At 54.4% G+C, this 482355-nt stretch overlaps 5 protein-coding genes and 3 long non-coding RNA genes across 28 annotated transcripts; 4 read left to right on the plus strand and 4 right to left on the minus strand.

The window, feature by feature from the left end:
• Positions 1-134626: 134626 nt before the first annotated feature.
• On the plus strand, positions 134627-135759 carry LOC122467508. The gene is made up of 2 exons (XR_006292986.1): positions 134627-135052; positions 135457-135759. It is a non-coding gene; the product is annotated as an uncharacterized LOC122467508 (long non-coding RNA).
• Positions 135760-157201: 21442 nt separating this feature from the next.
• LOC122467509 (5-formyltetrahydrofolate cyclo-ligase-like) lies at positions 157202-189956 on the minus strand. 3 transcript variants are annotated; one of them, XR_006292987.1, is made up of 4 exons: positions 189384-189632; positions 182721-182982; positions 181639-182382; positions 181086-181387 (listed from the first exon to the last, which is right to left on the minus strand). XR_006292987.1 is itself a non-coding variant. In XM_043553864.1 (3 exons), the coding sequence occupies exons 1-3, from the start codon at positions 189909-189911 to the stop codon at positions 157352-157354; spliced, it is 609 nt and encodes a 202-aa protein (XP_043409799.1). In that variant the 5' UTR covers positions 189912-189956; the 3' UTR covers positions 157202-157351. The 3 variants fall into 3 exon arrangements, 2 of the variants coding, with proteins under 2 accessions (XP_043409799.1, XP_043409798.1); XM_043553864.1 differs by lacking the exons at positions 181086-181387; positions 181639-182382; positions 189384-189632 and adding exons at positions 157202-157578; positions 189792-189956; XM_043553863.1 differs by lacking the exons at positions 181086-181387; positions 181639-182382 and adding an exon at positions 157202-157578 and having other exon boundaries at positions 189384-189603.
• A 116-nt stretch (positions 189957-190072) lies between these two features.
• Positions 190073-195978, plus strand: LOC122467510. The gene is made up of 2 exons (XR_006292988.1): positions 190073-190650; positions 195458-195978. It is a non-coding gene; the product is annotated as an uncharacterized LOC122467510 (long non-coding RNA).
• A 9527-nt stretch (positions 195979-205505) lies between these two features.
• BCL2A1 (BCL2 related protein A1) lies at positions 205506-263314 on the minus strand. Of its 6 annotated transcripts, XM_043553865.1 has the most exons (4): positions 255142-255980; positions 252228-252339; positions 218869-219128; positions 205506-205791 (listed from the first exon to the last, which is right to left on the minus strand). In XM_043553865.1, exons 1-4 carry the CDS (start codon positions 255190-255192, stop codon positions 205684-205686), a joined length of 531 nt encoding a protein of 176 aa, XP_043409800.1. In that variant the 5' UTR covers positions 255193-255980; the 3' UTR covers positions 205506-205683. The 6 variants fall into 6 exon arrangements, 2 of the variants coding, with proteins under 2 accessions (XP_043409800.1, XP_043409801.1); XR_006292991.1 differs by lacking the exons at positions 218869-219128; positions 255142-255980 and adding an exon at positions 262980-263299 and having other exon boundaries at positions 205695-205791; XR_006292990.1 differs by lacking the exons at positions 205506-205791; positions 255142-255980 and adding an exon at positions 262980-263297 and having other exon boundaries at positions 216892-219128.
• Positions 263315-263492: 178 nt separating this feature from the next.
• On the plus strand, positions 263493-336275 carry ZFAND6 (zinc finger AN1-type containing 6). 8 transcript variants are annotated; one of them, XM_043553871.1, is made up of 8 exons: positions 263508-263652; positions 270058-270149; positions 301734-301894; positions 321651-321821; positions 323483-323591; positions 324322-324422; positions 333216-333329; positions 335357-336275. In XM_043553871.1, the coding sequence occupies exons 4-8, from the start codon at positions 321668-321670 to the stop codon at positions 335503-335505; spliced, it is 627 nt and encodes a 208-aa protein (XP_043409806.1). In that variant the 5' UTR covers positions 263508-263652; positions 270058-270149; positions 301734-301894; positions 321651-321667; the 3' UTR covers positions 335506-336275. The 8 variants fall into 8 exon arrangements, with proteins under 8 accessions (XP_043409802.1, XP_043409806.1, XP_043409804.1 ...); XM_043553869.1 differs by lacking the exon at positions 301734-301894; XM_043553872.1 differs by lacking the exon at positions 270058-270149.
• A 7373-nt stretch (positions 336276-343648) lies between these two features.
• On the minus strand, positions 343649-349830 carry LOC122467517. Of its 3 annotated transcripts, XR_006292994.1 has the most exons (4): positions 348984-349822; positions 346718-346882; positions 344940-345701; positions 343649-344725 (listed from the first exon to the last, which is right to left on the minus strand). It is a non-coding gene; the product is annotated as an uncharacterized LOC122467517 (long non-coding RNA). The 3 variants fall into 3 exon arrangements; XR_006292995.1 differs by having other exon boundaries at positions 343649-345701; positions 349094-349830; XR_006292993.1 differs by having other exon boundaries at positions 343649-345701; positions 348984-349828.
• A 166-nt stretch (positions 349831-349996) lies between these two features.
• On the plus strand, positions 349997-384914 carry FAH (fumarylacetoacetate hydrolase). Of its 4 annotated transcripts, none has more exons than XM_043553875.1 (14): positions 349997-350200; positions 352817-352927; positions 353786-353907; positions 354364-354413; positions 356802-356892; positions 358529-358626; positions 358722-358774; positions 361015-361114; positions 361791-361921; positions 363247-363322; positions 365158-365204; positions 367448-367549; positions 367691-367808; positions 370136-370343. In XM_043553875.1, the coding sequence occupies exons 1-14, from the start codon at positions 350120-350122 to the stop codon at positions 370213-370215; spliced, it is 1260 nt and encodes a 419-aa protein (XP_043409810.1). In that variant the 5' UTR covers positions 349997-350119; the 3' UTR covers positions 370216-370343. The 4 variants fall into 4 exon arrangements, with proteins under 4 accessions (XP_043409810.1, XP_043409812.1, XP_043409813.1 ...); XM_043553877.1 differs by lacking the exon at positions 370136-370343 and adding an exon at positions 384660-384914 and having other exon boundaries at positions 350021-350200; XM_043553878.1 differs by lacking the exon at positions 370136-370343 and adding an exon at positions 374897-375586 and having other exon boundaries at positions 350021-350200.
• Positions 382420-418728, minus strand: CTXND1 (cortexin domain containing 1). 2 transcript variants are annotated; one of them, XM_043553880.1, is made up of 3 exons: positions 418650-418728; positions 384115-384277; positions 382420-383216 (listed from the first exon to the last, which is right to left on the minus strand). In XM_043553880.1, the coding sequence occupies exon 3, from the start codon at positions 383152-383154 to the stop codon at positions 382975-382977; it is 180 nt and encodes a 59-aa protein (XP_043409815.1). In that variant the 5' UTR covers positions 383155-383216; positions 384115-384277; positions 418650-418728; the 3' UTR covers positions 382420-382974. The 2 variants fall into 2 exon arrangements, with proteins under 2 accessions (XP_043409815.1, XP_043409814.1); XM_043553879.1 differs by lacking the exon at positions 418650-418728 and having other exon boundaries at positions 384115-384330.
• Between the last annotated feature and the right edge of the window lie 63627 nt (positions 418729-482355).

The raw sequence follows: 482355 nt of genomic DNA on the forward strand, positions 1-482355 counted from the left end.
ACTTTGATAAGTTCTTTATACATTTTGGATACTAACCCTTTATCTGACATGTCACTTGCAAATATCTTCTCCCATTCTGAGGGTTGCCTTTTAGTTTGCTGATTGTTTCCTTTGCTGTGCAGAAGCTTTTTATTTTGATGAGGTCCCAGTAGTTCATTTTTGCTTTTGCTTCCCTTGCCTCCAGAGATGTGTTGAGTAAGAAGTTGCTGCGGCCAAGATCAAAGAGGTTTTTGCTTGTTTTCTCCTGGAGGATTTTGATGGTTTCCAGTCTTACATTTAGGTCTTTCATCCATTTTGAGTTTATTTTTGTGTGTGGTGTAAGAAAGTGGTCCAGGTTCATTCTTCTGCATGTCACTGTCCAGTTTTCCCAACACCATTTGCTGAGGAGACTGTCTTCATTCCATCCGGTATTCTTTCCTGCTTTGTCAAAGATTAGGTGGCCATACGTCTGTGGGTCCATTTCTGGGTTCTCTATTCTGTTCCATTGATCCGAGTGTCTGTTCTTGTGCCAGTACCATACTGTCTTGATGATTACAGCTTTGTAATACAGGTTGAAGTCTGGGATTGTGATGCCTCCTGCTTTGGTTTTCTTTTTTCAAGATACTTTGGCTATTCTGGGTCTTTTCTGCTTCCATACACATTGTAGGATTGTTTGCTGTAGCTGTGTGAAGAATGCTGGTGTTATTTTGATAGGTATTGCATTGAATATGTAGATTGCTTTGGGTAGTATCGACATTTTAACAATATTTGTTCTTCTTATCCAGAAGCATGGAATATTTTTGGGTTTTTTGTGTGTCATCTTCAATTTCTTTCATAAGCTTTCTAAAGTTTTCAGTGTATAGATTTTTCACCTCTTTGGTTAGATTTATTCCTAGGTATTTTATGGTTTTGGGTGCAATTGTAAATGGGATCGATTCCTTGATTTCTCTTTCTGTTGCTTCATTGTTGGTGTATAGGACTGCAACTGATTTCTGTGCATTGATTTTATATCCTTCCACTTTGCTGATCAGTTCTAGCAGTTTTTTGGTGGAATCTTTTGGGTTTTCCATATAGAGTATCATGTCCTCTGCGAAGAGTGAAAGTTTGACCTCCTCCTGGCCAATTTGGATGCCTTTTATTACTTTGTGTTGTCTGATTGCAGAGGCTAAGACTTCCAATACTATGTTGAATAACAGTGGTGAGAGTGGACATCCCTGCCGTGTTCCTGACCTTTGGGGGAAAGCTCTCAGTTTTTCCGCATTGAGGATGATATTAGTGTTGGGTCATTCATATATGGCTTTTATGATCTCGAGGTATGCTCCTTCTATCCCTACTTTCTTGAAGATTTTTATCAAGAAAGGATGCTGTATTTTGTCAAATGCTTTCTCTGCATCTATTGAGAGGATCATATGGTTCTTGTCCTTTCTTTTATTGATGTGATGAATCACATTAATTGTTTTATAGATATTGAACCAGCCCTGCATCCCAGGTATAAATCCCACTTGGCTGTGGTGAATAATTTTTTGAATGTATTGTTGGATATGGTTGGCTAATATCTTGTTGAGGATTTTTGCATCCATGTTCATCAGGGAAATTGGTCTGTGGTTCTCATTTTTAGTGGGGTCTCTGTCTGGTTTTGGAATCAAGGTAATGCTGGCTTCATAGAATGAGTTTGGAAGTTTTCCTTCCATTTCTATTTTTTGGAACACCTTCAAGAGAATAGGTGTTAACTCTTCCTTAAATGTTTGGTAGAATTCCCCTAGAAAGTCATCTGGCCCTGGACTCTTGTTTTTTTGGGAGATTTTTGATTACTAATTTGATTTCTTTCCTGGTTATGGTCTGTTCAAACGTTCTATTTCTTCCTGTTTCAGTTTTGGTAGCGTATAATTGGTCAGTCTTATAAAGAAATAGTCAAAAACCCCAGAGCTTTTCACCCCAAATGCAGGATGGGCCAGTGATTTGTTTGGACTCATCATCATTGATCCGTAGTGGGAAGAAGGAGAGAAGGAGGGAGGGAGGAGCGGGAGGAGAGAGGAGGGAGGAGGGATGGGAGGAAAGGAGGGGAGAGGAGAGAGAGGAAGAGGAGAGAGCGGGAGAGGAGGGAGGAGGGAGAAGAGAGAGGAAGGAGAAGAAGAGGCGGGAGGAGAGGGGGAGAAAGGAAGAAGGGGGGAGGGGGAGGGAGGAGGAAAGAAGGAAGAGGGAGGAGAGGAGGAGGAGGAGGGGGAGGAGGAGGAGGGAGGCAGGGAGGGGTGGTGTCTGGTCTCTGTCCCAGGGCTGGGGTGAGGAGGACGGAGTGACAGGCAGGGGCCGTGACAAATGTCTCCCCGGAGCGGGAAGCAGGATCCCAGCCTCCGTGCTCCCTTTCGAACCCACTGAGGCTTACTGTCCCCGTGCAGCCTCTCCAATCAGGGCCCCGTGCAAATGTATGTGGGCTTCCCTCCCCCTCCAGGTTTGAAGTAAAACTGTAAAGAGTCAAAGAACAGGCCAGGGAGAGCCCGAATGAGCTCCTCGCCCCCTTCGAAAGTGAACGGTCTCCAGAACCCTAACGACGACAGTCAGAAACGATCGAAATGTTTAATAATCCAGCTTGTTGGTCACTGCCCTACTTTTAATATGTCCCTTCCTTTAACCCCCACACTGGCCCTGAGTTAGGATTGGTCTCCACTTTGTAGACGGGGACGGACTGGGCTGGGGCTGGGAGCATTTAATACGTCGCCGCACCCTGCACCTGCCCGGTGGAGGCCCTGCTAGACGGGGTCTGCGTGGGGGCCGGCGTCCGTGTGGCGCAGGGAGAGCGCAGAGGGAAGGCAGCTTCGCAGGCGGGGTGGCGGGTCCCACCCCGCCCACAGGCGCAGGCACAGCCCAGCCGGTCACCCGCAGACATGAGCACCTGGAGAAGCCATTACCCAATGGATGGGCTCGGTTTCCATGGAAACCATCCAGCTCAAGCAACATCCCTGAGTTCCTGGATGGATGAGGGAGCCTCTGAAACCTTAACAACCGGCCCGGTGGAAGGGGAGCCGTCAGGCAGGCTGCACGGTCCCGACGGTCGGTGGCGGCGGTGTCCCTTCGGGGCCAGGTGGTCACGTGGACCCACAGGGAAACTCTGGGCTAGTAAGGAAGTCTGGAAAGGTGACGGGGGAGGCCACTCAGGCTCGTCCGTCCGCCCAGAGATGCAGCTGTCCGCCAAGCAGCCCCTGACACTAACTGTCCCCTCTCCGAGTCCCCGCTGCACCTGCACCCCGCTCGACACAGCCCGTCACGCCTGCCGTCTGGCCGTCCTTCTGGCCTCTCTTCGGCCCCAGCCTCAGTGCAACTGTGTCTGTCCTCTGTCTCTCTGTCTGCTTCCTTAACGACCACATCGCCAGCGGTCCCCACGGCCAGGCCCGGGGCCCCACGCCTCTGCCCGTGTCACCTGTCCTGTGTAAACAAGACGCTGTCCTCCCCGGCACCCTGAGAAACCCTCCACCGTCCCCTTCCTCACCTCCAGGGTCCGGTCGGGAAGGTTTCTGACGTCCCAGCGTCTGGCGGTCGAGGCCTCCCCTGTCTGCACTCACACAACCTCGCGCTCCCCTCAGCACCTCCGCCCCAGGCTTCTTGCAACTTCTCTGGTCCTTGCTGTGCACCACCGTCGCTGTCAACCTCCCGACACGCAGCCCTGCCCTCTGTCTGCAGGCCCCGCCGTCTGGCAGAGCACTTGCCCCGTGGAGAGCTGGCCCAGCCTCTTGTCCACGCCGGTCCTTACGCTGTCTCCCTGGTGGCAGATGCTTGCCAGGTGCTACGGGCCACGCACTGTGCTCTCCCCTAATTTGGCGAGTCCCCACTGCGGCGTCCTGAGCCCCCCTCGTGAATACAGGGGCTGTGCGTTGTCTGTTGTCAGATTAGGCGAGCCACCGGCCGTTCCAGTGTCCGGCAAGGACCAGGCCCCTGATGAGAGCCCACTGAGTCCCGAATGGGGGGACGGAGGCAGGGGCGGATGGGGCACAAGGATGAGGGAGGGGAAGAGTCTGGGTTCTTGCTCTGATGTGGCCTCCCCAAGCGTACCATGATCCTGAGCACACCTTCTGTCACCGGCCCAGGCCCTCCAGGGACAAATCAATTAACAAAGCATGGCTGGCCTGTACGTGGCCTCCAGCGTGTTCACTGTGACCCGCTCTCCTCTGGCTCTTCTGCACAAACAAAGCCAAAGCCAAGGTTAGGAGCAGCCCTCCATGCCTGCGGACCAGCCCCCCGAGCACGGCGGCCTCACCTGCTCGCCTGCCACCCCCCTCCCTGGGGCTGCACCTCACGCCTGCCCGCCTCTCCAATCTGGCTCTCGAACCACCTGCACGACAGGGGGACAGGGACGCAGCAAGGCTTCATGCCCCATATTTCGGTTTCCTTCCCCACGCAGACCTCACGCTCAGGACCATGGACATCCTGTTTCCAGAAGCATCCGAGCTGGCCCACAGAGCCGCATCTTTCTTGAATTAAAATAACGAAGAAGCCGGCTTCTGATTAACAAGGAAATGACTCCCGTCCAAGAACACGTAGGAGGGCAGAAGAGCATATCGGATGACACCCGTGACCTCCACTCCCCGAGGTGAGATCCCGGAGCCAGAAGAGGGGCTCGGCCAGATCGGTCTCGCTGAGCTTGGCTGCACAGACCTGGTTCTCCCCGGGACGCAGCCTCAGAGGCTCCGTGGCTTCCCGGCGGTGCGTGAGTCCCGGGCTCGTTTGTCACCGAGCCCGTCACTTGGCAAATGAGGCGTCGGCACGCCAGCCACGGCGGCTGGAGGAGGGAGGCCTGTCGGGACTGGCCGTTTGGGCGTCCGAGGGAAAGCGGAGCGCCGGGGCCACGGGGGAGGCCGGGCGGGGCTCTGGGTCCCGAGGGCGGCCGGGCGCCTCCCCAGCTGCTGCCCGCGCCGAGGTCGCCCGCCGGCCCGGAACCGGGCGCCACCCCCTGGCCTGCCCGCCGCACGGTCGCTTCCTGGAGCGTGCCCTCCTCGGGGAGCTGTCGGGGGGGTCCCCTGGGCCAAGACACAGCCCAAGGGCACGGCCCCGAGCCACCCCTCCGCCCCACGCAGGTGACCAGGCATCGCGGCTCCGCACCCCGCGTCTCGGGGAGGACGTGCTGGGCTCTCCCCCAGCCCGCTCCGTTTGCCCGGCGGTTGGTGGCCATCCATCCGGGTTCGGACACGGTGGGGGGGGGGGGGAGGGACTCTGTCTCAGCAGGTGGCGCGAGGCTCCATCTTTGTGGCTTCAGAGCCACGGGGGTGCGGGGGGGCTGCCAAGGAGGAGCCAGGACCAATCCCCGGATGGTGCTTGCTCCCGCCCTCGGGCTCTGAGCTCCCACCGCGCTGGCCGGTGCCCCGATCTGCCCCGATCTGCCCCCACCCCACCCCCTTCCCGCCACCACGGGAGCCTTGCGGTTCTCCGGACCCACGGCTGCGGCTCCTCCCGGGCTTTCCGTGTGGCTCCCCTGCCTCGGGCCCGGGGCCGCAGCCGCTCACTGGTAGGCCTTCCGGCCGCGTGTCTGCGTGGCGTCGACGTGCGGGTGCGACCCCTCTGCGTCTGGGGGTCACAGGAGGGCGCTTCCAACATCCACCCTGCTTGTCCTCCCCGTCCTGGTCTTCCCCCCTCCCCCTCCCTGTCCTGGTCTTCCCCCCTCCCCCTCCCTGTCCTCCTCTCCCCCCCCATCCTGGTCTTCCCCCCTCCCCCCTCCCCTCCTGGTCTTTTCCCCTCCCCTTCCCTGTCCTTGTCTCCCTCCCTCATCTTGATCTTTCCCCATCCCCCCTCCCTGTCCTTGTCTCCCCCCCCCCCTCCTGGTCTTCCCCCCTCCCCCTTCCCCCATCCTGGTCTTTTCCCCTCCCTGTCCTCATCTCCCCCCCCATCCTGGTCTTCCCCCCTCCCCCCTCCCCTCCTGGTCTTTTCCCCTCCCCCTCCCTGCCCTTGTCTCCCCCCACCATCTTGGTCTTTCCCCCTCCCCCCTCCCTGTCCTGTCCTTTCCTAAGTCAAATAAGGAGACTGTGCTAGAGCCTGCTAAGGAAGCAGCCGAGGGACCTGGAGAGGAAGGAACGAAGGAAGGGAAGGAGAAGGTGGGTCTGTGGCTCCCATGGGAGAGGAGGGGGGGCGGGGGGGCGGTGGGGGGGGACAGAGAAGGTGGGAGAGCAGCTGGGTGGGGGACAAAGACCCTCCCCGACTCAGCCTGAGCCAACGGGTTCCTCTGCATCCTCCCTACGAGGAGGCCCTGCCTAGCGCTCTGTCCTTGTCCCTTGCGTAGCCGTGTTTTAGCACGAGTCCCGCACGGTGTGAGGCAATCCCCACCCCTGATGTCTGACCAAAGCGCCCATCCCCACCCTGGACACCTGACAGGCAGGGCTGCTCTCAGCACAGGTCCTCAAGTTCATTTAGCAGAATCCCCCCTCCCCCGATGCTTCCTCTTAGGAATCTCCATCCACTGCCCCCACCTGCTCCCTGGTCCCTGCTGTGCCCCTAGCTGAGCTCAGTCCCTCTCCCCCATCGCTAAGCCCCACTGTAGCGGTCCCTCCGTCACTGAAGTCCCTTACCACCTCCAACAGGTGCCATGGATAACGTCTCTCTTAGGAGAGGCAGCCAGTCCCCAGAAGGGGCATCTATGTGGCTGGAACCTTAGCCCGCCTCCCAGAGGCGTCCCTGGTGACCTCCCTCCCCTCCATAAACACACACCTGTGGCCCAGGGGTAGTGGAAAAGTTCCCAGCCCCCCAGGTGTGACATAGGGGCAGCACAGAAAGAATAAAGCATCTCAGCTTTGACCCGTGTGGACCCCTCCTCAAACCTTCACCCCAGGACCCGCCCAAGTGCAGGAGCCTTGGCAGGGCCCTTGACTGAGGTGAGTTTCTGCTGCTTTCCCGAAACGGGAGCCAGAATAGAAGCAGGTGGAAGCAGGGACACGCAGGTGCATTTCCCGCACACCTGAGTCTGCAAGATGAGACCTACTGCCTGTCTGTGCACCTTACCTGCAAGGCAGGGACGCTTTGCAGAGGGGGCTGTGTCTTCGAGTTTTCTAACATTTATTCACTTCTTGAGAGACAGCGAGAGAGCGCGAGCGGGACAGGGGCAGAGAGCAGCCAGAGGGAGACACAGAATCCGAAGCAGGCTTCAGGCTTTGAGCTGTCAGCACAGAGCCCGATGTGGGGCTCGAACCCACGGACTGTGAGATCATGACCTGAGCCAAGGCCGGACGCTTAACCAACTGAGCCACCCAGACGCCCCTAATGTTTATTTATTGATTTTTGCGAGCAAGAGCAGGGGAGGGGCAGAGAGAGAGGGAGACACAGAATCCGAAGCAGGCTCCAGGCTCCGAGCTGTCAGCACAGAGCCCGACGCGGGGCTTGAACTCATGGACTTTGAGATCATGACCTGAGCTGCAGTCGGACGATTAACCAACTGAGCCACCCGGGGGCCCCTGGAGGGGTCTGTGTCGTACTGACTTTTGTATCTCTGCCGTGTCTTACGGAGTGAGGTGCCCATAACTGCTCAGTGAACGTGAACTGAATAAGTTTTAAATTTAAAAATTTAAATTATCTTAGCATATTGCTAAGCATATCTTAGCATATTGCCTTGACATTCTTGATTGCCGATCCAACTTCCCCACCAGACAGCAAAGTCCTCAAAGGCAAACACTGTTTTTGCCTCCGTTGTTCCCAGTGTGTAAGCTGAGGCTGGGACGTGGGAGACACTCAGAGAGGGCGGCTGGCGGCAGGAACGGGTGAAGAAATGAAAAAGATGAAATGAAAAAGATGTGGTGTGCGGGCGTGCGAGAGAGACGTACTGGCTGCATGATGGAGGGAGTCACGTAACCTTGACTTCCTCTCCCGCAGAACGCAGATAATAGAAGCTATTGCACAGAAATGTTTTTGAAGATGCAGTCGGGAAGGGCCCTTACCAGTCGGAACAGGCACACGGCGTCTTAAAAATGCGGAAAACAAACACTCAACAAACCGTACTCGCTGATTGCCTGCAAATACGCCATTTGAAATACTCGTCTTTCCCAGATTCAAAATACGAACAGCAGCCCCTGTCTCTGGAATGATGGCTGCTTGGAATCCCTGAGAGGTACGCACTGAAAACTGAAACCCGGGTTCAAAAAAAGAGAAAGAAAATGGGGCACCTGGGGGGCTCAGTCGGTTGACTGTCTGACTTTGGCTCAGGTCGTGGTCTCACAGTTCATGGGTTCGAGCTCCACGTCGGGCTCTGTGCTGACAGCTCGGAGCCTGGAACCTGCTTCAGATCCTGTGTCTCCCTCTCTCTCCCTCTCTCTGCCCCTCCCCTGCTCACGCTCTGTCTCTGTTTCTCAAAAATAAATAAACATTTAAACAATTTTAAAAAAAAGAAAGAAAGAAAAAAGTCAAGAACAAATTCCCTGGGGCACGACGCTATCTCCAAAGAAGACATCTAAATTGTTGATGTAACAATGGGAAGCGTGGCACCTTGTTGCAAAGACATTATGGTCAGCTCATCTGGCGTTAGGATTGATAGGATCTCACCAGGCTGCTCCCACACAGGACGACCACCTGGAGGACACCTGGCCGGGCAGCGGCATCTCCGCAGCCACCCCACAGGCAGGAGGGACGCCTGAGTCGGTGGCTGCTCTCCTCGGGAGCTGCGACTCACAGGGACGCACGGACGCAGAGACAGAGGCACAGCCAGGCTGCAGGACAGCAGGGCGGGGGCTCTGGAAGGCCCTGCACCTGCCGGGAAGGGCGCGGAGCACGGGGCGGCGGGTGCCGGCAGGCCAGCCAGGCCGAGGGGCCGCGCAGAGGGCTCCCGGCCCGTGTGCTTCCTTTCCCCACCGGAGCCTCCGGGAAGGGCTTGTTATTTTGCTTGGGAGGCGGAATCAGCAGATGATACGGACTCAGGCCTGCAGTGGTCGAGGCTTTTTTCCCCCCTAAGCCGAAGGAGTATTGGTGAAAGCGTTAGAAATAAGCCCACATCTCCTGTTTTACTACATTCAGCGTTGGGTCGTGCGCCAAGATCTGTTGTCCAGGATGTGCATTTGCCGGCCGCTGCCGCAAACAGCTACTCTTAAGGCTCCCCAGGCTCCAGACCTGCTGCCTGAGCCAGGACCCTGTCACCAGCGTCCCTGCTTCTGTCATCATCCGCCCTCCCTGCCCAGAGGAGACACGGCCCTGACTGCACACCTTCCCGGGCAGAGCAACGGACATTTGCCCCTTGTGTCTGTGACAGCCGGTGAGTCTGGGGGCAGGGACGCTGGACGCCGGTCGGGGACCGAGCCGATCTCAACAGACGCGGGCCAGAAGCAGAACGTAAACCTGGTCCCTCTGAGTGCTCAGTTTCATGGTCCGGCCCCCACGGGGCCCTCGGCTGCCCCCAGGAAGCACAGCCCTACCCGGGAGAAGGATCTAGATTTCATCTCCTGTCCTGAGGTTTCGGAAAGCGCTGGGCTCGCCTGGGGCCCTAGCTCAGGGTCCTCCCCTGACCCTCCCCCTTCCTTTCTGTGCCCAACACCTGTGGTACCCTGGTTCCCTCTCCTGGATTTCTTGGCCAGCACCTGCTAGGCTGGGTGGGAGCAAGGGTGCTGAGCCCTGATGCTGGTACTTCCTCTGCCCCGTGCACCCACCCGAATAACACATCCGAGTCCCAGAGCACCATCTGCCCTCCACAGACCAGGGTGCCGGCTAGAGCCCAGGCTAACTCGGGCCCAAGCCACTGTCTGGTCTGCCTCCAAGGGTCCCCCCCGAGCTGGGACACGCTCCCAGCCTCCAAGGGATCCCCCCGAGCTGGGACACGCTCCCAGCCTCTGAGGGTCCCCCTGAGCTGGGACACGCTCCCAGCCTCTGAGGGTCCCCCTGAGCTGGGACACACTCCCAGCCCCCACCCCAGGACACGCTCCCAGCCCCCTAGGACATGCTCCCAGCCTCCGAGGGTCCCCCTGAGCTGGGACACGCTCCGAGCACCCCCAGGACACATTCCCATCCCCCGAGGGTTCCCCCCTTAGCTGGGACACACTCCCAGCCTCCGAGGGTCCCCCCGAGCTGGAACAGACTCCCAGGCCCCGGGACATGCTCCCATCCCTCGAGGGTCCCCCCCCCGAGCTGGGACACACTCCCAGCCTCTGAGGGTCCCCCCGAGCTGGGACACTCTCCCAGCCCCACCCCCACCCCCCGGGACACACTCCTAGGCTCCAGTCCTGCACGGCTCCCACTCGTCTTCCTTTCCGCTGCCTTGGCAGCTGAGGTGTCCCCTGAGCCTACTCGACGACACCCCCACCCCCACCACGAGCCGGGACCTGCACCCAGCACCCGGCCTCTGGAAGGACCTGGGTCCCAGGCCTGGATGAGGGCCCCGTCTGGTCTGGGACCCGCAGGTGGGCTGGTGCGGAGAGGGGAGGGAGCGCTCCCTCTGTCGAGGGCCAGCACGAGGTGCTGAGGAAGCTCCACTCCAGCCCGCACGCTGGGACCTGCTCTCCCAAGATGCCCCTGGGCAGACGGAGGAAAACGTTTTTGGAAGAACATGGGCGTTTCCAAAAAGCAGCACCGAATTAGCAGCACCGGGAAAGTCAGAATTTTCCGGACTTTCTTACACGGGTCTCACGGCTCAGTGGTGTCTCCTCCGAGTTCCAGACGGGACCGGGCTGTCAGCGGTTCTCTGTGCTGGAGCCTCTGCCGGGAGCACCCGCTTCTTCCTGGGGGTGCGGGAAAAGCTTGCCCGACCACCGCCTCCCGGAGTCGTTTAGAGGAAGCAGGGATTCCTTTTCCACTTTTACTACGTCTCATTTCTGTCTTGCTCAACAGAAAACTAAGCCCCCTGGGGGCGGGTCTGCACGTCTCGGGGTGCGGTCAGGGACAACAGGTAACACGTTGTCTTAGCAAACAGGTAACCCCACTTCACGCTGCCCCCGGGGCCGGCTCTGTGGCTGTGGGGGAACCTCATTCCAAGCACCACAGACACGACGCGTCGGCAGGAAACGGACACGCAGGAGGGGAAGCTCGTGGTCGCAGGCAGGGAAACGTCCACGCAATGACGGCCGTGAGCCAGTCGTCGGACGCACCTCACACCCCGACGTCCCGAGGGGGCGCGGCCCTGGGGCGGGACGTTAACGGCCCCTCTCTCTGGCCTGCCCTCCCACCACCAGCTGTGCCCTGAGATGGGTTCCACGGGGGCTCCTGAACCCCTGACCCCCCCACGCGTTACCCCGCGCGACGCAGAACCTTCAGACGGGTTCCCCTTCCGTCCAGCGCCCCTGCTGGCTTCTCATTTCTGCGCCCTGTTAGATGGTGGGCGTCCGAGGGAGGGAGCCACGTCCCAGCCCTTTGTGGTCACCCAGCCCCCACCAAGGGTCAGCACACGGTGCAAAGGGGGCACCTGACAGAAGGTTTGTCGAACTGCACTGAGCGCCATAAATCACGATCCGGATTCCCGAGGATTCAGCTCCTGGGTTGAAACGCATCGGAATGGTTTCCTTCGCACGAACACGATTTCACAGTGTCGCCAGCCCACGCCCGCCCCGGTGAACTCCTCCAGCAGAAGCGGGAGTCTGGCACGTGTCTGAGTAAATGGCGAGCGGCGACTCTCTTGGGCCGTTAAAGGGGGTTCGGCTGGGTCAGGTTGTGGCAAATACCCACATGCCCTAAGCTCAGCGGGAACGCCGTCCTTCCACGTGCAATTCAGGAGACGCGGTTTTGGAAGGTGAGAGTCGGCAGCGGCGGTCCACCCCGAGTTGTCGCACCTGCAGAGTGGTGGCGGCGCCCCTGCCTGACTCCCTCACGGGCGCCAGCCTGCAGACGACAAAGGAAACCTGAGACGTGGCCCCTGATTTCCAGGGGCTCAAAGTCGATCTGGAGACGAACATGAGTAATGCTGTGTGGTCGCTCCTGCCCGGGGTCAGTGCCAAGGGCACGGACGGGGAGCGGCACCGACACCTGAGCCGGGCAGGATGCCAGCAGCAGAGCCTCCCCGGCCCCTGTGGCTGCATCTCGAGAGGCGGGTGAGTGAACGGGCAAGGGTGAAATCCCTCGTGCGGGAGGGAAGGGCACGGCGTTCAGAACGGCCGAGGCGCGAGTGAGGACCGCTTCAGGTGGCCAGGTTGCAGCCCGTGCTGGGGGACAGACGAGGGTCACGGGCACAGGCATGAGCCCCAAGGCGGCAGCCTCTCCTGGAAGGGAAAGGTCTCGGGCAGATGAGGACTTGCTCCGCCTTCTAGAAGGGGCATGATGATGCAGGGCTGGCAGACAGACTTGAGAAAGGGGAGTCTGGAAGCAGGGAGATCACTCAGAAGCCACCGGAATTGTCCAGGTGAGAGATGACAAACTGAGCTAACGTGTGAACCCAGGAGAGAGAGTCGGAAACGATTACTTAGATTGCGGGGCTGGATTAGACAGGGAGGAGGGGAGAGGGGGAGGGAGGGGTGCCGGCTCCAGGCTCCGTCATCGGATGCTGGAGGACAGGGACTCTGGTTTCCAACACGTCTACTTTGAGGTTTCTGGAGACCATTCTAGGGGGGGAGTCTACACAGTTAGACGTCTTAGAGCAAGTCCCAGAAGACCAGTCTGGGCTGGAATTCGTTTTCCACAAGACACGAATCCTTGTGCCTTAAAAAGAAAGACGCTCCGAGCAAACGAATCTGAGAACACGGTATTCTGTGTCAGAGAGCCTCCCACACCACCATGGTGCATCGATGGCTCCGAGAGGTCCCGCACCAGAGACCCGCCAAAGCTCTCGGTGCCCAGGCTTGTTGGACCATGAGACTCTCCGTCCGACGAACAAATGTCAACTGGATGTTGACGCTGGGGGCCACGGGCGACGGATGAAGCCACAAGGGTGTGGACTGGCCCAGGTGTGCTCCTGCAGGTGTGCCGGTGTGTGGACAAGGGGGAGGTCGAGGACAAAACCCCAGCCATAGTCACTCTGAACATCTTCAAGCCACCTGGGCCTCTCTTACGCCGATGGCCACCAAACGGGAGGCGTGGACATCTCTGCCTCATGCTGTTCATCACTGCGTACCTACCTTCCTTTCCCATTGATGCTGTTCAATGAGCAAGATGCGTTGATCAAACAGTCGGTGAACGGCACTGTGGCTGGATGGACAGAGGGATCACTGGACCGTGACCTTGGTGATGGACAGTTCCGGCACCTGCCCTCTGGACTCTGCTGAGGACCTCGAAGACGGAGGCTAACCTCACCCCACCCCGGCTGGCCATCTTGTGGAGGCCGCCTTCTCTGGTTCGGAGCCCCAGGATCCAAGTTTACAGGCGGTGTCGCCTAGACTCTGGGGGACGTTCAGGGAGATCACAGAATGTACTGATGTTGAGAGCGGAGGAAGAGAAACCCTTAACTTGTAAAAGAAAACCAAACAAAGTACGCAGAGGTAAAGAAGGAAACCACGAGAGTTCCGTTCAAAGCAGAAAAGCATTTCAAGGAGACAGATCAGCACGATCCAGGCCGGTCCAGAAAGGCCGACACAGGGTTTGTAACCAGGGCACCAGCGGGGACTGCCGTGAGAAGCATTTCGAAGCAGTGGACACAAAAGCCGGGCTCGGGGGTTCAAGGTGAATGGGGTGGGGCAAGGCCCACACGTGCAGACCTCTCCTTCTGGAAGCGCCATCCTGAGACGGGGCGAAGGGAGGTCTCTGAGAAGGGGCGGGAGCCGGGCCCAGAGCTCAGGTGAGACCCTGAGCCGGAAGCAGGGCCGGGAGGGAAGGAGGGAGAGGAGCGTGTTTGTTTACGATGAGGGGAATCTCTTGTCTCGCGGATCTGGAGGCCAGACACCTGAACTCAAGCTGCTCCCCGCTTTCCCTCGGGCTCTGGGGCCACCGGCAGCCCAGGTGAGCCCAGCTTCGTCTCCACATCTGTCACCCCGGGGCATCCCCCCTCGCGTGCCCTGGTGTCCAAATCTCCCCTTTCCGTGAGGACGTGAGTCAGTCCAGATTAAGGGCCAGCGCTGCCCTGGGTGACCACGTCCTACGCAAGTACACCCGCAATGACCCGATTTGCAAGGAAGCTCTCCTTCTGAGGCCCTGGGGCGTTAGGACTGCAGCGTCTCTTCGGGGTGACATAGTTCAACCCGTCACGGGTGGCACCCTTCCTTTCTGGGACAAGGGCTGATGCACAGGAAGCTTGACGAAAGGAGACCCTTCAAGTGCAGAATCCACATTTCCATCACCTCTGCCAGCCCCTGGCCAGCGGCTACGTGCTGGGGGCGATTTCATCATCCTCTGTCCCCCGGTGACGTCCCCTCCCCCCCCCCCGCCCATCCCGGGCAGCAGGTGGAGTCGTCTGGCCTCGCTACGTCCAGAAAAGCAGATCAAAGCTGAACCACAAAGAGGGAGAAAAGCCAGTTCTCGGCTTTTGACGTTCAGACTAGACTTTTGAAATTCCCCACAGAGGCCGCATTGGTGAGAAGGGCTGTGTGTGCGACAGCTTGGCTCAAGTTTAAGCCGTGGAACCGAGGACGAGAACGGGAAGCATGAGGGATGCCATAAGGGGGGGGGGGCACGCGCTGGGCTGAGGGTCCGCGGGTGGGCGGGAGGACCGTGCACCTGCTCCAGCACCCGGCAGTGTCCTGGCCGGAGCCCCCGCTGTCCCCTCGTGTACAGATGGGCCGCCGCGTCCCAGCAGAGAGGAAGCAACCTCTATTGCCAAAATTAATAGTAACAATAACTGAGGTTCTGCTGATCCAGGCCAACCTCCTCCCTCTTCCAAGAAGGGTTGTCTAAGGTCCAGGAGAGACACCAGCACCTATGCATGGAAAAGTCAGGGTGGCTCTCCTGATTTCAGGTCACCTTGACTGTCTACACAGCAGGGGCAGCAAGAACACGGAACGCTGGCCTCCAGTAGGGTCCAGTGCCACGGATTCCCGTTGGCCCCTTTGTGCCTGAGTGACGGAGATCTGAAAATGCTCTAAGGGAGCCAAGGTCGCTGACAGAGTCTCCCCTTTCTTCTCGCCGCTCTACGGACAAAAGCCAGGGAATGGTACCACTGGGAAGACCTGGGCTTATTTTTAGTAGCAGGTCTTTATGTATTTGACGCTGTGTGTGCGGCAGGCACGTGCTGAACCCTTTGCATCAGTGTCCCTAACGCTCAAATAATCCCATTTCCCAGATGAAGCATCAGAGATCTTAAGCCACCTGCGCGAGGCCACCTAGGCAGTAAGCCATATGGCGGGATCGAAACCCAGGAATCTGCTGGAAACCGAAGCGATGCTCCTTCCCAACCGCCGCGCTGTCCTGTCCCCGTCCAGAACACGTGTGCGCTTCCTCAGCCGCGTCCCGTAAAGACCAGAAGGAAGCGTTTGGGAATGCAATGCCATCAAGCACCTGCTACGTGCCCGGCACGGTGCATTTGCACGGCTCGCCTCAGCCCCGGTGTCAGAAATTCCCTCCGCCGTTAATGCCGACCTCCCTGGAAGCCAGCATCGCTGATGAGAAAAGCACCAGATTGGTCTACGGACCAGTGATTTCACTCAATTTACACCTAATGGGACTCATGTAACCAATTCTGCCACTCTGTTGCTCAGAAAATTGCACTGGTTCCTCCTTCAAGGCTCGAAGTTGAAGTGCAGGTCCCTAATCTGGTTCTCGAGGCTCCCAGGGCCTGCAGTGTCTCCCGCTGTGGCCTCCACGCACCCCCCGCCAGAAGACGTAAGTCATGTTCCCGCCACGGCTCACACCATCATCACTGCCACCGCCCCCCCCACCCCCACGCTGCCTCCTCAGAGACCCAGTGCGCGTGCTAGCCTCTCCGGGGACCTTTGCCGGACCGCTTGCGGCCAGAAGTAACGCCTCTCCTCTGACCCGCTCTATGGGAGCACGTTTATCCGTGTTCCCTGAGACGTGAGCACATTCGACCCTGCATACGGCGAGTTCTGTGCATGAGTCAGCGTGCCTCCAGCTGTGGGCATCTTGAGGGCTCAGCACTTGACGCCTGTTCTCCAAAGCCCCTCGCGGTATCTGACACATGGCAAGAGCTCGACGGGTGTTAGCCAAATGGATTAAAAAATAAAGACACTGTTCTTTTTTTTTCCCCCTACATTTATTTACCTTTGAGAGACAGAGAGAGACAGAGGACGAGTGGGGGAGGGGCAGAGAGAGAAAGGGAGACACAGGATCCGAAGCAGGCTCCAGGCTCTGAGCTGTCAGCACAGAGCCCGACGCGGGGCTCGAACTCACGGACCGCGAGATCGTGACCTGAGCCGAAGTCGGATGCTTAACCCACTGAGCCACCCAGGTGCCCGTAAAGGCACCGTTCTTGATTCATGGGGAGAGAACAAAATATTAAAAAAGCGCCTGACCTAGGGAAGGGTTTGCCGTAAGCAAGTCCAGACTGGAGAGACCCCGAAACCTCCCCGGGTCAAGGGCGAGCCGGCGCCGGGGGGACTGAGTGCGAAGGCAGTTCACGCCGGGCTCCACTCTCATGAGCAACGGAAACCGACTTGAGGGAACTTATCCAAAGGCCACCTGCACCGTTACTCACTGGCCCCGCAGGACAAGCACCTCTTGACTGTTCGGGGCCAGCCCCCCCGTCCGGAATGAACGAACCCCTCACTGTCCTCTGTTTCTCATGTCCCTCCATCCGCGACGGTGGCCAAGACAGTTCTGAGACAGTACAACTAGCCTTCACGCAGGTCGCACGCTCCGGGCGGCTCCATCAGGGCTGGGAGACAAAGCACCCAGTGTGATCAATATTCTGAGTGTTCCGAGTATATGCTCAGAGCCACAGATGCCTCCGGGGTCCGTAACGACAGCACCAACCGCCGGTGCCACTCAGGGCGCTGGAGGTTCTGAGGGCTTTGCACCCCCTCCGTCCACCCAGGGCTCCCTGCTGCAGCTGTCAGGGCCCCACTTCTGCCTTCACAGGGTCCCCGGGCCGCTGCCTTCCCCCGATGTCATGAAGCAGCCCACGGGCTCAAACCGGCTACTTCCGTCCCGAATTCGCAAGACCTGGGGCGTCTTGGAGCTCTCCCAAAACATCCCGGGTTTCCTTCTCTTCCCTGCGGTTAGAATCTAGGAATCTGACCTCTTGGCTCTTGTGCCTGAATTGGTCAACTGGTGCTGGTGACACCCAGCTGTGCCTCCCTCGTCGGACGGGATTCCCGCTACAAACAGTGAGAACCACCTGGGACTCAATACACGTCTGAAGACGAGAGTAAGGAACTCACAGAATTCGCGGGAAGGTTGGACAACCTGGCTTTGAGAAAACCAGACTGGGGACCACTCAGCGGTCAGGAAGGGGCGGCTGAATCCACGTCCCGGTGCTGGGCGCCAGGCCCGCCCGCACCGCCCAGGTGCCGGGTGAGGCCACCTCCTGGCTGTCCTGGGTTGGGGGGCGGGGCGTGGGCACGGCAGGGCTCGTGTGTGGCAGGGCCCCTCTTGTGCGCGCTCTGGGCAGCAGGCTTGGAGGGGTAAATCTGGCTTCCTTCTTCCCGGGCCAGCAGGAAATGTGCAGGAGGTGTATTTCCTGGGGGCCCTTACCAACTCTTGGTGGGGCTGGCGGATGAACGCCCCACTGCCCTCACCTTGGTAGAGGTGCCCTGGCCAGGGTCCTTTGCTGTGTAGTCCTCCCTGGGGGCTTATACAGATCACCAAACACCAGCCTGCTGCCTTCTGGCCAGACAACTCCAGCCCAGGGGGAGGGGATGTGGAGAATTGACAGGTGCGTGCATTAAGAAAATTCCAGAAGGTGATGAGGGCTTGGAAGAAAATGAAAGCAGGGTCACGAGATAGGAGGTGAGAGAGCACGGTTGGCAGTTCAGAGAATGTGGGGGGGCCGAGTGAACCCTCTGCACCTCCCAAGGGGGTGCCCTTGGGAGGAAGCCAGCGGGGAGGTTTGGGGTAATGGGACAGCCTGAGTCAAAGGCGCAATCTAGACCAAACTCCGCGGGTCCAGGAGACAGATGGGGGGCAGAGGGGCCAGAGCGCCCGGAGAAGATGGGGAGGGTTCCGGGAGAGGCCAGAGCGGAAGGCGGGAGCCAGGTCGTGCAGAACCTTTCCAGCCTGCCAGGAACTCGCTCTGTAAGTGCGTTTATAAACCACGGGACATTTTAGGCTTGCGGCTGTCATAACCTGACTTGTGTTTCTTAAAAGATCATTGTTGCTGCCCTGTGAAGAGTGGAATGGCCAGACCGAGGCCTGATAAGCAACCACTAGAACAGCCCAGGGTGGGGCGGGGGGCCAGATGCGGGCAGTGACGGGGGACAAGGACAAGTGAGACCCAGATCCCTCCACAGCACTGACGAGACGGACAAAGGCAGAGCATCAGCTGGGCACGCGGACTGGGACCGCTCCACACGGTGGGGACACGCAGGAGGGACGGGTCTGGGCAAACAAGGGGACCCAGCTTTGGCTGGTGGGGACAGGGACATGGCGGTGGGGGGGGCAGTGGTGTGGCGATGGCAGGGACAGTAGAAGCAGAAACAAACACCAGCACACAGGACAGCCTCGTTGCTCCTGGGGAGCCTTTAGGAGAGAAATCACTCTGGAAGCTGTTTGGATTTAGAGTGTGTGGATGGCATCCAAGGAACGCTGTCCCTGATCTCTAACAGAGTCGGTGGCCCGGAATCTAACTTCCTCGGGTGAGAGACGGGGACCTGGCTTGTACACGGAGCAAGGCCATGAAGAGCCTCTGTCACCGTCAGATTAGCTTCCTAACCGGTTAGTTTTCAGACTCCCCCCCGGAACATCCCACTAATATTTTTCACATCGATTACACCTAACGTGGTAACGCCTTGGATGTATTGGGTTAAGTAAAATAAAATATTAAAATTAACTGCACCTGTTTACTTGTGCCTTCGAAACGTGGATACTGGTCCATTTAAAATTACATACGTGGCTTCCCGTATAGTTCCGTGAGACAGCGCTGCTGAAACACCAGTTAAAATTATTTAATGGAACAGCGTGCGGCTTTCAGACAACTTCTGTGTACTTCCATGGGGTTTATTAATAGTCTCTCACCTGGCAAGTTTTATTTTGGTTCAGAAAGTTCCGGGATAGGGAAGGCACACACAGCTGTAACAATTACGGATAATCTGCAGCTCAGGGAAAGAGGGACGACATCTCTGGGAGCCTCTGGGACTCGACTCATAGTCACTGGACGCTGGCCGCAGCGTCACTGGTCGCGTCCGACATACGCAGGATCAAAAAGCAACACAACGTCACCTGAGTTTGCCTCCCGTTGAAAGAGCCCCACCCAATGACTTCCTCGTACGTCCCGTTGGCTCGGAGCTCTGCTGTCCGGAGACTCAGAACTGTCGGTCTCAGGCTGTGTGGACAGACATCTGTGCCACGGGGCTTGGGATCCCCATCATCCTCTGTCTCACTAGGAAATGGTCATTGGCTCATTGTCACTATTCTCCACCGTTCCCTGTTAGTTTGTGTGCCAGGCTGAGCGACTCAGGGAAAAGGAGTCAGGATCATAAGACACCTGGCTGATCGGCGTCCAACCACTGCCGGGTCGATGCCTCTGCATCTCTAAGATGAAACGCAGATTTCCTTCGCATCACATTCCTAGAGTCGGATGATTCATTCAAAGTGAAATTACGATGCATTCTTAGAGATACGCGATATACGTGCCCCGCCAGCTCACTGGGAGTGAGATGCTCAATGTAATTGTCAAGCCACTTCCGCTCCAAAACGTCTGTCTGGTTACCGTGGCGGGTCTCTGTCGGGCACCGGAGATCCCAAATGCGAGAGTCCTGCTCACAGAGAGCTTGCAGGCTGGCGGGAGGCGGTGGGGGGGGAAGGTGGGGGAGGTGGCGGGGGGGGGAAGAGGGAGCGGGGCAGGAAGCAGACTTGTCACCTGCACAGATGCTGAATTAACATTTAGGATGCTTTTTGCAGTCAATGTTGAGCTTCTATCATTGTGTCGGTTTAGGGAACAGGAAGAGCTTACTGGACACGTAACCATATGTCACGGATGGTGATGAGCGACCCATGGCAGTGTGCACGGTGCTCTGTGGGTGTTGACTGCGCACCCACTGCCTCGTGTGCCCCCCCAGCCACCTCTGAGGCGAGGGTGGCCGTCATGCCCATCTTAACCAACGACAAGCCTAGACTCTAGGGCACCTCTACTGCTCCCTCACAGCCCTTATCACCATCGTGGTTAAATACATCACTGTCGTCATCTGCTGACCACCCACTCTTTCCCTGAGGGGCTCAGCTCCGTGAGGGCTGGAGCCACACCCGTGTCGGCCTCCACTGTCCCCCAGGGCCTGGCACAGAGGGGACCACATTTTCCTGTCTGGTGAATTCGTTAATAATTCCATCCAGGATACCGAATGTGGTCCATCGGGCGTCCCCTTCACTTGACTGATAGTGTCCGCCTGGCAGAGCTGGGAGGTGGCTGGGGTGGATTAGGGAGTCCGTCTGGGGCATGGGAGTGGGGGAGCGACAGCGCATGCGCGGGGAGGTCGCCAGCTCCGAGCTGGAGCTAACGGGTGTGCTCAAGAGCCCGTGGATCATGTGGTTTCTGTGTTCAGCATAGCGGCTGCTGGTAAGTAAACACTTGATTCATTGCCCGATCGTGTCTAGTTCACTAAAGATCATCTTCCAGATGTGCTCATCCAAAGCTAAAAAGCAAGTCCTCTGCTAACGTTCCCTCCCCCGAGATTCCGGTCTGCAGCTCACAGGGAGGACGCGTGTGCCCCCGTGTCTCCGAGGAGAGCGGCACACTCCACGTCAGCCCCGGCCAGGGGTTCGCCCGCTCTTCACACACTTCCTCACGTTCGAAGTAGAAACGAGGGTATTTCTCAGCTTCCTGGAGGAGGTGTCCTAGCACAGGGGAAGTGAGCCACGAGGCCGGCTGACCGCAGGCGGGTGAGCAATCATGAATACCGTTCCGTCACCCCGTCCGTCCGGGCTTCTCCCGTCCGTCTACTTACCACCCTTTACTGTGAATCGGGGAAAGAGTTATCTCAGCACCGGGGAGTTTTTTTAACAGATCTCATAAAAATATGGCCAGAAGAGGTCAAGTGCGGGCTGTGCAAAATGCGCTTCCTGCCAGCAGACAGGGCATCGCATCGCTGGAGCGCGTGCGCCCTGCACTCAGCCTTGGCTCCTGCTCCCTGTGACCAGTCGGGGCGTCTGAGGGCAAATGGATGGTGAGCCTTCCCATCAAGGCCGTGCCCGTGGCTGCAGTCGGCCCCTCCAGCCGCGCAGGGGAACAGGACCAGACAAAGACATAAAGAAGAGAACAAGGACATGGATGAAACGAAAGACAGAATGCACAAGCTTGGGTGCTCGGTGCTCACGTGTGCACAGACACGCGTGTCTTTGTGCACAGTTGTCACGGTTTTCTTCTCCCTTCTAGACACTCCAGAGGATGGCGGGCGGGTTGGACATGCCTGGGTGGGAGCCCGGTGCCGAGCAATCAGTCAGCAGTTGTCCACACGTGGAATCCGCTTCGAACGGAGAGGAGTTAAAGTGAGATCTTTTCTGGCACGGATGCGTTTCAAAGTCGTCGTGATTGTACCGGTCCTTGGCATTGTGTTAGTTAAAACACGAGCGTCTGCGCGTGTCCGCCCCCCTGCCCCCCACCAACCTGCCTCAAGGCGTGTTAGCCCCCAAGCCGGTGCTGAGAAACTCCAAAGACGCAACTCAAAGGTACAGCTTTGAGTCCCGTGAGGGGCTCCAACCCTGCTCTGTCGCTCCCAGGATCATCCACATACTTGAGCAGGAGGGTAAAGTGTTTGGGTTTGTGATAATCGGGAAGTTCACCCTCATGACCCAGAGCGGCACCGGCAGAGGGACTCGACCCGGGACAGCAGGTGGAGGGGGGCTGGAGAAGCCGGTGCAGCCCAGGAGGCAGAGGTCGGTCGGCGGGCTGAGAGAAGGGCAGGGGGGGTGAGCCTCACTACAGAGCACAACTGGGACTGGAGGAGTAGGGACGGGGAGGACGGGGCACAGCCGGGATGGGAGGAGCGGGGCGGGGAGGACGGAGCACAGCCGGGAGTGGGTGGAGGACGGGAGGACGGAGCAGGGGGCGGGGGCGGGGTGGCAGTGGGGGAGACAGTCGCCAGCCCCCGTGTGTAAGAATAACCCAATCTCACACTTCGCAGTCCCCCCGCCCCCCACCACCCCCGCGCTGACATGTGACACCACTCTGATCGCGGAGCGGGTCCTGATGCTGTCCTGCCTACAGGAAGGGCCGCTGCAGGAGGGAAGCAAATCCCGTGCGGTCGGGTCCACATGCCTGTTGCGCCTGGCTGGGGGTGTAGGTGCCGCACCTCTGCTCACAGGAGCCAAGTGACAGGACCCGCAGCTCAGCGCTCAGGGCCGGGAGGGAGTTTGTAAAAGGGGAGAAATCTGCTGTCATTTTGTTTTGTGCTTTTATTTTTTATTGTTTAAAAAAATTTTTTTAATGTTTATTTATTCTTGAAGGAGAGAGAGACAGAGTGTGAGCGGGGGAGGGGCTGAGGGAGAGGGAGACACGGAATCCGAAACAGGCCCCAGGCTCTGAGCCGTCAGCACAGAGCCCGACGCGGGGCTCGAACCCGCGAACCGCGAGATCATGACCTGAGCCGAAGTCGGACGCGTAACCGACTGAGCCACCCAGGCGCCCCTTGTTTTCTGTTTTTAAAGTTGACTTATTTATTTTTGAGAGAGAGAGAGAGAGACAGAGCACAGGAGCAGGGAGAGGGGCAGAGGGAGAGCAGGGGAGGGGCAGAGGGAGAGAGAGAGAATCCCAAGTAGGATCCGCACTATCAACTCAGAGCCCCACAGCCCAGAGCTCGATCCCACGAACCGGGAGATCCCGGCCTGAGCCGAGATCAAGAGTCGGACGCTTAACCGCCTGAGCCCCCCCAGGCCCCTGCCGTCAGTTTTATGAAGCAAATCTCGCAGCAAATCCTGGATGGCTGAGGAGGTAGTAAAAGTAGTAGTTTTGTCTTAAAACGTTAATCCATGTATTTTCATCTAGTACATGGGGATTCTAATTTGATTTTTTCCCCTAAAATAGTTAACCATGTATATTAAAAGGTTTTCAATTTTTATGCTACCAATTTTAAATGCTATCTTTTTAGCATATGTGACATTTCATATAATTAGTCCGTGTCCATACTTTTTCTCTATCATTAAGCTGATTTAGTTATTGCGGCCTTAAAAGTAATGTCTAAAAGTGAAATATAAGCCTCCCTTTGACTCAGAGAAATCTGAATTTCTCCCCTAAGTACAGTGACCAGCTTCTGAGTTGTAGGGTTTGTGCTGAAAATTTGAGGGTGAAAGGAGGGAAAATAGCCCTTTAAACGGAATATATATTTCTTTAAAAAAAATTTTTTTTTCCAACGTTTATTTATTTTTGGGACAGAGAGAGACAGAGCATGAACGGGGGAGGGGCAGAGAGAGAGGGAGACACAGAATCGGAAACAGGCTCCAGGCTCCGAGGCATCAGCCCAGAGCCCGACGCGGGGCTCGAACTCACGGAGCGCGAGATCGTGACCTGGCTGAAGTCGGACGCTCAACCGACTGCGCCACCCAGGCGCCCCCGAATATATATTTCGACAACATCTTCAACAGGAGTCACTTTTCACTGACTCAGGAATGATGTCTTCTCAAAGAAAATATAAATACTTCTAGTTCCAATCGACTCAATATTTTGTGTTTCTGTGGCAATATTAAATTTCCGACTTAGTTGTTCCGAATGCTTTTGGAATAGTGTTCGGATAATTGCAGGCGTCCGATAGAACCACACAGATAGGGAAATAGTTGCGAATTCTGCAAGAGACGCAGTTGAAAGCGCCCCGTTCTAAGCCACATTCCACGGAGAACTCTTGGGCAGACATCAGTAGGCGAGGGCTCTGAAAAAAGGATCGTCTCATCAAATACGCCTGGGAAAAGCATGACTGCTTTAGAACTCACACGCGTGTGATCACATTCAGGTTCTGAGCAGTGCTCTGGGACAGAAATACGTTCACCTCTTGTAGCCTGTAATCTCCCCGCGTTACTTGGGCCTGGACGGGCACACGCTCTCAGAGGTGGCCGTCCTGGTGCCTCAGCGTCACCTTCCCACACCACGAGTGCCGGCACACAGCGGAATCCCGGTCCTCCTCGGTAGGCCCTGCACCGTCTGCGGCCCAGCGCCCAACACGAACGGCCCGAAGCAAGCCTGATGCCTCTTGCTCGTCCGAAAACCTTTCCTGTTTCCTGTCTGAATACACGTAACACTTGTGTCGGGGCGCCTGGGGGGCTCGGTCGGTTGGGCACCCGACTTGGGCTCAGGTCGTGATCTCGCGGTTCGTGAGTTCGAGCCCCACGTCGGGTTCCGCGCCGACAGCTCGGAGCCTGCAGCCCGCTTCGGATTCTGGGTCTCCCTCTCTCTCTGCCCCTTCCCCGCTGGTGCTCTGTCTCTCTCTGTCTCTCAAAAATAAATAAACATCAGAAACAATTCTTTTGTCGTGATTGAAATGCAGGATTTCACCAGGATGTGACCACATATCGGCCTCTTGCTATCAATCCCGTCCAGGGTAGAGGGCTCTTTCCACATGTAGGTCCAGGCAAGTCTTCTTCCATGCCTTCTGGGCCCTCTTTGAGAAATCTCGAGCATCTCTCTGTTAAACGTCAGTCTGTGCCAAATCTCCCTCTCTCTGGACGCCCGTTGTCTGTGTCCCGTTTTCACCCTTTTCTCTCCGGTTGCCTCTAAGCACCCTCTCTCCCGCCTTCAGGAAAGGCGTCTCAGGCTTTTCCTCCACATCATGAACCGGGCGTCCTCCATTCCGCTCGCGGCGCCCCCCGACTTCCCGTTTACCAGAATGCCCTCGTTTTGTACCCTCTTCTCCCCTTGGCCCGCTCTCCGACCATCGTCTTAGCCCTCAGCTCCCCAGCTTGGTTAGCAGACTCCCGCGGACCTTGAGGGGCGTGGACGTGCGGGATGCGCCGCGGCCACCCGGGAAGCACGCCCCCTTCTGGAGGTGCCGTCAACTGCAACCGCGAGCTGCCACGGGCGCCTGACCTTGCCGGAGGCGCCCAAACTGGATTTTCTGAACGTAAAACCTGCTGATTTTTTTTAATAGGTGACCGCATTGTGCTTTTTAAGAAACACTACTTGGGCGGTTGTGAGCCAGATGCGCACAGACTGCCCGCATGCAGGTTCCGATGCGGGGACGGTGAGGCTCGGAGGACTCCAGGCGGGGGGGGGGGGGGGGGGGGGGGGGGGGGGCAGCAGGAGAGGACAGTGTGAATTTCATTTGGGGGCATGTTAAGTTAGACACCAGAGCAGGAAACCCGCCCGTCAGCAGCTGGAAACAGGTGCCCAGAAGATGCCTGCGTTACTCTCAAAAGCAACACCCTCCCTGGGGGCTTCCGGAGACCACGTCCCTGCAGCCTCTGACGACCCTTCCCCCACGGCAGCGGCAGCGTGCTCTATGCTCCGGGCTCTGGCCCGAGCGGCCCACATCCATTACCTCGCGGAGCCTCGCACACCGCCTGGGACTAAGTGCCATCACTGCTAAGGGCGAGTCACGTGGGCGAGACTGTAGCACGTTCAGGATCGAGTCGTATTTTAGAAACACGAGAAACTGAGAAATTGGGGTTATCCTGAAACACAGACCAGAAACACACTCCCACCCACTCACACACAACGTTGGCTTCTTCAGATCTAACGCTGGCTTCAGAAGCTGGCTTTCCATCCAGGAGCTAACAGGATGTAGACCCCTGGCACTACTCTCGCGGTGGGGCACGACCGCGGAAGGACAGGGCAGGCCCCTAAGGGGGGTGTGTAGGATGTGATGGTCCCCCAACATTACAGGAGAGGAAAGCGGGGTGTGGAGCTCACCAACCCCGGGCAGCAGCTCCGGGACACCTCTCAGCAAAGCCCCTGGGGGAGCTGGAGGAGACAAAGTCAGGACTAACGAGGAGCCAGTTGAGGGGCGCCTGGGGGGCTCAATCGGTTGAACGACCGACTTCGGCTCAGGTCATGATCTCGCCATTCGTGGGTTCGAGCCCCACGTCGGGCTCTGTGCTGACAGGTCGGAGCCTGGAGCCTGCTTCCGATTCTGTGTTTCCCTCTCTCTGCCCCTTCCCCGCTCATGCTCTGTCTCTCTCTCTCTCAAGAATAAACATTAAAAAAAAAAAAAAAAAGCAAGTTGTGTCCTTGCATACAGATGCCGACCCAGAGACACCCGGAACTTCTGGGTGCTGCAGATGCATTGTGGGTAACCGGTGGGCACACGGCCACGGCGTCCGCCTGTTCATCAGGCGGCAGGCATCATACCCAGAAACAGCCGAGGGGCAGAAGATAGCTGCACTGGGCCTCCATCACACCCTGTGTGCCGGGTCTGGTCCAGAAGCCGTGTGCATGCTTGTTGCTAATTGCTCTCCTGACCCTACAAGCACCCAGGCACTGGGGACCTATGATCCGGAAGAGAGAGTCGATACGGACAGAATTTCACACGGGGGCTCAGAGAGGTTGCACGAGGTACCTAAAGTCACACAGCTCATTGGCAGAGGGCTGGGACTTTAAGCCAGGAATGCCCAGCTTCTGCCCCTCAAATCCCCTGGCTTCCCGGGGCAGTGGCCTCTGGACCTGCTTGGCCACCCGACGAACGGCCCAGATGGCATTTTACAGATGCCGACAGAGTGGAGGGAGGTCTCGTCCCTGCAGTCTGCAGAGTCTGTCCCCTGGTTCCCACAGGGAAACGGAGCCAGACGGGCCGGGGACGGGCAGCGGTGGCTCTGAAAGACACAGGGAGGCGCGTCCCTTCCCATGTCGAGGGGGCTCCCGGGAGACTCTGAAGGCGAGGTTTAAAGGATGCAAGGCGGACGTTTCTCCTCTTGTCTCTCGTCAAACATCATTTGCCAAACTCCGACTTTTAGCACAAGCAGGTGTCTTACATGCAGAGTCTCTCTTCCCATTAAATATCCCCACAGTTCATATACTTCCAGCCCGGGATGAATTCGACATGGTATCGAGGTCGTCAAGGGAAATCCGTCCAGGAGACAATGGTAGAAACAGGCCGTCTGGCCGACAGCTTGCGGAAGCTGTTTTGAAACAGAACAGCGACAATGAGGAAGAGGTGGGCCGCCGTGTGCGGGGACGGCCGGACGGCGAGGGGACGCAGCGTTCCGCAGCCGCACGGCATCATAACTCTTGCTGCACTGTTACCTAATCAGCGGCGCTGGCCATCTGTGTCGGTGGCCGCAGGTGAATGAGAAACGTCCTCCATACACATCTGGGCTGTGGTCTCCGCATCCGTCAACCCCGCACACGAGTCCGACTGTGAGACTGGGGACGACGCTGCGCACGCACTGACCCCCAGCCCGGCGTGCACCGCAGCTCACGGCCACCTGTCACCTCCCCACCATCGCCCGGCCGCTGCCGGCCTTTCTGCTTCACCCTCGCGGACGCGGGAACCCTGTGCTGCCGCTCCCTCTGAGACGGTCCGTCTTTTGAAAGCAAAGGGCAGGACGTTGGAGTCCCTGCCCTGGGAGGCTCTCTGTCAGCCCGAGGACAGCTCTCTGTCAGTCCAGGTACGTCCCCCTCCGGCCTCCCCCGCCATGCGTGCTCGTCCTGGCGTCCCGGAACCGGCGGGCGCACCCCTCCCTTCTGGTTGCTACATGTCTGCCCCCAGCCCGTGTGCGGCTGACGTAGCTTATTCACTGCCCGCAAGGTCGTGGACTGAGCAGGCGTCCAGCAAGAGATACTGGGTGAACGAAGGGCCTCTGGGATTGCTGAGATCCCCGCTGGCCGACGGGCCCCAGTGTCTAGGCCCCAGACCCCAGAGGGTGTGGTTGTTGCCATCAGCTTTCCTCCCTCGCAGTGCAGCGTGGTTTCACGCCCGTGCCCACCTCTGCATCAGTCTGGTGCGGGGCTCCCCAACAATGCACGCTCAGTATTTCCCTTCCACGTAATTTATGGAACCCTCTGAAATGCACATGCCTGGGCCCCGCCCCCAGTGAATCGGACTCGGGGGGGCCTGCCCGGGAATCTGAGTGTTATGACTTCTTTCTTTTTTGTTTTTTTAGTTTTTTTAGGTTTATTTACTTGTGAGAGAGAGAGAGCGAGCGAGCATGAGCGGGGGAGGGGCAGAGAGAGAGAGAGAGGGAGACATAGAATCCGAAGCAGACTCCAGGCTCCAAGCTATCAGCACAGCGCCCGACACGGGGTTCGAACTCACGGATGGGGAGATCATGACGTGAGCCAAAGTTGGATGCTTAACCGACTGGGCCACCCGGGCACCCCCACCCCTTGTTTTAAGTTTAATTTGTTTTGAGAGAGGCAGAGGGATTGTGAGCAGGGGAGAGGCAGAGAGAGAGGGAGCGAGGGAGAGAGAGAATCCCAAGTAGGCTCTGCACCATCAATGCACAGCCGGATGGGGCTCGAACCCACCAGACCGCAAGATCGTGACCTGAGCCTAAACCGAGTTGGATGCTCCATGGACTGAGCCCCCCAGGCGCCCCTTGAGTGTTATGATTTCTGCCTGTGAGTCTGGTAAGGAATGTGTCAACCCCTTCGCCATTGTTCCTGGCTCAGGGCGACATCGGACCTCGGCGAGTCTACTCACGATGACGGGAGGCATGAACTCCCCACGGTCCAGGGAGAGCCTCTCCAAGTCCGCAGCCAGATGTGAACACTGCCAGCCTGAGCGGCCGCTGCCGTCTTGTTCCCACGAGGGGAACCGGCCTGGACACCAGGTCACCCATCGGGGCTGCTGGACACGGCCTGGGTCCGGCCCTCCGGCACCGGGATGCTGAGCCAACCCACCTACGATTCACTTCTCGTGAGGCGACAGAATCAACGTCCTCGCCGCGTGAGCCGCCGCGGCTCAGGCTTCCCGCTACTGGCCGAGAGCATCCTGACGACCCCAGCCCCTGGCAGTCAGCAGCGGCAGCCCCAACCGGGCCGAGCAGAGCAGTTAACGCTTCTGAGGCGGGCTCCGCGGGCGCTGTGCCCACTGGTTGACAGTGGAGCCGTCGAGTGCTGCCCACCACCCTTCTCTCAGGACACGCCCGGGGTCCTCGCCGACAGATGGGGACCCTGAGGAAGAGAACACTGGAAGAACTCAGAGCAAGCACCAGAGCCGGGATGTACATCCGAGGCATCGGACCCCCGAGCTCACGGTATCGGCCACCGAGGTGAACGGAGCCCGCTGGAGCCCGTTCGTGTCCAAACGACCCTCCTCCCGCATCCGGACCATCAGGCACGATCTGTGGACTCCACCGGCCGAGGCACCAACCCATCCCGGGAGCATCACCCCAGGGCGAAAATGCCAGCTTCCCCCTGACACGGGACGGCGGGGCCGGGAGCCTTTGGCCAGGCTTCCCGCAGCCTCGGAGGCCGGTGCACGGAGGCTCTGGGGGGCCCTGAGGAAGCCAATTGCTGAAGGCGTCTATTCAGAGCCTCGTGCTGTGTGACCTGGCCGTCAGTAGCCCCAGCCACCGGCAGGGACCCGTGTGCGGATTTCAGACTCCCGGATGGATGAGCCAGGGGCTCAGTAGGACTGAGGACGTTCCCGTCACTGTAAACAGAGGCTCACCTTGCTTTCCCTTGTTTCTTCAAGTGGATTAACTTTGAAGTGACTTTAGAGGAGACAGCATTTTTTAAATTGAACAGAGATGAAATGCCAGTCTCCAAATGCGTGCCAATATATCTAAATAAATTACATCCTCCAACTGCCAAAGTAGAAAGCTGATTCAATCGGCTACTGAAAAAATACAAAAATGGAGACTCAGCCACTTTTTGTTCTGTTTTTCATTATTATTTTTTTTTAATCCGTGTACTGGCTGTAGCAACCACTTTTCAGCTGGCTGTTGTAGCAGCCAAAATCACACGTCTATTTATTTTTAAAATGTAATGATCAGTAGTCACATCTGGTCCTGATGTGTTCGCAAACGTTCTACGGTTCTCCAAGTGTTTTTATATGTAACACTTGATTCCAGAACATCTGTGCTTTTGACAAGCACTGAAGGAGATGGGAGGTTAGGCCCTGAGGCTTTGCTACCAGGGTGGGGTCCCTGGGCTGGCGGCTCGGGGGTCACTCGGGAGCTCGTCAGAAACACAGCCCGTCTGCCCCAGCCCAGACGCACTGGCTCACACTCGGGGACTGACGGCCCCACTGTGCGGGACGCGAAAACAAGGCACGGTCCTGATCTCAAGGACTCAGAAACTAGTGGAAGACAGAAACACAAAGAAGGGTGACCGACTGCCAACACCCGGGCCCAGCGGCTGTGACAGCTCCGAGGGTCCGCGGGCCCAGACGCGGCCGCGCTGGGACGGCAGAGGCAGCCTGGAGCTGGCCATAGAGCGTGGCAAGGGCAGGAGACGTTCGCACGGGAGAGAAGCCCCTGCTGGGAAGCGAGCCTGTCCGGAATGTTCTCCACATGCAGGCCTGGTGAGACACCCCAGCAGTGATACTGTGTGGGCACCCGTGGCCTTTGCAAGCCACAGTAAAGAGGCGGCTGCGTCCGCACCTCTGAATCCTGGAAGCATGCAGGGCGGCAACGGGCGACGAGGTCTGCGGTTAGCGGTGGCGCGGTGGCCCCTCTGATGGGCCGTGAGGTTTCTATTTTCATGTAATAACAGGTTTGCACGAGTTCCCTGAGTGATTCATCGTCCTGCCTTAAGAGGATGCAGGGACATCTGAATCCCCTGCAGGAGACCCAAGTGAAATAAAAACGCCTCTCTCTTGACCTGCTGCACGGAGGAGGTCACTGACCCCAAATAACGTCACTCTGGTTCCCTCCCCTGAGGCAGACCCTGCTGAGTGACGGCCAGCCCCGTTCCAGGCTCTGAGCGAGCCGATGGCTGCAGGTCATGATATGGGAGGTGGTTGGGGACAAGCAGGTCCCACGGGGGTGCTGTGTGCTGGGCGCTGTGCGGGCACGTTTTCTTCTGTCCTCACTGTGGCCCTGGGCATGGGTGTCCCTGCCCCCGGGCACAAATAGCAAGGCAGGGGTGAGGGAGGCCGGGGCACAGATAGCAAGGCAGGGGTGAGGGAGGCCGGGGCACAGATAGCAAGGCAGGGGTGAGGGAGGCCGGGGCACAGATAGCAAGGCAGGGGTGAGGGAGGCCGGGGCACAGATAGCAAGGCAGGGGTGAGGGAGGCCGGGGCACAGATAGCAAGGCAGGGGTGAGGGAGACCGGGGCACACATAGCAAGGCAGGGGTGAGGGAGGCCGGGGCACAGTTAGCAAGGCAGGGGTGAGGGAGGCCGGGGCACAGATAGCAAGGCGGGGGTGAGGGAGGCCGGGGCACAGATAGCAAGGCAGGGGTGAGGGAGGCCGGGGCACAGATAGCAAGGCAGGGGTGAGGGAGGCCGGGGCACAGATAGCAAGGCAGGGGTGAGGGAGGCCGGGGCACAGATAGCAAGGCAGGGGTGAGGGAGGCCGGGGCACAGTTAGCAAGGCAGGGGTGAGGGAGGCCGGGGCACAGATAGCAAGGCGGGGGTGAGGGAGGCCGGGGCACAGATAGCAAGGCGGGGGTGAGGGAGGCCGGGGCACAGATAGCAAGGCAGGGGTGAGGGAGGCCGGGGCACAGATAGCAAGGCGGGGGTGAGGGAGGCCGGGGCACACATAGCAAGGCGGGGGTGAGGGAGGCCGGGGCACACATAGCAAGGCAGGGGTGAGGGAGGCCGGGGCACAGATAGCAAGGCAGGGGTGAGGGAGACCGGGGCACACATAGCAAGGCAGGGGTGAGGGAGGCCGGGGCACAGTTAGCAAGGCAGGGGTGAGGGAGGCCGGGGCACAGATAGCAAGGCGAGGGTGAGGGAGACCGGGGCTTGGGCACGTCAGACCCCAGACTCCACCGCTGCTTCCCGGACGCGTCACGTTTCGGAGCCAGCCTTCCCCCCCCCCCCGCCAAGCCTCCCGCCCTGAGCCCAGACTCTGTGTCTCGGGTGTGTCAGTAGCAGGCTGTCCGCGAGGGTGCCAGGGGCCCTGCTGACATCCCATTAGCGCTTGGAAATGCACGGACGCGCCTGTGCTCCTGGGGCTGTCCTGTCCCGCGGCAGCATCGATCACGGCCCCCCTGTGGCCCCCTTGTGTCTGACGATGTCTGTCGGCCCCCAGCGTTCAGGCTCCTGCTCCGGGACGCTGGGGCCCGGGGTGGGGGGCTGATACTGGGGGTGCGGGGGGAGCGCCGCTGCGGCAGGGCGGGGAGGGGTGGAATAGGCAGGGCCCGAACCGCGCGGCCTGGGCAAGAGAAGCCAGTGGACCCGGTGACGGCGGCAGCCAAGGGTGCCCGCATCCCCCGAGACCAGCGTCACCGACACAAAGCAAAATGGCAGAGCCCGAGTCCCGAGTGAGGGACGAGAGCCATTGGAAGCCAGTCCTTCCAGAGCTGCCGTTGCTGGGCAACCTCGGGCCGATCGAGCCCTGTCCCCAGGGACCCGCGGCGGCTCGGCCTTCGTTGTGTTTGGTGGAGTGAGAAGACAGGCACCCAGACTTTATGGTTGACAGCGGGACGGCCGCTTTCCAGCTACAGACGGAGGAGAAGGAGCCTGTCCCTGCACGCGCACACACACGCACGTGCACACACACGGACACAGCACACACACGCGCACACACACCTGCACCGGCGATCGAACAGCTGCCGTCCGGTCTGCAGCAAGAGTGAGAGATGGTCTCCAGCAGGGTCCGCACACTTTCTGTGAGGGTCCGGCTAGTCAACACCTGAAGATTTGTGGGCCACACGGTCCCTGTCACAACCACCCGACCCTCCTCCTGTCCCTCGACGCCTGAGTCCCCACATTGGAATTTCATCTGGCTCTCACATATCATGAAATATGATTCTTTTTTGCTTTTTTTCTTTCTAACCACTGCAAAATATAAGGGCCATCAAGTCAGGCAGCAGCCCACGGGCTGCGGTTGGACAACCCCCAGTTTAGAACGTTCCGGTACAAAACGTGATCCTGGAATTAAAATTAACCTACTTTCCAGAATATTAGACACTCTCATAGCAGCGATTCCTAATCCTGTAGGCAAAGCAGAATCGTCTGTGGATATTTTATTTTTTAAAAAAAGACAAGAGCCAAAGCTTTACAAAGCTACCAAATTAGAGCCTCTCAGAGCTGGGGGGTCACTCCCAGCCACAGAGGCGTGGCTGGGCCATAATTTATTGATGTGCCATAAATTGTTGAATCCCTTTTTGACGGCCATCTGAGATGCTTCCAGCTTTTCACTCTGATTACAAAATACCACACTGAACATCATGACACACACGTTATCCAACTGCGTCCTTAGGGTAAATTCCTAAACGTGAACTGCTCGGTCAGAGCGTGAAAATGTACAAGCTTCAGCTCTGTTTCACCTGGGGCTCCGAGTTCGCATTTTAAGACAAAAACACAACCCTCTGCTCCAAACCAAAGTGATGGCTTATCTTAAACTTAAGTCATATCCCAACGAGGACGGCATACACCTCAGCGAGCCACGGCGGTGGGCCTCTGGGCTCCGGGGCCACGGCCGGACCGAGCGCCCGTGCTCACCTTCGGCGGGCACCCACCCCGGGCCGGCTTGTGCAGTGAGGGGCTCGAACGGAGCTGAGGCGGGCTCCCTCGCCTGCCAGCCGAGGCTCAGGGAGGCCGGCCCACCTCCTGGCTGCCTCCTCCGTTAAGCTGTGGCCCAAAGCAGCAGAAGGGATTAGGGATGTCTACACAGGCAGGGCCTGGGCCACACTACCCGCTGGCTCAGGATCTGGATCCGAAACGTTCCTGCGGACAAGAGCCTCAAGTTTCCAACTTAAGACCTGGTTTCGAACGGCGGAGCTGAGTGGGCCAGGTGGAGGTCGCCACGACCAGGCATAAAGAAGCAGCAGCGGAACGACGAGGACAGAAGGGACCAAGGATGGCCCTCCCCGTGAGTCACGCACCAAATGTGCAAGGCAGATGAGGACAGCAGATGCTCTGAGAGACAGTTAGCACAACTTACAGAATAATTCAGCCCCCCCAAATTTAGGATAATAAAGCAATCTTCTAAAGAGAAAAGACATGGCACCTGGGTGGCCCGGTCGGTTGGGCGTCCGACTTCAGCTCTGGTCAGGATCTCCCAGTCCGTGGGTTCAAGTCCCGCGTCGGGCCCCGTGCTGACAGCTCGGAGCCTGGAGCCAGCTTCGGATCCTGTGTCTCCCTCTCTCTCTGCCCCTCCCCTGCTTGCACTCTGTCTCTTTCTCTATAAAAAAAAAAACAAAAACATTAAAAACATTTTTAAAATTAAATAAAATATTTTTAAAAAGACTCTAAGGAAAGTATGGTCAATATCATCAAAAAGATAATGGAAAGTCTAAAGTCATGTATTTTAAACTTTGATAAAAATCAACTTTTGTATGTAAGTTAAAAGGTCAATGAAAAGAAAAAGAAATATAAGGCATAATTTGCACATTAGCAGAAGGGAGAGAAAGGAGATGGTAGACGAAGAAAGTTTACCAAGCCAAGAAAACATAAGAAAGGAGAACAAATAAATCATGGATCTAGGAAATAGAAAAATAAGAGAAGGAATAAGTACAATGTAATTTACCCAAAGTAAATGTAGAAGAATCAAACTCCTATATTTAAAAAATTTTTAATTTTTTTTAATGTTTACTTATTTTTGAGAAAGAGACAGAGCACGAGCAGGGGAAGGGCAGAGAGAGGGAGACACAGAATCCGAAGCAGGCTCCAGGCTCCGAGCTGTCAGCACGGAGCCCGATGCGGGGCCCGAACCCACGGACCGCGAGATCGTGACCCGAGCCGAAGTCGGACACCCAACCGACGGAGCCACCCAGGCGCCCCTAAACTCCTGTATTTAAATCAGAGACTGTCAAATGGGCTTTCTACACCAGCTACGTACTGATAAAAATAGACATATTTAAAACCTAATAGAGACAAAATGAAAAATAAAATTTGAAAATAAAAATGAAAAGTATTATAACGATAAAAGGACAATCAACCAGGAAGAGACTTCTGACTAAACGTAGCAGAGAGAACACTCCACCAGCCTCAATTCTCTCAATCCCCCCAGAAGGGCAACAAAGACACAAAAGGGCTCCAGCCTCAGTTTTCTCGGGCGTGAATCTGGAAACTGGCACACACACCCCTCGCTGCGTTCTACTGGTCGAGCAGGTTCGAGCGGAGAGGCACAGACCCCACCTCTCGGTGTCAAAGAGTTTTGGAGCTACTTCCTTAAAGCCACCACAGGCTCAGAGGATGACACAAGTGTCGGCAATCCCGTAATAGCATCCTAAAGCGGGAGAGAGACGGAGCACGGGGCATATTTGAAAACGTAATGGCCAAAAATTTCCCAGAGTTCAAGAGCCAGGTAAATTCTCAATTTAAATGGCTCTTAGAGTGCCTAATGGCACCAATAAGAAGGGGAGACAACAGTGAGATGTAGTGTGGTAAAAATAAGGGACCCACCCACAGTGTGCAGGAGCTTCCAAAGGCCTTTCGGGAAGCCTCCCGAAAGGAAAAAAAAAAGCATCAGAATGACAAGAACCAATAGGTAACGTAGTCACGCCCCCCAAAAGTAAACCTAGGATTTTAACTCAAAATAAATAAATAAACTCTTACACTTACAAAATTTCAGAAAGTATTATCATACTAGGATCATCTTCAAAATCATCCTTGGAGGGGTGCCTGGGTGGCTCAGCTGGTTGAGCGTCCGACTTCAGCTCAGGTCACGATCTCACGGCTCGTGGGTTTGAGCCCCAAGTCGGGCTCTGTGCTGACAACTCAAAGCCTGGAGCCTGGTTTGGATTCTGGGTCTCCCTCTCTCTCTGCCCCTCCCCTGCTCGTGCTTTCTCTCTCTCTCCCTCGCTCTCTCTCTCTCAAAAATAAATAAACACTAAAAAAATGTTTTTTAATCATCCTTGGAGTTCCCCAACAGTTTTGTTGTTGTTGTTATTGTGGTTAATCCGAGAAAAACCAACTATATCCAGAAAGGAAATAACTTAGTAAAATTTAGTATTGACTACACAAGCAAAGGAAAACAAATGGAAAAAAAAAAGGTGTGCCCATTACAATGCAGAACTAAAACTTTAAACGGTACCGAAATATCGGGGTGGGGTGCGGGGGATAGAGGAAAGGAAGACTGGAAGCTTATGACCCACTGAAGCATCTGTCAAGTTTGGGTAGTGACCTAACTACAGATAAGTGTGAGAAAGTACTAGAGAAAAATAGATACTGGTATGGAAATTCATACTCCAGGGGTAGCCTGGAGAAGAATAAAAGGAGAACGTGCAACTTCGAAGTCAGTAGAATAAAATATTCAGTAGTATAGACAAATACATAAATAGAAGAAAGAAGATCGCAGAGAAGTTTTACTGTTACATTAATTGCAATAAACGCAAATGCAGCGAACTGACCCAAAGAAGATGAGCTCATACTGAATTTCAGAAAGGCAAAGAGAAAGAAGACAAGTAAAAACTAACAACACTTGGCAATACATTGTCTCTAAGAGACGTAATTTCAACAAAGCGATGCCAAAAGGAATGGAGAAAAAGACAGACCAAAGATGAGCCAAACCAAGAAAACAAGTTTGACATCAGACAAAATAGAATTTAGAGGGAAAGCATGATATGAAACAAAGCTTTATATGATACGCTGATAAAAGGAAAAACAGAAGAAGATACACGTACGTAACAAGATATCCTAAAAATATGTAAAGCAATGCAACAATTGACAGAAATACAAGGAGAAATAAAAGAAAATCAACAAGTCTGAGAGGAGACTATGACATTTCTGTCTCAGAAACTGCTTGAGCCACAGATTTTAAAAAGTAAGCAAAGATACAGACTATTTGAGTAACATAAGGAATATGTTTAACACTTTTAAAGTGGAGGAAGTTTATGTCCAATGGGAATGCAGCATTCTTTGGAACCCACATAGAATTTTGGAGATAATATATATACACTGCACAGGGAAGTCCAACAAATTCCAGAGAATTAACATCACATCAAGGAGGTTCTCTGACTACAATGTAATAAAAATGGGACTAAAGAACAAAAGTTTTATTTTTTTTAAAGCGTCCATATCTAAAAGTTTGGGAGCATACTATTTTGTTTTTGGAAGCCTACTATTAAGCCAAAGGAAGGCATAGGAGATATTGTGGAGTACTTATTGTTGAATGAACAAAATTGTGTCCAAATTGGTGAGCTACACCTAAAGCAAGGGGACATTTTCAGTTGTAAGTCTGTTTGTAAAACCATTTGAAATAACGGACAAATCATTCAACTCAAGAAGCTAGAAAAAGAACAAACAAAGGAAGCAGAAGGAAATAACAAAGATAAGTGCAGACAATTAAATGGAGAGCTAGAGAGCAAGAGAGAGGATTAACTAACTGTCCTACCGGATGAAGCTCCCAGATAGAAAACCCGCTGGTATGAATAATTACACACAAAACAAGATTTTAAAATACAATGAGAGATAAATAACTTTAAAACCAAGAGGAGACAAACACATTTCTATTAAAAACAATGTTTTAAGGGTGCCTGGGTGGTTTAGTCGGTTCAGCGTCCGACTTCGGCTCAGGTGGTGATCTCGCGGTCCGTGAGTTCGAGCCCCGCGTCGGGCTCCGTGCTGACGGCTCGGAGCCTGGAGCCTGCTTCGGATTCTGTGTCTCCCTCTCTCTCTGCCCCTCCCTGCTTGTGTTCTGTCTCTCTCTGTCTCTCAAAAATAAATAAACGTTAAAAAAAATTTTTTTAATGCCAAAGTTGACACAAGAAGAAATAGAAAGCTTAGCTACACCAATGGGCATGAAAGGATTTAAAGTGGTAACTGAAAATCTCTCTTGCAGAGAGCTGTGGCTTGGGTGTAGATTTTCCCTAATCCCTCTGCAAAAACAAAAGAAAAAGCCTATAGACAAGATGTTAAACAAAACTACCTGACAAAATATTCCCCCAAACCTCTCAGACCATGGGCAGGCGTGAACCAACCACCAGCAACAGGTCTCACCAGAGCGGCAAGGGCATCCCAGGGGCAACACGAATGGACTAAGAAATAAGAAATCCAGAAATCACCTATCAGGACTCTCCCCCATAAAGGACGGAACTCCTTCAGACTTGAAGACTTGACTGGCCAGTATAGGAACAATAGTCCGAACTGGAGGAGGTTAGTGTGTGGGCAAGTTGTCCACGAATTATGACAGACTGTCTGGAGGGGCAGAGGCAGCAATCCCAGGAGGTGGACAGAGCCCCGCGCCCGTGGGACCAGCTGATCGCAACGGGACAGAAGTGCTTGGGCTAAGGAGAGGACGTTTCGGATGTTACCAGGGAAGATGGAACTCAGGAAGGAGAGTTGAGTGCTAGGAAACCCATCAATGTAACTCATCACACTGACAGCCCAAGTGAGGAAAACCATGTCATTTTTATCGATTCTGAAAAGGACATTCCATACCCATCTCTAAAACCCTCAATAAAATGAAAATTGGTGGGTATTTCCCGAACACGAAAGAATACACAGACCTCAGCCTACAGCTGGCATCTCACTTACTGAGGAATCACTAGCAAGGATTTTTCATCATGTTTCTTAATCTACATGTTAGATGCATAAAAAGATTACAGATTTATTTTCACTGACCTCCGACAGAAATGTAGCTTTTCCTCCAATTGGGAATGTTAAGTAGTAAACCGCAGGAAATTACCTATGATTTTGTTGCCAATAGAAATCACCAATATTTTTATATCATATCACAGTTGTCACAGTATCTCAGAATATTATTTATGCCTGTCATTGCTTCGAAACTATGGTATTTATCAGACCTGCCATGATATCTTGCTATTTAATACAGCAATAATATTTCAGTGACTACTTACGTACCTGGTCTCCTTTGCAATCTTATGTACTTTGTGCATTTAAAATCTTACTTCAGAAAAGAGGTCCGGGGCATGAACACAGGGTTATGAACTCCTGTATTTGTCCAAAAAAAAAAAAAATCAGGAACAAAACAAGGATGTCCACTACCTCCAACGACGCAAGGGATTTTACAGACGTAAATGTAGCAAGCCTACAAATGATAATCACGCCTATCGCCACCCGCTGTGAGCTCTTCCCTTACGCCCATGCACATACCCTCAGCACTGGCTCCTTGCCGAGTGACAGTCACGTGCCGGAAGGTGAAGACTGCACACCACACGAAGCATCACCTGTGTCCCCGACATCCGCAGACCTCCAACCCTCTCGACGGAGGGCACAGCATCAGCCCTGCTGAGTTTCCAAGCCTATCGTGGCCAGGCCTCACAGGAGGCAGCGGGCCAGCTCCGACAGTGGCGGGACGTAGAAACGGGGGGTCCTGCCCCAGTCCAGTGCCCCGTGTGTCTCAGGGGCCAGTTGTGGGTCCGCCACAGAGGTGCCAACGTTTACTCTTATACTTCTGTTGCTCCTTCCGGCTGTTTGGGCCCCCTCGGACTTCCCGACATGCTCTGGTTCCCTTGTAGATGTTACCGCCCTGCCCTGAACCTCCCCCTCCACTTGTCTGGAGTCCGGACTCCTCGTCTGGCTTTAGCAAGCCCTCTCCCCCAGAATGGGGGGTTCGCCGGAACCGAAGAGGCTTTGGTGCTGTAACGGACCTAACAGAGACCACCACTGCTTAGCGAAGTGGGGCAGTGCCTGAATTATTAGGTCGGGCGGCGATGCCCAGCACATCAGGGAGGTGGGAGGGCAGGAGCTGGGCTGCAGCAAACATCTTCAACCAGAGACGTACAAATTATATCAAAAACGCACACACCCCACTACGTGAGCCAAACAAAGCAAGTCTTCAGGCTTTATCCAGCTCCACAGGCCACAGCCTGCTGCCTCTGCAGATTTCTTGCCGAGCCCTGCACGATTTGCACGTGCATGATGGTCTTTGCGCCCCGTACCCTGGCCCGTGTGCTCCCTCCGAGCCCTGTGGAGGCATGGGGGCTGCCCGCCACCGTAGCGGATTTCCTAGTTCGTACATTCGCCAGCTCAGCCGAGCGGACAGCGTGCCCGGAGCCCGGGTAATGACCCAGGTCCGCGCGCCCTCCTGTGAGTCCTCAGAGCCTCTCTTTCTGGAAGCGTGCACAAAACTGCTGCTACAACCAAAGAGAATATTTGACCAAAGAAGGTGACACGGGGGTCTAAATATAGTTACCATTCAGCTGCAATTTCTCCACTGAATAGAGAAGGTATAAATCGGGATTTTCTTTAACTCTTGGAGCACAATATGTGACTGCGGGCTTCATTCATGAACCAATTCCTCTACATAATTCATGCTTATTTAAATACATCCTTGCCATTTGACAGTCTGCAGAAAGGCAGGCTGACTAGGACATTAGCATTAGCACTGCCTGCAAATTGTAGGTTTTAACAGCTCCAGTCCCGGAAATAACCAAAGAGGATAAAGCTAAGGAACTGGGGCAATCCTTAAGGCTCGAAGGAAAGGGAGGAACAGCAACCCTTGCCGTCTACACAGCAGTCTGCAGATTGCAAAGGGCTCCGTGCTCGTTACCCACCGCGAACTTGAGAGGCCGGGTACGGAGGGCACAGTGTCCCCCATCCACAGAAGAGGAAACTGAGGTCCAGAGTGGTGCCCTCCACACCGCAGCTAGAACGCTCCGGAGCCGGGATTTGAGGCCAGGCGGGCAAACTGTGCAATCATGTGGGTTCAGCAAACGTTCTGTGTAAAACGCCAGGGAGTTCAGGCTTTGAGGGCCATACGGTCGTTTTTACGACTACTCGACTCTGCCCGCGTAAGACAAAAGCAGCCACAGACAATCCGAAAACTCACGGGTGTGGCTGTGTTCCAGCGAAACTGTACTCTCAGGCAGGCGGAGCCGGGCTGGCCCCAGACTACAGCGGCCGCACCCCTGCCCTGCCACCCTCACGCGGCCACGCTTCCTCTGCCGTCTTACGAACCCGCCCACAGCTGAGCTGGTCCGGAAGAGGGGCCGGGCGGGAAAGACGAGGACGCAGAGAGGTTCGAGGAAGTGCCGTGACAGAAGAGTCCCCGGAAAGGCCATTACTTCCCAAGGAGTTGGGTCAGAGTCCTGCGGGCCGAGTGTCAGGGAAGAGGCAGGACAGACGCCCCGCCGGCTTCCCCCGCGGACTAGCGTGTACCGCCAGCCACCAGAACCTTCGTGTTTTCTGGAACAAAACAGAAGCTTGCAAGGGACAAATCTGATCGGCAGTGTGGCTGACAAGAGTTTCAGGATCAAAGCCGGACTAGAAACAGAACCCCGGGCTCCCTGGTCCCAGGCCACTGCCCGCTCGCATCCACAGACGCCCTGCAGACTCGGCACACGGCAGACGGCAGGACCCAGCCGGCCTTCGGAAGACTCAGAGAAGCCCTCGCTCTTGACCTGGACGTGCTTTGCCGGCCCTGTTTAGGCCGCCAACTGCTGCCTGGCGGGCTCGGCCCCCTTGCTCATCTGGTGCAAATATGAAGCTGGGTCTCTGCGTCTCCGTCTCTGTGGATACGTCCTGCCCCATCCCTGTATGACCCTCACCCGCCCTGCTGATCCCAGCTGCTCCCCTTTGGCGGGTGTGTTCAGGGTCAGGCTGCGGCCCCGTCAGGGTGGCTGTGTCCTCGAGCAATAAACTCCCCTCTCCTCCTCCCTCTTTCCCCTTCCCTGGGGAAGACAGGCCACACGGGACATGCCGTCCCTCCCACAGCAATATGGGCTACCCGTTCTATTAAGGACCGAGGAAGAGCCGTTTACAAACACTTGTAACTGTGCATTAGCGGATCTCCCTGTGGCAGATACAGATCCCTTAATGGCCAGTGGAAAACCCAGAAAGAAAAGGCTGTGTTTTCATTATCACTCCTAAGAGAGCAGCCTGGGGGCTCCAGCTATGCAGAAGCGGGGGCCGAAGTAAAGTGGGGGGGCCGTCAACATCCCAAGCAGTGCTGAGAAGGGACAAGCGCTGGGCTGTCTGCACAGCGGCGGGTTGGCGGTCCTGGGTGTGACGGTCTGTGGGTGACAGCCTCAGAATAAGAGTCTGCGGGGAAAGCCCACGGGGGGCTTTCAGCTCTAAGCTGGGGTGCGGGTGAGGCGGGGCTCTGCTCTCCCTGTCATGACAGGGAAGCAATCCTGTGCCCGGCTTGTCACTGGGGGACCAGGTGACCTTGGGCCGGAAACGGGAAACAGCCCCCAGACACCCAGCCAGTTGTCTGTCCTGATGGGGGAGACTGAGTTATAGCCCCCAGACCCAGTGGTGGCCGCTGCATAGACAGCTGCCCTGCAGGGGGCTCCAGGCGGGCAAAGTGGGCTGTGGGGGCCGAGAGGGCCCCCGAATCCAGAGCCGGAGACTTCCCTCTGGGGACAGTGCCAGGCAGGGAGCCCGCGGGGAGCAAGGCTGCTGACTTGCGTGCTCCTTTGTCCCTCCTTCTATTTCCCATCTAGTGATCTATATTAAAATCCAGTGCCACACTTTAAGATCCAAAATTTCACATAAAAATCTGGGCTCCCGACGTGTCGTTCAAGAAATGGGAAGAGTCACAACGTGAAGGCAGGTTTTTACGTGCTGCCGCCCAGGGGGAGCTGAGTAGCTCAGCGTGCACCCTCCCCCCCCCCCCCCCCGCCCTGTGTGCTGGTCCCCACACCCCCCGGCAGCGAGGCTGATGCCGGCTGAAGTCTGTGACTTAGATCCTGTCCACCTGACCCATCGGCTTTGCCGGCTGGCCTCTGGGAGGGTATTTTGTCTGTGACGCTGCATTACCCTGTGACCCCTCGCCTTCCCCTCCCTCCAACTGCCCAATCTGCAGGGCACGTTCAGTGTCAGACGCACCCAACGGGAGGTTGCCACCTGCCCTGTCTTGCAGTGGAAACAGAGCGGCGGGGAGGTGGAGGAGAAAGCCCAGGATGCAAACCCGGGAGACGCCCAGTGGAGCCCATTCTGTGCCACAGCTGGTCTAGAACAGAAGCCCGCCTCGTCTGAGAGCTCCGAGTGGAGTAGATGGACTCCCGGGTCCCTCCCAGCTAGGAGATGTGCCCCTTTCAGAGCCTCCAATCAACGGTTTCCAGAGCTTCCCGTTAACTTCAGACCTCCGTCCCAGTTCCAAGTTCTGGGACCTCGTGGCCTAGTCGCAGGCTGCCTCCCCAAACCGACTTCCTGTTGGTGTCACTCAGCCATTTTTAAAAATTTAACTCATTGGGGCGCCTGGGTGGCTCAGTCGGTTAAGCGTCCGACTTCGGCTCAGGTCGTGATCTCACGGTTCGTGGGTCCGAGCCCCGCGTCAGGCTCCGTGCTGACGGCTCGGAGCCTGGAACCTGCTTCCGATTCTGTGCCTCCCTCTCTCTCTGCCCCTCCCCCATTCACGCTCTGTCTCTCAAAAGTGCATTTTTTCTTCAATGGTTGAGCACAGTGCTCTATAAAGATCAAGTAAGCCATCTATGTCTTTAGTGATATTTTTTCTAGATATTTTATCGCGTACTTAGAGCGGGGCATTAATATCACGTATTTCCTACTTTGTCGATTTTTGTTTCATATATTTTGAGGCCTTGTTAGTCAGCAAACCTATGTTTATGGTGGTTTTGTCTTCCCGATGAATTGATCCTTTTGTGATTACGTATTGGCCCCTTTATTGATGTAATACTTTTTGTCCTGGTGTCTAACTTATCTAATATTATTGTAGCCACTCTAGATTTCTTATTTACCATTTGATCCTTTAAAAATCCACTTACCTTTCTGTTGAGCTGTAACTGACATCTAACACTGTATCAGTTTCAGATGTGCAACATAATGATCTGGACTTTGTACATATTGCAAAATGATCACCCCAGTAAGTTTAGCCAACACCTATCCCGATACGTGGTTATAATTCTTTTCTTGTGATGAAAAATTTTAGATCTACTCTGTTAGTGGCTTTGAAATGCGCATGACAATAGTTACGACTGCATGGCCCTACAGGTAACTATCGAAGTTACAGATATCTAAGCGCATCAGCACACTGTACAGCCCTATGACATATTATTTTATAACTGGCACTTTGTGCCCTTTGACTCCATTCACCCATTGTGCCCACCCGCCACCCCCTGCTTCTGGCAACCGCCCATCCGTTCTCAGGATCTATGAACTTGGTCTTTCTATTTGTCTGTTTGTTTTAAATTTTACATATAAGTGACATCACACGGCATTTGTCTTTATCCGTCTGGCTTGTTTCACGTAGGATGATGCCCTCAAGTCCATTAGATGCAAATGGCAAGATGTCTTTCTTTTTCATGGCTGAATAGCATTCCGTTATATACACACTATTACATATTATTTATCACATCTTCTTTATTCATTCATCGGTGGACACTTGAGTTCTTTCCATACCTTGGGTGTTGCAAAATGTTTTGATAAGCATGGGGGTGCATATATCTTTTAGAATTAGTGTTTCTGTTTTTCTCAGATAAATATCCAGCAGTGGCTCTTGGAAACCATGGTATTTCTATTTTTAATTTTTTGAGGAGCCTCTGTACCGTTCTCCAGAGTGGCTGCACGTCTATCTTCAGACTAACAGTGCATGAGGGTTCCTTTTTCTCCACATCCTCACCAATGCTTGTTACTCCTTGTCTTTTTAAAAATGTTTTTAAAATGTTTGTTTATTCTTGAGAGAGAGAGAGCAAGAGAGAGAGAGCAAGGGGGGAGGGACTGAGAGAGAGGGAGACAGAATCCCAAGCAGGCTGCACGCTGTAGGCACGGAGCTGAACACGGGGCTCAAACTCATGAACCACGAGATCATGACTTGAGCCAAAACCAAGAGTCGGACACTTAACCAACTGAGCCGCCCACCCAGGCGTCCCGTCCTTGTCTTTTTCATTCTAGCCATTCTGACAGGTGTGAGGAGACGCCTCGTTGTGGTTTTAATTTTCACCTCCCTGAGAATAAGTGATGTTTAGTACCTTTTCAAGTACCTGTTAGCCATCTGTATGTCTTCTTTGGAAAAATGTCTCTTCACATCCTCTGAATCTTTAATCGCACTGTTTGCCTTTTGCTATTGACTTGTACGAGCTTTTTATATATTTTGGACATTAACCCCTTAGCAGATATATGATTGGTAAATATTTTGTCCCGTTCAGTAGGTGCCTTTTCATTTGGTACATTCTTTCCTTTGCTGTGCAGAAGCTTTTTAGTTTGATGTCGTCCCAAGAGCTTATCTTTGCTTTTGCTGCCTTTGCTTTTGGAGTCAGGTCCAAAAAGTCATCTCCAGGACCAGCATCAAGGAGCTCACCGCCCACGTTTTCTTCTAGGAGTTTTATGGGCTCAGGACTCACAGTTAGGTCTTTGATTCACTTTCACTTTATTTCTGTGTCTGGTGGAAGACAAGGGTCCAGTTTCATTCTTTTGCATGTGGTTGTCCCATTTTCACAGCACCATTTACGGAAGAGACTGTCTTTTCCCCGTTGCATATTCCCGCCTCCTTTGTCAAAGATGAATTAACTGTATGTGCATGGGCCTATTTCTGGGCTCTCTAATCTATCACATGATCTAGTATCTGTTTTTATGTCAAGGCCATACCGTTTTGATTACTTTAGCTTTGTCATATTGTTTGCAATCAGGGAGTGTGAGGCCTCCAGCTTTGTTCTTCTCAAGATTGCTTTGGCTATCTGGGGTCTTCTGCAGAATTTGTCAGGAATCTCATGACCTTTACCAAGTGGAGAGTATTACCTGTCAGAGCTATAAACAGACTAGATGCTCCTGCTGCCCAGTCAAATGTCACCAGGTCGACCCTACGAGGCCCCATCACCAAGGTCTGTGTGGGAGACGCAAAGGCACATGCCCACCGTGGGGCGGAACCTCCAGCCTCAAATATATAATTTAAGTGAAGGGGAAAAAAAAGAAAAAAAACGAAGACCAAAGCCAGCCTTGCTGAATGTGTACCAGTGGAGTAGATAAGTGAGCTCTTCCCCCGGCCCCTTCTCTTCTCTTCCTCTCTCTTCTCAAAATGCCACAGGAGAGCCTGCCTTCCCGGACCTACTCCCCATCAGTGCTATTCACTCATCCCGTTTTCCTTCCTGCTAAACTAGCATCCCAGGCCTTCTGCAGGCACCGTGTGCTCCCCCAAAAGGCACGGGGCAGGCTGCTCTTCGTTGTCTGCACAACAGGCATCCACCCCATTTTCCAGGCTCCCTGACCCAGCACCCCTTCTGTTTGCAACAGCGGTGCCCCCGCCCTGGCGATGAGCAGTAGTTTGGTTGCATCCTGGCATTTCTCTCCTGTCACGTTTTGCCAAGCATGTGACTTCGCATCCATTCCCGGCGTCCGTAAAGGGAAGAGGTTGCCATGTCTCCCAGATCCAGACAATGCAATTCAAGGAAGGCTGCTAGAAGCCCTGGGGAAGCCTTGGTTTTCCTGATTAACTGGGTAGCTGCAGATGGTGCTGTGCCCCCGTGCGCTCCCCACCTTGAACGTAGCTGGGATGCCTGGAGCTCTAAGAGCCATCTGGTAGCCGTACAGGGACACGCTATCATCCCACAGACAGCGGAGCAATCAAGCAACAAGAACAGAGTGGGGATAGAGCCTCGATGCATCACCAAGCCCTGAAACCATCCTGGGACAGCCTCTCTTTGGACTCCTTGTAATGGGAGAAAATTAATCACTTTTATCGCCTAAGGTACTGTTAGTGGATCTGTTATTTGTCCCTGAAAGAATGCCTCCTCCCTCCTCCCTTTTCTCTGGCTTTCCAAATTCATCTTGTTGCAGGGAAGCTGATTTATATACTGCATCTAAGGTAACGTCTGGCCCTCAGTAGACACGCTCGAAGTCGCCGCTATTCCCACTCTGCAATTCCTTGTCCTTGAGACTCTGATCCGGCTTCCCCTCCACCTCCACAGCTCCTGTGGTTGTGTCTGAGTCAGCACGTGAGTAATGGATCGCATAAGGCTGCCTAAAACGTGTCCCGAATACCACCTCTTTGGGGTGTCTTCTCTCCTTTACTAGAGTATGAACTCTTGAGAGGAGAATCTCTCACAGCTTTCTCCCCACAGCACTGTTTCATCAAACTTAAGATACCAATTTTTAAATGCATCATTATTGGGGCTCCTGGGTGGCTCAGTCGGTTGAGCTATCGACTTCGGCTCAGGTCATGATCTCACAGTTTGTGAGTTCGAGCCCCGTGTCGGGCTCTGTGCTGACAGCTCGGAGCCTGGAGCCTGCTTCCCATTCTGTGTCTCCCTCTCTCTCTGCTCCTCCCCCACTCATGCTCTGTCTCTCTCTGTCTCAGAAATAATAAACATAAAAAAAATTTTTTTTAATGTGTCATTTTATGAACTACAAAGAAAGAAAGAAAGAGAAAGAAAGAAAGAAAGAAGGAAAGAAAGAAAGAAAGAAACTTTGCCAACTAACTGATGACACGGTAGGGGAGGAAAACTTTTCCCTTCCTCCCTTGTTGGTTCTTTTCCTGGCCGAATAATTACATTGACATAAGACGGATTAACAGGAGAAAAACAAATTTAATTTTGTCTGTATGCGAGCTCCACAAGGACATGAGAGGCCCTACCACACAGTCAGGCAACTGAGGCTCATCCTGAGCTGGGGAGGAGGAGTGGGGGGCCCAGGATTTCAAGGGGAGGAGGACCACTCCCAGGAGGACACAAGAGCAGGTGTTCAGTAGACAGGAAGAGCGCCGTGTCGGGCGGATCTGTCTCTCTGACATGAAAGGGTTGGCGTCAGCCATAGCTCTTTCCCTGGTGGAGGCCCCCATCTATCCGTTTGGCAGCCAAGGGGGCGGGGAAAAGGCTCCTCTGGAGTCTGTGTGGCCTCGATTGTCTTCGGCCGGGGAGTGATCCACATGCCAAAGTGGCACCTTCCTGGGCCGCCTGCCCTGACCGTCCCCCCCCCCCCCAACATGTTGTAGAACCTAAGACCTAATCTAATATCAGACATGTTAAAATATGTGCCTTTCGGAACTAAAGACTGAATATACAAACTGACGGTGGCCAGAGTCTGGAGTCTGTACTAACGCTCACCTACGGCCTGCAGCGGCCGGTCCGAGATATCCGACCACAGCCTCCGTCACAATGCACCCTAGGTGCCCCAAACTTGACCGAGAACTGACGACTTCCCTAACTTTTGTGCCTGCTTCCGACTCAGGACCGACTGGGGAGGGCCAATACGACCCCTACCAACCACCCGGGACGCCCACTTCCGGTTTCCTGGCACCGACAGCCCCTGATCGGGGGCACCTGCAGCCTCCCCTCTTGCCCGCTGTGAAGCTTTCCCCCTCCTCCGTCAGCCTTCAGTCTTGGCCAAAAGCAAGTGACAGTAGCGGCCTCCCTTCCCGTGGCAAGTTCAGAGTAAACAGCCTCAGCCTGGTCCCACTCAGGCCCTCTTTGTGCTACAGAATCGGTGGTTTCCCGTGGCGGTACTTCTCACCGTCGCGCTGGTGTTCGGCCAGCATTTACCTTCCGGGTAGTGGGAGGAGTACGGACGTCTGGCCGGGGGACGTTCAGAGAGGGGCTTGATAAGGACACCAGACTGCAGCGGTCCAGTAGGGAACCGCTCAGGCCCGGGCTGAGGTGGAGGGACAGGCATAGGCACAGTCCAAAGAAGAGAAATACCGGATACGCAGTGGAATCAAAGGAGAGGGTGAGAGGCCACTGAGGCTGAGGGGGAGGGGTCCCAGGGGACACCACAAGATCAAGCCCCATTGGGCTGAGGAGACCAGACTGCGACCACGGGAGGGCAGGACGGACAGCGGGCTCTGGGAGGAAAGCTGAGTCACAGGTGTAGAAGAGCGACTCCTCACCACGGAAAGGGTGCGAGGGGCGAGCAGGGCCGCACGGCGTTGGCTGCTGTGTCACGTCTGTGTTCTTTAAGGGACAAGGGCAAGGCCACCGACCGACGCAGCTGAATGTGACCTCCCTGGAAGGTGTTACCTGCCCGCGGGCTGCGTTTTGTCGCTCTCTGTCCCACGGACATCACTAACAAGATATAACTGAATTAAGTTTAATACCAATCATATAATAACCTCAATCTAAAGGCAGAAGCCACGGCAGGAAGGCGAGTCATTTGTTGGTCTTTGTCTCCTTAAAAGTCCCTTCTTCTGGCATTATTAATGCGTTGGAAATGGTTAGCTGTACCCCTTGGAGCAAAGCTGTTAATAACAGGTGAGCAGAAGACTTGGGAATTCACTCATTGCATCCCTCCACCGAATTCGCCCCTTTAAAAGCCTCAGGAGGCCAGGGATAATTAAACAACATTAATTAAAATTCTAAAGAACGAAAAAGGGCAACCCGCAGGAGGGACAATGGAACAGCATCAAAGAGATGGGACGTGACAAAAATAGGAGCGATCACCATGCGTTAAAGCCCCAGGAGGGTGCGAGCCCAGCTGGAGGCTTTCCAGAAAAGCTGTGGACTGCAGCCCCTCGGGGCAGCGAGGCACCGTGGGGCAGGAAGGAAGGGTCCCCTGGGTGCTCACAGGTCTCCTCTCTGTCTCCACAGACATCTGGGAGGTCCATGGCCTCTGTAGATCATAATTAAACATTCCCCCAGGATTACCTTCAGAAATTTCTATGAATACGGATGTACCACTGCCTCGCGGTTTTAATATGCTGCTGCGTAGTCTCCGTGTTTGGGCTTTTAGTTAAAAAGAAGGAAATCTAGCACCTTGCTAATTAACAGAACGGTTCTCTCACGCAAATTTCTCCAGCTCCCCCTCTATCAGATTGAGAAATAGGGCACTGAAGCCACTGTCAGTGGTGGCCTGTGCCAGTGCAAGGGGCTGTGGATGAAGGAACCCCGGGGTGGAGGTGTGCGGGCCACATGTGACCGAAGGGAGCCTGACACGAGTCCCCCTCCCAGAGACAACGAATGCTGCCGACTTGTTGCGTATCGCCCCAGAGATCATCCATGTGCGTTTAGGCAAGTACATGCACAAATCTATATTTTTTACAGACAGTAATGTATATGCCATCCATACAACTTTTTGTTTTCACTTACAAGTATATCTTAGGAGGGGCGCCTGGGGGGCTCAGTCGGTTGAGTGTCCAACTTCAGCTCAGGACATGATGTCGCGGTTCGTGGGTTCGAGCCCCGCGTCAGGCTCTGTGCTGACAGCTCGGAGCCGGGAGCCTATTTCAGATTCTGTGTCTCCCTCTCTCTCTGCCCCTCCCCTGCTTGCACTCTGTCTCTCTCTCTCTCTCTCAAAAGTAAATAAAAATTAAAATCTATCTATCTATCTATCTATCTATCTATCTATCTATCTATCTTAGAGACCTTCCACACCAGATGGTGCTGAGCTGCCCTCCCTGGGGATCTATGGGAGGATTCCCTTGTATGCACGTGCCCTCATTTGTTGAACGGGTCCTCAGTTAGGTGTCTACTCTTTGTTACGGTCCGTGCCGAATAAATAACCTCATACCGGGCTCAGTTTCACGTGCAAATACATTTAGAGGACAACTTGTTATAAACGGAGGTGCTGGGGGAGGAGTATTTAAAACGGAGATAAAAATAGCATCTACTTCCTCGAGTGGTTTTAGGATTACAGCTTTTGTGCCTAAATCGTACTAAAAGATTGACAAATCGCTGTTGTTTTGGAAGGCAGGCGCTGTGCTGGGCCCCGGAGGGAGCAGGAGCAGAAGTTCCCAAACAAAAGCGGATTCATAGCCCCTCCCTTAAATGCTTCAAGTCCAGCGGGGACCTATTCTCTTCAGCAGAGCACACGAGTAAATGCTATCTTGGGCATACACACGGAATTCTAATAAGCACGGAGGGGAGACGGGTAAATTCTAAATGGAGAAGTTTTTACAAGAAGTGCAGCTTACGAGCTGGGTTTTGAGCTTGAGGAGGGTCTAAACAGGCAGGAGAGGGCAGAGGCAACATTCCAGATGGAGAGGATTATGGAAAGACCAAGCACCCTGAAATGACTCTCTGAACACTAGAATTCTTGGACGTGAAGTTATTTAGGAACCACTGTCTGTCCGGATAAACCTCAAGCATGTGCTTCACTGGCAAACCTTTCATCACTTTGATTTAAAAAAAAAAAAAATCAGGCAAGGACTGGCCAGACGGGACTTAAATAGGGTAAATGTCGGTGTGGAGCATGGGCTGGCTTCTTGCCATGGAAGGTGAGCTGGGGACGTAGGAGTCCGGGAGCTGGGACGTTCTTAAAGCTCCTGCATATGGAGGACTGACACCCCCTGCCACAGTCCCTGAGAAATCACAGCACAGCCTGACCCCTGGCATGTCCTTCTAGAATCAGAGAGAACAGTGACCACCAGGCGGCTTCCAGAAGACATCAATATTTCATCTAAGTATTGCAGCCACCTTATCCGTTTTTGCTGATAACGGTTTCTTCCTGGGGAATAGAGGCCGATGGCTTCACACCTTGACTTACAAACGTGCGGGCGCTGCGGGGTCTAGCCTGCTCTCGGTGCTGTCGCCAGGGAGGTTCACAAAGGACACCTGCCACTTGCAAGGTTCTTTGAAGGTCCCAGAGGCCTCTGTACTGACCGCTGCCCTCTGTGGATGTGTCCTGAACTGTCTCCTAGGCGGGGCTGAGTGAGACCAGCCCCTGAGAAAAGCCAACCAGGACCTCACGCTGGTTTCCTGCTGCTGCCGCAATGGTTTCCTCCAGTCCTGTTACGTGAGGAGTGACAGGTCTCAAAAGATGTGAGACTTTTCGTGCAGTAAGAGAACATTTACGGATTTTATGAGCCGGAAACTCATTCCCTATAGAGTAACTGTTGGGGCCGTTTTATAAACGTCTGAGGTCGGCCCTGCTGACATATCATTCAAGCCGCACATCTCAGGGGGACCCTCTGATTCCTCCCTGTTTAATCTCCTGGTCCCTGCGTCCCTGCCGCGCGCGGTCGGTCACAAGCCTCAGTCATTGCTACCTCTGCAGCCTTGCACCTGCATCGTCTTCACTTTTCTCACTGCCGCCACCTGCTCTTGACCTCATCCCCCCCTCCCCGCACCGCTGCAGCAACCGCCTGGCCAGCCCGTCAGACCTCATCCCTCCCCACGCGGTTGAAGGAGTCCAGGGACGGCACCCCAAAATACACAGCTTCGGCGTATTGATTATTTGGAGCTAAAGGCATTCGAGAAGCAGCCAGATGCGGGAAGGGCCCTTGAGCCTCCTTTTTATTCCTGGAAGCAGGAGGTGACATCCCCACGGGGAGGATGTCCCCCGTCCCCATACCTGAGGAGAGGAACGCTCTTCCTCAAGGCTGAGAAGCGACAAGAGAGTTCAGCACAAACAGACCGTGTTAAAACAATCCTGTTGTCCTTTCGCCTCCCTGCAGAGCTCGGCCACCTTCCCCCGGACGGGCTCTCTCTGGAAGAGGAAAGCCATTCTGTCTGCGGGCGCCCTTGCCGGGGGAGCTCGCAGCTCGGGGGCTTTTCTCCGGGCCCCCCAAGCCCCGGGAGCAGGGGGAAGGCTGCAGAGCCAGCCTCAGACGCAGACCCCACGCCATTCTGTCCGGGGGACACGCTCGAGCCTCCGGGCGAGGACGCCAACTCTCCGGCCGGCCGGCGGTACCCCGCATGGTTTGGCCCCACCACCTGTGGCCTCGTCCCAGTTCCCCCTCCCCTGGCCGCTCCCCAGACACACCGATCACCCGGCCGCCCTGGAGTCCACGGCGAGCTGGACCACGTCGCTTCTTCACCCCCGCTGCCGACTCTGCCCGGGGTCCGCTTCCCCTCCCCCCGTCCCCACTCCAGCCCCAGCTCCCGCTGGCACTCCCTGGACACCCCCAGGCCGGCGTCAACCACAGCCACACCTGCACCCGGGCCTCGGGGGGCCTCTCCCTCCAGGCCCGGCCTATCTCCATGGGAATGGAGTTCCAGAAGGCAGAGTTTAAAGCCTCTTCAGAAATACGCGAAGTTTAATGCACAGAGTTCTGGGAAATTCTCCCACTTGCTGATGCCATAATTCATGTGCTCAACGGTCCCAGTTTGCCTGGCTGTGAAACGGCGATCTGAGTGAAGAAAGTGATGTCCCATTCTGCGTCGTATGGAATGAAACCATCCCGACTTCCTCCTTAGCACGGCAAGTGCACAGGCCAGCTCGCGTCCAGCACAAACCGTTCCGTTTTAGTCTGGGCAGCACAGTCACTGAGACCTTGTTTACGAAACACAGTGACATCATCGTACTGGAACGACATACCCGAAGTATAAATAGGTAATACCGAGGTCCTGAAAGTATGGGGAAAAAGAGCAAAAAAAACCATTCCCCTGAATCCAACCCCCCGCAAAAGTCACAATTCATGTCAGGTGTTTATGCAGAAGAGATTGTGCTTCTCGTGTTACTTAAATAAAAAAAAAAAGATATTTAGGGGCGCCCAGGTGGCTCAGTGGGTTAAGCGTCCGACTTCGGCTCAGGTCATGATCTCATGGTCCGTGAGTTCGAGCCCCGCGTCGGGCTCTGTGCTGACGGCTCGGAGCCTGGAGCCTGCTTCGGATTCTGTGTCTCCCTCTCTCTCTGCCCCTCCCCCACTCATGCCCCCCCCCAAAATAAATAAACATTAAAAAAGACATTTACTGTAATTTTACTTGTATTTAACAGAACAAAGAGGAATTGGCAAGAAACCGAAGAAATTCCTGAACTTCACGTGAATGTTTCTTCAGCACAAGAGATCTTCATTCCTAAAAGCTCCCACTGAAATTAGGGAAATTTTAGCTAAAAATGGAAGGTGTGGGAGTCACTGGTTTTTAACTCTATGTTTGAGTCTTGGCACAGCACGGGAACTCATTTGCTCATTCACTGAGCAATTAGCACCCACGAGACCGTCCAGGCACCGGCACTGCAACGCGGAAAAATCAAAATATGATGCCAGCGGGAGCCGGTGCCGGGCAGGGACATAAATCAGGGTGACGCGTAGCCGGGGCCAACGAGGATGACACGCCCTGGAGAGCTTCTCTGGGGACGAGAGAGGGAGCCCGCACGGGGTGAGGGTGTGACCATGACAACAGGGGTGGAGGGGTGTTCCGGGCGGAGGATGGCAGGGCGGACGCCCACGGCTGGGCCAGATCAGTGTAGCAGCAGCAGTGAGGACAGGGGGCCTGAGTGAGTAGTGGGGGGGGGGGGCTGAGCGAGCAGCGGGAGGGGTGAGGGGGGAAGCTGCAGGTCGGCAGAGCCTTCCAAGCCCGGGGAGGCAGTCAGACTGTAGTCACAGGAAAAGAGAAGCCCCTGGAAGGTCCTGAGCACAGCAGCGAGGCGACCTCTTGGAGGAGGCTGCTCTGACTGATAGGTGGCGATAGCCTGGGTCAGGCTCGGGCAGAGCGGAGGCAGGGAGGCCGGTCAGCCGGGTGTCGCGGTCGTCCGGAGGAGAGAGGACGGAGGTATGGGCCGGGTGGGGCAGGTGGCGAGGTGCCAGAGCCGGTTCACCTTCTGAAGGTGGCGCCAGAACGCCCGCTGGCTGGTGAACGTGGGGCTCGTGTTAGCTCCCGAGGGCCTCGGGAGCAAGCAGGACCTGACAGGCTGGGTGGCTCCACAGCGGAATGTATTCCGGGAGGCCGGAAGTCCAACGTCGGTGGGGTCTCGGCCTGGCCACGCTCCCCTGAAACCTGCAGAGAGTCCTTCCTTGCCGTTCCCGGCTTCTGGTGCTTTGCCAGAAAGTTCCAACACCCCCTGACCTGCAGCCCCTGCCTTGGTGACCACATGGCACCTGCTGTGTCTGCCTTCACGCGGCGTCTTCTTAAGAGGGATGAGGGGCCTCTACTCCAACGGACTCCTACGTCTTCTGAGGTCCTGAGAGGTAGGACTTTAACAGGAGGGGCGGGAGGAAGGCACGATTCACTCACAGCAGGGTGTGAAAGAAGGGGGGGGAGTTGAGAGAGACGTCTTGGTTTTGACCCGAAGAGTAGAGTGAATGGTTGCACTTTGAAGAAAGGTGGGGAGAATGGATGGGGAGCGACGCGACCAGATTTGGGGGAAGAAGTAAATAAAGACTGTCTGGCAAACGTTGTGTGTGAGGCATCTGTAGACTCTTGAGTTGGGGGCCCAGAGGGGACAGTTGTATTCTGAGATTAGGAGATGGGAGCAGAATGGGCCGGGGATCGTTGGCACAGACAGGGCCTCAGAGCCACGGAGCCGGCGCGGTGGCTGAGGGAGTGGACGCAGGCGGAAGAGGGCAGAAACGTACGGGACGGCACCGGGGACACCGTGCCGCGTAGAGGGGGGGAAGAGGAGGACCCGCTAAGAGGACGGAGACAGAGCTGGCGGTGGGGGAAGAGGAAACCAGAGAGCACAGAGTCTGGAATCCAAGCAAGGGCGCGTGTCGCGAGCGAGGGCGTCAACAACCACCGGGTGATCAAAGGGTCCAGTAAGGGGAGGATCTGGGCCGACCACTGGGTTTAACGCGTACGTCACCCCTGACCTTGACAACAGGAGTTCTGGTTGAGTGGCCATTAGATCTCAAGAGAACCATTAAGATCTTAAGTGTAGAGACACCTTAAAGATGTTTTCGCCTGTAGATGAGCAGATAAACGAGGCTACAATAGGAGGGCGGCGTGGGGTCCAGGAAGAGTTATTTTTTACCTGGGAGACGCTGTGGTATGGATAAGTGGTGACGGGCATGGTTCAGCGGAGGGGAAAATTGTTCTGGAAGGAGAGAGATGATAATTAAAGGAGCAAAGTTTGCACGTAGGACAGAGGGTTTGGAATCCAGGGTGCAAAGAAAAAAGCCGGCCGTGGGCGGAACTGGGAGAGTTTATCCTTTAGGAAAGAAGGGAAGAGAAGGTATTGTGGGCACGTGTTAGCAGATGCTCAGACCTGGGAGAGGAACGTGAGGAGGCTCTACCCTGATTACTTCTACTGTCTACTTTTTGAAAAGTAAGACCAGTCGCTTGGACTGACCAAGGCATGGGGTTGGGTTGGGAATGGGGTTTGGGAAGAAAGGTGATAGAGTCACCCAGGAGCATGGGCAGAGGAACCGACCAGAACAGTGGGGACGGCTGCCGGCCGGGCGGTCCTACATTTAGAACAAGACCCTGGAGCATACTCGGGCTTCTCCCTGGTCGCATTCAGCTGCTTAGCCCCGGTGGAAAGTGAGCCGATGACCGCCCGTAACCAGATTAGTCGAGTATGACGGAGGGAGTCAGGGGACAAGGCTGAGGTTGTCCCTTGTCAAGGGACAAGGTTAAATAAGTTAGCTGTTGTAAAGTTGAACCTTGGAATCCGTGGGACGTCCAGATGCAGGTAAACGAAAGAGGCAGAGCTGATGAGTAGAGGTCCTTCCAGGGTCAAAGATCTTTCTAGAAGTAGGGGAAGAGTCTAGGAAGACCAGAGGTGGTGGTAGACACTGAGTGAGGGTTTTGGAAGTGGTGCGGTTGCTGGCGACCGGCGGCAGTGTGTTCGAGGAAAAGACCCTGGGAGGAGAGGAGAGGAGAGGACGGGAGACAGAGGCTCCCGGACGAGAGGTCCGCACGGTGTGGACTGGAGGACGGCCCGTAAGCCTCTGCTAACGTACCAATGACTGATGGTCAGAAGGGAATGACCACGAAGGCTGGTCCTCAGTGCTACAAGGAGGGCTAAGAGGTATTTGCGGAAGGAGCTGGAAGGTTTCAGGAGAGGGGAGAGCGACGGTCAGGTGGCCCCAACGGAAAGCCAAGGACGCCAGCTCCTTCGCCCGGTCCTAGGATGTAAGAGCGGCCGGCTCTGCTCCCTCCCTCCCAGCCCTTCTCCCACACCTGCTCAGCGGCCTCGTGGCCTGTCTACAGCCAAGCACAGGACAAAAGGGAATTAAAGTCCTCTGGCTGGTACTTTTGTGGCATGTGGAGACTCCTCCGGGTTTCTTGGAGTTTGGGAAACTGAGAAACTCCCACTGAAGATGTCTTTCCTCTGGAAATGACCCCAGCCCCTGAAACCTGGCATCCGGACGTGGACCTCGTACATTCTCCCTGTCCGAAACCACGCCCCCGCCCCTGCCGTCCACCTGATGACTCTCGCAGGCAAAGTCCCTGGGGCCAAGTCCACATTCCCTGTCGGTTCCCTCCCACGGGACCGCATCTGCCCTGCGGATGGTGACCCTGCCCCCAAGGCAGCCCTCCTAGGCAGGCTTGGCTTCCTGCAGCTCAGTCCCTTGCCTTCCAGTTCACCAACCAGAGCCCCCTGCCAGGCCCGGGGTCCCGCCAGCCTGTTCTAGACCGGGGGGAGGGGCGTCTCGGAGCATCGTCCCCTCCTCACGTCCGAGGCCCGAGGGGGCAAAAGCCACAGCACCGCAGCCACCTCCGCCCCCCACGCCCACGTGTACACCCCCCGGGGGGCTGGTGCGTGGAGGGCAGGAGCACCTGTTTGTGGGCACTCCCTCCAAAGCTCTGCAAAGGGCGTCGGCACGCAACCTCGAAGCGCGGCGAAACGGCTCTTGTGTCCTTGGCTTCGGGGACAGAGTCTGGTCAACCCTGGGCCACGTGAGATGAGCACACTGCCTGCTTCATAGCCAGCTGGCAAGCCAGGTCTGGTCGGCGACACTGGGGCTGCTTTTCCAAGGTCTGCACGTCCCGTGTTTGCTTCTGGGCTGTGATTCCCACAGTACAAAAACCATCGGTCCGTTCCTCTTTACACTCTTTTTCATTCCTCAGTGCTCTGGGGTCGTTCGAAAACGTCTCAGTCGGCTGGATTGCACCGTCAGATGGGATTTTGCTCAGCCCACTCAGGCATGGCTCAGAAACCCCTGGTCAGGTGCGCAAGAGACCGCTTGACCGTTACGCAGCGGATCACGCTCCCGGATCACGTTTCCCATTTTTCACAGCTTCACAGACCGCGTTCCGTTGGCTCCCATCCCTTACCGTGGACCCTTCTGTTGTCAACGGGCCGCCTTGACTTCACAGCTGGGCATTCACTGCCGTGTTTTCCCCAGAAAAGCCCGTGCATGCTGCAATCCTCCTCTGAGTACTTCCGTACGCGCTCCCCCTACTTGACGCTGGTGTGAAATCCCCGGGTCAGACACTTCCCCTGGACTTCGGACATTGCTCCACGCAATGCTGGCCTTGCACACGGCCGTGAGGATGTCTGGGGACGGCCACATCCTTCCCTTACGGGCATCTGGCTGTCTCTGCTCAGGCTCCTGAGGGACGGTTCTGTCTTGTCCTATTTTAAACGTTTGTAGAGCGACAGCCCGCACTTAGCCAATGCTCACCGTCTACACCGACGTCCTGTCATTCGCCATCATTCTGTGCCCGTTTTCCCTGGAACGCGGCGGGTTCTTTCAAGCTGCCTGTGAGGGTGTTACTCATTCTGGGGAGATTTTTCTTCAGTTACGTCTCTGGCCACGCTTCTGTGTGTCCTTGGCTTCTGTGTCCTTTCTTCCCCGTTTTCTGGCACGCGGTTTACTTTATGGAGGTGCATCTTTACTGACTGCTGATAGCCGTCTGTCCTTCTTAAATTGTTTAGCTCTTTATTCGCTCAGGCCCTTCTCCTGCGTTGGCAGTTTGCTTTCCAGCCTCGTCTATGCCAGTCCTCAATCACCCTGGCTTATTTAGTGATTAGTCGTTTTGGGTTCTCTGCACTGTACCCTTCCATCCCGATCTGTTTTTAAAATTCTGCTGGAGGGACGCCTGGGCGGCTCAGTCGGTTAAGCCTCCACTCCAGCTCAGGTCATGATCTCGCGGTTCGTGGGTTCAAGCCCCACGTCGGGCTCTGTGCTGACGGCTCAGAGCCTGGAGCCTGCTTCGGATTCTGTGTCTCCCTCCTTCTCTGCTCCTCCCCTGCTCACACTCTGTCTCTGTCTGTCTCTCAAAAATAAATACACATTAAACAAATTAAAAAAAAGAAGAAACATTGTGGGAAAAAGCGGGAGCGGGAAAGGAGTCCGGGTCAGTGCGTGTTCCCAACGGAGACAGACTCCGTGACGATGAACTACCTTGAACGGGATGTTGTATACTCTCACCCGGCCTCACAGATTTCCTGTTGGAAACGTTTTTCTCGGTTATTTGTTTCAGGAGGGCAATAGAGCTTGCCATTATGCGGAACCCTCCTCCAACAGTTTAAAGGGGGGGGGGGGGGGACACGGGGTTTGCACTGAGGCAGCCCCGGGGGGAGACCTTCAGTCCATAAACACAGCAGCCCCCCACCCAGACAACAGCACACGTTTGCACCCCCAGCCTGGCCCTGCAGCTCCATCACCGGGGCCCTCAGCATTTCCTGCCACGGGGACACGGCCTCCCCCCACGCCTGCACCTGTGACCTCTTCTCAGACACCTGCTTCCCCAGGGACAGGTCTCAGGCCTCAGGCCTCAGGACAAAGCTGACAGAGACGTCACGCGCTCAGCTCCCTGTCTAACTGCTTTCCCTCCAACTCTGTTTTTGAGAACCCGTCATATGCCAGACGCAGTTCTAAGGACGGGGGGGGGGGGGGGGGGGGGGCGGGTACACCAGGGAAGAAGTGCGCCCATTGAATCAAGCCGGAATTCTTTGTGGGGAGAGAGGCCCTGAGGAGGTAAACAAAGAAATAGGAGAGCTCCGGACGGTGAGCTGGGCTGGGAAGGACATAAAACAGGGCGATGAGACACGGAGGGAGACGCGTCTCTGCAGAGATGACGACTGAGCTGTGACCCGAATGTTGGACACAAGCAGGTGCCCAGGGATCCGGAAGAAGAGTGCTCCGTGCGGAGGATACGGGCGCGCAAAGGCCCTGCGGCTGAGAACTAGAAAGCAGGCTGGTCCCGCAAGCTGATGAAAGGGAGGGCTGTGCACTTTAAGGGCAGAGAGGCACACAAGGGCAAGGTCACGTCATCTCATAAAGGGCGGTGTTTCTCGATCTTTCCTTCCCCCCCCACCCCCCCCCAACTCTCTCATACTCACAGAGGCTGCTCACAGGAGGCGGATGGGGACAGGGCCACGCAGACACATAGATTTAGACCTCTCCTGTGAGGGGCAGCGCCGGCTTGGGGAGGGGACGCCGTGGGGCGCTCACAGTGGGGCAGGAGAGGAGCCGATACGTGACCGTCGCTAACAAGCAGCACGATGTCCCAGCTCCCCACGCAGCTCAGAACCTCAGCCGCGGGTACAGCCCTCGCGGCAGCCGGTTTAAGACTCCAGTGTTGATCCGTGAACCCTGATCCCATACTGACTAGGTGCCAGGCTAGCGAGGTCAGAGCCCCGCTAACCACCACGTGAGGCTTTGCCAGCCACACGTGGTCTCTCACGCTCTGGAAAAACACAAAATCCGTTCTCGGCTTGAGGGCCGCGTACAGACAGGCCGCAGGCTAGGTTTTGCCGACGGGCCATAGTGTGCCAACCCCGGGACGTAAGGTGGACAAGACACGTCCCTCCCTCGCATGTGCCCCTAAATCCAGCGGGAAGACAGGACGTCAGAGTTTGGGGCGCTGGGGACGTGTCACAGCAGCGCGAGAGGACTCAGGGAGCCACTCAACCCCCCGCCCCCCCCGTCGGAGGACAGAGGAGCGCTTCCCGTGGTCACGCCTTCTGAGCCGTGCCTGGGGGCAGCCCAGTGAAGGGGGGATGAGAAAAACCACAGGAAAAATTCAGAACAGCACATCCCTGCATCACGTCTGGAACAAGGGCCCAGAGAGGCCGGCGGCTGAGACCGCAGAGGACGGGGGCTGTGGAAGGAGCCGCAGCCCAGCCCGCAGGACGCCCCTGGCCACCAGCAGCCGGGCCTCGGCCGGGAGCGCTGCGGGCCGTGTCTGGGCTAAGCTGGGCTTAGCTGGCCACCGCGGCCAGGGCCAGATGCAGGGCTGGCGGTGGGGGCAGCAGCCCCGGGTTAGAAAGGTCACAGCGATTCCCCCAGTGGCTGTGCGTCCAGATCGGTGGCGAGGAGAGGCTCCCCCGACAAGCCGGCCGTCTCCCACACCTGCTCTGTGGACTGTAGCCTTGGGCCTGGTCCCTGCACCTAGACTGTGGACCGGCCTGGGGTGTCACGTGCCTCAGGGAAGGTCCACCTCCGAGGGAACGTGGACACTTTCTAAGGGGTATCTGGACACGGACACGGGTGGATCTGAGGGGGCCACCCCCCACCTCTCCCATTCCCCCCCATTCTTCCCCTCCTCCCATTCCTCCCACCACCACCCCCCACGACCCCCACCCTCCGTGCTAACCTCCGTGTGCTCGGTTCCAGGGCTGCTGGGCCTCTCAGCAGCCCCCCTCTGCTCCCACTATAGGCCCGCCCCCAACCCCACCCCAACCCCCAACCCCCAGGCCCCGCCCTCGGGCTCCCTTTGGCCTCCACCCAGGCCTCACCCCAAAGCCCCGTTCCTTGGTCCCCACCCTCCGTCCCTGGGCAGAGCCTCGCCCACCCTCACTCTCCGGAGTGTAAAGCCCCCCATCCCCCACAGGAGGAAAGCGCCCCCCCGCCAGGGCTCATCCGAGCACCACTGAGCCTGGGGAGGGAGGCACACAATGGCTTCAGGAAGGTGGCCTCGGTCAGAAGCTCTGACTTGGGCACAGCGCAGAGAGCCGGCAGGGAGCCCCCGCTCCTCGGTCCCCAGGCTGACCCCACAGGTCCCATCCTTGGAGGGATACTCACGCGACGGGAAAGAGAGTGGATGTGAGAATCTGCCTTTTCCCACCTGTCTACATGGCAACCTCCCTACAGTCAGGTCTCTGCCCCTCGGCCTCTGGCCGCCCGCCCGTTCTGCAGGGACTGCGCACTGTCCCTGGTGCAGGTGAGGGATGCTCTCGTTTCCAGAGGAGAAACTCTCAAGGCCAAGGTCAGCAGGGAGGAGAGCGCCTGGGCACACGGCGGTCATGCGGAAGAATCTCCTGGCCTCTGGGTCACTCTGTCTGGGGTGCGAGCAGGCCAGCAGCCATCAGGGGAAGGGGGCCGCCGTCCCACATGCCTCTGCATGGGGTAACTTCCCCAGTCAAGCTCCGTGGCCCATGCCATTAGACATCCTGGAACTCACTGAGACCCCTGTGCAAAGAGAGGTGGTGGCCCCAAGGGACCCCATGGCCCTGGCAGGCTGCAGTTATGGCCTTTTGGAGACGCAGGTAGGGCCAACTGGACAGCCCTGGGGACGGGACTCAGGCCGCTTGGGAGGGAAGGGCTGTCGGCAGGAGGGCCAGGAACCGGGCAGGCTGGACCCCGGGGGTGGGCAGGAGAATCAGTGACCAGGGGGCTGCAGTGTCTGACAGGGGACGTGGCCGGTGGGGGGAGGGGTGTCACCCCCTCCTCCACGGGTCACAGGTCACTCGGAACCCCCTCAACGTCGCCAACAGGACTGCAACAGCCTCACACTTTACAAACCAGCAGGGGCTCGGGAGGTCTGCTGTGTAGGGACCTGACAGCCCCTGAATCCCTCACCCACACCACCGGGGGCGCCGTGCCAGAGGGGGGTGAGTGTTTGCATCAGTAGAGCCAGCAGCCCCCCCTTCCCCCCTGCCGGTTACTGCAGGGAGAGCTGACCCGGGGCCCCCCCAGCACACACGGTTGTGCTGACCCCGGGAGAGCTAGGGACAGGGACAAGTCCCTCTCTGAAACTAAGAGGAGCAGGTTCCAGGTCTGGGCCCAGTTCACTTGCGGGGGGCCGAGCACTGGGGCCACAGACCGACGGGCTAATCCCCCCTGGATGGAGGACATCCAGTAGGCGGTGACCAGGGAGGGACGAGGGTTGACTCACCAATTCGAGAGATTGGTGAGAAAACACTGAGAAGACCATCAGGAAGCCAGAGAGAAAATCCTGCAGAGAAAAAGGCTGCTGGGATTCGGGGGGGGGGGGGGTCCCCATCCCGCGCGCACCGCCCCCCAGACTGTGGACACAGAGGCGCTGTCACCCACCCAGAGCGGCTCGGACACACTGCCCACGCGCCCGGCAACAGGCCCCTCAGCCCGCAGGGCACCAGAGCCGGGTCCACGGCCGTCACATCCCGGAGTAGGACGTGTTCAGAATTTTCCACCTCCGACCAGAACAGAAGACTGTATCCTAAGCTCCAGACTGACGGGCACTTAGTGCTGAATGTCTCCCTCTACCCCCGACGGCCAGGGCGAGTTTGATTGTGCTGTCTCGGAAAACTAATGGGGCAGTTTCTCATCGTCGTATTTGATGCTTGTTTAATTACTCCCCAAAGCAGAAAACCCACACCTGATACCCACGTCCACCCACCCTCACCAGATTTATTTTGTAAACGTCCTTTTGCGTGCACACAGTGTCGCCCTGTTACAGATCCAGTCAAGAGAAACTGCCTGTTGATTTACGACTTTGTTCTGATAACATTATAAAAATGGATAAATTAATCACATTAGTTCTCATCATTTTAATCCTGACTTGACGGCTTTTATTATCTTTCCTCCAAGACGGGGCCCTAATTTTTTTCCAGGGAAACTTATAATAGTCCCTGAGATGCTTATTAGCATCATGTTTGATTGAATTGAAAAAAAAAATCAGATGTTTATCTTCACAGAGAGTAACGATGATTTAGCCGACTGGTTTTATGGTGAGGACTGTGTTCGCCGAAGAGATTGTAGAGCAGACGATTTACATGTACTTGATAAACAAAACATGGCTGCAAGGTTTCGATGAAAATACACCCAAAGCACTTGATAATTACAAAGGATTATCTCAAAAGAGATGGTCTCAGCAAAAGTGGAAGGCTCATTAAGAGACACTCGAGGATCCTGCGAAAATACTGCTCAGTGAGACGAAAACTGAACGACTGTTTGCCTTTAACAAAACTGAAAATAAACTTGGTGATAAACCAGTGGGATTTCTGGCCTCTAACTCGAAAGGTTAGGAGGTTGGGACCCAGAGACAGTAACGGAGCGAGGTTCTCTTCCTGTGCACTTTGACGTGGGGGTTTTCTCGGCATTTACGTCTACGAAGGGCAGAGCAGGGACAAAACCGCGCTCCACTTTCCACGTTCACACAGAGACGGGAAATGACTGGGAAAGATTCCTGTGCGTCTCATTAATAAACATGGTTCCAATAAAATAATTTCTATTTAATAATTATCAGTAAAAATTCCATATATGTTCTCACTTTTGATCATGTACTACTCATGACTATAACTCGATACAGAGGACGTTTCAATACTGAAAACCTTATAGTCCCAGGAAATAAAACAAACTTAAAGTTTTTAATTTCTAAGGCATAATCTTATCGTGGTTAATATGACAGAATGAACAATAAAAAACTTTCAGGTACGAAACAGAAGGAAAGAGACACATAAAAAAGCAGACTCTTCGTTACAGAGACCACGCTGCTGGTCGGCAGAGGGCAGGTGGGAGGGGAGGGGGTGGCGGAAACCGGGGGTGGGGATTTAGGAGGGCACCTGTTGTGATGAGAACCCAGGGATGTACGGGAGTGTCGGGGCACTCTGCTGTGCACCTGAAACTAATATTACACTGTCTGTTAACTAACGGGAATTAAAATTAAAAAAAAAAAAAAGAACTTCCAAGAATAAAACATGTGCATTAAGGTAAGATTTTGTGGGAGAACTGGACTGAAGGCGTGAATCCATGGGTAAAAGGAAAACATGACTTCGAACAGCTGGGGGGGAAAGGAGTTGTTTATAGCAGTGGATGAAGGGGTCCCATGTCATTTAGATTCAATTAGACACAACTTTATTATTTTTTTTAATGTTGTTTTATTTCTGAGAGAGAGAGGGAGACAGAATGTGAGCTGCGGAGGGGCAGAGAGAGAGAGAGGGAGGCACAGAATCTGAATGAGGCTCCAGGCTCCGAGCTGTCAGCCCAGAGCCCGACGTGGGGCTCGAACTCATGAACCATGAGATCCTGACCTGAGCCGAAGTCAGACGCTTAACCGACTGAGCCACTCAGGGGCTCCGACGCAACTTTAAACACGTCAATTCTCTCCTTACAATTCTTACAGCATGTTGGAAATCATCGCCTTTGCAATTATTAAATAGAGGGTTCAAAACTTTAGATATCAATCATCTAATGTGCTACGTCATAGTTTTGCAGAAAGTTGTTGAGAAGTACATAAGCCAGAACGGGTGAAGACCCCTGTCCTACACCATCAGGGCTTGGCGACCTTGGGGATCAAGCAGTCCACCCCTCCACACCACCAGGACACCGCCACAGACGAGGAAACAGCCCAGAGAGAGAGAGGGAGGGAGAGAGCCTCTCCCACCCACCCGCCGACCCCTTTACTCCTGCCGCAGGCACACGGTGAGCCAAGGCCACCGTGGGCGGAAGCTCCAGGCTGACTCCCCGCGTAGCGCTCGTCCCAACACTGTCAACAGCAGCGGGTGCTGAGTGGCCAGCATCTACAGTGGACGCCTCCCTCGCCAAGCTCCAGTGCCCCCGTCTCTCTGGGTTTCCTTGGCATTCTGTGCCTCTCCCTCTCCAACGAGTCACAGAGGGTTGACAGCCTTCTGCTGTTGCTAACTTATCAGAATCACGGAAGCCGCCGGAACCTGGGCAGACATCAGGGACGGGGGCGGGGGTGGGGCGGGGAAGCAGGACTCACGGGCAGGGCGCTGGGGCAGAAAGGAAGGCGCCAATCACACCTGCTCCAGGCCGGCCTCGGCCGAGCTACGTGACAGCTGTGGCCAGGCGTGTGGCCGGAGGGTTCCAGAGTCTCCCTCGTTACCCAGGCTCTGTCACACGCGGTATCAGGTCTCTGGGTTCAGGAACAGACTCAGAACCACGGCAGTGACATCACACCGGCATCAAAAGGTACAGCGGGGCAGACAGAAGATTTCCACCCGGAATAATGAAAGATTCACAGCTTCAAACCTGCAAAGGGGCGTAAGTCACATGCACTGAGAGCCAGGCTGCAATGTTGCAGCCACGGTGAAACTTGATTTTGCAATCTCAGGTATGAAAGCAATTGGATGTCATCACCACAGAGCGTGTTGCCCTCGGGTAATAACACTCGTAGCTTGACATTTTAAGGCTTGTGTCGTAAACCAAAAAAGGAAATGAAAACACTTGGAATTTGTAAGTCAAAAACAACGTTAACAGAACCCGCATTGGTTCCTAAGCCATTTAATTCAAGTTAAGCTGAGCATGGTATTTTGGAATAGTATTTTGCTATTATTTTATTGAAAACATCTATATTCACCAGAGAGGGATATACAGAATAAAACAAAAATGACACCACTCTAAATAATTTTGCTGACATTTTAGGAGCAAATTTTAAATATAGAGAATGCAAACACAAGCCATAGATGGGATGGAAAGATTTGCAGGTCACTCTCTGACAAAGGATCTCTATCCAGAATATATACAGAATTGTCAGAACTTAACAATAAGAAACCTCAAAAAAGTCTGTCTGGAGCTCAGTTAATCCTAATGTACTAATGGCATCTTCCTAAGTTTTGACAAATACACCACCATGATGAAATATGGTAACAATAAAAGAAACTGGGTGAGACGGACAAGGCAGTGCTCTCTTCCATTTCTGCACCTTTTCTAAATCTGAAGTTTGAGAAAACTCAACAGGAAGGAAGGGAGGGAGAGAGGGAGGGAGAGAGAGAGGGAGAGAGAGAAAGAGAGAGAGGGAGGGAGGGAGGGAGGGAGGGAGGGAGGGAGGGAGAAAGAAAGAGAAAGAAAGAAAGAAAGAAAGAAAGAAAGAAAGAAAGAAAGAGGAAGGAAGGAAGAAAAGGGAAAAGGAAAAGGGGAGGAGGGGAGGGAGAGAGGAAGGAAGGAAGAAAAGTGAAGGAGGGGAAAGAAAGAAAGGAAGGAGTGGGAGGAAGGAAGGAAAGAAGTGAGGAAGGAAGGAAGGAAGGAAGGAAGGAAGAAAGGGAGGAAGGAAAAAAGAAAATACCTGGAATAAAAGGTATCTGCAAGAGCCCCACAGGTAACATCACACTTAGAGGTGAAGGGCTGAGTGCTTTCCCCTGAAGACCGGGAGCAAGACAAGACTCGACATTGTACTGGAGGCTGTAGCCAGTGCAATTAAGCAAGAAAAGAAATAAAAGGCATCCATATTGGAAAGGAAGAAGTAAGACTATTTCTATTTGCATATGAAATAATGCCATATATAAGGAATCCTCCAAATCAAAAAACTTACTGGAACCAGTAAATGGGTTCAGCAAAGTTGCAGGATATAACAGCAATGTACAAAGATCAACCGTATTTCTGTATACTTGCAATGAGTGATTCAAAAATGAAGTTAAGGAAACAACTCTTGGGGCGCCTGGGTGGCTCAGTCGGTTAAGCGTCTGACTTCAGCTCAGGTCATGATCTCATGGCTCATGAGTTCGAGCCTCGTGTCGAGAGGGATTGTTTTGTGTTTGGTTTTGAAAATAAAATCCTACGGCAAATCTTGGAATTTTGGAAAGTAAAAGGGACCAAAGTCATCATATGGGAACTGACCTATCTCTGCACTTGACAGCTACAGAACTCAGCAATTTGCTCAAGGACACACAACCAACCACTGCCTTCAGGGAGAGCGGGGAGTCGGGTTTCCTGCCTCCTGACCCTGGTTCTATCCAAGCCACGAGTTTGCCCCTCTAAATTATGTCCCCTCCCTGGAGGTGCGAAGACAATGACAAACCAAGTCAACAGATCAGAGTGACTGAAAACACACACAGACACACACACACAGACACAGACAGACACAGACACACAGACCCTTGATTGTCCTCCTTCCACTAGCCTGGGAATTTATGAGAGAGCCCCTCTTCTTATTTAAAACATGCACAAATCTGGAAAGAAGTTTTCAGAAGAACGCTAATGGTCTGATGGAGAAAAGAAAATTGGTCCTTTATTCAAAATGTAACTCGATGTTCCATTTGAATTAATGCCGGCTTTATGTAGCAGCTGCCTAAGATTTGACTTTTCCATCAATCATGAAGATCATCTGAACGACGGGCTTGCACTACCGTTTCTGGTTCCTTCTCTCCTCCCTCTTCCAAGAACTGGGAGCCGTGCCAGAGGACAGGGCCCGCGTCCCCACACAGGTGTTCGGACTTTGACGCCATGAACTTTATTCCCAGGCTGACGGCGGCGAGCGTGACAGACATCGGCCCTGCCTCCCTGCTTCTTCCTTAACACAAAGTGTGTAACCTCGTTCTCCCGGGAAAGACCAAAGCCGTGCAGAGCACATGGTGTGGACTGTAAACACTGCTCTCCAATCCCGCCCTCCGCGCCCCCCAGACGTAACAGCCATTCGCAGGCTGGCGGTTGTCCTGTCTGCGGTCTTTTCTGCTCCTCGTGTCCATACACGCAGACGTTAATATGGACTCAGTTTTATTTGAATGGAACGCCCCTCTACACATCGTCCCCACTTTGTAATAACACGCCTGAGATCGCACTGACATCGGCCCGTACTGACGGACAGGTTGTTCCCTGGGCATACGGACAGACTCCCAGTACTTTCCGTGATTAGCTCACTCAATCGCACAGCAACTGTAAGATAAATCAAATCATTCTGCTGAATTTAGAGACGAGGAAATTGAAGAGCTTGTTTTCCCAGAGACACACGGTTAAGTGATGGAGAGGTGATCCAGTCCCGGGCAGTCTGGCGTCGGAAGGCCACGCTTTTAACCGCGAGACGACGTGACCTCTCCGTGACGCACATGCTCAATACTGCATTTCAATAGTTCCTTTTACAGAATCTTTAGATTGCGCCTCATTTCGCACCATTATAAACAATGCTGTAATCACATTCTCATACGTGTAATCAAGTCTATCAATCTCTCCTTTCACAGCTTCTGAATTTGCATCTTGTGTGGGGAGCGTCTTCACCCCTAAGTTATAAATAATCCTTCCTTTTCTTCTACAACTTTTATGGTTCGACTTCATTCACTTAGCGCTCCAGTCCCTCTGAAATCTATTTTGATGTATGGTGTAAGCTAGAGGCTTAATTTGATTATTTTTCGTGAGGATAGCCAATTGTCCCAATATCATTTCTGAATAGTCTTTTTTTTGGGGGGGGGGAGGTGAGGAAATATTTCCCAAGAAAATCTTTGAAGACTTAAGAAGACACTCTACATCAGACATTAAGATCCACCCACGCTTAATCAACTGTTGAGAAGTATAATCCTAAAATGGCTCCTTAAACAGACAGGAGAAGTCCCATTTACGGACTGGGGAAAACAAGAAGGGAAGCTGAGGATTTCCCCATGTCAAAGGCACCGAGTGGATACTTTCTGAACTTAAGATGTGGGACTCAGTTCAGGTCTTGGTTCTGCCTCTTGGTACAACCAAGTTGGTTCTGAATAACTCCCCTAACATCTGTGCCTCTGTGCCCTCACCTGTACAAGAGGTGACACCTGTCTCAGCGAGAAGGCGCCGTGGTTGGTACACCTGGCCCTCGTCAGGTGCAGCGTTCCCTGGGAGAGGTCTGAGCCCCACTTTATGTCGAGGGACTCAAGTGTCCCCCGGAGGCAGCCCTGCTCGCACACCCAAGAGCCTTTCTACAATACAGTGACCACTGTTGGAGAACTGCTGTTGGCTTCTAGGGGACATTGCACGACGAGCTCAGCTAGACCTTGGTGTCCAGGGACAGATGTCCAGAGGCGGGAGGAAGCGTGACTGTGGATCTCCACGTGTGCACTGTGCCCTCCCCGGCCACCCCCGCCCGTCTCTCCAGCCTCTCCTTCTCTGTGTGGGTCAAGTCCTCAGTGAGCCTGGTCTTCACCACCGAGACCACCACCCCGGTCCACAGATCCCTCCAGCCACTACCCACCCAACATCCTAAATGGGGTGCAGCCTTACTGTCCTCACCCCCTGTCCCCCCTGGCATTCTGCCTGCCGTACTCTGGCTGTCACCCCCCCCCCAGACCTGCCTCCCGGGGGACACCCGTAGGCCCAATCCCATGGACACACCTCATCCTTTTCCAGCTTGGCTTCTTGGCATCTGTAGACCCTTCTGACTACTTCCTCCCCCTTAAAATACCCTCTTAGTGGGGGTTCGGGGGATGCTAGAACTTCCTGCTGATGCTCCGACCTCCCTACCCCTCCTTCCTGGTCTTCCCCAGAGCACCTCGCCCTCTGTCCGTACCCTACGTGCGGCATCTACGCAGTTCTGGGCTGTGCCCTCTTCCCTTTCCCCCACGTGCCCTTCCCTGAGACCTTCTACACCTCGTCACAGGCTGGTGACTTTCAAAGCCACAAATCTATCCCATATGCCCAACTTCCTAATAGTCCCATTCGGGCACCCACCTTAGTACAACATAACCCAGTTAAAGTCCACCAACACCCCTCCCTGCCCATCAGCTGTGAGGACGGCTGGATGCTCAAACCATCCCTCTCTCCACCTTGTCCCTCTTCCCAAATCCTGTCCATTCTACCACTAAACATCTCCCGAATCGGTCTACTCTCCAGCTCCACAGCCACCACCCCGATCAGGCTGCATCCCGTCACAACTGGATTTCTGGATTTCTCCTCCTAACTGGCACCCCCCTTCCCCTGTCCAGTCTGACCCTGCAGTCATTCCCAAATCTCAGATCTGATCTTATTATTCCCTGGGTGTAAGCCCATCAATAATTCCTGGGTGTGCTTAGAATAAACTTCAGAGTTTGTTACACGGCTCACAACCCCGCATGATCTCGATCCTGCAATCTCTCTCCAGTACTACCACCCGTACCCCATTTCTCCCATGCACGTGCACACACACACATGCACACACATGCACGCTTCGCTTACACTAAACGTTTTCTATTTCCCCAAATACCGCTTTTCACTGTTCCCTCTGCCTGGAATATTCTCTATCCAGCCCCACCCCAACCTCAGCCACCTTCTATCCAACTCATGCTTCAGATTTCAGGATATAGCTCACCTCCTCCAGGAAGTCCTCCCTGAATCATCTGCTATGGGCACCTACGGTGACCTAGGCCATCTTTATGAGGATTGGGTCGACCACAGTCAGTTACAGGCACTGGTCAGCTGTCTGTCTCCCTCACTGGTCTGTGAGCACGGGGACCAGGCATTTGCTACTGTTTTCCACCACCTAGCACAATGCTGGATCAGAGTAGACACTCAACACACTGAAGGAAACCATCATATGTCACCCCAAAATATGCTTCTTTGACTTAAAAGTTATTCTGAGCCAAAGGCAATGAAGAAGCAGCAAACACATGGCAAGCTCCCTCTAGCCTCCTTTTCTGTCTGAGGGTAGGACATAAATTCTCCTCTTACTCAAGACACTCAGCTGCACCAGAGGCCTCTGCAAGCAGAATATTCTCAACAGTCCACAGCCCTCGTATGCCTGGGACCGCCTTCCTGCGCCTGTCCCTTCTCTGCAGATGCAGATGCCACGTAAGCCAGAGTTCTATGACAGCGTTTTGAGTTACCCTTCACTTGGGCTTCTCCCACGTGATGCAAACTGCATGAGTTAATCAGCTGTTGTTCTTCTGTTAATCTGTCTCTGTGTTAGGGTGTCTGGGCTGAAAGCCTGATACAGGCAGGGGTGAAGGTCTGTCTCCTCTCCAGCGTATTTCTGAATGAGTGAATGGGACCTGCTTTCTGGGTACTCACTAGTTTATCAGGATATACTACATCTACAACCATGGTCTTCTAACCAGATAGTTGGTTAAGATTAAAAGGAACGCATAATTAATATGGTATTTTTTATTTGAAAAAACATCACCATCAGCATTTACCAAAATAAATTCTATTTTTAAATTATCACAGATGAGATGCCATTTATAGCAAAAATTGTCTTTTGGAAGAACATTCCTGGGCACTTGGACAGTCTTCCACCCCCTATGGCTCCATAGATGACCATTTCCAGCTTGACCCACCCACGATCCTGTCCATGTCCTCAGGAGACCTGGGACATTTTGCCCCAATGACTGGACCAGAGGCATCAGGACTGAACAGAAAAGTGGCCTCTTGAGGCCTTGACTCCTGTTTTCCCAGCTGCAGTGCTCGACATCATGTTTCCTTATATCCCAGCTCTTTGCTCTGACACACTCACAAGCAGAATCGCCTTTTCCTGACGTGATGCTCTGAACTGAAGCTAACCCCACACGCTATGTGGCATCCCTTCCCACATCCACCAAGACAACTGAGAACTTGCCGTAGCAGCGCTCAGTGCTTTCTCCCAGCGAGGAGCAGCCTACAGAGCTACTTTACAAAATCACCAGAAATCTGCAATTTTCCCTGTTCACCTTGTCGATCAAGCCCTTAAAGAGGTAACGCTGTGTGGAGAACACAGAGTTGTAGTCGTATAGATCTGAGTTTGTTCTGGACGGTTGACCTAACCTGTCTGGGATTCAGCTTTCACTCTCATCTGAAAGAACCGACTTCATGAGGTTGCTAGAAGGATCACATGAGATCACATACATAAAACAGCTCACAATAAACACTGGTACCTTCCTCCTCTTCCCCCATATCCTAGAGATTCAATAAAGTCAGGCCCAAGGAAAGGCACCCATGCTCAAGCACAGATTAGCAAACAATGCTTCCTAATGGTCAAGGCTCCAAGCCATGCTCTAAACAAACTCTGAGGAAATCCCGTCTCCCAGCAACTAAATGACTGAGCAGAGAAACCATAGCAGGTCTGCGTGTCCATCAGAGGGAGGGCCCCTAGATGAGCTCAGAAATCCAGGTGGCGTTGGCCAAGACATGAAGGCCACAAAGTCATGGCGGCCTCATTCCAACGCAGAGTATGGAGAGCACTTTGTGTTGAGCCACAAGTAGGGTGGCCATCCTAGGTCTCCTGAGACCCTCCTGTTTTCATCCGAAAAGTTCCGTGTCTTGGTCACTGTGCCCAAGACGGTGAAACCCCTGGTTGGTGAGCATCCAACAGTTTCTCGTTGTAGGAAAGTGTGGGCCCCACCTGGGTCCCCAGGGCTCTCTGACCTCCCCTCTGGCACCTCACCCTAGCCAGGTTTAGGGCTCTGTGACTCGCACACGTGGCTGCACACATGTGAGTCACCTAGGCATCGCCCCCAGAGCCTGTGACTTACTTCTTGTGACATGGGACCTGGGCAGGTAGTTTCAAAGCACCTCAGGTGATTTTAAAGCAGAGCCAGGGTTGAGGACAGCTGCGTACATTCTTTGCAAAAGTATTATTTCCACGCGCATCCTTCAGAAACTTTAAAATGGCCTTTGAATATTAAAAGGGAGATTTAAGAATATAAAACACCCTCTTTTCACATGTGTAAGCAAAACTAGAATGTGCTTAGGAATGGAAAACGCTAACACTCACAGTGAGACTGCCCAGCGGCTGAGTTAAGAATGAATACACTAAAAAGGGCTTTTGAGGAAAGCTTTGTCTCCAACAAAGATCCTAGGGTTGTATATCTGAATTTTTATGTCCCTTCAAAGTCATTACTATATGAAGACAAGCCGTAAAACCTGTTTTAATGATGCTGCCGTTATGGAAACATAAATTTGTTAGAGAGAAATTGCCCTTGGAGACTGAGGTAGGTTTATTAAAATGTCTTGGTCTTGAATGTTGAAGAAATTTTGGTCTTTGGGTTGCAGATGTAACCCCTGGAATCAATAAAATACAGGAACGTTGGGAACCAAGTCCAGTGAGTTGGTAGTCAGTCGGACAGGGAGCTCTCATCATGGGTGTGAGGGCCGGTGTTTCCCAGGGGCTCTTGCTACTAAAGACTATGGCCCTTGGCGACTAGTGCTCTAACTGGCACAAGGCACAGGCTCAGTGGCTGGACGAAACGACATGCTGTGACAGCGATCCCAAGTGGCCTTGAAGGTCATTCTCAGAGAGGAGAGGAGAAGTGGCTGGAGAAATACTGGCCTCCCTGGAAGAATTTTCCAGGTGGGTACTGCTGATGCCATATGTTTGTTACAAAGACCACTTCAGTTCTTCCCAAAGATGTTTGGATCATAGGGGAGTGGCCCATAGCAAAGTCATGGTAGCTCCAAGAGATGACGGTGGCCTCTTTGGAGCTTTCACTAAGGAACATTCTTCACGGTGAACAACCCAAAATGTCGGCCTGATCCATGGCTGTGCAGGCTCAACACCATAACTGCTAGCACGTGGGGAACGGGGCTAGACTCCCATCAGCAGGGTGAGGAGAAGGATATACAATACCAGAATTTGTTATGTCAGTTGTGTCACAAAGAGAAGTACAACAGTTGTAGGGTCCAGGGGCCTCTGGTAATTGTGACCCGCACACTTTCCCCCCAAAAAGCAGACCTGGCTGGGAAGGTAAGGGGCCATCAAGAAAATGGCAGGGTGAGCGGGAACTCAAGAAGAGGTCATGATGAACCAGTGGCCACTTGTCGTGGTGGGGGAACCCTTCAACAGGAACGCAACACTCGAATCCAGCGACCAGGATGCCTCCCCTGTGTCCTCAGAGGAAACGGCCCATCACTGTCCAACCTCTTTTTGGTCACATCCTTTACCTGCGTTAGTACATTCGGCCGAGTTATGTCACACCTCACGAACCTTAACGCACTTTGCCTCTTTGAGACGACTTTGCACCTTTGGGTCTGTTATGAACTAACCTTGTTTATTATGAATTTCACTCTTATTTCCCTGTTTCCCAAGTTTATGGAGGTCAGGACATACACCTGGCCACGATATTCTGACAACACTGGAAGTGACTGGAAGTGTCTCACGTGAAAAAACAACGCTTTTGTAAAGAAAAATCCATTCATTCATTCATGCAATGAATACTGATATTGCCAGGTACGTTTCTTAACGCTGGCAATTCCATGGTGAATAAAACAGATCAAGTCCAAAACCTCAAGGGGCTTACGCTCTAGTTGAAAAAAAACAAACACAAGAGAAAATGAATAGTTACATAAAGTAATTTCATATGGTGATAAAAAGAAAGTAAGTGAAATTAGAAACTCCTACTAAAATGTTTGTTTGTGTGTTTCTGGGGCACCCGGGGGGCTCAGTCGATTGAGCATCTGACTGTTGATTTCAGCTCCAGTCATGATCTCAGGGTCGTGGGATCGAGCCCTGTGTTGGGCTCCGCTCTGAGCCTGAAGCCTGCTTGGGATTCTCTCTCTTCCTCTAACGTAACGCAACGCAACGCAACGCAACGTAACGTAACATAAAAAATAAAATAAAATAAAATAAAATAAAATAAAATAAAAAATAAAAAAATAAAGTAAAAAGTAAAGTAAAATAAAATAAAATGAAATAAAAAAATAAAAAAATAAAGTAAAAAGTAATGTAAAATAAAATAAAATAAAAAATAAAAAAATAAAGTGAAAAGTAAAGTAAAATAAAATAAAATAAAATAAAATAAAAAATAAAAAAATAAAGTAAAAAGTAAAGTAAAATAAAATAAAACGAAATAAAAAAATAAAAAAATAAAGTAAAAAGTAATGTAAAATAAAATAAAATAAAATAAAATAAAAAATAAAAAAATAAAGTAAAAAGTAAAGTAAAATAAAATAAAAAATAAAGTAAAGTAGAATAAAATAAACAAAATAAAATAAAACAAAATTAAAAAATAAAGTAAAAAGTAAAGTAAAATAAAATAAACAAAAGAAAATAAAAGAAAATTAAAAAATAAAGTAAAAAGTAATGTAAAATAAAATAAAATAAAATAAAATAAAATAAAAAAATAAAATAAAATAACAGCAAAGTAAAAAAGAAGTGTTCTTTTGTAAGTAAGGGACCCAGAACGGCTGGAACTGTCTCTGTCCAGGGAGGAGGATGAGGGGAGGGGCCCGCTCACGAGGACACAGAGCGCCTGAGATTGGGGGTCCCGGGTCGGAGGGGGCTCGTGCGCCTCTCCCGCCCCACAAGTCCGTGCCAGGGAGCTGCTCTCCCGCCGGGGCTGTTTCATTTTTGACAGTTTCCTCAGGATCTCCGGCCGTACGTGACGCGTGGAGAAGGGGCCGGGGTGCCTCCCCTGGGCCCCCCCGAACTGCGGGTCTCGAAGCCACGCCCCAGGAAGTAACCTCTCACCGCGAGGCGTGGACAAACAGGAAGCAGCAGCCGGGGGGGGGGGGGGGGGAGGGGGGGGCAGGACGGCCGGGGGGGGGGGGGGGGAGGGGGGGGCAGGACGGCCGTCGGGGCGCGCACCCCCACTGGGCGCCCCTGTGTCCGCGGGCGGAAGAGGCGTCTGCACACGTCCCCCCGCTGAACCCACGCGGCCACACCCACGGGACACGACGAGCAAGGGGCGGCCGCGTTGGAAAGACAAAGACCACATCCGTCAGGCCGGGAAAGGCCGCGGACGTCCCCTGTTAATACGGATGACACACGACCACGGGGACGGCCCCGGGGGCCCCCATTTCCGGGCCCTCTGCAGCAGGAGACACGGCTCCCGAAAGAGCGCTGAGGCGCCCCTGCTGGGACGCGCCCCTGCTGGGACGCGCCGGGCGGACGTCGAGGCTCCGCGCGCCCTCGGCGGCCCCGGCCGGGCCCCCTGATGACACAGCCGCCCGGCGGTTCCCCGGAGGTCATCCCCACACGCAGCGCTGGCTGCAATTCTTCCAGCGGCAGTCGGTTCTCTTCAGTCCAGAGAGGAGACAGCAAAGGTCTGCAAAGGTCAGGTCAAGGTCACGGAAGCGCCAAACGTAGATTGGTGCCCTGGTCTGTGGACCTCAGACCGCATCCGACACGGCCCGTGGCTCCGCCTCTGAAACCCACGAGTAGAGTCGACGGAGAGCCATTCCTTCTGTCTGCCCAGAACAGCCTCCTCCTGCCCGTCGACTACCTGCTGGCTCGTGCAGGACCCCCTGACGCGCGTCTGTCCTGCCGGGAACGCGCACCCTTGGTGTCCTGGCTCCTGTCTTGCTGGCACCATGTATTGTGGTCACGGGCGCAAAGGCATTTTAGTGGCCATGCTCACCTCGTCATTTTTGTGCACTTCCTTATCCTGCTTCTTGGTGATAATAATCAACACCCACTGGGGGCACCTCCAGCGCCCAGCCGGTTGAGCCTCCGACTCCGGCTCGGGTCGTGATCTCGCGGTTCGTGGGTTCGAGCCTCATGTCGGGCTCTGTGCTGACGGCTCGGAGCCTGGCGCCTGCTTCGGATTCTGTGTCTCCCTCTCTCTCTGCTCCTCCCCTGCTCGTATGCACTCTCTCTCTCTCTCAAAAGTAAATAGACAGTAAAAAAAATTTTTTTAAAAATAATCAACACCCCTTGTTGAGGGTTGACAAGGGGCAGACGCTCTGCTAAGCCCTGGACATGCATCGTTTCACGTAAGCCTCACGCCTGCCCTTGATGCTGCTGTTTGGATCCCTGTCTTGGCCATCGGGGAAACGGAGGCTCAGAGAGCCATCCAGCTGGTGCGTGCTGCTGTGGGGACGCACACCCAGGCCTCGTGACGGTGGAGTCTGCGCACTGAACCAGTGGATCCTACCCGGTGGTGTTCTGCTGAGTGCTGCATAGACTGTGCTGATTCCCACGGTGTAAATGCTCCCATCAACGTCAGGGTCAGGCTGGCAGAGCGAAGTCACTGAAGCCGGAGCTTGGAAAAGCAGGAAGAGCCCGCCCCCCACGCCACCCCGTAAGACGCGGACACGGCCCGGGACATGGAACCTTCCGACCCCGGGCTGACCGCATAGTTGTCCCCCTCTCCTGTCTTGAAGTAGGAACCCGGACAAAGAGCCGAGCTGACACACGATGTCCCAAACACGCTTCCGTTTTCCCACGGTGCCCTGACTGGTCCGCGGCCGTGGTCCAGGACGCATTGCACAAATCACCCAGTCCGGAGCCGGGAGGGGCCGCCAAGGGCCTCCGGTGCCAGCTCCTGCTCTGGATAAACGCCTTGCCCCTCATGGCCAGTGTCGGTGTCGTGGTTTAGGGGTCCAAACGAGCACGACCCAGGGTGTGGATGTCTGCCTGGGTCAGCACAGGGCACGGACACCCAGAAAAAGCAAGTCAGAGAAGAAAGCGTGGAAATGCGGCCCAGTGGCCAGGAGCGTGGACTCTGGCATCACAGACACCGGGCCAGGGTCGGGCCAGGGTTCCCGCCCGCACCTGGCAGGGGTCTTGAGAGCTCGGGCGATTTACCTGGGCCTCCTACACCTCGTGTCCTCGTCTATAAAATGAAGATACTGATAATATCGTCCCCACAGAGTTATGAGAAATCCATACATTAGTGTATATAAAGCTCTTAGCACAGCGCCTGACATATAAAAATGCTCCATGGAGAATAGCTCTTGTTGGCGAGGACGCGGAGACAGGGGGACCCTCGTGCACTGTACGTGGGAATGCCAGCTGGTGCAGCCGCTCTGGAAACCAGTATGGAGGTTCCGCAAAAAACTAAAAATAGAACTTCCCTACGACCCAGCAATGGCACTACTAGGCATTTATCCACGGGATACAGGTGTGCTGTTTCGAAGGGACACATGCACCCCGACTATCGACAACAGCCAAAGTATGGAAAGAGCCCAAACGTCCATCGACGGATGAATGGATAAAGAAGATGTGGTACATATACAATAGAATGTTACCCGGCAATCAAAAAGAATGAAATCCTGCCATTTGCAACTATGCGAATGGAACTGGAGGGGATTATGCTAAGTGAAATTAGTCAGAGAAAGACAAGTATCACAGGGCTTCGCTCATATGTGGACTTTAAGAAACAAATGAACGAAGAAAGAAAAGAGGCAAACTACAGAGCACACACGGCTGGTCACGGGGGTGGGGTGGGGGGGTGGAGACATAGATGCTGGGGATGAAACAAAGAACAGCTCTGTGCGTGATGAGCTCCCGCTCTAGGAAATGCTGAGGCTCAGGTACCAAGAGTGTGAGACACAGACACTGTGCAGTGACAGCAGGACGGGTGTCGGGGCAGCAAAATCAACGGTGGCGTCTTGGGCAAACACCCTGATCTGAGCTCTGCGTTCTGGAAGGAAGGCCCTGGGACGCCAGAGGAGCGTATCAGACCAGAGGGGAGGAGATCCGCTACACGCAAACGAGCGACGGCGAAGGCGTGCACCGGGGGCGGACGGCGGCCTCCGGGGGGCGCGCGAGCCCGGCGGTGCTGACGGTGAGGGCGGTCGGCGGGGAGCGGGATTCCAGTCTCTGGCGTGGCAGCCAGCGTGGTGGGGAGGCCGGTGGGGGGCACACAAAGGCGGAGGAGAAAAGAACGTGGGAGGTGGGGCGGGCGGGGATGTGGGCCCGGAATTCCGGAAGCCCCCGGTTCCTATGTCCCGCGGCCGGCCTCCCGTGGCTTCCCCGCGGGAGTCAGGCTTTGACCAGAACTGATCTAAATCTCAACAGGGACCGAGTCCTGAAAAACTAGCAGAAGGATAGAAGGGTCTTTGTGTGAGTAGCTAAGGAGGTGACCGCGGCAGCTGCTGGCAAGATAGAAAACGGCCGCGGAGAAATTAAAAGGCAGGAGCGTTCCAGACGCGGGCAGAACCCGCACGACGGCAGTCAACAGCGCGGGCAGGCAAAGGCATTCGGAGAGCGAGGTTCCATCCTGGGACGCGATTTTTCCCATAAAATAAACTAGTTTTCCATTACTGTGCATATGAGAAGATTGTGAGAATGGCCAGAACTGGAAAGATGGAGAAAACTGTAAAACCGCCTAACGTCTTAGAGTTTTTCTTGCCTCCCGGGCTGTTTCTACGACGGGTACTGCCTCACTGTGGCGACAGCCCTCTCTGTACGGCCGACTGTGTGCGCACGTGAGACCTTCACGCCTGCTTTTTCACGTGTAAACCGTGAAACTACGAGGAAAGCATTTTGCGACAGTCATCAGGATGATCCGTGCGACAGAAAACCAGCCTTAACATGGGCCATTTCAATACAGAAGAACTTATCAAACTACAAGAGGTAAGCATCAAAAACGCGATGGGTGAGGGGAAGCCGAGCGACAGTTTGAGACAAGCATCCCACCCCGTCCCTTACCCTCTCCCTTGTGCTAAGATTGCTGCTGGATTAAAATATGCTTTTAAATCCAATACAAAGACTAAAGCAAATATAACTGAGTATTCATCCAACTTCTGGAGGGAAGGGACTATTTCTGTCCTCAACTGAGACTCGGTAGAATAAATCAAATGTAAGCTACAAACAATTAATACCCTCCCTCCTTTGAGAACTCAACCAGATCAAGAGGAAAATCACTCAGCCCTTCACGAAAAAAATGGCAACAAGTATCAACAGTCAAAAGAGAAATACGGCCACTGAACAAATGGAAAATGGTGGGACTCCAGGGATAATCAAAGAAATGTAAATTAAACATAACGTAACCCTATTTTTTTTTTAGCCCGTGAGATTAACAAGCTTTAAAGACTGTGCTCAGTAAGCCATCGGGAGAGGCTGGTTAGGCTGTCGTAAGAAAAGGCAGTGGCTGAAAACACGGCTGATAAACTCTCTGTGTAAACGGCCAGATGGGAAATACGTGAGGCTTTGTGACCCACAGGGTCTCTGTTACAACTATTCAACTCTGTCATTGCAGCAAAACAGCAGCCACAGATAACCCATGAACGAGCGGGCAAGCTGTGACCCAGGCAAACCTCATTTATTATTATTATTTTTTTCAACGTTTATTTATTTTTGGGACAGAGAGAGACAGAGCATGAACGGGGGAGGGGCAGAGAGAGAGGGAGACACAGAATCGGAAACAGGCTCCAGGCTCTGAGCCATCAGCCCAGAGCCCGACGCGGGGCTCGAACTCCCGGACCGCGAGATCGTGACCTGGCTGAAGTCGGACGCTCAACCGACTGCGCCACCCAGGCGCCCCTATTATTATTTTTTTCAACGTTTATTTATTTTTGGGACAGAGAGAGACAGAGCATGAACGGGGGAGGGGCAGAGAGAGAGGGAGACACAGAATCGGAAACAGCCCTCAGGCTCCGAGCCATCAGCCCAGAGTCCAACGCGGGGCTCGAACTCCTGGACCGCGAGATCGTGACCTGGCTGAAGTCGGACGCTTAACTGACTGCGCCACCCAGGCGCCCCAAGGCAAACCTCATTTAAAGAACAGGTAGCGAGCCAGATTTGGACTGCAGCCCGTGGCTTACCAACCTCTGGCTCAAAACGGACTTATTTCTCCCTCCTGCTCCATGACTTTGCAGGTGGGCAGGGACATTCTGGTCCCTCCAGCCACTCGGGGGTCTGAGCCTATAGGGGGGCTCCAAATTCACTTCTGCTTCCGTAATTACTTCAGCGGGGGATTCTAGAAACTCACACACAGGCTATTCAACGTCCCAACCCAGGAACGACGTACTCACTCCCGCTCACGAGCCAGAACTAGCTGCCGGGTCCTGCCCCACGACCAGGGGGCCAGGAAGGTCAGGTCTGCGCCCCACCGGAGCTGGTCACCCGTCAGCTGCACTAACCATTGCCTCCCCTGGTGCTTGTGAGGACGCGGGGAGAGGCAACCCAGACCTGCCGGGGGCGGTGGCGGGGAGGGTTGCTGATGCAGGAAATGAAAAGACAGGACAGACGGTCACACTGGAGCCACAGGGAGACGACAAGTACCTTCGCAGCGTCTGGGCACTGGCGCTCCGTGTCAGCCAGGCCGTGGCCGCACGTGACAAAGCCTCGTGCCGCGGACATCAGAGGGAGACAGCAGCAGGCGCCCAGGTCTTCGGGGAGTGCATCTTCCAGTTCTCGCGTCCATTCCCACAGCTGGGGGTCTCCCGTCACACGTGGAATGAATTTTCCGAAGCTCCCCTCTGCCGTCCGCGAGGCACACAGGTTGCAGCGGTCTCTGCCGAATAGGACATTGGCGTCGAGTTCTCCCTCTGCAATGAAATGTAGATTTTTTTCCATTTAGAGTCGGGCCCCTCGTTTCCAAATGCTGAATGGGATGGCACTTTAAAAAGAATTCCAGATGGTTAAATTAGGAGACTGACAGTTAAGCGGGGGGAGGGGGGGAAGAGCAGCCCAAGATTACTCACAGGTCCCGAAGCCTTTTAATTTGGCTATGAATGAAAAATGCGTTTCTATTTAAGTGGAACTTAAGTGCAACTTGTCATACTTGGTTCTGAAACCACTGTTGGGCATTTTATGGGCCCTGGCTGTGTCTAGAAAGGTTCTTCTGACAAATCCAAATTCCCCACCCCAAGATAAAGGTATCACAAGCTTCCTGGGAGTGAAGAGGAAACACGGCGGAGGGTCAGACTGGGCCCTGGATGGAGCCGGAGACAGATACTGATGGGGGGTCCCATTCAGGGGATGGAGTTCCCGGGTCTGTTCTTCATGTTGAAGAGATTCATGTTCTGAGCTTCATGTTGACACAAGGCCACATCTGAGGGAAACTATAATGCAAAACATCAAGGCCTGTGGCTCAGACGCAGAAATAAAAAAAGATGAAGCACAGATTCAGAGGAAACTTAGTATTTATTTAATGTTTTTCCTTATATAACAAGAAGGCTGGAGGTAGATGGTTTGGTGACACTGATCCAGCAGATTTAAGATCCGAGGGCTAAAAGTCTCAGATGTTCTTGGCCATTCCTCATGAACCCAAAATAACTGCTGCAACCCCAGCCATCACATCTGCATTCCAGGCCAAAAAAAAAAAAAAAAAAAAGCACAGCAGCTGAATCTGTTCCTCGGTGGACAGGAGAGATTTTCACAGAGAACAAAATGAAGGGTGGCCAATATGATTGGTTGATGAACGACTCCACTGTCCGAGGAGGAAATTGCGTCTTCCTGTATGGCAGGACTAGCGATCGCAGCCTGTTGTTTCCCGTCTTTTCCTAGGGTGAGGTTTTATTGCGTTTACGCCCTACGGCAGGTATCATGTGCTCCCTGGAAGCAGTGACACAGACAGAGGCCGGGGCAGTGAAGGGCACGTCTGGAGGTCGTGAGACCCAGTTCTGGTGAGCAGGTCAAGGGCGTCGTCAGGAACAGAGCTTTGTCGGCCGGTCTGCTGTGCTGCTCTCGCAGGCGGGCCCCTCACCCCAGGTACAGGGGATTAACATACGGCCTCGGGAGAGACGTTCTCTCGCCCCCGCGGGGTTCCCAGGTGGGAAGGTGGGGGGCCGAGGCCAGTAAGGAGGTGGCGGGGGGACAGGGGCTGGCCGTTTAATGGGGACCGAGCTTCAGGCTCGCAGGATGAAGCGGTCAGGAGACGAGGCTCGACAGTGAGGGCATGTTCCCGTTAAGTGAGATGTGAACGTACCTGATTCTTTTCACAGAACTGAGTGGGGTCCTGTCGTGGACAGCTGGGAGGGTCCTGAGTCCAGAAGGAACGAGGGGGAAGGGGAGGAGGAAGCCTGCCGTAGAGACGGCAGGCGGGAAGAGGACGGGGCACCGAGGCCCCCGCTGCGGCTGCCTGGGCGGGCCCTCCCAGAGGCCAGCCCTGTGACACGAGGGATCGCGGAGCAGAGAGGGTCTCCGGCCGTGGGGGGCGGCGGGGGGGGCCTTCCCGAGGCCAAATAACATAAGTACTGCCGAGTGTCCATCGGCTTCCGTGATCCGCTTTCGCCCAGCTGACCCCGTGAACCCACACGAGAGGCCCCTGGCCGCCGTGGGTCCCGGAGGTGAAGCGTGGGGACCGGGCACCGACCGCGACTCGACCTTGCGAGGCTGTCACGGACACGGGCTCCGTGGGCACGGACCCCACGGGGTAACGGCGGAGGCAGCCCCGGGGCCACCTCCTCATCCCCCGGACCCGTGCCCCTCGCGTCCCGAGACGCAACAGGGGTTCTGCCTTGCTCCCTGTGGTTGTGGCAAACTCGCCTGTCCCCTCCTGCTGGTACTGGGGAGCCCTGCCCTGCGGCTTGACCCCCACGGCCACCACGAGCACCTGCCACGAGGCCGACCCGCCACTGGGCAGGCCTGCCCGAGCCCCTCTGCAAGTGGCCTGCCGAATACTCACAAGGACCCAATAAGGGCTGGCCTGGTGTGAAAGTGGCACCCAGACAGGCTAAGTGCGGGATCGAGCCCCGAGGCGGGGTGGGGGTGGGGGGGGCGTCACAGCCGGGGCGGGTGCCTGTGTCCTTCCGCGCCAGGCGGCCGGAGCCCCCACCTGCAGAACCCCACCAGGGGGACCACAGCGGAAGGCCCCCGCTCTCTGCCCCTGTCACTATCTGTCACTACCTGTGCAGACACACTCGTCACCCGTCTGCTCCCTGACGACTGCCCTTTGCCTCGATGTCCTCATTCCTGCTGTCACCCTCTGAGTCCCCCACTCGTGGTCCACGGACCGGCAGCTCCAGACGTCACCTGGAGCTGGTGACAAACACAGGACGTGGGGCCCAGACGCACGGAGTCGGGATCTGTGTGTTAGCAGGACCCCCGGTGCCACTGCATCGTCCCTGCGAACTGGCTTCCTCACCGCCTGTGTCTACGCCCTCCTGTCCCCACCACCCGGTGAGACGGAGAGGCTAAGCGGGCTCAGACCAAACAGAGCGGTGCGGGGATGCGAGCGGGTGCTTCCGTCCACACTCCTGGGCCGGTAGCCTCATCGGGGAAGATCGGACGTAGGTCACTCTACCAAGTGGACGTACCGCCAAGGTCACCAGCTACACGACACGGCCGGGAACCACACGGGGCGTGCTTAGCGCCATGAGCCGTGCGGTGCAAACCAGAGCGACAGGGGACAGCACCACCCACCCGTTAGACTGGCTACGATTCAGAAACTGACCACAGCAAGTGTTGGCGAGGGTGTGGGGGAAACGAACTCCCCTAACCTGCAGGGGCGGGGGTGGCGGGCGGGGGTGCACACTGACACAAGCACCGTGAGGGACCTCCACTCCCAGCTGCGCACCCAGGGTGAACACAGACCTGTGTCTCCGCAAACATCTGCATCCGCGGGCGCCTGGGGGGTCGGTCAGTTAAGCCGCGGAGTCTTGACTTCCGCTCAGGTCGTGATCTCACGGTTCGTGAGTTCGAGCCCCACGTCGCGCTCTGTGCTGACGGCTGGGAGCCCACTTGGGGTTCTCTCTCTTCCTCTCTCTCTGCCCCTCCCTGGCTCGAGCATGCTGTCTCTCTCTCTCTCTCTCTCTCTCTCTCTCTCTCCCTATCAAAATAAATAAATAAACTCAAACAATAACCTGCACCCACATGTTCTTACTGTCTTCGCCTGTAACAGTCCAAAGCTAGAAACAGCCCAATGTCCACAGCAGGTGAGTAAACAAATCCGGCCTATGTGAACGGGGGAGGGTGCCGGCAAGGACACAGAGTGGGCTAGAGAGTCACACGGGGACGGGTGATTCCCACAGACGGTGGTCTGCGTGAACGAGGCCCCCCGGGGAGGGGCATGCTACGACCTCCTTCAGAAACTACTCACGGCCGTGCGAGCCACGAGTGACAGAAGGCAGGGCAGGGGAGGGAGGCCCTGGGGAGCCGGTGGCACAAGACACGCAGGCCCCAAATGCATCGAGTTGGGCACTCGCAGTCCACGCAGGCCGTGACGCTCGGTCACTCCCACCCCCACAGCGAACAAAAGCTGCCCAGCGCAAACACGCGGCACCCCAGTGCGCAACTCACGCGTTCCCTTTTCCCTCCCCCCGCGGCAGCTGACCGCAGGTGGCCGTGAAGCCCCCGCCGGCCTCCATTCCTGGATGACGCTCGGGGAAGGTGTGGAGCCTCCGGGCGGGACGAGCACCCCGCGCGAGCCCTGCGGCCGCAAGCAGCTGAGATCTAGGGCCCACTTATCTCCGCAGCGAACCCGGACCCCCCGACAGGTGACAACGCCCAAACCCAGCATGCTGTCTGAAGTGTCACGGAAACAGGCCGCTGACCGTCCACAGTGCGCTCCGTGACACAGGGTGGAGCCCTGCGGTGTGGAGGTCCGTCCACGGCATCCACGGAGCAGACATGGGGCCGCCAAAGACCCCGTCGAACCCATCACGACGTCCGTGGTGACGAGGAGAGCGGGAACGTTAGCCGGAGGTGGGGGTTCCCCGCATGCCACAGCCACTCCTGCCTGACACGTCACAGCCACGGGGTCCTCTCCGTTCTCAGAGTGGTCACAGACCCTCTGGTCACACGCACACCCTTCGATGGCACCATCCTGCCTTCCAGATGCTTCAGACCAGACTTTCTCTGCTAACACGGGGGTTCCCGGGAACGAGCATCAAGGTGGATGGTTCGAGAGAAGCGGGGCCGAGGCAGTGCTTCCGACGGACGGACGTCCCCGACAGGAGACCAGCCTGGGAAGAAGGGAAGCTTGGTTTGAAAGGGCATTTCAGGAAGGCACCGGATGCTGTCATCACTCAGCAAGGGAGGCCAGAACGCGGGTCCAGGCCAGGGCCTAGCTCAGGAGGAGTCAGAGCCACCTCCTCGTCCCAGAGCCCTCGGAGGCAGGAGCCTCAACGTCCCCTCCAGAGCAGGCAGCAGTCACCGTACACGGTGATGGGACGAGAAGGTGCTGTTGGCACACAGCATCCCACCCGCAGCCCGTCAGCAGACCCCCAGCTCCTCCCACAATCGGCCCTTGGCGCAGGCTGCGTATAGGACGTTTCTGTGCCCGAGTGTTCGTCTGTAAACTTTAAAACATGGTCATTCTTGGGGCGCCTGGGTGGCTTCATCGCGTTAAGTGACCGACTCCTGATTTGGGCTCAGGCCATGGTCTCGTGAGTTCGTGAGTTCGAGCCCTGCATCGGGCTCTGTGCTGACAACAGGGTCTCCTTGGGATTTTACCAATAAATAAATAAACTAACTGTAAATGTTTTTTATTCTCAAGGTAGTTAGCATACAGTGTCGTCCTGGCTTCAAGAGCAGAATCGGTGACTCATCACTTCCATGTAACACCCGGTGCTCATCCCAACAGGTACCCTCCTCAGTGCCCATCACCTGACTAGCCCATCCCCCTTCCCAGCACCCCTTCAGTAACCCTCAGTTTGTTCTCCGTATTTATGAGTCTCTTCTGTTTTGTCCCCCTCCCTGTTTTTATTTTTGTTTCCCTTCCCTTATGTTCATCTTTTTTGTCTCTCAAAGTCCTCATATGAGTGAAGTCGTATGATTTTTGTCTTTCTCTGACTAATTTCGCTTAGCATAATCCCCTCCAGTTCCATCCACATAGTTGCAAATGGCAAGATTTCATTCTTTTTGATTGCCGAGTAATACTCCATCGTATATATATACCACATCTTCTTTAGCCGTTCATCCATCGATGGACATTTGGGCTCTTTTCGTACTTTGGCTATTGTGGAAAGTGCTGCTATAAACACTGGGGTGCACGTGTCCCTTTGAAAGAGGACACCTGGATCCCATGGATAAATGCCTAGTAGTGCCATTGCTGGGTCGTAGGGTAGTTCTATTTTTAGTTATTTGAGGAACCTCCATACTGTTTTCCAGAGTGGCTGCACCAGCTTGCATTCCCACCAACAATGCAAAAGGAATCCTCTTTCTCCGCATCCTCGCCAACATCTGTTGTTGCCTGAGTTGTTCATGTTAGCCATTCTGACAGTATTATCTCATGGTGGTTTTGACTTGTATTTCCCTGCTGATGAGTGAAGTTGAGCATTTTTTCATGGGTCGGTTGGCCATCCGGATGTCTTCCTTGGAGAAGTGTCTATTCATGTCTTTCGCCCATTTCTTCACTGGATTATTTGGTTGTTTTAGATGTTGAGTTTGATGAGTTCTTTATCGATGTTGGATACTAACCCTTTACCCGATATGTTGTTTGAAATATCTTCTCTCGTTCCATTGAAAAAAATAAAATAAAACATGATCATGCTTGCAAGCAAGCTTCATCTGTCCTTCACTGTGACGACAACGACAAGGACGGCCCAGACATCCTCATGGCTGGGCGGCCGCAGACAGCCCACACACACACCTCGGCCCCACCCGTAGGACCGGAGCGTGCCTCGGCCTGCTCGGGGCCACGGCGGTTCTGGGCAGCAGTGATGTGCTGTGAGGAGGGCCGCAGCCCTGAGACGGGGGAGCCCTGCTGTGGGGGCTGCGGGAACGACAGGAACAGGAGCCCTTAGGAAGGTCTCATTCACACGGAGGAGGCCGCGGGTCCCACCGTGTTCAAGGTGACGAGCTGTTGGTGTCAGTTCCCCAGGGCTGTGCTGCCCTCGGTCCCTCGGGACATCCCACAGGTGAGTCGGCTCACACCTGCTGGAATTCACATCTTCCCCCAGGTCTCCCCAGGGCTTGGCCTCTGGGAGCCTCTGGCGGCTGGGCCGTGGAGGGAAGTCACAACACGCTCCCCTGCAGGCTCCCTGCACTTCTGCCCCCGACCCGGACACAGCACGTGGACCGCAGCTGCTGCTGGCCGCTCACGGCCCGAGGACCACAGCCCCGAGTCTCCGTCTGAGCTCAGGGTGAAGGAACGTGAGGACACAGGACCCGCGTCCTCCCGGGAGGGAGGACAAGGCCGGGCCACGGGGCCACGGTGACCCCGTGCTGCCCGGGGCTTACCTCCGCACCCTGGGTCTGCGCTGCCCTATTTTAAGACAAAGCTCTAATGAGGCTTCACTCTGCCTCGGTCTCCAGACCGCACAATTCCCAGGCTCTCAGATAAGAGAGTCGGGAAAATGTTTGGACAATGAAAGCAGCGAGATCATTAAGGGGAACAAATTCTGCAGAAGAAGGCGGCCTTCCCTGGAGACGCACAATTCCTGCTGCGTCCCGACAGCCTGCCTGCCTTCGCCTAACGGCGGCAACCCCTTACCCAAAAACAAAGCAGGAGCAGGGGAAACTTGACCTCAAATCGATTCCAGATCTGGGTGGGGGAGGGGAGAGCGAGGGCAGAAAGCCCAAAGCCACTGGGGGTGCCTGGGTGGCTCAGCTGGGTAAGCGTCCCACTCTTGATTTCGGCTCAGGTCATGATCTCGGGGTTCGTGGGTTCGAGCACCGGGCTGGGCTCTGTGCTGACGGCGTGGAGCCTGCTTGGGATTCTCTCTCCTCTTTCTGCCCCTCCCCTGCTCGCTGTCTCCCTCTCAAAATAATACACTTAAAAAGAAAGAAACCCGACAGCCCTTAAAAAGCACAATAGAGGGGCACCGGGGGGGCTCAGTCGGTTAAGTGTCCGACTTCAGCTCAGGTCATGATCTCACAGTCCGTGAGCTCGAGCCCCGCATCGGGCTCTGTGCTGACTGCTCAGAGCCTGGAGCCTGTTTCAGATTCTGTGTCTCCCTCTCTCTGACCCTCCCCCGTTCATGCTCTCTCTCTGTCTCAAAAATAAATAAACATTAAAAAAAAAGCACAATAGACAGGGAATACAGTCACAGTGTGCCAATACCATAAGGACAGTCCTGCGACTGGACTCTGTGTGCACACAGACAACAGCTCGGACAAAACGTCAACAACCAAGAACAGCTCATTCGTTATATGGTTGGAGCATGGCTTAACTTTTTTTCAGTCTGGTTGCCATCAACGTTGCTCGCACCACAAATAATTTCTAAAATGCCACTAAGGTGCCTTGGTGACAAGGGGACGCCAATTATGAATTCCTGCACCTCCCGAACGAGGCTGAGCCAGGGGCGCCGAGCCCCAGCCTGCGGAACGGAGCCTTGCACTCGATTTGTTTATTTTGCCTGGAAAAAAGGGAAGGTTTGATTTAAAGAGACGTGACATTTTTAAGTGAGCGTCACATACCTATGTTTTATTCCAAGGGCACAGCCCGTTTATACAGGATTCGCTCACGTGGCCTCTGAGCTGCATGTACTCACTGCTGGGCGGCTTTCAGACACTGACCGACGGCCTTGATGTCCCTAGTGTCACCATCATCACTGCCCTGGGCTGACCTGTGCCTCTGCAGGGCCCTCCCACACGCCCCACTCTGCTACCCAGACAGCCACGCAACAGTGACTGTCACCGGTGCCCCAGCAAAGCGGGCTTGACCGCTGCTCCCCAGGCCCAGTGCCCTGTGTCCCGAGGGGAGGGGCCAGGAGTCCTCACCACTCCCCCGTGTGTAGACCAATCCCAGTCAGTCCTGGCGCTCCGCGCTCTTACCGACGAATGCGTGGGGACCCCGGGGTGACGCCCCGTACACAGGGTCCTCCCCCACCCTCCGGCTGACCCACCCCGGGGGCCCGTGACTCTGAGAAAGAAGGCACAGGGTTTCCCTCTCTGGATGTTGCTGCACATGTGACGTCTGGAGCTCCGAGCTGGAGGGAGGAGAGCGGAGCCCGCAGGGTTTCGGGAAGAATACGTGCGCCCCTGGATCAGGAGCACGGAAGTCCTCGTCACGCGGCCTTGTTGCCCACGCCAGCTCCGTCTGCGTTGGGCCCCGCTTGGGGTCTAGATCTCATCTCTGGCCTCCCTCTGGGCGGGGCAGAGGAACCCAGGTGACAGTGAAAGCAGGCGGGCAAGACACGGCCCTAGAGACGCTCCTACCCCGTTATCCCCAGCCGTCCGCACGACCATCCCGCCCACTCACACGCACGCTCCCAGCACCTCAAGTTCCAACGGCCAGAGACGTGAGACAGGCTGTCTCGCAACACTGACGAGGAAGCGAGATTCTCGGAGGAAAAGGAACTTGCCAAGTAGTATTCGGACGGGCAGAAGCCCATCAGCTGGTATCCAGCCAGAAACCCAAATTCTCGGCAAACTTCTCCCCCGGAGTCACCTCCCCACCACTGCCCCAAGCAGAATCGGTCATCCTTGTTCACTGCCACCCTTACACGCTGTGCCCACCTTTACTGCAAACAGTCCCTATGACGTGGCACGGACACTGGTCCCCAGTAGAATGCACCCTTTTCTGCTGACGTGTGACTGACACAGGACGCCATGTTAGTTTCAGGCGTACAACCTAACCATCCGGTACTTTGTATATACTGTGGAACGATCACCACGGTGTTTGGTCAACACCCATCACCATACGTAGCCACGGAACTTGTTCCCTGCGATGAGAACTTTTTTAAGATCCGCTCTCTCAGCAACTTTCAAACACGCAATATAGTATTGTTAGCTACGGTCACCATGCTGTATGCTACGTCCCGGGACTTAGGTATCTCATAACTACAAGCTTGTACCTTCCGACCACCTTCACCCATTTCGCCCGTGCCCGCCCCCTGCCTCTGGCCACCACCAGTCTGTTCTCCGCATCTGTGAGCTTGTATCTACGGTTTGTTTGTTTGTTTGCTTGTTTTAAATTCCACATTTAGGGTCGGCTTTAGCTCAAGCGGTTACTTCGCGTGTGGTTCCTAAATTCCACATCGATTCCACTCGTATTTGGGTTTGGTTTTTTTGTTTTTGTGTGGCGTTTTTAGATTCCACCCATGAGTGAGACCATATGGCATCTGTCTCACGTCGTCTTCATCCGTTCAGCTGTCAGTGGGTGTTCAGGTTCTTTCCATGTCTTGTGTATCGTAAATAATGCTTCTGTGAACATTGTGGGGGGGGGGGGCAGATATTTTTTTGAGTTACTGTTTTTGCCTTCTTCAGATAAGTACACAACAGGGCAATTGCTGGGTCATAGGGTAGTCCTATTTCACTTTCTGAGGAGCCTCCACGCTGTCTTCCAGAGCGGCTGCACCAGCGTGCATGCCCAGCAACAGTGCAAGAGGGGTCCCTTCTCTCCACATTCTCGCCAACACGTGTTTCTTGTGTTTTTGATTCTAGCCGTTCTGACAAATGGGAGGTGATAACTCTTTGTAGTTCTGACGTGTATTTCTCTGATGATGAGTGGTGTTGGGCGTCTTCTCACGTGCCGGTTGGCCTCTGGATGTCTGCTTTGGAGAAGTGTCTGTTCCAGGCCTCCGTCCATTTTTTAGTTGGATTGTTTGGGGTTTCGTTTTGCTATCGAGTTGTACGAGCTCTTTATGTATTTTGGAGACTAACCCCTTATCAGGTACGTGATTTGCAAATATCCTCTCTTATTCCATAAACCGCCTTTTCGTTTTGTTGATGCAGAAGCTGCTTGGTTTGAGGTGGTCCCACACAGTTATCTTTACTTTTGTTGTCAAATCAAGTCAAATCCTCACCAAGACCAATGTCACGGAGCTCTGCCACTGATGTTCTCTCCGGAGAGTTTTACGGCTTCAGGTCTCACATCCAAGTCTTTGATCCATTTTTACTTTATTTTTGCGCAGGGTACATGTATGGTGTTTTCTTTCCTTGTGGCATCCTTGTCTGGTTTGGGGATAAAGACAAGGCTGGCCTGGGAAATTACTTTGGAAGAGTTTTCTCTCCTCTTCTATTTTTTGGAAGAGTCTGAGAAGAGTTGGTATTAACTCTTCTGGAGGTAGAGGGGAAAGTCCAAGAGGTCTGGAGCACGAGAAGGATTTGTGGCATCGCTGCAGCCTTTATAGACAAAGGGGCCACAAGTCGGGGGACAGGGGAAGCTTCTAGAAGCTGAGAACTCCAGCGAACAGTCAGCGGGCAAGCAGGACCTCAGTCATACAACCACTCAGGACTGAACTCTGCCAGCAACCCCAAGAGCCTGGGAGTGGACTTGCGTCCAGAACCTCCAGGTCAGAGCGCAGGCCGCAGGCACCCAGATTTCCGCCAGACGAGCGGCTGACCTTGCCTGGGCTTCAAACTATGAGCCCGTCAGATGACGAACGGGGAGGAAGCGTTGCTTCAAGCTGCTAAGTTCGTGCTGATTTGTTACCCAGCCAGGGAAGGCGAATGCAGGGGCCTCGTGGCTGGATTTCACGGCTGGAGGCGGACAGGGAGGGGGTTTGCTCAGCAAATGATCAGAGCAAACGGATTTCAATTCTGATGTCAACCTACTCGGAAACAACTGGCTTCCAGGCAGTTAGCAGAAGGGACTTGGGGACATTTGATCCTGGGGGGACAGGAATCCAACCTCAGCTGGCGTGGCTATCAGGTATATGTGCTGTCGTGAGGCCAAGTTCAGGGTAAAGTAAATGTGTTGTTGAGCAGGGACACCTGCGAGGAGCCACCAACATGGCAGGGACAGATAGCTCCTGTTCCTTCTGGATCTTAACCCTCCGGCCGCAGGAGGAGGGAAAGGACCAGATCACACAGTCAGTGAGGAGAACGAGGAACTCGACCCCCGCCCCACCCCACCCTGCAGACCGTGCAGCCTAGTAACCTCTGAGCAGCTGCAAAACCCATGCTGTTCTAATTCACACGTCAAGACGCCGCAGACTGGCACGGCCAGCGGCTCGGGCCATGGGCACCGACGTCCATCCAGGGCCACAGCCCACCCCAGGCACCTCCGGTCCTGCAGCACCGCCACCCCCACCGTCTGCGGTCAGAGCTGACCAGCGAAGGAGGCCACCGTTCCGTCTCCTCTCGCTCACTTCTCGGGGAAGGTGAGAACACAGCACGACCCTGGCCTGAAGTGAGAAGGTTGAGGACGGAGACTTCCGTCCGTTGGGGACACCGGAGAAACCTCAGACACGCAGGGTGAAAGTTCGCGGAGAAGCAGAGAGGAACCAAGCGGCTCATGGCCACGGGGACCCCCGCCTGTGCCGCTGTGTCTAGTGCTCCACTCACATGACGGGCCCACCCAGGCAACCGGAAGGCTCTCCTGGGCTCTTCTCAGGGCCCGGACAGTGGCCTTCTGACTCGGGGAGGTGGCTGGTGTCTGGGTTCTTCCGGAAAGCCTGTTACTGTGACGAGCAGACTCAAAAGCAGCTCTTGCGAAGAGCTGTCCAAATTCCATCTCCCCCCAAAGACTCGTTTCCGGGGTGCGCTCGACTGCAGACCCGTCCATGGGCTCCGGCAGCCTGCGCCCTCTTCCTGGCTTCTCTGGGCTCTGCCCAATGACTCCTGAGGGCGGCGGCCCCGGGGCGAGCCCAGCGCGCACTCGAGGAGAGGAAGTCAGCAGGGAACGCTCACCTTGTGACGCACGGATCGCGAGCCCCTCGCTGGAAGTGCACACTTTGAGGGATGAGACTCTCACCCCTGGCCACGTACTGGTCCCTAATTAGCTCACAGGTAATTAGAGCAATTACAGGGGCCGCACCCCGTAAAGCCCGTGTGCCTGGGTTTTCTTTCCCTTGGAGACGTGCACCCAAATGGCAAACATCTCTTTCGGTGAAGCCCACGCGTCCCCATCCGTTAACACCGCAGCGGCTCCGGTTGTAGAAATGTCGTGGCCACACGCGTTCCTGTCTGCAGCCTTCTCCGTACTCACTGCCGGCAGGGCCTTGGCTCCACTCCTGGCTCCGTGATGAGGAAGGACAGTCTGACTCAGAGACATGGAGACACTCCTCCATGGTGTCAGCCGAGGGCCGGGGGTAGGCTGATTCGCAGTCTGTGATAAAGTTCTCAAAGCTGTGAGCATACTTCTATGTTCCGACTCAGGACTCTCACCGCGGGGACGTTTTTAGACAAAGGAAATCATCCCAAATAGTGGAATAGCGTCACGCACGGTCTCAGCCTGGGCCGCGCGGAAAGCCGAGCTGAAATTATAAACATTTATGTGCTAACACTTGGTGATCGAGGAAGACGGCGTGGGGAAACGGAGGAATGAGGCAGAGAGGAAAGGGCCGCCACGGCCTGTGGGGGTCTTTGCCGAGCTGGCCACTGCCCGGTATGAAGGAAGACTGACTGCTGGACCTCACGAGACCGCCTCCCACAAAGCCGTCCGGCGACCGAGAGTCTGGACCTCCGCCTGCAGGGAGGAAGTGTGCAGGAGGTGGCCGGGGGCTGCGGCCTCCGCTGGCTGGGGGGGTCTGCCCCGGGAGGCGTCCACTCCTCCCACTTCTCGGCTGCACGTGTGTGCCCAGAGGGTCCCTGGACGTCACGCCCCGGCTTCACCAGGGGACCCCAGGAGGTGCCCACGTAAGGCTGGTAGGAGTCCATCCAGGGGCAGCTGCCACAGAGCCAGGGGAGGCCAGACTCTGAGCCCGGAGGCCGCGGGGACGGGGACGGGACCCCCGGAGGCCCTGAACAGGCTGGCCTTCACACAGAGGCGTCCATCTGGGTGTGGGTCCCCACCAGACGCACAGGCTCTGCGGTCACATCACCTTCCGTGCGCGCGACCTCGCTCTACCGCTCGCCAGGGCACACTCACTCCGTGCCCTGCACTCACACGCGTGTTAGGTGACGGAAGCGTTCCGAGGTTTGGACGCGACCCTCTGAGCAGCGCGCGTGGCCACCACGTGAGCCCCGCAGAACCGGGGGGCCCCCCGCCTGGAATAATGACAAACTGAAGACAACAGAGGTAGGCAGAGGGGCGGTTTAGTCCCGGGGCGGCCAGTTCGTGGGTCTCTGCGTGTCCTTGAGGAGTTACACCGAGGTTGAAGAAAGAACACAACACGAGACAAAGCTGGCGGGACGGTGCTGAGCCCTCACGACTCACCACCTGCAAACGCTCGGGGCGTTCATTCGCACGCGGCAGCGATTCGGGGGGAAAAGGTCTCCCGACACCGCTCGGTCACTCCAGGCAACGCTGGCCTCTTCTCCTCCGTCGGCGGACCTCCAGATGCGTTCGGAGTACAGCGAGCCCAGCCCCGATCGCCACTTGTTTCAACCTTCTCCGAGTCCCCGACCGCCCTGGCGCCTGGAGAAGGCCGCGTGATCCGCTCTCAGACCAGATGACCTAATGGGAATTCTGCCGTGTGCAGTCCAGGCAAGCGGTGCCTTCCTGATGGAAACAGGAGGGACCCGGCAGGCACCGCTCCTCTCCCTTTCTCTCCACCTGGGATGTAGATGCGAAGTCTGGGACCACCGCAGCCACCCTCTGAGCATGAGGTGACCAGCACGAGGGAAAGGTCGAGAAATTCAGTCCTGTCTCTTTGAGTCACTGAAGCCACATCAAAAACTACGTTCAGTCTGTAAACATTTACTTGTTTAAAACTCTGGGGTCAGGTTCTCTGTTGCTCGTGACCAAACACACACCAGCCCATCTAGGATGTGGTGCTAATCAGCTTACGTTTCTACATCAGTGGCTTTTTATGCTAGAGGTTAAGGCCCGTTTGTATTTCCTACTTACAAGTAAGTTAACTGAGCCTAAGTGACTTCTCCAAACCAGAGTTCATAGCCAGTCTCGATCCTGGAGTCCTTTTCAGCACTTCAAGAGCAAAGCGTGTGCAGAGTGCGAGGAGACTGCCACACAGAGAAAGGGGCTCCCAGCCATGAGGCTGGGGAGACGGGTCGAGTCCGGGGGGTGGACGGTGTTGTCGCGCCACGCTCGGGGTTCCGCTTTCTTGTGTCGGTGGGAGAGAGCGGCCGTGTGGGGAGACCGACGCTTTGGTGGAATTCGCTGCCACACGCCCAAGGGCCCATGAGTGGTGCAGCTCAGTAGGTGTCGAATGAAGGAAGGAGCCAATGAGCAAACAGAGCTAGAGGCAAAATGACCATTTCGGAGATTTTCCTGCAATATCTATTCCACGAGAGAGACAGGAGGGTATGAACTATGGGGATGCCTCTAGGACTGGGGAGGAGGGAGCTAATTCAAGAGCGATTTGGAAAACACAGGCCGCAATCGTCACATGGCCACCAGCCGGTCCTCTCAAAAGGATGCTTTTCCCGGGCCATTCGGCTGAGCACGGTCCCCGGCCTACAGAAAACATGCTCCCGCTCGTCGCCCCGTGTTCACTGCCCTTCATTACCTTCTAGCTCAACGTCTTGTCCAGAGCAAGTATCCATCCAGCACCACGGAAGGGAAGTGCAGGTTAATTAATGGGCTAACACGCACAGCATCTAGTCTCTTACAAGTGCCTCCGTCTACACTACTTACTCGTCTGGATCTCCCCTCGTCTGCCGATTATTGTTCCCCAACAACCACGTGAACCACGTCTCGCAGACAAAGAAGCCAAGGTTCACAGAGACCAGTCATCACGCTGACCCTTTGGTCAGACCCACCCCACCTGCTGTCCCTGCTGCTCAAGACCCCTCAAGCGCTGCAACTCGGCCAGCTCGTTCCCGGCCCCAAGGTCACGGTCAGCTCACTGCGCTCAGGGCCCCTGGACGGAGCACGCCCAGTACCCACCGGGCTCTGTCCAGACCTCAGATAACTCACGATCAAACCCCACACCCAGACGAGTCTCCCAGCAAGAAAGCTGAAGTCATCACTCTTCACCCAGAACTGGGTTTATAGGTTTTCGTCCCACACAGACGGATCATAACACTCTGGTCAAATATGAAACTTCTGGAAGCTCTTCAATGGACAAAGATGATTCTAAATCTCTCACAAATCTCCTCACGATTATTGTCACAAATAGCTCCCTCCGGCTGGAATGCAGGTCAGTATCCGGAGTTTCTAACTCCAATTCATCCTTCAAAACTCTGCGCTAAGCCTACCTCCTCCAGGAAGCCCTCTGGAGTACAGTGCGATTCCTGCCCTTCAAAGACTCACGCCTTCTTTCTGTAGGTTTCGGCCGTGTTTGGAGAAAGTCGGCCTGGCCAGCAACTGCGTTTACGACCCTCTAGGGCCTAGATGGGGCCACGGGACTGGTCCCAACCAGTGAAACACAAGGGAAAGAAATGAGTCCCACCCCACATCTCCCTATTCCCCCATCGGCTGCGGAGATGTGAGAAGGCACAATGTGTTGAAGATGCAGGGCCTTTATTGCTCTCCAAACGTGGAGCAAAACTTGTCCATCTCCTCACTGCCTCATGCCAACTCCTTTTCCCACAGCCAGGGGCACCTGCGATTGGCTATTAAATGAGTAAGAAGTCTTTCGTAACGTCAGGTCCTTGAGAGCTTGGATTTCGTCATCATCACTGCTGCGGTTACAGCCCATGGTATCATAACGAATATACCCTTCAAACCCCTTTGCAGCGTCTAACGCCCTCTTCTAGAAGCTTCACCACAAGGAGATCCAGGCCTGCTCTTGTCACGTTGTAAGTGACACAGTTATTCACGTGTCCGTCTTTCCTCCCAGCTTACACCTGGGGTCTCCCCTGACTCTGTGTCTCCAGCTCCTGGCCCAGAGTGGTTAGTCACGAGCGGAATTAACTCTTGGATTAATAGGTTGAGTTCCGTAACGTTTACCAGTTTCCGAAGTGCCTCCCCCTTATTCGATTTCAGTTTTTGCCCCCACTTATTCAACATACATTTGTACAGAATTATTTCGCCCTCTGAGCAGGGAGACGCGGTAACGCAATTCTTAGCATGCTGCTTTTACCAAAAGAAAAACCAAAACCAAACACGTTGGAGGCTCCAAGAGGCTAAGCTGTCAGCGTGGCCTGCGGGGTGCGGGCCGGGTGTCTGGTGGTCAGTAGCGACGGTCTCCAGCTTATCTCCACGTGGGCGTGCGCGGTCAAGGCGCCCTAGTTAATGACCCGCCTTCTGAGAGAGTGATGCTTTCTGCTTTCCGCTCTTGGAGACATTATTAGGAGATTTCACTGCCTGCCGGGCACGGACGTGCACCTGACCTGACCGGACAGTGAAGGGTGCAGGGTGGAGACGCGCACCTGACCTGGCCCGAGGACGAAGGCGCCGGGCACAGAGACGCGGAGCCAAGACCCACGGAGACGGACAGCTGGCGCTCTGGAGCGCCACACTTCAAGTCTGTCCTATCAGCGGGCTCCTTATCATGTAAGATAAAAATTCGCTGGTCCCTCCGATACAATTACATCCTTACTCCCTCGATTTCCCTCACTCTAGTGGCTCTCTTACTGTTACTCTCTGGACCACAACTAATCAATACATTGGTATCTTTTGTCGCCTCCAGGCTACAGGCCATCAATTTCCATCTGGTCCTCAACCAAGGATATCAACCATCAGATGCCTACGGCTCTTTCCCTTTCGGTCCTCAACCAAGGATATCAACCATCAGATGCCTACAACTCTTTCCATCTGGTCCTCAACCAAGGATATCAACCATCAGATGCCTACGGCTCTTTCCCTTTCGGTCCACAACCAAGGATATCAACCATCAGATGCCTACGGCTCTTTCCGTTTCGGTCCTCAACCAAGGATATCAACCATCAGATGCCAACAGCTCTTTCCATCTGGTCCTCAACCAAGGATATCAACCATCAGATGCCTATGGCTCTTTCCCTTTCGGTCCACAACCAAGGATATCAACCATCAGATGCCTACGGCTCTTTCCGTTTCGGTCCTCAACCAAGGATATCAACCATCAGATGCCTACAGCTCTTTCCATCTGGTCCTCAACCAAGGATATCAACCATCAGATGCCTACGGCTCTTTCCGTTTCAGTCCTCAACCAAGGATATCAACCATCAGATGCCTACAGCTCTTTCCATCTGGTCCTCAACCAAGGATATCAACCATCAGATGCCTATGGCTCTTTCCCTTTCGGTCCACAACCAAGGATATCAACCATCAGATGCCAACAGCTCTTTCCCTTTCGGTCCTCAACCAAGGATATCAACCATCAGATGCCAACAGCTCTTTCCCTTTCGGTCCTCAACCAAGGATATCAACCATCAGATGCCTACAACTCTTTCCCTTTCGGTCCACAACCAAGGATATCAACCATCAGATGCCAATGGCTCTTTCCCTTTCGGTCCTCAACCAAGGATATCAACCATCAGATGCCTACAACTCTTTCCCTTTCGGTCCTCAACCAAGGATATCAACCATCAGATGCCTACAACTCTTTCCCTTTCGGTCCTCAACCAAGGATATCAACCATCAGATGCCTACAACTCTTTCCCTTTCGGTCCTCAACCAAGGATATCAACCATCAGATGCCTACAGCTCTTTCCCTTTCGGTCCTCAACCAAGGATATCAACCATCAGATGCCAACAGCTCTTTCCCTTTCGGTCCTCAACCAAGGATATCAACCATCAGATGCCTACAGCTCTTTCCCTTTCGGAAGCCCCTGAACGGACACGGCCAGCCACCACTGCCTTATCTCCTCAATAGTCGGGAAGTGATGGGCGCCCCAAATCCCCACAACACCCCCTGACAGCATGAAGAAGCCAGAGTGGTCATTGCCCCGATTCCTGATGATTTGGGGTCCAATCACTTGGCGGGGGTGGGGGGATGTTAGGCAGTTAGGCGTGAGCGGGGAGGTGAGCAGGTGCCGGCCACCCCCGAGGGTTAACAGCCACACCTTCAGAGCCACCTCTATGGGTGGCAGAACAGCAAAGGCTTAGCCACAGAGCGGGCTCAAGAGCCACAAGGGGACTTGTGAGAGCTGAGAATGTGCACAAAGGTGCACCTTGCCCTCAAGGTCACAGCAAAGGGTCGTTAGAAACTCACAAATATGCAACACATAAATAAATACAATTATAACAGAAGGCTTCACAGGTAGGCACATGCTTAGAAGCCAAAATGTTATATAACCACTAGCTGTCAATCTAACATGCCCCTCAAAGCCAAGTTTACACGTGCAGAAAGCAGCCTAAAAGGATGCGGCAGGACCTTCACAGGGCCATCGCCTCTCTTGCTTCAGCAGTGACCCGCTTTCCCTCTTGAAAGTGCCCTGTACTTACCTACTCAGTCAACTCTCCCTCCCCCTCTGGGCTCCGGTCTCGAATTCTTTGGTGCATCTGGGACAGAACTGAGTGGACGTCATGTTTCCTTGCATCCGAACACATCCCAAACAATGCACTGCCAGGGTCCGTCAGCAAGCGAGTCTGGTTGAATATAACAGAAAACTAAAGTAAGAGAAGCATAAACAAGAAGTGAGTTCATTTCTCTTCTGTAACAGCAAGTCTAGAGCTAGGTGATCTCTGACGCTGGTTTGGTGGCTCAAGGACATCAGGACCAGGGGCTCTGAAACGACCTTCGTTTTTCCCTCACATTTGCAAGATGAATGCTTCAGCTCCAGCCATCACATCCGAGTTCTGAGAATTAGGAAGGGCCAGAAGGAGGAAGGCATGGTATCTATATCAGGAAAGTAAAACCCTCTCAATAAGCCTCAGCAAGTTTTTCTTGGACAAGTATTGGCTTCAAGAATGGTACAAAATAATAATCTTTGATCTAGGCACAATGCCATTCTCAACAACACTGGGGTTCCGTTAGTAAGAGAAAGAGAAAGGATGGCTACAGCGTAGAAACAACAGCAGTTTCCACCCTGTCACCCTGTAGTGCTCAGACTAGATTCCTGCCGAAACAACGGCCATCCGAATCCTTAACTGGGACACCCAGAACACACGCAAAGTTAGCAAGTGGGGGTCAAAAGGTACCGCACACCATAAACAGTCTAACAAAGAAGAAATTCTGACAAAGGAGACAAGAACGAGGAATCGGGACCATAAAGATCAGAGTTTACACAGTGACCCGACCATGGACCACAAGGAGATTCTGACCAGGGGACGGCGCTTTGCCCCAGCCCAGGAGCTGTTCGGGCACAAGCCAGCTGCAAGCACGATTAGTCCCAGGTTTTCTGAGACAGCAGCAGAGGACTTGGGCACGGTGCAGGAAGGAGGCTCCAAAAGGGCCATTTAAATAACGTTACTGTTCTGGTCAAGAGCTTTGCTGGCCTGGTTCCAGATGGAAACTGGAGCTCAAACACACACCGTCCCATTCTCCTGATTTTCGAATACGCTACTACATAAAGACACGAGAAAGATAGGAAATCTATCAGTGGATGGCAGGTGCCACCAAATACTAGGTTTACGTGAGTTACGTAGAACGCACCTGGTTTAGGGGAAATTTCCAATCGTCCCCTAATTGGCAGGTGGATCCGAAGAGAAGGTTCACCTGGGAGCAGGTGCGAAGTGTCCCCAGCGGAGTGCAAACACCTCACCGGCAACAGCAGGTTTAAAGACAAGCGGGGTTGGGAGAGACGTGCACTTGCTCCCACAGATTGCTCACGGGCGTGCCCCTGTGCTGGGCACAGAGCCGGCGTCTGTATGTCTCGTCTCCAGCCTTTCCGCGGAACTAACCGGGTATTAGGGAGAGCCGAGCTGTGGCTGCAGCGGGCTCTGATGCCCGAACCAAGGGAGGGTCGTCTGCCACTCAATGAGCCGCCCCAACCAACACAGAGAAGAAACCACTTTGCCCAAGTGTTCCCTGCAGCATGACTGTGCTCGCCTCTCCACCACCAACTAGAAGTCCATGGACTGACGAACGGATAAAGAAGATGTGGTTTATATACACAACGGAATACTACTTGGCAACGAGGAAGAATGAAATCCTGCCATTTACAGCAACGTGGATGGAACTGGAGGGTATTATGCCGAGTGAAATAAGTCAGGCAGAGAAAGACACATACCATATGTTTTCACTCGTATGTGGAACTTGAGAAACTTAACAGAAGACCACGGGGGAGGGAAAGGGGAAAAATAGTTAGAGAGAGGGAAGGAGGGAGGCAAACCATAAGAGACTCTTAAATAAAGAGAACAAACTGAGGGCTGATGGCGGCGGGGAGAGGGGAAGATGGGTGATGGGCATGGAGGAGGGCACCTGCCGGGATGAGCACTGGGTGTTGTATGTTAGTGATGAATCAGGGGACCTACCCCCAAAGCCAAGAGCACACTGTATACACTGTATGTTAGCTAAGTTGACGATAAGTCACATTAAAAAAATAGAACTCGGGGCGCCTGGGTGGCTCAGTCGGTTAAGCGTCCGACTTCAGCTCAGGTCATGATCTCACAGTTCGTGAGTGCGAGCCCCGCGTCGGGCTCTGTGCCGACAGCTCAGAGCCTGGAGCCTGTTTCAGATTCTGTGTCTCCCTCTCTCTCTCTGACCCTCCCCCATTCATGCTCTGTCTCTCTCTGTCTCAAAAAGTAAATAAACGTTAAAAAAAATTTAAAAAAAAAAACAGAACTCTAGAGTGAAAAACACCACCTCTCAACCTGCAGCAGCAAGGCCGGAGTGGATAGTCAAAAGGGAGAGGTCCCCACACTCCTAAGAAGGAGAGAGGTCTCAGAGCTCGGAACACATTTCGGAGCCTGCACTCGGTGGGTGAGGTGGGGGTGGGGGTGGGTGAGCTAGGGCATCACCAGCTAACACCCACCACGCACGCGGCCGTGGTGCCCAGCTGGTGCTGAGACCCTACCAGGGGCAGGGAAAAGCCATCATTCAGCCCACCGGGGTGGATCGTACTGAAAATCTGCCTGTGGCTGTAACTCCCTTCCCCCCACCCCTCCCCGGTAAACAGCCATCTAATCTAACAAGACAAACTACTATAAAAAAATTAGTTTTTGTCCTCTTTTTCTGAAGGTAAACGATTTGAAAAGGATCCACATAGTTTTTAACGGCTTAAAACTCAATAATGGCAAGCCAGTTACCTCTCTCTGCTCACCTGAGAAAGCAAAGAGTCTCTGAACATTTGGAAAGATCAAGGCATCAAGACAAAAGGAATATATTAATATTCATCACTTTGAATGTCCACGGCCTAAGCGCCCCAAGTAAAAAAAGATTGTCAGAGTGGATCAAAAAACAAGACCCAGCTCTGTGTTCCCTACAAGAAACCCCCTTCATGGAGAGAGACACGCATCAATTTAAGGTAAATGGATGGGGGAAACACACTACGTTAACACTAATGAGAAGAAAACAAGGGTAGCTATATCAATAAAGCAGAGCAGACTCCAAAGTCAGGAAAGTTACCAGCAATCTCGAAAGGCAGTACTTAAGGCTAAAGGAGCCAACTGTCCAAGAAGATATAACAATCCTTAAACTGCGTGTGCCTAACAACAAATCATCCGGTTTTTCCTGAGGCGGAACTGAGAGAGTATCAAGGGGAGACAGCTGAATCCACTGTGACGGCTGGAGACTCCACCAACCCTCCGCCCGAAACGGACAAAGCCAGGAGGTAGGAAGGCAGTAGGACACAGTGGACCTTCACCGCCACCAACTGAAGGGACGTATTTGACCTCCGTAGACACCTTCATGCGACAACAGCAGAATGCACGTTTGTTTTCTCAGGTTCACAGGGAACATTCCCCAAACACATCCAGGCCCGGAAAGCACACGTGAAATTCCACATACGAGCGACATCATATGGTATTTGTCTTTCTCTAACTGACTTATCTCACTTAGCATAACACACTCTGGGTCCATCTGCCTTGTAACGAGTGTCACAGCGTGATGCATAAACTTGTCGAATCACTGTGTTGTGCACCTCAAACTAATGGAACACGGTGTGCCGTCTACGCTCAAAGAAAAAAAAAAATTAAACGCACCTTAACAAACCTGAAAGAATATAAATCACGCAATCCTGCTCTCAGACCATGGTGAAACTGAGCTAGAAATCAACGTTTTGGAAAATCCCAAGATACATGCAGAATAAACAACATGCTTCTAAGTAACACACGGGTCAAAGAAGAAATCTCAAGGGAAATTTTAAAATATTTTTGAACTAAATAAAAATTAAACACGGTTTATCACAAATCGTGGGATGCAGTGAAAGCAGTGATTAAAGAGAAATTTATAACATCAAATGCATATACTGGAAAGGAAGAAAGATCTAAATTCAATTATCTATCAACAACACGAGAGACAACAGATGTTGGCAAGGATGCAGAGAAAGGGGAACCCATTCTGTTGGCGGGAATGCAGACTGGTTATAGCCTCTCTGGAATATACTTCGGAGGAGCCTCAAAAAAGTTAAAAATAAAATCAATTATCTAACTTTCCACCTTAGGAAACTAGAAAAAGGAGAGCAAATCCAGAGAAAACAGAAGAAAAGAAGGAAGAATTAGAGCAGAAGCCAGTGAAATTAAAAACAAGAAATCAACGGACAAAATAAAGGAACCCAAAGGTGGTGCTTTGAAAAGATCAATGACGTCAGTAAGACTATAGCCAGGCTATCTAAGAAAACAAGAGAGAGCCTGCAGGGTACTAATATCAGAAATGAAAGAAGGCAGATCACTATCGATCCCACAGAAATGAAAGACACACTACATGACGACATACTACAAATGGCTCTGTGCCCATAAATGTGACAACCTAGATGAAATAGACCAGTTCCTTGAAGGACACAAACTGATAAAACTCACATAAGAAGAAACAGATGACCTGAAGAGGTCTAGATCTATTAACGGAATGGAATCAATAAAATCATCTTCCAAAATAGAAGACACCAGCTCCAGATGGGTTCCCTGGTGAAGTCTACCAGACATTTAAGTAAGAAATTATGCTAATTCTCTACAGTCTCTCTCAGAGTGTAGAAGCAAAGGAAATACTTCCTAACTCCTTCTATGAAGCCAGCATTCCCCTAATACCAAAGCCAGAAAAAAGACATTACAAGAAAACTACAGACCAATATCTCTCATGAACACAGACGCAAAAACCCTCAACAAAATATTAGCAAATTGAATTTAAAAAATTATAAAAAGAAATATATGCCACAACCAAGTGGGATGTATCCCACTTGGGATACGTGAGGCTGGTTCAACACTTGAAAATCGATTGATACGGGGCGCCTGGGTGGCGCAGTCGGTGAAGCGTCCGACTTCAGCCAGGTCACGATCTCGCGGCCCGTGAGTTCGAGCCCCGCGTCGGGCTCTGGGCTGATGGCTCAGAGCCTGGAGCCTGTTTCCGATTCTGTGTCTCCCTCTCTCTCTGCCCCTCCCCCGTTCATGCTCTGTGTCTCTCTCTGTCCCAAAAATAAATAAACGTTGAAAAAAAAAAAAAAAGAAAAGAAAATCGATTGATACGACCCATATGTTAATCAGACTAAAAAAGGAAAATCACATGATCATATCAATAGATGCAGGAAAAGCATCTGACAAAATCCAATAGTCATTTATGATTAAAAAAAAACACCTCTCAATAAACTAGGAATAGAGAGGAACTTACTCAACTTGATAAAAGCTATCTCCAAAAACCCTACAGCGAACATCACATTTAAAGAGGAGAAACTCTGAGCTTTCCCACTAAGACCAGGGACAAGGCAGGGATGTCCTCCCTCACCGCTCCTCTTCAGTATCACACTGAGAGTCCTTGATAATTCCACAAGACGAGAAAAGGGAATACACTTTGGGAAGAAAGACATAAAACTGTCTTTGTTTGCAGATGACACGATCATCTATGTAAAAAATCCAGAAGAATAAAAGAAAAAATCTTCTGGAACTAGCAGTCAAATACAGCATGATGGCAGGATATGGATTTAATATGCGAAAGTCAACTGCTTTCTAAATATCAATCACGAACAAGTAGAAGTGTACATTAAAAACACAACACCATTTACATCAATACCCCTCCCCCAAATACTTAGGCATAAATCTAACAAAAGATGCATGAAAGATTTATATGAGGAAAACTACAAAACTCTGATGAATGAAATCAAAGAACTAAATAAATGGAGAGATAGTCCATGTTCATGGGCAGGAAGACTCAGTATTGTCCAGATGTCAGTTCTTCCAAAATTGATCTGTAGATGCAGTGAAATCCCAACCAAAATCCCAGCAAGTTATTTTGTGGCTAACAACAAACTGATTCTCAAGTTTATATGTAGACACAAAAGACCCAGAATAGCCAACAAAATACTGGATGAGTAGAACAAAGTTGAAGGACTCAATGCTGCCTGACACCGAGACTTACTACAAACCAGAACTAACAAAAATAGTGTGGTATTGGCAAAAGAATAGACACATAGATCAACAGAACAGAACAAAGAGCACAGAAGAAAACCCTATTGATACAGTCACCTGATCTTTGACAAAGGAGCCAAGACAGTCTCTCCAACAAATGGTGCCGGAACAGCTGGCCGTCCACGTGCAGATTAACGAATTTAGATGCGGACCTTACGCCCTTCGCAAAAATCCACTCAAAATGGGCCAGAGACCAAAATGTAAAATGCAAAACCAGAAAACTCCCGGAAGATCACGGAAGAGAAAACCCCGAAGACCTTGGGTGTGGTGATGCCTTTTTAGATACAACACCAAAGACACAACCCGTGAAAGAAATAACGTTTCACTGGACTTCACTAAAATTAAAACCGTCTGCTCTGTGAAAGACACGGTCAAGAAATTAGAAGACAAGCCACAGACCGGGAGAAAACGTTTGCACGAGACACATCTGACAAAGGACTGTTATGCAAAACACACAAAGAACTCTTAAAACTCAACGATAAGAAAACGGACAGTCCATTACAAGTGGGCCAAACACCTTAACAGACGCCCCACCGCGGAAGACATACGACGCCACGTAAGCATACAGAGCGATGTTCCACGTCACGGGTCACCAGGGAAACGCAAACGAAAACATGAGGGAGCCACCACCACGCATCTGGAAGAATGGCCAAAATCCAGAACCACGACAACACCAGACGCCGACGGGGACGTGCAGCGACAGGAACCCCCGTTCTCCGCTGGCGGGAACGTGGGCGGCCCCTTGGGAAGACAGTCGGCAGTTTCTGACAAAAGCGCACACACTCGTACACACAATCCGGCAATCACGCTCCGTGGCGTTTACCCAAAGGAGCTGAAAACTCACGTCCACACGAAAACCTGCACGCGGATGTCTACGGCAGCTTTGTTCATAATCGCCGAAACCTGGGAGCAACGAAGATGTCCTTCAGCGGGTGAGCGGATTAATAAACCGTCTCCTTCTAGACAACGGAATATGACTCAGCGCTAAAAACAAATGAGCCATCGGGCTCAAAAGACACGGAGGAAACTTAAATGCGTATTACTCGGCGCAAGAAGTCAATCTGAAAAGGCCAACCCCCTATGATTCCAACAAAATTGACATTCCGGACAAAGCAAGAGCACAGAGACAACGAATGGGTCAGTCACTGCCAGTGGTGGCAGTCAAGGCAGAACACAGAGGCGTTTTAGGGTGGCACAAATACTCTCCGTAACACTATAGTGATGGATAAATGTCATTATACGTTTGTCTCAACCCACAGAACGTACACCAAGAGCAAACCCTAAGGTAAGCTGCAGACCTTGGGCGATTAGCATGTGAGCGTCTAACTGTCCCAGAGCCAGCCGTCCAGCAGACTATCCCTTCCCCAGACACCCACTTTCACACTTTTGTAAAACACTGAATCTACTGTGGACGTAAGGATTAAGTTCTAGACTCCTAATCCTGGTCAGTTGATCGACATGTGTGTCCTGATTCTAGTTCGATACTATCTTGATAACAAGATCTGTAAAGGGCGTTTTGAGGTCGGGAAATAAAAACTCTCCGACTTTTGTTTTTTGTTTTTTTTTCAAAATTGTCTTGACTATTCAAAATGTTTGTGCATTTCCATATAAGTTTCAGGATCTTATCAACTTCTGGAAAAAAAAGATCCAATGGAATTTTGATGTGGATTATACTGATGGGGAGAGTCCAACATGTTGAGTTCCAGCCCACGGACACAAATGTCTCTTCATTGATGGAGACCTTCATTTGTCCCTAAGCAGTATTTTGTCATCCCAGCACACAAATATTGCCTTTCTTTTATTAACATAATGATTATATTAATATTAATTAATAATTAATATAACATATAATGATGTTATGTACATATTACTTAATACATGTTATTATATAATTGTATAAATTATACAATCCTAAATCATGAATGTGTCTCTTTTTTTAAATTGTTTTTAACGTTTGTTCATTTTTGAGAGAGAGAGAGTGTGGGAGCAGGGGAGGAGTAGAGAGAGAGAGACACAGTAGAGAGGGAGCGGTCAGCACAGAGCCTGGCACGGGGCTCGAACTCACGAACCATGAGATCATGACCTGAGCCGATCGTAACCGACTGAGTCAGCCAGGGGTTCCATGAATGTGTTTCTAAATTTATTCTTTTTATGCTATTGTCAATGGAACTGTATACTTAATTTCATTTTTTATTTTTTTATGATTCTGTCCTATCTCCACTATTGTCTTATTACTTGTATCTATTTTTTAATGTTTAATTTAAACAAACTTAAGGTTTCTAGTGATTCCACTAGGATTTACAATATACATCTGAGTTCAAGTCTAACTGTGAATAACATAATATGGCTTCACACGTAATGTGAGCCTTTTACAATGTCAAACTCTCAGTTTCTCCTTCTCATGTTTTGTGCCATTGTTGTATACATTTTACTTCTACATATATCAGAAACACACAATACATTTCTACAATTTTTGCTTTAGATATCAATTATCTTTTAGGGAAAAATTAATTTTCCACTTTCTCTCATTTTTCTCCATTTCGAATGATCTTTATTTCTCTGGATAGATTCAAGTTTCTGTCTGGTACTGATACCATATTCCTTCCAGAAGAATTTCCTTGGCATTTCTTGTAGTTCAAGTATTCTGAAAATTAATCCTCTTGGGTTTTTTCTATGAGAAAGTCTTTATTTCCCTTGCGTTTTTGTAATTTTTTTTTTCAACGTTTATTTATTTTTGGGACAGAGAGAGAGCATGAACAGGGGAGGGGCAGAGAGAGAGGGAGACACAGAATCAGAAACAGGCTCCAGGCTCTGAGCCATCAGCCCAGAGCCCGACGCGGGGCTCGAACCCACGGACCGCGAGATCGTGACCTGGCTGAAGTCGGACGCTCAACCGACTGCGCCACCCAGGCGCCCCTCCCTTGAGTTTTTGAAAGACATGTTGCTGTGTGCAGCATTCTGCACTGACGATATTATTTTTTTCTTTCAGTGCCAGGAGATGCTGCTTCATCGTCCCCTGATGCACATATTTTCTGATAAGAAATCGGCTGTAATGATTATCTTTGTACAATTATCTTTATGTAATGCGCCTTTTTTCTCTGGCTGCCTTTGAGATTTTGTCTTAGTCTTCGGTTTTCAGTAGTTTGGAGATAGTACACCTAGATGGTTTTGTTTTCTTTTACTTGGTGGTCTCTGAACTTCCCAGACCAGGTATTTGTTCCCAGACCTGTTTGTCATTAAGTTTGAAATTTCATGTCACCGTTTTTTCTGCCCCCTGGCCTCCCCCTTGCCAGTCTGGGAATCTAAGTGCGTGTGTCCAGTGGTGTGCTGGTCAGTGTGTGACAGCAGCTGTCCAGGGGAGAAAAAGCCCTGATTGGTGGCATTTATACCATTTGTGGCATTAGTATAAACAACTGCGTCCTTGTGGATTTCAACGAGGTTCTTTGCCACTGAACAAAGAGCAGGAAAGAGGTGCGTAACTGGCTTCCATAAGCCAACGCCAGCCAGCTGCGGTATGCCACCGATGCTGCTGTATGGGGGTCTAGCATGATCTGGTCTGCCCCTCGCCCCACTCTTTTCCCTTTCTATTCACTCAGGTAATTCTTATTACCCTACCTCCACACTCAGTGATTATTTCCCTTGGCTGTGTTGAGTCTACGAGTGAGCCCAAAGAAGGCGTTCTTTATCCTTGTTACTATGCTTTTCAGTTCTCCCATTTTCACTTGGTTACTCTCACCGGTCGGCTTCTCAGGTTAAATCACTGTCTGTTCATGCACGTTGCCCATCTTTTCCATTAACCCTTTAACACAGGAAGCATTGTTATTTTAAGTCTCCTGTGTGACAGCACCAGCTTCTGCGTCACGTGCCTTACTTGTTCTCTGATTCTATTTCCACCCGTGGTGAGTGTGACCTTGAAACTATAGGGGTTGCGGCCAGGTTCCTTCACTTGCCAGGGGACCACCCTCCAGGCCAGCCTTTGCTGTGTGAGACGTTCAGCAGCCTCCCCGGCCTCCCCGCTGGACGCCAGCAGCACGTCCTGGATGTAGTGACAAAAAGCTGACTCTGGAAATGGCCAGATCGTCCCTGGGGACACAATGAGCCCCAGCCGTTTTCAAGTTTCGGGATGTGACCCCACGCCCCCTGCAGACCTTGCCTGCAAACGGCTGCTACCGATTCTGGTTAAGTTAAGGGGGAAGGAGACGAATGGGAACATGTGGGCAGTGGCAGATTCCGGAGGTCGGGGTTCGGAAGAAAGCAGAGGGAGGCCCGGCCGCCTCCACCCCATCCTGGGAGGACCTCATTCCTTCCTGCCACCAACATGTCACTTAACAAGTACGGACTGAGTGCCTACACGGGCCATGTACTTGGGACACGTACTTGGGACACGTGGGCACACAAAACAGACAGAAGTGCTCATCCCGTGGACTTCACTCTGGACACATATTAGCAGTAAATATGAAAAATACGTAAATAACACAGTGTGTCAGAAGATGGCAAACGCAGCCTTTTAAAAATGCAGAGAAAGGTACGGGGGCGAGAGGTGCTGGGAGCGAGTTTGCGGGAAGGGCCTCAGTACATTAGGGCTCCAGCCCGGAGCCATCACCGCCCCACCGCCGCTGGCCCCTGCTGCCCGCTGGGACCGTTCATGTCACGGTCTCGCGGAGACACTGGGCGTCACTGTCAGCGGGTGAGCCTACGCCCCCTACTTCCCTGCCTCGCTGGCCCCAGCCTCACAGTCTCCGGCATGAACAGGTGCTTGGACAGGCCCGGGCCACATGACGGAGGGCGCCCCGGCTCCCAGGACGCAGGACAGCAAACGTCTAGCGGTTTTGGCCTCTGTAGTAGGAAGGAGGTACCCTGTCCCACTAAGACACGGCACGAGATGCCAGGCAGAAAAAGGACAAGGGTGTCCAGTGTGTGGACTAAACCAGAAATTAGGGCAGTGGCAGGAAAACAGGAGGAACGAGGAAACGTGTCACCGCGCATTAGCGGGGCACTGATGAGACGAGACCCGAGAGACGATTCGGGCTTCTGAGGCCGGCTCATTTGGGCCCATTAAGTGCCTTCGTGTAAGCAGAGCCTTTTTTAAAAAACCAACAAACTGTACGTAATTCTGTACAAATAGACTTCCACCTCAATGAGTCCGTGTTAAGTAAACTCTGGTGAAGAAAAATCGGGCCATTTCAACTGCCGTGTCGTGACTGGAGCTCAGCATCCTACCGAGCGTGCAGGAGCCACGGTTGGGGCACCGGGTCACTGTTCCAAAGGCGACGCCCTCGTCCTGTGTCGTATGCAGCACCCCTCCTGGCTGTGTGCCTGGACACAGAGCCCTGGTTCTTTCTCTGATTACTTTCAAGATGCAGCTCAGCCGTGAAGTTAAAAACACCCAACGTCTCCATCAGCGGAGAAGTGAGCATTTGTGCCCATCCCCCTCCAGCGCGCCTAGGTCAGGGCCATGAGTCATGTACGGGACGTTCACATTGGCCGCTGGAGTCCCGCTCACCCTCACCCAGCCACAGCGTCACGGCCGTGCGCACACTCAGGCCGATTCCTGCTGGCGGGACTCGGGGGCCAGGTCCCTTCCTCCACCCAGTCATGAGACTCACAGAGTGTGGCAGTGACATACGCAGCGTGGAGCCCACGCTAACAGGAGTGACGCAAGGGCAGAGAACGGTGAGGACATGGTGCAAACCAGTGCCGTCCTGGTCCCCGGAAATGGCCCACGATGGGGAGACACCTGGAGTGTTAAGACGGGCAGCACCCTGGACGGCCCCGTCCGATGGCCACACATCATTTACAATTTTTCAGCAGCCGCATTTTGTTAAAAAGGTAAAAACAACAACAACAACAACACAAGGGCGCCCAGTGGCTCAGTCAGTTGAGTGTCCGACTCTTGATTTCCACTCAGGTCATGATCTCACAGTCATGGGATCGAGCCCCACGTCAGACTCTGTGCTGACAGCCCAGAGCCTGCTTAGGATTCCCTCTCTCGCTTTCTCTCTCTCTCTCTCTGCACCTCCCCTGCACACGTGCTCTGTCTAAAAACAAAAAAACAAAAAAAGAAAGAAAAGGAGAAAAGAAACAGGTGAAACAGGAAACAAGTACTGATACGCATTTTATTTAACACGATGAACCCGAATATCACCGTGTCGGCGTGCGACCCACAGAGAAAGCACAAGGATGCTTCACGCCCTGTCCCTCCCCGGAGCCGAGTCCCAGGGCCCAGGCGGGAATAGGGCCAGGGTGGCGGCTCCTTCACTTCTGCATTTGGAAAGTTCCTTCTCGGATTAACCAATGAGTTCTCAAACCATGGGTAAGAGCCGGCAAAATGGGAAAAATCGATCAAACATTCACAAATTTCAGGTTGGGCACGTGGAGGAGTCTCACTGTTTTGTAAGATGTCTCCAGCACAGACACATGCGGTCCCCCCCTCCAAAGCCACGTGCGGCCCCCCCTCCAAAGCCACGTGCGGCCCCCCCTCCAAAGCCACGTGCGGCCCCCCCTCCAAAGACACGTGCGGCCCCCCCTCCAAAGACACGTGCGGTCCCCCTTCCAAAGCCACGTGCGGTCCCCCCCTCCAAAGACACGTGCGGCCCCCCCTCCAAAGCCACGTGCGGCCCCCCCCTCCAAAGCCACGTGCGGCCCCCCCTCCAAAGCCACGTGCGGCCCCCCCTCCAAAGCCACGTGCGGCCCCCCCCTCCAAAGACAAGTGCGGCCCCCCCCTCCAAAGACACGTGCGGCCCCCCCTCCAAAGACACGTGCGGCCCCCCCTCCAAAGACACGTGCGGCCCCCCCTCCAAAGCCACGTGCGGCCCCCCCTCCAAAGCCACGTGCGGCCCCCCCCTCCAAAGCCACGTGCGGCCCCCCCTCCAAAGACACGTGCGGCCCCCCCTCCAAAGCCACGTGCGGCCCCCCCTCCAAAGACACGTGCGGCCCCCCCTCCAAAGACACGTGCGGCCCCCCTCCAAAGACACGTGCGGCCCCCCCCCCAAAGACACGTGCGGCCCCCCTCCAAAGACACGTGCGGCCCCCCCTCCAAAGACACGTGCGGCCCCCCCCTCCAAAGACACGTGCGGCCCCCCCTCCAAAGCCACGTGCGGCCCCCCCTCCAAAGACACGTGCGGCCCCCCCTCCAAAGACACGTGCGGCCCCCCCTCCAAAGACACGTGCAGCCCCCCCCCTCCAAAGACAAGTGCGGCCCCCCCTCCAAAGACACGTGCGGCCCCCCCCTCCAAAGACACGTGCGGTCCCCCCTCCAAAGACACGTGTGGCCCCCCTCTCTGGAATTTTAGGGAACAGTGGCTCCGTAATTGGTCTTTGAGTGCCAACCGCGGACCAGGCACCAACCAAGCTGGCCTCCAGGAGGCCCATCCACACGCCCTCACAGCTCGTGCCCCTCGGCACAGGAGTGGCCTATGCAGGGCACCTGGCAAGGCTGTGTGCAGGCCACACCACACGTGGCCCCGTGGCTGGAGCACTGCCCGTGAGGCCGGGGCCACATGGAAGGGAGAGCGAGTGTGGGACTGAGAGAGCTCGTTAACTCTCCCTCTTCCAGCCGGGAGACCCATGGAACTCGGCTGGGGATCAGCGTGCCAGCCTGATGGCGGCGGGCTCTCCTTCCCCGTGAGTTAGACGCCCTCCTAGCCACAGGTGTCCACGGCTGGACGCCTCCCGGTGGACTTATGACACAGAGGAGGCCACGGCAGCAATTCCGGTAGCCGGCCAGGAGCACCCCTTCCAGGCCGGGGAATCCAGCCCCGTGAGTCACCTCCCCCCCCCCCAGGTCCCCAACCCTCCACAACGCGAGGTTCCCAGGGGACAGACTGGCCCCTCTTACACGCCCCACTCTCTGCCCTCTGGGCTCAGCACGGAAGCCTGCGGTCAAGCAGGCGTGCGAGGGCCCCTGTGCAGAGGCACAGGCCTGCCCCCCTCCCTGCGGACACCAACCTCTCCTTTGGGACCAGGGATGGGCGGTTCCCCTTCTGCCCCTCGAAAGACCCTGAGGTGGCCCCACACGACACGTTAACCAAAGGCCACTGTGACCTGCAGGCCAGAAGGCACACGCTGTTCCCGCTGTGATGCTGAATTACGCGGAGCCACACGGTGCAGACGGGCCCCTGGAGGCGACGAGAGAATGGCTCCAGGAGCTACAAAGCCTGTCACCTACACGGAGCCCCGGACCCCTTCCCATCTCACTTCCCAGGAAAGCCCGACGCACAAAAACAAGCCCCCTTCTCTCATACCCGAGTGTCGGTGCGAACCCTGACAACTGTTTCTCTCCCCAGTCCGTCCGTCTGGCCATCAGAGGTTGGGCACGGAGGGGCGTCCGTCGGCAGCTGGCAGTCCCTGCGGTCTCTCTCTCCCAGCCCCACACCCTAGAGCCCACGAGCAGGCGGGACACGGAACACAATCGCTGGCCCTCGGCCGCCGTCACCCCCCCCCCCCCGACTCTGGAGCAGGCAGCCCGGGAACGTTAGGTTTGCAGAAAGCTGCACTCAGGGGTCCCCGTACCCACATTCCTGCGTGAGCAAGCCCTCTAGTAGAGACTCAGGGGCGTCTCAAGGCCACAGAGGAATCATGGGAGGGAAGAGAAACCCTTCCGTCTCGATCCCGCCGGGATGCCCGCCATGTGCAAGGCTTGTCTGCAGTTCCCACCCGTGAGCGTTCGCTGGGGGATTCAGGGGATGAAATCGGCCTCGAGGGTGCACTGGTGCTCCCGGGTCCTCCTCCCCGACCGGGCACGGTGCTCCTGGGTCCTCCTCCCCAGCCAGGCACACAGCCAACAGTCCCTCGGCCCCAGGGGGGCTCCCTCGGAACCCCGAGGATAGGCCACACCTTCTGCCATGTGCTCGCCTTTCGGCTTTGACTCTCCCCTGCCCTGCTCCAGCTTCTCCACTCCGACGGGAGGGGGAATGTTCCTGCCAGACACCAGTCCCTTAACCAGGTCGGAGAGGATGAAGGAGGAAGGAACCACAACACGCACTTACCTGCCACCCCCCAGCGCTCAGCAGAGCGAGCCCGTGAACACTGGGGTCCAGTGAGCGCACTTGAGCCCAAGGCCCCATCACCCGCCTCCCCCGCAGTCCAGGAGGAAGGACTGACTGCCCTCCCCGCGTGGGACGCTGAAGGTCCCAAGGAGTGAAGCCGCTTCTTCAGAGGCCCTTCCCTCAGACGAGCCTCCCGCCCAGAGAGGGGCCCCCCTCAGCCGGCACGCTCAGGGGGTCCCCGGCTCGCCCCAAGATGGGCACGAGGCAGAGCCTTGCTTGGGCAGCTGCCTGGCCCACAGGCCCATCCGTGCAGCCCGTGCGGCCAGCATCCACCGAACCCACGGCTCGCCTACAAACACCAGTCGGGACACACGGTCCCGGGCCACACACCCCAGGCAGGGTCACGAACACTTCCGCCGGCTGTGCCCGTCAGGCCTTGCCAGGCAGGATTCTGGTCACTGTCCTTGGGGCCGCGAAGAGCGTTCCCCAGTCAGCCCAGCGTGCGCTGGAGACTGAGGGTGACACCTGTCCACACCCCTCTCTGTTCCACGTTGTGAGAAGTAGACACGGGAATCCCCAGGAACCGAAGTACCTGCCTCAGTGCTGGCGGGGTCGGCACGGTCAGGCAGGACGGGAACGTCCCACGTGGGCCCGCAGGAGAGCATTCCCCCCACCCGGCTGCGCAGGACCACTGGTAACTGCGGGCTGCCTCGTCCCGCCCCACCCCACCCTGCCCTGTGGGGGCCACCCCCGCACCTGCACCCTACCTTCTAGGGGCCACCCCCCCACCTCCACCCTGCCCTGCCCCCCCCCCCCCGTGGGGGTGCCACACCCACCCTACCTCCACCCTGCCCTGCATGACAGGGCGGGGAGGGGGGCACACCAGCCCCACCCCCGCCCTGCCCTGTGGGGGCCACCCCACCCCACCCCCACCCTGCCCTATGGGGGCCACACCCGTCCCGGGTGCCTTATCACGCATGGGAGGCAGAGAGAAGGCAGGAGGTCACAAGGCTCCAGGACAGACGGAGACGCAGAACACAGGTCCTAGCCCGGGGACGGCCACCTCTGTCCCCAAGTGCTGAGCAAAAAAGAGTGAGAGACGGGCAGAAACCACGTCCCAGGGCTCAGGGGCTCTGGCAGTGACATGGGGAGAGGAGAGGGACCATTCTACCTACAGAAACCCACGAAGACTAGCTCAGATACAACCGTTCGGCCAGTAGGTGCGAGAAAGTCGGCCCAGAAGCACTCTCCGGACCCAGAGGAGAGAACCGACTTGTCGCGGCCACACGACACAGCTGACCTGAGAGCCCAGACCCCTCTGTGCCCCGGCCTGCACCTGAACCCTGGGAGCACTGCTTACGCTCAAGCTCACGGCGACCGAGGGCTCACCATGCGCCCGCACGTGGCATCACACCCCATCTACACGTGGATCCTGCGAGGTGGGCACTGTTTCATGACCGTACGATGGGCACAGAAACCTGGGCAGGGAAAGGCACACAACCGGTGAGCCGATGAAGTCGGCTCCAAACACAGATCGTCTGGCTCCTGGGCGTGCACACTAGGCATACGGCCGACAGTCCTGCTCCCGAATCTGGACCCGCTCCCCACCCCTGCCTCGTGGGAGACCCCCGCCCGCGTGCGGCATGGCCTGGTAGGACCGCCTGGGACTCTCTCCCACCTCCCCGGGGCACTGTCCGCCTCATCTCCTGCATTCGCAAAGACACCCCCAGTTTCTTGGCCCCGAGGCAGAGTGGTGAGCGAGACGTTGTCCCTGTCCCCCGGGAGTTCACAGCTCTCTCAGGAACACCAGCACGGAATCGGGTCCTACGAGACGGCGCGGTGCGTGCGGAAGCAGGGGTGGGCACAAGACGCCGTGAGGGTGTAGAGAGAACGTGATTAACTCCGGCACCAGGCAGAGCCCCGGCCGGACGCACAGGACACACCAGGACCGGGTCATCTGAAGACGGACTGATAAAGGGACTGTCCGCAGAGGCGCAGGCAGGGATCAGCCATGACACCTGGGACTTGCTGCAGCCAGACGCGGTCACCCTCCCCGTGTCTGCCGGGTAGCCTCTAGACGCGCCTCCCCAGCCCAGATCCCAGTACCCACGCGTGATCTCCAGGAAAGAACTGTTTCTGTGGACGGCTCACCGGGTTCCCATCAACGTCCACAGACAGGAGCACAATGGCAAGTTTTTAAAAATTGCTTTTGGCTGGGGACACCTGGGTGGCTCATTCGGTTGAGTGTCCGACTTCGGCTCAGGTTGTGATCTCACGGTCTGTGAGTTCGAGCCCCGCGTCGGGCTCTGTGCTGACGGCTCAGAGCCTGGAGCCTGCTTCAGATTCTGTGTCTCCCTCTCTCTCGGCCCCTCCTCTGCTCGCGCTCTGTCTCTCTGTCCCTCAAAAATAAATAAACATTAAAAAATTTAAAAAAACTAAAATTGCTCTTGGCTGCTGGCTGTTTTGCTGAGTACAATCTCAGCTTGTCCTGAGCTACTTGGAGCTTCACCTCTCGTGTGGGCGACATGTTTCCATAAATCACACAATCCACAGGTAGCTTGGTGGACGCAGAAGACAGAGGACGCATCTGTGGACGCTGGCTTCGGGAACGCAGAGAAAGCGCTGGACGAGGGGGCGGGGAGGGGAGAAGAGGCAGGTCCTCAGCTGGGGGGAGAGGAAGCAGCTTCAAGGACCCTGGCAGCTACGTGCACGGACCGAGGGCTACGAAGCTGTGGTCCAGGGAGGGCTGCGAGGCCGACCTGAAGGGGTGTGCGTCGAAGCGCTTTGCTGGGCTTAATTCTGGAAAGGCAGAGCCCCCAGCTGGCACGAGACCCCGCCCCCCACACTCTCAGGTGAGGACACCTCGCCATTCTGGCCAAGTTGGGGCCCGACAACAGAACAGGCTCGCCTGGGTCTGGCTCAGAGACCATGTTTATGTTTCAAGAGACCTGTTTCCAGCACAGAGCGGGAAAGGCAGCCACACCGGCGACAGCAGCCGGGGTCCTGGTCTTGGTCTTTCCCTGCAGACAGCAGAAAGGGGGTCATCAAACGTCCAATGAAAGGGGGTCATCAAACGCCCAATGAAAGGGGGTCATCAAATGCCCAATGAAAGGGGGTCATCAAACGCCCAATGAAAGGGGGTCATCAAACGCCCAATGAAAGGGGGTCATTAAATGCCCAATGAAAGGGGGTCATCAAACGCCCAATGGTGACCAAGCCAATGGGCGAGGGACGTCTCAGGAGGATCCCGGGGGAGAAGGTGGGCCTGGCCTATGGGTTCTTCACCCCAAGCCCTTGGCACTCACGCATCCAGATGCCCGTGCAAAGGCTCTGGGGAATGTGGGGACCTGCCCCTGGCTGGATGGGCATTTGGGACCAGATGCCGACATCCCCTTGCTCCTTGCCACGGGTAATTGCCAAATTAGGGTCCCGGCCAGAGTCTTGAAGGGAAAGCCAAATATAAGCGTTTGAAGCTGCACACGTTTATGTTTAATTAAACCAAGTAGCCGAGTAGATGAGTCATCGGAAAGGTAGTTCTGTTAAGCCGATGCTTTGGTTATTCAGCCAGAATTTAATGAGCCCCCGTCTGAAATGACATCACTGAGAATGCCGGCCAATCACGTTTGCTGAGAGTAAACAGAATTTCCAATATGCCACACTTAGAAATTAGCATAGTGCCTGGAGAGTAATTAAGCATCATTCTTCAGAACCAAAGTGTCCCACACAGTGCGAAACACGTCTGCAGACACCATCGTCTAGACGGCCTTTTAAACAAGGGAAGTCCTAGTTTGCCAGGGGGGTGGGTGACAACGCTGGGGGGCCTACCATGTTGGTTTTGTTCTTTGTGGACTTGCCTGGAAGCCCCAAGGTGGTGGTTTTCAGTTTCGCTAGTTTGTTTTCCACTAGGAATAGAAAGTTCTTCCACGTTGACCAGAGAGGTTGATATTCCCTCTTTAATATCTTCATCTGTCTTACTGCAAAGTCGGTGTTTGCTTGAATCCCTGTTTCCTCACATCCAAGCCCTAAAATCCCAGCCAGTCAAGACCCCTGATGTCGGTCACTTGTGAGCAGACACACACACACACACACACCCCAAGGCTTGGAGTTCTCAGCCCCGTGCACTATGGGACTTCTAGCAGCATTCCTGGCCTCTACCCGCCAGACACCAGAACCCCTTCTCGAGCTCTGGCATTCCCACATGTCTGCAGACGTCGACAGTGCTCCCCGGAGGCACCACTGCCCCCATTGACCACCTCTGGTGCAGACAAAGTCCACACGGGAGCCCTGCCTCTTTTCCAGGGTAAATGTGGAATCAGGGGCCTGACTCATCTGAAGGGCTTGCAAACGTCCGCTCTGTCCCCGGAAACGGCCCCGGCAAGGACACGGAACAGCCTACGGAAACGGTACAAGGAACGGCTGAACCAGCGGCAAGCCTCCCTGGGTCACCCCGTCGTGACTGATGTGTCCGGGAGAAGCGCAGCCCCGTCCAGAAGCGTCCGACAGGAAGCCAGACGTGAAGTGACCACAGTAACGAAGATTCGTACAGCATAAAGGGTCACGGGTTGTTGTCAAAGGGAGAAGACAAGATACCCAAGGGTCCGGGAGGCTGGCTGACTCCCAAACTCTTTTTTAGTTTTTTTTTAAGAGAGAGAGGGTGGGGAGGGGCAGAGAGAGAGGGAGACAGAGAATCCGAAGCAGGCTCCAGGCTCCATGCTGTCAGCACAGAGCCCGACGCGGGGCTCGAACTCACGAACCGTGAGATCATGACCTGAGCCGAGATCAAGAGGCAGACGCTCAACCTACTGAGCCGCCCAGATGCCCCCAAACGTTTTTGAAGCTGCGGATGAGGTTCTTTAGAGACAGGTCCTGGTTGGGCAGAAACCGTGGCAAGATTTTGTCCAGACGGAGCGTCAGCCGCTATGTTCTCTGAGCTTCTGGTGGGGACAGAAGGAGGGGTGGAGAGCAGGGGCCACGCTGCTGCAGCGGAAGCCCTCCCCCCCCCCAGGGGAGACCCAGCGGAAAGGGCACCTGTTCACAGCCTGCTCTGGACTAAGAACTTCACCAGCACGTGAACCCCATCTTAGGGTCACCTTGTCTCAAGATTTAGGCAAGCCTGATGCAAACTCCCTCTTTCCGGCCCTGAGAGGGATCACGGTGTCTGTGGATCCTGGCGGCCGTGGGTTCTCAGGGCCACCTCTGCTCCAGGACCCCGGCCCTCTGCTCTCTCAGCCTCACTGACACCTCTCTCCACTCACTTCCTCCCCAAAACAGAACCAGTCCCAGGGAGCCAAGCCGCCCGGACGCAAGGATCGGGACACCCTCAGGACCTCCTAAACGCCCAACTCCTGAAATCTCAGCTCTGGGTCTCACCAGCTTTGAACGCACACCTGCTCCTTCTCCATCCTTGGTCCCTTCCCAGCAGCCAGTGACAGGCCTCCCCTGAGGGTGGCCCTGCATGCGACCCTCAGATAAAGACGCCTCCCCGCAAAGGAGTCACAGGGGCGGCTTTCGAGTCACAGCTTAGGAACGTTACAAACTTACTTAACGGGATTTGGTGCCACCGACAGCCACCCTTATTTCTGAAAGGAGGGAAGACCCGGGGAAGGAGAGACAAGGGCCCTTTACCTTCGCACCCTGTTTTAACAGTGTCATTGAGAAATAATCCACATACCATACAATCCACCAATTTAAATTGTACAACTCGGTGGGTTTTAGTATACCCAGAGTTGTGCAACCAACAGCACAGGAAATTTCAGAACATTTTAACGCCTCTGCAAATACCCACGATACCCCAGCCCCAGCCTCCCCAGCTGCTGCTACACCTTCTGTGTCTACAGAGGTCCCCGCCTGAGGACTTCTTATAAACGGGATCATACAACAGTCAGCCTTCTGCGTCTGGATTCTCTCACTTAGGGTAATGTTTTAGGGCTCATCCACGTTGGAGCGTGTATCAACTGTCCCTCATACTACCGAATAACGTTCTACTGTACGGACAGATTACATTGTGTTTGCCCGTTCGCCAATTGATTCGTATCGGGACTGCTTATACACTGTGGCCGTTTACACACTACACGTGACCTACGTACATTCACGTTACAGCGTTTGTGCGGGTCTGTCCTGTCTCCTACCTGCGGGTCAAGTAACGACTCTATAGTTAACGTTCTGAGCCGTGTTCGTATCCCTGTCGGCAGCGAATGGGGGCGCCAATTTCGGCACAGCCTCGCCAACACGTGTAACTACCTGAGTGTTCTACTTTAGAAGCACTAATGGCTGTGAAATAGTCACTCATTGTGGTCTTGACTTGGATTTCTCTAATAGTCAGCGAGGTGAACACCTGTGCTCACTGGCCATTTACACATCTTATCTGGAGAAATGTCTCTTCAGATCCTTTGCCCTTTTTTGTCTTTTTGTTACGCGGGCCTAAGAGTTCCGAAAACCAGTCCCGTCACGCCTGACTGGCAAATATTTTCCTCCATCCTTCACTCTCTTGATAGTGCCCTCCAGAGCACTAAAAATCTCTGCGAGTCCAAAATACCCGTATTTTCTTTGGTCACCTTTGCTTTTGGCTTCGTCTCTGTAAAACCATTTCCCGATCCAACATCAGGAAGATTTATTCCTATGTTTTCTTCTAAGAGTTTTATAATTGAAGTGCTTACGTCTATTCCTTTCGAGTTAATTTTTGCCTGGGCTTTGAGGCAGGGGTCCAACCTCATTCTTCAGCGTGAGGCTGTCCAGCTGTCCCCGCGGCATTTGTCGAAAAGACTCTCCTTCCCCCATTGAGTTGTCTTAGCATCCTTGTCACATCTCAGTTGACCATAAACGTGAGGCTTTATTTCTGGAATGTCGACTATATCCCATTAATTTGTATACTTACCCTTGTGTTAGCATCACACTCTTTTGATTTGTGTCATTTTGTAGTAAGTGTGAGCCTGGGAAGTGTGAGTTCTTCGATAAATTCTCTGTGCCTATTTTGGGTTCTTTGCATTTCTATCTGGATTTTAGGACCAGCTTGTCCTAGTCCCAAACGGCAGCTGGAATTTGGTAAGGATTGTCCTGTCGTACGTCCTACGCGCCCCGGTGTTACTTCTTTTGGTCTGAATGACGGGACTTTGGTTCGTGGACACGTTGATCAAAGTGGAGTCTACCGACCAGGAGACGTGGTGAGCTCTCTGCCCCCGTGATGTCGGCAGGCGCCCTGGAGTCTACAAAGTGTCCCTAACAGCCACCTGTCCTCCCCTGTGTCACCCGTGAGCCCACGGGCCACAGCTGAGGGGCAGGAGGCCTGAGAGAGGAGACAAAAAGTCCCCCCCGAGCCCCTTCGAACGCTTTTCCAAACCAGAAAGGCTCTCCCATTATCCTAATTAGCGTTCTCAAGGCAGGAGGGAACATAAATCAGCCTTTCCACTAAACGGTGTCACTTTGAATTCATGCCCGTCACACACACGCATACACACTCACTCACACACACTCTCACACTCGCACACACCCATACCCGTCACACACGCACACACTCAGCCTCCAACTCGCCCCGCTAAGACTGCACTTGCACAGAAGCTGGATGACGTGTGGCCAAGTCTCTTCCCTGGCTCAGGAACAGGCCTGGCTGGCACGGACGCTCGCTGTGGGGCTGCCGACCGCAGAAGCAACGACGGACGAGGGATACTATTTACACAGTATGGTGATCGGATTTGCATATGCAAATCAGGCTGCCTTCCCCGGCCTCTTTCCTGGCAAAAACATGGTAGGGGACGCCTTAGTCTGAGTAAACTTGAACACTCGCCTAGACCTCAGCCGTCTTTCGGTGGCTTAATAGCCAGTGTATCGAATTGCGCCAGGCAGAAACCCACTCTCACACGTGTGTCCCAACAGAGGGCCAACTCTGCTTTCGGTAAATGCACCGCTGACTCGTAAAGAACGTGACGTGGAGGCTGGGGCGCTACGAGCAAGCACGCGGGGTTGAAATCCCAGCTGGGCCACGGAAGACGCACCCTTTGGAGATTACCCTTGGGGACCACACCTAGGCTTTCCGGATTCTGCACACGGTGATCAGGTGAAATTGGTAGCACGTTGCTGACCCCGAGGACGGTCGTCTCCGCAGGGTCACGTGTGGTTCTGGAGCGCAGAGAACCTGCAAGCAGGAGAGAAAGTAAATGCAGTAAGTCAGTTTGCACAAATGGCGCTTTGTAAGCCGTTATACGGTTTTTAAAGTGTGAGTTGTTACTATCACCACATTCCTATAGTGACAGCTATTATTACCAGAGCAGGAGTCAGGGGGCCTCGAGTTTACTCTCGGGTCCCCGGTACAGCTGTTTCTGAAGCTTTGGGGCATCCTTGGCCAAATACAACAGAAACTGACCCTTTCCGCCCTGGTACCTGATGGGCAGAGCAGGACTTGCACGCCGCAAGGAAGGGATGAGAGGGGCTCTCTCCGTTCTTTTCTTTTTTTTTAATTTTTTTAATGTTTATTTTTGAGAGAGAGAGAGAGAGAGAGAGAGAGAGAGCACAAGCAGGGGAGGGGCAGAGGGAGAGAAAGACCCAGAATCCGAAGCAGGCTCCGGGCTCCCAGCTGTCAGCACAGAGCCCGACGCGGGGCTCGAACCCACGAACCATGAGATCATGACCTGAACCGAAGTGGACGCTCAACCGGCCGGGGCACCCAGGCGCCCCTCTTTTAGCTTTTTTAAGTCTTGGTCTCTTCATCCGTAAAATGGAAACCTGACAAGGTTCTGGTGAGGGTCCAATGGGACAACGGGTGGGAGAACCCTTTGAACCAAATGTACCGTGCCCACGGAGACACTCCGGGCCCCCCGCAGTGGGAGCCGAGGGGCACCTCAGGGCCAGCAGCAGCCAAAATCATAGGAAGCAGGGCTTTTGCACAGAGAGCAGACTGCCTGGGAGGAGAGCTAGCGAACAAGGTGAAGGGAACCCTAGACCCAAACATGTGCATGTCTGCGGTCACCAACAGCCCTCCCCAGGAGGAACAAGGCCACCTTTTCATTCTGAGGCAGACACAGAGAGGAGACCGTGGCACACTGACCACCACGACGCGCCTCACGGATCTCCAACTACAGAGAGAGTAATTCCCTGACAACTCCAGCTGCCTCTGAAATCCAGCCTCACGTCTGTGCCAAGGTGATGGGGTCCCTCCCTCCGGTGATGGGGTCCAGGAGGACCACTGAGGCAGGCCAGGTCCCGGAGGACGCAGAGCTCCCCGACGGCCGGCTTCCTCTCCGGGACCCGCCGTGGCTCTGCCAGGCCTTCCTTAGCCTGGATGGCAGCCGGGGAGGCTCCTCCCTGCCTCTCCCGCCCAGGGCCCCTCCCGCAGGGCAGACATCTCATCTCAGAGACCAGAGACGCCACAGGGTCTGCTCCCCAGAAACATGCAGTGTGGACTGAGGTCCCTGAGCTGACAACCACAATATTCTGTAGCTCTGTTTCCACTAGCCTACACAAGGATGGGCCGACGAGAGACGACAGGGAGGAAAGGATACGCAGGGGCGAAGAAAGGCTTTTTTCAATGTGAAGGGAGATCTATTTTGAGAAGAAAGGAGACCTTTACAAAAACGCGGTTGAGAGCTGTCCCGGGATGGCATCGGCTGCCTTAGGAAGCAGGAGCTCCTGTCCCTGGAGGTGTCAGGTCACAGGACCGCGGCTACCTTGCTGGCATTTGGCCACGTGACACGCGTGGCTGCTGAACCCGGTGGTCTGGAGGGTCTGAGGGCCACAAGTCATTCAATTCCACGCACAGGCCAGTCTGCACACTCCCGGCACCTTAGCACTGGGACGTCGCCGCGTCCCGGCCTCGGCGCCCAGTTTGATTCTTCCACGGAAAAGACCCGTGTCCGTCAAGCTTACCTCCTGCTCTAGACCTTGAAGAAGGCCCGTGGCTCCAGTCCCGCCGTCCCCGGGGGCGCTCTCGGTGGGACGGGACACCAGCCACCCGGACGGCTAGCCACTGTGCTGAAGGACGCGCCAGGGCAGCGCGGAGGCTCCAGGCACACACGGCCCTGGGGAGGCCACAAAAGGCCGGCCTCCCTGCCACCCCCAGGACTCCAGCGGGCCCGGTGGCTTACCGGCATGCGCTGGAGGGGGCACGGCGGGCATGTCTGCAGTGGAACCAGGCTTTAGAGAGGAGGGGTCGGGCTCCCCCCGCCCCCCGCCTCGGGCCCCCTGCCCTTCTAGGAGGGGCCACGTCCACTCCTTCTCCAGTTGCCCGCCACGCCGTCCCGCCACGCCGTGGTCCAGCCTCCAGCCTCCGTCACTGCAAGACCTTGACCGCCAGGACCTCCACTCACCAGACCCAAAGGGTACGTTCCCCGTCCTCGACACGCCGGCCTTTCCGGAGCACCCGCCAGCATTGGCCCCGCGATCTGTCCCCTGCGTCACTTTCTCTCAAGCTGTCCTTTGTTGGCAGCCCCTTCCACAAATGCTCCTTCCTTCCACCAGCACGGGCCAGGCACCCGTCTAGGCGCCGGGAATACGGCGGTGACCAGTTCCCATCCTCATGGACGCTACACGCTAACGGGAAAGACGCACAACAAACACCTACATACACAGATGTCAGATTGCAACCGTAACAACCCATTCATCGGCGGGGGATGCTGCACGGGGGGGGGGGGGGGGGCGCCACATGGTGGGGGGAACACTGCAAGGGGGCGCACCGCATGGCGGGGGGACACCACACGGTGGGGGGGGACACTGTACAGTGAGAGGGGACACTACACGGTGGGGGGGATCTCGTACCAGGGACGCTGACTCGGTTGGGGAAGCCAGGAAAACCTTCCCGGAGGAGGTGACGTCTGCTGAGAGCTGGGGGCAGACGAGGGCTAACTAGACGAACAGCAGCAGGAACAACATCTGAGGCAGAGGGAAGAGCTCACAGAAAGGCCACCTGGTGGGAGGGAGCACGGTGGGCACGTCTCAACGGTGGGCACGTCTGAACAGTGGGAGGGAGCACCGTGGGAGGGAGCACAATAGGCACGTCTGAACCATGGAAGGGAGCACAGTGGGCAGTCTCAACAGCGGGAGGGAGCACAGTAGGCACGTCTGAACAGTGGGATGGAGCACCATGGGCATGTCTGAACGGCAGGAGGGAGCACAGTGGGAACATCTGAACGGTGGGAGGAGCACGGTGGGCTTGTCTCAATGGTGGGGACGTCTCAACAGCGGGAGGGAGCACGGTGGGCACGTCTGAACGGCAGAAGGGAGCACGGTGGGCAGTCTGACAGGTATCTTTGTAACACTTTGCAGAGTCTGCAGCCAGGATGTGGGTGCAGGAGACTTAATGAGGGGAAACTCTCAGGAGCAGGGGCTGGAGGAAGCAGAGAAGAAGCTAAGCCAGGACGGGGATCACACCAGGCCTGGTGCCCCGGGAGGCAGGGCCTCCTGAACGTGTGCGGGCCCGGGCATGGCTGCGGGCTGCACAGGGGAGGTGGGAGGTGACACACAACCTGCAGGGAAGTAGCCGCCGCTGACCGAAGGCGGTGCTGCAGAGACGGGGCAGCGCGCACGCACAGCGGCTGGAGCCAGAGCCCTGGCCCGCGGGGGCGTCTGGGCGAGGCCCCCCAGGATCCCCCGCGGGCGCCATGTGGCCGGAGTCCTGAGCAAGCTCTCCCGAATCCCCGGCCCGCCGAGCCCTTTCCCCTCTCCTGCCCAAGGTCCTCCCTCCTGCAAAACCTCGAGTGCCTCTCTGGCCCATTCATAAAACGTGGCTGTTCCCCCACCTCGGCTCCCAGGGAGAGCTCATTTCGGGATACAGCCCGGCCCAGCACACGCGCGGCCCCAGCGGCCTGGAGCACCAGCCTCCAACGAGAGGACGGCAGGAGGGGTCACGTTCACGGCCTGACAGTTGCTGCCGAGAGCACGGAAGGCCGGCGTCCGAGGAAGGCTGGCTGCCCAGTGAGATACGAGTTAGGAGCCCATGTGTGGGTAGACAGGCGTCACAGCTGAAGTGAACGGAAGGCCCAGGGACGGGGCGCTGAGCGCGGCTGAGACAGGGGCGGGCATGGAGGGGCACACATCCTCACAAGGCTGGGGGCTCCGAGCTGGGTGCTGGGGACTGGGTGCTGCGGGCTGCGGGCTGGGGACTGGGACCTGGGGGCTGGGTGCTGGGGGCTAGGTGCTAGGGCCTGGGTGCTGGGGACTGGGACCTGGGGGCTGGGTGCTGGGGGCTAGGTGCTAGGGCCTGAGGACTGGGGGCTGGGACCTGGGGGCTGCGGGCTGGGTGCTGGGGGCTAGGTGCTAGGGCCTGGGGGCTGGGGGCTGGGACCTGGGGGCTGGGTGCTGGGGGCTAGGTGCTAGGGCCTGGGTGCTGGGTGCTGGGACCTGGGGGCTGCGGGCTGGGTGCTGGGGGCTAGGTGCTAGGGCCTGGGTGCTGGGGGCTGGGACCTGGGGGCTGAGGGCTGGGTGCTGCAGGCTGGGTGCTAGGGCCTGGGAGCTGTGGGCTCAGTGCTGGGGGCTAGGACCTGGGGGCTGGGTACTGGGACCTGGGGGCTGGGTGCTGGGGGCTGAAGATCCCTCCTCCCTCAAGGGGGACAAGTGGAAGGTTTTCTTCTCCCTTTTCGGCTTTTCACAGTAATTTCCACTGAGCTAACGCTCATACTCTGTGTAACAGGCTAAACACAAACTCAGCAGAGAACTCAGCAGGTGTAAGAGGAAGCCAGAAGAGGGGGAAAAAAAAAACAAGCATGTTAGGATTTCCAGCTTTTAAAGCCATGGCCCCACGCATAGACACGTGGCACAGACAAACGTGAACAGCCCGCTCCTGGGACCCCAGGCTCTAAAGCCAAGAGCAGTGACCCCTGCCCTGCACTCGCGCCTGCTGTGACATCCACGAGCCTGGTCCACGTGACTGCACCCACAGCAAGACCAACACGGCAGCCCCCCAGCCGACGCCCACGCTGAGCAGTGCGTGCGCCGTTCAAATAGCGCCCGGATTCACACGCGCATGTCTAATCCCTTCCACACGGTCTACGGCATCCAACTCACAGACGAGGGCACGGAGCCACGGACGGGGCAGCGAGCGGGCGGAGACGTTCACAACAACACCTGGACGCAAGCTCAGATCCTCATTCTGAGCACAGAGACGTTCCCAACGGAAACAGCAGATCCTACGTTTCCCAGTGAAGCTTGCTCCTTCCCAACATGCCCCCTAAAGACACAGCCGTCCCCAGAACCGAATCGAGAGCTGGACACTTAACCGACTGAGCCCCCCAGGCGCCCTCACTGAAACGGACTTTAAAAAAATGCTCTCCTCTCCCGGAGCGAAGGACATCCGGCGTCCGGAAGGCCGGGGCGGCGTCTTGGTAGCCCTTTGAGAGGAGGATGGGGAACACACCTAATTTCTCCTGGCTTATAAACCATCTCCCTTGGCCTCACGGTTTCCACTGATGTCTTGAACTTGCAACCGGAAGAGTCCCAACTAAGAGATTTCTTGATGGAAAAAAAAAACAAAAACAAAAACCAAACCAAGTTTCTTAAGGAACGCAGAAGTCCAAAGTTCTAGAGACAGGGCAGCACAGGACGTCCCAGAGCCGTATCCTGCTGGCTGAGCCCCTTCGGCGGTGCTGATGTTCAGCTCGCGCCCTCCCAGTACCGCTCGGGGCACAATCACCGTCATTCAGCACCCACCTTGCGCTGAGTCCGTGTGAGAGCCGGACTCATCAGACTCTGACGACTCCAGAATTTAAGACGTCCCGGGCCGAATGACCTCAACGTCCATTCTTCCTGCACACCGCACAATTTAGAGTTCAATTCCCTGTGATTCCTCCGTGGCAGGAACGGCGCTAACTCACGGAGATGAAGCCACGCAGGGCTGTTCCTGTGTGGACGTGGCATCCGGGAAGCTCTGTGCTTCCGGAGGGGAAACGGTGGAGACTGAACACCCACCTAAGCCCCCAGGCTCCAGCCTCCTCGTCCTGGGCCTCCGTGACAGTCCCATGGAGCCCAGGGCCCTCCTCCTGGATTCTGGCCCACGCGCACCTGCTCAGCACAACAGCTGAGCACAGGGACTGTCACGAGCCACGGCGTGACGCCTGCCACCGTATTACAATTCTGCCGGACTCTCAGAGCTTCGACCGAGGGGACCAGCAGCCAAACATTGGAGTGGTTGTATCACGACACACATAATCATGAGACAGAAAGGGGCCTATCGGTTCTACTGTGCACTTTTCAACCTCTGTCAAAAAGAAAACTCGACCTTCCGATTTTGAGAAGCCTGTCATTACCCGAGGGTCCCCAGCGCTCACTCGATGGCTGGGGGGCGTGCCCTTTCCGAGCAGACAAGGCCTCGTTCCGTGCTGGTTTGGGTGTCTGAACAGTTCAGGAGCAGGAGGCTGGGCCAGACAACCTGAGGAAGCTTCCAGGTCCTCTGAGCTCGCGTGTGCGAATGTGTCCCGCTGTTTGGTTTTCGTCGAGAACCGTGGTCACTGCTAACAGGTGTGCACGTTCCTGCCCGTGGGGTCTAAGTGTGCACACAATGGCATTCGTGGGTCTGCAGGAGTCTCTGGGGACTTGTGTGTGGGCGTCTACGCCTGACCGTCTGACCTCTAAGGGCCGGTGGTGTTGGGTGTGAGTTCACCCTTCACAGCCTGGGCCTCGCACACAGCCGGTCTCCACACAGTCACCCGCGTGGTGCGGACCCGTCACCCACAGCCTCGGGGGCCCAGTGACAGAAAGAACAGAGCCCTGAGCAGCAGGTGGGGCTACAGCTGGCCAGCTGTTCAGCATTGGGCAAATCACTTTACCTCTCTGATGTGTCTCCACGTCCCCATCTATAAAATGAACACAAAAGTTTCTAATTCCTAGGGGCACCTGGGTGGCTCAGTCAGTCAAGCAAGCGTCCGACTTCAGCTCAGGTCATGATCTCACAGTCTGTGAGTTCGAGCCCCACTTTAGGCTCTGTGCTGACAGCTCGGAGCCTGGAACCTGCTTCAGATTGTGTCTCCCTCTCTCTCTCTGCCCCTCCCCTGCTTGTGCTCTCTCTGTCTCTTTCAAAAAAAATTAAGCATTAAAAAAATAGTAGTGAGGGTGTCTGGGTGGCTCAGTTCATTAAACATCTGACTTTGGCTCAGGTCATGATTTTATGGTTCGTGGGTTTGAGCCCCGCGTCGGGCTCTGTGCCGACGGCTCGAAGCCCGGAGCCTGCTTCAGATTCTGTGTCTCCCCCTCTCTCTGCCCCTCCCCCACTTGCTCTCTCTCAAAAATAAGTAAAACATTTTTAAAAAGTATCAAATTCTTTTTTTTTTTTTATTTTTTAATGTTTACTTAGTCAACATGGCTAATAAGTCAATAAGTCAAGTGGCTTATTTGGGGGCCGAGGGGGAGCGGGGAGGAAAGGGCACATCACCAAATGACCCAGTGCTGTGGGGACAGAGCTTAACCCCACGGGGCCACCCTCCCCGGGCTTGAGCCCACCGCGTGGACAGGTGCTGAGGGTCACAGACCAACTCAGGCGCTCGCGGGCGACAAGCTGCCGGCCAGAAGCCGCGCGTAGGGACCGGGTGGCACCTGCTTCCGTCCCAGGCAAAGCGGCAAAGCTGGTTTCACGACAAAGACCCGCCTTCTGGGCGGGAAGTGCACACAGGGCCTTCTGGGGGAAGCGAGCCAGAAAGCGGGCTTGGTCAGGCCTACGAGCGTCTGCCCCGGCCTTTCACGGAGTCGCAGAAACAACTACTTCTGAGCACCGGCTCTGTGCAGACCCGTGCCGAGTGCTGCAGACGCGGCCACGAGCAAGACAGACCCAACTCTGCCCTCCGGGAGGCCTCGTGGGGATGCCCAACCCGAACCATCGCAAAGCCAGGCACGCGGTTACCTGCGGTGGGAAACGAGCACACGCGATCTGTGTGGAGGCTGAGGAGGGGACAGAAGCTCCAAGCAGACGGCCTAGCATGTGCAAGGGCCCCGAGGCAGTGAGAGCCTGGCACTGTGTGCTGGGAAGCGAGTTTGTGGCCTGCTGCCAGGGAGCACGACCAGAAACGGCGGCTGGAGATGTGGGAGGGTCACACCAGGCGGCATGAGGAAGACCGTAGACCGGTGGCGGCACGGGACAGCCCTGGAGGTGGAAGGCAAAGCAGGAGAGACGCTGCGGCTCTCCACCCCGTTCCTCGCGTCCAGCCTGACCGTAAAGTGGGGGCGCTGATGAGCGTGGGAATCGGGGTGCGCGTGGGGCTGCTGGCGCCCCCTCTGTGCTGCCCGAGCAGCCCCGGCCCCCCTCTGCGGGTCCGCACGGTGGCCCGGCCCCTTCTTCCCTGGGGGGACCTGGGAGCCCGTGGAGCCCGCCCCCACACCGCCACCACAGGGCACCGGGACCACGGCCATCGTCACCAGCCACCTTCCCCGTCTGTGCTGGAAAACGTGCCTCCTGCAGCGGAGCGAGCCTGCCGGGCCCCCACCCCCCTGCATCTATCTCAGAGTCAGCGGAGGCCCCTGCACCCCGCCCCCCTGCCCCTCCCTGACCACACACACTCCGCTCCGTGGCCTGGGACGCGGGTCCTCTCTCTGCCCCCACTCGGCACCCGTGCGTCCTCCTGGCCGCGGCCTGGGCGCCTCAGCAAGTCTGCTCGGAATGCCTTCGCCCCCTCCCGTCCTGCTTCTTCGGGGCGTCCCGGCAGCAAAGTTCACACCTGTCGGTGGATGGTGGGTCCCGTCTCCAGTGCGTCTGCCTGCGGGACCAGACTTCCCGGGCGGTGGGGCCCGGGACCCCCAGCTTAGTGCTGGGCCTGGGGCACGAGATGCCGGGACCCTCAGGGACACGAGTCTGTAAAGAGGGGTTTGAGATAACAGTGCAGGAGGGGCGGAGGGAGGGAGACCAGATGCTCGGGCTGGCTGTCCACCCTCCCTCCGGGCCCCTCCGCCGCATGCCTTCCTCCCCAGCCAGGACGCGCGGCAGGCTGGTGGCCTCGGGGCCCATCTGGCTGCAGGCCGCTCGCTCTGCCCAGGGCTCTCAGGAGGCACCTGGCACATCTCGGTGTGGGAATAGTACCCAGCCCCGCGTCCAAGCCTGCTCTCTCCTCCCCTGCCCTGGAGGGGAGCCCCACCACATCCCAGCACCATCTGCTTCCGCACAGCCTGCCAGGCTCCCCCTGGCTGAGAGGGTCCCTGGGCCACCACGGGACCAGTACCCACGGCGGGTGGGCAGACACATGGTCTGGGGTCGGGGACCCAGTCCCAGCTGCGGAATCGCATGGAGGGCGTGGGGGTGGGATGGACGTCCCCACGGAAGGCCGGAGTGTGGAAGGGGCCAGCTCTGGGGTGAAAATGGCCTAAATTCACAAGGGCCACATAGCACATCCTGCTAGCACGGGATGCGTCCTGAATTCAGAGGATAAAAGTGAGGGAAGAATCAGGCTGGACGAGGCGGGGAGTCCGGCTCGGCATCCCAAAGGCCACCCTGGCCGAACACAGGGGTGCTGGACTTCAAGTGCGGGCGGGGTGTCTGCTGGGGAGGCACGGCTCAGGGACCACCAGGGAAAGTGAAGCAGGGACTCACAGGTCTGGAGGAAGCACCCCGCCTGGAGGGGCCCCACGGGGAGTCAGGACGGGGTGCGGACCGGGCAGGAGCAGCCTGGCCCGGGCACACGCCCTGATTAGGGTCCACGGACAGGGTGCTTCTGGGACTCCCGGCAGGCGCATGGCTGGCTGGCTTGCGCTGAAAAGAGCAGGGTTTGGCTGCGCCCTGAGGGGTTTTCTCTAAGGGGCCACACAAGGGGAGGGAGCTGGGGGGCAGGAGAGGCTGTGCCCCACCAGGAGTGCGGGGGGGGGGGGGGGGACCACCTCAGGAACCCACACCCACTCGGGGCCCTGTGGGCTATTAGAGTGCGCACCTGCGGGAGCAGCTGGTGCGAGGTCAAGGCCCCCGGGCCGTTATTAGGGTGTGCACCTGTTGGGACCTGTGGGAGGGAGGGGGGGCCGTGCGAGGTCAAGGCCCCGCGGGCTGCTCGGCCACACGGAATGGATGCCAAGGCAGACTCCTACGGAGTGATTTAAACTCTCAACAGGGGGCTAAGGGTGCGACCTCATGTACCAACTGGAGTGAGGGTCTCGGGCCCAAATGGGCCCAGACAAGCAGAGAGGCCACGACGGCAAATCCCGGGACGGGAGGCCAGTCGGTTGGAGCAGGACCAGGGCCGCCCTCCCCGTCCGCTCTGAAGCGGGCTTGCTGGGTGGTGCCCACCCCCGTGCGGCAGCTGCCGCGGACCCGGGTGCCGGCCGTGTGACCTCCAGCAGGTCACCGGACTTCTCTGAGCCGCTCACCTGTAACACGGGGACTGTAAGGTGCCTCGCGTGGCTGGAGGTGGGGGGGGGGGGGGGGTCTGAGGAGCTGACCACGGGCCGGCCCCGCCCCAGGACTCCCAGCCTCCAGGGACGCTCGCGGGATGAGCCGCTGGCCTCCCGGCCGAGTGTCTCATCACGAAGTCCGGCAGCCTCAGTAACGCTCCACACGCGAACCTCTGGGAAACGCACATCAAAAGCACCAGAGACGCCACCCGGCAGCCACCGGGGCGGGCCCCGTCCCAAAGCGGCAAACAACACGCACCGCCGGGCCGTGGCGGAACCGGAAGCCGTGTCCGCTGTGGGCGGGAACGTACAACGGTGGCTGCGGAGCGCGCCGCGGCGGTTCCGGCTCCAGCGGCGGCGGAAAGGACCGTGTGGCCCACGCCCGGGCGTGTCGCCGAGCCTCGGGGACGGGGAGACGCTGCACCCGGGGCAGCACCGAGGACCCCTGAGCAAGGGAAGTCCGCGTCAGAGACCGCGGCGCGTGGCCCCGCCAATGGGATGGACCTGGCCTCGGCAAGGTCACAGCAAGGTCATGGTTGTCGCGGGAGCCCAGAGTGGGGGTCGCCCAGAGTGGGGGTCGGAGCTCCAGTCCAGCAAGACGAGTGAGCTCTGGGGCGCCTGGGCGGCTCAGTCGGTTCGGCGTCGGACTTCGGCTCAGGTCGTGATCTCGCGGTTCGGGAGTTCGAGCCCCTGCGTCGGCTCTGTGTTGACGGCTCGGAGCCTGCTTCCGATTCTGTGTCTTCCTCTCTCTCTGACCCTCCCCTGCTCACACTCTGTCTCTCTCCCAAAAATAAATAAAGATTTAAAAAAAAAAAAGAAAAGAAAAGAAATATATATATTGGAGGGGCGCCTGGGGGGCCAGTCAGTTGAGCGTCTGACTTTGGCTCAGGTCATGATCTCAAGGTCTGTGAGTTCGAGCCCCGCGTCGGGCTCTGTGCCGACAGGTCAGAGCCTGGAGCCTGTTTCGGATTCTGGGTCTCCCTCTCTCTCTGCCCCTCCCCTGTTCATGCTCTCTCTCTCTCTCTGTCTCAAAAATAAATAAATGTTAAAAAAAAAAAAAAAAAAAGACAAGCCGCACTCTGCAGGTGGCTGGGGCAGACAGTCACACAGCAACGTGCTCACACAGCAGCCACTGCACCCCTACACCTACCAGTGGTTAGGATGCTGCTTTATGTCGTCTGTGAATCAACACGTAACGTGTTAAAGGCTGAGAACGCGGTATCAGAAGCTTGAGACTGGGTGCCAGGAGGCCTCGGTCCAGGGCAGGGAAGGGAGGGCGGGTCCTCCTGGAGGGAGCGGCAACGTCGGAGCTCTCACGGCCGAACAGGGACCTCCGACAACACCCGAGGGGCAACGGGGTCGGCCCGGGGGAAGGTCACAGAGGGCGAGGCAGAGGGCACTGCCAGTCCGGACAGCAAGTTGTGACAAGCTCACTAGGGCCGCTCTGGGCTCGGTCAGCAGTGCGCACCTTCCCGGCGGGCTCTCATTTCGTAGACGCCCCCCCCCCAAACATAGGCGGCCTCGATCTGCCCTCTTCCTCTCGAAATCTTGATCCCTTTGCACCCCAGCAGGATCTGAGTCCCAAGAGGCTTCTCTGCTATTTCTTTTGGGCAGCCCAGCAAATCCTCAGGACAGCGGGGCTGCAGGTGCCTGGCTAAGGTCCTGGGGTCTCAGGAGCGTGTGAGGGAAGCTCGCGGCCACCGGCCGGGCACCCAGCCTGCTCACTCGGCAGGACAGACCTGGCGTTCTCGTCCCAGCCGGGTCCTCAGCACTCACCCTTTCGGCCCCTCTGCCAAGCCCCCTTTCTTGGAACCCGGGCCCGCGGCCCCACAGCTATACAGCTTTACACAAAGGGGGTACCACACGGCAGTTTCCAAACCCCCGGCTCCTTCAAATCTCTCTCTCTCTCTCTCTCTGCTTCACCTCTTCTGGGTAATTAAACGGAAAGAGCCTAGAAACCCCCTTCTAATCAATAATTCAAAATGTTGGTCTCCAGTGACATTTTTTCTCATTACAGTTCTCCGGGTCAGGCATTCATGAATTCTCCAGGATGGAGGTCCCTGCTGGGATCTGGAAGTACAATTAACGCCGTCTTTGGGTAATTATGTATTTTTAACTTATCCTGCTTCTTTTTTTTTTTTTTTTCCCTAAGCAGCCAGAAAGGATTATTTATAAGTAAAGGGAAATGTTACGGTCTCACGAGTTGGGCATTTGTAAAGAAAGAGACGTTTGAAATATTTGCTGAGTCGAGAAGGAGGTGAAAACGGTTCAAGCCCCGCTTAAAAATTCCTGACGTGACATTTCGGCTTTGTAATGAGCACCCCGGGCGTCCCTTCTCTGCTGGCCCCGCCTGCCACCTCCTTCTCCCTCGGGAGACCGTGCTGGTGGCTCAACCAGCACCCGTTCTTTCCTTCCCTCAGAATTCCATGTCAGTAACAGAACGCTGATTTTGTCCAGCACGGCAAGGTGTCCAACTTAAAATCCCTCCCAACTCCACTGCAGCTAGAAGTGACCAGGTGAACGTGTCGGCCGGTGAGATGCAAACAGAAGTCTACTGTGTGAGGCCTCAGGGAAAACGAAGCCCACTCAGTCGGCCTATGCCTGTGCCCAGCCTGGAATGTGAAAGTGATGGCTGGAAGAGGAGCAGCCATTTTGCAACCATGAGGATAAAACTCACACATTAAGAATGACACAGCAGAGAGCCAAAAAACGAACAACACCCCAGACACAGCTGCGCTGGTCCTGAAGAGACTTCTTCAGGATTCCTGTGATTTGTGAAAAATGAATTCTGTTGTAGTTAAGCCACTGGTAGATCTGTTTCCTCTTACGTGTGGCCGGTGCGAGCCCTGAATGACGTACCCTTCTAGATAACTGGACACTCGCAGAGCCAGCTAAACCAGCATCAGAGGAGACACGGGCAGTGTCTGAGGCCATCCTCCACTGAAAACGGTGTGTTTTCAGGCTCCCCTGCCCCGCAGGTTAGGAATGCGGGGTTGAGTCACCGTCTCTGAGGACAAGAACCTCAGCGGCCACAGTGAACACCTGCCGTTATGTCTCAAGCCCCCGGCACCCCCGCTGGGGCCCCAGGCGGCTGAGGCCCTCTTTTTACAGGGAACCACCCTTCTCCGTGCAGCTCCCCCTTCTCCTCGTGCCCCTGGCTCTTCCTCCCCAGGGATCACTGTTTGTCCCCAGCCTCACTGCAGGACCGATCGGCTCTCCTTCCTCCCGGTAACCGCCCCCTCCCCGGGCGGGGCAGACCGTCACCCAGGAAGTGTTGCCTCTTCGCTCCTCTCTTCCGTGCTCCAGACTGACACATACTGTGTGCCTGACCCCCTGGGACGCCCAGGCCTAGTATCCAGGCCGAACCGGTCTTCTCTCGTTAGCCGAAGCCACCGCGAGCATCTCTTCACACCCACTAGAAAGGCTATTATTTTTTTTTTTCATTTTTTTTAATGTTTATTTGAGAGAGAAAGAGAGAGAAAGGGAGAGAGAGCGCGAGTGGAGGGGGGGGGGACAGAGAGAGAGAATCCCAAGCAGGCTCTACGCTGTCAGCACAGAGCCCCGCTCGGCCCCCAACTCACCAACCTTGTGATCCAGACCTGAGCGGAAATCAAGAGTCAGACCCACGGAGCCACCCAGGGGCCCCTGTTATTTTTATAAAAAACAAACAAAATAACAAGTGTTGGCAAGGACGTGAAGGAATTACTGGCGGAAATGTGAAACGGTGGGGCCCCTGTGGAAACCGGCAGGGTGACTCTTCCAAAACATTGGAACTAGAATCAGTGTCTGATCCAGTCATCCGCTTGCAGGATGCCACCCGCCTCCCTGGAAGATCACGAGACCGGGTCAGGCGCGGGATCCCCCCCCCAAGACCATCAGACCGTGTCAGGCACGGGGAGCCCCCCGAAGACCAGGAGACCGTGTCAGGCACGGGGAGCCCCCCCAAGACTGCAAGACCGGGTCAGGCACGGGGATGCCCCCCCAGAGACCATCAGACCGTGTCAGGCACGGGGATCCCCCCCCAAGACCAGGAGACCGTGTCAGGCATGGGGAGCCCCTACCCACCCCCAGAAGACCCCTGAGACCCTCTCAGGCACGGGGATGCCCCCCCAAGACTGCAAGACTGGGTCAGGCACGGGGATCCCCCCACCCACCCCCAGAAGACCGGGAGACCCCTCTCAGGCAGGTCCTTGCACACCCACGTTCGGGCAACAGTGCTCACAACAGTGAAAACCTGGCTGTGAGCCAGGGTTGGGGGCAGGTGACCAGAGAAGCACGGGGGCCACACCCAGGAAGGAGCCTTGGTGCCACGGCGCCACGTGGGCCACGGCCATCACAGAACAAGCGTGTGGTCCCTGTGACAGGCACGGTCACGGTGACGGATGCAGGAGTGGGTGCGGGGGTGCAGTGCATGGGAGGAACACAGTAGTCAGCGTCGGGGAGGCGGGGGGGACACGGGTGGGCGCGAAAGGGGAGGACGGGGGAGGGGGGGACACAGGTGGGCGTGGGGGCAGGAGTGGACGCAGTGGGGGGTGCGGGCGGGAGGGGCGCAGTGGTAGGAGGGGGGGAAGGGGGGCAAGGGGGGACGCAGGGGTGGGCACGGAGGAGGGGTGTGGGGGGCAGGGGGGCGGGGAGATCGGGGGTCCTGCTGGACTGGGACCGAGCTCCCGAGTGGGAAGATGAGACGGTTCCGGAGCCGGGCAGTGGCCGCGACCACACAGCACTGTCAACCGGGTTCCTGCCGCTGAAATGTACACAGACCCGCGTGATGAGAACACGTTCCTACAACCTGTTAAATGTCTGCTCACCCTCCCTCCCGTTTGCCAATCTTGTGCACGTGCACGTGTGCGCGCCCCCTTCCCAAAACCCGGGGTCACCCTTCACCCCCTTCTGGCCTCTCTCTGTCCATCAGCAGGCGCCAGCCCCGGGTCACCCCCTTTCGGCCTCCCTCGGACCGCCCACCAGCAGGCACTGTCCAAGCCACCTTCTGGATGCGCCCCCGGGTCACCCCGCCTCTTCCATGACCACTACTCTGATCCGTGCACCCGTGTCTGACGGAAGGGCCCGGCCTGACCTCCCGGTCCCTTCCTGCCGCCTGTCTGTCCACCGTCCCCCGGTACCAGTGTGGCCGCCTCCCCACCTACGACCTGTGCACGCTGCCCAGTGCCCCTAGAACAAGGTCCAGGCCGCCAGCGCTCAGCCTGCGTACTCCGTTCCCCACCCACTGTTCCCTGCGGGGCTCGGTACTCTGGCCAAACAGCCAGAACAGACCAGCCTTTCTCCAGGCCCTCCCTCGCTGCGACGCCCTTAGCAAGAGCCCGTCTTTCTTACCTTTCAGGCATCCACCCTAAAGCCACCTCCTCAGAGAGGCTCCCCCTCGCCCCCCGACTTCGGGGCCCCCTCTGTTCTCTGTCACCAAATCCATTTGCAATCATGTGTCCACTGACTGGTGAGACGCGTCTCCCCTACCAGACCGGGAGCTCCAGAAACGGCGTGATGGCCTCTGCCTGCCTGACACACAGTAGGTGTTCAGTAAGTGCTCACTGACCGAATGAAGGCATGGGCCTGCTAAGCTCTCCTGACCTGGTCAGGAGCCGGCAGCTCCCTCCGGGGAAAGCGGCTTCTCCCGCCCTCTCCTGTAGTTACCCACTAGGCTCTGGGTTTAGAGGCACTCGGTCCAGAGGGAAGGACGTGTCTGCCAGGGGACGCGGCGGTGGCTCTGCTGACCCAGAAGGTGACACTGTGAAACGGGAGGAGCGTGTGTGCAATGCAGGACGTCCCCTGGGTGCCTCTCGGGTCTCCTATGTCTTATGATCGAATTGGAAAACGAGAACCCAATTCCAATGGCCGAGGCCGGCTGTCACAAACCAGAGGCCACATAGGCCAAGACTGGCCCCCTACCTGTGTTTGTAAATAAAGTTTTATTGTAACACAGCGGCAGCCATTTGACTGCCGCGCAGAGCTGAGCGGCCGAGACAGACGCTGCATGGCCCTCGGAGGCCACGTGTGTGCTGCCTGAGCCTTTACAAAAGAGGTTCGCCAGTTCCCCGGCCTCGGCCCCCCACCTGGGTGCCTGCCGAAAGCAGAGGGAACATCGAAGGAGTAACGGGTTCGGCGGAAGGTTACAATGACCAGCCGCGACCGCGGACCAGCTGTGGAAAGCAGGCTCGTGTTTATGGGTGTTTCCTTCCTGTTTTGATGTACACGTTTGTGTGTAGTAACCAAGTATACTTGTGTTCTCCCCTCCGTCAACCCTCGTGTGATGTGGCGCGTGCACGGCAGTTCACCTTCTCCCTCGCGTGTGTGCGTGCGTCGTACGTACATCAGAGCGAGAGTTTTAATCAGCGGAGAGAAGACTGAACACTTTACCCCGAGACAAAAAGGGGGCCGGATATCCTCCTCTGGGGGGTGGGATCTGTGTCTTTTTGGTGGCACGTGGGCTTGGCTGTCCCAGACTCGTGACCTTTTACCGTCTGTATGTGGAGGCTAAGCGAGATGCGTGCGGTGTGGAGGCGCCAGGGTGGACGGACCACGGTGACGCTCTCGAGCGGCACCGTGGTGGGGCTGGACTGCATTCTCCGGAGGCCCCCTGCTACAGGTGTGTGGCCAGGCCGGCCGGGGCGGGCGAGCTCGCGCTTCGAGGCCCGGGCGCCCCCAGGGAAGCAGCAGCCGTGGTGCTCGGATGCACGGTCACTGGGCCGCAGACCAGCTCTTTGCTGCAACGACCAGCTGGCGACCAGGCTGGCGACCAGCGCACCCTCCCCGAATCCTTCTTCAGCTTCCCCAGCCACGGGGCGCGGAGAGTTCGCTCCAGACGCAGGGCGCTCGCTGGCTTCTGCAGAGCCCCCGCGCCTTAGGTCAGAGAAGAACGGACCCAGACTCCAGCCCGTCCTCATGGTCTCCAGCTTGTACTTGCGTTGCCGGAGGGGGCCCTCGCCCTCCCCCCCACCCCCCGCACCGCACACGAGGGGGCCCTCCGTGTCCTCCCCCGCGGCCGCACCAGAGAAGAACCATCACGCTCCTGTTAACTGACCCTGTCACAGAAGCAAGCGCACGCGCGTCCAGCCTCCCGGGACGGTGCCCGGCTCACACGCGGAGTACCCGCCCAGGTGCAAGGTGCACCTGGAGAGGCAGAGAGGAGCGGGCACAGAGCCGCACCCGGAGCTCCCGCACGGACAGAAGGAAAACGGGCTCGAGTTGCTCCAATTCAAGGGAAGGGGGACACACAACGTGCCCCAGGGCGTGGAAACGCAGAGGCTTTGCAGACAGCCAGCCCCGGATCGTGATCCTGGCGCCACCCGGTGGGTGCCTCCGTGCCTTCCCCTTTTCCTCTCTCTCCGGAGCGGAACCTCGGGGGACGGTGTCTCTGATGGTGGGGACCCTGTCGGGGAAGCCGTCACAGCGAAGGGTGCGGTGTTGCACGTGGGCCTGGCGGGAGAGCGGCCCGCATAGCGTCTTCCCGTCTTGTGCGGAAGGAGTTAATGCATCTGGGTGAGAGAGAGAGTGGGGAAAGGTCATTCTGCAAATATTCCAAAGCAATTTCATGAAACGGTGGGCTCTCATCCATCTGCGGTAACAAACTGGCAGGAGCCTGGAGCCTTCAGCAGCCTACGGTCGGTGAAGTTATGGCTCCCGGCGGGGAGATGTCGTATTTTCTTCCAAGGCCGAAGCGGAAAGATACACAGTGGGCCGCACTCACAGGCCCGTTACGCCGGGAGCCGCTCGCGCCCCCGTTGCTGTGCGCGGACCACGGGTAATAAATCAACCTGCGCGATTTGCACCTGACCGGTTCGCGTGTTCCCGAATGTTCCTCTGATCTTTCGGAAATGAAGGAATTTCACCTAGAACGAGTAGTCGCCTGAACTTTAATCTTGCCCACAATTGGCTAATAAGATCTGGGCGTGCTGTCGCGAAGACGTCTGTGATGAAACGGCCCGCCCGCAGGCCACGCCCACAGGCCACGCCCACAGGCCACGCCCACAGGCCACGCCCACAGGCCACGCCCACAGGCCACGCCCACAGGCCACGCCCACAGGCCACGCGCAGCCTCTGCCGCAAACCCAGCCCTTCGGTTCCGGAGGCCGGAAGCCTGCGCCCTTTCGTGCTTGTTCGTGAGAGGAAAATGTACGCATGAAAACGAGCCATCGGTGATGGCTGCGGTGGCCCGGGTGCCCTGCGGGGGGGACACCGGTTTGGAAGGTCAGGATCCGGGCAGGGGGCAGGAGCAGACTGCCCGGTTTTCACTGCAGCGCGCTCATTGCTCCTCGTCGTCGTCTCCACGCTGGTCCGTCTGTCACCGGTTCTGCACAGCCGCCCGCTCTGCAGAGATGCAGCCTTGCGGCCCTCACGCGGGCACCCGGGCCACCGGGCAGAGATGCGTTCCATCTCTGTTTCTGGGCTCCCCAGGAATGCCTGCCCTGCCTGCTCCCAGCCCGCCCCCCGGGGCCCTCTGCTGTAACAGAGCCTCCCAGTCCCAGCATGCGGCCACCAGGACCCGGTCCTGGACCTCCAGCAGCGAGGCCACCGCTCCCGGGACCGCCCCTGAACGCAGGCACCTCGCCCTGGTAACGACCCCACCCACCGTGTGGACCCTCTGCCCCCAGATCCCACCAGCTTCACCTCGGCTGGGCCATCTGCCTCCCTCAACCCCCTGCCCTCTGGGGCCCTAGGGAAGCTTCCCTTTGCAGGGCAGCGCCGGGAATGGTGACAAAATCCATCCTACGGGCTGATCTCCTGACCGGGGCTGTGGGGCTGCGATGCGCTCGCTGAGGACAAAATAGAACCGTGGATTTAAAAGGCCCCGAGCAGAGACGCAGCCGTGTTCACAGCGTCGTGTATCCGCTTCCATTGATTTGTTTTCCTACAAAGTGCAATTGCTAGCGTTTTTTCCCCGTAAAATGTAATTATATTTTGACATCCTACTTTGTCATCTTTTGTTTTCAATTTCCTTCTTCTTTTTTAATGTTTGTTTATTTTGAGAGCGAGAACACGGGCAGGAGAGGGGGAGAGAGGGAGACAGAGAATTGCAAGGAGGCTCCGAGCTGTCAGCGCAGAGCCAGGCACGGGACTCAAACCCACAAACGTGAGATCGTGACCTGAGCCGACATCGAGAGTCAGATGCTTGACTGAGCCGCCCAGGTGTCCCATAACCTATGTTCCTTAGAACTCTGGAACTTGAACATTCCTCCTCTTTGAAAGTATCTGCCAACAAGCTTTTACTGCCACCCAGCGAGCACTGGTATGTGACCGCCCGCTTTTGCCGCGTGGCCATACTCCGCGGACTCGCCCCCTCACCGCGGTGCCAACAGCCCCAGGCTGGACATCCTTGCAAATGACTCTGCAAACACCTTCTGTCATTTCGTGGAAAGTGAAAACGCAGGGTCAAAAGTCACGGCAAATCATCCTATTGCTGTTAGATTTTGCCCAAATGCTTTCCAGAAGGTCTGAAAAACTCACGCTCACCCAGTACTACGGGTGAGCGTCCACCCCTCTGCGTCGCAGCTACAACCCAACCCGCTCTGGTTAGTTTTTGCCACTCGCAAGGTCTGATTGGCACTTCTTTGGTGGTACACGCAGCTGGACGTTTTTCGTCTATTTATGGCTTATTTCTGCCTCTTCTTTTATGAATACCTTTGCACGTCCTTTCTCTGTTTCCACTGGGCACGTCTCTTTTCCCTCCTGATTTGGGCACTTGCTGGGCAGCCTGCGGAGCGGGACAACAAGAGATCTCCAATCAGACTCGCGCTCCCCAGCCTGCTAGGTGGGCTGGGGGGGGGGTGACAGCTCGGGGACCCTGGCTGAGCTCCATGTGGCCACATGGCTGTGAGGGAGTTCTGGAGAGAACAGGTGGGGAGTGTGTCACAGGGAGGGCAGGGCAGAGGGTACCACAACCCCTGTCCCAATTCTGGGGCGGGCAGAAGTGAGTGGGGAGGAGCAGGGGGGAGGAGAGAGGGCAGGGAGAGAAAAGAAGCTAAGGAAGTCTGTTCAGGAAAGAGACAGAGGACCCAACAGGACCGCAGGGCGTCCACAGGACAGCAGAGGAGCCAGCAGGGTTAGGGGGCCACGGAGAGGTTCAGAGCTGCACTCCAGTCCTGTGACTGGTCATGTGCAGGAGGTCGAGCGGGCAAAGGGACAGGAGGCGCTGAGGGACTCCCAACCACCCTGGGCCACCACGTACACCGGCACAACCCTGGTCTCCGGGATCTGGGTCCCTTGCTGCCACATCACTGCCTTCTGCACTAAAGCTGCTGAAATTAATGTCCCTCTAAGAAGCACGTCACTTCCTCTCAGATCGAAATGCTGGCAAAAGACCAATCATTCTCCATCCCTGATTAAAACGTCTCAGGAAGAAACTGGAAATCACAGAGGACGCCACCGCTCTTGCAGGTGCAGCACGGACAGGAACCAGAGCAGGTCCCAGGGACGGCCAGGCTGCCCCCCGCCACACGTGAGGGTTATGGCAGGGGGGAGGTTCCCGGGGTCACAGAAAGATGCTTAGGCAACCAGAGGACAATGCCCCCGCTTAGGACCCTCAAGAATCACTTGTTCCACTTTTCCCAACAACGCCTCGCTGGATGAACTTGTCAGAACCACGAACCGCCGGGTGTCTTCTGGGAGAGTCCCATCCAGTATGGCTGGGGCAGGACCAGGAAATCAGAATTTTTAACCATTTCTTACGATCGGGCCAAGGGCTGATTTTGTCCAGCACTTCTCACGTTACAATTTCAATAAAAGGAGGTTAAAAAACCAATTCCTACGAGTTCCATTCTTGCCTACGACAGACTAAATTATACAGATCAGCTCTTCTACCAAAGAACAAATAGGAACTATGGACAAAAATTGTTTCTTAATTTTGTTTAAAAATATCCTAGGGGCGCCTGGGTGGCTCAGTCGGTTGAGCGTCCAACTCTTGATTTCAGCTCAGGTCATGATCCCAGGGTCGTGGGATTGAGCCCAGAGATGGGTCCTGTGCTGACAGCGCAGAGCCTGCTTGAGGTTCTCTCTCCCTCTGTCTGCCCCTCCCCAGCTTTCTCTGTCATTGTCTCTCTCTCTCTCGTAAAAAAATAAATAAATCGAATCTAAGAATATCCTAGAGCAATATGCTGCAGTGAGGTCTTAAGGCAGCTCAGCGAACTCAGAAGGAAACCACAAGGTGACCTGATGGCATCGCTATTTGCCTTGAAGTATTTGCTGATTCTCAAGAAAATCCTAAAAGCCAGTCGACTTGTGTGTTGTACAAGCCGGTCAGTGAGGAAGCCAAGAGAAGGAGAGACAAATCAGAAGCAGCAGCCGCGAGGCTGTGAGACCAAGCACAGCCCTGTCGTCTGACCCCCGGGAGAGCGGGAGTGGGGGACAGGGCAAGCCCCGGGAGACGGGCATGTGCCCCAACTCTGGGAGGGACCCGAAGGCTGGCAGCAACACACGGGCTTGCACAAGGACCAAAGCCTGGCTTCCAGTGTGCTCAGTCCCAGCCTGGGTTACGATGGTCTGCCCGTCCCCTCACTTCCAAAGGCAAAAGTGGATCCTCTCGGGAAGAAGGAAGAGGCATCGTCTGGACCCCTGAGTCACCTCACCATTTTCACATCGTTACCTGACATTCAGCAAACAAATGACACAGCATCCGTGGACATGTGGGAGGCTCAGAACCAAGGGAAAAACAGACACAGAAATAGGCCCAAGGAGACTCCACAATTTTGGAATCATTGAACCAAGACTTTCAAAGTAACTGTGACTTTGGAGAAAATGAAAAACCAGATGGAGGGTTTTGGTAAAGAATTACCATGTATTTTAAAAGATCAAGTAAATTCTTTATGGATTTTGGATACTAACCCTTTATCCGATGTTATTTGCAATTATCTTCTCCCATTCCGGTGGCTGCCTTTTAGTTTTGCTGATTGTTTCCTTCACTGTGCAGAAGCTTTTTACCTTGATGAGGTCCCAATGGTTCATTTTTGCTTTTGTTTCCCTTGCCTCTGCAGATTGTCTAGTAAGAAGCTGCTGCGGCCAAGGTCAAAGAGATTGTTGCCTGTGTTCTCCTCTAGATCCAAAGGGGCACATGCACCCCAATGTTTATAGCAGTGTTATCAACAATAGCCAAAGTATGGAGACAGCCCAAGTGCCCATTGACGAATGAATGGATTCAGAAGATGTGCTGCGCGCGCACACACACACACACACACACACGCTGAAATATTACTCAGCGATCGAAAACAACGAAATCTTGCCATTTGCGACAACGTGGATGGAACCAGAGTGTGTTATACTAAGTGAAATAAGTCAGAGGAAGACAGATATATGATTTCACTCAGATGTGGAATTTAAGAAACAAAACAGATGAACATAGGGGAAGGGAAGGAAAAATAAGATAAAAACGGAGAAGGAAGGAAACCACAAAAGACTCTTAAATACAGAGAACAAACTAGGGGTCACTGGAGGGGGGAGAGGGGAGATGGGACAGACAGGTGATGGGCACTAAGGAGGGCACCTGTTGGGATGAGCACTGGGTGTCGTGTGTAACAGATGAATCACTTCTGCTCCTGCAACCAATACCACGTGGCACGTTAACTAAGTGGAATTTAAATAAGCTGATTGAAAAAGTAAATAAGATAAATAAAAGATCAAATAAAAACCCTGGAGCTGAAGGAAAAAACAACTAAAACTAAGACCTCTGTGGGTAGGTTTGGTCGCACATTAGGCACAGCCGAAGAAAAGATCAGTGACTCCGAAGACAGGTCAGAGGAGAAGGTCCAGGTTGCGAGAAGAGAGACAACGCAAACAACACACGGCAAATTCTGGAGGGAGGGGAGCGTGCAGGACGGGGCTGGTTAGGGGAGGCACGCGTGCATCGGCGTCCTTCAGAGGAGGGAACAGACGGGGCACAGGTACTCTGTCCAGAGAGAACGCCGCAATTTCCCCCGCTGACAGAAGACGTCAAACCACAGGGTAAGAAGCGCCGTGGACCCCGAACAGGGAACGTGCTGAGGGCCTCACGGAGGCATCGCTCATAAGACTGCTCACACCAAAAACAAACACGGCAACCTTTCTTAGAAAAATCTAAAAATTAAACTTTATGAATTTATTATTTACTTGCATCATTTACTAATGACCGATGACATCAGAACCTCTGAGACCTGGGCCAGGACACGGGGTGGGGGGGGGGTGTTGCTCCCCACACATTCAGGTGCCAGGGCCCCTCCCCCGGACACTCCCATCTGGTCGGCTGGGGCGAGGCCTGTGAATCAGCATTTTCAGCAAGCCGCAGAGGTCTGACTCTGCTGTAGAGGACCCCCTCTGCAAACGCAGCTTGTCCTCGCCCCTCTGGTGACAGCAGAGGAAAGAGGCCCCGGCCAGCTCCGGGCACACTGAGCAGGTGGCCCAGTCACGGTCAGTGCCTTCTGCAGCCAGGGGTGGTCCGGGAAGCAGCTCTTCGGAGCGGGGACCCAGGGCGCCCCAGGGGCCTGCAGGGACCAGAGGAGATACGGCAGGAAGGGACGGGGGTTCCTGGTCCCGCCTAGAGACTCCCACAGACTTGCTCTGATTCGAGCGGGCCCACAGCTCCGCCGTCTGTCCACTTCCCGTGTGCCAGGCACCCGGGGAGCACTTCTCCACGGCGTCCCTCACCTTCTCGCGGCAAACCCACGAGGGGAAATTATCACCCCCGTTTACATACTCAGGGAAGTTCAGTAACTCACACAAGGTCACCACGGCCAGGACGTGGGGTTTGAACCCACAGAGCTTGGTTTCCAAGGCTGCCCTTACGGCTCCTGGTTCTAGGGCCTCCCTAAATCCCTGTCCGCCGTTCACACGCACTCACCCCACAGGCCGACATGGCTCTTTCCATATCTCCCCTGCAGAGCGTGTTTGGTGGGGGGACAGCCTGACGGAGCACAGGGAGCAGCGGGCCGGGACCGGAAGACCCACTTGCCGCCCACGCCGTGGTTCTAGGAAGGCTCCCTCCTTCCGGCGGTTTCCCTGTCGGGAAAGCAGGGGACATAATACCGCCTCGGGACTGTGCCGGGGTGACCTGCCTTTGAAGGTTGGGGTCACTGCTCCAAAAGGCAAGCGCCACGGGGCACACACCCAGCGCGGCTGACATGGGGTCCGCATACCGGACAAGCACCTGGGGTGGGACACGGGGTCCCACGCGCTGGACACACACCTGGGGCGGGACTCGGGGCTCCACCTACCGAGCAGTCGGAATGCCTTGTCCACACCGTGACTGCACCGGGGCGGCTCCCGAGGAGCCGGGGGTCTGGGCCTGCAGAGTGGCCCGGGGCCGCCAGCCCTCATTCCTGCCGCTGTGAGCTCATCCCCTCCCCTCACCACTGACAGGCTGGCCCGGCCACACTTGCGATCTGAAACAGTGGTGTCTAGAGGGTCTCAATAAGCTTGGAAATCTGCTCATATCATTCTCTGAAATTTCCTTTCTGGTGCCTGATGTCAATGGGTTTTTTGGTAGCTTTTACGTAAGTTTTAATAAAAGACTGATGAATTCGATGGTAGAAATAAACGCCTCTACGGGTGACGACACTACAGGCAGCACCAGTTCTGGGCAAACTTTCAAGAGAAGAAAATGAGGCATGGAGTCTTGTCCCTCCTCTCCTCACCCCGCCCTCATTCGGGGCTACCCACCCGCACCCCTGTGGCGGGCGCCCAGCACCCCCGGGGACTTCCCCGACTGCCTGGGACTCCCGCGTGGCCCTCGGCCCGAGCAGAACATTCGCACCGCACCGCTTTCTCCTGGGGACCACGGGGGCCCCCATCCGTGGACAGAGACCCTTCCTGTGCAGACCGGCCTGTCATCCGGGGTTCACGGGGGAGGCGTGGGGAAAACAGGAGGGAGAGGGGGCCGGAGGGGCAGAAGGAAAGAAGGACAGGAGGGAAGGAAGGTGAGAGGACGGGAGGGAAAAGGGGAGGTAGAGGTGAGGGCAGAGAGGGGAGGGGATGGCTGTGCAGTGGCCGGCCGGCCCATGCAGAGGCGGAAAAGCAAACATCCAGAAATAGGTGGGGACCGCTGCTGGACCTTCCATTTCCCCGGCCTCACGGGCTCCTGGGGAAGGCTGCGGCCCCCTCCCCTGCTCGGGTTACAGGAGGACTGAGCGCGCCGGCCTCAGCCCTGCCCCGCTCCTCTCGGGATCTGCCGTCCCCACAGCAGAACGTGCTTCCCACCGCGTGCCGGGCTCCCGCCCCAGCCGAAGGCCTGCGGGTGCGTGCCCGGTGGTGTTCACTCCCGGCTGGGGGACGAGCGTGTCTAATGTGGGAGCCAAGCACGGGAAGGCCCACCTGTAGGCCACAACCTCCCCCGACTACGGACAGGGCTGTTGCTTCCCCTGCCCTCCATCTGAGCCCAGTCTCTCAGTGGGTCTGAGCTGAGAGGGAACAAGAGTGACGTTTGGTGATTCTGCTGCCGAGAAGGCATCGCTTGGGGCGCCTGGGGGCTCAGTCGGTCGAGCGTCTGACTCTTGATTTCGGCTCAGGTCACGATCTCACGGTTCGTGGATTCGATGCCTGCGTCGGGCCCCAGTGGACAGCGCAGAACCTGCTTGGGATTCGCCGTCTCCCTCTCTCTGCCCCTCCCCCACTCGCGCTGGCTCTCTTTCTAAAAATAAAATAAATCTTAAAGAGAAAAAAAAGAGGAATCACTCCTCAAAAGCCTGCCGCCTACACAGCCCCCAGGGTCAGGGTCCTTCCACCAAATTTGGCTGCTGAGTTAGGCACCCTGATGGGCCTCAGGGAGGATGCCCAGGGTTTCGTTTCCACTCGCCTCCACCCCAGAGCCTTGAGCTATGGCATCCTCTACTCGGCCTCAGCCAGCACAATCTCTGCCCCCAAGCCCGTGGCAGACCGCCGTGGTCCAGAAGACGCCTGCAGGCCTTCCCAGCGGGGGGGGGGGGGGGGGGGGGAGCACTTAGACTTTTCTACGGGGGCGTCAGATCCAAAGTGAGGGAGTCAGCCTTCGTGCCCCGCAGTAACCAGGCGCTGGGCACAGGCTGCCACCAGGAAAGGACTGTGACTTTGGGAAAGACGACTCTCTTCAGCCGCGGGCGATGCCAGGGGAGGGTCTCAGCTGTGAGCTGGTGGCAGCAGGCACCCTGGCAGCTACCTGGGGGCTCAAAGGGGCGGGTGGCACGTCACCGCACCCACGGCTGCTTCCATGTTGCCTTTTCTCAGTTCGGTTTTTGTTTGGAGCAAGAGACCACAAGTGTCACATCAGACACAAAGTAATCTCAGACAGTAGAGTCTAATTTACTTTCTGCTTTTGGAGAACACTCTCCAAGAGCATCTAAACCGAGGCTTATCTGTCCTCCATCCATCGCTCCCGTTCAGAAACCAAAGAACGAAGTCGAGTCCACGGGAACTTCGTGCGGCCGCTGGGCCCCGTGGAGCTCTGCTCCAGGATCGGTCCACGCCGGTCAGCTTCCCACTTGCAGCAACCCCGTGCAAAGGGTGTCAGATGGGACTTCTTCTGTCTGGAGTCTCTACAGGCTCCACCACAGGGACACGGGATGACACACGCCCGCACACTCTAAGGGACAGACCTGCTGCCTTAGCCTGGGTCCCCGGGATGAGGAATTGCACGTAGGACACGCGAAAGTGGGTGACGTGGGTCGTGTGAAGTAAACCGAGAAGCGGGAGGGGAGGGCTCAGAGGGGGGAAGGCTAATCCAAGCATGAGCTGTCGAGCTGCTCGCAACCGCGGGCCTGGCGGTGGGCCTGGCGGTAGGCCTGGCGGTCCCCCAGGAGCAAGCAGAACTGGCCCCCCCCCCCCCCCCCCGGTTGGGAGGGCAGAGAAGTTATCCACTCCTACCCTGCGGGGGGTACAGGAGGGGGAGGGAAGGAGGGGGGAGGGGAGGAGGGGGAGGGGAATAGGGAGAGGAGGGGATGAGGGGGAGAGGAGGAGGAAGGCAGGGGAGGAGGGGAGGAGGGGGAGAGGGGGAGGGGAGGAGGGAGGAGGGGGAGGGGAGGGAGAGGGAGGGGGAGGGGAGGGAGAGGGAGGGGGAGGGGAGGAGGGGGAGGAAGGGGGAGAGGGGAATGTGAGGGGAGGGGGGAGGAGGGAGGAGGGAGGAGGGGAGGAGGGAGGAGGGAGGAGGGGAGGAGGGGGAGAGGAGGAGGGGGAAGAGGGGAGTAGGGGGAGGGGAATAGGGAGAGGAGGGGATGAGGGGGAGAGGAGGAGGAAGGCGGGGGAGGAGGGGAAGGAGGGGGGAGGGGGAGGGGAGGAGGGGAGGGGGGGAGAGGGGAATGTGAGGGGAGGAGGGAGGAGGGAGGAGGGGAGGAGGGGGAGAAAAGGGGAGGGGAGGAAGGAGGAGGGGAAGAGGGCGAGGAGGGGGGAGGGAGAAGGGGAGGGGAGGAGGAAGGCAGGGGAGGAGAGGAAGGAGGGGGTGATGGGGAGGGGAGGGGAAGAGGGAGGAGGGGAGAAGGGGGAGGAGGGGAGGAGGGGGGAGGGAGAAGGGGAGGGGAGGAGGGGGAGGGGGAGGGGAGGGGAGGACAACGACCCAGAAGAGCCGTTTCCTGGTCACACATGCCAGCCCGAGGTCATCCCTGCGTCCGCTGCAGCCTGTGGTCCCCAGCAGACGCCAGCACCTGCTAGAGCAGGAGGACACCCGAACCTGGGGCCAGCGGCACGCCTGAGAATACCGCTGGGGCGAACACCCTCCGTGGCTTTGAGGTCAGAGGTCGGCTCTACCAGGCCGCCTCACGTCTCTCTCTCTATTTGCCTGTTCCCGGCTCCCGCACGCCTCGGGACATCGGAGTTTAGATCCTGGGTCCCCCGGCTTGGGAGAATGGGAGCCCCCTGCAGGGCCTGTTTTAACGCGAACTCCCAGTCCCAGCTCTGACTTGGCGGGCGGCCTACTCTGGGAGGAGCCTAAGCGGTGGACTGCGCTACAGGGACCCTTCCGCGGAGGTGGAGAGGTTTCTTCGCGGTGCCGTGCAGTCCGGCAGGCACATGAAACGCGGCTAGCGTGACTCGGGCGGGGAGTCTCAAAGTTCACTTCGTTGTCATCAGTGTCACTTTCGAAAGCCGCGACGGAGCGCGCAGCTCAGAGCCCTGCTCCTCGAAGAGCCCGGCAGACCAGCGGCAGCGGCGGCTGGAAGGCCGCCAGGAATGCAGAACTTCAGGTCCCGCTCGAGAGCTACTAGGGAGTCAGAGTCTGCGCGGTGGTAACAAGATCCCCAGGCAAGGTGTTGGTCAGTACAGACAGACGCTTTCTGGAACGGACTACAGCCTGAGGCCTCCCGCCTCTCTTGTTCCAGACCGACCCCAGCATCCGCTTGTGTGACGCAGCTCTCACCCGCAACACTGGGTCCCGATGTGACAAGCGTAAAAGAGATGTGTGCGTGTGTGTCTGTGACGGGAGAGGGAGGGACGCAGGGAAGTCGTGGCCGAGGTGGAAAGGGGACCGCACGCGAGCCTTTGCACCTCACTCGCTGAGCGACAGAGAACCAGCCAACGTCGACAAGCAGGCAGGCGACGCGGGTGAGGTTTCACGACAGTGACGCGTGGAAACGCGGCGCACGGGCCAGAGGAGAGGACCACGCTGGCCTCCACGTCCGCTGGCTCTTGTAGCCGGTGTATCAGGGAGTGACTCTGGCTATCATAGCTCACCCTTCGATCGGAGGCGCAGGAAGCATTTAGGGCTTAGGCGGTGTATCTCTCCCACAGCACCCACATCCACACGTACCCCAACCCAGATCTCCAGAACACCACAGCATCCTCTGCCTCCAGGCGCGGGCAGAAATAAACACTCCGCATTTCAATCCTGAACAGGTTACTTCTCCGTGATAAACCAAAAATGTTCACCGCTTATAGTAAAGTGAACTCTCTGGGATCCGATTCACCGTTGAGAAAATTGTCTGCTTTGAAAGCACACTTTTTAAACAAAAGATTAAAAGCATAAGGAAGATATTCACAGGACACACAATAATCAAACCCAGGAAACACAATGGATCTCCTTCAGACGTCTTGTCCGAGTGTTGAGGTGGAAAACAGCCACAGTGGGCAGCGGAGACAGGGATAAAATGGAAAGAGATGTGGAGGGGGAAAAAAGTGTCACGACCTTTTTTTTTTAACGTTTATTTATTTTTGAGAGAGAGACAGAGCATGAACGGGGGAGGGGCAGAGAGAGAGGGAGACACAGAATCTGAAACAGGCTCCAGGCTCCGAGCCATCGGCCCAGAGCCCGACGCGGGGCTCGAACTCACGGACCGTGAGATTGTGACCTGAGCCGAAGTCGGACGCCCAACCGACTGAGCCACCCAGGTGCCCCACGACCTTTTTTCATCCAGACCCAGAATCAGCTGACGTGCCGAGCGGTGGATCCTGGGCAGGGGCAGAGCCAAGACAGGGGTTTCCTGGGTGAAAGGGTCTGCGAGGTGCTCTGTTCTTAAAGAACAAACTACAGAAGCCATGCCCTCGACTCAAACACCGTGAGCTACACGACAGCCCCAAGCAGGGCACCCGGATGGAGACGGGGAGACTGGCGTTGGCACACGGGGGCCAGAGATGAGGAATCACGGAGGGGCCGGTTCCGGCGAGAGGCAAGACACGTGCCCGAGGTCAGGGGAGCCTGGGGCTCCCATGAGGACCTGCACAGCCCCCTCCTGGGGTGACCGGACAAGGCAGGCCTCAACCCCCTAGCTAGGTGGACAGTCCCCACAGCAGTTGTCTCCTCGCAGGGAACACACCCCACGAGCGGGCAAGGGGACCCCGGGGGCGTAGGGAAGAAGAAACTAGGATCTCTGTCCGTATTTACTTTTCATCTCTACGAGACAAGAAGTTAGGTTTTGCTAAAGGTTCAAATATAAAATATAAAAGTTCAAACACCTGGCCTTCCCCCACTGCCGTCAGAGTCCCACGTCGGGCCGCATGCGAGCTGGGGGGGGGGGGGGGACCAGAAGGGAGACATGGGGCATGGGGGGGTGGTATTTGCTTTCAGTGGGGTGACACACGGTGCTTTCTCTCTGTTCCCACGCACGTGGGTGTACCGCTTACGTGGTTCTCGCTGAGCAAACCCTCTTAAGATGGCAAGTGGCTTCAAAAGACTCTTGAAAAGGAACAGAGACCGAAGAGCAGTCTCAGGAGGCGAGTGCGGTGAGCCATGATAGCGGACATTTCTACTCCCAGAAAAGCTCTCCGTCAGCCACACAAGGAAAAACAGTAACATCTGCTGAGAGGTGAGCCCCAAACTCGAGACGTTTCACAAAGATACTTCACATAGGAAATGTCCGCTCTTCACGGTGCGTGACTGTCCCTTCCTGTACAATGACGACTGTCAAGCCACCATGGTCACAGAGGCTGCAGATCCGGAAGATGAAGACAAACCTCCATGATGTTTTCAGTGAGATTTAAGCCCATAAAACGCGAACTCTATACGCCTCAAGCAGCGTTCGCTAAATAGCGTCGTAAACGCTTAGGACTCTTTTAAGAGCAAAAAACAAGTAGCATACCATCTAGAAAACACTGTTCTTCCTGCCGTGGAAACATGGTGAAATGTTGAAATATTCAAAGTGAGTATTGAAATACTCGTGAAACGGTTGAGGGGGGAAAAAAAACAGAAAAAAAAAATCTTATTTTGCCAGGAAGTACTACCAGGTAACAGGGAAAAAACACTGCAGAAGAAGTAACAAGAAGTAAGTTCAGGAATACACTTTTCAGTGGGGGGCGGGGGGGGGGGGGGCTGGGTAAGAGGACAGATGTTTCCGGCACGTCCCAGCTTATGGCGTCGCCCCGAGAACGGAAGAGTCCGGATATTAACGAAATTAAGTAGTGAGGAGGATAGAGGTCTCAAGATTAGTACGTGTTTTGACAAAGGCCATGTTTTAGGACAAACTACGCAGGTCAAGCCGTGGAGGGGATCACCTCGGCCGGAACCTGTGTGCAAGGAGAGCCGGGTGGGCCCCGCGGGAAAGGCGTCAGCGGCGGCATCCCCGGAACGCACGGACAAGGAATGCGCCCCGCCACGACGACATCGCCAGTTTTATCAAATGGACACCCTGAAGACGGAACAGAATGTTCACGGTATGTTATGACAGGAAATACCCATGAAAAACATTTTGGTTCCCCTACATTTCTCTCTCTCAGGGTAAAATACTTTCGGAGGAACCGTTCACAGGCGCCTGGGCGGCTCAGCCAGTTAAGCATCGGACTTCGGCTCAGGTCACGGCCTCCTAGTTCATGAGTTCGAGCCCCGCATCGGGCTCTGCGCTCACAGCACGGAGCCCGCTTTGGATCCTCTGTCTCCTGCCTCTGCCCCTCCCCGACTCACGCTCTCTCAAAAATAAATTTAAAAAAATTAAAAAGTTTTACTTGGAAATAACAGAGGAAGCCACCACTCACGCGGGTGCAGGACGGACAGGAACCACAGCGTGTGGCCGACAGCAGCATGCACTGTCTCTGCCCAATACAGTGATGAAAATACTTCCAGATTCCCGTGTCCAGTGTATGCCGTGTGTATCACAAGAAGTTCCTTGCAGAACTGGAAAACGACCAGAGCCCTGAAAACCAAACACTAGAATAAACTGAGATTAGAAGCAGACATTTCAATCAGTCAGAAGGGATTCAAACAAGGTTTTCAAAAACAAAAAATTTCCATCACACCTCTTTCCCTTTTAGAAGTTAAGTACTTCAGGGGCTCCTGGGGGGCTCAGTCGGTTGAGCGTCCAACTTCGGCTCAGGTCACGATCTCACGGTTCGTGAGTTCGAGCCCCGCGTCGGGCTCTGTGCTGACAGCTCGGAGCCTGCTTTGGATTCTGTGTGTCCCTCTTTCTGCCCGTCCCCTGCTCGCTCACTCTCTGTCTCTCTCAAAAATAAACAAACATTAAAAAATAAGAGAAATTAAGTGTTGCACAATTTACAGACAACAGACTGTTTCAATCTCTCCTCTTTCACTAGTGCACGTCTGCTAAAATGCATAAGGTAGTATCTGTAAGGGAATCTGTTACTTATTTCTAAGCGTATCAACCAGTGTTTGGGGTGGGGGCTCCCAGGGATGAGAGATGGCCCTTCAACGGGCAGGCGGTGGGGAGGGAGAAAGACCACGAGGTGCGTGGAAGGCACGCGTAAGGCCAAGGGCGCAGACCTCGTGACCCACACGTGGAGGGGTCCAGGAAGGCCGTGAAACCACAGCAACAGAGACCGCGTTCTAGAAGAATCCGACCCGGGGACAACGCTGAAGGGGCAGAATCTCGGCAGCAGATCGGGACCAGCGTAAAAAGCAGCAAGGGCACAAGACAGGGAGCCCGCACGCCAGTTCCTCCGTCAGGAGCTTACTGGAGTTTATCCTGCGCTGGGGACTGCGGCGAACCCCACACGCCACAGAGAAACCGCCCGCGAGGAGCTCATCGGCTCACGAGGAAGCAAGCGTGCAAACGTGTGATCTGATTAAAGTGCGGCGTAACTGAATTCGTGATCTCTGCGGGAAACACGGAGAACGGGGGCCAGGAACCGAGTTGCGCACCAGGCCGTCCATACCTAGACCCGCCCACACTCATCACTGTCCTGGCTGCGCGTGCACTGTTCTTACTGACGTCTGCTGGGCGGACTAGAGCCGGACAGAGGAGACCTAGTTAAATGACACACGCTTCTAGAGAACAGGCAGCCGTCGGAGACAGACGCCGGGGCTCCGATGTGTCTCCAGTTCCCCAAGGCTAAGAACCGTCTCTGCTCAGATCTAGCAGCCACTCCTCCCACACCGGGGCTGCCCCTCACCACGCCCCTTATCGTGCTGGCTCATCCCCGGGTTTGAGGCCTGTCCTCAGCGTCTGAGTCTGTCCTGAAGGGAGCCACCTGCATCCTCGGGGTGCTCCCTTCCCAATACCCTCTGCACGATGACCCCTGCCCGTTCCCGGTCACCAGGGCCACCCTTCCGAGGCGGGAGACCCTTTCCCAAATCTCACCAATCTCACATTTTAAAGTATTTTTACTTTTGTGCATAAAACACCAAGTCATATGCTATTGTCCAAAGAACATGGATCCATGTTTTAAGTGAAACCTTTCTGGATGTTTAATTAACTCATTCAAAAAAATCCTCAAACACGGACTATACGTGCAGGTGTCCGCTAAGTATGAGTGACGGTATCACCCTCCCCTCCGGAGTCGTCTGAAGGGACAGACGTGTCAACATGACAAGGAGGACAGTGACCAGGGGGTTTACACAAGTGCAGGAGGTGCTAACTCCATCCGGGGCCTGGGGGGAGGCCTCATGGGAGAGGGGGCCTGGGGAGGGGGGGGGAGACATCACGGGAGAGGGGGCCTGGGGAGGGGAGGCCTCACGGAGAGGGGGCCTGGGGGGGTCCTGAATGATAGGCAGGAGTTCTGGGTTGGACAAAAGAAGAAAGGCCAGAGGAGAGAGCACACTCACCAGGTGTAAGGGGCAGGAGAGGCCCGTGTTGCTCGGGGACGTGCACAGACGTTTGTGCCGGCCGGCCTGGGGCTTCGCACGGAGAAGCCACCTGCCGTTACCCCGTGGGCCCCAAACAGCCACCGAAAGGCTCCAAGCAGGGCCACCTCCCGATCACATCCGTGTTCTGTGAGGTCACGTGGACTGTGGTTAGAGACATAAAGTGGAGTGCTAAGAGCCCGGACAGAAGGGACGACGGGACAACGGAGGGGAGGGGACGGACACACGCTCCACAGGACCCCGCACGTGCTGGGCGCCGGGTGTGAGAGTGGCGTCTAGGAAGCCGCCCAAATCTTCCCTCGCTGTGATGCCATCTGCCAGCTCCCAGCCCGCAGCAAACTTCATTTCCAGAGCAGACACCGCAAGCAAACACACAATTTCTGACTGACAGGATATCAGATCTTAGACTCGGAAGGGACCGACGCACGGCACAGCAGAGACGGAACTAAAGTATTTAAATCATAAAAGGTCTCGGTCCACGAACCATCGAAAGCTACAAAGTGTCAGACGTAAAATCTCAGGGCGAGCAAATGCAGTCATGATGAAGTGCTAGAATATTCTTGGGGAACTCTGTACGCAGAGCAAACCCCAACAAAGCAATTAGCAGCTGCCTAGTCTCCCGCGCCCGCCCACCAAAGACTGACCAGTCCAGACAGGGCTCGCTGAAACCGGGTGTGGGCTGGGGGTTGGGGGGGGGGGGGGTCTCCCTTCCGGGCGCCCCGAGCCGGACACAGGTCCTCACACACGCCTAGCTTAAGCTGCAGGGCAGAAAGATCAGCCCGCCACGCTGACGGCGGGAAGTTACGCGGAACATCACACGTGACAGCCTCCACTTGGAGTAACGTTCCACTATTGGTTTTGGAAGACGCTTTAATGTGAGGTGTTTGCAATTCCACTGGAAACAATGCAGTCCATATTCACCATGAGTGGGCAAAACGCACGCTACCTCGTGACGAGGGGCAACACGTATTCTGCTTTTCCCCGGGCCGCAGGCATCGGGATCTACGTGGAGTCTTCGTAAAGGACTTCATCCACCCTCACGTCGTGTTCGTCCACGGGGACCCGGAGGCACATCTGTTCTCGGAACGCCAAGGCCACGGTGTAGGGCTTCGAGTCCTGCTGCTGCAGACAGCGCGTCAGGTAGGAGTCGTAGTAGCCCTTGCCCCTCCCCAGCCGGTTGCCATGCTTGTCAAACCCAAGACCCGGCACGAAGATGAGATCGAGTCCCCCTGTGGAAGAGACGAACACACAGAAGAGCGTTAACGGTTTCCGAAAGCGACGGACCACTCGCGGATCTGGTTCCTGCTTTCGGATGGCGTCTAGCCTCTCTCCGATTTCTAAATGTTATTTATTTTTTTTATGTTTATTTCTGAGACAGAGAGACAGATCGTGAGCGGGGGAGGGGCAGAGAGAGGGGGAGACACAGAATCGGAAGCGGGCTCCAGGCTCCGAGGTGTCAGCACAGAGCCCGACGCGGGGCTCGAACTCACGGACCGCCAGATCGTGACCTGAGTTGAAGTCAGTCGCTCAACCGACTGAGCCACCCAGGCACCCCCCTCTCTCCGATTTCTAAAGAAATATATGACCACTCTAGGAAACCCAACAAGCACAGGGTCAAAGAAGGAAATAAAAATTACTCGGCAATTCAGTTAAGTCCGTCAATTATCCTTCCAGACGCCCTTCTGCGTGTACCTTCAACAACATGGGTTTGAACTGCGGAAAGTCCACTGTTCCATGGCTTTTCCCAATACGGTCCCGTACTGCAGATGTATTTTCTCGTCCTTACAGTTTCTTTTTTTTTTAATGTTTATTTTTGAGAGAGAGAGAGAGAGACAGAGCACAAGCAGGGTAGGGGCAGAGAGGGAGACACAGAATCCGAAGCAGGCTCCAGGCTCCGAGCTGTCAGCACAGAGCCCAACGCGGGGCTCGAACCCACGGACTGTGAGATCATGACCTGAGCCGAAGTCGGACGCGCAACTGACTGAGCCGCCCAGGAGCCCCACTTCCTTACGGTTTCTTAATTATGACTTAGTGACTTCCTTACGACTTTCTCTTCTCTGGCTTATTTTACTGTACGGAAACAGTACATAATGCATACAGAACATGCGATAACTGTGTCATCACAAGGCTTCTGGTCAACAGCATGCTGTGAGAAGGTGAGTTTTGGAAGAGTCAAAAGTTGTATGTGTTTTCAACTGTGTGTAGAGGTCAGCGCCCCTAACCCTCGAGTAGTTCAAGGGTCAACTGTAAGTACAAAAATGCAGATTCCCAGACCTCATCCTCACCTAAAGAGAATTCCATGGATGGGGCCTAAGAACTTTTTTCCTTTCTTCTTTTAAGTGTCCATACGATCCTACGTGCCTCCCAGGCTTGATCTTGGTGAATAATCCACTTAATGTGTTGTTGAATATGGCTTACTAATATTTCGTTGAGGGATTTTGCTTCTATGTTCATCGAGGACATTAGTCTGTAATTTTCTATTTTTGTAGTATCTTTGCCTGGTTTTATTATCTGGGTGATGCTCACCTCTCGGTAGAATGAATTCGGAAGGTTTCCTCCCTCTTTTTCTTTGTGGAATGGTTTCAGGAGAACTCTTTAAATGCTTGGTAGAATTGGCCTGTGATCCACCTGGCCTTGGCCTCTGTGTTTGGAGGGAGTTTTTTGATCAGTGATGTAATTTTGTTACCAGTAACTAACTGTGCACATTTCCTATGTGTCCTGATTCCGTTTTGGAGCCAACGGGCACAGAGGAAGATGCTCAACCTCACTCATCGTCAGGAAAAACGCAAATCCACACCGCCACGAGACACCACCTCACACCTGCTAGGATGTCCGTTAAAAAAAGAGAAACAGCAGAATATGTAAGTGTTGGTGAGGACGTGGGAGACACTGGAACCCTCGTATACTGCTGCTGGGAATAGAAAAAGGTACAGCTGCAATGGAAAACAGCACAGAGTTTCCTTAAAACATTAGAAGAACATCTAGCCGCCCACTTCTGGGGTATTTAGCCAAAGGAAAAAACCCTGAAATCGGGGTCTTGAAGAGGTGCTTGCACCCCCGTGTCCAGAGCAGCACCACTGACAACAGTTAAGAGCTAGAAACCCCTAATGCTGGCTGACGGACGAAAGGATAAACAAACTGCGGCCCGGCGCTGGAATACTACTCGGCCATGAAAAAGGAAGACCCGCCACCTGCCGCAACCTGGAAGAAGCCGGAAGACATTGGGTCCAGAGAGATACACCAGGCGCAGAGGGACAAATGCTACAAGATTCTGCTCACAGGAGGCGTCTGAAGGAGCCAGGCTCACGGCAGTGGGGCGCACAAGGGTGCTGCCGGAGGCTGGGAGGAGAAACGGGGCCGCCGTGCGGTGCGCGGAAGTTCCGGCCGCGCAGGGTGAGAGACGCAGCCGAGGCCACAGTTAACGCGGACCGCACGCTTACACTTCTGTTAAGGGGGAGGATCTCGTGTTATGTGTTATTGACCACATTAAAAAAAAAAAAAAAAGGGCAAACAGGGCGCCTGGGCAGCTCAGTCGGTTAAGCACCCGACTCTTGATTTCGGCTCAGGTCATGATCTCACGGTTTCGTGAGTTCGAGTCCCGTGTCGGGCTCTGTGCTGACAGTGTGGAGCCCGCCTGGCGTTCCCTCCCTGTCTCTCTGCCTCTTTCTCTCTCTCTTTCTAAAATAAAATCTTAAAAACGTTATTAAGAAAAGGCAAAGCTACAAAGGGAAAACCAAGAGAAGATGGGTGTTTCCACCAAGTGAACACGGAAGAGAGACAGAGGGAGAGAAGGCAGAATTCCAGCGCGTCGCCTCCAGGTGGCTGCAGGAGAAGGCAGAGGGGGACAGAAACTTCCTGGAGTCAGCCGAGGCTCAGCTGGTCTCACTCGCTCTCGCCAGGTGGGGGGAGCGTCTTCACTTGGAATGACTTTGAGCCAGCGCTTCCCTTAGAGCCGGCTCTCACACGCTCTCTCGGCTCTGGGTGCGGAAGGAAACCGGGGCCGGGGGATGTCAGAGCACGGGGTCAGCAAACTCCCCGTGAAGGGCCAGAGACAAAGTAGTTCAGGCTTCACGGGCCACAGGGTCTCTGTCACAACGACTCGGCTCTGCCAGGTGCCACGAGAGCAGCCACGGAAGATGCGAACCCGGGCGGGCATGGCTGTGCCCCCGTAACTTTCTACCCGCAGAGACAGGCGGCGGGCCGGGTCTGGCGGCAGGCTGCGGGGTGCTGCCGCGTCGGAGAGCACAAGGAAAGATATCCAGGAGGAAGGGAGCAGAGCGCTGGCAGGAAGGGCGAGGAGGGCCGGGAAGACGTCTATCAGATGGGGCACAGGAGGAAATCGCGGGGCGAGGGCGCGCTCGGCGGGGAGTGAGGACGGACACTGAGCTGCAGCATCTTCCTCGACAAAGAAGCGGAACCGGGCCCTGAAGGAAAACGCCGGAGGGGGACTCCGCCGGTGCCAGCACCTGCTCTCAGCCCCGAACGCATGAAGCCAGCACCGAGGATTCGGGCCACCTTCACAAAATGTCGTTTTGAGCTCTGGCCAAGGGGGCAGCAGCTAAGCCCCAGCCCCCCTCGGGCACCCTGAACTCAGACCCGTGTCCCCGGCTGCTCAGAGCATCCTGTCGGCCCGCCCAGCTCCCTCTGCCCCGACCCTGCTGCAGGTGCTGAGCGTCCAAACAAGCTGTGCAGATCGAACTCCAGCCTCATGGGCGCCTATCCCCCCTCCCCAACTTCCTGCAGGTCCGGGACTGTGGATCCCCCCCCAGGGGCCCCCACGCGGCTGGCAGGGCGCTCGCCTCCACCTGTCGCTCTGTGGGTGCCGGTGCCCCCGCACATCCAGCCGGGCACCCGCCGCCTGGCCCCGCTGACCCCAACCCAGCCTCAGGTGCGGGCCCCCTCCTCACTCTTCCCTCTCGGAGACCTTTAGTCCACCACAGTGACTTAAAGACAACGCCCAAACTCCCCGACCGGGTGGGTACCCCCGCCTTCACCACCCCCCCCCCCCACCGCTCCCACGGCCGCACGGCCTCCCAGCCTCCCGCCTGCAGGGGCCACCGGTGTTTGTATCTACCTGTCTGGTCCCCACATCATCACGTCAACGAGCCTCAGCTAGACGCCAGGCGGCCCTCCCTGCACGTGAGATTTGGTGCGACCAGCTCTTGTCCTACACGGTGACACGGTCCCGGTCCGTTAAGGAGGAAGGATCCGGGGCACCCGGGTGGCTCAGTCGCTTGACCCTCTGACTTCGGCTCAGGTCACGATCTCACGGTTCGTGGGTTCGGGCCCCGCGTAGGACTCACTCCCGTGAGCACGGAGTCCACTTTGGATCTTTTGTTCCCCCCTCTGCTCCTCCCCCGCTTGTGCCCTCTGAAGAATAAGTAAAACATTAAAAAATTTAAAAGATTAATGATAATAAAAAAGAGGAGGAGGAATCCTTTCCCCAGAGGGACGCTAGTTCGGTTCTGTTTACCGGGAAAAGAAAGAACAGTAACAGGGAGAGCGAGGAGTCGCTGCCGTCCCGTATGCAACACCTAACCCTTATCCAGAGTCCAGCTGCTGGAAGAGAAGACAGAGCACGGAAACGGACGCGGCGGGCACCATGCGGCGCCCCGGGGAGAGAAGAGGGACCGCAATCAGCTGGTCGGCACGCCCGCCCGGTGAGGCAGGAGTGCAGGGCCACCGTCCCCATCTGATGGGTGAAGAGCTGGAGCTCTGTGCCCAGAGAGGTCACATTCCTCCCCGAGGACGGCCAGCTCCTAAGAGACCCAGCGGAGGGCTTGCTGTCCAGGTGGATGGTGACTCAGCACACACCATTCCTGCTGCTAAAGGTTCGAGTGGGGTCCGGCAAAGGGACAGAGGGACATGGGAAAGGCACGTGTCGAGGGGCCGAGCGTGCAGGCTGCCGGACAGGGTGCCCGGGCCGTGTCCCGGCACCGGTACCCGGCAGCGACCAAGCGTCACTCAGAGCCACCCTGACCTGCCGTCGAAGACAGACGGGCGTATGCGAACGTAGAGTCCCCCAGCTGTCATAACCAGCTGCCGCATGCACCCCCCCGAGGCCCCGCAGCCAATCACAGAGACACGCGCACTGGCATCCAACACGCTTCTGGAACACGAGGCAGCTGGGACCGTCAGACACGGTCAAGACAGCGCACGCAGCACAACTCTCAGAAATCAGTCCCACACGCCCTGAGCTCACGTCGGGTGGCCTCAGAAACCACAGACGGGGGGGCACGGCCGCTTGACTCCCTTGTTGTGGTACGAACGTAGAGCAGGAGAACAAACCACTTTCGTGATCACAGGCGTCACAAATACTCAACTTCCGATTACACTTAAAAGTTGGGTTTTTTTGAACGTTCCTTTCCCTACAATTGCGTACCACTCTGAAAGGGTATTTGACCAAACCAGCTGAGGCAGACAGCCATTTCTTTAATTCCGCTGCAAATGCATCTTCGTTGCTTCTGCTGTGTTTGGTCACAATGGGTTTCGGCCGTTTGGGAATCCCCTTGTGGAGGCAAACGTGTAAAACACAGAATCAAAAGATGTAAAAATCATCTTGGAAAGACACAAACTGTCGTGTGACTGGTCGTTTCTGTGTTGTTCCTCTAAGAGCCTTTCTTTGAACACAGGACCTGACGTTTGTGTCAAAACACAGAGACTACAAGTGTCGTGACAGTACCAGGTACAGAAGGAAGCCACGTGCAGGGTTGTGCCTAGGCATGACCGGTCACCGCTAGTCCGCTAACTAGGCATTCGCGTCGTAAGACAATGTCGGCAAGCCTTATATTTACACCTAGGTGTTTCTGAGTTCAAGGCTTTCAGCTAGCCCTGTGAAATGCACTCTGTGTTGAAATGGAGAAGGTAGGGATGGCAGGAATTTAGACCCTTCCAGAAAAGGCTAGAGATGCAGGAATAATATATGGGGACTTAGCTGCTGGGAGCCTCAGCAATGGCGTCCTCCCCCACCCAACCCGGAGAGCCCCCCTCCCCCCCCCCCAACCCGGAGAGCCCCCTTCCTCCCCACCCACCCAACCCGGAGAGCCTCCCTCCCCCCACCCTCACCACCAAACCCTGAGAGCCCCCCTCCCCACCCCCCCAACCCAGAGAGCCCCCTTCCTCCCCACCCACCCAATCCAGAGAGCCTCCCTCCCTTCCCCACCCAACCTGGAGAGTCCCCCTCCCCGCCCCCCCCTAACCCGGAGAGTCCCCCTCCCTGCCCCCCACAACCTGGAGAGTCCCCCTTCCCGCCTCCCCTACCTGGAGAGTCCCCCTCCCCGCCCCCCCAACCTGGAGAGTCCCCCTCCCCGCCCCCCCCAACCCGGAGAGCCCCCTTCCTCCCCACCCACCCAACCCGGAGAGCCCCACTCCCCACCCCCTCAACCCAGAGAGCCCCCTTCCTCCCCACCCACCCAATCCAGAGAGCCTCCCTCCCTCCCCCACCCAACCTGGAGAGCCCCCCTCCCCGCCCCCCCGGCCCAGAGAGTCCCCCTCCCCGCCCCCCCCAACCTGGAGAGTCCCCCTCCCCACCCACCCAACCCGGAGAGTCCCCCTCCCCACCCCCCCAGACCCAGAGAGCCCCCTTCTTCCCCACCCACCCAACCCAGAGAGCCTCCCTCCCCCCACCCCCACCACCAAACCCAGAAAGCCCTCCTCCCCGCCCCCCAACCCAGAAAGCCCCCCTCTGCCCACCCAACCCAGAGAGCCTAGGAAACACTGAGCACAACCGGACAGAAGTCAGGCTAAGATGTGCCGTAAAGACCAATCACCCTTCTTCCCAGGATGCTGGTAAATAAACCCCTATTAGGGTATGTCAGGAAGGATCCAAAGAAAGCCGGCAACAGAGATTGGCTCCGGAGAAAGAAACCAGCCACAGGAGGCCTTGGATGAGAAGGACGCTTCACGCTTTCGCCCCATCCTTTTGCGCTGTTGGACTTTTTCACCACATTCGTATATAACCCCAATTTTTATCAGAACCCTTTTTTTTTTTTAATTTTTTTTCAACGTTTTTTATTTATTTTTGGGACAGAGAGAGACAGAGCATGAACGGGGGAGGGGCAGAGAGAGAGGGAGACACAGAGTCGGAAACAGGCTCCAGGCTCCGAGCCATCAGCCCAGAGCCCGACGCGGGGCTTGAACTCACGGACCGCGAGATCGTGACCTGGCTGAAGTCGGACACTTAACCGACTGCACCACCCAGGCGCCCCTCAGAACCCTTTTAAAGCATCCACTTTCTCGGACCAGAGCCTTGGAGGTGGAGTGACATGGCAGCGGAGTGTGCTTCTAGAGAGGACACTTGCGTGTGAATCCCCGGACTACCAGTCACTAGCCGAGAAAAATGCCCAGCTACTTACCTTCTGAAAGTCTGTTTCTTCTCCCTAAGATGGAAATACTAGCATCTGTAGTACGAGTCACAGAAGAGATAAACGTCCGCATGAAGAAACTAGCACGTGCCCAGTGATTGCTACCTTCGCTAAACTCCGGGTGTGCATAACACCTCTTCTCTTCATTCTGACTCTGGAAGTCGTTTCTTTTCAAGCAATCCAAACAACTGCAACACGAACCCACATGCTGAGTTACTACGCGGATCTCCTATAGGCCAAACCACCTGCAACTGTGACTCTCTACAGCCACCTGCTGTCCCGGCTGGGAATGGGCCCACCAGAGACACCCACAGGAGCCGGGCCTGAGCGCAGCGGGGAGCCGGCTGCCTCTCTAGTACACACACAGTCCCTGAGACGGGGGGTCACAGAAGGAGTTCCCCTGTTCCCCGTGGCCTTCCCCTTCACAGAGGATCCTTGGAGGAGAGTCTGTTGGCAAACGAAGGAAAACGGAAGCGCCTTCTGCCGCTTAGAAAGCGCGTGTGTGCCAGACCCTGTGCTACGGCACTTCACGGGCACGACCTCACTGAATGTCCCCAGCGGTCCCGAGAGGGAGACACGATCATCCCCTCTCTCCAACGGGAAAGCCAAGGCTCAACAAGACCACGTAGCCCGCCCGGAGGCACAGAGCTGGGACTGAACTCTGGCTTCCTGGCTCTTACTACAGGTGCAAGCCCGTTGCCTCCTGCCTGGGCACCGAGCCTGCTACCTGCCTGCCTTAGGGTTGGGGGGACCGGTCAGGTGGACGCAACACCGCATCGGTCGGGTGAGGGCCGCAGGGAGCGGCAGGCGGCACACGGAACCGGACACACGGAAGAGAGCAGTAGAGACGGGTGGCCCCCAGAGTGGTGCCGCCCGGGAAGCCTGGACCACCTCCAGGCCCGGAGGTCAAGGGGTGGGAGTGGGAGGGGCAGGACTGTAGGCCCCAAAGAGCTGCAGTTGGAGGGGCCACCTGACCGGAGCGCGGCTCTCGGCAGTCGATGCGCTGCGGCCAGGGGCGGGAGGGAGGACACGCCCCACTCACTCTCCGCCACCCTGGTCCCCGCGGCGCCATCCCCTGGCTGCAGAACCGGAGACCAGGACAAGGACTTGTCCATACAGGTGGACCTCCCCAGGCACCAAGCAAGTGGACGTGACAGACAGCGGGTGGGTCCCGAGGTGCCGAGCAAAGGGACCCAGCAAAGGTTTGCCTGCAGCTGTGACTGGCGGTTCCCTCCAGATTTGCGAGTTGGGTTTATTTCCTTATATTTATACAAGGAAATATACACACAATTTTCCTTTAGAATATGTAAACAGATTTTCCTTTAGAAATATATAATTTTCCTTTAGAAAAAGAAATACCTTTATGAATACTCAGAAAAATTTTGAGTCTTCTTTCAAAGATGTACTTTAGACACGTCGGCTATTTTCTTAGGCATACTTTTTATTATATCGTAAAGCTATCTAGTATGGTATGTAGGGAATAACTCCCAAACTTATTAAATTATTAAAAGTCAGTAGGAAGTGACTATTTGATCACAAATGTAAAAAATTACATTTTTAAAATCATCATCACCATCCCCATGAACAACCACCACAAGTGTCTCCTATATGAGAGCCAGCCCGCAAGGTGCTAAGGCCAAAACACGCAGAAGCGACGCCCGGCCACCTGGCTATGGGGTGGGTGAAGCACAGCCTGGGGGTCAAATCTGGCCACTGCCTGTTTTGTAAATAAAGTTTTATGGAACACAGTCACGCTGTGCGTTCACGTTACAGCAGCAGCATTGAATCGTTACAACAGATACCGTGGGGCACACACAGCCCCCAAATGTTAACTATCTGGCCCTTTACGGGAGAAGTTTGCTACATCCAGCTTTGTGACATCTCCCAGTTTAAAAAGGAAAAAGATAAACAAATAAAACTATGCTTCAGCTTATCCTATCTTGGTAGATATCGACCAGAGTAAACGTTGTTGGAAAAAAAGAATTAAACTGCTTTACTGTCGATACGCGACGATGCTTGGCAGAAAATAGGACCAGCGCAACAGCTTTATCCAAGTGTCATTTTCTAAATGTGACATTTACTCTGGCTCTGATCTTGGGATACTCACACTGCTGTTGACAACCAGTCGGACCTTAAAACGTCCTAGAAAACTGAAAAGATGTTACAGGACTTCATGTGGTTTTCTGCTAACTTTAGGCAACCTCTGGTCGCCCGCTTTTCCTCCTCCATCGACTGTCAAGTGAGCGGACAGAGCTCTTCAGTTTCTCAGATCTGTTGACAACCAAAGCCCAGTGATTCTGAGGATTCTGAGGACAGTTCCTTGTGTGTGTGTCTGGTCCAATCAAAAAATAAATGCGGCCAGTCACAGAAAAACGAACACTGCGTGATTCCATTTACGCGAAGTCTCTAAAGTAGTCAAATTCAGGGGCGCCCGGGGGGCTCGGTCGGTTGAGCGGCCAGCTCTCGATTTCGGCCCAGCTCACGATCCCAGGGTGATGGGATCGAGCCCCCACGACAGGCTCTGTGCTGCCAGCGCGGAGCCTGCCTGGGAATCTCTCTCCCTCTCCCTGCCTCTCCCCTACTTGTGCTTTCTCTCAAAGTAAATGAACATTTTCTAAAAACTAAAGAAGTCACATTCGGAGACACAAAGCAGATGGCGGCCATGGTCGCCAGGGCTGGGGCAGTGGGCAGGGTGAGCTGTTGAAGGGGCGCCCTTTCGGTTTTGCCAGAGGAAAGTTTCGGGTGTCCGTCTTACAACACTACGTGTACCTCACACGACTGAGCCGGGCACCTGAAGACGGCTGAGTGTGTGCGTTTTTACCACAGCGGGAAAACCGAGTAAGAACGTGGGTGCCGGGCCGCGTCGGGGGACTGTGGCAGGCGGCCCAGGGTCGTGAGAGGCCGGGCTCGGGAACAGCAAAGAATGAGTGTTTCAGATACGGAAACGTCTGGGTGCTCCTGGAGCCATTTCTATCGTCATCGCTTTTTAGGGGCTGAGCGCTCAAAGTCGTCATTCTAAATAATTACAGCTCTGCGTGACCCCCGAGCCGTAAGAGCTCGTTAGCAAGATGGAAACTTCTCCCTGGCTTCCGCCGTTTGTTTTACCAAGACGTCAGGCAAGCACTTCAGGGTCCCGCAAACTTTGCGGCGCAGCGCACTTAACTAAGATAAAGTTGCAGGGACACCGTATTTCTTCCGCTGGCCGTCTTCCTGTGCCCGCGGAGGGCCTGCCTCCTGGCTGACACCAGCCTGCGCCACAGGCTGCGGAGCAAGCCTGACAGAAAGTAACCCGTGACTTCCAAATAACAGTGTTTACAGTTATCTGGTGTTTACGGAACGTCCTTTCCTGGTGGCTTCCGAGTGCGTTTCTCACTCCAGATGCCCCTGTCATCTGCTCTGATACGTCTTCTTCTGGCGCGGGAGAAACGTTCCCGAAGCCCCGAATGTTCCCCCAAACCTGCCAGGGCAGCGTGGCAGGAAGGACAGCAAGGATTCCGAGGACGGCAGCTCTCGAGATCCGGTGCAGCCAAGTGAATCGGTGACACTTGGGAACAGCTCGCCGTGAGGACAGCCTGTCTGCGGGGCCCAGAGGACCCAGGACGGCACCCTGGACAGCTACAGGTCCGCCCAGTAAATCGTGTGAACACAAGTAACCGTACTAGGGTGACCTAGTGACAACGTAGGAAGGGAAGTGGGGAACGAAGGATGCTGGGGTCCACAGAGGAGGGGGCGCGCCCGGGGAAACCTCACCGAGGGGGTGGCCTGCGGTACCGGCCGGGGGAGGGAGAGGAGGAGGCTGAGGGTCAGGGTGGAGAGGCAGGAGCGAGAACAGGCAGAGGCACAGAGCTGGAAGAGCACGAGCGTGTGCGGGGCCGGGGACTGGCTCCCCGTGGAAGGGCCCACCCGGGGAACAGGAGCAAGGTGGCCGGAAGGAGGCACACAGAGCACGCTAGAGGGGCCTCCGGCACCAGGGCAAGAACTCCTCCGAATTCTGCAGGTTGAGCCAGGGAGCCCCGCACTCAGCCTCCAAGGGGGAAGTGAAGGAAAGAGCAGGGCTCCACGCGCGCAGGCTGTGGGACAAGGCGATGGGGCCATGCGTCAGGAAGTCACAGAACAAGTGGACGGCATCTTCGGGATCGCGGGAAAAAACGGAAACACGCCTTTTTCTGCCATTTTAAAAAGCTCTCTGGAGAATATTCCTTGGTAAGCGATTTCACTGCTCGTAAGGTTTGTCACAAAACCGCTGGCTCTTCCCGCACTCCGCCAACACGGATGAGCGCTGCTGAGAGCACCAGGCCTCCGGGCTGCCCCCCGGGCTCTGGACACCAGGGGCGGGTCCCCACTCATCCGAACACGCTGAACAGCACCCTTCCGCTCCACCAAAACACAGCTTCGATATGTTGGGGCGACACCTTCTTCTCCTCCGTGACTTTGGGGACTGACGCTCACCGTCATGTCCGTCTCACCCCACGGGACCGTGTGACCTTGGACGGGTCGCCCCCTACCCAGGCCAGCTCCCAGACGGAAGGGCTGACTTGGATGATCTCCAATATCCCTTCCGCCTCGACAATCCCCAGTGTTGCGGGAATAAGGATGTGTAAACGCGGGATCCCGCAGCTAAAACCGCCACCTCGGACCAACACTGACACCTGCTGGAGATCAGGGAAACCACTCGGCACATCTCAACCTCTAGAATCGGGGAGCCTTTAAAAATGGGTGATGGGCATTGAGGAGGGCACCTGCAGGGATGAGCGCTGGGTGTCCTATGTAAGTGATGAATCAGGGGAATCTACCCCCAAAACCAAGACTACACTGTATACACTGTATGTTCGCTAACTTGACAATAAATTAAAAAAAAAAAAGTCTTGGACACCTCACCTTGAAAACATGTCATCAATGATGCAAGTATCTTACGAAATTAAGTTTTCTAAGATTTGATTTTCTAGAACTTAAGAAAATGTTGACAAAAATAACTTAAAAAAATGTTTAACGTTTATTTATATTTGAGAGAAAGAGACAGAGACAGAGACAGAATCCGAAGCAGGTTCCAGGCTCTGAGCCGTCAGCATAGAGCCCAATGCAGGGGCTTGAACCCACAAATCATGAGATCATGAGCTGAGCTGCAGTCAGATGCTCAACCAACTGAGCCACCCAGGAGCCCCAACAAAAACAACTTTAAAATTACTTCAGAGACTTCCAGTTCCATCTGGAAATCTGAGCCACGTTCCTATGCTTTCCTATATAATAAAAATAACCAGCTTGAAAACATAATGGAAAGATCCTATTCACAATAACAACAAATATCAATTGATTAGGAATACACTCAACAAGCAATGTGCAGAAACAACGTGACTCAAATCAAAAACATCTACTAAGGAATACAGAATAAAAGCCTTGAACAACTGAGGAGGTGGCCATATTCCTGAAGACGGCTGAATGTTGTAAATAAATTTATTTCCCACAGGGGCGCCTGGGGAGCTCAGTCGGTTGAGCGTCCGACTTCGGCTCAGGTCATGATCTCGCGGTTCGTGGGTTCGAGCCCCACGTCGGGCTCTGTGCTGACAGCTCGGAGCCCGGAGCCTACTTCGGACTCTGTGTCTCCCTCTCTCTGCCTGTCCCCTGCTCACGCTCTGTCTCTCTCAAATGTAAATAATAAACATCCAAAAAATTTTTTTTCAACATACAGCTTGTTACATAATTTGACATTTTCCATAGCGAACGCACGTTAACCACTGCAATTCTTTAAAGGAGGAAAAAAGAAATTAAAACAAAACAGAGGAACTCCTCTTTCGATAACTTCTTCAAAATGAAACCAGAAACACGGACAGGTCAACACTAAGTTACTTCTAAGGCTGAGAATTCAAGCAGCACAAATGCATTTCTCCCGAGACCATTAACCAACTTTTCCGACGTATGAGTGGGGTTTCGGTTTCCTGTGCCAGCACGCTCGTCTTGAGAAACTCACCGTATCTCCCCCGACACAACCTCACGGCGAACCACGACTCACGCTTACAGACGGCTCTGCTCCGCCTTCCGGAACGCATGAAAGAGCACCCTCCACCCTGGGCCCCCAGGGCGTTGTGGGCACACCGCCGTGGCGGGCGCTGTCGCCAGGTCCGGGGCCACCATGCTACATGCGAGGGTCATCACTGCCATCGACGAGCACCTGCTATGTGCTGGGCAGTGGAAAAGCCCTACACAAACTCTCTTCGGCCTTCTCGGCATTTCCGTGAGCCGGGCAGCACGATCCATCCTCAGGTGAGGGGTCGAGACTCAGAGAGAGGGCGAGGCTGCGGGTACCCACTAGCCAGTCCGTGACAGAACCAGTCCCCAGAGGCCAACGCTCCCGTCACGACCTCCCCATTTCCTCCTCCACGCGGCTCCGTGATCAACAGACCGCGTCTCTTCCTTGCCAGGACACCACCTGTTGTACACAACAGGCGCTCATGAGCGCGTGTGCATTCATTATTGTATCCATCCATCCATCCATCCATCCATCCATCCATCCAGGGAAAGGAAAAAACGCTCTTCCGTGATGGTGGGGGGTGTGCGAGGTGGCCTAGCCTTTTTTGAAACCAGTGTGGAAACTCCACTGCTAGTAACTGACCCCATGGAGGCATTCGTGTAAGCTGAAATATATCTGGATGTTCCTCGTGCCGTTGTAGTATTTTTAAAAATGGGGTGGGCGCCTGGATGGCTCAGTCGGTTGAGCGTCTAGCTCTCGATTGAGGCTCAGGTCATGATCCCAGGGTCATGGGATCAAGCCCCATGTCAGGGTTTGCACTGAGCATGGAGCCTGCTTGAGATTCATTCCCTCCCTCCCCCCCCACCCTCTCTCCCTCTCTCTCTCTCTCTCCCCCTCTCCGCTCCTCTCTCTCTCCCCCCTCTCCCTGTCTCCCCCTCTCCCTCTCTCTCTCCCCCCTCTCCCCCTTCCTCTCTCTCTCCCTCTCTCTCTCTCTGCCCTCCCCCCGCCCCCCACTCACACTCTCTCTCACTAAAATGAAAAATTAAAAAATTTGAAAAAATGCAAGCAATCTAAATGTCCATTAACAGAGCATTGGTTAAAAAAATTAGAGACATCAATGCTACACGACCATCTGAAACACTAAGGCAGATCACCCTGTGTAGCTATGAAAATAATTCTAAGGTTCATTAACAAGTGAAAAAGCAACACATAAAACAGAACGTGGAGTATGATCCCATCTGCATAAGATGTTTACAAATGAGCACACGCAGACGGAGAAGGGTAGCAGCCATGCTCACGGCACTCACATCTGGGGAACGGGTCAGCTGGACGTAACTTTTCATCGTGTCCCTGACTAAGCCACTGAAGTGGTTTACCCTGAGCGCGTAGTTATTACTCCATGAACGACAGAGGAACCTGGCTCCCTGTCTGGGCTGTCCTTGTGTGTTCGTGAGCACCAGCAGCGTGGGAGCACTGGCAGCAGGGACACACGGGACGGTGAATGGACTGGCCTTGCCTCCCCCGCGGCTGCTCTTTCGTCCAAAGACCACGTCCTCGCTGTGAGGACTGGGCTGCTTGTGCATGGACACGCCTCCTTCCCACCGGCAGAAATCAAATAGTAAAATCATCGCTTCCTTCAGGATCTTTCACTCTCCTTGTTAAACCCACAGAGGGTCCCTGAGAGAGGCGTGTCCTGCCCGGGGACAGCTGGTTAAGTCTGCGTTTCCTTTCGATTTTATCACGAACTCAACCGAGGACACAAAGTTCACGATTACTCCTGAAAGGGGCGGCCGCCACGGCTGGTGGGCGAGGGGCTGGGCAGCTCTCGCTCGTCCATCGTAGGAGCCCTGACAAAAGCCCACCTTCCCCAAAGACACAGTCCCTTGCCGTCGCACCCCGCCTTTCTTGTCGCCAAAGCAGAGGCGCAAGGAACTCTGCGGTCCCTGACGTCTAGCACGTTGTCAACACCCACCTCCACGTACTCAGAGATTCTGCTGTCTCCCTTAGCTGACCGTTGCCAAATGTATATTTACGACTTCTCTCTACTTTTACACCCTATGCTGATCTAAGAAGTCATTTCAAAAACACGTGACACAAAAAAACCCACCTCATCTAGAGAGGGAAGCGCACTCAGTCTGGCCCGCGTAGATCAGACACATCGTCCACCGGCCAGCCTCTGTTCAGAGCCGCGAGCTCGCCCTACAACCACACTCCAGCCAGTCCTATCTCCCGACCTCCCGATCTGGGCCTCCCACGAGCTACCTAGCAGAGGCCCCAGGACCACCTCCAACGGGGCTCAGCACCTACTCCCCAACTCCTCCCTCCTGCACTCCCTGACTGGGTGAATAGCACCCACCCTGGTGGCAAAGCCGGGCTGGGCCTCAGTGGCCCTGAGTGGGCAGTCACCGAGGCCTACAGACCACACGCCGTGTGTGTCAGAGCTCATGTGTCCTCTCCATTCAAGTGACGGTCACTCCTCCTCCCTGTCCTATCACATTCCCGGGGGATGCCCCACCCCCAGTCTCCTTGGTCCTGTCCTCCTCACGGCTGGCAGAACAATCTTCCCAAAACACAGACTGTCCGTGTCGCGCCCCCCACCCCCGGCTAAAGTATCTCAGAACTCCCCAGCACCTACAGAATACAGTTCACCTCCGTGTGCAGGATGTGCACGCTTCTTCAGGAAACGGGCCTGTGGCGTCCGACACGGAGTCGGCCACGGCCCCGACTCATACTTGGGCTGAGTACGGCAGGGGCTTCTTGTCCGTCTGAACATCCGCTCTCCTCTGGCGTCCGTCCTACCCTTCCCCTTGGTGGAGCCAGGACCGCCTTCACCAGCCCAGGAGCCCCACCGCCTGACCCCTGCATAGCCTCTAACGTTCACGCCACGGCACCTGATGGAAAATGTTGGCTGATCCCTGGTCTAGAATCACGAGTGGGAAACCCAGGGTGACCCAACAATTCAATCCCCATTCTAGAATCCACTGACATGTACAGAGACAATGTCAATAAAATAATAATAAGAAGAAGAAGAAAAAGAAGCAGCAGCAGCAGCATTCTGAAAATACCACACTGAAAAAAAATTAAAGGAATTCTCCATCTGGTGAAAATTAATAAAAACATAGAAATCAATAATAAGGAAGGCACAGCTTAAAAGCAGAAGCAGGGAATGACGAACCCGTGCAACTTTAGAGTTGAGTTTAAATGACTGTCCTTTGCTAATGCAGTAAATAATCAAATGTGAAAAACACAATGCCTTAACGAATAGACACACATCTTTGAATTATGACTATGACTGATTTTAAAATCCCAGGTTATGTTGATAAAAACCAGGAAGAATAAGCACGTTCCCTTTCTTATCTTTTACAGGAAGTAAAGTCGATACAGGTGACGTGGACGACGCCAGTGAGAATTTAAGGCTCAAGAATGATTTCACGGTGACAGACGGGAACGCGCAACCAACGGGACCAGAGGCAGAAGGACGCGGAGGAAAGGAGATGGCAAAAACAACCCGTTTTCCCCAAACAGAATACAAGATGGCAGAGGTTCCACCTGTGGGGAGTCTGTCACCTGGGCTCGTCCTTTAGTGACAGAAAGTGTTGGGTGGCTCCTTGGACCCCTGTGCCGGGACACAGCGGGTGGTGGGCTAGCCCAGCTGGGCGAGAACGACGGGCCGAGGCCCCCGAGGAAGCTGCGGTCTTACTGGGCTGGGCGCTCACCAGGAGGCAATGAGCGACGTGTGGGATGACAGCATGTTCTGTCCTGCAGGAGACAGACCGTCGGTTCCGGAACAGCCCCAAGAAGCCCGTCCCCAGCGCACTGGGTGCCCGGATGAAGGCCCCGCCGTTCTTCCTGCGTGTGTACTTGATAAGGTGCCGGAAGGAAAAGCTTCTCAGCCCCAAGACCAGCGTACTTTCAGACACAGCAACTTGACGCAAGCTCTTCCCCGGGAGGGCGGGAGTCCTCCCGGGATCACTCACTCCACGAGCAATGGTGCCCACCCAGCAGATGCCAGGAGAAGAGGGGACGGCCGGGTCGCGGCGCACTCTGGGCGAATGGGGCACCCAGAAGGAAAGGGCACCTGGACGGGCGCTCGAGTGGAAACCAGAGCAAGTGACTGGCTGCGTCATTACCTGCCCACGTGCCCTGGAGACAGCCACGCGACCTCCCACCCGAGAACCAGCAAGGTAGCGCGAGGACCGCAGGGCCAACCGTCCGTGCGGACGTCACCCCAGCCCCACAGGGGCACACGTGACATGCAGGAACTCGCCCAAAATCACAGCTGCTTTATTTTTAGTCGTGATAATTTACACGAACGGAGGCCCAGACCCAAGGCAGCCCACTCAGGGCTCCCAACCTGGGTACGGAAGCAACAGCAGCCGAGGCAGGGATAACATTCCACCTGGACCTTCACTCCGCAGCCTCCCCAAAGCAGTGCTGGGACGAGATCCACTCCAACACGATTCCGGCCCAGGACCCGCATTAACCCTTTACTCACAAGCACCAAATAGCAATGTCACAGCACCTTATAAAACAACTATTTCTGACGTACTTTTTTTTTTTTTCAACGTTTATTTATTTTTTTGGGGGGACAGAGAGAGACAGAGCATGAACGGGGGAGGGGCAGAGAGAGAGGGAGACACAGAATCGGAAACAGGCTCCAGGCTCTGAGCCATCAGCCCAGAGCCTGACGCGGGGCTCGAACTCACGGACCGTGAGATCGTGACCTGGCTGAAGTCGGACGCTTAACCGACTGCGCCACCCAGGCGCCCCTCTGACATACTTCTTTAAGTGCTCCTAGGTACATGCTTCTAATCATTTTTAAAATTCAGCCTTTCTTTACTGGATATAAAATACTGACCATCCGTGAACTTACATAAGCATTCTCTGGCTTTATAATAACAGCACTGGCCCCATCGCACAAACCTGTACTCAGAGTCCACTGTGAGAACCAGGTGACACCAGGCACCAGCAGCTCGCGACTCAGAAGGTCTGCTCTTCCCGAATCAAGTGCCAGTGTGTGTTCTTTCCACCAAGCAACTCACTGACCCCAGACAGACGTCCTTCGATGCACATCGGTTCCGACTCTATCTACCTGGAGACAGCGTCAGTTGCCACAGGTAAAGAACCCAGGCCCCTACGACTGTCCCTGCTTCAGATGCCACTGCAAGTCCCAGCTGTCACCTGCACCTCTCACACATGGGCTGTACATCGGAGGTTCCCACGGCCTCTTCTTGGGTTTGGTTAATTTCCTAGAGCAGCTCACAGAATTCAGAGAAACATTTTACCTACTAGGTTACTGGCTTACGGACCTCATCAAGATAAAAAGCTTCTGCACAGGGAAGGAAACAATCAACAAAACTAAAGGCAACCAACGAAATGGGAGAAGGTTATTTGCAAATGACATATCGGATAAGTTAGTATCCAAAATCTATAAAGAACTTAACAAACTCAACACCCAAAAAACAAGTAATCCAGTGAGGAAATGGGCAGAGGACATGAATAGACACTTCTCCAAAGAAGACATCCAGACCACCAACAGACACATGAAAAGATGCCCATCATCACTCATCACCGGGGAAATTCAAATCAAAACCACAAGGAGATACTACCTCACACCTGTCAGAATGGCTAAAATGAACAATTCAGGAAACAGCGGGTGTTGGCGAGGATGCAGAGAAAGGGGAACCCTCTTGCACTGTTGGTGGGAAGGCACACTGGTGCAGCTGCTCTGGAAAACAGTGTGGAGGCAGAAGGGAGGTAGAGGGGAAGGGAAGCAAAAATAAGATAAAAACAGAGAGGGAGGCAAACCACAAGAGACTCTTAAAGGCAGAGAACAAACTGAGGGCGGCTGGAGGGGTGTTGGGTGGGGGGATGGGCTGGATGGGGGATGGGCATTAAGGAGGCCACCTGTTGGGATGGGCCCCGGGTGTTGTATGTGAGTGATGAATCACTGGGGTCTATTCCTGAGACCAATACTATACTGTATGTTAACTAACTTGAATTTAAGTTAAAAAACAATTTTTTTTTAATTTTTAAAAAAGTATGTTATAACTCAGGAGCAGCCAGACGGAAGAGGTGCAGAGGGCTGGGTGTGGGGATGGGCACAAGACTTCCCTGCCCTCTCCAGGTGCACCCCTCTCCCAAACCTCCCTCCGTTCACCAACCCAGAAACTCTCTGAACCCGTCCTCTTGGGTTCTTATGGGAGCTTCAAGACATAGGTGCGATTAAATCACTGGCCACTGGCCTCCCTGGCCTGAAAGTACCAGCCCTCCAGAGACGGCTGGTTCCCCGGTGACCAGCCCCCATCCCTAGGTGCATTGGAACGTGATGTCATTAACATACACTGGGGCAGGGCTGAATACTGATGAATACTGAGACACCTTTATCACTCGTACCCCTTAGGACACTCCAAGGGTTTTAGGAGCTCTGTGCCAGAAACCAGGGCCAAAGAGCAAGTATACGTATTTCTTATTATCAATCACAATTTCACAAAGTCCATCAGCAATTAAAAAAAATGTACCCCAAGGAGAATTAACAAAACAGGGAGCGTGTGTTAGAAGCCAGGTGAGTGGGAATTAGAGAAGGGGACTGCGGTATCGGGTGGGGGGGGGCAGCCGGGGAAGGTGTGGAAAGGTAGCTGAGCTCCGGAATCTTACCTGCCACGTCTGGGGACCCCCTCGTGAGGGGCTGCACGAGGCACTTCCTGCACTTCGTCACATCCCCCCTCCCGCAACTGTCGCATGAAAAAAAACATGTGCTTTGAGAGGCAGGTAACTTCCCAGATGGTCAAGCCTAGATTCCAACTCCGATCAGTCTGCCTCCAAAGGCAGGGAGCTTAAGCACTAGACTAAAAGACACGGCCTTGAAGGAACAAACACGGAAGACATTCCAGCCCGGAAACACAGCGGACGCGGGTGTCACGGTGATGCGCGCGGCGTGCCTGCGGACGACGGGTCACCGGCAGCGAGATCAGCGGCACCGACTGACGCCATCTCACGGAAGCGGCTCCGTGACATCTGTCTGTGGAGGAGAAGACTGGAGCTCAAAGGACGCGAGCCATCTTTCCAGTCACAGCAAGCAGCCAGATTAGAACGCACACCCGGTTTATCGGACTCCAACCTACGGTCTGACTGCTGGGAAAGGCTGGCTTCCAGCAGACGTTCTGGCCAAAGCAGAGGAGTGGCAGAGAGAAGCCGGGGTCAAGGTTCGGGAGGGCAGGTAAGGCCCAGCGGGTGGCCTGAATATTCAAATTCTACCTGATGTCCCTTCCTCTGGCCAGAACTAGCTGGCAGGAACCGTGGTCTGCTCGGGAGCTCAGGCCCGTCCAGCAGCCGGGGAAGAGGCGTGAACAGGGCGGGTGACCTATCCCCAAAGGTATTTTAGGAAAATTAATATGTCCAGGAACCAATTCGAAATTTATTCCAATGGAACTGAAGACTCAAAACGGTGGACAGAAGATTCCCCTAAACTAGAATCAGAAACAGGTGATGAAAAACTGCACAGGAAACTCTGGCGCTATCTGAACACCTGGGAGGGTGCAAAACAGACCAGGAGCATCCTACGTCCACAAACCGGCTTCTCCCAGAAATGCGAAAAGCACAGCGGGAATGATCAGAAGGAAATTACGCAAATGCTCAAGTTTGGGGACAGTGGGCGAGAGCTGAGAGGGACAGAGAGCCCGGTGAGAGGCCAGCACGACCCCGCTGCGGCGAGGACAGCTGCCGGCTCCCCAGCGGTGGGGACAGGTCCGCCCCGTTCCCTGCTGTGCCCCCATCACACCCGCACAGACCAGGCGCTCAATACGTGTTTTCTGAATAAAGTATTATCATCCGTCTGAATTTAGCCAGCTTGTCCTCAAGGACATCACGACTCAGTCAGACGCCTCGATGAAATTCAAACCCACTCTCCTTACCACATTCTTTCAGAGGCCGTGCAACCCTATTAAAGAAAGAAACGGGGTCGGTTTCACGGGCGTTACTTTCAGCAAAGCAGCCATAGCCCGCCCGGAAGCACAGAGCACGAACAACCCAGCTGGAAGCCGCAGGCCACACGCTCAAGACCGTGTCCCCGGCAGGGTCCCACGCCACTACCGTGGAGGGTTTGGGTTGGGATGGAAAGTCTTCTTTGTGATCGTTCCGTGAGGACTCGGCACCCACACACAGAGCCTCTGGAAAGATTGGAAATAAAACACGAAGGCCGACAGTGAGGACACGGCAGCATGCTGTCCTCTGCAGATTTCAGGAAGGACAGCAGTGCCTGTGACAGTGAACGTGGATGCTCCGGCCCCTGCTCCCCTTGCTCTCAAACCGCACTACTCTTCCCCGTAGGGGGTCACCCACCCAACTGTCCCGTCAGCTCAGTGGTTAGCACAGCACCCCCTACCAGGCAGCACGTCCTTCTCCCAGGTCGCAGGAAATGGCACCGGGAGGGCATGAGGGAGCTGGCCCAGTCCACATCCCCGGCCACGGTGACCGGTTTGGGAAAGGCCATCTGACCCAACCTGGGTCAGCGAGCATAAGACCAGGATTTTACTGGCAAACTTGCTCCTTTCTTCCGTGAGTGCTAACAGCAAGTGTGCTGTGGAACCCAAAGCTGCCACGGGCCACCATAGGCCACCACGGGCCACCGCGGGCCACCACGGCCACCACGGAGCAACTGGAACACACAGATGACAGCGGAGTCACACAGCAGAGCCAGAGTTGACCCTAATCACTCGGTCTCGTGTATCAAAAGCTCGCCCTTCTGTGGATTTCTCAGTCTCTGAGCCAATAAAATCCCCTTTTCCGTTAAGCCAGGTTGACTCAGATCACGTACTCTCCGTGGAAAGACTCCTGGCTAATCTAGTTGCCTGAGCAGCCCTCACTCTGAGGAGAAGTTCAGCAGAGAGGCGGCCCCTCTACTCCACTTAGCAATCTGCTATTTTGTTAGGTAGCAAACCCCAGGTGGACCTTTGCTCAGGTCACTCCTTTCTAAGCGGCGATGACTCGAGCAAACCCGAAAGATAAACCGGCTACGGGAGCTACCGAAAGATAAACCGGCTACGGGAGCTACGGCGGGACGGCGGTCTGAGCTCTAATCAGCTCGTCCCACACACTGTGAAACGAGATTTGTACTTCCCCCAAAGCTGGCCCGTTGTTAGCGGCTGATACCGGGGACACCCGCGTCCAGAGTGCGACGCGGGCAGATAACAAAAGGCGGAGGCTGCCTGCTCAAACACCTCTCCCGACAGCAGCGAAGAGCCTCCCCTCCCAGGCGGCAGTTCCAAGAAACCAGACATAATCCCCTATCCCCTTGCAACCCAGACTGCAAGTACCTGCCAAGAACCCACAGAGGGGAGCAGCTGGTCCCACAACCACGGCGTGGAAAAGCCACGGAGGAGGAAAAAGTGAAGTGTCTTGGGTAGGCTTCCTTCTACTCAGAGCCAAGCCCTGAATGTCTACGTTCGTAACGTTCTGTACCTTTGCATTTGACGCTTGTATCTGACATACACTGCAGGCTGGGGTATTTTTCTACGTACATACACTTGCTGTCTCCCCAGTTAGAGTGTGAGCCCCCTGAAGTCCAGGACCTCGTCTCTGCAGACCTAACAGTGTCTCCCACAGCGCAGATGCTCACGAAACATTTGCTAGAAATTACCAAAATGCTATATGCTTGGCTAGCAATGAGTTGATACTAAAACGAGTAACTCTGCCCACGTGCCAAATCATGTGAGCCACGTGCTAAAAACCATACATAATGAGTTAGCTCACTTGCTTGGCCTGAGTTTATCTAACCAGGAAGTGCAACTAAATTAGGAGGAAAGATCACGCTTCGTCCTTACTTTTCCAGCTGCTGTACTTACACAGAAATAGAACAAAAGCATGGAAGTTCAGGCTGATGCGTTTTAGCTCAGCCTAAGGAACGCACTGCAGAATGGACAGAGCAAAGACAGTGGGCTCGGCCTCCGGAATTTCAGCAGGGGCGTTACAGAGGTGATGTGAGCACTGGAGGAGCAGTTAACAGAGAGTCAGACAGAAGTGGACCGTCCCGGGTCCCACCCTCAAGCCTGCGAGTCTGGAGACGTGGCTGCATTAAGTCTGAGCGACGTCAGGGCCTCATCTTATATGCCTGGGCCGCCCCCAAGATATACCACACCCCTTCATCGTCTCACTGTCTTAAAATGCTTGCAATCTTTCCCCTTAAAAATACGAGAGTCTGGGGCGCCTGGGTGGCGCAGTCGGTTAAGCGTCCGACTTCAGCCAGGTCACGATCTCGCGGTCCGTGAGTTCGAGCCCCGCGTTGGGCTCTGGGCCTTTGGCTCAGAGCCTGGAGCCTGTTTCCGATTCTGTGTCTCCCTCTCTCTCTGCCGCTCCCCCGTTCATGCTCTGTCTCTCTCTGTCCCAAAAATAAAAAAACGTTGAAAAAATACGAGAGTCTGATAATGTTGGCATTCATCTGCTCTACTGTGCAGGGCCAGCAGGGAGGTGGTCTGAGTGTACCCTTGGTGCCTAAATGTCTGGCAAAGGGCAGGACTGGACAACAGGGGGAGGTTAAGGAAGCAGAGTAGGTAACCCCCCCTGAATACCACGAGCCCTGACTCAATCCCCTCCCGCCCCATCTTATTGATTTTGTAGGTTATGGGGTTACATTGGAAGAGAACAGAAATTGAGAGGCAAGGGCATAACGCTGCTCTGGGTTTCCTTCCAACCACTGAAGTCTTAAAAATATACCTTGAGGGGCGCCTGGGTGGCGCAGTCGGTTGAGCGTCCGACTTCAGCCAGGTCACGATCTCGCGGTCCGTGAGTTCCAGCCCCGCGTCGGGCTCTGGGCTGATGGCTCAGAACCTGGAGCCTGTTTCCGATTCTGTGTCTCCCTCTCTCTCTGCCCCTCCCCCGTTCATGCTCTGTCTCTCTCTGTCCCAAAAATAAACGTTGGAAAAAAAAAAAAAATTAAAAAAAAAAAAGTTTAAAAAAAAATATACCTTGAAGAAAGGTTTGAGCCTCGGTGTTACAAACTAGGACTCTTAGCTCGTTTTGTCTTTAGCTCTTTGGCTGCTTCCTAATGATTAAATCTCCCAAGTGGCTGCGGGAAGGGAAGAGCATGTGTAAAGGTCCTGTGGTAGAGAAGGCAGAGTGGGGGCGGGAGGCAGAGACACTCAGAGGGGCCGGAACGTGGCTTATGCAGGCGGGAGGAGAAAGAGGTGAAAGCGACGGCAGCACAGGGCACATTGGGAAGAGCCTCGTTGAGGGGCGTTCCCTTCCACGAAAGGGCGGGCAGCAGAAGTCACCGAGAGACTTTACCCAGGGGACAGAAGCGGTCAGATCTGCGTTTCGGGAGTCTTGCTTCACTTACTGTGCAGAGAGTGGACCGACAGGGGAGGAGGGGATACACTGCGCGGCGAGAAAGAGCAGCGAGGAGGCCGTCGCGACAAGCCGGTGGCCGGGACGTCCTGGCGGCGGGGCGCGGGGGGTGCGTGTTCGATACAGCAGGTACGATCGTGGGGACTCGGCGCCAGACCACGTGACAGGCGTGAGAGGGAGAGAGCAAGCAAGGCTGACCTTGAGACCCCTGCGCGGTCAGCTGGGCGGCTGACGGCAGCGCGGCCGGTGCCACGCCCAGAGAGACACACGGCGGAAGGGGTTGAGGGAACGTGACTGCGTCTGGAAGAGGCTGTGTTTGAGAGGCCCACGTGACTTCCAAGAGGCGATGTCCACAAGGCAGCTGCCTGGAGAGGTAAAAGCTTCTAGCGTTAATGGAAATGCGCCCATTAATTCACAGCCCGTCACGGAAATCACGGGAAACGATCGCCTTGCTCGGGGACAATGTCTAATTCAACCCACAAGGGCAAGAGTCTGAGAAGAGGCATCCGCACCCCTCTCACGGCTGGCACCTGACGGCTTAGAGAGCATCTCACCCTAAGCCAGCTAACAGGGGTGTCTTGGAATGTAAGCACCACGGGGCTCACCCCGGTAAGAAACTCGGCCCCCAGTGACCCGCACGTGACCAGTGGGCCACAGTCCCACGGCACCCTCACGTGCCAGTCCCAATACCATTAACACTCGCCTGTGGACAAGGCTTCCTCCCGGACCTCATCCTCTCCAGGCTGAAGGATGTTCCAGGACGTCCTGGGAAGTAAGGAAATTTCGTCGGGGGACGTCAGTCTCAGCATCTCCATGTGGTTGTTCTGGAACCGGTACCGTGGGACGAAGCAGGTCTTCCCTTGCCGGAAAATGTCCCTGATGATCTCTCCTGTCTCGACTTCGTCTTGCATGCTCAGAAAGATGGAGATTCTTTTCGACTTCTGATACTGACTGTGAGCTATCACCTAAATGGGAAATGATGACAATCACCCTTTTTCTCCAAGATTACACTTGTAAAATCCAGCGGCTCCCCCGATACATTTTGCACGTGCCCCCTTCTCTCTGAGCTTGCCCTTCCCCAGCTTCTTCAACTACCCAAACCCAAGGCCGCAAAAGAACGCAGAGAGGCGGAGGGGGGTCAGACGGTGCTGCGTCCTGAAGCCTAGCGCTTGGTTCTGAGACGGCAACCACCTCTCTGACGGCTCTGGCCTCTCTGGCCCGCCTCCTCTAGGACTGAAAACTCATTACAAAGTCGCCGTGGGCCCTGCTGTCTGTGCGGAGAATTCCAGGCTTGGCCTCCAGCCACCTGCTGCGGCCACCTCCGGTCATCCCAAGCTCTGCCTGGGGTTAACTCTGAACCTCGGCTCCCACGACTGCCTGGACAGCCAGGCTTCTCCCCTCCAAAATTCTGCCCATTTAAGCCAACTCAAGCCCTCGCTTCTCCTGACTTCTGCAGAGCACTTACGACACTTAAAAGTTCACGTACAACCTAACAGTTATGTAGGATCAGATCGGTTACTAATCGGTGGTACTCTAACCAGTCCGCAGGCTCCTGGGAGCAGAGAACACGCCCTATAATTCTCTCGGCTCTGTCCACCTCCGTCCCATCGCCTACAACTCTTCTGCTCACATGGGTGTTAAAGTGGCACAGAGATGGGGGGCGGATCCTGGAGAGGTGAAGTCCTTCCAGAAACAAGTGCCAAGTTGTGCGAAGGCGGCCCCGAGTCGGAGAACGCCTTCCTGCTCCTTCCCGCTCAGTTTAATGGTGCATCGGGCAGAGAGGGCAGAGCTGTGCCAGCCACACAACAGTTACAATCTCAGAACTGCCCCAGACTCGGAAGTTAGCTCCTGGCTCCCCTTTTGCTCTTGTTCCCTTCCTTTTCTGTTCCTCCGAGCTCAGAAGAAAAAGATACTGCCCCTGAGGCTTATCAACATGACTGGCAGAAACAGACAGGTACAGAAAGTCGAGTTATTCCTAACAGAAAGGAGCACATAGAAATTCAATAGATAGAGCACAGCAGACCGGTGTCAAGGAAGGAAGTTCACTCCATCTCCGAGAAGTCACAAGGCTGTCATGAGGCTAAAATAAGGCAAAACAAAACAAAACAGAACAAACGTGAAACCCGGATCATGGGCAGACCTGAGGCATCTGGCACGCAAGTCGTCTCTGAGAAAGTCAAGGTCTATCGTGTTCTCTTTATTTTTCTTTTAATGTTTATTTATTTTTGAGACAGAGAGAGACAGAGCATGAATGGGGGAGGGTCACAGAGAGAGGGAGACACAGAATCCGAAGCAGGCTCCAGGCTCTGAGCCGTCAGCACAGAGCCCGACGCGGGGCTTGAACGCATGGACCATGAGATCATGACCTGAGCTGAAGTCAGACGCTTAACCGACTGAGCCACCCAGGCACCCCTCATGTTCTCTTTAAAGAGAATATAAAACATCACGAGCTGATTAAGCAGAAATAAACATCGGTTAAAATTCAGTGTGAGACTGTGCATACACATTTATCTTTCTTGATTTTAAAAATCTCATTTATCGGACGGTAAAAAAGCACAGAAAGAGAAAGCAATTATAACACTGAGAACAAGAGAACGGAGACTGGACTAATTTCTGTGAGACGGTGCAGATGGCCGCTATTTACACAAACAGCAACAGACACAGCACTCAGAGGACGTGGCCGTAGGTCAGGCAGGACCGACTCCCCCCAAAGTGACCACAAAAGGCAAAGGAGAGACCCAGGAGCTGTCATGCCCTCACTCATCAACACGCACCCACAGTAAAGGTTCATCAAACATCCTAGGAAGCTAAAACACAAAATAGAAGGACTAAGGAGGCGGAGATGATCCAGCAAGAAACTGAGATAATTCAGAGAATGGGGAATTTTTTAATTCTAATTAGTTACCTCAGACAAATTCAAGAAGATAGTTGCATCTATAAAATAACAACAGACAGCTATGGAAATAAAGCAATCAGAGATTAAGAAATAATACTTAAAAATTAAAATTAAGGGGCGTCTGGGTGGCTTGGTCGGTTAAGCGTCCGACTTCGGCTCAGGTCATGATCTCACGGTCCGTGACTTCGAGCCCCGCGTCAGGCTCTGTGCTGACGGCTCAGAGCCTGGGGCCTGTTTCAGATTCTGTGTCTCCCTCTCTCTCTGCTCCTCCCCTGTTCAGGCTCTGTCTCTCTGTGTCTCAAAAATAAATAAACGTTAAAAAAAAAAAAGAAGAAAATTAAAATTAAGAACACCAAAATTTAAAAATTCAGGAGAGGGGCGCCTGGGTGGCTTAGTAGGTTAAGTGTCCAACTCTTGGTTTCAACTTAAGTCATGACCCCACGGTTCATGAGTTAGAGCCCCACATCAGCACAGAGCCTGCTTGGGTTTCTCTCTCCCTCTCTCTCTGCCGCTCCCCCACTCTTCATTCACACTCTGTCTCTGAAAATAAATAAGCATTTTTTTTTAAATCAGGAGAAAGCCTTAAAGTGGGAGAAAAAGGCAAAGAAATGAGGAAAGTAAAAGAAAAATCTGTTTAAAAAACACAGAAAGCTGACATATGACTTTTACTATTTGATTAACAGTAATTGTAGAAAGGCACAAAGAAAAAGAAATAATCTAAGATACAAAAGATAAAGATACCAGTCTTCAGAATGAATGGAGGTCATGGGTGCTGAGCAGAACAAGGAAAAATATTTTTAAACTCGAAATTCAAACCATCAATCAAATATGAGGGTAAAGACATTTTCTAATGTATAAAGTCTTTAAAAGTTTACACCCTTAGATATTTTCTAAAACAAACAAAAAAATTACTTGAGAATATACTCTAATAAGAAGGGAAGGAAGGAAGGAAGGAAGGAAGGAAGGAAGGAAGGAATCCAACAAGAAAACAATGGGTTCAAGCAACAGCTCTAACTCAGAAGTAGGGTAAGAGAAACCCCAGGACAATGGCTATGCAATGGGCTAGACCAGAGGGAACAGGGGGCTATAGAGTGCTTTCAAGAAAATGGATTTCTTTTAACAGACAAAATGAAAAAGAATCTACTAACAAGATAAAGGCATATTCTTGTTTTGCCAAAAAGGAAAATTAAAGGCAATCAAAAACTCCTTGAAAAAAAGAGGTAAATTAGGAATGTATACTCCAAATAGGAACAGACTAAAGCATGTCATGATTTTGAGCAATTTCAGAGCATAACAAAAGAGAAAGGATTTGGTAATGACACTTGAAACATTCTCCACCTAGCCACACGTATCTCATGACAGAATTATATATCCTTTTCGTACAACCATACAACTCGGTTCTACAGTGAATACCACATATATAACCGAAATATCGTAAATACTATTTACTTAAAATCCAAATTTGGCAGTCAGCCACAGAAAATGCTCAGTAGACTCACTGTAATTATAAAAGAGAATACAAATATTATGAAACTTGACAATTTAAGAAAAATGATACAGGAGTCAGAAATTAGCAGATACGGGGCTCCTGGGTGGCTCAGTTGGCTGAGCATCCAACTCTTGACTTCAGCTCAGGTCATGATCCCGGGGACATGGGATTGAGCCCCACATTATACTCTGCACCAAGTGTGGAGCCTGCTTGGGATTCTCTCTCCCTCTCCCCTCTGCCCCTCTCCCCTATTTGTGCTCTCTTGCTCTTTTTCTCGGAGAAGAGACGAGACAAGAAGAGAAGAGAAGAGAAGAGAAGAGAAGAGAAGAGAAGAGAAGAGAAGAGAAAGAAAGGAAGGAAGGAAGGAAGAAAGAGGCAGATAGACAAGACAAAGTGAGTATAGGGCACTAATTTCCTCATCTTATTTGGTTGGGAAGTCAAGCTATGGCGTAAGGTTGAAATTCTTTACCACACATTGCTTTTCCGATAAATTTCTAAATTATAAAAAAGGTGCTGTGTCATTAAGAATAAATATGCCTTGGGGCGCCTGGGTGGCTCCGTCGGTTGAGCGGCCGACTTCGGCTCAGGTCACGATCTTGCGGTCCGTGAGTTCGAGCCCCGCGTCGGGCTCTGTGTTGACAGCTCAGAGCCTGGAGCCTGTTTCGGATTCTGTGTCTCCCTCTCTCTGACCCTCCCCCATTCATGCTCTGTCTCTCTCTGTCTCAAAAATAAGTAAACGTTAAAAAAAAAATTAAAAAAAAAAAAAGAATAAATATGCCTTGTAAAACCATTGAGAGAAAGGCATCATTTAATACCTTTCTTGAACATGCACTATAGCAAACACAGTTCTAATCACAGCACATTGATGTTTTCGGCCATGATCCATTGGTTGGTCACAGAATCAATAGCAGGTTACTTACAATCAGCACTTTTAAATAAAATAGGGTATATTAAAGTTCACAGTATATAGTAACAATTGTGAAACACTGGGCTGTGAAACATTTCATATATGTGTGTATTTGTAGGCGGTAAAATGTATTTATTACTGAGGGTCGTGGTCTGCTTTTCAACTTTTCTTTCTTCTGAGGCCAGTTCTCAGTTGTCACCCTATTCTGTCACTGGCTCTACGTCTGTAGAGCTACTCTTCCCACCTGAAATTTCTGAACTCTAATCTACAGGCAGACAGAATGAACTTAACTTTATTTTCCCCATGCCACTCCAAATTCTGCACCAACTCCTACGTGCCTCGTGCTTAGTGACGTTAAACCCCCATCTCTGAATTCTGAAACCACAGGCGACCACCCTCCTTTTCCAGTGCTACCCTTTATCCGACCAGTTCCCAGGTCCTGCTGATTCTCACTGCACTGACTCCGGTCTCCCAAATGCTGCCAATGTGCTTTTCCTCAAGGATCTATCAAACACGTGTTGGGGAGCCTGGCTGGCTCAGTTGGTGGAGCTCGGGGCTGTGGGTTCCAGACCCACCTTGGGTGTAGGGATTACTCAAAAATAAAATCTTTAGGGGCGCCTGGGTGGCGCAGTCGGTTAAGCATCCGACTTCAGCCAGGTCACGATCTCGCGGTCCGTGAGTTCGAGCCCCGCGTCGGGCTCTGGGCTGATGGCTCAGAGCCTGGAGCCTGTTTCCGATTCTGTGTCTCCCTCTCTCTCTGCCCCTCCCCCGTTCATGCTCTGTCTCTCTCTGTCCCCAAAATAAATAAACGTTGAAAAAAAAAATTTTTTTTAATAAATAAATAAATAATAAAATCTTTAGGGGCGCTTGGGTGGCTCGGTTGGGCGGCTGACCCTTGATTTCAGTTCAGGCCATGATCTTGTTGTGGTTGTGGGATCAAGCCCCGCGAGGAGCCTGCTTGAGATTCTTCCTCTCCTCAAAGAAATAAAATAAGGTCTTTCAAAAACAAAACAAACAAACAAACATGTGAAGCACTGAATGTACCCTTTACACACCTGTTTAAACATTTACAATAGGCCTACAAGGATGACATCATCCCTTTAATGGGCAAGGAACCAGACCCTGGGAAAGACTAGGAGACTTGGCCACGGCCCCATACGGCTAAAATACAGTGGGGCCAGATTAAATCCAGATCTGTGGCGCTCCAAAGGCCGGGTCCAATTGTGCCCTTCCCTCTCTTGCCAAAATATTCCTGCACGTGCCATCTTCCCTTCCCCTGACAAAAGTCATCTTAGACTAACAAGTGCATCTCAAACATCTTCCTACAGCACAGCCCCTCCCCCGAGTTTCGACACCATCCATCTGGGAGCACTGCGAGTCTTTATTCACGAGTCTGTTGCCTCTTGCAGACTCTCCTTCAGAGCAACGACCAGATGGTTTTCATCCCTGCAACCCCGCACGCTGGAAAGGGTGGACCACAGAGTGCGTTCCCATGCGCAAGCTAACCCGCTAAGATCGGGCACCTGCGAGCGAGGCTGGGCTCCTGTACCCGTCTGCGCGCACAGGGCACCCGCCAGCGCCTCTCGTAGGTAGCAGCTCGGACACCTCGGTGCGCCAGGACACCCCAGCCCCGCACACCTACGTGCAAGGAGATGGCGAGGGGGGGCTTGCTTTGCTCCACTAACCCAAGGGGACCTTGCACGTAAGGAACAGGTGGCTGACAGAGCGGGCAGGGCGATGAAGGAACTCTGGCGGCGCAGCTCGCTGCAGGCACCTCCAGGAGGGACCGCCTGCCGCTCGCAGGGAGCTCGGGCGCCCGTCAGAACCAGGGGGGGAGGCGGGGGGCGGACCCGTCTGGACGCGCGGACCCGCCCCGCCTCCCCGACCCCGGGGCAGCGCGCGGGGACAGGGCACCGGACGCCCGTCGGAAGCGGCCACGCGCTTCTCCGCCCGCGTCCCTGAAGCGGCTGGACTCCCGCTACGCGTCCACGGCTCCCGGCCACTCGCGGGGACCCCCTTGCTCCGCGCCCACCGCTCAGCCCGCCAGAACTTCCTGCTTCCACCCTGCTCTCACCTCGGCGGGCAGCCATCCACCTCCACCCCGGCTCTCCTCAGCCCGGGACCCCCTCTTAGTGGGGGCCCGGTCGGAGGGTCGTGCGCGCCCCCGGAGAAACGTGCGCGCGCCCGGGATCTTCCTGGCTGGGGGGGGGGGGGCGTGCGCGCGCCCGGGATAGTCCTGACCGCACGTGAGGGGGACGTGCGCGCGCCCGGGGGATGGCCCCGGCACCCGCGGAGGGGACATGCATGCGCCTGGGGGGGCGGGGGGGGAAGGGTCCTTATGGCACCTGCGGGGGCGTACGCGCGCCCGTGCCGACGTGCGCGCGCCGGGGCCTGCGCCTGCGCAGAGCCGCCAGCCCAGAGGCGCAGGGCCGTTCCGTGAGTGGAGCGGCCCGCTGTGCTGGCGGTCCCCGCGGTCTCGCACCTTCTGGGCCAAGAGGTGGGACTGACGCAGCCGCTCCTCGGCGCTCATCGCCCGCAGACGCTGCTTCAGCTCGGCCCGCAGGCTCCGCTTGGCGCTGCTCACGGCCGTCGCCGCCGCCATCTCTCGGACCAGCCCCGCCCCTGTGCTCGTCCCCGCTTCCGGGGCGTCGGAGCCCCGCCCCCAGCCCGCCTCCAGCCTCCCGCCCGTAACGGGCCTCTGCGCGGCCAAGGGGAGGGTCCGGGCTCGGCGGGGACCCGGGGGGTGGGGGTGGGGTCCGAGTTCTGCGGGGCACCAGGGTGAGGCTCCGAGCACGACGCAGTCCAAGGGAGGGTCCGGGCTCGGTGCAGCCCCCGGGACGGATCGGTGCAGCCCGGGGCGGGGGGCGGGGGGGGTCTGGGCTCGCTGCGGGCTCCGGAGCAGGGTCGCTGGAGCGCGGCTGTTGTCCGGGCTCAGCGCGGCTCTGGGGAGGCGGCTCCTCCGCCCTCCTTGGCCGAGAGCGAGTGGCCGCGTGGCCCCGGCTGCCCGCGCGGCTCTGGCCCATCGTGGGCTCGGGGAGAGGGGCACAGTCAGACCCTAGCGCCAGCCTAGATTCCGGTGAGTGAACCTTGCGTCGCGAGGGGCTGTGTGGGGCCCGAAAAGAGCGCCGAGGCGGGCCGGTGAGAAGTACGGAGGATACGCAGTCCTGCTGGTTAAAGGGACAATTATTTGTTTGTTGGCAAAAGCATTTTACACCGTTTTCGTTTCCAGTGGGTCGGAGGAAGGCGGTTTATTACCGAGGGGTAGGACGGGCCGTTGATGCGTCGGCTGACTTTCCCACACCAGATCAGCGTGTTCACCTCTGGAGAACTCAGGGCCCAGAGTAAGTTACCCTATTCGAGACACGTTCAAGGTCCAGCAGTATTTTCACTGTGGGACGCCTGGTGCCCGCTCCTCCTGTGAAAGCGCTGTTCCTACAGGAGCAAACACGGAGGAGACGGAGACACCCGAGTTCTCTTTGCTCGCAGAGCGTTTCCCAGCAGTGGGAAGCGAGAAGAGGGTAATTCAAGGGAGTAAGTAGGTGTGGAGAGAGACTCTTGCCCTCACACGTTGACATCGGGGGGCCCTTGAAAAGGTGACACAGGGCTAATTTAACGGACAAAGAGATTGAACTGTAAAATAATTGGAAGTGTAGAGAAATTTTAGTAAATTTTGTGTTAATCAACTTTACTAAAGTTCATCCAGAAAAACAAGCATTCAAGAACAGCCAGAAAGGGGCCCCTGGGTGACTCAGTGAGTTAAACATCCGGCTCTAGATCTCAGCTCAGGTCTTGATCTCAGGGTTGTGAGTTCAAGCCCCACACTGGGCTCTGTGCTAGGCATGAAGCCTACTTTTAAAAAATGAATAGAATAGAATAGAATAGAATAGAATAGAATAGAATAGCTAGGAAAACACTGAAAATGAAAGGCCCTTGGGGAACTGGATCTTCCAAACCTTGAAACATACTATAAAGCCCCTATAATTAAAACAGGAGGGTACTGCTGCTTAAACCCACAGTAGACCACACAACAGAAATGACCTGAAACCATATGGAAGTTTAGAGTATGGCAAAGATGATATCTCAAATCACTGGGGCAAGCATGATCTTAGTAAATGGTGCTAGAATAGCTGAACAGCCATTTTTTGCAAGATAAAATCATGTCCGTACCTCACACCATACATAAGAAGAACCACATGGATTAAGGACCAAGTGTGGAAACTGGGACTATACCAGTAGTAGAAGAAAAGGACAATTCGTCTTCAACCTCCGTTTAGGGAATGGCATCCTCGCTGTGACTCAGAATCCAAAGGCAATAAAAGAGAAGATTGAGACATAACTATATGACAGTTTCTTATAATTTTTCAAAGCATAAAAAGCCATACACAAAATTGAAAGACAACTGACAAGCTGAGAGAAGATCCTTGCAACATAAACCACAAAGGGTTAATTTCTCTTAATTAAAAAAAAAAAAGTTTGGGTTACAGGGCAGTTAAACCAGAAAAACAAATAACAGGCACCCAGACTGGAAAGAAGTAAGTAAAACTGTCTCTGCATATGCCATGACGTCATATACCGACGTCCTGAGGGATCTAACTCGTTCGTTAGGACGAGTAAAGTGGAGCCCAGCAAAGTTGCAGGATACAAGACCAATAGACAAGCACACCTCTTCCAGCCTGACACCCTTCATACTAGACGTATTGCTGGTTCTTCCAGTTCTACAGCAGCTCCTGGCCTTTGGATTCAGATTGGGACCGTGGCTCTGGAGATTTTGGACTGGCTGACCTCCATAATCACACGAGTCAATTGTTTATCATAAATCTTGTTATCAGTAGATATCCCCTGAGGGACCTGGGTGGCTTAGTCAGTTGAACGTCTGATTCTTGATTTCAGCTCAGCTCACGATCTCACGGTTCATGAGTTTGAGCCCCACATTGGGCTCTGTGCTGACAGCATGGAACCTGCTTGAGATTCTTTTTTTCCCCCATCTCTCTGTCCCTCCCTGCTTGTGTTCTCTCTCTCTCAAAATAAATAAATAAACTAAAAACATTTTTTAAATAGATACCTTCTTTTGGTTCCATTGTGGTACATATACAGCTGGACCTCAAACAACATGGGGATTAGGGGCACTGATCGCCACACAGTTGACTGTCTGAAAACTTAACTACTAATAGCCTACCATTGATGAAAGCTTTACGGATCATATGCACAGTTATGAACACCTAGTGTGTATGTTACATGTATTACATACTGAATTCTTACAATAAAGTAAGAGAAAAGAATTATTAAAATCATAAAAGAAAATACATTTATTGTACTGGACTGTATCAAAAAAATCCATGTGTAAGTGGACCCACACAGCTCATGCCTGTATTGTTTAATGGTCAACTATGTATTCATATATACAACGGGAGATAATATAAAGAGATGCATATGTATATTTCATGATGCATTTATTGTCAAGTATATATAATAGATTAGGTATATATAACAAGATATAAGGTATACATAATAAAAATATCTCTCCCATTGATTCACTTTAGAGAATCCTAAGATTTTTATAATAACATAAATAGTCTGCAATATAAAAAACAATTTCACTTGCAATAGCATCAAAAAAATATTTAGGAATAAATTTAACAAGTGTCAGAGTTTTGAAAACCACGTGACATTGTTGAAAGAAAACAAGTATAAGTTAAAGGACATCCCACGTTCATGGATTGGAAGGCTTAATATTAAGATAGCACTGCTCCCCAAATTGATCTATAGAGTCAATGCAATATCTATCAGACTTGGTTTTTTTGCAGAAATCAATAAGCTGATTCTAAAATTCTTGTGAAAATGCAAGGAGTCCAGAATAATCAAAACAGTCTTGAAAAAAGTGAACATAGTTGGAAAACTCACACTACCCAACTTGAAAAGTTACTACAAAGCTACGGTAATCAAGACATTGTGGTCCTGGCATAAGGAAAGAAAGATAGGTAAATGACAGAATTCAGAGCCCAGAAATACATGTCCACATTTATGGTGAATTGATTGTCCTGAAAAAGAATGCCAAGATGATTCAACAGAGAAAGAATAGTCTATTCCCAGAAACATGGTGCTGGAATGTGGAAAACAAGGAAGTTGGGCTTTTACCTAACGCCATAATCAAAGTTTAACTCAAAGTAGATCAAAGGCCTATAAGTAAGTGCTGAAACAAAACTCTTAGAAGAAAACAGGGGCACAAACCTTTATCACTGTGGATTAGGCAGTGGTTTCTTAGTTTTGACACCAAACACACAAGCAAGAAAAGAGAAGTAAATTGGACTTCATCAAAATTGAAAACATCAGTACGTCAAAGCACATCATCAAGAAAATGAAAAAAATATAGATTGGGAGGACTAACAAATCATGTATACGATAAGGGAGTTGAATCCAGAATACATGAAGAACTCTTAACAGCTCATCAATGAAGATAATCTAATGTAAAAATGGGCAAAGACTTAGACATTTCTCCACATAAGATTAATGTCTGATAAGCGCATGCAAAGATTTCAGCAGCATTAGTCATTAGAGAAATGCAAACAAAACCGAGAAGAGATACCATTTCACACCCACTAGGGGGGCTATAACCGAGAACGGAAGTGTTGGTGAGGGTACGAAGAAAGGAACCCTCACAGTAACGGGAATATGAGACACGACAACACGGATGGACCTCAGTAAAAGGCCAGACACAAAAGGCCACACACTGTGTGATCCCATTTACCTGAAATATCCAGAACAGTCAAATCTACGGAGACAGTGCGTAGATGAGTGTCTGCCTGGGGCTGTGAGGGAAGGAGGGCAGGGTTTCTTTTGGGGGTGATGACAATGTTCTAACATTAGATGGAGGTCATAGTTGCAAAACACTGTGAATGTGCTAAAACCAAATAGACTGGACGTTTTAAAAGGGTGAATTTAATGTCAATTACATGTCCTTAAAATAAAAAACAATATAAAAAAAGTATGTACACGTAATCTCATTTCTGAAAGACAAAAAATGAAATAAACATAAACCAGAAACCAAGCTTGGGTACCTGTAGGGAATGGGTGAGGATGGGGGGGAGGGGGGAGGGGATGTTCCTTTGATGACACCTGTCTGTGTAGCTCTGACCCTCCGAACCATGCCGACCACGTCTGCATACACACGCGCCCATTCGTACAGCAGGAACAGTGCAAGCCGGCACACGGAAACTGAAGTGCATTGTACACGATTAACAATTACAACGAATGCTGGAGAAGAAAAGAACTAACTTAAGTAACTGTGGAAAACAGCATTTTGATTTTCTGTAAGACTAACGACAAAAAGAGCTTCACACAAATATGGCCACTCTAGTTAAGACATTTGTTTTTCAAAGGGTTATAAATTAGTAATTGTGAAACTGCTTTATCTGTGTTCTAGAATTGAACAAAATAAGTAAACACATTGTAGATGATGAGAGTCCCAGTTTCTCCCTATCCCGAAAAATAAGTAACAAATAAGGAAGGAGGGAAGGTTGGAATGAACCTTGTTGTGTTGGGTTGGAATTGGAAGTGTCCATGTAAATTTGCAATTTTAAGTATATACAGAAATGCATAAACACAGAAATAGAGATGTGGGTTAGATACATATGCTTATGTTTCCTAGTCCTGTTCCTGAGCAGACCTGGAAGCAATGACCCTCCATAGCAATGAATTCTAGCATCCAGATCCTGGCTTCCAAATGTCATTGTCCAACAACAAAAAATAGGGCTTCCAGAGCTGAGGCAGGACCAAGGTGGACCTAGAAGATTTAGTGGTGCCACAGAGTAAGGGGGTGACCACAATGGAAGGGAGCAGGTCAGGAGGGGAGCCGGGACCAAAATGGGGGTTCCCAGTGGGCAAAGCTGGGACAGTTCGAGAACAAAAAAATAGTCTTACTTACTTTATAACCCATGGAATAACATAAATATCCGTAAGTGCCTCGTGATTGATAAATGAATACGGATCCATAACAACAACAAAACAAAGAGGCATAACCGGAACATCTCTGTGGTCTTGAACCATCTCCCCACAAGACAGTACAGGTTAACATGTGACAAGAACATGTGGCCCCTCTGAGGACACACTGGAAGGACACAACTCCATTCACGTGGTATTTCCTCCCAACAGGAAAATCAGGAAAACCTCAATCATGAGAAAGACATCACAGCCAAATTGAGAGACATTCTACCACACACCTGCCTGGTGGTCTTCACGAGCCTCAAGGTCATGAAAGACCAAGAAAGACGGGATTGGAGGAGAGTGAGGAGACACAACAGGACAGTTCAATACAGTTGGCTCTCCTGGGTCAGCTTCGGGACCAGAGAACGGACGTTAGTGGGAAAACTGGTGGATTCAGGTAAGGTTTGTACATTAGTTAATGGTGGGGTATCGGTGTGCGTTTCTCTCTTTGGATAATTGCCCATTACATTGACGGTGTTGTTATTGGAAGTTGGACTCAGAGTGTATGGGAAGTCTATTTTTATGAATTTCCGTAAGATTAAAATTCAAAAGAAAAGGTAAAAAAAAAAAACAAACCACCTGTTAAATAAGTACATTTTGTGCAAGCCTGCGATGGGAGAGATAATCCTGTGAAAACAGTGGAAATTTTATTTGACCCAAGTGTAAGTCAACAAACATTACTAACCGCCTGTTGCATCGGGCCCTAACTGATCTCCCAGCGATCAAACTCTCCTCCCGCCTGGTCACAGCACTGCCAAACGCCGCTTCCTCGGAAGGAAAACCTTCTCACCCCATCGCTGTCCCTCTTGAAAATTCCTTCCGTGGGGGCGCCTGGGTGGCTCAGTCGGTTAAGCGGCCGACTTCAGCTCGGGTCATGATTTCGCGGTCTGCGGGTTTGAGCCCCGCATCGGGCTCTGTGCTGACAGCTCAGAGCCTGGAGCCTGTTTCAGATTCTGTGTCTCCCTCTCTCTGACCCTCCCCCGTTCGTGCTCTGTCTCTCTCTGTCTCAAAAATAAATAAACGTTAAAAAAATTAAAAAAAAAAAATTCCTTCGGTGCACACCTGTCATGGGAACACAGCTCCTCTCAGCTACCTGGGCCGCACCTGCACAGCCCTGAAGCTTCCCACTCCCTGGCTCAGCCTCCCTGGCTCAGCGGTTCATGCTTCTGGAGCCCCCCCGGGGGGCAGCTGAGTGCACAGTGGTCCTTTTTATTCACCAGAACTCACAACTCGTCCTAGGAAAGCACCATAGGACTTTAGTGTTTTTAAGAAGAAATACTTTGAGAAGCCACTTGGGTGATAGAGTGAAAGCCAAAATAATAAAAAGACGGCTCCTACCTCACCTGTCTGTGTCAGATGGCCAGAGGACTTTATGTCGCTTCCCGGCGGGAAAGGGGGGCGGTCAGTAAGTCACGTGGAAAGACAGGGTTGGGGAGTCACACAGTTAGTACCCCTCCCTGCATCTGAGGGGAGAGAGAGGGAGGAAAGTCCCTGGAAGCCACGGTGGGGGGCAGGGAGGACTTCGGAAAACGAGTGTCTGAGAAGGGTTTTCTGGGTTGTGTGCTCTTGGACGGTTGGCGTAAACCCTCCCTCCCTGTCTCCCTGCCGGGTTATTCAGTGGTCCCTGTGGCACGGCCATGCGGGTAGATTCTCAGGGTTAATCCAGGACTGCTTGGTCTGGGAGATGGCAGACCTGCCGTCGTAGCCGGAATAATACCACTAACCACGGCCAGCGCCTCCCGCGCCGCCTCTGGAACCGACCGTGCGAGGGCTCGACCTACAGAGTGTGACGGGGGTATTACTGTGATGTTGCTACAGAACAGGAAACAGGTTTGGAGATCATACGTGTCCTGCCCCAGCTCATGGACGTGGCAGAAACCAGTGCTACCCCCTCCTGTCCCAGCAGTGTCTGTCCCAGCGGTGTTCTGTCCCAGCGGTGTTCTGTCAGCCTGGGGCCGCGTGGACACTTGCCTGCATCCTCAGGGTCCAGCCCCAGACCCAGCACGGAGCGGGCGCTGGGTGGGCGTGTGTTGGCAGAGGCTGGGTCAGGAGCCAACTCAGTGGGAAGGCATTTGGTTGGTTCTGGTAAAATCCCAGCTGCTTACGGACATCCAGGTCAGGAGAAAAGACCCCTCGTGTTCTTCAAACCATAGCTAGAGTACCAAACCGTAGTTCAATAATTTCACAGGGGCGCCTGGGGGCTCAGTCTGTTGGGCGTCCGACTTTGGCTCAGGTCATGATCTCGCGGCTCATGAGTTCGAGCCCCGCGTCGGGCTCTGTGCTGACAGCTCAGAGCCTGGAACCCGCTTCGGATTCTGTGTCTCCCTCGCTCTCTGCCCCTCCCCCCCACACTCTCTGTCTCTCTCTCTCTCAAAAATAAACATTAAAAAGAGACTTAAAAAAAGAATAATTTTACAAACTAGGGAATATCCAGAAAAGGGCGGCTCCCTCCGCCCTAGGTAGTAGGTAGCCATTCTGGAAATTAAAAAAGAAAAGTCACATCAGCGGGGAAAACCCACTGACTCACCTCTGTGATGCCAAAGTGGTTACGTACCTTCAGTTCAAGGAGTCGTGTGGAAACCGAGCAGGTGGGTGGGCAGGGGCAGGTGGAGGAAAGAATGGCAGAAACGAGCAGAGTTTCCATCCTCTGAGGTGAGACAGGCATGGATTTACTGAAGCGCGTGGTCCCATTGCTGCATTTACAGACCTAACGCTTAATTCTCGTCAGCACCCCGGGTGCCATCCGCCTACCAAAACTTGCTGCTCTGAGCCGACCGCATCGGCACCACCTGGGACCTTGTCAGGCGGGCAGGGTCTCAGGCCGTCCCCAGCATCTGTATTTGTATTTTAACATGATCCCCAAGTGATTTGTATTCATGCAAACGTTCAGGAAACGCGACCACGGATTGGCGTATAAAGCAAATGTCAACTCGCAAGGACGCGAACGATCCCGCACACTCTAACGTGGTCAGCCTGCACAGATCAATCATCCCCTCCGACTAGACAGGTCAGGAGGGGCTGGTGATCCCCACATCCTCCCCCAGCACCCCGCCCCCGTCACAAGGAAGTGACCAAGTACCAAGGCTGAGTAAGCACTAACCAGGCGAGAGGGCGAGTGAGAACGGAGGTGGGGAAGGTGAGAGGGTCTTCTAGGAAGAGACAACCGTGTGTGCACGGGCCCGAAAGGGAAAAACCCCGTGACGTTTAGAGGAACTGAAAGATGGCCGGAAATTCTCCCCAGCAAAGAGCCGGGAGGAGAGAGGGGTGACATAAGGCTAGACGACACGGGCTTCTTTTGATTTGCCTCTGTGTGTTTCAGCGAACCTCTTGAAAGGTTAAGTTGACATAAAGGTTACAGTGGCAATAGAGAGAGCTCCCGTAAACTCTCCCGCGCCCTCCCAGAGGTAACTCCGGACACCCCGCGGGACCTTTGTCGAGACTGAGAAGCCAGCATGGGCATGTTGCTGCTAACCAAACTCCACACTTCATCTGGGTCAGTTTTTCCACTGATGCCCGTGCTCTGTGCCAGGGTCCCGTCCGGGACCCTGTGTTTGGCGACCGTGTCTTCACAGCTCACCTCGTCTGCCCCCACCCCTCACGCTTCCCTCGTTTTTTGATGACTTAGTCAGTTCTGGGGAGTCACTGGTCAGGGACTCCGTACACTGTCCCTCGAGGTGCGATTGACGTTTTCCCGGGGCCGTGGGCTTGGGGAAGAATGCCACGGAGATTTCGTGCCCTTGTTATCAAGATACCAAAGGTTCGTGCTATCAACACGGCTGGCCACTGGTGACGTCACCGGCGATCACCTGGCCAGGCTCCTCCCTGGTACCTTTGTTTCTCCTTCCTACGCTCTGTTCTTGAGCGTGAGTCCAGCCCACGCTCAAGTGAAGAGAAAGAATGACCCCGGGTTTGGTGGCAGAATCTGAGTTCCTAGGAGCCATGAGAAGCCACCGGGCGATTTTAAGCAGAGGGGTGACGCTGCATCCACATTTCAGATGAGTATGCCAGCTGCACTGAATCCACCAGAGGGGGCCCGCGATGGGTTAGGGTCACATCCACTGGAGCAGCGGTCTGCGTGGAGGTGAGGGTGGCTTGCATTAGTGTAGGAGGGAAGGGGCTAGAAGGACAGGCAGGCGTGGCTCGAGAGACATTTAAGAGGTAGAGTGGCCAGGACTCGGTTACTCTTTGGTTGCAGAACAGGAATGGAGGGCAAGGAAGGTTCAAGGATGACTCCCAGAAACCAGGTTCACGGTTTCAGCAGCTGCTTGAACATCGACGAGGCTGAAGACAAAAGGACACAGTCACCAGGCAGGCAGATCTCCGAGGGCTCCCTAGCGGAGGCAGCCCCAGGGCTCTGGGGGGCAGGGGTATGCTGTTGTTCAAATGCCCCTGCTGAACTCCGGAGGCATTGTTCTCCTGCGTGTCCGTGGCTACTCTGGCGGGCTCCGTACGCTGGGTAGCACCCGTTGACCATAAGAGAGCCTCGTCTACCTAAGTAAAGCTTTGACCGTCTTCCTCGTTTGCTCCACATCTCTGAGAATACGACAATTCAACAGCCATACGCAGCATCCCCATCAAGGACTCTGTGGGCTTGTGGGGGAGCCCCGTGATACAGCCCTCGGCATCTGTGTGTCCCCAAGTCCCACCCTCGGGAGCCACATGGCATCCAAGGCAGAAATCAGTAGACTGAGAAGGGCATGTCAGACTCCACCACGGGCAAGAGGGTGCCTGGCACAGCAGGGATGAACTCAGGCGGTTCGCGGGGCAGGCGGGCTGTGGAAGGCCATGGGCGCCATCGTAAGAATGTTCTAAGGATTTCGGCTTTTCCTCGGAGCAAGGTGGAAACCACTGGAGAGTTTCGAGTGGAGAGGAACCATATATCATCTTACATTTTTCTCTTTTTCTTTTTATTGAAGTACAGTTAACACACAGTGTCACATTAGTTTCAGGTGCACAACAGACTGATTCAACTTCTCCATCCGTTACAGGGCGTATCTACCATCTGTCACCGTGCAACACTGTTACAATGCCACTGACTATACTCTCCGTGCTGTACCTTTCGTCCTCATGGCTTATCCACTCAAGTTATCTTACATTGTTTTTTTAAACGTTTATTTAGGGGCGCCTGGGTGGCTCAGTCGGTTGAGCGTCCGACTTCAGCTCAGGGCATGATCTCGCAGTCTGTGAGTTCGAGCCCCGCGTCGGGCTCTGTGCTGACAGCTCAGAGCCTGGAGCCTGTTTCGGAGTCTGTGTCTCCCTCTCTCTGACCCTCCCCCGTTCGTGCTCTGTCTCTCTCTGTCTCAAAAATATAAATAAAGGTTAAAAAAATTTTTTAAGAAATAAATGTTTATTTATTTTTAACGAGGGGGACAGGGGCAGAGAGAGGGAGACACAGAATCCGAAGCAGGCTCCGGGCTGAGTTGTCAGCACAGAGCCCGACACGGGGCTCAAACCCAAGAACCATGAGATCACGACCGGAGCTGAAGTCAGACGCTTAATCGACCAGGCGTCCCTTTTTAAAAAATTTTTTTAATGTTTATTTATTTTGAGACGGGATGGGCTGAATGGGTGAGGGGCATTGAGGAGGGCACCCGTTGGGATGAGCGCTGGGTTCTAGTCCTGAATTCATTACTGCGCCGTATGCTGAGTAACTTGGATGCGAACTGTAAAAAATTAAGTAAATAAGTAGGTAAATAGCCACACGTGGCTACCAGCCGTCCAGAAAGGGTTTATTGTCAGGTCCCACGGAGTCACGGAGATCTGCAAAAAGTTTCCGGATCCGAACCAGCCATGACCAGTTCGAGCTGGGGCAGGTCTCCAGGGAGGCCGCGCATAGACGGGTGAGGGGCGCAGACCAGGGAGATCAGGACACCCGCCTGGCTGTCGAAGACTGACATCACCGTCGGTGGGGAAGCCGGCCCCACCCCGCTGGCATTTGCACACAGTTCGTGCCTGTGAGCTTGTGAGCTTGGGAGCCTGTGAGCGGGATGGGGAAGGAAGCAGGCATCCGGGTGGGGCCGCGGGGTCAGGGGGAAGTGGTGCAGAATGCCGCCGCCCCAGGGCGGTAAGGGACCCGCCCAGCCCCCCCTGACCCCGTGCACCCAGGGACCTGCCCAGCCCCCACCCCGTGACCCCATGCACCGAGGGACCCGGGACCCGGCCACCCACCCCCATGACCCCGTGCACCCAGGGACCAGCCTATCCCCCCGTGACCCCAAGGGACCCTTCGCCCCCGCGACCCCCTGCAAGGCGCAAGTTTCTTCCCGCTTCCCAGCCTGTTTCTAAGTGGGGATAGATAGCATCTAGTTCGGGGACCGCCTGACAATCAAAGGCCATCACTTCTCTGAAGTCCCTCGTGCGCCGGGAGCAAACAAGAGGCGGCCGTGGCCCCGGGGCCACGGGGAACACGGTGCCTGGCCTCATGGGCAGCCCGTTCGGGAACCGATGCGCGTCCATCCGTGCGTTTTGTGAACAGTAGTCCCTGAGCCTTCAGGGAGCTGTGAGCCGGACTCTGAGACGCGAAGGCGCGGTTCCTGCCCTCCCGGAGCTGGCTGTCCGGTGGGAAACACCGAACTGAAACTCGCACAGATGTGAGGCTCTAATGGAGACAGTGGTGTTTTCAGAGGCTGTAGGGGGAGCCCGGTGGGGAGGGCGTCCCTAAAGCGGCCACCTCCCAGCTGAAGTCTGCAGGCCGGGTTAGCCTGGGCGGGACGAGGCAGAGGAGTGTCCTAAGCAGAGTCTGTGGCAGCAGGTGCCGGAAACAGGCCAGCGGAGCCACGGGAGCCACGGGCCACCACGGGGGGGGGGGGTGTAAGGCAGATGAAGGGAGGGCCCCACGCTCGCAGGCCTGGTGGTGTCCACGGGCTGTCAGGCACACCGACAGATCCTTCTAAGTGACCGAGGCAAAAATAATAGTGCTTCGTGATTTTATTGGGACTTAAGCTGGTATCTGGGGTCATGCTTGTGTCTCTCCTTTTATTCTCCTGCGTGTGCACTGTTCACAATGAGCGTTCACCTTTTTCGGTTTTTTTCTTTTTTTCTTTTGCAAAAACCGGAGCTTTTTAACAATCAGCTACGTTATCATCTGCAGTAAAATGCACCTGTTTTAAGGGAGTGCCTCTGTGAATCCGGGACACGCTTCTCCCACCACAGCCAAGAGGCGGGACATCCTCATCACCCCAGACAGAGCTTTCCCGGCCGGCTCCCCCCGCCCCGCCCCGGCCACAGGCCACCTCTCACCTGCTTTCTGCCACCGGACACATCACATTTGTCTTTTCCGGTCTCGCGTGGACGACACTGGACCCCACGTACACTTTCGTGACCGGCTTCTCTGGCTCAACGCGTGTTGAGGGTGGTTCATCCCGTGGCGCCAGCCCACACCTGATCGTCGCTGGGGCTCGTCCCTTGCGCGGGCGTGCTGCAATTTGTGGAACACGTGGGTTGCGTCCGGGTCTCTCTGCCCTCGTGAATACAGCTGCCGTGAATCGTGGGGACATGTTCGGGGGCTTTTGAGCGGAGACCCAGGAGCCCAGCTGCCGCGCCCCGGGTCAGCGCGCGTTTCGCTTTACAAGAACCTGCCACGCGGTTCAAGAACCACCAGCAGCGCGTGAGGGCGTTCCCAAAGCCCGGTACCGGTGGTGGCCTTCGTGCGAGCTGTTCTGGAGGGTGCGCCGAGGTCTCCCGTGGTCTCACCTCGCCCTTCCCTGGTGGCCAGTGGTGTCTCGCACCTTCTCCACGTGAACTGCCCGCCTGCCGTCTTCTGCCCATTTTTAAATTCAGTCGATGGTTGCGTTGTTCCTGAATTGTGTTTCGCACGTTCTGGACACGAGTCCTTTGTCAGTTACCAGTGTGACACGTGTTACCTCCCACTCTGTGGCCTGCTGTTTTGAAGATTGGGTTTTGTTTTTTTCTTCTTTGACAGCTTTGAGATAGAATTCTAAATCGTGTCTCTAGAGTATAATTTTTAGGTCCTTTTTTCTTTTCTGGCGCAGGCTTTTGTTGTTGTAGCTAAGAAATCTTGACCCCCTCCGAGGCTGTGATGACTTTCTCCCATGTCTCTTCCGGGATTTTTATGGCTTTAGCTTACTTTTCGGTCTACGACCTGTTCCACCTCCGTCTCTGTGTGCGGTGTTCGCGAAGGGTAAGCCCTCCCCCTGTTATCTTAGTAATAAAACACACAGAGCTGCACTTTGAAAGACCAGGTCACAAACCAAGCCCGAAATGTCACTGATTCCCCGATGTTGCTCTGTTAACGAGATCGCTGTGGTATAAAGGTCAGGGTCTGTGGTCTCTTGTGCAAATGTATATTCCAGCGGGCAGGACTTGGACACACACTTCCTGTTATGTCCACTCGTGATGCTTCCTCCCTACACTTAGCTCTGATTCATGCCAACACACAGTAGGACCTCACGCACTGAGCAGGGGGCGGGGAGGCACCGAGGTGAGACGGGGTAGAAATGTTCCCATTCAGGGCAGACGCAAGGCCCAGGTACTTGGCTCTCAGATGGGCTTGGCTGAATACACCAAAGTCACTTCTGCAAGAAACGTTTCCCTGCTGACCTGCCCCAGTGTCGTATCCCCAGTGTTAAGAATCACAGGGGACTCGGGGCGCCTGGGGGGCTCAGTCGGTTGAGCATCTGAGTTCAGCTCAGGTCATGATCTCACGGTTCGTGGGTTCGAGTCCCACGTCAGGCTCTGTGCTGACAGCTCGGAGCCTGGAGCCCGCTTCTGATTCTGTGTCTCCCACTCTCTCTGCCCCTCCCCCGCTGGTGCTCTGTCTCTCTCCCTCTCTCTCTCTCTCTGTCTCTCTCTCAAAAACAAATAAACATAAAAGAATTAAAAAATTAAAACAAACATAAAAAAATTAAATGAAACATAAAAAATTAAACATAAAAAATTAAATGAAAAATTAAACATAAAAATTAAAATAAACATTAAAAAATTAAAATAAACATAAACAATTTAAATATAAAAAACATAAAAAAATTAAACACAAAAAAATAAAAATAAACATAAAAAAAATTTTAAAAAAAGAACCACAGGAGACTATTAACTACAGAAAACCAATGGACGGTCACCGGAGGAGAGGTGGGTGAGGGATAGGGGACAAGGGGGCGGAGATCAGGGAGAGCACTTACCAGGATGGGATGAGCTGATAGAAAGGCCAAGTCTACAGGTGTCTTGTTCCCTGTACAATGCATCAGCCATAGGAAGCAGTAAGACTGGGGCGGTGAGAGTGTGCGTGCGTGTGAAATCTGTGTGCAGGTGTGCAGAGTAGACCCCTACTTTAAGAGTGATTTCTGGGGCGCCTGGGTGGCTCGGTCGGCTGAGCGTCCGACTTCGGCTCAGGTCATGATCTCGCAGTTCGTGGGTTCGAGCCCTGCGTTGGGCTCTGTGCCTGCAGCCTGTTGGGATTCTGTGTCTCCCTCTCTCTCTGCCCCTCCCCTGCTCACACTCTGTCTCTCTCTTTCTCTCAAAAATAAATAAACATAAAAAAATTTTTGAAGGGTGATTTCTAAAGGGGTTTCTTCAAATCAGCCTTAAAAAAAAAAAAAAAAAGAATCACAGAGGAAGCAAAGTGTGAATTAAGTGAAATCCCCTGTGGAAATGCGCAGAGCCTGGAAGGGAGGCCCTGGTTTCTTGATCAGATCCGTCAGCTACTTCCTCGGAAACTCGAGCCCCGAGGGCCAGAGGACACGGAGGAAGACTGGAAGACTGGGAGGTTCTAGAACAGAGCCTGACGCTCCTGAAATGCAGTCAAATTTACTGACCTCGGAATTGCAATTCAGGGTCTAAGAAAAGACACAGTTGTGTGATTTATGACATTTGTTAAGAGGAAAGTTTGACAATGACTCAGCATGAGTCAGACCTAACTGTCTGCGTTCAGACTGCCCCGGAGCATCCTGGGTACCTCCCGCCGTGTCTGTCAACTCCGAGTGGCGGGCCAGGGAGCAGAGTCTGTGGGGAGGGCATCTGCAGAATCCCCTAAGTACCCAGGGTCACGGGGGCCACTGGGAGGCAGGATGTAGACCTCACCCCCACGCAGTCGGAGGAGCCACTTGGCGAATGACTTCTGGGTAACGGGCACCCCTTAAGAAAATCTGCCCCAGGGCAGAGGAGGCGCCCCTTCCTGGCCCCCCACCCGCTTCCTTCAATCCCCGTCCCCTGCCTCCAGCTTTGCCCTTCTGCTCGACTCCCAGGCAGGACACAAATTACGTACTGAGACAAATACGGTTTATTTATCAAAATGAGAACAAAATCCCCGTAACTCTGCAAGATCGAGTTACATCACCAAAGTCGTCTGTCCAGTGGAGTAAGTGCCGGCAACACTTAGTGCAAGAGTCAAGACAGCCAGGCAGGTTTCACAATCCAGAGTGTTCTGTGCTTCTGGCCGCTCAGTAGTAGTTCTTCAGGAGAGACAATACCTTACAGATCTTTCCTGTAACTTCCAGAAAGGTCAGCCAGCCAGACTTGGGTTCGAACTTCCTTACAAAGCCGTTTTCCTGTTGGAGAATAAATTTCACATTTTAAAAACCAGGGGCGACAGTTTACTGGGATGGAGAGCAAAGGACCCCCACTTAACAGGCAGCTCCTTGGTCACCTCTGCGCCCGCACTGGTGTCGCTCCGTCCACCGCATCACCGCCCCGCAGCCCTGCTCCGGGCCTCTCCGGGGCAGCGCTGACCAACAGAGGTACGGTGAGAGCCACAGAGGGAAGTTTAAGGTTCCACCGGCCACATTTTTTAAATTTTTAATTTTTTATTTTCTGTTCAAGTTTACTTCTTTATTTTAAGAGAGAGAGAGAGAGAGAGAGTGAGCAGGGGAAGGGCAGAGAGAGGGAAAGAGAGAATCTCAAGCAGGTTCCGCACTGTCGGCACAGAGTCCGATGTGGGGCTCGAACCCACAGATAGCGAGACGGTGACCTGAGCCAAAATCAAGAGTGGGGCACTCAACGGACTGAGCCACCCAGGTGCCCCTAGCCACACTTTTTACTTTTTTAGTTAAAATGTTGATTCATTTCAAATGTTTATTTATTTTTAAGAGAGAGACACAGACACAGAGCATGAGCATAGGAGGGGCAGAGAGAGAGGGAGACACAGACTCCGAAGCAGGCTCCAGGCTCCGAGCTGTCAGCACAGAGCCCGACGTGGGGCTCGGACCCATGAACAGTGAGATCATGACTTGAGCCCAAGTCGGACGCTCAACTGACTGAGCCCCCCAGAGGCCCCACCCCTCCCCCGCCACATCTTTTAAAGTAAGAGAAAATACGTAAAATTAATTTTAAAAATAGATTTAATTCATCTAAAATACTATGATTTCAGTATGTAATCAGTATGAAAATTCTTGAGATATTTTATATCTTTTGTACCAAAACTTTGCAATTTGACATGCGTTTTGTACTCACAACCCATCTGCACCGAGACCAGCCACGTTGTGAGTGTTCACGGCCATAGGTGCCTCGTGGCTACCATACTGGACGCACAGCTCTGGAGGAAGGTCTCATTTTTTCCCCTCTTTTTCAACTGTCTGGTGTTGCGATGTGCATGTATGTTTGTAAGCGGTACTGTGCAGAGTCAGGAAGACCCACAATAAAGCCAGTGTCAGTCGGTGCCTCCAAGCCTGTGACAAGGTGGTTTCCCGAGCACGGCCAGCGCACGGACGGCGGTCAAGGGGATTTTCCGTCCGAAGGATTGCCCAAGAAAACCAGGATTCATTCTCTTTTTGATCGTGGTTTTAAAACAATAGATTGTGAAGTGCCCACTGTAATTTATGACCTATCATTACAGGGCATCCTTGCGGCAAAACACCTCTGAGATCGCCCAGCCTGACGCCCTCTGTTATCCTGACAAATGCGAAAAAAGTAAGCTACCTAAAGTTACTGACTTCCTAGCGCCTGGGCCCGTACGGGAACGCCGACGCTGTTCTTTCGTTCTGCAAATGTCCAAACAATCACCCAAAGGATTAGAGAATTGCCGGAATGATTGTTTTAAATGTTCCTCTAGTGAACATTCGCTCTGCCTCCGGCAGGTTCCAGGTTCTGGGGTGACAACCGCCTGCTAGCAGCTCGGAGCCCAGGTGACTCCACTTTGGGGCTGGAAGAGACCTGTTATCCGGCGCCCGGGGCCTCTTCCCGAGCACGGCCAGCGCACAGACGGCGGCCAAGGGGATTTTCCCTCCGAAGGGTTGCCCAAGAAAGCCGGCTTCTGTCCCCATAGTGTCAAGTACAGAGTTGCAGAGTCATGCCCAGCACACGCTGTCACGGCCTAACGGAGGGAACAGGCTGCTCCTTCTCTCCCCTTCCTCCCCCTCCGCCTTTGCACACGCACACGTTTCCCACGCGCCCTCACCGCCTCCCTTCCCAGGATCTTCGTAACCCTCAGCAACGAGGCACTCTCCAACGACCGCTTTTGCTAGGACAGTGGTCACTGTTTGGCACGTAGCATATCATCTGACATACACTCAACTTCTCAGCTAAAGAGCGTGAAAAGAAGGAATAACTGACAAATCCAGCTAGAAGATTAGAGGTTGGGGCGCTTGGGTGGCTCTGTCGGTCGAATGTCTGACTTGGGCTCAGGTCATGATCTCACGGTTCGTGGGTTCGAGCCCCGCGTCGGGCTCTGTGCTGACAGCTCAGAGCCTGGAACCTGCCTCAGATTCTGTGTCTTCCTCTCTCTCTGCCCCTCCTCTACTCGTGCTCTGTCTCTCTATCAACAATAAATAAGCATTAAAAAAAAAAAGATTAGAGGTTTTTTAGCCATAAAAAGCTAAAATTAAAAGGAGGAGAAAATTCACAGTAGCTAAAACATGGAAGCAACACCAGCACCCCTCAGCTGAGGAATGGGTCACCGAAACGTGGTCTATACATACACCAGAATACTACTCAGCCTTAAAAAGGAAGGACGTTCTGACACCTGCCACAACGTGGATGAACCTTCAGGACACGAGGCTCAGTGAGCTAAGCAAGTCACGAGAAGACAAATACTGTTTAACCCCATCTACACAAAGTGGTCACAATAGTCAAACCCATAAAGACAGAAAGTAGGGTGCTGGTTACCACGATCCGGGGTCGGGGGGTGCAGAGTCCTGGGGGTTGATCCTGGTGATGTCCCACAACAGTGCGACTATTTAATACTGTTGATGTGCACGCTTAGAAATGGTTAAGCCCGTACCTTTTACGTTACGTGTATTTTAACAGAATAATAATAAAAAAAAAAAAAACAGAAAAGAACTGACCAGGAAAATATTTACATTTATCATGAAAGGGCTCATTCAAGGGTAAGAGACTCATCATCGAGCCCCTAAGAGTTGAGAAGACAAGGGCTGTTGAAAGCAGAAACACGAATCACGCACAAGGGTGTGGGGGGAAATTCAACGTTACCGTCAGTTAAAGAATTCACATTGTAATACGGTCTTACTGATTTTTGGACCTGTTAAGTTGACCTTGTTATTTTGAGTCTTGTGAAATCCCCCAAATTATTTTTACTGGTCCTGCCCCCTGGCTGGTGGGGTTGTTGGGTCGTCCCTCCATTGATAGAGCGCTTTCGGGAGGCAGTATCCATTCTGGGAGCAGTGCGACGGGCCATCCGTCATTAGACACCGATCAAGAGGCGGCCTGCTCAGCGATGGGGCGGAAAACCCACCCAGGGCCAGTCTTGAAGCATTGTTTCCAAGAAGGAAGACAACCCAAATGTCTAACAATTCGGAACTGGTAAAGTAATTGTGACGCATAAAATTGGGATATTCTGTAGACGTTACAAGTGTTGGTGTGCAATACATTAGGCAGGTGATCTCAAAGGAGAAAACTCACATTCCTCAATCGTCATTGCACAGGACACGCGCATGCAGATGGTTACAGTGGCAGGAGAGAGGTTTCCTCTTTCAAAAACTTATTTCCAGTGACACTATTTGCATCTTAAAACCATTATATGAAACTAGAGAAACAGGGATTCGATATCTTGTCCGTAATGTGGGAATAAAGAAGGAGCGCACAGATCTGGTTCTTTCCAGGAATAGTTCGTTAGATTCAGGTACCGTGGCTTCAGAAAAGCCTAAGCCGTAAAATGACGTTCTGCATCAATAATGCAGAGAACCCCAGATCCTCAGAATGTTTGACATCTAGGAAGACACCAACGTTATCCCCGCGTTTCCCTGGCGATTATTCACTCCGTGTACTCATCCGACAAACGTTTACTGAGCTTCGGCCACATGCCAGGTGCCGTTTGAAGCACTGGAAACAAACTGGTGAACTAAACACGCAGGACCCCTGGCCTCACGAAGCTTGAGTTCTGGTCACAGAGAAAGACAAGGAACGGATAAGCAGTTACGAGGGAGTCAAGCCGGGTACAGGACAGAGTGGTGGTGGTGCCGTCAGAGACGGGACGGCTAGGGAAGACTCCCCGAGGAGGGCAACCGTGGCACGGACCCCTGGGAAGGGCAGCGGGGCCGATGCAGACCCCTGGTGATTCCAGGCAGCGGCCACAGCAAGTGCAAAGGCCCTGAGGGCGGAGTGTGATTGGCTTATCCAGGGAGGCTGGAGCTATGAAGCAAAGCAAAGACTCACAGGAAATGGGGTTGGTTGGGGACTTAGGGCCAGACCAGGTAGGGCTCTGACTACAGCAGTCAGAACGTTTATTTTATTTTTGCTCCCGGGCGAAGGCGCGTTTGGGAGGGTTCCGATCAGGCCAGGACACGAGAGAATTCACGTCGTGGCTGCTGTGTGGGGAACAGACTGTAGCAGGGCAAGGATGGAAAACCGGTAAGAGGTTACGGCCGGCGTCAGAGGAAGGAGGACGCGTCCCGGGTGGGCTGGGTGCATGACCGACCGACAGGACTGGCTTGTGCCCCGGACGTAGGGTGTGAGGGAGAGGGGTGGAGAGGGACGCCCCAGTTAGAGTGCGTTCCCGAAGGGCCCAAGGTGTGGGGGAGGGGGGCTAGAATTCCGTCTTTCTTTTCATTCAGTGACTTTCAATCTCAAGTCAAAATTGGAGAGAAACATCAGGAGAACTTGGCCCCCAAATCTAACGAAGCAGAGGATGCGAGAGACCCATGGAGGTTCTGTCCCCTCGCTGCTTGTGCTTCACACCTCGGAAACGCCTCCGCCAGCCGGGCACCCGGCCACGCGGGCACAAGTCTCCGTGTGTCCTTCTGTTTGGCGCAAAAAGACCATCCTTCAGAGCAGGAAGATCAAAAGCAACCGTAACCAAGCAAACAAAAACGGCTCGTCTCGCCCCTTCTGACTCTTGCGGTTGCTTGGGAAGTACCAGTGCTGACTGTGCGTCCCCGTCTTGAAAGGGGCTTTCTTTCCGTGTTAGGGTGGTTTTCCGAATTACATAGTGAAGCCTCTTGAAATCTCCCGTGTGCCCTTCATAGCTGGTCCTAGCGATACGCTGGTCTTACCTTTTCCCTTCAGGGCATCTGGTTTCGATGGCGACTAATATCTAACCCTGGCTGGTATAACTTGGGAGGACTGAACCTGGTCAATCGGGGACGTTTGATGATACTACCGCTAACAATAACCCTAAACTTGTACTGAGTGCTTAAGCCAGGTGCTTCGTGTGTAACAGTAACTGATTTAATCATCACGCCGGGTCCTGGGAGGAGGAAGCATTATTCTCCCCGTTCAGCAGACGAGGAAACAAGGTTCCGAGTAGTAGCCTGTGGACGTCCCACGGGCACTGAATGACCCCAGAAGCCAGCCCAGAACCGTGTGACCCACAGTCGGTGCTCACACTATCCAAGCGGCCGACATACTGCCTTCCTGACCCAAAAGTTTTCATAACGTGTCTAATCGTACTTGCGAAGTACTTAGATCATAGTAGTTCTCTGGTTGTGTGCTAACTGACCTTCTCATCTTTCGTGATGCATGCGCATTTCTCATTTGGAGCCGGTGACAAGCTTTCCGGACGGTCACGTCTGACCGATTTTCACGGATCGGGAAATCTCGACTGTAGCGCAGCCATCTGCCCCGAGATGAACCCTCACGAGTACGTTTACTCGTGTCAGCCCGCCGTGCTAACGTGTTCGGACTCAAATCCTGATTCCTCCACGCAACCCGTGTCTCGTGTGGACCGAAAAGGAGCACGCTTTCAGGAGCGCGTCTGTCACATCTACGAGTCAAGCTGTCCAGGAGTGAAAGTCCGGTGCTTCAAGCCTACCTACACCCAAGGACCCCGTGAAGGCTGAGTGTGTGCGTGGGCACGCGTGTGTATGTGTACGTCCACTTGGGAAGGCTTCATCCTGCCGCACGCACAATTACACCCAGGCCACCCCCTGAAAGATGAGTCCGCTTCCGGAGACTCTCAGAGACCATCCCATCGCCCGGCCAAGGGCTCCACGAGCTCACAAAACACTGCTAACTCGTTAGATTTCGAGTAACGTTCATCACAACGTATATGCTGCAGATACCGTGTGGGGTGCCCGGACACAGAGCCCGCAGAGAGCTGCGAACTGAATTCCTCTGCACCAGAGGAGTTTTGCTTTCGCTGGAAACCTCCGTGGCACGGTGGGAATTTCCACCCGTCACCCACAGCTGAGAGGAAGAGAGCAAGACCCACCCCGCCCCCACCCCCGCCATGCTTCCTCCAGCCCCGAGTCAGTCTGAGTCAGGGGGGGACCAAGTGCGGGATGCCCCATCATGACACCGGAAAGCCTTAAACAAGATGCAGGGGACATCCCGTAAAATGTGACTGCATCAAAATTTAGAACATTTGTAATAACCAGGGGCACCTGGCCGGCTTAGTCGGTGGAGCGTGCGACTCTTGATCTCAGGGTTGTGAGTTCGAGCCCCACGTTGGGTGTAGAGATTACTTAAAAATAAAATTGTTAAAAAATAAATAAATAAATAAATAAATAAATAAATAAATAAAACATAATAACCAAAGACAGCAATAATTTTCTTTAGAAAGAGAGAGAGAGAGAGAGGGCACAAGTGAGGGGCAGAGAAGAAAGAGAGAATCCCAGGAGGGGCAGAGAAAGAGAGAGAGAGAGAGAAAGAGAGAGAATGAGCAGGGGGTGGGGCAGAGAGAGAGGGAGACACAGAATCCAAAGCAGGCTCCGGGCTCTAAACTGTCAGCACAGAGCTGGACGCGGGGCTCGAACTCACGAACAGTGAGGCCATGCCCAGAGCTGAGGTCGGTTGCTCAACCAACTGAGCCACCCAGGTGTCCCTGATTACATTTTCTTAACCCAGTGGATTGGGGAGATTAGGACAGGCTGCCGCGACCGAACACGGGTCAGCTGGTTGGGGGCGGGGGGGCTTAGCGGAGCCCCCCTGGAGGGCACGGATCAAGTACGTCAAAAAAATGCACATGTACCAGGACCCGGCAATTCGATATTCCACAAGGGAGTGCATGGATACAGATTCTGTGATGTATTGTTGCTATCGCAAACTGGAAATAACTGAAATATCCATCAGCCAGAGACGGCCGGACGTTCAACAGCATTTACATACAACAGCATAGGTGTAGGGCTCTTTTTTTTTTCTTCTGTAGTATTCTTTAAAATAATATTTTAAAGGCCCTTGGGTGAAAAATAAACCCGGAATAAGTACCACGTAGTATTTATATGTATAAAAATTTTTTACAAAAAAGTAGTGTGTGTATTTTCTGTAGAGTTATTCAATAGGCAAGATTTGCGTGTAAAATAATTGCTAATAATGCATATCTCCCCTCTGGGGAGAGGAGAGGGCTAGGCCGGGGGGTTGGAAAGAGGATCTGTGGCGCCGTAAGTAGTTTCAGAAAGTCAGTTGTTAAGGAGCACCCGGGTGGCTCCGTCGGTTGGGCGTCCGACTTCGGCTCAGGTCGTGATCTCGTGGCTCATGAGTTCGAGCCCCGCGTTGGGCTCTGTGCCGACAGCCCCGAGCCTGGAACCTGCTTCGGATTCTGTGTCTCCCTCTCTCTCTGCCCCTCCTCTGCTTGTTCCCTCTCTCTCTCTCTCTCTCTCTCTGTCTCTCTTTCCCTCTCTCAAAAATAAATAAAAATTAAAAAAATAAAGTTTAAAAAATAAGTCAGTGTTAAGGGTACTGGGGTAAAAGACAAGCATGAACATCCAGCCGTGGAAAGCCCCTTATCAGTGCCTTCTAACAGAGCCCCTCCACCCCCCAGTCTGGGCTTTCCGAGGCTTTGATAATAAAGTGAATTGTTATGTGGAAATTCTTCTATGAAGCTTCTTGCTGGTGGTATGGCACGTTATTATTATTATTTTTAGTCAACAGGCTTTAGCAGCCAGAATTTGTTATGTTGTAAAGTTGAAAAAAAAAGAAGAAAAGAAAATCAGTTTGTGAACAATGAACTTGCAAAAATGTACCCGTCTTTTGCAAAATAGTAAATACCCAAGTACAACAGCATCTGATTCCACCTCCTTCTGTGCTGATTGTGCGTTGTCATGACAGCCTGGCCATAGCCAAGTCCTCCGCCGGGCACTGCGCCTCTGACAGGTGCCCTGGGGAGACGCTCTCGCGCTCCCAAATCTTACCCCCACTCGTAAGGCCTTTAGGAGTCAAAGCTGGCACCGCATGTGTTCTCCAGCTAGAAAGTTCTAGGATTCACTGGAAAGGAGCCAGAAATGTCTTCTTATAAAATGAGAAGCTTCAGGGGCACCTGGGCGGCCCGGTCAGTTAGGCGTCCACCTTTCATGAGATCAAGCCCCGAGCGGGGCTCTGACTGACAGCACAGAGCCTGCTTGGGATTCTGTCTCCTCTTCTCTCTCTGCCCCCCCCCCCAAAATAAATAAATAAGCTTTTTAATGAAAACAAGAACCTTTAAAAAGAAACCACCTGAAGAAAACAGTAGTTTTTTTTTTTAACCGGGGAGAAACTGTCAATTCCTAGTTCAAAGGTAAGAACAACGAGAAATATCCCACGGCACATACCCAGCCTCCGTTTTGCCGGATCCATTCTCCCGTGTGTTTCGTGATGAACTCGGCGACAAAGTAGGAAACCTTAAACGCATCCGCGTCTGGGACGATCCGCTCCTGGAGAAGCTTCTTGATGAGGATGCCCTCAAACGCAAATACAGTCACAATCCTGCCCCAGTTAATGATGCCGTCTTCAAATTCCTTTTCCATCACTTGGTGGAATATCGTCCTGGCCGTGTCTACCGACACCACGTGGAACTTGTCCAGGCACGGCTTCAACTTCTTCTCGACCTCCCCCTGGACCGAGAAGGCCACGTCTTGTAGCACTTGGGATACTCTGCTTGGGTGGGACCCGGGCTGGGGCCCCTGCAGAACGTGCTCCGTATAGTCCCGGGCCAGCGTGAGAACGTACCCAAACTCGCCGTCGGCCATCCTCTGCCCGCTGCGCAGCCCCGTCTGGAGCCTGCTCTCGGGGAGGCGGCGAGGTGACGGCAGGTGAAGGCTCGCGGCCCCCGGCGGGGTGTGACGCACGGCGACGCGTGGAGGCTGGGGAAATTTCCTTTTGCATCACCGGGCGGTATCCTTCCTCCCCGTCACTCGGCCTGGGCCGGGTATGAAAGAGAAAGTTGACAGCGCGAAGCAGGAAGACGGTTCAGCGAGAGCCCACTTCCTCAAACCGTGAGCGGTGGACGCAGGCGCTCAAATGTCTCCTGTGGGAGGATGCGGAGAAGCCGGGGCGCTCCCACGCGGCTGGTGGGCAGGCGGGGCGGCGGCCCCCGCGGGAACTCGGCCGTTCCTCGGAGGGTTGCGCGTGGGATTGCCAGACGGCTCAGCAGCTCCACTGCGGAGCTCGGCCCTGGTCTGAAAACGGGAGCCCACACCCCCGCACGCCACCTTCACCGCGGCGCCGGGGACGGCGACCGGCTCGATTCCACAGTGCCAACGGTCACCGCCGGATAAACGGGTAAGCGGCGGAACGTCACTCAGCCACGAGAGGAACGAGGCAGCGAGCTGGGCTGCGACAGGGACGGGGCTCCGACACACCACGGGGCCGAGGCGAGCAAGCCAGGTAGGCGCCGTGCCGTGATTCCATTCGGTATGGGCCGCCCGGGACAAGCGGACCCGTGGGGACGGCGGACCGGGGGCCGCCAGGGGCCAAGGCGGGGGCTACTCCTTCCTGGGAACAGGGTGGGATTTGTGACGAGACGTTGGGGAGCCGCAAGGTGGCCGCACGGCACCGTCAGTATACTGCGCACGGCCTCCCCGTCCGCTGGTAAACGGGTCGTTTCACACGAAGTGAATGCCACCCGCAGAGAAGTGTCCCACACAGCCACCCAGCGGCTGCCGCGGGTTCGTGAAGATCTGGGAGGGAACTTCCGTCCGAAGCAGACAGAACAGGGGCCTCTGGAGCGAGGCTCTGGCGGCTCGCCCTCGCCCCCTGGGACTTGAGCACGGGTGACACGGGCGGGCGGCACCCCCTCGGTCTTCCCCCCGGCCGGACACACAGCAGAGTCCTGCTCGCACCGCGTTCTGAAATCAGGTAAATTATCCCACGTCTGAATCAGAAACCGCGGGACCAGACGGGGCTCTAGACTTACGCGCACACAGGTCCCCGGCTCCGGCCTCGCCCCGCCGCCTCCCTCCTTGCCCACCGCGGGCCCTGCATCTCTATGATGGGACGGGAAGGGACGGGGAGGGCAGGCTGGCATCGGGGCGGAGGTGGGACAAGGCGGGAAGCCCGGTCGGCTGGTGCTGTGCGAACACGGCCCCTTCGCTCTCCCCGCACCTGCCCCTGCACCGAGGAGACGCGGCTTCCCCGCAAGGACGGAGCTGGGCAAGTGCGCAGCGGGACGTGAAGGGCACCCCTATCACCGTCTGGAGCTCGGACAGCGGCCTGGGGACCCGGGGCCGGGCGTGGCCAAGTGTCTGGCTGAAAGGAGTGTCGGGGACCGAGGGCGGATTTCAAGTCTCCTCAGCAGAGCGCACGGTGGTTCAGGTGTTTGGGGGTCACCCCGTCCCCGGCCGGCCGTGCTGCCAGCAGGCGGGAGCCGTGGGGGTTGAAAGAGAGCGCGCGGGCAACACGGGGTCCCTGGAGAAGCAGAGTTCACTTTCCATCCACTTGTGGAGTGACCGCGTGCCTTTCCGTCAGTTTCCATGAACCACTACAAACCGGGGGAAATTCATGCTGACTTGTATTTCACGCGGGGACTGAAGGGGATGGTGACGGGGCTCGAGGTGGCCGTGAAGGGGCACCTGTCGGGCCTCCTCCTTCAGGAACGTGATGGCATCGGCCCCGCGGCTGCGTCCCGAGTCCCCCCGGCAGCAGGTACATCTGCCCCATAGGCCCCTCTGTCAATGCTCTCAGACTGCACTGCGGGCGAGGGTCTCCCGGCCAACCTCCCTCCTCCTCCCGGCCTCTCCGGCCTCCCCGCTCCTGCCTCCCGCACAGGGTGTCCCCGCAAATCTGAACGTCACACGCCCTGATCCTGGAGTCCTGGGGTGACAGGGGACCCGCACGGAATGGAGGAGCGTGTCCCCGGGAAGGTCCTCCCCTGCCCTCACCACTGCGTCCACTCACCCACGGAGCAGAAGCCAGGAGCAGCGGCCTTCTCCCCTCCGGACGCCGCTGGGCGTCATGAGAACCTCTGAAGGGATGGGGTGTGTTAGGGACCTGAGACTGCCCCTCATACTCCCATGGTCGCGAGTATTTCCGGAAAAGCAGTGTAAGCGTGTGCTGTAAGAACCCACCGCACAAGCGTCCGTGGCCTGACCAAGGCCTTCTCTGTACACGTCTTGTCCGGAAGCTTCCACCGGAGAAGCATGGCACCTTGGCTCCGGCCGAGGGAAGTATTAGTGTTTGAGAACAGCAATCGGAAGAGCGTGAGCCACCTTAACAACCAACCACCTCTTCCGTTTGCAAAGCACGTTGGGCTGTGGGAGTGCAATTGTTGCCACATCCCTGCACGGGAACTGCCTCTATCTCTCTGCTGTGTTTACCTACGTGGCCGTATCTCCACAAGCGGGTTCCAGCCCATCCGCTGCTTCCCAGGCCAGACCCCAGATCTTGGGGGCCTGAACGAGTGTGAAAGCCGGGCTGGCTGCAGCCTCAGGGTCTGTCCGTGCGGTCTCTCCAGCATGGCGACCTCAGAGGGCTCACACGTGTCTCGCGGCGGCTCAGGGGCTCCAGTGACAGGTGCGGGATGTGACGGGCCGTTCGTCACCCAGCCGAGAGCTCAGAGGCACCATTTCTGTCCTACGGGATGGGTAGTCACGAGCCCACACCGATTCAAGGAGAGGAAACGCAGGCCACTTTTACTGCTAAGAGGAGTGTCAGAGGACGGGCACGATGTGGGCCGCACGTGCAAGATCACGGACACACACGGTCCCACACGGACGTACACGGTGGCACAGTGTAGTCGGCGTGGCCCTCACAGCAGCCTGGCAGAGAGGAAACTGACCTGGGAGGGATCCAGGAGGCAGTCCGGAGCCACCCTGCCCAGCCCCGCTCCCACCAGGCCACCGCAGGGCTGCGAACCCCCTGGGTCCCAACCCCCTGGAGACAAGGCGGCCTGGATCTCATGCCTCCCACTGTGTCATCAGCCCCCTCCTGTTCCGGCGGGGTTCGATAGGGGGGCAGGAGGGAAGAGCCCTGAGGTGATCCTGGCTGGCGAGTGGCCCAGGGAACCAAGCTCCAGGACAGGGCCCCAGTGCGTGACCTCAGGCACAGGCTGCTGAGGTCGACTTCTCTTTTCCCCAAAGGCGGAACCTGTGGGGGAAACTGCTGGGGTTCTGGCTGCTCCAGGAGGTGGCTCGGGGGAGCCCCCAGCCCTGGCTTACTCTTAGCGCCGGAGTGAGTCAAGCTGTGTCCCTTTCCTGAGGCCGTGGCGGGAGCTGACTCTCCAGAGACCACTGGTCTTCAACACAAGGGCAGGGGCATGTGCACCGTAGGACATCTATCTGCCTCCGTCCGTCTGCTGGGGCCACGCCTCAACCATCAGAAAACAACAAAGGCCAGTCTGCTCCCAGTCAAGAAAAGCCACTGTCCTCGGGCGCCTGGGGGCTCCGTCAGTTGAGCGTCTGCCTTCGGCTCAGGTCATGATCTCGTGGTCTGTGAGTTCGAACCCTGCGTCGGGCTCTGTGCTCGGAGCCTGGAGCCTGTTTTGGATTCTGTGTCTCCTCTTTCTGCCCCTAACCCACTCACATTCTGTCTCTGTCTCTCTCAAAAATAAATAAATATTAAAAAAAATTTTTTTTTTTAATTAAAAAAAGAAAAAAAAAAAAAAAAAAAAAAGAAAAGCCACTGTCCCAATGTGACGAGGCTCCTGGTGGGAGCTTGTTTTCCATCCAGGGAGACAAATTTCCAGGAAGTTCTGTGAGCAAAATAAGCGGGTAGGACCCCCTCCAAGTCTCCTGCTGTGTTTGGGAGAAAGGCCTAGGTGGGTGCTGGAGAAAACACGGAGTTGGGAAGGAAGGGAGCTGGGAGGCACGGAGGGCTGGAGACAGGCGTCCACAGACGTGGCTCCTGGGGTTGGATTTTCAACTACGGTTGTAGAGGCCACAAAGGGGATGGAAGGGGGGGGGAGGCCAGGGGGAGGTTAAAATTACGAATGGTCCCACGTAAGACAGAATGCCTGTGTGCCACCTGGAACACTGCGCTAGTCTGTCCTTCGCACCTGTGCGCTCAGGTGCGCGCCCGGACCAGCCTCTCCTTCCCTGTCTGCGTCTTACTCGGATACCCGTTGCCCTGCTCACGGCGCTGTCACTACCACGGCCGGCCACGCTGAGGATTTTCCCGACGCTGATGTCACGGCTGAAGCTACGTCGGTTCTGGCACCAAGTTCCGCCCAGCAAAGTGGAAGCAGTCTTCTTCTCTCCCCGGATGTCATCGTGGGGGAAGGTACGCAGGAGAAGAGCCCGTTTGAATGGGACCGTCGAGTGAGTGTGGCAGAAGGCCTCGGACTTTCCCTGCTCGGGATGGAACAGCTGATCTAAAACAGAAAGGGAGGAAGCAGAAGTGTGTTCGGTGACAGCAGGTGAGACCGGGCTGCCCGAGGGCAGCGCTCTGTGCGGAGCAAGAACTCAGAACACCCCGAAGCCGCTGCCTCGGCCGACGCTCCCCGAGCTCGCTGAGCACCTGCCACGGGCGGGGCCCCGCGCGGCATCCAGGGGTGGTGCTGTTAGCAGGTGCTCACGGTGCAAGAGTCTCCCAAACCCCCAGATGTCTCTGCCACAGAGTGTTAGGGACACTGGCACAACACAACAGGACCTGAAGTTCAGCGGGGGGCCAGGGGCGTCCCCGAGAGAAGGCCAGCTTCAAGCTGGCTCCTGGGGACGAATACAGGACTGTCGGGCCGAGCCTGAGCACAGCCAGGGGGGAGTACAGATGTGCATCCCGACCCAGCTGGCCCAGCTCTCAGCCACGCCAAGAGCACATGCGGATCCGAGGCCACGGCAGCTTGGGGGGCTTGGAATGGGCCAAAAAGGAAGAGGAACCTTGGGAGGTTTTTAAAAAATTTTTTTAAATGTTTTTTATTTATTTTTAGGGGAAAGAGTGTGAGCGGGAGAGGGGCAGAGAGAGAGGGAGACACAGAATCCGAAGCAGGCTCCAGGCTCCGAGCCGTCAGCACAGAGCCCGACGCGGGGCTTGAACTCATAAACTATGAGATCGTGACCTGAGCCGAAGTCGGACATTCAACCGACTGAGCCACCCGGGTGCCCCTGAACCTCAGGAGCTTTACACAAGGGAGAGACATGGTCAGATCTGTGATCTAGGAGGTACTATCTCTGCAGGGCTGATTACTGAGGAAGACGGGAAAACAGGCTGTTCATCAGTGCTATTGAGGGAGGATTTCCAGACGTAAAAATTCATCCACTTGAAGTGCGCCCTTCGGTGAGTTCTCACCGGTGTCAACATCCCCATCAGCACACGAAGCGTTTCGACCAACCCAAGACATCTCTTCGTGCCCCTTTGTGGCCGGTCCCCTACGCCCCCCTCTGGCCACGGGCCACCACTGGTCTGCTGGATGTCACGGGGGGCTCCTTTTCCCTGGCCTGAAATCCCACAAACGGGACATCAGTCAGCACACAAGCCTGACTTCTGGCGCTCAGCTGAATGGCTTCAGTTGTGCACGCAGTTGAGAAAATCAAGTTTGTTCCTTTTTATTACTGAGCGATACGTTCCGTCGTGTGGATCTACCTCGAGGGGTTTATCCGTTCTCTACCCGGTGGTTTGGGAGGTCACGAATAAAGCTGCTAAAAACCGCTGCACGCAAAGTCTTCCTAGCGGACTGAGTTTTCGTCTCTCCCAGGGAAACATCTAGCGGTGGGATTGCGGGGCCCGTGCGGTAAGCGGCTCATTCTGGCTGCGGCGTTCTGTACGGATAAGCTCAAACTCATTGCAAACCGCTGCAGCATGTGCTGAAGTGACCGTGCCACCGTGCCCCAGCCCCGCCACACGTGGGGCCCCGGGCGCCCCGCCTCCTCGCCAACACTCGTGTGGTCCGTCCTTGTAATGTTATCCTTCTGGTGGGTCTGGAGTGACACCTCATTGTGGTTTTAACACTTCTGTGTGTTCACTGGCCGTTTCTGTACCTTCTTTTCGCGAAGCATCCGTTCAAAGCACGCGTCCGTCTCCTAAGAACTCAAATTGTTCTCTTTACCGAGTTGAACGGTTCTTTACAAGTTCTGGAACCTAACCGCGGCCGCTGAGGTCACGTCGGGCACAGACGATGAGGCCCGAGCCAGGACCACACAGTGACCGACGAGGAGCAGTCAGGAGACCCCGAGCGGCAGACATGCGGGGTTTGGAGGAGGACACGGGCCACGTCCGTGGCTCCGAAGGGGCATCGGGGAAAGAGAAGAGGGTGAACTTGAGCCCCAGAGAGCCTGTGGGGCTGAGGCTGGGACAGGAAGGCGCGGCAGCCGTGTCAGCTGGCTCCCCTGCAGTAATGCTGTTGCGTCAGGAGCCCCCCGGCCCCGTGCAGCGCTCCGATGGGGGCTCCGCGTGCCCGCGGGTGTGGGCGCAGCAGGGCAGACGGGGGAGCCGACCCCGGTGCCAGATGTGCACGCGGCTGGGACGGCCCCGCTCTGCCATCTCCCGTCCCTGAGGGACGAGTGGCCTGTGTGCCACTGCTGGAGAAGGCCGACGCACAAGGGTGTGAGCCCAACACGGAAACGGGCTTCGAGCCCCCACCGCCCCGCACGCTGCGGATCACACGGCCCCTCCTGCAGCGGGAGGGGAGTGAGTATTTGCCAAATAATCGAAGCATTATGTCCGCCGTGAAGGAGGTCCCTCCCCGGCTCAAGAAAAGACGGGTCTTTATTGGCCTGGTTTTGTAGGAACATGTATCGTTTTGTCCAGCAGCACTTCCCTTTCATTCTGAGGGGTCGTCTGCTCCACAGCCCCCATCACACAGTCCCGGCTGGAGGTACGTGCTCGGCCGCAAACCCTCCAAACCCTGAGTACAGTTGACGGATGGGGCAGGCACCCGACCTCCGCACAACCGGAACCCTCCCTCGAGGCTTTAAGCGCTGAAACGCGGTGCGGCCAACACCGCCCTCCCCGGCGCCCAGGCTCCGGCGACGGGGCCGCACAGGCTGTGTCACCCGGGAGAGGAAGTCGGTGAGCACGAACGGAACCCACACGCAGGGAGGAGGGGTGACAGGGACGGAGTGTCCTCATCGCCCTCAAGTCCTTGGTTCCAGGGGTTTCTCGATCAATTCTTCTTTTTGTCAAAATCAAAATTGTGGTTTTTTATGAACAGGTTTCAAACAAACGTGTCTCCCCATCACGACGCCATCAGGAGAACTCAGGCTGTGGTGTCGCCGAGAACATTCCTGAAAGAAGTCAGGACACAGGTTTTCCGAGATGCAGCGAGGCTCGGTGTTCCTCCCTTCCAGGCGTGGGATGGTCACCCCCTGACCTCTGCTCTTCCGGGTCACGGGACCACACTTCCCAGGGTGGGTCCCATCCTCGTGGTGTGGGTGGGACCATCTGGCAGCCCCCGCTCGTAAGCTCTGCCCCCGACAGCAAAGCCACTGGGCGCCCTCCCCACTCCCCGCTCCCCGCTCCGGGCCTGATCTAGGACGCGCGGAGCTCTGGGCCATCTTCCCGCTCAGTGTGCCTCTCCCACGTGCTTCCCGTGAACCCGGACCCCCAGGCCCACCTGCCTGCCTGGCCTCTCCACCCACATGGTGAGCGGGCATCCCAGATTTCACGTGTCCAGACCAAACTTCTGATTTCCCGCGTGCCCCCAGCCCAGCCCACTCCTCCCTCGTGTCCCCATCTCAGGAAATGGCGTCGCCATCCACCGAGCACAGAGCCCGGGACCGTGCCCGTCCGCTCTGTTTAACATGCGCACCACGTCCACCTGACGGCACGTCCCGACGTGTCACCTGGCGGCGTGTCCTGACAGCGCTGCCTCCGAGACTTGTCCCAACCCGAGGAGGCCGAGTCTCGTCCCGCCCCCGTCACATCCTGCCTAGACCTGCAACGGTCCCCCGACGGGGCTCCGCCCGCACCCTCCTGGCCACGGTCACCCAACCACACGGTGCGGGCCGCCCCACCTCACTGCCTCGCAGGCGCTCGGCCAGGCAGACAAGGAGCGCGAGCAAGAGCAGGGGGTGGGGGTCCCCCGAGGGAGTTCCGAGTCCAGTACGACCTCAGTAGCTGCCACAGCCTGGGCCAGGCGCCTCTCCCGCGCGCAAATCTCGGCCGTGGTGCCTCGTCCTACCGGGCGCCACACCGTCGGGCACGGGCCCGGAAAGCCGAGGCCCCCTTGGGACGACGAGGCGGAGCTCTCGGGGACGGTCGGCACCGGACGTCTTCAGAAGAGCACGGACCGGCCTTGCGGCCTCAGAGGGGCTCCCTTCCGCGCTTCCTGCCACGGCACGAGGCCCGTGAGTCACCGGGCACAGGTGAGGGTCACACTGCGGCCACGTGTCAAACCCTTGTCTTACCAACCTTCAGAGCCAGGAGCCGAAAGTCAACGGTGCCTTGCCTTGGGGTTTGCCGGAACGAACCGCGCTTCGGCGAGGTTTTGGTGCACACGGCCCATTTGACTTATGTGTGTGTGTGTGTGTGTGTGTGTGTGTGTACGTGTGCTCACGCACACGTCACGCAGAATGTCCCACAGGGACTACTCCCGATCGTACGTTCACTGGCAGTGACCACATCCACGCTCTCGCGCCACCATCCCCACCGCCCGCCCCCCGAACGCTTTCATCGTCCCGTGCGACGATCACCGTGAGCCGCTAAATGATAGCTCCCCGCCCCCACGCGGGCCCCGGCAGCCACCACGCCCCCCCCTCCGTCCCCGTGAGTGAGCGGCGCTGGCCCGCCTCGTGTACGTGAACTGCGGCTCACGTCCCCGAGCGCGGCGTCCTCGAGGTTCATCCGGGCCGCCTCCTGTGTCACAACCTCCTTCCCTTTCAAGGCTACGCGGTATTTCATCCCGTGTGTAAACCACACTCTGTGGCTCCCCTGGCTTGTCGGTGCACGGCACCTCGCGTGCGCCTTCTGGCCGTAGCAGGAACCGCTGGTGTGCACGTGGGTGTGCAAGTATCTGCCGAGTCCCTGCTGGCGTTCTTTCGGACCCACGCCTGTCAGCGGAGCTGCGGGCTCACGTCCATCTGAGGCCGTGAAGGACGTACTGGTTGCGAGGGAAGGAGAAAGGGGGGACGGGAACGAGGTCTTGTCACCGAGAGTCGCTGAAGGCAGGCCCTGGTTTCGGGATTGCTCCCCCTCTGCTCACACACGCCTCGGGGCACACACTCACGTGCTCCCACACATGCACACACACGCGCACCTACACATCACACACGCACACTCACACACACACACACATACACGCACGCTCAATACTCGCACATACACGCGCACACACGTGCACACGATGCACCCACACCACACACGTACACGTGCTTACGCGTCACGCTTACACTCGCTCACATGCACATATACACGCACACGCTCGTGCTCACACATACATGCACTTACATGTCACACTGACACACACACACACACCCCTGCACTAACACACACACAGCCCCTGTGAACGTGCTGGAGCCTGACTGTGAACCAACCGACTGTAAGAGGACAATGCCCATGACCAGAACATCGGCAACAACCTCACAGACAGTCACGGGCGACCCCTGCTGGTGCTGCCGCCTGGGACCCGAGGGGACCTGAGGCACAAGCCAGGCTGTGAGGACACTGGGATGGAGGGATTGACGGTGTCTGGACTTTGCCAACTTCTCCGTGACTGCGCTGTCCTCGATCCCTGTGACCCCACTCCGTGATCCTTGTGACCTCTATGTCCACGATCCCTGTGACCTCACCGCCCCGATCTTGGCCGTAGGAGGGGAGCCCCACGAACTGCTGTGGTTGATCCTCAAACTAAGGATGAAATACTGAGGGCCGTTGGACACATGGACGCCCTCACCAGGCCCAGGCTCCTGCCTGCCCCTCTGTTCACGCCCGGGCTCCCCGCCCCCCACCCCCGTTCACACCCTCACCAGGCCGGCACATTCCGGCACTGCCTCCCCCCCTCCCCCGCCCTCAGGACGCTGCTCCAGCAGCAAGAAAGGCCAAAAATCACTCCCATCAGGCCCTTCATGCCCAAAGGCTTCTGGAACACTGTGTCCCTCACTCCCCACGTGGTGGGGACTCCCTGCATCCTGGCCTGAGTCAGAAGCCACCATCGTGTCACCAGTGACCGGATCCGTAAAGGAGACTGGATGTCCCCCCTTCACAGAGGCACCTGCCACCTCCAGCAGGGACACGACCCGGCAGAGAGAGGGGCCCGGGCTGCAGTGACGTCCCGCCTGCTTGGAAACATGACCCCAGTCTCTCAGGGAAGCACAGGTGATTCTCAGCAGGAGGACCCCCTGTCGATGCGAGGTGCTCCCCCACGCTCTAAGGACTGGGGGTGCCCCCGAGTTCCCCCGACACCTTCCTCCCTCCCAGCGGCAGCTCAGGGTCCTGACAGCCCAGAGGGAACGCTCGGACCCGGACGTAGGCCTGGCGCAAGCTCGGGCTTCCTGGGCCCGTTTTCCTCTCTGGACCTGTCTTTCCACCTGTAACCCCCTCCCCACGTGGACCAGAAGAACATTTCCAGATTTTCTCCCAGCTCCCCAAAGACACGGAGAGCCAGCAGGGGAAGGACAGAGAGGGAGGAGGAGAGAGAGAATCTCAAGCAGGTTCCTCGGGGTCAGCGCAGAGCCCGACGCGGGGCTCAGTCCCACGAACCTTGAGATGGTGACCGGAGCCAGACGCTTAACTGACTGAGCCCCCCGGGCGCCCCTCCCCTCAGGACTGCTTCCACTTCAGCAAAGGGAACGCGAGGTGCGGAGCAAGACGGAACGAGAGGGGCAACGGGTCGGACGCTAGTGACGAGTCGGGGGCGCCCGGTGGCCGTCCACGCTGCCCCATCTTGCAGGTACGAAAATTCCTCCCGGGCACGAGTGTTTTGTTGACAACAGAAGCTCGGTTGCACTGGAGTATCTTTGTGACCTCGTTCGAATCGTTCTAATGAAGGTGACTTCCAAAGGAAACCCCCCTCCTCTGTCACCCCCGGAGCCCCTGCCTCCGCGCCTGCCACAGACAGCTTCTGACGCCGCGCCGGCATTAGGAAAGCTCGGGGGAGGGGGGTTTCCAGAACCTTCTCTTCCCACTTCCCATTTCTCGAGTCATTTGAACTATCACGTATGTAAAGAAAAATGTCACAGGCGGGGAAAACACAAGCTCTCGGGGCCTGGAGGAGGGAAAGCCCAGTCCCCGGAGTTGAGCCCCCCTCTTGGCACTTGGTCCTGGGATGGAGGGGCTGGTGGTCAGAGCTACGTCCCCGTGTCATTATGGGGACCGTGCCCGGTGGCCCCGAGGAAGCACCAGGGCTCCGGAAAGTGGTCTGGAGGCCACGTGGCCTGTGCTGCCTCCTCACTGCTTGAGAGCTGCTCACCAGTACAGGGCCACCTGCTCAGGGGTCCCCCCACCACAGGGAGCTTGGGGCCACTGGCGTGGACCCTCTAGGGGAGATGCCCGCACCCCTTTTCCCACAAGTAGAGGGGCCGGCAGGATACAGGGACTCAGAACCCCAGACAGAGGGGCCCGGTCCCAGCCCCCGCCCTCTCTGGCCCCGTCCCCTCCCTGCCAGCCTGCTGGCTCCCGCCCACACCAGTGAGGGCTTGTACCCCGAGGGCTTGTGCTGGTGCGCACGGCCCGGGGCCCCTCCAGGCTCCGAACGGCACGTGCAGGTGGGAAAGCCGCTGGGGTCACCGGCAGCGAAAGCACCAGCTCCGGCTTTGTCGTGTTTCCCCGGTCGTGAGTTTGAAGCAACCAAAGCCAAGCACGCAGACCTGGGCCATGGGGGGTTTTAACGGGCCCAGAAGGAGGCCCTCCCGAGTAGGACTGCGGGCCTCGCAGGAGCGGGTGCCAGGGGCAGAGGAGAGTCAGGTGCTGGCCCCAGGGACGTCCCAGGCTGGGATGTGGGCGAGACAGAGAGAGAAGCCACCGGAAAACAAAACAGACAACAGGAACTGTCAAGGACTCTGAGGGGATACAGGCATGTTTGAGGGAAACGGTATTTGCTGCACCCCCGCGTGGCCGGCAGTAAGAGGTACACCTCCTGTCACCTCCTGTCACCTCGGTGTCACGGTGTCCCCTGGTGTCCAACACCCAGGACTCGACAGGCCTCACAGCCGACGCAGCAGTCGGAATTAAAATCCAGGACCGTCTGACTCCAAAATGCACAGGTGAGATGCTGTTTAGACTCTTTTTCAATTCACACGTGGACACGAGTCATGCAAACATTTGTCAGCTCTGTTTACCACGACCCACGGGCAGGGTTTCGGTGTCACCGCTGACCGTGGTCACGGGGGCTCCCGGAGGGCACCCGTCGCCCAGGATGACATGCCTCGGGGCCCCCAGTGGGACACAGCAGAGGCAGGAAGCCCTCCGTCTGGTACCTGCTGTCGGGCCGAGAGGCTGACGCTCAGACAGGCTGCTGGGCTGGGCGAGGCCGCTGGTGGGTGGCAGAGGCGTCCCCTCCCTCTGCGGCCGCCGTGCACCCCGCCAACGCCCCTCGTGGGTGAGGGACCCCCTCACCTGCGACGCCTCCTGTGAAGCTCGGAAGTTCCCACGGGGAAGACCCGCCTTCGGGTCGCTCACGGCAGTGACAGTGACGGGACGGTGTGCCGTGTGCGGACAGACGGGGACACGGGCTGGGCTGGAAAGCCTCCCAGATGAGACGGTGATGGAGCTGACACTCCAGGCTGTGTGGAATTTGCCCAGAGAGACAGCCAGGCGGAGAGCTGGGCCCGGGAATGGGCAAGGTGCGGGGGCTGTGAGCAGCTCGGCAGAAACCAGCGTCCCGCAGCCGGGGACTGAGGCAAGACCTTATCCTGTTTGCGGTGGGCTTGAAGCAAGGCACCCGCGCAGTCACATCTGCATTCTGGAAAGAACATTCCGGAAGCAGGGGCGAGTCCGGGCGGGAGAAGACCAGTGTGATGGAGGTGGGGTAGGATGTGCCCGCAGCCGGTGACACACGCTCGGGACCCAGACAAGGCAGAGACCACTGGGTGGAGAGGAGCAGGCGGTGGACGAGAGGACTCAGGGAGCAGAGGCACAGCGGCCAGTGGCAAGGGCATCGGGACACTGGAGGGTCACGTGGGTCAGGGACACTCGTGCTGCAGTGACACCCAAGAAAGGAGGGCACATTTGGTGGGGAGGAGAAGGTCTGCCTGGGGCACGGCGCGGGTGACGCGTGGACGGGGCACTCACGGGGGGCAAGCCGGTGGGTCCGCGGCTCAGGAGAGACGTTGCGGCTGGACATCGGGACGCAAGGATTTGGGGGTCATTAACACACTTCCAGTTCCAGGGTCCTGGGAGCCGCTGAAGTCACCCAGGGAGAAGGGGGCTAGAGAAGCGGTGGGGGCGGTGCCCACGGGAGCCTGACGCCGTCTGTGAGCTTGCGGAGCCCACGCAAGACCGAGAAGGCGCAGAAACCGGGGGCGACTCACGGACTCTCCAGGGTACCTGAGGGCTTCCCAAGGGCAGCCGGGCACCGAGCTCCAGGGGGGACCCTGCTTCATGCGCGCTCTTTCCCGAGGTCTCCTTCCCCTCCCGCCCCGCACCCCCGGCCTCCCTCGGTGGCGCGGCCCCCAGGGGGTGCAAACCTCCAGCAGAGCGACAGCTCACAGGGTTGGTGTCTCTGCGGAGAAGGTGCTAAGAAGAAACCAGCCGAAAAACTTCACCTTAAAGACAATCCGAGGACGGGTCACTATGTGCTTTTGGCGGATTACTGACCGGATGGCATTTATACAACAAAACCCCTTTTGCTCCTGCCTCCTTAAACAGTAACAAAATGGTTCTCGGTGCTGACGGCCGTAAAGGACATAAAATAAAAAGGCAGATGGGGAGGAACCCTCGCAAAAAGGATAGTCATCCACGGATGTACAGCGAAGATGAAATGATTTTTAAGGCCCTATTTGATTAAGAGATTTCCAATGGAAGGGCACACTTTTGTATAAAGATTTATAGTATGTTTATGTTGTTTTGGGTGCTAGTAATTGTAATAAGGAACACAAAAGAGGTTTTCAACACTTCGGATCCCAGAGTTGCAAGAAATGCAAGAAGTCAAGGGTTTCAGTGGTTTTGTTGCTGACCTCTCCGTCAGAGGGTCTCAGACCAAAGTAGAGGAAGGAAGCCAGGCCAGAACAGGGCGCAGGGCACACGGGTGGGTGGTGCCGGGTGTGGGCAAGCAGGCGGGCCGGGCACAGGGTGCGGGGGGGCGGGGGGGCCGGCGGAAGGTGCAGGGCCCCGGGCAGGAGCAGTTCAAGAGGAGCAGCCTGCTGAACGTTCAGGGTTCGGACGGAGTGCAGGAAACGGGGTCAACATTTGACGCCCCCACAGGAGAAACGTCACCCCGGAGCTGAACGGGACACACGGATGTTCACAACGGCACAAGTGGGGACCATCGTGGGATGCTGGGTGGACCAGCTGCCAGCCTCTGTGCCCATTTCATAGACGGGGCAGCTGAGGCCCCGAGAGGTGTCCCGCCTGAGCTCAGCGCTCCTCTCCCTGTGCCGCCCACTCCTCACAAGCACAACCACTAACTCACAGGGCTGCAGCCTCGCGCCTGGCTTGAAACCGGCCAGAGCGGGGCGCCTGGGTGGCGCAGTCGGTTAAGCGTCCGACTTGAGCCAGGTCACGATCTCACGGTCTGGGAGTTCGAGCCCCGCGTCGGGCTCTGGGCTGATGGCTCAGAGCCTGGAGCCTGTTTCCGATTCTGTGTCTCCCTCTCTCTCTGCCCCTCCCCCGTTCATGCTCTGTCTCTCTCTGTCCCAAAAATAAATAAACGTTGAAAAAAAAAATTTTTTAAGAAACCGGCCAGACCAACAAGGGGGACGAAATGCGGGTCAGCGGGTGGTCATCAAGGGCCATGGGGTGTCGGAGAGGCGCCACCGGCTGGTTCGCTCCAGCTGAGCCCGTGGCTCAGCGTGACCCGGGGCTGGGCCTTCCTCCCGTCCGGCCTCTGGACTTGCTCTGGGAGAGGTGGTGAGCCGGGGACCCCCTTGAGGTCCGGGGAGCTGAGGGATGGGGCTCTCTGCTCCCAGCACCCCCACCTCCGTCAGAGCACCTCTTCTTGTCTGTGCCTGCTGGGCTGGGTGCCGCGAAAGGGTTCCTTCGAAAAAAGTGTTTTGTCACTTAAAAAAAAAAAGCCGATAGAGAACGTAGTGACCCCTCAGCTTTTCCTGTTCTGCTGCTATTTGTTCTGCCCGAAGGATTCACTAATGCAGTTCACTGAACACTTACTGAACACACACTACATAATGACAGTCTCTATAAGCACAGAGATAAGCACGATGTGTCCGTCTCCTCGGTGGGCTTAAAATCTGGCAGGGGAACTGCAGGTGGGAAGGCAAGCTGGTGCAGCCGCTCTGGAAAACAGTATGGAGGTTCCTCGAAAGCTAAAAATAGAACTTCCCTACGACCCAGCAGTTGCACTACTAGGCGTTTATCCAAGGGATACAGATGTTCAAAGGGACACATGCACCCCCGTGTTTATAGCAGCGCTATCGACAACAGCCAAAGTATGTTAAGAGCCCAAATGTCCATCGATGGAAGAATGGATAAAGATGTGGTAGATATATACAATGGAGTATTACTCGGCAGTCAAAAAGAATGAAATCTTGCCATTTGCAACCACGTGGATGGAATTGGAGGGTATTATGCTAAGTGAAATTAGTCACAGAAACGGGGCGCCTGGGTGGCGCAGTCGGTGAAGCATCCGACTTCAGCCAGGTCACGATCTCGCGGTCCGTGGGTTCGAGCCCCGCGTCGGGCTCTGGGCTGATGGCTCGGAGCCTGGAGCCTGTTTCCGATTCTGTGTCTCCCTCTCTCTCTGCCCCTCCCCCGTTCATGCTCTGTCTTTCTCTGTCCCAAAAATAAATAAACGTTGAAAAAAAAATAAAAAATAAATAAAAAAATAAAAAGATGAAGAAATAAACTTGAAAACAAACAAAAAAAGAGTCTGACAATTCCAAGTGCTGGTGGGGACGTGGTCTTTGGGGCGTAAACTGGTACAGTCACCGTGGGAAAGGTCTGGTGCTGTCCACCATCAACACCACGACCCGGCCGTCCCGCTCCTAGGATGCGGCAAACACCCATGAGAGACCCATGCTCTGCCCACCAGAACACACGTGCAAGAATGTTCGCAACAACGCGTCCATAGAGCCCGAGACCGGAGTCTGAGGCTCAGAAGTCCAGCCACAAGACAGAAGAGAAACAAGCAGAACGGTGTTTGTCTTGGGGGAGGGGGCCGTACCTGACCGGACACGGAAGCCGTCTGGTTCGCCAGAAATACCTATCTGGAGCCGAGTGTGCTGACCGGAGCATATACCTGTGTGAAAATTCACCGGGCTGCACAGTTAAGCTCGCACACTTTACACACTTTACATGTGATACACCTCGATTTAAAACAGTTTTCAGGGGGGTGCCTGGGTGGCTCGGTCAGGTGAGCATCCGACTCTCAATTTCAGTTCAGGTCATGATCCCAGGGGTGTGGGATCGAGCCCCGTGTTGGGCTCCACACCGAGCGTGGAGCCTGCCTGGGACTGTCTCTCTCTCCTTCTCTCTCTGCTGCTCCCTCACTCGTGCACAATCTCTCCCTCTCTTTCTCTCTCTCTCTCTCTCTCCAAATTAAAAAAAAAAAAAAGATCTGATAGAATGTCTCTAAAAATATAATGCAGAAGAATATATCATAAAAAATAAAAGTTTTTAAAAGCTCCTACTAGATACTATCAATAACGTATTCATGGCAAATACTTTTTTTTTAATTAAAAAAATTTTTTTTATGTTTATTTATTTCTGACACAGAGACAGAGCACGAATGGGGGAGGGGCAGAGAGAGGGGGAGACACAGAATCCGAAGCAGGCTCCAGGCTCCGAGCTGTCAGCCCAGAGCCCGACACGGGGCTCAAACTCACAAACCGCGAGATAATGACCTGAGCCGAAGTTGGTCGCTCAACCAACTGAGCCACCCAGGCGCCCCATGACAAATGCTTCTTTTTTTTTTTTTTAATTTTTTTTTCAACGTTTATTTATTTTTGGGACAGAGAGAGACAGAGCATGAACAGGGGAGGGGCAGAGAGAGAGGGAGACACAGAATCGGAAACAGGCTCCAGACTCTGAGCCATCAGCCCAGAGCCCGACGCAGGGCTCGAACTCACGGACCGCGAGTTCGTGACCTGGCTGAAGTCGGACGCTTAACTGACTGCGCCACCCAGGCGCCCCGACAAATGCTTCTTAAACAGGACATCAAGGCACTACCAATATGGAAAAGACTGATACATTTGACTACATGATAATTAAGCACGACTCTTCATCAAAGGATCTGTTAAGGGAATGACGGGCCTGAGTGGGATGTTCGCAATACTGGTAACGCAGAGCATCATATCCGTGTTACACAGAGAACCGATTACACGCGTATATGCACACCTTACACACGTACGTATAATAAAAGGCTTACATACATAGATGTATGTGTATACACGTAAATATAGAAGTGTATATAATATATACACATAAAATAGAAGTATATTTTATTATACGCGCCTTATACATACATGTATGTATAAAATACGTGTACGTTTTCCGTACGTACGTGTATACGTATACGTGTGCAGAATATGGAATGAAAAGGACAGCACGCACAGCAAAAAACGAGCAAGAGCCTAACCGTCAGGGAAACGCTGGGTGAGGCCACTCACGCCCCCAGAGTGGCTAAAACGGAAAAGGCCCACAGCGCCAAGTGTTGGTAGGTGCAGACAGCGGCGGCTGACTGGTTTGTGGACGTGTCAGACCCCGAACCCGAGAATCCCACCCCGAGGCCCACACCCGGCGGGACGCCCGTGCGCGCCGAGCGGGAGACAGGCTCCGGGCTCACAGCGGCAGCGTTCCTAACTGCCGGAAACTAGAAACAATTCCATGTCAAGCACCGTAGAATAGGTCAGAAACAGGGGGTCTGTCTATGCAGCCGGAATCTACACAGCGGTCTACGCGAACCGCCACAGCCACGCACAGCGACCCAGATGAGTCTCACAAACGCAAAACTGAGCCAAAGACACAAAACACAAGGGTGCACGCTGTGCGAGTCCATTTACAAACGGTTCAAAACGGGCGACGGTAAGCCGTAGAACTCAGGCTGGCAATCCTGTGCGGTGAAAGGAAAAATCCAGGAAGAAATTTCCCTAGAAGTCGGCATGATGGAGACAACTGTAGTCAGAGAAGGCTCTGGGGGAAGGGAAGCGGAGGGGGGAGAAGGCCCGGAACGTTCCATCTCCTGCGCTGATTGCTGGTTGCTTGGATATCCGCTTCATAATAATTTACAGAACTGGGAATATATGTTTTCTATGCTTTTCTGAGGGAGTGTTACGTTTCACAGTATTTTTTAGTATTTTTTTATTTGAAAACATTTTTTTAATGTTTATTTTGGAGAGAGACAGAGCATGAGCAGGGGAGGGGCAGAGAGAGAGGGAGACACAGAATCCGAAGCAGGTTCCAGGCTCCCAGCTGTCAGCACAGAGCCCCACGCGGGGCTTGAACTCACCGGCCGTGAGATCATGACCTGAGCTGAAGTCGGACGCTCAACCGGCCGGGGCACCCAGGCGCCCCTCACAATATATTTTTTAGAAGAGGCTTAAAAATTACCGGGTCGGGGCGCGGGGCAGAAAATATGTCGGTCCTCCCGGGCAGCGCGGGGGAAGCAGGAGAGTCACAGGCGGGAGAAGGGCATCAGAGGCCGAGGATCCGGGCCCGGTGGGGGCGGGACGGCCGGCTGCTGGCCCCGCAGCAAAGAGGGGGGTGACACCAGGAGGAGAATTCCGGGCCAGCTGTGAAGGCCCGTGAGCCACCACGCGAGGCCCTGAGCTGTGCCCACACGCGGGCACCCAGCCCAGAGGGCAAAGGTGTTCACCCCCGCGCGTGCCGCCTCTGCGGGAGGAAGGGACGCCCCTTCTATTCTGCACAAAGCTCCACCTCCTGGCGGGGACAGCGTTTCCCAAATCACTTTTTCCTGTAACTTTCAAGTTTAAAAATATAAATATACTTACTGTAGGGACCCGGGACTTTATCCCGGAGACGTGCACGCCGGCAACGTCAGACTCGAGCAAGGCTTCCTTCCGCCTCGATCGGAGGGCCCCTAGGGGGCGCCACTATCAGGTCTCTGGCTTCTCTGCCCCGCCCCCAACCGTCCCGCCCCGCACCTCCGCCTGGTGCCGGGCAGCCCGGAGAGCGCGCTCTGCCTGGTGAGGGTCCCTCACGCGTCACCGGGGGACTGGCTCCACGCCCCCACCGCAGTCGGCACGGAGTCCGCGCCAAGGCTGGCAAAGGCTTGAAGACATTTAGGGCCGTTGGCAACAGGACCAGGTGATGTCGTGGGTGGGGCAGGTCCCCGCGGCTGCCAAGCGTGAAAAGGCCAGACCGTTCAGGGCTTCTGCCAGGTGGGCCCGGGGACGGTGGCCCCAAGAGGGACAGCAGAGGGACAGGCCCGTGTGCCAGAGGCCTGGGGCGGTCGGTGCCTTCCCCTCCTCCCCTGCACCTCGGCCCCTCACCACGGACTTCCCGGACTGGCTGAACCCCTCGGAAGGCTTCGTCTCTCCGTCTCCCATCATTAGAGGAGCAAGGAGTGTAAGCAAACACCCTTCAAAGTGGCTGGAAGGTGAGCACACACCTGGGGGCAGGAGCCAGTGGTGCTCACCATTGTCTAGAGCGCGTCAGTCAGCACCCGCCAGGCTCCCTGCTGCCTTCCTTCCCGGACCGGGAAGGTTTGGGGGCCCCAGGGGCCTTGAGGGGCTTCAGAACAAGGCGGTCTGGCTGCTGATCCCATATTCCAGAGTCCCTGTGTCACAGGGACCTGACTCTGCCTGGGCCCCAGCTCTCCTAGAACCCGTGTCCTGCCTGGGCCTCAGGTAGTGCCGGGTCCCACCTTCCTCCCTGTGCTAAAGCCGCCGTGAGGACTTGGGTGGTTTCTTGTGGGCTCTCCTGGGCCAGAGATGACGCCCTGGCTTTGTCTTTGCTTTTGGCCTTCACCCCGACTGAATAAAAGCAAAACGTAGAACAGCAGACAGTCGAATCCAGACGCACAGCCAACATGGCCCATGGCGCATGACGTCCACTTCCGTCCCTGCCAGTGCCTCCCGCCCCTGCTCTCGGGGCGTGGATATTGGTGTGACGTGAGTACATGAAGTTGTGATGTTGGCAGGGAGGCACGTGAGGACGTGCAGGGAGACGTGTCCCCAGTCCACACTGTGCCACCGTTCCCAGGGCCGGCCCCTCCTCCCGGCAACGCCGTCTCCGGTCTCCACGGCAGGTGCCCCGTGGGCGCATCCGGCTGCAGGCTCTGGACCCTTTCCACCTGCTACATCCACTTGGACATCACTGTGCCACACTCAGTCGTGTTTCGGGGAAACCCGGTTCAAAACTGATAACTCTCGTTCAAGAGCTGGGCCTCCCTAACTTGACGCCCTGAAACGTTTGGCATGACATTGAAGAAAATGAGGCATAAGTGGCTCAAAATGGAATTTGGTCACTTATAATTACTGTGTAATAAAAAGATCATTTGAAATGATTAAGTAAAAAAAAAAAAAAATTGCCCACTTTGAGAGTTAGAGATCATCCATTAAGGATGAATCTTCGTGAAGCATATGGGTTATGATGGCCTGGGGTCTCGCATCAACCTCACCAAAGGTGAGTCAAATTAAAAGTTCACCTTTAGCTTCAAACTTTAGCAAACCCTTGAATTCATGAGTGTTTTCATTAGCTCACGTCTCTCGTTTCGAGCCTTCGAGCACCATTACAACTAATTGCCTGCTGACTTTGAACCTCTTGAAAGCTTTCTTTAAAAAACCTTTCGATCCTTGGAGAGAACGGTATTTTAATTATACTTAATAATTTTTCAGTTCCCGTTTTCCAGTCTTTTCTCTGTTACATCGACTATTTACTAGCAAACGTGTACACACCGCTGTTCTACCTCTGATGAATCGAGGTACTATTCTGGCACTGTGATAATAGTCTCAACACGTACAGGTTTTCCTCGTGACTTAAAAAAGCGAAGTGGGAAAAAAATTTTGTCTCTTTGAGCAATCTCTGGAAACACGTTCAGTCTGGACAGTGTTCGCGCATCATGACAGAGCGTGGCCCGCGGCTGCACCTTCCAGAATGGAGGCACAGAGCCCCCCATCCCTCCCCGCCGTCAGCCTGCGGGCCTGAGCAGGCAGGTGGTGGGGTTCCGAAGGACGTCCTCCCCCACCCCCCCGAGCTGGGGGACAGGAGGGGCCAATGGACAGATGGCATAAAAAGGCTGGAGGTGGAGGAAGGGACAGGGCGTGCTGACAGGAGGGGCTGCCCGGGACTGAGGGAGGCCCCGAGCAGGGATGGAAATGGACTTCAGATCGTGGGAGGCAGGAGGCCGGACCCCAAAAGAATGTTCTAGGAGCAGTTCAAGAAGCAAGATCAGAGGTCTCGGGCCTCCCTACTCTATCTGTGGTATGCGTTCTGCATTTTTGTGTGCCACGGAATGCTGCCGCAAGCTGGTGGAACCAGAAGTGTAGGTGGGTTCCCTCCAGGGGGTGGTGGAACAGCTCACTGGGGCAGAAGCCTCAGTGATTCTCCAGTGAGGGTGCCATCCTGACACTGGAACCTCCCTCCTAATTGTTTCTCCCTCCCCAGGCCCCCCCCAAATTCCTACCCACATTTCTTTGCCCCATAGGAACCAAAGACCTTATTCTCTCATTTTTTCTCACAATAACCCTGCAGTTCCTATCAGGAAAAGCATGATCACAAAGAAGCCAGAAGGTCTCATAAACCATTAAAAAAAAAAAAACCCTGATAAACTGGGCCCCATTGAAATTAAAATGTGCAAATGACGCCGTTAAGAGAGTAAGACGACAAGTCACAGATGGAGAGGGGGAAAAAATTGCAATACATCACATACCTGACAACAGACTTGTACCCAGAATATATAAAGAGCTCTTACCATTCAATAACAACAAGTCGACCAGCCCACCCCTCAACACCCACTAGAACACCTGCAACACAAGAGACAGAGCAGACTGAGCGCAGGTATGGTGAGGACGTGGGACAACCGCATTCACAGGGCCGGCGGGAAGGAGAGAACAAAGTAGGGCAGGGTGAACCTGCAACCTCAAAATTCCACGGTTGTATTTTGCTCAAGAGAAACAAAAATATATCCACCCCAGGAAGTGTGCTCAAATGCTCATGGCAGCTTCATTCATAACTGCCGCAAGCCGGACACAACCTAACGCCCCCGTCAGGGGGCTGGATACACAGAATGGCGCATCTGTGCCAAGGAATGCGTTACTAATACGCGCAACCCCGGGGGACGTTTTAAAACATTATGCTAAGTGTAAGAAGCCAGACACCAAAAAATTACCTGCTATATGATTCTACTCACAGAACATTCTTGAATAGGCAAAGCCGATCTCATAACCGGAAAGCACGCACATGGGTGGTTTCCCGGGGCCCGGAACCGACTGCAAAGGGCACGGGGAACTTTCTGAGGCGATGGAAACATTCTATATCCTGATCGTGTTGGCTGGCAGTTACATGGTGTTGACACTGTAAAAACCCACTGAACTGGAAAAAAAAAAAACCCACAGCAAATTATACACTTTAAATGGGTGCATTTTATTGTATGTAAATTTCACCTCCGTAAATGTGCTTTTTAAAAAAACAGCCAGCTTCATTTCTCGGGCAACAGAAAAATTAGTTCACCGTGCAAGGGCTGGCCGGGGGGACGGTAGCTGGGGGGGGGGGGGGGGGTCCGTGTTTTAAAAACAGGATTACCAGGGGGCGTCTGAGTGGCTCAGTCGGTTGAGCGACCAACTTGGGCTCAGGTCGTGATCTCATGGTTTGTGAGTTCGAGCCCGGCGTCGGGCTCTGTGCTGACAGCTCGGAGCCTGGAGCTGCTTTAGAGTCTGTGTCTCCCTCTCTCCCTGCCCCTCCCCCACTTGCACTCTGTCGGGCTCCCGAAAATAAATAAAAACATTAAAGAAAATTTAAAATAAATAAATAAATAAATCATAAATGACCGATGACGGATTTGTACTCCCTGGAGAGAAGATGTCGTATTAGTCCTGGAAATAATTCTACCCTGCCTCCCCACTCCCCAAAGAGGGGACAGGACTCTTTCAAGGAGCATTAAAGAGGGGGAAAGGAGAAAATTCGTATCTTGTTACCCTTCTGCGGGAGTCAGGGCAGCTGAGGGCGGCTCCGGGCGAGGTCCCAGGTCGAGGGCAGGGAGAGGCGCTGGGCCAGAGATGCCTTCACAATGTCCACTGGCAGTGCTCACGCCCCCGGGAGGGAAGCCGGGGCAGGGGCTGGGCCTGGGGCTTGTCCGGGCAGGGCCGGTTACGGTTACGAGGAGAGACCCGGGGCCGTCTGGACCACAAGCCCTACCGAGGTCTAGACGGGAGCTGCACGGCGGCCCCCACCCCTCCCTCTCCGCCACCCCTACACCCAGCCAAGGCCGCAAACTTCAGACACAGTTCAGACTCACCCCTTTCCCTGACCTCTTGCGCCCCCGTTCCCCAGCGCCCTGCACTCTGCCCCCTGGTGCCCGTGGCTTTTTTTTGTTTGTTTGTTTTTTGAGAGAAAGGACGCAAATGAGGGAGAGGCAGAGAGAGAGAAGCAGGACTCCAATATGGGACTCAGACTCAGGAACCATGAGATCATGATCTGAGCCCAAGTCAGATGCTTAACGAACAGAGCCCCAGGCGCCCCCAAGTGGTCTTTTAAAAAGTAAACTAGACATCTCTCTACAGACCCTTCAAAGGTGTGGGGTTACTTTTAGGAAGAATTCCAAAGTCCTTAAGATGCCCTTTGAGGCTTCCTGCCAGCCTCACAGGAGGTCTGAGGCCTGCGCCTTCTCATGCAGGGTGCGCTGGCCACCCCATGCCTTCTCCTGCCCCAGGGCCTTAGTACATGCTGCTCTGTCTCCTTAGATGTTCTCTCCACTCTTCACCCAGGCCCCCCTTCAGGTTTCAGTTTAGAAGCCACATCCTGCCCCCTTGTGCTCACACGGCACCCTGTAATCTTTTCCTGTTTTTGTCTAACCTGTATTGTATAATCATACACTTGTCCGTGTGATTTGTTTCACGTCTGCTGCCCCAACCGTACTTCACAAAGGCAGCAACGGTGTCTGATTTGCGCATCACTGGGTTCTCGAGGCCTAGAATCGTTCCTGACGCTTGAGAGGCCTAAGGAGATATCCTTTCAATGGATGGATGAATGAACAGAGGAGTGTTTTAAAACACAGGCTTAATTATTTGTTAGGTATGGCGAGGCCATCAGATCCGGAGTCAACTGCCATTGAAAACAGTTTGTTATACTCATAGAAGAACCAGGGACGGTCAGGAGACAGAGGGGATGGGGGGGAAATTGGGGAAGGAACAGGTGAGGCAGGGTGAGAAGGCTGAAGATGGGCTAGTTTGAGTAATCTCAGCCACTTCTGGGGGGACCTGGGGGGCTCAGGCGGTTCAGACTACAGCTCAGGTCATGATCTCACGGTTCGTGAGTTTGGGCCCCGCATCGGGCTCTGTGCTGCCAGCTCGGAGCCTGGAGCCTGCTTCGGATTCAGTGTCTCCCTCTCTCTCTGCCCCTCCCCTGCTCACTCTCTGTCTCTGTCTCTCTCAAAAGTAAATGAACATTTAAAAAAACTTTTTTAAAAAGGTCAGTCCTCTCTGGGCATAATAGGGGCTGTCCTTAGTTGTGTGGTACCTGGTCCTACAGGACAGGTGGACGGTGGCCTGCACGGTGAGAGCACCACAGAGGAGGGAGATGGGAATGTGGATTCTGAATGTGGTTTGCACTGGAAAGGAGCTCTCCAGGTGCCTTGTTTACTGTCCCCAGGAACAGGCCAACCCTGCGAAGGGCATTCCCCCGGCACCTCAAGACGGCAAGGCATCAGAATTCAGCAAACAGACGCCGTGATCAACACAAGGGTCAGGCAAGTACCTGTGGACACACACACACACACACACACACACACACACACACTCTACACCCAACCAGGGCATAGTAAGATCGCAGCCAGCAGCCCCTGGGTCAGGGTTATTGAAAGACATGCTCAACGTATAGCTCACTAACTTCCTTCTAGAAGCAGAATGGACCCTTCCTCCTTCTCGTTTCCTTTCTACCAGGACTATCAGTGACGGGAACTGGAAGCTGGTATGACTCCCAGAGGGCATGGGCTTCTAGCTTAGAAAAAGACACTCGCTCAGCTGGAGCCAGGGCAGGGGCGCGACCCCAGTCCCCGGGGGAGGGCAGTGGAGCTGCCCCAGGCTCAGCGTGCCTCTGAGTGACCAGCACGCATTCCTCCCAGGCGTGGGGCATCGGTCAGATTCTAGGCTGCAGACCACAGGATCCACCCCAGAAAGGTATTTATTAAGGGTTAAAGAGAGATCACAGAGTCATTGGAGGGACTAAAGAAACAGACACAGGAATGCGCCTCTAGGAAGGACTCCCAAAACCACAACACAGAGCCGGGCGGCCACGGGACATGCGTGTGTGCGTGGGGAAGGAGCTCCTGAGGCAGGAAGCCAGCCGTCCAGCCGTCTCCAAGGAGCCACCCTGACCTCGGGGAGTCACCGGCAGCCACCAGCTCCGCAGTGCCTCTGCCGCGGTCCCTGCCACATTCTTCTCTCTACACAATTCGCCGTCACACGCAGTCCATGTGGTTGGTAGAGAGTAACCCACATCTTGTACTTTAGGGGAAAGGGAGTCTGGAAATGCCCTTTTTAGCTCCAGCCTCTCCTCGTGGGCTGCTGCCTTCGCTGGGCCTGCCGTCCATCCCTGAAGGACGAGACATGGCTGCTTTTTTAAAACCACGTGAATTGTTGGGGCGCCTGGGTGGCTCAGTCGGTTGAGCCTCGGACTTTGGCTCAGGTCACGATCTCGCGGTCTGTGAGTTCGAGCCCCGCGTCGGGCTCTGTGCTGACAGCTCGGAGCCTGGAGCCTGGTTCACATTCTGTGTTTCCCTCTCTCTCTGACCCTCCCCCGTTCATGCTCTGTCTCTCTCTGTCTCAAAAATAAACAAACATTAAAAAGAAATTTGGGGCGCCTGGGTGGCGCAGTCGGTTAAGCGTCTGACTTCAGCCAGGTCACGATCTCGCAGTCCGGGAGTTCGAGCCCCGCGTCGGGCTCTGGGCTGATGGCTCAGAGCCTGGAGCCTGTTTCCGATTCTGTGTCTCCCTCTCTCTCTGCCCCTCTCCCGTTCATGCTCTGTCTCTCTCTGTCCCAAAAATAAAAATAAAAAATGTTGAAAAAAAATTTTTTTTAAAAAAAGAAATTAAAAAAAACCCCAAAACACGTGAATCGTTGGACAAAATTCTGTCCTTAACTCTGAGTGGCCATGGCTCTACCCCCTATGACCCAACCTTCCAGATGCTGAAGGTCTATCTTTCTGGACATTTAAGTTCACTGACCTCTACCCCCTGTGGGCAGATACATAGAACCAACCATGGGCACAAACTCCATGCAGAGACTGGAAGTCTGCAGCTGCTTGTCTGGCCCATAATCCCATTTCCCAGCTGTTAATGAGCCAGTGCGACCTGCTGGGCCATCCCTAGAGGCCCAGCGGCTGGTCCTGGCTTTCTCTGTCCCTTGAGATGCATTAGAAAGAGGTCTTTGTCACCTAGAAGACACACAGATAAGGAACACCTTGTTTACATCAAGATCCCCACTTTCAGGGCGCCTGGAGGCTCATTCAGTTGGGCATTTGACTCTTGATTCCGGTTTAGGTCATGACCCCAGGGGCAGGGGATTGGGCCCCACGTTGCTCCGCACTGACCTTGGAGCCTGCTTGGGATTGTCTCTCTCTCTGTCTGCTCCTCTCCTCTGCTCACGCATGCTCTCTCTCTCTCTTCTCTCTCAACTAAAAAAATAAATAAAAATAAAAATAAATAAAAAGATCCCTGCGTTCAAATCCTGACTCTCCTGTGACATACATGTGCAAACTGGGGCAAGTCGTTTAACCTCTCGAGTTACCAATTTTCTCATCTATAAAACACCGTGTGAACCGGCAAGCAGCAGGCCGCATCTCGGGAGCGAGCACCCGTGAACGTGAGAGCGTGCTGAGGCTGTGTCTGGGTTCCGTGGGCCAGAGTGCCGTGGGGACGCAGGATGCTGCACTGGGAGGGCGTCACCGATGTCACCCATTTGGTGCCATCGCTCTAGGTAAGTGGGTGTTGTAACTGTCATCATAATGACAGGAGTCTTCTGGGGTGGCCTTGAGACCGCGGAGCTCTGGGGGCGCCCCGGGGGTTCAGTCGGTTGAGTGTCCCGACTCTTGATTTCGGCTCAGGTCGTGATCTCACAGTTTGTGAGTTCGAGCCCATGTCCAGCTCTGTACTGACAGCGTGGAGCCCTGCTTGGGATTCTCTCTCTACCCTCCCTTCCCCTCCCCCATGCTCTCTTGCTCTCTCTCAAAAATGAATAAACTTAAAAAAAAAAAAGACTACAGAACTCTGTCCTTAAAGAAGAATGAGAAAGTTACCACGAAAGACACCACGGCCTGAAGAAAAGACGGATTTATCTTCTTGGACTAGGAGTTGATTTCCCAAAGGGCAAACCCCCAGGCAGGGCCTTTGGGCGGGGAGGGGTGGGGGGGGGAGACCAGGAACAGAGCTGCACAGGCAGCTCCTTCCCTGCCTTGTGAGCTCCTAGTCCCTACTCATGTGCGGAGGCTCCAGACCACGCTGTCTTCCAGCATGGTGACACAGACTCCCAGAGCCACCCTGTCCCCTCCCATGGCTGCAAACACCTCCAGGGGAGGCTCTGGCCCAAGTCTCCCAAGCTCAGGGCCTCCAGCTGCTACCGTATACTTACTCTTGGTCTGTCTGCTCACAAGCAACAGAAAACACCGCTGGCAAATGTACGCAGAAAAACTTTATTTACAAAGGTATTAAGTAGGGGTGCCTGGGTGGCTCAGTCGGTTGAGCGTCTGACTTTGGCTCAGGCCATGATCTCACGGTTCGTGAGTTTGAGCCCCGCGTCGGGCTCTGTGCTGACAGCTCGGAGCCTGGAGCCTGCTTTGGATTCTGTGTCTCCCTCTCTCTGCCCCTCTCCTGCTCATGCTCTGTCTCTATCAAAAAAATAAACGTTTTAAAAAATAAATAAAAAGAAATAAAATAAAATGGAAGTTTCTTGGGGGGCTTGGGGGGCTCAGTCAGTTAAGCGTCCGACTTCGGCTCAGGTCATGATCTCACGGTCCGTGAGTTTGAGCCCCGCGTCGGGCTCTGTGCTGACAGCTCAGAGCCTGGAGCCTGTTTCAGATTCTGTGCCTCCCTCTCTCTCTGTCCCTCCCCCGCTCATTCTCTGTCCCCCCTCTCTCTCTCTCTTAAAAATAAATAAACATTAAAAAATAAAAAGATATTAAGTAGGGGCACCTGGGTGGCTCAGTCGGTTAAGCATCCACCTTTGGCTCACGTCATGATCTCGCGGTTCGTGGGTTTGAGTCCTGCGTCAGGTCTCTGCTGTCCAGGCAGAACCTGCCTTGGGATTCTGTGTCTCCCCCTCTCTCTCTCAAAAATAAACAAACATCAATAATAATAAAACAAAAAAATAAACTTCTTAGAAAAAAAAAAGGCGGTAAGTAGCTCTCAGAGACTCCAGAAGGACAAGCAGACCACACAGCAGAGAACGGTGTCCAAGATCACAGCACAGAACCACCACCAGGGGACCCAGGCACGGTCTCAGGGCCACTGGATAGCGGGTGGGTGGACGCTGCAGCCAGGAGAGCCGCCACCACGGCCTCGGGCGCAGGCTCCCTCACTGGATGGGCTCCGCTGGGCTGCTGGTCAGGGTCCCCGTCGAAGTGTGGGGGTGGCACGCCTGAGTGTCAGAGCCTTGGTCCGGTGTCTGTGCTCCGGACTCCAGGAAGCCTGAGAAAGCAAGTCTGGACCTCTGGCTGTACGGTGTGAGGTAGGCTCTCCTCACGGGTGGTCCTCTGGGGCCGAGGTGGCTGAGAAGCCGGTGAGTGCTCTCCTGTCTCTTCCCCTCAGCTCTGAGGCCCAAGGAGATGGTGGAACCACAAGATGCAAGGACCCTGGGTCCCTAAACCTCTGTGTCAGCACGTCATCAGGCTGAACAGGAATACGTGTACCAGACTATCACGGGGACCAAAGAGAATGTTTTAAATAAAAGCTCGTATTACGTTAGGCCGCTGGTCTGGTGGAGTTTCTCTCTCAGGGAAGCTGGTATTATCCTAACTTTCGCAGTGGCCAAAAAGAATTTAAAATGCCCACTTTGTTGCCTCAGCAGGTACCTCAAATTTGGCAGGACATCTTTGTCCCACACCTCCAAACCTGTTCTCTTTTATTTTTTTCATTTTTATTTTTTTACTGTTTATTTATTTTATTTTTGAGACAGGGAGAGAGCACGTGAGCGGGGAGGGGCAGAGAGACAGGGAGGCAGAGACTCCCAAGCAGGCTCTGCACTGTCAGCAGAGAGCACAACGCGGGGCTCGACCCACAGACTCTGAGGTCAGGACCTGAGCCAAAACCAAGAGTTGGACACTTAACTGGCTGAGCCGCCCAGGCACCTCTCTTTCTTACTTTCAGTCTCCCTAGCCTTCAGTCAGAATCCTGGTTGTCACCTTGTGTTCCTCCCTCTGCACTGCTCCTGACATTCAACCAGAGGCCAAATCCTGCAGATTCCTTCCTGTCAATCCTCTCCTCAACTTTCCCACTTCTACTACTCTGGCTTATACATTGACCCTCACCTCCTTCCTTCCCTGACTCCTGGATCAGTCCCCTAATTGGTCCCTGCCTTCACTATGCCTCAGTTCCAGTTCATCCAACTAACCATCCATCCATCCACCTTCAATCCATCCATCCATTCAACTGACTGACCATCCATTCAACAATCCATCCGTCCATCCATCCATCCATCCGTCCATCCATCCATCCATCCATCCATCCACCCACCCACCTGTCCATCCTTCTACCCACTCATCTATCCATCCATCCACCCAACTATCCTTCCATTCATCCACTTATCCATCCATCCACCCATCCATCCATCCTTTCATCTACTCACTTATCCATCCTTCCACCCACTCATCTATCCATCCATCCTTCCATCCATCCATCCATCCATCCACCCACCCACCCACCTGTCCATCCTTCTACCCACTCATCCATCCATCCATCCATCCATCCATCCATCCTTTCATCTACTCACTTATCCATCCTTCCTCCCACTCATCTATCCATCCATCCTTCCATCCACCCACTTATGCATCCATCCATCCATCCTTCCATCCATCCATCCATCCATCCATCCATCCGTCCATCCCTGTCATCTACCCACCTATCCATCCTTCCTTCCATCTACCCACCCACCTATCCATCCTTCCACCCACTCATCCATCCATCCATCCATCCATCCATCCATCCTCCATCCATCCAATTTGTATTTATTAAACCATTACCATGTGCTAAACAGTGTAAAAACTATAAAAAATGAGTTTCTACACAGGTGATTGGGAGGACCAACATTAGTGAAATAGTCCCACTAAGAAATACATAATTACAGGTGCTATGAAAGGAAAATGACAGGTTTTTATGAGAGCATCATAATGGGACCTTAAACTGGTCAAGGGGGCAGGGAATCCTCCGCCGAGGAGGTGACCTTTGAACTGAGGTCTAAAGGGTGGAGGCAGTGAGCCAGGAAAGGGGTGGAGGGTGGGACCGCGATCTTCCAGGCAGAGGGAGCAGTGAAGCAGGGAGGAGAGGGGCACGTGTGGGAACCTAAAAGTCCAGTGTCGCACAGGACAAATCTTTTTCATCGTGTATTCCCAGGACTAGCACAGCATCGGGCACATAACAGGTGTTCGGATGGCCTGTGAATGAGCCAATGAATAAACGACTAAGGGAAAGGGTGGGCGAGGGGACAGGCGGACAAGGCACGAAGCTGCAATGCCTGGCAGGGTCTACATGCCAGAAATAGGGCTGCAGCCTCCCTGACGCCCTCCCTGACTCCAGGCTTGCCGCGCCCAGCCCCGCTCCAGCCCCGGGGCCACAGTGCTTACGCCCAGCACAGCGCGCGGCACACTGTGTATGACCGACCGCTTACTGTCCCACCCCTCGCCACGATGAGGTCCACAGGAACTTGTCTTGTTTGCCAAGGTGGCCCGCGGAGGAAGCACAGCATATAAATAATTCATGAGCTGGCAGGCACAGCAGGCGAACGGCAAGCATCAAAGTCGGCAGGGCAGGAGAGGGCGGAGTTGGGGGGAGTGAGACGGCTGCCAGCGTCGGCGGGCGCGGAAGGGCTGAGAGCCAAGTGGAGCGCACACACGCCCGCGGCGCTGGTGAGTCACGACGGCAGCCGAGCCCGGAGCCTGCAGAGGTGAGCAAGGACACAGGGGCACAGGACCCAAGCAGGAGGAGCCACAGGGCGGCTCCACGTCACGGCCACGGCATGCCGCCTGCTCAGGCTTCCGGCTCACACCTGTCCGGTCACGCCACGCCCCCCCCCCCCCCCCCCCCGGCACTTCACCGACACCGACTGTCCCCTGCATCGTGGCTCTGCACGTCTGTGTGTGTCTCTCTCTGTGCCAAGTGCCCCCGGGGCACAGGCACCCCTGCGGTGGGGGACTCCCCGTTCTAGAGCCTCTGCGCCCTTCCCAGTGCCGTGGGGAGCCCGGCGCTCCCTCAGTGGGGTGCAGCACGTGGGGGTTGGAGGGACGAACGGCCAGCAAGAAAGGGAAAGGGCACAGGACCCGGCGGGCAGGCCAGCTGGCGGGGGGGGGGGGGGGTTGCTAAACAAACAGAACCTTTGCCGGGAACTCTAGCAACACCACGTATGACCGTGAGGCCGCTTCCTTGCCTGAAACCAGGCTTCCTGTGGGGTCTGTTCCGGTCCCCTGGTCCTGCCTTTTGCAGAATGACCAGCTGCACCGTCTCCGTCTGCCCTTCGGCCCCTGGTCCCTGCAACAGCGAGCCTGCATCTGTGTGTTCGCTCCGTACACATTTACTGAGCGCCTCGGGTGTGCAAGATGCAAAGACACCAGACGGGAGATTCTGCAGGAGAATCCCCTGGGAAAGACGGTACGTGGTAAACACGTACAGTCACCGTGATAAGACGGCACCCAGGGGATTCTGGGAGCCCACACCCAAACCAAAACCGTGGAACAGTTGACCCTCAATGCCCTTCTGACTCCACTTCCTCGTGTGTAAGAGTGACCAATGAACCACCACTGGAGGAACTGGGGTCAGAGATGCTACGAACTCTGCGTCCCCCAGGCAGCCAGCTGTGTGGTCCTTCAGGGCGGCTGGGAACAAACAGTATCCCTGCAGCATTTGGACTCCAGGGATCCCGCCTGGGGGCTTTGCCTTGGGGCCAGCAATTACTCCCTGGGGACACGGCCTCACTCAGTCCCTGGCCTCTCTGCATTCCCAGCTGCCCGAGGTCCTCAATCCTAGGGCCTCACCACTCTGTGCTGAGTGACCGCCTGTGCCCGTTTGCTGGGAGCGGCTCAGTCGTGGGTAACCCGGGACAGCTGGTCACCTACGGCCTGAGCCCTCTGCTGTACTGGCTGGGTCCACACCCACACGCTTTCCTGGGCAGCTGGGCTGGCACGGGAGGAGCTCTGTGACTGGCAGCCTGCCGGCCCCAGCTGCCAGGATCCAGGCCATCAGACCTGCCACCTGCTGACTCAGCCGCCCCTGGCCCGCCGAGGCTGTGCTCACGAAGGCAGAGGGACAGTTCTGAGCTCGCAGGCGAGGCGCACATCCCGCTGCTCCCGGGCATCGTTCCACCCTCAGCAGCTAGCAGGGCGCTTCGTGAGGAAGGGGCTCCGTCATGAGGGAGCTGGCAGAGGTCCTAGGGTATATAGTGTGAGCATGACACAGGCCATGTACCTCCTGTCTCTGGTCTCCTCTGCAGCCATTTGCACACAGGACTCCCAGGTTCCAACCGAGAACACCGTGTTGCCTGGAACCCGGTCCTCTCTCAATTTCCCATCCCATGGGGACTCTGGACGCTGCCCAGGCCCCTCGGCCAGCATCTGACAGCAGGCCGCCCCTGCCACCCCTTTGCTTCGTTCCTGCCGGGTTCCCCCACCCCAGTGCTGTGTCCCCACCTCCCTGGCAGACCTCCACGTTCTGACTGCCCTGTCGCCAGGGTCTGAAGTCCTGCAGCGGGGGATCCTGCGTTACCCCACGCCTCCTCCGGGAAATCTGACGCTGACCTAGCCGACCCTCTGAGCCAGCAGCCCTGTGGGTTTTGCCCCCACCCGCACCCTGTAGCTTTGGGGTCAGTCCCAGCAGCCAGCTGATGAGGCAGGAGAAACGCCGATCTTTCCTTTCCTCCTTCCCGATCAGCACACTTGCCATCAGCGTGTCCCGGGGACCCAGAGGGCCTGATGAGGGGGTCAGAGGAGCGGGGGCCATTTGCAGACTTGCAACCTCACAGCTGGAAGGAACCGTCTGGGTCACTGAGCCCAGCCTCCCGTGGCCAGAAAAGGATTCTTGCCGCGCTCTGCACAGACACGAGCCCCTAGCCTTTGCTGAAATCTGGGATTTCACTCCCTTTCTGGCGTCTGGTTCCTGGCCGGGTCATGCCTGCTGGTGGGAAGGTCATCTCTTGGAAGGGAGCCCCTTGTCGTGTGTGCCACACTCCAAGATTGGGACGCCCCGATGCTGGCGAGCTTAGCGGGCATCGCTGGGGCTGGGGCGACAGCTCTCCGGAAGGAAGCGACCCTTCCCAGCTCCATCTGGCAGGCTCCCAACAGGGGGCTCGCTCAAATCAGGACAATGTGAGGAAGATCTGTTTAGGACTGTGGACCAAGTTGTGGGCGGGGTATGGGGGAACCACAGGGACAGAGCAGTGACCAGCATAAGGAGTGGTGGAGATCTTACAGGGCAGCCCTGGAGGACGCCGGTGGGGAACTGGAAAGAGGAGCACGGCCGAGGGGCTTTCATAGACACTCTCCACCCCCAGACTCCCAATGCCAGGCTGCGGTTGGGTGGGGGTGGGGTCTTCGGGGGTCGCTTCCTGGGGCCACTGCCGGTGAGTGTGGCCGGACACCAGGACTCGCAAAACTGAGAAGCTGGATTGGGTCATCGGATCTGAAGGTTGAGCTTAGGTCTAAGACAGAGCAAAGGCAGAGGACGCAGGGTTTGGGCAGCTGCTGGCCTGGACCAGGAAGGCTAGGCCAAGCGCACAGATACCCGGGAGGGTCCTGGCAAACGGGATCCGTGCCTGGCGTCTGCCGCAACGGTCCCGGCCTTCGACGTTTCCCCAGATGTCTTTGCGGCCCCGGACCCAGGGAGTGGGCCCCTCCTTCCTCTCCCCACCAGGGAGCTCATTCTGTCTGACTGGACTCTACCATCTCCCTGTCGGTTCAGAAGGGTGACCCTGCCCCAAGCTGGTCCTGGTGGCCGGCGCTGCTCAGCTAAGGCTTCTTGGGGCCCGAGCCTTGTTCTCGGGGCCCACCCACATCCACGCTGCGAGTTTACAATCCAGGCTAGCACTTCCTCAAGTGCAGGTCACGTAAAGAGATCTCGGGGTCTTGCTAACGTGGCAGTACAGAGCCGGTAGGGCCTGGAGGGTCGGAGGGGAGGCTTTAACCCAGGGTTCTCAAACGCTGGCCAAGCCAGACCACCCAGGCCCTCTCCTCCCTCGCGGGCCTGGGCCTCGGTGGGCCCCGTGAAGTCTCCAGTGACTGTGGCACGCGGTCGCGGGCGCGGGGCCTGCCCACAGGTGCTCTGCTCCAGAGCTGTCCCAGGTGCTGCAGGCAGCCGCCCGACCACATTCGCTGCTTACCCCCTGCATTTGAGGCTCCTGGAGGGCTGGGCTTCCCTAAGGGCGGCTGTATGCTGTCAGACATAGCTGGAGTGGGGCTAGGTCAACCCCGAGCGTGACCAGGAAGTCCTCGGCTGGGACACAAATGACCATGGGGCTCATACTGGGCCAAGCTTTGAGGGAGTGATCCGTGCCCAGTGTGCGGAGCACAAGGCCAGGTCACGGCTCATGAGCCCGTCCTGTGTAGCCTCGGTGACCCCGCCCTCCGCCCGGGGGTCTGCAGGTGCCTGCCTTGTCCATCCGTCCGCACACCGGGCCAGAGAAAGTTGCCAATGAGCCCCAGACGCTGCTCCCACCTGAAGCGGGCTGGTAAACCTCCTGCTACCTGGAAACCGTTATTACGGTTCTCGCCCGAGGGAAGACCCTGGGGTCGTTGAGGAGGAGACGGTGCCGAGGGTGGCCCAGGGGATCATGGCCACGCACCCAACACCCCGTCTTCCCCAGCCCTCCGACCTCGCTGGGACACACAGAAGAGTGCTGGGCTGCTCTGGGACCTGCCCTCATCAGAGCAACGGCACCTTCAGGACCGGGCGGCAGACCTGGGATGTGGCCGGGCTCCGTGTGACCTCACAGGGCTCCTGCCGCGTCCCCACACTCCCAACCACGGGGCCCCTGCTGCAAAGCTCCAAGACCACACTGCCCAGAGCGGGGTCGGCAGACTCCAGTCCCCAGGCCACTAGAACGCAGTCAGGCTCACTCATGTACTTCAACGGTGCTCAGTGAGGGTGAGGGGTATGTCTCCTCTCTGCCCCCCGCCCAGGGGACATCCTGGATTGTCACGACCGACAGCTGCCATGGGCATCTGGAAGCTAGAGGCACCCTACAGTGCACAGGATGGCCCCACAACAAGGAGTATCCAGCTCAAAATGTCACCAGTGCCCAGATTGAGATGTGTTTACGTATTATCTGTGGCAGAGGAATGGGGAGGGACGGAGGCTGTACGACCCGCAAAGCCTAAAACATTTTCTATTTGGGCTTCATATTAGTCAGGGTTCTTCAGAGAAAGAGAGCCAATAGGGTGTATCTGTGTAGAGAGAGAGTGTGTGTGTGCAAGAAAGGTATTTTTTAAGAAATTGGCCTGTATGATCCTGGAGGCTGGTAAATCCAAAATCTGCAGGTGGGCTGGCAGGTTGTAGAGCCAGGGAAGAGCCTATGGTGCAGTTCAAGTCCTAAGGCCATCGGCTGAAGAATTCCTTCCTGCCTGGAGGAGGTCAGTCTTTGTTCTACCTAGGCCTTCAACTGATTGGATGGGGCCCACCCACATTACTAAGGGCAATCTGCTCTACTCAAAGCATATAAATGTTTAAATCCAAATATTCAAAGCAAGGAGCCCTGGGACCCAGCTGGGGGCCGGCCCCTGGTGGCACCCAAGCCACTGCTGGGCTGTTAGTGTCTTCATCTTGAAAATGACCACCTTTGAGCACATCTAACTGTGCTATTAAGAAAACTTAAAAGATTATGCTTCCTTTTAGCATCAGAGTAATACTCATTCTTAACTGTAAACGTGGAAAATTCAGAAGAGGAAGAAAGATATTTAACATCCAATTTCCACTCAATTCTCGTTTTTCCCAGATTTTTCTCCATACACAAAGTTTTGCTTACTTTTACCAACCAGTGATCATACCATACAGTTTTGCTAGGTTTTTCTTTGTTCAACTTTTTGGTTTTCAGGAAATTCCCTTTCAGATTATAAAATACAAGGTCGGGGCGCCTGGGTGGCTCAGTCGGTTAAGCACCCGACTTAGGCTCAGGTCATGATCTCACTGTTTGTGGGTTCGAGCCCCGCGTCGGGCTCTGTGCCGACAGCTCAGAGCCTGGCGCCTGCTTCGGATTCTGCGTCTCCCTCTCTCTCTGCCCCTCCCCTGCTCACACTCTGCGTCTCTGTCTCAAAAATAAACATTTTTTTTTTTTAATTTGAAACTATTGCATTCTGGTATTTTTGAGCCCCACACTGAATGGCTGAGTGTCCCTGACTGTGTCCTTTCCAGCTTTAAGTATCACTACAGCGATGTGCTCACTTTAGAGGCAAGACACGGTGTCTCACTGTTGTTTGACTCTGTGTTTGTTGGCTTACTCGCTGGGTGGGACGTGTTTACAACTTTACTTGCCAATTACGTTTGTGTGTTAATTGTCCTCCCTCATTACCTATTGCACAAGGCCGTGTGATTTTAGCCATGCCTGGGTTAGATCACAGGTATGACTACTGTTTACAGAGCATTTATCTTCGTGCCACGCTCTGCGTGAATTGTTTCTCATTTAATCAACTCAGTGAAGACGACAGTATGATCCCCACTTGAAAGAGAAGGAATCGAGGCCGGCCAGCTTCAACAACTTGCCCCAGATCCCTGGCCTGGTCCCCCCAGAGGAGCCATCAGCTGTGCCCAGCGCCAACCGCACAGTCTTCTAACCACCGGCGGTGTGGCCACAAGTCACAAGGCTCTCGTGTGACTGCACCACTCCGTGATTCAGTGCCCGGCCCGTTCGTCTGACAAACATTTATCGGGGGCCAGCATGTACGTGTCTGCTACCCAGGCATTGGTGGGGTCGCCAGGTGCCACCGATAAGCCCCACGCCCGTGGTGCCGAGGGCAGGCTGTGCTCCGGGCTGATAAGGGCAGGAGGGGAAGGCTGTTACCAGAACCGAGATGGGGAGAGCTGAACGCAAGAGGCCACGATGACAGGCCTTCCATAGACGCTCTCACCTCTGTGACCCAGCAGGGCTGATCTCAGGAACAAGTCACCAGGCCTCAGGGTCCTTCTCGCTCCCGTCTCCTGCCAGTGCTTCCCACAACTGGATGCTCCTGGGGGTGGTCCCTGTGGGACAAACAGGAAACACTCAGCACCCGCCTCCATTAGTATCGGCTTCTGGAGATGGCTGGGCAGCCCCCGTCTTACTCACTAAGTGGCCCTAATGAGGTCTCTTGGCCCCAGGCCCAGGCAAGACAGGTCACTGACGCCTGTGAGCCCTTTGGGAGGAAACAGGTTCTGGGCGCCTGGGGGGCTCAGTCGGTTCAGCTTCCAACTCTTGATTTTGGCTCAGGTCATGATCCCAGGGTCATGGGATCGAGCCCCGCATTGGGCTCTACACTGACAGTGCAGAGCCTGCTTGGAATGCTCTCTCTCTCCCTCTCTCTCTCTGTCCCTCCCCTGTTCACAGGCACGCATGCTCTCTCAAAATAAATAAACATTTAAAAAAAAAACAGGTTCTGATGAGCGTCCGAGGGGTTACAGAGAGGTTTTCTTTTTCAATACAATTTTAAGTTTAGAGTACTTTTAGATTGATAGAGAAGACATGAGAACAGTACAGAGATCCTATCTACTCCACGCCCACCCTCCCCTGTTGGTAACATCTCACGGAACATGCGTCACGATCCACGAATCAATACGGACACAGACATTGTTACTAACTGCACTTCATACCTGATCCAGATTTCCTTGGTTCTGACCCACCGTCCCTTATCTGTTCCAAAAGCCCGGCCTGGACACCTCGTTGTCTGTGTCCCCCAGACACTTTCTCAGACTGAAATGGGGTAAAAGAAGGGATGCTCTGAAAATACAAATGAGAGGAGCTCTTGGGGGAGAGACAGAGCCGGCGTGGAAATCAGTGCGGGACGTGCGCACCACAAGGCACTGCTGGCCTTGGAGGGAAGTTTCTTCTGTAACTTCTGTATCAGAGAGAGAACACGAGGACACGCCCACTGGGCAGATTCAGGAGAAGGGGGAAATGTCCTAAGGACACCACTAGGAAGTAGAGAATTAAGGTCAAGTATTTAAATCAATTAGCTATAAAAAAGAGTAGAACGGGGGTGCCTGGGTGGCGCAGTCGGTGAAGCGTCCGACTTCAGCCAGGTCACGATCTCGCGGTCCGTGAGTTCGAGCCCCGCGTCGGGCTCTGGGCTGATGGCTCAGAGCCTGGAGCCTGTTTCCGATCCTGTGTCTCCCTCTCTCTCTGCCCCTCCCCCGTTCATGCTCTGTCTCTCTCTGTCCCAAAAATAAATAAAAAAAATAAAAAAAAAAAGAGTAGAACTGATAAATAGAAGATGTATATTTTTACTTTTTTCTACTTCCTAGTTTTCACAGTATAGACTTTTTTTTAAGTTTATTTACTTACTCTGGGGGAGAGAGAGAGAGACAGAGAGGGAGGGAGAGACAGAATGAGTGGGGGAGGGGCAGAGAGAGAGAGAGAGAGAGAGAGGGAGAGGGAGAGAGAGACTTCCAAGCCGGCTCTGCACCATCAGCACAGAGCCCGATGCGGGGCCGGAACCCACGAACCGTGAGATCGTGACCTGAGCTGAAATTAAGAATCAGACGCTTAACCATTGGAGCCATCCAGGTTGCCCCAAGATGGTGCATTTTTAAAATGAAAATGAAACCAGACAATCGTTTGAACTCTGGGGCCGTAGCCTGGTAATTACCATTAGAATAAAGGCAAGGGTACACAGGTGGGTTAGGAGAGTGTCCGCTGTCACAGTGCTTGTTGGGACGTGGACCGGATGGGGCAAGTGGGACGTCCCCTGAGAGGCTGCCTGAGGCAGCATTCCTGCCCTGATGTGGTTATCACATTAGGCCCGCCTTGCATCTCAGAAGGCTGCTTTGGTCACGAGATTCATTTCTCAAGGCAGACTCACATTAGCCAAGGACACAAGCCTGATGTATAAATCCAAGTACCCAATTTATAAATTGAAAATGAGAAATACAGCTGAGGCCAGAAAACAGTCCAATCATATTAACTCGTAACAAAGAAATTTTGTTATGCTCAATAAATGGAGCGTTGAATAATCAAAGTAGCCTTGTAAAGAATATAAACTAGATGTGATCTAACATAAATATAAACACTGTCTTTTATTTTTTATTTTAGAGAGAGAGAGCATGCAAGCAGGGGAAGGGCAGAGGGAGGGAGGGAGGGAGGGAGGGAGAGAGAGAATTCCAAGCAGGCTCCACACGGTCAGCACGGAGCTGGAGGTGTGGCTCGATCCCATGACCCTGGAATCGTGACCTGGGCTGAAACCAAGAATAGGACGCTCCACTGACCAAGCCACCAGGTGCCCCACACTCTCATCTCACAGTCAGAACGGCCTTGCCAGCTGGACCCGCGAGGACGAAACCTAGCCGCTGACAACTGCCTGTCCCCTGGGACTCCTAGCTGTGGCGTTCAGGGGCACAGGCCTGTGGCCCACAGACGGGGCGTGGGAGGTGCGGGAATTTTCTACCCCAGACGGAAAAGCCTCGCGTACGGTCAACGCAGTTTTCTAGGGAGAGAATCTACAGCTGCCCTCAGGCCCTCAAAGAGGCCCATCGACTAGAGTCAGTGACCCCAAGCTGAGCACGGCTCCACCGGGGTCCTCAGGAGTGAGGTCTGCGATTCTCAGTGACCTTACCCCCTAGCTCAGGAGGCGGCGGGACTCACGGTGCAGACGTATACGCACACATTTGAAAATCTCAATGGAACAGGCCATTTTTTAATTTAAAAAGTTATCAAAACTGATGAAACATGGAGCGAGAAGCCTGACCAGTGAGCCAGGGAGAGACGGAGAAAGTTCCCACGAACACCGTTGGAAAGTCCAAATATGAAGACTGCGCATCCTGGAGAAGGAAGGACGCTACGAGCACACTCGCCATCCGGGTGGCCGTCGGGCGTGGGCGAGGTGATGGGTGCTCCTGCCCCATCAGCTCCCAGCAGGTGGACCTTGGGCCCCAGGGGTGGTGGGGGGAGAGGTGGGACCTGCTGCCTCAGTTTCCCCGAGGGCATCCTCCCTGCTGCTGCTGGGAGGGGAGTGTCTGAACGACAGCCCATCACCGGGCAGACTGGCCCCTTCCTGTCTGCAGAGGGGAGAGAAGAGAGCCAACTGGGTAAGACAGGACCACGGTGGGCACGGCCGGCCAAGACTCCTCTGCCCGTGCTCTCTCTCGGGGGGGGGGGGGGGGGGGGTAAGCATCCTCTGGCCCAAGAGAGCCGCCCGGCTAAGCACAGAAGGGAGCGTGTGCCCCGGCCGTACGGCGTTTACAATCATTTAATGCAAGCCAACTTGACACTGATGATGAACTGGGCTAGATCGGGTAGATAAAGGTGAAAAGAAAAAGGCAGTGTCAGTAAGCCTACTCATGTGCTACTGTATGACTACAGATCAGATGAAGGGGGTCTTAGTGGGGTCTTGACAGATGCGGAGAACACAGACGTACAATCGACAGCCGTTTCTCATGAACGCTAGGTAGACACATAAAAGTTGTTTCCTTGGCATCATTGTTTTAAAAAAGTGTCTGTTCCCAAGAAATCAGCATTTGTCAGAAATTAGTCCAGTGTCAGATATGGTCAATATTATTTAATTTGGCTTGGACAAATCTGGCTACAAGTTGTAAGACATAAAAAGGATACAAATTAGAAAGGAAGAGGGAAAGCAACCAACTGAAAAATTATTAGAGTATTGCAAAAAAAATGTTAATGTTTATTTGAGAGAGAGAGAGAGAGATGTGTGAGCAAGCGGGGGAGGGGCAGAGAGAGAGAGGGAGACACAGAATCTGAAACAGGCTCCAGGCTCTGAGCTGTCAGCACAGAGTCCCACACGGCGCTCGAACTCACAAACTGTGAGATCATGACCTGAGCAACCCCCCCAGGCACCCCTATTAAAGAGAATTTTAAAAAGATCAGTTAAGTGCTTAGATATAAAATAAGATATATAGAATTAAGTACCAATTATATCATCAATGACCTGTTTGAAAATATAAGAAAAAAACTGACAATTTATCCCCAGTATCAACAAAGCATTATATAAATGAGTGAATCATTAAGGAGAAATACGACGATTGTGTGCATTTCTCTTTAATATTTCACTCACTAATATAAAATTAAGGAAACAAAATATGTTGGGAGCCTTTTTTTAAGCCAAATAAATGAAAAAAGAAACCCCCTCAGACCTCTCGATGGGCCGTCCAAACTCTATGAAGATACACATTCCTCTCCCTGCTCCCCCAAACCCTTATAGGCATATGTAATCCCAGTTAAAATCCCGGCAGGATTGTTTCTTTAAAAAAAAAAAAAAGTTTATTTGTATTTATCTTGAGAGAGAGAGAAAGAGAGAGAGACCGAGGAAGGGAGGGAGGGGGAGGGGCAGAGAGAGAGAATCCCAAGCAGACTCCATGCTGTCAGCACAGAGCCTGACTCGAGGCTTGAACCCACACGGTGAGATCATGACCTGAGCTGAAATCAAGAGTCAGATGCTTAACTGACCGAGCCAGCCAGGCACCCCTGGCAGGATTATTTCTTGGAAATTGGCAAAATGATTCCAAAGTTAACCCGAAGACATGAACAGATCAGAACTTCTAGGAAAATTCAGAAGAAAAAGAGCCATAGTGGATGGAAAGACAGATTCCGCCAGACAATGAACCTTGTTCTGAGCCGATGTGGGTAACCTATCGCGGGGCTTCGATAAAGCCGGAACCGGTGCTGGGGCAGAATGACAGACCTGACATCTGTTATGCACAAAAAGTTAATACATGATAAAGGAGGCCTCAAGCAGAACCCGGAGGAAGGGGAGGATTGGACAGCTGTCAGGGTCCTTCATTAGCGATCTGCACATGGGTCAATTTACAACCTTCAATTCATTCCGATATGAAACAAAAAAACCCCAAACTTCAGAAAAATACCTTTCTGGCTTCACAAGAAGGCAAACATACAGACGGATGAATTTCAACTTAAGGAGGGTAAGTGTTACTGCAGACGGAGGGATAGAGGGTGTGAAAACATGTAAGGGAGGAGTCCTGATTTTGCCTAAAGGTGTCAAGAAGGCCTTCAGCATGTAACGTGCCTTTACAGTGGGTTTTGAGGGATGAGTAGGAGTTTGGTAGGGATAAGCCGAGAGTACCTACACAAGAGTAAGGTCATAAAAGGGCTGCAAAATGGATGTAATGAACGTTCATGGATGGGCAGAAGCACGTCCGAGTCAGGGAGTTGCGGCCTGGGCAAGTTGGAACAGCCTGGGTGGTTCTCCAAGTGTGATCCATGGACCCCTGGGGGTCCCTGAAACAGTCCGAGGGGGTCTGTGACATCAAAACTGTTTTTACTATAATACTAAGTCATGATTTGCCTTTTTCTTATGAGCGTACAATAGAGTTTTCCAGAGGCTACGTGATGTGTGGTATTGCATCAGAGAGAATGCAGAAACAAATGAGAATCAGGCTGCCTTTTGTTAAGCCAAATGTTAGAGATGTTCACAGTGGCGCCTGGGTGGCTCAGTCCGTTAAGCATCTGACTTCGGCTCAGGTCAGGATCTCACAGTTCGTGAGTTGAAGCCCCATGTCGGGCTCTGTGCTGACAGCGTGGGACCTGGAGCCTGCTTTGGATTCTGTGTCTCCCTCTCTCTCTCTCCCCTCTCCCACTGATAGTCTCTCTCTCTCAAAAATAAACATTAAAAAAAAATTTAAAGAGATATGCACAAACGTAACACGGTGTCACTCTTTTTACTGACTCGTATTCTGGAAAACATAGCTAATTTCCATCTGAAATTTATTTTTATTTTTACGTTTTTAGAGACAGAGAGAGAAAGTGTGTGAGCGAGAAAGAAGCAGAGGGAGAGAGAGAGAATTTCAAGCACTCTCCATGCCCAGCGTGGGGCCCAACGTGGGGCTCAATCCCATGACCCTGGGGCATGACCTGAGCCGAAATCAGGAGTCAGACGCTCAAGGGACTGTGCTACCCAGGCGACGCCAACGTGAATAACATCTAAACGAGTTGTTATTACTATTTTTTAAATAAACCAATGTTTATTTTTTAAAGTGTCTTATTTTTAATTTCTAATACAACAAACATTTGTAGATATAACCAACATAAAAGTTTTTTGGGGTCCTCAATAATTTTTTTTAAGTTTATTCATTTTTTGAGAGAGAAAGAGAGGGGTGGGGCAGAGGGCAAGAGTCCCCAGCAGGCTCCACGCTCAGTGCCGAGCCTGACTCGGGGCTCGATCCCATGACCCTGAGGCCATGACCGGAGCTGAAATCAAGAGTTGGACACTCAACCGACTGAGCCACCCAGTGGTCCTCAATAATTTTTGAGTGTGAGAGGGTCCTGAGCCTAAAACGTTTCAGAACCTTTGGTTTAGACTCTGATGAAAAGTCACGAGAAGAGACATCCTGCTAACACAAGTCTCTGAGAAGTTTTCCTGGGGGTACTTCCTCCCCACTGCCCGGAGCCTCCAACTCTCATCTGGCCCTGGCACGTCCCCCACTGAGGTGACAAGGAGGCAGGCCCTTGGAGACAGCATTGAAAAGGTAGGCTGCTGGTGGATTAACACGGCCACAAAGTCTTTGCGAGTTCCTTGCTTTAAAAAGTAGAGTCTCTTTCCCTACTCCTTGAATCTGAGTCTTGTGACCCTCTGTGATCAGCAGAATACGGCAGAAGTGGCATTCAAGCTCACACCCTTTGTATCTCCAAAACCACCACACTATGAAACGCCCGAGAAACCAGAGACCCAACGGGACAGGTGCACAGCTCAGCGGTCTCCAGCAAGAGCCCGGGGCGGGGGACAGCAGGACTGCCCGGTCCAGCCACAGAATCATGAGAAAGAGTCAATTGTTGTTTCAAGCCACTAAGTTGGGGATGGTTCTTACAGAGCCATAGACCTCTGATGGAGTTGGGAACCAAGAAGTTAGACTCAAACGCAGGTTTGTATTTTATCTCCTACAAACACAGCCAGGGCTCTCAATTCACCACGATTGACATTCGGGGCTGACGGTTCTCTGCAGGGAGTCACTGGGTGACAGCCACACCCCCTCCCCCAGGTGTAACCACCAAAAATGTCTCCAGACATCGTCAAATGTCCCCTGGGGAACAAAACCACCCCTGGCTTAGAACCACTGTTGTAGGCATAACTGTTCTGAGAATAAACCCCCCCGGGGGCTTATTAGACCCAGATGCACAGGTTCATCCCCTAGAGATTCCGATTCACGGTGTCTGGGTCACGGCTCTGCAACCCCAATGTTTTAAATGCTGCGGGTACTCTTACTGGAAGAGTTCGAGACCTGTGCCAGGAGGAATGCGGAACCCGCAGAGGTCTGACCTGCTCAATTTGTGTTTCAGGGAGAGCCTTCTGGAAACAGCTGGAGGGCCATCAGGGTGGGGCCTAGAAGAGAGAATAGGATTGGAGGCTACTGCTTAAGTTCAGGCCAGAAATAATAAGGGGGTGTACAGGGCAGTGGGTAGGGGGGTACATTTCAGACATATCTCTAAGGCCAAATCCGTGAAATTTGTGACTAATTTGATGTTGCGGAGAGAAGGACTCAAGAAAAGGATAAGGCAAAATGAAAAGGTTCGACGCTTCAAATGATATCATCAAGCAACTGAAAAGACAAACCACAAATGAGAGAAAATATTTGCGAATTATGTATCGGATAAGGCACTTGTGTTCGGAATACGTGAAGAACCCTCACAACCCCAAATAAAAGACGAATAGCCCGATTTCAAAATGAACAAAGGATCTGAATAGACATGTCTCCAAAGAGGATCCACACGTGGCCAATAAGCACATGGAAAGACACTCAACATCGTCAGCAATCAGACAAATGCAAAGCACGACCACCAGACACTGGTCCTCCCTGGGGTGGGCTATATATAACCCAGACGGGCAGCAGTGTGGCCAAGGGTGTGCAGGCACTGAACCCTCACTCCTTGCCCCTGCAGACGTGACACAGCGCATCCCTTCTGGACACAGTGTTACCAATTCCTCAAGGGATTAAAACAGAGGCACCACAACGGCCCAGTAATTCCAGTGCTAGGTACGTACCCAAGAGAAGTGGAAACCTGTGTGCCCACAAACACCTGTAGACAAGTGTTCACAGCAGCAGTATCCTACCCGGGTCACCTGCCTCGAGGCCCGTGTGCCCAACCGTTCTCAGTCTGGAATGCTCTTCCCCTAGGTTATTTTCATAGGTCACCCCCCTTACCGCTAACAATTCTGTTCAGACCCCACCTCCTCAGTGACGCCTATGCTGACGGCGTGTTTAATACAACCTGCCTCTCCATCCTCAACCCCGCTCTGTTTTCTTGTCTCTACCTCTTACCATCTTTAAAAAAAATTTTTTTTAACATTTTTATTTAGTTTTGATAGACAGAGAGAGAGCACACGGGGGAGAAGGGCAGAGAGAGAAGGAGACACAGAATCCGAGGCAGGCTCCAGGCTCCGAGCTGTCAGCACAGAGCCCGACGCGGGGCTTGAACTCGCCGACCGTGAGATCATGACCTGAGCTGAAGTCAGACGCGTAACTGACCGAGCCACCCAGGTGCCCCACCATCATTTTTTTTTTAATGCTTTAATTATTTAAGAAAAATTTTTTAACGTTTTTATTCATTTTTGAGACAGAGAGAGACAGAGCATGAACAGGAGAGGAGCAGAGAGAGAGGGAGACACAGAATCTGAAACAGGCTCCAGGCTCTGCGCTGTCATCACAGAGCCCGACGCAGGGCTCGAACCCATGAACCGCGAGATCGTGACCTGAGCCGAAGTCAGACGCTTAACTGACCGAGCTACCCAGGTGCCCTACCATCATTTTTTAAAAATGTTTTAATTATTTTAGAGAGAGAGAGAGAGACAGAACATAAAAGGGGGAGGTGCAGACGGAAAGGGAGACACAGAATCGGAAACAGGCTCCAGGCTCTGAGCCGTCAGCACAGAGCCCGACGCGGGGCTCGAACTCCAGGACCGCGAGATCGTGACCTGGCTGAAGTCGGACGCTTAACCGACTGTGCCACCCAGGCGCCCCAATGTTTCTTCATTTTTGAGAGAGAGAGAGAGAGAGAGAGAGAGAGAGACAGAACACAAGCCACGAGCAGAGGAAGGGCAGAGAGGGAGACACAGAGTCCGAAGCAGGCTCCAGGCTCCGAGCTGTCAGCCCAGAGCCCGACGCGGGGCTCGAACCCATGAACTGCGAGATCGTGACCTGAGCCGAAATTGCACGCTCCCAGGTGCTCCTCTTACCACCTTCTAACAACACAAAACGTACGACTGTTTTGCTTGTATCCCCTCCGTTAGAAAGAAAAATCTTTGTTTTGTTCACTGATGTTCCCCAAACTAATAGAAAATTGAGACCCAGGGAGTTATGGGTATGGCTCAACATCACCGAGTCAAAAATGTGTCTGAGCGGGATGGGAACCGTGGCCAAGATCCTAAATTCTTTCCATACAGTCCTCCAACGACAGGAGGGCAGTGAAGAAGCTGAAAGAAAACCAGGCTGCAAAATCATTCCTGGTTCCAGCAGAACCCACCGAATGGTTACAATAGTTCTTTTTCTTCCATTATGGCTTCCCATTTCCCACCAAGTAAAGCGAAATACTCAATTTGGCTTCTGGGACTTTCTCCGATATAACCTGGTCTCCGTTATCAGAGACGACACTCTTGGCCAAAATCCCCTTCTCATGGGTCAAGCTAAGGTTTGTGTTTTTATTTTTATTTTTTATTTTTTTTTAAATTTTTTTTTTTTAACGTTTATTTATTTTTGAGACAGAGAGAGACAGAGCATGAACGGGGGAGGGGCAGAGAGAGGGAGACACAGAATCGGAAGCAGGCTCCAGGCTCTGAGCCATCAGCCCAGAGCCCGACGCGGGGCTCGAACTCACGGACTCACGGACCGTGAGATCCTGACCTGAGCCGAAGTCGGTGGCTTAACCGACTGAGCCACCCAGGCGCCCCAAGGTTTGTGTTTTTAAAATTGAACGTGAATGCCCACCCGACGAATACCTTTAGGCCCCGGGCGAGCTCCCTGCAGGTTACCGCTGTGCCCATTCAACCGCTGACACCAGCCTCCACTTGACATGGGACAGACATTCCCTACTTCGCCCTGAAGCGTCCGTCGCCTCACAACACGTCACCCTGTTCTTCAACTCCCGATTGTATCTTCCGGCCTCTTTAGGAGAGCAGGAAAACGCTGCTTTGGGATCCCAGCATGGCCAAGCCCCATGCACTCTGCAGTGCGCAAAGCCAATGCAGGCCACCTCCTCCTTGAAGCCTTTCTGGCCTGCATCTTCTCAACGGTTAACCACTTCTTATCCCCAAGTCCTGCTGCAGGAGACCTAACCTTTACACGGCCAGCCCCGCGAAGATCTGACTCCCCAAAGTGAGACCCCACTGGGGCGAAGACAGCGAGGTACTCACTTCAAGCTTTACATCGTAAACCGCACCAAAAAGCTCAGCAACCCAGATACCTAGGATTCTGATACTGTAGTTTTGAACATCAACAGTAATGCAAAAAACTCGCGGAGAATAAAACATCAGATCTGAAAACGGAACCCTCCGGCCTCCGCCGGTCGGCCCCACCCTCCCTCAAGGTGGGGCTGAATGCCTTGGAGCTGTGATCTTGGGCTTCCCGCGGGGCTGCCCGGGAGCCTGGGGTCCGGGACACTGCGGGGACGGCTTACACCGCTCCGCTGGGCGGGGTCTCGGGAGGGCGCGTGTGTCCCCGAGTGCACGTACTTGGGCCTTCGTGGGCAAGCGCGTCGAGTCTCGCTCCCCTCAGCGCGCCGGCGCCCCCAGACTTCGGACCCTGCGCTCGCGGGGCTGAGGGCACGCGGTTGCACGCGGGGCCGGCTCCGCGTCCCCTCGGGCCCAACTGGCAGGTGGAGCACACACTTCCCAGCGCCGCGGGCGGGGGCAGAACGGACCTCCCCCAGGCAGAGGGGGCCGCCGCCGGCCCCCGGCCCCCTCACTCTCCAACCCCGCGGGCGCGCCGGCAGCCGCCGGAGCCGAGTTCAGGAAGCGCCCGCCGGGCGGTAAGGGCGGGGGAGCGACTCCGCGCGGGGCGCCGGCCAATCGCCTGGCGCCGCGGGCCCCAGCCCCGCCTCCGGCGCGCCAGGCCCCGCCCCCCGCGCGCTCGCCCCGCGGCCCCTCCCGGCCGGTAATAATTAGGCGGCGGGCGGGGCGCCGCGTCAGCGCCGGGCGCCGGCCAATCGCGGAGCTCGGGCCCGCGGCCGCGTCACAGGCCGAACAACCAAACAGAAAAGTTTAATAAACAGCGGACGGAGGGCCGGCGGCGGCGGCGGGGCCGGAGCGAGCAGGAGTTCGGCGGCCTCACCTGTCCCCACTTTCCGGCGGCGACCGGCGACCGGCGGCGGCGGGCAGCGCGGCAGGCGGGGAAGGCCGCCGCCAGGTGAGCGGCGCGGCGGGGCCCGGGGGGCCGGGGGGCCGGGGGGCCGGGGCCGCTCCCTTCCCCCACCGGCTGAGGCGCGGCCGCGGCGCTCCCGGGCGGGCGGAAGCGAGGGCGGGGGGCGGGCCGGGGGCTGCGCTCGCGGACCCCCGGCCCGGTAGCGAGCAGTTGGCGAGCGGGGGGTCCTGGGGTCCCGGGGACGCGGGCCTCCACCTGCTGCGGCCCCGGGGCGGGGGTCCCGCCTGTCACGGCGCGGGCGGGGGGCGGGGGTCCCGAGCGCCCCTCCCCCGCAGCGGCGTGTCGGGGCGTGCGGGGGGGGGCCGGGCAGGGGCGCCGTGTGACACCCCGGGGGCGCCGGGGTCGGTGGGGTGGGGAGGGGTGGGGCGGGGGGAGGCGGTTAGTGACCGTAGGGCCGCCGTCCGCAGCTTCCGGGGGGAAGCGCTCCGTTCCTGCAAAATGGGCACATCTGACTTTGCCCAGCCGGCTGCCTCCACTTTTTTCCGTCGGCGTTTTACGGTGGAAGGAAGGGAGCGGGCGGGGGGCGGGGTGCCGGCGGCCAGCGTGGGACTGGAGGGGCTATTGTCTGGGCTTCGGTGACCATTTCCTGGGCGTGCGGGTCTGCCCCAGCTGCTCGCAGGCTCCCCGTCCCGCGTGGACGCCTCTCCGCACAGCAGTTACCGCTCAGGAAAGCCGTCTTCCGAAAAGCAAAGGGGGGAAAAAAAAAAGTATCGAGAGACATAGTTGCTGTCGCAGAAGAACGCACAGCCCCGCAGCGTATAAAGAGAAAAACAGAGTGAAAATCCTGGACTTGTCGCTCCCAAACCAGCAACTGGAATAAAACTTGGATCTGCCCCTGGGTTTCTTCTCTGCTCTGTTCCCCCTCCCCCTTACGTAGGTCATCAATCCAGTCCAGTCAACTGGGTGTTTATCATTCCCCTGTTTTTTCCACCACCTACAGGTGTGTGTTCAAGCAGTGGGTTGTCCAGATTGCTTCTTTTTTTTTAAAAAAAAAAAAATTGTTTTAATGTTTATTTTTGAGAGGGAGACAGAGCGTGAGCGGGGGAGGGGCAGAGAGAGGGAGACACAGACTCCAAAGCAGGGTCCAGACTCTGAGCTGTCAGCACAGAGCCCAACGCGGGGCTCGAACCCATGAACCAGGAGATCACGACCTGAGCCAAAGTCAGACGCTTAACTGACTGAGCCCCCAGGCGCCCCTCCAATAGATATTTCTTTTTTTTTTTTAATTTTTTTAATCTTTATTTATTTTTGGGAGAGAGACAGAGTGTGAGCAGGGGAGGAGCAGAGAGAGAGGGAGACACAGAATCCGAAGCAGGCTCCAGGCTCCGAGCTGTCAGCACAGAGCCTGACGCTGGGCTGGAGCTCACAAACCGCGGGATCATGACCTGAGCCAAAGCTACACGCTTAATCGACTGAGCCCCCCAGGCGCCCCCAGATTGCTTTTCTTTTAAGTGTTGTGAAAAGAGGGGGTGGCCATCTATCACTTCTTCTCTGGATGATACTGTGTTCATCTCGAGTAGGGTTAGGCACTTGGAAATATTTTGCACCGTGCTTTGCTATCAGCAGCCGTGTTCTTGGGAGCTTTTCTTGTTTTCTGGCTCCTGGCGCACGAGCGCCAGACATTCTCTGGAGTGAGCGATGCAGGTAGCTTGTGTTAGGGAGTCTTAGGTGGTCAGGAGGAAAATAGGTGTATTTTAACGGGAGATTCGCAGCCGTAGCGATTGGCCAATAGGTTTTGAACAGGTGCAGGAGAAACGAAGATTCCCGTCAAGGTGCGTGTAAGGACGCTTTTTCCTTTGAAACCACACTGCGAAGTCGGGCACCATTTATTTGCTCGCTCCTTTCTCAACGCAGAAGTAAATACGGTAGAAAAAAACCACTTGATTGCATGTGAAATGAAGCACTCTGTGCCACCCCGCTTTGTGTAATCTCTGGCAAATTCCTTAAACCTTCTCTTTTTCAGTAGCATACTCCTGGAAGAGAAACCTGTCCTCAGTTTATCCTCCTAGCTTTGCAGACTTCGGGTAAGGGAAGCGCCTGTCAGATGGCAGAGCCTTGCTTTACGGGACAGGATTGGGACCCGGGTGCTCTTCTGTGGGCTCACACCGTGTGTGTCCTGTGGAACGTTTTTGGAGAAGGATGTGTGCTCGCTGTTAGGATAAGTTCACCACACATTTGAGTACCTTTGAGTCCCTTATCCCCGGCCCCGCGGGCACCCCAAGGTGTGCCCTCCAGAGCTGTGTGCCGCGCATCAGGCCCCCGGCAGTGCGCTCAGGGGTAGGGGGCTATTCGGTTCTGGAAAATGGCGAGTGTGAGTAATAGGCGTTCATACGTAGCTCCGAGTAACTTGTCAAGGACCCAGTAGAGGGGGTGTGTGGTAGTTTGCCAGCATGTGTAGTTTGCAGAGAGCAGGGTGTGCTTTTTTGGTAGGGCTGTTACACCCTACCAAAAACGCATGTATCCTTCAAATCTTTAAAAAGGCCTCCTTTTTGTGTTAAGGGCAATGTGTGTTTTCCCCCCAAACGTTCAGAAGAAATAGAAAGTTACAAAGAATAGATAACTGTTGTTAACGTTTTGGCCAGTGTACCCCCAGCCTTTTCGGTCGTGGACGTTCTGGACGGTTGAAAGTGGAATCGTAAACCACACTAGACTGCCTCTCCCTTCACGACTTTCCCCAAAGACGATCTGTCTCTGCACCTCTGTTGTACACAGGATGGCACCAGTAGTCATCCGCGTGGTACCCTTGCCCCAGTGTCCGCTCTCCTGTAGTCTGGGCGCTACTCCTGTGGACGGCAGTAATTTAAATGTGTACATCGGAGGCTCAGCACCCTCTGATGACTTTCAATGCACAAAATAAAGTTGAAACTTTTTACTGTGGCACCTAGACCCTAGAGCAGTGATGTCCAATGGGAATATAACGGGAGCCACATAAGTAATTTAAAATTTCCTGATAGCCGTGTTAAAAGAAGAAACAGGTGAGATATAATTTGCTAAACGCAAAATATTAGGATTTCTGTAAGTAATTGGCATAAGAAGTTATCGAGATGTTTTACTTAACTTTTTTTAGACTGGCCTCAAAATCCGATATGTGTTTTCCACGTGACATGCAGCTGGGACTCGTGTCAGGCTCTGTCGGGACAGCGTTGCCCTGGGAGGCCGGCCCTGCCTTGTCCCGAGCCCCGCACCGCTGTTGTCCTGGTCTGTTTGGGCTTCCTGAGCATGCCGAGCTGCTGGCGTCAAAGTTGTTGGGTTCTCCTGCCTGGCACACTCCACCGTATTTCTGCTTGGATGGCACTCCTTCGGGGATGCGCTCACAGGCCACAGTCCCTGCCCACTGGGTCACTCTGCCGCGCTTCTCCTAGAACCTGTCCTCTGACGCGGTTTGCTTGGTTCTTGTCTTCGACCTGAGGGCAGAAGTTAGAGCCACAGGTAGTGACAGGGTTCTGCCAGGGCACAAGCCATTTCCATCCTCCTGTGGTTCCTCACCTGCTGGGTGTGACTTGTTGCTTTATCTTTTTGTCACCGTCACCCTGTGGTGAAGACGCTCTTAAGAGCTACATCTTTCTTTAGGATTCGATCTGTCTTACAGAGTCAAAGCAAGTGAACATTTTTTGTCTTTTTAGAAATATTGCCAAGTCTTACTTTAAAAATTTAACTAGCATTATAATACACAGTTGGCCAAACCAGTATAAAGTTTACCAAAAAATGTGAGACAATACACGTCTTCTCCATATCCTTACCAACACTTGATTTTCTTTCGTGCCTTCCCTTTTCATAAGATTCATGATGTAGTTCTTAGATTAATTATGATGGTGAATGGAGTGGTGGGTATTGTTTCGTCTAATTTGTCTTTTACTCATTTGGGGTGGTGTTCTATCATTGCGATGCCTTTTTATTCTTTTATAGATTTAGGATAGCAGCGTTTTGTCACACGCTGAACTTCTTTTCCCTGGTTCTTCATTTCCCTTCTATTTGCTTACGGTGTTTTGTTTTTTTTTTTAAACTTGAGTTTTTACCTTTTAAGAAATTTTATGGCTTCTCCTTTACTTTTGTACTTAATGGATTCTCTTGTCCAGATAACTGTTTTCTTCTAGTTCTTTTGTGGTTTCATTTTCACATCTACCTCTCTCTATTCACCCGGGGCTTGTTTTGACGTAATATGTGAAGTGAAATAACCTCCCTTATTTTTCCTCGATAATTAGTTGTTTTAGCCCCATTAACAAAAATCTTTTTCTCGTTGCCTTGAAATAAAGCTTTTATCGTATACTGAAAGCATATATATATATATATATACTTGCTTCTTTTTAGCTTCTGTTTAATATGAAGGACTTGATACTGGCACGCATTGTTTTAGTAATTGGGCATAATAATGTATTTTTATTTTGTTGCTGTAAGTCTCCCTCCCTTTTCCTCCCCCAGTTTTTGGCTGTTGCTTTGTCCTTGGGATTTTTAGTTGATTCCTCAGGGTCTTCACTTTTTGAGGGGGGGTTGAATTTTTACGTTAAAAACGTAAAATCTATTTCTACGCTTAATGGTTTGTGTTGTGTAATAATAAAAAAGTTTAATGCTGTTAAATTCTCCTTTGAGCAGGGCTTTAGCTGTGATCCTTACATCCTGACACGTGACAGATAGAAATATTTACTTACCAGTCTTCCTGGCAGGTGCTCCGTGCTGGGGGTGGGGTGGGGTGGGGTGGGGTGGGGTGGGGGGTGCGTGGTACTGAGGCTGCCGCCGTGAACTGTCCGGGGCCTCTGCTTTCAGAGTTCACGGTCTTTGGGAAAGCGAGGCTGTCGACAAACCAATGAATAAAGAATTTTTGGACTTTGGCAAGTACTAGGAAGGAAAGAAATTGGGTGTGCTGCTAGAGATTGGAAGGTGCTAATTGGATGTCCTGAGAACGTGTTTGTGAGGATGTCACATTTAAGCCCGATGTGGTACCAAGGTTTGTTTGGGGAGTTTTCTTTAGCTTCCCCAATCTTCCAGAACATGAAAATAATAATATAATAACAATAACGGCGGCACACTGAATGTCTCTGGCAAAATTGTCTGGTAAGAGTGGCCTTGTAAATAAATAGTTTTGAGCCCAAAGCTTGTGCCGTGGAGAATTCGGAACTGTGACGCAGAGTTCTAAGATCCAGAAAGAGCTGGGGGAGGCTTCCAAGCACAGAGAGCCGCTGGCCCAAGGAGGGCCGCAGAGCTTGACCTGATTAGGGTTTGACGGAAGGTTGGCATGACTGCAGTTTGCTGAGCGGGCAGTGGGGCTGCCGGGGGCTACTTTGGGGGACTCACATTGTGTCCTAGACAGGGCTGCTTCCGCTCCCCGCCTTCCTGTCCTGTCTGCTTTCTGGGACCCGAGTCAGCCTCCTACAAGTTAGATTATCTCACCCCTTGCTTCTCTCCTTCATGATTTCTACCGTGTTTTCAGTTTTCCTCCACTCAAGACCTTTGCATAGGCTGTGCCTTTTTGCTTAATTGTGAGTTCCTTGAAGCTCCTTCCTTAAAGGTGCCAAAAGAGGTGTAGTCCTTCCGCTGGCTGTATTTACTCATTTCATATCGGACATTTCCTCTGCAAACATTTGTAATAATTGCAATTCATTAAGTGTGTGTGATTTGTCTTATTTCGTGTCTGTTTCTTCCGCTGGAGCTGTTGTTTCCAATCTGGTACATAGCCACTTGTGGCTATTTAAATTAAGTACAATTAAGTAATAGTAAACATTCAGTTCCTCAGTCTACTAGTAACATACCAGTTGCCTCGCAGGCACACGTGGCTAGTGTGGACAGCAGAGACAGAAATTTAAGTAGCTACTGGTTGTTGAAATATGGCAAGTCCGAGTTGGTCTGTAAGTATGAAATGTGAACTTGATTTGCAGTACAAAAAAAGAAAAAGGCAACCTCAGTTTTAAAAATGATTACTTATCAAAGTAATGCCATTTCATGTGGTTTGTGTTAAGTAAAATATATGACGACAGTTAATTGAACTATTTTAATGTCTTAACGTGACTCCCGGAAAGCCGAAAATTGCTGTGGCTCCTGTCACATCCCTGTTGGACAACAGAGCTGACTCTGGACCCTGAGTCTCTCCAGGGGCGGGACAGTTTGTGGTGGCGTCCACAGCAGCTCGTGGTGCCCAGTGTGTAGTAGGGGTTCAGAATGTTTGATGAGTTAATAACCTTCGTATTGACTTTGAACATTACTTTATAGTCATCCGAGGATGTTACCTGTTCACCTTGTGCATTTCAAAATTGTTAGCTGTCTGTGAGTATAATTTAAAAAATTTTTTCCATGCCTGTTGTAAAAAAACAGCTTTTTTTTTTGACAACTATATAAAAATTAATCTCATTAAATAATTGGTGTGGATCATTTATCTTTTTATCTTTTATTTTTTTCTAGCTTAGGCTGCTAAGGAGAGAGGGAAGCTACAAGTCGGCCAGTCTGTTTTCCATCATTTTTCTGTGTCTAGCAGTTTCCTTCGATCGTCTGTGGTATGTTATTTGGCACACGAAACGTTACAGTTATTCAGTCTTAAGAGTTGAGTAGTGTGATTGCTTTTTCCTTTATTTATACTTTGGTCCTGATACTGTGATCCCTGTTCCTTTTTTGTTTACATTTATTGGTGACCTTGTTTATCCCATTAGATTTAAAACAAGGCAATTTATTGTCTTCTAGAAAGACACCTCAGCTTGTTTTGTGCTTTTCTATCCTTAATGTTCCCTTTGAGATTAGTAGTTTGCTGAAGGGGCCTTTACCACTCCCTTGCTGCCAGGGCTCACCTTTTGTCGTTTTCCTCTAATGGACGGAAGACACACATCAGGAGTTGGAAACTCAAATACGGGCCTCACCTTTGTAAGCAGTGCATATTTGTCAGGGAAATACTTCTTTAAGTATACGTGTATATATTTTTCCCCCATTAGATAGTGGTTTTCAGACCATATCTTTAGTGACCCGGTCATGCTCTGAGAATGTCAAGCTGGCCCTTTTATCAACTACTGCATAAACCCACCTGTTGGTGTCCAGGGATCATGCCAAGGATTAATTTCTGTTGTAAGAGGAATAGTTTGAGCTATTCGAAGCCCTTTAAGATACTAAGAAAGCTTTCACCCTATCCTGCCCTGTACCAGACCAAAAGTTAATCTGGGCCCTTCCTCTTTAGGGAGGGTGTTTTTAAAGTGAGATGGGACCAGGTTGTTCTGGCTTGTTATCTTCTACACTCTGGTCGGTTAATAGGTTTGGGGAAGCTTCTGAGCTCCTCCCCCACCAAGAATATACTGTGTATCCTTTGAACACTCAGTGTTCAGAACGTGGTATTGTCACATGCAATCAGGGAGCCTTGGAGCTTTCGCCGGCCTCTTGTTCCTATGAAGCGATACTGTTTTCAAATCATCTCGGTCGTGGTACTGCTTTCCTTTTACTTAGTTTCGCTGTTTTCTTCTACTGATTGAGAAATGGAACAAAATCCTCGTATTTTTGAACTGTGAGCCACCTAAAGTGGTATTTGTCACCATGAAGTTCTTCCAAGTGGGTCCTAGAGATCTTCGAACAATCCGGCATAACTAAGTCCGTATCTCTTTATTGGTTACAGATCGAGAGGGGTCCCGGTATTATTTTAGTGTATGTGATAGGTGCCTATTTTATACAAATAATTAACTCTGAAGTGAAAAATTGATGTCAGAGCAAAGGTTTTTTGGTTCCTGTAACTGTGTACTAATTTTATGCTTGCCACATTTTAAGGTTTAAATGTTTGCCATCTTTTTCTATAACCCTATCAAACTGTGGCCATCTAAAACGTTTTCTTTTCCAGGTTTTATGCTGTAACTCAATTTATGTACCCTTTCCGTACCTGCTCCTGTACCTCTTCTGCTTCCAGTGTTCTTTTGCAAGAGTGTCCACACAGTGGGAAGAAAACCCGAACTTGACTCGTGAAGTACTGAGCATTCACAGCAGTGAATCCTTGCAAAGGATCTTGGGACTAGGCCTCTGTGAATTGGCTCTTTCAATTTGTCCACTTAAAAGGCATAATAGATGATGCAGCTGTTTGGGCTTCTGCAGGGTATTATTCCATATTCATGTCTAGTTGCAATTATGTGCATTTTCAGTTTCATACAGACTTCTCTTTGTATTCAAAACAAGTTTGTTGGCTTTGTGTTGTAGTATATGGGTTTTCTGTGAGGAATGACGCTTGCAAGATTCTGAGCTTTGTAAACCGTACGTTTAACTTAAAAAATTGTTGTGGAAACTTACTGAAAGTATTTTTAAGAAGAACCACTTGAATTTGCCTTACTCTTTTGGTTTTTCTCATAAATCAGCTAAAATTTTTGGTAGAGGTGAAAATTACACTTCACTGAACAAGTTGAATGATGCTATTCGGTCAGGTAAGGATTAGTGACAGTAATAGTTGATGGGCCAAGGAACGAAAACATAAGCAGTTCTAACTTAAGTAAAGATAGTAAAATATAGCACACTTAGTAATGTATAGAGTCATGATCGGTCTTTTTGTTTGTTGAAAAATCCGAGTGCTTATGTAGAGACTGTAGAGTCTCTGGAGGTAACACTAATGTGACTTCGCATTTTCCGGGGCGAATATACCCTACCTTTGGCTGCACCTCGGCGCGCCCTTGCCCCTTTAAGTGAACGAATGCTCCAGGGGGCTGCAAAGTTTGGTCTACCTTTTTTAAAAAGGCGACCGTAATTTTAAGTATAAGGCAACTTCAGTCTTCCTGAACTTTGTATGTGGACGTGTCTTTGGAGCAGGTTGCCTTTCCCTTTTGTGGATGTCGGCTTGCAGTGGCTCCGTGTTGGCCCTGGCAGAGTGCTCAGGTCAGACCGCTAACCCTGCTAATACGGAAATAGTGTTTCTGCCTCCGTGTTTCCCTTCCCTTTTAAGTAGAGATGGCAGGGTTTGATGTCACCAAAATTTTTACTTTGTTGTGATGCTGAGAACATAGTATCAGTGAATTTGGTAACTTAGAAATATTTTGCAGCTAGGATTTTAGTGCTGTATATTTTCCATGCCTGAAATCGTCGCATTTTTAAGTCCCAGAGGAAACACTGTTTTGTTCCTTTTAGCAAAATTTTGCAGTGGATTTTCTGTTGCCACTTTAAAAAATTCAGGCAAAATGTGAACTCTATTGAAAAAGGAGTCTGTCTTATAAAGTGTAACTTTACCTTCGTGGCTCTGTAGAAATACAACATGATTTAGGCTAAAAGCATTGCATTTTAAACAGTTGGTCACTGAACTGCAAATTAAAGCTGCTTCTGTCAGGTTTTCGTTGCCGTTACGTAGAGTATTTATTTTTTTGCCCAGACAAAAGAGTAAGCAAACAGGATGTGATGGGAAAACTGAAACACGACCTCCTGTTCCTTTAAGAAACCAGCTTATCAGGGGGTCTTAGTGTGTGCGGCCGAACCTGCTAGCAAGGAAAAGTTCTTTAAGATGACGGATGTGCGCCGCCTCCAATCACAGCGACGGGCCTGGCCAGCGGGGCGGGGCGTCCCGCCCTCGGCCAGTAGCCGCGCAGGAGGAGGAGCTTGCGGCTCAGGCTTGGTTGCGGCGGAGCACAGCTTCAAGTGAAGTTAATCTGAGGGGAAGCAAACAGAAAATTGTGCAGGTTTTGTGGGTAGGATTTCTGTTCCGATCTTTTAATAACCCTTTATTTTACGCTCTTGCTCCTGTGTGCTGCTGTGTATGCTAGGTTTTGTCACTGTGGCTGTTTTCTGACGCAAACCGAACATTAAAATCAAGCAGGGAAGCAGAACAAAAGGGCTGTTTGCACAGGAAATAGGTGTTGAGAGAATCAAACTTGACTTTGTTTTATCGTGATCTTCAGTTCAGAAATCGAGTGTCACTGAGATCGTGGGGATCGAAGTCCTCTCCGGCGACAGGCTTTCTCTGGGGCTGGACGTGGGAGCAGTCGCTTGTCGGCTTTATAAATGACATCTTGAGGTGTGTGGTGGGTCGTTTTCCGTAAACTTGGGGTGCTGAGTGCCGGGAGAGGCTCCTGCGGTGGGCGCACGTTTCTGGTGTCCGAGGGACTGAAGTGCCAGCCCTTTGCGTTCCTTCTTTGCCCCCGGGGCGCCCTCCCCCCCCCCCCCCCCCCCCCCCCGCCGCCTTCAGGGTAGCGTAAGTTTGGAGATTTAGTGGGCTCGTGATTTTGTTTTTCAAAAGCTCCTCGAGTGCATTCCGTGTAGAACGAGGTAAAACTGCCTTCTCCTTCATTCAAACTTCCTTTCTTTGAAGGGTAGAGGTAAGAAACGCCCTTTCGAAACAGGAAATGGATGCATTGATAGTTTCGAAGGCCACAGTAGGCGATCAAAACTTTGTAAGAAGTACCTGCGAGTGTGTCGACGCTTTTTTACTGGTAAATAACTACAGCGGTTTGGGTACCGGAGTGTTTTCTTTACCTTGCTGCCCTTTGATCTGGGAATCGGGGAGTAAAAGTGAACTTGAATAATCGCCGGCCGAGTGCCCGAGCGGAGCCCAGCCGAGCCGGCTCAGCGTCGCTCAGCGTCGCTCAGCGTCGCGGCCAGCGTAATTAACTGCGTTTGCAGGACCTCGCTGCCCCTTCGGTCCCGCAAAGCTGTTTGAATCAGTGCTTGCCTGTTCTGGCATCGCTTCGGCCGTCCCAGAACAAGGATGGCAAAATCGGAAGAAGTCGCCCACAACGCCCGTCAGAGCCTTGTGTGGCGCTGTTACTGTTCCCTCTTCTGTGCTTCACCGGGTTCTTGGGCTTTCCCCACCTTGGTCAGTTAGTGCGGCTTTACATTCTCTTTCACGAAGCTGTACCATGCGGTAAAGTTATTTTAATTTTATCGTTCTGTGGGCTTAGTGGGACCTTAATTTACCCAGTCCTTTGCCTGTGCTGCATGCAGACCGTTCCCACTTTTTCACCGTTTGGAACAGTGCTGCCTTAAACAGACTTCTGTTGGCACGTTTCAAAAGATGTCCTCTTTCCGCGTCCCACCCCAAGATTATCTTTCTTTTGGAAGAATCCCCGGCGGGTTTACCTAGGTGGAAGGATACGACGAACACTTCAGTGGCCGCGTTGCTTTCTACACGCAGGTGGTGCCAGTTCATGCCGCCACCGGCGGGATGTGCCTCACGATGTCTCCAGTGGGAAATGCCCCTTAAACGCTCCGCTAGGGTGCCCCTCTGAAGCCCTCTGGTTCGGTGATTAGCTTTTGCCTAAGCTGATAACCTACTTTAAGTCCCATTTTCCAAGTTGTAGATGACTCTAAGTCCACTGTCTGGACGTTGAAATGAGCTGAAGAAAACTGGGCACGTTTTTTCCTGCGTAAGTGAACAGTCACATCGTCGTGGGGTATCGTGCGTGTCGCTGCCAGTGAGTACCAGGCTGCCGCTGACACAGGTCTTGCAGTGGGCGCTCTGTCCCCTAAGCGCACGCAGAAGAGGTGCTCTCCCCCCGGGAGCTGTGCGCAGACATTGCGGAGGGGCTGCTGGGGGGCCGCCCACACCGCTGCCTCTGCGCAGGTGCGGACAGCCTTTGTCGCTGCCTGTGCACCTCCGGGTTGCCGGGAGGCTAGAGAAACGGAGCTGGCGCGTGCCGGTCTGCAGCCTGAGATGGCATGCGAGCGCCTTTCCGGTGTCTCGTAGCTTTTCAGTTCGATGCCAGGACTGTGCGCACGCAGCCGTTCTCGACCCCGGTCCCGTCTGTCTTGGGGAGCCCCCTTTGTTGGGCACCAGCTGCTGATCTTGTGCCCTGGGCAGCCCGTGTGTGTGCAGCGGGGAGGCCGCGACTGTGGGGGTTATGAACTTGCTAACCGATGTTCTGGGTTAAAGTGGAAAAGTTGTTTGACAGCAAAACTCAAGACGACTAAAAACACTGAGTTAATTGATAAATGGGAGGCAGGCCGTCACTCCCTGACGCGACAGTAGTTGACCACGTATAATCTTAGTCTAGTTCAGCTGCAGTTTAAATAATTTAACTCATTTTCTGTGAGTTTCTGTCTCAGCTGCCAATAACATCGCCTCTCCAACTTCCAGAGCTAGTCTGATGTCGCCGTGTTGGTCATCGTGTTTGTTTCGGGGGGAAAACTTTTTTTAATGTGTCATTTTGTTTGTTACGGGTAAAGAGTTTTCAGTTTTCCAGACACTTGGGTTTCCCTAACAGTTGAGTAAAAGAAAAAAACTTCAGTCATCGGTTTTAATTAGTGAAAGAATTACCACGAAATGCATTTTTCTACGCATTTAGATTTTGTGGACGTGTCAGAGTTTACACAGATAAATACCTCATGAGCAGAACCACTGTTTGGGCTTCCCTTGAATATTTAAAGTTTGTGTTAGTGCTTAAATACTTAGATCACGGATATTTTTTTCTTGGTCTGAAACCAATATACTAAAAGTCTGCCCCTCCCTGGTTGTGTCAGGCCGAGGCCAGTACGGTAGATGCGTGGCAGAGAGGCAGATGATCATCGGTATGTTGGTTTCATTCACAGGTAGAAGCCAGTTTCCTGGAGGGAGAAGAAAACTTTAAAGGATCTAATGTTGAGGCAAGATAAGAATAGTGATAGCTCCATTTTATTCCTTAACAGTTGGGGAAGAAAGTGATCTAGAGGGGTTAATAACTGCATTCAAAGTTTCTATTGTTAGTCTCCATTCAGGGGGAATGCAGCATTTTTTTTTCCCTCTGCTGACGCAAGGAAACAATGTTAATAGGCAGTAAGTTGGTAAAACTTGAAAGAACCTAGAACCAGTGGCTTATATCCATCTACAAGGCCTCCCTGTTCTGTGTAATGGGGGACGTGGCAGTTTTGCAGCGTTTTCCTCTATGGCTTTTTTATAAAAAATGGGTCAATGTTTTAGGAAGTAATTGTTTCTTGATAACTTTGCAGCAAGTGCTTATTAACTGATGTATCTGTGAACCTGTTGGACTAAGTCTGAATTTTTGTGTTTGGATGTCATTAGAAAAAATGAACTTGAAACTTTCTGGCAAAAAGGAGCAGATCTATCTTTCTTTATACCTTTTATATTTTGTCCCTGATACAAGCACCTTCCTCCCCCACCAGTGGATTTTTGTGGAGTGTGTATTTAATTACTCAATAAAATTTAGCACCATTAACAACTTTTTCCTTCTTGAAACTCTTCCCGTGAGTGTAGTGATATTATTGCCTCAGCTTCTGTTTGCGATCTCTGCCTTTTGCAAATGTTTCTTCTTTATAGCCATTAAATACTAAAATTTAATAGGATTCTGACCTTAACATTCTTCCCAGGCTATACTTCTTGGGTGACCTCCAGGACCATAGCTTCAGTTAACCGCCTGTACTGTATATATTAACGGTCCCGAGATCTGTATCTCAAATCCAGATTTTTTGGTTGCACTTGAAACCCGTATTCATCCGGCTCACAAATGTGTCTTCCAAAACTAGATGAAACTCGGCAAGCCTACATTTTAGCTGCTTTCTGCTTTTTGTAGCTCTCCCAGCAGTATCTTACAACCCTCCCTTCCCCCCTGTCCCAGAGGGTGGATGGTATGCAAAAAAGCTGGGTTTTGTTTTGATTCTTCCTTCTCCTTCACCCCCAGTGAGCCCTGACTTCCTATCAGTTTTATACATTTATTTATTCTTAAAGATTTTTTTTTTAAGTAATCTCTACGCCCGTCATGGGGCTCGAACTCAGGACTCAGAGATCTAGAGAGGCTGGCTCCGCAGGGGAGCCAGCCGGGTGCCCCTCCTATCAGTTTGAAATCCGTTGTATTTCAGTCCGCCCACGGTTTCTCTTCACTGTCTTTGCTCAGGCCACGCGGAGGCTTCTCATTTACATCGCTAAAGCCGGCTCTTCCCTAATCTTCATCCAGTTCCGGCTCTGCTGTACGTTCTTCCCCGTTTTCTCCTCTCAGAATTCTTTAGTGGTCCTCCTAGCTCTTTGAACTTCGTGAACCGCCTCCGGTGAATAATAATACCGGTTGATTCTGCGCTCAGCATTCTCTGAGGTAGTCCCCAAACGACTCGGAGACGTGGCGTTACCTTCATTCAACACGTGAGACAGTTTGCAAAGGCTAACTTGTGTTTGTCCGAGGTTGACTCTGCTGGTGGGCGGCTGGCACACTTTGAACTCCGGTTTGCCAGACCAGAGTCCTTTCTCTCAACCGCCAAGCCTTCCCAAGCCGGCCCCTGCTTCTCCATCCCCTTCTTTCCCAGCCGCTTCATTTTGTGCTCTCACCAACGACTTGGAGTTCCCCCTTCCAGGGCATCTCAAAACCAGTTGCCTGAGTCTAAAAGTGCTTTAAGGGTTTTCAAAAAAACATTTTTGACAATTTTTTTGAACGCTCCAAAAAAGATATGACACTTTAGCATCCCCAGGATAGAAGAAGATAAAAGAACGAGGCATACGAAAGATACAGGTAGTTTTCCAAAAGCAGCTGGTTTTGAATTTCAAAGCCATTGAAATCCTCACATGTAATAAAAGCTTGGGACCAAGCTGTGTCAGAGGAAGATGAGACCAAGTGCAACAGCACCTTATCCGAGCTGTTGGGAACGCTAACGACCTCCTTAAATCGCTGTCGATGTAGACCTTGTTCATTTCCGCAACCCGGTGAAGGAAGCATCCACTTGTGAACACAGGTCCAGTAAGCCACCGACTAGTAGGTGTCACATCCGATGTTACGGCCTCAAAAAAGTTAAATACTGCAGCTAATTTGACCTAGAAAGAGAATTGAGGTAAACTGAGACCTAGTTGATTTCGAATCATTTTCATTTCAAATATTTTCCTTCATTCTATTTATCTCTACCACCCCCTCCAACATGTTTTAAGGCAAGAGGACTTTTATTCAATTAAAAAAAAAAGTGCCTTTTCATCTGTAGCTTTGAAAGCAACCTGGTGTTGAAAGAAAAAGGTCAAATGGGTAGGACTTTAGAAATGTAGGTAAATACTCCGTTTCTGAACGGATCGAATCTCTAACTGTAGTTGGGGCTTGATGTAATTATAAACTTTTAATTAAAATTCATAGTTGTCCATTATAAAAGCAGAAGTTTTTGTGGGTTGTTTTGTGTTGTGTTGTTTCTGCCATTAAGATATTTTAGAGGCAGGAAATTCCATACTACTCTCAGAAGTTTTAATTTGCCATATTTTAATATCCAAAATAATCTTTTGCTGTTTTCTTAAATAATAAACATGCAAGCTAATAGTTTACTTAATAGATTTTAAGTGTTACCTATTGTAACGATTAAATAATAACATAATTTGAAAACGTAGAACTTAGTTTTGCTGAATAGAATACATAACAATTTTTCTTAATTTTTTAGGTAATCGCTTAAAATGTATAATATGTATCTCTTTTGTGAATTTTTTTAACCTTTTGTTTTTGAGAGAGAGAGAGAGAGAGAGAGAGAGAGAGAGAGAGAGAGAGACAGCTCAGAGCCTGGAGCCCGTTTGGGATTCTGTGTCTCCCTCTCTCTGCCCCTAACCCCCTCACATTCTGTCTCTGTCTCCCTCAAAACTAAATAAACATTAAAAAAAAGATTTAAGCAATTGATGAATCTACATTGATGCGTCATAACCACCCAAAGCCCATCAGGCTTCAGTCTTGGTAGTGTACATTCTGCAGGTTTGGGCAAACATGATGAGATGTGTGTGTGTTAGTATACAGAGTATTTCACTGCCTTAAATATCTTCTGTAGTCCTTCTGTTCATCCGTATCCTCTCCTCCTCAGCCCCTGACAACCACTGATCTTTTTATGATCTCCACAGATTTGCCTTTTTTAAGATGTCATATAGTTGAAATCACACAGTATGTAGTATTTTCAGATTGTTTTTTTTCACTCAGTCATAGGCATTTCGGTTTACCCCACGTCTTTGCATGGCTTGATAGCTCATTTCTTTTTAGCCCTGAATAATATTCCATCGTGTGGATGGACCGCAGTTTATTAACCCATTTACCTACATCTTAGTTGCTTCAGAGTTTTAACAGCTGGAATAAAGCTACCGTAAAACTCCCATGTTCACCTTTGGTTAAATACAAAGACTGTTGTTGCTGGATTGTAAAGGAAGTAGTTAGTATTGTAAGAAACCACCGTCCTGTCTTCCAAAGCGGCTGTATCATTTTGCATTGCCATCAGTGAGGGTTGAGAGTTCCGGTTGCTCCACATCCTTGCCAGCATTTTGTGTTGTCAGTGTTCCAGATTTTTGCCATTCTCATGGGTGTGTAGGGCTGTCTCATTGTATTTGTATTTCCCTGATGTATGACGTGAAATGTCTTTTTATACGCTTTCTTGCCGTGTCTTTGGTGAGCTGTCTGTTAAGGTCTTTGGCCCACTTTTTAGAGTTTTGTATAATTTAAAAAAAAATTTTTTTAAATGCTTATGTATTTTTGACAGAGAGAGAGAGAGAGAGAGAGAGAGAGAGAGAGACAGAGCACGAGCAGGGGAGGGGCAGAGAGAGAGGGAGACGCAGAATCGGAAGCAGGCTCCAGGCTCTGAGCTGTCAGCACAGAGCCTGATGTGGGGCTCGAACCCACAAACTGTGAGATCCTGACCTGAGCCAAAGTCAGACGCTCAGCTGACTGAGCCACCCAGGTGCCCCAAGTTTTGTATATTTTGAATCAGTTCTTTATCAGATGTGTCTTTTGTAAATATTTTCCTACAGTCTGTGGCTTGTCTACTCATTCTCCGGACATTGTCTTTCTCGGAGTAGGAGTTTTTAATTTTAATGATGTCCATCTTACCGATTCTCTCTTCCAAGGATCATGGCCTTGGTGTTGCATCTAAACAGTAATTGCCATTCCCAAGGTCAACGTGATTTTCTCCTTTGTTATCTTCTAGGAGTTTTATAGTTTTGGGTTTTACGTGTAGATCTGTGATGCATTTTGTATTTGTTTTATGGAAGGGTTGTAAAGCGTGTGTCTAGATTCATTTTTTTTTGCATGTGGAAGTCTAGTTATTCCAGGATCATCTGTTGAAAAGACCGTCTTTGCTTCATCGTGTTGCCTTCGCTCCTTTGTAAAAAGATCAGTTGGCTATATTTATATGCACCTTTGCTGGGTTCTCTGTTCTGTTCTAGTGATCTATTTATTTGTTCTTTCACTAATACGACATGTCTTGATTACTGTAACTTCATACTAAATCTTGAAGTTGAGCAGTATCAGCCCTTCAACTCTGTTCTCCTTCAGCATTGTATTGGCTATTTTTTTTAATGACTTTATTTTATTTATTTATTCAGAGAGAGGGGCGCCTGGGTGGCTCAGTCGGTTGAGGGTCCGACTTCAGCTCAGGTCATGATCTTATGGTTCGTGAGTTTGCGGCCTGCATCCAGCTCTGTGCTGACAGCTTGGAGCTTGGAATCTGCTTTGGATTCTGGGTCTCCCTCCCTCTCTTTCAAAAATAAATAAACATTAAAAAAAGAGAGTGTGCACAAGTGGGGGAGAGTCAGAGAGGGGGAGAGAGAGAATCCCAGGCAGGCTTTGCGCCGTCAGCTCGGAGCCCGACACAGGGCTAGATCCGATGAACCGTATGATCATGACCTGAGCCAGAATCAAAGAGTCAAGGCTCAACTGACTGAGCCACTCAGGCACCCCTGTATTGGCTGTTATAAGTCTTTTGCCTCCGTATATAAACTTGAGAATCGGTTTGTTGATAGCCACAGAGTAACTAGCTGGGATTTTGGTTGGGATTTCATTGCATCTATAGATCAATTTCGGAAGAACTGACCTCTGGACAATACTGAGTCTTCCTGCCCATGAACGTGGACTATCTCTCCATTTATTTAGTTCTTCTTTGATTTTGTTATCAGAGTTTTGCAGTTTCTCTCCCATAGATTTTATACGTATTTTGTCTTATTCTATCCAAGTATGCCACTTTTTGGATGCTAATGTAAATGGTATTATATTTTTAATTTCAAATTCCGCTTTGGTGGTGTATAGGAAAGCAGTTGGCTTTTTATATTAACCTTACTCTTGCAACTTTGCTGTAATCACTTACTAGTTTCAGAAGTTTTTTGTTGTTGATTCAGAGTTTCTGCAAAGGCAATCACGCTATCTGTGAACAAAGGCAATTTTATTTCCTCCTTTGTAATCTGCATACCTTCTATTTCCTTCTCTTGTCTTATTGCATTAGCTAGCACCTTCAGCACCATGTTGAAAAGGAGTGGCGAGAGGGGACACACTTGCCTTGTTTCTGGTCTTTGTGGGATCACATCAAGTGTGGTGTTACCTGTACGATTTTTATAGAGATTCTTCATCAGCTTAAGGAAGTTTCCCTTTGTTCCCACAGGAACTTTTCAAGTCTTCACAACAGAATCATGAACTGAGTGTTGTTATTGTCCGTTTCACAGATGATGATACAGAGGTGTAAAGAGTGCAGGCCACTTAAAAAGTCAAACAGCTGATTAAGTGGCAGAGCCTATGTTCAATTTGGGAAGTCTGACACCAGCGCGTGATCTCGCCATTCAGATCTACTTGGAGAGGAAAAGATAGTCGAGGTGGGGAGACTGCCAGGATGGTTTTGAGTTAATTATCTGAGTCACTTTTTACTAATCTTTGTGAGCCTTGGGTTTGTGATCTCAGGGTCACTTTCAGATGACTGCCTGGGAGAGGTGAAAGGGAGTGCTCCTTCCTGTCCCAGTGAGTGTCAGATGGTGGCGTTGGTCGGGTCCCAGCTCTCAAGGGTCTTTGTAAGAACGGGACCATGCCTTCTCCCTGCCTTCTGAGGAGTTCACGTCTTCTGGTTCTTTGGTTTCCTGTGAGCTAAAAATCAGAATTTTTTTGTACAAACTTATTAATGAGTCACTCTACCTTCCTTAATCTTCCTTTACAAAAACTTCTGACGTGGATCTGGTGCAGATAAAAATGGTGGTGTACTGAGCACTGTGTTTTCTTCTTTACATAGTTAGTCATTTGTAAATTTCTAGCCCTGTGAGCTGTTGGTGGTGGTACCCACATTGACAAATATTTGATCAGTATCCCCCAAATTTCTTTAGCGCCTACTGGGTGCTATGCCAGGAACTTATGATCTCTTGGGGAAACACACACAAAGGATTAAAATGTTTAGTGATATGAAGAGAAACGACATCAGGTTTTAATAGGAGCAGAGAATGACAGACCTTACACGGGAAAAAGTGCTTGTACTAAGGTTAAGAAGATACTAAAAGTTAACCAGAGTGCGTGCAAGGGATGGGATAGGGTAGGCCTTGTAGCTGGGGAGCAAAGCGTGTGCAAGAGGGTAATTAACAGCAGAGAAGCTGAGAGCTTCAAGACCCCCATGAAGCAGAGATGGGTGCGAAAGAGCCCAGCAGAGCCTGTTCTGTTGGTGATGGGGAGCCATGGATTATCGAGCTGGAGAGTGGTCTGGTCACGTGCCTTCGCCTTAGCGCTTACTTCGGCAGTAAAGTTGTGGCAGTAAGGGGTTCAAGGTTACACAGCTAGCAGGAATCCACTGCGGTTTGAACTGAGGTCACTCTGCCCCTCTTTAATAAAGTCTGTTCAAGTCTCCGTCATTTAAGGTACCCAGAGGTCAGGTTCACTGGTTAGTAACACGGGCAGCAGAAGCGAGAATGGCACACGCGTAGCTACTGGAAGAAGACAGGAGATGCAGTGAGACTTATCATGATGATCGAGGCATAACTGGCAGAGAAGCGGGAAGGACGAGGGCTTCAACCAGGTGTCATTGCGTAAAAGGTCGGGGTGTGAAATAGTAAGGACCTGACTGGTTTGCGTTTGAAAGAGAGGTCAGAAGTCACTAAGGTGTTAGTTAAAAAGCCATGTTGGCAAAGCCGACGATCAAGTTCCCTTGAAAGAAATTACGAAGTCAGGCAGAGGTATTTTTTTTGGAACAAGTTACTGAGCTGCGTTGAGTTTTGAAGTTTAAGGGTGCTCTCTGCAAATCATTGAGGGTTTTTGATTGTATTAGCCCACAGACGTGGCTCTCTTTTAGACTCTGGGGACACAGAGATAAATGAGACATACTGGCCCAGCACCTGAGGACCACGTCACGGTTCCTCTTGCATCGTTGACCTTCAGAATACCTCCTCAGCCAAAGACCGCCTAAACTTGGTGAAGAACTTTGAGGTCAGTCAGTTCCTGCCATGCCGTCTTACTCCCATGCCAAGTGCCGTGTCCTCCGCCCCGTGCCCCACGGCTCTCTTCTGGGGGACAGGATCTTTAACTCCTCACGAGTGTTTTGTTCTTGCCTGCCCTCGCTGCAGATTGGCTCTCCCCAGAGGCCACCGGTTCTCGCAGTTGGTGGCTGCTGGCGCTGTCCTCCACGCCGAGCAGCTCAAAGGGGCGCGAGGTCTGTGTTCACTCGCTCCCTTTGCTGTTGGCGGATTGTTACTCTTCCAGGCAAAAACCCGGTGAGCTTGCGGGTCCGTTGTCTTGCGGGCATCACCCTCGTGTTTACGGGGGGTCCTGGCACCGGGGTTCAGCTCTACTTGGTCTCGTTCAAGCATCCAGGTGACCTTCCACCACTTCTGTGAATGCGGGGATTTGGGTTTGTTTTATTTATTCCTATATCTCGGGTCCCCAAACAGTGGCTGGCACATAGGAAGTGCTTAATTTTTGTTGAATAAATACATAAAAATTTTAAAACACTCTTGACTTGTCTCCATAAACCTTTAACAACCCACTGCATAGACCAAGCCTTACACCTTATTGCCTGAGATGGCTCCACCTCTGAAGTTGTTTTCCAGTTGAGCAATGTGATACATGTTAATTGGTAAAAATTTAGAAAACGGATAGGCTAAAAAATTTTTCTCTCCTAATCTCGCTACCTAGAGATGAAGGTTGATATTTTGCTTTTATATCTTTCTAGGCTTTTTTTCCTGTGCACGTGCAAATGTTTTTTTAATTTTTTGAGGAATCACAATTTCATATTGTGAACTCTTTCCTTGTAATCTTCAGTCACATGAAACACGAACGTCTGCTGCGTGCTTAGGTAGCGTGTCGGTTGCTAAAGGTGTAACGTGAAAGGAGACAGCCCGGGCGGTAACCTGCGTGCAGAAGTCTAGTGACGGCATCACGGTTCACGGCTGTCCTGTGCCCTGTTAAATGAAGCACCATGGTTTTTGAGCCAGCCCCCTATTCTTTTCCCGTTGCGATTAGTACTTTTCCTGTTAGAAACAGTGCTGCCTGATTATGTCCCTAGGATGAATCCAAAGAAGTGGAATTTTGGGTCAGACTGGAAGCATTTTTAACCTGTTGTTCTGGAGAAAAGCTGCACTGCTGTATAGTCTCGCCAGAAAGCTGAGTTAGTTTGTATCAAATCTAGTTTATCTGCACCCACGCCAGAAGGCGTGTGCGTTTTTTTAAGTTCTAATTCGGTAAATAAAGTTTTTATTTATTGAGGTATAATTTACGTGCCATAAAATTCACCCATTTAATAAGTGTTCAATTCAGAAATTTTAGATAAATGCACACAGTTGTGTGATTACTACCACACTCCACTTAGAACATGTCTGTCACTCCAGAAAGATCCCTCAAGCCTGTCTGTAAACGGGTCCTGTTCCCAATCCCGATCCTGGGTAACCAGTATACCTGCTGTCTGTTTCCGTAGATTTGCTCTTTCCCAACGTGTACGTGGAATCCCATATTTTAATGTGGACTTTTGAGTTCGACTGCTGCCATTAGCTTGGTCCTTTTTTCTTTTCTTATTTTTTATTGTGGTAAAATACGCATAAAATGTATGCATTAAATCACTTGTAAGTGAATGCACGCACGCTGGTATGCAGCCATCACTGTTGTGTGTCTCCAGAACTTTTTCCATCTTGAAACTCTGTGCCCATTTAACAGCAGCTCACCGTCTGCTCCCCAAAACTGCTATTTTCTTTGTGTCTCTGAGAATTTGTGAAGTTCTTTCTTTTCTTCTCTCTCTCTCTCTCTCTCTCTCTCTCTCTCTCTCTTTCTTCTCGGTGCCCAAGGTGGGGCTTGAACTCACGATTCCAAGATTAAGAGTTGGATGCTCCACCAACTGAGCCAACCAGGCACCCTGAAGTCCTTTGTATAAGCGGAATCATACAGAATTTGTCCTTTTTGTATCTGGCTTATTTCACTTAGCATGCAATCTGCAAGGTTCATTCATCTTGTAGCACATACGAAAATTTCACTGCTGTTAAAGACAGAATAATATTTCACGGTGAGTGTATAGATCACACTTTGTCTCACCATGTCTGTCCGCAGACATTTGGGTTGTTTCTGTAATGCTGCCGTAAACGTTGGTGATCAAATAATTTCCAGGTGTTGCTTTCACAGCTTTTGCTTCTATGCTAGAAGCGGGATGGCTGGGTCATGTAGTAATTCTGGATTTAACTTGCTGAGGAACCGCCACACTCTTTGACAGAGGCTGTACCTTTTTACATTCCCACCACCGGCGCACAAGGGTTCTGATTTCTCCACATCCTCACCAAAACTTTTCTCTTTTTGAAAATAGCCATCCAGACGGCGTGAAGTGGTATCTCAGTGTGGTTTTGATTTGCGTTTCCTAATGATCAGTGATGCTGGGCATCTTTCCACGTGCTTATTGGCCTAGATGAGTATGTCATCTTTGGGGAGGTGTCTATTCAAGTTCTTTTAGGAGTTCCTTATATATTCTGGATATTTATCCCTTATTCAGTAATCACATTTGTACATATTTTGTCCCATTCTGTGGGGTGCCTTTTTATTTTTACTCTGTTGATTGTGTCCTTTGGACAAAAGTTTTTAACTTTGATGATACTCAGATTATCTGTTGTTACCTTTGTTTTCGGTGTCAAATCCAAGAAATCATTGCCACATCCAGTGTCCACTCTTGTGCCCTGTGTTTTCTCGTAGGAGTTTTATAGTTTATACGTTTAGGTGTTTGACTCATTTCAGTTAGTTTTTGTACATGGTGTAAGTGTCAAACCTCATTCCTTTGCTTGTGGATATCCAGCTTTCCCACCACCTTTTTTGAGAAGACTGCCCTTTCCCCCTTTGAATGCTCTTGGCTTGTCCTTTTTTATTGCTGGTTAGTTTTCATTGTGTAGATACCGGCCACGTTGTATATATTTATCTGTGTCCTGGTTCGTGGACATTTGGATCGTTGCCAACGATCCAACGTGGACATTTGGATCGATGATGAGTTTTTGGCTCGTCTTGCCGCTGTGAACATCTATGTACAACTTTTTGGATGGCGGACATTTTTGTTTCTCTTGGGCAGAAACCTGGAAGGCGAATTGCAGGTCATAAGAGAACTGCAAGTTTAACTTTGTAAGAAACGACAGTTTTTACAGTCCCAGCAGCAGTGCGTGTGAGGGTTCGTTTTGTCTTCCCTGTCACCAGCACTTGTGCGGGTGGCTCTTCCGGTTCCGAGGGAGGAGTGGCTGCGCCTTGTGGGGTGACTTTGCATCTCTTCAACAGCTGATGAGGTCTCTATCTGGGCGCGGGGTCTTGTGGCTGCAGCCCCACCCCTCCCGCCCTCCTCTCCCCGCCACTGGGTCTTCAGCTTGGTCAGCCCCAGTCTTAACACTCTTGTTTCTTCTTTCTCCCGCTGCCCGCCCCTCTTTGTTTATTTATTTCATTTATTTAAAAAATTTTTAATGTTTATTTTTTGAGAGAGAGGGAGAGAGGGAGAGAGAATGCAAGCAGGGGAAGGGCAGAGAGAGAGGGAGACACAGGATCCGAAGCAGGCGCCAGGCTCCGAGCTGTCAGCGCAGAGCCCGACGTGGGGCTCGAACTCACGAACTGAACTGTGAGATCAGGACCTGAGCCGAAGTCGGAGGCTTAACCAACTGAGCCACCCGGGGCCCCGGCAGACCCCTCTTTGATCACTTTCTTAGTTTCTAATCTCGGACTACCGTTCACACACCCTGTTTCTAAACCTAAGCAGCTAATGTTACCAAGCAGGTCATGTGATTTTGTTTCGCCACCATTGTGAGTTTTTCTGTAACTTTTTATTTTGATTTGATTTTAAACTTAGCATAGAAATTGCATGAATAGTACAAGGAACTCCTACTCCCTTTTTTCTCAGATTCTCAGTTGTTATGCTTTGTCCTATTTGCTTATCAATATTCTTTTGTTTCTTTTTCAGACTATATGTGTGTGTAGAAATATATGCATATTTTCTTCTGAGTCATTCGTGTAAGCTGGAACCTTGCTCGGGTTGCATAGCTATGTAGTGGTAAAGCAGAGACTGGGATCCAGACGTGTGTGTGTGTGTGTGTCCCCATCCGTCCGTCCGTCCCGTCAGTAGCTGGCACATACTTGCTGCTTAGGAAAGGCCTCTTGAATGGACCGGTGACCACGGCTCACCTGTCAGAATCTGTACGTGCTCTCTTGGGCTGTCCACACGGCTCGGTGCTTGGGTTTCGCAGACTCCGGCTTGGGACGTGTGCTTTGCCACTCCTGGCTGTTTGCCCGGCAGCTTCCGTCATGTCACTAAGGCTGTTTCCTCGTCGCTGGAGCGGAGGAGAAGAGAGTTCCTCCTTGTGAGGGACGTTGTGAAGGTTAGAGGGGACCACACAGGTGAAACGTTTGTCACCGACCCTCGCCCTTCCTTTCATAATTCGTCCCGTTCTGCTGACGTAGCCACTGGCTTGTCTTCGTTCCCCGCCCCCCCCCCCCCCCCCCCCCCCCGTTTTTTCACCCCAGGATCTTGGTCCTGGCAGACTTGGTACTGGTCCCCAGTTAGGACACAGCTCCAGCGAAAGGTCTGCGGTGACAGCTGTCGGGAGACCCTGATCTGAGTCCCAGTCAGAGCTGTGAGGCCGAAGCTTTGATCACAAAAAGTCCAATTCCAGGTGCGGGGATTTCGAGAGCTGGTTCCAGGAGCCGCGCTGCCTTTGGCATCCCAGTTTTTGAGTATTTTTTATTTGCCCTTGTAAACTTGTGGAGTGTTTCAGAAATACCAACTTCGGGGCGCCTGGGTGGCTCAGTCGGTTGGTTAAGAGTCAAACTTCGGTTCAGGTGATGATCTCACAGTTCGCGAGTTCGAGCCCTGCGTCGGGCTCTGTGCTGACAGCTCGGAGCCTGCTCCTGCTTCTGTGTCTCCCTCTCTCTCTCTGCTCCTCCCCTGCTCACACACTGTCTCTCTCTCAAAAATAAAGATTAAAGAAAAAAATTTAAAAAACAAAAAAGAAATACCAACTTTGTAGGGTCCATAAAATACGGGGTCACACCCTTGGAAGCAGTGCAGAAATTTGAGGTGGCCCGACACGTCTGCCCCTGGCCGGCACCCCTCTCAGAGGTACGTGTTTTTCCAGGAAACCGTGCCATTTTGTTGCTGCATCACACGTTCTAGGTTTTTCTTTAGAAGATCAGGGCTCCGTATGCGTGACCCCATCTGGCAAGTAAGGGGAAGAGAAAGTCATCAAACCAAATACTTCCAAAGTAAAAATTCTTGGGGATTGTCTTCTCAGTTGATAAAGTGTGTATAGCAACCTATTCGGCGATCGGGGTTTTCAACAGAGACCGAGGGAAGGGCGCACGTGGCACTGGAGAGGCTCTGCGGGGCAAGGGACAGCATCCCGCCACGGGGTCTCTGAGGAGCCTGGGCGTGTATTGCTGGTTCGCGTGTGACTGGACTCCAAGCCGGATTTTGTTCTCCTAATTTGGACGGTTTTCTCAGAATAATTAAACATCTCTTTGGAGGAAATGGTTCCCCGCAAGGCACCTCTTGCGTAACTGCCTTCACCAGATGAGTCCCGCGTAGATAACAATTTTAATGTTGTCTTTTATAATGCTGTCTTAATGTCTTCTGAAAATCAAGACTGAGATATTTCAGAGGAGAACAGCACCGGGGTTGCTGGTTTGTCCTCGCCACCCTGGGTTTGTCCTTCATTCAGTGTCTCCGCGAGGAAACAGACCCCTTTTCCGTACAGCGTTTAATACCTCAGCGTGACCACCGAGGTTAACAGGTGATAAAATTCTTGAATGTAAAATTGTGCAAAAAGCTTATTTCTCAAGACCAAATCCTTTACGGTGTTAATTCAGTGGACAGATGGGACTAGAAGCCGTTAAATATTTTCCCTCCACCCCGAGAAAGCGGCATGGTCCCCTGTGTTCATCAGCGGCACGAGAGCAGTGTTCTCTGGCTGCCTGTGGTCATCTGGTTTCAAGTTTATGATACCTTTAAGAGAAAACCGAAACTACACAGGAATTCCTTTAGGAAGACCGACTTATGTCACCCTAACCAGAACTCTTGTGTGTTACACGAGTGAGTAACTGTTGGGGTTTTTTTTAGCAGAGGGAAGGAAAGGAGCCGCGCTTAGGTGGGAAGAGGTGGAACGTTTTGGACTGCCGGAAAGGTGTCTGGTCTGTCGCCTGTCATTTGCTAGCTCCAGCTTCTTGCGCAGCTCAAAGAGAAGAGATGGAAACGTATTTAGTGACGCGCAAGGTACAGAGAGTGCAGGCAGCAAAAGGGAACTGCCCCGGAGCCCCGTCCCTCCGCCCGCTGTCAGCTGTCAGCCCCTTGTGGGCGGCCACCAGTGATCCCGGCTCCTCTCTCGGCGCGTCATGTTCATTTGCCTAATCAGAATATCTGCTCTGAATGGCTTTCCATCTTTTTGGTGGAAACCTTCATCGCATTGTAGTGGGTCTTAGAAGCTTAGGAAAAAATAGGAAAAGAGTCCACATTAACCATAGATGTTCTTATTCTGTGCAAAATGTGAGCATCTTGGAATAATGGAGGCACAGTCGATATATTGTAGCTTTGTTTTGTGAAGTCAGGCATTTGTGTACGTGTTGCATGTGTTACCTATTTTATGAAAAAAGGAGGAAACCAGGGAAAATCTTACGAAATGCTCAGTTCTCTATGAAAAATAGCCCTCTTGGTCAAAAAGGGCCTGTTTGGTCTCTCGTATTCGCATAGGAGGTCCTGTTGGCCATGTTCTTGAGTTCACTGGTCCTCACCTTCAAAATAGTTGAGGCACAGAGAGCGAAGCCGGGGGTTTCTTTCTCTCCAGAGTCCTCCCCCACCCCTCCCCAACTGTCATGGCTTTTCCACCGAGTGTCACAGGTCTGAAAGAACCTTCGTCTGCAATCACATCTGTCCCTATGTAACCACTTCATCTGTAGCTGGAGCCAGGTCAGTGAGGACTGGTTTTGTCCTTCAGATTTTACGGTAGAAATTTTCCGTAACTTAGATGAACTAAATGTGTATCTCCAAGATTTTGATAAGTGTATAGCACATCTATGCTTTAAGTGTGAGATGTGCCGAAAATCATAATTCCTTAAACTTAACAATCTTGAGATGGTAAATGCTTATTCAGTGCTTATTACAAAGAGGCTTTTAAAAAATAGTGGTTTTTTGATCCTTCTGTTTACATGTGCTGTTTTGGCTGGGAAACTTCTGTTTGCAATTTGAGCTCTTGTGTAGGGGTGGGGTTGGTGAGCAGAGGGGAAATAGAAATTTTCTTTTCCTTCTTTTTTTTTGTTTTTGTTTTTGTTTTTTTGAGAGGAGAGAAAGAGAGTCCCACGCAGGCTCTGCACTCAGCACAGAGCCCAACGCTAGGCTCAGTCCCACAACTTTGAGATCATGACCTGAACCAAAACCAAGAGTCTGACGCTCAACCGACTGAGCCACCAGGCGCCCCCGTATTTCCATTTTTCTGATGACTTCCGGGTTTCCTGGCGGAGCAGATGGCCGTTATTACATCGAGCCCTTTCTCGTCAGCCCGTTAGGCTCTTCCTCCCTTTGCTAAGACCTCTGCCTCCCCCTCTCGACATGGTCGCAGACGAGTTGTGTGATCCAGGGTTACAGTCGGCTCGTGTTTTGCTGAAGACGAAGTTTGTGTCCCTGTCTCTCGTTCTCCTCGTTACTGCTTGGGTTTTGAGAGACACTTGCTTATTCTGTGATCGCGAAGTCAGAGGTCCCTCTGCTCATCTCCTCTCCTATCATGGTGCCTTTTCAGCAATTGAGAGGAGAGTGTATGCAACCATCAACCTCGGGGTAGAGGACTATATTAGTTCGGGACAGACCGTCTGGAAAAATTGTTCCTGCGTGCTTTAACCCTCTTCTCCCCAAAGTGTCACTGAAATCTTTTGCGCCAAATTCTGAGTAGCCAATCTCCATTAATACCATTCTTATTTGAGTTATCAAGCTGACTTCCAAATGGCAAAAAGCTGAACCCCTTGTTCCATACCAGGTACTGTAGTTAGTTGTAAACCATTGTTTTCTTAACGTCCATCCAACAAAAAGCACTTCCTCAAATTTTAAATAGTGGCTCTCCAAAGTTTATAGTGGGAAACCATTGTGTTTCGACAGACTACTTTTGAGATGCATCCTTTGACCTAATTTTAGTTGACCTAAATTATTCTCCAGTTACCATCTTTACAGTAATTTGAAACCGTTTTCTTTTCAGCTACGAACATGTATTTACTGTGTTCTGTGCTAAAATAATATTTCCCCATATGTATCTATAGTAGTGGTTCTCACACTCGAATCTAAGAATCCCTTGGAAGCTTAGTCTCAGTCTTGGTCCGCGTCTCCAGAAACTGATGCGGCAGGTGTGGAGTAGGACCTGGGAATTTGTAATTTTCTGAAGTTGTTAATCCATGTTTAGTGATCAGTTCAGGAACACTCCTTTTAAATCTACTTATCTCTTGACATTTTGAATCGTATTCTCGTTGGTCTTTGCTTTTGGCTGCCATAAAGCCGGGTCATTGGAACTTTGATTTCACTATGTTGAGGCCAGTGCTGGAGCCACTTGGACTTTTTAACATTTAAAAGGAGCTATTATAGGACCCGTTGTTGATGATGAACAGTTTTCGGCTGAACGCTATATGGCTTCGAAGACTATGGTGCCTAGCAATTTATTTGATGTTTTTTAACCACACCTGGAAACAGAAGAGAAAAAACTGATCTTGGAGTTACTGATTCAGGCCTGCCTGACAATTTATATAAATCAGGTATCACGAACATAGGAATTTAAAGTTATCAAGATCTCTGTGTAATGTGGAAAACCAAATCAGTGCACATTCAGGGGTTGACTCCTCCTAAATAGTTTTCGAGCTAATACGCTTCTATTTTTGTCCCCCGTGAAGGGAGAATTGAAAATTAGTCCCGTTACTGGTGCTTTCTTCAGCAGAAGTAGTGAAAGTAAACATGTGGGTATTTTAACGACGTGAGAAAGAGATGACTGCTTCGATGACGTCTGTACACAGTGCTTATGTCTGCAGTGATCTATGGGTGCCATTAAATTCCTGAAGGGAACGTAGTATAAATTAGAAAGTCTTAAACACACAGGCTTGTCATCTGGCCTACTATTTTCAGATTGCTACAGATTAATGTGACCATTTACTGGCCTGGAAGGAGGAAAGTCGCTGATTTAAACCAGATTGGTATGTTCTACGCTGTTAAAGCGTTCCTTGATCCTAAAAAGTAAAGATGAAAAGGACTGGTAATTTGATGTTTACATGGGAGGGTTAGTTTCCTGTGGTTGCTGTCTAGAGGCTCCGGGTTTGTGTCCGTGGTATATGGATAAATGCAGGCCAGATGCCAGTCCGCTGTCTAAGCGTGGGGCTCCTGGGGGTGCCAGTCCGCTGTCTAAGCGTGGGGCTCCTGGGACACCTGTTGTGTGTAGGTGTGTCAGGTATTGGACATACGGTGGTGAGCGACACAGATGGCTTCTAGTATTTAGTGTTAATCAGATCGTAACAGGCAGAAGGATGTGGTTTAACTTTGACCAGGAAAGTGACTCGTGTGCATGTGCTGTTTCTTAGCAGGGGTATTTTTGTGTTCATTTTTCTCCGTGTATTTATCCCATTTGCAACATAATATTTATATGCAACATATATAACTGTTAACTGGGATTAATCAAAAAGGATTTATAGAAAAAAAGTTTAATGGTTGTTGGAAACTTTGTAAAAAGTCAACTCTAGGGGCACCTGGGGGGCTCAGTCGGTTGAGCATCCGACTTCAGCTCAGGTCATGATCTCACGGTTTGTGGGTTTGAGCCCTGCATCGGACTCTGTGCTGACAGCTCGGAGCCTGGAGCCTGCTTCAGATTCTGTTTTCCTCTGTCTCTCTGCCCTTCCCCTGCCCGCACTCTGTTTTGTCTCAAAAATAAATAAGCATTAAAAAAGATTTTAAAAACATCAACTCCAGGGCCCCTGGGTGGCTCAGTTGGTTAAGCGTCCAACTTGGGCTCCGGTCACAACCTCACGGTTGGTGAGTTCGGGCCCTGCACCAGGCCCGCAGCTGTCAGCACAGAGCCTGCTTCAGATCCTCTGTTCCCCTCTCTCTGCCTCTCCCTTGCTCTCTCTGTCTCAAAAATAAATAAACATTAACAAAAATTTTTTTAAATCAACTCTGTATTCTCAGTGAACAGAATATAATAAACTGAAAATGGCATTTGGAACCCTAGTGGTTATTCAGTATTAATGTTTTTATTGGATAGGTAATAACAATATATTCAGACTTCTAATTGTTAAGAGTTATGGGGGAAAGGACCCCACCTAACTTCTTGAGGCTGGATTTGTGTCTTCTGTCGTGTCCCTTCCGGCTCTGCAGAGAAGTCAGCAAGCGAGAGAGCGGGTTCACTGAAGGTGTATGCATCTGAGCATTTTATCTTGGTAATATTGACATGACCATTATACTAATAGAATGGAGAAGAATTTTTTAAATTGAAAGGCTATTCTTAAATTGCTATTATTTTGAGCACTTGAACTTAGTGGTAAACAAGTTAAAAATGTTTGAAATGTGATTTTTCTTAAAAATACTTTGAAGTTCTGGCGCCTGGGTGGCTCAGTTAGTTAAGCTTCTGACTTCGCTCAGGTCGTGATCTCACAGTTTGTGGGTTTGAGCCCCATCCCATGTCAGGCTGTCTGCTGACAGCTCAGAGCCTGGAGCCTGCTTGGGATTCTGTGTATCCCCCTCTCAGCCCCTCCCCTACTCATTCATATTCATTCATTCATTCTCTCTCTCTCTCAAAAATAAATAAACATTAAAAAACTGAAAAAACTTTTTAAGTTCTTCTTAAGTTCCCTGAAGAAGTCTCTTGGATTCAAATTATCCGGTTTACTATGAGTTTATCTTTAGGTCTTATATTTGAATGATGGTTATTGATCTTTTCAAGAGAAGGATCTTTTTTTTTTTATTTTTTTAAAAAAAAATTTTTTTTTCAACGTTTATTTATTTTTGGGACAGAGAGAGACAGAGCATGAACGGGGGAGGGGCAGAGAGAGAAGGAGACACAGAATCGGAAACAGGCTCCAGGCTCTGAGCCATCAGCCCAGAGCCCGACGCGGGGCTTGAACTCCCGGACCGCGAGATCGCGACCTGGCTGAAGTCGGACGCTTAACCGACTGCGCCACCAAGGCGCCCCAAGAGAAGGATCTTTTTTAAATGGGAGCTTTCATTTGAGAATTGAAAACTCTTTAGAACATGGGTTATTTTGTAACGTAACTTTAATGATTAAGAAAGTATGAGGAGATTGCTTTCCCTGCATTTTCTGAAGAGTTAGGAAACATTCAGAAGGATGAATTCCTGAAAGGAATAAGCTAGGCTGCCTTTATTTGGGAGGTGTCTTTTGTTGAAATGCAATAAATTCATGTCAGTTACACTTTTTTAAAATATTTAGGACTAGGAAATCATACTCAGTAGAGTTTGTTAGAATTATAAGCCCCCTTTTCCCAACTTTAAAAACTGACGATAAGTATGTTCAAGCTCTAATTCACACTTCATGCTTGTTGTAAAGCAACACGTTAATTATATGGCGGTCTGAGGGGCACCTGGCTGGCTCAGCCACCAGAGCGTGCGACTCTTGATCTTGGAGTCATGGATTTGAGCCCGATGTTGGGTGTAGAGATTACTTGAAAATAAAAATAAATGAAAAGCAATCCAAGCTGACCTTGTTCAAGGTACCAAGTCATTTTCAAGGCACTGTGGTGATAAAAAAAAAAGTAGATATAGAGAGAAGGTAAGAAAGGGAAAAGTTTCTCTGCTTCTATCTAAATGAGGGTAATTGTTTAGAACGTTATTTTAAGATATGAAAAATAAAATGATTGCTTAGTAGAACACCGGTACTTGGAGAAACTCCTAATCCTCTTACGTGCCACCTCCTGCTGTAACTCACACTTGAAATAGTAAGATCCTCTGCCTGGCATCGCTATGACCCCATCATGTTTCGAATCAGAACGGCTGTTTCTTTTGTCCTATTTTAGTATTTTTAAAAATTCAGCTTTATTGAAGTAAATTTGCATACAACAAAATTAGCTAATTTTAAGTGTGCAGTTGTAGTTACGACGAATGTGGTTATAACCGTGATGTGGAACATTTCCGTTACCCCAGAAGGTTTCCTGGTGTCGCTCAGGAGTTCATTCCTCTGCCACCCTCGGTCCCTGGACCTGCATTCTGCCTGGTGGCTCTCTGTAGCATTTCGTATAAATTGGATCACATATTATGTAGTCCTTTGTGTCTGTCTTCTTTTACTTGGCACGGTAATTTAGAGACTCCTCCGTGTTGTTCATCGGTGGTTGGTTGCTTTTTATTGCTAAATAGTGTTCCACTGTGTGCACGTGTCCCGATCTGTGTATCCACTCACCGTCTGTTGGCAACTCCGGCTGACTTGGTCCTTGGCCGTCACGAGTCACGAATGAGGCCGCTGCGAGCACGCCAGCACAAGCCTCTGTGTGGACGTGCGTGTGAGTACCTGGGAGTGGACCTTTCCTGTGGTACAAATGGAGCCTTTGTCTCGTAGTCTGGGCAGAGGAGGAAACCCACGTTGAACCAAGAGGATGAAACCTGTCCTAGGGAGAAAGCTGGATTGCCGACCGGCCGTTAATTCTCTTCTTTGTTCTTGTGTTTTATGCTTTGTCTTCCCCCTTTCCCCCCAACAAGCGCCTGCCTTTAATTTTAACTGTAAAACCTCTTCAAAAATGATATTCCTTATTTAAAACTCAAATTTGTAAGAAAAGCCTAAATTTCGAATGGGCTTGTTGAACCGTGGCTGGTTTGTAATAGTTCCCGTCCCCTTCCCCCTAGTATTTCTGCCTTCTACTAAGTTTGATTTTTTTGGAGCCTTTTTTTGTTTCTTTCTATATCACCTTTCTCCTCAGAGTTGGGACCTGCATAGTATGATCTGAGTTAAGGGAAATACATAAGTAGCTACAGATAAAGGTTTATGATTTGTAGTGTCATAGTTTGGGATTTGCTGGAAACTCGGCTGCAGACTTTGTTGGTCTGACTTAATGATTCATGAAGCCTCTGAAGGGAGCTTGATTTGCTGACTCATGCATGTTATAATCTCCTCGGCAGTATAGATAAGACTTGACTTAGAAACAAGGGATGCCTGAAAACTTGCTTCCTGCCCTCCTAAATAGATTATGTATGTATACTAATCATACGTATTAGGGACTTTCGGTTCAAAGTTGACTTAATTTTACATTGGAGTTCATCAGCTTTCTTTCACAGTGTGGATTATTCTGATTCTTGTATTAAAAGAGCATCAACCCGGGCACCCGGTTGGCTCAGGTGGCTGAACGCCCAGCTTCCCCTTAGGTCATGATCTCAAGGTTCGAGAGTTCAAACCCCCATCGGGCTCTGTGCTGACAGCTCACAGCCTGGAGCCTGCTTAGGATCCTCTCTCTCTCCCTCTCTGTCTGCCCCTGCCTACCCCCCTGCCTTTGCCCCACTCTCACTCTCAAAAAGAAACACTTAAAAAAGAGGAGCATGAACCGGCAGCAATCAGAGATTGGCATTTGAATTAAGATCAGAGGAAAATTTGGAAAGCTAGTACTTAGGTCCAGCGGGCAGAGGATTTGATAACGTGCTGCCTGAGAAAATGGGAGAGAACACAGGAATTTTGGTTGGGATAAAATATCTTTGCCCGTTTGCAGTTAGACATTCTGCGATGGCCTGTTAAAGTGCCTCCTTTAAACAAGGTATGCCATCGCGTTAAAGAGATTAAGCTGATAGAGAGCAGGTCAAAGAAGGCCGTGGCTCTGTAATGGAGCGGACCTGGAATGAGCTAAAGTACAGTGAATGTTGTGCCCCCGGTGCTCATACCTGATGCAGAAGATACTGCATATAGGAGACTAAAATTCATCGCTTCTTCCTGGGTCGTCCTTGTTCAGCCTTGACTTTCTGATTCTGCTGGGTATCTACCCCTCCGATTCCTGTCTTTGTTAGACTGTGAGCCAGGTGATGCGTGCTATCATTCCACTCCTTTCCGAAGGGAATTGTTTGTGCGCTTTTCCCAGTAGAGAGACTACTGTTCTGTGCCTCTTGACAGGCAAAAAGAGTGTGAGTGTAAGATGCAAATAACTGCACAGCGGTCAGAGCTGTCCTCTACAGCTGTTAGTCTTGTAAAACCCCTTCCGCTAGTTGAGAAGAGGATGGCGGAAGATTGCACGGAAGTTACAATGCGCGGGGAAGATACGTGGGGCCGCTGGGGAGGAAGGGGAGCTGGGCATTAGTGGTGTGGCGGTGTGTGGCCATCAGGGTGGTCTCCTTTCCCACGCCTCCTCTCGTTCATAGTCCCCTCTCTGTTTTCTTTCTTTTTCCCTCCAGCTTTATCTCATGGTTCCGTGCCACGGACATGTTTGTGTATCAGCCGCTTGTGGGCCAGCTTCTCAGTGATGACGTTGTTACCTTGTCTTTTCCAGGTGTTCTCTAGTAAATGGGTGCTTCATCAGCTCTTTATTGGCATTTGGAGTTTATTTGTTTGGGGAAGGGCGTTTTAGTATTTTCCTTGCGTGTTGTTGATCACACGCCTCTTACTTTGGTTCTGCTTTGCTGCCTGGCATGAGCAGAAATTAACCTCATTTGGAAGGGACACTCACCTGCAGCTGCACCCCCAGTTGGAAGATGGCAGGGGCTCGGGGGGTCGGGGGAGGACTGTCTGTCCTGTGACCGCGGCGTGGTTTGGGGAAGGTTGGGAGGAGGTGACGTGCCCTTGACTCCGATCCACTGAGCCACACCTTGTCATCAGCGTGGAATGGCATGTGTCATTTAGCACTCCGCTGGATGTTTGACGTGAGAGCACTATAATAATTCACCAAATCGGAAATCAGGGATTACTGTAATTGCCGTCGGATTGGAGTTTGAGTGGACGGACATCAGATTGGAAAAATGATACTCTTTCTTGTTAGGTATTCAGAATCCTTAGAACATCAGCCTCGAATATTTATCTTTCTCAGGTTTTATTTTGAAATAATTTCAGGGCTGCCGGGGCAGCTCAATCGGTGAAGCGTCCGACGTCGGCTCAGGTCGTGATCACACAGTTTGTGGGTTTGGACCCTGTGTCGGGCTCTGTGCTGACAGCTCAGACCTTGGAGCCTCCGGATTCTGTATCCGCCTCTCTCTCTGCCTTTCCCCAGCTTGCCCTCTGTCTCTTTCTTTCTCTCTCTCTCTCAAAGTAAACATTTAAAAATGGTTGGAAGTAATTTCAAGTTTATGGAAAGTTACATTAATAATACAAAGAATTCCCATGTACCCTTTGGCAAGGTTCACCCACTGTTAACTCTTTGCACATTCTCTCTGTCATTCTCTTATTTTTTCCTGGATGGTTTGACGGTAAGTTGCACACATCATGTCCTTTTCCCATGTAAGGCTTATGCAGATATTCTGACAAGGCCATTGTATTTTCAAAGACAGTTCAGTTATCGAATAAGGGAGATTTAACACTGATTAATAATAGAATTCTCTAATACATGGTCCACTTCCGAATTTCTCTATTTCTCCCAGAAATGCTCTTCATTAATTTTTCTCCCGGTCCAGGATCCAGCCTAGAATCATTTGTGGCATTTGGTCACTTTGTCTCTTTATTGTCCCTTCATCAGGAACGCTTTAGCTTTTACCTCCTCGACGTTGGTATTTTGTGAAGAGTGACCGTTTATTTACAGACTCTCTCAATTTGAGTTTGTCTGATGTGTCCTTTTGAATACCTTTGGGAAACGCAGAGTCAGCGGGGACACCACGTTAGTGATGTGTGCTTCTCGGTGCATCGTGTCAGGGGGCACGTGTCCGTCTGTCCCCTCATCGGGGAAACTAACTTGTGGTCTTTGGATCAGTGTGGTATCTTCCAGGTTCTTCCACTTAAAGGTTTATTATTTTTAATTTGGTAGTAAGTCATCTGTGGGGAGCTAACTTTGAGGCTGCTCTGTTCCGTATCAGACTTTCCCTATAGACAGTGTTCCCTATCAGACTTTCATCCACAAAGAATTTCAGCATGCTTTGGTCATTTGGGCGGAGTCATTTATTACTGTGGTGGTTGAGGTTCAAATACCGAATTGCACACACTCAGTGCTACAGGAGGGAGCGTGTTCTAGCTGTTGGCTTCTTCAGCATTTGATGTAATTTTTTAAAATCTTTTTTTAATGTTTATTTATTTTTGAGACGGAGACAGAGCGCAAGTGGGGGGGGGGGGGACAGAGAGAGAGGGAGACACAGAATCTGAAGCAGGCTCCAGACTCCGATCTGGTGGCACAGAGCCCGATGCGGGGCTTGAACTCACGGACCGTAAGATCATGACCCAAGCCGAAGTCGGAAGCTCAACCCACTGAGCCACCCAGGCTTGGCCCCAAGCATTTGAACGTGTCTTATGTTGAACTGGAAAGGGTCTTCTGAGACGTCCACACGGTGTTTCACACCTGAACTCTCGTACCACCCAAGATAAGCCTGCTCCTGTTTTCTCTTTAGCAGCCCTTCAGAATGCATCCCTTTTTGATTTTTCTCTCGGCTCCTTCCATTTCTAACGGTCGTTTCTTGTTAAGAGATGGCTCTCTTGAGTTTGGGACCACCCTGTTGGTTTCATGATCACACTCATTGACTAGTGTCCACACTTCACATAGGAAACCCCATCCGCAAACAGTTCTAGGTATGTTTTTACCAGGACAGTGGATTGCCATTGCCTGTAATCTGGCTCGATGCTTAAGAGCGGTAGGCCTGGGAGACAAATCTGGGTTCGAGTCCTGTCTCTGTCACTGCTTAGCTCTGTGATCTTAAACAAGTTTCTAGCATCTCCAGACTTCAGTTCCATGATCTAGGAAGAGTTGGCAATAATTGCACCTACCTTTTTGAGGGTGGAATGAGGATTAGTGTGCGTGTAAAATTTGGGGACAGGGCCAGTGACACCATAATCACTCATTAAATGTTGATTGTTGTTCGTAGACAGAAAACATATTTCTGTTTTACAGCCCGAGATGGGTACAACTTATTTTTTAGCTGTTGTGTCCTACTGTAGGCTCATTTAAACCTAAGGTGATAATCAGCAAGTTGAAAAGAGTTCTGAAGCGCGGTTAGGTTCTCGGACAAGTACTTTTAACTTGTGTGAAAGTTCCTCCATTGGGTTCCGTCAACTTTTATGAGGTGTGAATTATTCCTTAAACGGTTTGCATGTACATATAAGTAGATTATAAACAAACATTTGTCTTTTGTAGCAAAGCAAACGTGCGGTAACTTATTTCAGCATTAAGTAATACTTTAAAAAGTAGCCAGTGAAATTGAGTATTTGGACGTTACTTCTCATGGTGTTTCTAACCATGTTGCTAATATAAATAGTAAGTTTACGCCGTGAAATGCTGAAGTATTAACTAAAATTCTCTGTAGAAATTTGAGGCCCATGTCTTATATCCAGGTATTCTAGGACATTTTGATTGAATGCAGTTTTATTTTCCAGACAAGCCTTCTAACGCTTGGTAAACCTGTAGCAGAAATGCTGCTATAGAGATGTGAGTTGGTCGGTAAATGTGCTGCAAACTTTCATAGCACATGTTAGAAATACGGCTCTTACTTCAGTCGAAACGGGACCCAGAATCTCATTCTTCCCACCCAGGAGGGTCCCAGGGGATATCCTTGGGGCACTGAAGTCATCCCCATTGACTGTCTGTTTGCAAAAGTTGTTCTTCTGTTGCTGGACGTTTATGCTAAATAAATTAAACTTTAGAGACACAAAAATACCTAGTTTTGCTTATTTGGGGGTATAAATGATCGTATAAAAAGTAATCCTTGCCCACCTAACCTGTGGCCAGGTGAAGAAAAATCTGTATGGTAAAGTTGTGTATTGCTGTATTGCACGTTGGTGTCAAATACCAAGTGAAGTGTTTTCATTAATGTTCCCTCAACACCCCTTTTTATGTAGCTATAAGAGTGAAAGCACTTCTTAAAATTTCAGACAATTAAAATGTACACAATTTTAACTGTCTCAACTCTGTTTCATGTTAAATGTGTTACAGGAATGAATCTGAAGTCTGCTGCAGTAAAACACTGAAGGCTTTAAAATGTTTTCTTGCATAAAACTCAAACTTTAAGTAGCTGCTTATGAGGATAGGGAAGGCAGGAAGCTAATGTCTGTCTCAAGATACAGGACAGCTGTTTGCCCATCAGCTTCAACTGTGTGAGTAGACTCAAGCCCATGACCCTGTGTGACCCTGTGTGACCCTGTGTGATGGGGGTAGTCGCTTATAATGTTTAAATCTGAAGTGTTTGGAGAGACACCGAAGGCAGCATGATGAGACGTTTTTTAGGGTCTGTTTTTTTCTGGTGGGTAAGATACTAACGGTGGGGCGGGTGGGAGCTTTTTATTTATAAAATATTTTTGAGAGTAACACTTAATAAGTAAGTATTATTAGTGACCATGCAGCTTTTTTTCAGAATTATTTTAAGCATTGGAATCTGCATTACTTAATCGTATTATGGTGAAGCAAAAGGTCAGAATTCTTCAGATTGCTGTTTATTTTGCAATTGATTTCAGCTTTTTAATATTAATGTTTTTAACGGACAACCATAGAAATGTATTTTGGAAATACAGCGTTACATATTAATGTAGGAAATTGCTCTTGGGAATAATTTCATAACGTAAATTACAATTAGTAATTTTTGAATAGCTCTGTTTAACTAGAAAGAGCATGTATTTAAAACTAAAGGAACTCTTGGTCCCTAAATGCAGTTGGAAGTCTTTTAGACTTGCCAACTTTGTGTTTTAAAAGTGCTCTGATAATAATGTTGTAGGCACCTGTTGAAGAAAAAAATTCTTAATCAGTTGGAGGCCAGCAGGGACGGGGCTGATTTTTTTTTTTTTTTCCTACTTTCCCCTAGTTTTGTTTGTGTTTTGTATTGGCCTTGTTCCTATGCGGATTTAGGAGTAGGACTCTCAACGGGATGACCTCCCCGCTTAGGGGAATGCGTGGTGCGGATGGAAGAGGTGATTAAAATATAAGACGTTGCTGGAAGCCGAGTGATGAGCGTGTGGATAAAAACGTGTCACGTCTTATTAACTGTTCAGGGAGGCTTCAGGGGAAGGGATGGCATTTGCAGTAAGGCGAATTTACTTTGCCTCTCACCTCACGGATGTTTTGGCTGAAGGAAAGTCAAAATCGAGAGTCTCTGGAACCGGTGAGGTGATTGCGAAGGCGTTAGAGAGCCCGCAGAGTGTACCCCGGATGTGGGCACTCGAATGAACGTGGCTGGAGGGTCCGGGGCAGGGAGGAAGGGTGTGTGGTCCTTTCAGAAGTGCGGAACACGCCACGTCACGGTGTGTCCTTCCCCCTGGCTTGGCCAGTGGATGCGCAGCCGTGGGGGACCCTCCGCGGGTCGTCTGATTCCTGATCTTCCAGAAGCCCTGAAAACTTACAACCTCCCTGTTCGTAGTGCTGACATGCGCTAAGGTTCAAGTCTGCAGGCCGAGCCCAGTGCTGCCTCGCGTCTCTTCCCTCCCATCTTCTGAGATGAATGTCAGAAATAGAGAAAATTCAAGGTGAAGGAGGCCTTTAGAACATCCTCATGAAACTTGGATGTTGAAGACGAGGTTAGGCAGAAAGGACACACGTGGGCAAGAGAAGCTTCTGGAGCTTTCTCTGTGTCCTGTCCTTGTGCCCGGGGCAGGTGGAGGACAGGGCTGAGGGAGGAGTGCTGTGCGGGGGCCAGGGAGTACCACCCGACAGGCCCCCCACCCCCACCCCCCTGCCTCTGCCTCACGCACCCTCTACCTTGCCTTGTCACCGATCCCGCGCCCACTTCCGGAACAGCCCCACCCAGAATGTACACGCAGGTTTCACTTCTTTGGTTGTTGCGTTTTGCAGTAAGCGCGAGCACAGAGCTCCAGGGTTGCGGAGGGCCGCGTAACACGAGTCAGTTAACGCGGTTCGGTACTCTGGCCGAGAGTCTGGCTGCATGGGGTCACATCCTAGCTGTGCCTTCTCACAGCATGTTTTATTGAGCATGTGATTTGGTCCGTGCCTCAGCGCCTGTCCTCTGTAAACAGACGTTATGATTTGATACACGATCTCGTGCGGCCAGGTGTCAGCGATGCTTGCAGGATATTGTACTGTTAAACTTCGGCCGCTGCTGTAGCGAGGAGGGAGCACCAGGCGGTGTGTTCCAGATCCTCACTAATAGATTTTAAGGCTTTAGGATTAAGAATTTGGAATCACAGGGCTCCTGGGGGGCTCAGTCGGTTAAGCATCTGACTTGATTTCAGCTCAGGTCATGATATGGTTCTTGACATCGGGCCCGCCTTGGGCTCTGCGCCGACAGCGTGCATGTGGCCTGCTTGCGATTCTGTCTCCCTCTCTCTCTGCCCCTCCCCTGCTCGAGCACACACACACACACACACACACACTGTCTCTCTCTCTCTCTCTCTCTCTCTCTCTCTCTCTCTCTCAAAATAAATAAAAAGAAAAGAAACAAACATGGAATTTGGAAATCACAAAGTAAGGTATTTTCAGGTGGGTATTGTGGGCAACATTTCTCTAGTAGGAGAATGGGAATCCCTAACTCTCCTGACCTCCTGTGCTGGTCAGCTATAGACACTAGCCCCATTTCAGATTTTCGGTAGCCTGATGTGACTAGTGTATTTTCTAGATTTCTAGATTTGAATCAGTTAGTGCATTTACATCAAACGTGACCTGCCTGATGACACACACCTCTTACTGTCTAAGCACAAAAGATTGGCTCTTGCAGCAAATGTGACTCCACAAGGGAAGAGGGAAGGAAACAAAAATATTTCTTGCAAAATCGTGGTGCAGGTGAGGTGTGTTTTCCCTGGGTTTTAGACCATTTACAGGTCCTCACAACTTCTCAAAAATAAAGGTGGGAACGAAAAGCACGTCAGACGGTGTTGCACGTCTTGAGTTCTGTCAGGAGTGACAGCTTCTGGGAGGAAAGTGAGCGTTCTGTACGTTCGGACGCTGGCGGGGTGCTCTGATCCAGAAGCCCCTTGGACAGCGGTGCCGTTCCGGGGGGCACGCTAATCTAAGGCTCTGGGGGACCGGGTATCAGTCGGTAGTTCTTGTGTACCGGAGTCCTCTCTGTGCGGGACGAGCCTACTAAAGGCCAAAAGTTGTGTGGATTTCAGCTGGATGGTCACTCTGACTGTGTTTAGAGACAGTGCAGGAGCCAGGGTACCAAGAAGTAGAGACGTGACTTTATGTTCCACGAGAAGTTACCAGCCACCACATTCTACTCAAGGAACAGAACACATTTGGACAGACACCTGTCCTCACTAAAGAAAGAACACGAGAACGGAAACTCTTACAGAATTGCAAGAAGATTACGGCTTGGTATCTTTTTACGTGTGTGGTGTCGTACCTCTTCCCCACCCCGCCCCCGAGTTTAGATTGGGTCGCCGGGTCGGGCGATCGCCCGGGTCCAGCAGGCTCGCCTGGAGGGGTCACCCGTGGTGCCGGCCGAACAGCAGGAGCTGAGGCCTGTGGGTACTACGGAGTGTAATCAGAGGGCGTGTGGACAGGGAGGCAGTGACGGGCGGTATGATACCGAGCCCCCCTCACATCCGTGGGGGGGGAGCCTCGTGTGGCGTTTTCACGGAGTGCCCACGAAGGCCTAAGTGTGAGGTTTTCCGATGTGATTTGTAATTTAGGGAAGAAGTTTGGAGCACTTCAGACGGAACGATGACGTGTGCGCACTCGGCGCATCTCCTGCCAGAGGCGGAGAGGCCGCCTGATGGGGCTGGCGGCCTGGTTGTGCTCTAGCGCGTCGGTGCCGGTGTCTCGGCCTTATCCCAGATTGGCTTGCTGTTGGGCATCGTACGCTCTTAATCGGGAGCTCAGACTGGATTTCCCATATCTGTTTTAGCCATTTAAACCCCTTACTTCAAATGAAGTCTTTCCCAGAAACCTGATCTGTAAGTCCTAAAAGGACCTGTTCTTGAAACGGGGAGGTTTCAGTCTTCCGCCTCCACTTTCTCCCCACCCTCGCCCTCTGCCTCCACCGTCGTCGATTAGAATTCAGCTCCGAGAAGGATTGTCTGAATGGTTAGCGCGACGGGAAGATGCTTACCACGCACCCCCTTAGGTGCTTTCCGATTTTAGCTTTGACTGGCTCCTCGTAGACTGGCTGTTCACTGAAGCTGGCCACGATACTGCCGTTTATATTGAAAGGCGGTACCGGTAAACGACCCCAGAAACTAGCATTTTACTTTACAGATCTTGTCGGTCCTTTCGCATCGTGCTCTGCTCCTGAAACTATGGGAACAGCTCTTCCGTCATCCGAGTCCAGGTGATCTGTACTTACGGGTAATTGAGTTTGTTTTTTCTCTGGGTACGTTACCTCTTTACCAGTCCTGCCCTTCTGTGCATTATTAGCTACTAGGAGGAATAGAGCCAAGTGATGCCTTCTCGTTTGCAAATAAGCCCTTATGGACATGTGTTCTGTTTGTCGACAGCATACCAGACCTCTCCTCGTTTTTCTGCCGTTTCTTCTTCTAATGTTGTCACGCAGCCGCACTGGTAAAGTCCCCTGCGGTCCCTTTGAGAACAACAGGAGGTATGTAACGGGGTGGTTAGGGAGGTGTTCGCGAACCGCACCTGCTAAGCCTTCCTTCCCGTCCCTGTTGCCTGCGGACTGCCACTCGGGCTCCTCAGCTTGGCCGCGGAGGCGCTGCGGGTGAGGGTCCTGGTGGGAGTCTGCTCCCACCTTCCTGTATCCCAGGCGCACGGGGTTCGCCGCCCTGGTGAGACCACATACTGGCCTTTAACCTACCCTCCCACCCCTCCCTCCCCCAGTCAGTATGAAGTACAAGCGCTTAGCAGGTTCTTTATTGGCAGTTATCTGGAATAAGCAGTGTGTCGTGTCGTGAACTTTTGAGAGGAGCATTTGGAAACCGTCCCCTCACACTTCTAGTCCAGAAGGTCTTATGGCCCCCGTCGGAAGTGACACGCATTCAGAGACGTGCTCGCGGGCAGGCACGGTCTGTGGCCAGGGGGCCTCCCAGGTGTCCGGCCTCTGCTGCCGCGGCAGGGACAGAGTCGGGTTTGGGACTGCGGCCTCTGCGCCTTCGGTGGGGTTCCGGCCGCCCTGTGGCGCTCCCTCTCCGTGTGAACTGCGGGTGTTTGACCTGAAAAAGCCACTGGGGCGGAGATTTCTGTGCCTTTATGGGTCAGGAAGTGCTTGGCAGTCGTCTCGCTCGATCCTCCCGAGTCCTGTAAATTAGAGAAGACAGATTATCGCTGAATTTTAATGCGAGGAACCAGAGGCTGACCATGTACCTTAAGTTGAAGGTGGCAGAATCAGAACCAACTTGAAGATCAAGTCCGACGTCTGTTGTTCCCACTGCGCCCCCGTGTCCCTGCGGCTCTGCTGGGGCTCACGGCCGTGCCCCTTTCCACGATAGCACTTGTTACCCTTCTCCCCAGGGTGTTACGCTTTCGCCGAGAAAGAAGTCAACTTCCGGAATACCTGGCGGTTATCTTGGCCGTCTGTTTTTTTCATGCCCCTGTGAAAGTCGAGTTCCCAAACTGTGTTTTTGGTGCTGCTTATTAGCGTTTTGTGTTCTTGTGCCGAGAGGACCGATGTAGTGTTGGGGTTAGATGTGCTGTCTTTGCAGGTGGGTGAAAGTCACGCATTGATACTCCTGTCCTTCTACGTCTGTTGATCCTTGAGAGCAGAGCTGTGTCATAACTTCTGTCTTTTACACTGTGTAGGTGATCAGTCAGCACCATAATCAGTGTATCAAACAAGGCACCCTTGCCGGGAGAGCTGGGACAAAAGAAAGGAAAACTGACTCTGTTGAATAATTTTGCTGTACCTTTCCTGATAATATTTCAGCTACAACATTCTGGAAATCATTCATTTGCTCCCCCAACATCTATTTCAGTACTTGTTGCTATGTGCCTGGCCTTGGATCCAGAACTGGGATTGGCAAGTCGTGGCCCACTGGCCAGACAAACCCACTTTGGCCACCTCTTTTTGTAAATACAAGTTTTATTAGAACGCGGCCCTGCCCATCCATTTTTTTCCCCAGGATTAGACAATCTAACTTCAATAATAAAGATATATTTGGGGTACATTGGTGCTTAAGAAAACAACACGTTCATTTTTGACATCGTTTACCGTGAAAGAATTAAAAAAGCATTGGACCTTTTAGAAATAACTGGATTCTTCTTTTAGTTCTTCCACGTCATCCATCCATCCATCCATCCATCCGTTCGTTCGCAACTGCCTTCTGTTTGCTGGGCCCTGTGTCAGTCACTGTGGGATCGTGACTCTGCCTTTGCAGAACAAGCGTAAAGGACAAGCCATTAGACAGACCACCGAGGATAGTACAGAGGGCGAAGTACCGTGAAAAGTGTACGTACGGGGTGGTGCAGCAGTACCCAGGAGAGGGGTCAAAATCCGCTGTACAGAGTTTCAGCGGAAAAGAAGAGATTTGAATTTGGAGGTGGACCATATTAAACAGAAGAAATCAGGGAGAGATTCATTTACAAATGCTGGATGTTAAGTTGGAGATTTGCCTTGGGAAGAGTGTCCTTAAAAGGGGTTGAGACAGAGGACGAAGCAGGGTCCGCATGATTGAATCATAAGCTTCTGGGTCAAAGAATTAAAAAAAAAAACTGGCCACGCAGGTGGATTTTGCATATCTAGATCTTAGTTTTGAGAAGAAAAGTGAATGAAAAGCCATGAATGTGGGACCAGTGGGAAAATATGAATGCCCCCCCCCTGCCTTTTGCAGCAAAGAGTGTTGAGTTGCCTCGTGCAGACAACTCTGTCTTGATTCTTTAAGGTGTGCGACACAGAGCTAGGCCGGTTTGAAAACATAAAATTGACTGCAGCAGAAGTTTAATTGTAAAGTTACTTCGTTTGGTATGTAGACGTAAGTGCAAAGCCCTCTCTGAGCGAACTGAATTGGAAGACACATCCACGAGCTGAGAGCGCGAGGCCAGCCATCTTTGGAGCACCAACTGCATAACCCTGTGTCGTGCCCCCTGCTGGCGGACCTAGGTCTCTTCTCAAACAGCAAATTCATTTTTTTTTTAAAGTCCATTCTAGTCTCTTGCCTTGGGGTGAACACCTGAGCACTGCAGGTTGTGTGCTGGCAAGGTGGCAGGGCCGTGCCTCTCTTGCGGGCATCCGACAAATACTGAATGCCTGCCGTGTGCCGAGGGCATTTTCACAGCAGTGAACAGAATAGACGAAACCCCTGCCACGACTGAGATGTCATTTTAGTAGAGGGAATACAGACAAAATAAGTGTAATTCGGCAGTAGATTGAGATTGAAATTAAGAGCGTTGAAGAAAAAACTGGAAAGGATGATAAAGGATGCCGGGGACAGTTTTACATAGGACGGTAATGGGCGTCCTCCCTGCAGGGGTGCCACCGGGACAGACCTGAGGGAGCTGAGGCAGCCTGGTCCTCAGGCTGTCCGGGGTGGGGGGCGTTGCAAGCATGGAGTCCTGGAGAAGGAACAGACCTGGCCGGAGAGGAGATCGGATCACGGGGCACCAGATTGTGAAGAGCCGTTGTCATGGTGAGGAGTTAGGCTCTTACTCTTGGTGAGTGGAAAGCTATTGGAGGATTTCGAGGAGGCAGCCAAGGCAGCGGGATTTGCTTCAGACCTGACGTGGTCACAGGCCGCTCTGTTGGAAATAGACCGTCGGAGGACAAGAACCGAAGGGGCTTCTGTACGAGGAACTCTACTAGCCGCCAATTTCCGCCTAACAGATTACCTCGAATCTCAAGGCTTGAAACAACAGACACATTATTCCACACCATTTCTGTCGGGGTACGGGAGCAGCGGAGCCGAGTGGTCCTGGGTCCGTGTCTCTTGAGGTTGCGGTCTGCGTGTCTGCCAAGGCCACAGTCATCTGAAGACTTGAGCGGGGCTGAAGGATTGGCTTCCCAGTCCATTCACACAGCTCTTGGCCAGAAGCGTCAGTTACTCAGCCCCGGGCCCCTCCTCATTGCATGGTGGCCGGCTTGCCCGGCGAGTGACCGAGGAGGAGGGAGCATCTTTTATGAGCAGGTCGGAGGGGTGTAGCATCGCGTCCACGTCCAGGTCGGCGCTGACCAGTGTGGGAGGGAGCCGCAGAGGGCCTGACTTCAGGAGGCCTGGGCATCGCGGGGGCCGCCTTGGGGGCTGCTGGCAAGCAAGTAGAAGATGGGAGGTTTTTTTTTTTTAATGTTTTTCTTTATTTTTGAAGGAGCGAGAGAGACAGAGCATGAGTGGGGGAGGAACAGAGAGAGAGGGAGACACAGAATTTGAGGCAGGCTCCAGGCTCTAACCTGTCAGCACAGAGCTGGATGTGGGGCTCGAACCCACGAACCGTGACATCGTGACCTGAGCTGAAGTCGGACGTTTAACCGACGGGGCCGCCCAGGCGCCCCTAGAAAATCGGAGTTTTAGAGGATGCCACTCGGGGTCGCTTTTCACAAGTCACATGTGCAGGAGTGTCTGACGAGGTGTGCAAGCGCTTCACGAACGCAACACACACTGGAAACTTGAAGGAGACCTAAGTTAATTTTTTTTTTAATTTTTTTTTTCAATGTCTATTTATTTTTGGGACAGAGAGAGACAGAGCATGAACGGGGGAGGGGCAGAGAGAGAGGGAGACACAGAATCGGAAACAGGCTCCAGGCTCTGAGCCATCAGCCCAGAGCCTGACGCGGGGCTCGAACTCCCGGACCGCGAGATCGTGACCTGGCTGAAGTCGGACACTTAACCGACTGCGCCACCCAGGCGCCCCGAGACCTAAGTTAATTGAGGCACGTGCTGTGCTTGTACTTCCGTAGGTTCGATATGATCCTCTTGGGTCGTCTTTTTGTTTAATAGAAATTGGCAAACTGAATCTAAAATTTGTATGGAAACGCAAAGAAGCCACGAATAAGCAGCATAGTCTTGAGGGGAAATAAACTGACACCGGACACCCGAACCCGAGCTGACCCCAGATTCCCGAGGTCCGCAGTCCTTTCCAACAGGATAGGCAAATGGCCGAGTGGGCGAGGAATGAGGGTCCAGGAGAGGGACTTCTGCACCTGGTGTCCAGCGCGTGGACAGAGGTGAGGCCGCGGTGCAATAACAGTCTCTTTAGCAGATGATTCTGGACTAATTGCATATCCACCTGCGGAAGAACACGAACGTGAATCCCTACCTCCTTCCATGCAAGCACCCCGACTCCAGGTGAATTCCAGATCCCCGTGTGAGCAGTGAGGTTACAATGTGGACAAGAGACACAGAAGACATCCCCATGACCGAGGTTCAGGCAAAGATTTATCGAATAACTAAACAGAAACGACAGGAAAAGTTTATCAGATTAGTTAACGATCAGCCCAGTAGCAAGGATGCACGAAAACCTTTTCTAGACCCTTCACACGAGAGGACACCCAGATGGCCGGGAAGCACATGCACGTGAGCTCAGCTGCCGTAGTCTTCACGGCCGTAGAGATGACAAGACGGCAGGGACACGTCACCGCATGCACACCCGTGGGAGCGCTTACACTAGAAAGGCAGATGTATGGATTCTTAGGAGGCTTAGAAACCCTGAGAGTTTATTCTCGAGGTTCTGCAGGCCCGGAGTCTGATATCCAGGGGTTGGCAGCGCCCTGTCGGGAAGCCCCGGGAGAGGCCGTTTTCCTCGTGTCCAGATTCTGGTGGCTGCGTGTGTTCCGTGGCTTAGGGCCACGTGGCTCCAATCTCTGCCTGTCTTTCCATCCCCTTCTCCTCTGCATGCTTCTCTCTTGTAAGATGTGACTGCATTTTAGGTCCACCAAGGTAAGCCAGGATAAGGCCCTCGTGTCATCAGGTGGTATTAACAGGTTCCAGGGATCAGGACAGAGACGTGTCTTCGGGGCCACCGTTGAGCCCGGTACAGCAGACAGTGCTACCTGGTGGTCAGATAAGGAGTAACCGAATGCTCGTCTGTTGCCAGGAGAGCGTAAATCTGTACGGCCGCTCTGGGAAGCTGGTAGTAACCCGCTAAACATGAACGCGCGTGCAGGTTGCCCCGCGATCCAAGAGTGAGCGTTCCTGTGAAACCTTCTGGAAGCTGAAATAGGCTAAGAAAGAAGCAGTTACCGTTAATTTACATGGAAGACTTTCTGAACGTTCCCAGACCCAGGAAGTGAGGTCGCTTAGGCTGACTGCTGACACGTGCACAAACTAAACCAAGACGAAGCACAGATGTGTACCGACGCAGATCAAAGCCGGGACGGCTCGATGCCCGGGTACCGAGTGTGGTCCCGGGGGAGGGGGTGGGTGCCGCTCCGGCCGCGGGATGCGCGCCGCCTCTGAAACAGCTTGCTGCAAAGTAAGCACTCAGCACTATTTCCACTTTTTGCCTTTTTCCATAAAAGCCAAAAGTCGTCTTCGGATTTCTCAGAGCAGGTACTAATGTAGATCTTTGGTGAAATCCAGGGACCGAACACAGCCCTGCGGAAAGCCGGGGATCTGTGCCTGTGACCCAGCCCTGCCACTCCTCGTTTGGCGCTCGGCAGAAATGCGTATGCTTGTTAATCGGAAGACACATCCAGTAATGTTCAAAGCCGCAATATTCGTCCTACTCAAACTGGAAAGTTCCCAAATCCCGTCAGCATTAGAATGAATAGCGAGCGGTTTGTTCGTACAAATGTTCTAGAGAGAGCCGTGAGAGTGAAGGGACTGCGGTCCGGCATGTTGGCCTGGTTGCATTTCAAAACCAGTTTGAGAGAAACCAGACACCGGGCGTGTGCACTGTGCGAGTGCGTCCGTGAAAGCCGGAGGGCGGGGAGGCATGCCGGGGTCTTAGAAGTCCGCACGGGGACTTGGGAGAAAGGGTGATAACGGGAGAGGGGTGTGAGGCAGCTCTGGGGGCTACTGCCGATGTTCTGTTTCTTTTTTTTTTTTTTTTTTTTTTTTTAATTTTTTTTTCCAACGTTTATTTATTTTTGCGACAGGGACAGAACATGAACGGGGGAGGGGCAGAGAGAGAGGGAGACACAGAATCGGAAACAGGCTCCAGGCTCTGAGCCATCAGCCCAGAGCCCGACGCGGGGCTCGAACTCCCGGACCGCGAGATCGTGACCTGGCTGAAGTCGGACGCTTAACCGACTGCGCCACCCAGGCGCCCCCCGATGTTCTGTTTCTAAACGGGGTGCTGGTTACACGGTGTTCAGTCTGTGAAAATTTAGGCTTTACACTTGGGAAGTGTATATTTTTATAATAAAGAATGGGAACTGTTGGCTTTTTTCTGTAGGTTTCTTTATAGGACATCGCGATTGAACTAAGGGAATACTTTTCATTTTGATAGACATTGACTCTTCCCTTTAATTTGAGAGTTTTATTAGTAGGACAACATTTCGTACTGGATTCCAACATCCCCAAGAACTTTGCGTTGCCAGTGACAGAAACCCAGATCAAACCACAGCAAAACCAGAGTCTGTCTCACGTAACTGGGGGGTCTGAGAGGTGGAGTGGTCCTCAGCAAGATGGGTCCAGGAGTTCTTGGCTCCCCCCTCCCCCTTCCCTGTTGTGCCTTTGTTTACCATTTTAATTGTCACGTGGACACTTGCTGTGGCGAAGGTGGCCCCCAGTAGCGCCCTGGTTTACCCTGAACGGTCTCCCACGGCCGGTCATCCCGGAGCAAAGTCTGCCTCTTTCCCAGCAGCACCTGTAAAACCCTGGGACGACGGCTGGCCCTGCTGGAGTCGCGTGCCCCCCTCTGAGACCCGTCTGGCCCCGGGGAGGAGCCCTTAGGTCTCCCCAAAGCAAATCCAGTGTTCCTTCCACGTGGAGGAAGGTTCTGTGGTCTGAGGAGTGAGGAAAGAAATGTGCTAGGCGGACCTGAACCGTCCGTGTCAAGAGTACGGTCATCTCCCCAGTTACCAGCTTCTAGGTGTCCCCGTACCGGGGATTTATTTAGCCGTGGTGAGTAGAAGGCACCGTGCTGAATAGAGGCGGGTTCGCAGCAAGAACATTCCTGTCATTTTTCACGGCATCGCTGCACTTCTCCGCATAAACACACCTGAGCATGCAGGTGTGGATGAGGGCCTGCCTTTTCCAGTCCTTTCTCCTTCCTGGGTGGTGAGCGTGGGTTTCATTAAGAGATGAGGCTTTGGCTAGAGCACGTAGTACTTAAAGTTTGCACGAGTGTGGATTAGAGAGTGCCACGGTTCGTGGAGTACCTCTGCTGGAGTCCCAGGCCTGCCTCGCTCCCGCCCCCCCCCCGCCCCCCAGCATCATCTGTAGTGTTGACCGCACGAGAGTCATTTGTTCATCTAATCGAGCAGTTGACAGATGTGCTTGTCACCTGCTTTTGTTTGGCCCGCGAGCTGTGAATGGTTTTTGTAGTGTAAGTGGTTGGGGGAAAAGAATCAAAAGAGTAACACTTTGTGATGTGGAAATTCTATGAGATTCAAATTTTTGTGGACCTAAGGACAGTTTTTTTGAAACCCAGGCATGCTCGCGGGCTTACGTATCGTCCTGACGGCGGCACAGGTGAATGGTTGTGTGGGGACAGTGTGTCTGTGGAGCCTGTCTGGTCACGGACAGGGAGTTTGACAGCCCTTGACGTAGGGAACAGGGGACTGCTGTCCAGACAGCTCCAGAGTGTCCTCAGTCCAGTAGGAGCCCCAGTCCAAAGCCCCTGTACTTGGTCAGAGCGAGTGGCATTCGTCCCAGGGATTTTGTATCAGGTCATGCTTTCTGATCTCCTTGCTTTATGAACCTTCCCGGGTTTTGTTTTTGTTTTGTTTTGTTTTGTTTTTTTCGTCTCTGCAAAGGTTCTTGACCCCCCCACCCAGAGCACAGATAAATTGCCCGTGATCACGTGGGCAGCTGGTAGGTGTGCGTGCTCACAACTGGGAAAGTACCGCATGCCTCAAGAAGTACTGACCTCGAGCACCCATGCCAGGATACGTGTTCTTGTGTTGATCAGTTATGACTAAAACGGAAAAACAAAAAATACGTAATCTAGCATAAATGTACTCTGCCCTTTTCTGGAATCTCTGTTTGATAAAATCGCAAAGACAGCCAATTCTGAGTGGTATTCCAGTGGTTCAGAAGGCAGAGGGTAGGGGGAAACCTTAGCGCTTTGTGCCTGTAGTACGGCTCCAAGTTTAGTGTGCATTCTTACGTAATCCCACATACTCTGTAGTAATTTTCTTCTAAAGGTAATAGTAACGATCCCCAGTTGAAAAGGTCAAAGTGCTTACCTAGGAATTAAAAACTCTCATGCTCGTAAGGCTCATCAGGTAACGGCATGGTCTCGCATTGAGAGCGCAGGCTCTGGGGGGGCTCCTGGCCGGTGGGTTTTAATTTGGGGGACACGAGTCCACTGTTGTCAGGTCTTGCTGTTTTTTGAGAGAAGTCAGAAGTCTGGAATTTTTATGTGACAACCCCAATTTTTTATTTTAGGTAGGCTCCCCCCGCCCAACGTGGGGCTTGAACTCACGACACTGAGATTAAGAGTCACATGCTCTACTGTGACTGAGCCTGCCAGGCGCCCCACATCCCCTAATTTTCTAATACATGTAACTGTAAGAAAATTAATATGTGCTAGCAAACCAAACATGGCCGTGGGTCAGATTTAACGCATTTACCAGTTCACAGCTTCTGTGAACAAACTCCTCATTATGAGTTACGTCTCCAACCTATTTCTTTCAGGAGGAGGGTGAAAACAATGAATTGAGGAAATGTACCTGTGTTGTATCACTGGCTTGGACCACGACTGGTCATTCTTGCTGAATGACTCTTTCAGTATATAAATCAGGAGGACTCCGGTGTCAAACATTTTTCGTCTCTGTTTTCTCCCCCTTTCCATGGAAAATAACCGTTTTTTCGCCTGATGTGAATACTTCTAACAATCATGGAATGTCTTGATTGGACAAAATATTTTGTGGGATTCATATTCGGCATGAAGGGGGTTTGAAGAAGAAACTGCAGCTTAGCGGGGAGGTGGTGTGTGGGCCGTAAGGCACAAGCGCCCCCAAAGGGTGGGCGCTGCCGCAGAGAGGGGCAGAGGAGGATTGGGGTGGGCAGAGGCGGACCCAGAAGAAGTAGGATTAGAGCCGGTTCCGGAGACCAGTAGAGGTTGATGGAGGCAGAGGGCAGAAGCAGGCGGCGCTCACCAGGAAAGCAGCAGTGTGGCCAGAGTGATGGGGCTGGGCTCCCGGGGTCAGAGCCTGGGTGGAACTTCGGTGCCCGGCGCCGCGGGCGCTGCCTGTCTTCCCGCGCACTCGCGCGTCCTTAACCTGCTCGCCCACTGTGCACACCTGCTGGGCAGTCAGACTCGGAGGAGTTCAGTGACACAAGGCCCTTGTTCGAGGGAGACCGGGCTGCGGGGGGCCAGTCACACCAAGCTCGCACGCCGGGTCTAGTGCCCCTCTCCGGACACTTCTACGGTCACGAAGTCAGAAGGAATGTGATGGGAACTGGGTGCTGCAGGAGAATTGAAGGAAATGGGCTGGGCAGAGGGGCAGCCAAATGGAAAGAAAAAGCTGTTCAAGTAGCCCGACTGTGAAGTAATGAGAATCAGAATTTAGAACGGGAAAGAAAAGTGCACGGGTCATTGCAAAATGAAAATTATCTGAACCCGACTCAAAGTCTGGGGCGCGAAGCAGAGGGAAGGAAGTTCAGTCGACACATTTGCAGTTAAGATGGAGACCGTGTTGCATCCGTTCACTGCAGTTCTTTTGTCAGAATTGTAATAATCGGTCGTGAATTTTCTGGCAGTCTTAAAACACTTGATCTTGAATTTTTATGCCAGTCAAAATTTCCTAGGTAAAAAGAAACGGAGAACAAATTTTCTCAAGAGCTTGGTCGGTTAAGCTAATTAAAGCTGCATAGCATCTTAAGGTTGAATAATGACTAAAAATTTAAATTACCTTTCAATGAAAAGAATTCACGAACACTCACAGAGCTAAGGTTTGGTAGGGACTTGATGGACTTTGAAAGTCCTTCTCTTTGTTTTCAGGAGATAAAGACACTGACCCGGCTTCCTAGATACGTGGCCTTGGGCCAGTTGTTAAATCTCTTTGAGTAGCAGTTTAAAACGGCACCAGCAGCACCGGGTTCTGGGGAGGATCAAATGAGAGAAATAAAACAGTGGGAACAGTCCTCGGCCCTCAGCGAGCTCTGAATAACTGCGCTGGCTGCCGGCGGAGGGGGCGAAAGTGGTTTGTTTAATTATGCCGTGCTGATCAGCTTTTCGTTTCTGTCTGGTGACCTTCTTTACCTCCTCGGGTTTGGAGCTTTGTAATCCGACTGCGCGGCAGGCAGCTGAGGGGTTGTTCTGCCTTCTCCTTGCCTCCCGCTTCTCCCTCCTACGCGCCGGAGGAGTGGGCCCGCAGCGTCCTCCCCTGCAAGAGGGTGCAGCCGCGGACAGGCAGGACTTCCAGTGTCCGTAGCTTCTCTCATCTCTGCCACATCGGGGTAAACTAAGGCAACCTGTTATGGTGGTGGTGCATTTTGTGAGTCTTCACGGAAAGGTACATTCTGTGGCCGACTATGTGTGCTGCTGAAGCGAGCACACATTCTGTGGCTTAAAGATGAATAAGTAACGTTGAGTCTTCCTTTTTCTTCTTTATTTTCATGGGTTTTTACCTTTATTTATTTTTGAGAGACAGTGCATGAGTGGGGGAGGGGCAGAGACACAGAGAGAGAGGGAGAGAGAGAGAAAGAGAGAGAGGGAGATGCAGAATCCGAAGCAGGCTCCAGGCTCTGAGCTGTCAGCACAGAGCCTGACGCGGGGGCTCGAACCCACAAACCATGAGATCATGACCTGAGCTGGAGTCGGACGCTTAACCCACTGAGCCACCCAGGCGCCCCTCCTTTTCTTCTTTTTAAACAGCCTGTGAAATCTTTTGTGCTTTTTATCTGCCAAGATAATAGGTTCTTTTTTTGTTTTTTAAATAAGAAAGCTCAGCTTGGGAAAATCATTGTTAACTGGCTGCTGTGTGGGCATTTTGGGGAAATTGCTGGTGTTCCATGTTTTTGGTATTTATTGTTCAGAGGCAATTGTGAATAAAAACTTGATGGTCATATTCTAATCTGTGACTATTCACTTAAGTTTTTAATTTTTTTATGCTTTTTTGTTTTTTAATTTTTGAGACAGAGAGAGACTGAGCATGAGCAGGGGAGGGGCAGAGAGAGAGGGAGACACAGAATCGGCAACAGGCTCCAGGCTCTGAGCCATCAGCCCAGAGCCCGACGCGGGGCTCGAACTCCCGATCCGCGAGATCGTGACCTGGCTGAAGTCGGACGCTTAACCGACTGCGCCACCCAGGCGCCCCTATTCACTTAAGTTTTTAAAGAAATGGAATGCATATTTTCCCTTTTCTGCGTGCTTGTGGTTGCCACCCAGATGCTGAAAGGTTGGTGTGTGCCCTTGGGGAAAGTCCTTTTAATCCCCACCTTATAAATAGCGTTTTAATGTCCTCAATAGGCAACACAGGGTAGTTGTGATATAGAACAGCGTTGCTCAATGTCTTTTTGCTTCCTCGCCCACAAAAGCCTTTTTATTTATTTATTTTTTAATTCATTCACTCATTTGAGAGAGACAGATTGGGAGCAGGGGGAAGGAGAGAGAGAATCCTAAACAGGCTCTGTGCTGTCTGTGCAGAGCCCAATGGCGGCACTTGATCTCACAAAACCGTGAGGTGATGACCTGAGCCAAAATCAGGAGTCAGACATTTAACCGACTGAGCCCAGGCAACCCCACAAAAGCCTTTTTTAAATAGTTTTTTCCTAATTCACCTCCTATCTCCATAAAATTTTAATTCCATAGGTACACTGTATCTCTGTTTATGGGCACGTGCATATCTGTGTTTCCTACATAAAGAGTAAGGTTTTTTTGTCTACTTCTTTCCCCCAAAGAATCAATGTTTGTCCCCTTGAGGTGATACTGCCTACAGCAGGAATGCTTGGTTGACAGCAGTGAATTTTTGAAATTTTTGGTTCTAGGGCTTTTATATTCTCTAAAAGTACTGAGTACCCGGAAGAACTTCTGTTAATGTGTGTTCTGTCTGGCGGTATTTATCATGTTACAAATCAAAGCTGAGAAAAGTTGCAAAGTAATTAATTTAAAAAAATATTTTGTTAAAAACATCCATCCATTCCCTCCCCCGCCATCACCACCAGAAAGGTTTAGTGAGAAGAGTGGCCTCGCTAGACATTTTTGCAAATTCTCTCTAAGGTCAGGCCTAATAGCAAACAGCAAGATTCTCCTAGCTGCCTCTGTTACAGTGTTGGAAAGAAAAACTGGGATCCTACAGGTAAGTCGTTGGAGAAGGAAGGAGTGTTTTAATAACCTTTTCAGATAATAGAGCTTGCTTTCTTTTTTGATATTATACGCAAACTTGATAAGTTGTAGTTTCTTAAAGGGTTAATTGCGTTGTAAAATCTCCCAACTGTATATAAACTCTTCCTGTCCCGTTATTTGAACGTTCCTTGGTCTCTCCCTTGGAATGGGCGATGGGTGTTCGCCCTTGAAGTGACAGGCGCAGATGCACGTTGTCCATTTTGGGGAAAATGTCTGCCGTGAACTCAGGTCGGAATGACCAGATTTTGTCGGCCGGCCGGGCCTTGAAGTAAAACCCTCCCCCAGGAGCAGGGACTGGGCGGCCTTGGTGCTTCTGCGGTCGCTTTCCACGTGCTTCCCCGCTCGGCCCACGAAGTCCCAATGAGACACGTGTTCAGGCTCTAGACGTGCCTGTCGATCGTGGGGCTGTGAGGGCCGTTGTGGGAGCGTGTGTCCCCGGTGACCGGAGGAAAGGGCACGTAACTCCCTATCATTGGCGTGGAAATGGTTTTGACCTCCCTAGGGCTCCGTGGAAGCATGCTTTGAGAACCACTGACTTGGAGCAAGGACTCCGAGCCGGACACGTGTATTGAGCCTGAGCTCCATCGCTTACGAGCCACATAAGTGATCCTGAGCGGTTACCCTGATACCAAAACCGGACAAACACACTGTCCCTCGGGAACACAGGCCAAAAATCTCAACAAAGTGTTTGACCTAGCCCATCTTCGGCCTATCTTTCTATCCCGTCTTTGCTATGTATTTTTAAATTTGATATGTGTACTTATAGAAGTACCCAGAGTAGGCTATACAGAGAGCAGAATGGCCAGGATTGGATTCTGAAGTGAGTCAGAAGGGTGTTTGCCAGAATCCCAAGTTGTATTCCCAGGCTCACCTTCTAAATGGCCTCAGTGGTTTTGCGACAGTTCTTTTTAAAGACAAAACGCTAGGGGTGCCTGGGTGGCGCAGTCGGTTAAGCGTCCGACTTCAGCCAGGTCACGATCTCGCGGTCCGGGAGTTCGAGCCCCGCGTCAGGCTCTGGGCTGATGGCTCAGAGCCTGGAGCCTGTTTCCGATTCTGTGTCTCCCTCTCTCTCTGCCCCTCCCCCGTTCATGCTCTGTCTCTCTCTGTCCCAAAAATGAATAAACGTTGAAAAAAAAAAATTTTTAAAGACAAAACGCTAAACCTGCTGCTTTGTTCTGTACTCCTGTCATATGCCTTACTGCTCTTGGCTGTGAAGTTTGCATTAAGTGCGCCCACCCCTCGCTCCCCACCTCCCGCCCCAACAGTCTTTTCAAACAATTTAGGGGAAGAAAAATCTGTTAATGGTAAACATTGAATGTGTGGAGGAGGAATCAGTCAAGGTTAGTGACAGAGCCTTGTCCTCCTCTGGTAGTTCTTATCCCTCAGGGTCTTTGCACAGACTCGTCTTTAAACACATCCACTTTGGAGTAACCTTCGGTCGTTTGGGAGAGTTTTTTCTTTTTTTTAATAGCCCGTTACTACCTTCTGTCATGCTCTTCGTGCCAGGAATCCCCTATTCCTGCCGTCTGGGAGAAGGGCGCCTGGGGCCTTGCGTCTGCGGTGATTGATGACTCCTTCTCGTGTGCTCCAGACAGGCCCTCTGTCCTGGTAGTTTTTCATCTAAAATACTTAAAAAACGTGTGTGTATTTTGCCCCAGTTAGGCAAGTTGTACCTTCATTTAAAAGGATTTTAAAAGTTCAAAAAGTGTACAAATCCGAAAACACCGTTAGCTTTGCCGTCCTTGGATGCATTCTTTCCTGTCCTTCTCGGTGATTAATGGATTTGTCCTCATTGGCAACAAACCATATATACATTTCATATTGTGCCTTTTCGTTTGTTCCCAGCATTCTCCTCCATCAAAAAGTATTCTAAAATGTCTTAACGACACAGAACTTTTGAAAAAAACTCATTCTGATATTGGGCATTTATTTCAAGTTTATCAACATTACAGATGTGCTGCGAAGCGCATCCCTCATATGTTATTCCTTGGTCTTTTTTCTGATCGTGCCCCGGTTATTCTGTCAAAGACCCTGTAGGAGAGTGACTGTTTCGGAGGGCACGGTTTAAGCTCCTGCACATGAATCGCTCAGTTGTTTGCCAGAAGGATTGAGCGGGCTCCGCCCACCAGCAGCACTCTGCCCGTTTCTTCCTACCTTCACCAGCATTGGCATTCTGTAAAGTGCTTTTCAGACAGAATAAATTATACGAGTTAAAACATAAACTCTGAGCAAAGGTGTAAATGCTTAGAAATTAATAGTATAACATGAGGCAAAACGTATAATGCGTATTTCTTATTAGGAGTCTAACTGAACTAGTCCTCAAGGGTTTTCATTAACGTTCCGATGGTGTGGAGTCTTCAGAACAGATACCGTGCCCAAGAGTTCTTTACTCTTTCTGAGACAGTACAGACCTTCTTGTGTAGAGGGTTGGAGAGAAAAGTTGTTCGTATCGTTCTTGTCTGTATTTTTTTCCTAACTTAGCCCTAGGTCTTGGGACAGGTGTACGGAAAGATTTAGGGGGGAGTATATGTGGGGTTTTTTTTTTTTTTTTATCATATAAAGCAGATTTGGATAATATACGACTGCAGTGTGCGTCTGCGTTCCTTACGAATTCTGTGTACGTTTCAGGTGTGCAACAGAGAAACATGGCTCAAGAAACTAATCACAGCCAAGTGCCTATGCTTTGTTCTACTGGCTGCGGATTTTATGGAAACCCTCGCACAAATGGCATGTGTTCAGTGTGCTATAAAGAACATCTCCAAAGACAGAATAGTAGTAATGGTAGAATCAGCCCACCTGGTAAGTAATCCTGTTCACACGCAGCAGTGTTCATAATTGAGATACGTTGGGAGAGCACGACGTACGTGATAGCGTTTCTGCTCTCACACTGTACCTCCGTCCCTGCGTCCGTACCAGGAAAATTCCTCTTTCTGTGTTGTCATCATCACTGGTGTCCTCACCCATCGAAAGTAACTAGTATAAATCCGTTGAGCCTTACTTGCCGGCTTACTCTTACTTACTTGCTCTGTTATCTTAGCTAGAATGCGGGCATCCTTCTTCGCGTACACGTATGTGTCCAGGTAAGTAAGGCATAAGGGAGTGAGGGTTAGGAGGACCCGGGTTATTTTATCTGGGATGACCGTTGAAGCCGAGATGGCTGTAGAAGGAGAGAGTGGGTTCGAGGTGGCCACGGCTGACTTGAGAGAGCCCGCCACCGTCAGGAAGCGGAGGGGCGGCCGCGGGGCCGGGACCCAGGGCGCTCGGCACTGGCTCACTGTGCTTGTGCGTCACCCTCTGTGCCGCGGACTCTTCCGGGGTGTGGGGGTGGGTGTGTGTGTCCGTAGTTACCAGAAGGGTGGGGAGGACTCTGAGTATGAGCTTTGTGGAGGTGGAGCGTTGATAGTGTCATCCGGGGTGGCTGTTGTACGGATCGATGCCCGAGTGTGGGGTTTTGTGGTTAATGGAGGTGCAGGCAGTTACTTCGTTCACAGTTTTGTAGGGGGTCTTTCTCATCATCGTTTCGTGTTCAAGCCAAGAGCTGGAAGCATGTAAATGAAATTTCTCTAAATTTTCTCAAGGCTAAGATCAAATGAATATAGATTGTTGGGGTTTTTTTTGTTTTTGTTAGAGAGAGAGAGAGTCTGAAGCAGGCTCTGCACTGTCAGCGCACAGCTGGACACAGGGCTCAACCTCACGATGCATGAGATCACGGCCCGAGCCGACCGAGATTGAGTCAGACGGTCAACCCACTGAGCCATCCTGGTGCCCCAGAAATTGTTTTTAACATGAAATTGTCATCTACATTTCTGCTTTATGAAGAACCGTGGGAGGGGCGCCTGGGTGGCTCAGTCGGTTAGGCGGCCGACTTCGGCTCAGGTCATGACCTCGCGGTTTGTGAGTTCGAGCCCTGCGTCGGGCTCTGTGCTGATGGCTCGGAGCCTGGAGCCTGCTTCGGCTTTTGTGTCTCCCTCTCTCTCTGCCCCTCCCCCACTTGTGCTTTTTCTCTCTCTCTCTCTCTCGAAAATAAGTAAACATTAAAATTAAAAAAAAAAAAGAACGGGTGAAAAACGTAGCCTCATGTGCTGAGCACAGATTTTAGTTCTGGACTTCTATCCACTTTAACTGCTACAGCTTTGGTTCTAAATCCCTCTACGTATACAGCAGTGCTTGGAAGAGTTTGTGGATTAAAGGATCCAAGTGACACGGAGTCCTGAGAAACGCGAGTGTAGTTTATTAATATATACAGTTTGTATATGGTTTTTTTCTTGGTTGAAATTAACTTTTTTCCAATTGGAATATTACTGAAACATTTTTAACGGAAAGCAACGAACCAGCATACTCTATATTCAGTAAAACAAGATTTCTAGCTGTTTTGCGGAAGGTGGGTGGTGGTTTCTCAGGGAAGGTGTGGGGACGCCCAGAGCGCAGGGTCACTGACACCAAGCGCGGTTCTGTTGCAGCGGCTTCTGTCGGCACCCTGTCCGAGTCTTTCCCGGTCCAGTGCGCGGACGGCAGCGTCCCCGATGCACAGTCACCCCTAGACTCCACATCTGCATCCGTGCAGCCCAGGTAAGACGCTGTGTCTGCACGGTGCTGGGAAAGCTGCCGAGGAGCAAAGCGTATCCTCTCTACGTGCTTGGGTCTCTGTGGGAGGACTGGGTCAGGACTTTGGGGTTAGCTGGCCTGAGAACAGCAGTTAGAAAGTCACGTTTACCTTGGGAAGCAGTGGGGAAGGTGTCTTCTCAGTTTGCATTTCTTTTTCAGACGGCTTTTCCTTCGCTTCTGCTCATCCCATGTCCCGCCCCCGACATCCTTGTGAATTCAGGCGCCCAGTCCTGCCCCCCGCGGCCCCACTGTGCGCAGGGCGGCTTTCCCTTCTCGCTCTGGGAGCACAGACCTACTGGCTTCGTCCTCACTCTGCTGTTAGGAAGCGGGGACCGGGTTTCCACCCTCTAGTTCTTTCTCCGCTTCGTGATCGGAGACGCCCAGTGCCCTTCCCACCGCGGCATCAGGGCCCCCGGAGCCGGTCGTGACCACCGCGCTGGTTTTCGTGAGGTGCCTTCGTGCGCGGAGGGCGCTTGCTGCTGCTCTGAGTTCTGAAGCCGTGAACTCCAGGCCAGACCGGTCTCCAGTTTCATGGCTGTCTGTGCTAAATGCACAAGTTATAAAGAAGGATCTCTGTGTTTGTTCTTGCTGTGATGACTGCTTAGATATGTTGGACGCATACTTACTACATCATTTTAGGTACCGTTCATGCCGGGAAATCACTTTTAAAATCTCGATATTTTTGCTTTTCTAGCCCTGTATCAAATCAGTCGCTTTTATCCGAATCTGTAGCATCTTCCCAAGTGGACAGTACGTCTGTGGACAAAGCAATCCCTGACACGGAAGACCTGCAAGGTTTGCACGTGGGCTCGCGCGGGTTCGGTCCTTTACCCGACAGCTGGCTGTTACAGGCCGGGCCTGTCCGAGGTGCCGCTATCTTTTAAATTGCCAGCCTCAAATACAGTTTGCCGTTTGTTTTCTTTATGAGCAGAACGTTTTAGGTCTTCGGGTATTTGATTGACTGAACTGTCGGGAGCCCTTTCCCACTTCTGTGTAATTATGTCATCAGTGTAAAGTCGAAAGCCGTAAATGTGTTTAATTGAGAGTTGTGAGTGAGTGAGCAGTGGGATTGTATTCTCCTGTTCTCTCTTACTCTTATTCTTACCAGTTTAACCCAAATACTAGTTCCCCTCCAAGTACCTGGGGCTGCTGGTTTACGAGGAATCTCTTGTTTCTGACCTGGGCCGTCAAAGAGACCATTGAATTTGACCGGCAGCAGACCCTGTCCCGTCGGTAATCCACTGTGGCATCTTGCTCAGTGCCTCGTGTCCTTGCCCACACTCTACACGCCCCCCCTTGTGTGGGTCACGGTGATCTGGGAGGGCTTTGTCGGAAGGCAGCGATCCTAGGGAGACGCTTAGGAGGCTGGGAGGCAGACTGTGCTGGATGGGTTCTGTTCCACCAGCACGGGGACGATGGCTTTACAGAAGGAGGACGCTCGGGAAAGGTGAGCCCAGGGTGACCATTGTGTCCCTTTGCCTCCGGCACGGTTCAGAGAGACAGGCTGCCCTGACAGTGACCCCCTCCACGGGACATCGTGCTCACATGACAGCGAGAGAAACTTCTGGCGATGTTAGTTTAAGCTCTCTAGTTCAAATGTAGTTGAGCTGGCTAATTTCTCTTGCTCTGAGTTTATGCCCAATAAATGTTGGCATAATTGTGCCCGTCGTGGATTTTGCCATAGCAAGGATATGTACTATTTGACCAACATAAGCATTATAAGTATAAATAATTTTTATTTCTTGGTTAAATAGAAAAACTTAAGGAAGGGCACAGATGAGGGATGATTTCAAAGCAGAAAGAGAAGAATCCCTGAGATTTAGTTACGCATGAGACGCGGGGAATAGGAGCAGGGAGGTAAAGCTTTCGGTTTTGCGACGGTAGCGGTGGTGGTGGCGGGCTGCTTCAGACCGGGCGCTGGGAGAGGTGGCACGGCCAGACCAGGTGTGCGCGGGGCGGGATCCCATTTCACAACCGAAGAGCTCGGCTGGAGGTTGTAGGTCGAGCGTTGGTCTTTAAATGTGTGATCGGTGTCACGTCTGAGACTTGGAAGTCCTTGGCACACTTTGAAAAGTGAGAGGCTGAGATTAGGGGAGCAAGTCGGATAACGACTCAGCAGAAGGAGAAGTCATCTGGGCCCTGGGTTATTGCAGCCCCCAGGTGCCGACCACTAGAGAGTTCGGAGAAGCAAGGGTTGCTGAGAGCGCAGGAAGGAAAAATGAACACAGGCTGCTGACCTCGCTTATGTTCTGTCTCGCAGTGGCACGTATTGTAGACTGTGAGCGAAATGGGTGCTGCGGGCAGACGTGGCAGCAGTTGGTGTCCACGGCCACCGAGGATGAAGACAGGGTGGTGAACGTACACCATGCGTGTGTGGAGGACGGCGTGGCTTTCTGCACTGAGTGGCCCTGGCAACAAGAGTACCAAAGGTGGCCTTGAAGCCACATTAGGAGAAATCGTAAGGCGTGTTGAAAATCCGTAGACTCCTTTTTTCACGTACGATTTCAGTGACCTTGGAGGTTAAGCCAGTAGCAGCTTCTAAGTACCTTTTAAAAACTCAGCATTCGTTATCTTAGCGTTGCAGGATCTCCGAGGAACCAGGTGTAAGTTTTCATTTGAGTTTAAGAGGATTCGTTTTCAGTATTTTAAAAACGTCTTGCCCACCCCGTTGAATTAAGACTGTCTTCTTTTATGAGAAACGTGTACCCGAGTGCAGGTGTCCCCCACTGTCCAAAAGTAGAGCGTTTCTGTCAAGCCTTTTGTAAACCAAAACGGGATAAAGAAGCAATTGCCATTTCATAAACACGGAAATTCTCTTTGGGTACCTACTGGTTAGCAAAAACAGGTCCTAACATAGGTTTTTCGTAAAAGTGAAGGGGCATGAAGCAGACTGGCGGAGAGCGGGGCCAGGCGTGCGTGCGCGTGCATGCGTGCGTGCGTGTGTACACGCACACTCCTAACGCCGATGTACTTGTGCTTTCCCTGGTGGTAGGAGTAAATGCAGAGAACGCTTTTCTCCGTCTATTTAGTGGTTGGACGAAAACTCACAGAGAAGAAGTCTTGGACTCCAGCCCTACGGTGTCTGAGCTGGACTCCAGGCCAGAGTTGTGCCCACGGCCGTGGTGCTTCCTAGATTAGGAGGTGAACGTGGCTTCCTGTCACCAGGGGCAGCCCTCCGTTGCCAGGGCGGGCTCCTCTGCTTTGGTGACCTGCCAAGTGTCTACTCCCTCTGTGTCCCTCAGGGAAATTTATCTAGATGGGAAGAAAATCCCAGATGGAAGAGGGTACATGAGTAGCAGCTGTGTACCCAAGCCAGACTTTCCTGATGTTTTTTTGTTTATTTTTGAGAGAGAGACCGAGTGCGAGAGAGGGAGGGGCAGAGAGAGAGGGAGACACAGAATCTGAAGCAGGCTCTGAGCCGTCAGCACAGAGCCCGACGCGGGGCTCGAACCCACGTACCGTGAGATCATGACCTGAGCCTAAGTCGGACGCTCGACCGACTGAGCCCCCCAGGCGCCCCTCCTAACATTCTTCGTTGGAGTTTTCAGATTAGGGTTCTTGAGACAGCTTTGTTCTCTGTAGCTATTCTGCTGATAATTAAGATTTGTTGGCCACCCGGTGGGCGGTACTGCTTTCATTTTGTCCCCGTGGCTCTGAAGAATTTTTCTCGCGTTTAAATGAGTATTTAGCGTATTACAGCACGTTTCTCATTTCATTATTCTTTTTACTTTAACGATTGGCGATACCTCACTCGCGTGGTCTCTAACTTAGGAATGTCGGATTTTCAGTTCACAAAAGGTAGCTTCAAAACTTCTTTTAAGCGTTTTGGTGCACTTGAAACCATCCTACTTGATTGTCTGATGGCACAGCATTGCCTCCCCCCCCTTCAGTTCACCTGAGTCTCTCAGATGCTGGATCTTCCCCAAAAGAAGCGGCATTGGGGTCCGAGGTTCTACTACAGCGTGTGGACCCGACACCCCACTTCTCTGAGCCATATTTGTGTCGTAAAGGAGAGGTGCCCCAAGCCCACGGGATAACGGGCTGACCGCACAGTCTTACTCTGTGTGACGCCGCTTAAAACTCAAAGATTTCTTCGGACTGGAGAGGGTGGGCGAGAATAGCCGAGCGGTCCTGGAAAACGTAGAGCAGCCTTCAAAGCATACCACCTGCTGCAGTCCCCAAGACCGCGGGAACAGGCGAGAGGACACTACCGTCGGGCCCTGGAGTGACACTGGGCGTCCGGAGATACACCCCGCGGTTCACGGGCAGCTGATTTCCGCAGGGGGCCGAGACCATCCAGTAGGCGAAGCCTGGGCTTCAGCAGGTGATGCTGGGACACTTGAAAGAATGAGACCTCTCCTTCACCTTTTACAGACGTTTGCCCCAAAACACATCAAAGACCCAAATGGTAGGAGCTGAAACTGGAAAACAGGCATAACTCCTCATGGCCTTGGGTGAGGCAGTGCCTCCTTGGACGGGACGCCTAGAGCAAGCACAAGGGACCGGAGGAAAACGGGCGCATTGACCTACGGCAGAGTCAGGACCCGGGTGCTTCATGGAGCGCCGTCAGGAGCGCGAAAAGGCAGTCCAGAGAATGGTTAAGAATATTTGTGAATCCTGTGTCTGATAGGAATGTGTAAAGAGGTGTCATCGTTCAACAGTAGAAAGACCAGTCTTTTAAAGGGCAAAGGAGAGGATTTGAATAGACGTTTCTCCAGAGAAGATACACAGACGGTCCACGTGTTGAGGATATGGAGGAATTAGAACCGTAATACATGTTTGTTGGGGATATAAAAGGACACGGCCTCTTCGAGAAACAGTTTGGCAGTCACAGATTTAATTCAGAAAGTTAGAGAGTTAACTGTATGGCCCAGAGACTCCTTTCCTAAATCCCAGTAGATGGAAAGCCCACGTCCACACACACAAACTTGTGTAAGGGTGTTCACAGCCGCACTGCTTACAGCGACCGACTAGATGGCCGTCAGCAGACGGGCTCTGAGCGGACACAGAGAGGCGGGCTCTGTACTCCCTGGAGTGCTGCTTGGCCTGGAAGGGAGACCGGTTCCGGGGCCCCCCCACGTGGGTGGGCTTTGGAAACAGGGCAAGCAGAAGAAGCCGGGTACACAGGCCACGGGTTGAATGGTTCATTGGGACGGCAGGTGGGCGCCGTGAGGAGGGCTCTCTGCTGGAGAAGGAGCCCTGAGCGGGGAGGTGCTCGGGGACCAGCCAAGGGGCCGCAGCCGCTGGACGCCCGTTGGGGCCTGACGCCAAGAACCTGTCAAAACCAAGTCATGGAAGATTCCTGAGGTGCTGGGTTCTGACCGGTGGGTAGGGGAGACCGCCTCGTGAAGTTCGGTTCCTTTTTCGTTTTTTTTTAAGATGGCCCAAAGTCGTATTTCAAGAAGATTGATGTGACGCTTCTTTGCCCCCAGACAGCTGCTAACAGAAACTGGTCTCGTGCACAGAGCTGCTCTGTCCGGAACGGCGGCCACTGGTCTCCAGTAGCGTGGGCACCCGAAGCGTGGCTGGGCCGGAACTATGTAGTTCAGTACGTGCTCGTTTGCGGATATGCTGGGTTTTGAAGACTGAGTATCAAAAATATGAGAAATATCTCGTTAATACTTTCATAGCAATCACATTTTTAAATGATAATATGTATTAACTTACCCTTCTTAAACTTCCTAACACGATGGCTGGAAGATATAAAATTAAATCTGTGGCTCGGCATATTTTTTTGGACCCTGCTACTATACGGGCTCACTTTTCTCACAAGTATTTACAGTGTTCTCATTTTGTAAAGAATTCTTGAGCTAGGAGTAACTCAGAGATGATTCGGTCCACCTCCTCACTTCGTGTGAAACGAAGTACAGAGGAGGACAAGGGAGTGTTACCGCAGGGGGTCATCGGAAAAGTGTGCACGCGCAGTCAGTGTCTGCCGTGCGGCCACTCTGTGTCCGCCCTGGGCGGAGGTGATGAGCGGGACCCTCGTCCTCCTGGGTCAGCAAGGCCCGGGGGTCACGTCACAGGGGTGCCGTGTCCACCGTCAGCTTTGTCGGGGTGCCTGTTAATGTCCTCCTGTGTGTCACTTTTCACAATGCGTATTAAAATGCTCCCAAACACAGGGAATGCTGAAGAGTTTTATACACTCACTGTTATGTTTGTGTACTTTTTATCCTTAACAGGACCCAGAGTAGAGGGCCTTGTTTCTTTTGAATGTGATCATCCATGTGGGTAGTTGAACTATAATTTTATCTGCCCTGTGCTTTTTAAAATGTTTTTTAAGTTTATTTATGTTGAGAGTGAGAAAATGAGTGTGAATGAGGGGGGAGGAGCAGAGACAGGGAGAGAGGGCGAGAGAGGGAACCCCGAGCAGGCTCCCTGCTGTCAGCACAGAGCCTGATGCCGGGCTCACTCCCACAAACCGTGAGGTCGTGACTTGAGCCGAAATCAGGAGTTGGACGCGTAACCCACTGAGCCCCCCGGGCGCCCCTGCCCTGTGGTTTTGAAGCATCTTGAAGTCACTGGCCAATCGACTTTGTCTAGTTGAGATTCCCGTTAAAAATGAAGTTGATCCCGCAGCCTTAATGCCATCGCACAGGCGGCCCGAGTAGACCTTCGGTCGTGCAGATCCGATGCAGGCAGCCGCCGGTCGCTAACCCTTAACTAGCAGGTGCCCTCTTGTCTTCGGTGCTCATTTCAGATTGCGAAAAACTGCCCAGTTCCGAGCAGACTTCCTATTTTGGCTTCAGGTTCAGTATGAGTACGGCCCTTTTAAAAGACTGGATTGTTTCCTTTTACGTAATCATGAGTTTGATCAGGCATGCTTTGGTCGTAAGTCTCATAGAAAGTAAGGAAACAGAATCTCTGGGAATCGTAGACTTAGGCCAAACGCCGTATCCTCTTCCCCACGAATTGATTTGTCAATGTTTCAACTCTAGCTACCGACCACTAGTTTGAGGTAAGCTAAGGTCACCTTGGTCCCCTGGGGATCTAGTGGACAGTGATCAGCGTCAGATGCTCGCCCCAGCTCCTGAGCTCTTAGATTCCTTGTGGACTCTTAGCTCTACAGGCTAAGTGTGCTGTAGACGGACCTTCAGGGTCCATACTGTGAAATGTCTTCCTTGAGACGCTTCCGTGCAACAGCATTCGTGTCTGTGGCAGGCGAGTGCCTGTTTTCACCTCTCTGTTTCCACATACCAGAGTTTGTGCCTCGGTAATTAAACCTGTCTTGTTAAAAAATGTTTTCTTGGGGCGCCTGGGTGGCGCAGTCGGTTAAGCGTCCGACTTCAGCCAGGTCACGATCTCGCGGCCCGTGAGTTCGAGCCCCGCGTCGGGCTCTGGGCTGATGGCTCAGAGCCTGGAGCCTGTTTCCGATTCTGTGTCTCCCTCTCTCTCTGCCCCTCCCCCGTTCATGCTCTGTCTCTCTCTGTCCCCAAAATAAATAAAAAAAAAAAAAACGTTGAAAAAAAAAAAAGTTTTCTTGTGGTAGTGCTGTTACTGCCACTAAAGCATTGTTTATATATTTATTTGAATATCACGATTTCTTGGGAGAACAGGTTAGATATTACGGCTTACAGATTTCAGAGACAATAAATATATTCTCTTTGGATTGCAAGTTAAACTATTTTTGAGCCCTTTACACATAGAGGGATGTTATCTGATATTGTTCCGGGGGCTGGGGATACAACAAGTAAACGACACTCCGCCCCGGCCCCCCTGGAGCTCAAGTCCTGAGGCTGTTTGTTTATTGATAATAAAAGGTTGTATGTGTCCATAATGTGTTTCAAAATAAAACGTTCGTGTTAGTAGAACTGTCTCCCATCTGGCTTCAGAATTTCTAGGTGGAGTGATCACAGAGTTGTTCATTTGTGCGTGTTCACTTTTCGGTTTGTGCTGTTTTGTCTTCGTCGTGTTTTGTTAACATAGGAGGTCATATGGTTAACATAGGTTAGAATCCATGACCTCACATGACTGACAGCCCGCTCCGCGTAGCTCGCTGGACAGGAGCTGGAGGTGCAGACGGGAAATACGATACCGTCCCTCCTTGGTGGGCTGACCCCGTAATTGGGGAAACCGGGGCACGTGATCACAGAGGGCGAGTAGTTCAGGAATGCGGTTCGGGTCTCTGTGCGGCGCCAGCTTGCGGTCAGGGCGTGAGGATCGGCACCGGGAGCAGGAGCGGGAAGGACGAGCCCCTGCCCTGGAGGAGCTCACCGGACAAGCTCCCACCCTGGAGGAGCACACCGCTAAGCCAGGTTCAGGCAGACAGGTGGTTCCCACCGTGTGGGCAGCACTACTGGGGCGCACGGTAAGCTTCCTGATCCAGGTCGGTGCGTAGGGGGTGGGGAAGAGTTGATGGTAGACGCTTAAAAATGAGAGTCAGCCCCGTGAAGAGTGGGACCCGAGGGCCGTGGGCAAGCATTCCACACGGAAAGGAGGCCGACGAGACCAGAGGCCAGAGACCGTGTGTGTTCAGAGAGACAGGCGCTTCGGGGCGGCTGTAGCAGGGGGAGGGTGCCGCCGGGCCTCCAGGCTTTGTCCTGGGGGTGAGTCACATCGCGGGGCGTGGGCTCCGTGCCGTGTCAAGTGTGGCCCGGAGAGGCACGCATGTGGCGGGCCCAGGATTTGGTGGGACTGGTCAGGGAGCCGGGGGTGATGAGTGGGCCTCGTGGAGAAGTGGGACGGCTTCTGTGGAGGAGGGGATACTTGAGCTGCTCCTGAGAAAGAAGAGCAGGTGGACCCAGGCGTGAGGAGGTCGAGGAAGGGGCCCTTCGGGCCCAGCCGTGGGTGGTGTGAACACAGGTGCCTGGCCCCACAGCGACCGTGGAGTGTCACTGTTTGGGAGCGGGATGGCGTATGTGCTGGGCCACGTGACCGCCCCTGTCTGGTGACCGCGTCCCGGAGGGCTCAGTGAGGTAGGGTTTAGGGGCAGGAATTGGAATCTTGGTGCAGCCGGCCTTCGCTTCGCTGCCTAAATGCGTCATTTTATTATCCTGTTTGTAACATTCTACTACATCGACCTTGCTAACATTTTAAAGGTTTTATGTGGAACATTCTGAGACTTTTAAACACGGTGCTCTACCCGGTCTTGCTTTCAGCCTTTTTTGCCCTTGTTCTGAGAAATCTACATAGTTCGGACCCCAGCAATATTCAGAAGTTGGCCTGTAGCCATCTCCTTACACACTCCCGTAGAAAATATCCTAGAAGTATTTGTGTGCATGCGTGCATGCGTGTGTGTGTGTGTGTGTGTGTGTATGAGTGCTTGCACCTTTTATTTCAAATACGTAATTTAAAAAACATAGGGAATGCCGTGCTAGATCTAGAGTCAGTGTTAACATATTGATATATGTTCTTCCAGATTTCCTGCGTGTGCACATCCACACGTACATCACATGCACACATACATTTGAGGAATAGGGGGTCATATTATGTCATCGGCTTTGTAACTCCGTGTAAGCCTCTTCCAGGCTAACAGAGTCCTCAGTGGCCCTCACAGTAACAGACTGGTGGGGTGGGAGGGGGACGGCCACCAACCAGTGTGAGAATCTTACTGAATAATTAAACTGTACCTCCTTCCTGTTTTGTCAGCTTCAGTATCAGATACGGCGCAGCAGCCATCTGAAGAGCAAAGCAAGTCTCTTGAAAAGCCAAAACAGAAAAAGAACCGCTGTTTCATGTGCAGGAAGAAAGTAGGACTTACTGGTAAGGGCCGAAGTGCAGTGGCGTCAGCCTCGGAGTGTGCTTTAAAATAACGCGTGCCTTACTGTTCCAGGCCCCAGGAGGTTCACGTGTGTTCCCGTGAGAGCTAATCCTGGACTCGTTCCCGCTTCTGAGTTTTCTTAAAGTGTCTTTAATTATATACCTGAGAGTGACATGAATAGATGCTCTTTTACTGGTCCATCCCAGCAGAGTCTTCGAATGTCAGACGGGTCGGGCCCGGGCGCCAGGTGCTCCGAGGGCCAGAGGGTGCACACAGGAGGGGACCCAAGCTCGGCCGGCCCCGCTGTGAGACGCACCGTTACTCGGGGAGGGAGAAAACGTAGTGAGATGCCACTTGGGTGTGGAGCAGAGGAAGCACAGTCAGCAGACTCTGGGCAGTCGGACAGGTGCCGCGGTTCATCCGAATGGAAGAGGGGGGGGGGGTAGGAGCCCGTCACGGAAAGTACCACGACGGCAGCACGTTTGAGGCAGGCCCTGAAGGAGGGCTGTGACCCAGAGCTGATGGAGTAGGGGCGTTTCAGACAGAAAGAACAGCTCGACCAGAAGGTCGGAGGAAGGAGAGAACGGGGCCTCGTCAGGGGCCGCGGATGGGGAGTGTGGCCGCGGCACGGAGCGTGTGAACGGGGGTGTCGGATACGCGGTGAGACAGAAACACGGACAGGCTCACGATGTGCACTGTGCTTCTTGATGGACGGCGGTCACAGCTTCTAAACCATGACCGTTTCTCGCTGTGTGTGCGCCAGGTGCCGTGCTCTGTGTTCCGTAGCATAAGAACTTGTACAGAGCTGACAAGACCGGATAAAATCGGATGCTTTTTAGGAAGGGTTCTCCCGCCAAGGAGTAGGTTGGAGACCAAGTGGAAAGGGGATTATAATCTGATGTCAGAGGCACTTAAGACTGGCCCGTACTTGGGCAGATGTGTTTATTTAGAGAATACAAGCACGGGCAAATAAGACATTTCGAAATAGACGTAGTTCGTGTCAAATACAGGCTTTCTGAGTCTCAGAAACACTCAGACTTCGTGATGGGAAGGTGGAGACTCCGTAATTTTCATCTTGTCCGGTCTGTCGGTCTGGGGTTGGAGTTGGCTTCATTTTCCATTCATTGTCACGAGGGGACAGAATGTGTTTCTGAAACAAACAAAAAAAAAGGTGGTGGAGGAAACTTCCATCAAACGTCAGTGTTCAAAATGTCGATTCCTGTGCTCCGTTTGCAGCAGCTCCGTCACATCAAAACACTCCGTTATGAGAAGCAGGACCGGTTTTCTATAAAGGCCCTCCACCCACACTCGAGACCTCTCTTTCGGCTTCAACCCTGTGGGCATTTCCCTAAAACTAAATCGCATATTGCACGTTTACCGTGTGTTAAGTGCTCACCACGTTCCCCGTTCGGTCCCCACAGTAACTTATTCCAAAGTTACAGATGCAGAAACTGAGGCTCGGAGAAGCCCGGTAACTGGCCTGCGTTAGTCAGCCAGCGGATTCACGCTGAGGCGGCCCTGACGCACCCCTGCTGCTGCTCGCACCCCTGCTCATACTTGCGCTGAGCCGCGGGAGCCCCGCCCCCACAGGGGCCTGCCGCGGGAAGCCAGCGTGGATCCAGGCCTCCCAGAAGTTTCCTTACACCTTCTTCACTAAATTTTAAGGTTGCCTCTGACGGTGTGCTTTCCTGCACACTTAGAATTTGGATTTGAGAAGCGTTTTGCATTCGGTGCAGCGATCCCGACTTGGGTAGGAAGTAATTGTGGCCACGTCCCAGGTGGAGACCCGAGTGCAGGGCAGCGCTTGTGATTTGCCGTGCTACGCACCTGCATTCGTAGGGTAGGAACGAGGAAGGAAGCGGTCAGCTGGTGCAGTCTGAACCGAAACCGTTACTGGGTCCTGCAACTGCGCAGCGTGATTGTTTAGACGCCGCGCTGCGTAGCCGATGCTGTTAGTGTTGACGGTGCTGAGGCACCGCGCAGTCAGTCCCTCCCTCCCGCTCACGCATGTGTACTGATCCGTTTGCAGGGTTTGAATGCCGGTGTGGACATGTGTACTGTGGTGTACATCGTTACTCAGACGTGCACAATTGCTCGTACAATTACAAAGCTGATGCCGCGGAGAAAATCAGAAAAGAAAACCCGGTAGTTGTCGGCGAAAAGATCCAGAAGATCTGAACTCCTGCTGGAATACAAACTCCTTTGACCATCTGCAAACTAAAAGTTGACTTGAGGTCTTTTTTCCTAGTCCTGGGGAGTGTAGAGCAGTGTGCGTGGCACAGACCTTTTAATCATGCATGTCAACCAGAAGAATAGATTTTTGGTTTTGTTTTGAAAATGACTCTGAACATTTATTTCCATTGCAGTTTCTGTGGCTGAAAAGACTTAAGTAAACTTTACAAGTATTATCCTTCTAAGATCATTTTAATTTTAGTTGAGCGCAGAGGGCTTTTCTAACAAACGTGGAGACCTTTCGGAGGGCTGTGATTTTTCCAGTATTAAACATGCATGCGTTGAACTTGCAGTTTATTTTTCTCATTGTGTGTGTATATAGAGCTTTTCTCTGCAGCACGATTTCTCCTTTGATAATGCCCGTTAGGGCACAACTAGTTACCAGTAACTGAATGTATCTTGATCATTATGGCTGCTTCTGTTGTTTCATTAACAAAGGTTATACCTGTGTTAGCATATAGTTTCTTTGCACCCACTATTTATGTCTGAATCATTTGTCACAGGAGAGTGTGTGCCGATGAGATTCTACGTTTGTGTGTTTCTGAATTGTTTGAGCGAGGGAAGGAACGGCTGTGTGCGTTTCATCGCCGACCGCAGGCTTCTTTCGGTAGCGTTCACCGGTCTGGGTGTGTACACGATACGAAGAACGATCTGGAGTAATCGTGCTGTGTTTATGTTTGCCCCACCTGTCTGTGATTAAATAAAAAGGAAAACCACACGCTCCCTTGTTCTGCCGTTTCTCTTACTCTTGCTGGCGGCTCACCTTGACCTGTGGTGCTTTCGTTTCTCCTCCACTGACTCCGCGCAGCTGCCGCCGCCGCCCTTGTCACGTCCGCTTGCGACCGATCTTGCCACGGTGAGTGGTGATCTCCCGTCGCTTTGCGTGGAGGACCTCAGCGTTTCTTTAACGCCAAGAACTGCTCTCAGTCGCTCAGAGATCACATTCTCCGGCTCTGCTCCTCAGCCCGTCACGCCGAGTTAGCATCTGGTCAGGAAGGAGCTCCTTTTTCTGGTCGAATTCGAAGCGGAAAGGGCCTAAATCAAACACGGCAGCTACAGGATTGTGGACGAGAGAGACCGTCTGTCCCATGGGTTTCACACTCTATCTGCCAGCCAGCCGTTTTTACCCATGAAATGCTACAGAAAACAGATGAAAAGCACTATTTTACAATACAGATTTCTAGGTTTAAGTTTGTCTACCACTTCTTGGATGTAATGATGGCTCAGCGTTAAAATCTGTAAATGTAACGTATTTAAATGTAATCTGTCAATTTACTACATGAACAGATTCAAGAGAGCAAACCGTTCTGACTAGCTCAGCAGATTCAGGTTAAGCACCTAATAGAATTCAACACCCACTCATGATGAAAACTCTTGGTAAGTCAGAACCAGGAAGGAATTTCCTTAAGCTGATGGTTTCTGTGTAAAACCAAACAAAGAAATGAAAACCGGCCATCTTCCAAAAAGAGGAAGCTCATTCCCTTTTAAAGTCGGGAACACAGGGCTGCCTGCAGTGAGTTGGAGATCTGTGTTCAGTAGAGTCAAAACAGAGTCAGTCATAGGAAGCAGGAAGGAGGAGACGCTCGATATTTGCATGTTAACCTGTTTGTTCTTACAGAAAGTCTAAAGGAATCTGGAGAAAGTACTAGAAATAGAGGGTGTAGTTAGGTAGCGAGGTGTGGCATTACCTCTCAGAAGCCAGGTGCATTTCTTCATGGCAATAACTAGAAAGCCAGAAGATACCTTTTATGGCATCATCACCAAGTACCTAGGACGTTAACAATACATACTGAAGGCCTCTTTAAGAAAACACTAGGGGCACCTCAGTGGCTCAGCCAGTTAAATCTCCGACTCTTGATTTCGGCTCAGGTCATGACTTCACGGTCCATGAGTTCGAGCCCCCCCGTGGGGCTCTGCACCAAGAGTCTAGGACCTGCTTGGGATTCTCCCTCCTCTCTCTCTCTCTCTCTCTCTCTCTCTCTCTCCCTCCCTCTCCCTCTCCCTCTCCCTCTCTCTCCTCCTCTCCTCTCTCTCTCAAACTTCAGAACTTGTTTCTTTTTTTTTTTTTAAAGTATTATTAAGAGACAATAACTAAGACCTCAGTAAATAGGAAGAGACACGTTAATAGCTAGGAAGACAATAGAAAGTTGTCATGTGTCCCCAAATGGACCTATAGATTCAAATATATTCCAATCAAAATCACACCAAGTTTTCTCATGGAACTTGTTAAAGCAATTTCAAACTAAAAGGTGAAAGAACGCCAAGGGCTACAGCATTTCAGAAAAGAAAAGGCAGGGCGGGGGGCACTTGTCCTGTCGGATGTTAAGACCTGTTCACATGAAGCTATGTTAACGAAGAGAGCTCGGTGTGAGCCAAGGGCTGTACACGTTTCCCAGTGGAGCAGCCCAGAATGCCCAGAGAAGGGCACACGTGGACTGGACTTCGGCGTAAGAGGTGGCACGTCACATTGGGGAAAGAGAATTTGATAATTGGAGCTGGAATGACTGGGTATGTATCTGTGGGAAAGGGTGAAAGTTGATTTCCTACCTCATGCCATAGGAAGTTAATGTCTTAAATGTAACACAAAATTTTAAGACCTGGGGAAAAAAGTAAAGATAACTGCTGCTTTGCCCTTGACACATGAAGCATGAGCTGAAAGTTCTACAGACAAATCTGGCATTAAAATGAGGTGTTTTACACCCAGGAATACATTTAACCAAGGAGGAGAAAGACCTGTACACAGAAGACCTGGGTAAAAAAAAAATGGAAGGTGGTACGAACAGAAAGATCCTCTGTGCTCACGGATTTGAAGAAATAATGTCGTCAGAATGCCCATAATACCCGAAGCAGTCTACAGACTCCATGCCGTCCCTTTCAACACACCAATAGCATCTTTCACAGAATCAGAATAAATGATCGTAAAATCGGGAACCACGAGAGGCCAAGAAACCAAATCAGTCTTGAGAAGAACAAAGGTGGAGGTACCACATTCCTGGATGTTAAACCATACTACGGCTACGAGAAAGTCAGGGTGACAAAAGCAGAAAGAAACAACTGGGACTCCATCAAACTAAAAAGCTTTCACATGGTGAAAGAAACCATGGACAGAATGAAAAGGCAACCTATTGAATGGGAGAAGAGATTTGCAGATGACATATGTGGTAAGGGGTCAATATCCAAAATACATAAAGAAGTGCAGCTGAACACCCCCCAAAAATACTTGATTTAAAAAAAAACAAACAGGCAGAAGACCTAAGTAGAAACTTCTCCAAAGAAGACATCCAGACGGCCAACAGACACGAAAAGATGCTCAACGTCACTCGTCATCAGGGAAATGCCAATCAAAACCACAACGAGGTACCGCCTCAACAGCTGTCAGAGTGGCCAACGTTAACAACTCAGGAGACACAGGTGTTGGCGATGCGGAGAAAGGGGAACCCTTGTGCACGGTTGGTGGGAATGCACACCGGTGTGGCCGCTGTGGAGAACAGTGTGGAGGTCCCTCGACGAAAAGTAAAGATACCATACAATCCAGCAGTTCTACTTTGGAGTGTTTACTTCAGGAAGACAAGCTAATTCAGCAAGATAAACGCAGCTTTGTTGTTTATTGCAGCATTATTTATAAGTGCCAAGACACGGAAGCACCCCAAGGGCCCGTCGACCTATGAACGTATTAAGATGTATATATATACAATGGGACGGTATTCAGTCGTAAGAAATGAGCTCTTGCCATTTGCACAACATGGATGGACTTAGAGGTTATTTTGCGAAGTGAAATAAAGAAACACTGGGCACCTGGGTGGCTCAGTTAGTTAAGCATCCGACTTCGGCTCAGGTCATGATTTTGTGCCCCATGACGGGCTCTGGGCTGACAGCTCGGAGCCCGGAGCCTGCTTCGGATTCTGTGTCTCCCTCTCTCTCTGCCCCTCCCCTGCTCGCACTCTAGCTCTCTCAAATGAATGAACATTAGAATAAAAAAAAAAAAAAGACAAATATTGTATGATATCACTCATGTGGAATAAAAAATGAACAAACAAACAGACTTCAGTACAGAGAACAGACTGGTGGCTGCCAGGGGTCTGGGGGGGTGGTCGGGCAGGTGAATACGTGAAAAGCATGAAGACGTACAAAATTCAGGTTATAAGTCACGGGGATGAAAAGTACAGCACTGGGAACGTAGTCAGTATTGTAACACCTGTATGGTGACACGTGGTAACTACACGGACTCTGATGAGCTTTTTAAATGTATGTAAGTGTCCAATCACAATGGCATACACACCGGAAACTCACAGAATATCCTATGTCAACTGTATCTCCACTTTAAAAAGAAAGGAAGATGAAGTCTTTTATGCACTAATAATTTCTTTAATGTTTATTTTTGAGAGAGATAGCACATCTCTCTCACAAGCCGTGAGATCACGACCTGAGCCGAAGTCGGATGCTTAATCGACTGAGCCACCCAGACACCCCCACTCTAATAGATGATAAAGTGTCTTCAAAGAAAGTGAAAAGCTGAGTTACAAACTGGGAGAAATTACAGTGCAAATCAACACGAGTGGCATCAGTGAGGTGCCATTTTACATCCGTTCAATTGGCAAAAATTTAACAGTCTGACGGTATCTAGGGTTGGAGGATCCCACATCGTTTCTTATTATAAGCTGCTGGTGTTACTCAGAAGTGGGTCAGTCCTTTAGAAGATGTGTTATCTTTTAGGGTTGGACTTCCGCACATCCTGTAATCCAGAAATGTCAGCCCTAAGTGTGTACTGAGGGAAAACTTGCACATGGATAACAGGAGTCAAGAGTTCCTCGCACCATTCACAGAAAGCAAAAACCTAGAAATGACCGAAGTCCCATTGAAGACTGGATGAATAAAATGGGATACGATCTTCCAGTGGAACACTGTGTAGTAATTCAAACTAGTGACCCCCGACTAACCAAGCAAAAGGCATGGTAAGCCTTAGAGATAGAGTGAGCAGAAAGGTCTCAACATATACAGCATGCTTGCCTATAAAAAGGTGAGTAAAATACACTTCTTTTCGAGTCCTGTAGATGTGACTTACAGGAGGAGAAAAGACAGTGCTGAAGAGAAACGTAAGGATGGAATGCTTACAAGGGAGGAGGCAGGGGATGTGGTACCGTGTGGTCAAGCCCCCAACATTTTTGAGAAGTCCATTCAGGACACTTATATTGGACGAAACTAAAGGCAGACCATGTGTGAACCAGTGCTGAATGTCATGAACCAAAGATTAGAACTAACCCAGTTTTCTGTACCCAAGGTCCAAAGTGTTAAAATGTTCTCTCTAAAGCGGTTTTGATGAGCACGTTGTGGAATTGAGGGTTACGTAAGAAATGACATTGAATCAGCCCCAGCATTCAATTTGCAGTTCACTTTTTAAAAATTTTTTTTGATGTTTACTTTTTTAGAGATGGGGGAGGGGCAGAGAGAGAGAGAGGGAGGCACAGAATCCGAAGCAGCTCCAGGTTCCCAGCCATCAGCACAGAGCCCGACACGGGGCTGGAACTCATGAACTGCGAGATCATGACCTGAGCCAAGGTCAGACGCTTAACCCACTGAGCCACCGAGGGGCCTCTGTAATTTAGGGCTTTTTGCTTTTTTGTTTGTTTTTTGTTTTTAAAAAATTGTCACCAAAAAGCAGTTCCCACAAAGTCCTCTGGCTTCACCTTCACACCTAAATATTAAAGTCATAAATCACAAACTGTGTTGTTGTTCGGTCTTCATACCTAATTTGGGATTTCTGTACTCAAATCTAGCAAAGTGTCCTTTCCCCCAGTTTTCCCGGAACCCTAACTTTTGTACTGGGGAGTGCAATCTTGAAACTATTCCTGTGGTCTAAGCTCGAGTCTCAGAAGACACGTTCTTCCTGATGTGAAGACGGTTTATACTGAAGTGATAATCGCTGGACGGCCCCTTTTCTCATAGGTTGCCTAGAACATCTAAATAGATATTCTTGGGGATTTAAAGAGGGACTCTTGGAGTTGTATCTTTTCAAAGACTGGCTGGCTCCCTGGCCTTGTTTTCCGTCTTTCATTAACACACAGAACGAGAGAAATTTAGAGACTCGGCGGAATGGAGGGAAGTCAAGGATGCAGAGAGGAGACGGATAGAATCTAACCAACAAAACCTGGTAGATCATGTAGAGGGCAGCCTCCCAAAAGGCCACGGACATCTATAACATTAAAACGTGGCCCTATGAGACATGAGAGGCCACTACTGCTGTTCCCATGGGCATCGTAAGAGTAAAGGGATACCGTGAACAGCTCTGCTTACAGTGATAACTTAGATGAAATGGACCACTACCTTGAAAGGCATAATTACAAAAACAGGAGAAAGAAATCACCTCACAGGCCTTTATCAAAAGAAATTTAATCAGGGGCGCCCGGGTGGCTCAGTCGGTTAAGCATCTGACTTGGGCTCAGGTCACGATCTCACAGTCCGTGAGTTTGACCCCCGTGTCGGGCTCTGTGCTGACAGCTCAGAGCCTGGAGCCTGCTTTGGATTCTGTGTCTGCGTCTCTCTGCCTCTCCCCTGCTTGAGCTCTTTCTCAAAAATAAAAACATTTTTGGGGCGCCTGGGTGGCTCAGTCGGTTAAACGTCCAACTTCAGCTCAGGTCACGATCTCGCGGTCCGTGAGTTCGAGCCCCGCGTCGGGCTCTGGGCTGATGGCTCAGAGCCTGGAGCCTGTTTCAGATTCTGTGTCTCCCTCTCTCTGCCCCTCCCCCGTTCATGCTCTGTCTCTCTCTGTCTCAAAAAACAAAAAACAAAAACAAAAAACGTTAAAAAATTAAAAAAAAAACTTTTTAAACTGTTAAATACTTTTTAAAAATAAAATTGTCAATTCTTTAAAAAAAAAATCCCTGCCTGGGACAAATAAGCGATTATAGCAAGGTTGCAGGGTTACGAGGATAATACACACAAGCCAGTTGACATAATAAATACCAACAACAAAAAATTTGAAATTAATACACCATTTTCCATTAGTGCTTGAAGAAACATGGAATACTTTAGTAAAAGTCTAACAAAGTATGTACAAGATGTCTGTGAGGAAGACTACAAAATTAATGAAGAAAAATCAAAGAAGATCTAAACAACTGGAGAACTATTCCATGTTCATGGAAGGACGACTTAGTATTGTCACTGCTTCCCGACTTGATTTATAAATTCAACCCAATCCCGACCCAAATCTCAGCCAGCTGTTTTGTGGATACTGATGAAAGTGATTCAGAAGTTGGATGGAGAGGCAAACAGCCCAGAAGAGCCAGTACGGCAAAACTATAGAACTTCTGGAAAAGAAAATCTAGATGACTTTGGGTTTGATGATTTTTTTTTTTTTAGATAAAACCTCAAAATCATGCTACACTGAGAGAAAAAATTGATAGGGTGTACTTCATCAAAGCCAAAAATTCCTCTGCAGAAGACCCCGTTAAGAGAATGAAAAGGCAAGCCACAGATGGGGAAGAAAATATTGGCAGAACACGTATCTCATATAGGACTTTTATTCAAAATATATAAATAACTCTTAAACCTTAACTCTAAGAAACAACCCAATTAAAAGATGGGCAAAATATCTGAAGAGTCGCCTCACCAAAGAAGATCTACCGACGATAAGTAAGCAAATGAAGAGGCGCTCAACGTCCTAAGTCACTGGGGAAATGCACATTGACAGTGAGATACCACCACGTGCCTACATACGCAGAGACTAGCCCAAATCAGAACACCGCAAATGCTACAGGCGGTGTGGAACAACAGAAACTCTCATTCATTTCTGCTGGGGATGCAACACGGCACTGACACGTTGAAAGACAGTTTGACAGGGGCACCTGGCTGGCTGGCTCAGTGAATGGAGCGTGTGACCCTTGATCTCTCGGGGTTGTGGGTTCGAGCCCCACGCTGAGTGTTGCTAAAAATAAAATCTTAACAACAACAACAACAAAAGACAGTTGGACAGTTTCTTAAAAGACAGTTCGGGGGTTTCTAAAGAGAGTCTTAACCCTACAAGCCAGCGATTGCACTCCTAGGTTTTTGTCCACATGACTTGAAAAGTATGTTCACACGAAACCCGTACATGAATGTTTCAGTAGCTTTATTCATAACTGCCCCAGATTGGAAGCAACCCAGATGTCTTTCAGTAGGTGAATGGATCGACACCGTGGGATGACATTCAACGGTTACAAGAAGTGAGCTACGAAGGCACAAAGACACAGAGGTACCTTCAGTGTAAGTTGGGAAGTGGGAAGAAGCCGGTCTAAAAAGACGGCAACCGTATGACCTTCTGGAAAAGGCAGAATTACAGTGACAGTACACAGAGTGGTGGTTCTGGGTGCGGGTGGAGCACGGGAGGGCGGATCGTGGCAGCACTGAATTGTAGGGCGGTGAACCTCCTCCGTCTGGATGATACCATAACGGTGGATCAATGACACGGATTTGTCCACACTCACAACCGCACAACACAGAGTGTAGAACCATGACGTAAATCACGGGCTTCGGTTGACGATGATGGGTCAACACTGGTTCAGCGGCTATAACAAATGCAGACGGGTTGGTCGCTCGCTGATCACACTTCAGATGCTCCGGTGGCTCTGATGGGATAGCACACATCTAGAACACCTCCATCGCTGCGGGACATACCGTTAGACAGGGATGGTCTGGCCCAGTGATGGCGCCCCGGGCTGCTCTGGGCTCCTCGGTGCACAAGCAGGAGGAGACCCCCGAGGAGGCCCGCGCCCCTCAAAAGAGAGCCCAGCCAAGGTGCACGTGAGGCTTCGGGACTTCCCTGGCCTGTGGGGCACAGAGGGATGGGGGAGGGGATCCGAGGCCAGGGAGGCAGGTGGCAGAGTGGCAGGAGAGCTCCTGATCCCGAAACCCGAGGGGAGAGAAAGCGCCCTGACCTTGAGGCTTCGGTCCTGGGGACTCTGAGGAGAGGGGCGGGGGTGTTTGCGAGCAGCCCTGTGGACCGAGGGGAGCTGGGCTCAGGGAGAGCTCCGTGTGCTACAGCGTCTCAGCAGGTCAGCGGGCGGTACTGGCCCCTCTGCCCACCCTGCCGCTGGTGTCTGTGGGGCTTCCATCCGGCTTCAGTCCCCAGGGGGCTGCGAGGCGCCGTGCCATCACAACAGGGATCCGGTAGAACCTGAGACCCTGCGGCGGCCTGAAGACAGACGGAGACAGAGAAGGGCAGGAAGGAGACTCTTGGGGCGGCACCCCACCCCCACCCCCACCCAGCGCCGGCTGGGCTGGGTCACCTGGCTCTGCGCCCGCCCGCCAGGGACCCGAGAGAAGAGGGGGCTGTGATAACGGCTACGCTCTTGGATAGAGCAAGGGCCTCCTCTCCTGAAGGCTCGGGTCCAAAGTTTCTCACCCACCTTGTAGGGAGGACACCTTGTGCTTGGCGCGTGCCTCTACGTTCTGTCCTCAGAGGAGCGTATGTCCTACGCCAACCCGAGTGACATTGTCCCGTCAAAGGAGCTCCCCATCCAAGGCACCTTGGGAACCTGACTCCAGCAATTCAAGGGACAGTGACATTTGCAGGGTGGGTGGAAGGACCCGGATGGGACTCCTGCGTGCTGCGGGGACGCCCCCCACCCGGTGTCATCCCGGTGGGGGCAGCGTCCGCCTCCTGCCCATCGGGCAGCCGGCAGCCCCACCAGATTCAAGCCCCTTCCCGCCGCTCTTGCAAACCACACGGGGGAGAGGCCTCCTGTGTGCGGAGGCCGGCGGGGTGGCTCGCCTCCGAGGGAGGCCCCGAGTTTGGCGCCACAGAGGCTCACGCGGGCCCCGGCCTTGGAGGGGCTGAAGCTGGCGTCCACACCCTCCGGCCCGGGGTCCCCCTCCGACACTGGTGCCGGAGAAGGGAAACGCCGTGCCAGCACGGGAACCGCCTCGGCCACTCAGATGATAGCGAGGGAACCTCTCTGGCCACGTGGAGAAGCGCTCCGGGGAAACACACGGGGAAAGAGGGAAAACTTGGCTTCTGTTTGAAGTTCACAAAGATGGAAAAGGGACGGCCGTGCAAATGGCACGAGCAAACCGCGAGGGCGTGTGAGGACTGGGGCGGCGGTCCCTCCTCCCGATTCTTGTCTGTGGTCCTTGGAACGTCCGTCCGTGCTCATCAGCACGCCCTCCTCCTCGAGAGGGAGAGAGGAAAGAAAATGCAGGGAATCTTCAGGTTACTTCGAATGGTTTCTTCCGAACGGAGAGCCGCTTTGGCCTCTGGAGGCGCGAGACGTAATTAGTGGGTTGGCGAGTCTATTTTAAAACAGGAAACCTCCCCCCCCCCGCCCCCCCCCCGTCACGGCTCTCATGCCTTCGCCCCTTCCCACACACACCTCTGCCCCACGCCCTTCCCCCAAAGGTCTGGGGTTTTCTCTTATCGTGGCTCTACCGTGTAGGCCTCCGTCAGCCTGTGTGCGTGCGTGTGTGGAGAGAAGGTACTGAGCTGCCAGGGCCCCCCCAGGCCCGGCAGGTGTGGGGCTCGTCGGGTATCGAATCGCCTTCCGCGGACGCTTTACAGTAAGCACTTACTTCCGTGTCACGGAGCACCGATTCTGAGCCCGCCGTCGGGCTGGGTGTGGCCGGGCCGCGCACAGCACGACAGTCCGGTCCTGCGGACAGAGCGCAGGGCCAGCCCGGGCACGCGGCGCCCTGCCCTGCAGCCCCAGCACCCCGGAACCGGCCAGGGCCCAGAACCCAGCTGGAACTGTCCCCTCCTTTCCCCTCCCTGGAACCTACCTGAGGGTGACAGCCAGGAGGCCGGGCAAGGCCGAGCCCCTGACACCTCGGGGCCTCGTCTGCTTCGGACCCTCCTGTCCCGGGATCCCCTCCCTCCGAGAGCAGGACAGCCTCCCTGGCTCTGTGCTCACTGCGCCATTCCCCAGGGAGCCCCGAGGACGCCTTGTGACATCACCCCCGCTGCCCCTCTCAGCTGTGTCCCTTGAGTGGTTACAGCAGACACCCCCCTGAATCCGCCCTAACACACTCTGCCTTCTGCCTTCCTCTTCTTCTGTTCCCCTCCCCTCCCCTCCCCCTCCTCTCCCCTCTTCCCCCTCCCCCACCCCCTCCTCCTCTTTGCTTCCATCAGTCACTCACGGTTTTAATACTCTGTCCTAACTGCACGTTATTTGATCCACACTTTACCACAGACCTTATTGAAAAGGCAGAGCTGTCTTAGAGGTGATGACCCGGCAGGGGGGCCGGGAGGATGCGACGCGGGACTGGCTGTGGACAGACGCGGGCTTTGAACCATGAAGATCACTGAGGCTGATCCAGGGAGGAGCACAGCAGACCAGAGGAGAAGCTGGCCGAGACCCTGCAGGCAGAGGGGTCGCGACTTATTTACAGGCTTTTCTGCCTGTTTGTCATTATTATTCATTAAAAAATGTTTTGCAGGGACACTTAGGTGGCTCAGTCGGTTAGGCATCTATGCTTGGTTTCGGCTCAGGTCGTGATCTCAGGGCTCGTGAGTTCTAGCCCCATGTTGGGCTCTATGCTGACAGCACGGAGCCTGTTTGGGATTCTCTCTTGTTCTCTCTTTCTGCCTCTCTCTCTGTCTCTCTCAAAATAAAGAAAAATAAAAACTTTAAAAAATGTTTTTGAAGGAAAAGGGCTATTTTTACAAACCTTGGGATGGATCTACAAATTTTTTTAGTGTTTATCTATTATCAAGAATCAGAGATAGAGCATGAGCATGGGAGGGGCAGAGAGAGAGAGAGGGAGACACAGAATCGGAAGCAGGCTCCAGGCTCCGAGCTGTCGGCACAGAGCCCCAAGCGGGGCTCCAACTCACGAACCTCGAGATCATGACCTGAGCCGAAGTCAGATGCCCAACCGACTGAGCCACCCAGGTGCCCCAGCCTTTTTTTTTTTTTTTAAAGTAGGCTCCACGTGGCACCCACTGCAGGGCTTGAACTCACAACCCTCAGATCAAGACCTGAGCTGAGATCAAGAGTCAGACGCTTAACCGACTGAGCCACCCGGGGGCCCCTGGTTCTGCAACCTTTCAATGTTCTCCACGAGTCATTTCTAGGATTTTGGCCTAAATTTGTTTTCAAGTGTATTTTCAGTCAGCTGTACCTGTGTAGCCATTAATTCGTTAACATTTCCCCCCAGTAATGGACACACAACATTGGGTCCCTTCAAGGTGTGCAATGTGGTGACTGATACGGTAATAAGTTGCAAAATGATTACCACCATAGCGTTTAGCTACCCCATCCATCCGGCCACATCGCTACCGAGTTCTTTATGGTGAGGACGCCTGAGGTCTATCCTAGCAACAGTCAAGTGGACGAGAGCAGTGTTATTAGCTGTAACCACCATGCTGTACCTTAGACCTTGTTAATTTTCTAAATTTCTAAGACCTCAAACTTGTTAATTTTCTAAAATGAATTTTTAATTGTAGTTGACATACCGCACTAGTTTCGGACGCACAACATAGTGACTCAACACCGCATATAAATACATTGTGAAGTGCTCACCAAGGTAAGTGGCATCGCCATCTGTCACCGTATGAAGTTACTCCAATATTATTGGCTATGTTCCGCACGGTGTACTTTTTCATCCCCGTGACTTCTTCACTGTGTAACTGGAAGTTTTTACCTCTTCATCCCCTCTCTCTATGTGATCTCATCTCCCATCTCACCCCCCTCTCGGGCCACGGGTTTGTGCTCTGTGTTTATGAGTCTGCTTCTGTTTGGTTTGTTAGGCTTTTTAGATGCCACGCACGTGAAATCATATAGCATTTGTCTGTCTCTGTCTGACTCACTTCGCTTAGCGTGATGCCCTCTAGGTCCCTCCGTGTGCTCATAAAGGGCATGATCTCATTCTTTTGTATGGCTGATAATTGCACATTGTGTGTGTGTGTGTGTGTGTGTGTGTGTGTGTGCGCGCGCGCGCGCGCGCACCACGTCTTTATCCATTCATCTGTGGATGGACACTTGGATCGGTTCTGCATCTTGGCTGTTGTAAATAATGCCGTAAGCATAGGGGTGCGTGTGTCTTTTTCGTATTAATTCATTAGCTTTCCACTCTAATGCAAGAATTCCAAAGCAAATCAACCCAAAGTCTGTGTCTCCAGTATTGGTTTCTGTATTGATAAGTGTTGCGCAGCCTATGCTTTCACAAGTTTAACTTTTTTTAAAGTTCATTTATTTTTGAGAAAGAGCGCACAGGTGCTCGTGCACAAGTGGGGGAGGGGCAGAGAGAGGGAGACCCAGAATTCGAAGCAGGTTCCCGGCCCCGCCCCCCATCATGTCCTGAGCTGAACTCAGTCCCTCAACCCACCGAGCCACAGGTTTCTAAGAAATTTGCATCTATATTGTAAACTTATTTTTAATCAGTGATGACCGCTTTTATAGTTGTGTTCCCTCCTTTTTTGTTTGTCTCCTTCATAAAGGGAAGCAGAACTCACTAACCGAGGAATGCTGACGGTCCGGCTGGGTGGGAAAATACCGGGTTGATCACCACGTGTGTGCCAGGCATCCCCTGACTGTCATGGAAATGTCCGAGGAGGCATGATTCTTACCCCTGTTTTGCAGATGAGCCAACTGAGGCCAGAGTTGAACCTGCTGCAGGCTGAACAGAGCCAGAGGCGGGACTCAAGTCTCCCTGCACTCAGCTGTGCGCTGCCCCCTGCACTGGAGGGGTCCCGGTGCACTCCCACTCCGTCCCCCTCTCTGCGCGCTCTCTCCAGCGCGTGCGCGCGGGGTCCCTGTGCGCCGGGCACGAGCGCGCACGGGCCCTCACCCCGCAGAGCCCTGCACGGGCAGGGGCGGCGGGCGTCCACGCGGCCCTGGCAGACGAGTCTGAGTAACTTGCCCGAGGTCGGACGGCGGGTCACGGCGCCTGAAAGTCGGAACGTGAAGTGTGCAGGTGAGCTGCGCTCTTAGACGTAGTTCTCGTCGTTGTGAGTCTTGGGGAGGCGCGCCTGACCCTGTGGTCCACAGGGTGGACGTGTCACCGCCGACGGGTCACAGGCCTCTGGCCGGACTCCCCGAGCCCGCGGGCCCCCCGGGGGGGTCCGGGGGGGGACGTAGGGCTGGAGTCTCTGGGCAGGGACCCAAGTCTCCGGGGCGGGGCTCTGCGGAGGGGCGGGGCTGGGGAGGGCGGGAGCCCGGGCGGGGGCGGAGGGGCGGAAGAGCGCGCTGCGGGTCCCCGCGGCTTCTCCCTGACCTCTCGGGCTGGGGGCAGGGGGCAGGGGGCAGGGGGCAGGGGGCGGAGCCTGGGTGGGGGTAGGGCTGAGGGCGGAGCCAGGAGCGGGGCCGGGAGTGGAGCAACGGGGGCGGAACTGGGGGGTGGTGTGGGGGTGGGGCCGCGGAGCTGAGCCTCAGACGGTGCAGGAGGGGGAGGAGCCTCGGAGGCGGAGGCGGGGTGGAACGATGGGGGCGGAGCGTCGGGGGCGAGCCTCGGACGGGTGGGGGTGGAGCCAGGGGTGGGGCCGCGGGGGCGGAGCCAGGGACGGAGCCCTGGGGTCAGGCGCTGAGCCACGAGGGGCGCGATCCGGCCGGATCCAGCCGAGTGCAGCTCGCCGCCCTGCTCCCTGCTGGCCAGCATGTCCTTCGTCCCTGTGGCCGAGGATTCTGACTTCCCCATCCAAAACCTGCCCTACGGCGTCTTTTCCACCCCAGACAACGTGAGCTGCTGCACTTGGCTTCCGGGCGGGGGCCGGAGGGTGCCTACTCCGCCGGGACCCGCGCCCCAACCCCCCGCCACCAGTGGCCGGCAGCGCCGACCAGGCGGGACGCCGGCCAGTCGTCCTCTTCTGGACGCGCTCCGCGGAGCCCTCCCCGTCCCCGGGGTCACTGGGGCCCGCGGTTCCCCTGCTGAGCGCGCCCCGCGGAGGCTTCCGGGTCACTGGTGTAGGAGAAGTGAGATGGGAGGGGGGGGGAGGCTTTTGGGCTGTCTCTTGAGGAGCAGTGGTGCCGAGGGTATGTGGGTCCGAACCCCATTTTCTAGATGTGCGCGTTGTTGGACCTGGCGGCCGCGGTTTCTGCAGATTTGTGTGAGGACTAAATGCGAATTGAAACAGAACATAGGACTGTCGTTCCCAGGCCAGCAGATCAAGTTCGATTGTTGTTACCGAGGGGTCATCCTGCTTCCTCCAGAGTTCCTGGGGATTGTTTCCTGCCCCCAGGGCACCGCGTTAGGGCCCTAGCTCCCCCCGCAGGTTAACAGGGCGCTAGAGGGTGAGCTGGCCCGCGGCCTTTGGGATCTGGGATGTTGGGGGACTTTGCCTCCAGCTGGAAGTCTTTGGGCTGTGGGGTGGCCTCGCCGGCGTTCCCCGGCTAGTCAGAAGAAGCCTTTTGGAGACAGGAGCTTTCGCTTAGTAAGTGTAGTCTGACCGGCAGAAAGAAATCTTTGAAAACTGGGCGTTCACCAGCAAATATTTAAGGTCCCTGGGTGGGGGAAAGCAGGTTCCCTTGGATTTATTCATGGTATTTGTGGCTCGCATTTCTGCTCCCAACCTTAAAGGTCAGCTCCTGATTCGCTCTGTAAACCGTAGACCCCCGAGTCTGCTTGCCCCCACCAGTGTTAAAGAAATAATTGCAAAATGCAGCCGCTGGCGGTCCGCCCCTTCCCCCACAGCTGATCTTTGACCCCCAGGGGCCGCTCTCCTGTGGCCCTGCCTGCAGCAGGCCGGTCCTCAAGAGCCAGTGTGGTTTCACAAGAGCCAGGCCTGACTAAATGTCGCAAGAACACAAAGTTAACACTCGGTCCTCTGGAGGGACCCGAATACGGTGAGGCAGGTTAAACCTTGACCCGTGTTAGCCAGCCATGCTCTGCTCTCCGCACAGCGCTGACACTTTGCCCTCCGCAAGCGCCCTTGCCTTTCCTGGGAGTACAGAGCAGTTAGAGACACTTGCCAGAGGCAGGACAGGTGCTTTGACTTGCCTTCCTGGAGGGCTCTAGAATTCATGTCCCTTGAACCCCAGGCCCTTGCTGCTGGCACGATAGAATGTGCAGGGACAGCCCCTAAGGACGCCCGGGAGACAGAGCCCCTTCCCATGGCCCTCTGGAAAGAACACTGTCCCTCTGGCATTCTAGAAGGTTCAGGGCGTTCGAGTGGGAAGAGGCCCGGTCTGAAGCCATCTCTGCCCACGTTGCACATTCCAGGGGTCGTGCCGGCCTCGCCAGGCTGGCGTGATTGCCAAGGCACACGCCAGCGGCCAGCTCTTCGAGATTCGGGCCGAAGAGCAGTGAATTAATCCAGTCGCGTTTTGTTCGTTCTTATATTCGGTAAATGCTTCAGAACCCCAACTCCGGGCCAGATGCTGGGCTGGGGGTTGGGGATCAAAGGCACACCGGACACCTCCCATGGCAAGGTGCTTGTGGATTGGTGAAACGGAAGAGGCTCTCTCTGTGAAGACAGGGATGGTGGCTTCTGGGATGTGGGCACCCAGGTAGTCTGGAGCCGATGGCCAGGTTGTTAAAGTCCCTGCAGTCCAGCTGTGCCTCTGCTCTCTCCAGCCACACCAGCTACTTTTTGGTTTCTGGAACATTCTAAGAGCATTTTTCTGCCTCAGGACCTTAGCACGTATTGTTTCTTCTGTCTCACCCGAGGAGCCCCCTGCTGCCCTCCAGCCACACCTATTATGTCACTGATCCCTGTGGCGCCTTTCGTTCTGGACAGCTGGCACCAGTCCCGCCTCTGTCCCCCATGCTTTGACAGCCTTAGTGTCCTGCTGGTGTGGAGTACAGGCTTCATAAATGTTTTCGCCTGAATGAGTCCCTGTCTGAGCCATAACGGGGCTCGTCATCCAAGCCCCCGGGCCTCAGCCCTGCGCATGGGATGCTCTCTGCTCTGCTGCGCAGCGAAAATCCCCGAGGGCAGGCTGAGGTTCATCCTGGGGGATAACCCAGCTGCTGGGTGAGGTGGTGAGTCCTCCTCACCAGAGGCATTTACCCAGTGCCTGGGGAACTTAGCTGGAGACTTGGTCTCGATGAGGGACTTGGACTAGGCCGCCTGCTCCTTCCCCACTCCCAGGGTGTTTGATTTATGTTCCATCCAGTGAACAGGATGCTTTCCTTGTCCTGTAAGGAGGGAGGATTCCAGATGCTGCCTGGGCAGAGATCTCGGGGCGACCTCAGTCCCCTGGGACATGGAGGGGGTTGGGTGCCGTGGTAGGATCCAGTCCTCCGTCCCATCCGGAGGGGGACCCAGGGGCTCTTAACTGGACAGATTTTTCGGGTAAAGCAGCGCGTCTGGCCGAGGCTTTCCCCGGCGCTGACCATGCCGTCTCCCTCCCAGCCGAGACCGAGGATCGGCGTGGCCATTGGCGACCAGATCCTGGACCTCAGCGTCATTAAGCACCTCTTCACCGGGCCTGTCCTCTCCAAACACCAGGATGTCTTTGATCAGGTAGGACGCTGGGACACGGCTTGTCCGGGATCTCAGGGCATTTGTGAAAACGCCACCAGGAGAATCTCTTTCCCTTCCGTTTCGGGGAAGAGATCGTGCCTTCGGAGGCGCCGGGGACAGCTCTGGTCAGCGCCTCGGTGCAGAGAGTGCTGGGTCCGCGACGCTGGGCCTGTCGCAGGCGTCTCTGGACTAGGGCTCCCGGTAAGCGTGTGAGCCTCTGCCTGTCCGTGGCCGGTGCTGACCCTCTGGATCTGGAGACGTCGCCACAGAGGAACGGACGGCTGGAATGGACAGACGCCTTCTGTGTGGCCCCCAGAGTGCACGTACCCGTGGGGTGGACGTGACTTTATGTCCCTGTAGGTGGTCCGGGTCCTGATGTGCACCCCCCGTTCTGGGTCAGGAAGGAGGATGGTGTGTGTTGAGCGTGTGCTCCGCCCACAGCCCCCGTCCAGTCCTCACGACGGCCCAGTGCACGGAACCGGATCCCCATTAGATGGGTGGGGGTCTCCTCTGCGTGAGGCACGATTCTCCCTTGTCACCTGGCTACGGCATCCCAGCCCTTAGGTTGCACAGTGCCTCCCTGGCTGAGAAACCCCCTCAGGACGCGAGTGGAGGGTCCGTGTGGACTGTTCCCACAGGCGGTGCTGACCGGGCAGCCCCCCCAGATAGCAGCTCCCAGGCTTTGTGGCCCGTGTGCAAACCCGCGGGGGCATGACGCCCCGTCGGGGGAGGTGACGCTCGCCCGGGCTGGAAGGGCCGCTGGCAGAGCTGAGAACAAGGCCCCGGGCCTGAGGATGCTGGAGGTGGCCGTGGGCCCCGGCTGTCCCCGTGTGACCTCCTCTCTCTGCTCTGGCATAGCCGGCTCTCAATAGCTTCATGGGCCTCGGCCAGGCCGCCTGGAGGGAGGCGAGAGAGTCCTTGCGGAATCTGCTGTCCACCAGCTGTGCCAGGCTCCGAGACGACACGGACCTTCGGAGACGGTGAGGGACACTCGGGCACTGGCGGATGGGGAGGAAGGGACGGTGTGGCGGCCGGGGCCGTTCTGAGGCAGCCTCCCCCAGCCCCTGCCTGGGCTGCGGGTCAGGGTGGCAGGGCTCTGGGCCGACCGGGATGACCCCTGTGTCCGGACTAGAGGGTCCCGGCCAGCTCGGGAGCTGCCCCCTCCCTCACTCAGCCATCCCCCCTCAGCACCTTCCGTGGCCTTGTCTGTCTGCCTCCCAGAGAAGGAGTAATTGAGTCTGTTTCCTGGAGGGGAAAATGGGAGCCATGAGGAGGCCCGTTGGCTTTGGAGCAGACGGCCTGCCCAGCGTGGCCCCGGGCCAGCCTGGGGGATGCTCGCTGGAGACTGAGCTGGGTTCCAGGGCTGGTTTGGGCGGCCAGAGCAGGGACCCCCTCCGTGCTTACCCGGCCCTGAAGCCCCCGGTTCTGTACTGCAGGGCGTTCACGGCCCAGGCTTCTGCTGCGATGCACCTGCCAGCCGCCATAGGTGAGTGGGGTCCCCGCACCCGGAGCAGCTCTGCGGCCCACGGTGGCTGGCTGGTGCCCTGGCCGCTGCTGCGTGGTGAGGGAGGGGTCACAGACGCAGGCCGGGATGGAGGCCGGAGCCCTGGCTGGGTGGGCGCCGGCTGCTGGGATTTACAGTTGCCCACAGGCTCTCTCCCCGGCACATCACCCCGTCCGTCCCTGAGGCTGTGGAAAGTGCTCCCACCTCACCTGTGAGTCCAGAGCCCTGGAGCGGGCCAGTTTGAGCCCCTGGCAGGGAGTGTGGCCGCAGAGCGCCCCAGTTTCAGACAGCAGGAGTGGGGCAAACTCTCTCAGCTGAAGCACAGGGAGGTCTCCACCCTCGCCTCCCAGCCCCGGGCGGCCGGCCTGCCGGGATGGCCTGGGCATCTGTGTGCCCGGAGGCTTCCGGAACACCGCGTCTGCCTCGATTGTTTCTGTGGCCTCCGGAAGCCTTCCTGGTGGAGAACGTCCTTCCAAAAGACAGACGCACAGTGGGTCGGGACTCACCCCCACCCGGGGGGTTGAGGGTTCAAAACAGCTGAAGTGCGCAGGGCACGGAGCTCAGGTCAGAGTCCACGTGTGGGGAGAACCCCCCACCTGCTCCGCCACGGCTCTGGGACCGGGTCCCACCTCCTTCCTGCCGCTGCTCCGTCCTTTCCCTGGGCTCTTGCTCTGAGCAGCTTATCAGAGGCATGATGCACACACATGGTGCACACGGCCTGCACCCACCCCCCTCCTGCCCCGGCCCCGTAAGGTCGCAGTCTGGAGGGTTCAGTCCACGTGTGCCCTGGCGCAGCCCCCTCCCCCTCCGTCCAGCCTGCAGTCCGTCCGTCTCCAGTCTTTCCTACAGGTTCCGTGGGGATGCAGTCACACCGCACGCGAGCCCTGTGTGTGCGCTGCGACCGGCGTTTCCTCCCCGTTTCTGCCGTGCTTGCCCTTGTGTTTGTTTGCTTGGTTATTTATTTTTACATTTAGTTATTTTTTGAGAGACATAGAGAAACAGCACAAGTTGGGGAGGGGCAGAGAGAGAGAGAGGGAGACACAGAATCGGAAGCAGGTTCCAGGCTCCGAGCCGTCAGCACAGAGCCCGACGCGGGGCTCGAGCCCGCGAACCGTGAGATCACGACCCGAGCCGAAGTCGGACGCCTAACCGACTGAGCCCCCAGGCACATCCCCACGATTCGTAACTGTCCAGTTGAGAACTGCGTGGCCCCCGAAACTCGCTGCAGGAGCCTCCGGGGTGGGCGCCTCCTCTGTCCCACGCATCACAGCCCCACTGACACCTCCCTTTCCAGCCCCTTTTAAGTGATCGTGATAGAGACTTACACACACGTGCTGAAAACAAATACACAAGAGGCGGAGACTATAAAATTAGTGTTTTTAATTGGTGGTGTAGTCTCTGCGCTGGGCTCCTCCTGGGGAGGTGGTGTCTTACTGCAAAATGCAACGCTGTATTCTAAAGTAAATGCAGGGGCGCCTGGGTGGCTCAGTCGGTTAAGCGGCGGACTTCAGCTCAGGTCACCATCTCGCGGTCCGTGAGTTCGAGCCCCGCGTCGGGCTCTGGGCTGATGGCTCAGAGCCTGGAGCCTGTTTCCGATTCTGTGTCTCCCTCTCTCTCTGCCCCTCCCCCGTTCATGCTCTGTCTCTCTCTGTGTCAAAAATAAATAAATAAAAAAAAAATTAAAAAATAAAATAAAAAAAGTAAATAAAGTAAATGCAGACGCGATTTCCTCGTCCCCTCTCCCCTCCTCCTCCCCTCCTCCTCCCCTCCTCCTTCTCCCTCCTCCCCTCCTCCCCTCCCTCCCCCCCTCCCTCTCCCTCCTCCCTCCCCCTCCTCCCTCGTTCTCCCTTCCCCCTCCCCCTCATCTCCCTTCCCCTTCCTCACCTCCCTTTCCTCCTCCATCACCATCTCCTCCCTCCTCCCTTCCCTGTGCTCCTCTTCCTCCTCTGTCTCATTCTTCCTCCTCCTCTTCTTCCTCCAGAGGAGGGAGTGATCCCCCAGGGGAGAGTGGGGGGAGGGGCCTCAAAATGTTGCCGGGATTCGGACGCAGACCAGGGGAGGGGAGAGGCTGTGCCAGCAGCAGGCCCAGGTCAAGCGAAGGCCAGTGAGCGGAGTCCTGGGCTGGGGGCGGTGACACTGGAAGTCTGTCCCCCGTCCCCGGAGGGGTGTCCGTTGTCTGCGCCCGACGGTCTTGGCTCCTTGTTCCTTGTTTGTTTCTCCGAGGGCAGTTCTGGAAACAAATTGTGGATGAGGCTTGGATGTGCCCTGACTGAGCTGCTGGGGAACACCCACGGGGCGGGGGCGCGGGAGAGGCCCCTCCCTGTCCCGGGCATCTGGCCACCACTGGTGCCCACTGTGTCTCCCCTGCAGGTGACTACACGGACTTCTACTCCTCCCGCCAGCACGCCACCAACATGGGGATCATGTTCCGGGGCGGCGAGAACGCGCTCATGCCAAACTGGTACGTCGGGCCCGAGTGCGAGAATCGCGTTCTCCCCGGAGCTAACGAGCCCCTCTCGGGGCGGAGAGACGGGAGGGCCTGCCGCGCCTGTGGATCAGAAGTCAGTGCCCCAGGCCCCTTGGTGTGGGGAGCACGAGTGGGAGTTCTGTCCCCGAGGTGTGAGGTCCTTCCGCGCTTCTTGGCCGGCGCTGGTTCTGTGGGCACACTCGAGGCCTGGCCTCTGCACCCGGGACCCCGCCGCGTGGGAGTGTCTCTCAAGTGTGGTGGGCCCACGGCGAGAGTCACACAGGTGCTCGTGGGATCCCCGAGGCTCTGACGGCCAGCCCGAGGGCACGGGAGGGAGCACAGGCTCGGAGAAGCCCTGAGGGGACCAGCGGCGGCTGCAACCCCCCAGGTCAAGGCCACGCCCCACGGGGAACCCAGAGCTGAGATCCTTGCCCCTTTGTTCTGCGCTGTCCTCCGGAGGTGGCGGCGACTGAAGACACAGTGGCAGGCAGGCACCCTGGGTCAGCAGGCAGGGAGGGCAGTGTGTGTCAGAATCAAGGTGAGGAAGGAAGAAGGAAAGAGACAGCAGGTTAACGACCCAGAGAGGTTAAGCAGCAAGGCCAGGGTCGCGGAGCAAGGCGGTGAGTCTGGGACTGCAGGTGCGCAGGGAGGGGAGACTCCGGCGGGAGCCACGGGCCACTGCCGCCGCAGGGGAGAGCAGACAGGCCTGTCGATGTGTGGCGCGAGGGGGCCCCGGGCCTCCTGTTGCCGCGTGTGCGCGTCCTTCGTTACACAGGATGCACGTACGTCTTGTGATCGGCCCAGGCCCCACCCCTGACCCCCTTCTCCGGGGCAGCACGCTGCTCCGTCTTCCATAGTCTTTCACAGACATTCCTGCACTCCCCCCGCCGGCTTTCCGGGCGGTCACTGCTCTTTCGTTAATTTGGAAGAATGTTTCACGTTTAATGGAAATTAGCCCTTCGCCGTGTCGTGTGCTGTGTTTTCTCCCGACGTGGCGTCTTTCTCCTGTGCTTTGTCAGTACAGCACTTGGACATTTTTATAAAGTCAAACACGTGTATTGTTTTTATAAAATTTTTATTTTGGAGAGAGTGCATGCGTGTGAGAGCAGAGAGGGGCAGAGAGAGAGAGACAGAGGGAGAGGATCTTAAGTAGGCTCCACACTCAGAGTGGAGCCCGATGTGGGGCTTGCTCCCATGACCCTGGGATCCGGGCTTGAGCTGAAATCAAGAGTTGGACGCTTAACCAACTGAGCCCCCGGGAGCCCTGTTTCCTCCCATGTTAATGCTGAGCAGTGTTCGTGGTACGGACACTTAGCAATTCCTTTTGAGTTTTGTTTGTTTTTTAAGCTTATTTATTCTGAGACCGCAAGTGAGCAGGGGAGGGGCAGAGGGAGAGGGAGAGAGAGAGAATCCCAAGCAGGCTCCCTGCTGTCAGCACAGAGCCCATTGCGCGGCCTGGACTCAAGAACCGTGAGATCATGACCTGAGCCGAAACCAGGCGTCAGATGCCGAACCCACTGCGCCACCCAGGCGCCCCGCGGGTTTCGACTGCTTTTTGTTTTTAGCTTGCAAACTGTAGAAGTGACCTTGACCGCGTGTCACGGTAGCCTCCTTCCGCCGTCTTCCGCAGGCTGCACTTGCCAGTGGGTTACCACGGCCGTGCTTCCTCCGTCGTGGTGTCAGGCACACCGATCCGAAGGCCCACGGGGCAGATGAGGCCCGACGACGGTAAGTGACCCTCACGGGTCCCCGCTCTGTGTCCCCACACGGCGGGTCCCGTGGCCCAGCACGTACAACAGCCCGTCTCTTCTGGTGTCTTGCAGCTAAGCCCCCCGTCTTTGGCCCCTGCAAGCTCCTGGATATGGAGCTGGAGATGGTGAGCGGGGTGCTTCCTGGGCGCGGCCTGTGCCCGGCGTTGGGGCGGGAGTGCTCCCGGGGAGGGCCCTCCACCCTCCACAAGCTCTGTGTCTGCGAGCTCTCCTACTTTCTAAAAGCGAACCGGTAACTTCCAGACCAGTACTCGCGGGGCCCGCAGGGGTCACTTGGGACCCACGCGGAGCGGGAAGGAGTTCGAGGCCCCATGGTGTGTTCCCTGCGGGGGCTGGACGGGGCCACGCTCTGCCAGCTCAGCTCAGCTCCTGCTGTACGCGGGTGGCGTTCTTACCACGTAAGGCCATGCCGTTTTGCATCTTTGTGTTTTTTGGGGTGCTTTCGCTGTTTAAAACCCCCCTCGCGTGCAGTGCTCGCGTCAGTGAGCACAGAGACAGCATGTGCAGGCGCTCAGTGCTCGTGTTAGTGAGTCAGCGGGAGACGTTTGATGGGGTGACCTCAAACAGAAACACACGCAAGGCGAGGTGAGATACGGACCGGTTGGTGTGAGTGCGACCGGAGGCCCGGCATTTTCCACGGGAGCGGTGGGTCTGCACCTGCTCATGCAGTGTGAATGTGGACTTCGTGGATGTGATCACTGCACGGGGCACCTGGAGGCTCAGGCTGCGGAGCATCAGACTCGGCTTCGGCCCAGGTCGTGATCTCTCGGGTGGGGAGATCGAGCCCCACAGCGGGCCCTGCGCTGACAGTGTGGGGCCTGCTCGGGATGCTCTCTCCCCCTCTCTGCCTCTCCCCTGCTTTCTCTCTCTCCCTCTCTCTCTCTCTCTCTCTCTCTCTCTCTCTCTCAATAAATAAACAAATCTAAAACAGAAATTAATACAAAAAGAATATAAACCCTATGCATAGCAGGAATCAACTACACCTCTCAGTTCCCCTGAGGTTGTGCCCGGGCCCATGTGATCTCAGAACTGGGGTGACTTCAGGGCTGCACATTTTTTTTTTACCTTAAACTCTTTATCTTGAGGTGATTGTAGAGTGATGTGCGGTTGTGAGTAGTTACACAGGGAGACCCCGACCCCCTGTACACTCTGTCCCCCGCGTGGCCATCCCACAGCATCACCCCCGGGACACGGACGTTGACTCTGGGTTCCCTCGCGCTGCAGGGCTGTGCGTTTGACAGGGATGAGGAACTCGGAAGTCCCCGAGGTGAGGGGACAGGCAGGAGATGCCAGGCTGGAGGAGGACTCTGGCTGCAGGGCAGTGTGTTAGGCCAGCGGGTCGTGGAGCCAGGCCCCGCCCCCCTCCCCCCCCCCCCCCCCGTGATGGGGGTGCACGGGCAGATGGCGGGGGCTCCCCATGGTTGTTTTAGGTGAGGCCTCTGGGAGGGCTGAGTGTCTCCTCATGGCAGGTGGAGGAGAAAGGGTTGGGGGCCCCCTGGTAAGGTGGGGGCAGGCTGGAGCCCCCATCTCTCTAGTCCTGCTCTGTGATTTCTTGGGGTTCCGTCCAGAGGAAGGAATGTGTGTCCGCTTGCAAAGAGCCCCCAGTCCCAGCAAGGCCTTCCCAGCCAGCCCTCTGCCTCCTGCAAGGGGGCACCACGTGGACCCCAAGAGGGGGTCTGCCGGCCTGAGGCACCGGCACAGGGCCCCCTGCAGGCAGATGGGCCCCATGTTGGGGGTTGACCGCAGGTGGACGAGAGGAAAGGAACCAGTGTATGGAAAGACGGTCGGGGGTGGGGGGGCACAGATTTCCTCCACTCGATGGGGATCAGGTTCTATACAAATTGGTGCCCTTGGTTTTTTTTTTTTTTTTTGTCCTAAATCTTGATCAAAGAAGTTGCAACGTTTAGACACACAGAACAAATAAAGCTGTGGCTCAGGTTTTATGAATGTCGTAGCTGATTCCGTGTGCTTTTGACGGCGTTCCCGTCTCGGTATCCAGCTGGTTCCTGCACACGTTCTTGGTGATGCTGTCCTCTGGTGGCTGGGGGGGGGCATGGGTGGGGGTACCCCATCTGGCTCTCTCCTTAGCTGCATTATGGAGGCAGGTTTTGGACTTTTCTTGACATGAGTGCCCACCCAGAAGTGTCTCTTCCGCAGCCTCACACAGCTGTCAGATCACAGCACGTGGGGTGTGTGCAGGGGTGCTGAGTGAGGGGCGGGGCAGGGCGGGCCTGGAGGCCTCTGTCTCTGTTCAGCACGGGCTGGGTTTGTGGAAATACCTGACCTTTGCCTCCAGGCAAGTGAGGGGCAGCAGGGGGCCGATGCTAACCGCCTTCTTTCTTCGCAGGCTTTCTTCGTAGGCCCCGGCAACAACTTGGGAGAGCCGATCCCCATCTCCAGGGCCCACGAGCACATTTTCGGGATGGTCCTCATGAACGACTGGAGCGGTAATCATGGGGGTGGGCGTCCCGAGGCCGGGCCCCCTGCGAGCACTCTGCTCTGGGGAGCACTCCGCCCTGGGTAAAGACTAGATGTCAGGGAGGCGGTCACTGGGCTTGATGGTTCCCGGGTCTGGTGCAGGTCGGCGGGGGGGGGGGGAGGGGGGGGAGATGTGGCCTGGGTTCCACGCAGACTTTTCAGCTCTGAGCCCTCGGGCAGGTACCTCCCCTCTCTGATCATTTTCTTGTGAGTTCAGTAGGAACAAGGCTGACCTCTTGGCTAACCCTTGTGAGCACTTACGGGCCGGGCCCCATGCCGAATCCCTGCAAGGTGCTGGTGACACGGTTATTCCCATGCTGCGGGCGAGGAGGTGGGGCTGAGATTTTGAACCGAAGCAGCCCAGCATCCAGCCGCTCTCAGCCCCTGGGCTGTGTGCCAGAGACCCCAGAAGCGTCTGCCTCCCACGTGGATGACGAGTTTCTAGCCCCTTCGGGGTGGGGGGACGGTCCACCTGCCCTTGGGTCAGCCTGCCTCTTGCTGTGACTCGGCACAGTGACCCGGGCACCGAATGCTGCTGTCCCCGGCCGTGGGCAGCCTGGCTGGGGCCCGTGCACCACAGAGGAGAGAAGCTCACCGTGAGGCCCCGGCAGCCTCCGTGAGCCCGGCTCGGCCCTTCTCCCGCAGCTCGAGACATCCAGAAGTGGGAGTACGTCCCCCTTGGGCCGTTCCTGGGGAAGAGTTTCGGCACGACCATCTCTCCGTGGGTGGTGCCCATGGACGCCCTCCTGCCCTTTGCCGTGCCCAACCCGGAGCAGGTGAGCTCACCTCTGCAGCGGCTCCAGAGCCAGGCCCCTCCACCCGAGGCCACGGGCGCACCCGGCATCGAGACCCCGGAGGGAAGCTCTGTGCCCCCAGCCTGCCCTCATGTGACCTCAGGCAGGCCGGGCACCGCTCCTTCTGCCTGTGCTTTCCCTGCCCCCCGCACAGTTCTTGTGTGGCCTTCAGAATCCTCTGGGGCCGGGGGGACCGGCCAGCTGGCAGAAGAAGGGGTCCTGGCCGGGGCCACCACCTCGCACAACTCCCCGGGTCGCAGAGTTCTGTTCTGTGGGACGGCGCCCCCTGGAGCCCCCCTGATGGGATGCAGCCTGGAGCCCGGCAACAGGGGGTTCGCTTTGCAGGCCCCCACCCCACCTCCGCCAGCAGCCCGCAGGAACGCCCTGTGACCTCTCCAGCGGCCCCTGCTCTTACCCAGGGCTCTCCGCCCACCGACTTCCATGTCTCCCCAAGGCCTGCGATGCTCAGGTGTACACGGCCCTTTGCCGTTCCCCCATCACTGACCCCCGGCCTCCCCCTGCTGGGGCTCTTGCACCCACCCTGTCCCCCACCCTCCACCCCCCACCCCCCGCGCTCTCCCCACCTGGGTGAGCCCCCGACGCCTGCCCCCTTCCCTGGCGGGACCCCCTGACTGCCTGCCAGGCCACACCCCTCCCGTGCCTCCCAGTCACGTGAGATCTCGGGCTCCCCCTGCGCAAACACCTTCGCAGGGTCTTCATAACTCTGGCTGCTCCCTCCCCTTTTTAAACTCAAATGCATTTAGACAAGACAGGGATAGCGTTTTTGTTTTAGATTTTTTTTTTTCTCTATGTCCTGCTGGTGTCACCAGCCACCAAGTTCATCATAAAAAAAAACAAAACACACAACCATTAAAATCATCCCAGATTATCTCGTGTGTCGCACTTCAGGAAAACACCATGCTGGGCTGATGTGCGGACTCGTGGCCTGGCCCTCGGCGTCCTGCACCGACGGGCGCCCCTCTCGGCCGCTGCTGCCCCAGCCTCCCCCACTGGCCTTGTCTTGTTCCCCATCTCTGGCCCCCCCCACACACCCTCCCACCCCCTGCTCCACTCCCTGGCTTTCTGGGGCATCCCTGATCTGACCCCTGCGCCTTTGACCTGCGGATGTTCCCCCCTTGGCTGCGTTTCCCAGAGCCCGGCACATGTGACCACCAGTGTCCCTGCCGTCCAGGGACAGGTCCTACATCAGACCCCTTGTGCCTGGGGAGCTGGTCTGCTGGGGGCCCCGCCTGGGCCAGCGCAGCCCCTCAACCAGTAGCCCTCTGTGCTCTGCCCTGCCCTCACAGGACCCCAAGCCCCTGCCGTATCTCCGCCACGACCGGCCCTACACGTTCGACATCAACCTCTCTGTCACCCTGAAAGGTACTGTCGTGCGCTCAGAGACTGTGTCCAGGTGGGCTCCTGGACTCCTGGGGGGCAGAGGGTGGCTGGTGAGAGGGTGTCTCCCACTGCAGCCTTAGAGCCCCATGGGGGTCTTGCAAAGGAAAGGGGGAAGGGACACCCCGCCCGCAAAGCATGCCACACTGGGCCCACAGGACGTTGGTGACGTATTGCTGAGCTCTCAACTGTTAGGGCCAGAAAGCACGGAGTCTGGGACCTGCCTCCTCTGTCTGAATCCCCTCTCCTGCACCGCCCCCCCACCGCAGCCAGGGTCACCCCAGCCTCCACTCACACACCACTGGTGACCCCTCCCTCGTGCCTGTCGGGAAGCCTGGCTCTGCTCCCTGGGGCCACACACCCTGTCCCCTGCACCCTACCCCGGGTCAGCCCCGAGAGCCTCGCAGACGGCCCGGGGCCCACGGCCCACAACCCCCGGTGGCTCTACGGCTCAGCTCCAAAGGCCAGGAGAGCATTAGTGTAAAGAGCCTGGCCCTGCAGACCTCGGCTCTGCTTAGCTGTAGGACTCTGGGCAAGGGGCTGAACCCGTCTGGGCCTCAGTCTGTCATCCGTAAAATGGGACAGTGATGGCATCGACTGGACCGTGTGGTCGTGAGGGTAAAGGACGTGGCGTCGTGCAAAGGTTTAGAACAGAGCCGGTACCAAGGAAGAGGCGGTGTCACCTCCATTCCTGATGGGGGACCTTGGAGGCCCCCAAGGGGAGGGTTTGCCCAGGGACCAACACGGACCCCTGGCCGTGCCCTTCCTGGATCAACCTATGTACGCGCGCCGGGCCCTGCTGTCCGGCCAGCTCCAGCGTCTCCGCCCCTGACAGAGGTGCTTCCCGGCAGCAGGCTGTGTCCTGCAGGAGGGGACGGCACTGTCACCCACAGGAGCAGGACGCTCCCCAGAGGGAGCAGTTGTAGGAAGGGCTCACGGCTGCCGTGGCGCCCGCTGCAAAACCGCACCAGCCAGTCCCGCTCTTCCGTGGTAGACTTTGGGAAACTGAGGCTCAGAGAGGAAACTGAGGCTCAGAGAGGAAAGGCACTTAGGGGGCTGATGGCAAGGCTGAGAGGAAAACCCAGGGCTGTCGGTCCCGGGCTAGTCTCCTACCCACGGACCCTCTCTGGGGCCCGTTTCTGTCTTCCCTTCATCTGTCCAGAAACATCCAGGGGAGAGCCCGGTTGGGGAGGGGACGGGGTTATCAAGAAGGCGGTGTCGGGAGATGTAGAAAGACCTAGAAGGGGAGGACTGGGCGCAGGGACGGTTTCCCAGGCCCCCTCCCCCCTGCAGTCCCGAAGGTGCCGTCGTGACGGTCCCTGTCGGGATCTGCGGGACACGTGTGGGCGGGAGCAGGCGTGGGGGCCCTGACCTGCTCTGTGCAGCCGCGGGCGGGAAGCCAGGGCCCGGGCCTCGGACGGAGTAAAGAGCTTCCTCATTGCGAACCCCGTCGAGGAACCGAGCAGCAAAGCCCGGCGCCTCGCGTGCAGGAGGTGTTTAATAACTGCTGGCGAAGTAGGTAGTCGAGCAGCATCCTGCCCGTCCCTGGAGGAGTCCTCCGGGGACAGACGGCCCCGCTGTCCACAGGGCCCCGGGGGGTGTGGCACACAGGTTTCAACACGGGCACCGCCTCCGGCTGATGGCGTCTGTGCAGGTGTCGCGGCTCTGATGGCCGCCAGCTCACTGCTTCCCCGGCTCTGTGGTGAAATCGTGGCCGACAATGGCAGGCGTAGGCCGCAGAACAATCTGCCTTACAAATGCCCCCCCCCCCCCGATTAATGGAGCGAGGGCCCCCCATCAGTGCTACTTGTTTCCAACAGGAGAAGGAATGAGCCAGGCAGCCACCATATGCAGGTCCAACTTTAAGGTAAGCCTTAAAACCTGGGGGGGGGGGGGTGGGGGTGCTGCTTCCTGGACCTTCGGGAAAGAGGGCCGTCCTGCCGTCAGGAACAGGAGGATTGCGTCCGTCCTGGGATGGGGTCGTGGTGCAGTGCGTGGGCCTGTTTCTAAAGAGGCCACAGAGACCACCCCCCACCAGATGCAGCCTGCATAGATGTGACCAGTGATGTTCTCGGGGGACGGCAGATGTTCCCTCGAGGGTCTAGCCTCTGGCTTCTCCGGTCCTGCCGGGGGCGGATGGATCCAAGTCACTTTTTTTTTTCTTCTTTTCAAGTAAACTTCTAATTGAAGCCCAACACACAGGGAGGAAAATGCAGATTCTAAGTGCACAGCTCAGTTAGTTTCACCAAGTCAACATCCCCGTGCGCCTGCACCCACACCAGAATGGCAGCGTCTCAGCTGCCCCCTGCTATCCCCTCCTGTCACATCATCGCCACCCCCCTACCCCCACCAGGGTGATCTCTCTTCTGACTTCTGTTGCCATACGTCTAGTTGGTCTGTTTTTTATAGAAATGGAATCATACAATGTGTGTTCTCCCTCAGGCTTCTCTAACGTGACAGGTGTCTGATTGTTTAAGTGGTGGTTTGTTATCTCATTTCGTAAAATGTTCTACTCTTGACAGACGTGTGGGTTGTTTCCATTCGGGGCTAGTATAGAGCTACTGTGAACATTCTGGAATATTCTCGTCCACAGGACGTGTGGGTTGTTTCTGTTCGGGGCCAGTAAAGAGCTACTGCGAACATTCTAGGACATTCTGGTCCGCAGGACGTGTGGGTTGTTTCCGTTCGGGGCCAGTATAGAGCTACTGCGAACATTCTAGAACATTCTGGTCCGCAGGACGTGTGGGTTGTTTCCGTTCGGGGCCAGTATAGAGCTACTGCGAACATTCTAGAGCATTCTGGTCTGCGGGACGTGTGGGTTGTTTCTGTTCGGGGCCAGGACAGAGCTACTGCGAACATTCTAGAACATTCTGGCGGGACATGTGGGTTGTTTCCGTTCGGGGCCAGGACAGAGCTACTGCGAACATTCTAGAACATTCTGGTCCACGGGACGTGCGGGTTGTTTCCGTTCGGGGCCAGGACAGAGCTACGGTGAACATTCTAGGCCACATCTCTTGGTGCACACACGGGCACTTTTCAGTTGGGTGTGCATCCAGAAATACACTTGCTGGGTCACAGAGCACGTGCATCTGTACACTCAGCCTAGAAGCTCTTCCAGACAGTTTTCCAGAGCGCTTGTGCCAGTCCCTGCTCACGCTAGCAGCAGGTAAGCATTTTGGCTGCTCGGCTGCTCCCCGCTGGCCGACAGGCGCTGCCGTGTGCCTTTTCCTGTAGTCAGTGAGGGTGCAGGGGTCAGTTTGCATCTCCCTTATGGGTAGTGTGGCTGGGCACCTTTTCTGGTGTTTGCTGAACACTTGCACATCTGAATCAACGTATTCCCGTCTGCTCTAGTGTCCTTTTGAATTGGACATTGTCATGGGCTCCTTAGGCTGAGAAAAGATCAGGGGGCCTTCTTGGGAGGACTCCTGGGTTCGAGCCCATTTCTAAGTTTTCCTTCGCCAGGAGCGTCAGGTCTAAGAAGCTGTGGGCTTGCACTGTGTCTGAGCACCTTGGTGGCCACATGGTTCCCCCTGTCCCCCCCGTCCCCAGCGGAGCCCCCCCACCCCGGTGCTCCTTTGTTCCCCGGCTCTCCCTGACATCCTGTTCGAATCATTCTGCTCCATTGCCCCTGTCTGCTTCGGGGCCCAGGGGGGTGGGGAGGTGGAGGGCAGTGCAAGCAAGGCCTGCTCACGGGAAGCCTCTGCTGTGATGAGGTCCTAAACCCTGCCAACTCAGGACTCAGGGGTATTTTCAGGGCAGCATGTAATTGAGGACAGATGAGCAGGTTGCAGACTGAGGGTGTGAGTGGGGAGAAGGTCTGCCTTCTTAGGGACGTGTGAAGGAGCAGAGGAGCCAAAGCTGTAGCCAGTGCTCAGCTGGGGTGGGGGGGAAACCTGGGTGGCTCAGCTGGGGTGGGGGGAGCAGACCTGGGTGGCTCAGCTGGGGTTGGGGGGGGCCTGGGTGGCTCCGGGAGGACAGCTTATGCTGCTGCCAGCCATTCGGGGCACCGGGAGAACACCTAGGGAGGATGTCTGCCTTGAGTGGCTGTGGGCTGCCGGCCGGAGGCTGGGGTGAGCCACCTTTCCTGTCCCCCTGTGTCCCCACCCTCAGTACATGTACTGGACGATGCTCCAGCAGCTGACCCACCACTCTGTCAATGGCTGCAACCTTCGGCCGGGGGACCTCTTGGCTTCTGGAACCATCAGCGGGCCGGTGAGTCTCCGAGGACCTTCGGGCCTGCCCCTGTGGCCGGGCGGTCCCACGAGGCAGGGGCTCGTAGGCTCTGCTAGGCATCCACTCTGCAGCCGACACGCTCACCACATGCGAGGCTTTCTTCCCTTTCCTGTTGTGAAGGAGCCCGAAAGCTTTGGCTCCTTGTTGGAGCTGTCCTGGAGGGGAACGAAGGCCATCGACCTGGGGAACGGACAGACCAGGAAGTTTCTGCTGGACGGGGATGAAGTCATCATAACAGGTGAGGGCGGCCAGGCCTCGCGGGCTCCGTCCAACTTCTCTTGTCCGCGTGCCCCGTTGTGAGCGTGTGGCGCTCCAGGCTGGCCGAACAGCCATCTGTCCTCCCTCGTCCCCACTCTGGCGTCCCCGGGCCCGCGTCTGCGTGTTCTGGCCTCCCGCCTCCACCGGCCTTGGCCACCCAGGACTTTAAACCGCAGTCTCCACAGCGGGGACGCTCTGGAATGCGGTGACTGCCCTGGGATGGGAAGGTCACCACCCTCACCTCTGCATGGTGCAAGCCGTCCCCCCGCCCCCTTCCCTGGATCATTTCCTCTGCTTCGGTTCAGGGTGTGAGATGGGTGGGACCCCCTGAAGCTCCACTGGCAGAGACACCCCTGGTGTCAGGCCCAGCTCGCTGCCTGGGGCTGCTCCTGTGTCCCCGGGCTTGCTCCTCTGCGGGGTGAGGCTGTGTGCCTGGGCGGGCTGGCAGGTGCAGCGTGCTGGGCAGGGGACAGCTTCCCACTCTGGGTGGGGTGGGGTGGGGAGTAGCCCGAAGGTGGTTTCCAGGGAAGGGCCGGTGAGGTCGGCATGCCGGGACCCGGGTTCCAGAGAAGGAGTTATGCCGTCACCTTCTGTGTCCACAATTGGAGGTGGGAGCGCTGGCTTTCCCCTCCGTCCAGGGCTCAGTGACGCGCCCTGACCTCTCGGGTCCCTCCATCCCTGCGTGGATGCACCTGTGCCTAGCTTTCCTCTGGACCCAGCAGCGGCACCTGGGGGCTCGGGAAGACCCTGGGGTCCCCGCTTGTCTGGGTGCGGCTCCCTCCCCCCCCGGACCAGTGGGCTCAACCAGGACAGCTTCGCCCCTCAGGGGACAGTCACCGTCTTAGTTGTCCCTGGATGGTGGCCGGGGATGCCGCTGAGCATCCTACACCGGACAGCCCTTCATAGCGAGTGACATCTGGCCCCGGATGTCACTCGCGCTGGGGTAGAGAGAACCCCATCTTGGCCACCTGCTGTGCCAACAGTAAATGGGGAGGGAGCGGCCAGCCTCACGCCCCAGGATGGCTCGTCGTGGACCCTTGTTCGTGTAGCAGGTGGTGCGTTAGTGGGGGTGGTGGGGCCCCGGTGACGGACGGAGCACCCGTGTCGAGTGGGGGGCGGAGGGCAGCGTCCCCGCCGGGAGGAGGGCCCTCTACAAATGCTGCTTCCGTGCTCTCCCCTGGCTGCCGGCATCTCGTCCCCTCTCCCTGTCAGGTAGCAGGTGGGGCCCCTGATTTGGGGCCCATCTGCAGCAGGTGGGGGGATCTGGTGGTGTCTTTGTGTGAGCCAGGGTCACGGGCCAACCCCAGCAGGGGGTCACGGTCACCACTGCCTGGCGCGGCCCTCTTCAGCTCCTCTGGCCTCCACGCGGCCCGGGGTTCCGGGGGTGCGATCCAGTCTGGGGGCCCTGGGGCCCGAGGCCTCACGCCGACGCGTCTGTGTGTCCGTCCATGTCCTCCAGAGCCACCCTGGGCTCCCTTCGAGACACAGCGGTAACGTGTCACTGTCTGGCTGGAAGCTGGTCCGTGTCGCCTCAGTGGCCTCAGAACACAGCTCGTTGGGGCTCTCAGCCCCCCGCCCCCTCCCCCGGCAGCTTCCCAGAACAAGTGCACCACGCTTGTCTCCCGCCCGGGCTGTGTGCCTCCCGTTCCCTCAGTGTCCCGGTGAACTCCTATCCACCCATCAGATCCCAGCCCAGATGCCCCGTCCTCTCTGCTCCCGTGTCCTCCCTGCTGAGTCCGGTCCGCACAGGCCCTTCCGCTAAGCAGACCCTCGCCGTTGTTTTGGGGCATCGAGGGCCTGGAGCTCCCACCTACGGAGCATCACGCGGGGGGCCTCACCCAGATAGTCCGTCCAACCCTCACGACCCCGAGAGAGGGGCCGCGCTCAGAGGCCGAGCGTGCGGCCCCCATCACTCGCTCGCCACCGCCACAGCAGCTGGCACCCGCTGGGCGTTCACGGGTCCCGTGTGTCAGGCATGGCAGCCCCCCGCCGTGGGTACCGTCCCGCGATCTGCTTCGCAGATGAGGAAGCTGGGTTCTGGGGGGCCCCTGGCCATGGAGCGGCCAGGCACTCCGTCAGCAGACGTGTGGTTTGACCCCAAACGCACTCGGGGGTGGAGCGCGCCCGTCAGGAAAGCCGCGGGTCCAGTGCTCCGGAGGGTCCCTGGCAGCAGGTGCACCTACCGTTCCGTGTCCGCGCCCCCGCGGCTCGGCTCAGCTCCGGGAGGGTTGCTCTTCGTTGCCCGTCGTGTTTGTTGTGCTGCCGAGGGCCCAGCTGCGTGCCTGACCCTGTCCTCCTCTGCCCCAGGGCACTGCCAGGGGGACGGGTACCGCGTCGGCTTTGGCCAGTGTGCCGGGAAAGTGCTGCCCGCTCTCCTGCCCGCGTGAGGCTCTGCGCATCCCGGACGTGAGCTCACCGCCCCTGCCCGGGGATCCCCGCCGTCCGCGGCCGCGGGCGGGCCTGGCTCCTTGTTCAGTGGTAAATAAAGCCGTCGTGCTCGGTGTCCACGCTCGAAGCCCCGTGCCGTCCCGTGTGACCTCCGCTCGTGCCCTTGATTGGACCCACAAGTCAGGGTGTGTCCCACTTCACGGTCTCCGCGGTTGACCAGCGAGGCTCATCGGTCACCGTTCCTATGAGACACCCCGGCCCTCCCCGCACTCGCTGGTGTGGAAACAGCAGCCCCTGCATTAGAGTCCTCCGAGAAACAGAGACGATAGGATGTGATGTGTGTAGAGAAATGCATTTTAAGGAATTGACTCGTGATTGTGCAGGCTGGCAAGTCCAGAATCTGCAGGGTGGGCCAGAGGCTGGAGGACCAGGGAACAGCTACAGTGTGAGCTCGAAGGTGGTCTGCTGCAGAATTCCCTCTTCTGGGGAGAGCAGGCCTTTTTCTCCTAAGGCCTTCACCTGATGAGATGAGGCCCACCCACATTATGATGGATGGTGGTCTGGTTTACTCAAAGTCTACCCGCTTAAATGTTCACCTCATCTAAAACATGCCTCCACAGTAGCCTCTAGACTAACGTTGGCCCAAACCTGCGGGTACCATGGCCCGGCCAAGTGGACACGTAAAATCATCATAGCACCCCACACATCCAGTATCTCTTGGGGGGCTGCCTCACGGGGGCACGTGAGGAGCAGACTTGGTTCACGGGCTCTGTGGCTGTCTCAGCACATGGCAAAACTTGGGCGGAGCCCCCAAGTTGTGGGCACACACACCTGAACTGAACAGATGCCAGGGCAGAAAAGGGGCCAGGGGGCTAGCTTTCCTTCCCTAGTTGGCCCACAAGACCCACAAGGATCCGGAGAGTGAGCCCCGCCCCATGTCCTCCGCCCTGCCCACGACAAACATGCAGCCCCAGTCCCAGCCTGGTTCCTCGTGCCCACGGTGACTTCTTGAGCCAGACGGACCTCATGCCAGAGCCTGTCTGTCAGATCATGCCATTCATTCATTCATTCATTCATTCATTCATTCATTCTGTCTTCATCAAGTGTCTTCTCTGTGTCAAGCACCGTTCTGGGCACATAAGACACAGCACAGAATAGCCCAAACCTCTGCTCTTGTGATGTTCACGTTCCAGTGGGGGGCAGACAATAAGTGAAGGGGCAAGGAGAAGACCCCCAGTGTGCAGGATAGTGTAAGTCCTCTGGAGCACTGGGGGGTATGGATGCTATAAACAGGTGCTCAGAGAAGGCCTTAGTGTCTTGGGTTCTAAGTGCTTTTCTGCCAGATGGCCGGAGGCAGTGAGGGAGCAAGCCAGTCGGAGGTCTGGAGAGGGAATGCTCCAGGCAGAGGGACCGGTCAGTAAAAGTCCCCGGGGATGAAACATGCTTCTCATTTCTGGGAACATTCTAGGGCCCGGAACCGTGGCGTTCGGAAGGCAACGCCACAGCGACACCGAGGGCCCACGTTGCTCGTCCCCGCACGTGTTTTTCATCCTTACGGTGAAACCACCTCACGGTGCCACAGGCTGCTGGAGCTCCAGCCACCACGCCCGAGTTCCAGGTGCACAGAAAAAGAAGATGAAGAGGTGGAGGCTGGGGTGGGGAGGCGGGGGATGGAAGCAGCCCCCTTCCGGCTGAGCTGTGTCGCTCACGCGGCCGTCCCAGGCGCGCAGCACCACACCGTTGGCGGGAACCTGGTGACAAGACCATACCTCACCACAGGGAAGTCTGGGGATGTCACCTTTTAGCTGCGTTCATGGTTTCTCCAGTTCAAACCCGGGTTCAGTTGCTAAAGAAGGAGGGGAGCAGGGATGCCGGGGTGCGGGGGGCGCCAGTAGCCTGCAGCCCGCAGGCTGGGCAGGGGCTTCGCGCTCTGAGGCTGACCTGCTCTTGCCCAGGGGGCTCTTGCCACGGTCTCCAGTCTCGGCCGGTTTCGGCGGAAGATCCTGTGCAGCGCAGACGGCCGCAGACCACCCAGACCCCTACCCTCCAGACAAGACTGATCCAAATACCCTCTGAGTTTGGAAGGCCAGCCCCTTCCTGGGGGGTTTCCTCGGTTCCTGGGGGCCGGTGCCCCAGGACCACGTCCGTGTCTGTCGCTCCCCCGAGATCCCCGCCCTCCAGCTGGGTTTTGAGATTGCCCCTTTGGTTCTGTCTCCTGGCTCCAGTCTGCACGCGCGACCGTCTTTGCCTTGAAGGCCTCGCGTCTACATAGCAGAACAGCTGGCGCGCACGGCGGGGCTCCCGGAGTCTCCGGCTGGCGGATGGAAGTCGTTTGAATCATTATCGGTCCATTTGGCCCCGCTGGCGCCAGGGAATGCTGATCTCAGCTGTTGAAGTCACACGGGTCCCGCCTCGCCATGCACTTGAAGTGCCCCCGGGGGCAGGCGGTGCCGCGGAAATCTGCGGGATCGGAGCATCGGAGCCTAGGGAGCCTAGACGCGGGGCGGTGGGGCCGGCTGGGATCCGTGCAGCCAGAGCGGCGGGTCTCAACACGGGTCCATCCGGGACCCCGTCCAGCAAGGACTGCTCCTTGGGCCTGGCTGCTCTCCTGGGTCCGGAAGTGCCCCGGGCAGCCCAGGGGACAAGGGAACCAGTGGTCTTTACGCCCCGAGGCAAACCGCTCCCGGTCCCGCCTGTTTCGTTCCTGCTTCCTGTCCCTCGCGGCCCCTGGCGAGGGTACACGGATGAGCCACGAGCCCTGCCACCCAGGGTAGAATCCGTTTGGGACGTGCCCTGAGCAGGAGGGCCAAGGCCAGAGGGGTTTCTGGCGGGATGGTCACGCTGGGGGTGCCGGCTGGACTCGGGGGCACCCCGCTGCCCTGGGCCCAGTGGAGCCCCTGTCGCTCCTGCGCAGGGGTAGGAGGGAGGAGAGCCCCTTTGCCTCCAGTGCCCCCCGCCCCTGCCCTGCACCCTCTCCCTGACACTGGTCCTGCTTTGAGTGCTGCTGCACAGCTAGAGGGGCCGGGTGAGGCTGGCCTCTGGCTGTCCCCTCCTTGGGGACAAGGGAGCTTTAGGGCTTTAAGTATGGTGAGGATTGTTTCTCCCAAGATTCTACAATTGGAAAAGATAAGACACAATAGGCCGAGAGAGGAGGATTAGGGCCTGAGGTCCCTGGTGGGGGGGAACACCCATTCTGGAACAATGCTGGGAGTGCCCGGCCACAGCCGCCCGCCCCCCTCGGGAGAAGGTTTCTCTTAACAGTGCCAGACCCCACCTACCCCCTCAGGTTTCCCCCAGGAACGTGACCGTGACCGAAGGCCTCAGTGTGGCCTCAGACCACCCCTCACCCAGCGGAGCGGAGCACCCAGCGCCTAGAGTTGTGCCCCCAGTAAGGGTGGGACCTGGGAAGGCGCGAGGGGGAGGGGAGAGGGGAGGAGAGACCAGGACCTTCTGCGGCGAGGACCCCCGCCTGGAGTCCTCAGGCGTTCACTCCCGACTGTCCCCCGTCTGTACACAGGGCTTTCCTACCACTCTTCCGGTCTCGTCTGTTCTAATAAACTTTTGCCAGCGGCTCGTTTTGTGCGGGGACAAAGCGGCGGGACAGCCGGTCCCGGGTATTGTGGTAAAAACTCCCACAACGGTCCCTCACACAGAATGGATCTCAAAAGAGGTTCTATTTTCATTTCTTTTCTTTCTTCAATTTGAGGCATATTAAAAAATTTTTTTTCAGGTTTATTTACTTATTTTGAGAGAGAACAAATGGGGGAAGGGCAGAGAGAGAGAGGGAGAAAGAGAACCCCAAGCGGGCTCCATGCTGTCAGCACAGGCTCGAACCCATGAACCGTGAGATCGTGACCTGGGTGGACGTTGAGATCACGACCTGGCTCAACCGACTGAGCCCCTCCAGGCGCCCCAGGGGGCATATATTTTCTAACGACCTCAGGAAAAATTCCCGTGGGGGGATTGCCTTCCAAAGTGTGCATCTGTGTCCTGTATGTGTCCCTCTCTGTCCCTCCCCTCGGCGGTGCCCCCGGCCTGAGGGAGAGGCAGAAAGGACTCCCAGATGCCCCTGATGAACGGGAGAGGGCAGAGTGGAGGCTTCCTGGCAGATGTGTTTGTTTTTCGTGGTCGCACAGACTAGTAACGCTGTGCCGAGAGCACGCCCAGAGGCTGGGCAGTGGGTCCTTTCCTGGGGGGCGGGGAGATGGGGACGGAACATCTCTGCGGCCACCGAGGACTTGACCCCAGAGATCAACAGACCGCTGCTGTCTGTGACGATCTGAGCCACGTCTTCCTTCTCTAGATGTGGGGCTCCCGAGGGCAGAGTTGTTGGCTGTTGCTGCTGGAACGTTCTCTAGCACCTAGCACTGACCCGCCAGCATGTGGCAGGCACTTTGCCTGCATTTGCTGAACAGATGAATGGATCCCGGGAGACCACGGGCGACGGGATTCTGTTGTATTCACAGATCCACCCCTGAAGCCAGGGACCCGCGGAGGCTCCCTTCTGCCTCGACGTTTCAAAGCTCAAGCTCGATGGTGAAATAAAACACATTCTCTTCTCCTACCCCGACATGCTTTGATAAGGACGAGACAAAATTTCAAAGCTATCTACGGCGTTTGAGGGTTGAAAAGGGGCAACATAGCAAACTAATTTATTTTCCTTTTTTTTTTAAACTGAAGTTTAATTAATACCCAGTGACCTGTTGCATTCGGACGTACGGTACAGGGATTCGACACCCATACGCCACCCGGTTGTCGCGATCCCCTGTCTCACCCCACCCCCTCCCCTCTGCTGACCACCAGTCTGTTCTTTGCATCAGACACAACACTTTGATCGCTGTACCTGAACAGTGGTCGCCGTTTCGGATGACCGCTGAAGACCTACAGATACATGACTTGTTTCACAAACGTTTTCCAAGAAAGTTTTAAGGTTTATTGCTTTCATTTCGTTAGAATCACTATTTTGTCATAGCCAGGATTTTCACACAACGTGGGCTCCCTTGACAGACGAATCTCCGTGATTAAAAAAGTAAACCGACTTGTACTCAGAACGTCCAAAAGGTAAATATTTTCACCCAAACCCTTAAGGTTAAAAATTGCAAAACTAAACTTATCCTCTGTGCGTTTTCTGCGTTAGTTTTCTTTGATAATATTGAAACTTTCCACTACAATTAAAGGCACGACGTAAATTGTAACTGAAGAATGTTAACGCTTCATATCAAAACTTTTTAAATCAAGCTGAAATGTTTAAATTTGTTAAAAAAAAAAGTTAAATCCTTTCACGTATGTCTCATAAAAATAACACCCTTTGCAGTCCTGATGTTCAGCCTCCCCCTCGCCGCCAAAGTAAATAATTCGTGTCGCTCGTCATCTGTTAGGAGGAGATCTGTGTAGAGATCGACTGGTAGGAATCAGGTAATATTGTGAAATGTGCCTTCACTGCCACGTGCAGCTGTCGTGAATACCAGGCTAATTTGTGAGGGTTTCCAGAAGCACAAATCGGAAAGAGAGCAAGGAAATAGATATTTGGTACAACGGCGAAATGCCCCCAGTTGGGGCAAGAACCAGTTGCTTCCGTCCTGGGCGCCGCCTCCCTGAAGCCCGCCGGCGTGTCTCACGGGAGGGGCACCGAGGGTGCAGGTTGGGTGACACCAGGCGGGCTCTCGGGGGACAGAGGGGCCCCCGTGACCCCTTACGGGGATCTGTGCGTGGCCGTTTGTAATACGCTGGCCCCCGGAAGCACAAGTCCCAAGGAAGGGCCCCCTCGCCCCCCTCTCTGGGCCCCACGTCGTCTCTGGTGTTTTCTGTGTAAATGAAGACACGTGTCCTCTCGCACCTCCAGCTGGGCGGCGGAGCTGAGACCCGGCTCCAGAGCTTCGAGCCTCCAGGGGAATTACGGCGCAGAGGTTGGAACTCTGGCCTTGACCCAGGGCAGGGGGCTTCTCCGGGGCAGGGCTGTGCCTTACTCCTGTGTCCAAACCGCTGTCACACGGGAGCTGCTCATAAGTGTGGGGGGCGTTGTCCCTGCAGAGTGCCCCGTTGTCACGTCTGGGAGCCCGGCTCCAAGGTCTTCTGGGTCATAGCAGCGCCTCACCTGGCGATCCGCGAGGAGGAAGGATGTGCTCACGGGACGTCTGTTCCAGCTCCCGCCTCCTGGGTGTCCAGTCTCTCAGCCTGGGGTCACTGTTCCGAGTCCCCGTCTGCTTCTGGGGTGAAGCCCCACCTCTCCGCACCTCGTGGGCTCAGTGCTGTGCGGGGGGTGGGGGGCTTACCGAGCGTGACTGGGGGGGTGGGTGCCGGCTGGCTGCTTCCGTGTGTGGTCAGGCCGAAAGGCTGTCAGCTCTGTGGACCCCCTTGACTGTGTGTCAGACCAGAAGACGCTCCTTCTCCTGGAGGAGGGGATTCCCAGGACGAGGCAAGGCCCCTGTGTCCGGGGCAGCCGGGCGGAGGGGGAGTGGACCACCGCACAGAAGCAGCCCAGGGGGCATCGAGGACTGCTGCTCCCGGCCTCTTTCCCGAACACTCGAAGTCAGAAAGCTGGTTTTGGTGCACGAGCGGGGCCGTGCCTGAGATCTGCTGCAGGGAAAACACCGAGAGCCCGATGCAGTTTCCGCCCCGTCCTCCTCTCCAGCCTTCCCTGCCCTGTCTCGTCCCGGGAGGCCACCCCTGTGGATGACATCACCCAGGCTCCTGTCCTGTGGCTCCTGGCTGGCGGGGGGCAGCAGAGGAGAAAGTGCAGAGGGAGAAAGAGGTCGGGGTATTTGTTCTCCGCACCCCCTCCCTTCTGGGCCATGGTTTTGGGGGCCTGTGTCCCCCTGTGTCCCTCCACCGTGGCTCACGGCTCCCAAAGAGAGCGTGGCCACCGCCCTTGCTGGATTCTGGGGCCACTGTTCCTCCCCAGGCAAGCGGTGACAACGGCTTCTCACTGTCCCCAGTCCTGGCTGACTCACCATCCCTGCTGGTTCTCTTAAACTCGTCTACACTTCTGCAAATAGTCCCTAAATTAAGCCGCCCTCGGTGAATGCTGGGAGTACGCGAGGGGATGCCTGGAGTGTCCCTGCAATACTGAGGAGAAAGGAGGCTGAAGGCAGGAGCCCCCCGGACTTCACTGATGCTGGGTTCTGCAGACTGGGAGGGGCCGGGCGGTGGTGCCTTGAGGACCCAGCACGGCAGGAGACCCGATGGTTCGGGAGTGTCTGGGGCAGACAGGGGCACCGTCTCCCCCTGCCTGGAAGGTCCCGGAGCCAAGGGATGGAGACAGAAGTGAATCCTCCCGCTATTAGACCTAACGACCCACATACGGAATTTCTGCTTCTCGCCCTTGTCTCCTCGGACCTGGTGGCTTTGAAAATTCTTTGGGAGGCTGGGGTACCTGGGGGCTCAGTCAGTTAAACGTCCGACTTCGGCTCAGGTCATGATCTCACGGTCTGTGGGTTCGAGCCCCACATCGGGCTCTGTGCTGACGGCTCGGAGCCTGGAGCCTGTTTCAGGTTCTGTGTCTCCCTCTCTCTGCCCCTCCCTGCTCGCTCTCTCTCTCTCTCTCTCTCTCTCTCTCAAAAATAAACATTAAAAAAAAACACACACACAACTCTTCGCGAGGGAGAGGAAGTGCTTCCCCCAGTGGTACACGGGTGTGGGTCTGTCAGGCTAGAAACTGAGATCCTCCTGTGGTCATTCGGGCTGCCTCGTGTTGAACGCGGGGGCAGAGAAGGGGCTCACCGTGCCGCCGGGGGGGCCCATCCCAGGAGCCGTGGGAAGCGGGGTTCCCTCCACACAGCCGGGGCAAGCGGCTCCCTGGGGACCCCCGTCCCGTGCCCCCCACTTCTGCAGGTCTGAGGTGGGGTGTGAACTCGGATCCTAACAGACTCCCCAGCGACGCTGACGTTCTCTGTCCCGAGACCAGGGTCGGGGCGGTGTTGCCCTAGCGTGCTCCGAGCTTCCAAACACGCCTCCACGTGAGGCCTTCAGACCCCTTCACGTTCCCTGTGGGCCCGTAGCAGCTGTGCGTTATAGGAACCGTTTCGTCTACTCACCTAGAGGCGGGTACGGTCCGGGTGGGCAGTGGGCCCAGGTCGGTATCGCCCCTCCCCTCGCCCAGACAATATGGCGGCAGATGGACCTTCGTTCCCCTACGTGGAGGGCATATAATTTTTCCCCATCCAAGCAGAGGTCACGAACGGATGCTGAATGTAATAGGGGTGGGTTGTACTCGTTACGTTTCGTTTGCTCCAGAACGCTAACATACACGGACCGCTTTGCCCGGGGCTCCCAGACCGTTAGGTTCTGTTGTTTTTGGCTGATGGAAGGTCCAGAGGAGAGGCTGGACGGGGGAGTGTCGAGGTCAAGGTATGTGTTTCCCTCCACGCTCTTCCTGCTGGGCTGCAGTTCGGGCACAAGTCTTAACCGTCTCCCTGTGGCCACGGCTCCTGCCGGGTTCTGAGAACATTCCTTCTCCTTGCCACGTCAGGCCAAGCTGGCCACGGCTTCCCCCCGTGGCCTGTGTGATGCTTTGCCATCCGGTGTCGCTTCCCTCGGCCCTGCCTGACCTCTGAATAGTCTTTCGTTAAGCCCTCGAAGCATAAACGCTTTGGCTGTGCCCTCTGCTTCCTGCCGGGACGCTGACTGATTCAGGGCCCAGACAGAAACCCCGCGGGAGGGAGGGAGAGCCTTAGCTGGTGACCGTCCAGGAGTGACACGCAGGGGGAAGGCTGGCAGACCTGAGGTCGTGTGTCCCCTGGATGCAGATGACCTGTGTGTGCCCAGGGAGCTCAGCTGGGGCACCCGTCCGCAGGCCGGGCCATGGGCCAGGGGGCCCCGCAGGTTGTCACCCATCACAGGACCGGTCCACAGGACCGGTCCTCAGCGGCGAGACCGCGGGGCAGGAAACCACACCGGCTTGGCAGTCCTCTCCGGCTGGTGTTGGAAGCAGGACGGGCCCCTTTAAGGTCGGGTTGACCTCGAGGTCTGGGATGATGTCTGGGCGAGGGAGACCCGTGTCTTTCGATTCAATAAAACCACGTAGACACGAGCGCCTAGGTGGAAAAGACCCAACAGAGACGGTGGAATTGATGCTGCGAGCTGGTGAAGCTCGTGGCCCGTTGCTCAGGTCGGCCCGTCTGTGCGTCCTCAGGGGTGCTGGACTGTCGTCCTGGTGTCCCGCTTCTGCCCATTTTTGTCACCCCACCTGCACGCCGTCGCACCGCCCACCGTGCAGATGGCCCCAGACACCACGCGAAAGCGGTTGTGTGTGTCAGACTTTGCTGAGGGTTTGGAGTAACGGGGAGGGATGGTAGCAGAGCCCTTCTCCCGTTCTGTGCGGCGGGGAGTTTCTGTCTGGGCCCAGTTTCCCTTAAGCCTCGAGCTGTGGCCGACCCCACAGGCCTCGCTCTCTCTCTCTCTGCTTCCATTCCCTCTCTGCCAGCTTCCAGTCTTCAAAAACGCTGCTCCTTTCTTTCGCGGGACGGTTTCTCTCTCCATCCACAACCCCAGAGCTCACCTCAACTAGCCAGGAACTGGCTCAGAGGATCTGATCGCAGAAGACCCCCCCCCCCTCCTCCCTTAGCATCAGGGAGTAGCGGCAGATGCCTGGAGTTCCCCTTAACGGGGCCAAAGGCTTAGACAGGCGTCCCTGGCCTGGGGCTTTCTTAGGTGGAGGGGGTGTGGTTTGAATATTTATTCCCCGCTGTCCTGAGCGAGCTCGCGGCCTTCGTCACCTGCGTCTCCTGGCACATGCAGAACAGGGAGAATGAAAGCGACCCAAGCGCTTCCTAATGGGAATGTGGACAATGCACCAGACGGTTCGTCCACGGCCGCCAAGAGGGTAACGGGGAAGGCCGTGGCAGCGGGCTCCAGAGGTAACGTTAGGAGAGAGTAGGGTTTTAGATTATGTAACTGATGACGTTTCTAAGGAGTATATCTTGCATTCGGGCAAGGGTCTGAAGGGGGCGTATGGATGCACAGTGAAAATCGCTGTTTGACGGGAGGCTTGGATGGGGCGTGAGTTTTTTATTTTTCATCTTTTCTGAAATATTCTTCCCTCTGGCCACCAAAACCAAACAACAACAACAGCAAACCAGTCCAGAGAGACGGTGGGAAACACCCACAGATGTTAAGTGTGGAGAAGAGGGAAGTGGGGCCAGGGATCCCGGGGGCCGTGCTTCTCTAACTCCCGTGTGCCCGGCCGGCACTCAGCGGGTCTCGCCCACAGGTTCCTGGGCGCCACCCCCCAGGGACGCCGGCCCCGCAGGTCCGGGGTGGGGCCCGGGTTCTGGATTCCCAGCATGCTCCTCACCCCTGGAGATGCACTCTGTCTCTCACCACAGTTCGGGTGGCACGGCCCTGGGGCGCCTGATCGTCACTCCTGAGGATTCTGAAGTACCTCCAGCCAAGGCCTTCCAGAACTTTCCTTGCTCCTGGGGCTTGCTATTAACTGACGGGGAGACAGCACTCAATCACTCTGCAAATCCCTGCTGATGCGCTTTTCACAGAAGTGCGTGTCTCTGAGGCAGGCTGCACAGTGAAGGCTGCTGCTGGGCCTGGAGCAATGCACAAGGTGCTTGCTCTAGATCCTTCTCTCAGACAGAGCCTCCAGCGCATCTGGGCTCGCCGCCTCTCCCAGCTGTCCCTTTGTGCGTCCCACCTGGCGTGTGCGCGCGTGTGTGGGGGGAGGACAGCCGGACAGGCCCCGGAACGTGCCTGAACAGCCGTGGTCTTGTTCATTTTCGGGGTCACCTGGTGGTGACAGTGCTTTGGAAACCTGTTGCCCGGGTGGCCTGGGTTGCAGGGGGGCCCGGAGCGGGGATGCTGGTGAGGGGAAGGGAGCATTGGGTTTCCCCACAGGTGCAGGTCTGTCCCTCGAGGGTGGCCGGCCACCCCTTGCATGCCTCGGAGGAAGGGGCTTCAGGCAGTCCAGCCTAACTGCGCACCGTGTGTGCTTAAACATATGACAATGACAGTTGTGTAAATCGATAGACAGCATATCCCTTGAGGTCAGGTGCTGGAAGAGGTTGCTGTGAGTGTCCCTTTGACCAGGGGTCCTGGCCGGGAGATTTGGCTTTGGAAGCGGCCCCGGGAGGTTGAGGAGCTTCCAGGGTCCCAGGCTCTGCGGGGAGGGGGCCCCAGAGCCCACGCGCTCCCGGCTCAGGCCCCTGGCTTCTCCCCGGGGTGGGGGAGTCAAGGAGTGCTCCTTCATTCCGTCCTCACGACAACCTTGTGAGGTAGACGTCACTCCCTCGTGTCACAGGTGAGGGAATTGGGGCTCAGAGAGGCTGACCGAGCTGTTTGGGGTCCTGTAGCGAGGAAGGAAGGGGGCCGGGATTCGGGACCAGCATTGCGGGCTCCGTGGTCACAGATGTGGGTGGCGGCCGAGGGGGGGCTGATGGGATGGGAGGAGGCGGCACAACGTCGTGCGTACGTGTGAATTGGGCTATTTAAAAAGGCGTGTAAAAAGAGCCTGAGAGAAATAGATCAAAATGGTGGCTTTGGGGAGGTGGGATTATAGGTGTTATTTTCCCCTTTCCTTCTATTTTTCTGTATTTTCCCAAGCTCCCAAGATGCCCATTTCATTTATGACAGGAAAAATAGACCCCTCTGTGTTTTCATTAAAAAAAAAAAAAAGTACTGCCCGGAAGCAGCCCTGTGCCTTGTGAGAACGCCGGCCTCCACCTGCACACCCACCGGCCTCCGGGCCGGACTCGGGGTCAGGGGGCTGGCGCGAGTGCTGCTTTGCATGTTAAGGGCAGACGGTGTCCCCGCAGCGAGGGCTCTGTTGCGTGATGGTGCGTGTCTGCCCCGGATCCCCTCCCAGAAGGTGCGCAGGAGCCAGGGACGGGGGCTACCCCGTCGTCCCACAGTGAGTCCCCGTGAGGGACGGCCTCCGCGGTCCTCCGGGGCCGGTGCCGTTGGCATGTCCAGGCTGGGCCACCCTCGAGCCCCCCTTGGCACCCCACTCACTTCCCTCTGGGGCTCCAGAGGGAGCAGCGAACAGCCTACATCCCAGCTCCACGGGTTTGCAGGCAGACAGCCGGGGGACATGGGGCGGCCGGGGGACACGGGGCGGCCGGGGGACTCGGGAGTGGCCGGGGGACTTGGGAGTGGCCGGGGGACTCGGGCGGCCAGGGGACACGGGGCAGCCGGGGGACACGGGGCAGCCGGGGGACTCGGGAGTGGCCAGGGGACTTGGGAGTGGCCGGAGGACTCGGGCGGCCAGGGGACACGGGGCGGCCGGGGGACACGGGGCGGCCGGGGGACTCGGGAGTGGCCAGGGGACTCGGGAGTGGCCAGGGGACTTGGGCGGCCAGGGGACACGGGGCGGCCGGGGGACACGGGGCAGCCGGAGGACTCGGGCGGCCAGGGGACACAGGGTGGCCGGGGGACTCAGGAGTGGCCGGGGGACTCGGACGGCCAGGGGACTCGGGAGTGCCGGGGGACTCGGGAGTGGCGGGGGGACTCGGGAGTGGCCGGGGGACTCGGGAGTGGCCGGGGGACTCGGGCGGCCAGGGGACACGGGGCAGCCGGGGGACTCGGGCAGCCAGGGGACATGGGGCGGCCGGGGGACTCGGGAGTTGGCCGGGGGACTCGGACAGCCAGGGACACAGGGTGGCAGGGGGACTCGGGAGTGGCCGGGGGACTCGGACGGCCAGGGGACTCGGGAGTGGCCAGGGGACTTGGGAGTGCCGGGGGACTCAGGAGTGGCCGGGGTACTCGGGCGGCCAGGGGACACAAGGCAGCCGGGGGACTCGGGGTCCCCCGGCCGCGCCTCAGTCATCCAGGTGCTGCTCCTCCCAGGTGGACGTGGGGATAGCGCTGTACGGGTCCATGATGACCTTGGCGCAGCGAATGATCATGACCACGAGGAAGAGGCAGAGGAAGACGAAGCAGGCCAGGGTCAGCCCTTTGTCCACGTCCACGAAGACGGGCTCGGGCGTGGGCTCCTCCATGTCGGGGCTGCGGCTGCGGGCTCCTCCTCCAGCCCGGGGTCGACAGGTACCATTTTCCACGCCTGCGGGGAGCCAGGGCCGTGGGGAGGCAGGGCCACAGCTCGGCCTGGCTGGGGGGGTTGGGGGGGTCACGCCCCTGGAGCGACCCCTCGCCACCCGGCCCCTCCTGAGGGCATGAGGGGCCCGGGACACACGCATCCTCCCCGGGACCCAAAGGCCAACCTCGTGGGCGACTGCGGTCTGTGGCGGGGCCCGTGCCGCCCGGGGATGCGGGGACAGGTGACCGAGGACGGAGCTCCCGCACTTGTCCCTGCCGCCCGGCCCCGGGGAGGGCGATATCATGACGCCTCTGGGTCTGCCCGGCGCCGACCCGGGGCGCTCAGAGCGTGCAGGAACGAGGTCACGAGTGCGTTCGCTGCAGCGGCAGAAGCCGTTTGGCAGCGGAATGTTGAACGGAACGTATGGACGGACCGCACAGGAGCCCCTGCGCCGGACGGGGTCCCACGGAGGGTCTGCGCCCTCCCCCCACCGAGGGACAGGGGCGGAAGCCACAGGGGTCGTCAGAGGACCCGGTTGGGCCATCACAGGGACCCGCCTTGCGGGGAATGTCTGTCCCGCACGCCTTCACCTCCCTGTTGTGGGCGGTGACGAGGCCAGCGCGGTCAGGCCGTGTCCCAGGTGGGGATGCGCTCCGTGGTCCCTGGCCCCCGGGGCGGGGGGGGCCGTGCTCTGACGAAGGGGGTCTCCCCGGGGCAGGGCTGCCGTCCCCGCACACGTGGCCTCCGCAGGCCTCTCCCTCTGCTGGCGGGAGGCAGAGTGGGGACCAGTCTCCCCCGTCCCTCCAGACTTCAGGACCACACGGAGGTGAGCCTCGGGCCGGCGGGTCCCGGCACATCCATCACCGCCGGTGACCGTTCATCCCCCTCGCTCAAATTCCCCCGGTCCTCAGAGGGCACTGACCTGCCGGTCGGAGCGGTCACCACGTCAGAAGGGCTGCCGGGCGGCCCGCACTCTGGGTCAGGCTGCTCTGGGAGGGCGGGGGGTGGGTGGCCGGACGTGACCGCGGGGAGCCAGCGACAGCGGTGGCCTTTCACTCAGGAGCAGGCACCTGCGCGGGCGGCAGCTGCAACAGAAGAGGACAAGAGCCCGTCACCTCCTGGGACACGCGGCCCCGGAGCCACCTGGTCTGGCAGGAAGGGCTGACCCGGTGGCTCTTCACCGGGCGCGGTGCCGGGGCCGAACGCTTTATTCTAGTGCTGCTTTTTCAATCTCCTTCTTTCTTTCAAAAGCTATAGCGTTTCAGGGGCGCCTGGGCGGCTCAGTCGGTTAAGCCTCTGACTCTTGATCTCAGCTCAGGTCTCGATCTCGGGGTCATGAGTTCAAGCCCACGTTGGGCTCCGTGCTGGGCGTGAAGCATTTATTAATAAATAAAATAAAAATTACAGCGTTTTACAATTTCTCATAAAGTGTACGTCATGTAAGATTTTCCACGGTGTGCATTTCAGGAGCACTAAGGACACTGGCAGCGTTGGGCCACCCACCAGCCCCACCGTCCGCCTCCTGAAGTCTTCATCCTGCAAAACTGAAACTCGGTCGCCATTAAACAGCCGGCCCCCCGGCACCCACCACCTCCTTTCTGTCTCGGTGCACTTGGCTCCTCTCGGGACCTCACGGGAGTGGATGCTGCAGCCTCTGTCCCTTTCTGGCGGCTCACTTCAGTCGGCATCGTGTCCACCAGGCTCATCCGTGCTGTGGCAGCCATCGGGCCTTCCTTCCTTGCTAAGCTGGGTAATATTCCGCTCCGTTCCTCCACGGATGGGTAGGTGGGCTGCTTCCAGCCCTTGGCCGTCGCGGACGATGCTGCCCCGAATCTGTGCGCGCGGGTGTCTCCTGGGGGCCCCGCTTCGATGCCTTGAGGTGCGTAGATGCAGAGCCGAATGGCCGGATCGCTGCTATTCTAGTCTGTTGTTACCTCTTACCCGTTTTTCTCTCGGATTTTTGGTCTCTCTCTTGACCGTGGAAGCACAGAGTTGAGATTAATATTTTATTTGTTCATCTGATCTTTATTTCCTATTTGTGACTTTTCCTTTATCCCTGAGTCCTACTCCTGTTCTCCGTTGTCTTCCTCCGCCCGATTTTCGTGACTAGTATTAGCCCTTGGTTGTTTCTCTGTTCTTGGCTGTGCTTACGTTTCTGTAACTGAACTGTCAACGTTCGATGTCCTTTTATTCCCAGTCATTACAGGTGAAGGACTTGGGGAGCTCATCCCAATTTCCACCTTCTTTCCCTGTTCTTTACGTTGTAGCCGGTTCTGTTATCTCACCCTTCCATACTGTTTTTTAATCTGCGTTTTCCGGTTCGACACGTTCAGTGCTCACCTGGGCCTGCGGCTGGGGTTGCCCATCAGCGCAGATGTTCTCCAGCACGACTCTCAGGAAGAAGGGCTCGTGGGGACAATACTCCCTTCAGTCTTACCTGTTGGCTTCTTTGAAGGTAATGTGCCTGTGTCTCTGACTGCCTTAAAGATCTTCCCTCTGTCTTTGGTTCCCTGTGGGTGATCTGGACATGCTTTTTCTCTGTATTCCCCTCTTCAAACACTCGTCTGTCCTGTTCTCTCTTTCCCCTTTCCGGCTCTCCAAGTACACATAGGCCTTTTCATTATGTCACTTTGTCTGTTACACTTTATTTCTGTGTTTGTTTTTCTTTTTATGCTGTTGTCTGAATGCTTTCTACCGAACCAGCTTCCGGTCCGCTAATCTTCTCTCCTGGTATATCCAATTAGCTGCTAGATCTATCTATTCAAATGTTCATTTAAGCCATACTTTTCAGTTGTATAATTTCCATGTGAACCTTTAGAAAAATGTTCCAGCTCTCCAGTGGGATTTTCCACCTTGTTAGCTACTATCTTGAACACAACTCATCACTATTTTTTAAAGACCGCATCTGATAACTCTAATGTCTGGGTCATCCGTGGGTTTGCTTGTACAGTTTTTTCTTTCTTTTGGTCCAGTTTCTTTTTTTCTTTTTAATTGTTTTTAACATTTATTCAGTTTGGAGAGAGAGAGAACATGGGAGGGGCGGAAAGACAAAGGATCCGAAGCAGGCTCTGTGCTGTGAGCACAGAGCCCCATGCGGGGCTCGAACTCAGAAAGTGTGAGATTACAACCTGAGCCGAAATCAGGAGTCGGCTGCTTAACCTTAAGACTGAACCACCCAGGCGCCTCTGTTGATGTCTTGATACATCTATGATAGAAATTTCACCGGGATGCCAAGCACTGATAGAACAATTGTCGTGGCTCCAGATGGCATTACCCTCGGGTACAGGAGGCTTACCGCTTTCTCTGGGAAGCAGCTAGAATTTAGGCAGGTGAGCTAATCCAATATGGAGCTGAGCTCACTCAGCTGGGGTCCACGTCTCGTTAACCAGGCTAGTGACCACGTCTGCTTCGACAACCCCTCTGCGGTCTCGCGCTCCAGGGTTCTAGATCGAGAGGCTGGAGTTTCCCTGGGCTGTTTGTTGTTGGCATGCCTTGAATTCTAGATTTCCTCTTCAGGGCCTTGAGACAGGTGAGTAGCGTGTGAGGTGAACTGCTCAGAATTATCCAGCCGCCGATGTTTGAATCTCTGCGAGGGCAGGAAACCTGACGGCACTGGTGGTTAGCTGACGGCCACTCGTGATTCCGCGGGAGCCCCGGCCTGGCGGGGAGGACGCCTGTGCCTGGTCAGAGTTCTCCTGCTCCTTTGCGCCGGGATTTCGAAAGATGGTCATTGTTGCAGCATTGTGGGGACGGTAGAAAAGGGACAGCAAAGCGAACGTCGGTATTGCAGTGGTCACCGCCGTCACGGTCTGAATCTGTGTCGCTAAATACGCCGAGGCCGTTGAAAAGGAGTGCGTGCACACACGCACGCACAAACGAGGGCCAAGAAATTTTGCCAAGTGAAAGAGTGGAGGACCAGTCCTTCAAATATGACATAGTTCGTGGGAAGTAAAAAGAACCTTTGAAGGTCGATAGGGATGCACGCACGTGTCGGGGGCGGGAGGTTGGTGCCCTGCTCACGGCTCGGCCAAGACCTGCTCCTGCTTTAATTGTTCCGGAGGTTTAAGACAAGTGCAAACGATGTTGTCATTAGTGCCTACATCCCATCATGCAGAATCCGTACCCTATTACCTGAGCATATTTGCTTTGTCTTTTCCCCCCAGAAGTACACCCGTCTCCTGCAACCGCTAACCCACAGAAGCAATCCAGCTACCCTGCAGAAACACTACCTTGAGGGTGGTGTGCATCTTCCTTTCCACGCATCCACAGAAATCCTAGAGTTCCTTGAACCGTACCCTGAAAACACATCTATCTCACACGCAAAGAGACTGGAATATGGGGAGCAGGAGTTCTCTCGGAGTCTCAGAGCAGTGAGAGCTCAACTTGGAGCCAGCCCGCCTTTCTGGCCCGGCCAGGCCTGTGCCGTGGGCTCTGGGGGGCTCTCAGGGAAGGAGGGATGTGCCGGACGCTCACAACAGGACTCGGTCCGGCCTCAGACACAGACTCTGCGATCCCAGGCCCAGGATCTGCCGTAAGTTCTCATCAGACACCCTGCATAGGTTGTAGAGGTCAGACTTCGAAGAGGCTGCCTTTGGACCACCTCTGTCTTGTCTGGGGCCGGGACAAGGGGCTCTAGAACCTTGCAGCATGCCCCAGATTATCTGTGTTTTCTGGATCCTTCTGGCTGGGATGAACGCCAAGGATGTGCACTCAGAAAAACAGATTTGCCTTTCCGCCCTCCAGATGGAGTGTGCTCATTAACCTTAATTACCGGGCAGGCGTGTTCCCTCCGGCTCCATTTCAGAGAGAGGACACGACACCCAAGAGAGAGTGGAACGCAGAGCTCAGCCGTGCTATGGGAGCTGAGGAGCCGGCCCCCCCGGAGGCCCGCTCAGGGGTCCCCGGCATCATGGAGTTGTCCTTGAGCACGGAGCCTGCACCAGCCAAGGGGTCCATCTGCCACCTTCTTGGGGAGGCGGGAGGTGAACCGGCTTCAGAGTCAGGGATTCTGGGTGGGAATGAGCCTCCAGGGAAATGGCTCTGGGCTTCCCGGCACACTTAGCCCAGTGTGCGGTCTTGGGATGGTGGGCTAGTGGCTCCAAGTGGAGGCGAGTCCTGCCCAAATGCCACGGTCCAAATATAGAAGCTGGAAGTAAGTATCTCAGTCGGGGCTTTAGGGAAAACTAGCAACAAGTGTACACAGATCCGCGATTCGCGTGTACATTCGTGTCCCAGCCCGGGGCTGGGGTGAAACACTCAGGCCTCGCCGGAGGGCTGGTGGGTTTCTTCATCTCTGCGCCCGTGTGTGTCTTCGTCCGCTGGGGGGGACGCGAGCAACGGAATGCCAGCTTCTCCCAGTTCTGGAGGCTGGGAGTCCCGGGGGAGGATCTGGCGGGTTTGTTTCTTCCTGGTTTGTAGGTGGTCACCTTGTCATGGTGGCCCTGCCTCAGTGTGTGCGCACGAAGAGGAGACCGCTCTCTCTTCTCTGTGTAAGGCCACTGTCTTATCAGAGTAGGACCCTGACCTTTACAAACTCATCTGACCTCCTGAAAGCCCTCTGTCATCGCACTGGGTGTCAGGACTCCAACAAGTGGATTTGGGGGCGGGGGGCACAATTCGGTCCGTGGCCGCGTATGAGTTCCCCGGGGAAGGGTCCGAGTCTGACCGCGGGGCACGGGCGGCCTGGGGCCGGGCCAGGCCCGCACCCTGCGGGGGGTTGGTAGATGTCCGGAAGGTGAGGACCAGTGTCTGGCTGTGGTCCCGCAGACACCGATAGTAAGAGGACGGGGTGACTGGAACAGCCGCTTATTGTTGTGGGGAGAAACGGCGGGCCGTGCGGACTCGGGGAGCTCACGCAGATACGCGGATGGGAGCTGCTCACGTGCCAGCACCAGCCGCTTCTGTAAATAGAAGAGCCATTGGGAAAGAGCCACCGGGAAAGAGCCATTGAGAAAGCCGAGTCAGGGTCACGTCCCCAGATGGCAGACGGGTTACATGCACGGCGTGTGCTCAGGACAGAGCAGTCATCCGGTGTCTTAACCTCACACCAATCACATTGTCCTGCGTGCCTCTACTTGGTGGCCTCCCTCCTCTGTCAGGGGGATTAGCAGACTGGTCAGAGGGAGGGATGGGTGCGTGTTCAGAGATGATTAAGATGGTGACATCTTCCAGATGGACGAGAGGCGTGGAGGGGATAGGATCCATGCAATACTGTGGTTACGACTTGTCTCCCGATATTCATCCGTTCACTTAGAAACAGAGTGCGCGAAAGCGGGGAGGGACAGGGAGAGAGCGAGAGAATCCCAAGCAGATTCCGCATGGTCAGCAAGGCCTTCCAATATTGAAACCTCTCTAATCTCTAAGGAACCTTCCAGAACAAGGAGACAGAATGAAGCAGCGGTGTTTTGGATAAAAGGCAAGAGAACACGTCTGCCGAGAGCATGCCTCATCACCGCGCCATGCCTTGATAAGCCCTCGCACGGTTCTGCTGTGTCATTCTGTGATAGATGCTGCTGCGGCCGCTGTCCCTCGGATCTGGGGTTCCCTTCACCATGCAGCGGGCTCAGCTCCCAACCTCCGCGCGGCTTGCTCCCGGCAGCTCACATCTACGGCTTCTTACCAGCCTGCCCTGGGGTTACTGCAGCTGCTCCCTCCCGTGCGTGCAGAGAGCTGGGCGTCCCCGGGAGCTTACGACACCCGTGCCCTCAAGGGCCCTCCGCCCATCCAGATTGCAGAAGATGCTACCATGAGGACATTCGCTGTCAGGAAAGCGTGTGCTGGACGGGAGGCGCCGGGGGTGGGACCGGACCGCCTTCTGCCAGTGCCGATCAGATTAGCTGGGTGGCTCTGGGATTCCCCCAGCCATCTCAGCAGAAGCCAGGAACAGAAAGGACATCCTCCAGGAAAGACCTTTGGGAGACTCTCCCGTGGAGTAGGGAGAAGCCCTGTGACACACATGGGCAATACACACAGGCTTTGAGGCTATTATACCAGTAGAAACGCTACCAGCGTGGGCCGAAAAGGACAGAGAAGAGACTGGATGAAAGGCGGCTGCTGGGCTCTCAAACTTCTACAAGCAGAACACAGGCTGGTAGGGACAGTTGCCATCAACGTGTCCCACCCTTCAGGAACACAGAAGGATGATCCTTAGGGCAAGGGCCTGGGCCCAGAGGGCTGCAGATTATTCCCAGGCCCTGAAAACGAATGGCTTTCCTGGTGGAGTTTTAAAATGGCTCCGGACGGTGACTCCTTTCTTTAATTCGCTTTCTCTTTTGAAATGGAAATGTGTGTAACTGTTATCCTGTGCCTGTCCCACCAGTGTATTGTTGGAGCGGATAACTCACTTTCCGGGTCCCCACAGGTAGAAAGGGATTTGCCCCAGGATGGATCATATGCAGAATATCACCAACACCTAATTTAGACAGTCGAGAAAAGATTTTGGGTTCGGGTTGATGGTGTAATGGGTTGGAATGGGGTGAACACATACAGGATGGACTGGAATCTTTGGAGGCCAGAGAGTGGGCTGCAGGAGGCTGAGTAACGGCCCCGCAAGAAATCCATAGCGAATCTTTGGGACCTGCAAATGTCACCTTATGTAGCAAAACAAACTTTGCAGATGGGATGGAGTTAAGGGTCTCGAGATGGGGGGGATTCTCCTGGGTTTTCTGGGCCACACGGAACCACAGTTGTCCTTGCGAGAGCGACGTGGGGCAGCTCTTGACTGTAGTGGGGAAGGAAACGTGGCCGTGGAAGCAGAGAGGGGCGATGGGGCCAAGAATGGGCTCTCCCAGAAGCCACCGGAAAGAACCAGCCTCAATTCCTGCCCCCCGCCCCGGACTCATTTTGGACTTCTGACCTCCAGGACTGGAGCAGCCTGCATTTATGTGGTTCCAAAACACCCAGACTTGCAGCAATTTTGTGCACAGGCAAGAGGAAGTCACAATCCTTTTGATTCTGACATCCGGTCTCTAAAAGGCATAAGGCTATTTTTGCTTTCTTTCCCCATGATTGGAGAACCGGAAACCAACCAACCAAGGGCACACAAGAACACGATGTCTGGCTACTGGACGAGGGGTGACTCACGAGCAGGCTGTCAGAAAAATAAGCTTCCTTGAAAGGGAACTGAAAGCCAAAACGAGGGGGAACGTGTATACCAGCTTGGGCGCCGATGCAGTCAGACGAGGCAGCCATACAGCCGGGGAGAGGGGTGGGGGGAAGACATCGCACAAAGACGTGGAGAGCAGCCGTGGTGGGGAAACTGAGGCATGGGCCCTGGCTCCAGAAGCCCCAGCTCTTCCCCGCCTGCTGACCCACCATGCACCACAGCAGTGAGAGGCCAGAGCAAGGACGTCGGCCGGGACCCCAAGACACGATGGGAGGGGACAGGGCAAGGCCATTCTTGTCTTTCCACTAAAAGATCTGTGTTTTGAAGGGACCCTAGTGAACTTCTCTTCCTCACAAAATCACTCTCCAGGGGCGCCTGGGTGGCTCAGTCCCTTAAACATCTGACTCTTGTTTCGGCCCACGTCATGATCTCACGGTTCATGAGATGGAGCCCCGCTCTGGGTGGGATTCTCTCTCTCCCTCTTTCTCTGCCCCCTCCCCCGCTTGCTCAACACTGTCTCTCTCAAAATAAATAAATAAACTTAAAAAAAATAAGATAAAGTAAAATAAAAGATAAAATACAATCGCTCTCCAACATAAAACACCTTGAAAATCACCAAAAAGCCACGGGTAGCACCACACTTCTCCAGAATGCTGCGTGAGGCAGTGCGAGGTCACGGGAAAACTCAGACTCCGGAGACTCACTGTTGACTAGCGGAGCCCCCGGAAGACGTTGCCCCATTCAGCCCCAGTCCCCTTGCCTGTAAGACGGGGGTGTCCTGGGGGTCCTTTTCCGGGCCACGTCTTCCCTTCGCCCGTGAGCACAGGACAGAACATACCTTGCAGGCTTTCGGTTACTCCCGGTCTGCTCCGAGCCTGCCCGCTGTCTCTCGGGTATCCCCCCACATTCGGGGGGACCCCCACATTCCGACCTGTGCCTGCCTGGATCCAGCTTGCTTCGGGGCCCCCTCTGTCAGCACCCGTGTTCCGCACATGGCTTCAGCGTGCAAATGTGGATCTGGGGTCCGGGCCACCTGACGTCTGCTGTGCTGGGCGAGAGCTGCTCAGGTTCATCTGTCCCTCACTCTGTGTCCCCGTCTGGCCTGAGCTTTGTCCCCACGGGCGACAGCATCCCCTGAGGCCCTCCCCGCGGTGGCCCCGTCTGTGCCTTCCACCGCACGGCTCCAGCCCACACCTGGCCCCAGACACCCCCGACCTCTAGGGCAGGAGGTCAGGGTCCTGTCCACCCTCTGCTCCACTCAGTGCCTCTGATATTTCCAAGCTTCCTGGGAATTAACGAGAAATTTTCTTATCCCACAAGTAAAGAAAAGCTGAAGTGAATGCAAGTTATCTACCAGCCCTTCAAGCAAAACAAAACGGCTCGAAGACGCACCTTTCGCGCCTCGAAAGGAGCCAAAGTGAAGAATCCAAGGGGAGGAAACCAGGAAGAGAAGAGTAAAACCAACAAGGCAATAATCTACAGCATAGACAACTGTAATACAGGCAGATACACGGCGACACAAATGTTAAAAATACTTTTTAAATAAAACTTACATAACCTAAAGGCTTTATCAGTAACGGCGACACAAATGTTAAAAATATTTTTTTAGATGAAACTTACATAACCTAAAGGCTTTATCAATATAATTTTATTTCAATGAAAGTTAGTGGGGTAAAGTGGAAGGAAATTAGAGCACAAGCCATTTTTTATATTATCTGGGCAGGCCAATAAGTATTATTTTAATATTGATAGAAAATCACACGTTCAGATGTGTTTAAACATTTAAAATAACAGTGGAGGAATGAGAGGAAATGTGTGAACAGTATGACTGATAAGCTGAATAGACATTTTGATGGCCGACATGTTATTTTCGAGTACACGTTTTTCAAAATACACGTTTTCAAAATACATGTTATTTTCAAATATCCACGGAACACTTATCAAATTGATTTAATATAGGGCTACAAAGAAAAACGTGGGTACGTTTTAAAAAGTGGGATTTGGGGGGAGCGCCTGGGTGACTCGGTTGAGCGCCCGACTCTTGCTTTCAGCTCCAGTCGTGATCTCACGGTTCGTGAGATTGAGCCCCGCGTGGGGCTGTGCTGACGGCTCAGATTGCGAGTCTCCCTCTCTCTCTCTCTGTCCCTCTGCTTGCTTTCCCTCTCAAAAATAAATAAATATTAGAAAAAAAATTTTAAGCGGAATTTTTATAGGCTGTTTTCTGACCACCAAAAATTAAGCAAACTAACAAACCACCAAGCCATTTGACTTAAATAGCATTCAAAAGGTAGTTACCGAGGGGCGCCTGGGTGGCTCAGTCAGTTAAGCGACCGACTTGGGCTCAGGTCATGATCTCACAGCTTGTGGGTTCAAGCCCCACGTCGGGCTCTGTGGTGACAGCTTAGAACCTGGAGCTTCGGATACTGTGTCTCCCTCTCTCTCTCTCTCTGCCCCTCCCCCGCTCACACTCTGTCTCTCTCTCTCTCTCAAAAAATAAACATTAAGAAAATTTTAAAATATATATAATTACTGAGTTTGTTAAAAAATTAAGCTGCAATTACAAAATACTCAGAAAATCATTCTAATGAGCATAGCACCTATTAAAATGTACAGGGTGAGGGGGACAAGAGCTGTTCACTACATGCAGGGGAAAGATCGTACCTTTCATTATTATGAAACAAAAAATGAGATTCAGTGAAACAAGGCAGGCACTGAGGCAGTTATAGAAAAGCCTCGAGAAAATCCAGAAGATGAGATTAGTAGAATTAAGAGGAAAAACGAATAACTCGCAAAACAGAAAACCAGTTGAATTAAAAATAAGCCATGAAGAAGTCTCTGAAATAGTTCGAACTTGGACACACGTCTGGTAAGTTTATTCCGGGAAAAAAAGAGAAAGGGCACATGCGAATCTTCAGGAAACGGATCTAAGCACAGATAAGAAGGTTACAGACACCAGGCAGCGCGATGTGAAACTCGCCACTGCATGTAAAAAAGTCAATGATCTGTTTTCTACAACGAGAGTGGTCAAAACTCACCCAAGATGTAGAGAAGCCCAAACGACACAACCACCGCGGGGGTTTGTCGACAGTTGTCTGTTTGGCCCAGGTTGGGCTGGTGTCCAGCGGCCAGGGCAAGGCCAGGTCCGTGGTCTGCATGGGCATCGTGGCGTACCTGGGGCTCCCCGGGGTGGGGGCACCTTTTCTTGTCCCGAGAGCTGGGGGGAGCCTGGCGGCTTCTCCCCTGTATATTTATGTTCCTCCTGGCCCCGCAGGGGCTGCAGAACGACACATCCTGGGAACACTCCTCTCGAATGCTCAAGCTTCAGCATCATCTACTTGGAGGATGTTTCTTGCGATCAAGAAGTTCCCAGGGTGCTTGCTTATGACCAAAGGGCTAGTCTGCTCATGCCTTCCAGATGGAGAGTCCCCTTGAGGCCAAAGGAGGCCACAGCGCCGGGAAGCTGGTAGACAGCAGAGTCCACTCTGGTCCCCGTGGTAACGGCTCCTTCCACTCAGGTGGTCCTGCGAGGGAGTTTCCCAGCATTCCTCAGAGTTCTGCCAGGAGTCTCTGGGTTCACCCACACACGTGGGCCACGTTCCTGCGGCACGAGCTGGCCTCCAGGATGACCACCTGGGACTGGCCCAGGGGCCACAGCACCAGGGACTGGAACCATTCGTCTCTCAAGATAACCCGACTCCTGGTCCTGCCCCCAAGCCTAATGCCTTCATCCCCATGGTGGTTTTATGTCAGGGGCCGTGTCGTCATTTAGGAAAACCGTGGACTGCTGAAGGTTTCTCTCACTCGAATCCTGGTGGGAAAGGGGGTAGAGACTGGATCCATTTCCCTTCCTGGGGCTCCCAGGCTCCTCGTGCAACCATGCCAGGCTCTCCCGGCATCTCCCAAGCTCTGTCATCAGCACTGGTGCTAAATTTCCACCTTTCTGGATGTCCTGCATCACAGAACCGACGTGGCCCTTTTATATTTATTTATTTATTTATTTATTTATTTATTTATTTATTTATTTTAACGTTTATTTATTTTTGAGACAGAGAGAGACAGAGCATGAACAGGGGAGGGGCAGAGAGAGAGGGAGACACAGAATCGGAAACAGGCTCCAGGCTCTGAGCCATCAGCCCAGACCCCGACGCGGGGCTGGAACTCACGGACCGCGAGATCGTGACCTGGCTGAAGTCGGACGCTCAACCGACTGCGCCACCCAGGCGCCCCGCAGCATGGCCCTTTGAAATGTCGGCCTTCGTCTCCGCTTTCGTCACAAAACTCTGAAGACTGTGCTCCAGCTCTCCTGGGCGGGGGCCCCACCCACCTGCACGAGGCACGCGTTTCCTGTCTCTGTGTCTACTCGGCATGTGGCAAAAAGGGACACTTTGTTTTGATAGTATGTCCCCCAAATTAATGAAAGTCCCCTCCGCAAGCTAGACAGCTTGATTTCCTGCGTCTGCATGCCTGCAGTCTTGAGAATCAGGGAAGAGATGTCTCTTTTCCAAACAACATGCTTCGTATGTTCCCAGCCTGAATTGAGACGTTCACCCGCAGCGGGGGGCTGCTGGCCGACAGCTACTCACCGCGATTGCGTAAGTCATCAGAGCCTTGGTTTTTGGATCAGCGGTCTCGACACAGAATCAGAGGCGAAGACTTCTTCGGTCACCCGATCCGGTGCCCACAGGCAGAATCAGGAGACCGAAGCTCGGAGAGGCAGGTGACCCGATCCGGGGTCCCCCCGATGGGCCCCGAGCCCTTGAGTTCTGGTGGTGGGTGAGCGCACGCCTTGACGTCACCCCGGGTACCTCCCACTAGACTCTGGTCTGTCCTTGAGTCCCTTCCGGTGGCAGAAGGCAGCTCCAGTGCCAGGACACGAGGGAGAAAACTCATCTCGTGTTTCAGTCTGCGGCAACGATGAGCTGGGCCTCTGTTCCGCGATGGGCTGCACAGTAGCACAGTCCTTGGGGAATTAAGGAAACACGTAGGAAACGAGACAACACTGCCAGGGGTGAGGCCCGGTGCAGATCCACACGGACAAGGGGTTGGACTCCGATTCTCCGATTGGGATGTTGGCTGTGGCTTTCTGGTTAAAAGCTCCCACCAAGTTAAGGACAGAGTGGGACGATACACTCAGTACCTTACATAGAAAATGGGACGATAATGATACGGGGCCCCCCAGGGTCGCTGTGAGAATTGAACAAAGTGCGTGAAGCTCCTGGCCTGACACACGGCACCAATGTGGCCCGCGCGGTAAATTTAGCTCTTTTTATTAGTTCTAGGAATCTAACAATGGCCAAGGTTTCCCAAAATATACACGTGTTTTTCTCCTTTGTCTCTCAATAGAACCAAATTTCTATCCTGGAACAAATCCTACTTGGTATATTATCTTCTGACAAATACGTGGCTGGATTTTTAAAAATTTTTTAATGCTTATTTATTTTTGAGAGAGAGAGAGAGAGAGAGCGTGAGTGAGGGAGGGGCAGACAGAGAGAGAGGGAGACACAGAATCCGAAGCAGGCTCCAGGCTCTGAGCCGTCAGCACAGAGCCCGACGCGGGGCTCGAACCCACGGACCGCGAGATCGTGACCTGAGCCGAAGTCGGATGCTCAAACGACTGAGCCACCCAGGCGCCCCAATGGTGAACCCTCTTGATCTAAAACGTCAAGACTTTTCTTCAGCTCCAAGAAATTTTGTCTGTTTTTTTCTTTTCAATATCCTCTTGGGTCTACCTTTCTGGTCTTATGACGCAGACACTGAGTCTTGGGACTCCCTGTGCCAGGCCTGTTTTTCTCTTACAGGTTGCCCTTTCCCCACACCGCTAACCTTGAAGGGTCCCTCCGTTGTTTCAGCCGGGTTTCCCGCTACTCGTGGCCCCCCTTTATCCTTCTGTTTTGTCCACAGAGCTTTGACTCTCAGACGTTTGCCCCTCTTCTCACGTGGTTGTTAGGTCAGAGTAGCTTGTTCTTGTCTGGACTGGCGTTTTAACACTTCATAAAATCCCTCTTCCTGGGTACCCCCACTGAGATTTAATTTTTCCTCCTGTTCCTTCATGGCCTTTTTTTTTTTTTTTTTTTTTTTTAATTAAAGGCCATTTATTCCAAATGCATCGGGCTCTGTGCTGACAGCTGGGAGCCTGGAGCCTGCTTCCACAGCCGACTGGTTTGATCCACCTTCTCTACCAGCCAGGCGGCGAAGTCCCCTGTGCACGGGGACTGATGGGGGGTCAGTGCAGGGGTGTCTGGGCCAGAAGCCAAAGCAGATTAACGCCCCCTCCCCTCCTGTCACCCCGCCATCAGGGGAAGACACAGAAGCCAGTCCCCAGGTGCAGTCAGTACAGAAGGACTGGGAAGGCGGCCTGTCGGGCAGCTCCGTGTGGCCTTTGGTGGGGGGGGCGGTTATAGCCCCTTTGTTGGTCCTCTGCTGTCCGCTCCTCCGGACCCAGCTCTTGACGTCTTGTGAGGGTGTCTGGGTCAGGATGGAGAGACGCTTGTGGGGAAATAGGGAAGCGATTCCAGGGAAGGCAAAAAAATAAAAAGAGAGAGAGAGAAAACTGTACTTTTGTAGTCTTCCTGTCCACGCGCGTTTGCTGTGGTGGCCCCAAGTACCCCTGTCCCCTCGGCCTCCCTGCCTCTGCCCTGAGGACAGACGCTCTCTCCTTCATTTCCAAAGCAGTCCGTGCGTGAGGCCCTGTGGCGAAGGCCAGTGGCCCCGGGTGAGACCCGGCCCGGTGCTCACGCCGCACGTTCTCAGCGTCCCCCAGCCCTGCCGCGGGCACCTGGCGCTCCGACCCTGTGCCTTCCGTGCTCCGCTGGGGGCAGTGACACCCCGCTCCCCGTAGGGCCAGCCTTGGACACCGGGGTGAGCGCTCGGGCACTGACAGCCAGTCTGCTGCCACCGGCGTCTTGTCTTGTGGAAATGCCGACGGTGCCCCACGGAGGCTGCATTTTAAATCTATTTTTCGCCTGGTAATTTCAGTGGGATCCACAGAGCGGACGGAAGGAGATGACCAGTCGATTCGTCATTTTTAAATGAGTGGGATCCCCACCCCCCGCCTTGCTTGTCTGTTTGTTAACTGGTTTGTTCTTCCTAGTTTATTCATAGGGTTCGTGGTTTATTGAGATTTATTGAGTGCACACAGCAGATGTATTTAAAATTTACTTCTGTCTCGTGAAATACGTCGGTTCCTACATGTTGCCCCCAACTTTTAAATTTCAGCTTCTTCCTTAATGTCACAAAACGACCACGAGCACAGCAACCTTGACATGAAAACACACGTCTATTTCCCACAGCAGGTTGAATGCCCTTTAGAGGCACCTGCTGTGCGGGCGGCGGGACACTTATCGATACCTCGTCTCCCACTTCATGCTTTTAATTTGTTTTAACTTTCCTTTTAAGGTTATTTATTTTTGAGAGAGAAAGTGTGAGCGGGGGAGGGGCAGAGAGAGGGAGACACAGAGTCCGACGCAGGCTCCAGGCTCCGAGCCGTCCGCACAGAGCCCGACGCGGGGCTCGAACCCACGAACCGTGAGATCACGACCTGAGCCGAAGTCGGACGCTTCACCGACTGACCCACCCAGTAAGTTTTCTGTTTATCTTTTAAATTGATCAGCGTTAAAATGTTTATGCTGCCTGGGCTTGCTTACACTCAAATAAGCTGATGTTATCCGTGATAAAATGTTTTTAAAATAATAGTAATCCATTAGGAGGGTGGCCGACTTTGGTCTCTTGAGGTTTTTACAGGGAATCTCAGTGTAATTATTAAGAACAAGTAAATCGAAGAGATGGAAATTTTCAAAATGTTTTTGGGTACAGCATTGTGGGATTGTTGCATCGCACACCCGAAACTGGTAAGATTGCACTACAACAATTAGAGCTGAATAAAGAAAGTAACGGAAGAGAAAAGGTCTTAGGCAAAAAAAAAAAAAATGGTTTTTGGACAGCGTGTGATCTGATGGTTGACTGGGTCAACCCTGAAGGCTGACGGGGTCATTCTGCTATGAAACGTCTCTTTCCCATGTTAGTATTTGCGTCCGACTTCCCGGCCCGCAGGGGTGACCCCACGGCCTGACTCTGCAGGCTGCAAGCTCTCCCTCCACACCTCCTCTCCGGCCTCCTCCTCCTCCTCCCCAGGCAGACGGCCGGGTGCGCGAGCAGCGGGCAGTCCTCAGATCCACTCAGCGTCCCCAGGGGCCATGCCGGCTTCCACTCCCTGGAGGGGTGACCGCTGGGCCGTGCCTGGTCCCTCCCCGACCAGGGGGGTGGGCCCTTTGCCTGTTTCCAGGCCCCGACCATGAGCTCCCAGTCTCCCAACCCCGGGCCTCTGCGCCTCTCACGTTTGCGTCACGTAGTGATGTGTGGGTGCCCACAGGGGCACGGCCTCGGGCTCGCCATCACGTCACCTCTGTGCCATTTCTCCTGCACATGGTGCCCCGGGCGGGCTCCTCTGAGGGTCCCACAATTTCCCTCGGGTTAGCCCACGAGTGAGCCACTGGGCCGACACTCGTGAGCCCCTCACATGTAGCGGGTGTTTTGAAAGCCCGTAAGGTGAGACCCCGAGACTAGCGTGAGGCTGGGACACCTGACAACCTCACTCTCCTTGTCCCCTTTCTCCTTCCCACAGTCTCCTCGGCCAGGGGGACAGTCAGGCGCTCTGTTTCCTCCACAGGCGTGCTCCACGTCTGCACTTGACATGGCTGGGGCGCCCCGGGGCAGGCACAGACCTTGAGACGCAGTGTCAGGAAACTTACGGAGCAATTTGACATTGCGGTGGCATCCAGTGGGTGCTACCAGACTCTCTCCTTGGACGGGACACGGACGAGCCGGGTATGAGTCACACGGTCCGTGCTGAGCGTGGGTCGTGCACAGTAAAGCCGTGTGCGGGTCGGTGACAGATTGGAAACCCAGGGGGGGGGACCAGCTGGAGAGTCTGAGGAGCTCTGCTCTACGTCACAGTCCCCTTCTGTCCCGGGGCCCCCAGCGCTGTGACCTGGCCACACGGGGGTGTGGGGGCGTCCTCGCCGGAGGACGCAGAACTCTGTGATCGTGACGGTGCAATGGAGATTCACCTGTGCCAGAACATCCCGTGTTCCCTTGGCCTTCTGGCTTTCCAGAGCAATACCGACTTGACGAAAACATTCCAGTAGGGGACAAGGCTGAGTGAGCCACGCTCCGTGCAGCAGGTAATAGCCCGGTCGGGCCGGCTGGGGAGAAGGGCTGGTGCACGGGAGTACAAAGGATACATATATATAGTTTGAAACGTCTCTTTTACATGTATCTCCACCCAGTCCGAGATACGAAAGCTGTCCTCACCCAGGGACCTTGGTAGAAAACGGATGACAGTGTGGATTTTCGCTGCCGGCAGCGGGGCAGGGCGCTCGGTCTGGTAGAAGAGATCACCCAACGTTACGGTTTTATTGCTGCGTGAGTCGGGAAGACGTTCTCTGTGTAAACGAGCAATTTCATCCCAACAGGCCCGCTTCCCAGCTCTCTTTGAGCGGCCTTTCCGCCGTGATGGGCCTGCAGGGGTCAGTCCCGGCTCCCTCCAGCATGCGGGCGAGGGCTGCGGTCCTAACTTCCTGAGAGTCATACTTGGGCACGTCTCTTGTCCCCTCGGGAAGCAGACGAGGCATCGGACCTGAAAACCAGCCACGCCGCCAGCCCCGACACGCGGAGAAGACGCGGCACCCTGATTTCACCCGGAGTTTATGGCGTCTTTCCCCGTGTCAACCGCAAAACACAAAACAAATTCCGTCCGATCCAGCAACTCAGCGACGCACCTGAAGGCAACCCCAGGCTCCCGAGGAGGACGCGTCATGTGCGCGGACGGCTCGCCCGGCCGGTGGGGGTGGGGTGGGTGGCGACAGACGAAACCAGGAGCCCCCCATCTCTGGACCTCGGGGCCACGGCTTCTGGTACGCTGTGTTTTCAAAGAAATGGGTCCATTTTATCTCCGTTGTCCAACTTCCTGCGAGAACCTGTTCATGCTTCTCTCTTAGCATTTTCCAACGTCTTGAGAATCCACTGCGGCGATGGCTTGGGAGTCCCGATGGGGGCAACCTGCACGTTCTTTCCGTTTTGTACACCGGTTCATGAGCTTCAGTGATATTTTCTTTTCCTCCAAATTTATCTATTTATTTGTTTGTTTATTTATTTATTTAGAGAGCCAATATGGGAGAGTCAGTGAGACAGAGAATGAGAGAGAGTCCTAAGCAGGCTCCACACTGCCAGCACAGAGCCCGACACCAGGCTCAATCCCGTGGCCCTGGGATCATGACCTGAGCCGACATCAAGAGTTGGATGTTCAACCGCCGAGCCACCCAGGCGCCCCCATTGGTGGTTTCAAAAAGCTCACTCCAGGCTTTATTGTACGTTGGCTTTCTATGGGATTGATTTCTACCTTCACCTTCCCTATGCCCTTCCTTTGGTTTTCTTTGGGGTTTCTTTGCCGTTCTTTTTCTGGTTGACTCTGTTGGAAGCGTGCATCCCTTGAGGCTGGACCTGCCTTCTCTCCCAACTGACGCACACAGAACTACACCCTCCCCCATGGTACTGCTCCGACGCGGGCTCGACGTACTTTCTAATTTACGTTGTGATTTCTCTGTGACCCATGGGTGGTATCTATTTCTTTATTACTTTTTAAATGTTGATTTATTTTTGAGAGAGAGAGAGAGACAGAGCACAAGTGGGGGAGGGGCAGAGAGAGAGGGAGACACAGAATCCGAAGCGGGCTCCAGGCTCCGAGCTGTCAGCACAGAGCCCGACACGGGGCTCGAACCCACGAACCGTGAGATCACGACCTGACCCAAAGTTGGATGCCCAACTGACTGAGCCCCCAGGCACCCCTAAAAGTGTATTGCTGGGGCACCTGCGGGGCTCAGTCGGTTGATTGTCCGACTTCGGCTCAGGTCATGATCTCATGATTTGCGAGTTTGAGCCCTGTGTCGGGCTCACTGTGGTCAGCACAGAGCCTGCTTCAGATTCCCTGTCCCTGTCTCTCTGCCCCTCCCCCTGTTCATGTTCTGTCTCAGAAATAATAAAAAGAAAAACATTAAAAAAAAATAGGAAATAAATGTGTATTACTTATTTCCCAAACATCGAGAGCTTTCCCAGATACGTTCCTGGGATTGATATCTAGTGTCATTCCGCTCCAGAGGCTGGTCCCTACTTCTCCGTGTCTGCCCCACAGTCTCCAACAGGGCGTTCTCTCAGTCCCTAAGGGGCAAGGACCCAGGTCCTCAGTGTTCCCTCGATGTACCTGATGCACTTGGCCCCTCCAAGCCTCAGCTGGGAGATGGAAAATCGGGAGACACAGACCTCACTACCCTGTCTTGTACCAGCCTCCGCCATGTTCGTCCGGGCTTTCGTTCCTTCCCCTGGGCCAACGCGTCCTTCTCGAATGCAGCTAACATCTCATTAAGGACGTGGGCAAAGCTCTAAGCCACAGCAGAAATTTATGCGCCAATGCCTCTACATCGGTTTGTGATACGCTAACTAAAGAAGGAAATAGGGGAGCTTGGAAATTTTCTTCTCAAGAAAATAACCTGACTCGCAAGGCTATTATCCTGCTGCATAATCATATTTTTGATTGTCAGGAACCGACTATTAGCATGGCCTTTCTTCCCGCACGCCTGCTGGAGCATTCTGACCCGCTCCCAGGCAGGCTGTTGCTTGGGATGAAGGTCGCACACCCGGGGACGGGAAAGAGAAAAGCCCACGAAGTTTCGCGGGAAGATTTCCCACCTTACAACAAGAGAGAGGGTCTGCGCGCGGTGAGGACAGCGGCTGCTGGTGTCCGGGCACAATTCTAGTTTGGAGAAGGGTCCCAGGTGGGAGCAGTGGCAATGGGGTTGCTATGGTTACCAGGCTAAGCCGCTTCCCATTCTCAGGGGCCTGAGGATGTGGGGCTTCTGGGGCCACAGGGGGCCGGGGGCAGGGGGACCCACGGGGGTTCTGGGGAACACAAGTTCCTGTGTTTGGAGGGATGGGCGTGGGGGCGGTCAAGCTATAGGAATGGGTGGAATCTGATCGCGACATTGAAGGCCCAGACGTGCAGTCGGCCAGCGGAGAGGTGCCGAGGCTGTGAGCTCGGGTGGTGGCGGGACAGATGAGCAGTGTGGGAGCAGGAGGGGGGGTGCCTGGTTCCGGACACCCCCCTTCCCTGGATGTCCGAGGGGTCACACGCTCCCCTTCTTCCTAGACCGGACCAGACATTTCTAGGAAATGAAGCTAACCTTTCTTTCTTTCTTTCTTTTTTTTTATTTTTCATGTTTATTTTTGAGAGAGAGAGAGAGAGACAGAGCATGAGCAGGGTCGGGGCAGATACAGAGGGAGACACAGAATCCGAAGCAGGCTCCAGGCTCCAAGCTGTCAGCACAGAGAGCCTGACGTGGGGCTCGAACCCACGAACCGTGAGATCGTGACCTGAGCCGAAGTTGGATGCTTCACCGACCGAGCCACCCAGGTGCCCCCTAACGTTTCTAATTTGATTGCCATTTCATTTGTGCCCTATATAATTGCTGACCTCTTGCATTAGTAAACACCGACGACCAGCCTTTCACAGAGCTTTTAAATGGAAAAATATCAAGCCTTGTCATCCAGACCATGACATCGGGTTGAGGGCGAGGGCAGGCGAGCCGTGAGCCCCGCAGAGCAGGGCCGAACAGCAGCTCTTTCTCAAGCCGCCCTTCACAGCCCACTGAGGCCTCGGGCACAGGACCCCCGGACCTGTGCCGCTAACTGTGCGCCCGCCCCCCCCCCAACACAACCAACAGCCTCGGCAGGAAGCTCCTTCCATAGTCAGGTGCGCGGGCCGTCCAGGTCTTCCCGGCGGAGTTCAAGCCCAGCGCCCTCCCCCGTGGAAACAGCAGGTGACGGCACCCCCGCGCTTGTTAGGACAGCCACGTGGCTGAGCTCATGTCACGGAACACAACGTCCAGGCTCAAATTCCCGCCACACGTGTGACACCACACGGTGATAGAGTTTTTTCAAGTCTCGGTTTCCTTGCCTTTAAACTGGGGATAGTGATTCCCCCATGAACTTGCTGGATCTGTGACAACAGATGGGGACAGACGTCGAGAGTGCTTAGCACAGTACCCGACACGGAGTAGACACGCGGTGCAAATGTCGGCTGTTGTTTTATGTTTGATTGGACGGCTCCCCTCGCGGGACTCGGTCCCCCAAGCGGGCTGCGATCGTCCTTTGGCCCGCAAACCTGCCGGGCTCTCGGTGGCGGCTCCCCCAGAACACAGCCAATCACACAGCCAATCACTGGGTATCCTCTGCCAAGGGGCCACCCCACGCTGACCTGATCCCCCTTGGAACATGTCCCTGCACCCAAACAGAGATCAGAGGCTAAGCTGCTTCCCCCCCAGTAACTCAGAGTGGCAGGGGTGAGCTGCGACACACGGGCGTGGTTGTCCCCGAGAGTGACTCACCTCCCTGAAACTCCAAGGCGGGCGGCCGCAGGGGCCCCGCAGTTCCCAGCCGCGGGACTCCTCTGGACGCGCAGGGCCGGCCCGTGGGTTCTGCAAGGGCTCGGGAAGGGGGTCGCCGTCACCGGGCTCCCCGCCCACCCCTCCACCCCCATAAACAGAGGAAAGGGGTGTCCCTCGGGACAGGAGCCAGTCTGCTGTGGAGAAGCCGAAGGACCCTGAGCAAGCCACGGGGTCTGCTGTCCTCGCTCCAAAATGAGCAGGTCGTCTCGGGGGCCGCAGGCCTCCTGTGCAGGGTGGCACGCATCAGACAACAGGGGACCCCCAGCCTTCAGTGCATTGACGGGCCTCCCGGGGACAGGGCTGGGGGCAGGGCAGGTTCTGGACCCCTGACACTGGGAAGCTGCTCCTGTGAGATCGGGGCAATAAATCACTAAACATTTTTGTTTTGTTTTAATTTTTTTAATGTCTATTTATTTTTGAGAGACAGAGAGAGAGAGACAGAGCGGGGGGCTCGAACTCACGGACCGTGAGATCATGACCTGAGCCGCAGTCGGATGCCCGACCGACTGAGCCACCCAGGCGCCCCAAAACATTCCTAAACGAAGCCAACAAAACCCAAAGTTTGGCTTTTGCCGGAAGATTGACAAGACTTCTATTTTCTGTAGGGATGATTTTATAAAACTAGTTGAAATAGAAAGAGATCAAATGTTATGCAGGTGGGTCAGTGGTTAATTTTTTAAAAAGTTAATATTTTTATAAATTTTGTGACACCTGTGGTCGCTTTAAAAACATTCTTAAGTTGGGGCGCCTGGGTGGCGCAGTCGGTTAAGCGTCCGACTTCAGCCAGGTCACGATCTCGCGGTCCGGGAGTTCGAGCCCCGCGTCGGGCTCTGGGCTGATGGCTCAGAGCCTGGAGCCTGTTTCCGATTCTGTGTCTCCCTCTCTCTCTGCCCCTCCCCCGTCCATGCTCTGTCTCTCTCTGTCCCAAAAATAAATAAAAACGTTGAAAAAAAATTTAAAAAAAAAAAAAAAAAAAAAAACATTCTTAAGTGTATTTATCTATTTGGAGAGGGAAAGAGCACACGCGCGAGTGGGGGAGGGGCAGAGAGAGGGAGACGCAGAATCCCAGGCCGGCTCCAGGCTCTGAGCTCTCAGCACAGAGCCCGACGCGGGGCTTGATCTCACGAACCCTGAGATCATGACCTGAGCCGAGATCGAGAGCCCGGCACTTAATCAACCGAGCCCCCCAGGCACCCCTCTTTCTTTCTTAATTAAAGAATGTTTACATGTTTTTAGTGCTTGCAATTTGCCGTGATATATTTCCGCATTCTAAATAAAGACTGACTTTCGTGCTTAATTTTTGTTTTCATAACTTTGACCTGCTTTGTTAGGGAGGGTTCCCGTGCTGCAGACACTTTCGGGCTCGTGAAGCCTGGGTCTGGCCCGTCCTCCTGCCCCGGGGGCGACTAAGTTCTCCCTCGCTAGACCTTCCTCGTTTCCGTGCCTGTCCCGCCAGGCGACCCCGGGCTGGGTCGTGGCTGGGATCCCCGCACGAGCTGCCCCTCGAGCCCGCGATGTTCGACCGAACCACCCGCTCGACGTAAGGCTGCACCGCCCGCCAATCCCTGCCTCTCGCACACGACAAGCTCCCAGCAACGGAATCAGTGGAAAGTGTCCCCGTGAAGACTTCCTTCTGGAAGTGCTGAGAACTTTCTAGACATCTGTTAAGGGGAACGGGATTCTAGAAGCTAATTTGTTTCCTTGACTCACTGAATGAAGCTCTTTAAAATGCATCTGTTTATTGGAGACACTTTGTACAAGACAGAAAAATCGGTGGCAAATGTCACATTTAAATGAGAACAGATCCAATGAATGAAAGCTCAGGCGGCCGTTAACGAGGGACATTATTTTGTTTTAGGCAGCACAGGATCCTGAGTCAAGGACACGCGGGGACACAGAGAAGTCCCCAGGAGAAACCTGGCTTCCTTGCCTTTCTGTCCTGCTGTGTGCCAGGCCCCGAGGGCATCCTGCCGGCGAGACAAGCCCCGCAGGGTGAAAAGTGCCCAAAGACAGCAAATGCCAGCTGCCGTGCCCAGAATCCTGACACTGGCATTGTGCCACACAGCGTGCGCCCGAGGTGCCCTCGCCGAGGACTCGGGACGGAGTCACGGTGCCCCTGCTTTGGAAACAAAGACACGAGGTCAGGACCCAGCCAACGGCCACTGACGGGGGCAGGCGGGAGCTGAGAGCTCATCTGTGGGCAGCAACGCCCTGGGTACCAGGGCTCCCCCCCACCACTCCCTGGTGCCCATGGCGGGAGGAGCCCCCACAGACTTTGGAGAAGTCTCCCCACTCTGGGGGCAGTGGGTTTTGGGTGGAGGCGGGGATTTGCCGGAAAGGCATTCCTGTTTGAACAGGACCGACTTCCCAAGGCCCTGGGCACTCCAGGCAGAGGACGAGTCTTTGCTCCCCTCCCCTCCCCCTTCTCCCCTCCCTCTTCTCCCCCCTTCCCTTTCCTCTCCCCTCCCTCCCCTCCCCTGCCCCTCCTGCTTGCCTCCCGCCCCTCCCTCCCTCCTCTCTCCTCCTCCCTTCTCCCCTTCTTACCTCCTGCGCCTTCTTTTCTCATGGATTATGCTATCACCCTATTTCTCAAAGACAACATGGGCTTTTCCTATCTTCCATGCCCTTGTTCACACAGACCCACCCTCTGCCTGGAGAGCCGACTCCCCTCAGGGAATCTTTCAGGTCAAGTTCAAACATCACCCCCTCTGATCTGAAGTGAAGACCCCCCCTTTGGGCTGTGACCCTCGGCCTCAAGTGTGAGTTGTGCTCAGACACAGGAAGCTTCAGCAGCCGGGAGCCCGTCTCCTCCCCCTCCTCCTCCTCCCAGTTTGAGGGCAGGGACCCCCCCCCCCCATTCGCCACCCCTTCTCCGTCCGGGTAGAGCGGGCGGTGGGCGCTCAGTGGACACCCACAGTGAGGACAGCAAGTCCCTCTCGGCTCCCATGCTTGTGCACTGTCTGGGGGCCGAACAGGCCCTCGCGGCTGTAGGGACGGGGGGCCTCTGCACCCACCCGCCCCCTCCACCCGCAGCAAAAGCAGAGCCAGGGCGTCTAGATGATCAGGGTGTCCGGTCACCCAGCCCGGCGCCCCCTCCTGGAAGCCTGCCGAGCACAGACTGGGGAAGGAGGGGTGGAAACACCAAAGTCAATTCTCCCCCACTTGCTAGTGAGGCCCCGGGCCTCCCTCTGCCTTGCTTCGTGGTCTAACGCTCTTTGTTCCGGAAGCAGGCCCGTGCGGCGGCCCGAGCGGGGACTAGCGTTGCTGACGGAGAGCTCAGCGAGCCTACTGTATGTCACAGGGGCTGAGAAGGCTCGGGCCCCGAAAGAGAGACAGAGATGGCCACTCTGCGTGCCCGTCCCCTCTGCTTCGAGGCAGGGAGGGGTCCCAGAGCGAGCGCCTGCCCCGAGGAGGTCCCGCACTCCGTGCCTCGGGGACTTGGTGGCACAGCGGACATCTCTGAGATCCGAAGGGACTCCCCTGGCCCACAGGCGGCTCCGCGAGGCTGGGGAAGAAGTCAGGAGCGTCAGAAAGCCTTGGCACGGAGGCCCCAGGGTCCCGACAGCCCCAGGGCAGGAAGGGGAAGCCAGGGCACGGCCCCTCCAGAACAGCCCCGAATGGTCTGTTGTCTCGGCTGGGCCTCCGCGGGACCTCATACCCCACCGCACGATGCCAAGGCCACGAGGCGGCCCCCCTCTGCGGCACCGGGCAGGCGCGTTACGTTTGGCCCACACGACGGCTTGAAGCAGAATTTTGTTTTAATTTTTAAAAATCGGCCGTTGGCAGAGTTTACATAAAATTCAGCATTTCTGCTCTTGCACGGTTCTCCGAGCTGGCGACGCGGTGCCTCTCTTTCTGCTTGGCCACGCGCAGCTGGAGCTCTACTGGCGGTGCCCCCTTCCGACCGGAAGGTCAAGGGCGTTGGATCTGTGGCCACCGAGCCTCGGCTTCCACCTGCCCAGCCCTCAGACTGCTCTCAACCTCCTCGCTCAGGAAGGAGGCCGAGCACAGTGCATTTGCCCACCTCCCTTGACCGCCACCCGGACCGATCCGGTGGGCTCGGCCAGCGAGGCCGCCCTGGGAGCCGCTGTGGCCGGGTGAACGCGAAGTCAGACGTCTTCGAGGGATGGCACCAAGGCAGGCTACCGGCCAGGGGGGCCCCGCACCTGCCCGCCGCCACGGTGGCGAGCACTCTGGAATGCTCTCCGGAGCCCCGAAGGCCAGGTGTGCGCAGCGGGGTGGGTGGTGAGGGCTGGGGCGGGTGGAGCCCAGTGGCAGCAGCCGATGCCCGGGACCAAAGGCTAGCGCTCCGCTGTCGGGCTGGGCGGGTAGGGACGGGTTAGGAGAATCCAGACTATTCGGCTTTATCATCGCCCTTCCTTTCCCACAAAATTGCAGGTGCAAAAGCGTCTCTCTCCTTGCCCCTCAAGCGTAGATAATGCCTCCGACGGAGCGCCCGGAAGGCGCGGTCCAGACGTCGGACACTGGCCGTCCCAAACTGCGCTTGGCTCAGCAGTCACCGGTGGGGAGGCCTGGTGGCTTTCTGTTCCTCCTCACGTAACACCTCAGAGACCCCACCTCTCGGGGTGGGTTGTATAGACGGTGCCGTGAATGTGGAGGGGCGTCTCTGTGCATGTGGGTACAGCGGCGGGTCTGTGGGCACAGCGGCGGGTCTGTGGGCACGGCGGCGGGTCTGTGGGCACGGCGGTGGGTCTGTGGGCACAACGGTGGGTTTGTGGGCACAGCGGCGGGTCCGTGGGCACAGCGGCGGGTCCGTGGGCACGGTAGCGGGTCTGTGGGCACAGTGATGGGTCTGTGGGCACAGTGGTGGGTCTGTGGGCACAACAGTGGGTCTGGTCTGTGGGCACGGCAGCGGGTCTGTGGGCACGGCGGCGGGTCTGTGGGCACGGCGGCGGGTCTGTGGGCACAACGGTGGGTTTGTGGGCACGGCGGCAGGTCCGTGGGCACGGTGGCGGGTCTGTGGGCACAGTGGCGGGTCTGTGGGCACAGTGGTGGGTCTGTGGGCACAACAGTGGGTCTGGTCTGTGGGCACAACAGTGGGTCTGGTCTGTGGGCACAGCGGAGGGTCTGTGGGCACGGTGGCGGGTCTGTGGGCACAACGGTAGGTCCGCCGGCCTGCAGTGCTCCGCGCCGTCTGGGGACAGGGAAGGAGCCGGGCTCTGGGGGCGTCCACCGCTGTGCACCGGGCCCAGCCATCCCTGCCCAAGGTGCCTCTATGCTGACACTGGCACTCGGACGCTGGCCGGCGTCCCGTCCTAGTCACCGAGGGTGTGGGAGACGGGAGGGGCCGTCCAGCCCGCAGCTACTAACTGCCCTTCCCTCTTTAGAGTCCTTGAAAGCGTTGGCTTCTTTTCCGCTCAACTTAAGGCCATCTTCTTGTACCCTGCTAACGCCTTCTCTCCTCCGATCCCAGCAAGCAAGACTCAAATGAACAGACGAGGCCTGAGAACATGTGCAAAGGTCCTGTGCTCAGGACAGGGTGAAGGAAGTGAAGGGTGTGTCAGAAGCACAGATGCTACAATATTCCTTTCATTGATCCTGATAAGCGCGACCCTAAGGAGGGGCAGCCCGCACAGGGTTGACGGTGGGAGGCGGGGCCAGCAGGTGCCTCCTGCCCACGGCCAGCCCCCCCCCCCGCCCCCCCGTCTCCCAGGAGGACGTGTAGGAGCAGACGACCGTCCTCGGGGAAGACGCAGCGGTGTCCCTTCGGAGCCGGCGTGGAGCAACGCGGGTGGACGGGGCAGCGCCTCATGGTTCTGGCGTCGGGCAGACCGGATCGCGCCGGCCCGCGGCCAGAGCCAGGCTGCCACAGGGATGCAAGCCGCGTTCCTACCAGCTTCCCCGGTGCCGGTGCTGCTGCTGGTCCGGGAGCCCCACGGGCCGGATCCGCCGTGCAGAGAAGGGCCCTTCCACCTCCACAGACACCGCCCCATCTGTATTCTAGAAGCTTCCATGGAGGGGGACAGAGGGTAAGGGGGAGAGCAGGGTTTTGAATCTCGGCCCAAATCCTATTAACCGGCAGTGCAGCTTGAGCAATTTACTTAACCTCTCTGTGCCTCGGTTTCCTCATGGGCAAACCCGGAGGGCTGATGAGTGCACTGAGCGGGTCAGCGCGGGGAAGGAGGGGAGGGCGGTGGTATTAGAGACGTGATGTCATGGAAAGCACTGGGAGGCGCCTGTGCACAGAGCCGCCAACAGCCCTTCTGCTGGTTGAGAGGGTGAACTGACTTCAAGCTCATGCACTCCCTCCTCGCTGACCCGAGCCCCTTGGTCTGTAGCAGAAATAACATACTTTGCTGGAGGTTTGCAGACCGCTGGCCTTGAAGGTGAAGGACGACAACAAGGCCCAACCACATTGAAAAACGGCCGAGAATGCCAGCACGTCGTTCAGGGTCACCTCGACATACGAGTGACCCCCTGGGCACCCGCTCCTGCACGCAGCCCCCTCCCTGTTCCCGCGCCTTCCTCTTCCCAACCCTCCGGCTCGTCCTGGACAAGGGAGGCAGTCTCGGAGGCATGAGCCCACCGTCCTCCCTGGTGGCCGGCTTCCCGGCTGCAGCAAACGTGTCCTTTCCTCTCCCAACGTCACTCACTGTCTCTCGGGTGCTGACTTTCCGGTGGTGAGCATCAGAACCTGAGTTCGGAACCGCTTCTCTGTCCGATGACCAGACGGAGGTCCAGCATCAGCCGCTGTGACTTCTAGCCCTCTGCGGGGAGGGTCCTGGCCGAGCACCTGGGGGTCGGGCCCCGACCCCACCCGGCCGCCCGTGGGACCTCGTGCTCCCCTGCTCCCAGCAGCTGCTGGGATTCATTCAAAAACAGCCACCGCTGGTTTGGCTCATGCATCTGGAAGGTGAGTGGGCTCGGCTGGTGCTTTTCCCTGGGAGCTGTGTCGTCTCGCTTGGGGGCTCAAGGGTCACAGAGAGGGTCCCGGGAGAGACCAGCCTCAGCTGGGTGCAGGGGGAGGGGCTGTGGGCTCCACCCGCTGTGGGGGAGGGTCCCCGAGTCTGCAGGCACGTTTACGGACACCCCGACGCTCTGTGCCTTCCTCCCCTGCTCCTTTCCACCACCTGCTCCCCTGAAATGCCACCTGCCCGCCCCACTGCTCCAGTCCTGCCCACTGCCCACGGCCCTTGGCTCACCCCCCCTCCAGTCTCTTCCTTTGTCCCTCCCCCCTTTGCCACCAAACCCCACAGCCTCCTGTGCTGGTGACCGTGGCTCCCAGGGTTGGTCCTCAGTGACTGCACTGAGCAGACAAGCAAACGGAGACACGAGGAACCGCGTGACAAGCCAACAGAGACACCAGGAACCGTGTGCACGGGGGCAGAAGCCACAGGAGCCACTAAGAGGCTGGTGACGTGCCTGGCACCCCAGCTAGGTGTGACTTCCTTCGTTTATATTTTTCAGTATTTCCCAGAACTTCTACAAAGCACATCCGTAACTTGAGTCATCGGAAAATTATTTTCCAAGAGAAAGTACGCTTTAAAAATAGATGGTAAACGTTTCTTGCCCTGAATCCAAAGCACTCGGCTATTAAGCTATTAAAATCTCCGTCCTGCAAAGAGGCAAACTGTCTGTGATTCCAAAGTTCACTCTACATAAAGGTGACAAAAATACCGTGTGACAGATCAAAGGAAATCCGAAAGGCTCTCTCTGGTGCGTCGATGGAAACTGGAGCGCTCCTAGGCCTCCGTTGTGAGGGAGAGACGGTTAAAAGGCACAATCACATTAAACCTACAAGCAGGGTTCTTTCCGCACACGGGCGTCGCTGTGCGTCCTTCTGTGATTTCTGTGATTTTCTGGGCCGTGACGGTGGAGGCCACGCCGGCCTGACCGCGAGGCTTTGGCCACAGGCAGTGCGGACAGCCGGCTGCGCCGTGACTTGTGTGCAAACCAGCTGACTGTGACATGCCCTTGGGTGAAGCCTGCGTAGGAGTTCACGGGCGTCTCCCTGGAGCCACAAGGGGACAAGGGGCGTCCCTGTTTCTGCCCAGGGAGGGCGGGGGACTCTGAGGGATTCCTAGTGTAGACCAAGTGAGTGTGCCGGCCGCCCTCATTCCCCAGGCAGGGACCGCAATCCTCCAACGGCAGACGCTGGGCTTTAGTGCGCCTGGTCACCTCTGGCGGAGTTTGTAAAAAGTGTGCATTGCCAGCTCTGGGCTGGGAAGTTCTGCTTCCGGGTTGGAGGCCGGGCCTCTGAATGTGCACTTGGTAACGAGCCTCCGGAGGGGGTGTCTGAGAACTTCTCTGCACCATTCTTGCGACGTAAGCTCTGTTCTCATCGTCAGATTCAGACTCAGTCACACTTCTCTTCCTAAAATTTAAGAGGTCAAGGGGCGCCCGGGGGGCTCCGTCGGTTCAGTGTCTGACTTCGGCTCGGGTCATGATCTCACGGTTCCCGGGTCCGAGCCCCGCGTCGGGCTCTGTGCTGGCAGCTCGGAGCCTGGAGCCTGCTTCCGATTCTGGGTCTCCCTCTCTCTCTGCACCTCCCTCACTCATGCTTTCTCTCCCTCCCTCCGTCTCTCTCTGTCTCTGTCTTTCAGAAATAAACAAACATTAAAAATTTTTGAAATTTCGGAGGCCAGTATTCATACCTCCATTTACCGGTGAGAAAGGGTGGCTCACAGCAGAGGGGTGATTCCTCTGCTGATGGGGTGATCGGGACTTGGATCAGCAGAGGGGTGATCGGGACTTGGACCAGGTCAGGGGTGCCTGAGAAGCAAAGGCCCTCATGTGCCCCTGGGGGAACATCCCCAGGGTCCCATAATCAGTGAATGCAAGAAGCTGAGGGCATCGTCTCTCCGCCTTCCACCATCCGGCCCCATTCCACGTGGGGGACACCTGCCGTGACCACCACTGGGCAGTTCTGCCTTTCAGTGGGACCCAGGTCACTTCCCGAGTTGAGAACAGATGTCTGGTTGTTCAGCTCGCTGGCCCCCTTGAGAGAGCACCTCCTGTCTCAGGGGGAATAGGCAGCTTCCAAGGGGAGGGTCATCTTGGAAGCCGAGCGGCCACCCTGTTGATGGAAGTTAGGATAGCAGGTGCATCCACGCCTCCCAGGGACCCGGAGCTGTGCCCGTCCCAGGGCACGGGGCCCACTGCTGGTGCCCGCCTGGACCATACCCTCAGCTACAGATGGGACAAGTTCAAGTCTCATTCCAACAGACGTTTCTATGGACTTAATAGCGTCCCCTGCCCACCCCCCCCCAATTCATTTGCTCAAGTCCTAACCTGGTAGCTCAGAATGTGACTGTATTTGGACAAGTGTCTTTTAAAGAGGTGACTAGGGTAAAATGGAGTCATATGGGTGGGCCCTAAGCCAATAGGACTGACTGGTGTCCTTCTAAGAAGAGGAGAGTAGGACACAGACACGCACAGAGGGACCGAGTGAGGATCCGGGGAGGAGAGACCAAGGAGAGAGGCCTCGGAAGACACCGGCCCTGCCTACACCTTGAACTCGGACTCGTAGCTCCCAGGACTCTGAGAAGATCCCTTCCTGCTGTTCGGGGCCTGTGGTCTGGGGAGCTGTGCCACGGCAGCCCGAGGTGGGTCCGGCTGGGGTCCCCGAGCCCAGTGGGAACCCTGCACCGGACAGCCTGGGGGCGTACCACGTGCGGTCTGTGCTCTGTTAGTGAGTGTGGGGGCGCCGGGCTGCACGGGGGTGCTTCCTGTCAGTGCCCCTCCCGGCTATCGGAGGGGCAGGGGAAGAGGTGAGGGGCCGTCACCAACTAAATGCCATTTCACCAGCTGGCTCCGGGCGGTTGTTGAGAAGGGTTCTGAGGCCTCGTTCTGGCTCTGTGGGAAAGAATGTCATGATTGATTAGCAATGTCTGCTCTGGGCGAGGGAGGGAGGCACGACAGATGTGTGCCATAAATTTGCAGCCTTCTAGAACACAGGGAGCTCCACCTGAGCCAAGGAGAAGTCAGTGTAGCCAGAGGGAGCTGGGCATGATTTAATGGCCACACAGTTCCAGGCCACCTGCTGGCCACTAATGCCAGACGCTGGGTGACAAACAGATGTCACCATGACTGTGGCATCTGGTCAACTCATCGTGGCCGCCTGAGCATGAGAACGTGCGTCTCTGTTGGTGTCCGTGGAAAGGGCGTCGTATCTCAACCCCCGCCGTCTGCCCCAGGCCTGCACTGCACGGCCGGTCGCATGACCTCCTGTCTTTGTGACCCTGTTGCCATCTCCAGGCTGAACTCAGGGACCCCTGCCACCACAACATCCCAAGGGCAGGGATGAAATGCCACTTTGGGGTCTGTGGGTTCCATGGGGCCGAGGCACAAGGAGGCGGATCCTTTAGAAGGACACACGGCCGAGGGCACGGCCTCCCCTCCCCCACTCCCTGCGCCCGCGAGGCATGTATAAACCGAGAGTGTGACAGTGTGGCCCTGGCAGGGGACAAGGACACTGCTTCCCAGAATGGTATTGTGCTGGGCTGCCTTGCTTTCTATTAAGCAAAAGGATTATGGAGTAGAACAAAACAATTTTTTAATTAAAAAATAAATAATTAAAAACAATTTAAAGCATAAAAATAGGTTGTGGCCCTATATACCAAACATGAAATGTGTCCCTCGAGACCCTTACGGAGGCCCCCGGGGCACATTCCTTCTTGGGTCGTTAGAGGCTTTCCGTCGGAAAGTCCAAGAAGTTCTAGGCCAGGCGGGAACGTGTCAGTTGTGCATCCTCTGTCTGCCCCTGTCCTTGACCTCGGGACGGTGACACCTTGAGGGTCAAGGTGACGGTGCGGGCCCTGAGGAGAGGGCTGGGGACCAGCAGCCCCGGGCGGGACAGGACTAAAGGGGCCTGAGGCCAGACTGCGGGCGCGCTGAGGCCTCGGGGTGCTCATCCGCAGGGGCCTCGAGGAAGCCTGTGGCTCAGGGGTAAGTGGCGGGCTAGGGATTCTGGGATTAGGAATCCCAACCTGATACACTGTCCTTCTGTCCTTGAAATAAGCTCCCCAAGGGGGCTCCGCCTGGAAGGGCCTGAAACATCAGTGACCCTGGGCGCACAGCAAGGACACCTCCAGAGACGTCCAGCCATCGGGGCTGGACGCACAGAGAACATACAGAGAACACGTCCACCGTGAACACGGGGCGGACGACGGCAGGAAGGTTCACAGGACCTCTGTAAAACACCTGCTGTGTGCGAGGCTCATCCATACATCGCCCTCTCTGACTCCCACAACCACCCGGCAAAGAAGGCGATGGGTCCCTGAGTTTACAAACGGGAAAACTGAGTCTCGGAAGCAGTTAGAGCCCACGCACAGAGGGCCTGCCCCTGCGGCCTCTGTATGACTTAGCTCACTTAATTTCACCCTCACAAAGCGCAGCTGGTCATCGCGGCTCGGCACGGGTCCACTTCCTTGTGTGGAGCCTGAGTCCCAATCACGGACGTTCTCTGAGCGGCGACCCCGGGCAGGTGGAGCACAGGTACGACACCGGCGCTCCTACCCTGAGCCAACCTTGGCCAAGTCCCGCTGCTTCTCCGATCACGGGGAAGCGAGGATGACTGTCGCCCCGGGAGTTAGACAACAGCACGTACAGAACGCTGAGCATACAGTAAGCGCTTTGCTAATGAGACGGGCTTTCAGGTGCTGGTTCTCCTGCGTTTTACGAACGAGAGGATCGAAGCCCGAAAGGCAACTCGTTTCCAGTCACCTGACCACGGCGGCACAGCCAGGCCTGGATGCCGACCCGGCCGGCTGCAGGCATCAGGGTTCTTCCTCCTGCGGACACGAACGTGAGGGGAGCTGATTTTCGCAGGGCTGATCTCGAGTCGTCAGGAAAACGCCCGGACTCCCGTGAGCCAGCTGACTGTAGGGATGTTTTCTTCCCAAACCATGAAAATATCTGACAGTGTTGCCCCTCCTGATGTTTTCACGTGAGCGCCAGGTATCTGAAGAATTCACTGTTGTGGACGGGTTCCAGAGCCCTGGGTGCCAAAACGCAGAGCCGTGATGGTCCCCTTCCAGGCCAGAACTTACGGAAGCATTAACCTCAGAGTCTTGGAACGTTGTCAGCTTTATAAGCACGGCTCTTTCTATTGTGGCTGGACAGGAGAATTTGAGGACATATCGCCATCTCATTTCCCACTGAAAGCATGTCAACACTGCTACACTGAATAGTACTCTGCACCAAGCCCCTTGGGACTGAAGATTTTGAGTCTGTGCTGTGATGGTGTGGTCTGGAGCGTAAATATCTGCTGGAGGAAGATTAACTAGCAAGGCAGTTTGTTCAGAACGGCTGCCTGTCTCATTAACCCAGGAAGGAAATAAACCGGAAAGAAGCAATCCTGTACATCGCAGCCTATAAGCGGTCCCCGAACATCGAGACCAACTACTTTTTTCAGGCGAATCAAGGTCCGTACTGTTGAAAAAAACCTATTTATTTCACCATAACCTTGTTCAATTTAAACTCACATTTCAAGTACCTAATGGCCAGGGGTTTGCTATAATTCTCCGAATTGGCTTGAGTTCAGAGACACATTATACTTTGCACATTCGTCATGGGCATGTTGTTCATAAATAATAAATACGGCCGAGAAAAATGATCAAGGCGTTAATCGCTCAGGACAGGAGTATACTAACGCAGAGATCGCACTGAGTAAGTGAACAGCTTACCCTCAGTTTCTCTTTTGGATAAATGTGAAGTCATCAGTTTTCCGGAGGTAAGGGCTGGTTTCCACGGCTTCCCTCCCAGAGGGTCCTCAAAGCTGGCCTTGTACGGAGGTGTCCCTGAAAATGGAACCCTCGTCCAAATGCAAGGTGGAGCCCCTCTAAGGCCGTGGATGTTTGGCTTTACGCTGCCCTGAGCCCATTCTGCAGGTTTGCAAGGACCACGGTCAGGTGATTACACAGGGGACTGAGTCCCACAGACCCCGGGCGCAGACCCCCTAGTCCACCGGACACAGAGTTTCCGTAGAAGAGTAGGACTGTGTCCGGGTGCTGATCCTGGCTGGGATGCAGGGAGGCTCCGGGAAGCCCGCGCAAGCTTGGAGACCCCACAAGCTGACGCAGACGTGGATCAGGACAGAAACTTCCCCGGCCAGGGCCGCATGAGAGCCCTGGGGCTTTGTTTCCGGGTCCCTGGGTCCCCCGGCCACACCGTGGCCTTAACCCAGAGTCTCGGTGAGAAGGTGCATCACCTTGGTCTTCTCTGACAGCCTTTCCCTTCCAGAACTTTCCCTGGGGGCAACAGAGACTGTCTTAAAGAATTCAGTTCCGTGCTACATTTCCCCAAAACGTCTCCCAGAGGCATCCTCACTCCTGCACTGATGTGGGGGCAAGACTGGGCTGGTTGTACTAGGCTTTGGGTTAGATCAGGACAAAACGTGACACTTGTCATTTTAGAAAAGCTGTCACTGAGAGAAGTTTTCCCAGAAGTTATATCCCTTGTGACCTTCACCCGCTAAACGATGAAAAATCCGGCCCATGTAGCTGTCAGCGCGAGAAGGGACTGGGTTTCACGCACTGAACTTGACAAGAAGGAATTTCTAACTTTGATTCCGTTTCAACTCCCCCCCCCCCCTCCCCGCCGCGTCCGGGCCTTGGCACAGGGCCCCGGCCCCGTGGGGAGGGGCGGCTCGGTCTGGGGGGACCCTCTCCCCGCCCTCTCACCGCCCCCCCCCTGCACCGTGCGAGCTCCCAGCCCCGGACCCCCGAGCCCGCAGGCACCGGCGGCCGCGGCTTCCCCTGCACCGCGCCCCGGGGCGCAGGGGGCGGCCGAGGGGTCCCGGACCCCGTTGGGCGGACCCGCTCCCCGCGCCCAGGCTGCTGCGCCCCGTTCCCCCGGCTGTCGCGGCGGCGGGTCCCGGGGAGGCTCGGGCGTCCTTACCTGGCGAGGCCGTCCCGTGCGCTCGCGGGTCCCGGGGCCGGCGGGGTCGGGGCGCGGGGTCGGGGCGCGGGGCGCAGCCCAGGCCCGGCTCGGCGGGCGGGCGGCGGGCGGCGGGCGGCTGCGGCTGAGTCAGCGCCCCGGAGGCGCGGGCAGCCCGGCCCGGCCGCAGGCGGGGGCTGTGAGCGGAGGCGCGGCCGTCCCGGCGCTTTAAAGGGGAGGCGGCTGGAAGCCGTTCAAGCGGAAACGCATGGCGAAACTTCACCCTAGCGGACGCGGGGAGGGGGTGCGGGGAGGAGGGGACGCGGGGGGGGGGGGGAGGGCACGGAGAGGAGGGGGCCCCAGGGGAGGAGGCACGGTGCCAGTGCAGGGAGAGGGTGCGCGGGGTGCGGGGAAGAGGGGGTGCGGCGTGCAGGGAGGGGGCGTGGGGACGAAGGGGTGCGGGAGGGTGCGCAGGTAGGAAGGGGTGCACAGGAGGGGGCGCGGGGAGGAAGGGGTGCGGGGAGAGGGCGCGGAGGGGGCGCCGGGAGGGGGCGTGGGGAGGAAGGGGTGCACAGGCGGGGGCGCAGGGAGGAAGGGGTGCGGGGAGGAGATGAGGGGAGGGGTTGCGGGGAGGAAGGGGCGAGCGGAAGGAGTGCGGGGAGGAAGGGGTGCGGGAGGGGGTGTGGAGAGGGGGCGCGGGGAGCAAGGGGTGCGGGGAGAGGGCCCGCGGGGAGGAAGGGGCGTGGGGAGGGGTTGAGGGGAGGGGGCACGGGGAGGAAGGGGTGCGGGGTGGAGGGGCGCAGTGAGGGGAGGGCACGCAGCCTAGCCGCCCCCCTGGCTCCTCCAAAGCGCACCCTCAGAGGCTCCCTTGACGGGGACAGGGACGGGTGGAGTGCCCGCTCAGCATCCGCCTGCATTATGCTTAATAGCCAGCCGAGCGTTTCCACCAAAGTTGGGAGCGAGGCCGGGGCGCTTTGCAAAGTCCGGCGATGCGATTAGAGGCGAGAAGGAAAAGTCTGTGAAACCCCAGGTCGCGCCTCTGCAAAGCCAAAGCCCTTTTCGCGAGCGTGCTTTCTTTGCAACTGGGAAGCCGGGACGACGGTTTCTGTTTGCAGCGGGTGTCACGGTCCAGACTGAAGGTGGAAATAGCCGCGTCCAACGACCTGGTGGCTTGCGAGACAACGTCCAGACGCCCCGCTTCTCGGGCGCCTGCTGACCAGCGCGAACCCGAGAGAAGACTGAAGTGCCCTTTCGAAGGGCAAAACCACACACAGCTAGGAATAGACACGTGTAAGGGAATGTGGTCTGTTTTCTAGAAAACGAAAACAAACCCAACGGCTGCTCTTTAACGGGGGGGGGGGGGGGGGGGGGGGGGATGAAGGAAACTTGAATCGGCTAAGACACAATCCTCATTCATGGACGGAAAGCAGCGGACTCTGGAGCCCTGCCTACCGCGTCCCCGTCCGGCTCCAGGTAGAGTTTTCTCTTCAGCCTGACGCAGGGATTTGAGGGCTCGTGTGGAAGGGTAGAGAACCGTCAGGGAGGGGTTGGCGAAGCAGGACGGGAGGGAGGCCGGCCGGCTGGACGAGCAAAGGACGTTCGGTGCCACCGCTTCGCCAAGGGCGTGTTCACGTGCATCAAGGCGGTCTGTCCCTCGCCCCCCTGTGGCGTGGCGACCGCTACTGCTGGCCCTCGCAGATAAGGACGTGCAGGTGCCATCACCCAGCCGGAAGTGGAGGGTCAGGGATCGGAGGCGGGCCTCCGTGCTAACCCCCCGGCACGGGACACTGCCTCTCGCGCAAAGCATCAGTGATGAAAGCAGCAGGTGACTGGCCGGAGGTGGCTGCTCTGTACGGAAGGGTGAAGAGGCCGAAATCAGAGCCTTGTGTGTGTGACGCGGTGCCCCGAGTTGACAGAATTTTCCGAGACACAATATTGGCATCGCTAGAGAGTAATTACCGGGGGCTGACTAAGTTCCTATTCTGGGAGCAGGAGAGCTTCCAAACCCATCGAACAGTGGGCGAGGGGGCGCCTGGGGGGCTCAGTCGGTTGGGCCTCTGACTTGGGCTCGGGTCGTGATCTCGCGGTGCGTGGGTTCGAGCCCCGCGTCGGGCTCTGTGCCGACGGCTGGGAGCCTGGAGCCTGCTTGGGATTCTGGGTCTCCTCCTCTCTCTGCCCCTCCCCTGCTCACGCTCTGTCTCGCTCTGTCTCCCAATAATAAATAAGCGTCAAAAAGAATATTGAGTGCAAAACAGGGAAGCCAAAACTAGTAAGGGGAATATGGAGGTAAGTATGTATCATAAAGCCCAGATTGTGAAAGCCTTTCTAAACATATCACGAAACCATAGAGTAAGGGACTAATACATAGGATTATAAAATATACAAGTAAGTGTCTTTATTAAAGTGAAAACACCATAAACGGAGTTGAAAAAGTAATAAACTGGAAAAAATATTTGCTATCTGTATGACACGGGATTGCTGAACTCAGCTAAGGGAAATACAAACACCTGGTTAAACTTGAATTTCAAATAGACGACAAGTAATTATTGAGTATACATGTGTCCCATTCATTATTTATCTGACAGTCAAATTTCTTTCTTTTAATTTTTAAAATATTTATTTTTGAGAGAGAGAGAGACAGAGAACAAGCAGGGGAGGTGAAGAGAGAGAAGGAGACACAGAATCTGAAACAGGCTCCAGGCTCCGAGCCGTCAGCACAGAGCCCGACGCGGGGCTGGAACCCACACACACGCGAGATCATGACCTGAGCCGAAGTCGGACAGTTGATCGATTGAGCCACCCAGGCACCCCTCTGGCAGTCAAGTTTCACTGCGTGTCCCGCATTTTATCTGATACCCCTAAAATTACAGCAACATTTGAAGGTAGAACATTCACAAAGAACCCTTAGGATCGTCACAAAGAGATGATCATCCCAATACAACAGAGAATAAAAGAGACGAGCAGACAACCCACGAAGGAGGGGATGGAAAGGTCCAAGAACTAGACCAAAACAACCATCTTGCTGCAAACCAGAAGCTCAGAACGTTGTACTTTTTACCTACCAGGCTGCCAACTTTCAGATATCGACAAAGTCCGGTGCTGCTGTGGGGCTCGGGGAGAGAGGCGTCGTCTCCCACTGTCGATGAAAATGTAAATTAGCGCAATGTTTCCAGAAAGCAGTTTGAGAACAACAGTCTTAGTACTTGACGTACTTACGCAACACACGGAGCAGATCCATTTTTAACAACTTATCGAAGGAGATTATTTTCCCAGTGAACAAAACGCACATAGTGGCTATTTGTGGCTTTGCATAAATAATACATAATAGTGAAAAGTTGGCAACATCCCGACGTCTATCCGTAGGGGGCGGGTTGATTTAAGAGCAGTGACACGGGTTGAGACTTTACTGTGAAGCCAGTGCTGCCCTGAGGACCTCCTGTGTACTGACTTGCTTAATCTCAAAACAAAACAAAATAAACTCGCCCTACTCCCCACACCCCACCTCCCCCGAATGGAGACGTCAACGTCTCCCTCTTGCAGAGGGGAAAACCGGACAGAGAGGGCGGGCAACTTTCCCAAGGTCCCACAGCAGGAAAAGGGGGTCCTGGGACCTAAGCGGACTGGTCTTTGGGGACCAGTCTCAGCTCTCGTGCCGTGTCGTGTGGTCGATGGAGTCTCACGGACGGCACGCTGGGGGGACTTCATCCACAGGATGGAAATCCGTACGGTCATGGAGAGGACAGCACGACCCTACGTATTGGCATTGAAGGTGTTGGTGACATACTATGAAGTGAAAAAGGAAGTTTCCAAAAGCACATTGCTATAGACTGAAGGTCTGGGTCCCTGAAAAACTTGTATGTTGAGACCTAATCCACTGTGTGAGGGTATTAAAAAGGCGAGGCCTCTGGGGAGGGATCAGGTCATGAGGGTGGAACCCTCCAGAATGGGATTCGTGTCCTTACAGAAGAAGGGACCCCAGAGAGCTCGGTCACCCCTCCACCCTGCGAGGACACAGTGGGAGGGGACACGTCTATGACCCTAGAAGTGGGCCCTCACTGGACACAGAATTGCCCGGCACACTGATCTCGGACTTCCCAGCCTCCAGAACTGTGAGAAGTAAGTTTCTGTTGTTTATAAGCCACCCAGTTTATGATACTTTGTTGTATCAGCCCGAACAAGCTAGGACACACACACACACACACACACACACACACACATACGCACGGTATGACCCCATTTGTGTAAAGTCAAATTTATTTACACACGTCTGCACAGAGGCATAGAGATCTGTCTGAATGAAGGGTCACTCCTATGTTAAGACGCTTTCTTCCCGACCGATGGGATTTCAGCTGATTTGTTACTTTCTTCTTTACGCTTTCCTAAATGGTTTTAAAATGATGAACATGTACTGTTTAAATATCCAGGGGGCGCCTGGGTGGCTCAGTCGGTTAAGCGTCTGACTTCAGCCAGGTCACGATCTCGCGGTCCGTGAGTTCGAGCCCCGCGTCGGGCTCTGGGCTGATGGCTCAGAGCCTGGAGCCTGTTTCCGATTCTGTGTCTCCCTCTCTCTCTGCCCCTCCCCCGTTCATGCTCTGTCTCTCTCTGTGCCAAAAATAAATAAAAAAAAAAAACGTTGAAAAAAAAGAAAAAATAAATAAACATTTAAAAACATTTAAATATCCAGGAAAAAAAATAAAGAAAACAAAGTCTTCCCATTTGACAATTCGGTCCTTCAGGATCTCGGTGGTCTAGGCCTTTCCCAAGCTTGCTAATCTCTCCCTCCGAATTCTGAGAGCTTAGACCGCTGGCTAAGGACTCAGACTGGGGGGTGCGGCAAGGTCTCTGTCCAGGTCCGTCCCCGCATCCCTCCCCTCCCGCACCCCCCGCCTGCCCCCTAGCTGGGCGGGGAGGCCTTGGAGCTGTCCCAACGGTCACTGGCAGCCCCGGGAAGTGCCGTCCGCTCGCCGGCCCGGGGTCTCGGCTGTGCGGTGAGACGCGAAAGTCAGGGTTGTCGCTGCAGAGGACAGGGACCCCACTTACACTAGGTGAAGGAAGGAGGCACGTTCCCCGCAAGGATCAGAGGGTCCGGGCAGGGAAGACAGCCGGGGCCGGGTAAGGACTGGGGCACACGGGAGCCTACAGGGCCGCCGGAAGCACTGGACGGAAGGCTCCTCTCTCCCCTCTGCCCCCGCCTCTCCCCTCTCTCACGCCACCCTGGCTTCCTCTCCTCCTCAACCCGCAGAAACAAGGCAGTCACCGGAGCTTGGTGAGGCAGCTTCGGTCACCCAACCACGTCAGTTTCCTCGGTACTTAGTTTTTCAATTTCCAAGTCAGGGCTTCGCGAGCTCAACCTGGTACAAGCGTTCGCACCGTGCGTCCATTGCGGACGGCGGGGCTCCGTGTCGCGAGTCCCATCCGGGACCCGGGCTGGAGAAACAGCCTGTCCGTGGGGCACTTGTGTCTACTGGCAGAGGCGGAGTGCGGGCGGCAGGCCTCGGGCTGGCTCTCAAAGCTGCTGCCGGAGAAAGTCGTGCGGCCACGCCCAGCGTCAGCGGGAGGACGACGGCGGCTCCCCGGGACAGCGCTGCCCTTTCCCACGGTGGCAAGGGGACGGGGTCCTGGCGGGATGTGACATCGGTCGCCACCGCCACCGGACGGAAGGGACGGTGGTGCCGTGTTCTGGCCGGTCTCCATCCCAAGAAGAAGATACGAGCACATTAAGCAGACAATCGCGCCAGTCTTGACCCCGGCGGTCCTTAGGTGAGGACCACGTGATCCTGGAAATGGGCGGAGAGGCCCCTGGGGCAGCCGGGGCAGCTCGGCGTGGAGTCGGACGGCCCCGAGGGGAAACCAGCCCCCCTTGGTCGGTGCCCACTGGGAGCAGATCAGCGCGGCCCCCCTGAAAGGGGCTCCGGTTTCCGTCCGAGCTTTTACCGGTCGGACTTCCTGTCTCACACGAAAGTTCGAAACAGGTGGACTTGAACGGAATTCGGTAAGTGTCGCTCAGGCGGGCCTGGCCTCGGCGGGTATCTGAGCGCCGCAGCCAGCTGGTGGGGGAGCGTGCTGTCTTCGCGGGGGGGACGGGGAAGGGCGCGTCACCGTTGGCGTCAGCCCGTCCTCCAGCAGCGCCGTCAGGGGCCCCGGATCCGTGCCCGCGGGCTCCTCGCACGTTGATAGGTGCCAGCGCCTTCTGTGCAGCAAATCGCGTGCGGCTGTGACCGCATCGCAAAGCAGGCACGTGGCTTCCCGGCCCCCAGTTCCTGCCGGTGGCCCAGGGACTCCTTTGCTGCGGTGGTGGGACCCACAAGGGGACAGCGGGGGGGGGGGGGGGGGAATACTGCCAGAGCGTGTGGCTCTGACCCAGCGCGGGATGGATTATGGCCGGAGGCGGCCCATTCTCTGCCTGAAGAGAGATTCAGCAGGAGGGTGGGCGAGGGCACTGGTTTATGAGAGCCAACTGAAGATTTTCAGGAATTTTCAAGTCGGTTCTTAAGCCACTGGTAACTTGAAGTCACTCGTAACGTTTTCAGCCCTGCGCTGGGAGGCGCCCGCCTGCGAGCAGCCGGGACTCTGAGCGCTGGCAGGGGCTGGGGAAGGTCGCGCTGGTCAGTCTCTAGGCTGCTTACCGCCTGGGCTGGGCTGGGCAGCTTGCCGCCTGTGGCTGGCAGGTTCATGGGTCCCGTCCCCCACGGCCTTGTCCTGCGCCCCACGGGGAGGGGGCACCCCGGAGAGCCCGGGTCTGCCGTGTGCAGGGAGGTTTGGAAGCAACTGGTGCCCCTTCTGGCTCCCTCTTTACAGTTACCGATGAACTTGCTCCCGCCTACAAAATGCAGGAATGAACATTTCAGCCGGAGCCACGCCTTTCAAACCTGTGATTGCTCTGCACAGAACTCTCCAGTCGTTTTCCGTTTCACTCAGAGGGAAATCCAAGGTCTTTTGGTGACCGAGAAGCCCTAGGAGACCACCCCGGTCGTTCTCTGGCCTCCTTTTCTACCTCCAGCCCCACAGGCTCCTCCAGCCAGGACGGCCAGTGGGCTCTCCTGCTCTCCCCCGTCGTTCCTGCCCCAGGGCCTTTGCACTTCCTGCTCTCCTTACTGGGACTTCCACTGCTTCCACTATTAGGTTCTCCCACCAGAGATTGAGAAGATGGGCTCTCTCTCTCTCTCTCCTTCCGTGGCTCAAACGTCAGGTAACTTCCATGACCACTCTATGCAAAAGAGAAACTCTGTCCCTTTCACTCTGTCCCCGCTACCTTCTTTGCGTGTTTCTAGCATTTGCACCACCCCCCCCACCAGGGTGCACGCACACTCACGGGTATGTTTCTTTGTGGTCTATCTCTCTCTGCTACAGGCCCCGTCCATGAGAGCAGAACTGTGTTTTGTCGGGTCCCGCGTCTTTGATGACTGGCCCAATTGAGGACGTGGGTGCTTGGATGGGCTGCCTGCTGCCTCCCGGGGCGGGGGGGGGGGGTGCTGGGTGCGGGGCGCTGGCTCCCAGGGGGCCCTGCCTGGGGGGGGGCACGGCTGTGGGCGGCTACCTGACTGGCCATTGGGAAAAGGAGGCGCCGAGACCCTTGGAGAAGCCGTCAACGGCCCGGGAAGAGAAGGCCGGGCAGGGTTCCGCACACGCCCTTGGCCAGCCCCCCCCCCCCCCCCGCCTCCTGCTGTCCCTTGGGCCAGGGCACGAGGCGCTCTGAGCTTCCTGCCCGCGCTGGCTTCCCCGCCGTATCCCTGGATGGCCGACGAGGCAGCTTTTGAGGGAAAGCTTTTTGGAAAATCCCCAGCTGTTGTCCGTTGTCTGCACCACGGTGCTGTTGATGCCTGTGCTCTGGGCTCCCTGCCTCCCCGGATGACACAGCACGGCCGTGGGCTCCTCACCCCCCCCCACCCTGGCTGCCCGGGGCCAGGACCTCCAGGCTGACGGTGCTCTCGCCGAGCTGGGAAGGCCGAGGGGACAGACTTCCGTGGCAGCCCATCCCTCCTCTTTGCATTTTGGGGAAGGCTGACGGATGACCCAGGCCTCGAGGAAGGTGCTAGGAAACGATCCGGACAGGGACACTGAGGACAGAGAGGACGGAGAGGCCACGGAGCTGGTCTGGAGTCCCAACACGTCAGGCCCGAATCCCGGAACCGGAAGCCAAGTCCCCTGAGTCTCTGGTGCAGTTTCTGCCTTGCCTCGTTGCCTCCCCTGGGACGGTATCACGTGGTCAGCCTCCAAGTTGCAACAGGTACTGTGTGGCACCAGGGCTCCTGGTCTATCCCTGGACTGCACTCTGGGCCGTGGGCCCGGCGGGCGTCCTCGCCCCAGCACGGTCCCGGGTGATCTGAGCACCGTCGGCCGCGCAGCGTCCGAGCCCTCCGGGCTCCACGCCCCTCAGCACGGAGAGGGGCCGGTCACCGGGCCCCCAGCTCCTCTGTCAGCCCGGAATGGGAGACAGTGCGCAGGGTGGGGGTCTGCCGAGAGGCGGGGTCGAGATGCACCTGCTGCGCAACAGGCTGGGGGTGACGCCCCATGGGAGCCGTGACGCTGCAGAGCCCTGGTCTGCACCCTCTTCTCCGTTCTTGCTGGAGTCTGGAGTTACTCTTCCTCCTTCGGGAGCTTGGCTTCCCCACCTCAGCCTTGTTCCCTGGGACTCTCTCTGGGGGTGGGGCCTGTCTCCCAGCCGCCCTACAGAGACCAGCCTGCACTGTTGTTTAAGGGGCGTCCTCCGGTCCTCTGGGTGAGCGGAGGGCAGTGACAAGCGGCAGGGGTGGGAGGAGGGGCTGTTTCTGGAATTCACGGAGTTCGCAGGGTCCTGATCCTTGGTCCGCGGATCCGGAATCTCCTCCCAGGGGGCCAGTGCGGATTCTTCCCCCAATGCCCTGCCTGCTCGGAACCCCCTGGTTCCCTGGGGAACCCTGGGGAGCCCCCACCGCCAGGAGGACCGCGTGCCTGTTCGCTCCCTGTGCATCTGTCTCCGCTCGGCGCTGGGTACAAGGGCACGGCTCCAGCCACTGCTGGCGGCTCCCCAAACGCTCTGCTGGAGCTCCAGACCTCAGCATTGTCTACCAGATGGATGTACTTCTAATTCAAGCAGGCTGTGTCCCCGTGAAGGTGCAACCAGAGGGAAGACAGGGAAAGCTGGGAGATAAGACTCTTCGAAGGCTTCGGACCTGGGATGGGAAGGGAGAGAGACGGAAATGAAATCTCGGGTCACTCACTCTCCGCCTGTGGTCTGTTCTCGTCTTATCCCCTAAGGTCGACGAATTTGTCATCGAAAGGGGCCAGTTAGACGGGGGCAGGGTGAGAGCACCAGGCATCCTTCACCGGGATTCGCACCGCCTTGCTGAGGGACGAGCTGCCTCGAGGGAGACTGGCTGTTCAGAGGGCAGGGTGACAACGTGCCCTGTCCGGCCGTGCGGGGAGCGGGGAGGGGGGCTCTTCGGTCACCCTGTGCCCGGGGATCCCACATTCTCCACAAGGCTGCAGAGATGACACATATTTATCTCATGTTTTCTTTCACCCTCCCCTATCCGCACACGTATATGACCCCCTCCCCACACTCACGTAACAACTATCTTCTGACCTTCCATTGTGGAGTCAGTGAACAAAGAAGACATGGTCCCTGCTCTCGTGGAATTTACAATCCTGTGGGTTAGAGTGACATTAAAGGAACGTTTACACAGTATCCAGTTACAATGTGTTAACTATCATGGCAGGTGCAGGAGGTGGTGAGGGAATGTGTCAGGAGGCCAGACTGAAGCTGGGCAGCGGGGAGGCTCCCTGGAGGAGGGGACACTCATGCTGAGATGTACAGCACGAGCAGGAGCGTGGAAGGGTAGGGGTGGGCATGGCAGGAAACGGTCAGCTGTGAATGACCTTGGAGGCATCTATGAGGATTTTGCCCTCGTTCTAAGAACGATGGATGGCCTGAGAATGGTTCCCAGGAGGGAGGGACTTGGTCAGGTTTGCATCTGGCAAGATGGGACTGCTGGGGAGAATGCTAATGGGCCGCAGGTGGATGAGGGCCCATCTGGACACACAGGATGATGGGCCTGACCAGGGTGGTGGTGGGGACAGATGACACAGAAGGCGGACGTCCATGTGTATTTCATGGTAGAGCCAATAGGACTTGGCATAAGCTAGTTTTAGGGGTTTTGAGAGAAAGGCCCATCCAGAATGGTGCTCAGCGGGGCAAGCGTGGGGCAGGGGCCAGAGGGCTGGCATTCGATGAGGTGGGAAGCAGATCTGGAGGCCACGAGATCATCGGTCCAGGCTCCCTATGTCAGGTTTGAGATGTCTGTGGATGTTCCAGTGGAGGTTTTACAGATGCAGTTGGAAGCCCAGATCCAGCTCAGAAGAGAACATGAAAGTGGGGGAATGTGTGGGCAGTGGAAGTCGCGCACCAGCTGGGATTGCCTGGCAGAGTGTGGCAGCTGGGAGGGTGGAGAGCTCCTCCGGGGATACCGGTGTTCCCATACTGGAGAGGAGGACGGCCAGTCAAGGCAATGGGCACTGAGCCACAGAGGGTGTGAGGGGGCTCTGGGAAAAGGTGGCCTCCAGACCAGACGAGGCTCCTTCCAGAAGGAGGGTGAGGTGGCCGACGTGGAAAGCTGAGGAAACCATGTCGTGAAGGCTTAGTGTCAAGGTTCGGGGGAGCCTTTGTGAGAACGAGTGGGGTGGAGGGAATGGAGGGAGCTCAGACTGGAACTGGCAGGAGGGGATGAGATGGGGAAACTGAGGTCAGACAGCTGGCGAAGAGAGAAGGAGGTGGGGGAACACCTGGGGTTCAGGAAAAGTGCTTTTTGTTTTTGCTTTACTTTGTTGTTGCTTTTTGTTTTTTTTCAGAGGGGAATGACTAGAGCAGTTTGGATGCTGGTAGGAGAGATGCTGCAGAGAGGGAGAGGCTGGTGTGGATCGCGGCTGATTGTAGAGGCTGAGAAGGCTGAGGGTGGGGTCCAGGAGGAGGGCCGACCTCTGCTGGGAGGCAGGTGCTCCCGTGTCACACTGAGGGGAAGGATACAGCCTGGCTGCAGATAAAGGCAACTTGGTGATGCCAACGGGGGGGGGGGTCCCTTCTGGTGGCTTCTATCCTCTCTGTGAAGAATGGGTCCAGTTTGTTCTCCAAGAGTGAGGGAGGCAGAGGAGAGGTCAGAAGTTTGGAAGAGTAGAGAAGGCTCGTGTTGGTCAGAGTTTTGCCCCTGGAGCGGCAAGGTTTGGGGATAACGAGGCTCCATAAACCGCAGATTCACCTTCTCGCACACTCTCTTCCCAGGTTCCTCGTCTCAGTCCTTGGGGCCACCACCCAACACCCAGGACAGACCTCTAGGGTCTACACCACAAAGCCAGCCCTGTCTCATGCCTCCCTCTCCTCCCGATCGCAAGCCGTCGCCGCGGGCAGTTGGTTTACACCTGGGACATCACGACCCCCTGCTTCCCACCTTCTAATGCTGCATCCTCCTGCATCAGGACGTTTAAACACATCACAGGTGAGTCCAGGGCTTGTTAGCACAACACTCGTGTCCCCGCCCTCGTTTAACACATACTAACGTTTCGCCACGTTTGCCTCGACTTTTCCTTCAAAACTGCAACACGTGACTGGAATCCTTGCTCTCACAACCTGTTTGCTTTTGATTCACGTTTTTAATAGGTAAACGGTCGCCAAGTACAAGCTTATAAAAGAGAGTTCACCCCCTCCGGTCTCCTGTGGCACCGTCTGGCGTCGGCGACCGGCCATCTCGCGAAGGGGTGCGTCTCGGCCTCCAGCCTGGCAGGGCTGCAGCGGGCTCTCTGGACGCGTGTCCGGCCGCCCCTCCACCGCCCACGCCCGTCCCTGAGTGTGCTGTCTACACTCGCCATCTGTGCCTTCCACTCACTACTTGCTTCGCCGGGTCTGCTCCAGAAAGGCCCCCAGAGTCTCAGCAAGGGTGGCGTGGACTCCCTACGACTCTAGGTGCAACGGGCCTGCGTGAGGTTTTCTCCCTTCCTCCCTCCCTTCCCTTGCTCCTCTCGTGTCAGCATTCGGGTCCGCCCCCGACGGGCCACCGCCGATGAGGTGCAACGGTCCCTCCCTCACGTCACACGTGTGGGTCCGGTGGGGGTGGGGGGAGTGGCCGGCTGGGGTCTCTCTCCGGGGTGGCGAAATCACACTGAAATTAAGCGTGGGGATGGCAGCCCAACTCTGTGAATGTGCTAAAACCACGGAGTTTCATACTTAAAACCAAGTGAACGTCGTGGTGGGGGAGTTACGTCTTGCTATGCCGAGGACCAAGGGTATCTGTTTGCAAGAAGCTGGGCTGGGGTTCGAGGCGCATCCGGGTCCAGGGGACCGAGAAACTTCCCAGCCTTGGCCTTTGCGCCGTCTGCCGAGCCGGAAAGGCCTCCCGGCGCTGACCGCTGACTCACCCTCGTGGTCCCGGAGACGACCACCCGTTCCCAGCCGCCTTCTCCAGTCGACGCCGTGTGGGTGGTGGCCCGGCTCACGGCCGTTCTCCCTCGGGACCAGTCCCGGTGGTGAGCGGATCCACGACCAGCCCCGGCCACCAGCTGACCGGCGTGCGGTCGCCACCGACCCCAGCTGGGGCGTCTGGGACTTTGAGACACGCAGAGACGCAGGCGGGTCCGCCCGTGGCCGTGACACTGAGAAGGGTCACAGGCTCCTGGTGCCCAGGCGCCTGATATTGCCGTGACTCGGCCCGGGGGTCCCAGCTGCCCCATGACGCCGCGCGCTGCCCCCCCCCCCCGTGTCCTCCGCGGTGCCCCCTTATGCTCCGCGGGCTAGAGACGTTTCGGAGCCAGACTCCACTGCACAGTGGGGGCAGCCAGCAGGTGGACACAAGCTCGGGGATTTCTGTCCCATGAGCACCCGAGTGGCTGTCGGGTGAAGGGCCACATGTGACTCTTGCCGCCTTGACCCAGCACCCGGATCGTTCTGTCCGCCCCCCCGAGACCACCCGCCCCCCGAGACCACCCGCCCCCCGTGTGAGGGAGTGCTGACAGCGGCTCTGAAGCCGAGAACCCCCCTTTCTCAGGACAAAGGGGACTGTGCCAGCCAAGGACGTCACCCAGCAGGTGGGGCCCGTGCAGAAGATTCGGTCATAAGGCGAGCATAACGAGAGTGGCTTTTCTTTGTACGCCTGAGTGATGTCGATGCATTGTCTTTTTAAAATGTTTATTTATTTATTTTGAGAGAGAGAGAGAGAGAGAGGAAGCATCCCAAGCAGGCTCCGAGCTGTCAGCGCAGGGCCCGATGTGGGGCTGGAACCCACGAACTGTGAGATCACGACCGGAGCCGAAATCAAGGGTCAGATGCTCAACCCCCTGAGCCACCCAGGCGCCCCTTTAGTGCATTTTCAATCACGTGAACTTGTCATTTTTCGGCCAATTTTATTTTTAGTAGGGTTTTGGTGGGTTTATCTACAGTGAAGCACACATTCTCTGTGGCCTCTCTGCTGTTAGGTTTCTGCCTCTTCCAGGGCCGAGCAGACAGACGGGCTGCAGGCTTTGTGCTGGGGCAGTGGGGGAGGGAGGGGCAGGGGAGGGGGAGCCGGGAGGCTGGGCGACCGTGTCTGGAGCCGGCTGTAAGGAGGCCGACCACCCCTGCCGTCTCCCCTTCTCTGCCACGAATCAGCACCTGCAGGGACCTGCCACGACCCACAGGAGGACCAGCCACGGACACCGAGAGGGAAAGGGGCAAGGTCAGGCCACTCCCGTGGCTGAGAGGGAGATCCAGTCGGCCCGAAGGTTTGGTTTGATCTTAGTAAACCCGGCGCCGTGACGTGCCGGGAAACCGAACTCTCGACGAAAAAACCCATCGGGAGCCTGATGTGAGCTTCATCGAGCGGTCGGGGGGTGAAGGGGCCTTGGAGGGTGACCCTGGGGAGTGACAAGGTCAGGGCCGGGCAGTTCTTGGACTTCTGGTTACCAGTACAGTAGGAGTGTTTTATCCGGGGGATGTCCAGCAGCGGACGGGTGGGTCACCAGCCACAAGGTCTCGCGTGGGGTGAGGGTGGGGGGGGCAAGAGCTAGGGGTGGGCGTGGGACCGCTCCGAGGGCATCACATGTGACCTTGCACATGATGATCTCCAAGCCTGTATGCAGATGCCGTGTGTGTGTATGTTTGTTTCATGACATGTAAGCATTTAAGACCTACTACAACTTTCCTAAACCCGTTCTGACATTTTTAAACTTTTTTTGATATACTGGCAGCCTATACGAAAAACCCGATCCGTTTGAACCTCTCTCTACAACCAGAAGCCCCAGCAAATTGGATGAATCAGTCATCAACTATTGATCTATTTGTATCACGCCCCCCCCCCCCCCCCGCCACCAAGCCGGTACAAATATGAATAAGAAATACAGGTTATGTAAATGAGACATTTCAGTCATTTAGAAATTATTTCCTGCCCATATGGGCCCTGCCGTGTGCTTCGAGCGAATGATACGACTTGTCACATTGTGTGGCCCATCCTGCTGTTTCCTTGTCCGTGGGCTGTGGCAGCCAAGGAAGGTGTGGTTTCCCGGCACGTCGCGGCCCCGTCCGCGTGGGGGCCGCTGGTCCACACGCACCTTCGCGTCGAAACCCCTCTCTTCTCGGCGGTGAGAGAAGGGATTTGTAAGGGGGATGACCTTGTCTGAACCCCTCGTTTGAGGGGCTTGTCGAGCCTCACCTGGGGCGGTGCTCCAGCCGCCAGACTCCGGTCCCGCACAGAATCCTGCGAATTCTCTGGAGTCCTTGAGAGCTCCCTCCTGGCTCCGGTCCTCCTACCACTGGGACCCGAGTCCCGTGTCACTTGGCAACGGGGAGTCCCAAGTGTCATTCTCAAGGTCACGCCGACCTTCCCTGGGTGACCGCCTCACCTCACGACCACCGACCCTATCGGTTTGCCTGCCCTGTGCCCACGCTCTGCTCTCCTGCCCGACACCAGGGCTCGAGGGTCCTCACCCCTCACCAGCCCCTCCACCTCTGCCCCGGAGCCCGTCCTCCACCTGTGACTCCGTGCCCGCAGGTCTCCTGTGCACGCACGGTCACGGCCAGCACGGGAGGCTGGCCGACGGCACTCAAGTGTGCTTGCAAGGGCGGAGTGGGTCTCCCGGGTGAAGGGCTGAGGCGCTGCGAGCCCAGGGGGCAGTTGTGCACGTGTGGTGGCCGAGCCTGTGGTCAGAGAATGTCTTCCTCTCCCCAGCCCCCAGGCACCTGCTCGTCCACGGAGCCAGCAGATGAGAATCTCCTCCGATTTAGGGTCTGGAGATACAACGGGGGCGCAACCATGGTCATCAGGAACCCTGCTTTCTTGGGATTTAGAGTTCATGGGGTGCTGGGGGCCGGGAACGGGCAAATCAGCCAAGAAAGGACACTCGGGACACTCTAGACACCGGTGTCCTCGTCGCCACACCTGCTCGGTGAGGCAGCGATGGCCCCAGAGGCCCTGGCGCCCGTGAGCTCAGAGCGGGACCGCCGCAGCCTGTGCCTGGCCCTCTGGGTGCCTTTGCTCTCACGCTTCCTTGGTCGTTCCCAGTCATTCTGTGTTACACGGCTGATACTTTCCATGCTGCTTTTTTTCCTTTCGCGTTTTAGAGGCCATATACCTTGTTCTACACCAGTCATTACCTTTAAGGAAAAGACGGAAACCTGAACCTGTCTTTCTCTACTGACATGACCAGTAACTCTCCTCTCCCTAAGCAAGAAACTTAAAATGCCTTTAACTCTCTCATTCTCCCCCCATTTACCACTATATTCTGTGGGAATATTCCAAGCTTTTAGATCCACATTGTTATTAACAGCCCTTCCCCGCCTACAACTTCCTCGGGGGACGGTGTATAACGTTTGCATGAAGTGGTTCTTTCAACACAACTACCCAGTTTATAGTCTTAAATAGAACGTCTTGTATTATTTCCTTCTGCTCTTCCTGCAGTCCTAATTTTGTTTGGATTCTTTGGGGGAGGAATGGATTGAGACTGTATTGCACCCCGCCCCTCCCCCCCCCCAAGACCCACAGCTGTGCCGTGACCCATCTGGGATGCAGTGCCCTTCTCCCGTCCTCGACTTTGGTGGTGGCCACGTGACTTGTCTTGGCCAGCGGTAAGTTGGCTGAAGTAAAGAGACATCAGTTCTGAGTATGACCCTTCAAAGGTCCTTGCCCTTTTCTGCTTGCCCTCCCGCTCCCCACCCCCACCATCACAAGAGGAGGGCTGAGCCCTGCTCACCCCCTGGTCCCAGGCAGGAGACGAGGGCCGTGCAGAGAGCATCCCGCCCCCTGCAGACCTACAGTGAGAAGCAGGCTGTCCTCCCACATCCCTCCTGGATCAGCCAAACTGGGCGGCCACGGGCCAGTGACTGGTTTGGGGGTCGTTTGTTAGGAAATAAGGTGACCAACACATAGGAATTCTTCAATTCTTTTTTCTTTTAATGTTTTTAATGTTTATCTTTGAGAGAGAGAGAGAGAGAGAGAGAGCGAACAGGGAAGGGGCAGGGAGAGAGGGAGACACAGAATCCAAAACAGGCTCCAGGCTCCGAGCTGTCAGCACAGAGCCCGACGCGGGGCTCAAACTCAATAACTGTGAGATCGTGACCTGAACCACAGTCAGACGCTCAACCAACCGAGCCCCCCAGGCGCCCCAGAATTCTTCAGTTCTTGTCAAGAGGTAGACCCTATGTCTTCTCCCTCTGAATCTGTGCTGGCCTGTGACCTGCATTAACTAGGAGAATTTAGCGTGATTTTTTGGCCTAGACTTTCGGAGGCCTGACAGCGTTGTCTGTCACTGTCCTGGGCTCCAGCCTCCTCTGTGGAGAGAGAAAGGCCCCCTCCAGCCCTCCCCTGTTGCAGCCGCCCCAGCTAAGGTATCAGGGCAGCAAGTAGCTGGATGGAACCCCCCGGGCTCCTCTGCCAACCCCACACCCCCAGAACCACCCGCCGGAGCCCCTCCAACCACCGGGTCTGCTGGAGAGCAACGACAACGGGACAGACAGAGCGAGCACTGCGGGTACTCGTTGGCCATGAACTCTCGCGAGCTCCCTTGTACTTAGGAGCAGCTTGGAGTCCACATTGTGGCTTCTGTCCCTGTGGGCGTCGCGGCCCCCAAGCGAACAGCTTGCCGCGACCCTGAGCCGGGCGCGGGCACCACGCGGGAGCCATCACATCTTGGAAAGGCCCGCGGTCCCTCTGGCAGCAGGCGTGACTTGAGGACCAGAAGTCGGGCCGACGGCAGCCGCTTCTAAACCCGAAGACGTCCTCCAGGCCAAGAGATACAGTGGAAAGGGAAGATAAAACCGAACAAGAGAGGGCTCGAGGACCCTTCCGCCTCCCGGAAAGTGCGAGGTTTCTTTGTGGGGGCGGGAGGGCTTCTCTCCAGAAAGATCTCAGGAATGTGATAATATTCAGGTTGTGCTGCTTGCTTCTGTAGGAAGCGATCTTGAAAAACGATTGTATCGTGGTAAGAGCACCTCACAGGAGATCTAGCCTGTCAGCAGGCTCCAGGCGTGGGTGCACCCGTGGTCCCCCACAGGCACAACGCCGAGCCTCGTCTCTATGGCTCATTCTGGCTCATTCCGGCTCATTCCGGCTCATTCCTCTCGTAGGACTAATTTCACACCCATCCCTCGGTGTCTCCTATTTCCGCCTCCCCCCGGCCCCGTTCTGCTCTCTGCCTCTAATAGTTTGCCCACCTTCAGTGCCTCCAGAAGGGGGGTCGTGCGGAATTCACTCTTCTGTGCTTGGCTCATTGTACTTAGCAGGACCTCCTCCGGGTCCAACCGTGTCACCACACAGGACAGAATTGCCTCCTTTTTGTAACAGCGGAATAGTATGGCATTCCATTGGATGTATAACCACCTCGTTAACCCCATTCACCTGTGGATCGATGCCCGGCCCTCTCCACCTCTTGGCCACCAGGACTAGATTGCAAGGCACATAGGAGACAGGAGGGAAGAACCACCAGGTGGAAGGGGGGCCGTGAGGGGTCACGCTCCGTGAGGAGCCCCCTTAGCAGTCGGAGGGCCCGGCCAGCTTCTCTGTGTCCACAGGTGCTGCCTGGGGAGCGGCCTGGGCGTCCAGAACCATCTGAGCCCCTGACGAGGTGCAGGAAGTGCGCTGGGCACCCAGCACCCTGCGCTCCGAGCCGCGCCCACAGAAAGCTAGGCGGGCAGGGCCGAGGCCACGTGGCCGGTCACCGGGATCCTCCCCGGGTGGGAAGCAGCTCCGGGGACGCCGGGCCCTGTGAGAGGCTTGCCCCTCGGAGCCAGGAGCCGAACGAAGGTGGCGGTTACACATTGCAACCCATACAGCCCCTTGTGGAAAGTTCTGGAAGCAGTGTCATCATGAGGAAGGAGAAGACAAAGTATCATGACTTACGTGACTTATTCACAGGTGATACGGGGGCCTCCCTAGGAAACGGGGACTGAGCACTGGGAAGGGTGAGTATGAACTGGGTTCGAAATCAGTATTCAAGAGTCCTTAACGGTCATGCTTGCAATTACCTCGGAAATGCAAAGGGGCCCACGAACAAACAGCAACATAACCGAAAAACTACCTAGGAGTAGACGTAATAGGAGATTGTCTGGGTCTTTACTTCTAACCTTTTTTTTTTTTTTTTTTTTTTTTTTTTTTTAACGAGGGGACATAAAAACGTGAATAATTGCAGAGAGAAGGCTGTGGACGGGGGACACTTCCTGCCAAGACGGCAGCTCTCTAAAAACTAATGTATCAGTTGAATGTGGTTCTAATGGAAACACAAGGAGATCATTTTTGAACTTGTCAAGTAGATCCCAGTTCGCAGAAAGAATAAATGCTCACAGAGAGCCAAGAAATTTTTGAGGAAATAAGATCACTGATGCCAGAGTTTATGCTGCAGGTATTGGCTGAAGGCTGTAGCAATAATGAAAGCCGTCTGGCTCGGGCATCGCCCGATAACTAGAAAAGAAACCAAATATTTTAAAGGAATTAGGATATGATCAAGATGGCATTTCACTGCTCTGGGCAACATAATATTAATTTTTTACAAGTTTATTTACTTAAGTAATCTCTACACCCGACGTGGGGCTACAACCCACGACCCCAAGATCAAGAGCCACGTGGTTCTCTGACCAAGACACCCAGGCGCTCCCACCCTTTTTTTTAAAAAAAAATTTTTTTTCACATTTTTAATTTATTTTTGGGACAGAGAGAGACAGAGCATGAATGGGGGAGGGGCAGAGAGAGAGGGAGACACAGAATCAGAAACAGGCTCCAGGCTCTGAGCCATCAGCCCAGAGCCCGACGCGGGGCTCGAACTCACGGACCGCAAGATCGTGACCTGGCTGAAGTCGGACGCTTAACCAACTGTGCCACCCAGGCGCCCCACCCCCCACCCTTTTTTAATAGTAATTTTTTAAGATGAAAAATCCCACTGTCGGTGGGAATGCAAACTGGTGCAGCCACTCTGGAGAACAGGGCGGAGGTTCCTCAAAAGACTGAAAGGAGATCTACCCTATGAGCCAGGAATTGCACTGGTAGGTATTTACACAAAGAATATGAAAACACTAACTCGGAAAGGCAAGTATCCTTATGTTCATTATCACATTACGTACGACCGCCGAGAAGCAGCCCGAATGTCCACCGGCTGATGAACGGACTAAGGAGACCTGGTTTACACACACACAATGGAATCTTACTCGGCCACAAAAATAAGAAATCTGGCCTCTAGTGACAACATGGCGGGAGCTCTGGGGCCCTACGCTAAGTGACATAAATCAGGGAAGGACAAATACTCTATGATCTCACTTATATGTGGAATCTCAGACCAAACGAAACCACAGGCTCCCAGGTACAGAGAACAGGTTGATGGTTGGGGGAGAGGAGGGATGGGGGAAGGGAGTCAAAAGGTAAAGGAAAACCAAACGGAGCTGCAGAGAAGCTCTGGGAGGGGGGACACAGCCAAAGATACGGGGCACAGCTGTGGGCTGTGGGAGTTTCGGGGCATCTCCTGGTGCGGGCAGCCTGGACGGGCCTCAGGTGCAGCCCCTTGAGGTACCTCCTGGCTTCTGACAACGTTTTGGGGCATGATGGTGCCCTAGGGGCACCAACACAGAGCAGGCTCTCAGTGAACACACCAAATGAATGAATGAATGAATGAGAACGGATCGGGACCTTAAATGCCCTGAGATTCTGGTTTAAGTCGGCTTGTTTCCACTCTCAAACTGAGGGCTCATTCCAAGAGCACAATCGTCCCCCCTAAAATACAAAAAAACCTCAAACATATGTTTCACTTGGAGATATTTTCCAAAAAAAAATTTTTTTTTTTTTTTTAGAGAGAGAGAGCGCGTGAGTGGGAGAGAGGGGCAGAGGGGGAGAGAGAGACACCCAAGCAGGCTCCGTACTCAGTACAGAGCCCGACGTGAGGCTTGATCCCACGATGCTGGGATCGTGACCTGAGCTGAAATCAAGAGTCAGACACTCAACCGACTGAGCCACCCAGGCTCCCCTAACTTGGAAATATTAATAAGAGATATTTTGGGGGTACCTGGGGGGCTCAGTCGGTTAAGCGTCCGACTTCAGCTCAGGTCATGATCTCACGGTTCGTGGGTTCGAGCCCCACGTCGGGCTCTGTACTGACCACTCAGAGCCCGGATCCTGCTCCGGATTCTGTGTCTCCCTCTCTCTCTGCCCCTCCCCCGCTCATGCTCTGTCTCTCTCTGTCCCAAAAATAAATAAACCTTAAAATGAGAACAAACTTGTCAGCAGCAGGAGAATCAAGGAATGTGCCATGGGGTCACACCTTCCTTCCCATTGCAGACTTGACTGCTTCTCCCTTTCTGCCTTTGACAGCATTGTTTAATGTCGTTCCCTTTTGTCAGTTCATTCTTTTTTAAAGAGCAAGGGGGGGTTGAGATTTCCGTGCCGCTGGCCCGTGCACCCTCGTGCTGGAGGGCAACGGAGAACCCACATGGTTTGGCTCCCACGCTCCGCACCTGCTTTACAGAGACTGAGGTCAAAGCCCAGAGGCTTCAGTTAAACTTCTTGTCCCACCAGCGCGACCCCGAGGCCGGGTCTTCTGGTGGTTTTCCCGAGCTCCTGCCCCTTCCCGCCCACCTCTTCTTGTCCTCCTCCAGCGCTCCTGGGCTGCTGTGGCACCAGCCTGTTTCCCGACAGGTGTAGACGGCCAGCATCCTGGGGGCCGTCTCTTCTCTCTTCCTGTGACAGATCTTCCTGGCCATCCTGGGAAGAAACCAGATGCAACGATCCTTGACTCTGAGTTTCCGTGACTTTGCGTCAGCGCACATACGACGTCCGGGCCCCCAAGCCAGCCCCGCGTCTCCCCAACCCCATAACGCGCTCACAGAGAAGCATGAACAAGTGACCTGTGAGTTGTGCGGCATCCAAACTGGGGCTCAGGCCTCCGGTTTCACTGCTCTGCCTTCTTATTTTCCCCTGTTAATGGCACTGTCTTATGGTTTCTAAAAACAGAAGGAAAATATTGATTCTATGTGTCCTTAATAGCTATGTGTCTCGCTGTCCCTCACAATAGAATGAGATTTGGGGGAACTGTTTGTGTGGGCGTGCTGGACCTAAGAAAGGCACTCCTGTGCATTCTGCGTGTGCTGTACAGACTTGATCTGATTCCGGCTTGTCTCTTCGACAATCTTGATGTGCTGTGAGGCTCCGCCATTCGTCACACGGTTCTTTCTCATGGCTGCCATCTGTATTGGTTTATCTGTCGTCGGTGTTTTGTGTTCTGCGTAAAGCAAGCCCGGCAAGTCCAAGGTTGTGGAGGGGCGAGGTGTAGGTTACACAGCCCTCTAGTGACTTTCAGTTACTCGTTCGGCAGTATTGATCAGGCTTCAGAACGCAGAGTGACTTAGCACTTGATGGGTGATTTCAGGGACACGGTAGGGGACGTGCCAAGGTCGCCTGGGTTTCTGGCGACTGAAATTTCGACCCTGAGCAGGGAGACGGTGGGGCTGGTGGAGGCGTGGGTGCGGATCGTGAGTTCGGGTTTAGACGTGCGAGGCGCCCAGGGCATCCCCGTGGGACACGCTGGGGTGGAGATTGCATAAATAAGTTAAGAATTCGGAAGACAGGACATTTGGGGATCGATGGTGCACGGATGACAGGGGAGGATGAGCATTAGAAACCACCTTCTAATCCCAGTCACTGTGTCATCTTGTGTCTTGTTAGAGAGTTGTACTTTAGCTCTTACTTTGTCTTTCACTCATTTAAAAAAAATTCTTTTAATGTGTATTTATTGTTGTGAGAGAGAGAGACAGAGTGTGAGTGGGGGAGGGGCAGAGAGAGAGGGAGACACAGCATCCGAAGCAGGCTCCAGGCTCCGAGCTGTCGGCACAGAGCCCGACGCGGGGCTCAAACCCACAAACTGCGAGATCGTGACCTGAGCCGAAGTTGGACACTTAACCGACTGAGCCCCCCACCCCAGGCGCCCCAGTCAGGTCTTCTATTTAATAAATGACCACCTAATATTCAGTGAGGCCCTTGTACGTGTGAGGCACTATTTGGGGGGAACCCTGGGCAAGGATTGCAAATTCACTTGTTCTGAAGTATTTACTGCTGGTGGGATTTCCACCTGGACACAGAGGATGCGCTTGGGGCAGGTGGGCCACTGGGCCTGAGGGAAGGTGGAGTGAAAACTGAAGGTTCTTGGATGTCTCTTGCAGCCACAGGAACAGCGAGCCGTGGGGGACGGACAGGAACAGAAAGGAAGGCTGTTCTGCGGGAGGGGGGACCTTCACCGGCCGCTGGCCCTCGAAGGCAGGGACCGTTCCGGGCCCCTGGAACCCCCGGTGGCCGGCACGGAGCCCAGAGAGCGGGTCTTCCGTACTGTCGGTGAACGAGAGCACGAGTGGAGTACAGACTCGGGCCAGAAATACAGGTTACGAGCGTCGCACTGTGAGCCTCAACTATGTGCCCTCCAGCGAGGGGACAGGCTGGCCATGTGCCCGGAGGGCGCACGGCTCCTTGCTGTTCCTTGGACGCTAGTCCTATGACCAAGGAAGGCAGCCCGACAGGCACCGAGTGACAGATGATGACGGGTCAAAGGTCGCAGGAGAATTTTGGATTCACAGCCGTTCGGTCTTTTAGATCCGCGACGCCAGAATCAAAGAGTAAGACTTGGAAAGTGATTGAGCAGAAAATGGAAAACGTAGAAGAAATGATTTGTGCCCAATAAGAGTGATTCATGGGCTGCTGTTTCGTTTTTAATTTCCAGTGAGCTCGCCTAATCTCTCCGCTGCGCCATCGGCTGAAATATTGAGTGTGACTTCATCACATTCACTCCTGCTGATATTAAATAAAAGCGAAAGCTCTCCAGCACATTAATATGCACTCGGCGCATGGTCTGCAGCTTAACGAACCTAATGTAAAGGAACTCAGACCTTGACATTTATCTTCTAATCAAGTGAAAGGAGAGCTTGGATGTATTCTCTTGAGCAAACGCGTCTCCTTCTTTAAATAAGCCGGGACGCGTCCCTCCGGCTGTGTGCTGTGAGAACGCATATACCCCGCAAGCTCGCGCCTTCATTTCTAATTCTGTGATCGATAATCCGCAGGCATGCGGCTTGGAGACTGTCAACGCGGAAAATCACAGGACCCCGAAATGTCAGGGGATGAGACGCCATTTCGTCCCCCGTCTCCCCTCCCCTCCCCCCGCCCCTTCATTTTGCAGATGAAGGATGAGCTCGGGTGAGAAGTGACTGTCCCAGGGCAGGCGGGGGCCGGCTCTCCAAGGACACGGGCGGCGTCCAGCTCTCCGAGGCCGAGAGAGACAAAGAGGTTTGGACAGCGGCAGGATGTCTCGTTGGAACAAAAGTAAGAACCGAATGGGGCTCCTAATGGAAACTCTGGGATGGTTTGAAGATTTGATGTTCGAGCCGTTCAAGAGGAATTTGCCTTTAGAAGTAGTTTATTCCTCAGAGGGTGTTGGTCTGCCTTGGATACTGTCAGGCGTGAATTTAATATCTCGGCTCTGACACAGAGAGCTCCTGTGAGGTTCGAAGGACAAGAAGGATATTACAGTCTACCGGGCGCAGTAAGGTTATGAATGACTCTGCTGACGCTTAAACACTGGTTCTCCGGGTTGATTGAAAAATTGAGCGCTGAGCGAAATCATCTACAGCGTGTCCCGTGTTGCAGGAATCCATCACTCAGGCGCTGAGCGGGTCTCCGGTCCTCGGCGGACCCCCGCCGGCTCCGTGCGCGGTCTGGAGGTCCCCCGTCCAGCAGGTGCTCGGGGGGCTCAGCCCTCAGTCTCGTCCGCATGTCCGGTCTTTGGACGAATCTCTCCCTTGTCCTCAGTCGGGCTCCCGCCTCAGTCTGACAGTCATTTCGGGCTGCCTCAGACAGGTGCACCAGCCAGGCCCCGGAAGGCCTCTTCCTGAGGACTCTGGGAACCCCACGAGGGGAACGTCTGTCCCCGCCCTGGGGGGCATTCTCCTCTCCCAGCTCTGTGCTCACACACCTGTTCTGGACAGAGGTGGCCACCGGGGACTCGCAGAGACGTGTTCCCGTTGTCCTTTGCCTGACCTGCAGGTGTACCGGCCACCCCCCGACGTGCCCGGCTGCCTCGGAAGAGCCCGGAGACGGTGCTCGGACCCGGAAAACCCGGCCAGAAGCAGCCCTGAAACCCAGGGCATTCTTTTAAAGGAAGAAGAAGAAGCAAGCAGAGGAGAGAGGATGTCCCAGTACTCGCATGGATCCTTCCAGGAAGAACTGCCCCAAAGAGGCCGTTTCCTTCTCAAACCAGGCGGGAGACCCCCCCCGACCCACCCCAAGGCAGCAGGTGCTGAAAAAGGTGAAAGTCCTCAAAATCAGGCCCCTGGGAGTCACCACTGCCTTGTCCATCATCATCCTTGTGTGCGTCTCCTTACACGCACACACACATGCACACACGCACTCACACGTGCACACTCACACACACTCACAATGCACACCCACACCCGCACATGTACACACTCACACGTGCACACTCATGCTCGCACACACATGTGTGCACACTCACACGCAGACTCACACACATGCACACCCACATATGCACACGCACACTCGCACACGCATGTACACTCACACACGCACACTCGTGCACACTCACCGCATGCACACCTACACTCACACACATGCACGCATACACATGCACACCCATGCACGTGCACATGCACACACATACACACGCAAGATTATGCTGCATTACTGAGGGCGCCACTTTAAGTGCTCATTTAAATTCTCATTTTGCTTTGCTGGCCCCTTCTCTTCTCTTTCATTTCTCCTCAGGCTCCACCTCCCCCCCATCCCCCCCCACCGTCCCCAGCACATGCTAAGAAATTAATGAGTATTTTCCTGTTTCTCTCTCTCTCCATCTCTATGTCCGTCTATCTATCTATCTATCTATCTATCTATCTATCTATCTATTATCTATGTATCTATGTATCTATCATCTATCATCTATGTATTTATCTCTCATTTATTTTTTTAAATATCTGTTTAAAATTTGTTTATTTTTGTGGGGAGGGAGGGGCAGAGAAAGAGGGAGAGAAAATCCCAAGCAGGCTCCACGCTGACCTGAGTTGAAATCAAGAGTCGGACACTTAACCGACTGAGCCACCCAGGTGCCCCATAATACTTATGTATTACCTGTCTATCTACCTTCTAATGTACCTATCTACTTATCTATCTATCTATCTATCTACCTATCTATCTTTTTTAAGTATCTTTTCTAAGTTTATTTATTTGAGAGAGAGAGAGAGCTTATTTATTTATTTGAGAGAGAGAGAGAGAGAGAGCAAGCAGGGAGGTCAGAGAGAATCCCAAGCAGGATCCATGCTGTGAGCACAGAGCCTGTTGTGGGGCTTGATCCCATAACCCTGGGATCGTGAGCTGAGTCGAAATCAAGGGTTGGATGCTCAACCAACTGAGCTACGCAGGCGTCCCTCATATATCTATTATCTATTATCTATCTATCTATCTATCTATCTATCTATCATCTATCTATTTTCTATCTATTATCTATCTATCTATCTCATTTATCTATTATCTATCTATGTATGTATCTGTCTATCTATCATCCACCTGTCTACATATAAGTATTCCTGGATTGGGATCCTTGTTTCCTACGGGTGACATTGCCTCTGGGCTGCTCGCTGACCTCAGTCCACAAGGCAGGGGACACACAGATGCCCTGCTCGCCGCGCAGGAGGCCAGCATGGCGGTGTGCCCCGCCTTACCCACGTCTCTTCCTGACGCACACGCACCTTCCTTCTGGGCTCGGCCACCACAGATACGCTGTAGTAAACACGTTGGTATGTGGCCTCTTGGGGCTTTGCCCCACCGTGGGTAGAATGCCAGGAGTGAGATTGGAACATTGAAGAGTGTGCTTTTAATTTGAATTCAAAACCTCCCTACCAGACTGTTTGCTCATGGTCTAAAACAACTCCCGTTCCATCAGTGGATGTCAGCGGCTTCTCTTCCCTGAAAGTTTACCAGAGGGAGGGTTCACGATTCACTTTCATTTTGCCAGTCCGACGGGTCTCACACGATAATGCACTATTCACCAGCAATTTTCAAACTTCAGATGGTTTGGGGTGGCTTTTTATTGGCTTATTGGACAGTTGGCTATGATTCTCTGTTAGTTACCTATTCTTATTCTTTAAAATGAATTTGGATATTAGATGACTAGTTCTTTATCTGCCATAGATGTTCAATTTTCTCCCCAGTCTACCACGTGTCTGTTGAATTCATAATACATAGTTTCCTCTGTGAAATGCAAGTTACCTTGAATTCTGTATCTTTTGCCAAGTAAAATTAAAACAGCATTATTTTTCAAATATGCTGATCTTTTCTCCCGTAACTTCTGATGTATTGTCTTGTTTATAGAAGCCTCTGCATGACTATATGTACAAAGATGCACCCAGAAGAATGGTCACTGTAATCTGTGGCTGAGGACAACATCAACTGTGTCTTCTGTGGGACAGAATTCTGGGGGTGACTTCACTGGGTGCCGGCTTCTGGGTTTCTCCCAAGACTACACGGCAGCTGTTGGGGGGGCTCTGGTTACCGCCCCATAGATGGAGAAAGGTCTACTCCTCGCTCAGAGGGCTGCTGGCCACAGGCCACCCTCAGTCCCTGCCCGCCTCCCCCCTTGCCCCATTGGCCTCTCCACGGGACAGCTCACCACCTGGCTGTGGGCTTTTTCAGAGCAAGTGAGCAAGAAGGGGGAGAAAGTGCCAGCCAAGGGGAATGTCATGGCCTATAGGAGTCTGAGGGTGCCGCGAATCACTGCCTCCGTCTTTTAAATGTTTCCAATGTTTTATTTTTATTTTTTATTTAAAAAATTTTTTTTTTCAACGTTTATTTATTTTTGGGACAGAGAGAGACAGAGCATGAACGGGGGAGGGGCAGAGAGAGAGGGAGACACAGTATCGGAAACAGGCTCCAGGCTCTGAGCCATCAGCCCAGAGCCCGACGCGGGGCTCGAACTCACGGACCGCGAGATCGTGACCTGGCTGAAGTCGGGTGCTTAACCGACTGCGCCACCCAGGCGCCCCTGTTTTATTTATTTTTGAGAGAGAGGGAGGGAGACACAGAGTCTGAAGCAGGCTCCAGGCTCCTAGCTGTCAGCACAGAGCCGGACGTGGGGCTCGAACTCACGAACCGTGAGATCACGAGCTGAGCCGAAGCTGGATGCTCAACCGACTGAGCCACCCAGGCGCCCCAATCATTGCCTCTTTGTATTCTGTTCTATTCTAGTCTATTCTATTCTTTTCACTAGAAACAAGTCACTAGGTGCAGCCCACACTCAGCACATAAGTGTGGGAACACCAACAGTGGGGTCACTGGGGACCATCTTGGAAATCTGTCTGTCCCGATGACAGAAATGCATCCGTAAATGGGATTCTAATTTTCAAGGAAAACAGTGTTGTCCTAAGGTAATTCTTTATGCCTGGTTTTTTGTTTATCTGTTTCGACCTCTTGACTTTATATTGAATCGATTTATTTTTGTGAAAAATGACTGTGCTGTCTTTTTCCTTTTCTCTTTCGGTATCAATAACCACATCTCCAAGGACAAACATCAGTGCAAAGGCTGAATTGGGCGAACCGTTGGACTAGAAGTTTCTTTCTGGTTTTCAAACTCCTTGCTGCTATTCCAACCAGAAATTAACTTTCAAATGTAGCCGTGCTCAACAAAGCACACTTTGCCCATCACAAATGTGTCTTTATTGTCTAATTAAGCTGCTCTGGATTTAGTGAACGGAGAGCCCATAATTGCTCCATCTCTCCATTCATTACACAGATGCCCCTTGATGTGCCTTTTGAAGCGGGTACACTGACTTTTTATATTTTCATTTCAAAAAGAAAGGCTTTAGCCGTGTGCAAACTACATTAAAACGAAAACCCAGCTTAGCAAGAGGGCGTGGAGACTTGGGATTTGATCGCGCACCACGGAAATCAAAGATGACACTCACACCGATATTTTCTTGGAAATTAGTTTATTCCAAGCACAAAACTAAAACAGAAGGGAATTAGCAGGTATTTATAATTCTATTTAGCCGTTCATATCTGTCTCTATTTGTTTATTTGCTGGGGTTATAAAAACCAGGGCGGTAGGTGGGGAAGCTTCCCGGAGAACCAAACAGTGGGGGAAAGAACCGTTTTTCTGTGTGAGAAAAACATCCATGTTTGGGATGGCGTGTGCTGTCTTTGAAGGCAAAATGAAAGATTTATAAAAACATAGGGTGAGACTTTTTTTTTGTTTTTAAATTCTTTTTTTTTTTTTAAACGTTTATTTATTTTTGAGAGACAGACACGGAGCGTGAGCAGGGGAGGGGTAGAGAGAGGGGGAGACACAGAATCTGAAGCAGGCTCCATCCAGGCTTTGAGCTGTCAGCACAGAGCCCGACGCGGGGCTCAGACTCACAAACCGCGAGATCATGACCTGAGCCCAAGTCAGATGCTCCACCGACCGAGGCACCCAGGCGCCCCTAGAGAAATTTTTATCAACAAAAGCAAGCTTTGTTCACAGAAATAAATTATGCTACTTTAAATCATTTCAAGATACATCCACTTGCATAATTAAGCTAGTGGTGTAAACATCGGATAAACACAGGGGTGACATTTATTTTAGAGCGAAAGTAATCAGAAGCTAAGGAAGCATGTTACGATTTTTGTAAATGTGTGTTTTCTTGGTACTCACAGGGTATCCACTCAGTGCCGTCAAATGCATGCACTATTTATTATTCAATTTAAATTTTTATGGCTTTATTGATTACTGACGTACTGACTGTAAAAAGATAAAAAGATGAGTTTTGACCGGCGCACACACACGAAAACCACCTGCACGATCAAGATAATGAACTTCAAGCCTCAAAGGTTCTTTGCACCTGTGGATTCACGCCCCCCCCCCCCCCCGCCGGCGACCCTCAGTCCCTCCCTCCCGCCATCCAGGCGACCTCTGGCCTGCTTTTCTGACGCTGTAGATTGGTACGCACATCCCAGACTTCGTGTAAACGGGGTTCTCCAATATGCGTCGTTCGTTGTGTGGCTCCTTTCGCGTAATCGCCGTGAGGCTCGGCCATGTGACGGGCTGCACCCTAGCCGGTGCCTTCGCCTTGCTGGGCACCTGTCCACAGTACGAATGCGGCAAACTCACGCCTTCACCTGCTGACGAGTACGGGCACCGTGTGAGCTTCTGGCTGCAGGGCTGCTGTGAACATTCGTACGGAAGTGCTTCGTGGACGTGCTTTTATTTCCTCTGGGTGAGTACTTAGCAGTAGGACAGGTGAGCTTTACAATAGGCGTAAAGACTTCACGTCGTCTAAAGGTCCAACCGTGTGCCAAAGCGGCTGTGCCGTTCTAAGTTCCCGCCAGCCCCGGATGAGGGTGCCAGCACCCCCACGCCGCGCCACGAGATGAATTTCCTGGCTGTAGTTTCCACGGAGCGTAGAAATATCTCACCAGCTAACGTCGTCAAGTACGAACGGTCTGGGGTCTGTCGTAGGGCCTCAGCGACCACAGTGACCACTCTGAGGGGACCGGTCGGGGAGGGGCAGGTGGGGCAGTAGGGGAGGGGAGTTCCACGTGGGGGAGCAGGGCAGGGCCCCCCCTTTCTCGCCGGGGCCCCGGAGTAGGAGGCAGCACCTGGGAGGGAACCCGTGGCTTCTGGGGGCCAAACCCCGTCACGGGGCTCACGGCCCTGCCAGGGAGCTCACGCCCAGCCGGGGACGGAGACCGCACAGCCCGCGTGTGCATAGACACCACACAGGCCGGGACGATGGACGGGCTGAGGCTCTTCTCCGATGCCTGGTTCTCACCAGACCCAGAAACCACTGCCCGGCTCTGGGAGGGCACGTGAGAACAGTGGGGATTATTTTCATCAAACCGGGAAGCAGAGCATCTGAGGAAGGTTTCGTTTAAAGAAATATCACAAATGCTGGCTTAGTGGGGCACCGGGGGGGGGGGGGGGCTCAGTCGGTTGAGTGACCGACCCTTGATTTCGGGTCTGGTCATGACCTCACGGTTCATGAATTCAAGCCCACGACGGCTCTGGGCTGACAGTGCTGAGCCTGCTTGCGATTCCGTTTCCCTCTCTGTCGTCTCCCCCGCTCACTCACTCAATCTTTCGCTCTCAAATAAATAAACTTAAAAAAGCTATAAGTGAATAAATGCTGACTTTATAACGTGCATTCACGCCCAGATTCACACTTACATGAACACACCATCCGGCCAGAGATTTACTACCTAATGGCCACGTCAGACGCTGTAAGAATGCTTTAATTTAGGAAAGGCTGGAACGTTCCCCACCGTCTGTGTGCTGACACATGTAGCGGTTATCCACTGCTGAGTGACAAGGGACAACAAAGCGGGACGGACGGGACCGCCACCGTCAGTTAGCTCAGGCCCTTGCAGGGTGCGTGTGGTCTGGACCCTCCTGGTCTGGGCCACGCTCAGCGCTGTCAGGGGCAAGGCTCCCGTGTCTTCCGAGAGCTTCCGGGCCAGCGGGAGGCCACAGGCTCCAAAGTCAACTCAGCGGCAGAAACAGGACGCTGTCCCCGCAGGCGGCTCCTCGTCAGAAGGCCGGCCTACACTCTATCTCACGAGGGGGGTTAGAAGGGCCAGATGGTGGGTCCACGCGGGAGACCGCCTCACGTCTCTGCGGGTACCACAGGCCACTGTCCCGGGGACCAAAGTGACCGTGAGGTCGGCCCCTGCCCAGGGGAGCAGAGAGACGCCTGTCCTGGCAGAAAGGGAGGCAGAGGGGACACAGAGGGGCCAGGACCAGGCAGGGGAAGGATGGGTGGCCAGGTCCCCACTCATCAGAAAGGTCTGATCAGCAGTGAGCGGAGGGTGGGGACGCCGCAGGGCTGGTCAGGGACACGTCAGCCAGGAAGCCGTGGGGGAAACCACAGTGGGAAACGTGTCCGGACAGAGGGGAGGAGGGAAAGGGCCCAGAGCATCCGGGACCCCCAGCTGCTCTTGTGCTCCTGCAGGGGAGGGGGTCCCGGACAGAGGAAGGGCCCAGGACACGGGACGAGGCCACAACGACACTTTTATTGTGTTTCTCAGCAAACACACTCTTCTCTTCTCTTGTGATTCCAAGGGTCTGTGCTGTCCCTGCTCCCGGAGCCACGAGAACCAGCCCCCTCCCTCCCCAGGAAAGTGCTCTCCATCCGCGACGATGTCGGGCTGCCATCCGCTCCCCTCAGTCTCCTCCAACCCTCCTCGGGAGGCTCCACGATTTTCTGGTCCCTGTTCCAAAGGCCTCAGAGAAGGGAGGGATCCAACTGCTGCAGGGACGGTGGGATCCCCGGGGCCTCCTAAGCGCCCCCCCCGGACGCTGGGGGTGCGGGGACTCCAGGCCCCCCCGGGAGGCCGTCCTCCTGCCCTCCGCGGCCACAACAACTCCGTCTGGGACTCAGCACGGGGAGGGCCAGGGCACACGGTCCCCTCTGTATGCGGGCCGACGACACCGGGTCTTTCTGGGGGGTCATCATTCCCTCATCTGTTCGCCAGCGTGCACCGAGTCCCCACCGTGCGTCGGGCGCTCCCCGACTCTGTGGGGCCAGAGACGCGACACCGGGCTGGGACTGGCCCCCAGGGGCTCACACTGCCCTGCAGGACACAGAGTCGAGGCTGAGCCTCGGCCAGAGTCCCGGGAGAGGGAGACAGAGGTGCCGAGCTCCTGATGCGCACGGCAGGGAGAGCGCTGGTCCGGGCACCCCGCGAGCTGTGACCGTAGGATGGCCACGACAGCAGCACTCGCCGGTCTAAATGCTCCACGCGGACGGGCCTCTTCAACCTCTGATGGCTGCCACAGGGGAGGACGGGGGCCGGGGGCCCGGCTTACGGGTCCGAGACGCATGGCCAGTACAGGTGAAGCCGGAACCACAGCCAGGAGCACGGCTGGAGTCAGCTCTCTGTGCCTCCCTCGTCCCCACGACAGGGTGAGCCCCGGGGGGGAACGGCCCCAGAGGAGGCTCAGAGGAAGGGAGGGCCTCCCAGGGGACGCTGCGTGGCCAGGGATGCAGGGCCGAGCCCCACAAGCAGTCGCGACAGAGGTCTGGCAGGAAGCTCACCCATGTCCTGGGCCCCCTCCCCTGCGTGCTCACCCCTCCCTCCCTGCAGGGACAGGAGCCTCCCGGGGGCAGGGCAGGGTCCCAGGCACCTCACTGTGTAATTTCTGCAGCACCTCCCCCAGCGGCCCCGCTCACCCTGCCCGCACCGGCCGCCTGGCCCCTGTGCTGCTGTGTTCGGGCTCGGACCCGGCCACCAACTCGGCCCTGCCACGGATGACATCACACTGGAACCACAGCCTCCCTCAGGTCCCGGCTGCTCTCTGAGATGGCCCTGGGGGACGGAGCCCGGGGCTGCCGAGCCCCAGAGATCCAGCCCCGACTCTGAGCCCTGAGCGTCCAGACCTGGGAGGAGGGACGGAAGTCCTCGCGGAGACCACCCTCCTGGCCCCGGGGAGGAATCGCCATAGCCAGGGAGGAGGCCTTTCTCTGAGACCCTGGGAGCTGCCGCAGGAAGACAGGCTGACGGACAGGAGGGCGGCCGGGGTGCCTGTCCCTGGACAGAAGCCAGGGCTGCGGGTGACCGAGCCGGAGGGACGAATGAGCCCCCGGACGCTTTCACTGAGAGAGTGTCACCCAGCAGAGGGTCCCAGTGTCTCACCTGAAGGAACAATGGACGAGCGAGTGAGCGAACCCAAGGCCTGTCTCCCGGGAGACCAGAACGTTCCGTACTTGTGTCGGAGAAGTAACTCAAACCTCAGGCCTGAGACCCTCCCGCGCAGAGGAAGGACGCAGGGAGGGGGCAGCCGGGCACAGGGTGCAGGACTGGGGACGGGGACGCAGGGCACTAGTCCTTCTTGGTGGCACGCTTTCTCACGGGTCTCACGGGGCGTTTAGAGGAGACCTCGGTCGGGAGGTTATGGACGCGGGTGCAGTGAGGAGCTTGGGGCCCACAAGGCAGGGGTCCCCTCCTGGCGAGCTCCGCAGCTGCCCCCGGCCCGTCCAGGGCAGAGACCTGGGCAGGTGCCGACCCCCCGCCGCAGGACCTCCCCTCCCCTCTCGACCCCCCTCTCCCCTGGCTCCGCAGCCGGCCGGGCGCACACAGGCTCCCTCACAGTCCCTCGACAACCCCTTCCTTACTGAGCCTGAGCCCCTGCTGTAAATCCTGGGCCCTCCCTCTCCCCAGCCAGTGTGCCCCTCACCCCACCCTCTCCGCCCTCCGCTGTGCTGCCCGTTCCTGAGTCCTCCCTGTCCGGTCCTCTGTCTGGCCTCCACCGCCCTCCCGACCCCTCTCCATCCTGCCTCTTCCCGGGCCTTTCACCCCCATCTCTGGTGCGTCCTGAGCCCCCCAAACTGCCTGTGCGCCCCGACGCACGCACGGACCCCGGGGCTGACAGCTGGCCCACCTCAGTGAGGGTGTCCCCCGTTGGCCATGGGAGGTTAGGCTCTCAGACCAGGACAGGTGCTTCCTGCCCGAAGAGCTCCCCTCACAGGGACGCAGGGAAGGACTCTGTTCACACAAAGCCGTTTCCACCGCCTAGAGTTTCGGGGGAAGGAGGGCACAGGGCAGAACTAGATAAGCAAGAGCCCTAAGCAAGGGCGTGGATCGTTAGGACTCTAAGTATAGTCCCTTCTATCGGCGCCCCCCCCCAAAGGAGGGGGAGGAGGGGCGGCTTTCTCCTGTTGGGCGCTGGGTCTCCAGATGTGCTCAGCATCCACCTGGTAGGAGTCGCGGGCAGACGAGTAACAGAGGTCGTGAAGGCCCCGGGAACGAGCTCATCTCCAAGCACCAACGGGCTAAGGTCATCGGGCATCACACAGATGATGCTGGAAACAAATGAACCCGAAGAGCCTCCCATCACAAACACGGACCCCAGTGTCTCCCTAGAGTGGACGCTGCCACAGGGCACCAGCGAGTTCGGGGACCGACAGGTGAAGGCAGAGGGGACCCTGGGACGAGATGGATGAGGCTCCGTGAAGTTGCGGGAGGCAGGGATCCTGGAGCCCCGAGCCCCGGACGGAGACCTGGACGCGGGGTCATGGCTTTCACTCTGCTGCGGGAGGCCTGTCCCTGAGCCGCAGGGACGCACAGCAGCCTGCACCGGCGCATCCCCGCTTCGGGCCCAGGAGCCACCTAGTGGCTCTCAGAGGCCTGTCTCCGCGGCTCCCGCCATGTGGCTCCCCGCGTCCCCCAGAATGTGCGCACCTGGAGGGGCGCCCCCCCACTGCGTACGCACCGGCCGGCCCCGCGCCCGTTCTCCGGGCACCAGCGCCCCGCGCCATCGAGGCTCAGCCGCTGCAGGACCGCACCGTGGGCTCTGCCCCCAGCCTGGCCCAGGGCTCGTGCCTGCTGGCGTCCCGGAGCCCCCCCCCCCGCCCCCCCGGACGGGAGTCCGGGTCACCTGCCGCCGCCTGCTCGCGTCCAGGCCGCCCCCGGGGGCGAACGGGGAGCACGGCGCCAGGGGGCGTCAGCGGCCGCGTGTTCCTTGGGGAGATGCCGGAGCGGCGGCGGCCGCACTTGACCCCGAGGAGCGGGCCCTAGCGTGTCACCTGCTGGCCCGGCGCCCTCTGCTGGCGGCGCGAGGAGGTGGCGCGAGCTGGAGGTGGGACGGGCCGCGGCAGGTGCCCGGGGCAAGCTGCTTTCTTCTTCCATAGGCCAAATATTTTATGGTCAACTACACCCGCCAGTTTCTGCATTTGCTGTTCGGAAATCTCGCTCCCCCGGAGCTTCCTAATTTTCTATCAAGATTGTTGTTGGTTCCTTTTTACAGAAAACAACCCACCAAATCCACACTACTTCGAAAAAAGGAATCGTAACGTTCCTGAGCTGCTGGACTGCCTTTGTAATCTTGGTGATTAGGGTCTCCCGTGGGCTCTGTTCCCTGGGTCTGCTCGTCAGTTTCCAGGCCACAGCGTTGTTTTTTTATCCCGTGTTTGATGAGGCAAGATCCCTGTGCCTTCTGCCTTTCTTGTTTGTCCTTTGGTGTTTTGACGTTTGGATTTTAAGATTTCTAGAAACAGTAATTGCATTCGATGTATACAGTATTTGGGAGTCGGGCTAATTTTTTACAAGTCTTATCATTCTGGAATGTGTCCTATTACATTCAATCAGCTTTTGCTTAATTTATTCAGTAGCTGGGTTTTTCATAAGTCGCTTGCTGTCCTACTGATGTGTTTTCCTAATAGTTTACAGTTTTGATTCTGTTTGGTACAAAGATATAACAGGGGAAGGGAATGGTCTATACCTCACACCTTCTTTTCTTTTCTTTTTTTTTTCTTTTTTTCTTCTTTCTTTTCTTTCTTTTTTCTTCTTTCTTTCTTTCTTTCTTTCCTTCAGGTGCTAATTAAGTTGGAGAGAAGTCATGGATTTGGGTATATTTGTTCTGTATTTAGCCACTTACCAACATTTTTCATTCAGTGTTCTCGGTCTGCAATTGCATGATAACTAGAATGTTTAGAATCTTACTATTTGTACCTGTTATTTAAAATGTCTGGCTTGTATGGAAACCAATTTGACAATAAATTTCATATATAAAAAAATAAAATAAAATGTCTGGCTTATTCGGGGAATCTGGCTGGCTCATCCAGAAAAGCGTGCTAGTTTTGGTCTCGGGGTCATGAGTTGGCACCCCATGTTGGGTGTAGAGATTACTTAAATAAACAAAACCTTAAAGAAAAAAATTCTGGCTTATTTATTCATCTTCAAAACGGTGTTGAGAGATAAAATAACAGCTAACTTTATCTAGTTCCACATTTTATTAAAACACACTGAATAACTTGGCCATTGTTCCCACATCTGCTGACTTTGGTGATAGTTTGTTATCCGCAGCGGGTAACTAACGCATCTGTTTCTTTGACCATTATGGTATTTACCCTCATAGGACACGTTGGGACGGGTTTTCTCTGTTTCTACACTTTGATGGTGTTTATTTTAATATTAAAATGATCTGTTCCTTGCACGTTGGGTGGAACCTGCCAGAGAATTGCGCCAACCTGTTATATCCTTTGTAGAAGATTTTTAACTGTTCCATTTTTTTAATGGTTAACGGGGTCCACAGGAAACAATTTACTACAAAGGCTGTTTCTGTTTGCTCCAGGCTGCTAAATCCTATCTTAAATATGTGGATGTTCACTGTTTTCAGCCCTGTCCAAATCAACGAACTCCCAACTGGTAATCATTCCTGGTTAAATAGTCCGTTACCTCACACTTGCTGCAAGGAAATGAACAATAGTATATACAAGTAGTTTGGGGTCTACAGACCCCCTGGGTCCATTATGTGGGCATGAAATTTTCTAATATTTTTTCCAGTTTGTTTCTTGAATTTTTAAAAACACGTTTGCTCAGTGGTTTCAGTTTCGCTATCCACATCGGGTCTGTAATCTGGCTGGAATGATTCTGTGCATGGTGTAGACTGGACGGCCGGTGCACCTGTCCATTGGCAAGGAACTGGAATGAATGGGCAGCTGGCGGGGTGGGGGGCGGAGTGGTGGACCCTCGGGGGAAGGCGCCTGAGGACGGCACGGGGTCCTCGGGGGGCTGCGCTGCAAGCCTTAGGGACCGCAGGACCAGGACTTGCGGGCCTCGGGCCCCAGGCCTCCGGGAGCGGCCGGCCCCGTGGGGACCGACAGGAGGAGGGCAAGGGAGGTCCCGGACCCTGACCCGATCCTGGCCCTGCCCCCGATCCGAGGAGTTGTGCTGCAGCTGCCTGGGAGGCAGCACTCGAGCCGAGCGGCAGACGGTGGAGGGTCCTCTAGAAGGTGGCCCGGGAAGAGCGAAGGAGGGGCGGTCACGCGTGTGCCTGGACCGACTCCTTCAGGAGGCCTTGGGGGCGCAGGGTAGAAGACAGAGCGACGAGGGCACACTCCAGGGGGCCTCACCCTCTCCGGGCTGTGGCTGCTGCCCACACTGCCCTCACCCCCCGGGAGGGACGCTCGCCCTCAGCTGGCGGCCCACTCGACGAGCCTCGTGGCGATGCCACGTGCACACGGGAAGGTAGCTGACTTGTAACCGCATCGGTATCGCGTACCAAGTTTTCTCTTCTGTGTAGTTTCCTTGTCTATTCCTATGCCCATGGTAGTTCTTAATTATCACAGCTTTAAGATATTTTGACTTCTGGGGCGTCTGGGTGGCTCAGCCGGTTGAGCGTCTGAGGCTTGATCTCAGCTTAGGTCTTGATCTCAGGGTCCCGACTTCAAGCCCTGAATTGGGCTCCGCGCGGGGCGTGAAGTCTACCTAAAAGAATGTTTTTTTTGGCTTCTAGTGGGGCAAATTGAAAAATCTAGGTTTGGTTTGGTTTGGTCGTTTTTGTAAAGTTTCTCCGGCTCCTTTCGCTCTTTTGTGGTTTTTATTTTTTTAATTTTTTTTTCAACGTTTTTAATTTATTTTTGGGACAGAGAGAGACAGAGCATGAACGGGGGAGGGGCAGAGAGAGAGGGAGACACAGAGTTGGAAACAGGCTCCAGGCTCCGAGCCATCAGCCCAGAGCCCGACGCGGGGCTCGAACTCACGGACCGCGAGATCTTGACCTGGCTGAAGTCGGACGCTTAGCCGACTGCGCCACCCAGGCGCCCCTCTTTTGTGGTTTTTACACACAATTTAAGAGCCGGCCTTTTAGGCTCCCCAAGAACTCTGCTGCAATCCTGATTGGCACCGCTTGGAGTTTACAGATTGTTTCCAAAAAAAATTGTCGTCTTTAAATTCCTCAATTTGTTCTATTCACGAACACGATCTAATTCTCCATTTCCTAAGGAGGTTTTTACATTTTCCGGGAAAGATTTAAATACTTCTCTAAAAGATCTTACACGTCTTTAGTCATATCGAAGGTGAGTTTGCCACTGTGAATCAAAGCCTTAAAGGTTTTTTATTCTTGGGGCGCCTGGGGGGCTCAGTCCGTTAAGCGTCCGACTCTTGATTTCAGCTCAGGTCATGGTCTCACAGTTCGTGGGCTCGAGCCCCACGTCAAGCTCTGTGCTGACGGCCGGGAGCCTGCTTGGGATTCTCTCTCTCTCTCTCTCTCTCTCTCTGCCCCTCCCCCACTTGTGCTAGCTCTCTCTCTCGCTCTCTCTAATAAATAAATAAACTTAAAAAAATTAAAAAAAAACCAAGTTTTTATTCTTTGTGGCAGTTTTTAACGACCACAGATTCTTCCACATGCCTCCCTTCGTGAGGTGGCAGCTGGCTGCCCTTGGCTCTGGGATGGCGGTAGCATCGTCACGGGTCGCTTAGGGCAGAAGTGATGCTGTGCAGTTTCTAGGGCCAGGTCAGAAAAGGCCACGCTTCCTCCTGGTTTGCTCGCGATGCCCAGTTTCGGAAGCTCTCCTCCCCGACGTTCTGTCTCACGGCCCAGCCCTCCCGGGGGAGAGGCACCACAGGCCTCGTGGAGAATCCCCCCCACCCAGGCTGTCCGGCCAAGGGCTCCACTGAGCACCCCTTCGGCCAGCCCAGCCCAGATGTGAGTGAGGCCAAGGGGCCCTGGACACCTCCCCTCCCCGGCTGTTAGCAGGGGCAGATGGCAGGAGTCCCGGCCGAGCCTGCTCCAGATCTCGGACCCACCGCATCTGGAAGCATCATAAAACCGTAATAAGGTTTCTGTGTCTTTTATGTGAGAAAGTTTGGATCACCTGTCATACGGCAACGGTGAACAGAGCGTTCTTTATTGCTGGTGAACAGACGTACAATCGGGAGCCAGGGCAAGTGCAAAAGTAAAGTGAAAACACAAACCGTAGAAGATGAAACTGTTTATTTATTTATTTGAGAGAGCACGAGCAGGGAGAGGGGGAGGGAGGGAGAGTCCCAAGCAGGCTCCACACTCAGCCCAGAGCCCGGTGCAGGGCTCGGTCCCACAGCCCTGGGATCAATCAAGGGTCGATGCCCAACCGACTGAGCCACCCAGGCGCCCCTGGAACAATTTATTTAAAAAACAGAATTAAAAGGGGAAAAAAAGCCATCCATCCCTGTGGGGGTGCGTGTGTACATAAGACTCGCTCTATTCAAAGGGCATAAGAATCTGCATATACCAGTGAAAATGAATTTGCTGACTCACAAACTCTCCATGTGATTTGTAACTTTTTTCTGCCAAATATGTCTGATTCCGAAAGAGTGTTTTGGAATTCTCCAAAGAATGCTTTTGTCATTTGCCACGGATGTATCTGAATTGGATGTTAACTTATATTTAAATTAACATTTCCTTCTATTAAAATTACACGTAACACACAAGCGTGTGTATATAAAAATGTAGCATCACTTTCAACGCTTTTAAACTTTTATGTATCATGTAACTTTCTATATTCTGCAATGTAATTTAAAAAAACAAAGTATAGGGGCGCCTGGGTGGCGCAGTCGGTTAAGCAGCCGACTTCAGCCAGGTCACGATCTCGCGGTCCCTGAGTTCGAGCCCCGCGTCAGGCTCTGGGCTGATGGCTCAGAGCCTGGAGCCTGTTTCCGATTCTGTGTCTCCCTCTCTCTCTGCCCCTCCCCCGTTCATGCTCTGTCTCTCTCTGTCCCAAAAATAAATAAACGTTGAAACAAAAAAAAATTTAAAAAAAAAAAAAAAAACAAAGTATAGGGGCGCCTGGGTGGCGCAGTCGGTTAAGCGTCCGACTTCAGCCAGGTCACGATCTCGCGGTCCGTGAGTTCGAGCCCCGCGTCAGGCTCTGGGCTGATGGCTCGGAGCCTGGAGCCTGTTTCCGATTCTGTGTCTCCCTCTCTCTCTGCCCCTCCCCCGTTCATGCTCTGTCTCTCTCTGTCCCAAAAATAAAATAAAACGTTGAAAAAAAAATTAAAAAAACAAAACAAAACAAAACAAAAAAACAAAGTATAATTGCTATTTACGGGAGCAAATGAAAGAAATAGGGAAAAAATTGGTGAATATGTTAGAGTCAAGAAAACATATCCCGGCCCTCCAGTTAATGATATGTGAAGGAAACAAGGATACTTTCGGTCAGATTTCAAGCAAACGGGAGAGAGACTGATATGATTTCAGTGGAAAAGAGAAACATTAAAAAATGCAGAGAATTTTGTTAAGCAGAAACGTTTCCTTATTAAAGGAAAATAGGCAGAAATATGAAAATATTAAACTGATGCAGTTACTAAAGTAATTCACAAAGCTAAAATCCGAAACCTGAGGCCACGGTAACGGTACCAAAGGAAAGATATAATAAGTCTTTAATCCTGTTTTAATATCAGAGAGAAGCAGCTGGGCTTGGGTCCTCGTCCAACATAGAAATTACTTAATGCTGAGCGATTAGAATGGAAATTTTTAATTTGAACCCTAATAGCTGCTGATGCTCCAGACTCGGAGAAATCGTCCACGAGAGAGGGGCCCTTGCTCATGGTGTAAGCTGTTACCTGTGCTCCCCCTTTGGAAGCTTTCCACCGTCTTTCCGTCAACTGTCTCATATCTGTCACAGAACACTTGCATTTTCCGTATTTAAAAAAATTTTTTAACGTTTTTATTTATTTTTGAGAGAGAGCAAGACAAAGTGTGAGCAGGGGAGGGGCAGGGAGAGAGAGACACACACACACACACACACACAGAATCCGAAGCAGGTTCCAGGCTCCGAGCTGTCAGCACAGAGCCCGACGCGGGCCTCGAGCTCCCAGTCCGCGAGATCATGACCTGAGCCGAAGTCAGGCACTCAACCGCTCAACCGACCGAGCCACTCAGGTGCCCCTGTAGTAATGACTACAATGTGTATGTTGTGTAGGACATATGGCTACAGTGTTTCCATTCTGACCAGTCCCCCCTGGGAGCTTAGGCAGTGGAGGATCACGAAAGTAATAGAGTCACATCTGGGAATAAAGAACACTGGGCGTAAAAGTTTCTCCAAAATAACGCCAGACATTCAGGCCACAGGTTTAGGGAAGGGAAGACACGGGAGTGAGCGCATGGTCGCTGAACGCAGAGAAGACGGCTGTCGCCAGCACGAGTTAATATGTACACGGGTCCCCGCGGGTGCGGGTTTCAGTTCTGGGAGCGGCGTGCCACAGACAGAGGGAAATAGTGTTGGTAAGTGCCCTCATCGGATTAGGCCAGGGTTAGAAGAATCTTTTCAGGCAGCTTATTCGATTATTTGCAGTCTGATGGCCACCTGAGGATCCGAGGACACGCCAGGTGATGAGAATCTAGATGCCTCTTTCCGCAAGACCACCTGCTGCACTCCTCCCCCGCCTTCCCCACCAGGCTGGGCGATCTGCTTCCTTACTTGGTTGCCACCAAATGGGATCAAATCTGTGTCACGGATGCAGCCCAGCCCTGAGCCTTCATGAATCTGCGTGTACCGGGGCGTGGCTTCGTTCTGAATCGGACCCCTCATTACTCCCGTGCTGTGCTCCCGACATCGATGAGGCCATCACCCTCCCTTACCCCTCCTGGGACCATCAGTTACTTCTCAGGAAAGCCACATATTCTCTCTGCCAGAAAAATCTATTTCCTTTGGGAGTTCCAGAAGGCAGCGTTGTTCCAGGTCTATTATGGGCCGTGTCCCCCCACATTCACACGTTGGTGCCCTACCCACCCCCTCATGTGATGGTACAGAGAGGTGGGGCCTTTGGGAAGTCATTAGAGAAGGTCACGGGCGCGGGGCCCTCGTGAATGGGATTAGTGCCCCTGAGAGAGTCAGGGGACAGCTGGCCCTCTGCCACGTGGACATCAACAGAGAAGTCAGCTCTCTGCAGCCCAGGAGAGGGCCCTCAGCAGACCTGGACCTCCTTACTCTGATCTCGGGCTGCCGGCCTCCAGGCTCCTGAGGAATGCGTTTCTGTAAGCCCCCCGGTCTTGGGTACTTTTTGTGGTAGCAGCCCAAACAGAGGAAGACCTTACAGAAAATTTCCCCCCTTTGTGTCCCGAGTGCGTGTCTGGCCTCACGGTGAAGAGCCAGCCTGGTCTCAGCCACGGGTGGCTTTCTCAGGAGAGGGGTGGCAGGACGTGAGGGAGGAGGGGTGAACTTGTACTTTTTACTCGGTGTTATGTCTGTGACAGGCACCTGTACGCGTGGCTTACTCTCCATGCTGACGAGTCATGTAGTTTAGTTGGGTCTCATTTTAGTCACTCATGTTCCCGTTTACAAATACCACGTGTTCCTGGGTTTTAGGTTTCATCGTGTTGCTGGGGATGCTTGTGAGCCTGTCTCCTGGTGTGCTTACTTAAGGGGTTTCTCCACGGTAAACACCTGTCAGCGAAATTGCTGGATTACACATCACACGTGTTTCCCATTTGGCTGGATGGTGCTGAACTGCTCTCAGAGTCGTTCCCTTTGTGCCTCAAGGTGGCTGCACCGGTTCCGGACGTCACGTCCAAACACGACAAGGAAAATGGTCTCTCCTGGTTCTCTTCTCGGGAACGAGAGAACCTTTCTCCGAGACCTCACGGCAGACTGTGTCTCCAGTCTGGTGGCTGGGATCAAGTCGCACGCCCGTCCCGGAACTAAACCTGGCCGCGTGGAGCCCACTTTCAGAGCTTCTCGACCTCTGCGCTGTGGACATCTGGGCCGGAGCATTCTCTGTGGTGAGAGACCGTCCTGTGCCTGCAGGACATTTAACAGCGCCTCTGGCCCGCCACCCCCCCCCCACCCCCCCGCCATCAGATGCCGGCACCTCCCCAGATGTGACAGCAAAAAATGTCACATTTTGCCAAACGTCACCCAAAGGGGGTGGGGGCGAAACAGCTTCTGGATGAGAACCACTGGCCGGACGAGGCGCTGGGTGAGGACTAGCTGGTGGGAGGGACCCCTGGTGACCTCGAGAGGCCGGGTGCAGGGTGCGGGTGAGCGTCCGGCCCCTGTGTGGAGTGCCTGAGGGCCGGACGCTTTGCTTCCGGTAAAGGCTTCTTTCCAGGAGGGGGGTGGGGGAGGGGGCAAAACGCTGGATAGTCTGGGTATCCAGAGCGTGACTCACCACAGAGCCTCCCTCAGCTGGGCAGGGAGGAGAGCCCAGGGGTCACCCCCACAGAAGCTCCTGCTACCTCCCGCCCCGGTGTTCAGGTCGGAATCTTGTCGAAAACCAGGGCCCCCGACTCTTTCCTCCCAAGGTGTTGAGATCCTTGTAAGTCTTGTTGGACACGGAGACAAAACATTCCTGGTCTGTTAATCTTCCTCCCACTTTACGGACAGTGTGGACTGGTTTTCTGTCTCCTGCTTCGGGGACAGTGACCTTGGCTTCCAGCGGGTGGGGGGCGGCACCGTTTCTGCCCTCAGGGAGCCCCTATTTCCGGGACCCCCACCCCCTCCAGGCTCCTGGGTCCACAGGCGGGACGACCCTGGCCCCCCACCGTGGCCGTCTGGGAGGGCGTCATGCCCCCCGGGCTTCCGAGGGCTCGCACACTTTGGGGAGACCCTCTGCCGTGCAGGGCGCTGATGGGGAACCCTCGCGTGGGCCCTTCTAGCTCTCCCTCTGTCCGAGCACCTCACGTGGCCCGACGGGAGACGCAGAAAGCTCAGGGAGAGCCACAGGGGACGCGTCAGTGTTTCAGAGGGAAGCCCTGCCCCTCCCCCCCCGCACCGTGTCCCCTGGCCCCCACTCCTCACCACACGCCAAGCCGGGTACCGCTGTCTGTGACCTGCTGTCCCCCCAGCGCTGTGCTAGGACTCCGGGCCTGCCCTCTGCGGGAGCCCACGGGGACGGTGCCCCCGGAACGGCAGGTGAGCGAGGGGCACTGAGAGCCTCCCGGCTCGTATGACCCGCGGGCGCCCTGGGCATCCTGAGAAGGGCCAGCCGGGTGCCGGCCTCCTGGAGTGATGAGAGCACCGGCGTCCGAGCCTCCCTCCTCCACATTGTCGACGCCGCTTTGGGGGGGGGGGGTTGACCTCTTCGACCTCACATTCCCCCACCTGCACCAGCGCTCACTCAGCACCAGTCGGGTGCCAGCCCTCTTCTTGCTGGTTCCTCCCTGCATTCTGCACACGGTCCCGGCACCTACTCCGAGGCAGGGATTTCCGGGGGTGCGAAAGGCAGGCCGGAGAACAGACGCTCCAAGCGCTGGCCTCACAGCCACGAGGTGGGCACCGGACTGCCAGGCCAGGAGGGGTGAGAAAGAAGGCGTCGAGGGGCCGGAGGGGCTACTTGGCGGTGGGGTGTTCAAGGTGTCAGAGACGAACGGAGGGGGGGGCGTGCAGGTGTCAGGAGAGGAGCCCCCAGCGCAGCGGGGTTCGGGGGGCCTTCTGCGCCGGGGGTGGGGACACTTAGGGCCGGTGTGGCCGAGGCAGAGCCAGTGAGAGAGGAGGGGACCAGCGGGACGCGGTGGGCAAGGCCCGGACGTGCGGGACCTACGGGCCGTGCAAGGGTGGCCTGCTGTGAATGTGGTGGGAGACCATCGGAGGGGACGGCGCCGTCCCGTGGTGTCACTTTCAGTTCAAAAGTGTCCCTCTGGGTGTCACGAAGAGTGGTGGAGAAGGCGGGGAGACCGGTGCCGGTGACGCGTGATGGTGGCCTGGAGGACCGACTGGGGTCGTGACGGGGGAGGAGGGCCCATCACCGAGGGGCCAGATGTGGGGTGAGAGCGAGACACAGGAGGCAGCGCGAGTGGCGGGGCAGTGACGCCTCCACCAACTCGCGAGCGGACCCACTGGGGCCGAGCGGGTTCGGGAGGTGGGGGTCAAGGGCTCTGCTCTGGCCGTGACGAGCCTAAGACCCTGTCAGACTTCAATGAAGGTGTCACGCAGGCAGTGGACATATTTGGGTTGATATTAACTGAACGTATCAACCGCTCAATCCTGGTGACAGACCGCGGTGCTTACTCAGTCTGCACCCATTTCACAGATGCGGGACGGGCCCGGAGAGGTCACGTCAGTAGGAACTCCGTGTCAGGCGTCGATCGGGGCAGGGGGCCGTGACTCACAACGGAGAGGGCGGGATGAGGAAGGTCGTCCCTGGCGGGTCACTGGGGACGCTGGTTGGATCAGAGAAGTGGTCTCGGGACGTGGGGCACGGGTCACACCCGCATCCAGGCGCCGGGTGCCATGTGGCCACCTCGCCCGCCACTGGTTCCTCCGGCTTCTGACTCGGCTTCCTCGGCCGAGAGGAGAGGCAGAATCAGCGTGGGGGCTTCCCGGGGCCCAGAGACGTCCAGCGAGAAGGGCTTCCTAGGCCGAGGGAGCCTCGGACGGCCGCCCTCCTGTCCTCACGGCCAGCTGCCCCCGACACAGCCCCACGCGGGCGTGCACGGAATCCTGTCCTCCTCAAGGCCCAGGTCCTTTCCTCCTTCAGGGAGAAGTTCAAACCCCCCCAAGGCTTGGAAAGAAAGCGCTCCCTCCAGCATCTTCCAGACGCCCGCGCAGAAGCAAATAGTGGAAGGAATCCGGCCTCCACGCCGCCGAGCTCCAAAACCGCCTTTGTGTGCCCTAGAAGCGCCTTCACTCCATTCACCCAACAGCCATGGAAACCGACCGCAGAGGCATTTTTATTAAGTTCTAACTCAAAAGCTTAATCGCGTTTGGCAGCTTTCCTCCATGACGCAGAAGCGCACACTCTGTTCTCTCTCTCTGCCCCTCAGGTCCGGGGATTAGGCCTGTCTTTACGGAACATCACGGCGGTTAAGGAGGAGAGTGGTAAGCTTCCCCGGCCGTTCTGTGTGCCGAACCCTGTACTTGTCCCATTGCAGACACTGCCGGGACGGGTGTCTACCCTCCGGATCTGGAAGCTATAGGAGGAGGGCCCGTGAGGTGTGACACCTACGGCTTCTGATTTCCTCCGTCTCCTACGGGCCGCGTGGCGGGGGGACGGCCGGACTGAAGGGTGGCGGGGAGGAAGAGGCAGGGAAGCTGGCGGGACTGGAGAAACCAGAGGGGAGCGATGCCTTTACAAAGCAGAAGACGGTAAACAGAGGCCAGGAAAGTCCGGCTCAGGCCACACTGACCACTAACACCCGAAGGACACCAGCTGGGGTTGGGGGTGGGGATGGGGGTGGGGAGGTCAGAGCAGGAGAGGTGGAGTGTCAGGTCTGGGACTTATCATAAATCCGTAAGAAAGGAAGGAGGCATTTAAGGAAGAGAGGTCGGTTAAGTGCCCGACATCCGCTCAGGTCATGATCTCACGGTTTGTGATTTCGAGGCCCGTGTCGGGCTCTGCGCTCACAGCAAGGGGCCTGCTTGGGACTCTCTCTCTCCCTCTATCTCTGCCCCTCCCTGCTCTCTCTCTCTCTCTCTCTCTCTCTCTCTCAAAATAAATTAACATTAAAAGTCAAGTCTGGGGCGCCTGAATGGCTCAGCCAGTTAAACGTCCGACTTGGGCTCAGCTCATGATCTCAACATTCGTGGGTTCGAGCCCCGTGTCAGGCCCTGTGCCGACCGCTCGGAGCCTGGAGCCTGTGTCAGATTCTGTGTCTCCCTCTCTCTCTGCCCCTCCCCTGCTCACACTCTGTGTCTCTGTCTCTCAAAAATAAATACACATTACATTTTTTTTTTTTAAAGCCCAGCAGGCTGGGGCGCTGAGCAGAGGTGTGAGACAGTCTACCCATACTGGCTCCTGTGAGCCCACGGTTAAGTTCCCCCGAGTTCTGTGAGTCCGTTGACACTGTGAGCCCAAGATAACACAGCTCTTAGAGGGTCCAAGCTGGGATCCAAACACAGGCCATCTCCAGTCCCGCCCTTCACACGTCGTGGGCCAGTGAACGGTAAGGATGTCATTTTGCATAAATTCCTCGGATCGCTATTTCCTTTAGGGTCCCCGTGATCTAGCCATGGCCTCGTACTATAAACAGATTAGTCATAGACTCTTAACCCGGGCTGGGGTGAGTGGCTGTGAGGCACCATCCCCTCAATCCGTCTACAACACACAACCGGGAGCTTCAGGCTCCAACCGGCACAGCCGTCTGATTTCACCCCGTGGTTTTTCTGTGGGTTGTGACGGCGAGACTATGAAGACACCAGATGAGCCCACTCTGGACCCGCCCAGCACATGCGCCCCCCCACCACGCCCCATAGCCACAGAAGTTCTGACAGAACAAAATAAACGAGACCTGTCACGCGTTGGAATAAATGCACAATTCTACCGTTCAGGAGAGCCACCGTGTCGTGAAAAGTTTCTCCGGCTTTTGGAAATCGGGCTCCTCACGGGAAAATACAGGCAGAAGGCAACCCGTGGCATCACAGAGAAGCCGGGCCCAAGGAACGAGGGCCACGCGATAAACTGATGCGAATGGGTCAGCGGAGGGAATTCACTGTGATTTCTTCTTTTAAATGTGGACTTAATTTGGAAAGAGAAGCCTCATCGTCTCTTTGTATTTATCAAAGAGCGGATTGCCACTTTTAGCAAGAAACGCGGTGTTGTTCTTCTAAGAGTTGCTCAAACAAAACTGAAAGGCCCAGCATGCTCTGCCTTGGTATTAATGTCGCAAAGCACTGAACGCTGGGCAAAGGCCCCAGCTGCACAGAGAACAGGGACTCCAATTCACTCTGGCCCAAAGCCGGCCTGCTCTGCGAAGGCTGCGTGTCTTTGGAAGGGTCATTCTACCTCCCTGAGCCTTGATTTCCTTCTCTGGATGATGGAGAGACTCAGAGCTTGCGGGTTATTGGTAAGAAGCACGCGGTATCATTTAGAGCAAAGCTCGCCCGGTTGAGACAGGGGGCTGAGCGGCTCCCTCTCTCCGCTGAGTTTGGGTGGTATTTACTGTTCACAGATGCCGCTGCATCATAATCGTGTCTCAAAAGGATGGAGTTTGCGAACTTGAACGTGCACCGGGTAGCGCTCGGGAACTGGCGAGGATTTAATCAGCTCCCTCCGCCCACCATCACAAGGCCAGCCAGTCCTTGGTGGAATTCATTCCCCGCCATCTTGCCTTCCCTCCCCAGCCTCTTTGCCATCCTCTGAGACAGTGTCTCCTGCTTCAATTCGTTGTCTCATTTCACAGATTGGACCCAACCTTCACGACCACGGCCTAGCCTGGTGGTTCTCAAAGCCCAGCGGGCACTGGGATCACCTAGGGGGGCTTGTTAAAACGCACGTTTCTGGGACACATCCCCGAGAGTTTCCAATTCCAAAGGTCTGGGCAGGAGCTTGAGGTTTTCAAATCGAACAAGTTCCCAGGTGACGTTGATGCTCCTGGTGTGGGGACCTCACTTTGAGAACTACCAGTCTAGGTTTCTCTTTTACAGGGAGCCCTCCCCTGGGAGCTCGGAAGCTCCTCCAAGATCCCCTTACGCAGCCCCCTCAGGATGTAGAGGGCTAGGCTGACCTCCTGGGCTGGATCTTTCAGGCCATTGGGATTTCAGGCCGCTGGAGCCTAGGGGCCTGGCAGTCGGGGCCATGTTGCTAAGCGGGTAACAACTGGCTAAGGAGGGCTTGGGGGAGACGCCCAGATATGGGACATTTACCAGTACGGCATAAACACACTGTAGCCAATTTCACACTACACATTAAGTCCCAGGAGCCGAACGACACCCAGTAAATGCTTCCTCTTGTTTTCAGGATTTCCCCCAGGACTCCCCCCAAAACATTACAATCCCTCCCAGGGAATAGTCCGTGTGGAGCTTCAGTCACAGAGGATCCACATTCTCAAAGTCAGACGTTTGTGTTTTAGAACCTGCTTTAAATGGTGCCGGGAAAGTTAACTTCTCAGCCGGCGTTTGAGCCTGAAACAGGGTAGCGTGCTCGTGCTGTGCCCCCTTCAAGACACATGGTACTACGGTGTTTTTCTCATCTCAGGTTCTGCATCAGCGAGAGTGAGGATCGTGGAACTATCAGTCATTACTCCCTGGCGGCCACCAAGCTGTGGCTGTTTGCCTGGCAGACAGTGTTTCAGAACCCTCCGTGTCCGAGAACCCAGAACGACGGGAAGCCAGAAAAACAGACCCCGTCCCACCTTGCAGGGCTGTTTTCCAGAGCAGCATTTTCTTCCATAGCAGGCATGTGCCCTCCGGAGACGATCTGGGCAGAGTCAGGTGCACTCTCGCCAACCTCCAAGGGTGGAGATCCGAAAATGCCCATCTGGCGGGGCGCCTTGGGGGGCTCACTTGGTTGAGCGTCAGACTCTTGATTCTGGCTCAGATCGAGATCTCACAGTCTGTGAGTTGGAGCCTGCACAGAGCCTGCTTGGGATTCTCTCTCTCTCTCTCTCTCTCTCTCTCAAGATAAACACAAAAACATTTAAAAACTGCCCGTTTGGCACGCACAGATGGGAAGAGAGGCAGACTCTGCAAGCCATAGGCATTCAGCTCGTCTCGAGGAATCGGCAAGGCTCCTGACTCCAAGCACCCTCCGCCGGCCAGTGTCCGCAGGCACTGAGCCACAGGACCGAGCAGGACGGACGCCTCCACGGTGCGATGTGAGGAGTCAGACCGGATGGAGAGGCCGCCGGGCTCCCACGACTCAAGTCCGACTCCGGGATGAAAGGAGGAGATGTCACAACAAAAAGTCAAAACTTCTGCGGAGTGTAAACTGGTCATAATTAACATTTTCGGCTGTAACTACAGGGGACGCATCAAGTGGGTTCAGTCCTAGAAGCGGAGGTGGGCTCAGGGGTGTGTGCAAAGCGTCCCGGGGAGAGCTCTTGGGGGGCCCAGAGCCAGATGCCCCCAGGTACCCAAACAGCTCTCCAACCCCCCCACCTCTGTCCCTGCCTGTCTGCTTCACTTTTGTCTTTGTCCCACCTGCCTTCCCAGGCGCCCGCAGGGGACAGCTGCCCCACAGAGGCTAAGAGTCTTCTCCAAATCTGAACAAGGTAGCAACTTCGAGGAGCTTCTAGAGCAACAGGGCAGGTGCCCTGGGCTGGCGAGGTGCATCCTCGGGGCACGGGAGCCATTGGGTTAGGTCCCCCCGCAGGGTAAAGCACTGGGTTGGGACCTATGAGGGGACGCGGCCTCTGCCCAGGAAGCTTACGTCCGGCGCACAGGCAGCGGTGGAAATGTCCAGATAGAACCAGTACGTTTCCGTAGCGGCGTAGAAACGTGCTGCGGGAGGTTCCGGAGAAGGTGCGGCTGCAGGGCAGGAGGGAGGCGAGCAGAGAGAAGGGGCACTTAAGGAACGTTCCAACCAGCGTAGGAACTGGAGGGAAGCCTGAACCCAGAGGGTGAAGAGGGAGCCTCCGGGGCCCTCAAACAGCAATTGTGGGGCCGGGGCGCCAGGTGGGGTGGGGCACCGGGCGCGAGTGGGGACAGACAGACGGTTCAGAACAAACGCAGGAAAGAGCGTGTCCGCATTCTGCCTCTGTGACGTGCCAGGGGAAGTCGTGACCTTTCCAAGCAGCCAGCTGGGCACAGCTCCTCCGGGCCCTTCTCCAAGGCCATCTTCAGGGACCTGCCACCCGGCCCCGTGCGGTCGGCCCCGGGCCTGTTCTGGCTACGCCTTTGCCCACGTTACGCCTCTTGGATCCTGAGCCCTGGAAATCCGCAGGGTCACCCGTTTGCATCCGCGAAACCTCTCGCAGTGGCGTCACCGCTTAGCTGGGCGCCTCGAGACAAGGGAGCCTCTGCTTTCAGCCTCGAAGGTCAAACAGAAGCCCCTAAGTAGACACTATGTGCGCTTAAGCTCTTGACTCCTTTAAACGTGGAGATAAATTTAAGTACCCTTGGCTGTCAATCCCAACCGCATAAATTAGAGACAATTGTAGTAAGTGCGTCTGACAGCATTTCGGCCCCCGCCCCCTCCTCGTTTTGCGCTAATTAGGAAGCATGGAGCTGAAATCATTTGCATTGATTTATCCAATTTCCTATTGTCAAGTGCTCTGTCTGGCCTTGACGTGATTATGCTAATGTGCTAATTAAGTTTGCCGTCCTTTGTTGGGCACGCGGCTTTCCGCAAAGTGAGGTAGCATCGCAGGTACGACCCCCTCGAACGTGTTCTGGGACGCAGAGGGCAATGCCCTGCGAGGGCGGGAAATGTCATCCCGGGGGCCGAGCCGGCTTCGATACGATTTAATTGGAACAACCGAACGTATTTATGGGGGATGAGAAGCAGGTAAAGGGGCACTAACGCTGGGCAGGCGGCCGGGCCCTCGCAGCCCTCAAGTGGGGGTGGGGCGATGGTGACCGTGGCTGCACGCGGGTCCCGGGGTTTGGGGGGGGGGGGAACTCAGCGGGGGAGGCAGAGCACAGAATGCTCTGGGTACGGCTCCCCCGACGTCACGTTTAGCTCGGGATTTACATCCTGCTCTATCTTTTCCCCCGACTCAACTTACGCAGACGTTTTCATTATCTTTCGTGTCGATGTGGCTTCTGTGTTCATTCTGAAACCCCGGAAGCCCAGGGGTTTGGGCCTGAGGCCCAGACCCCGTCCGCGATGGTGGATGATGGAAGAGTCCGTTGTTTCGATTTACAAACGGCCCCGTGAGCGGAAAGGACCCAGGAATGCTGGGTCCCCAGTCCTCAGATCGCGGTGAGGGGCCCGAGGGCCTGTCGGCGGAGCCCCGTGTCTGTGCCAGCTCTGCCTCAGGGCCCCCACGGCAAACGAGCTTGATACGTAACGTCAAAACTGGAGCTTTGAAAAGCTTGGAGACCAGCTAAGAGCCGGGATGCGGAGCAGAGGCCTGAGTGAAGATCTTGGGTCTCTTACTCACTTTGTAGGTTTCCTCTACTCTTTGTTTTGTTCCTTAGGTTCTACGTATGAGTGAAATCGTATGGTATTTATCTTTTTCTGACGGACTTATTTCACTTTGCATAAGACCCTCCGGTTCCATCCATGTTGTTGCAAATGGCGAGATCTCATTCCTTTTTATGGCTGAGTAGTATTCCGTCCTGTGTGTGCCACACCTTCTCGATCTACTCCGCGGTCACGGACACTCGGTGGACACCTTGAAATAATAGTGCCTTAAGAGTCGATGAACAATAGGTATCAGACATGCTACCCTAGGGGCGCCCGGGGGGCTCAGTCGGTCGGGCGTCCGACTTCGGCTCAGGTCACGATCTCGCGGTGCGTGGGTTCGAGCCCCGCGTCGGGCTCTGTGCCGACAGCTCGGAGCCTGGAGCCTGCTTCTGATTCTGTGTCTCCCTTTCTCTCTCTGCCCCTCTCCCACTCGTCCCCCCCCCCGCCTCTCAAAAACTAAAAAAAGAAAAAAAGAAATGCTGCCCTAACGTTTTGTGATGCTTCTGTCTGTGTAAATCATCAAGTAATTAAGGTAATAAATTATACCCAGGCTTCAGGATATTTTAGATATGTGTGTATGTCAAGTTGCAAATAAATGGAGAATTGAGACCAAAGGTATACTACATTGTGGAGGTAATTTGGGTGCCCTGGGCCCCAACCCGGACTAAAGATTCAGCTGGTTATGTTATTGGCAGTTAGTTAAGGTCACGGCAGTGAGATCAGTCACAACTCCATCATGAGAAAATCGTAGCAGCCAGTCTAGCCACAGGCCCGGAGGTATGATCGACGGACAAGGACCGCTAATGCTTCAAAAACGGTGGTAGGAACATCTCACCGCACGTGCCTGTTAGAACAGTGAGAACCCAAAGCATTGGCAACGCCACATGCTGGCGAGATGTGGGGCCACAGGGCCCCTCCTTGGATGCAGGGGGAGTGTGACACGGGGCAGCCACTCCAGAAGGCAGTCTGGTGCTTTCTTACCAAATGAAACGTGCTTTTACCGCAGGATCGACCCACGTGTTCCTTGGTATTTACCCACAGGAGTTGAAAACCTGTGTCCACACAAAACCTGCCCATAGATGTTCACAGAAGCTCTGTTGGTAATCACCAAAGCCTGGAAACAACCAGGATCTCCTTCAGTAGGCGAGCAGGTAAACAAACTGTGGTCCGTCCAGACATGGAAGATCATTCGGCACTAAAACCAGGCGAGCTACCATGAAAAGACTGGAGGGACCTTAAAACATACCCGTGGGTGAAAGAAATCAATCCGAAAAGGCCACAGATTATAGGATTCCAACTATAGGACGTTCTGCAAAAGGCAAAGTGAAAAACTATGGAGACGGTAAAAAGATCAGTGCTCACCAGGGGTTCGGAGCCGGGCAGAGATGAGTAGGTAGGGAACAGGATTTTCAGGGCAGTGAAACTATCTGTGTTTGAAGCCATCTTTGTGCTATAATGGTGGATACATGCCATTAAACATTTGTCGAAACACAGAATGCACAGCAAAAGTGAACCCGAATGTAACTGCAGACTTTGGGTGATAACAATGCGTCAATGTCGGTTTGTCGATCGTAACAGACGTCCCACTCTGGTGCACGGTGCCGACAGAGGGCGAGGTTGTGTGTGTGTGTGTGTGTGTGTGTGTGTGTGTGTAAGGGGAGGCATATAGGAACCTTCTGCACTTTTGTTTATTTTTTTCTGTGACCCCGAAACCGTACTAAAAAATAAAGTTGATTACAGGGGACTACAGAGACGTGACAATGTGTGATCATGGATTGGGTTCTGGGAGCCAGTATTCCTTTTCTCCATAAAGAACATTTCGGGGATAATTGGGGAACATGAAAAATGTTTGCGGCTTCGCTAATCATATCCCATCACGATAATGTCTTGATTTTAATAATTGCAACGTGGTTGTAATACACACTAAGGTCTGTGGCAGGAAGGGCTATGATGTCTCCAATTATTCTCAAATATTCAGAAAAAGATAATATGGAGATATATGGAGAGAAAACCTAAGTGTCGTAAAATGTTGACAACTGGGGCAAAATGTGTCTGATAGTTCTTTCTACTATTTTTACAACTTTACTGTAAGTCTGAAATTATTTCAGATTAAAGGACTACAACTATTGGGGAAAGGAACCACTTCAAACAAACTACAAAGGACGCAAAGAGTATTAAAGTCATTTCGAACCAATTCTGAATTCCAGCCTCCCCTCGTCACGATGTCACTGCGTTCAGGGACTCCTCCGCCACTACGAATTTCCTCAGCCTGCAGGGGACGGTCTGAAGCAAAGTCCACTCATGAGCCTTAGGAAACGTCCCTTTGCACATTAGAGAAGTTGCCAGTTCCCTTCTGATTTCACTGGAACATTCAGCACAAGGGACAGCACATTCATCATAGGGCGTATGGAGTTAATCACCCGTGAGACCATAACGACCAGTTCTCAGAGCGGTCAGCCTGCAGGCTCCCGCCGCCTGGGTGACCAGACCTCGCCGGAGGCACCAACCCCCCTTCCCATACCTGCCCCCGGTGTGGCCAACCCCCCGGAGGGCCAACCCCCCTTCCCACACCTGCTGACTCCCCTTGTAGCTCGTTTCCACAGTTTACAGCCCCCTAAATCTGATTCCAACTACCTTCAGGAAGTTAACCAGGGAAGCTACCTGTCAAGGTTGTATGTTACAGTGAGATAACATCTACCAGTGGACCTTGATAGTTGGAGATTGAGTGAGCGAAACTCTGGAGTCAGACCAGTCTGGGTTCATACAGTTGGCTCTGTAACTCATTAGCCGTGTGACCTTGGGTAAGTCATCCAACCTCTCTGAGTATCAGTCACCAGATCTGTCAAATGAAAAGTGACAGTAAGTGAGCTAAAGGATGACAAAGGGTTAAATAAAATATATACAAAAATCATTTTGAATCTTTTAGGCACCTTATATAGATGCAGCATAGATAGATAGATAGATAGATAGCTGGATAGATAGATACAGGCCTACATAGTCACATAAATACCAATGTGATACAGTCGTTATCTAGGTTGCATTGATTAAAATTGGAAACCAGCAAGATGCCCTCGAGGGAGGCCAGGCGATTCTCAGCGTCAGCTTGGGGCATAACCATTGCCTATGGTCTGGAAACTTTTTTTTTTCTTTTCACCTCCAGCGGGCTTATCAGGCCTCGAGGGACAGACGGAACCGCCCAAATACCAATTTATTTGTAACAGGGAACAAAAGTAGAAGGTACGTCAGAGTGCTCCTGTGGGCTAAGCGGCTCATTTCCCCCTCACAGCAAGGCCTCCTTAGGTGGCCAGATTATTCCCTGAGGGCGGCCACGGAAGGGTGGGGTGTGTGCAGTGTGGGGTCTGGGCCCGACGGGGAGTCCCTGGGACGAGACCCGTGGCCTTGTGGCCAATGTCACTGCGTCACGACAGCCCCATGCATATCCCTCTGGGGGCTGGGACCAGCCACGCACACAGGTTCCCTGGGGTCCTGGACGCACTTTGCTTTCTTTCGCATGTTCCTTCCTGGTTCCTCACCGACGGTTCCTTTCTGTTGCCAAAGGAGTTGTTGATATATTTGGGTTTTGTTTTGTTTTGTGTTTTCACTTCTCCTTTTTTTTCTTCTCCTCCTGCTCCTCCCCGTCCCCCTCCTCCAAATATATATTTATCTTCAGCAGGGCTTTCTTAGATTCTCTGTTCCTGTTCTTTCTGCTTTTGAACAAAGAAAGAGCTTTCAAGTCAACGTCGGCCTTAGACCATTTTCTCTGTTTCGTGTGGACTTGTCAGCTCTGAGTGGAGCCTGAGCTCAGTCTCAACCCAGGATCCTGACTCTAATTTTCTGTCGCTCACGAACAACCACACCGACCGGCAAAGAGCTCTTCTCTGTGGGCACTGAGCCAGTAACTGGGGGTCTCCCAATAAGGAATACACCTGTTCCCGGGGAGAAGGAGAGTGGCGCCGGGCGCCTCAGTCTGATTCTTTTGTTTTGTTTGATGTTTATTCATTTTTGAGAGAGAGAGAGAGAAAGGCAGAGAAGGGGAGACACAGAATCTGAAGCAGGCTCCAGGCTCTGAGCTGTCAGCACAGAGCCCGATGCGGGGCTCGAACTCATGGACTGTGAGATCATGACCTGAGCCAAAGTCAGACACTCGACCGACTGAGCCACCCAGGTGCCCCTGAATCTGATTCTTGATATCGGCTCAGGTTGTGATCTTGCAGTTTGTGGGATCGAGCCCTGCATTGGGCGCTGTGTTGAGCCTGGAGCCTGCTTGGGATTCTCTCTCTCTCTCTCTCTCTCTCTCTCTCTCTCAAAATAAACTTAAAAAAAAAAGGGAGAAAGTGAGGGTTTCAGGACACCTTATATCGACAGTGTCTGGGATGTACCATCATCAGCAAGGTTGCTCACGTCCTGTGGGTTGGGTCCCCCTCTGACCACATTCTTGTGAGTTGTGTGAGCAAACAGTCAATACTGGGATGGTCAGTATTACTTTTTCCTTCAAGGATAATAAAGCCAAAGGTGATTTGGTAAACGAATACTCCGTTTAAATCATGATTTTAGAAGCTTGAGGGGTGAAGTTAAGCCCACATGAAGACTTGTGCTTCCTCCTAAGCATTTTCTCGCTCCTTGCCCGCTGCGGCTGTGTGCTGTAGTTTACCAAAGAGCCTCACCCTGGTTACCGTCTCCCCCTCCCGCTCCATTCCTGCACTGAGCTTTCTCTCTAACAGGGAATATGCTTTAGGATGATAAAGCCAGAGAAGCCTACACGTAGGGAAACGTCCCACTCCCGGCCTCACCCCTGTCTTGTAGACACAGCAGGGGCCGGGAGAGGAACCCACAGCCTGGTAGGTCTGGGAGGGAGCGCGGGCCCCACCTTCAGGCTTCTAGAGGAGCTGGGACCCTTCAACCAGTCGGCTAAGGGAGGCGTTGCCCCTCTTTCTGGGAGCTGGAAGAAATCGGGGCTCTGGGCCTTAAGAAGTAAGGGAGGGTACAGCATCTGGGGTGAAGGGTGTGTGCCTGCAGGCAGGCGGGCAGGCCAATGGCATCGACACACCCCGGTTCTCTGGTTTGGCTTGGTGTTCAGCGGCTAGCAAGGTGGTTTGGGGCACCAGGGCAGGGGAATTAGCACACAGAAATGGCCAGTTTCTGGGGGAGCCGGCACCCAGGCCAGTAGCTGGAGACACTCACTTCTGGGTTCTGAGTCCGTCTGCAGGTGTAAGAAGCAGAGGCCTCCCCTGCGGCTGACCCAGGACGACAGCCCCGGGGTTGGCAAAGGTGGCCAGCGGAGCAGAAACCTAACAGATCATCAGAAGAGCCAGGCGCCAGGCAGGAGAGAAGTCCGGAGCAGACGTTACCAGGAGGTGGCCGACTGGCGTGGCGAGGCACTGGGATGGACCCCTGGGAAATTCAGATTCCTTGAACCCCGCCCCCGCCCCCCGCCCCAGGACACACCCCTGAAAGAGCAGATCCACTGCTGATGGGAAAAGGCAGGGTTCCCCTTATCCTCTGAAACACAACAAGGAACCAATGGCGATGGGCCGGCCTTCCCTCCACCCCTCCCCTCCCCCGCCTCGCCCCAGATGCTAACTCTGTCCGGAGCTGGTGCACCTAGACCCTTCCCTCAGGATACAGTCAGCAGGGAGGACTGGAGAGCTTCTACGGCTTACCTCTCAGTTATGTACAAGGTGGCTTTCTAAAGTTCAGTTCCCAGTTCCACAGCCTGTGTTAACACAGGAAGACGTGTAGAAGACCCAAATGTGACCCCTCAAGGAGCTAGACCGTGCGTGCTCAAGATAGCCGTTCTCCCACAGAACCGTGCCCGGCCTCCCTCTACCAGTGTGACCTACGGGGAGGGAGTCATTGTCACCTGTCCTGTGTTTGCACCGATTTGCATGCTAATGACGAAGAGCTGTTGCAGACCAGTTGGCTGGATAATGAACTTGGTCTGGGCGTGTCGTCTCACGGTAACCGGTGTGGACGCCGACGGAATGTCGAATATTATTACTTGGAGAGAGAGATCAATCATTAACCAACCCCATTAATTCTCGCGGCACTGTTAAGCAATAACTATGTGTTTATACATAACATAAGCTCAAATGCACCTATTTAGAATTACCCGCTAAAACGTTCGGAGAATCTTCTTAGGCTGAAAAAAAAAAAAAAAAAGCTGTTGTCATTGGTGAGGGCGGTTTCCAAAGTGGATTAAAACAAGCGGGAAAGTGGCTGTCTATGAAAATCCGAATACATTCACACGTGCGGCATGCTGTCACTAAGGAGGCCGAGTCAGAACTGCCCCAGCTTGAAATGAAGGTGTTAGATAGACCCGACTGCCCAAAAGAGCTGAGTGTATGTGTGTAAATTACATGTAATTTATATGTACATATATATATGGAATTTATACATGCCTGTTGACATAAATTCTACTCTGATTTTTAGATTCCACATACGAATGCGGGTGGGGGGGCTACAGTCGCTGCGGGAGATGACGCAGTCACTGAGCTCCTCACGCACTTGGAGAGAAGGAGGACGGAGCAGGGCGCTGAGCACGGAGTACCTTTTCCTACTCATGTCCCTCTTGCTTCCCAGGAGTAAGTGACACAGCTTCTAATATGCATCGGAATTAGAGCAGATTAACAATAAACTCCCAGCCAAGAGGAGCCAAAGGGAGATGCTGGGAGGATGCGAGCGGCCGCAGAGGGGAGGGCACTGGGCAGCTGTCCACGCGTTTCCAACCCTGGGGGGCACAGCGGGGAGGCGTGGCGGGTTATGTGAGCGCTCACGACCGACAAGACCGTCAGCCGGACGAGCTCGGGGCCAGGGAAGGGAAAACACGGAGGCAGTAGCTCACAGCTTCACGAAACAGGCGTGGACAAGAAATCAACCCTGGCCCGGTGAGGCACGTGAAAGAACAAGGGAGAAGGTGGGACCCGGAGCCCCGTCACGGTGCAGGCACCACCTGGAAGGGAGGCGGTGACCAGTAATACAGGGTTACGAAGAACGAGAAGTTCACGGGGGAGAAGGGGAAGGGGGATCTCTGTGTGGGTCGGAAAGGACAAGGAGCTGGGTTTGATCGGTGCACAGGTGTTGGTGGGGGGTGGTGGGGACAGGTAGGTGGCTACAGGGAGGTCCCTTCCAAAGACTCAGCCCTTGGACTAATTTACAGATGTTTCTTTTTATTTATTTTAAAATTTTTGGAGTTTATTTAGAAAGAGAAAGAGCATATGCATGGGTGGGGGTTCGGGGGGAGAGAGAGAGAGAGAGAGAGAGAGAGAATCCCAAGCAGGCCCTGCACTGTCGGCACAGAGCCCAACATGGGTCTTGATCTCCTGGACCATGAGATGATGACCTGAGCCGAAATCACAAGTTAGAGGCTTAACCGTCGGCAGCCACCCAGGTGCCCCTCTTTTTTTTTTTTCCTTATAAGTGTTTCCCTCTGACTTCTTGCTAAATCAGCGTCTGCATTTATCTTAGGCAATTTCTTCCCACGTCATCGTGGAAATGTCCGCACGTCCTTTCGAGCTGCAGGGTCCCACCAGGAGGCGCTTTCTTCTTATGTGACGGGGTCCCCTCTCACCAGAGGGCACAGTCGTGGTCACTGGCCCCCTGGACATGGTTGGTCCGGAGGCAGGCGGCTCAGCCTTCCCCCGAGATGCCTTCCATGCTTTAACGGGGGAGGTGGAGCCAGAGAGGGCACGTTTTCACACCACGGGTTTTCACCCCTGAGAATTCACAGAGGGTACATGTCACTGTCCATGTGTCGTGGCTGTGAAGTTCTGACTTTGGACTGTCTCTTTGTCCCACGTGGCAGGGGCACAAATCTACTCAGCCTAGACTCCTCTGAACCGAGCAAACCCTGACCTTGAACACTGATGGTGTCTCTTTTGGCGAGGGTGGCCTCCTTCAGATGGGGGACTGAGGGTGGGGAAGGGCCCTGGGGTTCTTGCTCCCCTCCATCCCGGGCGGCTGGGGTGGTCATCTGGCTGCTGAACCTTAAGGCATCGTTTGGAGGCCGGGTTGTGGCTGAATCCGTGGCCCCTGGTTTGGAGCCTGTGCTCACTGAGCCCTGCTCGCTGAGGCTGGTCCTCTGCACCCAGGAGCCTGGACTCTCTTGGGACCTTCCGGTCCCCTGGCCTGTGGGAATGTAAGCATCCCAGGCACCCCACACGGAGGCCCCATGGGGCCAGGAGCTCCACATGGGGCCCGGCTCACTGGCTGCCTCGTCCCTCAGTCCCCGCAGAAACATCCTGCGTGGTTTCCCTCCCTGGGCCTCCGGATGGGGGAAAGCCCTCTGCTTTTGGCTTTTCCTTCAGCGTGTTTGAGGTGCGTTCTCGGGATGTGAGCCAGAAGACAGAGGTCAGAACCCGTGGGTCCGACGGCTGTTCCCCTCCTTCTTCCCCCCCACCCCACCTCCACGAAGGCACGACGCAGCTTGCTGCCCCTTCCCGTGTCTCTCCCCCTGTCTGCCACACTTCCCTCCTCTCCGCCAAACTGTCAGAGCAGCATTCTAAAGCATCTCGACTCCACAGAGCACACACATGACCACAGTCAAGTTCATCGTCACTGCGGCTCCGCACAGAGGTTCAGGTGGGGAAAGCGAGGCTTTCCCCAGGCTCTAGGGCTGGGAGGGTGACAGAGCACACTTGGCCCCCCCTCTCTGCTTCCAAGGCCGGGTTCCCACCCTCCTCTGTAGACCCAAGGCCCCGTCCGGCTCTCAGCTGGGCCCGTGACTCAGAGTAACCAGGAAACCTGCCGGCTGGGGGGCCGCCTGGACACAGGGCCTCTGGGCAGCTGGGAACTGACCACGGGAGGCAGGGTGGGGGTAGCGGACCCACGAGCCTTTCCCTCCTGCCTTGAGCAAGAAGTTAGAAGGAACGGAGGACTGAGGGAGGCTGGCAGGGCCGTGCAGCGTGTGACAGAGAAGAAACTCCCTTCTTGTAGACATGTCAGCCCGTCCCCCTACCTTCCACGCCCTCTTTCTCTGAGGAAGGCCCTGCTTTTCACCGTGGTCTCTTGCTATCTTATTTTTTTTTTTTTAGTTTATTTATTTTGAGAGAAAGAGAGAGAGAGAGGGAGAGAATGAGTGGGGGAGAGGCAAAGAGAGAGAGAGAGAGAGAGAGACAGAGAGAGAGAGAAAATCCCAAGCAGGCTCCAAGTTCCACGCTGAGCTCGACTTGGGGCTCGATCCCAGGACCGTGAGATCGTGACCTGAGCTGAAATCCAGAGTCGGATGCTCGACCCACTGAGCCACCCAGGCACCCCGGTCTCTTGCTATCTTAAAGGGAAGTCAAGGGAAGACAAAATCCTGGGGTCATCACACATTGTACGATGGGAGTCCCGGGTCTCACGTCAGAACTCGCAGGGATGTGAGGCAGGGTCCAGGTGACCGCTTCCCCCACGTGTGTCACCCACACTGTGGCCACCAGCCCCCGTCACCGCTGGGAGCGGCACACTGAATCACGTGCTAGGGGCCCAGCTGGTCTGCACCCATTTACAAAAAAAGAAAGCGGGTCTCAGCTTCCAACTTCACAGCCTCCTCTGGAATTTAAAAGAGTTCTAGGTGGTTTAAAGGTGGAGCGGACTGAGGCTGCTAACTGGTCACGGCCCGCCAGCCCCCGTGATTAGCACGAGACCACTGTATCGTGTAAATGCCGCTCGGTGCTCAGCAATGACTAACCGCTCCATTTCAGGCTGTTTACTTAAGAGCGGGGCTTTCCTCCACAATGGATGTTTCTGGGTATTTACCTACTTAGCAAGAGAGGAGAGAGGAGAGAGAGAGAAAGAAAGAGAGACAAGACAGAAGGTAAGGACCCAGATCCCCGTTTCTCTGTCCTTCACAACACCCCTACCCCGCCTCCCGCCTCCCGCCTCCCAACCCCAGCATTGTGGGGGACCTGCTTCCTCCCAAGTTTTGCCAGGCTGCTGAGCCGCGTGACCTTGGGAGAGACACTTCTCCGCCCCCAGCCTCTGTCCCCTCATCAGCAAACTCGGCGGGCTGAATTGGGCGAGGTCAAAAATCACCCACATGGGAGGTACAGTGAGTGGAGAAGGTGAAACGTCTCTGTTAAACTCACACACGCTTCTTACTTACTGAAAACCACAGCACGACAGGCTAGGTCGGTCTGTCTCCAAGCGGACTACGGAAGCGTCCCGGCCTCTAGCAGCTGGCCACATGCTACCCGGACAAATGCAAAAAGGATTAAAGGTATCTGCAGAGTAACCCCTGGAAAACGGGCGGCAGGCCTGAGCACACAGTAAGAGAGTAAAACTTGTGGACAAATACGTATGTATATGGTAAATGTGTGTGTGTATGTGATGACGGTCATGTTCACTGCAATTTTCTTTTCTAGGGAGAATGTTGCAAATCTATCTGTGTGCAGACGATACCAAAGCGAGCCTCGTGTGACGGCGGGTAGGGAAACCCCAAGGAAAAAAGCTCGCTGCCTTGAGGGGCAGGGAAGGCTGGACAGCGCGGGGCTCCGTGCTGGGTGCCGTGTATGGAGACAGGCCAGCAAGGCAGGCCTGCCGGTGGGGCCCGGGGCCCGAAAGGGCACTGTTCTAGACAGCGGGGGCATTTCAGATGCATTTTTTTACCCTGTTTGAGGTGGAGTGAACGAGTGAACCGCCCCTGGCATTTACCGTAGGAAATCTTCAGTCAGGGACCTATTGTGTACTGAGTGCGTGTGGGTATTGGAGTGCTGATGCCTCGTGTAGAAAAGAGGCTGGTTTCTCGTTTGGCTTGATATCGGGAAAATCAGGAACATTCTACTTGATGCAAGGATGGCGGGGGGTGGGGGTGGGGGGCTCAGTTGTCATCGGAGTTGATCTCTACCTGCCTGGGCCTGGCCTATCTCGTTGCCAAAGCCAACACCCTTCGATCTTTTCACTTGACGTGTCTTTGTCCACCTCTCCACGTTCCGCTCATTTCTTCCAAGGCTAGTGTTCATTTTCCGGATCACTCCACCCTCTCTCTGCCCGGATTCATTCCCCAGTGACCACCATGCCCCCCCCCGCAACCCCCCAGGCATCTGTGTGTTTCTTGATCACTCCTCACCTCCCCACCCCCAGGTTGGAGGCCCAGGAGGACAGAGCCCCTGTGGCTCTCTTTCCCTGCTCTGCCCACTGGGCACCTAGCTGGCACAAGGCAGACTTTCAGGGTCTGCGCAATCGATAACCAAATAAATATCATTAAGCGCCTATTAGTCAGATCAATAGTGACAAATACTCCCCAATGACCATGCTTATTTGAAAATACATCCCAAGCATTGTTTCTCTACCCCCCCCCCCCCCATGCTTCTCTGCAGGGATTGAAGACAGTCTGATGTTTTTGCAAACGTGTCCACGTTTAGGGGCCGTCTTGTCCTTGTTGGCTCTCCCCTGGGATGTATCCATTCTTTCCTGGAAGCTTGCACACAGGGCGCCCGCCTTGGCGGGTGTGCTTCCTAAGCGCCGTGGTCTTTCAGGGGATGCCGGGGTCTGGTAGAAAAACAGGGGTGCCCCCACGCTCTGCGCAGCCCAACCCTCTCACCAGGCTCTGCAGATAAAAACACTTAAAACCCCGGCTAAATCTCGGTTTGCTGGTGTCGCTACGGCTCCTGCAGCGGCCCCAGGTAATAGGCACCGCGGTGGGCAGGCGGGGAGGAAGGCAGAGCGCGGGTGCGCCCCTCGAGGCTAAGGCACTCCCGGCTCCCGGGCCGGCTGCCTGGGCCGCGGTGCGTACCGAGCGCGCTCCGAAGCGGTCCCCGGCCTCGGAGACTTCTGGG

Source organism: Prionailurus bengalensis, chromosome B3, assembly GCF_016509475.1.
Source record: "Prionailurus bengalensis isolate Pbe53 chromosome B3, Fcat_Pben_1.1_paternal_pri, whole genome shotgun sequence".
NCBI classification, from domain to species: domain Eukaryota; kingdom Metazoa; phylum Chordata; class Mammalia; order Carnivora; family Felidae; genus Prionailurus; species Prionailurus bengalensis.

Coding starts and splice junctions, on each gene's coding strand:
- LOC122467509 (XM_043553864.1), bottom strand. CDS start 189,911: ATGGCGGCGGCGACGGCCGTGAGCAGCGCCAAGCGGAGCCTGCGGGCC. Junction 182,983..189,791: donor CCCACCTCTTGGCCCAGAAG/GTGCGAGACCGC, acceptor TTTCCCATTTAG/GTGATAGCTCACAGTCAGTA. Junction 157,579..182,720: donor GGAGGAAGCCTTGTCCACAG/GCGAGTGTTAAT, acceptor TCTCTTCCACAG/GGGGACTCGATCTCATCTTC.
- BCL2A1 (XM_043553865.1), bottom strand. CDS start 255,192: ATGGGGCAGGAGCACCCATCACCTCGCCCACGCCCGACGGCCACCCGG. Junction 219,129..252,227: donor AGCCCTGCTGGGTCACAGAG/GTGAGAGCGTCT, acceptor TTTCTGTTTTAG/ATCAGCTGTTCCATCCCGAG. Junction 205,792..218,868: donor GCAGGGCAACGGGTATCCGA/GTAAGACGCAGA, acceptor ATTCTCCAACAG/GAAAACGGCTTTGTAAGGAA.
- ZFAND6 (XM_043553867.1), top strand. CDS start 321,668: ATGGCTCAAGAAACTAATCACAGCCAAGTGCCTATGCTTTGTTCTACT. Junction 321,822..323,482: donor TGGTAGAATCAGCCCACCTG/GTAAGTAATCCT, acceptor GTTCTGTTGCAG/CGGCTTCTGTCGGCACCCTG. Junction 324,423..333,215: donor TGACACGGAAGACCTGCAAG/GTTTGCACGTGG, acceptor CTGTTTTGTCAG/CTTCAGTATCAGATACGGCG.
- FAH (XM_043553875.1), top strand. CDS start 350,120: ATGTCCTTCGTCCCTGTGGCCGAGGATTCTGACTTCCCCATCCAAAAC. Junction 358,627..358,721: donor GCAGATGAGGCCCGACGACG/GTAAGTGACCCT, acceptor GGTGTCTTGCAG/CTAAGCCCCCCGTCTTTGGC. Junction 363,323..365,157: donor CCTCTCTGTCACCCTGAAAG/GTACTGTCGTGC, acceptor TGTTTCCAACAG/GAGAAGGAATGAGCCAGGCA.
- CTXND1 (XM_043553880.1), bottom strand. CDS start 383,154: ATGGAGGAGCCCACGCCCGAGCCCGTCTTCGTGGACGTGGACAAAGGG.